Source organism: Sebastes fasciatus, chromosome 5 (genome assembly GCF_043250625.1).
Source record: "Sebastes fasciatus isolate fSebFas1 chromosome 5, fSebFas1.pri, whole genome shotgun sequence".
Taxonomy (NCBI): Eukaryota; Metazoa; Chordata; class Actinopteri; order Perciformes; family Sebastidae; genus Sebastes; species Sebastes fasciatus.
In genome coordinates, this window is record NC_133799.1 from 29,691,516 (window position 1) to 30,133,733 (window position 442,218).

The window sequence follows — 442,218 nt, forward strand, 5'->3', positions numbered from 1 at the left end:
TTTATTCTGATGGTAAAAACGACAATACTCGTTCACCATCACAGCTCATCTCTGCATGCTATAGTCAGTTTACATCTTTCTGTGCTTCAGTGCTATGTTACATGTTACATTTGTGTTATGTGTTATGTTAGTTGTTACATGTCAATCCAATTGCGTCCAGAAGCATTTTGGTCTATGTCCGTTGATAATGCCCCTTGGAAATTTAAAATGAACCGAGAGGTTCCAGACTACCGGTCATTCAATTTGTGATGTGGTCTAGTAATAATAACACAATACTATATGTTATAGCACAGTAAAGGGCCATTCTACATTAGGAGTACCTGTGATTACATTTTTGAAATACAGTACGAGTAATTTTGAATGCACTATTTTTACTGTGTTGTATTGCTACTTTTACTTAAAAAAATATATCAGTCCCTGCTCCAACACTGATTATTGGTTTGCTGTACTTCAGCATGTGTACTAATACTAAAACAAATATGCTGCCCTTATTTTCAGCTCTGATTGTAGACTCAATGTGGCTATAAAAAGTAAAAATATCTTGAAATACAGTGTTTGATCACTTGATAACTATATTAATCACGCTGTTTGGTATATTGTTTTGTTTAAAACAGTTTCTGCAACCAGTGATGTTTTTGTTTCATACACTTCATAGGATTCTCAAATCAACATCCATTGATGCTTTTGACCCTTTTCATTATTATCAGTATCAGTATTGTAAAGTTTAAGTCTCTTATAGAATTTCGAAAGCCTTTTTTCATCTGCCAACCAAAAAATTATGAAAATTGTGAAAAATGCATCAAACTTTACTTTGTAAACACAAGTTGAATGGAATAAAGTCCTTTAACTTGTGCCTGTGTGTGTTTTAGTGAACCCACTGGGTGAAATCAATAGTGTGTGAGCTTGAGTGATTCTTCTATAAATGATTCCTGCCTGCTGCATTAATCCCAGCTCTGCAGCCTTGAGAGTGGCCCCTCTCTGCCAGCCCTCACTTATTAAAAGACGATTTCTCCCAGCAAGAATCCACATCATTATTCTGCTCTATATAAAGCTTAATTCTGATGCTTCGTTTTTGAAAATGGAGGCCATGCCCCACTGTGGACTCACAACACACAAACCTTGAAACACAGGGTGGGAAACCCCAGGGGAGCCAACTCTTAAAAGTGGGGAATCGTATTTGATCTCCTCTCCTCCTTTCACTCTCGCACTTTGAATTACAAATTCCATTCAATTAATTTTACATTTTTGCTCCATTTCCCTTTTCTTGGGCGTGTTAATTAAAAGCGGGGAGCCATATTCAGAGCGGCTGTAATTAGATCTCGGCAAGACATTAAACAGAGCAGCAGGGCATGAATCACCACGCTTTAAAGGTCCATTTTTCTTCTTCCTCGCTGACTGACGTGCGTGGCATGTGCCAATCAAATCGCAGGAGCACACATACAGACACACATGCAGTGCTGTGGCTGTCATATTATAGATCTACTTTAATATAGTCACGCAGACACAGACACACAATACATGCAAAATACTGAACAAGAATTCATTAAATACACCCTCTTCAATGGCTGACATTTATCTTTGCTGACTCACACACACACACGCACACAGTATAGAACATGCTGCAACCTCCACTGGATCAATGACAGGCAGGCACGCACGCACGCACGCACGCAATTATTAATACCACAGTGTAAAAATACATCATTACATTTGGAAGTTGCGCATTCAAAATTGTACTTTTTATTCCTTTTGCATTAGTATTATAAGCAAAATGTACACAAAGTACCAAGTACTTATCATGGTGGGTGAATGGCCTCTTTCAAAGTGTTATAGTATTATGTATATTTTGTTATTGGAGTATTACTTATGTATATTGACATGCAAGCGTTTTAACGTTATAAAGTATCTGGTGGAGGTGCAGGTAACTGTAACTACTTAAAATAATACTACATAAATAATACTACATAAATATTTTACAAATGTTTTCAGCTGAGCGTTATAGATATCAGAGGTTTATTTTAGTGTTAAAAGAGTCAATTGTTTTTTCGTGTTCCATGTTCTTCCACTAGGTCACACTAGGACACCAACAATCAATCAAAGAGAAGGATCGGACTCAAATATCAACTTCAGGACGCTGCAGAGAAAGAAATTCCGTTAACTAAACTTCATAACGTACCGAATTCCTGAGGCCTGAGTCTGAAACACTGACAAAATGACAACATGAAGTAAAAGGCTGCAGATCTGTCAGTGCTTTCTATGAATTTGAAAAACTGTGTAGGGGATTCAGAAGTCTGGATTCTGTCTACTGCAATGCTTGAAATGATCCTGACTGAAACACAACAATACAGAGAGCCTCTTGTGAGCTAGACTTGATGGAGGCCTCAGCAGACATTCATCCAGGTGTAGAAGTATGTGTGTATGTGAGAGAGCCTGTACTGGTCTAAATGGGTTTAACTGGGACTCGGTTTGAGGGCAGGGTGGTTGATAGGTTAATGGCGGTAATGGCTCTGAGGTTTGGTGGGGACCTCCAAAAACACCGCACACACTTTCTAATGAGCATTTTCAAAACCGGGCATCAGAATGATGCTTTATACCGAGCTCTTTTTAATGAGACTGGCATCCAGTGGGAATATGTGCTCCCATCATCTCCTCTTTAGGGGTAAAGCTGGAGGATTTTATGTTTTTAAGGAAGGAACTCAACTGAGAAATTGTATCTCCTGTGTCCTCGGCTCTGGAAAACATGTTGCTCCCCCTCACCATATAAAGGAAGGAAGGATTTACCAATGAGCTAATTTTGGACACGAAAAAAAGGTTTAAAAAAAATATGGGATGGACGTGTTAAATTACTGCTGATGATATTACTGCTTATATTAAAAATGTATATAGAGAAGTGTGTGTCCCTCCAGTATTTTTGGATAAGGTTGTAGAGCCAAAACATAAGAATAAAAGTAGCTTCATGAGAGAAAGATTTAAAATATGAGGAAACTTGTTTCCAGAGGCAAATTGGAGATTATATTTTCCATCAACATGCTGATTAATCTGCAGGACTAAACATCCAGATCACGTTGCCATACAGACTTCAAAGAATCATTAGAAGACTGGCAATCATATGAGAATATGGTTTATACAGTATATCTGTAATCTTGCCTTTAAGGGCTTTTAGTAAAGCTTCAATCCTTGCAGTCCTATAGGCCAAAAAAAGAAAATCGTGTTTTTGTGCTATTTGCATTTATCTGCCTCTCAAAGTATCTCATTAGATTCAATTTTACTTGACATTTTCTTTTTTTGTGGACAATCAGGGCTGTTTGAAAATGAAGAAATATGTGCTTTATATACACTAAATGTAGGTTAGTCTAGAAAATTGTGTTTATAAAATACATTTTATCAGAATTCAGAAGGTGTCAAATATGATAACTCATTACAGAGCAGTAATCCAACTGATCAGGGAGGTGATCTGGGAGGTTTTTGGTGAAACTGAGAGCAACTATGGGCTTACAAACAGCATCAGAACCAATGAATAACGTAGGCAAATATTGATAAAGTGCAACAACAAGACTTTACTCAACTTTCACTCAAGATCAAACCATGTCACTGACTTCACGGGATCAAGTGCCAACATCTAAAATGTGAAATGTATACAAAAGCATCATGACCAATAAAAACTACCAGCAAATAGTCCATCTCTGACTAAATCTTTGCGGCCTCTTCCCCAATTAATGAGAATGGGACACAACCAAACTTCGATATATACATGCTGCTTGGACCACCATAATAACATGTAAGGAGGATGTGATAACCAAGCATGATAGCTCAGTTTGCTCATAAGGATCAGTGCTATTGATATCTTGACTGATACACCGATAGTTCATGAACAAGCCTCAGCTAAACAGAAGGTGGGAGACAGGCATCCCACTGGGACTGATGGGCAATGAATAAAAAATCTAACTATAAAGGAAGGAATCTCTGTCAGTATGTCCTTCGCATATCTCGAGAACCGCTCATCCGATTGACTTCACACTTGGAAGGTGTATCGCTCAGGACCCAAGGGAATGCAGTGTCACATGTGGTGCTATTTTGGCCAGATGGTGGCGCTCTAACAATGCACTTTACATTTTGGCCTGTAACTGTTGAACTGCAAGTCTCTATTTTTTCCCTGGATATTATGTATTCTCTGTCCGTCTGTCTAAGTAGGCCTATGTATGACTGCCGTCCGCATATCTCGAGAACCGTTCATCCAATCAACTGCGGTATGGCTGCTTGCATCTGCCAAATGTGAAGACATTTGGCAGATGCAAGCAGCCATACTGCGGTTCTCAACAATACTGCAAGCACAACTTCCAGGGGCCAAGCAATCAGCCCGCTCCGAACGGTCACTGCACTACTACAGAAAATTACAGCTATGAATAAAAAAACAACAACAAACACAAAGAAGTACAAAAGTACACAGATGAATGCCAACATCGCCATCTCTTGTCACCAGAACCATATAAAGAAAGCAGCGAGAAGAAGCCAGAAAGCATGGGCCATCCTGTCCTTTTCACAGCTGGTAACAGGACAAAATTATGTTTAGGTTGTGGTTTCTGTTCGCTTTAGCAGATACCTGTGAACCTATAAATTGTACATTTATGAATTGTAAGCATACTTTGCTTTCGTTTAACTAAGAATTTATAGATTATGAAATAAAAAAAATACTTCTGACACGTATCTGACAGATTGGGCCAACAGAGTCTTCACTTCTACAGCAGCGCTGAGAAATGGTGTTCCTGTCGTTTCTGTGTTTGTTCGGCCTGCAGAGGTCTGTTCATCCAGAGTACGTGCTTGTGTTAACAAGTACATATATATATAGTGTGAATATAGGAAATAAGTTTCAAATCAACTTGTTCGGTTGACATAATATACTGAGAAATAGCTGCACAGGGAGCAAGCAGGGACAGCAGGAGATAAACAAGCTGCAATGTGAGTGCAAACTGGGACAGTGTCAACTCAGAAGTTGCATTGCATGCAGTCAGTGATTCTGAATTCATACATTCATAAAGGCATCAACAAATAGCTTGGAGAAAGTTTTATGTACTTGTATCCATGACTTAAACTTTTATAGATTTGTCATCAAAGCTTATATCTGAAAGTCTACCCTTCAGCTAGTCATGTGCTTTAGAATAAATAGAAAGAATCAATCACATGTTGTTTTAGTGGAACACTTAAAGACAACTTTAAAGCCGTAGTTATCCCTGTATGGCCCTATATGGCCCTGCAGAGCAAAACTAAACCATTATAGAGACGACAGCGAGACAGACGATTAGGAACATTGACAAGTATTGTAGACCTGACTGACTGCTCTGAACTACGGGACTTAAAGTTTGGAAGAGACCTGTCATGGTCTGCAGCTCAGGGCCCCATTAACCAGCACCATCTTTCTTCTGCACTCTGCTGTGACACTGCAAGTGCCAACACTTTATAAAACTTACTTAATCCAAGAAATCTTATGGAAAAGTGTTGCCTATAGTGTTTTAAAAAAGTTTTTCAACAGGGTAATAGCAGGGAAAGGTATATAAAATCATGTGTATAAAATAATAAACATTCAAAAGGCTAACTTGTTGCTGTAAATTCTCCTTTATTCACCTCAACTACAGAGAAAAATGTGTAATGTGGAAAGATTATAAAGAAGTGATCGTATCGTACACAGACTCTCCCCGGACTGGACCCCATGGCAGGTGCGAATGGCGGAATAATGACACACCGGCTGATAATCACACTAATGGGCACTACAATAAAACAGTAGGTTACCGTTACAATACAAAAAACAGGTTTTTATTTGAAACGGGGTAATAGGAGAGACAGACCTAAAATTCTAGTTTTAACTGTTTTATAAGTGTGTTTTATCATATTTCAGTAACATTTTTAATATATATAATATAATATATTATATATATTATATATATATAATATATTATATATATATTATATATGTGTGTGTGTATATATATATAATATATATATATATATATAAATATATATTATATATACATATATGTATATATATATATATATATATATATATATATATATTATATATATACATATATATACATATATATATATATACATATACATATATATATATATATATATATATATACATATACATATATATATATATATATATATATATAGTATATATATATACATATATATACATATTATATATATACATATATATATATATATATATATATATATATACATATTATATATATACATATATATATATATATATATATATATATATACATACATTTTTTTTTTTCATTTTTTTTTTTTCAGGCTCTCAAAGATGGCAAAAAGGTTGTTACCAGAAATCAAACAAAGACAGATATTTTACCCTTCCATGCATGCCTGTAACTCCAGACCCAAGAGGCTTTTGTTCACAGCATCTCTGCACCATCACAGAAGTTAATTGCCTCGCACGGGCTCATCCTGCATTGATCATACAGAAACCATGATACACATCCAATTAGCATGTCAATTAACAGAGCTTTATCAGGGCTTCAGAGGGATCCAGAGTCTGTCGCAGACACTTCATCTGCAGCCCTCATGAGAATGAGATATCTGCAGGTATGTTGTTTGACAAGATTAATGACTTTAATCTACAGATCTGGACCAGGACAGCTGGCGGAGAACAATAGAGCCTCATAAAGAAGACTCCAGCTCAATGCATGAATGAGCAGACAAAGACATACAGGCATTAGTTTCACTCCCCATCTGTGTGTTCATGATCTCTGTCACATGTGAAGTCAAGATGAAAACACAGATACACTGCAGCATTAAATCATTTCCTATCAACATCGCACGTATAGCAGTGTTCAAGCACTTACATATTATCACATACATAATGTCTTATTTTGGATTTGTCATGTTTTTCCATTCTTAACCACATCAAAAGGAAGTAACAGCAGCAGCAGCTTAGAATTGCAGAAATAGAACAAACCTTTAGGCCACACTCAGGATCATGATACCCACTGGCCAAAAAATACTTTTTCCCCACACACAATCATTACAGAAGGTCTGGCTATATAACGATGAATACATTTTTTAGAGTGACATAAACACCTTTTCAACTCTCATTGAGCAACTTTCACAGGAAAGAATGGAGCACCATCTTGGAACAAGGTATCGTCACCCCTAGTTAACAGTCCTGTGTTTGTTGGACCCATCCGGTGGTCTTTCTTATGTTATACTACGTTACTACCCCTTACCGTAGCATTTATACACGGATGCATTTACATTACAGTCAGTACAGGATATATGGCCTACAAATGACACACGTAAATCAAGAAAGGCGTACTTAATGAATCGCTAAACGCCTTGCGCATTATCGTGGCCTTTTTGTGCAAACTGGCTAACAATGTTATACTTCAATGCCATGAGCAACAAACTAAATTCTATTTACCTCCAGTGTATTAGGTTGGAGTCAGAAATAAGAAACTGATATCACAAAGCCTGGACACATGAAACAAAATTATCTCTATGAAAAGACACGACTATAGAGGTAAGTGAAAAAACAGTTGTGTAACTTGGGTGAACTGACCCGTTAATACTTTGTTACATGACCCAACTGTTAAAATCACAAAAGCTATTACATTCCTTGCCTGGCAACATCAACATGTCTACATCTGCATGTTACTTCACTTGCCTGTAGGTGGTACAGACTGGACTGGAACTAGAAGCAACAGAATTTTAAGCTCAGTGATTGGATGTTCCAATGTTGGATGGCCCGGATCTGAGTACACTTGTCCCCAAAGTCCAGTTCATTTGATTAGTGTGAACGCTCCGTACCGTACTCGGGCACGGTTCGTCGATCCGTACTCGAGTCCAACTTGAAAAGGTGGTCTGGAGTACGGTTCATGTGTACTCGGGTGTGGTTCGCATCAGGTGTGAAAGCCAACCATACCAAAACACCGAAGTGGACTGCTATTTAACGTGAGTTACTTTAGCAGTCAGCAAGTAGTTGTGAAAGGGCAGGCTTTTTTCAACACCGGCGGTCTCCTCCGGAATCTGTATATGCGCACAGCATGCGCCGATCTCATTCTCTGAACTACACGTGATAAAGCAGGAAGGTAGATGAGAGTTTCGTTAAAATATAAACAATAGTAGGCGGTGTTTGTTATTTTATTTAGCTAGTTTAGAGAGAGACAGCGGGGGGAAACAACGTGTAGAGTCGACATATTTTCATATCAAACTCTGTGAAATAAGAGGTTTATTTCGACCAAACCAGAGTTGGTGATAGTTGGAAACACTAACGACAACAGTTTTGATGAGTTTCTGTCCAGTTTGAATGAAGTGTTTTATGATACTCCACCACTATACAGCTGATCTCAACATAAACAAATACACGTGGGTGATGACGCAAGTGTACTCGGATACGGAACAACTTTACTAATGTGAAAGCTGAGCGGAGAAGGCAATCCTACTCGGGCACGGTACGGATCAGTCATACCTAATGTGAAAACACCCTTACTTTACCTCCCTATTTATGTTTGTATGTCCACAGGTTCTTACCTTTGACTTTGTATCAAAGCATATTTTTGATATATTTCTTATATTTTCTGACAGTTATTCATCTTTTGTACTGATGGTTCATTTCCATCTCAGACTTGAAGTGCTCCAATTGTCAGTCATTGGACTTTGTCTATACAGAAAATGAACAGGACTTTTATTGAAAGAACCTTGGAAGCCTAAAACTCCAACTATGCAACCAGCCCAAGCTCGCTTTTCAGCACTTAATAAAAGTTTCCATCTCATTATTCCTGCTTGCTGAAATTCTTCTCTGCTTTGCGGAAGTGGACGCTTTCACATGTTGACTCTCAGAAGGCTGAGTGCAGCAGCCGTCAAGGCTCAGCTGAATGTTACTCGAGACCTTTACGAACTTTTCAATTACATGCTCTTCCCACTTTTGAGACGCTTTTGATAGCATCAACTGCGGCGCTCGCAGACCATTTTGTGTCTGCGAGGAGAAGCTTTCATTCCTCACGGCAATAACAGCTCGCCTTGTTGTCTGTTGTGAACTGACATTTGCCTCTCAGGATGACTGCTTTAGTGTCTGAGAGTGTGAGATGGAGCTAAATGTTTGTGTTTAAGGAGCTGTTAATTAACACGCTCTCACATCCCAATGTGACTCTTAATTAGTGTGCTGCACTTCCCACGGGGAAAATCGGTTAATACATAATGTATAGACAAACCATTGAGGGCTTTTGTTTTTTTGGTTTCAGAAGTGGGGGAACATAAATAAAACGGTCATTGGTCAATTTAAAAATTGTCTACATTACTGTATTATTAATCAACAAACTACACATAAAAATAAATCAGTGTCAGGTGGTCTCTACCAATCAAACTAATCTTTCACTACTAGAGACCTGATATTTCTGGCTGCCTTGTTTTTGAACATTGTGTTTGTTCAGGTCTAGCATTGTTAGGGAGTATTAACTAAACAAAATAAATACAGTTGGAATACAGATTAAATATTTTTTACATGAAAAACAGAAAAGTTCTCAGTACTTTTATTCAGCCTTTGCCCTCAGGCTGCATTCGGCCTCAACAACCTCCACCAATCAGAGGGTAGGGCAGTCGGTTTGCAGCTTGAGGAGTAAAATCCCAGGATAAAACAGTTCACAAAGCACTATAATAATCGAAGGCAACCTAGAAGGGTATATATCAACTAGGGCTGTCAAAGTTGACAAAATAATAACAAATTTTTTTAACGCCGCTATTTTATTTAACGCATTAACACAATCAATCTTCTGGAGGTTGTAGCGGGCTCAGTTTTAAAGTGAATCCATATGAAACCATAAAATCTAAAAAATCCATTGGTACCAACCATATAGCTTGTCGGGAAATAACGCTCCGAACTTACGTAAAATTTTGGCGAGGAAAAACTGGCATGGCCATTTTCAAAGGGGTCCCTGGTCCTCTGACCTCAAGATATGTGAATGAAAATGGGTTCTATGGGTACCCACGAGTCTCCCCTTTACAGACATGGCCACTTTATGATAATCACATGCAGTTTGGGGAAAGTCATAGTCAAGTCAGCACACTGACACACTGACAGCTGTTGTTGCCTGTTGGGCTGCAGTTTGCCATGTTATGATTTGAGCTTATTTTTTATGCTAAATGCAGTACCTGTGAGGGTTTCTGGACAATATTTGTCATTGTTTTATGTTGTTAATGGATTTCCAATAATAAATATATACATACATTTGCATAAAGCAACATATTTGCCCACTCCCATGTTGATAAGAGTATTAAATACTTGACAAATCTCCCTTTAAGGTACATTTTGAACAGATACAAAAATGTGTGATTAATTTGCGATTAATCGCAATTAATCATGGACAATCATGCGATTAAATATTTTAATTGATTGACAGCCCTAGTATCAACATTTTTATCAACTCAGACCTTCTCTGTTCTGGATTTGGGCTGCTAGAGTTAGAGAAAACTGTTAAGAGGGATTTTAATAAGTAAATAAAACCAAGACTCAGGGCCGATACCAGGATTTTAGAAATGCTAAAGTCACGAGTGGAGCAGTTCTCTGAAAATCAACTACTGCTTCTAAACTAACTAAAACAAGAGAACATTATTCCCTTGTATGAGAAAATTAAAAATCAAGATTTAATGTTTTATTTCCCAACATGAGGTCTAAATCTTGTTTCACAGCCATCTCCACACCACCGGTAAAGAAATTCTCAGAGTCGGTGGAAAGATACCGTGACCAAATATACTGGAATCCTGCGCCTTGAAATGTGTTTTATTGTATAATCTAAAGTCCTACAGGGTTGCTTATAAATACCAAATTCACAGAAAAACGCACTGAGGGCATGACCTCAGCGTCCTCGGAGGGAAACTGTAACTACTGAAGCTGTAGGTTCCTTTCCTCCCAGGTGAAAATGACATGCTTGAATACCATTTTAAAGTGTAAGACAATACATTTTAAGTCTTCCATCACAGCTGCTTAGACTGTTGTCAGGTATTAATTAGGCGTTATCAGTCGCTATAAGCACCATAGATGTGGGTCGATAGGGGCCTACTACACCCAATAGTGGGTTTTATCATCTATTCACATGGTAGATCACCGAAAGAAGGCATAAAAGAACAACAGCCACCTCTACCGACCGTAGTAAGTACTATAGGAGCAGAAGCGGAAGTCAGGCGCTGAAGTATAGACAGCGTGAAACTCCATATGGGGTGAAGGTCGGGTGCGGGGACACAAAACACAGGGTTTCCACCCAGGAGGCTGGGGTTTGCCTCAAGTCTGAAACCAAGACTAAGTGTTTTTGTTGCCTAAACCAATTTTTTTTGTTTTTTTGTTGCCTAAACCTAAAGAAGCCCTTTTGTTTGTGTTCAAAACGTAACATTATATGCAGTTTTACAACATGTTGTATGAAAGAATGTGTAGTTTTTAAGTTTCGCCTTAACTTTTACAACGTAGTAGGCCCCTAATGACCCACATCTGATCTGAATGAATAACACCATACAGTAGATTTAGTTTACAGCCTACATTACTTATTGAAAATATTTCACTGATGGGCAAATAATTGTTGCCATTTTACATCATTTTTGATTGAAACATAAAATGCAGGGTAACATATCCCCAATGACAGTAGGTAACACATTATTTAAATGGCTATAATTAACCCGATAGCCTCTCTGTTACTCCGACTCTGGTGGCGTGACTCCATCCCTGTGGTACAGCTCATGGCCATTTTACTATAATGTATCATCATCATCCCTGAACTCCAGCGAGCTGCTGGAGGAAGACAGATTTACCTGTTGATTGACAGCTGTAGCTAAGGGAGTTTAAAATGTGCAGAAGACATAGAAACTATATTCTGTGTGCATTCTCCAGCAGATGCCCTACAGTACAAAAACAGGCAGAATGCTGACTTGACTGTACAACTGGCTTTCAGGGTCACTGCCTGCAGCAGGTTGACTCCCCTCTCCCAAATCAGCATCGCTCTAATGAGCTCCTGTTCTGCCTACACCTCCATCCATCTCTCCCCAATAACCACTATTTTCTCTCCATCCCTCCCCTCAATCTTTCCCACCCCATCTCATCTTCCCACAGCCTTTCAGCAGAGGGGCGATTATGTGAGTGGGGGGGTGGCGGGGGTTCGGGCATGCTCTCGAGGCCCGGCAGGCAGGCACAGCAGGCCGGCACAGAGCACAGTGGCGGCAGCAGGGGAATAAATTAGAGGCAGACACAGAGAATAATAAAGTGATAATGAGTTTGCAGCTGGCCGCCGTGCCAACCACGGGCACAAATATTTACCACCCTGCTAATAAGTCGTGATGAGGACTGAATCAGCCGGCATGCCAGGGAGGGCACCGGGCCGTCTAGAAAGACAGAAGAAAGAGAGAGAGCAGATAAAGAAGAAAACGATGGAGACAGAGGTGTAGGAGGAGGTATTTTGGTAAGACTGCACACTAAGCAGAATAGACCTACAAACACACACACGGGTATTCAAAAGGAATTCACAAAACTACACTCAGGGGAATTCTTATGTAATGTATATATGCAGGTATATACACTTTTACACACATACACACTCACTAATACATTTAAAAAGTCTTGTACTGCAGGGTCTGTGAGTCTGATTCGCATACTGGGCATTTCTGTTGCATGCATATAGTGTATATTTGCATTGTATTTGCATAAATGTACTGCACATGCATGTCTGACTACCTAAAGAGCAGCCTGAATCTCCATACGTCGGAATCATCACCATCTGATTTATGTCTCTGTATGACTCTACGTACCTCTTCCATATGTATCGAGGCATATTTATGTACCGCAGCTATATGTCAATGTTAAAATACCTTAAACAAGTTGTTGACAAGATGCAAATAATATTCACTTGGTCAACTCAAAGTATCCTGGTGAATAATGATTCTTCTCACAGAGTTTTGGAGAACTGAAAACTGCTTCAGTGTTGTGAAAATGTTTGTCCCTGTCATTGCGTATGTTGCTACAGATGTGACTGATTTTGTTCCCTCCCTTTTTTTAAATTTCTGATATTTTTTAGACACAATTTGTTTCAAATAAACTATTTTTGGTGGATTTGGGAGACAAAACATCATTAAGTCTGCTGAGGTGTTGTCCATGGTGTTGAAAGATGTGTTCGGTATAGGTGTGCGAAGCGCTGAAATAACTGTCCTGATGAAAACGCCGATGGTGCGTGCATAAGCACATACATGTGAGCATGCATGAACGTGCAGTACACTTAAGGGTCCCAGTTTGGGGGTTTGAAAATATGGTCACCTTTGTCTTAACTCTATTGTAAACTAACCCACTTGATTTTAGGATGAACTGTTGAGATGCAATGTGTAAATCACACAGCTTTACAATTGTTGGAAGTGTTTTTTTCAAGTTTTGATGGAGCAAGGCTAGCAGGTTCCCCCTGCTTCAGGTCTTTGTGCTAAACACAGCCTATTGGACACACAGGTAAAAAAAAATTGATTTTGATCTCTGAAGCTGAGGAAGAAAGCTTGCACAGTTCCGGAAATGTCTGTGTTTTTCTAAGTTATGAAGACCTTAACTTTCAGTGGTGAACATTTGCATTACTTTTTTATTAAAAGTAAAGGATCTTAGCAGAGTTTCCAGCATTGAGTTTCATCTGGACGGCACGTGTTGTGAGCAGTGAAGGCAGCTCTGTCTCCTTCTCTCTGAGGTGGGCTCCACTGAAGCTCCAACACTCTGAAAGCTAAAGTCACAGGTGTTCTTCCTCACATGCCAGCTGCTCGCTCCAGACGAAGGCCAGTCTTTCAGTCTGCTTCCAGTACGTTCTAACATACACACACATACATAATGTACGGACACACCGCCCATAGCTGCACAAAAACAGCTCCATTCACAGCTCCCAAAAATAACAACACATACGCTGGCAGGGCCGGGCCCACCTCCGCCCATCTCCACCCCCCCTCATCCTTTACTTCTTTCCTTTCATATTCAGTTTTCTTTAACGCTCAATAAATGTTGACTTTATTTTGGTTCGGCTAAATTCTTTAATGAGGCCCTCGGCTTCCACGGACCAGACCGGGCGATTCCAGCAGCCTTATAAGGACATGTGTGGCAGAAAGAAAGAAACACTCTGCTGTTTGACATACCTTCAACACTACCTTCCACTGTCTCTTTTCCACCCTTCATACCTATTTTTATATGGATATAAAGGCATTCATTTTTCTTAATAAACTTAAACTGATCACAAAGAATGTAAATAAATAAAAAGTTTGAGAATAACACTAGTGGACACGGGTGTCTACATACTTCTGTGTACGTTTTTCTCGGCCCCTTAGGCCCAATGAAGGGAAGTCTTAATGCTGCACCACACAATGATATTTTAGGCAGAAGTATTCTTTAACTTTGTGTCAACAGTTTGTGTCCCTTTCCTGTTCCAACATGACAATGCGCTTGTGCATAAAGCCAGCTCCATAAAGGAATGGTCTGATGTAAGAAGTGGACGTAGTCACTGTGACGTCATCCATTGGTTTGTGGACTGCCATTTTGAAGGCTTGCGATCGGTATTTCCCGTCGCCATCTTGGTTTTTGGCTGTCGCCATCTGGTTATTTGCAACCAGAAGTGACACGAGAGGGTGGAGCTAAGTACAACCAAACATTTACCGAATAAGACATTTTTTGGTGACTAAACAGGTTATGATTAACTTTCATGAACTGAAAACACACTGTGAAATGTATAAAGTTTATGGTCTATTTGACTCTAAATGGGACCATAATTTATTAAATGAACATCATGCTGTATTGAAGAAGACTTGAAACTAGTGATTGAGACCATAAACTCATGTTTACAATGTTTACTGAGGTAATAAATCAAGTGAGAAGTAGGCTCATTTTCTCATAGACTTCTATACAATCAGACTTCTTTTTGCAACCAGATGTGCCGCCCCCTGCTGGCTATTAGAAAGAATGCAAGTTTAAGGCACTTCAACATTAGCTTCACTTTTCAGAGCCGGAGTTGCCCACTGGGTCTTTACAGTTTGATGTGGAAGAACTTTACTTCTCTGCACAGAGCCCTGACCTCAACGCCATCTTACACCTTTGGGATGAACTGGAACACTGACTGATAGCCAGAACTATTTATCACCCAACATCAGTGTTCCATTTATCACACACTCAATTTAATACAAGATAGTTTCACATTGTAATTATTCAAAATAATAATATTGCCGTACAGACAAAGTCCTGTATCCAACCAGGACTGGTTTGAGTCAAATAAAACAATCTGAAGTCATGAATATTCGCTGTAAATGTCAAGTCAGTCTGGCCAGTTAATATCGTGATATCTTACTCTGGATCAAAGTAGGGAACAGACGGACAGACTGATGACCATCCTCCAACTATAAGGTCAAAAAAGGTGTCAAAATGAAACCACGAAGGTTCTGCAGCGAGGACAGACAGTTGATAATTCTCCTTCATGTTTGCAGCCAAACTGCTGACTCAGCTCTGACTCATGTCTGACCATGCAGCGATGACACTGACCGCCCCCTCGTCCCGCCACACGCTGATCTGTCTCAAGGCTCGCTGCTTACTCTGCACGCCAGGACTGATAACACTAATCGTCAGTACTATCTTGAGCATATGGATATCTGTCTGCGGGTGCACGTTCGTTTGAGCGTCCTATCTTTGCAAGGTCTTTGCAGCGGGCACTCAGACGGACAGCCTTCAGACGGAGGTCCTGACGGAGACGAGGCAGAAGGCAGGGATGTGTCAACCAGACGCTGATTAAGGAGTGTGAACCAAAGCAGGACAGAGACATCATGCTGACTGAGTGCTAAAAACATTATTTACTCAGTTAGTGGGAGTCGGCGTGACTAGTTGAACTTCAAATGTGTGACACGCTTTGATAAAATACAAGACACCCAACTGATAACCTTCCTTTAATCAGGTTTAATCAGTTGCATTGAAATAAAGATCTAATCGTTCTCGCCGGTTGACATGAAACTTTATGCTGCATTTTGCTTTAGCTGTGAACTATGACAGACGATTGCAGCCTGAATCTCCTGTCTAAATGTCCCTATATTCTGTAAAATTAGTCTGGGGCTTTCCCAGACTAAATTTGACAATAGTTACAGCAACGTGGTGAAATCTTTGGTTCTCAATGCAAAGCAATTGTCCTAGATCGCACTGTGAGACTCGTCCACTAACAGACAATTTAGAACTTTGGGGTTGATAGACAGCTTGCATCCAAACTCTGATTGTAGCAGCGATTCAGAACCAAAATCCCACAATGTACCTGCTGCTACAACCAATGTCTACAAACCATCCAACAATTGGAATACGGCAATCCGACATTCCGACAGTCTTACCCGTGCAGTCCTGGTTCTGGTTCTCCTGTGTCTCCCTTCCCTCCAACAATACGGCTTGGGCCTCCAGCATATACTGTATATTGCTAGACATAACCTCCAGCATCCCTACGGGAAAAAGTTACCCGAGTAAAGTTTATCATCGTGGATATATCCTTCCATCACATACTGAAGTCCTTGCTGTTGGCTTCTTGAAGTTATATTGCCTGGCGCCAAGAAACCTAAATCTAATACACACTGTGACACCCTGTTAAACGGAACCGGCGTCCCCGTGTTTCTTTTTATAAAGCTTGTCCAACCTACGAACAGTAACTAAATGGGGGGGTGGAACTTAGGATCAGTGGAGTCCTAGCAGTAACTCTCCTAACTGCCATAGGTCAAAGGTCACCATCTGCCCTTCAACTGATGAGCAATTTGGCTTCTTATTGATGCTCCTTGTTGGTGGTTCCATGTTTTTTTTCCAATCTGCATATCTTTTAATAGCTATGCCATCATGCCTAGCACTTACTGTATAACATATAACTCCCTAATCCCATCAAGTTTTGGACATGGGGCTTGTCAGTTACCTACATTTCTAAAGGAATAATAAAAAAAATCAAATAAAGTGAAATAATACTAAAATACAGTGGCTGAGAGAGCTCAATGCACTGTAATTTAAGCAAATAGACAAAGCACAAAGAATTGAAGAAAACACCTTCACCAGTTTGATATATAAAAAATGTATACAAACGCAAGGTGCCACGGTTAGATCTCTGTACAGGCATGATGGTACTAAACCAAGAAATAGTTCCGGCACCAAATAACCCTAAAATAATCAACATTTATAATTCTGTTTATGACTGAGTTGAACAACATGTTAATGAGTCAACTTTAGAGTTGTTGATTGGCATAATTCTTAAACTGACGACAGAGTCAGGCATGGAGCTGTTTTCTAGGCCCCTTAGTACCAATGAAGGGAAATCTTAATGGTAAATGGACTTGCATTTCTATAGCGCCTTTCTAGTCTTCCGACCACTCAAAGCACTTTATACTACATGTCAGAGGCCATACAAGGTGCCAACCCGCCCATCAGGATCTAATCTAAATAATCATTCACACACCGATGGCACAGTCTAAGTGTCTTGCTCAGGGACATTCCGACATGTGGACTGGAGGAGCCAGGGATCGAACCACCGACCTTCCGATTGGCGGGCGACCCGCTCTTCAGTCACTGACTACATTATGTTCAGTCTGTACTTTAATTTTATGTCACATCTACCAAAATCAATCACTTTCATTTGACATTTAGCATCCCCTCTTCCAGTAAAAACATGTCAATTAAATGTGTTAATTAAATGGTAAGTGTCACTGATCTGAGTACACAGAATTGAATAAATGAAAGCCGGTCTGTACGACACTGCAGATCCAAACTGTAAGCTTACATTTTATGACTGTGACCGCAGATAAAACTAGAACTGCAGCTACATTTCACACATGTGAATACAGACGTGGCTCATTTACTTCAGAAATGGTGTTTCTATAATTAATTAGCAGTTAGAATATTTCTTAATCTATTTCCTCCCAGCTGGACATTTTGCAGTTCTACCACCGACCTCCATCTGAACTCAAAGTGTTTAAGGAACAAACACAGAACTGAAACTTGAAAGAGTAGATAATTGCCAAAATAAGGAAACACTTGTGCAACAGAAGGATTCAGGGAGCATTAAACCTATGAGGTAAGATTTTCCTGGCAAGAGCCGAGGTTCCTCTGAGGGCAAAATGAGCATGAATAAATAAAACATAGTTCAGAATATCATCCTTCATCCTGTGGCAAAGGATTTCAGGCCTGATTGGAGCACGCTCAGTGAGAACATGGGCCTCGATTGGTTGCTGAGATTGATGAGTATGAGAGCTGTATGAACCATTAGTCATGGCTGCTTCAGTCACCTGATCTAGACCCAGCTGAACGGGCCTCACGCTGCATTTTCCATTTCCAATAAAACACCAGATGATGGGATTTCTCATGGCAGAACACAGTCACACTCTCCGTTTGTGTTTGTGGACCTTTTTATTTTTCCATGACACATTATGTTGAAGGTTTATTTAATTTGGGCTGTTTCAAGTACATTTATATCGGAGAAAAAATGATATTTTTTTCCCCAGGTGCTTTTAGGTGACACTCCACCCAAAATCTTTACAGCATCAAACCCTCGGCTGAAGGTTGGCTGTAAACCGTTAGGGGAGAAGAGCAGAAGCCTGAATTCATGTCAGTTACCATAAATACACCTTTTCTTGGCAGGAAAAGGGGCATCAAAACATCTATAGAAACCTCTCAAACCACTCCTGCAGCATAATACACTCCTCTAACGTCTAACCGTATGCTCAGTATGTTCCGAAAATCTGCATTTTGCCAAGATCTGGCAAAAGACACAGCTCCTGCCAGACCTTTGGAGCTTTGACGAAATGCTTTAAAGCTGCACTAGTCAATAAGAATGAATGAATAATAGATCAAATGAGTAGGGGAGAGCGGGGTCAGTTGGGACACATTTGTATCAACATCAAATAACCTTCCATTACTCACAGACTACTTGAACAGTAATGAAAAAAGTGTCTGCTAACAATTTATCAAGTGTTTTAGAGCCCAATCCAAATGTGAAAGGTACAATTTTGATAAAAAAGTGTGAATTTTTCTAAAATTCTGCCTCCCCAGGTCGGTTGGGACACCTTGTTCTAGGCAAAAAAAAAATAAATAAATTGAATTGAATTTGCACTCTAAATTTGAACACCTTATATTTACAGAGGCACTTGTTCACACATTTCTTTTAGAAATAAGAAATAGAAAACAAGAACATTCGAGAAAAAATTCTAGACAAAGAAAACATTTGTAAAAATATATTTTCATAAATTACTGAGATATGGAATTTGGCCAAAAGAGTTTCTGACTGGCTGCAACTTGAGTAAATGTTCCCTCGGTGACTTTGCAGTGGGTCTTATTCAATTAGGAAAAGCCTTCGTCTTGTTTTTGTCTGCATTTTGTTGATTTGTAACAGGGTAGGAATTATAACAACACTTTCCAGCCGCCCCCCAGGTAACTGTCCCAACCATCCCAAGGAGAGCAGGCACATTTTGGACTCAGAACAGTCAGAACGTCATCACCTAACTCTGCCGTTCCCTCAGCTCCTCGGGGTGTTTTAGCATTTTTCAGATCGTTATTTTGGTTTGACGTCAGCATTGTGTCAAGTCAGCAGGCAGCTGTGTTCAGCAAACAGGCTCTGATAAATTCACGGTACATAACCTGCCCACAGCACCAAATAGACAAAGTTAGAGAAAAGCCTGTGAAGGAATAGAAACATCTATAGTGGCTAAAAAAGCAGCAGACCACCGTCAAGAACAAAAACACCTTTTTTTTAATCCAGCTCAAGGCTAGTAAAATACCCAGAACTGTGAAGCTTCAAGGCCAACAAACCTCTCATCAAGTTCTTTATCTCCGTTCTCTCTCTTTTTTTTTTTTTAGCAAACAGTAATGTAGACATTCAGGTCACAGGTCTAATTTTTTTTGAGCATCGCTTCTGCTGGTAAGAAAACCTGAGGCAGATTATATCAGCTCTAGCTAATTAACCTCAACCCTCTAAGTATGCACCTGAAAATAAGCATAATAGGTCCTCTTTAATATTTATTATAGGCTGCATTTTTATGCATTTGACTGTTATGCATCGATCGTTTTTGTTGTATATAGAGTATTGTGTAGTTAATAGTTGTTATTGATACTAATTACATTTAAAATTGACTGTTGTATTTGCTGTTTGTGTTGTTTTTTACTGTAAAATCGCTCAGCCTGTATCTCGATCACTATTCTTTAATAACCAAATTTAATTGTATGTTGAAAAATGACTACTGGCTGATTCATCCTTATCGCTTTTTTTCTAAACTATCAAATATCAATATTGTCAAAATACCAGAATTGGTCAGGTTCTACTTTGTACATAGTATTTTCATCCCTCTTTGTATTCATGTATATATGTTACTGCTTTTCTTTAATAATAAAGTTAAAATATATAATCTACAGAAGTTCTCAGACGGAATCATCTTGAATCAATATTGTATCTTCTCAAACCTCCGTGCTCAAGTTGGATATTTTACTTGGCTGTGTAAATTATATTATATAAATCGTATAAATTCAATAGCCAGAGGTCTGAGAGGTGCAATAACCTCCTCTGAGCATCCTCAAAAACCAACTGAAAATTTCATGGAAAAATACAGCCAAACTCCAGTTCATGTTTTATTGATCTGGACTTTATAGCTGCTGAAGCGGTTGGCTGGCTCTGCTCTTCCTGCTGAAGTGCTATTCTTTCTCTGGCTGGTTCAACAGTTCAAAGTTATGAAATGGTCAGTTCATGCTCGTGCTGGCAGGCAGACATTTCACCGCTGGTTAACGACTGCAGAGGAACCTGCAGACTCTGCAAACATTAACAACAGACACGTTTATGCAGTTGGGACTTGTCAAATACGGGAGAGCTGCACTTTAAGGAACCCAGAAACTTTGAACCTTGTTTACACAGAACGTGAGTCTGAGAGAAGGACGGGAGGGAGTGCTGAGGTGAGGATGTTGGCTTTGGCAGCAGAGAAAACAGACCGCTACAGAGGTGAGACCAGCTGCTGCTACCTGACCTACCGGGGTGTGTTTGTGTCATACTCTAATTTTGGCTGGTAGATACACAACGTATTCTCACACAACACTTCATATGATATCTTACAAAAAAGTTATTCCTCCTTTTTTGGGCGCTTTTCTACAAATGTCCGGCAACACGTGACAATTTCCGCTCTTTACATGCATACAGTCTTTTCAAAATAAACTTGCGTCTTCACAGGAAACTTAGTTAGGATTAGGAAAAAGTCTACTTGGTTAGGTTTTGAAATCAAAACTACTTAGAAAAGGTCAATTTGGGAAGGCTAAGCAACAAAACTACTTGGTTAGGTTTAGGCAACAACACTACTTGGTTAGGTTTAGGCAACAAAACTACTTCTACTACGCAAACTCCTGGGTGAAAGTCAGGAGTTTTTCGACCCACTCATCCACCCCGACCTCCTCCCTATGCGCCATTTGTCCATCTTTATACTTCCTGGTTCACGATTACATACGAATTGATATCGTGGGATATATAAGAATAACAGTACATTGTTTTTCATAGGTATAGCTATGAACAATGCATGAGAACAGCCTGAGATACACAACACAGCCAAAAGTATGCAGGCACAACATTCCAGCAATAAGTGATCGTTGAACTTGAATTTCCAAAATCATGGGCATTACTGCTGCTCTAACAGCCTCCACTATTCTGGTTTCAGTCTTTCAACCAGATTTTGAATGAACCTGGCTGCAGGGATTTGCCCCCATTTAGACACAAGAGCATTAGTGAGGTCCAAACAAAAACATAAACAAAAACTGTTGTCTGAAATCTCATTCAGTGTGTTCACATGCATTGAAATAACCATGATACAGTCAGCTTTCTGCAGTTATCAGATTTGTTAAACGTCCCCTTCACCAGAACCTCTTCTCCATAATAAAAGGGGATTAGAGAAACTTGAATTCCCCAGCTTTCGCTCCCCATATTTCTTGGCTGTGTATACACGTTACCATATTTCAAATCAGCTTTTCACACGGGAGCCTGTGCAGGAATTCAGACAAAGAAAATAGTAACGCTCTGCCAGCAAGCATCATAGCAGTGCATTCTCGTATTACTAATAATGTAATTCAAATTCCATCTAACACTGAAACTGATCCAATGTACAGTAGCTCCTGTAAAACTACAAAAAGTCAGTTTCCACAGATCAACAGTTGACCATTCTGTAAATTTCAGACACATTTGTGCTGTAAGGACAAACAGTGCTCTCACCACACAGCCACTCCTCTCACTGCGTCATCATGCTGATTTGACTTTTTTTTTTTAAAAGAGCAGCGTTGTGTAGCTTTTATCACTAAAATACACTAAAAATAAGCAATGGTTCAAAAATAAGGTCTGTGGTAGGTGAGAAATGGGATTACTGACCTGCTGCATGTATATGTGGATTTAAAGTGAATCAATTCACTTTTGTTTGATTCAACACTTACGGCAACCACCGGAGGAAAACTTTGAGCCATAACTACCTCAAGAACAAATCTTTCAAAAGCACATTAGTTCCCATTTTTATGCAGATGACACCCAGATCTATTTCTCATTTGACTCCAATGAAACAACACAACTCGTCAAAATACAATCCTGTCTTACAGATGTTAAAAACTGGCCTCCATAGGTCCAGACTCTTCTAGCGAGCACTTTTTCTCTGTCCTGCTACATCAAAACCCAGTGCAGAAATCTAGTTGTTATCTTTGATAACAAACTTAACTTTGACCAACAGGTATCAATCTTTGTCCTTCAATCGTGCTTTCTGCAACTTTGTAATATCTCGAAAATTCTGTCTTTTTACCTCTTAAGAATCTAGAAACTGTCATCCATGCTTCCATCAGTACTGTAACTCCTTGTATTCCTGTCTCACCCAACACAACCTCTCCAAACTTCCAACTAGTTCAAAATGCTGCAGCAAGACTCCTCACAAAATCCAACAGAAAAGTCCACATAACACCCGAATATATCACTTACCTAACCCCTTACGAGCCTGAATGCAGCCAGAGATCCTCCTGCATAGGTCTCTTAAGCTGGGCAGGCATACACTGTACGATTTTAGAAATGTGTAATTCCTACTCCTACTGTACGAGTAGATTGTTTGTGATGTAAGGCCAAAGCTCACGATTTATGTGCTCACACTGTACAGTCCGATCGTCAGCCACGACCTGGGTGCTCACACTGTAAGAGTAAAATGGGAAAAAAAACACGGCCCGTCGGCCCGTCGGCCCCTGCGAACCGTTCTGGGTGTTGACAGTTGTCAATAAAGATTTGTTTGAAAGCTCCAAGGCAGGTTAAGTTTGTTTGCTAGCAGAGATCTGTGTGGGTCACAATGCTAACAAGGCAGAAACGTGCTGCCTTGATAATCTGTGTCTTCCTGTCTGCTGAAAAGTGTAGAAAACAAAAAGAGGCGTCGGTGTATATGGACTCGCAGGGGGCTAGGAAAGTTGACAGTATGGCTTGTCCATTTTGCTGAGAGAATTTGAGGCAAGCTATTTCTCTAGTCTTTGTAAAGCCTTTTGTAATTTGTTTTTGAAAAGTGCTTTTAAAAATAAAGTTATTATTACTATAACATGACCTAATAGTACTGTTAAATCATAAAGCAGACTCCTGAGTTTGTGTGTTTCTCTGTCGTGTGTTGAGAAAAGGCGTCTCTTATTTCTCCTGTCTGCATCATGCTCTGGAAAACTACCGTGAGTGCTCTGAGCACAGACACTTCACTGTCAAGGAGAAGCCAGTGACAATTGTACTATTGTGTTAAATATACTGTGTTTAGCAACACATACAGTATGTGGGAATGCAAGCAGGTACCAAAAGGGTAAAATTAGAGCTTCCCATCTGGTCACACGCTGTTACGGACGCCTGTAATTATAGTCACAATATAAAACCTGAGGGAAAACTGGAACATCAGATCTCATTTTTTTTTTTATAGGAATAACATTGTCACTCTTTAAAAAAAAAACCTCGGTCAGTAATTATGTCATGGCTTATAATAGTCTATGGTGTGTCAGCAGTGGCTATATTTAAGCCTGCAGCATGTGGCCTATTAGTGAGGGGTATGTGTGTGTGTGTGTGTGTGTGTGTGTGTGTGTGTGTGTGTGTGTGTTTATGTTTGACTAAGGCGAGTGGCGGTTGAGAGGTAGGTCAGGGGTGTGTGAGCAAATGACAGGATGTGCGGTCAGGCTGGTTCACAAAATCTGCTTAGTAATGTTGGTAAAGATAGAGCTGACCCCTTCGTCGCTGTCAATGCCCCCCCCCTGTTAACCACCGGCTGTCACACACACGTGCACACCTGAATGGAGGCCAGTGTATTACAGGGTGTGGACGTGCACTGTTATACCAACACACAGAGAGAGAGAGAGAAGTGCAGGATGAGAGAAAATGACAGAATAAGTTCTTTTATATCTGGTGGCCATTTGGGTTTATGAAACAAACTTTGACTGACACACACACACGGCTCGAATTGGAATATAGAAAAGTGCCAGTACTCTGAACCTGCAGCCTATGAAGCTTTTATTTTATATACCATATCCTGTAGGACTGCTGTACATCCCATGTGAAATCTATTTCAATATGAAAATACATGTGTTGAATCGTCTATATACAGTTAGCTTTTTATGTAGTTGTCCAGTGTCCACAAATACAAAATATTCAGACTAAATTGCCTTTTTGTTTCACTTAACTCATCCAGCTTACTAACATGCTCATACAAGACATTTTCTGTTTGGGAGGAGGTAGAAAAAATATGTTGAATATGTATGCAAGTTGACTTCCAACAACCGGTAGAGCTGCAACCAATTCAATCCACGTTCGTCACCATTTTTGGGGCATTTTTTCTGATGTTATTTTTCTGGCTCTGACACTGAAAGTTAATATCACCATTTTGTATTAACTGGAGAAAACCGACGTCCACAAACGCAGCACCAGATTTAAATCACTGAACAAATCGAAGATGTGAGTGGCAATTTAGAGGCCTGCAACCAGGCTAAAGCAAACTTAGACTAAAGAGTGATATCTAGATATTATCATGAAACTTCCCCAGTTGATTACTTACATTTAGACAATTTGTTTTGTTTGCAATTTGTTTGTTTTACTGAAATGTTATGTTTAAATGTGCAAATGAAGTATTATGTTATCAAATATGTGCTAATTTGCATACATTTCCAGAACAGAAATCTGAACATTCAGATAAAGCCAGGTTCAAAATGATTTCGTCATTTTGCTGACACATTTGAGTCAAAGGTTTTTACAGAGGGGATTTTAGATATCTCTTTTTATCACTCCATAAATCTGAAAATACTGTCAACAGCCCCAAAAAAATAAATCAATTTTCGCCATGTATTTAGGAATAAAATGTTCTATAAATCAGGCTATGAATTATATATGAACAAACCCCTCTGTAAAAACCTTCAGACTATCCATAGGAATGAAACTGGAAAGTTCGGTGTATGTTAGTGCTACTGAAGTGGAGATTTCTGGCTCAAAGTGAGAAAACGGCCTTTAAAGATATGGATTGTAAAAATGTCATATATTTTGAAGACACTACAGGTGAATAGGGTACAAAATGTCACTAATAGATACCCCTATGAAACTTCCCCAGGTGATTACTTACATTAAAACAATTTTTTTTTTTATTGCAAGTTTTCTGAAATTGTATGTTTAAATATGCCATTGAGGCATTATCTAATGCTAACTATTGGTGAAATTAGGAGAAATCTACGGAAGCAAATAGACAAAGTAGTAAAATAAACAAACGTGTGTTTTTTTTCCACTCGTCTGAAAGAAGACCTGAAGTATCTCACCTTAAGGCAATACATGTGTACCTGTGCGTGTGCGTGCGTTCGTGCGTGTGTGACAAGGCTGAGCCTAAACTCGGGCCTAATTTGATTTGTAGTTTGGAGAGTTCAGATCTTAAAGTGAGTAAAGGCAAGGTGGGAGCATGAGCCGCTGCATAGTAAAATTCCACTGTTGTTGTGTGATGTTTAGTTTAATCACACTGCTAAACATGTACTGGAGTCAAATTGTAATTTTCCGAGGCGCTTTGAGCAACAGAAAGAAAATCTGTTGAACTTTTCTCTAAAGGCAGACATTTTCACTGCTGTGAAACATTTGGCCTTTAGAGAGAACACAGAAATAAAGAGCAAGATCTCAAGCTGAGAAAATCGGAGCCAACTTAAAATTCAGAACAAGATTATCCTACGGAGTGAAAGAAAAGAAAGAAAGAAAGAAAGAAAGAAAGAAAGAAAAAGTAACTACAGGGAAGCAAGATTGGATTCGGAAAGTGCTTGAGTTAAATTGGAGGCGACAGCAATTCCATTTCGGAGAGTTGGAGTGGAGAGCACCTCCAAGTGCCCGAGAGTAGAGGAGAGGTGGAGGAATTAGAAGAAGGGGAGAGCAGAGGTTGAAATGAGCAAATGGAATAGAAAATCACACAAACAAGGATGGAAATGTACTAGAACTAAAACACATGTTACACCGGGTGGAAGAAGTGACCATGTCATGTCAACTGAAAGGTGACTCCTCCTCTCTGCCCCCTTTCCTCCTTCCTAACTTCACCTTTTTTGTCCTTCCTTCTCTTTCCCCACTGACCTTTTCTTTGAGGTGAGGCTTCTAAGGCTCCATTGATGGATTAAAAATAAATGAGAGGGTAAACATAGCATGAGAAACAGGTTGCAGCTCAATGAGCCCCGCGGCGGTCAGTGTGTTAACCGAGAAACAACACCAGCTCACTTTGTCTCCACATTCATCAAATCCTCACTCCTCAGTCGCTCGCTTTCCTCTCCATTTGTCTCTCTCAATTCTCTCTGCCCTCCACACACTGAGGCCATGTTCACACTGATGTGGATAAATGTCCAAATGTCTTGTGTCGTTTTGTAAAAGTCCACTTTTCACACTGCAACACCACAGCAACAGTAACAATGGAAACAAGACTAAATGTCTGGAGGCACACTGACGGCCACATGAGGCTTTAATGTTTATTACACACGAGAAAAAAAATTGGTTGGATGGATGAAAAAGGGAGAGATAGCTTTGTTGCTCTTTGGTTCACGTCTTACTATATAAAAGTAAAATATACAAATGAAATCAAATAATTTCAATGGAATCGCAGAGGGAGTACGTCTCTGTGCAGAGCTCAACTTTGATAAACGGTGACACAAATTTGTATCGTTGACCGGTTGCAAACCATCTGGACTGTGCTGACCTTGGATGTATTAAGATACCTGAATACAGCGCCGCCACTCAGCCTTGCTGCCAATTTGTCCAAGTGGTCACTCGTGGTTTACCTCACCCGCCCATATGGTTTGTTACACAGAACCATCTAAGAAGCCGCCATTGAAAACTGTTTGGAAAACAGTCAGTCAATCAAACTCTTGCCGAAGGCAGTCGGGAGAAGAGCGAAAACCTCTTTTCCAGCATCTACGCTAACCTTTTCAGGAGCCGCCATTGTTGTTTAGAACGAACAGATGCCGCTCCCTATGATTACACGCACCTAAACTACGCCCGTTGCTGCCAGTAGCTCCGCACAGGACAGTGATTGGTCCGTGTTCTGACTTGCCGAACACAAACGCGTTACTTGAAGCCTGACGAGATGGATTTTTGTGCGATATGTGATCCCACAATTCTCGCGTGATCTCGTGACGTTGCGATAATCCAGCTGCCGTGCAAGGTAAACTCTCAGTACTGCAACTAAAAACATAGCTTGCAGCCTCAAAAAGTATTTTCCCCAGAGACCACCATTACAAAAGAGACGCCTGTAAAACAAGGTCAATTATTACCCTTAGTATTATGAATTTTGAATCCATGGTTTATATTTGTACAACTTTCACAGAGCCAAGAAGAGCAATTTTCAAATTTTGAATGAGAAACACAAATGCACATGTGCCCCAACACTAAACCCGGAAGCTAGAAAACGGAGAGTGCAAAATTGCCGGAATAGAAATTGTTGTACAAAGACTACACTAGTTTTTCTTGGTTATATCTCATTACAAAAACTTTAGCAGCCAGAAGCGGAGTCATTATCCGGAAACCCTGCCAGAATTTTTTTCTAAACTTAAGCATTTCACATGAACTCTGTCAGTGCATGGTAGGTTAAAGTGTCAGTAGGCAGTATATTTTTGGCATCATTGGGCAAAAATTCCATAATAACCTTTCAACATATTGTAATTCAAGTGTTCTGAGAGAAAACTAGACTTCGGCATATCATCATGGCTCTGTTTTCACACTTAAATCTAGCCCGTGACGGGAGACTTTGACCAATCACAGGTCATTTCATTGAGAGAGCGTTCCTATTGGCTGTGCTCCGGTCATGTGACCGGAACTTGGCATTCCTTCAACAGATTTTACAATGTGTCACAAACTTTCTCATTTTACAGCTAAACAGTGCACTACAAGATGATTCTGAAAACATTTGAGGCGAGAAATAGGCATTAACGTAACATAATATTGATTCATATTTGATCAGCGCGGCCTTGTTTGACCGTTTGGCCGGAGTTCAGGAGTGATTGACAGCTGGCTCAAATACAGCAGATGGATATCAGACCTCAGATCAGCTCTCACTGGTTGTTTTCCTCCGGAATGTTAAATTTTGCAGATGTCGTTAGGAGCACCGGAGGACACAGAGGCACCTGATTAATTGAGGTTACCCGTTTCATGTACTACTGTCAGGATATAGTGACCATTTTTATAAAAATAACTTTTTTGAATCATAATTGCTCCAATCTCACCTACTTCAGCTTTAACATCCAAATAACATGATCTTAAAAAACATACAACTAATCAATATGTCACTGGTGCTCTTTCTGTGGAAACTGAAAATAAACTGACTTTTTGCTTCATCACATACTTGTGACCTCTCTTCCCATCAGCCACCAGGTTGGAAAAAACAGTTGAAATAGTGAAAGCATAGCCAGCTGCCCATTTTCCTTTTTAAACTAGCAGCTCAGCTATAGCTGGCATCAGCTGAGACTCACATGGTCCCTTCCATGAGCCCCAACACTGAGGACAGTCACTCAGCTCATTGTCCACTGAATAGAAATATCTCTGTCGGTCTGTCTAGTGAAAAGAGGCAGTCAGCTGATAGTCATTAGTCGTACTGGCAGTCCTACTTCTCCTACTGGGACTCTGCGCCTGGCTGGTCATGTGAGAAATCAAACGAGAGGACACACAGAGAGTTTGCGGTTCATGACAGGACACTGTCCAAGAAAACAGTGATGTAGACGTGGTTTCTGCTATAAGTAATTACAGGATCATGGTGATCTTTTAAAAAGGTCCAAATTAGGGCTTTCAATTGATTCAAATAGTTAATCGTGATTAATCGCATGATTGTTCATAGTTAATCGCATATTAATCGCACATTTTTTATCTGTGCAAAATATATCTGAAAAGGGAGATTTAGTATTTAATGCTCTTATCAACATGGGAGTGGGCAAATATGTTTGCTCTATGCTAACGTATGTATATATTTATTATTGGAAATCAATAAACACAAAACAATGACAAATATTGTCCAGAAACCCTCACAGGTACTGCATTTAGCATAAAAAATATGCTCAAATCATAACATGGCAAACTGCAGCCCAACAGGCAACAACAGCTGTCAGTGTGTCAGTGTGCTGACTTGACTATGACTTGCCCCCAAACTGCACGAGATTATCATAAAGTGGGCATGTCTGTAAAGGGGAGACTCGTGGGTACCCATAGAACCCATTTTCATCCACATATCTTGAGGTCAGAGGTCAAGGGACCCCTTTGAAAATGGCCATGCCAGTTTTTCCTCGTCAGCATAAATTTGGAGCGTTATTCAGCCTCCTTTGCGACAAGCTAGTATGTCATAGTTGGTATTGATGGTAGGTTAGGTTTTCTAGTTTCATATGGTACCAGTATCTTCACTCTAGCTTTAAAACTGAGCCTGCTGCAGCCTCAACTTTGGCAGTCATTCCAATCACATTGGAGGTACAGGGTCTGTGTACGTTTTGATAGTTTGTGTATTGGATAAATCCAAAGTAACAGAAACGAGAAACTGACTCGTATTTACGTCTCGTCTCGGCTCGTCTCGGCTCGGCTCGGCTCGTCTCGTCTCGTCTCGTCTCGTCTCGTCTCGTCTCGTCTCGTCTCGTCTCGCCCCCCCCCCCGCCCCCCCGCCCCCTCCCCCCTGCAACCGGGAGGCTGCTTCGCTGGGAGAAGAACAGGCAGCAGCTCCGGTAGACAGAGCAGTTAGCAAACCGTGTGCCGGGGATGTGATCTCGGACCGCCCCGACTCCCTGCTGGTTCATCAAACTTTCTGTTTCTGACGCTACACAGGTTAGACCCAGTGCTCCACCAGCCCGCTGTGACTCCCGGAGCTGGGGTTTGTGCTGGCTGAATTCGAGTTGCTACAGCTACTACCTGAAGGACCGTCTCCAAAGCAACCCGTTCTCATGCCGACGAAGTACAAAGTAAAAATACAAGTAATTGTCTTGTTTCTGCCATTTTGGATTTAATCCAATATCCAATAAACAAACTACTAAAACCTACATGGACCGTACAGCCCCCGGTTAGTGGCACAGTAAACACACAGATGGCTAACGTAAACTATAGGCCAACGCCTCACGTGAAAATGATAAGATGGCAGTGTTATTTTGACCATCTCAATTTCAGCAGTATTTTTTTTACATATATTTGACCTATTCTTGTCCTGCTGTTAGTCAGCATGTTCGCATAAAACGGCGTATGAATGACACGATGATGCGCAAGGCATTTAGTGTCCAATAAGAACGCCTTTCTTGCTTTTGGCGTGGCATTTGTACGCCATGTAGTCTGGACTGACTGCAATGTAAATGCATCAGTGTAATATGCTACGATCAGAGCTAGTGACGTAGAATAAAAAGTGAGAAAGACTGCTAATGGTGCACAGAAGGATGGGTCAAACAAACATAGGGCTTTCAAGATCAGTGTTCAAGACCGTTTTTGTTTTGAAAGTTACGTTAGTGACGTTTGCCACGTGTTTTCCATTCTTATGTTATGCTATTTCCATACGTATTTTTACATAGTTTTCATAATTTTTTTAATAATTTATTTTAAGCCCAACCACTTTTTTTAGGCCCAACCATGATGTTTTTCCTAAACCTAAATAAGTGGTTTTGTTACCTATAACTGTGAGTGGTAAAAGTGAGTGGTTTTGATGTTTTGATGCTTCAACCTAACTGCGGACGTTAACGTAGTTTTGTTGTGTGGCGTACAAATGACACGCAGAAAGCCTAAAATGGACCCAGTAGTAGAGGTGAAATGCTGCCCACTATTTGTTTGGAGCATGTGGCTAGACATTACTCATTGCACCTTTAAAGTAATAGATCACACTTTGATCAACAAATACTGCAATATTAATAAATACTATATAAATAATTACTTAAAACTTACAGTCAACTGTCAGAGAGCCAGCAGACAGATAATGCAGCGGACTCTCCGAGTCCACAGCAGTCCACAGCTAAACACACAGGAAACCAGACTGCTGCTGTGTGATAGATGCATTTAACTTCCTTCTCACGGACATGTTTATAATACCTGAACTGGACTAGAGCGTGTGTGTGTGTGTGTGTGCGTGTGCGTGTGCGCGTGCGTGTACGTGTGCGGTCATACTATCTAGACAGTACACGTCTGCTGGGAAGTGTGAAACAGACATGAGCCAGAGAGACAGACACCTCTTTGTTTATAAGAAAAGTGTAGAGAAAGAAAGATGGGCTGAGAGGAAAGGAGAAACAAAGTGTATATGATGTGGGTCGATATATATTTGGAAAATGAAAAAAATATACACAAAAAAAAGAAGAGTGCAAGGAAGATTAGTAAGAAGCCAAAGAGATAAAACAGAGGATGGTGAGGGGAAAATGCAGAGAACGTCCTTTGGAAAGGTTGAAACTATTTTCCACTCAAAGCTTCCAAGACTTTCTCACCTACTCAAGTCCATCACTTTCTTGTGTGTGTGTGTGTGTGTATGTGTGTGTGTATGTGTGTGTGTGTGTGTGTGTGTGTGTGACTGACACATGGGGTGACTCCAGCCCGTGTTATTTTTGGCCCTGACAATCTGTTGAATATTTTGTAGATGAATTGTTGAAACTTATAAAATGAAGTCAAAACATTCTATCATTCCCTACTGGCTCACTACATTTAATTGACTAAGAAAACTGTTAAACAGGTTTTTTTCAATTTACATTATTTTAATTTCCCTAACTTAAACCTAAACCTCAAAGTGAATGAGAAAAAAAATATCTGTACAGGAATTCATTTTTTTCTTTTCTTTTTCAAAGAAGTCAGCTTCTCGTGGTGATTGTGAAAATTCTGGGTTAAAGAGTCTGAATCTCTAAATTCGAGATCGAAAAGTATATTATATATAGATATATATATATAGATATATATGTATATCTATATATATATAAAAAATGGGAAAGTATAAAGGTATATTGTTAAAGAAAAGAGTGATCAATAAAAGGGTGAAAGGATGATGAAAGCCACGTTTGTGAAGGAATGATATTTGAATAAAAGTGACTTGAATTAATGAAACCTTTGTTCAAACAGAAAGCCAAAATTTTAAAATGGTAGCAGTAAAAAAGTGCTGCTGTGTTGAAAAACACCCAAAGTCATGAAGGTTTAGTTTACAGTTGTATAATGTTTTCTAAAATCTGAGAAAATAACCTTGATGATGTCACACTGATGTCATCGGGGTCATCTGAGTTTGGGCTTGGAGACTACCTGTGCGTTCCAATACTCATATTACCATATTAATTAGTATGCCAGAAAAAGATTTAGTATGTCCCAACACAGTATGCCCAAAATACCAGGATGTCCTACTGTATCTGGTCGCATTTTGCAGTATGCAAGCCGGCATGCTTTTTCTGGCTATTCTGACCCACAATCCTCTGCGCAGCGGATATATGAGCAAGAGGGTCAAAGTTCAAGGCACAATGTTATGACGTAGTATGTCCAAACTGAATGCATACTACGTACTTTGTAAGGGCAGCTGCAGTATGTACTAAAAGGGGAAAAAAAAAATGTGATGTGGAACGTAGCCTACAAATGTACAACAGAAAGCAAGAGTGTCACACCTCTCCTATGTCAGATAGCTATTTATTTTTTGAGCTGAAAAATCTCCCAAGTGTTGTTTAGAGCACAATGTCTTGCCTGAATTTTTGTAACATTTGCTGAACCATTTTAATGACATCAAACCTATAGATAACAGATCTCTCTTAATCTATCTCACCTACATGGTATCGAGCAGAAATCCGGGCTCAGTGGACGCCGTACCTGCACTGACCTCATTTGCATGGCAGGTATTGGTGAATCAGTCTCAGAGCTGAGGACAGATGTCTGCTGAATCCCCCTCAGTTATTGATATTCTTTTGCCTCTGCTCTGAGTGGATCTGTGGCACAGAGTCAGGAACTGCAGCCAGAATGGGAGGATTATTGGGTTGTACCAAGCCACTGACAGGGATTCAACATAATCGCACTATTTCATTGTGTTGCACCTCTGGGAAAAGTTGTGGGTTTGTGTGTGCGTGTTTGTATGTGGGTTTGTGTGTGCGTGTTTGTGTGTGTCCACACTGGAGTCTGGAGAAAAAATAAAATAGAGGTTGGGAAGGGAAGTGATAGTCGCGCCAGATTCTGTGTCTGCGGCTGACAGCAGGATTTAAGACCAGAGCTTCCAGTAAAAGAGGAGCTCCTGCACGGGTCTGTGTTCCCATCTGGATCACAACATTAAAGCCACAAATATCTGAGTTTTGTTTTCCTTCCTTTGTCAAAAAGACACAGACAGCAAGCTATACCTGTTTTGTATTTTAAGTTATTTCTCTTATTTTTAGTTTAAAACCATGAAGAGTGGTTTACGGTGTGCACTATATAACCACAACATCTGTCAGTTCGATTCTGGCTGGGGGTGTCTGTTACACGTCATCATCCCTCTCCAACAAAAAGTAACACACTGAGAACAAACAACATATAGATGACTTTGCTCCTCTATATCGACAGGGGTTGGGACGATTGTAGCTTCGAAGAGTCACTAGTATCGCTTTAGACTTTAGTCTTGTTTGGTTATCATGCATAATTGACTCTTTGTGGTTGTTAAAGGGGAAGTCCCACTCCGCTGATTCCCGGAGTAAAGTATTTTTTTTCCATAAACAATGTTACGTGGCTTACAGCTTGCATCTGCATAAAAAACCTCTCCTGGTTGAATGATAAGTACAAGAGTTTAACAACCAAAGTATGTGGTTCTTTGATAAAATGTTAAAAGGTAAAAGCCCCGTCTACATTTTTAACTTTTGGGAAGAAGTCAACTACAACTCCAAAAGGTGCATTTCAGCAAAAAACATCCAATCACAAAGTTTAAAATTATGTGACATTCACCACTGACGGCGGTGTTGATAAAACTAACAATACAATCTGCGGCCTAAATTCATTTACTTTTGGATTCTGGGTCAGTTTTGTGGGGGGGTTGTTGTAGGTGAACCAAAAGAACCATGAACACGAACTGAGTTACTTAAAAGAACTAGTCTCCTCATCACTACTGAATTCACTAGTGCTCTGATTCACGTCTCTGACTGGCTTCTTCTGCATAGAGTGCAACAATAATGAGTTAGCATTTTAGCACTTCCGGTTCCCTCGTCTGGAAGTACTTTTTAGCAAGCCCCCAGGAACTGCGCCAGTCGTCGATCCCGACTTTCGTAGTGGCCAAACAGCGGTGCTGCAACTTCTGTGTCAGTCACATGATGAGGTGAATCAACTCCCCAGTACGAACACTCTAATTGCCCTTATTTAAAAAAATATGTTTTTAAAGTTGTAAAACGCACTAATAGCCGAATCCAGAGTTATTTCCCTTCCTCCGTTCATGTGAGTGAGACCCAGACCGAGGCTGGAGTGCAAGCCGTGACGACGGCGTTATGTTGGGACCCGGTGACCAAGTTATGTGACCGAGCGGACACTACTGCGCATGTTCCACGTGCCCAACATCCGGGTACTTTTCCAGACGGAAGTCGAGCCATTTAGGCTTCATGCGCCACTGAGCAACTTTCATAGGAATGAATGGGGCCCCGCCTCCAACGCTGTATCCTGTTCTCTTAATACATCCATGGTTTTTAGTTAGACGCCTGAAATAAGAACTTAAGAGATTTTAACATTTTGTTCTATGACATAAAATACACCAATAAATACCCTACTTGTGAATTTTGAAGCCTTTACAAGTCTTAAAAAAGGAGGCTGCTAAGTGGCTAAATGAGACTACCAAACGTCATCGCACCAACGCGTCCGCCTTTAAAGCCTCGTTGTGTATACCCGCATTCATGCGACTGTGGTGTAGTTTGTTTATAACCTAACTATAACCTTGTTTATAACGTTAGATTTTTACTTCTGGCGAATGCATTCACGCTTCAAAAAATCATAAAAGTGGTGTTCACCTGTGAAGATTATCTTGCTGAACAAAACATGTAAGTATTATAAACGTTTGTTTGCCACAGAGCTTATTTTCTGCAATAATCCAAAATCCGATGGAAAATTCCCATTGGCTTTTTGTTGAGGGAACCTGTGTTTTCAGTTCATGAAAGTTAATTGTACCATTTTGGTCGCCTAAAAATGTCTTATTCAGCATGTTGTACTTAGCTCCACCCTTTCGTGTCACCTTGGTTGCAAAAAACCAAGATGGTGACGGCCAAAATCTTGAACTTGAGGCTTCAGTGACAAACCAATGGGTGATGTCATGGTGTCAACGTCCACTTCACTTAAGAGCCTTCTTGGCATCCATCTCAGAGAAAAGAACCACTTCCATTTTACTGAATGTTACAAACCCATTCAAAGAGACGTGTGAAGATGAAACCTCACCTCTTTGTCTGGCACGCTTAGTGAAGCATAATGTCCATAAGCAGCTTTCAAAATCACATTTAAAACTCTACGGTCTATGTTGTGAACATTTTAACTGTTCAAGGACCCCAGTGTCACAACGAGCATATAAAGCTACGGTGGGTGGGAGACAAAATAAATGGATCAATAAATAAAAATATGCCCTTTCCTCATGGAGCTTACTCGAAAACTACTTTCTCAGAAACTTTAGCCTGTCTGTCCTTTCAGTGGCCTTTTCTTTCGGAGGTCAGAGTCGATGTGGATTTAACGGATGGATGCTTAGACATTGCTGACATTTTGCTGCTAGAGTGAAGTTGTGATTGGTGTGGAGGCAGAAACCTCAGGGAGTGATATCTGAAAACCTGGGCAAACAAAGCCAGAACTGTCTGTATGGAAAGACATACCACCTGAGAGAGGTGAGAAAACATCATCACTTTGGTAAACCGATTCTTAAAAGTAATTTCATTTGTCATATCCACAAAGTAAAAAGGCACACGGTCATGGTGTCACGGAAATCGTAAAAAAAAAAAAATACTAAGTGTCATCTTTTCACTGGGAGCTGCACATAAAAGCTGTCAATCATCCACTTAGTGTGTTTAAATAAAATACTGTACAACTTCCCTTTGATCCTTAAGGTGAATCATAGCAGCAGACTTCGACCGCTGAGGGTTTCAGTAAGCAGGAAAGCTTGCTGTGATGTTTTCATTTATATTTGCAGCTCGAGCCGCTCACAGTGAAGTCAACATTATATAACTTCAGATGTGACCTGACTCGCCGCCATCGACTTTTCACTTCACTTTTAGCTCTGAACTCACTGACACCGAACGCTCACACACTCCCACCACCTGGCTTAGACACACACACACACACACACACACACACACACACACACACACACACACACACACACACACACACACACACACACACACACACACACACACACACACACACACACACACACACAGAGAGATTGATGTATTCAAAAACATCTTCTCCTAGAAATTGATGCATATGAACAGTATTTCTCACACATGCCCACGGATTGACGCATTCAAATGTTATCAGGCATCACGGCAATAAATAGACTCAGACACAACGTTGCAGCAGGTTGTGCTCACGGATGGAATACTGAACGGGCCTGCTGGGCACAGCCCCAGGGGGGCCCACAGCATCAGGGGCCCCCCTGGCCTTCACCTGCAAAATGTCACCCAAATAGACACATACCACGCAGGAAGAGACACAAATTACGACCACAAATTACACAAAAACAACTACAAAGGGACACAAAACTACAAAGAAAAAACCACAAACAAAAAAAACTAGAAAAAGACAAATACAAAGAGATGCAAAACATTATAATAACGTTAATCCAGACACTGTGTGACAGTCAGCTTGTTACAGAGTTCTTCTGCCCCAAGATGGCCACAAAAATATATCAAATGAAGCTTTGAGCAGATTACACATCCAACTTCAACCTACATATTACTCGGGAAGATTGGACAACCTTGCCTGCAAGCAGAAGCTCGCTGATTCAAAGCTCTACACCAGGGGTGCACACACTTTTTCAGCATGCGAGCTACTTATAAAATGACCAAGTCAAAATGATCTACCTACTATAAAAATGCAAAACATATATTTATTTATAAATATATTGAGTATTCTTTATATGTACAATATATGTTGGTGTACCTTGCATAACTGCATGAACCCATATTGTACAATATAACTCTGTACATTTTTTGTCATTACCTTACTCTGATGACTTGCACTGAATGGAATCAGCCAGGGATGCATAGTCCGGACAGTAGCTGCTGATAGCCAGCCTCAAGCACACTTCCAAATGATCATCAGTCAAGGTGGAACGGCATTTGGACTTAATAATCTTCATGTGGGAAAAGGCTGACTCGCATAAATAAGTGGAGCAGTCAAGTCAGTCTTAATGCAGTCAAGGAGGTAGCACATTTACTCATGTTGAGGTACTTTTCCTCTGTGAGTAAGTTCCAGAACTGTCCATGAGCCCTGGACTTAAGCTGAATGTCAGCTTGTAGTGTCAAAATCTCATCCTCCACTCCAGATGAGTTCAGGTGAAACAGTGTTGCAATTTGTTGGCTGACGTCTATTTTAAAAAAAAAAAAAATTAAATTTTTTATTTTTTTTTTAATGCCATGCGATCTACCCACACTACCTTTGCGATCGACCGGTAGATCGCGATCGACGTATTGGGCACCCCTGCTCTACACCAACTGGGAAAATGAGAATGGAGAAATCTCACTCCTTCACCAACTGCCGACAAGCCCCCCCTTTAGCAAGGCAGTTTAACACCAACATTGTATGAATATGAGGGAGGGCAACACATGCAGTAACCTCTCCTTGAAAGAATAAAAGTTTTGTTAAAAGTCCATGTGATGGAGTTAATGAGCCGAGTTAAACTGAACAGCCCTGTTCTGCGGAAGATGTGACCTTAGATCCACCTTTATCCTCAGCAACGTGTTTAAATCGTGTAAAACAGATGTATGAGTCACTTAACGCAGCAGCAGAATACTTTTTTCTCACGCTTCTCCGTATTATCACATTCTCCCGAAGGTCGAGTACAAAAGCAGCATTGAAAAGAAACTTCTGCAGCAGGCGAAGAGAAGAGGGACTTTATGTGACGAGGCTGTAAGTGCACAGAGTTGATGTGTCCTTAACTGCTCTGCTTGTTTTCTTTGTGTTATTTTGTGTCTTACATTATGCTAATGTTATAGAGCTCTGTGTTTACGGTAATCATGCTCAATTGGATTTTGCAATTATGCGGAGAAATATAAAGGTACCAGGGGAATGGAGGAATGAAATGATTAAAACTAAAAATACAAAGAGCCAAACAAAGCAAAAAAGAAAAGTGTGACGCACACACACACAAAAGTTTGCTGTTGCATCCTGGATGCAATGTCCTCAACTCTCCCCTCGTCACCATAACTGTTGTACAAAGCAGTACAGAAGGTCATTTTCTCCCCTTTGTATCCGTCTCCCTCACTGTCGGCGTCTCCATTCCTCCCAGAGTTCATTGCTCTGCGGGGAGCTACAGGTGTCCGCCCAGTGCCCCCGTATCGCACCATGTGGCGTGTCTGTGCTGGGGGATGAAACATAGCGACAGAGGGGTTTCTCTCTCTGATGTTTTTTTCATGCTGCGTTGCCCCACCCCCACTCCCTCCCCAACGCACACCTCCACCAGATCACTCATTCAGTCTCTCCCAGCGGGGAGGAGGTGGGGGTGTTCTGGTTGAGCACCGCTCACAGTGGGGAAGGTGTTTCTTTGAAAGGTCTAGAAAAACTACAAATTAATTGTTGTTTATATATATTTTTTTAAATCACAAAGTTCCAATATAGTAGCAAATTCTGTAGTAGATACAGTACAGGTACCACACAGCTACCACAATCTCCACTCTCTTACACCACTGTGTGATCCCAAGTGTTTTTGTAGGAGTCGGAACCTCCTAGTGAAACTTTCATTCATTCATTCATATTTTCATGGGGACATATAATGAAAAACTCACTTTTTCAGTGCTTGTGCTCATACATTTGGGTATCTGGCTGCCTAGATCAGATGATATGTGATTCAACAAGCCATTCAGATGTGTCTCCCCTTCCTATGTCACAAAGAGGCTCATTAGAATATACAGCCCAATACAACCACTTAGGGTTAGGAAATGGTCGAGGTGGATGCTAACTTCACTGACTAGCGACTCACGTGACTGACGACACTAATGACTCACGGAACTGCGATACTAACGAGTCATGTGACTAAAGACTGAAGTGACAAAATAAGTCAACGTTACTTTTGGATTCACACGAACACCGGTCTCCTGGTTGAAAGTCTTGTGTTGTGTTTTTTGAACATTAAAGCATGTAAACATGTTCTAGTAGAAACCCAAAATAAGAAGAATGAACCTGAAAATGGGCATGATATGTCCACTTTAGGTTGTAAATTTAATAGTTTTGAACTAAAGTGCATCAGCTTTATTAGCTATGGTTACTGTATATTATCTCAATGTTCCACATACATATTTAATCAACATTTAGGTAAATATTAGTATCCGACTCTGAATCGGCAGATATCCAATGCTAACAGACTTGGATCGGAGGCAAAAAAAAACTTAATTGAGACATTACTATGAAAGCCCCAAGCAGCAACCTCTGGTGCTGAGAAGTGAATTGCAGAAGTGCCAACAACTGCAGTTCCTCAAATGGCCACTTGAGGCTGGCTCCAAAAGTAAGTCAATCCCCACAGACCCCCATGTTAAAATGCCCAACTTTACAGCAGAAATAATCATGTTTACAGCCTGGTACAAAAAAACGGTTGTGGTTTCTAGAGCTTATTTCCCTTTTCATGACAACTGTACAGGGTGATTTTTTATATAACTCACCCGTTCAACTCATATTAAGGCTTAAAGTTCTGCAAAATTGAGGGCGTGGTCGCTTTGAGTGACAGGTGGATGCCGTACCAGGTCGCTAGCTGATAGATGTCTGCTCTGCTGCATCATCCGGCCCACCTCAGCTCCACCGACGATCCACCTCTTTGCCCATTATTGGATTAGCTGCGAGTTAGGCTGTGTTGTCACTGCCAAGATGGTGACGGCCAGAGCCACCCACTTTGAGCTTCACAACGGCTCTTGAGAAACCTATGGGTGACATCACCGAGACTACGTCGATGTTTTATACAGTCTATGGAAAGACCATACACATCCTATTTACCACCAGTGTAAAAGTGTTCACTTTCTGGATTGCCAGATCCTGATTACTGCACCTTATCTACTTCTGTCTGACGTTGATGTGTGCAGTTGATGTGTGCTCTGGGCATCAATTGACATCAAACAATGTGACTCGACTTGTACACAGCTATTGTGTGTTGTACCATAAGGACGGAGTATCACTGCCAGCATTCTTCAAGCCCAGCGGAGAGAACAGAAAGTCTTCAAGGGAAAATAAACTGGCAAGAAGAGAGCCACACTGATGAGCGGTGACAACAAACATTTGAAATCCCGCTACAGGCCAGAAGACTGAATGAATGGGCGGGGAGTTGTCAAAGCATCAGAGCCACAACAATGATTCTCGGAAAGACAGCGGATCAGTGCATTTCCCAAGATGTTGAAATATTTCTTTAAAATTTAAAATGCATGGAAATGCCCCATTAAAGCACAAAATTTGTGCTTTAATGGGGCATTTCCATGCATTTTTAGGGACAACATTTAATGTTGTCCCTAAACCCGCTTGTGTACGTCTCTGCTGATGAGAATACAAGAGAGCCAAGAGAGACATACAGCAGAACCTTCCATCTGTGTCCACCTGCGGGGTGCAACGCTTCATCTTCATCATGACACTCTGTTGATCGTTCACAAAAGTCTAGTCATGAGCTGCTCTCCTTATTGTCTCGACTCAGCAGAGACGGCCTTTCACTTCCGATCTCATTCAGCCGGCAGCGGCGATGAGACAGCAAACCCACAATGCTTTACATCTGCTCAATTGTCCCCTAACGGCCTCTCCATTTGTCCTCTGGCGCGTCGCCGACAGACAAAGGCACTTCTGTTGTGCTTGTGTCTGGATGCGAACCGGCCTCCATTATTATATCATCGAAACACACAAACCACACGTCGTAAATTGCACGCTGCGTAAAAAACTTCATTACGGCCTTTCCAAGTCATTGCGCGGTTTTTACTGTTAATTAAAATTCCATTTACAGGAGTCGGGGAGAAAGAAAAAAAAATCTGCTGTTACAGCGGTCTGGGACATATAATGGATGCTTTATGAATTGTCAGTGGAGTAAAAAAAAAAAAAAAAAAAAAGTTTAAAGACAGCTGGGACAGAAATGGCAGCCATTGTGAAATTTAAACAAGGTTTGGCTCTCGTAGCGCGGTGTGGTTTGCGAGGTGGGCTGCTTCTTATAGACCTGGCAACGGCTTAGAGTCCTATATTTCACACTAAAGCCAAACATCTCGGCCTCGCTCATGCATTAACAACACATTAAGGCCGGATCAAAAGCAGGCTTGTGAGAAATCCTGAGGGCCAGGCAGAAATCAATGCACAGGGAATCGATTAAAAAGGCCATCAGATGCATGGCCGCCTCCTGTGCCGGCTTTACACGCTTCATCAAGCCATAAACACACTGGACATGAACGTCTCATTTGTGGGTTACGTACTGTACATGTGCTGCCCCGTGTGTGAGCCAGGGTCGTCGTGCATGGTCTGGTTTACCACTGTCATTTTCTCTTTGTCTGCAGCCCCGCTCTGCTACTGCTCCGTGTCGCTTCATGCCTCAGCTACATTAAGCCTCATGTGTTTCCAGTTAAAATACAGGCCCAGTCTCTGCTGCTCTGAATGTGTGATTGTGCTGCAGTTGAATAATTAGTCTGAGGTGACAGAAAAGCAATACAGTGCATCCAGCAGCAGTAACACACAGTCGTAAAGATGCGGTCTGGGTTGTGCTTTAGGGCCGGGGCCCTACGTCTTTAACCCTTAATTCACCACAGTGAAATACTGTATGTGCTGTAAAAGTGTACATAAATAGAGGTGGAAGAATTAGCAGTTAGACATCAGAAAGTGTGTAAGAGAAGGCGACAGTTTGTCTTGATTATCTAAACCACTGTATTTGGAGGTAAAACTGAAAGTAAGTTCCCCTGAAATGTTGCTAATATCTCATAGCACAGGAAAACACTGTGCACACAACTGTGGCAAGCAAGGTAAATGGTAAATGCACTGGAGTATCACTTTTATGAACAAAGCACTCACTTTCAAAATTTGGCCTTTCACACCCATTTACAAACATACTGGTTTGGTTTCCACTAATCTAGCCAATTAGACTGTTGTCAGGCTATCAGTTGCTAAAAGCCCCATGGATGTGGGTCAATAGGGGCCTACTACACCCATTAGTAGGTTTTATCATCTATTCACATGGTAGCTCACCGAAAGAAGGTATACAAAGAACACGACAGCGACCTCTAGCGACCGTAGTAACTATGACAGGAGCAGAAGTGGAATGCAGGTAAACAGTCCGTGTGGAGAGCAAGAGAGGCGGAATGCATTGGCCGAAATGCAATCACAAGGTAGCCACTCCCTAAAGCATCCCCTGCTTTATGGTCTATTTGACTGTACATGGGACCATAATTTACTAAATGAACATCATGCTGTATTGAAGAAGACTTTAAACTAGCGATTGAGACCATAAACTCATGTTTACAATGTTTACTGAGGTTTTAAATCAAGTGAGAAGTAGGGTCATTGTCTCATAGACTTCTATACAATCAGACTTCTTTTTGCAACCAGAGGAGTCGCCCCCTACTGGCTGTTAGAAAGAATGCAAGTTTTAGGCACTTCCACATTGGCTTCACTTTTCAGACCCGGAGGTTGCTCACTGAGTAAAATGTATGTAACTAGAAAGTAAGATGAACAAAAAAAAACACAAATCAAAAGTCAGCGATAGTTACACAGTTAAAATGACGCTGTCATTGATTCGGTTTGCTTCTGTATTGCAAGAGGCAACATTACAGCAGCAGGTAAACAGTGCTCAGCTACAGTAGCTACACCATTACTGTACAGCTTCTGCTGCTCTCAATTTAAGTGTTTTTGCACATTGTGCAGCATTTTTTCATAATATTATACGATGCATTTTACAGCCCTGACTCTCGCCTGCTGCAACTAAAACAATAAACTATGTCACAGTGTCACAAAACTTATTCTCCTATTGCAGTATGTAATTTTAAAAGATGACTTTGGCACACACAGATGACATTTCAATAGCTTTTAAATTGCAAACAGCAATTATGTGCTGAGTGAGTCTTGGGTCAGAGCCAGGTTGTAAGACAGAAGGCCTTGAAATTTGTCTCCGAATATTCAGCGAGGACACTCGCAAACCAATCACAACAACAGCGGCAATGAAAGGAGCGCTCCTTCATTTGTGAGATGTAATTAGTGAAAGCTGCAGGCTGCAGAGCAAACACACTGATAGAAAAATACCTTGGCTCGACTCTTTGACAAACATACCAGCTAAAACACCTGATCCTGATTCTACATCCTGCCGGACAGCTTTGACACAGGTTGGCAAAATACCCAGATTCTCTGAGTTTCAATATCTTATGCAAGGTTTTTCTTTCCCCTCATTGCTTTTTATCAGCTAAAATAAATGTTCAAAACATTCAGCCAACTCTAAGTGTTGCTTTTGCTGGTGTAAAAGCATTGGCAGTAACCGATTATATCAGCTGTAGCAATCAACGTTTTAACTTTTCTTAAACCCTGTTCTCTGTTGGATGTGTGTTGATTTCAAGCATGAGACACAGGACTGAGTTTCTTTTTTTTTCTAAAACCAAAACTTCCGCTAACCTTAAATCAGGTGTTAAGGTAGTAATTGGTCAGCCCCAACTCGTCAAATCGTTAGTGGCCCTACGCTTCAAACTATGACGCTCTAGGTACCCTTCTAGCGTCAGTGTTGGACGTGTCAGGGATGGCATGTCAGTTTCCGCTCGTTACATGCATAGTGTATTTTCAAAATAAACTTCCATCGTAGATTTACTTTTTTTTTAGGTTTACTTACATAACTGACGTTACTTAAATATATCAGTTACGTAACAAAACTGGGGTATAATAAGTCAACGTTGACTTGGTTTCACATGGGACACAAACAGCAGTGTCCTGGGTGAAAGTCCTGTGTTTGTTTGACCCATCCAACCTATGACGCAGACTTTCTCGCTCTTTACACTACGTCAGTTTCTCTGACCATCTTATACTCATGCGGATGGGTTTGAAAGCTGTCTCATTCAGATGCTAAAGGGTGCCTTGGTATCAGACGCCAAGGGGGCGGTACTTGACAAGTTGGGAGAGAGAACAGGTTGGCCCATTCACTCAACCTACTTGTGGTACAAGAATGTCATATTTTCTTGGTTGGAAAATGACATTATCCAGGCTGTAATTACGCTTCGTCCAAAATGTATTTGGCAATGTAAATTAGGAGTACATAAATATACTGTATTTTGAAGCAAACAGGTTTACGTCACGTATAATCAGATCCTTCTTAACTTTCCACATGTGGCCTCGCAGTTATGTGAGCTAAACAGAAGAGTGACACTGTGAATGAGGCACAGTTCACATTCAGGGCAGTGCTGACACAAACACACACACACACACAGACGAGTTTACATGTCAATCATCATCTCTTTTTAGCTGCCAGTGTATAAACCTCTAAATATTTTATTCTCTTTCCATCAGAGCTTTAAACAGCCCCACTGGGGAGCTTCACCCCGAGAGAGACGAAGAGCAGCAGCCTGAAGAGTCTGATTAGAGCTGCGCACCTTTCACACCCCACAGGAGGTATCCTGACTACAACCCTGGGTCCTCTCACATGATGTTACAACAACCCCACAGTCACCCTCATTATCCAGGAGCCCTGCCACACACACACTGACAGACAAAGAGAGCATCACCACCGTTAGGATCATTGCTGCCACGATGTGTTTACTGTCACATCCTGACGAGGCACCGGGACATCAGAAAGGTTTTGCAGAGTGGTGCGTCACGGAGCGTTTTCTTCCCCACTTTTCTATGAATCTGTCAGACGTGCTTCATAGAGGGAGGGGGTGAACGCCGGGTCAGTGCGTCTAGCATTTTTTCACAGCGTTCTCAGAGCACCCCTTAATCAGTGTCTGGGCCTTTTTAAGAAGAAGGGGTTTGTTGTGGATGGGGGATAAAGGAGCCAGTGGGGCAGTAGTGACAGCCGTCTGCTATAGAAAGCCCACAGGCTTCAGTCGGGTTGTCTGTCTGTGAACGGTTTCTTATCAAAGCGCGAGGCCCTTCGCGTCTCCATCCATCCGCCACAGTAGATGCCACATAGAAGTGGTGTACATCATCTGAAAGCTGGTAACCTGAAGATTAATTTGAGATGCAGTTCAGAACTATGTGTCAAGTTGTTCTAGTCATTAATAGGAAATAAATAAATAAATAAATAAATAGTGAAAGTGTATCATGGCTTAGAACAACTAATATGTCTCATAAGTTCTGCGGCAATTTTTGAGTTGATACCATGTTACACAGATTTGGTACTAAATTTAACAATTTTGACCATTCCAGATTTGATAAAAATGATCAATAATTCCTCCAAAATACCACATTAAGACACCAAAACCTTGAGGAACACCATAGAAAAAGCCATACTGTGATTTGGTTTCAAAAACTTTTGACATTTGGAGATTTCTGCAAGAATTGCATTTTTCGGCGATTGGATGGCGAGCGCTTTTGTTCCGGAAACTGCTCAGAAACCCCCTTATTGTAAATCTAGCTAGGAAAGCCATCCATCCTCTGAAAGCTCTAGGTCTCTAGTTTGTGGCTGTAAAGTTTCTTGAGGCTGTGATTATCCTAAAGGTCACCAAAGGTCATTTTATACAATGAGGTCAAGTTTAAAAAAATGGTCTCACTACAATGAAATGGCTACTATGGGGACTAACATCATCACAAATGGATAGAGTTGGGCTCATTGGATCCACAAGAGTCTCAACTTTACCCCAGTATGCAGAAATATTCATATTAGAATAGGCAAAAATAAATAAATAACACATTTGTACTGCATGCAAGAAGCTGCATGTTTTTTTGCCCCAAAACTTCATGTGATCATCTTAAAGTGGGCATGTCTGTAAAGGGGAGACTCGTGGGTACCCATAGAACATTTTCATTCACCTATCTTAAGGTCAGAGGTCAAGGGACCCCTTTGAAAATCGCCATGCTAGGTTTTCCTCGCCAAAATTGAGCGCAACTTTGAAGCGTTATTTAGCGTTCCTCCCATCTGAGTTTTAAGGGGTTAAGTCAAGTCAATTCTATAGTACTAACTTATATAGTCCAAAATATTTTAAAGCAAAATCATATTTTTCTTTTTCTATTTGATGCTTCCTGTGTTCGGCAACCTGATCCTCTTGTACGATAAAGCTTTAGGTTTGAGTTGAGTTTGGATATTTTCAAAGCGTGAGCTTTTAAGAAATGTTTTTCTATCTCTTGGATTTTCCATTTGTGTAATTTGTTGCAAGTAGATACGTAATGCCCAGCAGGAAGAGGGAAGCAGACATGGTGTAGTCAATGCATCGCATTAGCCTGGCAAGCTAAAAGAATTTAATGAAGGAAATAAATCAAACATATACTCCTGGGTCTAATTCTAAGTCTTTAAGGTTTAAGTACGTGCTGAGTCTCTGTGTTATGACTGTGCATAACTCAACACTGCAATAATCATCTTATCGAGGCAACTTTGTCTAATATTTAGTCCTAAAAGTCTTATTTCCTAAAAACAAACCAAAATTCTGCCAGCATGTTAATATTAGTTCAACCCGTTTCCAATACATATCAACATCTTACAAGAATGTTCCAAAGTTGAGTGTCATTTTTCATGAATTTAGTGCAGCAATCTGATTTTTTGTGTCTAGTTTCAAGATACTGACATGGATTTCAAGATGTTTTAGATTTATTAGATGTATATTAGAAACACGCTGACTTAATCTTACTGCACTGTTTTTTTTTTTCGTTTGTTCTAAGAAACACTTTTTATTATTTCTCATCTGTTAATTGGCATTAGGGTTATGCTTTTGTTTACTTATCAAATTATTTTAGTATGTAGTATTGGGAGATGTAACTGGAACTGTGGGTCTTTTGTAGTAGTGAATAAAAAGCCTTTTTTATATCAAATCTTTCCATCTTGTAAATGCTTCCTCTTCCCTCCTCATCACTACAAACATATCCATCTTTTTGTCATTTTTTGTCTATTATTTAAACTTAAAGTCTTTATATCAAAACCAGCACAATAAACCTGCTCCTGTAGAAACATTATATCAATGAGTTTCCAATACAAATCAATTTGTGGATTTTTTTAAAATCATACATGACAAAATTACTACAAAATCTTCCTGTATATCACATTGTTTCTTATATGATGTCATCATTCTTACACTATGCTATTGTATCATATTATCTCGTAGTGTTATATATATTATACCAAAAATGTCTAATTGTACAATATATTTACATTATACAATTTAAAATGTATTTACATATTATTACAGCCCGTTCTCATTCCCAGACAAAGCACATACCGACTTTTTGTCCGCCGTCAGCGTTCGATATCGCCCCACAAGGCAACCTTTAGCGAAGGTAGGAGACGCACCGAGCTTTCCATTAACTACAATGTAAACCCATTTGCAGCAAAAGTAAACACTCAGAGAAAGTGCTGTGGTGAAGTATAATTAGGAGCGAAAGAGACACACAGGGCGGGCAGGAGGGGAGGTGGATGCAGGGCTTTCATGCAGGAGTTCGCTGTTCATGTCCCGTGTGTTACGTTTCACTTTCACTTTGCAATCAGCTGATCGTTCATGTCCCGTGTTCACAACGTCAAGTCACATTTTCACTGTAAAAACGTAGTCATTTTGAGCCTAACCATGTAATTGTTTCCTAAACCTAACTATAGTGGTTTTGAAGCCTAATCCTAAGCAAGTGTTTTTGTTTAATTCACAACATTAAGCACGTGTCTGAAAAGGGACGCCGAGGGGTCTGATAAAGTGTCTTATTAATTTCATGTTACATTTATAATTACATTTCATTAGTTTTGCTCACACTTTACTTTTTCAAATGTGCATATTTTGTGCCGCTGATCAATAAGAGAATTCTGTCTTGCTTCAAGACACTGACATTCATTTCTAAAAAAAATCTTGTTACCTGATGATTTGCATTGAAAACAGGTATTCCTAGTTTTACCCCACTGGCAATTCCCCCCCCCCCCTTTTTTTTCTTTTAACAAAAAATAGGACAAATAGATAATAAATATTAATATCAGGAGACAAAAAGTACTTGTGAAGAAAGACTTGTAGTGCACTGTCTCTCTGCTTACTATTATCCCTCCTCCCCATTCCTCCTCTCTCATCTCCTTGTAAAAATTGGTTATTTGGGGGATATGACAAACTCGGGAGTCAAACTCCGGTCACCAGTTCCACAGCAGCGGGAGCCTGGGAGTGCTGTGAGAGCGAAACCGATCTGCTGCATTTCATTTCATCTTCCACACACACACAGAAAATTTTGACACCCAGCGAGGAAAAAAAAAAAAGCATGTTTCTTGGAGGATGCTGTGAACGCGGGTTCATATGGAGGCCGGCGAGATAACGAGAGGAGAGAGAGAGAGGCTGGGACTTGTTGACAACGAGCTCTCTCTACCTCTCTTCTCTCTGTTTCTATCTGATCCTCTTGGCTCTGAAGTCTGGGTGAAGTCCAATGGGGGGAGCCAGAAGTGGCAATTACCGGGGAATGATTGCTACCTGTTGTTGACAATGATTCCCCATAAAAATACAATTTCTCTGGTTATTAAATAGGCTTTCACATCTGAGATGCAGTTTATTGTTAAACCTGCTGGAGCCAATCAATGCAGAGCACCGCGGGCTCCCTCTCCATCTCCAAAAAATTAGTCCTCTGTCAATCAATGGAAAACACATTTTTGGGAAAGCTGATCAATAAAGAGAGGTGACTTAACCGACGGAAGGGACTGTTACCTGACTGACACACTGAAAGACAGACACACAATACACACACACATACGGCAATTATGAAAGTGGATGTATTGATTTTGATACCGTTTAATGTGCCTCTGTAACGCAGAGTTAACTGGAGTTCTTCTGTGTTTACATGTGTGTCCTACTAAAGTTACAAGAGCACACAAAAACACAAACCTGCACAAACTGACACGCTTGCCAGCGCAGTACAAATATCTACTGCGTGAGTAGCTAAAATCAATTATTAGTGCATCTTTGCAAAACTAAATTAACGTAAACCTCGGCTATATGAGCTTAAGCAAAAGCTGTCAGTATGTTGTCTAACTGTTTAGCTTAGTTTGCCACATATCTTTAAATTCTTGTCAACTTATCTGCTGGTTGAGACAAAGTAGGCTATCCCTTCCTCCCTTTACCACTGGTACCTGAATCACATCATCAGAGGGAGGACAGCGGACAGGAAGAGGGACTGACACTGACTAATGTTCTTCATTCTTTATAAACTTTATTCAGAAATATTATTTCTTTTATTAACATTTTAGATTTTTTTCAGAGAGATATTAATGAGTTTATAGAGTGTCTTTGCTGTTAAAAACATTTTTGCTGTCATAAACAATGTTGCTTCTCTAGAAACAACATGTAGCCTAGTTATATTTAAAATATTCAATTCTAATCTGGTTCTGAATTGAAAGACAACCAGGCTGACATAAATAAAGCTAATATGAACAGTTCAATATTTGTTTATTCATCGCAAGTCATATCGTCATTGCAATATTGAACAATGATATCGCACATTGCAGATTTTCCTCATATTGTGCAGGCCCACTGGGGACCTTTGTTGAATATCATTCCAAATTTCTCTTTTGCAATATTAAAGGGAATTAGAATTTTTACATCATTATTCTTATTTTCATTGAAAAACATTAAAATGATCATCACGATGTGATTTTTGTGGGGATATGTAGCAAAAAAGGATGTATTATTAAGTCTGTAGAATATGATGTGTAGGCCAGGACATCTCTGCAGCACCACAATATTTAATTTAAAATGGTATTTTGACACATTTTGCCTTTAACAAATATTGCGATTTTAATAAATGCGTTTTGAAAATTGCAGTGGGCCATATAACGATTTCGGTAAAATTTCGATCAATTGTCCATCCACGGTGTCAAACCCACAATGCTTTAACACCAGTTTGGTGCCCAACTCCACGGTAGATCAGTTCTCAAATAAAAACATGTCGACTGAAAGGTCAAGTCGCGGGTCTCAGTTCTTGCACTGAGCTTTGCTTATGCTGGTCCGCGTTTGGACCCATGTCGGACTGTATGACAGTGATACATTACAGTTACACAGCGGATTAATTAAACTGGCACCTACTGCTCAGACACAAAGGAGAGAAAGATGAAAAGAGGGAAAGGTTAAAAGATAATGAAATGAAATCTCTCTGACACACAAGACCTCTCCAACGCTCAGCTCTCACACACACACACACACACTCAGTCCACTCTGGGGATCATCCGTCATTGGCTGGAGATATGAAAAGGCTGTAATAGTTCTGTGACCATCATGAAAGGTGTAGAGTAATTGACCTCTGCTTGGCGATTGATCCAATGATGACAGATCGGACGGATCACATGACCCCATCGTGTGTGTATTTTAACCTGCTCTCATATTGTTGTTACAGTGTGATCAGCTGAAGGACGACTTAACGTTATCTCCGTCTTCCCCCCTCGACCTACATTACCGGCTCTTAGTGAGGCGAGGTGGTAAACGCTACTGTTGCCGTGCCGACCTGAGTACATCATCTGCAGTTTCTCACTCTGTATAAACATCCTCCTGTAGTTCATTCAGAATACAAACTCTGAGCCCGAGTCAGAGCCGAGTCCTGTCATGATGACACACTGCAGGCGGGCAGGAACACACACACACTCGCACATGTATACACAGAGAAATCCAGACCTTTGAGACCGAGCCACTTGTCTGAGCTTTACACACACAGATAGAGGAAACTCAGCAGAGCAGCAACCAACACAGCTGAATGGTGAAGCCACGACTGAAGTGGTTTAAGATGCTGGATTAAGCCAGGGAGTTACTTACTTTTAACTGTTTGGATGCACATGATGAACTTGTACTAATAGTGCATGTCTTCAAAAACTGCTGAGAACGCTACACATCCAGAAGTTGCAATCATAGACTGTATATAAGAAGTGGACGTAGTCAAAGTGATGTCACCCATTGGTTTGGGAACTGCTGTGCTGAAACCTCGAGTTTGGCATTTTTACCGTCGCCATCTTGTTTTTTTGCAACCAGAAATGACATGAGTGGGTGGAGCTAACAACGGGACACTGAATAAGATATTTGAAGGCAATCAAAATGTTACAATTAACTTTCGTGAACTGAAAACACACTGTAAAAGGGTTAAAATTCTAAGACGAAAACACGGACATCTCTCAGACCGGATAGCGACCTGTCAATCACAAGGTAGCCACGCCCTAAAGCACACCCTGCTTTATGGTCTATTTGACTCTAAATGGGACCATAATTTACTAAATGAACATCATGTTGTATTGAAGAAGACTTGAAACTAGCAATTGAGACCATAAACTCATGTTTACATGTTTACTGAGGTAATAAATCCAGTGAGAAGTAGGCTCATTTTCTCATAGACTTCTATACAATCTGACTTATTTTTGCAACCAATGGAGTCGCCCCCTGCTGGCTATTAGAAAGAATGCAATTTTAAGGCACTGCAGCATTGGCTTCACTTTTCAGACTCGGGAGTTGCCCACTTGTTGCAATTAAGCCCGTGAACAGCGGAAACAGTAAATCAGGATGTGAACTTATGTCAGCTGAAGACTCAACAACAACAATGACGGGAAGTTATGAATAGAAACTAATCAAAGGATCCAGAAGGCACAACTACCTCTTTCTCTGAAACACGTAACTAAACATGGCGACATGTTTACATTGTACAAAATCAGAAGTTCTCATGGAAAATATTCTGGTGTCGGTATCGGTGTGAGAGCAGTGCACAGCGGCAGCTATGAGCTCGCAAGTGGGGCACACTTACATGCAGGAACAAGCACTAAAAGCATGCGCGGCCCACCCGGTTATGTCAACAAAGCTCTGACTACAGCACACACAGAGGGAGAGCGACTTCATTCTCTGCTCAGGTAGACATTACTCCACTATATCTTTACATAGCAAATAGTTGTTTGATGCTATATTAATGCTCTGAATATCAAATTTTGCACCTTTAACTAATTGTTTTAGTAGTAATCATGGGATGTAATGGACATTGCGGTCTGTAGGAGTCGTCACTAGAGTTATACTTATGTTAAACACAAACTTAAAATTTTCAGAATTACTTCTTGGGAGAGTCCCACAAATTCAAGCCCAGAGATAAGAAGTGAGAATTAAACAGAATGTTATCAGCCCCCAGAAACAAGGAAAATGAACACTGTATATTATATATGTATTTCTCATCTCTTTTTATTCACTGCAGGTTCAGATCCAGAGTGGTTTTTCTCAGTTGGGTACATGACATGAGTAATAACAAGCCAGTTTTAATAAACCTCAGTCCTGGGGCGAGAGTATTAAAATGTTATTCGAGTCCTGGGCTGCAGAAGAAGTTGAAGAACTCTCAGCCATCACTTCCATTTTTTATAGTGATTCCACTTCTTGTACTATCCACAACTCCGAATTAACAAAAGTTGATTCACTCTTTGAAGGTTTCTGCATAAATAAGCCCGATCCACTTGACAGGTTCTCCTTAGAGGAACCAATTACTCTGAATTCATTATGGAGGCAGAAAATGATCCAGAATATTTTATTACAACTGTTGCTCCGAGGGACAAGAGTCACTCTGGCTCTACACGAGCAAGCAGAGTAATAACAGTGTTTTTCAGAAAGCTATTTAAATTTTAAATTAAGTCAATCATTTTAACTTTGAAATCAACAGCGAATTTTAAGACGTTCCATTTACATTAAAAATTCAGCTGACACGTGTTATTGAGAGGAATCGGTGATTTTCAGAGGAGATGTGATGCTCGTTTGTGAACAGACTGCAGAGAGAAACTGGCTGAGGACCGGTTGAAGTACCTGACGCGTATCTCAATGGATCCCACTGTCAGCTCATCCTTCATGGTATGCATGACTCCATAAAAAGGTCAGTGGTTCACACAGGGATAAATTGATTATCTGATAGGGGACCTGATCAATTGACTGATCGGCTGGCCAATCCAAAAGCTGACTACATTGATTTGGAGCAAATGAAATCCCCATGTGGACCTCAGTGCAGTGAAGGTGGCCTTGGCTCAGCACTGAAGGTGAACGTTCAAGCACTTCTGTAACCTGCTAAAGTCACCAATGACTGAGCGTATTAGAAGTACTGCAGATAATATAGTGTACTGTATGTGCTGCACTTCATGACCAACTTGACGATAGCACTAATAAGAGTACGTCAAGTAACCGTATGTGGTTTACAGCTGAGACAACACAATTCAATATATACTGGAATGGAATATATACTATTCAATATATCAAACTGAATATACAACATGGCCAAATGTGATAGTTGAACATGGACGCCAAGTGTTTCAACAACAAGGAATCTGTGCGTTCCAATTCACATATTAACATACTATTTAGTATGCCATAAAAAGATTCAATATGTCCCGGAACATAGTATGTCAAATTCAGTATGCCCAAAAATATGTCCTACAACATCTGGTTGTATTTTGCTGTGTACATGCAAGCATGATTTTCTGGCTATTCTGACCAACAATCCTCTGCACAGCGGATAAATGAACAAGAGGATCAAAGTTCAAGGCGCAATGAAGTGGTATGTCCCAGCTGTATGCATACTGCATGCAATAGTATGCACTTTGTGAGGGCAGTTACAGAATGTACTAGAAATAAAAATAAAAAGTATGCAATTTGGAATGTAGCCAATAGCTCCAACTCCATTATTTTGTCTTTAAGTTTGCTGTCTACACAGGAAGTGTGACTGTGTTGCGTTGTGTAGGTGCTGCTTGTGATTACCTTGCACCTGTATTTTAGCAAATATATGACCAGTTTAACAATATAACATCTGGCACAGCATTTAAAGGTGCATTGTGTAGGATTTGGCGACATATTGCAACCAACTGGATCTCTTCCCGTGTGCCAAGCATGTAGGAGAACTATGGTGGCTGACGCAAAAACATGAATGCCCTATCTAGAGCCAATGTTTGGTTTGTCCGCTCTGGGCTACTGTAGAAACATGGGGGCCGGCCCCGTGAAGAAGACCCGCTCCCTCAGTAGATATAAACGGCTCATTCTAAGGTAACGACAACGATTCTTATTTTCAGGTGATTATACACTAAAGAAAACATACTTATTAATATTAGATTTCATTTCTGCAAAATAGATGGCCCTAAATGTTACACACTGTTCCTTTAAGGGCTGCCACAGCTGGAAGGAGGTGAGAGACTTTCTTCTACAGCAGTCACCAACATAGACTGCTATCTTTCACAGCATTGCTATCACCATTCTCTGTTATTGTTATAGTAGTCATGGTGACTGGTCAGAATGTGTTAATATTACGTTTATAACATACAGTAGTTATATAACATAACAGTAGTTATCCGAGTGGCTGTTCAAAACGTGTGTTAACACAATATTTGTTCGTCCAAAACACAGTCACAGTGGAGACTAACAGGGCAGCGACAGCAGAGAAACACCTCTGTATATAGGGACTATGTGGAAATACATGCACCTCTTACTGAAAATGTCTAATTCTTTTTGTTGTTCCTATATAAAAAGACTGAATAACAATAAGGGAGAAAAGCACACTTTAATTTTGAGAAACCTATAACTGGCTGTACTTCGGCACACAGCATTTCATGCATTAGAAACTCAGTAAATTCATTACTGCTCTGCACGGCTGACTAAAAGGCCCAATCAGGAGAATCCAATTGTTGATGGAGTCTCGTGCACACACACGCACGCACACATAGCATCTAATTTAACATTTCTATAGACTTAGAAACACACACACACTAAGGAGGTAGTAAGGTGTGACTAGCATGGTAAGAGGAAGTATTGATCAGTGGACTGTGGTCATGATTGTTGGTAATCTGCCTGCCGAGCTGCTCTCTCACACACACACACACACACGCACACACACCGAACCCACACACACACACGCACACGCATCATCATTTACACATAAAATACTTCAATAAGCACAAAATACTCCCAGGAGCAAATATGCAACTTATATATCCTGTAAAAACACAAACACTTGTGCTCTGAATGTTAATAGTGGATCCCTGCAATAATTAAACAGAAGTGAAATGTAATTAAATACACACACTTGAGATCAACTCGGGTGATTTATGGTTCTGAACGCAGCGTACACACACACACACACACACGTGGACCTTAACACTCGTCCTCCTGCGTCCACTCTACCACCCACACAGTCTCACTTAATAATGATTAATCTCAGAAAAAGCCCCGGCGTGCTGAATAATGGATGCTTGTCTCCATCCCTGCAGTTTAAATATATACATATTACCGCATGAATAATTAACACCTTCATTTCACAGCTGTCTCTTAAACACAGGATGGGAAGGAAAAAGGATTTAGTTCGCCGTTGTCCTTCCTCTCCCGCCTCTGCAAGGACAACAGGGCATATAACAATATTTCAACAAAATTTAGCCGGACACATCATTTTTCACAGCCGACGTCCTCGTTCAGGTTCCTTCGCGGGCACACACCAACATCTACCTTTAACTACGATCAGGAGGAGACTCAGAAACACAACGGCGTTGGTCGTCTGTACAAATGTCTAAAACAACGTATGATTATGAGATGGCCTACATGACCGGATCTATAGTGGCCGTGAGAATAAGCCTTTCTCACAGCAGACATTCTGACTTGTCATAGTAGGAAAAGCACTGGTGTTGAAAATAATACTAACAATGGCTCTGTTCTATTGAAGTGCTCCAGTGAGAGTAATAGTGAGCCAGCACGATACCAGGATCCTGAAATCAAAGCAGCTAAATGGAATTCAGCCATAAAACCTCTTAAGATTGAGTCGAGAAAGCTTTTGACCTGGACAAGAGAGACCGCTGTTCACATCTCAGCTCCCACAGACAGACAACTTTAGACAACAGAATTCATTATTAAAAGTTGCTAAATTCCAAATTCAGAGCATATCTATGATTGAGGGGTTGCCTCCATACAGCTCTCAACATGGCGACGGCTGAGCTGGCGTCTAGCAGCTCACGGTTCTAACAGCACAAGTAGTGTAAACAACGACAACAGTACTGACAGATCTAACAGTGTTAACCTGAGAGGGAACCAGAGGGTAGGTGTTGTGCTTCCGTGACGACGCCGTGGGTCGAGACGGCGTTATCAACGGTAACCACCGTATAAACACAGTGAAGAGCAGCGGCCGTGAGCTAGCCAGTGAACTGGATACAGTATTGGAGGCGGGGCAAGCAAAAAAAGTTCAACTCCCGAGTATAAAATTACCCGGATCTACCGGCAAACTTCCGCCTCTATTGGGAAGTTGGATTTACCTAAAAAAATGTATCCGCTGATTTACAGACGTCTCTTTACCAATGTAAGTCTATGGGAAAACGTCTTTTTGGGCCCAATTGCATCACATGACGGACCTGGAAGTTGTAATTTTACTTTTTGGCCACTGTGTAAACTTTGCTTCAAAGCCTGGCACTCTTCCTGGGGTCTTGATCAGAAAACACAGGAATTTCACCAGGAGACCACTGTTCCATTGTAACTTGCGTACATAAGTTAAATTATGTAACGTCAATTATGTTGCGTACATAACATACTTAACTACATTACAAAAAAATTTGCAAAACGGACACTAGAGTGGAATGTAGGGCGTCATAGTTTGAAGCGTCGTTAAACTTGAATTCAGTAGATTACTAAATCAGATTCAAATTTCTCACACTAATAATGCAGACAGGATTGAGACATGATGACAACAGATTATTTATCAAACATGATGCTCAGAGATATGTCTGAAAAGTTTTTTTTCCCCCTCAGTCCTTGCTGTAAGGCAGGTCAAACTTAGCAGTGTCATTTTCAGTATTGGTATTAAGTGTTTATGCCTGTGGAGCAGGAATGCTCCGAAGGACTGTAGATGGAATATCACACCCATTTTGAATGTAATCAGCCGATTGAATAGGCGCCATCAGCGGTTATCGCAACACATTGTCACTCCCAACTCGTCAAATACCGCCGCTTAGTCAGTGCCCCTCGGCATCGGAGACCGACGCACGAGCTGGGAGTGAGACTGGCTTGGTTATCTCTACCATTCTAATGCTTCAGATGGGCCTATCTGCATCTACCACGTTGTGAAAGTGTAACTTAACGCTGTGAATTTATGCAACAAAACTACTTGATTAGGTTTAGGAAAATATTGTGGTTTGGGTTAAAATAAGAAGGCTTGTTATGTAAGGTAAAATATGTCAACGTTGACTTTTGGTTTCACACGGGACACAAACAGCGGTCTCCCGGGTGAAAGTCCTGTGTTTGTTTGACCCATTCATCGCCCCCGACCGCCACTCAAAGCAGCTTCGTTGCTCTTCATAACCGGACTTCCTCGTTTGCTCCAGTCATAACTACTAAGACCACTTGATCGGTAGTGGTGATCACCCATGTCAATAGATGATAATGGCCTTTGAACCTACTAGTAGGTGTAACAGGCCCCTTCCATCCCATGTCTATGAGGCTGATAACTCCCATTCAATCGGCTGATAACATTCGAAGTGGATGAATATCAACAACACATGTTTCCACAGCAGGGTCATGTCCAGCAGCACAGAGCAAGGATGTACAGGAGCAGAATTTATATAAACATAAATTCAGTTTTATATAAAGTAGTTTAGTTTTGCACATAATGCTGTTTACAAAAACTTCTATTCACAGTTAGATGCAAAAGAATATCTGAAAACATGCCTTATGACCTTATGATATAACGGAATGAATAAACATTTGCTACCTCTGAAATGCAGCACAGCACAATCCCGGCTGGTGCTTTAAGTTTACCACACTGTGCATGTGGGCCATAGTATTAAATAATAAAGACGACTTTGTATCTGTGCAGTGCTTTCGGTGGAGAATTACAAAGAAATACAAGGACGGCGTATCTCACAACACTGTCTGGCTGACCGGTGAGCAAACAAACACTTGTGAACTCACAGATGGAGTTCAGCCCATCAAAACTGCAGACTCCACAGCCGAGCACCTAGGAGATCAACACCTACACACACATACACACGCACACAAACGCGAGTATCGACAAGCACAACCTCAATCTTACTGCCTCCATGCTGGTGCTGCAGAGATCCAGCCTCCCCCACATGCCCTCAATCTACAGATTAACTGTGTTAAGTGTGTGTGAGAGAGCATTTTGATCGTTCTGCAGGACAGTGCTGTAAAAAAAAATGTATTTCTCATGACAAAAATCTGACTTTTTACGTTTAGAAAACATTGTCTCTTATGTAAAACTAAAGCAAAATTGTGGTTAGCTCTAATATCTGCACTCCGTTGATTTGATAAACATTCAGTGACCATGAAAGTAAAGACATCTATTCACCACTAAATTGGATCACCTTCCATACATCATGGCTGCATTATACACCAGACCAGACCCCAGACCCCCAAGGCCCCCAGAGACCCAAGATTTACTGAGTAGAAATTAATTCTTGGTAATTTGATTGGGAATATACATCATTTTTATCTAATCTGGAGAGCCTGTCTCATATAGTCAGATCCCATGACAAAATCCTAAAATCTTTACAATTATCCTTATGGTGCATATTCTTAATGCGGATATAAACAATATTTTTTTTATAATAACAATACTTTTTTATAATAACAAATGTATCAAATGACAATGTCAATGCCAGAGGCATCGCTCCCCTCAGCTTTACAGAGCTTTTCAGCTCATTGTTTATCTGTTTGGCCCACAACTTTACTGTTCTGGTTCACTTTCAATGTTCTCATAGCATCATTTTTAGAGAAAAAGCTGTAAAAGCGCACGGTACACTACCTGCTGAGCAGCAAACAGCAGACAGACACAGTTAGAGCAGCCAAAGAGACATATGTAGGTAAAAAATTCACAAGCGGGGTATTTACCGACGTATTTTATATCGTAGAACAAAACAGTTAAATCTCTTGTCTGTTAACCACAAACTTTATTTCAGGCATCTAACTAAAAACCCATTGACTTTCAGACAAGGGAACCTAAAGTGCTAAAATACTAACTCAATTATGGGTTTTAGGACTCATTCCTGCAGCACTCTATTGGACTTACATTCATCAGGTGGACACAAACACCACTCCAATGGGATGATAATGTTGTTATGTTGTTGTATGTTGCAATTTCTCATTTCCAGCTAAACAGTACACTATAAGATGTTTCTGAAAACATCTGAGGCGAGAAATACTCATTACAGTAACAGAATATCAGTTCATATTTGATCAGTGCTGCCTAGTTTTACCGTTTGATCAGAGTTGGTGAGTGATTGACAGCTGCATCCGTTGAATGAACAGCCAATAGGAACGCTCTCTCTCTCTGAAATGACCTGTGATTGGCCAAAGTCTCCTGTCATGGAATAGATTTTCTAAATCCTGAAAACAGAGCCATGAGGAGGTGCAGAAGTCTCTCAGAACACTTCATTACAATATGCTAAAAGGTTATTATGGAATTTCTTCCCAATGATGCCAAAAAATTCTGCCTACTGCCACTTTAAGAGTAAGCCTTTGTTGTAGAGGTGCTGACATGCACAACACCCAAATATTGACGACGCATCGTGCAGACTTGAGCATCAACATGAATGTCGACCCCCATTTGCATTCCCTTCTGTGCAACCTGGAGAAGCATGTTCCAGACTAAAGTTGTATTATTTACGTTAACGTTATTATTTATGTTGAGACTTGGCAATATTTACATTTGGCAACGGATGATATGGTAACTCCCATATAACAGGAAAACAGTATAGACGTGGCGGATTTGAGAAAGCGTCAGCAGCCGTAGTGACCAAAGCTTTGGTAGATGTGGGCGCTCTGTGGGCTGTAGTTTAGAGAGGGAGAGAGTGTTTCACATCCGATTTAGTCCAAATATCTCCTCTAACCTCCAAGTGAACTGTAATGTTGGAGTTACCCGTCCAGATCCCACAGCTCATCATCAAAGCAGGACACTCTGAACCAGTGACAGTCTAATGGCCGATGGCCCGGTCTGGCTCACAGTATATAGGGGCTGAATGTTTCCATGCCAGTCCAGTCCCATGAGGCTCTCTAACACGGCAGTCTGTCGAAACCAGAAAGTGATGTGATATCACTTTGAAAAAGGTTTCCAGCTGAGGAGGTTGGGTTGTTCAGCTGGGTAACAGGATTTTCTTTCATTTGGAAAACTTTGAGCCATATAGCGTATATTTTTCGCTCGTGTGTGAGCTGAGGAGTTTGGAGTTGTGAGGAAGATAAAGAGGCAGAGACAAAAGAACAAAGGCAGCAGTTAAAAGCTGAGTCTATATACTGTAGATCTGGATGTATAGAGCTGTAAGTTTGAGAGTAAAGGGCAAATTCAAAGACTGTGAGAACAACAGGAAGAGACGGAGAGAGAGATGTGTTTCGGGAGACCGAGCTTTGGCTGCCAAAGAGCCAGTGAGATCTCCTGTTGATCAAAGGCCGTCTCTCTCCTGCTATCTCTCTCCATCTCTCAACTTCTCCTCACATCTTTTTTGACAGCATTACCAAATCCCCACGAGTGCCAGTTGGAGAAGCAAATCAAATATTCTGTATAATCTGCTGATGGCAAGAGTGAGAAAACTTCTCATGAACTGACATCCAAACACACATTTCTGACATCCCAGAATATGTATCCTCATAGTCATTAAATACAGCCAGCAGAGAGCCGCCCAAATCAATCTGCACACACATACAGTATACAGGTATATATATATATATATACATAGATAGAGAGAGAGAGAGAGACACACACACTGGAAAGCTCTCAAAGCATGTGATGTAAGAGTGAATCTGGGCCAACGCTCTTTAACGGAGCGAAGCTGGGAGTTTTTCTGGCTTTGTACAAAAACAGCAACTCATCTGATTTCAACATCTTCAAAAAAAGATGATTTATGTTGCGACATGCGGCTTTAACGTCGTCAACGAGAACCATGAGGAAAAGTATTTATCGATGTATTGATTTTTTTCCACAACAAAAAAACTTTTCAAATGGAAAGGTATGAGGTCATGCATTACAATTTAAATCCTCAACAAATATAAGCTTAACTATTGTTAGAAAAATGGACAAATGAACTAATGTTACATCTCTGCCAGTAATGAATGCTAACTTTACCAGTTCTTGGTAGTAAAAAAAAGAACAAAAGGTTTATTTTAGGGCTGTCAAAATTAACGCGATAACGTGTTAACGCAAAATCGTTTTAACGCCACTAATTTCTTCAACACATTAACACAATCAATCTTTCGGAGGTTGTAGCGGGCTCATTTTTCAAGCTAAAGAGAAGATGCTGGCATCATATGAAACTAGAAAAACCAAAGGAAGCTTAGGTTTAGCTCGTCGCGAAGGCTAAATAACGCTCCAAACTTGTGCTAAATTTTGGCGAGGAAAAACTGGCATGGCCATTTTCAAAGGGGTCCCTTGACCTCTGACCTCAAGATATGTGAACGAAAATGGGTTCCATGGTTACCCACGAGTCTCCCCTTTACAGACATGCCCACTTTATGATAATCACATGCAGTTTTGGGGCAAGTCATAGTCAAGTCAGCACACTGACACACTGACAGCTGTTGTTGCCTGTTTTGCTTGAGTTTGCTATGTTATGATTTGAGCATATTTTTTATGCTAAATGCAGTACCTGTGAGGGTTTCTGGACAATATTTGTCATTGTTTTGTGTTGACAATTGATTTTCAATAATAAATATATACGTACATTTGCATAAAACAAGCATATTTGCCCACTCCCATGTTGATAAGAGCATTAAATACTTGACAAATCCCCCTTTACGGTACATTTAGAATAGATAAAAAATTTGCGATTAATCACAATTAATCATGGACAATCGTGATCAATCGTGATTCAATATTCGAATCGATTGACAGCCCTAGGTTATTTATTAAATGCATCCACAAATCCACTGAAAATTAGACAAGAAGCTTCAACAAAACAGCTGGAACTATAAAAGTGCACTCAGTGCAGATGTCTGCCAGGTGTGTCTGCAACGACTACTGATTGGCGGATCGATACTGTGGTATCGATACTTCAATACTCACAAGCTACTCATTTGGTATTGATTACTAAAAAATATCGATAGCAAAATTATATACATACAAACGTGGGTGGCTGCATCACTTCCGAACGTTTTCACTACTTTTATATAATGTTTGTGCTAAAACAGCCCTCACATATTTAGCTGGCCCATGTCACATGACTGCAGAAACCATGTGACATCAGAACCTAGCGCACAGTGGCGCATAGTCGCACACTTCCACATCAAACATGAGAGAGAATGGCAGAAAGGAAACATAGCATGTACTGGTGCTACTTGTTACCTGCAGATAAAAATACAGCAAGATGCACAACTTGTGACAATAAAGTCCCACACAACAACACGAGTAACCTCTTCAAACATTTAAAAACATATAAGGAGGCTGATTTATTTGATAGTATTTATGTAAAATACTGGACTATTTCTGTTACACTTTGTGGCACAAACATTTTTATTTCATTGTACTTATATTTTCTTTTGTAATTAATTTGTTATTTATGGCTGATATGTGTGATGTGATTTGCCTTTTCTAACAATGACTATGATTTTGAAAAATCCCCTTTAAGAAATGATCAGCAGCCTATCCGTATTGGTAAAATTGCAACAAAAGGTATCGGTATCATATCAATTTAAAAAGTTTGGTATCGCTCATCACTACTGCTCTGATGTTTGATTGAATGAATACAAACCACAATTGCCCCGTCTAAACCGGAAGTATATCAGACGCGTTATTCACTTGCAAGTCTCCCTGCAACAGATACTCATTTGAATCTGTGCAGCTGTCTCGGCTCTGTGTGCACACACACACACCACAGCAGCTAACTAGCTCCCCTCAAACCAACAGGAGAAGACACGCTCCGTTGTACTCAGCGCTGGGTTCAGTTTGTCATTTACTAAGCAATAGTTATACATACATACATGCAATTGTCTTACCTTGAAAATCAAGAGGAGAACAATTCCTAATCCGTATGGAAAGGGTCCAAACTGAAGCAGTTGTTGATGACTTGCGGAGTGAGGGAAGGTGAGGAGTCAGCAGTTAATGACGGTAGCCTATAAAACAAATAAAAAATATGTAGCCAATAAAATCATGTTTTCAAAAAGTGTCAATTACTGCAACCATGAGAAGTCCTTGAGCATACAATCATAAATGAGCATAACAAATATCAGGCTGATGGGTCCAGTAGTATGCGATATTAGCCGTGGACAGACAGACAGAGATGCATACACAGGACCGAATACAATCCCCTGGCATAGATAACAAACCATGAAAACATGCAGGCCGCCACGCTGATATCCTATTCATAAAGACGAAAGCTTTAATGACAGCGCTAACATTACATTCAGTTGGCTCTCTTTCCTGTTTTTAGACTATCAGAAGGAATGGGTGCAGGATTATTCTCGGCTCAGCCATCCAAATCTTCCTCTAGGTGTTCACTAAAGGAATATTACTGCATTAACATTTCAGCTGCTCATGTCAAAATAAACCCAGGCAGTGCATCGCAGTGAACAAGTGAGTAAATACAGCTGCTCTGCAGTGGAGAGAACAGGTAGCTGCAATAATGTCAAGCAGGAACAACAGAGAGAGAGAGCAGCTATTTGAACAGTGTGTAATGACAACTGTACACTGAGGAGAGTCAAACAGGTCAGCTCTACCTTTTCCTAACCTGAGAACAACACCTGTAAACAAGGTAACTGTCCACATAGAATATAGTAACAGAAGTGTTGGGATGCTTAGAGGACATAACAATTAAGGATTCACAATGAGAATCACATTTAGGGCTACAACTAACAATTATTTTCATTATCGATTAATGTATTGATTATTTTTTAATTAATTGTTAGGTTGTAGTGGTTATACTGTCCTACAGACCAAGGTGACACCATGAAATTTGCCCGGTTTATCCACCCAACAGTCCAAAACCCAACACTGTAACAAATTTCACCGTAAAATAACAGTAAAATATGCCAGTAATTTACTGTTATTTTACAGTGCAGCTACTGTAATTTATTTTGACAGTATATTACTGTATATTGGATTACAGTACACAACAGTTGGATAACTGGGTTTTACCGTAATTTTACAGTATATGCCAGCATGTTATTGTTTATTTACAAAAGGTAATAAAATCTGCTACTTTTGCATTTAATTCCCCACAAATTAAAAAAAGAAAAGTAGAACACATGACAATACACATCCAATACATTTTTGCTGTAATTTATTTATAAAGAACAGTGAAATGGAAATGCATCACAGTCAAGAACAGTGTATGTATGGGAATGAATGTGTGTGTGCTGATGTGTGTTGAATGAAGATAGATTTTCTAAAGCCTGAAAACAGAGCCATGAGGAGGTGCAGAAGTCTAGTTTTCTCTCAGATCACTTGAATTACAATATGCTGAAAGGTTATTATGGATTTTTTGCCCAATGATGCCAAAATATTCTGCCTACTGCAGGTTTAATTATGAAAATGATTGCAGATTTCCTATCAATCAACTAATCGATTACTTGTTTAAGTTCTACTGAAGTTTCACTGAGGAAAACGAGATGACTAGAACTAATGTACACTGACAAAATTACATGAAATGACACATTTCACTTACGTCCTGCAAAAAGTCACTCAGGTTCCTGTTTCACTGCAATTTTCGGTGGCTCCACAATTCACAGTTGACCTTTGTTAAATTCTGACCTGGCAAGAAAAAAAACAAAACACCACACATATTAAAAATGATACAGACTAAGCAGATTTAGTACCAATACTACATGAACTACACAGCGCAGTAGCCCAAGCTCAACCCGGACAAACACTGGTGAACAACATTTTTTACACACAAACACAGCCCGTATATCTATGGAGGACGGAACCTGACAAATTAAAAAATAAATAAATATATAACATGATGAATTAATTAAAAGAAGCAAAAATAAATGTAGTCATTAATTAATTGATAAAATGTGACAAATTGATTTGTTTTAATTTGCTTTTTTATTTATTTACCTTTGTATTAATTCCCTTATTTACTCTTCTGTTTAATTTCCACTTTTATTTATTAATGTGTTTATTTTTATGAATTTTTAAATGTATTCGTTTAAGCATTTATTTATTTTCCCCTTATCTTTCAGCCCCTTATTTATTTCCCCAAACTTACTTATCTCTCTGCTTCATTATGCAAAGGAGGGGGCATAGCTTTCATGTTGTGTCATGCTTCAGTCTTAGGGAAAAGCAGTAAGCAAGTAGCTTCAGAATGTCCAGCCTGTCTGTCCTTAGAATCAGCTGCTGCAAAAAAATAATAAAATAAAAGATAAATACAAAAATAAATAAAAACAAACAAAATTATTAAAAAAAATAAATAGATGAATAAAAGTGGATATTAAAACAGAAGAGTACATAAATAAGGGAATTAATGCAAAGCTAAATAAAAAAAGCTAATTAAAACAGATATATCAATTTATGTCCAATTTGATCAATTAATGACTACATTTATTTTTAATATTATTTTTGCTACTTTTAATGGCATATTTATTTATAGAGTAATTTCTTTTATCTTGGCAGGTTCTGTCCTCCATACCCATCCACCCTTTCAGTAAAACGCATCACTGTATACAGCAGATTTAAAATCATGCACAGTGCAGCTGTGATGAAGCTCCATGTTGACTGTAATACTGAGCAGCGTTGCACAATCTTTCCACACATGATCAATTCATGATCTACTGTATGAAATGAGGCCACCCAGTGAATCTAATCTGCATATAGATGGCAGCTAATAGAGCATTTTAAAGTTAGTTTCCACCGGGGAGGTTTTTCCTGGGCTTCTCCTGAGAGCTGTGGCCTCCTTTAGATGAAGCATGGCTCTACCAAAGGCTCGTCACCAAAGAGCTTTACTTAGTGACAGCAAATCTCAACATGCCACTACCTTAATTATTCTCTTTACTTAGGGGAAGATGGGCATTTGGAAACGCAAAATCTCTTTGTGTGTGCATGTCTTTGCCATGATGAGCACTTGGGAAAAAGTACCTTGAAAATCATTTGAGAAATCATCTTAAACCCTCTAAAGGGCTGCTGCTGGACAGTAAAATGTTGTCATTTCTAAGTTATGTTCAAGTACATTCAGGTATCCTACAAGTGGTTTAGCAGGAGCAAGTCTCAAAGGAGAAAATAAACAGAGAGAGGGAGCATGAGTCTGTCAGGATTCAATAAATCAAAGCAAATGTACAGTCCTCTGTAATGGTTCACCAGCAGCCAAAGCACAGAGGAAAAACTCTAAATACACCACCAAATCTGATTAACAATTACCAGTCATGTGGCTTGAATGAACGCCTCAAAGAAATCAGAAAATACTTCTCACCTGTCTGTGAACATCTGATTGTTTGTTCCACTCATTCCAACAGGTGGCTCAAAATAATTAAAAATAGGCTCCAAAATGCTCATTAAGAAAAGGATGTGTTACTTCAAGTTTGTGCTTGTTTCCCTTTCAGTTAAAGTAAGTTCAAATGACAGATTTTCCAGTTACAAAAAAGGTGAAACAACAAACAAACGATTGTGTGGAGAAAAGTTTGGGAACTATTTTTCTCAGTGGGTGTGTGTGCCAGGTGTGTGTGATTTGCCTGTAATCAGTGGAGACAAAGGAAGCAGTGGGTTTGTTGGGTATTATTCCACCTATGTCCACCAGGGGGGCAACAATGGCTCCTGACAGTTTATTACACAACAACCTGGTTAAATGAATCCAGTGGATTCTGATTCATTTGCAGTGATACAGATCAGATTTTAATGTGAGTGTGTACAGTGAAACTTCACAGTGACACAGTGAAAATGTGCATACAATTATTATTATTATGATTATTATTATTATTAATAATAATCATAATATTATGATTATTATTAAACATTTTATTTATAGAGCGCTTTTCATGAAACTCAAACTTTACACAGTTAAAAAATGATCATAAATAAAAAATAAATAAATTAGGGCTGTGAATTCATTAAAATATTGAATTACGATTAATGGCATGATTGTCCATGATTAATCACAATTCAGTGAGTATTTAAGTATTTAATACTCTTATCAACATGGGAGTGGACAAATATATTGCTTTATGCAATTGTATGTATATACTTATTATTGGAAATCATTTAACAACACAAAACAATGATATAAAATATTATCCAGAAACCCTCACAGGTACTGCATTTAGCATAAAAAAATAAGCTCAAATCATAACATGGCAAACTGCAGCCCAACAGGCAACAACAGCTGTCAGTGTGTCAGTGTGCTGACTTGACTATGACTTGCCCCCAAACACCATGTGATTATCATAAAGTGGGCATGTGGACCTAGGAGGTACACTACATGGCCAGAAGTATGTGGACATCCACACTTTACACCCATGATAGCTTAAAGCTTCTACGAGGAACTTTAATTTTGTGTTGATTTTGGCGGTCCCTGTAGACAAAAGTGGAAGTGTTTCCGAACACCAAAGTCCCTTTAGAAAACCTCTCAATTTACTGCAGAAGGATCTGACAATCCACACAGTCCTGGTCTTGGTTCTCCCCGTGCCTCCCTTCCCTCCAGCAACACAGCCTGGGCCTGCAGCAGTGTGGTGTCGGTGTTGGCTCCCAGCAAGATGAAGCTCTGCTGCTGGCCAGAGGAGGAGCCGCTGCTGCCGGGCACAGAGCTCTCCGACTCTCGCTGGAGCTCCGACTGCAGGTCGAAGGCGGCAACGAAGCCGGATCTGGGTCTGTCTGCGGTGGCCTGGTTGCTTCCGGAGGCCTCCGCATGATTTTGTCTGATTTCGCGCAGAATCCGACCCGGTGGCACCGATGACAACCATTAAAAATAACTATAGAAATAGCCAATCTTCTAGCTGATGGTCTTGTTTACTTATGTAGGTCATATAGAGGTATCAGTATTACATTGAGGCAGTTTCATAACCAGTTAAAAGTTCTTTAAAATAACTTTAAAATGTGATACCAACACCATAATCTGCTCTAACAGCCTCCACTCTTCAGGTTTCAGTCTTCCCACCATGCTGCAGGGATTTGCTCCCATTCAGACACAAAAACATTAGTGAGGTCCAACACTGGTGTTGGGTGATGGTGCTCCAGTTCATCCCAAAGGTGTTGGATGGGGTTGAGGTCAGGGCTCTGTGCAGACCAGTCAAGTTCTTCCACACTAAACTGTGAAAAACATGTCTTTATTGTCTAGACTATCCCTGTGTGATGTTGCATTAAGATTTCCCTACCTCTGAGCAAACCAAAGTGTGTGCACGTGGATTTTGGCCATCGTGCAATGAAAGCCTGCAGTGCATTATGTCAACATACACTCTTTATGCCAGGAGATAATTAAGTTGACCTCAAACCTCTGCACACCCTTTTAGTTAGTTACTGCAGCCCACAATTGCTTGATTGAGTAAACTGGAATATATTTCCAGAAATGGACTAATTAAGGATATAATGCTAACAAAATATTAAAAAAATAAACCGCTTGAGTGCTGCACTGTGTGCGCAGCAGATTGTAAATGCACTTTTTTTCTAATTATTTTTGAAAAGCATCATGTTTTATAAAGATCTGTGTGAGTCTTAATCTAATCAAACAGTGCCCTCCTATGGCTTAATTGGGTAATCTGCATTTTAATGCTCACAACGCCACCGAACCCCTGCTGGTAATTGAATATCTACTTGTTCTCCGGCTCAGAGAGTGACATTGATGAAGCACAGAGGGTGAGAGTTCGTCGCCACAACACTATTACAGTTAGAGAACAGTGGCGGGCGTGGAGGTAATGATCGGACTGCCAGCTCAGCTGCACCGAGGAGAAAAACAGATCTGAGACGAGAGAGAGCTGCAGAGAGAAACACGGAACGAAGATGCCGATCTGCTGGTCTGATCTCCACACGTTTGCTCCTGTGTTTATCTCATGAGACTGATTTAGATCCAGAGCAGGACGGAGGGAACAACACAGGAAGGAAAAGAAGATGTTGAACTGACAGAAACACAAGCAGATAAAATAAAGAGCAGAGAAACAGAGGTGTTCAGGGAGGACAAAAGTTTGTGTGTGAAGCCAGAGGCTATACTGAGGTCCAACAGACTCATTGAATTATTGATCACTGTAGCCCAGCACGCACACACACACACACACACACACACACACACACAGACACACACACAGTCTTCACTACATCAAGGATTTTTTTTTTTCTGCAGGAGTGTGTGTTTGTGTTTGTGTTTGCGGGCTGCAGGACTGAATGAAGCTTCATGACTAACTGAGTGCATGCTAGTGTGTGTGTGTGTGTGTGTGTGTGTGTGCGCGCTTCAACATATCTGCAACACAGTCCTCACTTCTCCAAAGGGCTGTTTAAGAGTTAAAGGGGACATATCATGCTCATTTTCAGGTTCACACTTGTATTTTGGATTTCTACTAGAACATGTTTACATGCTTTAATGTTCAAAAAACACATTATTTTTCTCATACTGTCTGTCTGAATCATGGGCGCTGGAAGTAGGGAGGCCGAGGGGCCATTGACCCCCCCACCCCCCACACACCCACACACACACACACACACACATTTTACGGCTCTGTCCCACTTTCTTTTTAAGGTCATGAATCACTGTATCCCGCAAATGCCCCTAGATTGCAACACTGATGATGTTTCGTTCATTCTCGTCCACCCAGTGCACATCCAGACTGGAGGGTGTCAGAAGTGTTTTAACTCTACAAATACACTCTCATGTTAATCTGGTCAGCAGCCGTCTGCACGGCTCTGTCAGCTGTGTCTCAAGTAACCGCAACCTGAACTCAAGCATTTATTTACGCTTCAGGTCTATTTTTTTCCCCAATACGTGCTTAAACGCTAGGGTTGATGCCCAATAACAAAGCACTACATAAAATATTCATCCACATTTTACAATCGGCAGAGCGGAGTGTGCTGTGGATCTTTATCCAATCATAAGCAGCCATTGTGTATCCTAATTCAAATTAAATGAAAGTGATCTTACATCCTGCGCGCTACAACTATAATGAACTGGAAATATTTGTACACTTCTCAACCCTCACTGGGCGCATCGTCTGGTGCGCCGCGACCGAGGTCTGCTTGAAAAGGCCCGACCGTGAGTTTTACAGCACCCCTCGCCTGGACCTCGCCGCTGCCCGGGACCGCTGAGTTCTCGCTGCGCAGTGCTTCCTCTCTCCTTGTGGAGAGGGACGGGATTCCCGGCGTAACTGTCAACCAGGGCGGGCTGCCCTCAGTGCGAGGAGTCTGCGGCGATATCGGCACCCCGTCTCGTTTACCGTGCTTATGCTGTGTGACTTCTTGCCATCAGCATTCATAACCATACAACCTTTATGATTAAATTGTTTACTAGAGCACCAAGTTCTTCATAGATCTAGCTTCGGAATTTTGCTCTCAAAGTGCTGCAGATTGATGCATTTAACTTTAAAATGTTCAAAATATTTCTTCCGGTGGAGCACCACACCACAGTCCCTCAAAATCCTGTGGGAAACACTGTATTACATCATCCAAAGCCAATCTGAATGGCTTGTTGAATCACATGTTTTCTGATTGAGGCAGCCCACAAAAACTGACTGGGTTGTCTTATTTCACAGTTTGTGGGCTGGTAGACTCTCCAGATACCCAAATGTATGAGCGCAAGCACTGAACAAGTGAATTTTCATATGTCCCCTTTAAGACTTGTTTTTATAGGTATCCTGCAGTGTTCTTCAAATGAACTGATTCTGACAAAGTGTCATCAGTCCTCGTCTAAAGCCACAAGTGTTTATACCTGTTCTGAATGGCCACACTCAAAGATGATGTGGAAAGCCTCCTGCCCTACTGGATAAAAAAAGATGAAAAAAAGAATAAGATTAAGATTGGGTTTACACATCTAGATGTGATGATGAAAAAGATAATCAGAATACATAGACATGCAAGATACTACAAATTTACACCATTTCGCATAACTTCAGTTTTTTAGAACTTAATGTCTGCAAAACAATTCCTAAATTACTGATACTAAATATTCCTAATAGAGCAACTTATTGAATCTAATTACTAATTTAATAATCCATCATTCCTTGTTTTCCAGGTCACTTAAAACTATCAGAATTTGACAACTATTCCAAGTTTAGTCAAATCATCCCATGAAAAATATTTTTCAATTTATTTCATTGTGCAACTAAAGGTAGTTGACCAATAAATAAGTCAAATGTAACATGATTCAGAGCCATATTTGTGTTTAATACATATATATGGCATTTTGGCAGAATTTTAAAAAAAAATTGTTCAAACTTGAATAAAAGTTTACTTTTAATTGTATTAATATAACAACATTTTTGTATATAAAGCATTTCAGTCTCAGTAAAACTCTTTAGCACTTTACTGTGAGTTAACACACGGTGCCAATAAACACAGGTACAGTAGAAGTTAAAAATGTGTCTTGTCTTTGTCAAGAGCCTGGGTCCTGGACTCTGCATGCTCTACGTATCCTGGTATATTCTGGTATCTGTGTGTTTGTAGGCACTTAAATATGTGTGAAAGTTCCTCGTATACACTTCGGGCTGTTTCTCCCCGCAGACCAACTCCTCGCTGCTCTCTGATAGAGATGTCAGACACATCAAACAGCTCCTCCACTGCATGATCAGAGAGGAATGAGGGAGGGAGGGAGGTTAAAAATGAATGGAGGAATGAGCAGAAGTCAGAAAGAGCGAGAGGGGAGAGGAGGAGGAGAGAGAAGGAGGCACGAGTTCAAATCGATGCAGGGTGGAGGAGGTGGAGGGTCGGAGTCTGGTGTGAGTCCACAGCTCCAAAAACACAGAGAGGGAGATAAAGAGAATGATAGAGTGGCCTCTGAAAAGCAGAATGAGATGTCTGGACTGGGAAAAAAATGAATGAGGAGAAAAGTGAGAAACAAAACAAAGAGAAATGTGCTCCAGCAGCAGCCCCTGCAGGTCAAACCCTGAACTGAGGGTGTGCTGGAGGCTGTGTTTACACTGTCTGAAGTGACACAATTCAGATGTTTCCCTTGCTTGTAGATTTTACAGTTTATTAATGTGTTTGTACGCATGCAGCGTGAAAAACATGGGAATCACATATGGCTCTCTTTAGAAATATAAAGAAATGAGCAAAAAACTCAATCAGATACGGATCAGATTTGGACTAGCAACACCTGGGGCCACATGTAAAAACATAAATGATGCATACACCAGTCTCCAAAACCTGGTTTCAAATCAGGACATGATGTAAGGATGTGAGCATGTTATGCACACTGACTGACCTGGGATCTACAGACTACTGGTGGTTTTTTTTGACAGCTGCTGCCGCCATTTTTGACTGAAAAACACCTACTATATTTATAATATTTTTATTGTTCAACACAAGCCATTTCGGTAGAGACATTAAATATGACAATAAAATAGAAATAATTTTGTTTTACTTTTGTACGTCTGGTTTTACTGGCGTCGGTAGACGCTTTCAGTCCAAAATGGCGGAAGCATGCTATGCTGGTGGGCGCTGATGTTGCAATGGAATGAACAACTGACTTTCACTTCTTGTGCAATATACGTTCTTTTACCTCGAAGTTGGCATTTTGGCAGTCGCCATCTTGGTTTTGGTTCTTTGCAACCGGAAGTGACACAAGAGGGCGGAGCTAAGTACAACCGAACGCTGAATAAGACATTTTTATCTGACCAAAATGTTACACTAAACTTTCATGAACTGAAAACACACTGTGAAAGGGTTAAAGTTGTAAGACGAAAACGCGGACAACTCCCAGAACAGACAACGCCGTGGTAGCGACCTGTCAATCACAAGGTAGCCACACCCTAAAGCATCCCCTGCTTTATGGTCTATTTGACTCTAAATGGGACCATCATTTACTAAATGAACATCATGCTGTATTGAAGAAGACTTGAAACTAGAGATTGAGACCATAAACTCATGTTTACAATGTTTACTGAGGTAATAAATCAAGTGAGAAGTAGGCTCATCTTCTCATAGACTTCTATACAATCAGACTTCTTTTTGCAACCAGAGGAGTCGCCCCCTGCTGGCTGTTAGAAAGAATGCAGGTTTAAGGCACTTACGCATTGGCTTCACTTTTCAGACTCGGAGGTTGTCCACATATGAATATACCTGTGTGTGGGTGTAAAGCCTCGGTTATACTCCGAAGCGGACGCGTACACGGACAACGACGCATGTAGTTCTGTTCATACTTCTCTCAGGAGTCCGTGTTTCACACATGCGCAGTAGATTGCTATACTACCACTTGTAGTGTAGTGGCCGTGTGTACAAGTTCAGACAAGTCTGCGCGGTCCCAACAAATTGGATGTACGCGGATGTCCACACAGAGCCTACGCATTCACCCTCTGATGACGAAATTTACGTTACGCAGACTCTAGCGGACCCTAGCGGACCCTAGCAAACCCTGGTGGACCTCTAGCGGACCCCAGCGTGCTCACGAATGCGAAAAGTATTATTTTGGCTGAATAAGTAACAATCCATAGATGAAAAAAATGATTTACTTTTTTTCAAATAAAGTAAATAAAGCAGTGTAAAAAAGTGAAATTTGTTCAGGTTCTTGGCCAATTTTACTGACTACGTGTGATAATTGCAGTTTACACAGCAGTCTGTAAAAAGACAACTATTTTCGATTCAGTCATCACACTTTAATGTGCTCAGTTTTATTATTCTTTGTATTCACTACGGAGACATTATTTCATTAACTTTTCCCTTATGTTTTTATGTCATCGGAGACATTAGCAGCCGATGAGTTTGGTAATATGACGAATATGATTTCATGTGTGAAATGTGGCCGTACATACATTCGTCAGATGTTAAATGCTTCTTTACACATGATAAACCACACGTTGTCAATTCATCACAAAATGAAAGGACTTTCAAATGTCAGGTTAGATTGATGTTTTCACGTGATTTCTTACATTTCGAATGTAATATGTACAAAGCACATGTGGATGTAATGTAATATGATGTTTAACATGCGATAAGTGATTGAGATTTATAAAATGCAGATGTTTTTACAAATCTGATGGAGAGAATGCACATGAATATCTGTGTCTTGAATATTTACTCATGCATCAACACAGCACCTGGCCCCAGGAGTGTGAACACAGCCAGGAGAGCGGGAGGCAGATCTGTATTCAGTACAGGTAGCTAAGTGCATGCCTCTGTTTGTGTCAGTGTGTGTGTGTGTGTGTGTGTGTGTGTGCCTCTCTCTCCCCGGGGCGTTGCGTGGCCGCGCTGTGAGGACGGGATCTTTTATCTTGGCTGACGTCCCAATCAATCAGCCAGACACTGATGGAGACCCAGGGTGCACACACACTCCTCGCATACACACTCCCTCACACACACACACTCTTCACACACGTACACACTCTTCATATACACACCCACATCTGGAGCTCTTAACCCCTTCCTATCTGTCCTTTGTTGAACAGCAGCCTCTTTGTTCAGAGAGTCAGGAGGAAGGTCTTTGTCAGTTCCTGATTGTGTGTCTGTGGTCTCACCTTTAACACACAAGCACACACGCACGCACACACAAGCACACACACACACACACACACACACATACTAACCTGAGCCCTGCGGGGACACTTGTGTCTGATGAGGTGAATCCAGGTAAAATCCTTAACAATGTCCTTTGTTAAATCTGCAGGGGGGATGAAATAATGTAAACAGCTCTTAGAAAGAAATGTCACATCAGATGATAATAAACATAATTTTTCATATATAAAATGGTCTGAATGTGGTGTTTTCAAAGAGGCCCCATCATCTGCACTGTCTCAACCTGAAAGATCATGGGTGGAAAACAATTCATTGATTTGTATAAATGGGACAAAATGAGAGCAAAATGACTACTGCATGTCTTTCTTTCAGTTTAACTGTTTTTTAAAAGGTTGAGGGTTGTTTCATTTTCTTTCATTTCTAACAATAACACTCTCGTTAAGTCCACTCATTTGAAAGATGTAAGACCACTAATGGCCACTAGATGGCAGTTGTTTTGAAGTTATTTTAAATACTCGTGATTTTTCTGTAAAAACACAAAAGCAATATTTTTTTCCTGCAAGATATTTTGACCTTGACAATTAATTTCACATCTTAAAGGGGAACACCACCTAAATTAAGAATTCCAATACATTATTTCCATTGCTTAGGTAAGTTCAATCAATAGTTAATAATAGTCAACATGTGCTCCTCTCTCTCAAAGCCAGAAACCAGAGAAGCAAGTCTCAGACTTGTGATGTCATTGGGTATAAAGTCTGGAGCTGCTCCATAGACAATGAATGGGAGACTGATTTCGTTTTTGGGCACACAGAATGTTCGTTTTCCGTTTTTATAGCCAAATGAGCTTTATTCTATTATAGTGTCGTCAGTAGTGAAACAGAAAATGTTCCCATATAATCATCTAGAATATCTCTCCCCATTCATTGTCTATGGAGCAGCTCCACACTTTATACCCGATGACATCACAAATTTGAGTTTTAGCACTCTAGTTTTTGGATTTGGGAGAGAGTTGTTCATGTTTACTAAAAATTGTTTGGACTATCTTAGACCATAGGAATAACATGAATTCATTTTTAAAATGGGCGTAGTTCCCCTTTAATATGTGTAAAAGTGGCAATGCGTACTTTTTAATTAAGATGACAAAAACTGAAGTGAAATTGCATCCATCAGATTTGGGCAATGTTTTAACTTGAGGGGAAATCAGTGGTTATCCTGAAGCTGTATTTTTTATGAAAATGAGTATTTGTTGTTTATTTAAAGGTAGGCTTGGTAATCTTAAGAAACTAGCAAGAGTACACTAGATTTAAAAAATGATCCAACCATAATATTCAGCTCAGTGTTGCCAACTCTTGCATTAGCTCCAAAAGTAAATCTAGCGAGAAAGTCACCAAGTCAGCAACACCGACAGTCCCTCCCTCCAAAGCCACTGCCAAATTAATCAAATTAGCATAAATAACTCCCCCAAAATTATCATAATGAACGTGAACAACAAACATGGCTATTGTTTTTTTTTTGTCAGAGCATTTGATTTATTGAATGCTGTCGGGATGTCATGAAAATTTCAACAAATATAAAAAAAAAGAAATATTTGAACAACATTACCGACCCTGCCTTTAATAATTGTTTTTAGTAGCCTTTAACAAACATCATTTCCCATAAGAGCTATAGTTTCTGAAATGCTTACAAATTAATTATTGTTTAACTTTATTAAAATCCCAAAGGGTTCAAATTCTGATACCAGGTGTTGTAGTAAATACTCATTTATCTTATATTATGGACGGTAAACCTGAGGAACAGGTGCTACATTTTGAGAAAGACCAATGGAGGAAACAAATAACGAGATTGGATTGAGTCACAGATTTACTTTGACTCTTTTACGACTCCAGTAATGTGTGGGGACGAGAGAAAAAGAGACAAACTTGAGGAAAATAACGACGAGAAACAGAGTTTCTGAGAGTTTCAGATAAGTAAATCTGTCAGCGTCTATAGGGAAAAGTCCTGGGAAGCAGGTGAATGAAAAGGAGTCTGAGGAAGACCAAGTATAGGGGGGTGAAGGGCTGGAGGTTAAGATAGAAAATTTAAGACGTCATCAAGAACTGGCTCTGTCCTGGAATGACTTCTCTGCATCTCCACCAACTTCAACCAAGAGAAAACTTTGACCTCCTGTCTTTCTTTTCAAACAGATTTATAGATTTGAACAGAAATGGCCGATCTGCCTCCGAAACAATCCGTCTCTGTTCCTCCCCACAACGGCAGCTATTTCATGTGCTATTAGTCTCATAGGCGTCATCATGTCGGGTGCGGCGGGATGGACGTTACAGTAGCCATACATCAGCCACAACAGGCCTCATTAAGTACCTGGCACCTGCTACCTACAGAGACCAATTAGAACACTGGGAGTAATGGGATGTAATCTCTCTCTGCCAGGCCGCGGCCAATCACGAGCCTGATTTAATCACTCCGGTCCGCTCATTAATGATGATGATGAGGAAGTTGAGGTGAAAACAGAAGTAACTTTGTTCTTTGTTTTCCCCTGTGGGTGATAATGAATGGGCACGTTGGTTAAGGGGGCGACTGGGGGGGATGTTTGCTTTCAAAAGGAGCGCAAGAAAATTAACGAATGTTACTAAATAGAGAAAAAAATGGACACGTCAGCTGTGACATTATTAGTGTTTTAAACCATTGTTTAAAAAATGTCAGGCTAAAACAAAAAGCTGGTGTCGCAGCAGTAATGGAAGCAGGGTTTAACACATTTTTTAACTCAGATTGATTAACTGAGACACTAACTTGTGATAATAATTAGCATTCAAGAGAGAATTTCATTGTTTTCTCATTCACGTTGAGTTTTCGTGGTGCAGCCTCTAGTGGCCATTAGAAGAACTGCAGCAAGTAGCCGTCAAAAACACAGATTTTTGTCATTTTTCCATTTTTGCTTGTGTGCAGGTCAAAGGAAGAAGATAGATCATGCTAATCAGTCAGCTTTAAAGTAGGGCTGTCAAAGTTAACGCGAGAATATAGTGCGTCAACAGTTTGTTTTAACGCCACTAATGTCTTTAATATATTGCATTAACACAACTTGCAATTTTTAGGTTGTAGAGTGAAGATACTGGTATCATATGAAACTCAGAAAAACTAAGGAATCCATTGGTACCAACTATGTCATACTAGCTTGTCGTGAAGGAGGATTAATAACCCTCCAAACTTACACTAAATTTTGGCAAAGAAAAACATTTTTCACACAACAAAACCATTTTCAAAGGGGTCCCTTGACTTTTGACCTCAAGATACGTGAATGTAAATGGGTTCTATGGGTACCCACGAGTCTCCCCTTTACAGACATGCCCACTTTATGATAATCACATGCAGTTTGGGGCAAGTCATAGTCAACCTGTTGGGCTGCAGTTTGCCATGTTATGATTTGAGTATATTCTTTATGCTAAATGCAGTACCTGTGAGGGTTTCTGGACAATATTTGTCATTGTTTTATGTTGTTAATGAATTTCTCATCATAAATATATACATATATTTGCATAAAGCAAGCATATTAGCCCAATCCCATGTTGATAAGAGTATTAAATACTTGACAAATCTCCCTTTAAGGTACATTTTGAACAGATGAAAAATGTGCGATTAATTAGCGATTAATCGTGATTAAATATTTTAATCGATTGACAGCCCGACTTTAAAGATAGGGCTGTCAATCGATTACTTTGGACAGAGCCAGGCTCTTTGTTTCCCCCGGATTCCTAACTACATCCAGACTCCAACTCTGTACTTGACACACAAACATGAGGCTGATATTGATCTCTCATCTCATGCTAGGACAGAAAGAAAAGAAAATCAACAAGTGAATTTCAGAAATGCTTTAAAGCGCTGTCAACTTTTCAAGAACAACCAATTAAAACAATCTTTTTTTTAACTACATGATTCTGCTTTTTCTTCTTCTTTTTTTCACTTTTCCCAGCGGGGTTTTAAAGAAGTTTTATAGGCCAGAACGGACAAACCGAAGACTATAAACACACAGAGGAGCATGGACTTCAGGAGTGGAGTGGAAAACATGAAAATCAATGAAACACGCACGCAAATGTTATAACATGTTGCTTTTGAGTTTGAGTAGCCCCCTAATGACCCACATGTATGGTGTTTATAGCAGCTGATAACTGTAATGGCCTGATAACAGTCAAATCGGGTGGATTAAGAGACAATAATTAGCCTGATTTGTGAGACCTACTAAAAGTGTTGGTTTGATGGTTTTTGAGGGCTCCTGGGTCCAGGTCCCCCTTAAAACCCTCATATTTTGTACACTTGATGTCAGGTAGCAGTCATTCAAAAGTTAAAGGCACTCCTGTATCTTGATGGCTTCAGTTGTCCTGTTTGACTGATGGTGCGAGGCCTGGCCTAAACGCAGGTCAAGTCCATATATTTGGGTCTTGTTTCCTCCCTTTACATTCCCCCTGTCCGCCCTTCTCCCTCCCTCGTTGCTTCCTCCCTCCCTCCCCTCCCCGGCAGCCTGGAATGAATTTGCCCGGTCATGTAGAGCCGTGTCAGAGCGAGGCGAAGCTGGCAATTCATCACCCCGCGCTGCCTGCCTGTCACTGCTCCTCCGCGCTCTTTCCTCGCGTGCGCGTGTAGGACGGCTGTTCGCCTGCTGTCAGAGCTCCTCACCGCCACCATGTGTACCTCCGTCCCCTCAGGACCTCCAGTAAAGACTGAGAGAGGCCCTTCGCTCTCCTCCTCCGCTCTGACAGCTCCCTGCGGACGCCTGGATGGATGGAAGGAATCGAGACGGGGGAAGTAGTATGAGGCAGAAGGGGGGGGGGGGGGGGGGAGAGGGACCCAATTATCCCAGAATGCAGCGGTAGGTGGTGTTTAAATCAGGCGGTGCGACCCCTGACCTCAGCAGTCCATTGGCGGGAGAGTGAGGTGCTTTAGTGAGAAGCTGCAACTAGCGGCGAGGAAAGCTAATGGAGCTCCATTTTACCGTCAATTCCTCCTCGAGGCGCGGCGGCCCTGCGGCGCTGCACAGATTAGCCATTACCCCCCCGTAAATGCACCGCAAGCCCGACTGGAGCTGTCTCTCAAGACCATTAAGACGCCAGAAATCTCCCGCAGAGACGCAGAGAGACAGCGGACACACATCCAGCAGCCGATCGGCTCATTTGAAGGCCCATTAGGGAGCCCGGCGCTGCAAAACCACAGCTTAACTGACTGGATGAAGCCACTTTACTGATAGCACGCAGAACTGCAGGGAAAATGAGTTTACAGATAATTTACTGCCACTTTCCTGCTCACACTCTGCGGACGGACACCAGGACGTGATGAGAACAAATGACTGAGAATCAAACGCCTGGCATGAACCAGGAGAGAGAGAGAGGAGGGAGGGATGGGGGGGCAATTTAACATCACATTTATTAGATGAAAGAACTGAAGAGAGCAGTTTGAGAGGGAAAGGCTACTGTTCCCCCCGAGAACAAAAAGGTGTTATACACTGTACAAAAGAAAGACAGAAAGAAAAGAAACCATCAGTCATTTCAGTCTGAAACTGAGACCTAAAGGCCTGGTATTCTTTAAAGGCTCCTTTCGCCCAAGTTATAAAGAAACATATTTTCTCTCTTATCTCCAAAAATATCCCTTTAGTGTTTATTTTGTCCATCTTGATCCTAATAAAATTGAGGTGAATGGATTTTTTGTGGTGGTTTTCACGGCAACAGCAACACGTTTCTATAATCACCATCCTTGTTAAGGCCTTTACACACCGGGGGTGTTTTTTTCCATTCAATTAATTCGCACGTCAATACATTTTTGCAAACTGTTGTTTTTGTCATGAACACTTTCACACAGAACGCGTATAATATGCGGCATATTTTTTTTTTTCGCGGAACAAGGTTGATTTTCTGAGGTTTCGCATCGCGAATAAAGCCGTCAACTAGGGCTGTCAAAGTTAACACCATAATAACGCGTTAATGGAAATTTGTTTTAACACCAGTTGCAATTTTTAGGTTGTAGCGGGCTCAGTTGTAAAGCTAGTATGAAGATACTGGCATCATGTGAAACTAGAAAAGGAATCTAACTTCAAGGAATTCATTGGTACCAATGTCATACTAGCTTGACGCGATAGAGGTTAAATAACGCTCCAAATCATGCTAAATTTTGGAGAGGAAAAACTGGCATGACCATTTTCAAAGGGGTCCCTTGACCTCTGACCTCAAGATATGTGAATGAAAATGGTACCTGTGAGGGTTTCTGGACAATATTTGTCATTGTTTTGTGTTGTTAATTGATTTCCAATAATGAATAAAATCAATAAATAGAATTATGCATTTGCATAAAGCAAGCTTATTTGCCCACTCCCATATTGATAAGAGTATTAAATACTTGACAAATCTCCCTTTAAGATACATTTTGAACAGATACAAACTGTGCGATTAATCCTGATTAAATATGGACAATCATGCAATTATTCCCAATTAAATATTTTAATCAATTGACAGCCCTAGCACAGGTTTAGTTGCGCCTATATTCATGAAACAACAACATGGAGTCTGAACCAAGACGGCAATCTTTATTACTCCTTTCAACCTTCACTAAGGCGGCGCAGACCAGATCCACTCCTTCCGCTGCCTTTCACAATAAAAGCCCTAGCATATATCATATTCGCAGGTGAGTATTCACACATTTTTGTGTTCTTTATTCATCACACCCCCGGTGTGTAAAGGCCTTTACTCTTGATAATCCATGAACACATTAGAGACAGTTTTCACTGGGACTATTGTTTTCGGTAGAATGTAGTTTGCACCCGGGAAGACTATTACATGTTTATCTTTACAACATGTTTGTTGGCCTCAAGGATACAAAAATTCATTTTGGGGTGAGACACAGAATGTAAGCATTACTTTTGTTTTTTACACGAAAACTACACAGGGTACCTTTAAACTCAGACACGTTAAAGTACAGCAGCCAAAACGTGTCGGTGTGTGGTGACAAAATCAGTGCTTTTGTGGAGCATTGATGCTGGGAAGTAGGATAGCAGTGAAACCAGACGTGCATCAAGACACCGTCGGTGTACGTTTACCTGACAACTTCATATTTTACCGGCCAAAATTTTGCCTCGTCCTTTCATGAAGTTTCTGTGGCACATCAGCGACAAGAAGTTTAAAGCTGCTAAAGACGGGATTGGGAGCATTTCTATTGCGTCTCAACGGCTCTCAACATGGCGACGGCAAGCTGCAGGTAACGGTGCTAACGGCGCTAAACAGTGCAAACAATGGCAACAGTGCTGACAGAGAGAACAGTGTTTACCTGAGGAGGATGGCTGCTACGCTTCTGCAACGGCGCTGTCATCGGGAAGGTGTTATCAGCTGTAACCGCCATATGAGAGCAGTGCAGAGCGGCGGCCGTTAGCTAGCCAGTAGTGCTCACATGCACTAAAAGGCACGTGCAGCCGGCCCAGCTATGTAAACAAAGCACAGAGAAGCTCGGATTACAATACACACATTACTCCTCTATATCTTTACATAGAAAATAGTTGTTTGCTGCTATATTAATGCTCTGGATATTAAATTTAACACCTTAAGTTAGCTCACTTCAACCCTCAGTTGATTTGGAGAAGATAACGTTACTGTGTCAACTGAAAACTAAAGAGCTTACCTCAGTGTCCATTACTTGGAGGTAATCCAACTTGTGATTGATGAGGATCCTGCGTTAAGACCAGGTGTGTTGAGTCAGATGTGTGATTGGCACAGGTGGGGCTTGGAGGGAGGTGACCAAACATGCAAGCACAGGTAACCTCACACAGAGTTTAAAAAATGGCAGAATTTTGGAAAATATAAAAACGTGGAAGCCAGGACAAATATTTTACACTTGTCTTAGGACAAGTAGTTTCATTTCTTGAAGTGTTTCTGTTTGTGTCAGTCAGACTTGACTGGATCTCAACTAATGCAATTAACATTGGAGAGTCCATCTTACTATTACCAGTAAAAGACAAAGAAACAAAGACTGAATTCCAGATAGAGATGACTTGATTGGACAGAGATGGTTTTGCAGTGTAGCAGCAGCCTGAGGCATGGTTAAAAGCTGGAGCCACTTATCATTTCTGACTTTATGTGAGTACATGACAGAAATCGCTCTCCAAAAACAATGCTGCCTTAATGTAAAAAGCATGATGTACCCCATAAAGCCGAGTGAAAGAAAGAACATCATAAAACACAATCAAGACGCTGCGAAAGCCAAAGAGTACATAAAAAAACCTTTATTATTGTTGTAAGGTAAGATTGACAACAACATGCTTTTACCACAATAAAAAATAAAAAGATATTGCACTGGTTTTACTCTAGCAATGTATTTTTCTCTCTCTCTTAACGTCTTTCTCAAGCTTTTACGGTGCACAGCTGAATCTTCCTCCTCCTCTTCATCGCTCTTTAAAGACAAACACAAAACACACACAGCTTGGAAATACTGCCCTCGTCTGCAAGAGTCCATAAAAGTCGGCTTTCGACCCTCTCAGACACAGATACGAGCTTAACGGACTGCACATTGAAACATCACTGAATCTCATGTAACGTGGTTCAGAACGTGTGTGTGTGTGTGTGTGTGTGTGTGTGTGTGTGTGTGTGTGTGTTAGTGGTAATAAGGCTTCACCTCGTCATACCCAAAGTAACATGTTTGAATCATTGATGTGCCTCACAGACAGAGCTGGTTACTCTACATGCTTAGAGTCAGAGGTGTACGGAAGCTAATTGGTGACAAAACCACAACTGATGCTTCCATCAATCTGGAAGTCCCGATTTGATATCTGGTAGCGAGCAGGGACACAGTCAGATGCAAGTTTTAAGTGCTCAAAATCTTGATTTGGTCCACGCTCAAATTAAGTACGTTTTAACTTTCAGTTTGGAAAGTTTGCCGCAGCCGTTTTGAAAGGACTCACTAATATGTACGGAAGTTAATTAATGTCAAAACTACCGGATGAGAACGGGAAAAAAAATGGATGTAATAAATCTCCGAGGGTAGATTTGTCTGCACAGTTTCCTTTTCGTTAAATTCTGAGCTAACGTCCCTGTCATTGAGCATTATTAACTATCAGGTACCGGGAGCTGGAATCAACTGGTCAGGTGAGAGTTGTGATCTTGAGTACTTATTTCTTTTTATGGGTGGTTTTCAAAGTAGGGATTATGAAGATGCTTGTGTTTGTAAAGCATTTAAAGGGATTGTATTTAACTTTTTTTACACATATATGTGTCAACAGGTTGTAACCTAACCTACAAAATTAGACCTTCCGCGACTTTCTTACAGGGCTAACAGTGTGCAACCAGAGCTAACGTTCTGTTAGAAATGGACGCCAACAAACGACCAGCCCCCACCACAACTCAGCACCAACACAAAGTCCACGGAAGTACAAAAAAAACAAAGTTATATGTAGTGAAGCCCGTCTTGCAAAACAGGAATGTGACCGACGTCGGAGGGGGAGAAACTGCCAAGCATTTGAAATATATAGTGATATTGTGGTTTAACGTTAATCAACATGATGCCTGTCAATCACGTTCAGTCTTGTGTGTGTCGCCAGACTGACACAAGACACAAAACGGTGACACGATTCCACACACATGCTCTCAAATCCCGACTTTCAGACTGATTACAGTTTGAATTTGACTTCTCAGCTGGTTAATGAACTTCCGTGGTGGTGTGTGTCTGGTTTTGTGGGCCTCTGCCAGGGAGCAGCAGAGGTGCATGATGGGTAAACACAGGCTGGAGGTCGAACAAATCGCTAACAGTATAACTGCTGAACCGACCGGACCGGGACGGGACCGAGGAGCCTGAGGGAGGGCTGGGTAGTGTTTGTGTTGGCCAACCTGACCCTGTCTGTGTCTGTGTGTGTGTGTGTGTGTGTGTGTGTGTGTGTGTGTGTGTGTGTGTGTGTGCGGTCAACAGGCTCAGGGCTTGAGATTAATGACTCCACCAGGGAACCTGACACTTGCTTCACTCTCCAACAGATGGCTGGACCATCATCTTTACACACGGGAGAAGGTGTGTGTGGGCGTATTGGTATGTATGTATGTGTGTGTGTGTATTTATAATGTCAGTGGAGACAGCGAAACTGGCACCGCTACATTAGATGGCACAAGTATTGATCTGTGCATGTGTGTGTGTGTGTGTCTGTGTTTACATGAGGCAGCTGTCCATGTAGCACTAATAGGACGACCAGCTGAGAGCAGATGGACTGGAGGGTGCATGATTACACACAAACACTCAGGTTCCAACTGCAAACAGAAAATCACAACTGCAGCTGAAGTCGACAGCGGTGCTTAATCAGAATTTAAAACAGAAACTCTGAGGAGATTAAAGCCGCCGATCACAACTCCTACTGAGAGGTTTTTAGTGACAAAAACTACTGAGCAAGAACCAAATTTCAGGACTGAATGAACCCGTCTGTAATTAATTAGTCAGGACTCCAGAGCACACAGAGACAAATCACTGAGCAACAAACAGGTTTCAAGTAGAATCCAACAGGAGTTTTTTTTTTGACACACCGATACTTGATTGAATATTCAGCCCAGTCGCACGGGAGTTTGTAAAATAATCACGAAATTGAATGTATTGAGCCGTGTACATAGACACGAACGTCATGTTTGTTTCCCTTAAAAACTATATAACAGAGACACAGTTTCTAAATTACCTAAAACATATCTTTGGCAGTTCTGTACTGACATTTCTTGTAACTTATTCCCCAACACCAGGAGTGATACTGATATATCTGTGATAATCTCAGCTGATACTCATGCACAAGTTTTAGTTCTAGCTTTAAGTAAAAAAATCCAGATGTTTGGTGCCACCAGTTTGAAATCTACTCTCAGATTTTGAGCACAAAGTGTCATAATCTCTTTTAAGGCCCTGACACACAAAACCGACGGTCGGCCGTCGGTCATTGTCCCGCACCGTCGGCTCTAGTCTGCGTGTGTCGGAGGCTTTTAGGCCGATTCAGCACGTTGAATTGGCAGCGGCGCCCATCGGTGAGAGAAATTACTTTGATTGGCTGTTCAGCTTAAATGAATCAGTGCACGAGAAGAGAAACATGAGTCAAGCCAACGAGTAATGTCAAGAGGGGACACACAGAGATTTTCATCTTCATCTCATCTGATCATTTCAATACACGGATATTTTCACAGCGACATGAACATCTGGAATGAAGCTAAGCGGTGAGTGAGAGTGGTGTGAAAATGGTCGGCAAACGGCGCTTTGTTTCATGTACGTAACAAAACAACGGCTTGTATATCTGCCGTCCTCGCTCTTCCGGTTTCCCTTTTTGAATAATGAATACGGACTACCGCGACCTGCTGGTGTGGAGAGTTATTTCATCTCATGCAGGCGCAGAACGTACGTGCTAGTTGACCGTCGGCTGTAGTCTTTGCGGTGTGTTCGAGTGCAACTTTTTGGCCAAGCCAAAGGCGACGTGAAGCGACTCAACAGACGGCCTTCGTCGCCACTAGTTCTCTGATGTTGGGTTGGTGTGTCTGGGCACTTAAACCATGACCTCATGAACTCACTGATGTTACTTAGAAGGTGGAATTTAACAGGGAAACAATATATTTCTAGGTTGAACTGAAGAATACAAACTGTCAAAACTGAAGAAAGAACTGAAACGTTTTGCTTGGTTTCAGGTTTGATGCCATTTTACAGAATCTGAATCCACTAAAGACACAAGATTCATTCGCCTCGGAGATTAGAAAATCCAGTTTATCGGCCAACCAAGTCCAAACCTGACTTGTTGCTCACTCAAATCTACAGACAAAACTTGTCTTTTGGGCTCAAAACTTTATAGATGCTCACAATAGTGTCTTCGCTTGCTCCAAAACTTCTTCAGCGCTTACGAATCTGTCCGTGCTCGCTCTCAAATCTGACCCCTGCAAACTGATTTCTGCTTTGTCATCTCATTTTCCCGATGAAACCACGCTAAGAGGAAAGAAGCTTGTGTCGTGTATTTGAATAACATCCAATGTGGTCGGTTAATAGACAAAATCTATTCAAGTCTGACGCCACCAAAGACAGATTAGTCACCAACGTCCTGACCGTCTGATTGGCCGAAGCGTACTGCTGATAGATGCTTCCTCCCTACAGCGCCTCTGATCTGTTCCACAGACACACCTGCTAACACACTTCTGAGACGACCAGCGCGAGGTGCACAAAGAACGGAGATGATTTTGACATATGTGCGCTGACTCTTCCTCCTTTCTACACGTCCTCCATCACAGGTGACCTCTTCATCACACAGCTAAATATTATTAACACACCACATTATGATCAGGAGTCGCCTAAAACACGCTGTCAATAATTATCCCAGCCTGTCAGAGGAGGTTTGATTGCTACAGGCAACGAGTTCCATTGACAAAAAAAACAACACATAAAGATACAAAACAAGAACATGTAAACATATTACAGAGATTGCCACAGTCAGTGTTAACAGTGTCCTTTAAACTGAGCCGGAAAGCTCTTAATTTGACTGAAATCCGCGAGCACACAAGCCCAGCAAAGACACAAAACACTGAGGGAGGTTTAGTTCATCTTAAAACTCGTGAGAGGAACTTCCTGCTTTTTTCAGAAAACGCTCAAATGTACGACACGAGTGGACTCACACCAGGCTCGGCGTGCATTCAGTGAAAGGTGATTTTCTTAAAAAATGTCAAACAAACCAAAACAAAAAAATCTTTTTCTCTTGCTTACAAATGTACAGTATAGGAATCAGGGACGAGATCGGGACAACACAGGCGAAATTAAAGGGGATATATCCAAGAGAAAAAAAAATAAAACAAAAACATGAGGAATTGATTTTAACAGGCAAACTGCATTTTACAGTGAAGCAGCAGTTAGAACTGAGCTCCAACCCAACACACACAGCGGTCAAACATCTCGACCGGCTTTTCCTTTTCGTGATTTTTCGTCTTTTTCATTTGACAAACGAGATAAAAGTTTTGTGCAAAGCCCGACGCCCCGACGCCCCGACACATCAGAGAGCTCGGCCACATACACAGGTAGCAGGGTGTCCTGGACAGTCCTAAAACACACACACACACACACGCCAACACACACTCAGGGTATAAAACAGATGCACAACAGAACTTTAAATATTCTCATATATATATATTTATACACAGATAACCATGCACAAATCGCTCGCTCCCTCACACACACATAAACGAAGTAAAGTCTGATGACTTCACAGGATGAGAGGCAAAAAAAACACAGCAAGTTGGTCCAGATACCAAATAAAACTACGGCAGCCTTCAGAGGCTGATGGGGGGCTAGAAATAAAAAGGCGGCTACAGTCAGTCTGAGCGTGCTCAGTTTGGATTCTTCAGCTGAGTGTTGGTGAAGCTGTTGGAGGTGTGTGCAAGCGACCGATAAAATTAGGTGTGCGTTGAAATCCTTGGCTTCATGTCCGTATGCGTGTTTGGAACTAAAATACTGAATCTAAAGTTCGGAGTTAAAACTCATCTGATAAGCCCGGCTGCTACACATGCTGCGTCTTTTGCGCTCCGGTGTTTGTCAATGTAGACGCGTGGCAGGCACGCTCGAACGTGAGAGCGACACCGTTGCGGCACGCAAGCCTTCCTAAGCGCCTATTTTTCGGGCCGCGACGGCTGCGCCCCGAGATAAAAATAGTTAAACTTTTGGAACACCGCAGCTCTCACCGCATGTCATGTGACGAGGAACAACCAACCATCTGTCCAACGGACTATTTTCCTGGCCTCGACCTTTCTGTCCGAGGACGGCACAACATCCGGTTGAAAGCTCAGAAATCCATTTATCTCCGTTTTGATTGTGTTTCGTTTAGTCAGCGTGGCTTCCTGCTAAATTACTGCAACTTCATCGTCATCCAGGTTTTGGTTGCTTAGTAACGGCAGGCGAGACAGGAGCGCAACTTTCCAAGCACATTGGAAAGAACAAAAAGCAGCACAGCTGGCGTTTTCCACGTGTTTTAGGCGTGACATGTGTACGGCCCCTCTCTGCTGAACTCTGCTGACAGAGCTATAAAGCCAAGAACCAAGAACGATGGCTAATGTGTAATCGTGCTAATGCTAATATGCCAGGGTTGGGTTTTGATCCAGTACTGAATCAGCTTGTGGAACATAAAGTTTTTCAAATCCCTAATGAACGCATTTAGGTTTAGCTTTCAGCATTTGTAGGAAACTCATTAGCTACAGCCGATACACTGTGTAACCTGCCACCAGCAGCACATGGATGCAGCGGTTAGCGATGCTCTTTGCTAATAAAAAAGAGCGAGGAAAAGAGAGTTTCGTCAGTGTCGGAACCGGATCCAAGAATTGAAACCCAACCCTAAGTTAAAGGTTTCTACTTTCTAGACAGTCGTTGCTTTCCAAATTTTCAAATGTTTCCAATCAACTTGGAAACAGTGGGGATAGTTTGTACAAACCCTAACAGTAAAATAACTTTGGACAATAAATAGATATTCATTGTCATGGATGAAGATACGGTAACATCTGTGCTAGTTCGTGGAGATGAATGCCTTTGGAAAATGCATTCAAAAATCTAGGTAAAACGTATGGCGTTGCGGTACAATAAACACCAATAACATATAGCTGGGTGAGGAGCGAGGAAAGTCGATCAGAGTCTAGGGTTGAAACTGTAGCCTGTGCCGGCAGACTTGATAAATCAGCACAAACTAATCTAATCTATTCCAGCACCGACTCCCAGGAATCTCTTCCAATCGCTGAACCACGCCTTGGATCAGTGCTCAGGGAACACATCTCCCCTCCTGCAGGCCTGCAGAATCGGATCACCGGGGACCGCAGCGAGAGAAGAGGATTTAATTTGGCCTAGTTAGCTGGGTGCTGAGTGTTCATTGACGTTGCAGATTTAGTCCTATTAAGAACACTGTAATGCATTTACACAGATTGCTAAACATACGCTGAGCTTTATTGCTGAGATACAACCTTCTTCCAGTCGTGGCTGGGTAGACGTTGACGGGCAAAGAGAAGTGTGTGTTCAGTAAGGCACGTCCTGATCTGTCGGAGGAACATGCGTGGAGGCTCTGCCAAACATCAAGGTGAAGAGTAATGAGGCAGCACAAGCAAGATCGTGATATTTAAATTGTATGTGCACGGACCACTGAGCTCTTTATTTCTAGCCCCGTATATGTTTGCAGAAAAAATAAAAAATAAAATGCCAACTCCCCGTGGCATTTAGTACTGAAAGCAGGAACCAAAGAGTCAGGACACCAAAATAACTCACATGAACATTAAGAGCACAGAACAGCTGGAATGGAACTAGGACTACCACATCTGTCTCTCTGCGTCTGACAGCTCTTTCTGCGCCTTCCTTTTGCTTTGAAACTCTCCGATTAGTGCGAAGTTACTAATGTGATTTTCTTCCAAACATGCAGTTTGTGTTGAGTTCTAAAAACCTTAAGCCAGCATTGAGTGGTTTGATCTGTACATTTTGTTCTGGTTCTTTGCTGCTACGTCTTCTTGCTGGTTGCTTTGTCTTGTTGCGAGGAGGCGGACGCGGCGCCATTGGCGGCGGTGGCAGTTGTCGTCTGGGGTTCGGGCCTCTTGGGCCGCTGTGGCTCAGATGCTGCAGAGGAGCTGGGGTGTGCGTTGAGGGCGGGCTGAGTGGCTGCAGCGCCCAGCCGCTGTGCAGATGTGGCAGCATTCTCCCTACCTGCAGACCCTGATGTGGGCCTTTCTGGGACGTCCTTGCAGGACAGGGCGGCAAAGTCTTTCTGGGTTGACGGTTTGGCTGCCCTTTGCGAGGTGGTCGGAGAGGCAAGGGGCTCAGTCTTCTGTTTGTTTTCCAAAAGGTGAGGTGACTGAGGGGTTGGGAGCTGTTTAGACGGAAATGAGAGGGGGCCAGTCGGTGGGACTTCTGGGGTGTCACCTCTGGATGGTTTCTGGTCCTTCTTGTCTGCAGCGGTGCTCAGTTTGACGGGACCCAGAACGCTCTTAGCTACCGTCGCCAGCTGGGACACAACTTTCTCCACGGCACTCTCAGGGGCCGGAACCGGGGAGCAGGAACTGGAGCTGGAGCCGGAAGTGGACGAGGTCGACGCGCTGAAACTTGCAGCCGCTGCAGCACAAAGTCTCCGGTTGTCAGCCTCCTTCTTCTCCTTGGGGATGCCGGGAGAGGAGCAGGAGGCGCGGGGCGTCTCTTGGCTGTCAGGGGTTTGGCAGTCTGTAGTACTAGTGGTAGTTCTGGTGTCTGTGGTACTGGTGGTGGTACTGGAGTCTGTGGTGTTTGTGGTGGTTCTGGTGTCTGTGGTACTGGTGGTGGTACTGGAGTCTGTGGTGTTTGTGGTGGTTCTGCAGTCTGTGGTGTTCGTGGTGGTCGTGGTAGAGGGGACTGTGGTTCTAGGGCTGACCAGGTTTTGGTCTTCTGATGGTGCAGTCTTCCCCCTGAGACTCTTTGAGTCTTGTGGAGGAGTTGGCTTGAGGAAAGTGTCCTTGCTGACTGAGATGAACGCACTGCCTGGGGTGGAGAAGGGAAGGGGGCCCTGAGGGGGTTTTACGGGACCGCTCGGCTCCAGAACCTTCCTCTCTTCTGTAGATGAGGCAGACCTCGCATCTTTTACTCCCAGAGGGGAGGCGCTCTGACCGGGCTTCGTCTCAGTAACAGAGGGGAGGGTGTGCGAGGGAGTTGGCCTGCCCACCTGGGAGGGCCCCGTGTGGGTGAAGGTGGCGTGAGGGGTGCAGGGGGAGAGGCAGAGGGACGGCAGCGTGCCTCCGGGGCCCGTTCTCACAGTGGTGGGCCTCAGCAGGGGAGGAGGGGTGAAGGTCGACCCCCTGCGTCCGTCCTGGCTGTCCTCGGAGCCCTCATCCGTCTCGTCCTCGGATGAGTCGACCTCGTGGATGGCGTCTTGCTTCTGCAGCGACTCCCTCCGCTCGGCTCTGTCCTGCCGGATGGCGGACAGCTTGTCCTTCAGCTTGCTCTTCCCGGGGGCCAGGCCCAGCGAGCCGGACACCGGGCCGAGGGCGCCGTCCCCTTCCTGGCGCCCTAGCTTCCTGGATGAGGAGGAGTGTTTCTGCAGGCTGCCCTTCTCCACGCTGCGCCCTGCTGAGGACAGCAGGCCCTCGCTGGCTGACTCCTGAAGGTGAGTGAGGAATAAGACACGGTCAGGATTGCTAGTTTGAAAAGCGTTTTGTGACGGTTTTTCATTTCTTACCTGAAGAAAACACTTGTCAATTTTTCAAATTTCATTGTCCTGTACATGTCAATCTTTTCATAATACCTAATCTTTTAAAAGGCACTATCATGAAGGGACATTTTCATAATCTCGTTAAAGCCATGTCGTCATCAATATACTGTTAAAACATCTTATTTAAAGAAGCTATGATGGATCAATACAGAATGCAGCCACCTCGAATTTCCCCTCCCAGCCTATTGCCAGCCAGATCCCAGCTAAGTTCCAGCCGCTGGGAGTGAAAGCAATGGAATTGTGCTTAGAGTTTAGCAGCCTGGAGTTTTTTTGTATCATTAATTATATTGTATTATATTGTATTATTAACTTGCATGTTGGGTGATGAACTCGTACCTGAAGGCTCTGTAGGCTCGGCTCTCTCTGCAAAATCTCCTTCTTAAACTCTGAATGCGAGATATCCAGACTGTGTTTCCGGCTCCCCATAGCCGCCGTTGCCGTCGCCACCCCGGAGGGAGACGAGGGGGAGTTAGAGAGGGAGGAGGCCAGCTTCTCGGCCGACTGCACCCTCTTGAGGAGCGGAGACCGTGGAGGCTCTGCGCTCTTAGGCCTGGATATCTGCCTCACCAGGGGAGGGGAGGAGTGGAGCTTCACGGGGAACGACTGACCCACCGCAGACTGTCCCAGAGCGTGGCTGGGCAGAGGGGAGGGCGAGCGCTGCGGCGAGCTGCTCTGAGGGGTGGGTGAAGGCGTGCGGGCCAGAGGGGAGAGGGGGATGTTGCCGGCAGACTTGCGTCGGGGCGAGCGGTACTGGCGCTGGAGCTTCGGGGCGAGGCCGTGCAGGGAGCTGGGCCTGATGTGGCCGGAGCTCGCCGGGGAGTTTGGGACGCTGGAGCTGGGAGAGCTGCTCTGAGATGAGTTTCCACCAACTGAGGAGTAGAGAGGAGGCACATTAATGATATATTATGTTCATATATTATATATACGGGCAGTTTTTGGACATGTAAATACACAAGTACGTTACAGGTGTATATTGTGATATTTATATTTTATATAAATACATTCATCTTCATTCAAACTCTCATACAGCACTGTGAGACGACTGTGCTATCACACCTCTGATGTCCACTTAATATATTTTAATAAGGTATTATTGCAGTACAGGTGAGCGTTTATGTCTTACCTGAGTGGGCGGAGTCCGGCGTGGACCTGTAGCCCTGCGTCGGGCTCCGTGGCGACAGGTTGTGCGTGGGCGAGCCGGGGCCGCTCTCCCCAGAGGAGAGAGAGCGGTTCAGAGAGGACAGACTACGGCTGGTGTGAAGGAGAGACGCCTGCTTGGTGATCTTCCTGAACAGAGACGTCCTCTTCTTACTGCTAGAGGAAACACAAAACACACAACAGCTCACTCAGCGAATCATTAAATACACACTGAGTGATGTTTGTTACAACCCAGGTGTGTGTGTCCCACCTGTCCTGTCCCTCCTTGGTCTTGGTCTTCTTGTTGCGTCTCGCCATCTTGGATTTGTGGCCGATCTTTCGGGCGGGGCCGACCTTGATGGACGTGTTCTCAAACGGGGTGGCACAGATGGACACTTTGGGACCGCTCTGAGGGACAGACAGACAGACAGACAGAGCATTACAGATGTGGATTTACATGTTTTGTTTCAGTTTCAGTTCATTTAGATTTTGGTGTAAATTTATATTAAAGCTAATATGAGGAACTTTCATTTTGTGTAGATTTTGGGGGTCCCTGTCCTGGACAAAAGCAGTAGTGCTTCCACGCACCAGATTCCCTTTAGAAAACCTCTCATTTTACTGCAGCAGGGTCTGACATTCTGCCCCGCCAAGTCCTGGTTCTGGGTCTCCCGTGCCTCCCTTCCCTCCAGCGTGGCCCAGCAATATGGCCTGGGCCTCCAGCAGCGTGGTGTCGGTGTTGGCTCCCAGCGTGGCGAAGCTCTGCTCCAGGCCGGAGGAGGAGCTGCTGCTGCCAGGGGCAGGGCTCTCCACCTCCCGCTGGAGCTCCGACTGCAATTTGATGGTGGCAGCGAAGCCGGATCTGGGTCTGTCTGCGGTGGGCTGGTCACTGCTGGAGGCCCCGCTACAGTCTGAGCTGTAGGAGTTTCTGGTGAACCTGAGTGATTTTGTCTGATTTTGCGTGGAATCTGACCCGGTGGCAACGATGACAGGCATTAAGAATAACTATATAGAAATAGTCAGTCTTCTCGCTGATGGTCTCATTTACTTATGTAGGTCATATAGAGTAAGTGTTAAATTCAGTATTAAATAGGGCTGTCCTCAACAAAATAAATTCTTAGTCAACTAACACTCATGCGATTTTGTTGACTCATCGATTAGTTGATTTAATCGACATTTCTGTAAAACTGAGTTTTTCCACAATGAATCACACAAAAGCAACACTTTTAATCTTGTGTTTACCAGAGTTTCTTTTTAGGAAATAAGTCATTCAGCATGAAAAAAGCATGGAAAACGACTAATCGACTAAAGAAATCTTAGTCCACTAAGATCAAAACAACCGATTATCCGACTAAGAGGGGGTCGAGTATTAAAGTACTAAATTAAATGAAATTAAATTGAGACTGTTTCATAACCAGTTAAAAGTTCCTCACAGTAACTTTAAGTTATAAATATATAACTTAAAGTTATATAAATATATGTTTATGTTATATTTACATGTTAAACATGTTACGCTTTAATTCATATCATTTTTGCTGAAGTTTCACACAACAATATTAAAGTCAGGCTGTTTTTTTAAGATGAATTTACAATAGTTTTCAAAATTAGCACTAAGTAAAGTAAAATATTTCAATATCTTTAGTAACAGAATAAGGAAAATACTACAGTGTGTCTGATTATCAGTACTGTGCATTGAAGAAGTGATTTTACTGAATACAAAGAATAGAATTAAATGTACTTTGTGTCTGTACCTTCAGTATGAGCTCCACCACCTCTGTGTGAACCAGACCGTGAACCGCCTCTCCGTTGACTTGGGTGATCAGGTCTCCCTCCCTCAGCCCCGCATCGTGAGCCGGACCGCCCTCCTCCACATGCTGAGGGTGAGCAGAGAGAGAGAGAGAGAGAGAGAGAGAGAGAGATGGTCAGAGGAGAGATAGAGAGAACAGAGGGAGAGAAAGAGGATGGTGGAAGGGGGGCAGATTTGTTTAAGACCTATGGGCTCAGCTACTGTTGTTTACTGCCATCTTCTGTCAACAACAAGAATCCCAACACACTGCACCCACACTGACTACAGTGGCTCTGAATCACATATACCTCAATATTAATACACTTATCTGATACTAATACCTGTATTATAGTGGCTTTTGTAACTATTCTTCTTCTACACTTTACATTTTATATTAAGTTAATTGTATCTGAACTCCTCATTTTAATGCCTGCAGGACAAGTTGGTCTTAAAAATCTTATCTTCCTGTCCTTTCTCTACTGTCAGAAACTTTAATTAAGGTAAAAAGGGACAAAAAAAATTCTTAAATGAAAGATGTTTGTGAGCTTAACACCTCAAACCTTTTGTCAGCGGTAGTGTTTCTCTGCGGAACTCACCCAGACCATGTGGTGCACAGTGTAGATGTCAGAGTCTCCCATGTATACTCGGATGGCCCTCAGGGTGAAGCCGTACTTCTTGCCCGCTCTCTGGATCACCATGGCGGGCTTGACGTTGATCACGGCCGGGGACAGGTCTCGGCTCGGGGACGAGTCCCGCGATGACGGATTGGACGACAGCGAGTGGGGCGACATCGGACTGGCCAATGGAGAGGCTCCGTGGTGGTCTGAGAACGGACAGATAACGGACATTTGTGTTGGTGTTGGTGGCCATAAGGGGTCCTTTAAGTACATCACAGATTTTATTTTTCTTGTCAGGATCACAGTTAATACATTATTATCCAGAGATGTTTTAATTGTGTTTAGGTCTGATTAAAAAATACATTAAATGTGATCCTGTCACTCAGCATTCAGCAGCAGCATCTCCCAACCTGACACACTGACCTGCAGGGATCATCAGTGACAGCGTGGTGGCGGACGCCGACTTGATGACCTTGTTGAGCGGTCTGGAGCTCGGCGCCGCTGTGTGTTTGTCTGCCTCTCCAGACAGCAGCCGGTGGCGAGCCCTGCGAGCCGCCAGGTCGCTGATGGCTCTCGGGGTGGAGGGAGAGTCGCTGTCTGCTGCGACTTTAGCAGCTCCACCGGCAACGCCGTTACCTCTGTGACCACGATCGTCACCTGAACTACCCGCTGCGGGAATAGAGGAAGGCGAGAGAGGAAGCTCAGATATAGGGTTCAACTGTGCACGTCGGTCAAGCACAATAAAATGTGTGTGTAGGTACTGACGTGTGAGCGTGGCCTTGCTCAGCTGGCTGGAGCTCGGTGCGGTGGGAGACTCGTCCAGCTTCAGCTCTCTCTCTACTGGGAGCTCTGGGATGGCGAGGGGCAGCTCGTCACTCCTCGGGCCCCTCACTGCACTCGGACCCAAAACGCTAGGACTCTTACGACTTCCTGCTGCACCTGAGAGACCAACGATACAGATCCAGGATTTGTGATACAGGTCATTATATTCAGTTTGGGAAAATAAGAATTTATTGGTAACTACTTCCGAGGGATCCCTACCTTTCTACAACTAAACATCTTTATAATTTGGGAGTTTTAACGAAAATGTTTCTTCGATTTCTGCAACTGCAAAGTGCAGTTTAGGGTGCAGATAATCTGCATTAATCGAGGCCATCTGGTACCTATGAGGTTGGATGAAGAACTACCACAAACCAAAGAGCTGCGTAAAATGAACAGACACTTTTTTCAGACAGCCTTCCCTAAAACAGCCTCAACAACTTTCTTTTATTCCGTCCCCTATTTCTCGGCCACTCTGAAGGACAGCTAGTGACCCTGACACAGGCCATCAGAATATCCTTCCTGTGTTTTACCTTGACCTCCCTCTTCCTCTGAGGAGATGGCGAAGCGCGGCATCTCAATGATGGCTGAACAGCAGCGTCTCCGGACGGTCAGCGGAGGGCTGGAGTCGCTCTCTGTGTGGGAAGACTCGGAGACGGACAGACGCTTCCGCAGGCTGGGGAGGTGAAGTTGGACAGGAGATGAGAAACATGCATACGTCTAAAACACAGCAAACCAACACAAAACAGTACCATAGCTATGAAAATGTTGTTGTCTGTTAGCAGTAAAACTGACTAGCCATGGGTTAAACTGACTACAAGCACACTTTAAAACATGGAGGAGGATTTAATCACAGCCTTGCTTTGTTCCTTCTGTAAGTGTCTAAGGTATAAGAGCAATAATGGACATAATGAGGTGTTCCCATAAACAATCCAAAATCCAATAAATTCACATATGGCTCCGGGAGAACAAAAGAACCTAAATGAAGCCTCTTATATCCCAGCTTGTTTTTTTGTATGAATCAATAAACAACTCCAGGAAACATTATGCGAACTTTACTGCACAAGTGTATACTTAAAAAAAAGACACATTTTAAGGAGCATGATATCCAGAAATGGATGCAGCTGTGTGGTTTCACATGCAGAGGTGAAGAACTCACATCTCTGGAGATCCCACCAGCCAGGATCGATCTCTGGACTTGAGGCCGCTCAGGCTGTCGATACGATCTCCTCCCTCCTCACTGAGGCTGCGTTTGGTGGGAGGAGGAGTCCTCTTCTCCTCGTGCAGAGACAGGCGCTCCATACTGCTGTACACCTGCACACAACACGGCATATGTGTTATATATGTGTAGATATAAATGACTCATTCTACGGTAACGAAAACACAAATCAGGTGATTACACACTAAAGAAAACATCCTTATTAATAATATATTATCCTTAAATGCTACACACTGTTCCTTTAGGCCTTTACAGCAACAGTTTTCGGACCCGTCACTCAATGTCTAGGACCAAATATTCATAGCGGTGAGTTGTCAAATTGTCATGTGAATCTGTTTGTTATATTCTGTTCTGAGGCACACATCGAGATAAATTATATGTAGACAGAATATCAAAAATATAAAAAAAATATATTTAAAAAAAATCTAAATATATGAAAAACCGAAGAAAACACTCCAAAAAGCGGCAAAATTGTGATTTAAAAAAATTGGCATCTGGATTTGAATCTGCTTCGAAACACAAACAGTGACAGACAAACCATGATACATGTGCTCGATTTATTTCACTCAGAAAGTTATCAACAATATCCTTTATTCAAAAAAATCTCTTGATAGTGTTTTATAGATTAAATAACAGACTAACGCATTCAAGGATATTTATCTGTCATGTTTTTCAATAGCTCACATCTCAGGAGAACGTTCAGAAACAGCTTGATTTATTTTGAAATATGATCAGTATCATCAGTGGATGATTTGATTGTGTGAGCTGTGTGGATGTGTTGGCGTGTACCTACCTTGCTGAAACGAGGCGAGCAGGAGGAGAACTGCCGAATCTCCACGTGTTCCTCATCGTTGGTGTCGTCCTCTTCCTCTGAATCCACATGGTGGTACCGGTCAGAACGAGCTGAGAGAGACACACACACACACACACACACACACACAGTGATAAGGTTGTGTGTTGATTACGGTGTGAGCACATGACTTTCAGAGAAGCAGTCAAGAGACGTACTGTCAAAGTAGCTGGTGTCGTCCTCGGACTCCAGCTGGGGAATGAACTCGGCCTTCTGCCTCAGCAGGCTGTTCCAGTCCAGCTCTGTGAAGAACGAGTGCTGCTTCACCTCATAGGCACTTCCTTTGGAGATGAAGGAGAGACGGAGAAGACAGGGGGGGGATGAAAGGTGAAGGAACACAGAGAGAGAGGAAACAGATGAGAACATACATCGGCAGCTGCAATATCACATTTGACCAGCTTTGGGCCAAACACTTGGTGGAATCTGGTTGCACATTCATTTTGAAACTCTGAGTGTAAAATAACAAACAAAAAAACATCAGATTTAAAGAGTAACCCACAAGACAGCAGAACCCATCCTGCACAAAACACACAAACTCTAACACACAAGGGCATGTAAAAAGTGTAGACAAAGGGAAAACCTTTCAATAACATTTAATATAGCATGTGTGTGTGTGTGTGTGTGTGTGTGTGTGTGTGTGTGTGTGTGTGTGTGTTTGTGTGTGTGTGTGTTAGTTACCTGTGCCCAGTCTCTCCAGAGGATTTTGTCTCAGCAGTTTGGAGATGAGGTCCTGAGCGTCCAGAGGCAGAGCTTCGTCCTCCTCCGGCCAGATGATCTCATCTAACACAAACACAGGAAACACAGCGTAAACACATAGAGTAGATCTTTAGTGTCTTTACTAGTGAGAAAACAAATAAGAAACGATCCAGCAGAACGCTGGTTCTCTAACTTTTGTCAGCCCTATTTGGAAGCTGGAAAACGTTCATGTTTCCCTCTTCTCCCAGACCTTTCTGTCTTATATATACAGTATGTGACTATGGAAAAACAACAAAAAATACCATGGTTTGGTAGTATTGGTGGGAATTACTAAGTAAAGTTTAATCTTCTGTACTACACTTAAAGGAGCAGTGTGTAGGATCTGGCAGCATCAAGCAGTGAGGTTGAGATTGCAACCAACTGAAGCACAAGTGATTAATGAGCTGGTGCTTTAACGGAATCTGACAGGACAAGAAACAATAAGAAAGGAGTAGACAATCAGACAAGTTGGAAAAAAAAAACCAATAGTTCATCCAGAATGATCCTTTAATCTACCAGTAGCCGCTATGTTGGTTTTAGAAATCTCACATGCTTTTATCTTATCAAACACATGTCCATCTTCCCACCAACATGTTGTTTCTCTGTGTACATTAATCCTGCTACAACTAGTCTTAGTACTTTCTGTTTATAGTTCCTTTCGTTCCACAGATGGGACCCCAGAGCTCTACACGATGCACCGGACTGACAAACTTCCTCAACACAGATAAAAAAAAAAATACATTCAAGGCACAAGGAGGTCCTCAGTTCTTTATCGCCGCGGTGCATCAATATGGAGAGACGGACTCAGACGGTCATAAAAGAGACATGCAGGGATCAATACAGGTTTATGATCATTGACTTGCCCTTTCATCAAAGGGAATTCAAAGGAGGAAAGAGCGCGGAGGAGAAATCACAATTGATTGTGTGTTCCGTGTAAGTCGACCCTGTGCTTCTCTGCAGTAGAGTAACATCTCTATCTGTCCATTTCTGATGAGTTTATCAAGTCAGCCCGGAAGCCCTCTGGCTCCAACATGAAACATTCACAACGAAACACAGACATACTGTAACAACACCGTCACTGGAGAACAGGAACTAGACACCATCCATTATTAAGCATCTGATCCACATTATAAGAATATATTCACTTTTTCCTAAAGACTTTTTTTCTGCACAACAAACTATTCTTCACACAGTAACCTAAAGTTCAGAAAACTCAAGTGATTCAGACGATTCATTCTGGGTCTTGTTTTAATACCTTTGTCTACCATGTGTGCCTGTCATGACAACAAATTATGTACTGTTTACAATGTTTACTGAGGTAATAAATCAAGTGAGAAGTAGGATCATTTTCTCATAGACTTCTGTACAATCAGACTTCTTTTTGCAACCAGAGGAGTCGCCCCCTGCTGGCTGTTAGAAAGAATGCAAGTTTAAGGCACTTCAGCATTGGCTTCACTTTTCAGACCCAGATGTTGCCCACTGGGTTTAGATCAGTGGTTGACACCATTTTTGACTTGTGACCCCTTTAATTGAACGTCTACTTGCAATCTCAAACAACTGATTTCCCCTTTTTCTGGCTATTTAACTTGAATAATGTTGAGTTGTTAGACTACACTTGAAGATTATGGAAAGTTCTAGCAATCAATGTGTCAAGCGGCAATGTGCTTTGTGATTTTTCAGATCCCATTAGTCCGTGACCCCTTGGGTGACCCTTCTTTTGTGGAGCAGTTTATACGTAATTAGAGGGTGCCACACAGCTAATATGACAGCTTCTTTTATTTTCTCTGGATTTTTATTCTTCTCTGAATTTTCGCTGTTATAATTCTTGTGTGACCGGGCCCCAATGTCTAATGTGGCGGCTGTGAAGTGGCCGTCTACTGGTGTTGCACTACAACGACGCTCCTGAATAAAATGTCTAAACTGGTTGCAATAATGGCCAAGACCACAAAAATAGGACTTGTTTGATTGTCAGCGCTGCTACTCACCACTGATGACCTGACCAAACAGCTCCTCTGGTGTGTCTCCGAAGAAGGGAGCACAGCCCACCAGGAACTCGTAGAGGATGACTCCCATGGCCCACCAGTCCACCGGCTTCCCGTAGCCCTGACGTAGGATCACCTCTGGGGCGATGTACTCTGGAGTGCCACACACCTGAGGAGGCATCAAGGCACAGAAAATCAGCTCAGGACATGAAAGAAGCAGTCGTAACAATTGAGGCAAATTCAGCCAATCCCCACAATATTTATATGATCTTGCATATTTTTCTGCAAATAAATGTAGAACTGGAAGAAAGCTTGCTAGTTTCACAAATCACAGCAGGGGGCAAAAAGTTACAGAGGTGCATTTAACTTTCTGGCAAGCTAATTGCACAGGCTAGCAGCTAAAATAAATGCCTATGGACATTTGTATTATTATCAGTAACTTTAAATCTTTTATCAGCTGCTATTTTGCAGTTTTTAAAATATTATCACATTTATCACAAAATAACACAAAAAAATAGCAAAATATTTTGGAAAAGTTCTTCATTCAAAATTTCATCATTTTGGGACATAAATACTACAAAAAAAGAAGAATGTAAAGATGTAAGACGGTACCTGTTTATCAAGGAACTCTCTGGTGTCTTTCTCTATGTGTCCTTCATACAGGTTCGTGGTCAAACTCATCAAACCGATCTTTGAGAGGCCGAAGTCTGTCAGCTTAATGTGTCCCATGGAGGTGATGAGTAGACTGCAGGAGAGAATATGAAAGGTTTGAGCCCGAATACTGCTTCGTCTTAACTGATAAATTCTCTTAAATATCATTACTCTGTGATAATAGGTAATACAATGAGACAACACATCCTTTAAGGGGAGACACACCTCAGGAAAAAATATTGTTTTTCATGCTGATCAATTTTGAGATTTTGCTTGTCTTCTTTCAGACTAGTGGAAATAAAACATCCAAAATACACATTTAGGTGTTCATTTTGTAACATTTTGTTTATTTGTGTCTGTAGATTTCTCCTAAATTCAACAATAGTTAGCATTAGATAATGCCTTATTTGCATATTTAAACATAACATTTCAGAAAACTTGTAATACAAAAACTAATTGTTTTAATTTAATTATTCAACTGGGGAGGTTTCATGGTGATTAGTTGAGAGTGTTTACCCCATTCACCTGTAGTGTCTTCAAAATGTATGGACTTTTACAATCCATATCTTTAAAAGTTGTTTTCTCAAAATTAAAATAAGATGTGTGTTTGTGTCTTACTTGTCAGGTTTCAGGTCTCGGTGTACGATGCCATAGTTGTGGAGATACTCTAATGCGAGGACGGTCTCTGCAAAGTACATACGAGCCATATCGACCGGCAGAGCCCCGATGTTCTTCAGCAGCGTGGCGCAGTCTCCACCTACAGACGACACTCACCGCATTAAACACAATGCAGCTACTACCAATGACAATGACAATCAACTGTAGCTATAATGATGACTATCTTACCCTCCACGTACTCCATCACCATGCAGAGATGTCTCCTGGTCTCGAAGGAACAGAACATTGAGACAACAAACGGGTTCTCTGCGAACGTCAGGATGTCTCGCTCCACGAAGGCCTGCTGGATCTGGTTCCTCAGAATCAGGTTCTGCTTGTTGATCTTCTTCATGGCGAAACGCTGCCGGGTCTCCTTGTGACGCACCAGAAACACAGTGCTGCACGCGAAAGGAAAGACAGTCAGAAACAATATATCAGTTTCATTTAGCACCTTCTCTTAAACTGTTGATGTGTTATTTTGCAATGTAGAAATCATGTTTTAATATTAGAATATTAAAAGATGTAGATGGGATGCCGTCTCACCCGTAGGCGCCGTTACTGATGAGCTTGATGTTTTCAAAGTCTTCCTCTCGAGGTGGTTTGGTTTTAGGCTGTGGAGGAACTGCTGGGACTGTGGTGCTTTGACCCTGAAACACATGAAATATAAATGAGCATGTTTAGAACTAAAAAAGGGATGGGAAGAAGCCACAACCTTATTTATTTATGCACTAACGAAGGCTCATCCTTTTTGGTTAATCACATTTAAAAAAAAAATGAAATGCATGTTAATTAAAGAGATAATTTCCTTTTGCAGATAGAGTGTTTTATTACTTTATGCTGACGGACATTACGCCTATTAAACATGATAATGATATGATTATGTGCTCACATCCACTGAGTCATCAGTCTCTGGGGTTTCTGGGTTCCCGCTGTCATAGCTGCTCAGCTGGGCCATTTCTACAGAGAGACACACACAAGTATCAGTTACCAAACGGAGCCAGAACAGGAGATATGTATATGAAGAAGATAAATAAGGAAACATGTTTTCAATGTTGTCTCACTACACACAAAATAAAATGAAATAAAACTTGGAGTGTGAGATGGCGTTACCCTCCAGGGGGTCCCTGGTGAGGCCCAGCTGGCTGATGATGTATCGGGGGATGTCGGACTTGATGCCCTGGCCCTCCTTAGCATGGCCCTCTGCTGCTTCCAACAAATGGTAGAACTCTTCGGGGTCAAACTCCTGCAGGGGAGGAAGGAAGGAGGGAGGAAGGATGGATGGAGTGAAGGGAGAGAGGAGGCAGGATGGAAGGATGGAGTTTAGGAGGGAAGGAGATAAGGGAGGGAGGGACATAGGGAAAAATGAAGGCGAAGATTTAAGGTTGTAAAATGGCAGACACTAACACGAACGATAAATATTTACAAAAATATGTATTAATGTCATGAATGTTTTGCATCACTTTTTGGTGCTGCTGTTTGAAATCCAGCTCAGGCTGTTTATTCCATCTGAATATAAAATGAGGTGCGTTGCCAGACAGGCTGCAGTAAGTTAGTAACTCTGACTTTAACTTTCTTTCATATTGGATTAGATTTTTTTTGGCCCACGTGCAAATTCCTGTTTGCAGATGGTCTTGGGTGTTAATAATAATTTAGAAGTATGTATTCTTATTAATAGAGTGACAGGAGCATCTTCTACATTTATCACTCAAAGGACCAGTGTGTAACATTTCCCGGGATCTATTAGCAGAAATGGAATATAATATCCAGAACTATGTTTTCATTAGTGTATAACCACCTGAAACTAAGAATCATTGTGTTTTCGTTAGCTTAGAATGATCCCTTCATATCTACATAGGGAGCGGGTATTCAGTTGGTTGCAATCTGCAACCCCACCACTAGATGCCGCCAAACCCTACACACTGTACCTTACCTAAGCTCCATGATGTGAAAGGTGGCAATTTTGCAATTAATTTCCTTTTTGTTTTATGAATTGTGATAATTTCCATTCACTGTTTGATTGCAAGGAAAGTACCATTTTTTTCAATTTAGGAATATAGACCCAATCACTATTGATTTCATTTTCCTATCACACTACAATCCAAGTGATTAAAAATGTGGTTTTGAAGGTTTTTGTCAGTCTTTGTCTTTGTCTCAAACCCTTTTACATTCAGCCTTGAATGGTCCTGACTGCAGCCCTGTTTGCCAACCTCCAAGACGACAACAACAACAACAACAATGACCACCACTTTGCTGGTTGTGATGCATAAAGTCCGCAGTGTCCAACAATAAAAAGGTTTTCTGATTGGACAATAAACTGTGGCCTCTACAACAACAGCAGAGATGACTGGATAGACAAAGACATGAGAGGAGGACGGAGGTTTTTGTTCTCACACACCTCAATTTAACTCCAGTGTCCTCTGACAAAGACATACAGTACAGACCACTGCTGTTACACATGTGCAACACACACATACTGTACAGCATATACTGTATTCATGTAAACACACACTGCCTTCCCCCTCCTCTATCTGTGTGCTTCCATTTGTAGAAACCCATCCTGTACGGTGTCACAGCTTCAGCTGCATGTGATTAGTCAAAACTACCAATGTGAACAGCACCGGGGCATCCTCCCCGTCCTCCCCTCCACCCTCCTCTTCATCCTCCACTGCTCATCCAATTATCCCTCTGTCTTCTACACTTGTTTCTATTTCTCCACTCGGTCTTTATCTACTCTCAACTCTTCACTTTTCCCCTCATTTCTGGGCTTTAGACAAGGTCGGATTCACCTGTTTGACCCCAAATGTGCACCATCTGGAGCTCTGAGTGGAGGATGGAGAAAGTGGCCCTGCAGTTCATACATAAAACACTGCCTTACCAGCTGAGAGGTGTTAATGTGTGTGTGTGTGTGTACGTTAGGCTGATGTAAAATGCTCAGAGGAAGTCCATAAATGAATCGCTGTGGTTGAATCATTTCACACCGGGGAGCAGGAAGCTCTAAATTGTTTATTAACCATGCGTGGAGTCGAGCTGTGCAATATGAAAAAGCTATTCCAGTTAATACTGGTCATATTTTTCATGGCAATCTTTCAAACAGACTCTAATTTACACCACAGTGCAGTAATCTGATTAAAATGTGAAAGCTACTCTAGAATGACTGTTGAGGATAACCAACCAGTACGAGGCTGATTAAAACACGAGACGTTTTCTACACTAAATCAATACGACACATGATTTAATCTTACTATAACACATATGTCTAATATAAGGCTTTATAGATAAGGATTGCCATGTTTGTATTGTGTGTTATGGGTGTTATGATGCATGAATGTGTATGCAGCAGTTGGCCAAGGTGGAGCTCATTTTAACTACTTTATACTGTTGGTAGTTTAATAGTAGTAAAAATGCATCAGATTTTATGAGCTTAATAAATGCTTTGCGTATTATCAGATGGATAAATATAGAGCAGAAAAATTGGCAAGAATCATGCGATACGATACGTATCATGATACACGGGTCACGGTTCAATATACTGCGATATTTTATATAAAGAACACAACACCATATGCATAAAATCTGAGTACATTTTTAAACTTTTTTATAAAGTGGGATCTGCTTCTGCATGTATCACAGTCCCTGTAACATCCAACATCGTAGCACTACTTTGAGAGGGTGCATCTCTTTGCATATGAAATAAAGTATTGACTGAGTTCATCTTTGCATGTAAACTATTAGTTAAAAATTAAAACTGTGTTTTTGAGAATCAATACAGTATCAGCAAACATACTGTAATATCGCGATATTCTATATTTTCTCACACCCCTAGTAAAAAGTATGATATTTCTCTCTAAAATGTAGCAGAGTAGATTTATTAACTGACAGAAAATGTATCAAAAGTATTCAAATCGATGAAACAGATCCAGTCTTTTTTTATTCCACGCATTGTCAAAATTTGGCACCTCCATCACCCACAATGCAACGCGACCAGTGACGACTTGGGTGGGTTATGGTAGTATCAGTGGACAACCTCCGGGTCTGACAAGTGAAGCCAATGCTAAGTGCCGTAAACCTGCATTCTTTCTAACAGCCAGCAGGGGGCGACTCCTCTGGTTGCAAAAAGAAGTGTGATTGTATAGAAGTCTATGAGAAAATGACCCTACTTCTCACTTGATTTATTACCTCAGTAAACATTGTAAACATGAGTTTATGGTCTCAATCGCTAGTTTCAAGTCTTTTTCAATACAGCATGATGTTCATTTAGTAAATTATGGTTATTTATTATGGCATTTAGAGTCAAATAGACCATAAAGCAGGGTATGGTTTAGGGCATGGCTACCTTGTGATTGACATGTCGCTACCACGGCGTTTTCCAGTCTGAGTTTTCGTCTTAGAACTTTACCACAAGCCAATGGGTGACACCCCGGTGACTACCTCCACTTCTTATATACTGTCTATGGCTAGTAGCAGATAATGTAGACTGGAGCCTCGAGCCTGCAGCAGAGATGAGCAGCGGGCTACAGAGGTCTAGTAAGCTCATTTCTTTCTAACTGATATTTTGTGTGTTTCAACAATATGACCATAGTCAGTCAGTCAGTCAGTGAATGTGGGACATTCAATGATCGTGTGGCTGTCCGTGTTTTTCTCACCAGACACTCCAGCAGACGCGCTGGCCGGGCGATGATGATCATCAGCTTCCTGACGAGTTGCGTGACGAAGGTAACCTCCACGCTCTCCGAGCGCTCGTGAGCCTGGACAAACAAAGACAACACAATAGGGGGGAAGGTTAGCATAGCAGTGTGAGGGAAAACATTTCACCTTCAATTTATATGTTCATTTTCAAATTCTTTAGAGAGAGATTTTCACTCAACAGGAAAGTACTCAATTATGGTTCTGAGTGGGAGATGACTGACCCCTCACAATAATATCTATTCATTATTTTTAATCATATTTTCAATAATTTATCATCATGAAATCTTCTGTGACCTTGACGCCGTGCAGAGAATGTCTCTTATTACTGTGGTCGTCCTTCACAAACAAAGCACAACAGCAGCTTGAGGACAAACGGACGGTGGAGTCCGTCCCTCAGTGACACCTGAGATGTAATCTAAATCAGAACGACCTCCGCCTCGCTCCCTGATATCCACCGTGAAATGTCTGTCAGCGTGGAGACAGAGCAATTTACCCAGCAATCCACTGTAACTGACTGGAGACGCATCTGGAGCAAACACTGATCCCCGGAAAGAAATGGGCTGGAAGAAAAGTGTGTGTGTGGGTGAAAAGTGGAAGCTGTGACAATTACAAACCACCCACTGTAAAACATGTCTCATTCACAGGGGGTAATGTCTCATGTGTGTGTGTGTATGAATGAATGAATACAGCATGTATGTATGTTTCTATAATGTATGTACTGTATGAATGTGTCAGACAGAGAGTAGGCGGTGGCTCATAAACAAAGCATGGGCAGCTCGCTGCTGTTTGTCTAGCAGAGGCGTGCTGACAGACGCAGGAGGAACGGGGGCCCCGACCCACTCCTGAATTATTTATAACTGTAATGAAACCACGAGGGGAGGGGGTGGGGGGGTGGGGGTGTCTATATACTGAATATACTGTATGTGCACGCTAAATATGTATTAGGAAGCATATATGTAAGCGTGAAGGAGACTGAATGTGTGTGTGTGTGAGGTGGCTGTACAGGCCAGTGATCGGTGAGTAATGGACAGCTGAGGGACGGACTCCCACTGTGCAGCGGCTAATTAACCAGTCAGAGTGTGTGTGTGTGTGTGTGTGTGTGTGAGAGTGAGTGTGTGTGAGACAGACTGTATATTCACTCTGCATGTCTAATGTGAGAGAAATTCCCTAGTGGATACATACACAGTATAGAAAATGGGCTTTAACAGCTTGTATGCATGTGTGTGCTGTGTGATATAATCTGCAGATTTTAGATTATCACAAATACATTGTGTCTGCGTACATGGTGTATATTAGAGTTACATATTTTTACATAAATATCGGTTGGAAAAAAAAATTCTCGCATTGTTTAGACACACTGTAAATGAAGGATACACTTTTACATAAAGGCTATTTTAACTACAAAAAATAATGTAATGCTCAAAACTGTGTACATTTTTAACACACCCACGTGTCTAGTTAAGGTTGCTTTCAACACAAACTGTGTGTTAGCACATTAACACATGCTGTGCGTTAAATATTAAAAAAAAAAATACACAGCAGTGTGTTGTTTATACTTTTTATAAAATTATCCTGAAATGCAGTTTTTGTCTTTATGCTAAAATTCTACTAAAATGCTCACAAAATAAACATTTGCATGAAATTCAGAGGACATTTATTAAAATCATTAAAACATTTGACATGTATCATGCAGATATAATCATACAATATTCACGCACATATTGTGCAATTATTTATTATAATAAAAGCTAACTTAAAACACAAGTTACGTCATTTAATATTTATTATAGTTCATTTTGATTTATTATTGTTTCTGACTGTTTTAAGGCAACATCTTTATATATTTTAGTCTTTTTTCTCAACTTTTTGATATTTTTGTTAGATTTATTTTTTTTCTTTTCTAAGGAAGTTTACATTTTAAAAAACAAATTTAGTATTTGCTGTTAGCGTCTTTTTGACAAGTTTATTGTCACACTGTAAAATGTGCCGTTCAGTAACTAATATATTCATATACACTGATTTTGATCATGAAAAAGTGTATAAAACAATATAAAAATTAAAAAGTAGACAAAAGGGAAGCATTTTTATCATTTAGATTTGTTTTTATCATTTACATTCTGATGGCCTTACATCTGGACAATAACAATTACAGTACTGTGTTATTTTATGGGTTTCATTCAATAAGCAATAATTCAGATTTTTAAAATAAAAAATCTTGTCACACCTGGTGCACAAATGTCAAGTGTGAAAGTTGAGCATTTTTGATCATTTTTAAATAAATAACATTGAGGTTTTTGTGTCATTTAATGTGTAATAGTTACGTTTAAAAATTATAGTTAGAATAAATAGGTTAAGGTCCAAACCACAAAGGATAAAATTATCTTTTCATTCATGGTTATGGTTACATCCATGTATTTTATACTAAAACAAACAGTCAATATAAACTGAATATTGGATTATGGTCAAAGGTGAAAATATGTTTACTCGTCATGTGAATATGCATGACATTCCAGGAGATCAAGCATCATGTATTGTTCACTTAAAAATGAATAGGACAGAGGTGACGTCAACTATTGTAGAGCCTATTAGGGAGCACTCATCACTTTCTTTAGGCAGGTGATGTTTCCACCTGAGTCCAGCTGAGAGCCAATTAAACCCAGATGTTTGCAGCTGTATCGGAGCCCTGATAAACATGCTGAAGGTCCAGAGTGACCGATCGGTGACAGATCACCAGAGCTGAGTTAGCACTTCCCCTCTGCCCTCAGGTGACCTACGGGGGTCTAACGGGGTCTCCCAGGGGTTCCAGCAGAGGATGGCCTGGATGCAGGTTGCCATGGTGACCGCCAGGCAGGTCACTAAGGCCCCCTGACAGGGATGGATGAGGGAGATGAAGAGAGGACGAGCAGTGGAGAATAAAGAGAGAGACGAAGGAGACGGGGTAAAGGTGGAGGAGAGATAAAAGACGAGAGCAGGAGCCGAGGAGGACCGAAGGAGGAGAGGTGAGCCGGCCTCCTGCGAGCTCTGTAATGGGGTCATGACACGAGAAGAGGAAGGACGGATGGATGAATAAAGGAATGGATAAGCAAGGAGGACAAAGGACTGAGACATTTCAAGACCACAAGGAGTGGACGGATGAAAACTAGACTTAAGAATGGTTCTATCCACTGAAAACACACCTGGAATTATAACAGATGTGAACTGATGGGGGAAAAAATCATAAATTTTAAATGTTCTTCTTTGTAGAATTACAGTTAAAAGGTCAGTTCACCCAAATCACTGACACTATTTCTAGAAAGACAAGAAGAAATTCTTGTCACCTCCATAAAATCAATTTAATTCACTTCCATTGAATTTGGGAGGCAGATTGATAATTCAAAATCTAGTGTTGGCGATATGTGACAATATTATAAATAATAAAATGTTTAATATTTTTATTTTCCTATATAGTTTATGCCAAGGTACAGGCATCTGTTCTTTTAAAATCTCTGGTTGTGTCTGCACTCACAGGATCATTGGATCAATGTGATGAAGTACCTTGATTGTTTTTTAAGTATGAAATTAACTGGATCAACTAAAAACAAAACTTTTTGTTTTTTTTATTTTTCTATAAATGGCTGCTCAATTTAATTTTCAGAAAACGTACCATATCAAATGTATTAATATAATGATACAGTATAAAGTTACATATACCCTAATAAATTATAATATATAATAGATTTAGAAATAATATCCGTATTACTACCACTGCATGAAACCAAAAGTGTCTTGAAGGTCAGATAAGACAAGTGGAAAGTGAGCAATGTTTTATTTTTTTTTTATGTGATTTTGGTGAACTGACCCCTTAAACAACATCAGCATATCAAACCAAGTTTAGATCACTGTCCAGATACTGAAGGGTTGAGCTGACAACTAAAACATCTGGGTGTCCAACAGTTCTCAAAGTTGCCCAACTAAACTCACATAGCCAAGCAATGAAGGCATCATATACCAGTCCTTAACGTCCCAAAGACAAAAAACTAATCATAGGCAGCCTTTCAAGTTGTAGAACATCTAAAAGGAACTAAATAAAACATAAATGTGTACACTGCACAACGAAAAAAAGTATTTTGTCCCTTTACTACTTCATTATTAACTGATCCAAAAGAATCTATCAAAACAACAATACATCACACCGACATGCCACCAGTAAAAATGGCCTGATGACTCATTAAAAAGTCTGAATTATTAACAAGCTACAGATAAAAAAACACCCACAGCAGTTGACTGATTACAAGAAGATTGAATAATTAATGTATTTGTCATTGACCTCTGGAGCACGCTCAATTATCTTTCTGGAATATTTCCAAAAGCTGTCACACGACTTTCAAAACAAGCTACAACAAGCTGTTATTGTTTCCAGTAAATTGTAATAAAATAACAACAATAATTTCAAGGACTCTCTGTGTATGTCACTGTTATTTTGCCTGAGTGTGACAGGAAGTTACAGGCCACTAAAAACAGTGAAAGATGAACAAGCAGCTCCAGATGTATCCCATAAAACTACCTAAAGCAGAACCAAAGCTGAGATGAAAGTGATTTCAAAGTTAGAGTGAGTTGATATCCTCCAACTATTTATGGAACAGTATTAAGGAGTCTGACTGAAACTACAGAGAAGCCACACGGCTCTTCTTCTTCTTTGTCATCATCAGCGTAAACACGTTTCGACGTGCCAATAAAGCTCGATCAAACCGAAATGGACTCAACTGTAAAGTCTGTGTCTGCCTCTTCCTCCTCCTCCTCCCAGCTGTGAGTGAACACCTTCCATTCGCTCCTCCTCATCACATCCTCCAGCAGCATCTCCTCCTCCTCCAGCCTCCTCTGCCACGAGACGCGAGACATGTTTCCGCCAAAAAAACAAGACGACAAGACGAGGAATTCCCATAAAAGACGCAGACGTGGAGGCTGTTTTCACACCTCCGTCCACCTGCTCACGGCCTCCATCCTCTCCTCTCCTCTGTAGGTCTGCTCCACCTGCTGCTGCACTTGGCCACCCCCCCACCCCAAAAAAAACAGCCTAACACCGCCTAATTGATGATGTCATCATCCAGCCCGCATTGCAGCTTCGCCGTCTTCTCCAGATGTGTTCAAGTCCAGTACTTCACGCCCACCAAAAGCATTCGAACAGGCTTCATGCACGTACAGTACACCCACCTCTCTTCCCATGTGAGCCCGCCGGCCAATCACAACCAGAGGAATCCCCCTGAATCCCCGCCCATCCCAAAAAACCCTCCGACTGCACCTCCTTCACCCCTCCTGTTCGTCTGGGAGAGTCATCTGTCAGCCCCCGGTGACTACTGGAGTGTGAAATTAAAATCGGGAAGGATGTGTGTGTGCGTGCTCGCCTGCATATACGTGTATGTGTGTGCGTGTGTCTATGATGGAGAGATAGTTTGTGTGTGTGTGTGTCCCAGTAGAACAGAAGGTCAATAAGAGGCCGGTGGGAGCCATAATGTCGCCCCCCCAGGCACTGAGAGACTGAGCTAATAGAGATGTCACCACTGCCACACACATGTAAATATACTTCAGCGTTCACACGCATAGACACACAGGCGTGAACGCACAAAAACTGTCGAAAGAGGTCCCAACACGCCAAACGGAGATTAGGAAATCAGAGTTTGTCAGTATAAACAGAAGGAGTGTGTGTGTTTGTGAAGGAATGTGTGAGGGAGTTTTATGTGTTTGCAACTGGGCCATGGTCTTTGTGCCTTCGTATGACATCACGCGGCGCTGACGGTTGTGACCATGATGAGTGAACGATGGAGCGCGTCACGCCGTGAGTTGTTCCACGGTAAACTGAGCGTGACCAGGAGGCTGCCATAGTCATGATGTCTTCATCCAGGACTTGTTATTTTAGGGGTCTATTAAATCCTACAAATATTCAAGGGAGTTTGGTCCTTATTGCAGGATTTAAAAAAAAGACAAAGGTTTGATGGTGGCCAGTTAGTTGTGTTGAGTTTATTAAGCAAATATTGATTTATTTTTTAAAGCTATTCTTCATATTTGTTTGCATTTTTATATGTTCAGCTGACCTAACCTCTCACTGACTAAAAGCGGTTATGTTAGCAGTTAATTGGAATTCATTAATTAGGAGTTTACCAATCGAGCGCAGCAATTTGCATAATCCTTTCCAGGAACCTGCCCATCAATTACCAGCTACATAGTTCATTTCTACGAAATAATTGGGGAACTGTAGGAGCTGTAAAATAAAGACTGAATTTGCTCACTATTTGCTACCTAGTGCATTATACAGTATATACACTCCTAACCATTTCAGTTCCCTTTGTGAATAATATGCTTTATCCACAGCATGGACACAATGCAATGCTCTGCCAATGATGGATGTGAATATTAGTCATGCAACTCTACATCTGTCAGGGATGACGCAAAATGATGCTGATTCATTAGTGTCTGGAATCTCAATTTACTGCCCAATATAGAGGAATCTATCCAGTGTTTATTATAATTTATATGGAACACTGAATGAGAGAATTAGGGGGTGATTTTGGAAAAACTGTTTTCAGAGAAGCACATTTTTAAGGGCTGCATTCCATTTAGGTTTGACTTTCTGGGGCACATACTTGACACAAAGCCAGTTAAACCTTTGCTTCACCTGCTATGATGAGTCAAAATCTGAAAGGATGAATATGGGTATTATCTGATCACAAGTACTGTGTGTGTTTTGATAAATTAACTTAATTTACTCCTAAATGTATCCATCCATGATAGCTCCAAATGTTTTTTTTGTTTTTGTTTTTATTTTATTTTATTTAATTCCACTCTCTTTTCCTTGAGTCTTTCCTTTAAATGTTGTTTTCAATGCCTTGTATCCCCTCATGTAAAGCACTTTCAATGGCATTTGTGTTTTACTGGTGCTACATAAATAAGCTTGTCTTGTCATGTAGCCATTTAACAATTAAAAAAATACATATTATATATTAAAATAATAATTTCTCCCCTCAAATATTCCATCTTGAGGGGCTACATTTTTTTGTATTTTCTACAAGACATTTCTTTTTACTGTTTTAATGTACTATTTTTAACTTTTATGAGAAGAATTTTTTGAAACTTTTTTGATATAAAAATGCACTAGGAGTGCAGTCAATTTGACAATGAATTTAAATGTTACAGAAAGGATAGTTTTTACCTTTAAGAGACTCTTTGCTTACTTGAAAACACAACTGTCAGTCTGCAGGGCAGTGAATGAGCTGTTGCTCCACTTACATCTTGCAGCAGCTTCTCCAGGTTCTCCTGGAGCTCGTAGAAGTAGCGCGAGGTGATGAGGCCCTCTCTGCTTTTCTCCAGGCAGTCTCTGGACAGCTCTATCAGCTGATGGTGGATGAAGCTCAGGACCCCGTCGGCCAGCGGGCACACCTTATCCGGGGCCGAGGCGCAGAGCAGCTCAGCCAGACGCTCTTCCATTTGAGCCGTCGCCTGAGGGGAGGTGAGGGGAGCGGGGGGGGGCGATTAGAGGAAGGGGGGAGAGGGATGAGTCACAGTAGAGGTGCACGCATACCAGACATATGGAGAGACAGACGGGACCAAAAAGTCCATTATAATAATCATATATTAGAGTAAATCTCTTCCAAAGAAATACTTCATAATTAAAGAAATATTTGAAACACATGAGAAAAGACTCCATGCGTCGTATTATGATAATAAAAGCATCCTGACACAGTCATAATAACATATTCATACAGAAATATAAACAAATATTCATAAAAACTAGCCATAAAAATTGAAATCTGAGACCTTTTGATCTGTTATGGAACGTGACTAATGCCTTTATAGACCACTGTCATATTTATTTGCTGTAACTGCAAACTCAACACTTTCTGCAGGTGCTTCAAAGTAAAAGCCCTCAAGCAAAGAGCAGTGATTGAGCCTTTTTATGTCTAAATCTACATAAACTACATCAAAATCAACTTGTTTTTGTGAACAGATCTACATACACGTAACTGCTTATTACAATCTGGTTTTAGTTTCAAACTTTCAAAACACATAATCAAGGTAAACAACACTTTTTTTCCTGTGACTTGTTTCCAGGTTTTGCTGTGCATTCTCCTCCCAGTTCCCTCTCTGCTACATCCACAGTGACTTTATTCTGTACAGGAAGTGTGTCTGTGCAGTACAAACCTTGGGAAACCTCTCCTTGTACACATGGTTCATCATCACGATCTCGTGGTCGAAGGAGATGGGCGAACGCCCGGGGCTGGAATGAAACAGACAAACACAGGTGAGTGGAGACGCTCAGTGGTCATTAAAGCCTTTAAATTAAATAACATAAAATAAAAGCAGCCTATCATCCGCCTTCATATTTCATGATCATTAAAAATTGAACCTCCACAATTATTATAATTTAAGCCATTAGTTCTGTGTAAAAAATGTAAATGTCATTCAGTGCATTATTTTCATGCCATTTGTGCATGTAGGCAGAAGATCAGCCAGAGAACCACTCTATAGCTGCCCACACAGTATCGGTGGCAACATTGCTTTGTGCTGGCTGTGGCATTGTTTTCCTATGGGGAGAGCGGTGCCACCCGACTAGGCGGAAGCGCTACCCTTGGCATGGTGCACTGCTCGAAATCGCAACCGAGCGCTAAGCTCAAAGTTCAACTTATTTCAACTTTGACCTTGTAACCAATGAGATAACAGCTGCAACTGTTGTTGCTGCCTAGAAACAGTGCATGGCGTTCCTTGCACACTTTTCAATGACATATTATAACTGAGCTGCCTCGGCGCCCTACCTTGCGGTGAGCTTTATGGAGCCAGAAATTCAGAAATCAGAAGAAGTTTTTTGGCATGTGTGCCCAGTGTGAAACTTTTATTGGATTGAATGGTTGCCATCTTGGAAAATCCCTTAAATTTAAAATCTAAGAACAAACTAGAATTACCGCCTCGTGGTTGTATGTCTCCGCCAACCAGTCAAGTTGGAGATTACATCCATGTCTGTCCAAAATGTCAGCACCTCATCATTTTATCCTGTTAGACATTTGCGTGAAATTGTCATAACTAGCATATGAATTCTTGAGTAATGGACAAAAATGTGTTTTGTGAGGTCACAGTGACCTTGAACTTTGACCACCAAATTGGAATCAGTTCATCCTTGAGTCCAAGTGGACGTTTGTGCCAAATTTGAAGAAATTCCCTCCAGGCGTTCCTGAGATTTCACAAGAATTGGACGGGCGTAAGGTCACTGTGACCTTGACCTTTGACCACCAAATTTTAATCAGTTCATCCTTGAGTCCAAGTGGACGTTTGTGACAAATTTGAAGAGAAAGAAATTCCTTCAAGGCGTTCCTAAGGTATCAGGTTCACGAGAATGGACTAGATGTACATATGGACAACACAAAAACATAATATCACCGGCGTGGAGGCATAGAAATCACGTTTTGCTCACAGCTCATGTTCACATTGAAGCCATTGGCTGTGACAAAGGGTCACAAGTAGATATTGATTTGTTTTAAATCATATCACAAGTCCATATGTCACACGTCTAGACACATCTACAGTTTACAGTATATATCTGCTCAGTGTGCATACTGTAGCACTTAGCAGGACTGTAGTAGCATTGTTAGCATTACGATTACCTTTGCTGCACACCAAGTACATGTCTTCATCATCAGGTAGTAGAAACCTGATGCTGGTGATGCTATGTATTTAAGTAAATGTATTGAGCAGAAAAACTGACCCAACAGGTATCAATATATATAACCATATTTGGGGTTATTTCAGGGATTGAAACATACCGATCAATATTACATTTGAGTCACAGAGATAAGCTCTTCACTCTCCTAAAGGAGGGAGTGCTGCTTGTCCCCGGGCACAACCGACCAGACTGCATGTGATATGCAGGATTGGTCAGGTCATCGGAGAGCAGGGGAATAAAAGCTGGATGGTGGCCACACACACTAAGGGGACCTTGAGGTCTTCATCATATATGTGTGTCTTCAGCGGTGTAAACCGAAGGACCATGACAACCTCTGGACTCACATGGCTGCACACACAGAGCAGCACAAAGGTAACGCCTCTGGAGACCGGCGGACCTCGGACACTGTGTGTGTGTGTGTGTGTGTGTGTGTGTGTGTGTAGCTGTCAGTAATAAATTGAGGCTGTCCGCAACTCTACTGCCTCACTGCAGCGAGAGTCCGTCAGTTCTCAGGGGGGTTTCATGACCTGACGGACTGACAGTGATGTCTCCTTCAGTCTATAGCGGCTCCAACAGAATATCAATCCATCTGTCTTTCACACGGTGGACTCCATCTTCTCTCTATTTCCCTCCTCCTGGGACTCATCTCTTCTCTTATTCTATCATACACCCCCCCCACCTCTAACATTTCTCTACAATGGGACAAAATAGCGACAGCAGCAATATCCTTGACCTTTTTATGTCTCACTTTCAGGAGAATAGGGGATGACGACAGGTGACAGGCAGTGTGTGTGTGTGTGTGTCATGGGAGAGGAATTTCATTGCAGGCAATTTTAGGCTTTGTTAGCCTGCTGTATTATTCATTCCATCCATTTATGACTGTAAACATTTCCTCTTTAATATTGCAGCTGCAATTTTAGTGTTTGGAAAACACGCGAAAAAATCTCCATGTTAATAAACAGTCAATCAATCTGACTATCTTCCAATGACAGCTTGTTTTTAGATATTTTAGAATCAAGACTTGTTTTCTTGATATCAATTCTGTTTAATTCATATGTAGAAAAAATTACAAAACAAATTAAACAGCACTGAGAGCTAGTGGGATTATCTCACCACAACTTGCATATTTTATTCTTGTTTTCAGGAACCAAATAAACCACACACTGTTGATAACTTGTAATTATTACCTGATGTACGTCCAAAATAAAGTTAGACACATTTTTATTTTTCATCTCATGCACCTTTCAATAAGACTTTATGGTGTTTGAATGGTGAACCTGAAATCAAATGACTAAGGCAAAACAATATTTTACACAATATAAAATAATATGATCAAAAATAAAGAAATAACCAAATCGAATTAAATGAGACAAAAAATACCATAAATAAAATACAATATAGAAAATAAAACTGAAAGTATCTTTAAAAAACCCTTTCTTAATTCCTAGAGAGGTGGGTAGGTGAGGTAAAAGAATTTGGGGCTCCAGATGTCTTTGTATGAGATGTTAGTATGAGTCATCGGTACACACACACACACATGCGCGCACACAAACACACACACGTGACCAGTGCGATGAGGTAATGCTGTAAGTCATCCATCGGCAGCTCACAGTCCAATTACCAGCTTAATAGGAATGAGAGCAGCCTGAATGTGACGAATGAGCCAAACCTCATGGAGGCCGTTTATCATTACGCCAACACATATGCTGACAAGTTACCACACACACACACAAAATATAGCACGTAACTATGCTTCTATTTTTCTTTTGTTTTCACCTGCTTTGTTGTGATATTAACTTTGTTCATATCCAACTATATAGTGCAGGAATAAAGCAGATTTTCACCCAAATTTACAATAGAAAGAACATATGTTCTCTCTGGTGGTATCTAGACACGCCATTAGTTTTATTTTTGACGTATATGCTTCTGAGATTTCTGCCTTCACCTCAGTACATTATACATATTTTTTTTTATGTAATCTAAGTTTAAGTCTGTGTGAGATTCAACTAGGGCAGGGGAGAAAACTTGCCAAGGACCCCCTCTTAATTGTAACACCAATTAAGTATAAGCCATTTGTACTCTTAGATGCCATTGGAACTATTGGTATTCTAAAACTTTCCAACCTAAATACTTCAGACCTGTTTAATAGTGATAAGCAAAAACACATTTCAATTTGAATCATGTTAATACATTTGTGTTTTGCCCTGATATTCTGGGTGCTCTGTAGATAGTTGTAGCTTTAGCTTGGCTAGCTTCATGGCTTCGTTCGCTAGCACATGAGGATGCATGCTTGCATGCATTTTGGTCTCCAGTCGCTGTTCTTGATAAAACCAAACTCGATACAACTGTCATCATATTTTTCTAAATTTCGCTAGTTTTGGCTTAACGTCACTTGACGATGTGGACGTACTCAAATATTTCTTCATGCTCGCCAGCTAGCTAATAAGCTAAGCTAAGCTAAGCTAAGCAACAGGAACAGTTTGTTGCTCCCTGAGTGAAGTGACTGATTCATGACAGATTGATGTGATGTGTCACGATCATATCAGAGTTTCTATTGGCCCAAAGCTAACATGGGTGGGAGTAATGGACACAATATGCTTGTTTTATTGGTGCAAATGGTTCACATTTGGAGATATGAACTTTTTAATAATACAGCACAATTTTATAATTTATAGCACATGAGTTTGTGGACCCCCTGGAAAGGTTCCACAAACCCCTGGAGGTCCCCGGTCCCCACTTTGAGAATCACTGTCCTAAGGGGCAATATAGTTAAAGATATAAAGAAACTCCAAGTGACAGTGGTTTCTGCTAATCAGTGCTAAACTACTGCCAGTGAAACCAGCTCCTGCCAAGATATTTTACACTGAAAGCTTGCAGCAGCTCAAAGAGCATAATCCCTTTCTTTGCTGGTAAGCATTTAATGTGGAAATAAACAGGAAAAGTTGAGTTAGCTAACCCAACACTGATTGAAAAGATTAGTGGATGAGAACAATCTCTGTTAAAAAGAGACAGCAATACTCTAAAGGTAAGTTTTTATGTATAATTTTGGTGAAGTGACCCTTTAAACAAAGCACAACTCAACTGTGCGCCCACACACACACACACACAGCACACTCAACCGTTACTGATGTCAATCACTCGGAGGTCCAACACGCTCAACTTTAAAACTCTCCTTTCATGTTCTTGTTTCTTGAAAAAGAAAAATCGATCAAAAACGCGGACAGCCGGCTCTGCCGCCAGGCTCAGTGATTAAAGGTTAGCCTTGACAGAGATGGATTCAGTGCCAGAGGCTGTTATGTACATTCTTTAATTTTCACAGAATATCTTCTCCTTCTTCTCTCAGTGTTATTCTTCTTGTATGCTCGTGGCTGCGAGCAGCCTGAGCCTTTATTAAAATAAAGCTCCCGTTCAGAGCGCGCTGCGGCGGAGGTCGGAGTGAAATCCCCGGGATGAATAACACGAGGAAGCCAGACAAAGGCTAATTAGAACACGGCTATATTTCTACTGTAATGGGAAATAAAAATCGCCTCGCGGCAATCCCTGCGAAAGACGCCTTTGTCATTATTTTGAGGAACGACCTTGGAAACGAGGCTTTGGAGGAAGTTGTGGGAGAGCACTTTTGTTCTAGTGTGGGGCAACAAGTTCAAAAAGTGTGAGAAAGAAAGGAAATATTTATGAAACAGAATATAAGATCAAATTTCCACCCCCCAGGGTGTTTTATAAAATTGGATAATTAAAACATAGTTGGAAAGGCTTTTTTCTTTTCTCCCCCAGCTAAGTGGCGATGTCACATGCGACAAAAGGCACTCAAAATGCAAAAGAGCTTATTGGTAGGGAGGGTAATTGAAGTAAATCAGATGAGACAGTGAATCAGATGGTGACGGTGAGGCGGGTGGGAGGAAGAGGTGAGGAGGGGGGAGAGAGGCTGTGTGTGAGAGAGAGAGAGAAAAATAACATTGATGCTTCACAACTGAGGCGGGCGACTCGGGAAATGAGAGGCCTAATTGACCGTGACAGAGAGCCGGGCAGAACGGGGATGAGGTGTGGGTGTGTGTGTGTGTGTGTGTGTGTGTGTGTGTGTGTGTGTGTGTGTGTGTGTGTGTGTGTGAGAGAGATCAGTGCTGGGATTGTATGTGTTCACCACAGAAAACCACAAGAAAATATCTTCTGAAAAATCTCCTGAAACCACAAAGCAGCAGGAAGATGCTCTGGTGAGATTTGGTGGAATTTGATTCTATAGCAGTAGAGGGAGAACCAGACCTTTATCTAAAACAGGCTTATTTTAGAGACGAGCCTTTATTCCTGTTATATATACGAGTATATCTTATTTAATTTAAGTAAGACATAAAGAAAAAAGTCTGATTGTATAGAAGTCTATCAGAAAATGAAAATAAATTTTTAGGAGACCAAAATGTTACAATTAACTTTCTTCAACTGAAAACACACTGCGAAAGGGTTAAAGATGAAAACACGGACAACGCCGTGGCAGCGACCTGTCAATCAAAAGGTAGACACGCCCTAAAGCATCCCCTGCTTTATGGTCTATTTGACTCTAAATTGGACCAACATTTACTAAATGAACATCATGTTGTATTGAAAAAGACTTGAAACTAGTGATTGAGACCATAAACTCATGTTTACAATGTTTACTGAGGTAATAAATCAAGTGAGAAGTAGGGTCATTTTCTCATAGACTTCTATACAATCAGACTTCTTTTTTCAACCAGAGGAGTCGCCCCCTGCTGGCCATTAGAAGTTTAAGGCACTTCCGCATTGGCTTCACTTTTCAGACCCTGATGTTGCCCACTGACCAGGACATGAAAAGACTATGCCCCTTGAGAAAATGGAATGCTTTTAATGTGAAATATCTGCACAGGAAGCTCTTTCGTGGACTAACTGTAATGATGAAACAGTTTCTAATTTTTTGGAATTTCGAAGTGGAATCTCTGTGCCATATCATTACAAGAAATAGAAAGAAAATTACAATATACAGTACCTACTAGACTTGCAAATATTTAAAGTTAGAATAAGGTCGAATTGTTTTAATTTAGTTTTAATTTATTTATGTTTTTGTTATTTTCACGTCTTATCTTCCAATTTGAGTGTTCTTATGTGGTTTGTTTTGTGATTTACTGACTTGGCTGCTGTAGTTTCTCGCTGGTATTAAGTATTCTCTCTACTAAAATTACACCTGTGATGAGTTAAAACCGAAAGATAAATCTGATCTGACTCTGTGGCAAGTTTGGAGATTTTAATACATGAAAAATATGAGCTAGAATATGCTTACTCTGACACCACGTGGCAAAAGAGCTAGTTTTGTATATATTACATGAGTACTTCTATGTATGATATGATAGAATACAGTATGTGGTTTCCCAGACAGAAAGTCAATGGGGTGCAGCAATTGAAGCCTGTAAACGGTGGCACATGAATGATGGATGAGTGTATGGAAGAGTGGATGGTGGACAGATGAGAAGAATAGGGAGTGATGAGAGGTGATAGATATACTGCAGAAACTACACTGGACAAGAATGGGCTGAGAGAATACAAATTAGACACGAACAGAAAAACTGTTAAATGATAGAAAAGGGTGACTGCCATCACTCACAGCAGAGTCATTAAATTTGCATAGAATTGTGCTCTGCCCCTCATTTTCATTTGTTCACTCTCTCTCAAACACAGACACACTTGTTCCTCCCCCCCGGGTCCAATCATAATCATCATCATCAGCTCTCCTCTCAGCCATTCCTCTGCTCCGTACTGTCTGTCTCATTCGCCACTTCCTCACACTAGTATCTTCATTAGGGTATTTTATCAACTTGGAACTGGATCCAAAAGTGAACTGGCTAATAGAAACCGACCCCTAAATCCTCAGTCTACCCCTCTGTTGGTTATTTATCTGTACTTGCAGACCGTCTGCAGACTTCTCACTAAGAGCTTTTTAATGACACTCACTGCTGGCGGACTAATATGATGTCAGGCTTTCCACTGAGGCTCATCCACCCCTCACATGAGGGGGGCGACTGTTGGCTGCAGCCGAAAACACTTTTCAAAGTCACCTCCATGTGTATTAACTTACTACTCCATCTCTGTAATTACAGCACTTTGGTTTTCTCGGCTTTTTCTGATATTTCTGATAAATATGGAGTCAGATCAGTGTCAATATTAATGAATGCACACAGAAGGATTCACAAATGTATTTCATCATGGATGACACTTTCAATCCAGCTGCTGTATCCCTTTGTTTGGATTCTTTTGGGGATCTTTACGGACTTATCTATCCACGTTTGACTTTTTCCACACTTATAGGTGCACAAGTCAAATGTTTTTGACCACTTCGCCAAAGCTGAATGTCCTCTTTATACATCCATGTAGCTGTCTGACTAACGTTAGTTTCCGCATTCACCCTGTGCATAGGGTTCCTACACATTTTCCATTTCAAAATTCCATACTTGTCCAGACTCAAATTTGCTGACTTCTTGGTAGATTTTTCAGACCATATTTGACTTTGTGACTTTGTGACTTCGCGACTTGGGGTGCAGAGGATGCTGTGACAAGAGTACAGTGCTTCAGCGCCTCCCCCATGGTTGAGATGGCTCTCTTTTCCCATTTTGAATTGTTAACCAACCAGGCTTTGTATTTGGGACTGTCCAGCCAGGTCTCAGAAAACTTGCATTTAACCATTGTGGCAGTTCAGTCCACAGTCCTACGCAGAGAGCTGGACGACGTTGTATTGTCAAACAACTTGCAAATTTGTGGCAACGCTGCTCTAGGTGAAAAACAATTATGCCACCTGTCTATTAGCAACAGGGACAGACTGGGACAGAAATCCATCCTGGGACGTTGGGACGGAGAGGCCTTTAATGCGAGCGCTCATTGGGTGCGAGCCGAAAAATGCATGCAGTAATTTTAACACTAATACAGTTTTTGTGGAATAAAGAGAATCTGACACTTCATAATGGATGACACCTCCTCAGTTTGTATAAGCACGTCGCCACTGCACTGAATTGCAACAGGACCGGCCAGCTGGAACACTAGCCACAGTTCATCATGTACAAAAATGCAGTGAAGTTCACACATGAAAAGCAGTTTGTAAATGCAGGTTCAACAGTTTGTATGTAAATGTGACAACATTCAAATATGTTTTTGATGCAAATCGGAGTTACTTTTAAATACATATATTTGTGGATTTCTATTACATTTATTTAAAACAATGAATACTTGTGTGTGCATCAAAAAATATATTTGTGAAACTTATGTTTCGGATTTTTGTTACATTTATACATATAAACGATAACTATTTTTGTGTGCATTGAAAAATATTTCTGTGGAGTCTTTTATATGTAAATCACAAAATACTTTTGTGAATCCTGAACTGACTCCATAGATAAAAGCTGAAACATTTTATAACATCTCATTCTCTATGTGTTTTACTTTTTTCGTATGGAAAATTCATCTTTTACTTTCTCATGATTTCTAATTTTCCAGAGAGAAATAGAAGTTATATACGGACACAGGGTGATGGTGGATTCCCTGAGATGGCACCTCTTTACACACGCACACTCACAAACACACACACACACAGAGCCTGACATCAATCAACAAACGCAGTGGGACTCTAATCAGATACACGCCATGCAGCTCGGTCTCGCCTCCTTTCATCTCAGAAGACGAAAGAATTCAATATCTGCCCGTAAAGAAACAGAGATAAAGATGGGGAGAAAGCTGCTGAGACAAGAGATGGAGATGGAGGTGAGGCTTAGTGTGGGTGAAAAATAAAGAAAAGTTTAAGGAAGGATGACATAGAAAGGGAGTGATAGGCTGAAAGCCGGTAAAAGAAAGGGTGAAGTGGGTGAAATCTACACACAGATGGAGGATTGTGAAAAGATAAAGATATTTGAGCTGGAGATGGAGAGAGTGAATGTAACACAGGAGGACAGACAGATCCGCAAGTGGACAGGTGGGTGTCACTGATATAAACAATGAGGATTTTCTACTCGCTCCGACCTGTCATGGGCATGTCAGGGGGGGACGAGTCTGACCTTTCTGGAGACTGACTCACAAACACAAACAACCCAGGGCGACAAGGTGTGCTCATGTTTGTTCGTCCTATGTATAGGACGTATTCACGTCACATCAGTTTTTTTCATATTCAGCCTTGAAAAGTCACAGGTGCACGGTGTCTGTGTGAGTGTTTGTGAAGTGTAACTTCAAGCTCCTACCTGAGGCTGCGGGAGCGCGGTCTCATGTTGGGGGAGCGGCGTCCTTCCTCGTCCGTGATGCTCTCGGAGCTGAAGTGCTTGGTGAGGAAGTGCAGCTCGTCCGGAGTGGGCTGGAAGGGCAGCTGGTGGAGCTTCTCCTGAGATGAACAGGAGGACTGTGAGAGGAGGAGCACAGAGGGAGCACAGATTACAACCAGCGCTGGAGCTACTGCGGGGTTAGGCTGGAGCTAAAGGCTAAACACCAGGGCTGGACCAGGACAGGTGGGTTAGGGAGAAGAGAGGACAGGGAAGGCAGGTAACATTCAGCACTGGAGCGTTTGCAAAATATACAGTTGGTTTACAGGGTTTAAGAAAATATCGTATAACGATATTATGTTTTGTGATACTCGATCGATTCTCAAAAACACTGTATCGAGTTTTAATTAGTAGTTTATAGGAAAAGATGAACTCAGTCATTACTTTTACATTTGTACTGTGATAAATTGCATAAAAAGTCAACTTTTTTTTAAACCAGATGTTATGCAGATGATGGTGTGTTCTTTATACTGCAACAGCTTTCCTCAGAAATTTTATTTAAAAAAAAAATCGCAATATATCGCCTTTCTTTCAGTATTGCAAATATTGAATTGTAACCCCTGTATCATGACACGTATCGTATCGCCAGATTCTTGCCAAACACAGCTCTAATCATTACAATGATTTTGAAAAAGTAGTTATACACTAAAATGTATCCCACTTTTAACCTACATGTCTAGAAGTCTTTTGACCTGTAAATTTCCAAATCAATCATTACGGGGCACTGAGGGAAGTCCTTTTGGTCTAACAACTCATTTATTTTCCCCTCTGTACATGCAGGGAGCTAGCAGGCATGCTAGCAGTCTGGAGCTACACAGTTAAGAGCTCGCACAGCCGGCTAACTCTGCTCGCTGCCTTTGAAGCATGCTGAGCCTCATTCTACAGGCGGCAGGCACAGAGAGAGCGCACACCAGGGTATTAAGAAGAGAGATGAAGGAACGGCAGAAGGTAAAGGAGAAGGAGAGGGATTAGACCAGAGGGACTGATGATATGTCCCTGGGAGGGAAGGAAGGAAGGAAAAAGAGGAGAAGCAGAAGTACACTTGAGGGCATCAGAGGAGGAGGAAGTGAGGAGAGGAGAGGACTGTATCATAGCTGAGGGAAGATGGGTTGGCTTGTTGCTTTGCAGTAAAGTCAGAGGCAGCAGAGAGTATTTATTTCAGTTTTTTTGGGGATCCACAGATCATTATGAAACACGTACAATTACATGCAGAGACATAGAGTTTAGATATTTACCGAGACGGTGGAGCTGGGAGTGTTGGTGCCATAGCCAGAGGAAGGCAACGAGGCCAGAGACCAGCGTCTGCCATCCGTCCTGAGGGAGAGACAGACAATAAAGGCATGAAGACATCAACAACAAACATCCACTTTTAAAAAGAATATTTAAACACATATTCCATAACAGCCATATCAAGAAGATGCAGCACCATCACATACAGCAAAATAAAGTGTTTCAGCTGAAGGAGGGAAAATGCAAACACAAGGATAACATGGACTCAAAAGTGCAGGAAAAGTCACGAGGAAGATCCACTGAGAGTCTGCAGACATGACGTAAAGCATGACGGAGTCCAAACACCTTTAGGATTGGATGTTGTCTAAGCTGCTGTTATTCTGTGTCTTTGTCATTGTCAACAAATCTCATAAATAGACTCAAACCAACAACATGTTAGTCCGTCTCTCAATACTTTCTGACTTCCTGTCTGTGGCTCTCAGCTCCAAGCCCATTGGTTCCTACTGAAGATGTAAATCTTTAAAAACAGCTCACAAATATATAGTTTCACTTTTAAAAAAGATTCTGTAATTTCCTTAAAGGGATAGTTTGGGTGTTTTGAAGTGGGGTTGTATGAGGTACTTATCCAAAGTCAGTGTATTACCTATTATAGATGGAGGTCAGCACGTCCCCAGTTTGGAGAAGCATATTAATAAGCAATATTTTCACCGGTTTCCCTTGCCTTGAGACAGCTATACAGTCTATGTTTCCGATGGGGAACTGAAGCTGTTATCTATGCTCTCGCCAAAGCAACCAGACTCCATTGAAAAAAAGAGAGTAATTTCACCTTGCAGAACGCAGGAGTTGCTGGTCTACCGCTGCCTTGATTGGTTAGTTTGTTTGTGTTATTGTGTGACTTTGGTGAATCTGAAGTAACCAAAGTCACACAATTGCACAAACAAACGAACCAATTGAGGCAGTGGAAGACCAGTAACCCCCGTGTTCTGTTAGGTAAAATTACAGTATTTTCCAATGGAGTCTGGTGGCTTTTTGGCGAGAGCATGGATGGATACAACAGCTTCAGTTCCCCGTCGGAAAGGGCTGTTTGACGGCAAGGTAAAGCCGTGAAAATATTTCAAATATAGCGTACACTTAAAGTGATATTGACTTCTTTAGGTGGGCCATTCTTTTAGGTGTCTAAAACACATTTTGATGCCCGCCCTTATCCATAACAGTACATTGCTTTGCTCTAGTACGGTAGCTCGTATTTGTTTCTTCAAACTGCAGGCGTGCCGACCGTCATCTACTGTAGGTAATACACTGACTATGGATAAGTACCTCATACAACCCTACTTCAAAAGATCGGAACTATACCTTTAAACAGTGGCTCACTAGTTTTTAATCAAACAAACAGGAGGAAATAGTGCATTTGTTGGGGACTATTTTCAGCGGTGGATTAATCCACATTTGGTGCTCTAGTGAGTATATGGGGCAGCAGGACGGTGTGTGTGGGATTGAGTCAAAGTAATGTGTTCATGGTAATGAAGGAACATGTCACCCAGTGTAACAGTGTGGCTAATTGATTTGTTTTTAATAGTTTCTGGACAACAACGGAGCTCTAAAGCACAGAGGAAGAAGATATATCAGGCTCTGATACACACACAGTACTTGTTAGTAGATACATTCACTGTTGGTTTGGTCTTATCATGAGATTTATTGACAATAAAAATAAGGAATATCACCAGCCCTATCCTTTAAGGAACAACCATCATTTAACTCAGGATTTCTCAACATTCAGTGACCCATCTCCTCTGCTCTTTATGGTCCCAAAGATTCTCATGACTCCTGAGAGTTTTTGTTTTGTTTTGGGGAAGGCTCAGTGAGTGTCACAGCAGTTGTTCCTCTTTTCAATCTGATTCATGTGCAGTGTTCGGCTGAAGAAGAGGAGACCCTGCAGGGTGCTTGTTGATGCCATTCAGTGTGTGTGTGTGTGCTCAGCCATGCAGCACGGAGGGCAGGAAGGTGGCGGCAGAAGGAGGGAAGGAAAAGGTCTGAGGTCAAAACTGAGAGGTTACCTGTCAGCCCTGTGTCCGTGACTGTGAGGGAGACAAGACAGTGGGTTTCTTTTTTATAGCTGTTAGCAGCTGTCACTGACACACACACACATTCTCCTAGCCTGTCCCAGCACTCAAGTTTTTGATTGTTTGAACAATTAAAAACAGGTCACGAGCAATGAAATAAGTAATTCAGCTGAGCTAACAAGGCAAACAAACAACCCAACTAAATGCCTTAAGACTTCAGTGGCTGCTAGGGGGTTGATTCAGTTCACATCATGCCATTCTAATAATACAATACGTAGTTAACATTAGGGCTGCAACTAATGATTATTTTCATAGTTTTTACACATATTAATCTGTTGATTATTTTCTCAATTAATCAATTAGTTGTTTGGTCTACAAAATTTGTGAAAAATGATGATCAGTGATGACGTCAAATGTCTTGTTTTGCCCACAACTCAAAGATATTCAGTTTACTGTCATAGAGGAGTAAAGAAACCAGAAAATATTCACATTTAAGAAGCTGGAATCAGAGAATTTGCACCTCTTTTTCTTAAAAAATTACTCAAACCGATTAATCAATTATCAAAATAGTTGGTGGTTAATTTAATAGCTGACAACTAATCGATTAATGGTTGCAGCTCTAGTTAACATATCATATTATCATAATAATATAATATGTAATTAGAATAATATACAATATATGTAATACTATATGTAATACTATACTACTGTATTATATAAGCATATATTATCTAATTAAAAATCATATGAATACAGAAAAATATATAAAATGTGAGCATTAAATTGTAAAATAATACGATATATTTTTAAACTTAGCTCACTGCTCTCAAAATGATTTATTTCTGCTTATTATTATTTACAGAATAATATGAAGCCCCCAAAGCCCGGAAAGCTTTTTTTTTTATCATTTGTAACAAATAAAATAATAAATATATATATATTTTATACTATAACACAGGGGGCATTTCTATTTACTCCCAGCAGTTTTTAGACACAGTTATTTTTCAGACATGTCTTCCATCATACGGATCAAAAGCCAAACAAAAAATAATGGTATAGTAGAGGAAGTAGAAGAAAAAATATACAGAAAGAACCAAACACTTAGAAACACATAGAATAATGTGCTTACTGTTGCACTCTGATTACATGTTTCTTATCTCAGGTTAACAGTTTGAGAGTAACATGAATTTCCTAAACATAAAACAATCCAGACTCTCCTTTCCTGAGAGAAAAGAGAAAGCTAAGAGGCTTTTCAGCCAGGGATCGTCAAATCAGTGTGCTGTCATATCAAACTCCACCACATGGTGTCACTGTTGTTCCAGCGTCTGCAGCACCGAGGTCAGCAGTCGGACAGAAACGGATTTCCAATTCAAATCAACATTAATGCTCTTTTTGGCTGCTGCACCGCTGTCATACGATGTTTGATGATGTTGTCATGGAAATAGCCTTGGGCTTTAGTACGCCGGGAAAGGTGTGTTACCATGGAAACATCATCATCTTTAATGAAGATTTAAGAGGCGGGCTTGCTGTGAATGTCTTTACATTTTAACAAACTTTCATATGACGTCTTCTTATCTTGGATTAAAAAAAATCACACAAGTGTCTCAACATGCACGCATCTCTCTGCCACAGGAACAGGCACACACACACACACACACACACACACACACACACACACACACACACACACACACACACACACACACACACACACACACACACACACACACACACACACACACACACACACACACACACACACACACACACACACACACACACACACACACACACACACACACACACACACACACACACACACACACACACACACACACACACACACACAAACCCCAAAGAAACACACACACTTTCCTCGTTCCCTCTCAGTAATTACTATCTGCGCTGAGAGCCCAGACAGATAAGAGGTTTATTAATCCCGGTTTGAGTGACAGCCTCAGAGTGATCATCTGCCTCCTCATCAGCTCACACACTATCATCAGCAGCAGCTCGGCTCTCAAGGCACCGAGGCCACTGAGCCGTTTCACAGCCTTAAAAAAGATATCGACATTAAAGGCTCAAGTACAGCTCATCCATCCTTCAATTCCTTCACTTCCTGTCTGATTATGTTGCTTTATTTTCCACAAAGTGCTATTAAATGTACCGTTAAACACGTGAAACGGTGAAGTTGAACCAGCTGCCTGTGATGTCAAAAAACATTTTATCGTGAGAAAACACTAAAAAGCTGCTGATTCTGCTCATTCCAATTTCCTCCTACCCCACCTAGAGGGAGCACTGATTCGGTTCTCCAGGTGTGACCCTCAAACACACCTGTACATGTGAGTTTCTGTGTGCCTCACCTGCGAGCAGGAACAAAGGAGAAGTGTGCAGCCGTGTTGGGGGAGAAGTTGCGAGGGCTGTCCAGTGGGCTGGTACCTAAGAGAGAAGAAGAAACGAGGAAAAAAGGAAGAGGATTTAGAATAAGCACACTAAACAGAAACCCTGCTGAAAAGACATCGTCTGATAAGACACTGATACAAAGCACAGGAAATGAGCTGTTCTGAAACAAATTACTATGTGATGAACAGTTTTGGTGCTGATGAGTAAATATGACGGACCGAACGTGAAATGGTACATATTTTATTAATGTCTGTCATTTTCAGAATAACAGTCTGAAGAGGTCCAATATGAACAATTAAACCCAGATGAGTTTGATTTGAGGTGCAACAGCCTTTTTCCTTCAGGCAATGTGAAAGCAAATTAAAGACAAAAGAGTAAATAATGGCCTCTAAATGAAAGCATGTGTTAAGTGTTCTGTTTGTCCTATATCCTCCCTCCATTTTTCATCTTCTCTAAATAATACAAGAGCTAAATGAGTGAACAAGAATGTGTCTACTTGGATTGGACAGTTTGGTTCAGCTGAATTCTCTCGCCCTTGCTGACCGTGATGAAATAGAGCTGCTGATAGCGTTAGCAATCCTGATAAGTGTCGAAAAACAATGCTGTAAATGAACGAAATTTGGATCCGATGGCCCATTGTTATTTGACTTCTATAAAATCAGACTTTTTTTTGCAACCAGAGGAGTCGCCCCCTGCTGGCTATTAGAAAGAATGCAAGTTTACACCACTTCCACATTGGTTTCACTTCTAAGACATGGAGGTTGCCCACCGTTTAAAATGTATTCTTTTTCAGTGGTTGTCCTTGCAACCGCAACCTCCGTGTTGCCTGAAAATGACGTTGGCGGGACAGATACGGCTGTCACTACTGATTGATTAGAGCAAAAACACAAATAGCCAACAGGAAGTCAATGTCACACTGAATAATTAAGTGAAAACGAAATAGAAATTGAGTCTGACGCTCAGGCTACACAAACATCTGTCTTTGTGTTTCAAGAGAGGAAACGTCCATAAAACATCTGCAGCACAAACCGAACGATCTGCTGTGAAACTGACACCCTGCAAACAGATGATCCTCTTCTGAATAAACCTGAGATTAGTTAATAAACATACTGACACATCCATGAATAAATACACAGCATGATGGATACCAATATATTCAAGGCCAGTCTATCAGCGGGGAAACACAGCGCTCTGATTCTCGTTGTGTGTAACTCATAATTCTACGGAGGAAGACGGCGAGGGCGGAGGACGAGAGATTAAGTAGTCGGACATTTCCACATCAATTATGCATTTTTCCTCAGCAGCATGCCTGGACAGAGCAGAAACTCAAATATTAATACGAGCATTTGCTCTCTGTCAGACGGGGATTTCTGTCTGTAGCTGCAGAACATGTATGCACATACTCAAGTGAACACGTGTGTTATTAGTCAAACAGAAGCTTGTTAGTGTCCATCGCACTCGTGTGAAATGTCTCATGCATGATTTCATGCGTTGCTGAAGTTATATTCAAAAGACACAGAGGTCTCGGCGGAGCTGTAATCAGGCTCAGTCCCTGCACTTCATGGCTCCATACATGTGTGTGTGTGGACCATTAGTCAACGTAAGGCTCGTTCACAGACAGAGGAATCCATCTCTCTCTGTAAAGAACGACCACATCACAGCAGTGAAGTGTAAACTGTGTGTTTGTGTAGAGGACGGTCGGGGCCTTTCAGAAATATTTGCATGATAATTTGTAGGTGCTTCCACGTATGTGACATGAGCCCAATGTTAGCAAGGCTTCCCAAACAACCTCAGAAACACTCACCCTGGTTTTGAAGTGATACTATATACTTTTACGCTGAAATGATTAGACAATCAGTTAATTGATTGATGTAAAATAAATCACCATGGTTCTAGCTTCATTGTGGGGATTTGCTAATTGGGCTCCATAAACTTTTGATGGCCATTTCCCAAGTTTTTTTTCATTTCTTATAGATTTACTGATAACTGAAAGATTCCTCATACTGAAAATAATCTTTAGTTGCAGTCCTACTCGATTTTCAAAGTATAGCCTAGTGCAGACCACATAACCTGACCTTTCTAGCTGTCCTAGATGCTGCAACAGTTTCCGTGCAAGTTTGATTTGATCTTAGCCAAAGATGCTCTTGTCGTTGGAGGCCGAGATGGGAGATGAAGAGTATCCAATGAGAGAGGAGAAAGAAGACGGAAGGCGGGGGAAGTCGGATATTATCTTATTGCAGATACATGACTATTGGCGTACACTACATGTCAGCTGATAAGTAACAAGACGCTGCAAAGAAACGCCAAAGATACGTTTACAAAGTTTGGAATCAAAGACGAGTTTGTGTTTTAACTGTAAAATGTCCCAGCTCATCTTGACCACTATTTATTAAAATTAAAAATAAAATAAAATCAAGGGAACCTTAATTTTTTTTATTTTACGTTTTGTGGCGATTAAAAAAAAAAAAAAGAGGCAATAATGTTAATGTTATGTAAATGTCATTGGATTATTTAAAGCCTTAAAACTCCAGTATCAGTTGGACTACCGATCATTCACTCATTCGTTTCATTTCATTTCCATTCATTCATCATTGCAAATCTGTCCAACTAGAATAATGTTGTAATCATTACACCTCGTCTAAGATCACGTTGTGTCCTTTATTTCACCTCCACATCTACATGACAACAGTCCTTTAGTGTGAGAAGTACAGCAATTATACAACCCGATGTAACAGACCCACCTGTCCACCAGAGGATAGCGTGTCAGTGTCACATTTTGCCTCGCCTCTGTGTGAATATTACATACGTGTGTATGAATGTGCAGTACCAGCAGGGGGCAACAAAACCACTTAGTTAGGTTTAGGAAAAACGTCATGGTTGGCCTTTGAAATAAGTACGTAAACTAAGTACAATACATAAGGAAATAACATAAGTACGGAGAACATGTCACTAACATAACTAAAAACATTTCATAAACATCACTAGAAAACACTTCACTAACGTAACTTACAAAACAAAAGACTGGTCTATTTCCTGTTGGCATGTTATGTTACTGTCAAATAGGCTGATAAACTAGTGGTAACTCCGAGGATTTAGTCGTTTCTTGTTCCTCATTTCAGACAAAGACTGAAAAGCTTTTTATTCTGAGATGACAGGTTGTGTGGTTGTTACCCATCTGTTCGTTTGCAAGATGCTCAGGTTTCCTTTTTGTCCCACTGACCTTCAAGCAGACTGGTCATGGCTCATACAGAACCAGCTCGCCAAACGCCAACTATCAGTCACAGAGGTCACTCTTTCCAGCATTGCACTGAGACTAGAAACAACTAGACAATGCCTCATTTATACCACTCACCTAAGTCATGTGATGTCCACAGAGTGACCTTCAGCATGTTGACATACTCTGAAAAATCTAACTCACTCTTAAAATCTATTTGAATAATACTTTCCACTTCTTGTCAGGGAGAGTAGTCGCTGTGTGGATTGTATTTTGAAACCGAACAATGAAGTGAAATGTAAATTACAGCTGGTAGGCGGTCTCGTCACTACAGGTACAGAAGCTGCTTTGCTGTCACACTTTTAGACGGTTTTGCGTTGGAAACTGCAGTGACAGTGACCTACTTTAGCAAAGACCAAGAAATATATGAGATACATGCAAATGTATTATCTGCTTTGTGCCTCTTCAGTCTCGCTGCCTCTCCGGGGAGAGTGTGGTTGGGATAACAAAATACAGCTATAATTGGGGAGGGGGCGGAAAGAAGAAAAAAAAAAAAAAAGGTCTTGTATTTCCTCAGGAGCGTGTGAGAAGAATAAGAGAAAAGCTTGAATCCCTGCTGTCTTTCTTTCTGTCCTTAATTACAATTACAAAGTCAAGCGGCGGGCTGTTTGACAGGATTCATCAGCAGTCAGAGCACGCAGCTGCCAATCATCAGATGGCCTTTACCAAATAACAGCTCGCTGTCAGCCAGGAGGATGGAGGAAAGTTCAGGCTGGGTGGAGAGGAAGAAAAAGATATATAAAAAGGGGAGAATGAAAGTTATGGAGATGATGAGAACTATAGCGAAAGAAAGGAGACAGGAGGAGTGAGAGAGGAAACGAGGGATTTATGCAGACTTTCAACATTTAATAAAAGTCATTTTGGGAGCGGATTGGCCCTCATCAGCCCCTCAGGATATTAGACTTTGAGGAATCTCCATTTGATTAGCGGTAAATGGCTGGATGATTGAAACCACGATGAAATTCATGATTAGGGCCAGAGCGAGAGTTTGAGAGGAAAAGAAGAAAAAAAAAAGCAATCATGTATGCAGGAAGACGGTCTGTGGGAATGAAGGGAAAGGTTTAATGGCCTCCAGTGGTGCATATTAATTAGGGAAGTACCAGCCAACAGTGAGATATCACAGCCTTGGATTAGACTAGATAAAGGTTACTGTTAACGTGTATGTTTCTGTGGAGCTGATATCAAACTCAGCATAAGGCCAATTTAAGTTTTTCTTCAAACATTTAATCCTAAATAGAACAACACTGTGCGGTAGCTGTGTACCGAAGCAACAGGAGAGAAAATGAAAAACAGCGACGTTAATTACTGATATTTAATTAGCAGTGTTTATTTCCTCTGCGGGGTCTGGGACACAAAAAAAACAGACAGGACTGTGAGGCTGACTGCGAGGTTGGTGGCAGTGTTTCCATGGCAACACAGCAGCAACAGCAGTCTGGTGGCAGGAAGGAGGAGAAAAAGAGGAAGAGATGGAAGGATGGAGTAAAAGAAGGATGGAAGGAGTATTGTGGATGCTGCACCACACTGTGACCCCAAACTGGCAACCACACCACGGCACAGACTGATTCTCATGCATCCTTTCTTTTATCTATCTCTGAGGCTGCAACTAATGACTTTTCATAATCTATATATTTTTTTAATCAAAATGTTTTTATTATGATTTTTTTTTAATGCAAGACTAATGACAAAGCACATCACTACACTGTTGTTTTTAAATGGCTTATTTAGTGTCATTGTAGTTTACATATTTATGCTGAAATCAAACTATGAAAAGAAAAAAATCTTCAGATGTGAATGAGGTGATGTAGCGTGGATGGAGCAGGCATACCGAGCACAGGCCCAGGGGCCAAAAGTGTCAGGGCCCCCGTGACTTTCACCTAAAAAATGTTACTCAAAGAGACACGTACCAACCAGGACCACAAGGCAACTACAAAGAGACTCAAAATTACCACAAAGAGACTCACAACTACTACGAAAAGGTGCAAAACAACCACAAAGAGATACAAAATGACTACAAAGAGACTCAAAATGACTACAAAGAGTCTTGAAATGACCACAAAGCGACACAAAAAGCCACGCCCTCAATTATACATAACATAATTTAAATGTGTTAGTTATATTTTCACAGCCCGTACAGTTGTCATGAATGGAAATATTATCTAGAGAGACCAAAAAACGTTGTTTGTACCAGACTGTAAACATGTTTATTTCTGCCATAAAGTTGGGCATTTTAACATGGGGATCTTTGGGGATTGACTCCGTTTTGGAGCCAGCCTCAAGTGGCCATTCAAAGAACTGCAGTTTTTGGCTTTATTTCTCAGCACCGGAGGTTGCTGCTTGGCCAATACTCATCATAAATGTGACGCAGCTTTTGCTAAACTTAAACCATTTACTAAGACATCATGAAGGTCAATGGGCAATGCCTGGAATATGAATTATTTCATCAATAAATAAAACTATTTACAACAGCTCTTTACAGCCTCAGTGGGACACAACCAAACTTGATGTTGCTTGTAGCTTTCACAACAAGATGCAGGGAGGATTAACAACAACATGTTTTAACTCATTAGGGAATATAGGACTATTGGTGTTGTGATTGACAGCGAGACACACCAATTGGTTTACACAAAAGCATCACCTAAACAGAGGGCGGATTCAGCAGTTGTTTTGGTGGGACTGAAAGCCTTAATACAGTTAAATATGTTTGTGTTGGTACATGTATTTTATTTTGAAAAGGTCAGAACTTGCTGGAGAAAAAGCTATTTCAACGAAGCCACTTATCCAAACAAAGTGTGTGTGTGTGTGTGTGTGTGTGTGTGTGTGTGTGTGTGTGTGTGTGTGTGTGTGTGTGTGTGTGTGTGTGTGTGTGTGTGTGTGGGCGCTGTAACTGACAGGTTGGCGAGTTCCATTATTTCATGAGCAGGAAATGAGACGTGTGCAACTGTCTGTCAGCTGAGCACAAACACACACTGTTAATGAGGAGCTCCCTCCCTCCCTCTCAGAGTCAGATATAATTGTCGATATTTTACCGTCTTTCATATCCATCCTGCCGTCTCTCTCTCCTCCCATTCAGTCACTGTCACCAATCCATTTTTATTCGGTCCCTCCAATCTATATTCCAACTGTGTCGCTCGCTTCCTTTCAGTCTCCATCAATCAATATCACTGTTGTTCATCTACTTTCCATCTCTCTCTCTCTCTTTACATTTGAAGGGTGGAGGGGGGGCGGGGGGGAGTGGGTGGGTTGCTGGTGGTGGATTTGGGTTTTTTGTATGCTTGTCTTACATGCTGTCAAGCGTGTTCGACAAAAATCCTGTCAGCGCGCATTTCATCTGTCACCACACACACACACACACACACACACACACACACACACACACACACACACACAGAGCTGTAGCACACACACTTAATTATGTACAGACACACTTTTTCAATAATATGTGTACGTATGTGTTTGTGTTTGTGTGTGTCTGTGTGTGTGTGTGTGTGTGTGTGTGTGTGTGTGTGTGTGTGTGTGTGTGTGTGTGGTGCCTGTGAGAGAGGATCCACGGCTGCTTTTCCTCAGAAGCATTTTAAGAGTCAGAAATCAACATTTGAACAGTATTTTTTCAATCAATCTGTTGATTTCATAGAAATAGAATAGGAGTAGATCGAACATTCCCATTCAGTTCAATTAAATTTATTTTAGCGTCAAATTATAACAGAATTTATCTCAAGAGATCCCCCCATGAGCGTGTACTTGTTGCGACAATGACAAGAAAAAACTCCCCTTTAACAGGTAGAAACCTCGGGCAGAACCAGGTTCTGGCTGGGCGGCCATCTGCCTCGACCGGTTGGGTTGAGAGAAATCATTCAAATCAACGTAACAGGATGGTCGGACCAGTGGCCATTTTTATGTGCACCATTGCCATTGTGACAGTTGTAGTGGTGCTGACTTCCGTATAAACTAAACCAACTTGCGGCCAGTCACAGACTCACTGAGGTGAAGTTTTGCATGACTAAAATGAGCAGTGGGCTAGTAACCATCGAAGCATAGAGAGCCAGAGTAAATGAGTAAACTAACATATTATTGCGTCATTCACACTCTTGTCACAGCGTAGGGAAGCACATTGCTATCGCCAGTTGAGTGACAACTTTGTTCAGCTAATTTTCAGTAACCAATGTAGCATTAAAGCATGGTGGAATTAACTAGCCAGCTGTTCACTAGTTAGTTAGCTTGCTAATTCCGCCATGCTTTAATGCTACACTGGTAACAGAAAATGAGTCGAACAGCGGGCTGGCGGGTCTAACGGACTGCATCCGTTCTCTTCTCGGTGAGCTGCGACCTCACTTTACGGCCCCACTGACGTGTGTTCTGTTGTCACCAACAACAATCAACATTTTCTTTTGTAAATGACCATGAAGACAGTTCAATGTCCGTTCTACTCCCATTTTATTCCTATGGTTGATTTTCTTTTTCTTTTTTGTAATCTAGAACTCTAAAACACAAAGATATTCAGATTACAATGACGTAAAACAGAAAACGAGCAGCAATATATATATATTTTGGACCTCTAGCTTGATAAGTGACCATAACTTTCCAGTCACCTGGCCAACTGGGAAACAGCAATTAGAGTCCAACCAATACTACATTTTAGGTCTGATGCCGATACTGATAGGCTATATCGCCACATATTTGTTAAAATAATAATAGATAAGATCTATCAAATTTAGTCTTTAAAGAATTGTGGACATGATATGTACATGATATGCATGTGGACATTTTACAGTTGAAAAATAACCTTGTCAGGGCTCTCAGAAAATAAAAATCTGCCAGGCTAAGCCAATATATCAATCAGGTTCCAACAGCAATGTAAGTATCAATTTGTCCCGAGCTGAATTTATGTTATCTGTTTATACCAACATCCTCCTATCAATCAATTTAAGAGGAGCGCATGTTGATAGTTTTATGACGTTCTACATTTGCAACGTCAACAGCTGAATGAAGAAGGGCAGAGCTGGAGGTTATTCTCCTGGAAGCATTGTCAAATACAAGACACTCAAAATATATCCGACCAAATTAAGTCATTTTTAAAATCCTGGACAATCTAGGGAAGCAGCCTACATACAGTATGTGGGTCTGTGCAATAATCAATGCAATCAAATATCTGGCTGTGCTGTGCTCAGTGTGCAGTCTGAGCTGTTAATTGCGCTTTGTCGGTGTGTGATGGTAAACAACACGACTCCATGTAACACAGTTCACCTGCTGTTACTATACACGCTTTTCATCAGACGAGGAACAAACGAACATCGCTCGAGAAACACTAGATACAACAACACCTTCAACTAACAATGGTTCTTTTATTGTTGTCAGTTATTTATCAATGCTAACAATGGGGCCTACAGATGGTGATGTCGGTCTCTCCAACACTTTGTTCCAGAGCGAGACATCCCAACAAATGCTGGGCAGATTGCTATACGCATTGTGGATAATCATGGTCCCCAGAGGAGGAATCAATGTTTAGTCCGGTGCTGCTACATCTATTAGTTTAGAATTAGCGCCTCGTGGTTGTACGCCTCCGCCAACCAGCCAAGTCGCAGTTTCTATCCATGGTTTACATCCATGTTTGTCCAAGATGTCATCACTTCATAATTTTATCCTATTAGACATTAAATTCTCGAGTTATAGTCAAAAACTTGTCCGTGACATTCAACCACCCAAATCGAATCAGTTTATCCTGGAGTCCACATGGATGTTTGTACCAAATTTTAAGAAATTCCCTCCAGGTGTTCCTGTGATACCTGTGTGTGTGCGTGTGTGTGTGTGTGTTACCTGTGTGTCCATGCAGAGGTGAGTGTGGTCGTGGCAGGGTGGGGGAGGTGCTGGATGTCACAATCAGGCTCTTCCTGTTGCTCGTCCGACAGCTGAGGACAAAAGAAAAAAAACAAACAAACTCAGTTCAGTGAATTCAGAGACAACTGTATCATCTGCATAACTGTGGCAGTTAGAATTTCAAGGAGCTTTGCAGTGAACCACACACAGATTTCCAATCAGTGATTATGTTCAGCTGGCTTCTCTGAATGTTACCAAGACGTTTCTTCACACTGAGCTGTAAAGTAAACAGCCACTGTCACTTGTCAGGCACACATTAGGAAAACACACTTTCACCTCACACACTCTCCCGAATGTAAAAGTCAGTCATTTGTACCGTTTCCAAAAAATGACCAAACACCCCCCGCAGCTCTGAGTCAGTGACAGCGGGGGTCCACTCTGATCAGACAGCCTATGTTTGTGTGGAGCTTACAAAACATGCACTGTTGCTGAACTCGTTACAGTTTCACGGAGGTGAGAGCTGCTCCGCACACTGTCTGTCCTTCACACCAGAGGACAGTGATGACACACAAAGACATCAGATAGTCGTAATCGCAGCTTCAATTGTGCAACACTCAGCCAAAGGTCGTTAACTACTTGTTTCAGTTCACCTTGAGCATTTTAAACATTTTGTTTTGTCTATAAACTAAATATGCTGTAGCCTATTTGCCAAGAAACAATAATAATACAGAGGAGATGAGGCTAAAAGAACGATGTGAACACTGGGTACGGGAGCCCTGACTGGACAATTACTGTAATTTGTCACAGATCTGTGGAAGTGGAGACAACAGCAGCAATTCCAAAGTCCTCTTTAAACAGCGACATTTTAATAACACAATATTCAGAGTTAATACTGTCAGCTCTCTACTGCAGGACATAAATGTTTATAGCTGCTACCATGGCAATGATATCATTTTAGGCTTTGTAAAATGTGTGCATAAGTATTTATGTATGTTTTTATTAGGGCTGTCAATTGATTAAAATATTTAATCACGATTAATCGTATGATTGTCCACAGTTAATCGCGAAAAAATCGCATATTTTTTATTTGTTGAAAATGTACCTTAAAAGGAGATTTGTCGAGTATTCAATACTCTTATCAACATGGGAGTGGGCAAATATGCTTGCTTTATACGAATGTACAGTATGTATATATTTATTATTGGAAATCAATTAACACAAAACAATGACAGATATTTTCCAGAAACCCTCACAGGTACTGCATTTAGCATAAAAAAATATGCTCAAATCATAACATGGCGAACTCAAGCCCAACAGATGTCAGTGTGTCAGTTGAAAATGGCCATGCCAGTTTTCGTCAAGTTTCCTCGCCAAAATTTAGCGAAAGTTTGGAGCGTTATTTAGCCTGCTTCGTGACAAGCTAGTGTGACATGGTTGGTACTAATGGATTCCTTAGGTTGTATAGATTAATATGTACCAGTATCTTCACTCTAGCTTTAAAACGAAACTGCTACAACCTAAAAGTCTCAAATTGTGTTAATGCGTTAAAGAAAATAGTAGCGTTAAAACAAATTTGTGATAACGTGTTATTATTTTGTTAACTTTGACAGCCCTACTACTTATCTTTTAAATCTGTTGTATGCTGTTTTATTTCAGCAAACTTTGAGCAAAAACAAATCTTTTATTTCCCTAAGGTTTTTTGATGCACCCGCTTGTTGTTTTTATGTTTTGTCTGATGTTTTGTTGTTCTTTATGATCATGGGAGAAACAACATTTCAGCTTAAATGATACAAGGCATTATATGTTTGGACTAGAAATAGTGCTTTGTTTTTGTCAGCTATATGAGCTTCCGACCCACTGCGGTGTTTTAGTAGAGAATGTCAACCCAGGCTCCATCGCTAATGGCTGAACAGTCATTATGAGGCTGATCCTGCGGAGAAATGGTTAGACTTCAGCTCCCCTCTGGGCTCAGATGACTGTGTGTTTGTTGTGTATATGTGTGCACACACTGCTGTGCAAAAGAAGCTGGCAGATGAAAAGAGCAATCTGCTTTAAAGCCGTGACATGCGTCCCCAGACAGAAGGGAAGAGGAGGAAATGAAGCGGCAGTCTTCACACCTAACGGCTCCGACATAAGCACAGGTCGAGCTCACAGGATCGTTCCCACTTTGTTGTTCGCTCTGAAGCTCAGAGTCCGTAATGACTGGAGGCGAGGCTCGTTAGACTCAGAGGAAATGACAGATGGAAGAGGAGGCCGTGATGAGGCCTCGAGGTTCACTGGGATGATATCTTTTTAAAGTAACACAATTCTACATCCGCCACCTTTCAAGTCCACAAACACACAGGAGAGTAGGATGAAAGTTAACAGATGCTGTTGTTATTGTCAATGTAAACCATCACAGCTTGGATGTAAAAGATGTTCCCCAAGGGGTCTACTCTGGGTCCTGTGCTGTTCATCACATATAATGATGACATTGTACCACACTAATGAAAGTCTCTACGGTGCTGACGGCTCAGTCCATCAGCCCGGCTACTGAACGACTGCAGCTTCACTTTAACAATCTCTAAAGAGCACCCTTTAATCTGAAACTAGTTTTAAATGCAGACAAAACTGAATAATTTACGTCGCAAGAAGAACATTTAATTGCACTTGTATTGATCAAATCTCTGAATATAAATATGTACTTCAATATTCAGATTGATGACAATCTCTTTAGAACACATATCAAAGTATTAACCAATAACATAAGGGTATTTCCTTTTCCCTATTGTCACAGTCACAGATTGTTATTTGTCATTGTGATTGATTGCCAAGCTTCAAGAGGACAGGATCTCTCTCTAGCCAGTGTTGGAAATTCATTTTTTTGCCCACCTGCCACTGTGGCTGGTGGTTTCCAAAAACTCTACCAGCAACTGAATAGATAGTTTTTTTTTTGCTGGTGAGTGAAGCAAATCTAGTAGCCTCTTGAATATTTTACCAGCATTTGGCTGGTGCTAATTTCCAACCCTGTCTGTAGCCCAGTGGTTCTTTAAGTGTGTGGCAGAGGCATGACAGGTGGTTTTGACGTTGGAATCTATTTCACTGCGGAAGCTTCATTCATAATGTTGATATTCAAATGATTATTATTATTACACGGCTTTGTTGAATACTCGATTCTGATTGGTCAATCACTGCGTTCTACGGTCTGCTATTTCTTTGTAGCAGACCGTTGCTATTATATAACAGATTGTTACTATGGCCGCAGTTGTGATGTCGGATGTACGTTTTTGTGGCAAATTGGCAGCCGTGTAATAAGCAGGTTAATGTACAGCTAGCGGGTTAATGTTGTGATATAAACCCTGCCAGGGTCTTGCTTCGCCTTGAACAATGACCGGCTTGCTGTACATTATCCCTTACTTAATAACAACTTACTGAAACATTACCTTCCACCTCCTAACAAAATAGTCTGCTTCAGTCCATATTTATTGGCGTTTAGCCTTTCAAAAACAACATTTTCACTGCGGTCAAAAACTGTTAACCCTCCCGCATGCACCTGTATTAAAGGGGCGGTCTAGCAGCAATCTAACAGCACCATGAATTACATTTATATAACCACTATAACCCCAAATCATGTCGGAAAACTGCTGATTAAATGCGACCCAACAATTTAAGAAGAGATTTAGAAACATTACATCCCAGTCACGTCGAACAAAGTTTGAGAACCACTGGTCTAGCCTCTCAGAGAGCAGACGCCAGAGGATGAGAGTAGAGGAAGAGGAGAGGAGAGTGGCGTGCTGTGGATAGCGTAACTCTTTGTTGAGACCATGTTGGACGATCAAAGGTAGCTCTGAAGTATTTTTAGTTTCTACATCTATTTGTTAACCTAAATTAATAGATTTCAAACCCATTTTCTAAAATGGGAAACGGGTTTAAGTCGTCCCTTCAGTTTTTAATTTTCTAAGGAAAATATCGTAAGTGAAGAAACGGACACACTCTTCTGACAGGCTTTTGCCGTGCCGGCAGGTGTCGGCACACTAACAGCATGTGTGTATGTGTGGTGTTAATTGGCCCATCACATCTGCTGGCTGTAATTATGTAGTTGTGTGGTGTAGTGTTTCTGACAGGCCGAACCTGCCGGGATGATCACAAGACTCACGGAGCGATTAGGGCTGAAATCTTTGCTACGGTCAAATGATCAGCGTGACGTCTCTGTTTTCGGAGCTCTTCATCTTTGCTGTTTGTGTGCTCTTCTATTCCTATATTTGTGGGGACCAGTTTGACTTTCAGGCTTTAAGTTTAAGGATATTTTTGGCATTAGAACAAGGTTTAGGTAAAGGTGAGGGTTAGGGGCAAGCAAATGTATTATGTAAGGCGGTCAAAGTTAACGCGATAATGCTAAATGCAGTACCTGTGAGAGTTTCTGGACAATATGTGTCATTGTTTTTTGTTGTTAATTGATTACCTATAATAAATATATACATACATTTGCATAAATAAAGCATATTTGCCCACTCCCATGTTGATAAGAGTATTAAATACTTGACAAATCTCCCTTTACGGTACATGGATAAAAAATGTGCGATTAATTTTCAATTAATCATGATTAACTATGAACAATCATATGACAGCCCTAGTTTAATTCAATACAATAAACACGTGTTTACTGCGACCATAAAGTGATGCCGAGGGGTCTGGCAAAGTATGTGATGAGTTGGGATGAGAACGTGTTGCTATGGCAGCCTTGTGTCTAATTCACATACCCAACTGACACATAATTACTGCATGTGATGTAGATATGGCATGCTGTGTGTGTGTGTGTGTGTGTGTGTCCTGCCATCTGTTCAGATGTACAGCATCAGCAGTTTGAGCGTAGCATGTGGTCTACACACACATACACATACACATACACACACACACACACACACACACAACTGTATGAGGGATGAGCTGCCATGTTGGATATTCAGTGATGCGTGTTCAGGGACTTTCTTTATCTTACACACACATACACACACACACACACACACACACTAGTGGTATTTACCTCTCTCCCAATTTCCCCGAGCAGTGTGATAGTAATCTGCACTTTGTCTGAACTCTTAAAGTTTGGTTACTTGTGTTGAGTTTATCTGTTCTTTCGACATTCCTCGAAAGAACAGCTAAAATCTTAATGGGGCATTTTACTTTCCTCATATGTTGAACTTTATGCTCCCCTGCAGACACATTTTACATTGTTGCATGTTTGGAGCTGCTGTGCAATTACTAAAAGATTCTCTAGTTTACACTCGTAATGAACTGGAATTAATTAACTGGAAGTGTACTAATTGAACACTGCCTCTATTTCCCTATTATAGATACCAAATTAAACAGGAGTTTTGCAGGAAATATCAACTATGAATTTACAATAAATAAAAAAAATGTAGGAAACTATGGGACCTGTAAATAAAAAAAAAAAAAAAAACATGACTCAAATGTCACAGAAATCTGGCCATCAGCCATCATCTTGAGATTTTGAGCTGACGGTGACATTAGAGAAAAGGTCAGGTTGGATTGATGGATATCTGCTGCACTGTAAGCAGAGCAACAGGAAATACCGTACAGAGAGAGGACAATAAGGCACTGATAAGAAAGAAAGAAATGACAAGGAAGACACAAAAGAACAAGCCTTAACAGGGGAGAACATAAAGACGACACTGCAAGTCCCACTGAGACTAAAGCACCGCTCAGTTTGAGGAGGTTAATTTGCAGCGACTGTCGCTCACTCTGCTGCTGTTCACCCGCTAGTGAACAAAGCTCAGTGGCTGCCTCATGAGTGTGGATTTACATCTGAGCCGGTCAAAGGCTTCAAATGCGCCCGTCAAATGTAGAGTGAGTGTCTGTGATGAAGACGAGCAGGAGACAGGGAGAGATAATGGTCAAAAAAGGGGACAGAAGTTTGAGGTTTGAGTAAGCTCAAAAGAATTCTCCAACTTTTTCGACACCTTGAAGGTGCTAAATGCGAGATCGGGAACATTTCTATTGCCTCCACACGGCTCTCAACATGGCGACAGCTAATTTTTTTTTTACCTACAATGGCCCTAATACGCCATTGTACCTGCATGACGTTCTGTCTGGTGGATGATGCAGAGAGGAAACAAGATGACTTCACTGACCAGCTATAGGTCGACACGCCACAAACATTAACTTGCTGTATACTTGTTTCTGAGTTTTAAACACAAATGTAGCTTCTGCAGCAACACAGTTTCACTCTCTGAGAAACTGGTTCTTGATTCTCCTGCAGGCATTTTGGATCCCTGCTGAGAAACATGTTTCCATTATGCAGAACTGACTGAAGGCAACATTTCCGTGCGAGTGAGTGTGTGTGTGTGTGTGTGTGTGTGTGTGTGTGTGTGTGTATAGTGGGCTTTCGCATGTCTCTCGTCACCATCAAGGCAGCAGCAGCCTGTCAGGTAACAGCACAGTGACTGAGTGCTGCTGCTCAGTTTCCTTACTTTCTCTGGCTGAAGCAGCTTTTAGGACCCAAACTTCTGCTAAAATTGGTCACGGTTTTCACTCAAGCGAGGATGAGAATCCAAGAAGTCCTTATGTTTCCCCCTAACTGCAGGGGCACAAAGCACTCCCACTGAGCTGTCAGCCATTTAATGGAATAGCTCAACATCATGGGAAACATGCTTATTTGCTTTCTCTCCGAGATGAGATGAGAAGATCGATATCAAACTCATGTCTACCCTGGCTCTGTCCAAAGTTCAAAATACACCCACTAACACCTCTAAAGTTCACTGATTAGCATGCTGTATCTCATTCGTTTAATCCGTGCACAAACAGGAATGTGAAAACGTCAATTTGTGGCTTTAGAAGGAGTTGCATGCTGGACTATTTCTTGCAGTCGGTGCAGTGACTGCACGAGGCTGCCACGTGACTTTGTCTGATAAGATGTAGCCGGAGATGCTGCACAGATTATTACACTGCTATTCATCAGGAAATAGTTTAGACACTCCTTCTAAAACCACAGATTGTCAGTAAGCAAACAAAATACAACATGTGATCAGTGTGCAATGTCATCAGTAAGCTTTAGAGGTCTCATTTTGAACAGGGTTTGGCTAGCTGTTTCCCCCTTCTTCCAGTCTTTATGCTAAGCTAATTTAACCATGTCCTGACTGCAGCTTCGTACTTAATCCACAGACATGAGATTGATCTTCATTGATCTCGTTAATATAATAATATGATAATATTAGGGCTGTCAAAGTTAATGCGATAATTAACGCAAATTTGTTTTAACGCCACTAATTTCTTTAACGCATTAACGCTAGTCGGTCTTTCGGAGGTTGTAGCTGGCTCAGTTTTAAAGCTAGAGTGAAGATACTGGTATCATATGAAACTAGAAAACCTAAAGAATCCATTGGTACCATGTAATACTAACTAAATTTTGGCGAGGTTCTCTGGGTACCCACGAATCTCCCCTTTACAGACATGCCCACTTCATGATAATCATATATATATATATACAGACATAGGCAAAGTTGTTGGTAACGTTCCGTTAAAGAGAGAAAAACCCACAATGGTCACTGAAATAACTTGAAACTGACAAAAGTAATAATAAATAAAAATGTACTGAAAATTAACTAATGAAAATCAGCTGTTGCTTTTGAATTGTGGTTCAACAGAATCATTTTAAAAAACAAACTAATGAAACTGGCCTAGACAAAAATGATGGTAGCCCTAGAAAAGATGTAAAATAATTTGACCATAGGGACATATTAAACTAAGGTGTGTCCTGTAATTAGCATCACAGGTATCTTCAAACTTGTAATCAGTCAGTCTGCCTATTTAAAGGGTGAAAAGTAGTCACTGTGCTGTTTGGCATCATGGTGTGTACCACACTGAACATGGACCACAGAAAGCTAAGGAGAGAGTTGTCTCAGGAGATCAGAAAGAACATTATAGACCTTCATGTTAAAGGTAAAGGCTATAAGACCATCTCCAAGCAGCCTGATGTTCCTGTGACTACAGCTGCACATATTATTCAGAAGTTTAAGGTCCATGGGACTGTAGCCTACCTCCCTGGACGTGGCCGCAAGAGGAAAATTGATGACATATTGAAGAGACGGATAATACGAATGGTAACCAAAGAGCCCAGAACAACTTCCAAAGAGATTAGAGGTGAACTCCAAGGTCAAGGTACATCAGTGTCAGATCGCACCATCCGTTACTGTTTGAGCCAAAGTGGACTTAATGGAAGACGACCCAGGAGGACACCAAATCATAAAAAAGCGAGACTGGAATTTTCCAAAATGCATATTGACAAGCCACAAAGCTTCTGGGAGAATGTCCTTTGGACAGATGAGACAAAACTGGAGCTTTTTGGCAAGTCACATCAGCTCTATGTTCACAGACGCAAAAATGAAGCATCCAAAGAAAAGAACACTGTACCTAATGTGAAACATGGAGGAGGCTCGGTTATGTTCTGGGGCTGCTTTGCTGCATCTGGCACAGGGTGTCTTGAATCTGTGCAGGGTGCAATGAAATCTCAAGACTATCAAGGCATTCTGAAGTGAAATGTGCTGCCCAGTGTCAGAAAGCTTGGTCTCAGTTGCAGGTCATGGGTCCTCCAACAGGATAATGACCCAAAACACACAGCTAAAAACACCCAAGAATGGCTAAGAACAAAACATTGGACTATTCTGAAGTGGCCTTCTATGAGCCCTGATCTAAATCCTATTGAACATCTGTGGAAGGAGCTGAAACATGCAATCTGGAGAAGGCACCCTTCAAACCTGAGACAGCTGGAGCAGTTTGCTCACGAGGAGTGGGCCAACATACCTGTCGACAGGTGCAGAAGTCTCATTGAGAGTTACAGAAATCACTTGATTGCAGTGATTGCCTCAAAAGGTTGTGCAACAAAATATTAAGTTAATGTTACCATCATTTTTGTCTAGGCCAGTTTCATTAGTTTGTTTTTTTAAATGATTCTGCTGAACCATAATTCAAAAACAATATCTGATTTTCATTAGTTAATTTTCAGTGAATTTTTATTTATTATTACTTTTGTCAGTTTCAAGTTATTTCAGTGACCATTGTGGGTTTTTCTCTCTTTAACGGAACGTTACCAACAACTTTGCCTACGTCTGTATATATATATATATATATATATATATATACATATAAATCTAATCTTAAAACTCACTGGTTCCTCTCTGCCTTCCCCTAGGGGCCTGGTACATATATTCTTTTTCCTTTTAATATTATGTCTCTAATTTAATTGACTTTTAAACTTGGGGCTCGAAATATTATCTATATTTATCTTATTTGAACCCTTTTAATCACATGGTGCTTTTGAGTAAATTGTTCAGTTTCAACGTTGTATTTTGATTCTCTTACCCTTTTTGTTACGCACCTTTGATTCTGCTGTATTTTATAGTATATAAGCTGTATTCATTATTATTATTATTATATATAATATATCATTGTTTATCGACGATTATTTTTCTTGAATAATCAATTAGTTGTTTGGTCTATAAAATGTCAGAAAAATGTCGATCGGTGTTTCGAAAAAGCCCAAGATGACGTCCTCAAATGTCTTGTTTTGTCTACAACTTAGAGATATTCAGTTTACTGTCATAGAGTAAAGGAACCAGAAATTATTCATTTAAAAAAAAAAAAATGGAATCAAAGAATTTTGACTTTTTTTTCTTAAAAATTAATCTAACCGATCAATCGATTATTAAAATAGTGAGCGATTAATTCAATACTTGACAGCTAATCAATTAATCATTTACAAAATGTTGTTGTCCTAATGAATAAAGTAAAGTAAATTGTAATTAAAAACGAACAAAATAAGGTATTGAGGTTTTATTTTTACATGTGTGAAGTATTGTGTATGATAATCCACAAGTTGATGTTTGTAGGATTTACGTGCAGCACTGGAGAGACACAACAAGACAGGTTCACATCAGTAAATGACAGAAACCAGAGTAGAGGAGAAGAGCTCAGCTGGCAGGTATGTTTAAAGTGTTTGCACATGTGTGTTTGCTCCCGTTTTACCTGCGATATGAGCTACTGCATATAAACTCACAATGTAATAACTCTGTTATTGTAAAACTCATAAGACACACAGTCATAGAAGCAGACATACGGTGATGTGACAGGAGAGATAGTGGAAACTAGAGATGAGCAAACAGCTGTGTGGGTGTTAAACTAAACCACCTGACACACACAGAGCACACACACACACACACACACACACACACACGTATCAGACATCAGGCGAGTGTATGTGGATAAGATCTACAGCTAGACTCATTTCCCAGAGTCCACTCAATAATGTTGGTCTGAGGGGTTACAGCCACCACAGGAAATCAATGTGACGGCCCACAGCAGAGTGTGTGACGGTGTGTGTGTTTCCTCTTTATATTCACTCGTGTCTCCTGCTCTGCTGTGAGTTAGTGCCAGTAGCTTCAGGGTTAGTGCCCTTAAGGAAAAACAAACACTAAGAGAGATGCAATCGCTCATTGTTTCTATTCTTGCAAATTAACATTGTTTTCTAAGTAAGTCAATGACCACCTGTTGCTAATAGGACAACTATAGACCTTTGAACCTCAATACTTTATTGGTACAAACCGAATAGCACTGTGTACCAAAAATATTAAGTACTGAAAGCTGTCTTAGTCATCTGGTTAAATTTGCAATCTCAATCTTTCTGATTTAAATTGAACATTTAACCTATTTTAGACTACTTTTTATTTCTGCTTATTTCTTTTCTTGTGTTCAGGTAACATTTTATCCTCAAGAACATTAGCTTATTTTGTTAAATGAGGGGAAAAAAAGATTTTTGGAGGACAAAACACGTTCATACTTTGGTCAAAACAGAGTTAAGACCAGAATCTGACTTTTTGACATTGTACTTTACCACAGAACTAAGATTATTATAGCTCCCGTGGTGGAGCGGGGGGCCCCATGTACGAAGTCCTTACCGCAGCGGCCCGGGTTTCATGAATGGAATCTGTTAGTTTGTGGTGTGCTGTTTTGGCCAAATCATTGCTGTCCACACACTACAGGAACAAAACTGTTAAATGTATCATAACATGTTGTTATGTGTGGGGACTCTAACATTTTCCACATCTGTTTAATATTTGAAAAAATCTTTTAGTGTGGGCCAGCCTTAAGACATATCAGGAAGCACATTACGTTGACACTCCTAACTGTTTGAGGTGCAGACACAATGACCTTGCCTTTGACCGTATGTCATCTAAAAATCAAACCGGACATTGAATATTCCATCATCTATATTTTCATGATGGAATTAAAATGCAAATATGAAAACGTATTGCATTAGAAAGGCCGTGAAAATGAGCCTGACGGGTGGAGAAACCAAAAAATAAATCTTTGGAAAAACCTGTATGTTTGACGTATCTTAAGACAAGGTCAGAAAACAGCAAGAGAAATCAATAATTACTATACTTCTGAAGTGAATATGATAACTGGTGTTAAAAAAAAGAGGATGCCAATCCCTCCCAACCTTTCAGTTCACCCTTTTTCTGTGCGAGCAATGAATCAATTTTGCCCTGATTACAGCTCAGCTGTCGGCTCAATCCACTCCAATCCCAAAACTGTTGCTATGCAGGAGTCACTTCACAACCCCTTTTCTCTTTTAAAAACACTGCCGAGACAAATACACACAACGGGAGGCGGTGACGAGGAGCAGAGAAGAAATCTGTCCGTGTTATTACAGGGAGGAGGAAGAAAATTGCTGCTTCAAAGTGATAAGTATACAGCTCTGTCTCTGCTTCTCTTTCCTGCTGGGGGAAGCCACTTCTGGCTCTGACTGACAGAAAGAGAGGGAGAGGAAGAGGAGGAGAGGTCAGCTGAGGGAAACGACGGAAAAATGAAGAAGAAGATGACGACATGCACAAACTCAAATCACGCCTTGCAACCTGGACTCGCATCACAAACACGTAATTCGTTCGCGCAGAGAGAACATTTAATAAAAAAAGAACACACACACTGCAGTGGTATACAGTCCGTACCAGCAGTGTTACATGTGATTCCCATTCAAACACACTCACGTACACAGACAGAGCGTCCTGTTTATCCGTTAGATGACTAATTTAGTTAGCTGACCTTCATGTTGGAGCAACTCCTGCTGAGCATCTAAGACCTGCAAAGAGGAGGAGGAGGAGGAGGAGGAGGAGGAGGAGGAGGAGGAGGAGGAGGAGGAGGAAGAGGAGGAGGAGGAGGAGGAGGAGGAGGAGGACGAGAGAGGAGAGGATGCCGAGGATGGACAAATTAAAAAAGAAAGAGATAGAAAAAACTAATCGAGGCGCAAAAAAATGAAACGAGGAGTGGAGGGGAGAAAAAGACGCAGGCTACCAGAGGTGAAAAACATCTCAACTAAGAGAGAGAGAAAAAAAGAAGGATGGAGTTAAAATACCTCTTGGAGCGCCGCAGCATGCTTCTCTCGGGCAGTGAGAAATTGGAGAGCACCGTCCAGAAGGAGTCAGACATACTAACGTTAACACACGACCATCGCTCTGACACTCCGAGGCAAAGGACGTGGTTAGCAAACAGACGCTGGCTTCCACCTGTCACACCGGCGAGAGCGAGAGTGTGTGTGAGAGCTGCTGGTGTGTCTACCCTCTCCTCCCTCCCTCTCTCTCTCTCTCTCTCTCTTTCCTCTGATCCTCTCTCTCTCTCCGCTCAGCAGAGCCCCCTCCCTCCCTCCCTGATGCTCTTTTCTTCTTCTCACCCCTCTGTTTCTGAGTGGAGCTCTTTTTGACCTCAATATACGGCAGAGCATTGACAGGTTATCAGTGTATCGGCAGATGTTTGACTCCACCAGTGAATTACATCAGTGATATTTACCAAGTCGATAACCCTCCTATGAACACAGCTGGCTTGCGTTTCCCTATGTTTTCATAAATGCCCTTTTTCCACAGCTGGCACTGTTTCAGGAACCCATGAACTTTTTTTAGGAACTCAGGAACTTTATTTAAACTGGAGGAAGCGGGGCTCTGACATGAGATTGGGTGTTATGACGATATACAGTATATCAGATATTTTGCCATATCGTTTATACTGTGGTCCCTTTAATATCTATGGGTGTATTAGAGTTTAATAGACTATTGTGGGCAATTTTGATAACATAAGTACATTTTCATATGAATGAATTATATATACAGTATGTGTTTTTGGTTATTGTTTCTCTAGAAACGTCACTATATATCCATATTGATATCAAAACATAAGACAGATATTTTTGTATATTGCATCCATATTGCCCACCTCTATTGACAAAGTTCCTTGACCCCAAAAAAAGTATTACTTTCTGATGGCCCAGGAACTATACAAAAGCAAATACAAGAGAAAAGAAAGGGGAAAAAAAGCACACCGTTTTTCTTATTCTACAAGGAGATAATGAGACGGTCATGTGTGTGCATCTCTGTGTCTGTCCACGGCTAATCTCGAATACTGCTGCAGCAAACTGCATAATATTTTGGATGCTCATTTATGGCTGCATGCTCAAGGACCTCTTATTGTTGCATTGACTCACACCTTCTCAAAACACCTTTTATTGCCTGTTTGATACTGTCATTGATTGACTGCTGACTCCTCACTAACTACTACTAACTAACAGCTGAGTGCATCGCCAACACTAACAGCTAACAAAACTACACAGAGTTGGGTGCGTCGCCACCGCCGCTATCCGGCTATCAAAACTACACACACAGTTAGGTGCATCGCTGAGCACATCGTGTTTACACGTGTATTGTCAAAAAAATAGACTTGAAGCCTAAATAAATTCTACTGAATGCACCTTTCTAGTCTCCCCCTTGTGGGGTCGCAAGAAGTTGGAAAACACTGTTGCACGATTAAAACAAAGTTATCTAGTTTGACTTCCTGACCTATCTTTAATGAGAAACATTTAATATCCGGCAATTCAGAGAGCTACTGAGTGAACAAGAGAAAACAATCTGTTATTTGTTTCAATGTCGTTGCATAGTAAAGCAGAAATTCATAACAGTAAAACACTCGGCGGCATCACTTGAGTATCTCTTTTACCACTTCTACCCATATACTTTGCATCTCTTAATTACAACATGGGTTGCACTGAAACAAGTTGCAGAAACAGCTTACTGTTGAAAATATCAAAGTAGATTGTTTTTTTAAATGAATTATCAGTGTACTTTCAACAATCTTCCCAATTCTCCAGATGGACTGTGTAAAAGGGACTTTTCTGATGTGAGTTATGGCCAAAACAAAAATAAGTTGCAAAACAAACAGCATTTCCCTTGAGAGCAGCCAGATAAGGGCTCTAATAAGTGGATGTTTTCTGGTGTCATCAGCTCATTAGTGCTGGGTGCCCTTTCAGCTGTGCAGTCTTCTGCTGAACGCAACCGTTGGCTGACAAAAACAGAAGGTCAGGAAAGTCGGTAATGGTGGCAAACAGAAGACAACCCACACACTTCCTAACAAACAGGTGTGTTATGAGGTGACACAGCACGCCTCTTACCTCCAGAGGAAGGGGTTTCCCAGCTGGTGAACAGGGGCTGACAGAGGGCCGTCAGAGCAACAGAGGGAGGGAGAGGAGGAGGACGACGACAAGGGGGAGAGGGTGACGACGGGGGGCTGAACGACGGAGGGATGAAAGGAAGTGGGGGACAGCAGGTGCTGGAGGAGACTGCTGTTGCCGTGGCAACGCAGCTGAGCCGGCGACCAGATTCTGCCAACAGAGGAGGGAGGGGAGGAGTGGAAGAAAGGATGAAGAGGGGTGAGGAAGAGAGTAGGGTGAGGATAGAGGGATGTGTGATGAGGACTGACTATGTGTGTGTGTGTAGTGACGAGACATCAATGCGTGACTGTATTTAAAAAGCTGTTAAGGACTCTGACGGGAAACATCCATCTGTTCTTTAACATCTGTTATTGAACTTTTTTCCTCCATCTGTCCTGCTGCACCTTAACCTGTTATATGGTGCACAATTTTAGGACTACAACTTTCCTTTTTTTAACTGTAATTTCAATAGTTTGGACTACTATAAATAATTTGGATGGTTCAGTCTAAAATACAAGTTATCAGAGAGCAAAGTCATGTTTTAAAGTGAGCCTATGTAACTTTTGCTGAATAGCAAAACTGACTCAATTATGTCAACTACACCAAACCAACTAAGGCTTTAAAGGCAAAACCCCTGAGTGTTCAGTTTCAGTCAGTGGACAACCTCCGGGTCTGAGAAGTGAAGCCAATGCGGAAGTGCCTTAAACTTGCATTATTTCTAATAGCCAGCAGGGGGCGACTCCTCTGGTTGCAAAAAGAAGTCATATTGTATAGAAGCCTATGAGAAAATGACCCTACTTCTCACTTGATTTATTACCTCAGTAAACATTGTAAACATGAGTTTATGGTCTCAATCACTAGTTTCAAGTCTTCTACAATACAGCATGATGTTCATTTAGTAAATGATGGTCCCATTTAGAGTCAAAAAGACCATAAAGCAGGGGATGCTTTGGGACGGGGCTACCTTGTGATTGACAGGTCGCTACCACGGCGTTGTCCGGTCTGGGAGCTGTCCGTGTTTTTGTCCTACAACTTTAAACACTTTCACAGTGTGTTTTCAGCTCATGAAAGTTAATTATAATCTTTTTGCTCGACTAAAACTGTCTTATTCAGCGTTCGTTTGTTCTTAGCTTCACCCTCTCGTGTCCCTTCTGGTTGCAAAAAAACAAGATGCGATATATGTATATGAATATGCCAAACTCGAGGTTTCAAAACGGCAGTCCACAAATCAATGGGTGACATCATGGTGACTACATCCACTTCTTCTATACAGTCTATGGTTTCAGTTCAGCTCTATTTGTTTCATTGTTTTCTTTCCTTTAATTTGATACATATGCTCACTTTAAAAACATCAAAGCCAGTGGGTTTAGAATGGTATATATAAATAGAGTAAGGTCAGCAATTCTTCATATTTGGACAGGAAGTCAGCCATTTGGTATTTTGTGCATTCATTTTCATTTTACAAACACGTCTGAAGACTTTAGGATGCATAAAAACTCATGAAACTTTGTAAACATACCCAAACTAGTAATTATTTCAATTTGATTTCATAATTGGGCTTGATCATGGACAGCCGGCTCTTTAGCACCCCCCTAATCACTTTTAGCCTTCAAATGCATTTTTGACACCATTGGTATACTCACGAAACTTGGTGCAAAAAAAGTGCTGTGATTTAGTCCCATCGAGACATTGGTTGGTCAACTAACTAAGAAGTTCAGCTCTTGGCGTGGCTGATTTCAGACATTTCAGTCGTGTCTGCAGTGTAGACATGATTTAGAATTTTTTGGTAGAAGCTTTACTAGGCAGTGGCTGACAGTATTGAGTTCATACTGTTAGAGCGTGCAGCAGTGCCAGGCTCTACCCACTGATCCGTGTCTCTGCCTGCCTGCAGATGTCCCCTCACAGCAGACAGGAAGCCTCGCGCACTAACTTATCACAGTTTGAAACGGCTTGACAGAAAGTTCTGGATCGACTTCACAGGGCTCAGTCAGGACTCCACGAGATGCATGCAAGCATATATACCAGTTTAAGAAGTCCAAACTGATGTGAATATAGAATAAATATTTTAGATCTACTTTTAAATTGAAACGCTCTATAAACATCTCCCCTGGCTCTGAAGAGTTCAGATGGCAGTTGGCACAAATCTGCAGGGCACGAGGACCTTATGGTGGTGGTCTGCATGTCGCTTCCCCGCTGCTGGGTGGGACAGAATGGGTGAGACCACCTGCTGTGAAGTCAAGGGCTACACAGTGTCCTCCCTACATAATGTAGGGCCATCTGTGGTGCACTGCCACAGTTTCAACTTGGCCATCGCGGGAACAAAATTAAAGGCAATTTCATAATGAAATGCTAGACTGAATAATAATTTGAGCCATCTGGCACACGAGTGGACACACAGCGCTGCTGTCACACATATTGGTAGTGGAGAGCAGTTTGACCAGGTTAAAAGGTCAAGTTTGGGAAGAGTTTTTTCAGAGATGAGGTCATATAAAGACTATATGAACAGGATTAATTATCAAAGGAGATCAGAATCCAGAACCTGGGGCCAGACCACATCAGTCATGTAAATGCAGCCAGAGACTGCATAGAGGATTACTTGTTACCTCCAATAAGGAGGTTATGTTTCCGGTTTGGTTTGTTTGTTTGCCTGTTTGTCAGCAGGATTACAGAAAAACTACTCGCCCAATTTTTATGAAACTTGGTGGAAGGGTGTAGCATGGGCTATGGAAGAACTCATTACATTTTGGAGTTGAACCGCATCACGGGGTGGAAACACGCTTTGTTTTTCACTTATGAAATGGCTTTGGCAGAGGTCGGTTGGTTCTTATCCTTCAAATTAATTAAAACAATCAACTGATTTAAATATTTAATCGCAATTAATCGCAAATTAATCACACATTAGTTATCTGTTCAAAATGTACCTTAAAGGGAGATCTGTCAAATATGTAATACTCTTATCAACATGGGAGTATGCAAATATATGTATATATTTATTATTGGAAATCAATTAACAACACAAAACAATAACAAATATAATCCAGAAACCCTCACAGGTACTGCATCTATCATAAAAATATGCTCAAATCATAACATGGCAAACTGCAGCCCAACAGGCAACAACAGCTGTCAGTGTGTCAGTGTGCTGACTTGACTATGAGTTGCCCCAAAACTGCATGTGATTATCATAAAGTGGGCATGTCTGTAAAGGGGAGACCCCTTTGAAAATGGCATTGCCAGTTTTTCCTCGCCAAAATTTAGCGTAGGTTTGGAGCGTTATTTACCCTCCTTTGCGACAAGCTAGTATGACGCGATTAGTGCCAATGGATTCCTTAGGATTTAGTTTAGCATTAAAACTGAGCCTGCGACAAAAATCACAAGTTGCGTTAATTCGTTAAAGAAATTGGTGTCGTTAATTTAATTTGCGTAAATGCTTTATTATCGCGTTAACTTTGACAGTCCTAGTAAATACTCTGAGATCCACTTTAAAATATAACGTTAATGTTTGGAAGTGACCTTAAGTGACCATAGTGATTTAATTATTGGCGGACCAACTAAAAAGGTTTTCTGGGCTATAATTAATACCTGGCAAGGGACAGGAAATTATATGTACTCTGAATGGAGCTGAAGTTACAGGACTAAATGTATTGTGCAATGCACCTTCTCTAGAGAATTAGTTCATTTAACTATATACTATACAATATACTTTGATTTTAGTATTTTGTAATTTGGTTAGAATTATAATTACCCTCAAAGCTAGGGTGAATACTAACATGTGTACACATGTGTCTGAAGAGAGAGCCACCGTGGTAACTGGAGCCTGTTGAGCTGATGACTGACTTCCTTCCCTGCTGGGATCTCACTCTGATACCTTCTCATGTTTCTGTCTCCTCATGGTTTTCCGTCCCACCGACTCAGTATGTATGTACACTATGCATGTACTGTATTATGAATGTATGCATGTTATGTAAGCCAAACTTGCCCCTCTGTTCACACCCATATACTGTATCTAGTGATGGTGACGTAGCTACAGAAACAATATAGGCCTGTCAAGCTTTTATTTTGGGGCTGGCTTCATCTTTCTCTCACTCTTTCCACACAAATCTGTGAAGTTTACTTTTGTTATATTCATCAGGTTTTATACTTTGTAGACATTTAACTTCACAGTTAATAACAAAAACATTGACATCCTGACAGAAGAGAATGCAGACAAACAGTATGTTTACATCCAAATGTTTCCTAATTTCTGAGAAAAATGTCCAAAAAGTCATTGAAAGAAAAGTCAAATCAGTGTATTTCAATCAGCTTTGTCAATATTCTGAGGAAGATTTAAACATTAAGGGGTGGCAGCACCTTTAAAACAAGTCGATTATAGGCATTTCATAGTTGATTTTTTACTTACTTATGTTATTTAAAGCTAGGGTTGGTAATCTTCTTCAAAAACATGTTTGTTACATTTGTTGAAATTCTCATTACACTGCGACAGCAATCAATAAATCAAATGCTCTGACAAAAAAAGAAAAACAATATGGTATCTGTAACTTGACAGCTGTGAGTACTAACAATAGCCATGTTCGTTGTTTACGTTTTGGAGGGAGGTCTGAAGGGACGGACTCTCAATGTTGCCGACTTGGAAATTTTCTCACTAGATTTAGCGACTTTTAGAGCTAGTGCTGCTTGCTACTTTCATTGGAAAAGAGTTAGCAACACTGGGCTCTGTTTTTTCGGTTGAATCATTTTAAACATCTAGCGTACTCTTGCTAGTTTCACAACATTACCGACCCTAGCTTTAATTAGTTACATTAGTTAAACCCGCAGTAGGCAGAATGTTTTTGGCATCACTGGGCAAAAAGTACATAATAACCTTTCAGCATATTGTAATTCAAGTGATCTGAGAGAAAACTAGACTTCTGCAACTCCTCATGGCTCTGTTTTCAGGATTTAAAAAATCTAGCCCCTGACGGGAGACTTTGGCCAATCACAGGTCATTTCAGAGAGAGAGCGTTCCTATTGGCTGTTCATTAAACGGAGGCAGCTATCAATCACTCGTGAACTCTGATCAAACGGTCAAACTAGGCAGCGCTGATCAAATATGAATCAATATTATGTTACTGTAAAATGAGGAAAGTTTGTGATCCAGCAGCATTGTTGAGATCAGTTCAGGAAATACCAAGCCCCGCCCACCAGCCGGGTCACAAACTTTCTCATTTTATAGCTAAACAGCACACTACAAGATGTTTCTGAAAACATTTGAGGCGAGAAATAGGCATTACAGTAACACAATATTGATTCATATTTGATGAGTGCTGCCTAGTTTGACCGTTTGATCAGTGTTTGTAAAGTGATTGACAGCTGCTCAGAGATGGCAAGGCTCCAGCTCAGCTCTGATTGGTTGTTTTCCTCCAGTCTTTGAAATTTTGCAGATGGCATAAGGAGCACCGGAGGACACAGAGGCACATGAGTTTTTTTCAGATTACCTGTCTCATGCACTACTGTAGGATATAGTGACTGTTTTATAAAAATAACTTTTTTTTTAATTATATTTGCTCCAATTCTACCCACTGCTGCTTTAATGTCTCCCACAGAAGGAATTGTTTTTATTTTCTCTAGAACCACCATCAGGTCAAAATTTCAATTTCTCCAATATTTTATGACCAAATATCAGCCTCAGCTGTACTTTGTGTTTAGTGCTGTAATTAGCAAAGGTTAGCAGGCTCACAGTCTAAATTAAGATGAACATTATACCTGCTAAACATCAGCATGTTACCAATGTCCTTGTAAACATGTCAGCATGCTGATGTTAGCATTTAGCTCAAAGTACTCAGAGAGCCGATGGCATGGATGTAGAGTTTCAGTCTTGTTTAAAGATATTGTGGATTTTTTCCCAGAATGTTTCTTTTCAATATGCATAAATAATTGGATGTAAACACACTGTACTGTAGCTACAAATGAAAAGGTAAAAGAGAATTAAGTAAGAAACATAACTGGTTCCCTTGATATGACTCTGACCTGCGTTCTCTCTCAACACACACACAGACACACTCTTACTGGAGGTGGAGGCGTGGGGCTCCTGTTCTCTCCTTCCTCCTCTTCATCTTGTGTCCCGGGACAAAAGGCTCAACTGTAATCTTTAATAATCCACCGGACTGCATCAGCTCATTTGCTCGTCAAACTCATACTGTAGTGTCCCATCCGCAGGCTCCACACTGGACCAAAAATGGTCCCACAGTCAGTCCCCCACGAGTCAAACCACTGACTTTTATATATAAAGGAATGACCTCAGTGTGTGTGTGTGTGTGTTACAATACGTCAACACCTGGTCTTATCTCCACACAGAGACACACACAGTTATGTGAGGTATCTGGGGTAGAGTGTTCCTTCACCAGCAAGCACGGGCTTGCTGAGTCACAAACTAAACACACAGTCTGGGGAGCGACGTGCAGACCACGCACACAATTTTCTGAGCTCAATACTCTGTGTATTTCACACAGCAACTCATTTTTTCTTCCTCTGATAATCCAAAATCAGTAAATTGAACACCCTTCTTTCCTCTTCTTGCATAAAAAATAATCCAAAAAAGTCAGAGAGAATACTATCTTCTGATTAGCTCCATCATAATAAACAGGAAAGTGATCCTTCAAGTTCAGACTGGTAGCGGACCCTCAGCTCCTGCTACCGATCCACCAGAAAAAATGCTCAAGAGGGACACTGCCAGCAGCATGTCCCCAGGAGCAGAGTGCCTTCCCTGGGTACAGCCTGCCCAGTTAATCCCTATCAGTTCCTGGAAGTCTCAGCTTGTCTGATCGCTGTGACCAGCCTGTCCGATGTGAGACGAGAGGACTGACTGAGTCCTCAACAGACAGCAGTGAGAGGGACGGCGACACGGGGGAGGGAGGGTGAGAGAGAGGGAGGCGGGGATATGAAGACAGGAGGGAAGACTGAGATGTCTTCACTGCTTCATACTCATTATTTAGTTTGTATTGTCTAAAGAAAGAAGTATTGTCAACTGTAGACAAAAAACAAACTTCAGGTTCTCACTCATGTAGAAGCAGGAATGGTGCACAAACAGTTACGTATATGGCTTGTTTATAGGATAACTAAAAAAAATAAAATAATTCCACCTATGTACTGTAGGTCTTGCTTCAGTGTTTATTGTTAATTTTTTCATGACTTTATAAATTACTTTTTAGGATTTAGTTTTAGTTTTGAATGCCTTTTAAAACAAGTTTATTTTCTAATAACTTCTTTTAAAACTTTCATTTATTGGCCTTTTAATGACTTTATATGCTAAGTTTATTTATATACATTTAAAATAATTTTTCATTTATTCATAGAAAATCTTTATAAAAAAAATCTTTATTTATTTAGATTTTTAATGACTTTAAAAACAAATGTATCTTTTACTGTAAGGGCTTTTTCATTGGACTTTTAAGACGTACATTTTTAAAATAACGTTTCTAAAATAAAGCAGAACAAAAGTTCTGTTTTACTTTGGACTTTTGAAATGACCTTTTAAAAATACTTTATTTTTAATTACTTTTAACATTATCTTAATTTTAACGACTTGATCAAACATCATTTTTTTTTACATCATTTCATTGATTTTTTCAAATTTAACCAACTTTTTAACTGATTTTGTAAAACTTCTTTTACTATAAAAATAAGCTTTATTCAGGACTATCAAGTTTTTTCAAACTTTAAAAAAAGGCTTTAAATGAATATGCTACTAGTTAATGAAATCCTATTCTGTGCTGAGAAGCCTGCACTGTAATCTTGGAACCCATCGGTTATCGGTCTAATGACGGATAAGCCTCCAGGGGTAAGGGGTTACATATCTGGGGTTTCGGCGTAGCCAGCAGATATCCTGGCTAGGACTTCCTCTTCCGTTCTGCTGCTCATCGTTTACAGTCCAATTAGCAACTTGAGATGGGAGGCTGGAGTTGGAATTGAGAGACGACGTGTACGATCTGATTGTTTCACAAATAGCCGATTTACAAGCTAATTCTAAACCAATAAAAAGCTAAATCATCGTCAGACGATAGCCACTGGGTTTCCGGATTACATTTTGGCCAATGCGTTCCGCCTCTTTTGCTCTCCACTTGGACTGTTTACCTGCATTCAACCAAAGCCTGCTAAAACGTGATTGGTCAATACTACTCAGACTACAAACGAGAAAAAAAACAGAACTCTTCCGATGCTGAAATCTTGTCCCGTTGCCTACAGATTCTTTACATTAAATGCAGAATCTGTTTATAGATATAAACCTGTACTAAACTGTGCTGAACAGAGTCATCTGGCAGCAGGAAATGCTAAAACTTGTTGATGCATTGAAACTAAAGGTGAAGAACTTCTTTCAGAGAAACGTCTACTTCTTTACTCCTCTTCCAGTTCAGGTATTTGTCTTTGAAAATTTGCAGAAGCTGAAAAGTTCCAGCGTTGCTCACACATTAAAACCTTGTAGGGAAGCTTCTCTTCCTCTCTCTGACACATTGACTCAGGGGACGTTGTTGTGATATTATCAGAGCAGCTGTCCTCTCTCTGTCTCTGCTCTGGTTTCTGAGAAGCCCGGGGACACCACTGACCCTAATGGGCTAAATGCAGCTCACAAGCCAGATTGCTAATTCATAAACAATGGACTGGATCACAGACGGCTCTGACTAGGGTAGGGTTACACACACACACACACATACACACACAGTTAATGTGGAGTGATTACTGACGCAAGAGCAGCCGCAGGACACGAGAATGTCATTACACACCAATCTGGACCTGTGTGTGTGTGTGTGTGTGTGTGTGTGTGTGTGTGCCATGAGAATCTGTTACCAGTTCAAAATGAAACCTTGAAGCAGTGATTTTCCAACAGATTTCTCCTGCAGGTTCCTCCATGCCCCCCCATGCCAGCACAACTCTGTTCTTGCTCATATTGATAGCCATATCATAGCCAAAAATGGCCAAAATTACACCATTTATCATAGTCAGAATCTGTAAAAACAGAAATAATCGTCAGATTTTCAAATTTCCAGCGGTCCATGAATGAAATGTAACCAAATCTAAGCTTAAAATTGTGATATTTCATCAAATCCTTTTTCCCCCAACACTTGTGGGCACGATTTGTGGCATTATAACTATTATACTGCACAAAGGACATGTTTGAGTTCTCCCTACTTGCCATGATTGTGCTGTTTCCACAGAGGTGCAGGACTTACAGTATATATTGAAGTGAAAAGCGCGGCCGCGGTGAGTAAAATGTCACAACAGCAAAAGAAAAACGCCACAAAGCTGCTTGGGATTCAGAGGTTGATCTAATTGATTTATTCAGTTGAGTTTAAGATGATAAATTGAATTAGGAAACCGCGAACAAGCATCTTCTGTGTCTCTATATAAAGTCGTCCTAAACTCTCATTTAGTGCAGAACAAATTTATAGTTTTTGGATCAAGATTAAATAATTTATAAATAGCAAAAGTCCAGATGTTTTAAATCTAATTTTTTTTATCTAAAATCTAATCTAAGTAATGTCTTAATTGTGAGAGGAATTTTTGTTCAGCAGGTGACAACAGTTGTCAACTTATTACCTTATATGGACAATTACAGTATGTAACTACTGTCAATCAATATATTGCACAATGTAAAGTAAACAGCTAATATCTTACTCAATTTGAAGTAAACTGGTGATATTATGAATATAATACTATTGAATATGAGGAAGAAAGTTAATTATTGACCAAAAGTATCAGTACAGAATATAGTCAAATCAAGGTCCACTTACTAGCTTTTTCATTTGCTGATGAAGATCATGAGATACAACTGAAAGCTCCCAAAAGGATAGTAAGTGGACCTTAAGTTGCCATTATTTTGTCACACATATTCAGTGGTGGAACAAAAAACATTTACTCAAGTACTGTACTAAAATGCAATGTTGAGGCATACTTATACTTTACTTGAGTATATGTTTTAATTTTCACTTCTAGTACAGTTCAAAAGAAAATAAAGTACTTTTTATTTCACAACATTTTCTTGACAGTTATTGGTACTAGAAACTTTTCAGATCAAAAGTTTAAAAACATACAATGACCTTTTAATTTACAATGCATTGTTACATCGTAAACTAAAACTACACAAAAATATTATTTATTTATTATTAGTTGAAAAACAAAATTGCTCCACCTCAACAAGCTATAACTTAAAATGCTGCTTATATGTTAATATTAGGGCTGTCAATTGATTCAAATATTTAATCGCGATTAATCGCACATTCACATTTGTCTGTTCAAAATGTACCTTAAAGGGAGATTTGTCAAGTTTTTAATACTCTTATCAACATGGGAGTGGGCAAATATGCTGGATTTATGCAAATGTATGTAAATATTTATTATTGGAAATCAATTAAAAACACAAAACAATGATAAATATTATCCAGAAACCCTCACAGGTACTGCATTTAGCATAAAAAATATGCTCAAATCATAACATGGCAAACTGCAGCCCAACAGGCAACAACAGCTGTCAGTGTGTCAGTGTGCTGACTTGACTATGACTTGCCCAAAACTGCATGTGATTATCATAAAGTGGGCATGTCTGTAAAGGGGAGACTCGTGGGTATCCATAGAACCCATTTTCATACACATATCTCGAGGTCAGGGGTCAAGGGACCCCTTTGAAAATGGCAATGCCAGTTTTTCCTTGCCAAAATTTAGCACAAGTTTGGAGTGTTATTTAGCCTCCTTCCTGATAAGCTAGTATGACACGGTTAGTACCATTGGATTCCTATTTCTAGTTTCAAATCATGCCAATATCTTCAGTCTAGCTTTAAAACTACAATCTAAGAATCACAAGTTGGATCAAATATAGTCAAATATATGGTTATACACTGTAGGGTAGTTTTTGGTAGTGTTGTTATTACAGTATCTGACCATTAGAATATATTAGAATAATACTTCTTGTGATGCAGCTACTGTATACAAATATGATCTGATTTATGTGAACCAGAGACAGATTAAAGAGGACAACGGAAACCAAAAATATACTAACATGGAGCATCTCAGTGGTAAAAACAGCGAGAGAGTAAACTAGAGAGGACGGTCTGTCTTTGATTTGACAATCGGAGACAGAAGACAGACTTTGCTTCAGTGCCTTCAGTTCTTGATCTGTATCCATTAAAAAGAGTTCAGCAGACAGCAGGACGCCGCCGCCGGCCCAACTGTCACTTCCACCGAGTCGACTCGGACTCACAGAGGCTTCACAGCAGCCGACACACCGCCTTCGAGCTCACTGCAGAGCCTGAAGATCACACACACACACTACCAGTCAATGAACACACAGAAACACACCATCCGACCCCTGTGGCTCCGCTCTGATATTAACAATCTGATAGAGCAGCTCTGTATCTTCAAAGAGCTACCAGGGGATGTGGGAGAGATAAAAGCTGTTTTTATTTGGACTACAGCTACAGGCACACATTTATACTGTCATAGATTTTATTATTATTATCTTATTATGGTTCAGCGAGTTAGGATCCTAAAGGGAATTGGGAAAACAGGATTTCCTCTACAGGCTACCAGAGGAAATCTTTGGATGACTAATACCAAAACTGCAGATTTTTATGGCAGGAAACCTTCATAGTACATTTGTATTCATTATTTTGCATCATGTGCCTCAAACAATCTGTTCATTCGATTTCTATTTCCTAATCCTAGACACTGTGCAAGTGTTTTTCTCAGAAGTTCCAGGTGTTGCACACTGCTTGGGATGATTGTGCAAGCGCTGCTGCAACAATAACAGGCTAAGCTGATTCAAGTTCCTGTCAGTCATACGGTGAGTACTTTTACATGCACACCTGGTAATAACTGGGTATGTAGAGTGGTCTGGTCATGTGCTGGCATGTAAAAATCATAACCTGGTTTCAGAGCCCTTATCTGGAGGAGTCAAAGACATGCCTGCGCCACCGTACATGACCTGAAACCTAAATATGTCCATCCATGTTTCTCTATATTCAATGTAAAAAGCATATCCTGAATATGATCAAAGTCAGGATTTTAGTGTGTATGTAAATGTTTCCACCCTCAGTCTTGGGGCGGCTGTAGCCCAAAGGTTGGTGGTTCGATCCCCAGCTCCTACAGACTGCATCTCGAAGTGTCCTTGAGCGAGACACTAAACCCCAAGTTGCTCCCCGGGTTAAATGCAGAAGTCAAATTTCAAGTATGTACCTGCATGTACTATGACAAATAAAGGTTTCTTCTTCTTCTTTTCTTCTCTTCTATTAAAGATGCTAAGCGAGAGATTAGGAGCACTTCTATTGCCTCCACATGGATCTCAACATGGCAACGGCCTAGCCGGCGTCTCGCAGCTGACGGTGCTAACGGTGAAAACAATGGCTACAGCGCTAACAGACAGTGATAACAATGGAACCGGAGGGTGGGTGCTACGCTTCCGCAACATCGCCATCAGTCTGGACGGTGTTATCAGCTGTGACCACCGGATAAGAGCAGTGCAGAGCAGCGGCAGTGAGCTAGCCAGTGGGGCACACACACATTCACGAACATGAACTAAAAGGCACACACGGCCGGCTGGCTATGTCAACAAAGCACGGAGAAGCTAACTTTACATTGCAAATAGTTGTTTCTTGCTATATATGTATATATATATATATACAGTATATAAAAAAATGTTTCCCATAATAATTCATTGGGAGTAACATCAGGTGTACAGAAAAAAATAAAAGCAGATGTGATTGTCCCTCCATACTTTGGTATTTTTCCCCCAAACGCCACTCCCACTCCCACCCAACCCTCACCCATTGCCAATGTAAAAGGATAAAGAACAAAAGACAAAGTTAATTTTAAAAAAAGAAGAAAAAAAGAAAAGAAAATATGATAAAAACATTTAAATAATAATAAATAAAGTACACATTAACAGTGATAATAAGTATAGGATTAATCTCAAACTACAGATAAAATAGGCTGATAAACTTTACATCAAACACTCAATGCTTCAAACAAGATGTGTTCAGTCGTCTCATAAGTACCAAGCTCAGTGACACCAAGTGCAAAGCACCGTGTACAAATGGACAAATGGACTGTTAGTGGTCATTTGTTTATGATGTCATACATTTTAGCTGATGGAGAGAAATACATCTCATAAGTATTTTAGTCTGCACAAATACACTACGCCCAATTAAAATGAAAACAGATACTACAAAACATACAAGTGGTCTTAATCATACGGAAGCAGTGTCAGTAAGTCAAAATATACTGCTATATTAATGCTCTGGATATTGTATAGAGCACCTTTAAGCTTGAACACAAATACTAGTAGTACTTGTAAACTATAATATACGGTAGTATACAGCTAGAAAATACGACTGTGTACTGTAGAGGACCTGCGGCTTGTTTCTCCACTGAATAGTGTCGACTGAACCGACCTGCACCTTATCCGACCCCTGTTGTTGTGCTGTTTTTAAGGTAGCTCGGGGAAACAGGGGATCTCCAGAGTGAGTTACGAGGATTACACCATAATGACAGATCTTATATTCCACCAGTTCTTCGGGAGCAGGACTGTCAGTCTGACTTTTGTTTCCAAACATGTACAACTTTTCGAGCGGGACGATAAATCAGCTGCCTGGCGCACCCACACTCTGATATAAATAGGGTCTGCATCTATACACAGTGGGATGCTCAGCTGTTCTGGTACACACACACACACACACACAAACACACACAGACCTGGACTCAGTGGCTTTTCAACTTTGTCCTATAACCCTTTACTGGAAGCTCTCTCCGGTAGGATTAACAGCTGAGACAAAGACAAAGGTGGAACGTGGTTTCCAGTGATATTTAAAGGACTGGTAAGTGACTTTTTAGGCTAACAACAGTCGACAAACACACACACACACACACACACACACACACACACACACACACACACACACACACACACACACGCACTAGAATTCAACACTTGCTAAAATCTGCCCACTGGACAGAAACTCAAAGTCTCCGCCAGAAAACATGAAATGTTTTAAGGTGGAACAGCAGCTTCTCCTCCACCGTTATTCAAAATACCACACCTTATACCACCTTATGTATCTGTGTTTGGTTCATTGCATCGCACGCTCAAAAGCTTTCCAGAGGACACCTCTGGAAAAACAACGCAGCCAGGACAGGCTCTGATTGGGCAGAAGACAGAGGAGAAGATGGGTACTTACAAACTGCCTCTTCTGGGAAGGCTCAGCTCCTTCTGAAAGAGAGAAAGAAAGAAAGAGGTGTTTTAATTATTTAGTTGATCACTTTGCAGCCAATTGGTGAAGAACGTCATCAACAATCAGACAGTTTGACATCAAACTGTGCATGTGTATTTCAAAGAGGTCAGTGCAGCTGTTTGACCAACAGGTGTCACTGTGACATCACTTCACAAGGCAGTTTCACCATGAGATCTCATGTTTTTCCATCAGTGAAGCGTTCAACGTCTGTTAATGTGCTTAAAATCTACAAGAATTACACATACCCTGTTTTTTGCATATCAAATAAAGGATAGTCGTCAAAGTCAAAATTAATTTCATTAAGCTCACAATCTTTACAGATCCTCTCATCACTGGTAGCCAGCAAAGTACAAGTCTCATCTCCACATCTGGAACTCACATACTAAATTATAAGAAGCCAGGAAACCTCAGAGTCAGTGATAAAAGTGTTAAGAAGACCCTGTTGATCTTCTTCACTTTGAATTAGAACATAGATTCTATGAGACGATGTGTCCATCCATGTATGAACAGGTTGAGTTTCATTTGTGCATTTGAGCTGCACTTTCTGCAAGCAACCACCAGGGGGCAGAGGAGTGTCATCATAATCATCCATGACAACTCTGCTGCTTTATTTATTAACAGACAATGCTTGTGAGAAGCAGCAGCCTGCCACTTTTGAATCTGAATGTGTGAACAAGGTCTGCTTTTTGTCAAAGAAAGCTCTATCCTGTTGCTGCTATTATCTGGAATTTTGGTAAGTCTGAAACGGTGAAACACAGAACCCATGTACCTGTAACCTGACAGCTCCTTGAAACAGTTTGAGAAAACAGACCACCGACATTACAGACCTCCTGGTGAGCACCACCTGGCCAATAGCACCAATCAGTGTGTGTGTGTGGCTGAGGTACATGGATGTTGAAACGGTGTGTTGCCAGACTCCTGAAGTAGGTCAACAGCTGGTTTTACTTTGAAAAACATCATTAACACCTTCATCAGCATCCATCAGTGTGAACAGTGCAGCAGTACTACTACTTCAGACTGAGCAGAGACACTGATTGAAATAATTATTTGAAAAATATAAAATAAATAAAAGATTAAATTGTCAAATAAACAGAAATGATGCATTCAAGTGCAATCTTACTGAATATACAAATGACTTCCCTAATCGGCTGTTAGTTTGTGAACGCAGCAGCTTCCCAACAGCACATGAAAAAGAACAACAGCAACTGGATACCAAGAGGAAGTCACGCCTCACTCTTTTATAACCATTCCTCCTCTTGTCTTCGGTTTATGTTGCGCTGGCGGTTTTTAAAACTACGCTGCTCTCTGATTAATTCGAGGACCTTCCTGTGCTCACTGAGCACTCTGCAGAGAGACAGATGCACCTTTTGGCTCTGTTTCCAACCTGCTTTTATCTCTCCATCACACTTTCTGTCCGTCACACACACACTCTGCGTTCCAGCGTGGGACGGCTGTGTCAGTCTCCCTCTATCTCTCCTCATATCTCTCTGTGCAGATAAGCTAATGGACATAATGGAGTTCAGTCCGAGCACATGAGTGGGTGAGTGGCTGTATGGCAGAGGTCTGCAGAGAGAAGTGTGCGTGTGTGTGCTATGATAACATCAATCAAAATGTAGCTAGTTTTCATTTGGCCCTCCCTAGAAGAGAACGGAGCCAATTAGCTGCTGTGTGTGTGTGTGTGTGTGTGTGTGTGTGTGTGTGTGTGTGTGCGTGTGTGTGTGTGTGTGTGTGTCCCTGTCAGTCAGATTGGACCTAGTGATTCTATTAGTCCTACGAACAGATGTTGTCCAGACCTAGAGGGACGGGAAATGACTTGAGCATCACAGGAGAGGAGTCGACCTTTTATAATCCCCTCCTGTAGGCTGCGTTTACACTACAGGTCTTATAGCCTTTTGTAGTAGAGCAGAGAGTTTCCCTCTGTCCACCTGTTCATCCACTATTAAAAATGCCACGTCTGATTACACTGAAAACAACGACAAAACTTCACAGTTGAACCGAACCTTTCAGCAGGACAGAGATACTAACAGAAGGCAGGGGGAAACACATTATGACTATTGACTTGACTGTCACGACTCATCAGACCTACTTCATGTTCCACCCTACTGCTTTTACACATAAAGGTCAGTTTACCAGCCATGTCGAGAAACTACTCAGACTGTGAAGAAGGGACATGTCATTTTAAGATTTGTTTTATGAGGTAGCTTCATCTGAGAAGTGAAGCCAATGCAAAGTGCCTTCATTTGCATTCTTTCTAACAGCCAGCAGGGGGCGACTCCTCTGGTCGCAAAAAGAAGTCTGATTGTATAGAAGTCTATGAGAAAATGAGCCTACTTCTCACTTGATTTATTACCTCAGTAAACATTGTAAACATGAGTTTATGGTCTCAATCGCTAGTTTCAAGTCTTCTTCAATACCGCATGATGTTCATTTAGTAAATTATGGTCCCATTTAGAGTCAAATAGACCATAAAGCAGGGGATGCTTTAGGGCGTGGCTACCTTGTGATTGACAGGTTGCTACCACGGCGTTGTCCAATCTGGGAGTTGTCAGTGTGCTTTAACCCTTTCACAGTGTGTTTTCAGTTCATGGAAGTTAATTATAACATTTTGGTCACCTAAACATGTCTTGTTCAGTGTTCCGTTGTACTTAGCTCCACCCTCTCGTGTCACTTCTGGTTGCAAAAAACAAGATGCCTACGGCCAAAATGCCGATTTAGAGGCTTCAAAACAGCAATCCACAAACCAATGGGTGACGTCACAGTGACTACATCCATTTCTTATATACAGTCTATTGATAAAACCACAACAGGCACAAATTATTATTCTAAACAATGTATTTCTATATGTCTTAAAACTAGAGCTGTCAAAGTTAACGCCATAATAACGCAATAACTCAATTCCTTCTTAACTCCACTAATTTCTTTAACGAATTATCACAACATGCAATTTTGAGGTTGTAGCAGTTTTAAAACTAGAGTGAAGATACCGGCATCATATGAAACTAGAAAAACCTAATGAATCCATTGATACCAACCATGTCATACTAGCTTGTCAAGAAGAAGGCTAAATAACGCTCCAAACTTACGCTACATTTTGCGTGGAAAAACTGTCATGGCCATTATCAAAGGGGTCCCTTGACCTCTGACCTCGAGATATGTGGTTGAAAACAGTCTCACAGTCTCTCCTTAACAGACATGCCCACTTTAATTTGCGATTCATTATTTGATTTTGATTTACAGCCCTACTTAAAACATGTTTTGATGGGATCTTTAGGACTGGAATCCAGAACGATGAAGGCACAAGGTGCTGTATGTGTGGGAGAAATTATATTTAAAAAAATTCAAAATGATGCCGTTCATCAAGTGAGAGGGGAAAAACAAGTTACTTCAACAGGCACTTTAGACCCTCTTCTTCATCCCTCTCACCAACCTCTTAACCTTTCTCTCATTACCCGTCTCCCCCCTCTCTCCCTCTTGCCTCACCTCCTCAGTTCGACTCTCCTGTCTGGCCATGAAACACACACACAAAAAGAAAATAGAACTGGAGATGGGGGAGAGAAAACGAGAGGTGTGTTTAAGTACTATGCTCGTATCATCCATCCGCCCACGCAGAGCTCTGTAATGTGAAATAATGCTCGTCTGAAACCCTCGTCTGACAGTTTATTGCATTATACTGTGTGCTTTAGTGTGTGTGTGTGTTGCAGCTGCTGTTCACCCCAAAGCCACCCTGCAAAAAATAACCCAAGGGGGAAATAAGCTAATGCCTGACACATATACTGTACACAAACAGCCTGCTTGTATTAAATAAACCAAACCGGCATAAAGAGAGCTGTGATGAAATTATCCCCAGTGATGGTTGAGGAGCAGAACACAAAGCCTGAAGCAATCTACCCGATGGGATACAGGCATAGATAATAGGCTTTATGGCTGAGAGAGAGGGAGAGGCAGACGGGTCGGGAGGGTAATGTGATTAGAGAGATGGAGGGAGAGAGGAGAGGGTGAGTGGAGGTAAAGAGATGTAGGCTAAAAGGTAATGGCTCAAGCTAAACATGTAAAGATGTGATGTCAGAGGCTGGGCTGCTGATGGAGAGAGTGTATACTGGTCAAAGACTCCTACACAAGTGTGTTTCTGCGAGGCCCCCGTACCCGCCTTGCCCCCACAACGTAATATGATTTGTCAAACGTCATGAAATCAAGAAACACATTTTCTGTAACTGAGGTGAGATTTTCTGAAGAATTTGCTGGTTATGTACAACCAGGTTTCTAATCTGCCCTTTTCAGAAGAGAGTATGTGCAGGACAAAGACCTCAGGCAGGGAAAATATTGCTTTGACAGCAGTGCAGCAGGATGAAAGAAAATAAATCATATGTACATGTAGTCAATGCCATCTTGTATATGAAATAACTCCATCCAAAGTTCCATTAAAACTGAACAAAGCAACAAACTAGAATTACCGCCTCACAGTTGTTGCGCCTTCACCAAGTTGCAGTTTACATCCATGTTTGTCCAAAATATCATCACTTCATCATTTTATTCTATTAGACATTTATGTGAAATTGTCGTAAGTAAGCATATGAATTCTTGAGTTATGGCCAAAAACAGGTTTTGTGAGGTCACAGTGACCTTTGACCACCGAACTCTGATCAGTTCATCCTTGAGTCCAAGTGGACGTTTGTGACAAATTTGAAGAATTTCCCTCACGGCTTTCCTGAGATATCGCGTTCACGAGAACGGGACAGAGAGAAGGACAACCCGAAAACATCATGCCTCCGGCCACGGCTGTCGTCGGCGCGGAGGCATAACAAATAGGCTCAATAAGTCAGTTTCTACCACTGAACATTTGACATGACTCGATTTTTAAAATCCAGACATGTGCCCTAATGGAAAGCTGAAGGCTTATCAAAAATGAGGAATCGTCTTGACACACTTTTTCCAGTTAATAGATTAGAAAAGCTTCCAAAATAAGCCTGTGGTATATGATGAATATCGTTTAGTTCATATTTTGGACATTTTAAAGTTTTATTTGGGAGTCAGCTGTAAAGAGATGACATGAAATGAGAGGAGAGAGAGAGAGAGAGAGAGATTGGGATGACATCAACAAAGGTCCATGGTCAGACTTGAACCCGTAGTGGTCAGCGCTGATTTTGATCAGTTTGATTTTATGTAAACCGGCAGCTGAACAAGCATTTGTCATTATGACACGCTCTAGCAAATTAAAAAAGTAGCCGACATCAGCAACCTGTACCGACAGCGTCACGACACCAAATCCAATTACGATGACGATATTATGTTTGCTTATAAATGGACTAATGGAGCCACTACTGTCTGACAGGCCGTGCCGCTGTGCACAATTTACTGCAGAACTGAAGCCGGCAACATGAAGGAGATCAAATTTCAGTAGCGGTGGGAGGTGGAAAGAGGTACACGGCGCATGTTGTCTCAGCTCACTAGAAAGTTCTGTGTGTTTTTTGTGCTGATGAAACGAGACATGGTAGAGCCCAGAGTTCCACCGGACCAAACCCCAGTTCCCACATCAAACTCCCTAACTGGCTGACCACCGTGAACAAGCCACTGCAGTGGCGGCTGTCAAGCATTAACTCTGTATCCACGGTAACCCCCCACATTGCTGTGCCAAAGTCTGTGACTGACAGCATGACAAATGAAGCTACCAGCTATCAGACATGCCAATCATGCACACCCAAGTCCAGACTGATGGATCTGGTCTGTGCAGCTGTCAGCAGGTGTCAGGAGGAAACACACAACAGACCGGAGAGGTGACAAATAACCGAACAACAACACACAGTCAGGTGGAGCTGTGCCTACCAAATACGTCCCTGCATGACCCCAAAATCTCAACTTGCCAATTACGTACAGCTCTGCACTATTTTTTTTTATGGCCTAATATTATCTATGAAGACGAAACACACTTACTTGCAGTACTTTCCAACCCAGCGAACCCATTATACAGATTCATATTCATGGAACAAAGACGATCGATGCACTAAATTGGGTCTTAGCTCACACAAATAAGTCTGTTCTCCTGTTCTTTGTGCTGTGGCCAATATTTCATCTGGAGTCTCAGACAGAAACATTACTCTCAGGCTGCTCACATTTTTTTTTCATATTCACTTTATTGGAATTAATTAAACTTTGGCCTGCTTACAGGCTAGTCTCAAGAACACTTTTTGAAGGTCTCGACTCGGAATCGGTCAAGACCACAACTGCTGATATATCACGAAATTTCCATCGTCTGATTTATTTGTTAAGAACATGAAGGTGATTGGATGTAAAACTTCCTCCTTCAAATGCAACCAATACCATGACTCATTTCTAATTTGAAATTTGTGTAACCGTTAACAGCTGTCACCCGTTAGCATATATTTAATTGCGATTAATCGAATGATTGTCCATAGTTAATTAAGATTCATCAAAAATGAAACACACTTTTTTTATTAGTTCAAAATGTACCTTAAACGGAGATTTGCCAAGTATTTAATACTCTTATCAACATGGGAGTGGGCAAATGCGCTTGCTTTATGCAAATGTATGTATATATCACAAACTTGCACGTCATAATCAGAGAAAAACGCGTTTACCAGCCGACACAAACACATTCAGCAGCATTTATCCGAGAAACGGGCCTTTAGGACACGACAGCATCAAGAGAATAGAAGAGTGTGTTAATAACAGTGTGTGTGTGTCTGTGTGTCTAACCATCCTATATGTTCAGTAGGCTACATGTGCGTCTGTGAGTGTGTGTGTGTGTGTGTGTGTGTGTGTGTATTTAGCTGTTCCACCCCGAGGCCTGATCATAATAACATGTTTTAGTTGAGCTAAAAACATGCAATTAACAGGCGGATGCAGGGGAGCCGAGCTCCATCGGAGACAATTAAAGCTGCAGCGGCAGCCGGCAGCCGTAATTCATTATCAACACTGTGAATATTGATGAGGAAACAGTGACAACAAAGAGACTCCAGGATGACACATGCAGTGCATCCACACAAGACGCAGGGCAGAAAAAAAACCACTGATGTCTAATGTGTAAATAGTCCAAAGAGAACAAAGTGATCTGTTGTTACAGGGAAATTCTGCTGTTTTACAATGTTGCTCTTGAAATTGCTGCAATTAATTTGATTTGCTTGTGGAGGCGACGTTAAAGATTGCAAACCATGGTGACAGAGCTGACCTTTGAGGGAATGGAGGAAGAAGGGAAGCTTTCATATTAGCTGTGTTGCACCATCCATTTTTATATAACCCTGCCCTGTCAGAATATAAACTAATCCACAAGAGAGATGTGGCGAGGTCTGCAGCCAGCTGTGGGACAGGAGTTTATGCCACCAACACACATTGTCCGCTTGGCAACTGGCAGGCTTACTGTGGCTGTCTGGTGCCAGCACGATAACCACCAGATAGGATATTAGCAGTTAGCTGGCCAGACACTGTAGCTCGCCAACTTGCCTCTGTAAGTAGTCACTATATCACCACGCATATGAATTCAATGTTTGGATCACAGGCTAACAAGCTAGGCTACCATGTTACCATGCATATAGTTTATTAACTACGGCATTGCTTAAAGGACAAGTCGATCAACAGAAACTTAATCAATGAATGATCATTGCAATTTATGAAGTAAAAATACTAAGTAGCATTTTTTGCTTTCAGATTTTATAATGTCTGATGTGCTTTTGTCATATTTGCCATTTTATTGACAAAATGTTACATGAATTCATTAAAAAAGTTAAAAAAGAGACACTAAAGATAATAATCAGTTGGAGACATACTATATAATAAAAATTAGGGCTGTCAAATTTAACACAATAATAACGCGTTAACGCAAATCCAATAAAACGGCACTAATTTCTTTAACGCATTGACACAACTTAACAATTTAGGGCTACAGTGAAGATCCTGGCATCAAGGAATCCATTGGTACCAACCATGTCATACTAGCTTGTCGGGGAGGAGGCTAAATAACGCTCTAAACTTTGGCGAGGAAAAACTGGCATGGCCATTTTCAAAGGGGTCCCTTGACCTCTGACCTCAAGATGTGTGAATGAAAACGGGTTCTATTGGTACCCACGAGTCTCCTCTTTACAGAGATGCCAACTTTATGATAATCACATGTAGATTGTTTCCAACTCCCATGTTGATAAGAATATTAAATACTTGACAAATCTCCCTTTAAGGTACATTGTGAAGATAAAAAAATATGCAATCAATTTGCGATTAATCGCGGTTAAACACACATATAATAAAAATACAAAACGCAGGTTTGAGAGTTTCATCCAGAGCGGAGACATGACCAAGATATTCTTTTAAGCCATCGCAGTGGTAAATACTCAGATATACAAACTCACAAAATGAACCTCATCAGTGACTCAAAAGGAATGGACAGGGATGTAAATGGTGCCATATGTTGGATTTTGTTTCAGTGGTTAGAGACTTGAGACTGACTTTGTGCTTAAAACCAGGGTTTAAATTAAGTTCCAGGGAACACTTTCTTGGGACTTTTTACACCCAAAAAAAGCCCTGGTCGGGGGTTAGTACTTTCTGAATGTCCAGGAGCTTTTGATATGGGGGTTTGCAGAGATGACCGTCGTCTGCTTCAACTGTACCTCTTCATTCATAAAACAAGGAAGTTCTCTAGTATTGAGTATATTAGGCCATTTAAGGACGAGGGGAGAGCATTTCTCTTTATTTGATAAGATTCAAAGTAAAGTTAGGCTCTGCTTTTGGCTTCCTGACTCATTTAAAAAAAGGACTGAAAAAAGAGAGAGAGAGAGAGAGAGAGCGATGGCGTGAGCGAGCTAAGAGGGTGAGCGGTAGAAGAGACAGACAATGAAAGGCAGACAACAGTGGGCTGAAGGAAACCTTTTAGTTCCTCGAAAAGTAGTCCCAGGACTAAAATTACCAGGATATTTCTTGCTGGAAAAGCACTTTTACAGAATGATGTATTAACCTCTCAGTGGGCTGGTACAGAATAGAGCAACAGCTAAATAGCCTCGTTAATCTGGTTCAGTGTAATGATGTGGTGATAATGTGGGGAAACTGAATAATAGAAAATTGTGTTGTTTATATTTGTCAGGACTGCAAATGATCAAGTTGGTGACTTGACAAAGTAAATTAAATCTCTGTATATATTGTATATCTTATCTTAAACTAAACAGGGAAAAGACAAATAGCCCTTTCCTGTACATCAGCAGTAACATGATGGACAACACCCATAATGTTGGAGATTCATGTGAGAATGAAAACGCAGTGCTGAAGCAACATAAAGCTGCTCTAAGTGAATGAGCTAATTGTCTGGAGGACATAAGCAGCGTCCTAATGAAAGCTCTGCTGCTGCTTAACGGCCGCCAGGAGAGACTCTCCACCACAGAGAGAGGCCCACTGGGACCAGTAAGGCTCTAATAGAGGGGTGTCTGTCTTTTACTGTGTGTGTGTTTTGGGTATGGGGCGCAAGAGTGAGTGCGTTTGTGTCCCAGGATAACACACTTTACTATTGGAGAGCATTATAATTCACCTGGGCCACACACTGACACATTAACACAACTAATCTCCATTACTGGGAAAGAAAAGTGTGTGTGTGTGTGTGTGTGTGTGTCACCAGGGGGATGACATCCATTTGTGTTGGCTTTTAATCTTCCAAATGAGCAGACATAACTCTTCCTACACTAATGCCACTAACAGCCAATTCTTGTGTGTGTTCACTCAGCGAGAATGTGTGTGTTTGTGTGGTAATGTATATGTGGAGGAAGAGGGCAGTCTTTATAGGATTGCTAGATTGTGCGCGCGTGTGTGTGTGTGTGTGTGTTTTCAATCATTAAGATGACTGACTAAAGCGAAAGTGGGACTCTTAGCTGAAAGTGCAGCTGTGACCCATCAGCTTTAAAGCCTTTAGGTCCATCATTTCCAAAGATTTGTCGCCAAATCAATTTGCAGAATTTCTTACATCGCCTTTTATTTATTATATCTACAGTAAACCTTTGAGCCACATGAGGGAGCCTGAATGCTCGTATTGTTCTGATGATTGTAGCTTACTTATTCCATTGCATCTAATATGAAAAGACTAACGTACATTCTGTTTGTTTTACTGATGAGAGGAAATATCGAGAGCTTGTTAACGCCACTTAAATGCATTTATTTGGTCTCATTTAAAAAGTATTTAACATGTGTATATGTTTTCAATAACATGCATAACAAATGTTTTTTTTGTGATTTATCCAATGTATATTTCTTTGAAATGGCTGGTTTACCTATTCAAGATGATATAAGATGATGCTGAAATGGCAGTAAAACTGGTCCGGAACGTTCTTCTCATGATTTATAGATATACTGCCTTTTTGTGAATTAGGTCACAATGGTTTGTCATTTTTAAAAAGTGGGTCCCCAGAAAACAAAAGTTTGGGAAACACTGGTTTAAGTGACATTATTCAGGGATGAACAAGACAGCATTAAAGATGACTGTGATTTTAATCGCTTCAACAAAAACCTCAGCTGACGGCATCTGTGAGCTCACGGAGTGTAGGATCTATCCTGTCTAATAAGTTGGAATATAATTTTATTTTTCAGAAACAAGATGAGCTGCCTTGAGACCCAAAATGTATGCTTGTCTCAGAGAACAGAATTATTATTTTAATGTCGTCATTACATGTTTTTTTTCTCCAATTGGTGGTTGAAGCGTGTCTCAGTGTACTTTAGCTGGATGTCCTAAATTGACCCTTAAAGAGTCTATCGGGACCAAGCGTTATGACCTTCCAATGCTTTGTTGATTTCTTTCCATTGTGATTTCTCATAAAATGTGTCAGAAATGGAAATGTTCCACCTCTTGTGGCAAGGCGAGTGTTGAAGTATTTGAGATTGGAAAATTAAATCAGGCATAAGTCACTTGCATTTCCTATTATGAAATATAATAGCAGAACATTTCAGTAATCCTAAAATACAAGTTATCTATAATTATGATTCAAGCAAAAATGTGTTAACTGAAGCTTTAAAAATGTGTGAATGTGCTGCTTTTCTCCAGTTCATCATCATCTTAACATGAGCTTTAGAGGTTTTTTGACTGTTGGTTAGAAATGTTAATACATTTGTGGGCAGTAGGACTATGACTTGCATCGTCCTGAAGTGGGTTTATTTCACAACAATGACCATTTAGCTGCACATTATCCCACTTATTACACGGCTACTTACTTAAGAAATCAATAATTTTACGCAAAAATGGTCTGCCAGAGTCTGAGTTAAGAAATGCGTCCGCAACGGTCTGCTCTAAAGAAATGACAGACCGTAGAACGTTGTCGGTTAATCGATTTAAACGACATATGTGTAAAACTGAGTTTCTCCACAAAGAATCACACAAAAGCACCAACATTAAAAAAATTACTAATCGACTAAAGAAATCATTTACAGAAAATTCCCAGTGGTCATTCAAAAATGGTTTGGCTTTCACCTCCAATACTCATCTCTCCATCTATTGTTTCTCTACAGCTGCACTATTCACTCATCACACGACTCCACGCACACTTCCTGTGACACTGCAGGACCCCCACATACATGTGCAGCTGTGGGGTCTATCCAACGGACAAATGGGTATCTAGAAGTGTACAATTACCCAGGCAGCATGTTGGTGCTCGTCCCCTCCACGCAGACAACCTGCTAATTAGTTTCAGCTACGAAGAGCATCACCCAACACCCACCCAACACACACACACACACACACACACACTCACAGCTGAAAGGAGCTAATCTGGCCTCATCAGCTTGTCTGTCATGAGTTCCAGTAGGCCGACACTTCCTCTTAGCGACATGCTAAAGCCGCTATCAGCGCCGGCAGAGACAACAAGCTAATCCTAATTGGAATTTACACATTCAAATGAAATCTGCAACGCCTCACTGGAAGGGTTTTATTTGCAGATAATACAGAGAGGGAGTGGCAGGGTGGAGGGTGGAGACATGGATGGAGAGAGAGTGTGTGTGTGTGTGTGTGTGGGACAGATCGGCAGGTGGATTTGAAACAAGCTTCCCTACAATAATTAAAACAAAGAGCTGGTCTGGTGTCTGTTTCAACATGCTGAGCTGAACTGATCCACACTGGGAGTGTGTATTCAGTATCCGGAGTGTGTGTGTGTGTGTGTGTGTGTGTGTGTGTGAGAGATAGAGACTCCATCAGTTCAACTCTTACAACAATTCTCCAGTCAAATATCTCTATTGTTGGGTGTGTTTTCTGCAGGAAGTCAGTTCTTGAAAGCCTCACTGTAAAGGCCTTTACACACCGGGGGTGTGACGAATAAACAACACGAAAATGCGAAATTCTCATCCGTGAATATTATGTGTTTAGAGCTTTTATTGTGAAAGGTAAGAACAGAAGGAGAGGATCTGGTCTTCGCTGCCTTTGTTAAGGTTGAAAGAAGTAATAAAGTTTGCCGTCTTGGTTCGGCCTGCGGAGCCTCCGTGTTGTTGTTTCATAAATGTAGGCGCAGCTCAACCCGTTCCGTACAATGCGATTGGTTGATGCCTTTATTCGCGCTTCCGGAAAAAAAATTGCGTTGCTTTTTTGCCGCATAGTATTTGTGTTCTGTGTGAACAAAAACAACTGTTCAAAAAAATATATTGACATGCGAATCAATCGCCACCGGTCCGTAACGGCTTTAAGATGCTTAAAAGTTTGGACTTTCACCATTTTTAGTAAATAGGAGGAAATCTGCTCCCTGCTGACTGATAATTACCAAAGAAGTGAAAACTATGATAGTATGTGTAAGCAAATAGTTAACTAAACATACAGTAGTTCAGATTGTGATATCATATTTGCCAAACTAATTGCTTAAATCAGTAAATTTGTGGCAATGAGTGACAGGTAATAACATAATCTAATTAGGCTATAATTTGCTATAAATTATAAAATTGTGCTGTATGATTAAAAAGTGCATATCTACAGACGGGATCAATTTGTGCCAATAAAACAAGCATATTGTGTCCATTAAATGGTATTTAAATTGAAAAGTTTAGAATACAAATAGTTGGAATGGCATCTAATAATACAAATAGTAGTACACCTATGCTTAATCTGTGTTACGATTAAGAGGGGGTCCTTGGAAAATGTTCTCCCCTGTAAGGGTCCCTGGCCCCAAAAAGTTTGAGAACCCCTGTGCTAGAGGACTCGGAGGTTAAAAACATAGGTCTCCTATTAACCGCTCCTGTACATTTTATGTATTCTGGATTACTGCCTGGTCCCACATCTGCTGTATGGTAATTTGATTTAACACATTCATTTAGGGGTATGCAACATATAGGCTAAGCACAAAACTGAAATAATGAAGGTCTTAAAACTAAATTTTGCCACAAAGAGCAGGCCTTATGATCACATTATAGAGCAGGACGCGCTATAGGGTCCCTTATAGGGGCCTCTGGAGGTCCGGGCCCCGGGGCTGTAGCTTCATTTACCCAGTTAATAATCCAGCCTTAATGTGCTCACACAGTTTTACACTACAATGGACAACTTTATCAGACATTTTTGGGCATTTGTGAACACTGCCGCACATTTGTGAACATTGCCGCTGTGTCAGCAATGTTGTTGGCGAAGGTAGATGTAGCCAAAAGTACAAAAATGAAATACCCTTTAGGATCTTACAGGATAGAAAAGTTGTTAAATGTGAGCAGGTGTAAAATACCATATCTAATATGGATTTAATAAAAATTCAAATGAGACAACTTGATGAGATGAGTGTCTTTGCCTGCAGGCGGTGTGGGTCCTGCAGGGTCTGTGAAGCACTGAACTGTGGACCGGCGTTAACGCTGACTTGGTTTAACGGCCTGATGGGAATCAGTCCTGAGGGACAGAGGTGGGGTTTCACCTCTCTCTCCTCCCCCTCCTCCCCCTCTCCCTCCAGCAAACACAGTCTGAGATGTGATGCACTTCAGCGGCTTGTTTGAAAGAACAGAACACACATGCACCCAGGCTGCAGCTTCATAAACATGTGAAAAGTGGTTTTGAAAAAAAAAGGTGAAGCTGCCTCATCGTGATGTGTGACCCAGATTTCAGCGGCGCTCTCAGACGCAGACCTCTCTCTGCTTTTATGAATCACAGAGGCGCCAGGCTGTGCGTTCCAATGCATGTCACAGAAACAAAGTGATCTATATGTATGGAAAGTCATTTTTTCCATTCCTTTGTGCCTCTCTCTTTTGATCCCTCTGGTCTGCCCTCCCCTCGCTCTTGCAGTTTCAGTTCATTATCAGGAAACCAGATGAGTTTTATCCAGCGCTCCGCCTGTCTTCCCTTCCTCACTCGGCCCGAAAACTGCTTTAATTTGCACCTTTCTTTGCTGCAAACCCCCTCTTGTCAGTCTGTCTATCAGTCTACACCCTCCCCAGCGCTGGATCTAACAAAGACAATACCAGCTGTAATACTCCTGCTGAGGGAAATCACACCAATATCAACCCATATGTGAAATACAGCAGTCAGACGAAAAGCTGCAACTAATGATATGTCTGCTTTGGTTCTGAAGATCATTTATTTTAACTGTGCGAGTGTCTTCAGGGGTTCAATAGAGCACAGAGGTGCAGATCTGCCTCCAAAACATCCTGTGGCTGAACGCACCACTTATTAGAATAAAGGAGCAGGCTGTATAAACCCTTTTACAGCTAACGTCATAATTACGTCCCGGTGTTAGCTGGAGGCAAAACAAAGGAAAGACTGGAGGCAAACACAAATCACTTCAGCGTAGTGGGGTAAAGTTACACATCAAAAATGTCACCTTGCTGTGTTGTTGGGGGAAGAACAGCCAATTATACTGGTGTCAGGCTATTAAATAGACGTTATCAGTCGCTATAAGCACCAAAAATGTGGGACACTAATGTCCTACTACACCCAATAGTAGGTTTTATCCTCTATTCAAATGGTTGACCACCGAAAGAAGGTACAAAAACATGACAGCAGCCTCTAGCGACCGTATGTAATTATGACAGGAGCAATTCACTTTCACTTTTACAACATAGTAGGCCCCTATTGACCCACATTTATGGTGTTTATAGTGACCAATAACGCCTATTTAATGGCCTGATAACAGTGGAATTGGGTGTCATTCCTCGCCACCAGGAGACTGCTTCCCTTGGAGGAGAGCAGGTGTTAGCTAGCTAGCTCATCAGTCTCCGGACAAGCTATTTAGCTAACTAATCCAGCCGTCCTCTCCTCCTTAAGTAGTCTGCCAGCGGCGTAGGGTTCGGCTAATTGAATCAGTAACTGTACATATTGAGAGAAACTTCTTTAGCCATTGTTAAAAAACAAAAAGGGGCCAACCAGACTTGCTAGCCAGTGTTAACTAACGTATTCAGAGAATTATTGGGCCTCCACCTACAAAGATCCGTCTTCATGTTTACTAACAGAAAAGGGGTCTTTAAATCTGAACAACAGCTGAAACACAGGTGGGATTTTTTTCAGATTATAAAGTTGAACATGTTCAGTCCAGTCCTGTTTTAGTGGCCGTTGAGCAGTTAGGGTTTAAGTGCCTTGCTCAAGAGAGGTAGAAAATACTGGATCTTTCACTTTCCTTCCCCACATTTTTGCCGGCTGCTTCTGAGATTTTGAACTTTTTCACTTTCAGCTGCTTGAGCGAACTTTTCTAAAATCTACATCGCTGCAAACCAAACATTTACTTGGCTCAAAAATATTCAGATTTTCATAAAAATAACAGCAGAGCAAAAAAAAAGGGAGATGAAGAGAGAGAGTAAAAGCTGGATGATGAAACACTGAAGCAAGAGAGCAGGAATCAGAGGGAAGAGATGAAAACTTTCTGTAATGGGATTAATCACACTGGAAGAAAATGAGAGTGAACAGAGAGAGGAAAAGAAGGAGGAAGATTAATAATTAGAGGCGAGATGAGAGTAAGAAAGAGAGGAGTTTGATAGACAGTAAGAGGAGGGAGGTGATTCCCTGGAGAGAAAGAGGCGAGGAGAAAGAGTGACATGTGATCCGTCTGAAAGAGAGTGCTCTTTCGCTGCCCCCCCGCTGTGCTCACAGACAACCTAACTCACAACTCATCTCCATTATTAAAACTGATCTGCTTACAGTGAGGTTTCAGTGACGGGTGTGTGGATATACTGTACAGAGAGTGGGTTGAGGGGGAGCAAACATCATTCCACACTGGAGAGCAGTCGGCCACTGAGGTCTTCAACAGTTATCATCATCGGTTACTCATCAGCGCTCATTTAGAATCAGGGCAGTTCACTCACATCTGGGAGTAAAAATCCAATTAACGTGTTCTCTGATCGCTCCAGAGCAATTGTAATCCAGCTGCCTGATGGACATTTGATTTGTCTTTGCTCCTGGAGGTGATGCGTTTACCCTACCGTATCGTCACTGTACTGACACGCAGAGGAAACAATCTCCGCTTCAAAAACCTGCTAAATTTGAGACCAAAATCAATTAATTTCATTGGGATTGCAGCGATCAGTGGATTCCCACAAAGGGACGAAGTAAATCTATGATGAGCTGTGGAGTAGAGTTTAACGTGATAAGTGAAGCCAATGCTGAAGTACCTTACACTTGGTGTTGGTGTCTTATACTCCTCTGGTTGCAAAAATAATAAAATATAAAATATAAAATATGACCCTACTTCTGACTTGTATTTTATTACCTCAGTAAACATTGTAAACATGAGTTTCTGGTCTCAATCGCTAGTGTCAAGTCTTCTTCAATACAGCATGATGTTCATTTAGTAAATTATGGTACCATTTAGAGTCAAATAGACCATAAAGCAGGAGATGCTTTAGGGCGTGGCTACCTTGTGATTGATAGGTTGCTACCACGGCGTTGTCTGGTCTGGGAGTTGTTGTGTTTTCGTCTAACAACTTTAACCCTTTAACAGTGTTTTCAGTTCATGAAAGTCTAACCTTTTTGGTCACCTAAAATGTCTTATTCAACGTTCTGTTGTACCAAAGAATATCGAAGCAAAGAGAGGAAAGTCCAATGTTGTTTTTACAATAGCCGCTGTCGCCATTTTGGAAACACTTATTCTATTTATAATATTGTATTGTTCAATACAGGCTATTTCAGTAGATAATAATAATAAGACAATAAAAAGACAATAAAAATAGAAATAATTTTGTTTTACATTGGACAGTACTTTTAAGGCGGACGTTTTATTGGCGTCCGGTAGTCGCTTTCAGTCCAAAATGGCGGAAGTGGAGCTTTGCTGCTGGGCGCTGATGTTGCAATGAAACGAACGATTGACTTTTACTTATTGGCAATATACGTTCTTTGGTTGAACTTAGCTCCACCTTCTTGTGTCACTTCTGGCTGCAAAAAAACAAGATGCCAAAGGCCAAATTGCCGAATCAGAGGCTTCAAAACGGCAGTCCACAAACCAATGGGTGACGTCACAGTGACTACATCCACTTCTTATATACAGTCTATGGTCAAAAACACACCTGAGATATTATGATGCTGGGCAGGTAGTGTACAGTGAGGTTATCAGAGCTGAACCACACACTAAACGTCGAGTAAAACAAACTATAACTTCAAAGAGGCTAAAAGACTTTCCATTACGCATTACATGTCGACATTTCAATCACTGTTAATGTAAGAAATATTGATTGGTGAAGCTTTAACGGTTTTGTTCCAGCTGCGATGAAACAGCAAAAATCAAAGGCAACCACACACCATTTTATGAAGGAATGTAAGCAATTTTGTAGTAAATGGAAAAGTTAAGAACACCAAAGCAACCAGAGTAAAAAGAAAGTAGCAAATTGACATTTTGTTGCTCTCTATGTGAAATAATAAATAAAGAAGTGCTATCTAACAAATAGACTGCACGGTGCTGTGTTTGTTGTTGTCGAGTATAAAGAGTAAGAAAAGAAATTGTCCGGAGGATATAGGACTGAGGTGTGTGTGTGTGTGTGTTTGTGTGCGTGTTTGTGTGCGTGTGTGTGTGTGTGTGTGTGTGTGTGCCCGTGCGTGTGTGCGCATGTGAAGACGGGGTGACGTCTAGACATTCAATTTCACACCCTTTGAAGTTTGCTGCCCGCTGGCCAAACGCAGCCGTGTGGATGAACTCAACATGAAGAGACAACATGAGGGGAGGAAGGAGGGAGGCAGGAGGAGGAGGATGATGAGGAGGAGGAGGAGGAGGAGGAGGAGGAGGAGGAGGAGGAGGAGGAGGAGATGTTACATTTTCCATTTTCCTCCTTCTCTTCTTTGATTTTATGAGCAAAAGACTTCATTGGTTTCCCAGCGGGGAGTCCACATCAGGGTTATTTGTACAGTATGTGAAGGTAGAGCTTCATGTCAGCTGTCAACACGCACCTGTCTTTGAGGATAAATGGGGCTTATTTTAAACTTGTATTATGATTATTCATTTATTTTCATTCATTTATTATATATTTTAGTTTAGTTTTCCCTACCTCATTGAAAAAAAAAATGTATATCCATTCATTAACATGTTACAAATATTGGTCCTTTAATTTCATCCTTTTTCACGTTTTGTTTTAAGTGGAAAGTTCGACGGTATATTTAGCTAACATTGGTAGCATGCTAGCTGTGTAACATACAGAGTGCATGCATAATGGTTCAGACGTCTTTAAACTAAATATTTCACAAAATTGGGTAAATATGCCGTTGAACTTTGAGCTTGAAAAAAATATATAAATAGAGCTGCATTACATTCATCAATCAGTTATTAATACACTAATTTATCATTTTATGCTCACACAGAGCATATGGTCTGTCTGTAATCTGCTGCAAAAATTAGATATTTTCAACGAACTGGAGGCAAATTACGGACTGTAAAAAAAAACAGAGGGAGGATTTTTGCAAAAACATCAGAGATCACGGAGATTCCCATAGGGATGAATGAACTTCCAGTTGACTCGCATACGTTCACAGAGGTGGTAACGAGGCGTAAGCTATTTCAACAGTAATTATTTGATTTAAAAGGTGCACCGAGCTGAGGAAAATGTGCCGAACCAAAAGTCCTTGACAAAACAGTTTGGTACAAATATAAGTACCATTACACCCTGAGATGACTGGCAAATATATGTATTTTAATCCAACCAAGAGTCAAGTAATGCCATTAATGTGCACAAATAAAGTGGTTAATACACATACTGTATACAACTGTAGGAATGCACTGATCAGATTTGTCAATACTACTGACTTTATAAAGTGGCTCAAGTATCTGCTATGAAGTGATGATCCACATATTAAACAGTTCTTTTGTCAATGTCATTAGAAAGAATCATCGTTTCCAAAATCATTTACATCCATTAAGTCACGTTGACCTGCCAAATAATCCTAATGAGTTCCATTGTGGTTAACACTGGTATTAGACTGATACGTGATATCTGCAGATACTTTAAGTTGAGTTATATGAACCTGCGTGTTGGCTCCCTACCTATCTGTATCTAAACTGTAAAACTATCGAATAAAAACACCAAAATGTCACAAAGAACACTTTAAATGTGTGCACATGTAGCTGTGTTTTAAGCTCCCTGCTTCTTCTCTCGGCCCATGTTCCAGTCCCCCATCTCTCAGACTTAAACGGCATATTTCTGACATGATGCTACAGTGTTTGTACTGACGTGTGAAGGCCTGCCTGTCTCTCTGACCAGCTGGCTCTAGTGCTGATGTGAAGTGCTTCTATGGTTACAGGTCACTCTCTCACTCTCTCTGTTCAAAGGATGAGCTCATATTGTTCTCTCAGCGGTCGCCGTGGCTACCGGATGAGCTCATAGCTTGTTTCTAATTGGCTAATCCAGTCTGCTGGCGGGAGACACGGAGAAATAGAGAGAAAGGGAGTGATGCACAGTGTGTGACTTAGACAAGAGAAAGAAAGAGTAAGATTTAGAGAACGGGAGAGAAGCCTGAGCACAAGAGCTGGTAGATGTGGGACAGAAAACAAACAACAGAACTCCTGTTCCCACTCTCCTTCTCACTCCCCTTAATGCATCCATCCATCCCTCTCTTTTTCTAGAACAAACAACGAGAGGCAGCCAACAGCCAAAGTCCAGCTAAGCCCTCTAAGCTGTGTTTAACCTGCTCTTGTGGCTCAATGTGGCTTTACAGTATCTAACTCGGCATCTAAACAAGCCCTGACCCCCGAGGGGACTCTTATTAGGGCACATGCAGTTCACAGTCTGCTATATAACACCTCGGGAACTTTCACCAAGTTTTGAACTTTCAATTCACACTTCAGGAGATCCGTCTTCTCCAAGAATGAAGCCAGCGTTGACGTGGAGTATTTGTACATGCACACTGTTGTCCTGAGTTTGAGTCTTAAGCTGCCTTCACATGATAAGATATTTGCTCACTACGAAGTAGGGCGCAGAGCCTTGCTACCACGTTACGCAAGAAAAGACAGGACTTCAAACAAGGTGTTTCGGGCAGCTCAGGAGCAGTGTTTCTGTGGGGGAGAGGAACTCCCTTTGGCGTGGACTTTGGGCTTTGTAACTTTCCAGACCTTTTACATGCACAAAAAACTATATAGCACACTAAAGGGAAGAGAAGAAGTACATAAGCATAATAGGTCCTCTTTAAGGATGAACCCATGGTCATCTGAAAACTTGCTGGATTTAGTATTTCAATTTACTGTGCATTCAGGTGGAGGCCCGTAGGGATGAATCCTGGATAAATGAGAAAAAAAAAACATTCCCTTGTGTTGGATGGTGGGTTCTGCGTTGTTTCCTGAACAGTTCAGGCAGAGAGAAGAAGAAGGAGTCAGACTGACTTGAGATGTCAGGGTAGGTGACGCATACTGGGACTGATGAGTATTGCCCTTATTCAGACACACTGTACTCATTCTGTCACTTTGTCACTCTCTACAAGTGACTCAGTGTCCTCTAAGTGTCAGCGGAGGAGATGTCAAAGCTACAGCTAATGCTAGAGGAGTGCTGCTATTTGTCAGTTATTGTTGTGCAAGTCTTTGTTGCTGTAGAAGGCTCATCATGTACAAGGCTGTGAGTCTAGGCCCAGATCTGCTGCAGTGTGGCCTTTTGTTCTGTCTGTCTATATCTGTCTGCAAAAAAGATGATAATAAACTGTTGAAATGACAGTTATCTGACTGACAGTGGAGCAGAAAATGGGTTTAACAATGCTTCATACTTCCACCCATTCTCATTCCCCAGCCACCCATGCACACACATCTTGGCATTCAGCATTTTTTTTCCGACAATAACACTCTGTGTGGTGTCGTATGAATTCTGAATCCACCCGCACTTGACAAGAAGGACACATCTGATTATGTTAGCGATGAGAAACTTCCCCATCGGATATTTAAGTCAGGGAATGTTTCCCCTGACGAGCTCCTGGTGTCATTCCAGCTGCATCAGCTGCACAATCTTTCATCGTGATTGGCCACAAACACCGGCTGCTCTCACAAACCCCCGGGACGAACCGGGGGTACATCTGCTGAGCTGACGCAATGCGCCATGGGTAATTAATTACCAGATTTGCGGTGCATTCCAAAACAGAGAGGTTACATAAACAACTGTGGGAAGAAAAAGTTGGTGAGGGGAAGTTTTCATGAAGGTTAAAATGACAGCATCATTGTGCTTCCAGAGCTGAGTTATAGGAGAGTTACACTGATTGGACCTGAATGAAATATGTCGTGCTGACAACTGTCAAGGATAAAAATTTCAGAGGTCATTACCAATTAAAAGATTCATATATATATGTTTATATTTCTCCAAGTTTAGTATCAAAAAATATTTTTTGGGATATTTATACCAAAACGGTTGCACCTTCACCCGTATCAAACATAGACTGTATATAAAGATGACAACATGACAGTTCCCCAGAACTGAAGCCAAAAAAATCTCAATTGCCCCCTGGTGGCTGGCTGCAGTATAGGTCATAAATCAGGCCAAACTAAAAAGTCAACGTACATGTCAAATAAATTTTTCACAAAGTTGGTTTCTGTCATTTTAGGTAGTTCTTATCACGCTGATGTATGTTCAAGTGTTTATTTTTCTGATAAGTTTGGTTTTAATTAAACGTCATGATTGATAAAGTGCATATTTATCAGGATTTTTAATATGGTGATTTTGATATTTATATTTTTTGTGTTTTGATATGTTTCACAAAAGTAACATTAAAACGTAGGTTTTATTTTATGTAAGGAAACGACAAAAAAAACTAAAATAAAGAAATGGAAATTAACAAATCTTGCAGCACCCTGGGTTGTGGCATCCACTGTGGGAACCACTGATCTTGTAACTATCTGATGATGTGATGGTTCAGCTGAGCAGGCCACTTTGTGTGCTTTACATTAGTTAACTAATTAGTGCGTGGGAATTTCAGGAAAAAAAAAAAAAAAAAGAGTTTTCTGAGCGTGAATGTGAGAGGAAAGGCTCACTTAGGAATAAGATGCAGTTTGTTCAGAGTAACCCACCAAATCTTGAATAAGAATAAAAAATCAATTCTGTTCAAGCAACAAGCATCCAGTGTGTCTGACTTTCATAGATGAGGGAAGCACACAAAGAGCTGTGCTGTCTCCTCCTTTTTATTCTTTTATAATTTTCCTCTTTCAGCCGTGACGTTATTGTGGGTGATTACAATAAGTCAAACAGAGCTGTACATCTCTCACACTCAGGCTCCCACTTTCCTCCCGTCTCCCCTCTGTCTCTCTCTCTTAAACTTCGACACCAGGATGGCAGCAGGCTTGCCACCCTCTGGGCTTCAGCTTTTATCATGTCGAGAGATGTCTGCCCGCAGGACGACACATAAAAGGAAGATGAAGGAGGGGAAGGGGGAGGAGGAGGGTGAAGAGAAGAAAGTGGGATGGTTGTGGAACCATGCAGAGAAGTGTTCTGGGGGTTCAACTGAGAAAAGAAGCTGCCAGAATGACAATGTGCCACGAAATATGTAATTATAATGTAGTGTGACGGTTTTTGAACTTGAGTTCAGGGCTCCTGGTGAGCAATCCAGTCTCACTGTGGGACTCAAACTCAGGGTGCAACTGATACTATTTTTCTTACCAATTGCAGATTTTTTATTGTTTAATGTATGCCAAAAAAAATCATAATGCCGGGTACACACTACACGAGAATCAAGTCGATTTTGGGCCTGATTCCCCACTCCCAACGATCGTCAGCAGAGCCTGATTTTTTTTAAGGTTCTAAAGATTATCTTTCCAGATATTCCTGTGGTGTGAGGTGTGAGACAGCCGATGATGCAGTCACGTGGGAAAGAACGATAGCCAATTGGGAACCAAGCTGACTGAAGAAGTTAGGACAACCATCACTGTCTTGGTGGGGTAGTGTCTAGAAGGGAACCCAGAAGTTGGGGAAACTCTCGTGAGATGGTTAGGGTTAGGCATTGATCCCAAATAGTTGAGGTTAGGCATTGATCTAGAGTAGTTAAGGTTAGGCATTGATCTCAAATAATTAAGGTTAGGCATTGATCTACAATAGTTAAGGTTAGGCATTGATCTTGAATAGTTAAGGTTAGGCATTGATCTTGAATAGTTAAGGTTAGGCATTGATCTTGAATAGTTAAGGTTAGGCATTGATCTACAATAGTTAAGGTTAGGCATTGATCTTGAATAGTTAAGGTTAGGCATTGATCTCAAATAATTAAGGTTCGGCATTGATCTCAAATAATTAAGGTTAGGCATTGATCTACAATAGTTAAGGTTAGGCATTGATCTAGAATAATTAAGGTTAGGCATTGATCTCAAATAATTAAGGTTAGGCATTGATCTACAATAGTTAAGGTTAGGCATTGATCTAGAATAGTTAAGGTTAGGCATTGATCTTGAATAGTTAAGGTTAGGCATTGATCTAGAATAGTTAAGGTTAGGCATTGATCTAGAATAGTTAAGGTTAGGCATTGATCTAGAATAGTTAAGGTTAGGCATTGATCTCAAATAATTAAGGTTAGGCATTGATCTACAATAGTTAAGGTTAGGCATTGATCTAGAATAGTTAAGGTTAGGCATTGATCTCAAATAATTAAGGTTAGGCATTGATCTACAATAGTTAAGGTTAGGCATTGATCTAGAATAGTTAAGGTTAGGCATTGATCTTGAATAGTTAAGGTTAGGAATTGATCTTGAATAGTTAAGGTTAGGCATTGATCTAGAATAGTTAAAGTTAGGCATTGATCTCGAATAGTTAAGGTTAGGCATTGATCTCAAATAATTAAGGTTAGGCATTGATCTACAATAGTTAAGGTTAGGCATTGATCTCAAATAGTTAAGGTTAGGCATTGATTCCTAATAGTTAAGGTTAGGCATTGATATTGAATAGTTAAGGTTAGGCATTGATATTGAATAGTTAAGGTTAGGCATTGATATTGAATAGTTAAGGTCAAGCATTGATCTCTAATAGAACTCTCACATTTTCAAAATCTGTTAAGATTTGAAAAATCTTTTAGTGTGTGCCAGCCTTAAGACATCCATCATGTGTTCTCAGAGCCCAGGGTGACGTCTTCAACATCTCGATTTGTCTGAACACTAGTCCAAAAACGACTTTCTTTATAGTGTTCAATGAAGACAAATCAGGACAATGCTCGGGGTAACTCTACTTTATGAGACAAGGTTATTTCAATATGGGGAAATGTAGCTCCATCACTGCTAATCAATCAGTGCCGAACCTTCCAGCCGACAGCATTAAATACTCTTTGTCCTCTACGGTACACGTCTGCTTTATTGATAGACTAACAGGAAGCTGGCACAAATTACGTCCATTTTTCTCGGAGCACACACAGTCCATTAATAGCTCTCTGCATTGTCAGATAGTGCTGAGCAGCCATAGCGGCGGATTTTCTGGGCTCTTCATAAGCAGCAGCTGCAGTGATTTCAGCAGAACAGTGGACCGGGTCACAAGTTATTGCACCGCTTAACAGGGGTAGAGTATCGATTGACCACGAGGAGCAGAAAGGCACAAGGATAAGAGCTCCGGAGAGGGAAAATCAACAACTGGAGGGAAGAAGATGTTCGTGTAGAGTTTCTGAGAAACTTAACGTGAACTCATAGAACCTAAACTTGTTCATCAGCCCTTTTCCTCCGTGTAATATTCAGCGGTGGAAAGTAACTAAGTACATTTGCTCAAGCACTGTAGTTGAGGTTGAAATAAAACAAGTTCTTATCCTGTAAATAGTGTTAATTTTTCAGTTACCTCTTGGTATGAGTCAGGATGTTCTCATACACTGTTCGTAGCTATACCTACGAAAGGATAGGCACTATAATTTGTATATATCCAACATAATCTATTTGTCTGTAATCCACGTAATCGTGAACCGTGAATATTGAAAAAGACTGTATGCATGTAACGAGTGGAAATTGACACGTGTTGCTGGACTTTCATAGGAAAACGCACGAAAAACGAGGGATAACTTTTTTAAAAATATTTGAGTAAATGAAAGAAATATTTCTGATGACTGATTATAAAAAGTCGGTTTACATTTTCAAAACATCTCGGTCGCAGTCCAATTTTCTTCCTCACTAAATCTAAAGCTAAATATACTTATTTTAAATACCAATTATTTTTGACTGTCAGTACAGTTACTACAAAACAGATACTTGTACTTCACTTGCATATTTCTGTTTTATGTTATACAATGCTAACAGTTCAATTCTACTAAATTCCAGAGGTAAACTTGTACGAATGGAAGGAGTGGATCTGGTGTGCGCTGCCTTTATCAAGGTTGTAAGTTTGTCATCTTGGTTCAGTCTACGGAGCCTCCGTGTTGTTGTTTCATAAATATAGGAGCAACTCAACTCGTTCCGCACAACGTAATTGGTTGATGCCTTTATTCCTAGTGCAAAAGCTCAGAAAATTGACCTTGTTCCAGGAAAAAATATTAGGCTGCTTTTTTGTCGCGTAATTTTCACGTTCTGTGTGAAAGTATTCATGAGAAAAACAACAGTTTGAAAAAATATATTAACATGCAAATGAATCGCACAGAAACAGCCCTGTTTTAATTTTGTCCAGCTTTGTCATCCTTGCTTTTAGTTGTATGTCTACAGTATTTCTGTGTATGTACATTGAGAGAAACAATAAAACAAGATCAGCTTATAAAATATCATAAATTATTCTAGCTTTAAATTTCTCAGAGTATAAGAAGTAGGCCTAGTTAATATTACTTCCAGCAGGACCAGCTACAACACTAAAATTACTGCTGACAGGTTCATTTGAGGAAGCGCGTTACTTTAATGGAAAACACCCTAATGTCCTGAGTCTTACCTGGATGAGCTCTGAGGCCATCTCATTGGTCTCCTTGATAATATTCAACCTTAAGCCGTACCAGCTGACCGAGCGTCTGCAGGCCAGAGACCCCTTGTCCCTGCCTGCTGCTTCATTAGTCTGGAGCACCCGCGGACAAGCCATCACCGACACAACACAATCAAACGCTCCCAAAGGAGCTCCGGCAAGACTGCGGTCCGCTCACAGTGAACCCAACACTTTTAATAACCCCTAATCCATAAAGCAGGTTTGCTTGTTTTCTTTTAATTGGCTGGATTTTGTCATTAGCCTCATCTGGGTTTGTTAAATCTCTCATTCACACACTCACCCATCATGAATTCTTCAACTCATTTTTGCTTTGACACTGTTTCTCTGCCAAAAGACGAGATTACCCAGAGCTGTTGAGCTATAAGCCGGGCCGTGCAGGGGTTAAAGCCGTAGAAGGAAAAGTGAAATGTATTTTTTTTTTCCCCCCTCTCTCAGCCTGGGTACCTCAGGGTTATCAATATTTCACAAGGCTGAGAGCGAGGGAGGGAGAGCGGCGCTCAGTCGACTGTGGCCGGAGGAGGAGGAGGAGAAGGAGAGGAAGGAAGAGGTGGAGGAGGGAAGGAGCAGAATCTCTCCATCATCCTGAGAGCCATGCCTCCACAGGGCACCATTACAACTTATAGCCTATATAGTGTATGATTAAAAGAGAGCGGGGAAAAGTACGAGAGTCAACGAGAGATCAATAAAAAGTTTCAGAGAAAATGAATAAAGATAATGAGCAAAAGAAAGAAGCACAAGAAAAAAGCTGAGTGGGGTGAAATAGAAAAACATGTGAAGGTTGAACATATTAAACGCCACTAAGGTACTCTGGTTTGTCACTGTAAGATTTATATGTGTCATTAAACTGCTATACTGTAGATAGACTGCCACATTCCTCTTAATAAGGGCTACCAAGCGACCTGGAATACACCGGGACGCTGAAGTGCTTGTTATGTCCAACTAACAGACAAAAACCCAAAGATATACTGTAGAGTTGTGAGGTGGGAGGAGTAGTTTCAGGTGTCCAGGATTCTCTGGTTCATGTACTCAGTGACAATGCGAGTTGACTAATAGTTAAAGCAATCCAAGTTTTGGATGGACATGAAACTCATCTGGTTAAATGATCAGTACAAAAGGAGAACAAATCTGGCTCTTTGATAAAAAGGTCAAAGCCTGTGACCATAAAAACTGAAGTAGAGAAGTCAACTGTGACTCCCAAGGTGCATTTCAGGTCCAGCTTCAAAATTTCAAATCCTGTTCAGCGCTGTGAGCCGAACCTAAAGGTTGCATTTTGTAGAAAGCTGATAAAACATTCAGCAGTCTCAAATCATTTCACATTCTGAGTCAGTTTGGGATGAATCAGCTACTATGACGCAGTATTTTGTTCCCAAATGCAATGACGAAACGTTTGCTACAGTCTGATATATGCCTCTGACTGGCTTCTTGTCTTTAGTACTTAGAACTAAGGCTGTCAATCGATTAAAATATTGAATCGCGTTTAATCGCAAATATTTTTTTTTTAATTTTTTTTTAAATGTACCTTAAAGGGAGATTTGTCAAGTATTTAATACTCTTATCAACATGGGAGTGGGCAAATATGCTGCTTTATGCAAATGTATGTATATATTTATTACTGGAAATCAATTAACAACACAACACAATGACAGATATTGCCTAGAAACCCTCACAGGTACTGCATTTAGCATAAAATAATATGCTCAAATCATAACATGGTAAACTGCAGCCCAACAGGCAACAACAGCTGTCAGTGTGTCAGTGTGCTGACTTGACTATAACTTGCCCAAAACTGCATGTGATTATCATAAATTGGGCATGTCTGTAAAGGGGAGACTCGTGGGTACCCATAGAACCCATTTTCATTTACATAATAACCTTGGAGCATTATTTAGCCTCTTTCATGAGAAACTAGTATGACATGGTTGGTACCAATGGATTCCTCAGATTTTTTTTAGTTTCAGATGATGCCAGTAGCTTCATACTGGCTTTAAAGTTGAGCCTGTTACAACCTAAAAATCACAAGTTGCGTTAATGTGTTAAAGAAATTAGTGGCTAAAGCGAATCTGCGTTAACGCGTTATTATTGCGTTAACTTTGGCAGCCCTGGTTTACAACACAAATCAGATAAAAATCCTCACAAATGCAGCTGGAACCACTAAAAGTTTCCCATCTTCGCTTGATAAACAATTAGATCAATTATCAAAATTGGTATACATTGCTTTTCTGTCAGTTCAACGCTAAATAAAAAAAAACATTATCCTGTTAGTTGCTATGGTTTCTCAGCATGTGTCTTTCTTTTGTGTGACTAAAGGTTTATTAGGTCTGTGTGTGTGACGGAGGTATTCTTCCTGTGAGCCTCCGTCAATGTTTAGCATACAGGAGCTTTCACTGTGGACCCTGTGTTCTTGATCGCTGGTTGATTAACAGGCAGTAAAGACTCCCGCTCACTCTTTAATTCCCTCTGGTTTTACAGCAGCTTTATATGGAGAAACTTTCTCAGTTTTAAATTATTCATAAAAGTTTATTCACATATTTTAGTCTCAGACTGCAGAAAGTTTTTATTTGTCCAAGTTTTGAGATTTCTGTCTCCACTTCAATACAATGTAGGTAAGAGGAGAATATCTCTTTTCAATGTCCCTGTTACCCTGGATAATGTGACGCGCTGTCAACAGTATTCTTGTTTTTCTTGTTTTTCTTGGAGCCAGCTCTGCAGAAGAAATAGTCCCTAAGGAATAAGGAGATCATGAAACCTGCTTGTATTTCATTTCCATGAAATTTGAGAGAGCAGACGCAGAGCGCAGAGTACGCCGGTGATGAATCGTCTCTAAATCCATGTGACAGCAATTTGGGATGGAAGCAGACGCCACCTGATAGGAGCCGACCACATGCGGACTGGTACCCAGACAAGGCTGATGTCAGCACAGAGCTTCGATAAAGATTCTGGATTTAATACTCAGTCAGGAACAGACAGGCTTTTGTTGCTGCTGTTGGAGCTGTGAATGGACGCACTAATCCTGCTTCTCACACTCCAGCATTCAGCACACATGCGCGAGCTATGGGACACCCACACATATTTTACAGAGAATCAATCCACACCATTATGGGCTATTTCATGTACTGTAATGTTCCATTATATTGTTTGTATTAGGGGAAAACAAAAGGAAAAACTGTCTTGACAATGTGCAATCTGAAAACGAGGTGCTAAAAATACAGAAAAACGAGTCGAAGCAGAGATTGTTAAAGTGAAATGATGACGTCACTCAAAAGGAAACATGTTATACTGACGGTATACACTTTGTCTGATTGTTTTGACTCATTTGATCTGGCTTTCCAGTAACCGCTAACACAAAGTAATTTGATTCCATATAAAACACGTAAGATAATATTTGAATGTGTGTGATACATACTGCTGGTGAACAAAAGCCGCGGTATCAATTTCATTTAATTCCTCAGTGCAAGCGTTTCAGTCCAGATATCAATATGATTTTTAATAGCTTAGTCAAAGGAATAAAGATTTTAGTATCTACTGTAAAAATTAAATGTTTCCTCTGGTAAAAGGTTTGAAAACTTCTGGGATTTCCGGTTTCTTGTGTGATTTAGATAAAGAAAATATTGCTAAAAGTAAGGAAGCTTTCACATCAGGAACCCGGGTACCATCCGAGTACACTTGACCCCAAAGTCCAGTTTATACGGTTCATGTGTACTCAGGTACGGTTCGCATCAGGTGTGAAAGCCAACTATATCAAAACATGGAAGTGGACTGCTAGTTAACGTGAGTAACGTCAGCAGTCAGCGAGTAGTTTTGAAAGGGCAGGCTTTTTTCAGCGCCGCGGGTCTCCTCCAAAATCTGTAGGTCACGTACTCGCAGCATGCGCCGATCTCATCCTCTGAACCGCACGGCCACGGGTGACAAAGCCAGAAGGCAGGCGAGAGGGTCCTTAAAATTTAAACAACAGGCATAGGGGTTGAGCGATGATTGTTATATTATTTAATGAATATAATGGTCCTCCGAAGAATGAGAGCCACTCAGCTGCTCAGCTGCTCAGCGGGCAAAGAGAGGCAGGCCGCGGGGGAAACGGAGTGTAGAGCCGGCATATTTTCACATTTATTTCAACCGAACCAGAGTTGCTGATTGTTGGAAAGACTAACCAAGACGGTTTTGGCGAGTTTTATTTTGTGTCTGTCGAGTTTGAATGAAGTAGTGTGTTATACGATGCTTGCCGCTAGGACAGCTGATCTCAACATAAAGAAATACACGTGGATGATGATGACGCAAGTGTAGTCAGGTACAGAACAACAATACTAAATGTGAAGGCTGAGCGGCGGGGGAGTGAAGAGGGGAGGGATTGTACTCGTACCTAATATGAAAATGCCTTAAGAATCTGACCAAGTATTCAAACTAGGGCTGTCAACCGATTAAAATATTTAATTACCATCAATCGCAAATCAATCAAATTTTTGTATCTGTTCGAAATGTACCTTAAAAGGAGATTTGTCAAGTATTTAATACTCTTATCAACATGGGAGTGGGCAAATATGCTGCTTTATGCAAATGTATGTATATATCTATTATTGGAAATCAATTAACAACAAAAAACAATGACAAATATTGTCCAGAAACCCTCACAGGTACTGATTTAGCATAAAAAAATATGCAAAAATTATAACATGACAAGACCAACAGGCAACAACAGCTGTCAGTGTGTCAGTGTGCTGATTTGACTATAACTTGTCCCAAACTGCATGTAATTATCATAAAGTGGGCATATCTGTAAAGGGGAGACTCGTGGGTACCCAGAGAACCCATTTTCATTCACATATCTTGAGGTCAGAGGTCAAGGGACCCCTTTGATAATGGCCTTGCCAGTTTTTCCTCTCCAAAATTTAGCCCAAGTTAACAAGCTAGTATGACATGGTTGGTACCAATGGATTCCTTAAATTTTCTAGTTTCATAAGATGCCAGTATCTTCACTTTAACTTTAAAACTGAGCCTGTTACATCATAAAAATCGCAAGTTGCGTTAAAGAAATTAGTGGCGTTAAAACAAATTGATGTTAATGCGTTGTTATCGCATTAACTTTGACAGCCCTAATTCAAACCTGTTACATTTTAGTTGGTACCAGAGGAATATTGCGGTTTGATAGTCAGCAGTATTCGGTGGAAGAACAAAACTGGACGGTGATTCAACTCTCTGTGAAAGTGTGTGTCAAGATTACAAATTGTATTACTTTCTCATTAACTGCACGGTGGTTTGCTGCGGACAGCAGTTCATCATGAGGTGTTAGACACCATTAGGCTTGCGATATTGCCTAATTACACTTTTGCATTTGCATGATGGGCACCCTGCATGTCCTGCGCTCATTCACAGCGATGTGCACATCCTCAGAAATTAACACTATGCATCCGAAAGAGGCAATTAGCACATGGCCAGTGGGGGCACTGTGTTAGGATGTGAAGTAAAAATAAGTGGGCAAGCATGTGAACAATGTAGCAGCAGCTTACCTACGTGTGCGCAGTAAAAAGCGAATATATCAAACCTTATAGACACATCTTCACTCTATAGTTAAACCTAAATGATAAACAGTTAAACCTCACCCATTAAGCTCAGCCACCGTCCCCTCAGAGGCATAACAAACCCAGCCAGCACTGTGGGTACAGACACTTAAGCCCTCTGTACTAATGGCTCTTGTCTTGAACAAAGCCATTTTATTGTTTTGCCCTTTGTGTTCCTCAGTTATCTGTAATTCTCTAAGAACAGCCTGGAGCCATTCATTTGTCCCTTACCCCCTCCTCCCTTCAGATTTCCATCTTTATACCCCCACATCCTGTAATGGAAACAACAGAGAGCTACAAATAGAAAGCAGGAACCCCCTCCACCCCAGTAGGCCGACCTAGAAGCTAAACACGCTCGCTATCTGTTTGACCTTTCACCCTATAACCACATTTTCTCTTTACCGTCTCTCACGGCAGAGGTCAAGTGGTGGAGTCCTGCTCTCTGTTTGGTCTCTAGACACCACTCTGCCCTACATCCTCCATCTCATCCTCAGTCCATCAGAGCAGCCTGATAGAGTCCTGATGGAGTAGTGACCCCTGACCTCAGGCTACATGCTATCTGACCGGGAGGCATATGAAAGGTAGCGTGACCTAACAGGGCTTCAAGGACACGCAAAGAACAGGCGCATCCTCAATACTGAAGCGCTGTATGTAATGTTACAGTAAGCGTGGGTTGGTCTGTTTTCATGTCCTGTTAAAGGGGAGTCCTAAGGCTGGTGATGTTGATTGGTCGGTCGGTCCATCCATCCATCCATCCATCCATCCATCCATCCATCCATCCATCCATCCAGAGTAAGATATCTCACCTAACATTGCAACTAATGATTATTTTCATTATCCACTTATCTATTCATAACTTACCTTTCTATTTTTCTCTATGAATTGATTAATAATATACTGCATATTTAAAGTTTATAATGATATGACATTAGTGCTGAAATAACTTGTGTACCGACAAAAAAATCCATCTGCAGCATTTTTTACCAATTTACCAAGAAAATACAGTATGTCAAACATTTCCCAGTTTCAGTTTCTCAAATGTAGGAATTTTCTGTTTTAACTCTGTTGTTTATAATTGTTATTTCTATATTTGCATTATGGACTCATGGTTGGTCACTTTGGGAAATTGTGTATGGCGTTCATAATCTGACATTTAAACAATCGATTGATTGACAGACATTGTAATAGATAAGGAAAATAGGCCTTTATGAGATAGAGGCAAGCTTCAAAAGATCCCATTGGAGAAGATGAAACCTATTTTATTTGATTTATTAATTAATTGATTACTAAAATTGTTGGCAAAGTATTTTCTGTTGCTCAACAAAGGGATTAATCATGTAATTGTTGCAGCAATAATCTCAACAACTGCTGCCTACATTGCCTTGCAATTCGGTATGGATATTTGTGAATTTGATGACCTCCCCTGACCTTTCCTCTAGTCTCATCATCAGGCTTAAATGTCCGTTTCCCAACACTCTGATGCATGGTAATTCATCTTGAAAACTAATGGCCTAATCTCGATGAACGCTTCTCCAGACATTTATGGAGTCCAGAGGATGATTGTGTTGACTACCTGACCTTTTGGCCATAATTTCCATCTGCAAAGCAGAAATATAAGAATCTAAAAGGCCATGGTATTTCCTGATCACATTCCTGCTCCCTAGAGGATGAAGCTTTGGATTTCAATGACCCCATTACGTTTCTTCTTGCACCACCCTTGGGACAAACTTTCACATTTCATCTCCACTACTGGTAAGGTTTAGCTAAATTACAAGTGTGTAGATGGTTCAATTAAACACTGCAGCCTCAAGGGGCAGAGGTTTCAGACTGTTGGTCATGTTTTTAATCCATCCAGCCGACTGTATTGGTAGCCAACTGTGGGCATCCAGCCACAAAAGGGGATTTACGGAAAGAAAACCTGCCAGAGGACAGCCCTATCAACAAACACAAACACACCAGGCCCAGACGGAGCTGCTTTGTGGAGACAAACAAATATGCAGTTGTCAATCAACGTCTCAGTTTGTCTGCTTGGCAAAGTTTTCACGTAAAGGGATCATCTGTCCATAAAAACACACACATGTACACAACAAGATTCACATTTCCTTTTACAAAGTGTGACAGTTATGGAGTTAATGTGCTTCTGGTTTCAGAATGAAGCCTCAGACCTTTGAACCTTTCCCACAAAAACTATAATGCATTTTTTTTTAGCATGAAAGCATGAAAAGACATGAGAAGCCACTGCTTAACAAAAGGCTGTTCTTATAAATGAGAGAGGATATTCTTTCATCAACTGTATGCCATCTGTACTATGCTAATATATTTGTATGTGTCCAAGCTCTAGAGTGTTACGTGTAAACATTTTTGTGGACAGTGTAGATGTGATGTAGCCTTTTATTGCAGCAAAACGTACTGGATCACATAACTACACATGTATACCCATGAAACAAAGTACTGTTGCATTGAAGTTTGCGATGTAAAATAAAAATGAGATTAAAGAAGATCAAGGAAGAGTTGTTGATGACCTTGATGATGTGAGTTGAAGGTTTGTGATTTCACTTAAACTGTAAAAATACAGTTCACCAATCACAATCACCATACAGCATAAACTAACCACTTGCGGTGTACCTCAAGGGTCGATTCTGAGCCCTATCTCTTTCTCCATTTTCTTTGCCTTGGTCACGTAATAGGTAGAAATCATATATCTTTTAATTTCTATGCAGATGATGTGCAATTATATCTTCATGTTAACCCCTAGTGATACTAGTAGTATGACTACCCTAAGGATAGATGTTTTTTTCCAATATTGATAAGCATCTCCATGCAAAATCACATATGAAATGATCAAAATATAGTAATCAGAATGTGTAATGCAATGAACCGTGTTCCACAACCGTGTATTATATGGAAAACCCTGTCACAAGCCTAAAACAAAACCGTACATAACTAATTTTGGTAGCTTTTTTTTACAATTTGCTTAAAATCCTTAAAGGTGCAAACTGCACGATTGGGAGCATTTCTAATGCCTCCGTACAGCTCAGGGTGCTACGCTTCTGCAACAGCACCGATGGTCGTAACGCTGTTATCAGCTGTTACCGCCGTATGTGAGCAGTGTAGAGCGGAAATGTATACACTGCCAACACTATTGCACATGAATACAGACCCGGCTAGGACTAAACATAGTCAAGTCCAAGTCAAGAGTCCAGTAAACCAGAGACTGAGTCAAGACCAAGGCCAACAAAAACAGTTCTATTCCAAGACTAAGCTTTAACCAGCACACAGCACTTTTTAGACCTGCTATTTCAGAGTTAAATATGATGTTACCTTAAAAATGACTTAAGACAATACAGTAGTTTAAATTCAACAATGCTTCATTGTTTTGATTTAAGAAACAATCACATTGCGAAACCTGTGTCTGGGAGTTAAAGCTGAGACTAAACAGGTGCAGTGAAGTCCTGGAATCTCAGCAAATCCAGGTCATCTCTCAGTGCCTGGTGTCCTCATTCGAGGCCTACTTCGGCTCCACCCTAAGCTATTTAAACACTGTAAATTTAGAACACAGTGTTTCAGTGTGCACAGATCTTTACATTCTCATTTCTCCTGGCAGCTTCAGAGTGCGAGGGAGGTGCTGATGAGAAAGAGGTTATCTGAGGCTGTGTGCTAAACCTGACTCAAACACACGAAACACTCCCCACCCTCTCTCAAGGGGTGAGTGAGGGGGGTTGAGGGGGGAGACTGGTGTTTGCTGCTGACTCAACATTACTGGAGCCTCTCCATCTACAGCCCTAAAACCCTGAGAGCACGAAGCTGGGATGACAACGTCTGATAAATGCAAGAATGGAAAAATAAAAACAGTCGATAAATGTGCCACTGACATTTTCTCTCACATTCTCATCCGAATACTGATTGAAATGATTTCAAAGCTTTTGCATGTTTTAGTTCATTTACTTCAAATCACATTTCTTTTTTTATGTCTTGTCTGTTGACCATTTGACACCGTGTTTTAGATGTTTTGTTGTGATGTGGTCTTCATACCTTCCAGGAAGTCGCTGGTTCCCATAAATTTGAGAATAAAAAAAAACAACATGCAAAGGCTTGAAACATGCTTTGAGATACTGTAGCTAATTAATCAATTAGCATAATAAAAATTAATACCATAATTTTGCGTGTAGAGTGTAAAAGATCATTTGTAACAAGCACATTTCAAGTGTCTTTTTTTCTTTTTAAACAAACCTGCTAGTTATTCATTTGCCAAATCAATATTCTAGTGATGCTTAAGTGTAAAGAATTACATGAAATGGTAAAAAAATGCCCCTTGAAAGTTCCCAAAGCCCAAGGTGAGTATTTATATTGGTTGTTTTGTCCTACTAACAGTCCAAATGCCAAAAATATTCAGTTTACAATGATATAAAATAGAAAAAGGTGGCAAATCTTCACATTTGAGAAACTGGAACCAGCTTTTGTTTGGCTTTTTTGCTTGATAAATGACTTAAAGGAACTGGATTTGAATTCACATTTTGAATATGTGTGGTGATGTGTAAAAAGCTCAAACGAGGTGATAAGATGCTCTTTAAGCCGATGTACATCCCACTCAAATTGGCAACCACTAAAAGACTCAAAAGGTGGGAACAACTAATTAGATAATGAGCTAAAAGATGCTAATACGTTCCGTTTAATGCGTTTCTAAAGTTGTAACGGCCTGATATACTGTAAATATGACAGTGTATCTTTCTGTGCGTTTTGATACAGGAAGGCTTGTTGTTGCTCGCTGGGCTGTGGCGTCATTTACCATTTACCACCAGAGGGATACTGGATAGGTCTGGTGAAATGCTGTGCATGCGTGAGAGAGAGTGTGTGCATGTGTGTTAAGAGTGCTGGTATGCTTTCTTTCCTCATACCAGCTGGAAATGTGATAGAGTGAAGGAGTGTTACTGTTAGAGTGTGCGTTTGAGCAATGAAGCTGTATCAAAAAAATCTGTGTCCAGAAGTCTTAGTAAGCAACATGCTGAATGGGTTTTCCTGCTTAGATTTTTTCCTTTTTCGCCCTTTACCCAATCAATCGCTCCAAGTCAAATTCCCAATCCGTGACCTTTGAACCCTGTGAACTACAGAGGAATCCTGAGCTCCACTCTTTGAGAAACAAACCAGTTCTTACCTGCAGTCCCCTGCGCCTCAAAATACTGGAGTCATCCATGATTCTGTGAGCTCGGGTATCTTTTTTTTTTTCTTCCTTTTTTGGTTTCCTTTTTACAAAGATACAAAGTTCAGGCACTTTCCAGAAAGTCTGTCCGCGTGGAGGAAGTTACATTACAACCCCCTCCTTACTTTGTCCATCGACTGTCAACAAAAGGCCATGTCATCCAAAAACAGATTGGAGTTGCCAAGCAAGTTGTTGTCTATCTAAGAGACTGTCCTCTTTTCAAAATTGGCCTCATTTCCCAGGTCTGTAAAAAGCTCTACAAGCCTTGTTTTTCCTTCAAACGAGTCTCCAGTAGAGCAGATCTGGTTTGGTTCTTTGAAGAGCATTCCTTCAAAAGGGAATTGGTGTCTAAATGAGTGAGTTTCTAATTAAAGTGGATCAAAAATGTAAAACCCAAGGCTTCAGGGATATCCCATTTCGCCATTTCTGAATCATTCAAACAAATGTTCTAAAAGACAAACAAGAAGACACCGTAGAGAAGAAGATTTAAAGCAGGAAAAAGGCTCTGGATCTGTTTTTTTCCTTCCTTTATCTCTTTTGTTTATTCCAGCTGGTTGTAGAGGAAGGTGCGGTCTGGATGTAAACGATTGAGGATCGTCCTGTCCTCTCTTTCGTCGTCAGAGCACGTGTTGTTCCTGAGCTCTGCCTCCGTCGGCTGCTCTTCCATTCATCCGTTCGGCGCTGGACACACCCCTCCGCCTCGCTCTCATACAGAGGTAGAGAGAGTACACTCCAGCGCACGGCTCTTCTTCTCTGCTTTCTAACCCTCCGTTCTCTTGTCTTCTCCTTTTTCCTCACGCCTCCCACCCCTTAAGGCACTAGTCCAGAGGAGACTCCACCGCCTCCATTATTCATGGGCGACTCGCAATAGAAATTAATGATGACAATGGGGCCTCAGGGGATGGACGGAGGGAGGGAGAAGAGGACTGAGGGGAGGCAAAACATAAATGGGGAAAGCACCAGCTTGCAGCCCTCTGGCTTAGCCGAACTGTCCCGAACGGGGTGCTGGAATCGCTGCAAAAAACACACTGCGGGCTTTCAAGAGTTTCTTTGAATGGGGGCGTCAGTCATGTGGATTTATGAGCGAGTCCACAGAGTTTCTCTCAATCACTTTTAGTTTCTGTTTGGGAAAAAAAGAGAAAAGGGAATCCAAAGAAACAATAACACACACTGCCCACGCTTAACGCTGCTGGACTCGCCTGGCGATACGGAGAGGAGACGAGAGAAAACAAGAGGTTGTTTGTTTGCTAGCACCGGTCCACTGAGCGAGGAGGCACCTCGCATCCATCTCCATGCCAACCGGCCGGGCCAGATTCCATCTAGTTAAAGCCAGCAGGAGATCGGGGACTCCCACACACACACACGCTCGCAAACTGTCGCCTCCACATGCAAGCCTGTCACACACACACACTAGTCATCTCTTCATCTCCGCCGTCCTCTTCTGTGTCCTCCCCTGCATCTCTCGCAATCTTTGGTGTTGTTCCAGAAGGCTGCAGGAAGGAGGAGATCCGGCACAGATGAGGGGTTAGAACGCAAGAGGGGGAACGAGGGAGGAAGGACGAGTGGAGATATCGTTGTGGCCTCCGAGCAGGCAGATCCCTTCCTTCCTCTCCTCCTGCTGCTGCTCTTCAAATCTCTCTGTCTCTTCTGTTGTTGCTTTCTTTGCTCTCTCTGATGTGTCAGTATGCTCACATGCTGTGACTCCTCCCCCGTTCTTTCATCGCTCTCTCTCTCCCTTCTCTATACCTCTCTCTCTCTCTCTGCGGAGGCGTGAGCAGAAGACAGAGACTTTGCTCGCAATGAATGGAGGGACGACGAGCGCTCCGCCTCCCTCACTCCGCTGCACTGTGTGTTCGCCGCCACAGCCTCGCTCGCTCTAATCAAAACAAGAGGGTGTGTTCACACCACACACACACACACGCAATCTGTGGTTCATGTTTTATTATTGCTTATGGATGAATTAATTATGAGCGCACTGATCAGAGGCTTTAGATGATTACTTATTCGACATAATGAGTTCAAATACAGGCAGGTTTCTTCTTATTCAACATTCACTGACACCGTCTTCTCAAATGTGACGACACGTAAACATTACACCTAAATGTGATCGTTGGGCATTAATGTGCCGCTCAAACAGCCTCTGGCTTCAGTCTTTCCACCAGATTTTAGAACCTGGCTGCAGAGATTTGCTCCCTTCCAGACACAAGAGCAGTTGGGTGATAAAGGTCTGGCTCACAGTCGGTGTTCCAGTTCATCCTGAAGGCGTTGGGTGGGGTTGAGGTCAAATTCTCCCACACCAAACTGGGAAAACTATTTCTGTATGGGGCTGGCTTTGTACACGGAGGCATCGTCATGTTGAAAGGGACCAACACTAACAAAGTTGACACAAAGTGGGAAGCACACTGTTGTCTAAAATATCATTGTATGCTGCATAGGGCTGTCAAATTTAACCCGATATAATGCATTAAGGTGAATTTGTTTTAACGCCACTAATTTCATAACGCATTCACAACAACCTTTTACGTTGTCGCGGGCTCTGGTATCATATGAAACTAGAAAACCTAAGGAATCCATTGGTACCAACTATAACATACTAGCTTGTCAGCAAGAAGGCTAAATAACGCTCCAAATTTGCGCAAAATTTTGGCACGGAAAAACTGTCGTGGCCATTTTCAAAGGGGTCCCTTGACCTCTGACCTCAAGACATGTGAATAAAAATGGGTTCTATGGGTACCCACGAGTCTCCCCTTTAAAGACATGCCCACTTTATGATAATCACATGCAGTTTGCGGTAAGTCATAGTCAAGTCAGCACACTGACACACTGACAGCTGTTGTTGCCTGTTGGGCTGCAGTTTGCCATGTTATGATTTGAGCTTTTTTTTTTGTTAAATGTAGTATCTGTGAGGGTGTCTGGACAATATTTGTCATTAGTTTGTGTTGTTAATTGATTTCCAATAATAAATATATACATGCATTTGCATAAAGCAAGCATATTTGCCCACTCCCATTTTGAACAGATAAAAAAAATGTGCGATTAATTTGTGATTTATCGTGATTAACTATGGAAAATCATGCGATTAATCATGATTAAATATCTTATAGATATATCTTAATGCTGCAGAATTGAGATTATTCGTCGGAAGAAAGAGATCCAAACCAGGAAATCAGAGCCAGAGTATTTGGACAGCAGTGTCCACATACTTTTGACCATGTGCAGCACATGTGATTAGAAGTAAGTGGGCTAAAAAAAGGAAAAAAACACTGTTACGTAAAGTGAACAGTCTTTGAATGTTGGACTGTTGGATCCAACATTGGATAATTGAATCAGTTTGGTTTCTTGGAAATGGTGATAATAATTTCATTATCACTGTTTTAGGACAATTTTTATTGAAATGATATGATCAACTGAAATGAGATTATCGATAAGGAGAGGAATGGTTAACTAATTCCAGGAAAGAATCATATTTTTTGAGAGTTGTTTGGAGTTGGATGTCATTAACGTTCCATCTGAGCAAAGACAGGATGACAGATAATGCATAACAGCCTATGCTGAAAACCGGGACACTATTTTTAACCAGTGAGCCTCCTCCGCAATAAACAGACGGAGAGACGGAAAGGACGAAAGAAGGGAGAATGAGGACAGAAAAACAGATACAAAGGGAAACGGAGGCAGAGATTTCATGGTAGCGAGGGAAGAGAAGGCAAAGTGGCTGGTGTCCTCCTACGCTCCGCAGAGAGTACTGATACTGTACTGATGACTCACCAAGAGATGAGAGATTTGTTAATGAGAGGGGGGTGGATGGGTTGAATAACTAAGAAAAACACCAGCACTTCTCTGACAGTTGAGGCTGATTTATAGTTGCACATAGGTTCTGCTGTAACCTACGCAAGTGGCCTATGTTGTAAGCATTTATAATTGTGAGCTGGTGTGTCTGCATGGCTCTGCAATTATACCGCCAAAACGCCAGTTGGCGGTTGGGTTCCTATACTACTATGTTGAGTTTCTTCATGTACTTCAAACAGTGGGCTACCTCCGGGTCTGAAAAGTGAAGCCTATGCGAAGTGCCTTAAATTGCATTCTTTCTAATAGCCAGCAGGGGGCGACTCCTCTGGTTGCAAAAAGAAGTCTGATTGTATAGAAGTCTATGAGAAAATGAGCCTACTTCTCACTTGATTTATTACCTCAGTAAACATTGTAAACATGAGTTTATGGTCTCAATCACTAGTTTCAAGTCTTCTTCAATACAGCATGATGTTCATTTAGTAAATTATGGTCCCATTTAGAGTCAAATAGACCATAAAGCAGGGTATGCTTTAGGACGTGGCTACCTTGTGATTGACAGGTCGCTACCACGGCGTTGTCCGGTCTGGGAGTTGTCCTTGTTTTCGCCTAAGAACTTTAACCCTTTCACAGTGTGTTTTCAGTTCATGAAAGTTAATTGTAACATTTTGGTCGCCTAAAAATGTCTTATTCAGTGTTCGGTTGTACTTAGCTCCACCCTTTCGTGTCACTTCTGGTTGCAAGGAACCAAGATGGCGACGGCCAAAATGTGGAACTCGAGGCTTCAAAACGGCAGTCCACAAACCAATGGGTGATGTCGGTGACGGTGTCTACGTCCACTTCTTATATGCAGTCTATGACTTTAAACAATGGGCGACTTAAACTGAGCAGATCATGTTGGAGTTGGAGCTAATAAATGTTGAACAAAAGTTACTTTTACTGAAATTACTGCAACGCGGAAAAGAGAGAAGACCAGAGAGAGAAGGAGCATACGGAAATGCGTAGGAGGAGATCTCGGTTGTTGCGGTCAGCGTCGGCGTTACATTTCTGGGGAGGTGCGCGTCAGGCTAACGCAGAAGTATAACCGGCCTTTACAGGAGAGAAGCAGCTGGTCTGCTGTATGCACATACTGGAATTGTCTAGCATGAACACATCTTGTGCTCCTATGCACAGATCAGTATGTTCAGAATCTGCTCTCTCTTTGTGAGGAGAAACCAGACCCTGAGTAATGTTGGTGAAACAGTGCGAGGCCCCTCCTCTCTCTGTCGGGCCCCCAGCTCCTGGTCGAGCCTCTGTGTTAATGAGAGCAAAGGCCAAAAGGGGCCACACAGAGGAATGTTCACACAGCTACAATGAGACAGACTGACACCAGCTTACTGACCGACTGGGTCGACTGGCTGGCGCTTCACTAGGCCGGTTCTACAAACACACAGAGGCCCGGCTGAGTAGCTGGCTTGTTGGCTCTGAAATACCTCTCACATATTTGTTATAACTTCATTTGTTGAATGTATGAGACCAACCTGAATACTTAATATTCACATTTATTTAAGTTCTGAGAATTAAATCCCATTACAAGTACAACAATGTGTTAGTCTACCTGTCAACTTTTTAACTTCCTGTCTGTGGCTCTCAGCTCTAAGCCCATTGGTTGATACTGAAGATGTAAATCTTCAACATCTCATAAATAATGTATATCGTTGCATTTTTTTTTAAAAAAAGGCTCATTCATGGCCTAAAACAGCTAGTCACTGTAGTTTTGAACAAACGCTACTCAAACAGAAGGAAATGTTCCATTTCTTAGGGACCAATTTAAGCGGCGGATGAATCCACATTTGGTGCGCTAGTGAGTATTTGGGGCAGCAGGACGGTGTATGTGGGATTGAGTCTAAATAAACAACAGTGTGTGTGTTCATGGTAATGAAGGAACATGTCAACCAGTGCAACAGTGTGGCTCATTGATGTGTTTAGTTTCTGAACAACAGTGGAGCTCTATGGCACAGAGAGGCTTTGATACACAAACAACACTTGTTATAGACTATACTGTATATGTTATATAGTATATGCACTCACTGTTGGTTTGGTCTTTTCATGGGATTTGTTGGCAAAAAAGGAAAAATAAATAATATCACTCATCCTATCCTTTAAAAATGCTCTAAAGAAACAGTTAGTTGTCACTAACTTCGGGGCTAACCCTCTTCACTTTAATCAGCAGGTGGCAAGCAGGACACAGGAACTTGGCTTGGGTCTTGGGTTTTGAATGTTTAAGAAGGAGGTGCACTTGGACGTAAATGGTGAAACAGATGTGCCGTGGGAATTTTAGCGTATCTTAAATTTAAAGGTACTGTTTGTAACTTCTTACACTTACACTCTTATAAATCATTGCGGGTCGGTGTCCCGTGCGCACTCGTGTGTGGCTACGCTGTTCCAACACAAACTACACAGAAGCTCCAAAACCGCAAAGTTATATCAAGTGAAGCCCGTCCTGCAAAACAGTGTCAACTAATCCACGGTCGGGAGGCTGAAGCAGGAAACACAATATCAGCATTGATTCATGGCGAGACCTTCGTCTGGTCAGCTAACATTACTGCCAAGCAGGCAAAATATAGAGTGATATTGTGGTTTTAGCTGACGTGTGTCGCCTCACTGTTTTGAGCGATGCTCGTTCATGTCTATGTAGAGCGAGCACAAGCGCAAGCACGAGCAACAGGACGCTGACTTTCGTTGACTTAACGGCCACAAGTGTCGCTGTTAACAAGCAATTTCAGATTTTTACATAGAGTCCCTTTAAGATACGCCTTTATTTTGAAATTCGCTGAAGTATCAACGTTTTCACTTTGCATCAATGATATTGGATCACTGTACAACTTAAAAAAACTCCTGAGCTCTCTTAAATGTAAACATATTTTTAAGTCAGAGGAAAAATTATAAAAAGCTTTTATTCTTACTTTTGGGAATAGCTGTAAGTATTTCGTTTTTGTCTTTCACTCAAGTCCACATTTTCACTTCGACCACTTGATAAATACAGACCATGAACTCAACCACTGCTATATTTATACTGTACGTCTACCCTGAACTGAAGGAACCACTGGATTCTGTTACTTGTATCTGAAGCCACAGAAAGAGATACTGTGAAACACAAGACGCCCAGAAACCAGAGAGGAGAGAAAACAGGAAGAAAGAGTGACGATGAAAGAGAGAGGGAGGAGAAAGGCTGTTTTCTTCTCTGCTTCATACACAACTAATTAAACCAAAAGCCTGTTCCTGCTCTGTTTTATGTCTCTGCTGTATCGGAGGTTAATTGAAGCGTTGGCCCCGGCTGTCCCCGTCAATGACGAAGAACTGCCAAGATCAGCATTTTCTTCCTCTTGCTTCTCTAAATCTTCTCTGAGTCTCATATACAGAAAAAAAACAAACTCTTGTTTCTTTGACCTCCCACCCTCCCTGATGGGCCAGAGAAACACTCAGCGCTCAGATAGTGGCAGGTCTGTTTTTAGCTGACAGCGTCAGGCTTGTTGAGCCCTGTCAAAACCAGAGACCCAGTTACCTGACCTTCTGCTTGTCTTCACAAGAGACCGCAAACACAACGGAGGACGGAAATTAGGTCCGTAAAATCAGACAGAATATTTTCTCTTGATTTCTTTTGGTCCGTTACATCTTCAAAATCCTGTTACAAAGCTTCACCAACTGCTTTTCCATAATGGCACCAACATGACACATTTAACCATTAGAAAACTGACTACCAAAATCTCCTAAAATCGGTTTATTCAATCCCGGCCCACCTCGATTTCATGTTCCCAAACATAGCAACTTTATTAAAGCAATACATCGTGAAACTACAAAAACTTTGCGCTCTAAGAGATACTTTTATAATCTGATTTTGATTAGACTTTTATGGGTTTTCATAGTAATACCAGATGTATTCTTTTAGTTTTAATGAAATCTGCAAATAATGAGTCCATAAAAGGCCAGGCAAAATGGAAGTAGCCAAACATGTGGACACACACACACACTCAGACCTGTTCATAAAGACATCACATAGTACAGAGTGATTCATCGGTGCGGTGACTGAAAGTTTGTAAAGTCAAATGGTTGGGAAGAGAGAGGTCAAAGGTGACAGAGGCACATACACATACAGTCATTGGAGAGTTTACACTGGACACTTTTACATCGGCATGTTATCGTTTCACATTCCAGAGCAACGTTCAGTCTGACATGACGATATGGAAACGAGTGACCTCTGAATGGTAGAGAGGCTGAAGATAGACCGTAGAGTGCATGTACAGTGAGTTTTATCACTGCACAATATGAATAGAATATGAGATGTAATGAACTTGTTTAATACTGCAATAGTAATCCCAGAGGCAAAAAAACAACGATTAAAAGGCAGAATTCTAATCAATTTGATGACATCATCGTAGGCTTAATTGTGGTTGAAAATGTTCACTATTCTCTGACATGTTATAGACTCAACTATCAATTGATAAATCTAGAAAATAACTCGCGGATTAACTGATAAAGAAATTAATTTTTCATATTTTTTTTCAACCCTACATTGTAAGCTTCTTTTGAAAAGTGCTATATGAATAAAGATTATTATTATGTTGTTGTAAATTGCACTGCAAAAATGTAAGAACTCTGTGCAGCTGCAGTTAGTGGGTTCAATTTTTGACCTGGTGGCCTTCCAATATAATTCTTCTCCAAAGCTTCATGAATATGGATGTAGATTTAACAAGTGGCCCTTCATTTTTGCTGTCCAGCTCTTCATCCACAGAGAGTTGTATATGTTCTTTTTAATGGAACCCTCCTTTTATTTACAATGTGGTTGCTAAATTAGAAACTATCGACCGGCACCCAAACCACAGATGTGCACGCTAACTCACATCCACCAACACGTCTGTCATACAGTCATGGCCAAGTCACGCATATTAATGAAAAAAACAGGAAAAGGCAGTTATTTGCGCGCACACACACACACACACACACACACACACAGGCTGTTGTGCCAGACAAGGCCGTCATCTGCATTGTGTAATAAAGGAGCAGAGATAAAGAGCTCCTGTTTGTGTGACTTCATTCATCAGCTTGATGAGCTGCTCTACTGTCTGTCTCAGAGTCCTGCAGCCAGCTGGCCGTCTGTCTGGACAACAGCCCGGCTGATACCTCCACTCAGAGCGTGTGTGTTCACGTATACACTGGACCTGAGCAAACAATGGGGGTAAATGAGGTCTGGGGGGTGATAATGGTAGCAATATAAATAGGTAGCAGCAATTATATAAACACGATACTAGCCAACGCAACGTCTGTTCAGTGCAAAGACGGACAAGTAAAGGAAAGTTAGTGAGAAAGACGAGAAGGAAGCAATTAAAGAAAGCTTGAGAGAAAGACAGAAAACAGCAACAATCCGCTTTGAAAATTAAAAATCACTGACAGCTGAGTGTGTGTGTTTGTGCATTATGCTGACAGGTTGCGTGCTGCTCTGTCTGCGCGTTGTGCTGACGGTGTTTATGAATGTGTGTGTCAGCCTCCTCAAGACAGGACAGCAGGAGAAAGCTCAGCCTGAATAAATTAAACACGACGGTGTTCGTTACAGACCGACGAAGCTCTGATGGGTGCGCTGCGTTAGTCAATTCCATCCACGGCAGGAGAGGGAGGGTGAATTCTTTAAAGAGAAAGCTAAATCAACGTGCGTGCGTACGTCTCTCTGTCTCGCGGTAGAAAGAGCTCTGACCTTACATAATCGCAAGCCTTGGAAATCACTTCCCAGTCCCACTGCTTTCTCTCAGCGAGACACTTCTTTATCATCCAGGCCGGCAGAAACGGCTGCTCTGCTCGGCTTAATGAGGCTGGATATGTTCAGAAGAACAAGAGCGAGATGATTTTTTAATGCTTGTGTAAGAAGCCAAAGTGTCATGGGAACTGAATTTATTATAGAGGACTTTATACCAAAAGGTTTCGCCTCTTTCATGTGGTGAAATCTAAGTCCAAGTAAGTTAACAATTAGGTCACATTCAAACTCATCTTTGCTTTTTAGCTTCTTTAAAAAGCAACTAATAAGGAGCTGAAAATCTTTGATTGAACTTCTCACCTCAATGCAGTGATGTAGAAGTGCACTCCAGGGGTGTGTCAGTACACTGTGACATCACTGTGACCACACCCAGCCACACCTTTTAGTGATGCTTCATGTGGTTGGAGGTGCAAGACTTTTCCATACATGTCAGTGGGTTATGAAAATCAAATTCATGCATATTTCTGTCGGTATTACGTTATTTCTGTGTGACGATGCGGTTAAAGGGACTGTTTGTAACTTTTTAAGCGTATAAATGTACCGGGTCGGGATCCCATATGCGCTCGGCGTGTGGCCGAAGTCACTGCTCCTCTGCCTGCTTGCCTTCACTCACAACGCGTGCGTTCTCGCTCCACCTCTAGACGTGAACGCGCGCTCACTCCACACTGCAGAAGAGTTAGTTTAGCTCTGTGAATATCTAGTGAATGTACAGGGGACGTTTGTGCAGAAATAACTGCTGCAGCTCCTCCAGACCAACAGAAGTTTTACATGTCTTGTGAAGTGACGGGGCTCCGCAGCGAGAAACGTTATCGTCTCTGACCGGGTGCCGATGTCTCCCTGCGGGCGCAGTCGGGAAGCGATAACGTTTCTCTTCCTGCTTCAGCCCCGGCACCGACCCGCTTTTGCTGCCTTCAGCCCCGGAGGCTGAGGCAGGAAATGCCAACACCAGGATTAGCATTGATTCATGGAGAAACCTTCGTCTGGTCAGCTAACATTACTGCTAAGCAGGTGAAATATGGAGTGATATTGTGGTTTTAGCTGACGTGTGTCGCCTCACTGTTTTGAGCGATGCTCGTTCATGTTTATTTAGAGCGAGCAAGCGCGAGCCCGACGCTGACTTCCATTGACTTCACGGCCACAGGTGTCGCTGTTAACAAGCATTTCTGAAAGTTACAAATAGTCCCTTTAAGTGGAGATTGATTTGGAAAGTCTACAAATGGAATAATGTAACTCTGACAAAAGAAATGCAGACTTCACTAAATGGACACCAACTGCAACCTTAAACAGTAGAAATTGAACATTAAGACCAGACTCCAGAACAAAGATTACAAATATTATATTCTTGATCTAGACCAAAAACTACAAGAGACTTTGCTACCACATCTCTGTTAAAATTCACCTCGCAACCTCCATAACTTTTAAAAATCTTTTCTGAAGACTCATTTTCATAAACTTTCTGAATTTAATGTAATGTCAGTTTCATTCATTTCATCAGTTTAGGACATCAAACGACTTTGTTTTGTCCAATTTTTTTATTTCCTATCAGGAAAGAGCCAAAACTCTGTACTGCCAACAGGATGCAAAACAGTCTTATGCAGTCTTAGAACTACTTGTTTTTAATTAGTCAAGGCCAAAAACCAAAAAAGAAAAAAACCTCAGTCCAATTTTCCACATTATAAATGCAAAACATAAAAAGTGCCAAGATAAGTTCAATTTTCTAGTCTTTTGCTTTGCCATAAAAAAAGAAATTTTTATCAGACTTCCCTTCTCACTCTGCTGCTAAAAGCCATGTAACGAGGGGCTGCGCTCACATTTTTTAATAACGTGGAGATCGAGGCATCACATTCTGTGATGAAGCTCAGACCAGATCAAAGCTTAAGAGAAGAAGAGAGGGGGAAGTGGAAAACGAAGAGGAAGAGGAGATGAGTGAGGAGGAGGGGATGAAAAGGACACAGCCTTGCATAAAGCCTTTTCCCCATCGGAGGGGGGTTGATAAGAAAATGCTGAGTAAGCTGGAACAAGCTTTACACAGTGATGGGGAGAGAGGGCAGATGAAAGGGAACAAGGGAAAGAGGGGAGAGTGAGAGAGAGGAGGGAAATAAGGCAAAAAAAGGCCCCAGAGAGACAAACAGAGGACAAACTGTGAAGACAGAGACTAATGCCGTGTCCCATTTCTTCCCTTCACCCTTAACTTTTTCTCACTTTTATGATTTCACTGTCCTTATATACTAAATAATTATTCAGCTCTCTCCCAGTCCTGAGCTCAGCAGCAACCCGCTACCCATTAAACCTTGCAAGCAGTTCAAGTAAAGGACAGCAGGATTTTAATAGCCAGTTCAGTTTTGGATCTGGTTTCAGGTTTATGAAATGCTACACTGCTATGCTCTAATGAATCTCATATTGCATCTTTTAACAAACTTAGCTCTCTAAGGCGCTACACATACAAAACATTTAGGCAGCAGGCTTGTTATTTGGTGCTGACCAGAATTTTCACTGGTTATAATGAGAAAACATCGCTGATAGCTGATTATATCAGATGTAGGAATTGACATTAAAGCCATATGTTGATTTCCTGAAAGACCAACTTTAATTTGGCTCGCAGTTAACATGCTCTCTGCAAGTTAGTGTGTGTACCAGAGGGCAACTCCGGGGTCTGAAAAGTGAAGCCAATGCAGAAGTGCCTTAAACTTGCAATTGAGCCTACTTCTCACTTGATTTATTACCTACGTAAACATTGTAAACATGAGTTTATGGTCTCAATCGCTAGTTGCAAGTCTTCTTCAATACAGCATGATGTTCATTTAGTAAATTATGCTCCCATTTAGAGTCAAATAGACCATAAAGCAGGGTATAATTTAGGGCGTGGCTACCTTGTGATTGACAGATTGCGACCACGGTGTTGTCCAGTCTGGGAGTTGTCCGTGTTTTCAACTTACACCTTTAACCTTTTCACAGTTGGTTTTCAATCATGAAAGTTAATTATAACCCTTTTGGTCACCTAAAAATCATATTCAGCATTTGGTTGTACTTAGCTCCACCCTCTCATGTCACTTCTGGTTGCAAAAAAACAAGATGGTGAAGGCCCAAACACAAGATTGCGACGGCCTTAATGCGAAAGTCGAGGCTTCAAAATGGCATTCCACAAACCAATGGGTGATGTCATAATGACTACGGCCACTTCTTGTACACAGTTGATGGTGTTTACTGAGCCAAAGATCATGTGTTAAAGAAAGCTGCACCACTCTGTAACACCACTATACTACCGGGAGTAAGTTTTGTGGGAGTACGAGTGATGAGTCTTCTCTTGCAAAACGAAATAAGCTCATAGCAAATTCAGTAGTCGGAATCTCGCCGTTAAACTTTGACTCATATCGTTCATGTGTGTCAGATATATTTAATGAATATTTTCATATCTTCTTCTGTTTCTCATTGTCAAATTGGAGGTTACAGGTTCACACAGCAGTATTTCTATCAGCTTTCCTTTCATCCAGCTACACTACCGTCACAGCAATATACTTTCCATTTCTGAAGACTCTGTCATGGACATGCGCACATGTTAAAAAAAAGCAGATTAGAAACACGGTTTAAGCGTCTACAAGAAATCTGCTTTCTCCAGGAGAAATTTAGCTGGGGGGGAAATGAGTTTCTCTGGACTCTTACCAAAATCCGGTTCTCTACATGCATGTAAACACACTGAATGAGAGCACACAGGAGCATCTATTCTGTGTCCAACTACCCAGAGTCTTTTCAGAGCTCATACAGCAGCCCTGCAGGAGTCAAGTGGTGTCTTATCACTGAGAGCAGTGAGCAGAAGTCTGGTTTGGTCCTTCTGACCAGAGTTGGAGGAGCTCAACTTGACTATTTCTTCTCTCAGGGGAAAAAGGCCAATTGGAAAGCAAGCTCTTGACAATACAGAGGCCCAAACACAAACACACACATAGGTTGAGCTTCTTTAAAAGAGCTGCTGAAGGCTGTTTTATCAGAGCCCGGCCAAGTCAAATCTTCTCTCTGCACACTACTTTGAGCTGATCTCTATCTAAGTTGGATTTACTATTTAACTAGCGGGTGGAAAAGTTCACACTCACGATGTGTAAAGTGTAAAATGTGTGTGTCTATTTTGTGTGAGTTCAAACTCAGTTCACAACATTTGCTGGCGACAGTGTTCGCTGAGGTCAATGCACTTCTGTGCCGTGTGTGTGTGTGTGCTTATTGTCCGTTCGGTCGAGCCACCCTGGAGACTTTTCGGTGGCAACAACAAACAATGCAGCCTGTTTGAAAGCGAGGCTGAGTTCCTAAGGAAAGACAGACGGACTGCTGTTGCTCTGGCCTCGTTCCTTCCTCAGTGCAAACAGCGAGCTTTGTTTTGGACTACAGGCAAACACACTGGAGTGACCTGAAGTTTGTTCTAACACCATGAGCGAAGACAGATGCGAGAATATCGGACTGGAAACAGGTTGACCCACCGTTGACCCACTTCCAGAGAAAGAAACATGGCTTAGTTTGGACAATGAGCTACAACAGGGAGAGATTGTTTTTCAGAATTACTCACGATACTGAGAACATGCTGGCAGATTCACCTTAGACTAGACATGCCAGAGATGTCTGGCAGAGTGAAGGCTTAGTCCATTAAAAGGCAACTTGCATTTACGTCAAGTAAGTGTTGGAAAGATGTTTCACTGCTTTTATGACGAGAACTGAGTCAGGCCATAAAACCTGAGAAAGATCGTTTAACGCTCTCGTCATCATCTTCTCAAACCGAGTCGTTCAGACTGGACAAAAAACCTGGAAAAATCTATCACTTCATTTCATTTGGAATCAAGTTTCTATTAGCACAACAGAGACATAAAAAGAGAGGTTGACATGATACCATAGACTGTATATAAGAAGTGGATATAGTCACCGTGACGGCCGAGACCGATATTCGGCGGATTAATTGGTGCATCCCTAGTTAAAGACGAAAACGCGGACTACTTCCAGACCGGACAACGCCATGGTGGCGACCTGTCAATCACAAGGTAGCCACGCCCTAAAGCATACCCTGCTTTATGTTCTATTTGACTCTAAATGGGACCATCATTTACTAAATGAACATCATGCTGTATTGAAGAAGACTTGAAACTAGCGATTGAGACCATAAACTCATGTTTACAATGTTTACTGAGGTAATAAATCAAGTGAGAAGTAGGGTCAGTTTCTCATAGACTTCTATACAATCAGACTTCTTTTTACAACCAGAGGAGTCGCCCCCTGCTGGCTGTTAGAATGAATGTAAGTTTAAGGCACTTCTGCATTGGCTTCACTTTTCAGAACTGGAGGTAGCCCACTGACCACCCTCATGATGCATGTGGAAGGGGTGAGAGAGTTTGTTGACGACTGAGAACGCCACTGCCCGCTGCCTGATCCTCAACAGTCCCAGGAGGCAGAGAACACAACCCAGATGACACACACACAAATCAAATTACACTGAGGATATAATCTTACACTAAACTGCTTGCTCTTCTTCTTTCTGCGTCTGTATCCGGAAAAGTTTCAGGCTGTTCTTATCACATTATTAACACACTGTGAAAACGGTGTTGTACTCAGCAATCGGTGTAGTCTAATATTGAGGGAGGTGAAGACTCACATTTTTCATATCTGTGTGTGTTCCCTGCACACAGGAGATAACGGCAGCTAACAATATGTAAACAGAGAACAGTGCCAACACAACACAGGGGTTTTATTAAAGGATAATGTTCTGTGGCTCACAGGCACAAAGGAGAGATGTGGAGGAGAAAGAGGAGAAACAACAACCATAGAAAGAGAGGGAGGGGGAGCGTTGGTGAGATGGAAAGACAATTCAATTTCCTCTCCGTCATCAGAGATGGGGGCGATACGGTCAGAAGTGGATTACCTCATCCCAAACAGAACAGGACAGGGTTTGAATGTCTGTATGTTAATGTGAGTGGGTAGAATGCTTCACTGGAGTCAAGGTGCTTTCTGCTAAACTAAGATCGACTGGAAGTCTGATGACCCGTCTGTAACCTGGGACAGACATCGGTAGAAATGATCAGTTGTTTTTGAGATTGCATTATTTTTGATGACTGTACTACATATGCACTAATATTACAGCAGACAGAGGCCGATAGACTAGCTAGTGAAGAAAGTAGAACATATAGCAGCTAAAGAGCCAGATATTTCCCTCAGGAGTTGGTGGAGAGTAAAACCAGAGGTAAAAGAGAGTGAATATTGGAACTTACATCAGGTGGACAAAGTTAGAAGTTAGCATTAACGTTATAGCTGAACGTAGCAGTGCAGTGTGTGTACAGTCTATACAGCTATGTGTCAGTGAATACATTTCTTTAACGCATTAACGCAATTTGCGATTTTAAGATCATAGTGATCTCAGTTTTAAAGTGAAGATACTGTCATCATATGAAACTACAAACCATACGGAATCTATTGGTACCAACCATGCCATAGTAGCCGGTCGAGAAGGAGGATAAATAACGCTCCAAATTTACACTTAATTTTGGCAAGGAAAAACTGGCATGGCCATTTACAAAAGGGGTCCCTTGACCTCTGACCTCAAGATATGTGAATGAAAATGGGTTCTACGGGTACCCACGGGTCTCCCCTTTACAGACATGCCCACATTATGATAATCACATGCAGTTTTGAGGAAGTCATAGTCAAGTCAGCACACAGACACACTGACAGCTGTTGTTGTCTGTTGGGCTGCAGTTTGCCATGTTATGATTTGAGCATTTTTTTATGCTAAATGCAGTACCTGTGAAGGATTTTGGACAATATTTGTCATTGTTTTGTGTTGGTAATTGATTTCCAATAATAAAAATATACATACATTAGCATAAAGCGAGTATGTTTGCCCACTCCCATATTGAAGTATAAAATACTTGACAAATCTCCATTTAAGGTACATTTTGAAACAGATAAAAAAATGTGCAATTAATTTGCGATTAATCACGATTAACTATGGACAATCATGCGATTATTTGTGATAAAATATTTGAATCGATTGACAGCCCTAGATCAATCGCGTAGTAATCTCAAAACCAGGACGATTTAGCCTCTTGGGGCAATGGTGACCCTGAAGACTTCTTCTTCTATACACTGGTCATTGTTTATAGTTCGATTAGCAACTTGAGATGTGAGAATGGAGTTGGAGTTGAGAGACGACGTCTGCGGCTCATCTCTATAAAAAGATATCTGCATATGCATTTAGAGAAATTCCTAAAAAAGCTGATAAAAAGCTGAATTGTCGTCAGACTGTAGCCGATGGGTACCGATATGGCATGAAGGCCAATGCATTCCGATGCGTTCCGCCTCTTTCGGTCTCTACACGGATTGTTTACCTGCATGCAACTAAAGCCCGCTCAAACGTGATCGGTCAATACTACTCGAACTCCAAGCGGAAACCAAAATGCTTCCGATAACAACAACATGTCCCGTTGCCTACAGATTCTGCACTCATACGCAGATATCCGTTTATAGAGATTAATAGTGTGGCTGTTCCTCACATGTAGAAACCCCATTACCAAAAATCAATCCGAGTCCACTGGAACGTTCTTCATCAAATGTGATTTTCAGAGACTTGAGTTTTCTGTAGCTCACTGAGGAAACAAATGAGAGCTCATCAGCCTCCGATAACAGCTTAAAGGAAAGAGTTTTGTATTGATGTGGCCAAATCAATCCATTTCCCTCAGCGGATTTAAGGAACACACTGCATGGACTCACTACTTAACGCTCAATAACAATCCCTCTGCACTGAAGATGTGAACAAATCGTCTGGCTTCCTTTCCATCTCAATATCCTGATCTCTCGCTTCGCTCCGGCTCATCCTCTTAACACGATCAGAACACGAAAAGTGTTGAGAAGCTATCCTGTTTGTAAGGAAGATCAAAGTTCAGGAGGAAGCTCACCGCAGGAAGACGGAGCCGTGTGGTCGTATTCAGAGAGCCTTTGAAGGATGAGTCCACTGTAGTTCGTCTCATTTTGAACTTTCTCAAAATCAAAACCGTTGGCCCCTTGCTTTCCCGTTGCTGCCGAAGCATTTTATAATTATTTCTCTTTGCTGCCGAAGCTTTTAGATGAGAATCCGGTTTCATGAAAAGTCTTTGAGAAATGTCTTTGGTTTAAAATCAAACTCTAATGGGAGAATTAATGGTGTTTGCCATCCCGTTGCTGATTTGTTTGGGGCTCGTGGTTTGTATTTTCACATTTCTTTTATACATTTTGGCTTGTGAGTCTAATACAAAGCTGTTGGCAAATGATGAAAAATGCTATTAGGAGTGAAGTGAGAGAGGAAAGCGGATGACCGTGAGCAGCAAATGGAAGCAAACAAACAGCATCAACAACAAGGAAACGCAGACCGCGGAAAAGTCTCTAACAGCAGGCAAAGGAACACTGCATTTCAAGGTTTTCCATTGTAATGACTATAACTCCATTTAAATAGCATAAAGTGAATTATAATGGCGTATGCTCCATTTGGAAAGGATTAACATTACAGGGGGAAATGGGGAATAAAATATACAGTACGTGTGTTTGTCTGTAATTCAACTCAATGTTCCGGACGGCCTTTTAACCATCGGGGAAAAGGACAGGATATGGTCTGTAATAGACAGCGACATTCTGCAGGACAAAAACAAAAGAGAAAGCCAAAAGCCTCCCTGGAGGGGGAGTGTGGAAGAATAAAGGGGGAGGCACAGAAGGAGAGATGTGAGAAGATACTCTGTGAGAAGAATTGGAGTCAAAAAATCGGACTCCTTCTGAGTCATAATTCAATCAAACCTGAACACACAGACATGAAATATATATTACCTATTGATATCAATCAGTGTGACTTACACATCCTGAGGATATCATTATCCCTTTCCATCGCAAATAAACGTCTATAAATCCACTTCAGTCACGGAAAAATTATGCTTCAGAACTTGCCTGAGATTGAATTTTAAGTTTTCTTCAGTATCAAAGTAATCCAGGCTGTTCTCATACCCCGTTCATAGCTATACCTATGAAAAGTAATGCACTGTAATTCGTATATATCCCAAGAAATCAATTTGTATGTTATCCACGTAATTGTAAACCACGAAGTATAAATAGTGACAAACGCCGCATAGGGAGGAGGTTGGGGTGGATCAAAAAACACCAGACGTTTGCCCAGAAGACCAGTGTTCATACCCCTTGTGAAACCAGATGTTTATTTGCCACGTAACTTCCGTGCTGAATTTACACCATTTCCAGAGTTTTTTTTACCCAAACCATGATCTTTTCCAAAAGCTTACAAAGAAATGTTGTTGCCTAAACCTAACCAAGTTCATTTTGAAAAGACTGTATGCACTGTTGGTTGATATTCGTCACGTGTTGCTGGACATTTGTAGGAAAATGCATGAAAAATGAGGAATAACTTTTGCGAGATATCATATGAACCGTTGTATGAGGATACGTAATCCAGTGATGGGTGTCTGTACATCCATGGGTTCACTGCAAACAGGAGCTGCTCATAGCTAATTCGGCATACTTTCAACAGTGCGAATTTGCCAAAATGTAAACAAATACAGGCTTTATGTCATCAAATTGGTTCCCAAATAGACCTTTATGTTGGTGTTAGCATGTTTCTATCTATCAGATTAGCAAAAACATTTTTGACTTAACTCAGTCTTCACACAAAAGCCAGATTTTACACAGAACTTATAAAAGAAAAGAAGAAGGTAAAGCAGCTCTTCCCAGGGCAAAAAGAAACTCAGAGATACACTTCAAAATACAAGGACGTCGCTCAGGACAGGATAGAGAGACAGACCGAACACTCCGACTGACGTATCAGGCTGAATCTGAGCTTTGATTTCTGTCCTGATGCTGTGATCTACAGTCAGTCTGTGATCTGCATCCTCTCTGCTCTTCTGAGAGTTAACCGTTCTGATTTCCTACATCGTGCCCAACGTTTGAACCCCCAAACACATCCTAACCCTCACTTCACCCCACACTTTTCTGATACCGAGCTGATCTGTGGGGACTCTGACACCTCTTCATCTAACACTGAACCATAAGAGCCACACTCCAAAACACAGATTTTATCACTGTGGACTTCAGGGAATGTGTGAAAAACACGTCTTCACCCACGAAGGGATTCATACCAGTGCTAGTTGCACATGTCTTGTCCTGCTGTGTGCTGCTGCCGCTACAGCAAGACAAGTCTGGCTAAGTTGTACATAGGGCTGGGTATCAAACCTGGATACTTCTTGGTACAAAGTATAAGAAACTGTACCGAAAGCTGGCACCAAATGCTTGCTCATAATTGCAGTCTACTTATATATCATATATAATATCTTCTTTGATCAGACAGTTTAGAATTTAAAGTAAACTTAGTAGCAGTAGGGAGTAAAGGAAGGGGAAGGTTCAAGTAGAAAGTGAAGTGAATAAGTTAAGTATTAAGATAAGACGTAAGTAAAGTGAGGATTTTTATGATAGTAAAGGGCGGTTCCATCTGCTTTATTTTCTATTTTTGCAAATGTAACGCCCATTCAGCCATTAGCAAAAAGCAGTGACGTATGTTTCCAAAGTAAGCTAATCAATAAGTTGTGAATAATGTGAAAGCACTAGCCGAGTCAAAGTTAGTTGTACTAAGTTTGGAAATAACTGAAAGGGTTAGTTTGTATTTTTTTGAAGTGGGGTTGTACAGTATGTATAATATACTTTGCCATCAGACAGCCCTTTCCAACGAGGAACTGAAGCCGTTATATCGCTATTTTCAAAGCCACCAGACTACCGCTGCATCGATCGGTTCATTTGTTTGTGTTATCGTGTGACTTTCGGATCCAAACTAACGTGGCGTCCACAAGAGAGAGAAAGCATTTTGACGCTAAAACATACATACTTTGACCAAAATTTTAATGTTTCGATTTGAATACATAAGGAACACATTGGGAAGCTACAGAATAATATAATAACCAAAACAAAATAATGGACCCGCCCTTTAAGTCAGGTAGTCAACAGTAGGTAGCAGTTGGATGTGAAGTGAAGTGAGGTTAGGCTAAGTAGCCTGTTAGGTTAAAGTTGAGTTAAGTAATAAGTTAAGTTGAAAGTAGTAACTAAAGTAAGCTTAGTAGTAAGTGGAGTGAAGTTAATGGTATTTAAACGAAGTTAAGCTAAATTTAGCACTGCCTTAGGTTAAAGTTGTGTTAAGTGGTAAGTGAAATGAATTTAAATACTTATAAAGTTATTGAGTTAAGAAGTAAATTAAGAAAGAAATAAAGTGAAATGAAGTAAAAAGCTTTATAAATGTGCGGATTCAACAACCCAGTAAGGCCGGAAGCAAAGCATCTAATTTCCATCAATATTACTTCCATCTGTGACTTCCATACATTACTGTATGTTCACTAAAGTCAGCTCTGGTGTGCTTTACACTGTGACAGACTGCAGTTACTCAGGACATGAGGAAGTTAGCCAGGATGTCCTTGGATGCTGGGAAGTGATCCGTATATAGGTCGCTATTGATTAGGAAAAGGAGTGATCGATGCGGAGTGGAATTCTCTGGGGAAACCACACACAAACACACTCTGTACAAGCCACAGTGACCATGTAACATTAGCACTGTGTTACTGGGCAAAAAGATGAAGAAGATAGCACTATGGTTCACACAAACACACACACACACACACACACAGGCAGAGTAACAACACAGTTCGCTTTATATAAGCAAGTGTAAATGATGCGATGGAGCAGATTCAGGGAGCCGCTGCTAAGAAAATTATATTTGTTGGGAAAGTTCCCAGTTTGGATTGGTGTATTACCAGAAGAAAAATTACATGTTTGTTACCAAAAAATGTTAGATTTAAAGCCAGCAAAACCAAAAAGCTTGCTCACCACTCCCAAACTGCACAGAAATGTCTTGTTTTTTATTTCAGGTTATGTATTTCCACAAATATTACTGTGTTAACTTCATATTTTGAGACGTCCTGGCTTGCAGCTCCTTCATCTGACATTGATGCCGTTATGTTATACAACTATACCTGAAGTCGCAGCTGAGAGAGAACACTTTTTTATATTTTCATAGAAAAGAAAATGTTCCCTCTGTCCTTAATTCCTCCTCTCTACCGAGCACATGTCACTCTACGAGACTCACAGCTCTGAGAGATTAATACTTTACCTTGTAAGTGTCCTTCAAGTGGCATTTAAATGACTACTTGTGGATTCAGGACACTTTCGCGTGTCTGCTGTGTGCGCGAGTTGAGGCAGAAAGCATTAGCTCACAGCGAGACATGAAAACAAGCTGGGAGAGAGTCGTTTCTGAAAATCTCCCACAGGATGATTTCTATGGTGCAGCTAGATGTGACACAAAGGAACAAAGGAGCGTCTATTGGTAATGACAGCTATACAGGAGCTGGACTCAATGAACCTCCCCCATCTCTATTAATGTTAATATTAACTTACAATCTGTATCTGGATACGTTATCTGGATAATGACAGGTCTTTACATTCAAAACTGGTATTAATGAGCCGTCTTGTTATCTCAATTCTGTCTGTATTGTGAACAAATATCACTGTGCAGGTGATGGAGGGAGAGCTGGCAGACAAACATGGTGCATCCCTGGTTAATGGAAGCAATGCTGCCGTACAGGCTCTAGCAGGGATGTTAACGGTTAATCAACAATTGATTGATTGGTCGACGTAAGAATTTGATCGTAAAATTCAATCGATCTACTATCAAATAAAGATCTGAACTATAAACAACGTGTAGATACATTCTACATTCACTTACTCTCAGGCGGGCGTTTCTTCTAATAACTAATACCTCCAGTACGGATCAATACATGCGCAGTGTGAAGGATGGCCGGCAACATAATGCACAGAGAAAAGAAATCCTGATACACAGAGAGGGAGGAAGACGGTGAGACGAAGGAATACTTGGGAGAAAGAAGCAGAAATGGGATCCCCTCTTAAACTGATGTGGTCGATAGAGATCGCATATCTGCTGAATCTGACTGACCCCAGGTCTGTGGCTGTAAATGGAGACCATGGCTGCAGTTAGAGCTCTAAATGACTTGTTAAAGTCCAGGAAGGATTAGAACAATAACAAAAGGCCGACCTAAACTGGGAGGCACCTGGCTGAACGGAGGCGAGGCGAGGCGAGGCAAGAAAGAGACAAAGAGGACGGTAACCGGAGGAAGCGTTGTGTGTGCTGTAACCCAGTTAGTGTGATTGATGTTGGACATTAGGACTGAGACCAGAGGAGACTGGTGGGTAGTATCAGACCTAAAACTATACATCACCTCAGTACAGAATGTCTCTGCCCTGCTCCATTAGAGAGGCAATAGCTCACTCTCCTAATTAACGGCCATTTATTTGTGTGTGTGTGTGTGTGTGTGTGTGTGTGTGTGTGTGTGTGTGTGTGTGTGTGTGTGTGTGTGTGTGTGTGTGTGTGTGTGTGTGTGTCAGGAGGAGCTAATAAAACTAAGTAAAGCAAGTTTCCAAATAAGCCACCAGGATGTCAATAATCCCGCTGCCACGCTTACTGTGAGAAGCTCGATTCATTGTGCATGCATATGTTTGGACGCGTAGAAACACACAGAGAGTACATTAACATGTGTGTTTCCACGCGTTCATACACTCATGTAAATAAGCAAACCAACTGAAACAACCTATATTGTGTTTACTTCCCTATGAGCCATGTCAAAGACACATTTTCATCTCTTTATGGTACAACAACAAGGTATTATAATACAACAAGTTTTTTTTTTTTTTAGTTATTCCGATACCGATAACAGTATTGGAAATGCGTCCGATACTGCCCAAAATTCGATATCGGGTATCGGCGAGTACGCCAGTCTATGCACCGATCCGATACCATCATTTATTAACCCAGAAAAAAATCAACTTGTTTAACCGAAAATCAATTGTTCTTCGCCGCTCCAAAACAGCAGCCTTCACTGTGCTGTCGCCCTGGATGTATCATTATCATGGCTGCCACAGGCAACTACTGTTTTAGAGCAGTGAAGAAGAAATGATTGCTGGTAGTTTGCCACAGCTGTTAAGTAATAATAATAATTTTTTTTTTGTTTCATCAAGCTGGTATTGGATCGGTACCCGATATCGGCCAATACTGCAAGTTCAGGTATCGGAATCGGGAAGGAAAAAATAGTATCGGAACATCTCTAGGTTTTTTTATCTGAAACTATTAACACAAAGAGCTGAAATTATTAGTCGATCAAATGATTAGTCGATCAAGAGAAAATTAATTTGCTATTTAAATTAGAGCTGCAACAATTCAATCAATTAGTTGTCAACTATTAAATTAATCACCAATTTTCGTCGATTTTGATAATCGATTAATCGGGTTGAGTCATTTTTTAAGAAAAGAAAAGTCAAAATTCTCTGATTCCAGCTTCTTAAACATGAATATGTTCTGGTTTCTTTACTCCTCTATGACAGTAAACTGAATATCTTTGAGTTGTGGACAAAACAAGACATTTGAGGACGTCATCTTGGGCTTTGGGAAACACTGATCGACATTTTCTGACATTTTATTGACCGAACAATTAATCGATTAATTGAAAAAACAAATCAGCAGATTAATCAACAATTAAATAATCATTAATTACAGCACTATTTCAAATAATCGATTAGGTAATGTTTGAAGCAAACATGCCAACATTAACTTGTTCCAGCTTCTCAAATGTCAATATTTGCTGGTTTCTTAGTCTTTTATTTTAAGAATTGGAATCATTAACTGCACCAAAAATGCTCAGCAATTTCTTAGACATATAGTAATACTAAAATGAATATAACAAACTGAAAACAGAAGTGAAAAACTGAAGCAGAATCAAATAAGGCTTAACTGGATTTAACTGGATTGTTTTACAAACACTATCACTGAAAACTCCCCAGAGTTTTGCAAAAACAATTTTTAATAAATAAACAAAAACAATGATCCTATTAATAGCCTAAACTTCAAACACAAACCCACTGACACAGTTGTTTCTGGAAGTTAACCAAAGGCAGATAAGAAGCAGTCACAGAGAACTGCTGGCAAAAGGGCGAGACAAAGAGTCAGACCTCCTCACTGAGTTTCTGTGGGAGACCAAACAGTGTGTGTGTGTGTGTGTGTGCCTGTATTTGTAGTTATCCCCCCCACCGCCACCTCATGTGGCGTGGTTGTCACACTCTGCTCTCTGTGTAAGATACCAAAAACATGCACACACACACACACACTTGTCTCAAAGTGCAAATGAGAAAACCACACTGTGTTAAAAACATCATTAACCAGAGCTCCCAGGGTGTGAGGACGACACTCGCACAGTCCTAGTTCTATGTTTAAGTCCACTTTGTTGTCTCCCTCACCCTGGTTTTAAATGTGAAGCAGAACTAAGACATATTTTTCTGTGAAAATATATGCGTACACACACACACACACATCACAAATAAGAGGTGTCAAAAAGTAGAATAACCAATCCCATCTCAAATAGATGAGGTCTATGAACTAGTGTTGACGTTTTTAAAAACACATTGGGCCTGATGGAAGAACATTTTCACACGCTTATTTTTTCCGCCAGGTTTGCTCAGGAATTTGTTTCAACTGGGCAAGTTTTAATAGTTCTTTCATGTCAGCTAGCATTGGCCATGTTTCATGCTGCCCGGAAACGAAGACAAGCTTTCGCACGTTATGGGAATATATGAGTAGACGCCGACAGTGGAAACAGCTGATCAGTCATGTGAGTTAAATATCCACTACGTCAGAATTCATTCTGCATTATTACACAGCTTTGTTGAATACTCGATTCTGATTGGCCAATCACAGCCATCTACGGTCTGTGCAGTTCTGATGTCGGACCCCGGCGGACCGTTTTTGTGTCAAATTATTGATATCTTAAGTAAGTAGACGTATATTAAGCGGGATAATGTACATTGTTGTGAAATAAACCCCGACAGGGTGATGCGTTTTTTCACAATTGAGGAATTTGTATTGAGTTTCCATACAACTTTTCTAATGCAATACTTCAAGATGCTAGCTATTGTGGAGACAAGTCCCGTCCTGTCCTATTTGGTGACCCAGTAAAGAGAAAATATGACTACAACTGTCAGCGGCTTCATTGCAGTACTGACATAATTTAGTATTCTGTACAGCTTTCATTTCAATGTGTCAGATACATATTTAAATCCACACTCAGAATTAGCAAAGACCCAATGTTAAAGGGCCGCAGCAAAAACAGACTTGATTGGGACAACCCTAAACAGAATATTAATTTAACTTTTTATTTTATAGTTTATGATTTTAGTGATTCTGGTAACATATTTAAACCCAAAAATGTAGCATATTGCACTGAAATGGTTTTTTTCTTGTATCAGGTCTGGACCACTCAGGATATCTTGTATCACTTGTAAATCTGTTCATACAAGTATTTATTGCATTAAGCCCGTTATGTAACTTCATCTACATGTATTGCCAGTGGACTAGTATGCATGACACTTACGATTTCCTTATTTATAATACACAGATTAAACTCAGACTAGTTCTTACAAGGATGGAGGAACACACACACACACACACACACACACACACACACACAAGACGGTCATACTGTAATGGATCTCATGCAAATCAAGCCTTTCATTTCCAATTAGCTCAGGTCACGCTTTTATTTATTGGGCTCTAAAAAGCCAGCAAAATACAGGACACACACGTGCACACACTCTGACACGTTGAGGCAAACGCCAATGAAATCCTCTATAATTACAGCAGACATGTTCCACTTCCTGTTCTGATTGACAGGAGGAAGTTCCGCCTCACTAGACCTCACTAATCAATCCCTGCACGCAATCAGTCCACCTGTCAACCACTGAGAGCTGTCTGACTGAGTCTGGATTGAAGGATGGGATTTGTGTGTGAGATCAATAAGAAGTGTGTACTCTGTGCATAAGTGTGTGTGTGTGTGTGTGTGTGTGTGTGTGTGTGTGTGTGTGTGTGTGTGTGTGTGTGTGTGTGTGTGTGTGTGTGTGTGTGTGTGTGTGTGTGTGTGTGTGTGTGTGTGTGTGTGTGTGTGCGCGTGTGTGTGTGTGTCCTGCTGTTTGCACTTGTGCTCATTCTGAGATTCAATTACCTGGAAAGGAGGGAAAGAAAATAGAAAGATTTGGATGGAGAGAAAGAAGTGGAGGCAGACGGAAAGGAAGATGAGTTTTTTTTTTTTTACTCTGCAGGTTACCAGAATTCATTGTTAACAAATAGACACACACACACACACACACCAACATACTGTATAATTCCAGTCACGGACACCATTTTCAGACAGACAAAAGAATTGTGTAACAGTGAAAAGTTTGTCTTGGCAGATGAAAACCAATCTGAGAATGAGAGAGCAAAGAAACACAAACCAGCTGATGAAAAACAAACAGTGAGCGACAGTGAATGTGCTAATCTTTGAGCAGAGAGTCCTTGGAGCAAACATCCATCATCACACCACACTGGAGTTATTGTTCTCGAGGGAATATGAGAGAAATCAACAGAAATACAGAGACAAAGAATCCCCATTCTCAGCTGAAAATGAAGGACGTTTTCACTCTTGAGCTGATGAGAGATGGTTTTTCCAGAGCCGAGAGTTTGGTCTGTTCGATGAAGGGTGAAATGCTGTTACCACAATTAAAACCGATAGATCCACACACCAAATAGCTCCTGATAGGATTTTATTTCTGTAACGTTCCAAGCACCAGGCTCTTCCTCAGAAGTCTGAGGGGCTATTTGGTGTGCGGATCTATCTGTTTTAATTATGCTAGATAGTTCTTTGATCCAGCACCCATCCTATCGGGATGTAATGCTGTTACCAAACCCATGTCAAAACCAAACGCTGGTAAGCTTGGTCTACATGATACATTTATCTCATCATGAAAATACTGTATTAATGTACTGATTAATTGTATTATGTGTCAGACCTAATGTTTGTATATGATTATATGAAGTTATTTTATACAGTACATTTGTATTGTGATATGTAAGTCTGCATATGAGCGTAGTGGAGGAAAAATAATACACAAATTCATAAAAGCTGAGATATTCAGGCAATGAGCAAGCGGCTAAAGCTAACACATATAGCAAATGCATACATTTGGAGCACAGCACAAATCAGAGCTGAAATGATTGGTTGATTAGTGGATTTGTCCATCGACAGAAAATTACCTGACAATAATTTCAAAATAGATAATTTATCTCTCTTTCAGGCTCCAGATCCTCAAATTCGGTAATTTGTTACGTTTCTCTGTTTTACATAATTGTAAATTGAATATTTGGGGGATTTGGACTGTCGGTGGGACAAAACAAGACATTGAAAGATGACACCCTGAACTTTTGGTCACTATTTTGTGTCAGTTACTTGAAAAAAAGAAGCAACTGCCTAATTCACAATTTAAAAAACTAGAGTTACCACCTCATGGTTGTATGTCTCAGCCAATTAGTCAAGTTGCAGTTTACATCCATGACTGTCCAAAATGTTATCGCTTCATTATTTTATCCATTTAGACATTTGTGTGAAATTGTCATAATTAGCATATGAGTTCTTGAGTTATGGCCAAAAATGTGTTTTGTGAGGTCACAGTGACCTTGACCTTTGACCACCAAAATCTAAACATTTCCTCCTTGAGTCCAGTTGGATGTTTGTGCCAAATTTGAAGAAATTCCCTCCAGGCGTTCCTGAGATATCGCCTTCACAAGAATGGATCGTATGTACATCTACATACGGACGGACAACCCGAAAACATAATGGCCACGGCTGTTGCCGGCACTGAGGCATAAAAAAATCGGCGTATTTGATGCTGTATAATGACATGCCACATACTCTGACTCTGAATGGTTTTCTTCATATTATTTGTTTTATGGGAAACAAAGCAACAACATCTACTATGCTCCATGTTTGCAGAACTCCCATACTCAACACTGTGATGCGCAGTAGGTGGTGTACAGCATTGTGATGAATATGTGTTATGAAATGGAACCCGCCGTGATGACTCCTTCTCCCAAATGACTGAATAAAGCAAACTTGCGCATGGTTTTAAATATTCTGGAGAAGGATGGGAAACAGCCTAAAGCTAAATGGAGCCCCTAATCACATCCACATAGACCCTCTGGGCTCTCAGAAGATTGTTTGTGTGAACATTGTGAAAATGCGTATGTACATCTGGGTTCCCTCTTCTTTAACAGTGTGCTGGGTAGGAGTAAACAGTGGCGAGACCAAAGCAGAGGCCTGTGGGGATCCAGAGAGCAGAGCCACATTTTATCTCCACTCTGCTTTTATCTGCTGTATGGGAATAAATAAAGCCGGCATTACTCCCCAATCTCACCCCGCCGGACACGCAAACAACACACTGATTTTTCAGGGTGAAACCGAGCTCGCCTTGCTGAACACAAACACACTCCCAAAGTTAATCAAAGACAAGCAACCGGGGCTCGATGAAGCCATCGATTTTCACAGGAGGCTCAGAGCTAAACAGAGCAGGAGGAGAACCAGAACCAGGAAGAAAGAGGTGAGTGAGTCATCTCACAGAGAGGCGACACACATTCAGAGCATCTCTGAACAGTTGCCAAGGTGACAAGGACACCGAGTTCCTGCAAAGTTTATGTGTGGGCATGTGTATTTGTATGTTTTTATATGCGCGTGTGTGTGTGAGTGTGAGTGTGAGTGTGAGTGTGAGTGTGAGTGTGAGTGTGAGTGTGAGTGTGAGTGTGAGTGTGAGTGTGTGTGTGTGTGTGTGTGAGTGTGTGTGTGCAGGATCAGGATCTTTGCAGTGAAGGATAACAGAGATCGCTCAACCACATCTTGGACAACAGAGACACAGAGGGAGGAGGGGCCGGTTTGACTGGAACAGCCAATGAGAATACGAAAAACTGACAAGGTGTGTGTCCGTCTGTGTGTGTTTATAGGTCCTTTTCAGTGTATGAGAGATAAGATTCCAGCCATTTGTGCAAAATGTCTCTAAAAGATAATGTCCATCAGTCTGTTGGGCCAACACTTCTGGTTCAGAGTGAACTATATCTACAGCTGTTATGTATTGTCATGAAATTTTGTACAAATAATAATGTGTCTAATCCACAGAGGATGAATCCTAATGATTTTGGTGATCCTCTGACTTTTCATCTAACTACTACTACTACTACTACTACTAATACTACCATCCTCCAAAAACTAATGACTGAATTCCAGTCATCCTCTGCGGCACTTTGAGATTAATGCTAACATAGCATGCAAATAAACATGCTAAATGTTAACTGCATGCTTGTTAAAATGTGAAGTTCATTGTTTTAAACATTAGTTTGACATCAACAATATCAAGAAATATGTATTATTGTGATAATGACTTCAACCATATTGCCCAGCCCTAATTTGCGTCATCTAAATAATATTAGTATTTTGTTCTGTATTCACACCAAATGCAAAGCGAACATTTCGTGCGCGAATAGACACTAATTTGTGTTGGGCGATTGACGCTTTTCGCGTATTGATGATAACTTATTTCAACTCAAGCGAGAAATTTGAGTGACGCTCTGTCGCGAAAACCTGTCAGTGTTGATATGTCCTTCCTGTTGTCACTGACGTTGTTAAATCAGAAATGGAGGAAGAAAATACTAAGAGCTCCACAGTAGTAACTCATATTTGTAGAGAGACCGGACGAAATTCTTATGTGTAGAAATGTATATGTATAAACCACAGACCATCTATGGTATAAACAATAACCTTGCTGCCATATTTATGCCTAGATGACGTTATATTGAGTGTTGATGGAACAGCTGCAGAGCCTAGAACTGATCGATCCAAACTCCATTCAGAAAACAAACATTTTAAAAGTTGTGTGCTTGTGGTGTTGCGGACAGACCTGACAAAGCATGAATACAGACTTTTTACAATTCTGCACCATTATCGGCATCCTTTTGATCCGTTTATTGCAATTAAATCACAGCACAATCTGTTTATGTTTGGTTCACACTGCTGTAGTAAACCAGATTAATTCATCCGACCTGCTAGATACAGTGAATGCAACTCTGTGGAATTCACAGAGCACCTCCGGATGATGTTATATGTCCAGACAGGACAGCGTTTGGTTTTCTGACGTGTCTGGGACATCCGCAACATGTACAAAGCAGCAATACGTTATTTTGTCCGAGGTTGATGAAAAGTTGTTGGTAAGCACATCCTCCTCTCCGGCGCGTCTATCGCGAGTGACATGAATGAACACTGTGAACCCGCAGTTAAACATGCCGAGTTTGGTGTGAACACAGTCTCTCGCTGGGGCTTGAGCGAGGTGGTGTACCTTTGTGAGTTTCAAAACATAATCACAGGAATTTGTTTAGTTGTCTCTGTGTGTGTGTGTGTGTGTGTGTGTGTGTGTGTGTGTGTGTGTGTGTGTGTGTGTGTGTGTGTGTGTTAATGGATACCATAACTATAATTTATATTCACTTTTGCAAATCTGCCACTATTAGTTGCTGGCCTATTGATTGGGATGTTAGACAAACTAATTATGGTTATGATTGTGGTTTCATCCATGATTTCTTTCTAACACACCCCTTCCGCATTCATTCTCATTTAAATGCATGTCGGCGGTTTTCAAAAAGGCAGAACAAATGGAAGAAGTTTCCCTGTTCTAATTTCCACTTGAAGCGAGTCTCCTTTCTCATCTATGAGAAAAAAATCGACACAGAAGAGACTGAAAATAAAACCTCTTTATGCTGGCTAATTATTTCAGAGAAATTAGTTGCCTGGAGCCTCGGCTGATGTTGTGCTTTGTTTTCCCTCCGTGCATTCCAAATGTGCACTGATCGCATGCAGACACTTAATTTTTCATGGTCTGTCCCTAATTGCCGTCTGCAGTCACTCATGCTGGATCTCACCGCGGGAGGTGACTCTTTGAGTGTGTGTGAGTGTGAGTGTGAGTGTGAGTGTGAGTGTGTGTGTGTGTGTGTGTGTGTGTATTGGCACGTAATTAACTCAATATAGTCAAAAATCAAGTGGAAATCAAATGAACCAGCAAACCTAATTCTGGTGTGTGTGTGTGTGTGTGTGTGTGTGTGAGTGTGTGAGTGTGTGAGTGTGTGAGTGTGTGAGTGTGTTGCTGTGGATGATTGTCATGGGCAGGCAGGAGGTAATTAGCCGAATATAGTCCGAACGAAAAGAGAAAAAAAAAAAGGAGAAAATGAACAACCCATCTGACTTCTTCCCATTAGCTGCAAAGTAGTGGAACATCTGCAGGGCTGGAAATGGAGTCAGGTTAATATTTCCGTACACACACAGGGAAAAAAACACTTAGGGGTATCCATCCAAAGCTCTACTTTTCCATGCTTGGCTGGAAAGCTAAAAGCCCTTTGCTGCTAATAAGGTAGGAGGTGAAACCCAAAGTGTGGAGAAAAAAAGAAGAGAAGATGGAGAAGAAGAAGGTAAGGGAGCAGTTAGTACACGAGGCCAGAAAGAACAAGTGAGCGATGGAGAAAATGAACAAATATGCAAAGAAGGAGATTTAGGAGACTTAATGAAGATATGCTGGCAGATATGCAGAGGAGGCTGCCGGTAATTACAGGTTCAGCAGAAGCTGACCGGTGACTCGGGGGGCCCCCGCACTGTTGAATACACTCCCCACGTTTTCACCCAATTAAAGTCTGTCACTGCGAGGAAAAATTGTAAAGGTTGCGGCGATGACAAACGAGGAGAGCGGAGCAGCGGATAGAGCCCAGGGGCCGCACAGTTAACAGCACATGAGCTTAATTCTCTGAAATGGGAGTGTTTGTTATGAAATCAATTCCCCCCCGAAACTCCTGCTGTGGTGTGAGCTTTTATTATGTGAGACCAGTTACATGCTTCCATTATTTATTAGCCTATTTCCATCTTGTAATTAAGGAGCACATTAGGAGTAAGATCATAAAAAAGAAAATAGGACTTAATAGCTGATGCACTGACAAAAGTTTCAAAGTGAAAGTAATTTGCCGTAAAGGGCTCCAGAAGACCTTTTTATAATGGTGTCTGGTCACAGTGACTTCTTCAAAATGTAGTCAAGTTATTTTTCTCTCTGCCCTTTCATTCCTCACCATAGTGACTTAAATCATGAACTATCTGATTGAATAGTCAGTTTAAAAAAATTACAAATCCGACCAGACATCTGATTCCAGCACTGAGCGCTTGACATTTTTCTATGTCACCAGGTGGCAACATCCAGGTCTGAAGAGTGAAGCTAATGCTGAAGTGCCTTAAACTTGCATTGTTTTGACTCCTCTGGTTGCAAAAAGAAGTCAGATTGTATAGAAGTCTATGAGAAAAGGAGCCTACTTCTCACTTGATTTATTACCTCAGTAAACATTGTGAACATGAGTTTATGGTCTCAATCGCTAGCTTCAAGTCTTTTTCAATGCAGGGTATGCTTTAAGGCGTGGCTACCTTGTGATTGACAGGTCGCTACCACAGCATTATCCGGTCTGGGAGTTGTCCGTGTTTTCGTCGTAGAACTTTAACCCTTTCACAGAGTGTTTTCAGTTCATGAAAGTTAATTGTAGCAGTATGGTCGACTGAAACTGTCTCATTCAGCGTTCGGTTGTACTTAGCTCCACCTCTTCGTGTCACTTCTGGTTGCAAAAAAACAACATGGGGACGAACTTGAGGCTTCAAAACGGCAGTCCACAAACCAACGGGATGACATCACGGTGACTACGTCCACTTCTTATAAACAGTCTTTGGATGTAACTGACAAATTTTGATCCATAACAAAAAAAAGTATTGAGGTTCACTACGCAGCCTCACACTCATGGCACAAAACTACCTCGCCAGATGTAGTTTGTTTTACAGGAAGTACCGTATGTATGTCTTGAAATTACATTTGAAAAAGTAGGGGTCGTTTTCAGATATTTACATACAACAGTTCTCTGTGAATAGAGCAAGTACTGGTCCCTGAGCCTGACAGATAAAGAGAGAAAATAACGTGAAGACATTTTTGGGCAAGTAACACAAATGTGGCATTTACGTTCTGCTTTATTGGAAGTAGTTCATGGTTCAGTTTTACGAGAGAAAAGGCTTCAAACTTTCCGAGCAGGACTAGTCTGACTCAGAAAAGTCTCAAAAAACAGCTGTTGGAAAAGGTGTTATTCTGTAATTAGGGTCATCTTATATTCAGGTAATTACAGTATTTTAATGTTGCAGCAGGCAAAAAGCTTACAAATAAAGGGTGTTGGTGTTTGTTAAAGTGACATGGGAGAATTAAGAGAAAATAATCCCGAGACTTGTGTAAACTTCTGAATAGTTTAAGATATGCAGGAGAAGAAAATTTAAATTATGTTTGTGCGGCATTTATCAGTGAAGTTAACTTTTCCTTCCTCTGACAGCAGGTACACGAGACCCGACAGAGCAGCTCACTTCACCTCCATCTCAAATTTCATCCATCTCCCTCCACCCCTCTCTCACCTCCTCTACCTACGAGTTTTGTTATTACGCCCTGGCTTGATTTATTTATTCTGTCCATCACGGCCTTGCTCTTTTCCCCTCCATCCCTCCTCCTGCATAATATTTTCCATCTCATCACGGGATGCACCGCTGGACTTGTCGAATCTCTTGTCTGCCGAGGTGTGAGATGTATGATGGGAAGTCAGAGCCGTAATCCTCCCGGCTTCCTCTCTGCCCTTCACGTTTGACAAACAAAACCCTGCTCACATTCAGGAGCAGGCACATTTCACTTTTTTTTGCCGTCAACAGTATCATCGCTACCTCATTGTTAAGCCTAACCAACAACTCGAACTTCGCCTAAAACTTTTTTAAATTTCACACAGTCCCTGATACAGTTTCAGTGTATCAATTAATTATTTCTGCAGTAAAATAACTGGCTGTGGTCGGCACTCTTGTAAACGTTGATGTATCCTTTTGGGCATTTTGTATCACAGACACTTTGGATAATTATGGAGATCCTCCAGGAAGCATTATGGGCCCTATTCTATTTTCTATAAACCCGTTCCCTTATGATTCATCGCAATGTCAACTGCCACCCTTATGCTGATGACACACAAGTGTATATCTCTGTTTCTCTAGACAACTCCAGTTCTTTGATAGCCAAAATTACAAATTCCTCTCTATCTGAACTGAAGTCATTGCTACATAATGTGCACTCTGTCTTCTGGCTGTTGATGTTTTTGGGGTATTTCACAATCTTGATGTGTTTGCCTCATTTTTTAGTTGAAGATATGCCTTATTTATTTCTATAGTTTTGGAAAACTCTTGGGTTGTTTTAAGGTACCATTTAGGTTGTTTATATAATGAAGTCATATTATATGATTGTATTAGCATTGTATTCATGATTTAATATGATTTTTTTGCGGCATATCTTGTGTTATTTGTCTTATGTTGCTTATCTATAACACCATTGTTATCAATGCCATCTTGACCAGGACAGTCTTGAAAAAGATTTTTTTTTAATCTCAATAAGCTTTCATGGTAAAATAAAGATTAAAATAAAAGAAAACATTACAAACTGATTGTACTTTCTTTTTCAAAATAAGTTAAGAACTTGAAGCTTAAACAAACATAAATATTAGGGCTGTCAATCGATTTAAATATTAAATCGCATGATTGTCTATAGTTAATCACTAATAATTGCAAATTAACCACACATTATTTATCCATCCAAAGATAAGATAAAGACGTTAAAGAAATTAGTGACGTTAAAACGAATTTGTGTTGACGCATTATTATTGCTATAACTTTGATAGCCCTAACAAATATACAAAAATGCTGCAACAACATGATTATAAGTTGAGAACCTAAAAGATAACATTAATCAATGATCCAGCCCTGTTATGATACTGTAACAGGAGTGTGATATTCCCTGACTTCTCAAGAGAAGTCATTAAATTGCCCTGACTAGAACACACCACTAAAAAGTCACAGTGGTCCAGACCTTTCACAACTCGTGGGAAATTCTGTTGAATTTTCTAAGACAGCCACCGTCTGAAGTGGAGTTGTTCATTACCAAAAGCACCGTCTCCGCTGCGTCTCCTTTCTTCTGGGGAGTTCAAACAAGGACACTGCAGTCGTTTGGAGCCCAGCTGAGCAGACTCGTCTCTCACCTGGGTTACACCACTTACTGTTCGCCTGCCAGCTCGACTCCACTGCTCTGTGCTTTCTTCCACCAACACATGGAGTGACTTTTCTTAAGCTTAAGCCTCTCCTTCTCAACTTAAAGAGGATCAAGAGATGAAAGCAGAGATACAGGCCGGAGAAAGAGTGAAGAGAAGACAGAGAGAAGATGATAGAGTCAGAATGGGAATGAGGAAAATGGCAGCAACAATACAGAGACTGAAAGAAATTGAGATAAAGACGACGGCAAAAGAGAACATGAAAAGGAAAGAAAGCTTAGCTGCAGCATATGCTAATATCAGCTAATTTTAAATCTTAATGTTTAAACTAAGGGGATTATGCATGGAATGTCTCATCCATATGGGAGAAACGCTTCTGTTTTATAGATTAATGCATTCAACAGACTAACTCAATCTGAGGATGAAGGACATGAGGAAGCTTATCTATATGTTCATATACTAGATATGTGTGCATGCTGTACTAGAAAATCAGGCTCATCAGTGGTTCTTATATTCTCCCAGAACAGCTTTTTTGCTTCACTTATTTAAAGGGTTGGTTGGTTCCACAGAACATGATGTCAGTGGCTTTTTTAGGGAATTTTATTTGTTCAAAATGTACCTTAAAGGGAGATTTGTCAAGTATTTAATACTCTTATCAACATGGGAGTGGGCAAATATGCTTGCTTCATGCAAATGTATGTATATATTTATTATTGGAAATCAATTAACAACACAAAACAATGACAAATATTGTCCAGAAACCCTCACAGGTGCTGCACTTAGCATAAAAAATAAGCTCAAATCATAACATGGCAAACTGCAGCCCAACCGGCAACAACAGCTGTCAGTGTGTCAGTGTGCTGACTTGACTATGACTTACCGCAAACTGCATGTGATTATCATAAAGTGGGCATGTCTGTAAAGGGGAGACTCGTGGGTACCCATATAAACCCATTTTCATTCACATATCTTGAGGTCAGAGGTCAAGGGACCCCTTTGAAAATGACCATACCAGTTTTTCCTCGCCAAAATTTAGCATAAGTTCGGAGCGTTATTTATCCTCATTCATGTCAAGCTAATATGACATGGTTGGTACTGATGGATTCTTTCCGTTTTCTAGTTTCATATGATGCCAGTATCTTCACTTTAGATTTAAAGATGAGCTGCCTGCTAAAATCTACAAATTATTATTAGTTAACTTGATTAGATAATTGATGCCGTTAAAACAAATTTGCATCATGGCATTATTATCGCGTTAACTTTGACAACCCTAGTAGAAAGTAGTTCCAATGAAACTGTCCACAGCAAACTCTGTAGATTATTATTGAGAAATCATTTATAGAAAGTCACATTTCTGTTGACATTTTCAAATATACATTTTCAGTGTTCTGAGCTACACAAACTACATCCCATCTGCCTCTACTATACTGGTATGGAGGGAGACAATCTCATACGTAGGTATCTCATAACAAGGACAAACAGAGCCAAAACTATCTACATGGATAGACACCAACGAGAGGCAAATGCATTTGGGTGAACGGACCCTTTATCAAAAACTGCAGAATATCCTGTTAAGAAGCTGTAAAATAGAGGACTGATTTCTCCTTCATGAACCTTTCCCACAATATAATATTTATCCTTATCTACTTAAGAAAGTCATAATTTATCATATACAGTATATCTAAAGAACCTGATGTCCACATGTCCATGTGTGTATATCTATATATATACAGTGTACTGTATGTGTTTGCATTGAAAGGAGATGGCCATATGTGTCCTGCTGTTTGTCAGCAGGTGAAGTAAAAATAGTACAGGAACACAGTTTCCTCCTTCAGCTATGAATCATGCTCATGACAAGGACAACTGACAGCCTGCGGCAAGATGAAGACGTGTGTGTCTATGTCTGTGTGCGTGTGTGTGTGAGAGAGTCAAGTGAATGTGAAAATAAGCAGGACAGACATCATGTAGGGTAGATATGGAAGGAGGAGATAAGCTGCTCGAAACACACAAGCACACACCCTGTGCTCTCTCTGTTCACCATCTCCTCTGAGAGAGTCCAACCTTGAGCATGAGTCATCACCACAGTGGCTGCCCTTAAAGCACTTCTACACTGCTGTTCCTTTCACAAGGAAACAGTCCTGCCATCAGAGAGAAACACATAAGAGTGTTTACCGGTTTCATTTGGCGCGTTTGCTCCAGTATGAACAATAGTACCGAACTGTATTAGCATTGCAGCTACTGAAGGGGGACGACTTCAGATGATTTGTTTTTTTAAACTTAAAAAGGTACAGTGTGTAGGGTTGCAGATTGCAACCAACTGAGTACCCCTCCTCTCACTCCTCCCTTTCCAAGACTGCGGTAACGCGAGGCACTGAGTGCAAAACCATGGTAACACCGTTCACCTCACTCATAGGCCATCATTACCATAATAACACTGCTTTAGTAGCAACGGAAGTCAGATGGCTGGCGGTAACACGGTTTTGCACTCTGTGGCTCACGTTACCGCAGTTTCACAAGTTTGTCGGAGAACTACGGTGGCCTTCAGGTAACGTAAAAACACAAAAGGCTCTCTCTACAGTCGGTTTTTGGTTGGGTTACTGTGGAAAAATGGTGGAGCAACATGGCAGACTCTGTGAAGAGAACCCGCTCCCTATGTAGATATGAAGGGCTCACACTAAGCTAACGGAAACACGGTTCTCTTAGTTTCAGGGTATTTTCAATTGAATTGTTGCACACATTTTATGTGAATTTATAGTACCTGTTTCCATCTACTACCTTTATGTTAAGATATGTTTGAGCATATGACAAGACGTTAGCCACTAGCATGGCTGTAGACACTTAATCTTGTTGAATGATAACAGTATCTTTTGTGGAGGAATTCCCACTAAAAACTGAATTAGTCTACATGATGTGTAATCCCATTCATTCATCCCAGTATCTCTGGGGGTATTGCTAATAGTGTATTTTTTGATACTACATGTACCACTGGAGGTCACATCAAAGTGTAGACCTTTCAAACGTTCTGCCTTTAAAGATAATCATGGTGTACAAACTTAACAACAGGACGACAACATTAAGGGTCCTAGTGCTGCACAAACCTCAAAATCCTGTGAAAACACACAGACCAAAACAAAAATAGATCTCCAGCAACTATTTGTGCTAAATAAGCAAATAAACCCTAGAATAAAAGTCAAATTTAGCTGAAGTATAAGTGTTTTACTGGGAGGGTTGGGTCCTCAGTGAAATCTAGATTTAGGCTTTATAAAACAACATATACCACATGTTTTTCTCTGTTTCCTTGCCAATATTGGCCACTTTCTTTATACTTATTCTCCTCTACACACTCAGTTTGACTTTATCAGCATCACTTTATCTCCTGTCAACAGCAAACAACAACAACTGGACTAGGACTGGCTCGGCTCAATTTTGTGTCCGATTAGTTCTGATCCCAGGTCACAGGTGTATTCAGTGTTGCATCTCAGTCTGATATCGAAGGCCGACGAGCCGTTAAACCTGCCGTCTCCGTCATCGTCTCCGTCAGTCACGGCGGAGGAGACTCGGTGAGAGCGCAGTAATTATTCAACATGTTCTCATGTATATTTAAGAGGCAGCTGCGTCAGCCTGTTCCCCCACACAGCCCCAACACACCATGATGGACAATGAGGTCACCGAGGCTGAGGCCTGACGTCTGCAGACAGCAGGTGTACTTCACAAAGAACTGGCTGCACTGCACCCTGTATGTCTGAACATTGCTCAGTTTGTTCCAGGCTTTGTTTATCCCTTTTTTTTTGCATTAATGAACATCTTGCAGAGAACAGTTTGTCTCATGTTTCTGAGATGAAAGAAGTGTACCAGTTATAACGTATCCATACACCACATACACTTGTCCAAAAGCACCAAAATAAAAACAATACCAACTTATCTATCCACTCTGCCTTGGTGTGGTAATGTATATTCTACATTTAAGAATATATAGAAAACAAAATTAAATAAACAAGAATATCTCCAAGAAATGCAAAGATATAATTTGCCTTATGCAGGACAAATAAAGTACATAAAGTACATCGCAAATGATAATCCAGTTCATGCAATTTCACATACATATGCTGCAAGTAAAAAAAAAAAAAAAAGTATGATGAATAAATAAATACAAAAAACATTCATGAATGTATTATTATCTCAATTTGTCCTGTGTGATCAGATTTCATGATTCACATTGATCTTCTCATCAAGAAAAGAAAATGAAAAACATTATTTCACAAAATACTGAACAATTTCTATAAAGGAGGTAAATACGGTATTGCTAAATACGACATTTCTATTGCCTCTCAACGGCTCTCAACATGGCAACGGTGTGCCGGCGACTCGCAGCAACGCTAACAGTGCAAACAATGCCGTTAGTCGGGACGTCGTTATCGGCTGTATCCGCCGTACGAGAGCAATGCACAGCAGCGGCCGTGAGCTAGTCAGTGGTGCATGGCCGGTCTGACTATGACAACAAAAAAAGGAGAAGCTCAGATTTAAAACACACACAGAGGGAGAGTGACTTCATTCTCTGCTCAGGTAGACATTACTTCTTTATATCTTTACATAGGAAATAGTTGTTTGATGCTATAGTAATGCTCTGAATATCGTATAGAGCAGTGGCGCCCAACCTGGGGTACAGACCCCCCTTGGGGGGGCGCCAAAGATCACAGGGGGTGCGCCAGTATTTGTCTGCTCTGACGTTGTCAAAATTAGATTTGCACTTGTATAACTAAAATCATACTTACTGGATAATTTATACAAAAGTCTGTATATAAAACTATTTAAAAAGATATTTTTTTGTGCACAGTTGCAGAAAAGGTGAGGCTACACTAATATTATTAGTATTATACTATTTGTAGATTCTAGTGGTTGCTGTGATTCAAACATTTCCAATAACTTCAGAGCATTGTAAAGTCCAAAAGTAAACATTTGTTGAAAAAAATAGATAGAAAGAAAGATAGAAAGATAGATAGTAATCATTTCCAAAATCAAAAACATGTTTTTATTTAATGGAATATTCTGCTTTAATATATATCTGTTGGCGTTTAGCTGACGAGTTATATTCATTGATGAAAGTTTATTTAATAAAAAACGATTTAACACACTGAATCATCTTATTCAAATTGAGGGTTTTGTTCAATGATTTGAACATTTTGGATGATGACATCAGAAACTATGGGGGGTGAGGGAGGGTCTCAGCTTTTCTTAGCTACAAGTAGCTAAGAAACTCTAACACGGTTTAAAGCAACTGGTGCTCCCTCTCAGTCTCAGGACAGCAAGTTTACTGTCTGACAGTCAATGACAGAGGGTCAACGGATAAACAAGGCGAGAACGTTTTTTTATTCACCTGAATGTGGTTGTGATCTCCTTGTTTCCCCGCAAGTGTGAGTGCCTCCCTCCCTGCAGAGTCTCACTGTGTTTAATGATGTGCCTGAGCGCGGGCTGCAACAATACAAGCAGCACTCCACTTTCATCTTCAGCCCTGTATTCCCCTTCCAGCAGAGTCTTTCATTTCTTTTTCCCCTACAAAACAAATGCTAATAATATGCTAATCTGATTGTGTGTGTTATTGCAAAGTTTCACCTCTTCAGTGAATGAAGCTGCTCCGTCAGAGAAAGGGACGTGAGCTCTCAAAGACACTCTGGACAAAAAGGATCATTTTTGTATGTGTCTATATTGAGTGTGTGTCCATATACTGTACAGGTGCTGCCGACCATTCAGGGAAACACACACCACTAAACCACCTGGTACTTGCAGGGGTTACCAGGCAACGCTTGGTTGTAAGTCTGCAAACACACTGTGCCCTTAAAGTGTGTCGGAGAGAGGAAACAGGAGCGAGCAGACCCTGGTCCATTAGTCAAGAGGTAAACACCATCTGGACGTCCACGAATGTTTTCCCCAACACGCACACACTCCATGAGCTCCATTCATTTCGCTTAATAACACACACACACTGGGCTACATTAACAACATAGGTGCTAACAACTCAAACACACAGAGAGAGAGAGACCCTGAGGGAGGACGTGTTCTGACCATTAACATCCTGGGTGGCAACACAATCGTTTTAATCCACAACACAGAGGGGAAATAAATTCTTAACACTAATCCTCTTCCAGGAGCCGCATTAAAGAGATTTTATAAGTGACATCATTTCAACTAGGGCCGGGTAATATATCAGTATTTACTGTTTAGCAACATGTAAGTACTGTTTATTCGGTCTGTAATATTGGAAGGAATCTGGCAAAACGATACGATGTCATATCGTATCCTGATACAGTGGTTACGATTCAATATACTGCAATACTGTAAGCAAGGCGATATATTACGATTTTTTAACTCTAATCTTAGGAAAACTGTCATAGTGTAAAGAACACTCCACCATATACATAAATTCAGAGTAAAAAAGTTTACTTTTTTATGCAATCAGAACGGTGGGATCTGCATTTGCATTTATCACAGTCCCTGTAACCTCCAACATCAGAGCACTACTTTGAGATGGAGCGCGAGCGTGCATGCAAAACAGCGCCCTTCGGTCTGCATGTGTGCCACATTGCCGGTCGAGGATCGGAAAAAGTTTCACTTTGGGGGCATTACGTGACCAGGCATTAGCAATCCACTTGACGAGGGCGGCTTCAGCCACAGGTGCTTTCCCCGTGGGCATTCGTTTTTTATTAAGAAAAAATGACTTTCCTTTTCCCGTCATGATATCAATGTGCACGCAGCATCAGCCTCAGGTATCCAGCCGGAAAGCAGACGGTCAGCGAGGCAAAGAATCAAGGGAGTAAAGTCAAAAACAAAACAAAAATTCAATTAACACTAATCTTACGTCATTTTAAAATGTTTTTCCTCCACTCTAAGCAGACTACTTGATTGCTATAAGCAAATTATTTAAACAGCATTTGTATAGGAATGATTCTGTCCCAAGCTTTTTGATCACTGTAAGCGGTTTCCACTATATATGTATTTTCAACAAAAACTGAACATCATGAGCTTAGTAAAGTGAGAATTTATGGCACAGATGTTGCATTGGATTGCATAAGATTGTACAGGTGTGCCTAATATGTGTATATGTAGATCTGACAAAGGTAAGGCTGACCCAAATGCTTCGAAGCTTTGACAGTTGCCATGGTAATCAACCTCCAAATCAGTACTTGAATGGTTTTTTTTTATATAGAAGTATGTAATAATAATGTATAAATCCCCAAAAAAACCATGAAATAAGGAATTATCCCACAACATTATATATTATTCATATTCAATATCAATTATTCCAAGTTATTCTCAGAGGGATATCGCAGTTTGTTATGTGTAAAAGAGCTTCAAATACCTTCAAATATTTTTCACCAAAGCTTGGAAGCCTAAAAAATGGTATTAGGGACAGCCCTAGAAAAAATAATTGTTTTTCTCCATACCGTCTAATCAATACTATCAACATGTAATAATCACCACAAAGCAAGCAGCCTGGAAAGAAGTGAACTTTCTTTGTAAAAAGCATGACAAATAGAGTAAAATTAGGTTTCTAAAAATGCTACAGCAAAATAATGAGGCAAAACAGATCCTATAGAAATCACCCTCTACAAATATAATACTGTATTTCATAAAATAGGAGACAGACGGTAAGAAGAAAAGCACAAGAGAGGAAAGGAGATGAGCCAGAGGGGCTCAGGTGTTCTTCCTAAACCCTAATGTAAGTCAATTCAAACCATGAGATGGAGCTTTAAGCCTGGTAATATGAAAACTCTGACAGCCGTGACCCTGAGGAACAACACTGGACTGAATCACGATGTGCATGAACTGCTGTTTACTAAGAAACTGAGGGAGAGTGGATGGATCAGGGACAGAGAGAAACAGTATACAGCGGAGAGGAGTGAGGCTGGCAAGAAAACAGGAAAAAGTAATAAACCTGTGATTGTTTGCTGAACTAGAATAACTCGGCAGATGACATTTTCCATTTTAAATCTATGCGACCGTTTTCTGCTGGCTGCGTCGACCGATCGAGTCACAAAGAGGTCATTCCAACGAGCCAAAATAAACGACAAATACCTTTCATTCTATCTTAATGGATTTCTGTCCAACATATTCTCACCACAGATGGTGTTCCTTTAAACCAGCCCGACCACAGAGACTACGAAAAACATGTATTTACAGACGTTATGTCCCGAGTCTGTTGACATCTGCTAAACATGTAACTCATCTTCAGAGTTGATGAGCTGTTCATGCAGGAAGAAGACACAAACACACCCACGGTAAACACGAGGAACACTCGAGATGTTCGACACGATAGTGTGAATGTATGTGAGAGAAATGATAACGGTGATCAAGTCACAAGTTGACCTTATCTTACATACACAGTACACACAGTCGACGAAGCATACAACAGTTACTGTATGAGACAAAGCTACTGGTGATGTTCTTCACATTAAACACTGACGCCATCTGCTGGTGGCTTTCCACTGCAGTTTGGGTTTTACTTCTCATCCTAACCTGATCCTCTATATATCATTCTCAAGGCCATTTCAAGTTATATTTATTGCCATATAGTGTATTATTATTTTTGTAATTTATTCTTTTATGTAGTAATACGATGCACAGTCTCTGTGTGACTGCACTTTCTATTGCCCTTTAACAAACACAATTAGAAACTTAATGCTAGAATATGTTAATGTATTTTCTGTTTGTTTTGTTCCATGTATAGCACAGTCGGAATGCAATTTAATTCCCCTATAAACAGAGTATTGTTTATGATATGTCTATGTATATTAATCTCAATCAGGCCACAGTAGGTGAAGTTCAGACTGGGCTCTTATGTAGCACAGCCGTGTTCCCTCTGCTTCATCAAATTGGGTTTTGCTAAAGTTTTCACCCTTTTATTTACAGGCTTATAGCGTACTTTATTTTACTCATATTTTGGTATTTTCAGGATACCTTCAGGCTACTCAGAATTGCCTTCAATTGGCATGCAAGTCATACTGTACGACATGTTCCAGGACAGTTTAAAAATAAATAAATGATCTGTAAATGATCAGCCATTAATAACATTTGTTGGTGGGAAGAAAATACTACATGACTACTTTGGTAAACTAAGTCATTCAGAGAGTAAAAATCAGCCTCTCAAGTGTGAGGATTGCTTGATTTCCTCCCTTCATGTCACTGAAAAACCTTTTGCATTTTTTAAATGTTAGTTAGCAATTAAAAGAGATGCCATTGTGACGAATATCTGACATGGTTTTTTTTTTTAGATTTGATATTCATTAGTTTCAACTCCAACAAGCAGCTACAGAGAGCATCTTAAATACAAATCTACTCTGTAAATACCTATTGTATTCAAAGAAAGAAAGTGGTATCCTTTACAGCTCTAAGTAATACATATGGAGCTTTAAAATAGATATGTTTAGTTTTGTGTGACAGAAAATTGAAAGGTGAAATATTACAGCAGGCCACATTCCTCAGTAATCCCCTCTACAACCAGCAGGGGTCAGAGTAGAGCTTACACAGTCACACACACTGCAGAGCAGCATCCATCTAGACTCTAGCCATATGGGGTCAGCTCAGCACTGTTTGACCTATTACCCTCACAAGCAAGCATACACACGCACACACATATACAAAAGTACACACTACACACACACACGTTGTCATTTCTGCTTTATTTCTTCCTCTCAGCACGGAGCAAACAAGTGTTTCCGACTGTGGATGTTAAGTGCATGTGTGTGTGTGGGGCTGTAAAAGACTGAGTCATGCTGTGTCTGCCTCCCTGCATTCAGCTGGCAGAGTTCCAGCCCAACAGACAAGATCCATACGGAGCCAGACTGACTCACTGTGAGTCTGCAAATATCAGACGACCTGGCAGCATTAAATACTCTTTTACAGGACCAAAATGCAAAGATTTTTCTCAAATCATGCAGAGAAGTTTCAGTGGTAGGGAGACACATGCAGGGTAAATTCATATATAAATGATGCAATCAAGTCATGTCAATCATTTGCCTTGTGATGACCCAACAGGGTCGGGGACTATGCCTGTTTTAGTCCATTAAAGTTTTGGAAGCTATGATCCACTTGTTTCTACTGGTGAAATTGTTGGAAATCTCACCCTAGCATTTGAGAAAGATGTGTCTTCAAGTCTGAACCTGAGAGTGAATAACTTTTATGAGGATTGTGAGGAGTTTTTGCAGTCTGTGTGTGTGTTGTGTTTGAGCACTGACCTGTCCGGTGAGTGACGGAGCAGACTGTCCCAAGGTTTGGCTCCTCATACGGACCAGGTTGTTCACCTCTGCTCCTCCTGTACACGTTCCCCCGGTGGCCCCGTGCCCTCCAGAGGGCCCCCCCTGCCAGGCCAGATGACTGACCCCGGCGTGCAGACTGCTGGACAGAGGCAGCAGCTGCTTACCTGTGAAAGGGAAAGACTCATCTCAAACCCAACCAACCTGCTTTTCAGCCAGACTTGGAAACACTCTTGCTTTTTTAGAATCCCCTGTGGACCTGTCTGTGTCTCACTACAATTTAGTGATTCATAGATATTATTGGTCTACGCCCTGAATAACTGGATGAGATTCAAACTGGCTCAATGACAAGATCATATTAATCATCCATAAAGCAGCTGTCCATTTCCTAAACCCCAAAGACAAAAGAAACACAAACAACGAACCAGTCCTTGTGACAAACTAAAATACAACCGAGCATAAATTTCTGAGCTACGGTTTCACATCGGATTAATATTCTCACGTGACCTTTGTTTGGTGAAACATGGCAGTTAATCTGTGGTAGAATTTTCACTTCGCTACAGATTATGGACGTGGCAGATCAGAGCCGGATTAAGAACTCAAGAGATCACGAAACACAGGATGACCTCTGGTAACACTGGCCACACAGCTAAACTCAGACTGGGTAGGGTCACATTTAAATATCGTACTGTAAAATGTTTTGAAATCCCAACTGAGTCAGAGTCAGAGGACATCTTCATTTGAGAAACGTTTGTGATTTTACAGAGAACATTGGTGTGTGTGTGTGTGTGTTACCGGTCATGGCCAGGCTGCTGCGTCGGGCCCAGCTCTCATCCTGGCTCAGCTGACGGTGCAGTTTGGATTTGGTGGCAGCGGTCGCTGCGGGCGACAGGTCGGGGTTACTCAACTTCCTGAAGAGAAGAGGAGGGGGAGCCGCAAACTCCTTCTGGAAAGATGAAAAGGATGGAGAGAGAAAAGAACAAGAAGACTCATTAGACTTTGGTATTCTGTGTCACTTGCACACCAATACCAACAACTGTCAAATAGTCAAATAGGTGGCACAGGGTCAGAGATGTCGTGCAGGTGAACTGATAAGTCTTCCTTCTTACATGTTTTCATGCTGCGCAGCTCCCGAGGTCGAAAGTTGGCTAATTCTAATAAAATATATGGATAAATGCTTTCTGGAGAGGTGACCAAACAGATAGGGAGGACACGATACCAGAAATTTAGTTGTCAATTCCATAACCAATAACACAAGCTCCTTTATTACCGTTTGCAAATTGGTGTTTGTTAGGAAGTTAAACAGATCATAATACCCTCTTTATTATCTATTTTATATTGCTGTGGAAAAATCTTCAAACAACTGCATTTATTCAAGTTTCTCGCACAAAAACTAAATTTTACGAGTATACATTTGAACACACCATGATAACGTCAGAATTTACCTTCGCCTAATACAATTTTTTACTGAATAGAGCCTGAACGCATCATAATGTTGGTACCTCCAGTGTTGAAATTGGCAGGATGAGAGCTAGTTAACGTTAGTTGTTAGCAGCCGGTTAGCAGCACAGTCCTGCACAGAGCTAACAGCTAACGTTAACTAGCTCTCATCCTGCCGATTTCAACATAGATTTGTTGTTAGCTATGTTGCATTATCAGGGCAAAAATAGGGTGCGTCCCCTTGAGGCGTCGATAGTGAGTTTACTGCGTCCAAAACACATTTTCTATCGTTCCCGGGCAGACGAGATGTCGTTAATCTCGAGCCCTGACGGTACTGTAGAAAAACAGGGATCCGTCAGGTTTTCAGAGCCGTACCGAAGTATCGGTTCTCGTGACATCCCTTCTACTCACCTATGCCAAAAAAAATTATAATTTTGCAGCAAGGGACAAGGGTGATGGAGTCCAACACTAACCCATTTTTTAAAATTTACTTTAGATACATAAAATTAAAATTAAAAAACACACAAAACAACTTCTTGCTGCTATGGTTCAATTTTCATAATTCTTTTCTACTTGTCACCGACACATTTTTGTATATTTGACTCTGGAGTGTACTGTACATCCTAAACCTGGTTTCAAGTAAAGACAAAAAACTCCCTGGAGCTGCAGTCAGACAGTGTGGGGTCCCTGTGAGCGAGCGGGCTGAGAGCCAAAAAAAAGTCATAAAACACGACGCTAACCACTCGCTGACACCACGTCTCCCTCTCGCACAGCCACAACACACAAACACACCTGTTTTTCTCAGTATATGCAGCCTTAACAGGAGCAGTTAGGAGCTTAAGAGGCACTCAGCGGGGCGATGCCGCCCGGCTCTCTGTCATTAACCGACACTTTCAGCCACCAAACAGCTGCAGAGCGAGCCGAGAGTCGGATTTATAATTCAGTTTGTCAGCGTAATAAAGGAAAAGTTCCTCTGGACTTCTTCGACATCCCCGAGCGACACTCCAGAGAAAACGCAGTACAGCCAACACACACACACACACACACACGCTGAACGTCTGTGTGTGGGATTCAGGTTGAAATGATTTTGGAAACATCTGCTGTTGCCATGGAAACAAGGCCTGCCTGGGCTCCTCTCTCTTGCGGGTGGACCAGCCCTTGACAACACTTTTCCAGAAACATCTGGACGGCCCACGTTAACACACACACACACACACACACTCAGCTCCCAGATGACTGCACGTATGAAAGAGCTTTAGTGAAAAGCTTCCGTTACTCTTCGCCAATAAAACCTGAACCAACCGCTCCCTCAAAATGACTAAAACACATTGATAAACACACACACACACACACACACACAGTGTAATCATGCGCAACCTGTATTCATTAACTCAGGCTGTGATAAGCGATCTGCAACAGGCCATCAGTGAACATTAACATACTTTTGCATCACATTAACATATGAAACTAATGGCCACGTGTTGCTTCACATCATGGCGGAGCAGCTCCTCATCTTCAGCTGTAGGAGCCATTGCAAGGCCAGTATTCAGTGAGGATAGGAGTGGGCAATATGGATAAAACCCTTTATCATGCATTGCTCTATACTGCAATATCTAAAAATGTTATGTAAAATCAGTTAATACTCTTTATGGATGAAAGACGGAAAGGGGAGTGTGTTTGCTTAATCCTTCAAATTAAATACCTGACGATCGCGTCATTACATACACACAGAAATCGGGTAAAAATCCAATATTGCCAGACGGCCATAAGTCCTGCTCATTGATGTGCAACAGCGTCTGCTATGGTCTGATACAACAAGAGATATTAAAAGGATAGCTTATGGATTTTTTCCAGTGGCCACTCCCTGTATTGCAACAAAAACATTCCCCTGCGGCCCAAAAAGCATTTTCCCCTTAGACCACCACTGTAAAAGAGACGTATCTAAAACTGTGAGAAACACTACTGAGCATATTCAGTGGGCTGCATATCCAGAAAGTAAACCTGGAAACTAGAAAACTTTTGGCGCCAGGCAAACAATTTTCATAGGAATGAATAAGCGCTATCTTGGGGTCCGGTATGCAGTTCTTATTATACATCCATTGGATAGATACCTCACTATACAGTGTCCAAAGCCCCAGAAATCCATTACATCTGGGTTCAATTTGGGGTTCAGTGTCTAAAGAGACGCCCAGACAATACTATTTATATCAACTACAGGCTTCACTCAGTGCTATATTTTCAAAATACTATAGTCACAAAATACAACAATACAGCTTGAAATGGTTTATCCATTTAATATCCAATATTAAATGAAGCTACTGAACACTTCCCAAAAAAGCCTTTCAACAGAAGACAACTTAAAAGAAGTATTCAGTTTAAATAACTGTGTACAGTTAAAACTATAATCACAATATTAGTAAGAATATTTTCCAATAATATATATCACAATATGGCAAATGTGTGCCAAATAACAATAAAATAATATGTACTGTTTAAAGCAGACAAAACTTTATATATACATATACCAAAATAGTATTTATGTTAGTTTACATACATTTGAATCTATTGTCACAGCCCGTTAGTCCGTTAGTCTGCTGCAGCTCCTTATTTAACCAGCAGGTGGCAGACTGACAGTAATCTGCTGAGGGAGTGTGTGATTATTACAAGCAATCTGCTGATCTGAGCTTCTTGTACATACTGAAAACGAAATGTACCAACATGGAAGGCAGCTAAGAGGTCAGTGTGTGCATGTGTGACCGCACAGACACAGTGAACTTTACAAGATTTTTGCCATCAAACACAAACTGCACAACTCGAAATCTAAAAGCAGAGACGTGCCCTTGTGAACACGCAGATTCAAATGCAAACATCTCCCAGGTCTACAAAGGCAGATAAGAAGACAGACACATTATCTACAGCTGTAATGTGTGTGTTCAGGGAGTCATCAGTACCTGCCCCACCAGCAGAGGAGGAACCTGCAAACACACACGCCTGTCTGGCACGCTGAACATCAAAGTCTACAACATGAACTTCACAGAGCTAATAGGGGTACTGTTTGCGAGGGGACATGATGGGGGACATGACGGGGGACATGACGGGGGACATGATGGGGGACATGACGGGGGACATGATGGGGGACATGACGGGGGGGCGTTTTATTTACACTGCAGTGAAACTTGTATTCGGGATGTCCGGGCTAATCCACACAATTGGCACCAATTAAGGTCATTTGTAATGGATTGGTATCGGCTATATAAAGGCCTGATCCTTTTACTTGTATCCCACAGTGCTCCACATACACCAGCTCCATTGAAACACTGACACTGTTTCGTAACATACAACAATATGTCACAATACCGTGAATCCTAACTTAGGCAATAAAATGCCACACAGCTTGTGTAAACTAGTAAAGTGAACATTCACACTTCGGTTTAAAAAGCTGCTGCTCGGCTCACTGAGAATTATTGTTTGATGAGCTGCTGCAAGAGTTGAAATACTTTTTTCTGTGTACGTGTGCTGGTGCATGTAACTTTTAAAATTACCTGCACCAAAAAAAATTATAATTCTGCTGCACAATTTGGTAAATTTTTCTTTCTTTCTCGGCACTTCCGTCAAAACCGTCTTGACTGAAAGAAATTCAACGGCAGTTCAAATATGATGAAATTGTCAATGTGTTATGATGTAATTTGAGCTGACTTTCCCTTTAACTTTCTAAAAAACTGTAGAGTAAAATAACTTCAAATTTGACATGATCATAGTAAGGGTCATCCTGAACAGGATAACATTTAAAATGTCAGCAAACCTCTGAAGAAAAACATTTGTTCATTTAGATTATGAGAGTTTAAAAATTTTAAAAAGGACATTTTCAATGTGTAACAATATCACTTGAGCAGACTTCCCCTATACAGTGAAGTACTACAGTGAAAGTACTTCAAATTGTATACACAGGTAGTCATAGGAACATTTTGAGCAAAAATCCATTGCGTTTCTCAGTAGTCCTGCTCGACCAATGAAAGTCTTAGTCGACTAACACTCATAAGATTTTGTCAACTAATTGATTAATTGATTTAATGAAAAGATCTGAAAAACTGAGTTTCTCCACAAAGAATCACACAAAAGCACCACTTTAAATCTTGTGTTTACCAGAGATGTGCTCATAAGTTTCTTGGAAATAAATCATTTAGAATAAAAAAAAGCATAAAAAACGACAAATCGACTAAAGAAGTCAACTGAGACCAAAACGAGCGATTAGTTGACTAATCAGCTAAGAGGAGGTAGTCCTACTTCTCAGCAAACCTAATATGGAAACGTTTTCTATCATATTAGTATTTCTTTGGTGATGTCACATATTCAACAAGACTTATTTAATATGTGATGTGTAATAAATTATTGCTGAAATGTGAGACTTTCTTCGTCCTTTTTGGCCGCTCTAAATACAGATACCGTAACAGTACGAATAGACGCACATCAAATCCAAGCGGCGGCTGGCTTTACCAGGTTTTACACGGTTCTGCTCTGACTCGTCTGTCCGTGCGTTGTCAGTGTCCTCTTTTCATGCCACGATGTTATCAGTTATACATACAGGTATACATAGAACATATTCATTCTTGAAAAATTACTTAAACAATGAATCAATTATCAAAGTAGTTGCATATTGATTTTCTGCATCGATTAATCAACAAATAATTGCAGCTCTACATAACAGTGGCAATAGGTTGGTCTTTTTATTTGTCTTTTTTTAAAACAATGGGTCCTTGATTTTCAGACAGAAGTGCACAAAAGCAGTTTCTTAGTTTTAGCTGGTGGGTGTTGACTTCACTTGGCAGAATTTATCAGCTGTAGCCAATTAGCTTTCATTTTGTGTGATAGTTGGAATTTCCATCTCTGGCTGTCTGATTTTTTTATGTTCCCACAGACTCGTATGAAAATGAGAACCCTGCAAAAGGACGAATAACAAGGAACTGCAGACTCATAATCCTGCTTTCGTTGGCAGCTAGTAGTGACAGTATACTCTTTCCACACCCTGTGTAGTGGGCATTTAGTGTTGTACTACAGCACAACGATATATTACAGCAGTGTGGTCAAGTGCTACAGACCACACTCAGCTGTGATACTGTGTATAGTCAGTGGTTTACCTTCCAACCCACAGAGTTCCTCTTTTAATAGGTATTTGGTGGCCGGTGTGCCTTACTGCACTGGTAGCATGCATTAAAAAGCTTTTACTGATGTGGCTATGTGATTAAAAACAGGACAAACACATATTGACTACACACCTTGAGGTCTTTCTCAAGGTCAAAGCTGTTGTAAGGTCAATTAGTAGTAATTTCATTCAACAAAACAAACTGATCAGACCTGTATTTGCCTCTTTGAGAGCAGTGATTTTTTTTGGCTGGACCGCAGAGGGCAAACGCAAAAGTCTTTCACTGAGTGGCTGAGTGATGAAGTTACACGATTGGTTGGCCGAGTGCTGGAGTTTCCTCATTGGCCTTTGCTCTTTCAAAATGAAAAGGCCAAACAGTCCTTTGTTTACGTTTTCAGGGGGGCGGGTCAGCGGTTCCACTCACCGGCAGGAGCGTGCTATCGGCGCATTTCCATCAGATCCGGTGACAGGGGGCATCTCAACGCTTTCCATTCATTTCCTATGGTAAGCAGGAGAAGCAGTCGCCCAGTGCATGGTGGGGAGTGTCTGTATTTGCATAAAGTTGAAAAATCGCAACTTTATACAAATGAACCCGTCCAGCACGACGCGTCCGGCTCACGAAACTTGGACCAAGCTGTCAAACTAGGCGATCTAGTTCTAAAATTAAACGAGATTCAGCAGTGGCATCACCTATTTCTCGCTTTCAAAAGTAGATTTTGGTGGATTGTTTAGACGAAATAAGAGAAAGTTTACGAGCAGGCCGCCATGTTGTTTCCTGTTTGAAACGGCGAGCAGAAAACCAGGGACCAATCAGGTGCATTCAACGATAGGGTAGGTCACCACTTGAACGTGCAGTCGAGTGGAGCAGCGCGTCCCCTAGTGTCCTCTCCGGACCTGGCGGATATGTACCGCTGGATTTAACAATATAGACATGACCACTGACTATTTGTGTAACAACTTAGCCACACTTTAACAGATTGACCATACACGATCAAGCCATATACTCGATTTTGACGGAGTTATGTTTGTGACTGAGGCTTTAAAAGACAGAAAAGAGTAGGATATTAAGTACAGTCCTAAACAGCAGAGTTTAGTGGTGAAATAAGAAAAACATTCGAGGCACTGGAGTGAAATAATCCAGCATGTTTTGCACAAATGCTCAGCAGGGAATAATAGCAAATCAGTTTGTGATCCAACTTGCCTTTGGTACAAAATTAGATCAGGCTACATCATCCTTCTCAAAGGGATGTGTTACCGAGTGATTTGAAAGCGTAACAAAAACAACTCTCAATTAACCGAAGAACTGCCAAAACATGTGATTAATGGACAGAAAGGTATGTAAACATACGACACCGAGAGGGAAGTAAAACCAGGATTTCATAATCATCTTCTCCTTTTCCCCCGTTCTCTCTTCCTCCCCCGGCTTCCCTCTGGACTCGTGTTCCTGCTGCATCACATTTGGGCCGACATTCGTCTTTTGTCATGTCCCTGTGGGGAGCAGCGCCGCACTTTAATGTAACATGTGCATCTACAATCTATCACATCTGTCACCTCACATGGCTGGAAAAAAAACAAGCTCCCAGCTGAGGTTCTCTTTCACAAAAGAATACAAAGACGATGCAGTTCATGGTTTGGTGCATCGCGTAGGTTAAATAAGTTGAATTCTTCTTCTGTACAGATAGACAGTTGTGCTCGTCAGCAAAGCAGTTCGCCCATAGTCTTACAATTTCCTTGCAGCTCAAGCCCACACAGCAAAAAAAAAAAACTCAATCAATCTTGTATATTGTTTTCCTGGCAGCGAAAGAAGCCAGTCGATCCCAAAAACGTGATTTAAAAATTCTCTCTTGGCTCCAGAGTGAGTTGGCTGTTGATTCAACAATGAGCTGACCGCTGAAGAAGTGCTGCAAAATGACCCCAATGGCTTGCAAGTGAATTTTAATGTAAACGCACAGCGCGGGGAGATAGATGGGTAGACATTACACAGCAAAGTGCAGCGTGCGGAATGAAGGATTTAACAGCCGGCTTGTTGTTTTTGTTAGCTGGTTTAGGGAGGAAACAGCCACAAGCGCCGTTGTTTTTCACAAACCCTCAGTGCGTGTGTGTGTGTGTGTGTGTGTGTGTGTGTGTGTGTGTGTGTGTGTGTGTGTGTGTGTGTGTGTGTGTGTGTGTGTGTAGGCTGACCACCAGCGAAGAACTAGAGTGTTGCCTCAGCAGCAGAGCAGACCACAGTGGACGGCACATTTTCAACATTCAGCACTTTTTTTTTTCCATTTTTCTCTTCAGTTTGGCTCAGTGGAATACAACATTCAGAGCTGTCATTTCCACCAGAGGACCCTGTTTCCTGTAAACATGCCACAATATAAGCATCGACTGTTATCACGTCATTAAATAGGCATCATCAGCCGCTATAAGCCTCATATCTGAGGGTCATTAGGGGCCTACTAAGCCTGTTGTATTATGTACTATGTTTAAAACGAAACTTAAAAGCAACACGTTCTAACATGTAAAACTGAATGAAACGTTATGTTTAAAAAAAATTATAATTAATTAATTAAGTTTATGGGAAATATTGTGTTTTGTCTTAAAATAACTATGTTTTAAAAGTAAAAGCAAAACTTAATGCTTGTGAACACAAAGACAGAACTCTGGGCCCGCCCCCAACCTCCACTCCATATGGAGTTTCGTGCCGTCTATACTACAGCGCCTGACTTCCGCTTGTGCTCCTGTCATAATTACTACGGTCGCTAGAGGTCGCTGTCGTCTTCCTTTATACTTTCCTTTGGTGATCGGCCATTTGAATAGATGATAAAACCTACTAGTGGGTGTAACAGGGCCCTACTGACCCATATCTATGGGACTTAAAACCCACGATAATGCCTATTTAATGGCCTGATAACAGTCTAATCGGCTGATATATTGATGTGTGGAGAAAGGTGAAGAATCAGTTTAAAGTTGTGTGCACACAGTGTTCTTGTGAGGGATTATTACCACCATTTCAGCTGCGCTCACTTTCAGTTTAACCTCCTCCTGTCAAAGTTAACGCATATATACATACATTTGCATAAAGCAAGCATATTTGTCCACTCCCATGTTGATAAGAGTATTAAATATTTGACAAATCTCCCTTTAAGTTTCATTTTGAACAGCTAGCAAATGTGTAATTTGCAATTAATCGCGATTAACCATGTAATCGATTGACAGCCCTTTTTAAATATGCAAATGAGGCATTATTATGTAATGCTAACTTTTGGTGAATTTATGAGAAATTTGCAGACACATATAGAAAAAGTGTAGTAAAATAAACACCTGAATGTGTATTATGATGTTTTCTTTCCACTAGTCTGAAAATTAATCTAAAAAAATAACCAGTGCATGAAAAACAGTGTTTTTGCTGGGGTGTCTACCCGTAATTTTCCATCAGCTGCAGCTCATAACTGATCTCTCATTCCCCAGGGATGATTGGATTTGGGCTCTATATGGTATGTATGTGTCAAATGTAATTTGCACTTTGGTGACAGCAGCTTCTCCTGTGGTAATCATCATCACTTGTTCCTTCAGGGCCATACAGCTGTGTGCGATGTCTCAGTCAGCACACTAAAGGCACATGACGTAAACACTGTTTACCTCAGTGTGTCTCTCGTCAGCCTCTCGTGTGTCTCGACTCTACGCTAAAGAAAAAGCAGTCCATACAAATGATGTCTACGGAGATCCATGTTGGTGCTACAGGCCAGCCTCTGCTGCTGTTTGGCCTCCAGCTACTGAGCTGGCTGCTGTTTGCTGTCAGACAGCACATTCACAGTACAGCCTGTACCTTCTGCTTCATCACTCCACCCCTGCACATTCAAAGGCAAAGAGCCAAACCTGGGTGAGCACACAAAATGGAGAGCAATCTAAATTCATCACCTGTCGGTGCAGACGCAACCTGAATATTCATTAACAGCATTTATCAAGTTGAAGTGAGCTAAACAGCTTCGCTTTGCTAAAATCCAGCCTAAAACATTTTGACTCAGGAACGGTCAGCTTTTGGTTCTTAACAAATTTTTATATTTGGTGCTACATATTTCACATTTCCATAGACAGTTTACAATTAGTACCATCACTTTTCCATCAGTAGCAAAAAAATTATTAAAATAACCAACAGAAATTTAACAATTTTGATAATTGACTGATTATCTAAGTCATTTATCAAACTAAAACTGCTCAACATTCAGTGATTCCAGCCTCTCAGATGCCATCTGGTCAGACAAAACCAGATGACGCCAAATGAAACACATTTGTCCTTCCAGTACTTGCAAAGATCCCCAAAAAAGTGGAACACACATTTTTGTGTTCAGCAAACCCAAAAATAAAAAAAGCCATTTCAAGACATCACTTTGGGAAAACTCTGGAGTATTTTACACAACTTTCTGACATTTCACAGGCCAAATGATTTACCAATCCATCAAATCGATCTTAACATGGTGTCATGTCATCTCTCATAAACACACAACCCTGTTATTTTCCATATAGAGAAACAAAAGTGTCTGGACATTGTTTGAAATTGTGTGATACCAGTGCCAGTCCAATACCGGAGTTTTTCATCCATCTAAAGTAGCCAACGTTCTCAAATGTAAAAAAAATGTCTAAACACAAGCAGCTGTAAAGGAACTCTGCCTACATACATAAAAACTAGGGCTGTCAAAGTGGACAATATTTGTCATTGTTTTGTGTTGTAACTTGATTTCCGATAATAAAAATATACATACATTTGCATAAAGCAGCATATTTTCCCACTCCCATGTTGAGAAGAGTATTAAATTCTTGACAAATCTCCCTTTAAGGTACATTTTGAACAGATTAAAAATGTGGATTAATCATGAACAATCGTGCAATTGATCGCGATTAAATATTTGAATCGACTGACAGCCCCACTTTCAACACTTGACAGATGTCAATAATACTCTGTGATATCCAGGCCTAGAACAAATGATTGAGGGAAGTCAAAGGTGCTCATGGGCAATGAAGACACGTGAGGCAGACACAAGTCTGAACCCAACCCTGCTGGTTTCAGAGTAGAGTGTGTGTTGATGCTGCTGGAGGCAAACAGGTTAACAGTCTGCCTCGTGTTGCCACCAGGCGAACTGAGAGAATTCAGCCTGTTACATCATGAGATTAACTACATGTGTGTCCGAGCAGGACTACATTGCATCACCTCTGCTTCCTGTCTGTCAGTGAGGGTACGCCGGACTTGAGTGCTGTGTCAGAGCTCAGTGAGTGTGTGTGTGTGTGTGTGTGTGTGTGTGTGTGTGTGTGTGAATAAATGGCTGGTAATCAGACCTGATACACACGCTGATTTGTTCCAACTGTGTTCCGAGCTGGAACAAGGTACTCAGGGAAAAAAAAGGGGAGGGAGGAATATGAAAAATGGAAGGAAAGGAAGCAAAGTAGTCTGACAGATGGATGTGAATGGTGGAGGGAGATGCAGGGAATGTGAGCGCGAAGTGAGCCAGGACAAAATGCTGCCTATCCTCAGCTGTGGTTTGTGGAAAACTGTTTGTCCACACACAAAAAGCAACAACAAAAGCCAAAAAAATCCAAGAAACAATCCCCCGCATACCACCAGGGAGAATAACATGATTTAATAAGCTAAAATGCCACAATCAAAAGACTTATTGTGTGGTAAAAATTTGCTTTCAGGTCCTGACATGAAAGAGAACTGTGAGGAATGTTATTGTGATATTTGTGTTTTCATAAAACAACCAAAATTGAGTCCATCTAAAGGAAGAAAGCTCCAAAATGCACTTGGCTCTTGGCATTACTAACATGATGCCAAGCGTGTCTGCTCAAATATAAGCAAATATAAGTAGACTCAATGTTCCTTCGAGTACATAGAAATGATCTTAGCACACACATAGTTTTGTTTGGGAACGTTAGAGAAGTAAGGCACACCGCTTCCTCACGCTGCACCCAGTTCTACAATACAAACTGATGATATATAGATTATAGATTATTCTTTTTTTTTCTTTGGATCTGGAACCAGGACTGGAGGCGAATTCATGGTTTCTGTGTTCAGGTCGCTCCCGGTGAGATCGGTATCTGTGCAAAGGAACGGCGCGTCATGGTTAATCAGTAACAGCGCAGCATCCCTTCAGCCTCTCTGTGCTGTTGTTAACGGCAACCGTACCAACACAGTAACGATTAAGATATCACAGCCTCGGAATTGACTGCAGGTTTGTTTTTTTTTGTTTTTTTAAAGACCTTGAAGCAAAGCGAACGACCTCACCACACAGACCCTTCGCGCCATGAACTACGCCCACACCTCGGAGAGCATGAACTCACTTGGCTTGCAGGTTTGTTCTTTTCAGAAACAGTCAGACAGAAGCAGACAGAGAGAGAGGTGAAGACAGTGGAGCCATTCATTCATTCATTCATTGGACACAGTGTACAGTCCAGCCCACCAGTGTATCAGCAAAGTGTGAACCACAAAGGTCAGGAACAAAACGTGCACAGATCATTAGCAACACTTCCACATTCCGCTTTAACCTCTTCCACGTCTTGAGGGCGTCGGCGCCCTCGGCCGACTTTACTTTCTTTCAGAGGCTGTAGCAAGATCAATTTTAGAGCTAGAGTAAAGTTATCATACGAAACTAGAAAAACTAAGGAATCCATTGGTACCAACGATGTCATGTTCAGCATGTCGTATAGGAGGCAAAATAACGCTCCAAAATCACTTTATGATAATCACATGCAGTTTTCGACAAGTCATAGTCAAGTCAGCTGTTGATGCCTGTTGGGCTTGAGTTTGCCATGTTATGATTTGAGCATATTGTTATGCTAAATGCAGTACCTGTGAGGGTTTTGCATGCAGTATAAATGGGTTATTTTTGCCTATTCTAAAAATGGTGTATTTGAATATTTCTGCATACTGGGGTCCCTAAACAGTCGTGGAATTGCATAAATTGTGTATCACTGTAAAGCTGAGACTCTTGTGGATCCAATGAGCTCAATTGTATTCATGTGTGATGATGTCAGTCCCCATAGTAGCCATTTCATTGTGGTGAGTCCATTTTTTTTAAACTTGACCTCACTGTATATAATGACCTGTGGTGACCTCTAGGATAATCACAGCCTCATGAAACTTTACAGCCACAAACTACAGACCTAGAGCATTCAGAAGATGAATGGCTTTGTTTCAAATACACATCGATGTTACAGTACCTCCATCTTCTTCAACTACAGAAAAAACATTCAGGACCTAATGACACTCAGCCTCCACTCCACTAGGAAGGCCCCTCTATCACCATAGTGACAGATAAAAACACTACAGTGTACCGGTGAATCAAAATCATAGAGCTAAATTAAAAAACAAACACACACATGAATGCCATTTTAGATAGGAGGCAGCAATGAAATGCCATCATGTACTGTGTTTTCAATCAGGATGAGTTACTGGTGCTCCATTAATTATGTCTACTTGGGAGTTGATGGAAACACGTACTCATTGTATTTTACATAAATGTTGTAACAATTAAATGAAAAAAAATACGTTGTAGCTCCCCTCCCCTCTTTTCCATTTAATGTATCTAAACCTATGGAATGAATAACTACCTCGTTAAAGCTGAACGGAAGGACGGTGAGACAAGAGAGCAGGAGAGGAGGTCAACTCTGGACCTAATTAACATCAAGGTTAAGCTTTTATCAGTGTTTAATTAGGGACGCACCTAATTAAAGTAGTCTAACAAGGTCGGTGTGTTTCTATGTGTGCATTTTGTATAAAAAAGGATAAACATGCAAAATGTGGCCTTGAAGATATCCCTGGAGTTTTGGGGTTGCTATGGCTTTAAAGAAATCCTCTGGATTTTTTCCCCCCCTTTCCATTTATTGTTAGGGTTTTTAATCACAGATTTCTAAAATTCTGGTTAAATTTATAGTCTTACAAGTCCAGCCAAATATCCCACAGGCTCAGTTTGCACAAGATTATAGCTTAAAAAAACTATACCAATCAATAAATCCTGACCAATATGATAAGTGCTTAAATGATGGCATCAAATCTCTCTGATTTAATAAAAATAAAATAAGATTCTAAAACTGTATGACCCGTTTGGGAATTTTCATAAATGTGTTTGGCTGGATAGTAACGGAGAAATCTAGCTTTTCCAGAACAGCTGCCTGGCTTTTCTTCTATTTGAAAAATTGAAACGACTGCCCGAAACAAATACCTAACGAGCCGCGCCAGTTCCACAGTGATTTGTGAGGTGTTAAAATGTCAGCAGATGCAGCTAAATCTTGCTGTGTGTCCTTTCTGTATGTTTAGTGGATTTACTGCAGCTAGTCTATATCTGTGCTCTGCAGAGATCACATCATGGCAGGTAGCCAGGTCATCTTTAAAGTCTAAGCCACAGGTTAAATGTCAGCAGGCATGCATGCTGCTGAGGAGAACTCAACCACCTCCAAGGGTCTCTGGCCTTTACTGTGAGTCCTCCAGCTTCAGTAACAACTACACCTATATTCAAAAGCCACTGGTTAACAAGTTAAGTGCAGAGATCCACCCACAGCCAGCCCACACTAAGGCAAGGCTGGCGGAGATAAGAGACCTTCTGAGGAGACTCCTCAGCCGCTGGGTCAACATGAGGTCATGTCTGCCCTCCCAACACACAGCGTGATCAGGGGAGGGGAGGGTAAGGTCAAAAAGAGGAAGAAAGAGAGGCCACAGAGCCAGAGCCAGAGTATACTTGTTTTGTCAGACGGTCAGTTTTGGCTGCAAAATGCCAACCTCGAACTTTCCATACCCACAACCTTTCAAAACCATGTCCAGTTGGTTTCTGTTATCTGACTACATCTTGTTATGAAGCCCATAACGAGGAGCTATGAGAGGACTGGGTTGCTCAGCCCACATGTTTGTGTCCTCCACCACTGTTTCCAACAATGCTGTGGCAAAATGTTAAGTGCTGGAAAGGTCAACACATGCTGGTCTAGAACGCACGAAGAATGGTGTCACCACATCAGTCTTGTTGATTTTCTACTGCTGCCTCTGCAGCTTTTGTGGCTTTAAAACCTTTTTGCCTTTCACTTTTAGCAAGCGACCATCAATTTCATTGACTGTAATATCAACTGTTACTGGCATAAGGACAAATGTAATGTTTGTTTAGTGACATATCTACAAAACTGTTTCTGTACTATGTAGGCTCACATTAAGATCATTATTTTTTCAAAAGCTAGTATATTTTTGTGGTTCAGAAAGACCAACACATCTGGCCGACTGCGTCACATCATTTGCCGCTACATGAACATACTTGAATACATTAAAAACATGATTCTTCAAGCTCAACTAGATGTCTTATAGGGGTGATAATCACCAGAGGCATCATGATACAATATTATCCTGATACTTAAGTCACGGTCTTGTTATGATTTTAATCATTTTTCGATATGCTGAGTACTGTGATAAGATATATTGCGATATATTACCGTTGTTTGACAACATCTGTTTTATCTAATAAGATACAGTTTAACTAGTTTAGTCCGTGTATCGATACAATATTGCCGCGGAGAATATCGCGATACTATGCAGTATCGATTTTTTCCACCCACCCCTAATAAGAATCATGTTGATGGTACACTCCTTAGTGCTGTTACTGAAAATAATATATCTACATTTTTTCTTTCTCTTTTTTTCAGTTTGGGATGAACATCTTTAGTTCAGGATTCTGACCTATGAAGCAGCCCCGTCCTGTCAGTATATGAAGCTAATATTATCTCAAGCAGCTACAGAGTAGAGCTGTCGACACAACAGTGTCATTTAGTCATTATAAGTGAGGCAGCTGCTATCTGGTAGATGAAGGTAAGAACAGGAAGGTGGAGTGAAAAAAAACTTAGAGAAACTTGCACATTACACCAGTGTTAGAAAACTACTGACAGCAAAAAATCCGGACAGAGACAAATAAAGACAAACAACAGAAGGAAAAACAAAAGAGACCGAGGAATGATAGATGAGGTGTGTGTTAAAATGAGGTCAGACTTAGCAGGTGACCTCCAGTCTGTCTGCTTTAACGCCCCCTCTCCCAGTGTGAGTTGACCTTCACTAGCCAGCACAGTCCCACCGGGGGACCAGAGGTAAATAAACTACTGCTGCCTGATCCACAGTCCAGACCACAAACACGGTTGCTGTGGATCTCTTCATTAAAAAGGTTTGGAAGCAGCCGCAGCCTCGGCTACAGTGAGAAGAGACTGAAATGAGGAGTGGAAATGTTACGGGAGGGAGGTTTCTTTGTGAACAGTGGGTCGCATTCAGAAAATGTCACGCTTTAAAATGTCACAGCTCCCTCCTCATCCTCGTACTCTTCGTTCTGTCTGCACTCAGCAAATTGTCTGTGTCAGCCAGGATGAGCTAAAGGCCCACAAAGGTTGGATTTTTCCAACAAAAAAAAAAGAAACGACGGAGGCCAGAGTTGGTTTAGATGAATATTTATATTTTAGCTGGAAAAAAGCCGATCTGTCTTTTTAGTTTGTTTGAAGAATTTAAACCATCTTGCAGGGAGAGGATCAAAGATGGAGATCTGAAATAAACTGAGAGGGATTAGGTGGATTGTGGATGTAATGAAACTGTTCCTTGTTGGCTCACAGATAAGCATGAGCTGATCAGCGCGCCTCGGGAGCCGAATGGTTACAGCGCATGCCACGTAAGCGCAACTCCTCCAGTTCGGTTCCAGCGGCGGCACCTTTGTTGCATTTCATAACCCCTCTCTCTCTCCATTTCCAGACTGCCTCTATACTTTCATCTGTCCAATAAATGCAAAAAAATGCAAAAAAAAAAAAGTGAATCCATAACTCAGAGAGAATTCAAGCAGACTTGGACTGGGGAAAAACAGTTATTGATCAATTCTTAAAATTCTAATATTGTGTTTTTTCTCGGTGAGTACATACATACAGTACATTTGCACTAAATGTCATGCGGAGCAGCTGGTACAGTTTTATTTTCCTTGGTTACATGTTTTGGTCCACAATTTGATAACACAAAACTATGTACAACTTATCCTGTAATTTGCACTTCACGCAATTTTTTGTTCAAAAGAAATGAGGAACAAATAAATCAATTCCCAGACGCACTTACAATATTGGTGTTAATCTGTCATTGGGAGAGGGGTCGTAATTTAATCTATAGGAATCAACGTGAATTAAATCAAATAGAAATGAATAGACGTTCATCCGAGCTTTCAAAATTAAAATTGAACCAAATCGGGACACAAATGCCAATGTACAGCTCTAGTGTGGACTATAGCCAATCAAAACTATGATAATATATATAAAAATATATATATATATATTCTACAAAATGTCGAAAAATTCTAAAAACTGCTGACCACAATTTCTCAAACCTCAAGGTGACATTTGCATTTTTACAATTTTAAAACTTCGTAAAATTTGGAAACACCAGGTACAAGAACGAAAATAACTGTATTATACGTTGCGTTTTGGTGTTTTAGTTATAGAGTATGCTTCAAAATCCACCAGTTACTCATGAATAAATGATGGCAAGAACACTTAAATAGCTTAACACAAAGCACACACACACACACACACTACATCCATTAGCATTTAGACCAGCCTTTGCAAGGCAGTGAGAATAATAAAGAGGGCTGAGGAGTTAAATGGCTTTTCATACAGCTACTCTGCCATAGTGATGAAGCTCATTAAATATCTGGCTTTGACCCAACTGCACAAAGAGGATGAGGAAATGAGTGTGTAATTCTCTGTGTGTAGACTGAGTGTGTGTAGAGTGTGTGTGTTTGTGTGTGTGTGTGTGTGTCTGCAGCAGTTCTTTCCCTGAGGGACAGAGTGACTCAGCTAGAGATACAGTTTGTAATGTGCAGACACCTGGTCAGGGTGACACTCACTGCCAGAGGAAACTATGTCTGGAATTTGTTTAAAATGGTAATATACGGGCGACCCGATAGCCGAGTGGTTAGGGCGCATACCACGTGGGCGCAAATGTCCTGAGCAGCGAGTCCCCGGTTTGATTCCTGGCTGGCTGGACCGTTCGCTGCATGTCATTCCCCTTCTCTCTACTCTCTTTCCCTACATGTCCCATCTCTCTCCATTATCACTATCAGATAAAGACATAACATGTCCAAAAAATTATCCTTAAGAAAAATACTGTTGCTAAGGTATGAGTTAAATGAATTGATTTTGCTGCAGGCCCTAAAAGTACTATCAGTACTTCCAAAAAATACTCGGCAGGTGATTGGATGAACTACCTGTCAATCAAACTCGGCCTGTCGGACTCAGGAGATAAAGCCTTCAGTGTCGTACTTTGCTCTTCTTCCAATGAAGAAAGTCTCTCCAGTTCAATTAACTATGGACAATCACGCGATTAATCGTGATTAAATATTTTAAATCGATTGACAGCCCTAATAAAAATGCTTCTTTAAGCCTGTACGCTTGAAAACAAATCAGTCCTGAATGTCCACACGGAGAGACGGGTGAGGAATGATCATCATTTCATTAACAGCACACACTTTGAGACAGTCTCTCCTCAAACACATTCGTGATGCTGCACTTGTTTGTACAGACAAACAGTGGTATACACCCACATGCAGTTTTTTTCTGGAGGGAACCACTTTAAAGAAGAGATTTGTGTTTCATGTTTTGTCTCTCTCCAGCTCTTCCCACCAGTCAACACTGGGTTGTGTGGGCATCATCAAGGGAGTTTAACAAACAAAGACAACCTTGCCTCGAAACATTAGCCTGGCAGGCCATCACAAAAGCCTCCGTGTGCCAGACACCTTCCCCCCCTCAGCAGCTCCTGGTTTAGGGGTTGGGGAACCAGCAAATTGGATTTTCACAGCTCCCCTCTGCTTTGCATAAACTCCGTGCACGTCCTATTCATGATGTAATTTGTCTGCTCGGGATTTCAAAGACACACAACTGGGGCAGAGGGTGCTTTAATGGCCCAGAGCCGTGTCCTCGTTAGGGCTTTTCTGCAGCACATAAAAGGAGGATTTTACAGGAAGCGTGGAAGACGATGAATACAGTTCATAGTTTATTCATACATTCAAAAAGGAAGAATTGTTGTTCGATTGTCCCACTGTGACATTTCTTATAATGGCAGTATCAACGCTGTGCAACCTGGAAATTACAGCCTCGGAAAATGTTTTGGCTTGTTGTTGCTTCTTTAATCACTATTTGTATTTAAACGAGAACCAAACAATTCAAAGAGCTCCTTCACTCACAAAATGTAGTTAGGAAGCAATCGTAGTCAATTTAATTAATTAATTACATGTTAACTTCACTTAGACTGTAAGTACAAATTAAGGTTTGAGCCCCAGTAGACCTGTGCATTAAAACGGTGGTGGGCGGGAAGACAACGACAACAACACAAGCTGGCAAACGTTCCTCAACTTGCGGCCATTATTTACTTATATTGTACTTTGCTATTATTATCTAATGAGAGATGAGGACAAGGATTTTACTTTTTATTAAATGAGACTGTCTATCGATCTCCTCCGCTGCGTTTCAGGTGCTTGGGACAGCGTCAAACACACACACACACACACACACACACATACAAACCTCTAAACACCCTCTAAACACAGAACAGACAGCGCTATCCATCTGAGAATAACCCATAATAATGTTGATGCATAATGAATAATGTGGGATTACTATTCCTTATTTTATGTTCTATTTGGGAGATTTGGGGTAATGCATTTAAAAAAAATTATAAAACGATGCATTTGAATTCTGAATAGTACATCGAATGTCATAGCAACAGTCAAAGCTTCCAAGCATTTGGGTCGGCCTTTATATATACTGTACAGTGTATGCATTCAGGACTGCTTTTCTTATTTATTTTATTTATTATTATTATTATTTATTGATGTTACTGAAGCTTTTAAAGGTTTGTTTAGTCTGATTTGCATTCAATTTAAAATACATGTTAATTAAATTTGGGGCCAATTACTACAACTGCACTGTAATTGCACTTGAAGTACGTTGTAATCTTATTGTTCTAATGCATTTCTTTTCTGTATATAAAGCCCTTTGAACTGCCTTTGAGTTTGAAAGGTGCTGTACAAATAAACTTGCCTTGCAATGATAGCCATTTTTACTTCTATCCATGTCAATTATGTATAATTTATTGGTCTTGAGATTCCAGTGTGTCTACATTTATATTCTGTGACGTGTTGGCAGCTTGACGAGCGGAACTGAAGAAGATGGATGTGAAACGCATCATTTGATCCAAATAAAACAAAATACGAAATACATAATAACCTCTAGAGACCTGGTGTGCTGTGAGATGTGAACTTCCAGAAGAGAAACAACATGGACTTTTGGCAGCAGAGCCAGTCAGAGCCGTGGAAACAGGAGAGAAGGCCTTTAAAAATGTCAGAAAGGTACGCAGGGAATGCTGCAGCCTGGAAGAGAGCGAGCAGCCCATTCAGAGCCCGTTTCCAGCCCGTTAACTCAGGTTTTTATTTTGCCAGGACTCTGAGGATTACACAGCGTTATATCTGGCAACATATAGCTTCTGGATTCAATGCCAAATCAGAGAGGAGGGGAGGGGGATGTTCTCTACATTAAATCATGAGCGTTAAACTTCATCTCCCACCTAAATCAGAACAGATGATCCCGTATCCGTACTTGTTGAGGTGCACCTGAACCTGAACCGTCTCACAAGGACAAGAAAAAGGTGACGTACGCATGATGAGATCAACGAAGCATTCCACATGTTTTCATCATCATCATCATCTTCAGAAACTTATGCAAGAGCTCTGGCTTTGGGTCTAATGACAAGGGGCCTCTCACGCTACTCGGAGGAACAACAATCAAGTGCTTTCATAAAAAGCTCCGCTCCTGCATCCAACCGACCGCCGGAATGGAATCCATCTTCATAATTCGCAGTGGCAAGCCATTACTTTTCCAAAGCACAGTCAGTCTCTCTCTCGAGCTACGTAATACAAAACTAGCGTGCTGCATTATTCCCAGAGGGGTCCTGCTGCGCTGACTGCCAGGATAAATGTGTGGTTTGGCCACTGGGTTAGCGCGGTTAACCGAGCGTTCTCTGTTTTCAGTCTTGGCTCGGGCTGTCTGTCAGAGATCAGTGAACATGGAGAGTAATGGAGTGTTTTAGAAGGTCTCCATGTTGGTCCTGTAGTGACGGGACCCTCAAGCTTTCCCACTTCCTCACCTCTTCGGTCCTCGTTAGAGGTCAAGGTTGGTCAGTAGTGGTATTTTAAGTTATGTAAAACAAGCCTTGCATGAGCTAACATTAAGATAATATCCTAATTAAACTTTAATTTATACTTTACCTATTAATTCTGGTCCAATTAAGTTTTCCATTTACTGTTTTAGGACTCCATTTTAACGCTTTGTGTAAAGCTCCTGTAACATTGTTTATCAAAGAAGGTGCTCTACAAATAAAGATTGTTGTTATAAAACCTTTTGTATTAAGGCCTTTACCCACTGGGGCCCTGACGAATAAACAACACGGACATGTGAAATACTTACCTACAAATATTATATGTCTAGGGCTTTTATTGTGAAAGGTAAGAGTGGAAGGAGTAGATCTGGTCTGAATGTATTGAGAGACGGACTAACACATTGGTGATTTCTAGGCCTGTCAATCGATTAAAATATTTAATAGCATGATTATCCATAGTTAATCAGAATGAATCGCAAATGAATCACACATTTTTATCTGTTAAAAATACACCTTTTTTCAAGTATTTAATACTCTTATCAACATGGGAGTGGACAAATATGTTTGCTTTATACAAATGTATGTATATATTTATTGTTGGAGATCAATTAACAACACAAAACAATGACAAATATTGTCCAGAAACTTTCACAGATACTGCATTTAGCATGAAAAATATTCTAAAATCATAACATGGCAAACTGCAGCTGTCAGTGTGTCAGTGTGCTGACTTGACTTTGACTTGCCCCAAACTGCATGTGATTATCATAAAGTGGGCATGACTGTAAAGGGGAGACTTGTGGGTACCCAGAGAACCCATTTTCATTCACATATCTTGAAGTCAGAAGTCAAGGGACCCCTTTGAAAATGGCCATGCCAAAATTTAGTTTGGAGCATTTTGTATCCTCCTTCAAGCTAGTATGACATGGTTGGTACCAATGGATTCCTTAGTGTTTTAGATGTATAAGATGCCAGTATCTTCACTCTAGCTTCAAAACTGAGCCCGCTACAACCTAAAAATCGCAAGTTGCGTTAATGTGTTACAGAAATTAGTGGTGTTAAAATTTATTTGTGTTAACATCGCCTTAACTTTGACAGCCCCAGTTTGTTCATAAGATTTCATGACAATACAACAAATATACAGAGAAAAATCCAGGCTTTATGCTTTTAGAGGATGTGGTAGGATGTGGATGAGGAAATACTGATACTTCCCATGCATTATGCAACACAGTCATTTTAATAGTCTCTATCGCCTGGGGACAAAGCAAAGCTAAACAGAACTCATTGTCAGTGTAAACCAAATGTCATCATATTGACTCATTATTGAAGACGGGGGTTAATTTGAATTCCCTTGTTGTTTTTCAATCTGGTCAATGGATGAAATCCTACTTATTAAACTCAACACGACATCCAGATATCCCTTATGTCAAAACACAGTTTTTTATAAAACAATGTGGTCTACCATTTTAAATTCAATCACAGCCTGCAGTGAGAAAAAAAAAGGTGCCTATTGCAACACAGTTTGGCTGCAGGTGATCAGCCAGCCCAAACAGCTCTGCTATGACTCAGGATAAACAGATGGAAAAAACAGAGAGAGGGAAGGAAGGAGAGAAGAAGGGATGGTGAGAAGGAGGTTGGTAAGAAGCGAGCCAACAAGACGATGGAGGGCTAAGCCAGAACACAAACATTGAGGTTATTAGCATAAACTGTAACAGTGTCAGCAAAGTGTGTGGAGCAGTCTGAAAACATAAACACATGCCAGCATCCACAGACACACAAACACATTATAGACATTTGGTACAAATTCCTAGACTGCTTTGATTAAGGAATGATAAAAACTGTTATGATCCCTAAGGGAACATTCATAATGAAACTATTTTGCATCAGTAGCCTAATTATGTTCTGGAAGACACGTAACGCAGCTGCAATATGTTCACTGCCAACGTGTTTTAGTTGGATAATCCTTCACTATACGCACGTGACAACACACTGAAACCATGTGAAGGTTGGAGAAAGACACTGTGGCTGTATGAGACACACAGAGCCCGGTAAAAAACGGATTCCGTGGTTTTCCCGTGGAAATTGTTTAGCCGAGGTGGTAAGCCACCCACATCCTGAGGGATCCCATCTCGTGATCTATTTAGTTAGGAGATGAAAACCTAAACAAAAGCCACACTCTTTAAATATCAGGCATGCCTTTGTTCTTTTCCCCTTAAGTTTCATTTGTAGGGCTGGGCGATTAATCAAGTATTATTTTCCGTGACGAATTTGGCTTCCAACGATTATGAAAAACAAGATAATTGAGACAAAACGATTATTGTGTCGCATTACATTTCGCAATGATGCTCTTTCCCTTACAGCAGTGCGCTTTCGCTTCACGCATTTCCTCAGTGGTGCACCGCAACCCCCTCTATGGTAGGTCGGCTTGGAAAGGCCTCGCCGCTTCCCAGATCCATGGACTTGGTGCTCACTGTGCCAAGGGGACGGGGCTCCGGGCACGACTGTCAACCGGGGCGGACTGTCCTCAGCGAGCGGTCTGCAGCGTTTTCAGCAACCCCGCGGCCCCGTCTTGAAACACGGACCCAGTCTCGTTTTCCGTGCTTTGTGGGTGTGACTTTTGTTTCGTGACACCATTCATATCTACAGTATACAACCAACCAATATGTTAATGATTAAATTGTTTACTAGTTTTTTCATAGATCTAGCCTCTTACTTTTGGCTCTCAAAGTGCACCAGATTGATGCACTTAACTTTAAAATATATTTTATTTTTCTAAATCCATGATTTTTCCAAATCAACGAGTGATTGTGTTAAATATTGGTAATCTCAATATTGACCAAAATAATCGTGATTATGATTTTTGCCATAGTCCTCATTTCAGGTGAGGTGGCCCACCTCTGATTTCAAACACTGCGGGAAAACTGTATGTAATATAAACTGGTGATTTCTTCTCATTCAAATCAATTCATTTGTGTTTGATTTTCCATGGTCTGATCACTGTTTGCACTATTTTGCACTGTATTAGGCTAAACAGTTTTATATGTGCACTTAACTAATAGCGATCAAAGCTGGACAAGATAGCAGAAATAACAGCCAATGTATCATCACAACGGTATAAAAGAGTGCCAAAGGGACAAATGATATTAATATGAAGGAATGAATTTACTGGCACCTAAATAGCACAGCTGCTAGCAATCGTTTCTTCTGTCAGCTTCAGTTTCTGTTGTGACAGTCACTTTAATCTGCTTCCAGAACACAAACTAATAATTTATGTGCACGAGCTGAAGGAAACAATTATCCCAACACCTGCAGGGCCTCTGGAGGGACAGGATGCACACTGTGTCCTCTGGTGTCAATGCTTATTAGCCCATCTACCATCCTGATATCCACACACTCCTCACTGCATATAGGCTGACCTGCTGCTTCCTTCATTGGCTTTGCCACTGAATATGACAAAAATGTCCAATAAACATTGCGCAGCACGACACTTCCTCCAAAACAGGATGTCCTGATCATGTTTATCTGGTCCAAAACAGTCTTTTAATATTGAGTATCTGCTGGTACAGAGTCTGATCTGATATTTATATTGCCCTATACAATACAGCTGCAGACACACACACACAAACACAGACAGGAGGGTAATGTCATTACATGTCTGCTCTGCAGTACAATCCCACCTGAGCAGCAGCAGCACTGCCAAGACCTGCACCTGAGTCCTGGGACGGACTCCAAAACTGTGTGCTGCTCTTGTTTGTATGTGTAGAAGGGGGAAGGGATGCGTGTGTGTGAGCCCATTGTTTCATGTGTGTGTGCTCATGTACGTGTGTGGCAGGAAGAGAAAGCACACTGCACCAGTTTTTGAGCTCAGACGCCCACTTTACTGAAGTTACTAGATCTCGTTACTTCTAGGTACAAGTTCATTCTCGGCTCGCAGCCTGTTTGATATGATGAACAGACTTTTTATGAGATCATTCCAGTAAATCAATAAAGTAATATTGCACTGTGCAGTTTTTTTTATGCTATGGCACTCATAAATGTTTACAATCAGCCTGCCTCCCTGCAGCACAAACAGGAGATGTAAAGGGCAACACACACTGGCGACGTATAACATGTGTTACACCAGCCTCTGTTGTTTTGTTTTTTGGATACGGAACGGATATGACGTCACGTTACTCAGACTACAACAATAAAAGCGGTAACTTCCTTCTACCTCCGCATAGACTCAAATGAAGCAATTATATTGACTCTGGCATTAAAAATCGATTTCAAAAATCTTAAAACAAAACAAAAAAAAAAAGAAGAAATTGCGATACATAAGTGAATTGGGGTTTTTTCCCACCCCTACAGGACACGCCACAGTCTTACTTACAAGCATCAGTGCATGTCACCACTCAAAAAACGATTACATAACAAATCAATACATAAAATCATTTGTACTTGAAAATGGTCTCCAGAAAGGATGAATCTGAAAAACACCAGCCTCTCTTTCTGGTGTGGACCTGGACCAGGAAAACTATTCAAGTTTACGAGTTATGTGTCAGTAAAGCTAAGACGCCAGTCTTCTCTAACCGGCTCTGTGATCACTCAGTCAATATACTGTAGCTGACAACACAGGTGTCAACATGTATAATTACTCGGTCAGACCAGTGATTTGATTGACGACTCAGTAAAGCAGTACAGTGATTACTGTTCGGCTGGATGACAGGTAGCTTTTATGAGCTGCAATCAAACATCACAGAGGCAGTATTTTATATTTGTAGACAACCGAGGGGAGGAGGGGACAGAACAGATGTTTTAACCAGCTGAGACTGAGCACAGTAACTTAACACACGGTGGCTGTGATGCACAGCTTTGTTTGCTGACCGAAAGACGAAGAAGGAGAGATTTAGTCATTTTCATTTTGTTCGGGTGGTTCAATGAGGATGGAGAGCTTTAGAAAAACAGACCATGTGTGGACGAATGTCACTTTCACTAGGGGCGTAAGAAAGTGTCGATGCACATGAGTATCGCAATATTATGTTGTGCAATACTGTATCGATTCTCCAAAACAGTGTATCGATTTTTAATTGACCTCTTAAAAACCCGATGGTTCACTATCGGGCCCGGCCACTATTCAAACTTTCGTAGGTTGTAGCAGGCTCAGTTTTAAAGCTAAAGTGAATGAAGTTAGTACCATATGAAACTAGAAAACCCAAGAAATCCATTGGTACCAACCATGTCATACTTGCTTGTCGAGAGGGAGGCTAAATAACACTCCAAAGTTACGCTTAACTTACGAGGAAAAACTGTCATAGCGATTTTCACAGGGGTCCCTTGACCTCTGACCTCAAGATATGTGAATGAAAATGGGTTCTATGGGTACCGACAAGTCTCCCCTTTACAGACATGCCCACTTTATGATAATCACATGCAGTTTTGGGCAAAAACCAGTGTGTCAGTAGTTTTTTGCATACAGTACAAATGTGTTATTTTGCCTATTCTAAAATGGTGTATTTCTTGTGTGTTGTGTCTTTATACTACGACAGTTTTCCTAAAATTAGTATATTAGTGTATTGCCTTGCTTACGGTATCGCAATATATTGATTCGTTACCCCTGTATCATGATGCGTATCGTATCGCCAGATTCTTCCGAACACACAGCCCTAGTTTTCACACAATTTCAGATTTACCAAACTTAAAGTAACTACCCAGTGAAGCCTACACACACACATCTCTAAAATACCCTGACATTTTAAGTGCACTATGTGTGATTATTGATTTGTTTACGTTAGTCATTTCTGCAGCTACACCTGCCATCCATCTAACACTGCTACATGTCAGTAACAGGCCATAGCACGCAGCACGTCTGAGCTGAATCGAAAGCTGTCTGAACACTGTATTGTAACTCGCTGGCCTACTCTTCACTGCTCGCCCGTTTAATTCCCTGAGGATTAAACTGATATCTGAATTTTGAATGCTTTTTAATCTCGGGCGTGTCCCTGCCATGTGGGGAGATTGCTTCTGGTGAAACAAAGCGATAATCTCAGAGCCGGGGAGTGTTTGCAGAAGAGAGGAGGTTTATGTTGAAAGCACTGAGGGGAGAGTGTGACAAATCAGGTCAAGTTAGAGCCACAAAGTTCTTATTGGGCTTTCACCACTATCTGAATTACTTCAAAGGGAAACCGAGTGACGTTAAGCTTTGTTCTTCCTTTACGCAGGAACCTTATGCATTAGCTCTGCTACTAAACAAACAGTCATTTTTGCACAGTAGGTGGTGAAACATGATCATTTTTTTTCAGAGATTTATATCTTAGGTGGTTTGAGACCTTTATGTTCACTTATGCATGTGACCAGTCTGTAAGACACAAGCCATTTACCACGATGATTCCCAGATCATTAATGATTAAATCACACCTTCAGGTGCACGCTGTACAACTGCATGATGTGCTGGCAAAAAGTGTAGTATAGGAGTAATGTCTACCTGAGCAGAGAATGACGTTTCTCCCTCTGTGTGTGTTGTAATCCGAGCTTCTCTGTGCTTTGTTTACATAGCCAAACTGGCCGCGAGTGCTTTTAGTGCATGTGCCCCACTGGCTAGCTCATGGCTGCCGCTCTGCACTGCTCTCACATGGTGCTTACCATGTGATAACGACCAACGGCGTCGTCTCTGTAGCGTCCACCCTCCGGTTCCCCCCCCAGGTTAACACTGTCAGAACTGTTGCCGTTGTTTGCACTATTAGCACCGTTAGCTGGGAGCCGCCGGCTCGGGCCGTAGACCATGTTGAGAGCCGTGCGGAGGCAACAGATGTGCTCTGAATTTCGTATTGAGCAACTTTAAAGATGGATCAAATAGAGACTTGGAACAGAGATATTCTGCTGGGAAAAAGAGTGGATTTTCTTTTTGTACAGAATAATTTCAACCGACACCAACATTTGTCAATCAAGTTAGCACTGGATTCTAATTCAAACACTTCAGGGCACATCTTGTAAGCAGCTTCTTCACAGTAAAAACTATCTCTCAAATGACACAGGCAAGCAATTTATAAAAAGTGTTTCAGATAACTCCCTGCTCAATAAAAGTTGGTCTAAATTGGGCAATATGGTGATATGATACATATATTGGGATAATAAAAATGTTTCAACTGTTAACAGTTTTGTTGCACCATACATATATATATAAAGGTAGCAGGTCCTTTCACATTTCTGGTTGTATTAGTCCATTTAAAGGCATTTAGTGGAAACTTACTGATTAGCATGACTGAATCTTGAATGATTAGGTTATGGATGTAGCACTGACACCTGCATTATGAAAATACCAGATAATGAAGGCACGCTAAAAAAGTCTATCTGTAACTGCAGCCGGATAAAAAGCTCAACCTGCAATGACATCAATCAAAGTAACTCAGTAGCGTGTTGTAATGGGATTGAGGTGGATAAAGCGTCCATGTTTTGTGATTGTTTCAGTGGTCCGTTTGTGCTCCTATAGTTAGCTGCTGAGCCGGAGGAAGCAGGATGTTTTGTTGGAAGCTCCTTTACTGGCCACAGCCCAAAGGTTATTAACCCTCAATCAGGACAGGGAGGGACGGCCGCCGTGGCTTCCACAAACACGACACGCATACACACGACGCGTGTTGTTTGATTTACACTAAAGCTGGGTACATCAAACTGTCACACCCACTCAAACACACAAGTCAAACAACTCGTGTGTGTAAACAGTGAGATCACTGTGACACCAAACAGGGGCAGAGTTAAAGAGACGCCTCCTCTGCAATCACACGTCCTCGGCCTCGTTCTCCTATTCCCTATTCAACTCCTGGATTTAACATGCGTCCTGGATGATCCAAGTACAGGTGTGAATGCACCCAAGACAACAGCCTGTGTAGCAGAGGGTTACGTTGCCCCTATACTTTATGAATGTAAGGGCAAACACTTTATTACTACCAATTTGTCAACAGCAGAGCATAACAGCTTGACTACTTCTGTTCTGACCTTTCACAATAAAAGCCCTAGATATAGTCTATAGGCTACACTGCATCAAGAGGCAACTAAACAAAATACCTTATTATATAGTTATATAGCTCAGTAGCTAGATCTGACACCTGCCCGCCACCCACTCTCATCCCCGGCTCTCTGAAGCTCTGCACCAGGCAACGGCGGCGGTGTCGGCAGACAATAACCTTATATTTTTATTACGACTGTCAAAGTTAACGTGATAATAACGCGTTAACACAAATTTTTACACAAAGTTTATACACCACTAATTTCTATTAACAAGTATTAACACAACTGGACATTTTTAGGTTGTAATGGGCTCAGTTTTAAAGCTAAAGTGAAGATACTGGCATCATATGAAACTATAAAACCCAAGGAATCCATTGGTACCAACCATGTCATACGAGCTTGTCTCGAAGGAGGCTAAATAACACTCTAAACTTGCGCTACATTTTGGCGAGGAAAAACTGTCATGACCTCTGACCTCAAGATATGTGAATGAAAATGGGTTAAATGGGTAACCACGAGACTCCCCTTTACAGACATGACAATTTTTTTGAATATGTAGGATATTACTACTACTGTCTCCCGTTGGTTAAAAACAACAATGCATTTGGTCTAAACAGAAATGCTGTAGGCTATGTCTTTATTTGCATATAGAGCAGGGAAGTGAGATCCAATGACATGTAGCCACTCGAAACGCATGTGGAGACGCTTTCTAATGCCTGACGGGTTAGAGCTGTCCACTTGTGATTGGATCACCTAAGACACATAATGTCAGGTCTGAACAGGGCCTTTGTGTCAGAAATACAAGGATCTGGCTTCAGACCAGCACTGAAAGGGATAGTTTGGGTGTTTTGAAGTGGGGTTGTATGAGGTACGCTATAAAGTACACTTAAACGGATATTTTCCATCTACTGTAAATAATACACAGACTATGGATAAGTACCTCATACAACCCCACTTGAAAATCCCCGTACTATCCATTTAAAAGCACTCAGTGAAGGAAGTCACACGAGCAACAAACATCTGCCAAACACCGAGCGGTTGCACTCTGGCTTCTGATTGGTTGACCTCATTTCACCGACTGAGGGAAGTAGTGAAAGTGGCTGATGGTAGATTTCATAAATATGTTTCTTTTTTCGTTGAAGCTCTTCCTTATAGTTAGAGAAGCAGAGTGGGGCTAGAATGGCTCTTTCACCCGTGACTTAAGTCAGGCATGTGTATTACGTCAAAGAGGAACCATAGGACATTTCCTAAAGTGGCTTTTTCACAATCTTTTTCTCAGCTAGACCATGCACTGCGTAGGGTCAGGGACTATCCCAGGCAGCTTTTGGAAAAATTATGCAAAATTATTCATAGTTTCTATTTAAAAAGTCTCTCAACCTTGGGGTCAGGACCTGACATGAGGTCACTTGATATGCAGATGGAGTAACAGAAGATAATTAGGCCAAAAGATGGGTTTTACATATGTCAGTATTTGAAGCTTCCTCCACACTTGAAATTGAAATATTTAAGTCCCAAATTCACATGACTATTTGCATAACTGCACATGACCCAAATACAACCTATGCAAAGTGGACTATTGCAATCTTTACTAATGCTAATGTTAGTTTTGAAAGTAATCTGAAACCTTTTCACAGGAATAAATGTTTCATCTTTATGTACTAAATTATTATTTAACCTTGGGTGATTTTGTCTTTCTACGCCTCTGACTGGGCTCGTTGGATGTAATTCATAGCTGCTTTACTTAACATCATGATTGATCCACCATCTGTGATGTAGTCATAACACCTCGAGCACCCCGGTGATGTTGACCTTGTTTTCCTGATCAGGTGGTCTGATTTTTACCATCCTTTTCCTTCCGTAACCATCACCTAAACAACTCAAAGACTCAAAGACTTGAGCTTCAAGCTTAATTCCTGACCTTGGAAACAATAGTTGACAAAAAACTCTCACTTTAAGGTCCATTTAGTAGCTGTTCTGGAGCTTTCAATCAGATCACATCGTAATTTTGTCTCTGAACAAATAATAGGCCTGCCGCTAAAAAAAACTTTGAACTTGGGTTGAAAATATGCATGCTATAATGGCTCACGTGGCAAGTTCGGCATAATGTACACAGTTCAGCTACAGAAATACTGTCTGCAAACACTTCTTGCTTCTACTTTGCCATTTTTTTTTGCTACTGTCACTTCTTGTTTTTTTTACATTACTGTCAATGAAATGTTTCCCATTAAAAGTCTGCCAGGAAAGGGAGGGATTATCCCCTTTGAGCATGTGGTAGGCTTCAAATGTCAAAAGTCTCTGCAGTACGTGTAGAGTTTCAATCACAGTAGCTTAACACTGATTGAAAAAACAGCCAAGTAGAAACAACTGGAATGACTTAGTGAGTTAGGTTTCTGTTTAAAAAAAAAGAGATGTTCTGAGGGTTGTTGTACTGACAGAAATAGTGCTGTAGAAATGTACGTTCTCTTGGATTCATCAAGACAATAGGTAAAGATTGACTGATGAAAATACTGTTGTTCGCAGCCATATGTTTCGTTTCTATAGTGATGTGCAGAGTGTGTGTTTTCATTCAGACAGCAGCAGCAGTGAGTGTCAACTCTGCAGGTTTCTGCTTGTAACATTCCAGCTTCCCTCCATCTTTCCTGACCGTGCACTCATACTGTAGTTCCTCACTGTGAGCTAACACACATATCGAAACTACATAACCCAACACACACGGACACACACACACTCGTAAATATGCACATGGCAGAATGACCGATCTGACTATATTCCATCACTAACACACAACCAAACAAGCCTCAGGGGACCCAACAAAACAAAAGACTGCCTCGAAAGTTCAACTTGTCAACAGAGTGAGAACAGACACAACTGCCAAACACACCCAAACACACACACACACACACACACACACACACACACACACAACCGAGTTCAACATTAACATAGAGCCACCGGGTCATAAAACTGAGCCGTGGAGAGTTTCATATTTATTAGTTTAATCATCAGCTTTCAAACTCTACATAGCAGCACATTAACAAGAGTTACAAATAAACAGAAATGACATTAACAAATTCATAAACAAGAGGAGCGGAAAACTATCCTCAGAGACCGCTGACAAATTCATATTGTCTCACTCACGGTATATATTTTCACATCACCCAACCTTACATGTATCATTATGTTCAATGAAGGGGAATGTATTCTTTCATGAAGAAATCTTGCTCTTTATTTGAGGAAAATATAATTTTTCCTGTTATTCAACTTTATCTGATGGCTTTTGTTGTTACTGTGACCTCAGTCTTTGGTGATGAGTCAGAAAATTCACAAAATATGATGTGGACCGGGTACGCCTCGCCATTAATCTCCTAACGACATTAATCTGAAATAGATTAATGGTTAAACGCTCAATTTCTGACAGTAACGTTTGGGAGAAAAACACAACTTTTATCGCACAAAGTTGCAACAGGTGCAAAGACATTTAACTACTGATTAGTTTTGTGCAAATATCGCCAACATGAACCGAGGTGGAAATACTTTAAAAAACAGAGCATCGTGCTTGCATAATTTGTTTGCTGGCTTTTGTCAACACTCCCAAATGCTCCGACAATGTGAGTATGTGTCCGTTTTTAGGGGGAGGTTAGAAGCAGCAATGTTTTACAAACTAACATAGCGCAGCAATAACAGCCAAATATTATAACTCTCTAGAATTATTGAGTCCATCATTTTGTCTCACATGAGAAACAGCATCAAGGAGCACAGGTGTGCTGCACTCACTGCTCATTAACTTAATTTGGTGTTTACCCGAATTAAATCTTGATTATGGGGCATTTGTGAGAATCGTTAGCTTCACCTGAATTTAATCCACAATTAACATTTAGTTGCTGGGCTGTTAATTCAACTCAGTGGACAACTAAATGTCATCACTGTATGAGAAAAACAAGATGGTATGATGGACTATATGACCACAGGACAGCAGGGGAGGGGATAAGATACAGGGATGGTGGTTGAGAGGACCAGGAGGAGGTAGTAGAGAAAGAGGAGGGCAGGAGAAAGGGAGGAAAACACAATAGAGAGGGGGAGGACATGGAACATCTAGTAAAGGTTCTCTCAGGCGACATCCACACTAATACGTTTTGGTTTTAAAACGGATAACTTTTGTTCCGTTTACACCTAGCGTCCACACAACTTCAGCGTTTTCGAGCCCCTAAAACGGAGACGTGGAAACGCCGCTGACCCAGTTTCTGTTTTTAAACTCTAGGGTTATGTTGTAGTCTAGACGGACAGAAACGGAGACCTTTGGAAACGATGACGCAGACACTCAGTCGCTGTATTTGCTCCGCAATGGCTCCTAATCTGTGTTTTTTTCCGCCGTGTTGAATGCTTTATACAACTTGTGTGTTACTTTCAGTAATAACTCCACCTCGTCGTCGGCCCAAGCAAAGAAGTCTCTAGTCTTACTTTTCGCCATTGCTGTACTTCCTTCGTAGATTTTTCTGCAACTGAAAAACCAAACCGCGCTGCTTCCTGTTTATACCGGCATGCGCATGCACAGTGTACGTGAATAGTCATGTAATATGCATTTTCAGGCGTGGTAGTTTGGACGGGGATTATTTCTGAAACAGCCCTAAAACGCTCGTCTGGACGGAGATCGATTTAAAAGGCCATTTTAAAAGGAAAACGTATCAGTGTGGACGCAGCCTCAGTGAAAGGCAGAGCAATGTGGCATTCATCTCAGTGTGAAATCAGCACATCACTCTGTTTCAATGACTGGGGGAAGGGGGTGTTGAAACAGAGAGGCATAATGCGGCACTAAGCAGGGGCAGAGTGATGGATTTTCTTCATTAAGGATGTTGTGTTGGAAGCTAAAAAAACAGGCTCTTTTTCAGGATTTAACAGATGAAAGCTTCATTTGAAGCTACATGTGAAAAGCTGCTGTTAAGAAACTGCAGCTGAGGCCTGAAAGAGACGACGGGAGGCAACTCCTGACCTCATCTAAAACCTTTTTCAGACTAAAATAGGTAAGAAATCTGAGCAGAAAAACTCAAAAACACATCTGAGTAAAGATTTAACGCCTTTGTCTTGTCTCCTTTGTGTCATCTTGTGTGTGTTTAATTCCTCCCCGCCCCCGTTGCTCAACACAGATTGCCGCAAGATAATCGGCAGCAGCACAGTAATAAATGCCATTTATATGCATTGATGTATAGGACCCTTCTTGGTTATAATTCTGGTTAATGAGGGCTTTATAATTAATGTCGTTCACCCTCCTGCATCTGTGCCTCTCCATTACCACCCTTCTAGGCACCCTAGAATGGCACACATTAGCCATTTGGGCTCCATCAATCAGCCCCTTGGCCTGTGCAGCACTGGGACGACTATCAGCCGGGAGTCCCCGAGGTCGTTCTGGCTCGACAGCTCCTCAGCTGCACTCTGATCGCACGGAGCTGGTTAAAGGAAATCACTCTCCCATATCATTGCAAGGGAGGGTAGCAGGTTTAATGGTTAACCCAACAGATACCTAATGAACCGTAAAAGAGCAAAGAGCCAAGGCTACTGTCGGAAATAAGTCAATCTGGGACCACGCTTTGAGATCAACACTTTCATTAGTTTCAATACCTTACATTCAGTAATTCAAAGAATGAACAAACAAGATTATGAATATGATCAAACGATCGAAAAATGAGATGCCGACTTTTAGTTAGTGACAGTTTTCAATACTCACTACTATGGACACATTTTGCTCAGGACTAAAAAAGTACTGAATTTCCAGTAACCAAACTATGGAGCAGCAAAGACTGGATATGTAGGCGGGGCAACTTCCACGTCTGAAAAGTGAAACCAATGCAGAAGTGCCTTAAACTTGCATTCTTTCTAATAGCCAACAGGGGGTGACTTCTCTGGTTGCAAAAAGAAGTCTGATTGTATAGAAGTCTATGAGAAAATGAGCCTACTTCTCTCTTGATTTATTACCTCAGTAAACATTGTAAACATGAGTTTATGGTCTCAATCACTAGTTTCAAGTCTTCTTCAATACAGCATGATGTTCATTTAGTAAATTATGGTCCAGAGTCTAATAGACCATAAAGCAGGGTGTGGCTACCTTGCGATTGACAGGGCGCTACCACGGAGTTGTCCGGTCTGGGAGTTGTCCGTGTTTTCGTTTTACAACTTTAACCCTTTCAACGGTGTGTTTTCAGTTTATAAAAGTTAATTGTAACATTTTGGTCGCCTAAAAATGTCTTGTTCAGTGTTTGGTTGTACTTAGCTCCACCCTCTCGTGTCACTTCTGGTTGCAAAAAAACAAGATGGGGACGGCCAAAACGTCACGGTGACTACGCCCACTTCTTGTATACAGTCTATTTATCCCACACATTAACAACTGTTTCCAGCGACATATATAGATTGTTCCTGTCTGGACAGTCAGAAAAGAGCACATATTTACTGAGTACATAAAAGAGGACATCACTGAATATAGTCATGTCAGTAAGCAACCTCTGAAACTGTGTAACTAAAACAAATACTAACAAATAAAAATTCCATTCAATTCATACATCGAAAAATTATTTTTCAGAGTTTTTCTGTAACATTACAAGGATTCTTGGAAAGTGGTAATCTGAAACGTGGAATTCATAATGCAAAACATTACCATAAATCTCTTAATTATTTGTTTTGGCAGAATTTTAGCATCACATTTTGCAATATTATGGCTATACTGTATATACAATTATGAATATTATTCTAGTATTTAAGATCCCTTCTTCTTGCTTAAGGTGTGAAGTGTCATAGGTTTTGTTAATAAAAATGGCAAAAACATATTTAAAATAATGATTGATCTTGATTGGTCTTCAAAAACCTGAACTGGGATAAATGTAATCCTGCTCCGGTATCTTAATTAATTCTTTCAAACAAAACTGGCATGAATGTCAACCGACAGTGTAGGGATCAGATCCTGTCTGTCCTATTTGTATTATAATTGCTTGGGGAAAAACAGACACACACCGTCACACACAGCCTGTGACTAATGTGACAATCATGACAGCAAGCGTGACCTATTGTGGTGATCAGATGGGGAGGATGTGACTTTGTACAGCAGAACAAACAGACCTAAATCTGCTATAACACGGCCTCCATTCCCTGTTACCTAAAACCTCTCTAAGCTCCGGCTGGAATCCAACGAATGCGGGAGGGAACGCTGATCACATAAACCGCAGCAGAGCCAAATAAATGTGAGAGCCGATGTAGAAAATATGAAATGTTTAGATAACGCTGTTCAGACCGGTCGCCGGGCCGTCTGGTCTGTCAGTGGGAGTGTTACAGTCCTGCACGTTCTGTAAAACATAAAGCTATCTTAGGTTTCTCTGACAGGAACATACACGGCAAAAACAGATTTCACTGTCTGTCTGATCTTTTTTCATCCACTCAGCTGTTTTCCTCCTTTTTGTTTTTCACACTGAGGTAACAGAGATCAATGACGCGCTCCTCATCACAACGCCCCACAAAAAGGTTAAAACAGACCATAGTTTCAAGTATATTTCATTTAGAAGTAAGGGAAATCTTAAATACAGTCAGAATTTTACTTAAGTCATCACTCTACAAGTCTTTAACGTTCTGTACAAATCTAGACTATGTAGCCTGTATCTAACAGTGAAAATCCTCCCTCTTCTCTCCCACCCCCATTGACACTCTTTTGTACAGTACATTGTTAATCCACTGTAGGTTGCACTCTACTTTCAGTCTGTCCTAATTAGCTTGATCCGGCTAGTGGGCTTCAACTGGAGACATCTCTCTCCTGAGTGTAACAGATTATCCTCCCATCTCTACTTACTTTAGCTACAACATTTAGGTTGGAGACAAGGGGCCCTATTTAAATTTAAATCTATAGCGCCTGGTCGAAAGTACATGGCGCAAGTGCATTTAGGGCGTGTCCAACTCCACTTTTGCTAGTTTAACGGCCGGTTGTGTATATAATCATAGGCGTGATTTGGGCGTAACGTGTATTAAACCATGTGTCATCTCCCATTACCATTAAAAGTCAGGTGAGCCTGCCCATTGGCGCATTGCTATTTAAAAGGGCTGATTCGGCAAATTGGAGATGCGCACGTTTCTTTGCTAAGGAAACGGATCTGCTAATGCGCGAAGCGAAAGTGCGATTCATTTATATTTTTTGGGGGGCATTTCTGCTTTATTGGATAGTGAGAGAGACTGACAGGAAAGGCAGAGGAGAGAGAGGGGATGAAATGCAGCAAAGGGTCATGGGCTGGACTCGAACCCGGGGCCGCTGCGATAAGGACACAGCTTTAATGGTATGCGCTCAATGACTATGACTTGCCCCAAACTGCATGTGATTATCACAAAGTGGGTATGTCTGTATTTTCATTCACATATCTTGAGGTCAGAGGTCAAGGGACCCCTATGAAAATGGCCATGACAATATTTCCTTACCAAAATTTAGTGCAAGTTTGGAGCGTTATTTAGCCTCCTTCCCGACGAGCTAGTATGACATGGTTGGTACCAAAGGATTCATTAGGTTTTTCTAGTTTCATATGATACCAGTATTTTCACTCTAGCTTTAAAACTGAGTCTGTTACAACCTAAAAATCAGCAGGTGTGTTAATGCGTTAAAGAAATTAGTGGCATCAAAACGAATTTAGGTTAACGCGCCATTATCGTTAATTTTGACAGCCCTACTACTTACACAACGTGGACGTGAAAATGACAGCTGCGTCAGTATGAAACTAGCAATGACAGTTGCACAGTGCGCCGCTTTGCGACGGGTGCAAGACGGGGCCCAAGGTCTACACCTGCCAACCTGCATGTGTCACCTACAGGCAAAGAAAGTAGCAGCAGTTTTAACACTTAAGCCACCTGCAGACAATGAGTGTTACAGCTGTTGCTTTTAACACAGCTCTTGAGTAAGTAGTGTTTTCTTTGAGTGGGTTTGTTTTACCACCAAACATGAATCAGGTCACTCCGAACCTACTGAGCACATTAAAATATAGTTTAGTTTGTCGCTATAAAACACAAAATGTCTGCTTCTGAAGGTATTGTAAATCTGTTTACCCACCATTAATGCATTGATTTCCAAGGTACATGGTAAATATATTTGTCATTCTACAACACAGGGTTGTATAATAAAATGCTACTGTATAGTTGTAGTCCCTTTATGCTACTCACAACAACAGTCACAATCAACCCAGGACACATCGCTCAGTCCTGAATCCTCACACCATCAGACTCTTCTTCACTCAATACATTGTACCAAGTTTAACTCCTGATGTACATTCATAAATCTCTTTCTCTTGTCCATAGTGAAGGTTAACATAATGCAGCTCTATTACGCACAGTAGTAGACACCCAACCCTAACCTCAAGGCAACTGCCTCTCGGAAGAACAACAACAAAAGGGAAGGTCAAAAGAGAAAACACAAGAAGACAATGACTAAAGCAAAAAGAAGGAAGATGCAAATGAATATCCAAATAATGAAAACAAAGGCTGCATTTCAGAGCAATTTTAGTCAAATATTTGCCAAAGTGAAGAAGAGACTGCGCTCTTTTAAATGTGTTGAGTTTGATGTGAACACAACACAACGAACTTTCAGAGCTGAAGTAAACAATAAGGAATAGAAAGCAGGCGTTCTGTTCACGCAGCGAGGAGTAAATGCCAGTCGGGCCACTGCAGGAACATTGTAGTCTGACAGTGTTTATTGTGTTTAGTGGACTGCATTGCTTTTACTGCTGCCATTTAACCGTGTCAGAGAACACATGTGACCAGTAAAACAGGGATGGGTCAGGACCATATAGAAATACCAAACTGAGAACGTCGCAGGAGGACAGGAGGAACGGCTCTATCAGCCAATCGGGTGACAGGAAAACCTGTGAAAGATGTTTTTAACAAGTAACTGGTTAAACTCTTTTCAGGTAAAGAGGAGTCTTCTTCAGGAGATATTAAGTTCCTCACAGCTTTGTAGCGCACTCAGAGTTTGTCTTAAAACTGTTACCGAAAGCTCCCCGCACAAATTACTCAACTCAGCTACTGGCTGTTGTTCTCAGCGAAAAGAAAAATACATAACCATGAGAATAATATTCTGAGACAGCACATAATTCTAAGGATTTCACTTTTACTCTCATTTTCTAGTACAGGAAAACCAATCCATGATTTCTCAGGACGTGTGAAACTGAACCAAGACGCTGTGACCAAACATTTTGGAAAGATGTAGCTAAAAATCTGTTATGATAAAGGAAAGGCACCAGTAAGTGAAATTTTATTGCAATATATATTTCTTTTGGACAAATTTGTTAAGGCTAAAAACTGAAAAATTATTGAAAAAACAAGAAAAATATATTTTGCTTATTGTAGCTTGTTAACTTTTCAATTATTTTTTCAACCCCAAAACAAGTGTAAATGTATTACAAAAACATTCTTTTGATATTTAGCATTTTTTGTAATTTGTTTTAATAAATTTAGCAAGGCCAAATTGACAAAATACAGGGGGGAGGACAATACATTTTGACTAATTGTTTTTTGTAATTTTTTAATCAATCTGCACAGCCATTGTTTAAATAATAATAATAATACATGTTTTTTTACATACATCAAATTTTTAATAAATATTTGTTAATGCCAAGAGAGATACATTAACATACCAACAAACAATTTTTTTGACATTTCTGTTTTTTTTTTTTTTTTATATACACTATGCTAGAGCATAAATGGAAAGTTTGGGCTTGATAGCGTGTCACATCTTTCCTTTATCATACTTTTATTTTATTTTAATCTGGCTGACTGATTTTTATCACCGTTACAAATGATGCTTACCTCATACATTCCTGTACAGATCATTTTAATCAGACCAGTGTAAACAGCTTACGTGTAATGTTTCTTCTTCTTTTGGAAACAAAGTGTCCCTGGACAGAAACAGCTGAAGGATTCTTTGATTGCACACACAGGATGTTGTGTGTGAGTGTGTTTGGGCTCTATCCCTGGCAACATATTAACACGCTCATGTTAGGAAATGACAATGACATCATTCATTTTCCAGTGCTGTAAATGTAACCACCAAAAAAATCTGCTTTTCATGTTGACACGGACTGTCTGAAACCGAACCTAAAGAGCTTCAGAGAGAGGACAGGCTCTGATTACAGCCGCTGTTTGTGTCTATACACAAGCCAGCGCTCCTTCACAACAAACTGTGTGTTTTACAAGAGTTAGACTTGATGGTGTGTCTGCCTTCAGGTCAGGACATGGTAAAAATGGTACTGCAATTAAAGTCAAGTTAAACAGCAGATGTTTATACGGGGTCTGTTTACAAGGGAGCTACTTGCTGCTCTGTTATCAAACATGCAGAAGGGATGCTATTACCTGGTCTACAATACCTGCTACATTAAATATAATATCTTGTTTAGTGCCAAAACAATTTGCCAAAGGACATAAAAAGGTATCAACAACAACTTCTAGCGTTGATTAATTGTTTAGGTCATCAGCAAAATTGCCAATCATTCTCTGTTTCCAGCTTCTAAAATGAGAGGATTTGCTACTTTTCTCATCATTGGTTGGACGAAGCAAGACACTGTTTAATCCAAAACGTTATCAATAGATTAATCAATAATGAAAATGATTGTTAGCTTTAGCCTTAATCCTGTTGTTACCATAGACTGTGTATAAGAGGTGGACATAGTCACCGTGACGTCACTTATTGGTTTGTGGACTACAGTTTTGAAGCCTTGAGTTCAGCATTTTGGCCGTCGCCTTCTTGTTTTTTTGCAACCAGAAATGACACAAGAGGGTGGAGCTAGGTACAACCCAACGCTGAATAAGACATTTTTAGGCGATCAAAATGTTATCATTAACTTTCATGAACTTAATAGACACTGTGAAACTGTTAAAGTTGTAAGACAAAAACAAAGATAACTCCCAGACCGGACAGCGCCATGGTGTCAATCACAAGGTAGCCACGCCCTAAGGCCTACCCTGCTTTATGGTCTATTTGACTCTAAATGGAACCATAATTTACTAAATGAACATTATGCTGTATTGAAGAAGACTAGAAACTAGCGATTGAGACCATAAAGTGATGTTTACAATGTTTACTGAGGTAATAAATCAAGTGAGAAGTAGGCTCATATTCTCATAGACTTCTATACAATCAGATTTCTCTTTGCAACCAGAGGAGTCGCCCCCTGCTGGCTATTAAAAAGAATGCAAGTTTAAGGCACTTCTGCATTGGCTTCACTTTTCAAATCCCGGACTTGCCAACTGGTTGTTACACAATTTACAAAAACTCAGTTGGACAAATTTACAGAAAAATCCAAGCAGACAGCCCCTGGAAGTATTACAGCACCATAACAGGGACATGATTCATTACCCAGTATTCCACAGTGTAAGCAATAGGTAGAAGTTTCACTGAATGAAAACGCCCTGTCTGGTCCTCCATTTCATATGGTTTCAAACAAAAACACATAATTCAGCTGGCAGCAGCTCAAAAACATCTGTCTGACTTCCCATGATACCATAAAGCACACTCCCTCAAACTCAACACCTCCTTCCCCTGACTCAAACCTGGCTATGAAATGTTATTCTCCCACTGTTAAACTGATCTTAGGACAAAGTGCAGATACTAAAATAACTGGAGAAGATTATAAAACATAGTTGAGGGCAAATCTTATTAATTGGACTACATTTTTACCTCATTATTCACATGATATCCCAAATGGCCGGGTGGTGCGGTAATATTGCATGACAGTCAGTCATATCGAACGTGCGGAGGTTCAGGGACATGACTTCATGCAGAAATGTGAAATTATGAGCTAGAGCAATGACTTCATCTTTGGAAGCAGCTTGTATTATTAAACAGACCATTTCCATGTTTATTGCAAATGAAGACTGATAAAATCTAAATCTTTAAACAGAAATGAAGAGTTTCTATAGAATCTAATGTTGGCCTACTGATGCTGGTCATCTGCTGTAGTGTTTGAATCGTGTTGTCAAACAGCCATTGATTGGATTTACTGAATTAACTTGCAGCAGGTTTCAAGTCTCCCTGCAAGTTGATTTCATACCATTAATGAAATGAATGAATGACTGAATGATGGAACTAAAAGGGCATAAGGAGAGCGCAGATCTCCGCCAGGGCCAAATGTCCCATCTCGCAATGTTGACGAACGTAAAAAATAATTTGTGTATCCGCCCCTTGATTGGGATCCGCTCCAAAATGTAATGGGTTCTTCCTTGGCCAATGCAACACCCTTCCACCAAGTTTCATGAAAATCGGGCCAATAGTTTCTCAGTAACACTGCTGACACAAACAGAAAAACAAACTGAACCGAAAACATAACCTCCTTGGCGGAGGTAATAAACATATGAGAGCACTTAGAATAAATATGTTCACCAAGGATACAGATCAACAAGCTATCTGGATGCCATTTCTGAAAATGTTTTTTTTATCGTCCAAACATTAGTTAGCTGGTTGGTTAGTTAGTCAGTTAGTCAGTTAGTCAGTTAGTCAGTTTGAAACGTTATTGTCCACAATCTGGAAAATTGTCTTTGGCTTCACCACAATCAACATGAGTTACAAATAAGACAACAGTAAGAAAGAATAAAAACATTGGAGGAGCTTGGAGTTCAATCATATGCAATCAAATACAGTTCCGTTGGCCTATTACAAATGTGCAATGTGCAAATTCTGCAAACATGAGACAAATGTGCAAGTTCAGTGTAGGGTGGGGGTAATGGGGATTAATTATGTATTTAATAATTTAACTGCACTTGGGACAGATTATTTCTCAGTGGCAGTCTAAATGGCTTTCCTTAGGGAAGTAGTTCAAATTGTGGGTACAATGGACAGGACGGGTCACTAATAGTTTAAGGTTGTTCTTTGTAGAACAGTGTCATACTTTTCAGAGCCAATGTACAACATACACAGTAAAAGAATAAATCAATTGAGTTAGTGCCAAGTTCAAAATGCTGGTTTTGCATAGCAACTGCACTATGAAGCTAACTAATGATGAGTTATCCCAGATTCACACAAACCACATTACAACCACACATTAAACATTCAAACAGATACGGGTGGATGGATTGATGCTAAAAGTGTTGATACTGCAGTACCTGTGTTTTTTATTTAATTTAATAAAAATGTTATTGATTCCGATAGGGGAAAGACTGATACCAATGCATGTTCCCTCCATCTTCCACTAACTGCTTGAGTCACTCCAAACGCATCATCTTTGCTCACAGTCAAAGCAGAGATTAGCTGTCTGTCATGGTGCACTTCAGACCTTCCCCCAGTGCCCCGCTTTACATTTGCATCACCAAGCAACACAACGGACGCACACATTCACACACCTGGCCACAGTACCCAGCGCTCAGCATCCGCAATGACTGAGCAAAAAAAATAATGAATTAGCTCACTTTTGATGCCACCTGTGATATTTTCAGTCCGCCCACCGCAGTGTTAATACCACAGATTTAATCAGACGGATCAAAGTTCATCATCTCAAGAAAAAAAAGCTGCAGGAACAGAGAAAGGTGGAGGCACAATCCCCAGTGACACCCACACATATCTACCTGACCTATGTCTTTCAGAAAAGGCAGACAGGTATGCTGCACTCTGTGTGAAGAGGAACTGCTGCAACTGCCTACCAGCTGCAGTCATGAAAGGTGTGGTAACAAATAATGAGACAGTTTGTCTCAGTATTGTTCTATAAATCCTTTAACTTTTGCATTAACTTTTGCAGTGCCCAGTGTATAACACATATTCACCACATACACAAGCAGCCTGTAGTGTAATGAATACACTCCTAAATTACACTGCTGTGTGACTATAGCTGTAAATCATATTAACTTCGTATAAAAGGTTTGTGAATGGGGGGGGTACCAATCCTTGCATTTCTTGGCATCAGATAGAAATCCACCTTTTCTAGAGATATGATCTGCAAAATGGACTGCACTACAATAATAAAACTGTTAGAAATGGACCAAAACATGTCAGAAAATAAACTGGGCGAGCGTTGTCATCTTGGAGGATGAAGTTAAGTCCCAGATTGTAGAGATATGGGACCAAAACGTGTAAAAATAAATACATAAATAAAAACACCGGATTGGTCCTTTAAGCAGAGGAAGAGGCTGTGCCAAAATTGCAAAGCTGAGCACAGTGACTGAGCTCAAAGAAACATGAATTCATAGATTTGTCAATGAGGTTTTGCACAGTTCATACACTTTATGGGATGTTTATGGTCCTGTGCGTGGGCTGATGATGATAACATAGTGACACAGTAGTGCCCAGAAGGACTTCACTGTACTCACCGCATCTTTCTCTGCTCTCCTGCTCTCCTGGTGGTGCTCCATGTTACAGAGTTTCCTCTTGTTCTTATTCTCAGTCCTCTTCATCACTTAAAAACACTCACAGTTGTGTGTGTGTGTCCGGTCTGGCCCGGTTGTGGCTGAATCCTCTCGGTAAGGTCAGTCTCGGTTAGCTGGCTAGCAACGTGTCAGATGCAGTTCGTTGAGTTGAGAGTCCACTCAAGAAGAGTTTGTTCCAGCCAGACAGCCATTGCCTGGTCAGTCGCCAGTCCTGCAGCTGTGGATAGCTAACTAACTCACAGAGAGCCTTGCCACTACTGTTAATGCAGACTGCACATCTGGAGAACCAGTTGTGAGGTTGTGACAAGCTGTCAATCAACCCAGCAGACACTATAGTTTCTCCTTGAGGACAATAAAAAGGGCGGTTTGTGCTCGTTCACGAGGACAGCTTATAATGATGCATGCTGGGCTGTCGTTTCTAGGCAACAGTTCATCTCAACCCAACTTAGTCAGTTAGTCAGTAGCCGCTGATGCTAAGCTAGCTTCCTGCTGCGTGACTAGCCGCTGCAGCTCCCGTTTACCTGCACAGGAACACCGCGACACCCATCATGACAGACAGGTCTGCTGTCTCCACACCGGGACTCTGCGGTGCTTTATCCGTCTCTCGGTGGGGTTATGCGACAGTGACTGTCCTCTTCACATGTTCTTCCATCATGAGATAACAAGGCTAAAGCTCCGTGTGTGCAGACAGACACCCGGTTGAACTGCAGCCGCGGTGACACGACACGACTCGGCTCGGCTCGGCTTGTTTCCTGACTCTCTCTGACTACACGCTCCGTCACTGCGGGGTCAAGCTAGCGAGGACGATGATTCAACATCCGGTAGAGCTTTAGGAAAATAAAAGCATCGTTTATTCCAGAAGCAGCTTTATTTACAAAGTATGTGTACGTTTTACACAGGCCTATATATAATATTTAAACAAACATCGCTATGTAATATGCATGTTTGTTTTTTATTATACTTTATTTTTTTCCCTTTTTTCAAGGTTGTTTTCATATATGCAATTTAAAGTTCGTAATTACAATAGTTTATAAACCAATTTTTAAGTAGATGAGCTTATAGACAAACTCATTAAGTACACAACTTCAACATTCAAAATTTAAATAAAATTAAGAATAGAAATAATAATAATAATAATAATAATAATAATAAAAAGAAAGAATAGAGTTAAAAAAACAAAACAAACAAAAAAACATTAATAATAGAAAATTAAGAGAGTAATAACAAATTAAATCAACAAATAAGTTAATAGAAAATAAAAGGGGGGGAGGAGGTTGGGGAGCGCAGATCATATGTATATGTATAAAGCATATGTATATGTGCATGTGTGTTAACCCATGTAACTATATTTTTTCCTTCTGTTAGACTCCATCTCATCTCAAAAACATCCTCCATATTCCTTATTTTGTGAGTTCCCTTTTCCATAACTTTTACTTCTTGAATTTCACTTTTCCATTTTATAAAATCTGGGGTTTTATTTATTTTTTATATGTTTTATATGCATGTTTTTATGTATGTGCTTCTACTTTGCATGTTCTTGTAACAGTGTCTCTATGTTTTTAATGATTTTAATAAATAATTTAAACATTATATTTTGTTTTTAGGGTGACTGAAACATCTGTCCATGGACTACACACACAAAAAAGCCTCTTGGCTAACTCTGGTGTATTTACAGCAATGTTTATTAATGTGCACTGTTCCTGTTAAATAAATAAATAACAATTCCTTACCTATTAGTATTTCCTTGTCTGTCACAGGGTGATAAAGCACTAATGTCTTTTTGTGTGGGAAAGACATCCATTTACTGGGTGAACGAGGGTCACCTACTTTAGAAGATCTTCACAAAATTGAATTACACCTTCCCTTTAATGAGATATGTAAGAAGTATAATTTCAATGTTAAAATGCCTCGCGGTATAAGCAATTAAAAGCTGTGTAGCTACAGTGTAAAGCCCAAGAACACACGAAAAGCAAAATATAACTGAAGAGTTTGTTTTTTTCCTAGAAAATGAATAAAATGAAGTCGACAGGTCTGACTTGAAATTATGTGAAAGATAGAGTAAGATAAAGTATTTCCCTCTGACATATTTAATGTATACAGTACATCATATACATATATTCATTCAGGTTTTTTGGTCTACTATGTGGTGATATCTTATTTTGTCTACTTCACACAGTTTTATTTTGAAATTATACTAATCTTCTTCCTTTCTCTGGCTTCAGCTTCACCTGCTGACACAGCTGGAGTGATGATTTCTTTATGTACAATTCTTAAACTCAAACTCAACACCTGCAAGAACTTAGTAAAGAAAAAAAAATTAAAAAGTCATTTGGAATAGTTTTCTTTCATATCAAATGCCTGCCTGTGTCTTTGTGTGTGTGGTGTGTGTGTGCGTGTGAGAAGGTGTCAGTGTCAACTGTATTAGTTTTGTTGGGCTCTGCTGCCACCTGCTGACAGACAATAAAACATGCCTCAAATACAGTACAGTATGTGTATGGTGTATTTTATACTAATTGAATTAATTCAGCCAAATTAAACTTACTGTGATTATTTTTTAGTACTATTTTTATTATTACTATTTTTACTATTTATTACTATTACTATGTTTTATTTTTTATTGTTAATTGTTTTTAAATAGTTATTATGAAAAAAAATACAAGAAACCTAATAATAATAATGAAATATTTATGAGAAATTAATTTATCCCTGGACATATATCTACAGCAACAGCATAGAATATTAGTAATCAGACTAACATATCTTTTAAAGTAAAATTTCACTATATAGCCCTAAACAGTAAACTAAACACCTGTATGCTTGCTTAAATAATTTCTTCACTGACATTTTCCTTTTAAAATGTGTTTTTTATTCCTTTGCCTCTGTGTATGAATTGTGCTATAAATACATTTGTGTTGTCTTGCCTTGTTTTGTTCCCCCCAATAACAACACACCATTATTATAAAATAACTCAGCATTTTTCGCAATTTATAACCTTAAAGTGTTGCTGGTACTAATCTTTGCTTCTTGGGCTGTATTTTACTTTACTCCAGAGAAACTAAACAAAAAAAAGTGTAATACAGTTCATCCAAAAGAGACGACAAACAAGACAGATGTTGTTTTGACCCTTTTTTATTACAAAGGTACTTTTCTTTTACCCCAAAACATTTTTAATAAAGAGAACATGCATAGAAATACAGCTGGTCTTTGTCGAACGGCAACACAACAACTTGCATTGATGTAGCCCACACTACACACTCCCTTTAATATGTACATACATGAGACGTGGTTCCTACAACCACACAGACACTAAGAAAGACACTAAGTTTGACCTTTGACCTTTGGGGAATTGCACACCAAAAAATCTCTCAACTTGATTTTACACCAGATTTATACAAGTTGTTCACTTTGGTTGATCTTATTGCTTTATAAATATATCGTTACAGTGCTCGTTTATGCTGTTACTTTTCCTTTTTTTCCACATTGTATATAAAACTGTGATTTGTGTTAAGCCAAAAATGAGTGGGCAATTAAAACTGCTTCAAATTGATTGTCATATAGCTGGGCATCCAAAAGTAAGATTGTTTAAATTAATTCAGCTTCAGAGCTAAAACAGATGACATGGCACTTTAATATCCAGGCCTAAAACATCAACAGAAAGCAACCACGAAGGCTATTATTGCACAGTAACCCAAAAAATTGCATATTTCAGTAAAAGTATCAGAGGGCAGTGAAGCCACAGTTCATGCACAAAAAGAAACAGCTAACCTACTTTACAGAGAAATCAAGAAAAAATAAGAATAAAAAAAAAGAAAGAAAGAAAATTTGGAGGAGCCAGTGTAAAACACCCAATCTCAGTTCATTTGCACAGTGAACGTCACAAATCCTGCAGAAGTTTTGAAGAAAATATCCTTACATACAGATGTTTCTCCCTTGACGACTAATTTTTTAAAAAGTGAGGGGAAATTCATATTTACAAATTTAGCAAAAAAAGAAAATCACCAAAAGGATATATATATTTTTAAAAAAAAAGAGAAAAGAGATAAACGTGTGGTCCATTTTTTTGGTTACAAAAATGAAATGTCATCTCTCTTGGACCATCCACTATAAACTGTATTTCTATTATCGGTTACTGAAGGCATCAGGCAAACCGCTGAGCAGCTCGATGACAGTCGAACTGTAACATGTTTTCATTAATACTGGTTTATTAATAAGATGCTGTTCAATACAGCAGCTTCACCACAAGGCCTTCCAACACTACAGGTTAGTGTTTCACCAGGAAAAACTGGGTTGGACCCATATTCTTGATTAAATATCTGAAGAGAACTGACTCCATTGTTAACAGTAATACTGTACTGTTTGAAGACGATGAGCAAAAATTCCTATATTGGTGTTTTATTTGTGAGTAAATGCAAGAGAACATCATCTACCAGCTATTTGACCAAACTGTCTATTGGTAGTGTTTTCCATATGTTATCAGTAGTTGGCTTTTGTACAAGTAGGACAAAAGAAAAACATATCTACTGTACCGTCAGAGAGTATGGCTTTGTTTCCACGAGCTGCTCAAACCACATGCAACTATTCTACCCACTAACTACAAACTAGAGCCTCAACAGAGGCTGACAGGAAGCACTTAGCAGTTTGGTTTTTGCTTTTTCAAAGCCCCTTTCCTGCTGGAATCACGTGGATTTTTGATTCTTGAATCCCTGCTGAAGTACGGGGCTGAAATTGGCTTCTGATTGGGAGCTTAAGGGAGATTATTTCCTCTTAAATTGTTGTTCTGATTGTCAAACGGAGGCGAGATATCACATTCGGATTTAGGAAAAACAAGAAAATGTCACTGTTTCTCACAAGCCTAGACCACATAGGACCAGGTCTACATTAAAAAACTGTTCATTTAGATCTATCAAATCTGGACTAAGCTGTCTCTAAGAGCCCAGAGACTGTTTTGAATCTGGATTCATATTTGTTGAACTTTTTATCTTAATTTTATCTGTCAGAAATGGGGGGAAAAAAGCCTTAAACAGAAGCCATGAATCACAAACCAACTCCAGCCAAACTCAGACTGGTCTCATATAAATGAGAGGAAACACTTCAGTTGATGGCCTCAACCAATAATAAAACAATTACATCATTCATTCAATCACATTCGTTAACGATCATGAACCAGCAAAAATCCAAACACACACTCAGACAGACGTCACTCAACTGAAGTGTTTCTCCAGTCGATGAGAGAGACAGAATTTCCTCGATTTTCTGTTTGAACAATGAGATGAGGATGATGAGGAGCTTTGGGGACTGGTGCACTACAGGGAGGCTGACTCCAGGGGGCGCTGGTGCAGAGCCGGTCCCGGGACAGCAGAGGAGGAGGAGATGAAGGGAGCACGGGGCTTCACGACACCCCAACGAGGAGAGAAGGCGAGCTCACAGAAGCCTCCTGTGTTTTCACCTGAAACACAAAGGAGGAGACATTCAGGGACTTCTGCATTATGGTATTTCTGCATAACCTGTTGAGTGTCTGGGCAGAATCTGATAAAACGTTCTCTGAAATTAGTAATTAGTAGCCTACCCTTAATTTCCTCAAATTAATACTGTTGAGTATTAATCAAGTATGAACTTAATTCCACTTGTCATTGTCGCCGAGACATTCCCTTCAACATTTTGTTTTATTCAACAATTCTGACAAAATATGATTTACAGATTTTGTCAGTTTTACCAGAAAGAAGAGCACCTGATTAAGAGGAGAAGGCAAATTATGTAATTTGATGCTCAAATTAGTCCAATAAAGTAACTCATGGGCAGGTGTATACATTAATTTGAGGGAACTAACATTTACTTTGCAAGTAAGTTAGTAATTTTAAGGGCATTAACTTGAAAACAAAAGAATATCTCTCCCATCACACTTTCAGGCTTCGGGGGATAGAATAAAAACAAACTGACAGTGATTAGTAGATGAAGAATTGTAACATTCCCGGTGAGTGAAATATTAAACTTCACACTGTTATTTGTGTACACAAAAAAAACCACACACAATGTCGCCATGCTTAAAAAAACAATTTCCAGTGTAAAGCCTTTACATAGCGGGGGCGTGATGAATAAACAACATAAAACTACGAAATAGTCGACCTGTGTGCTCGTCCTTGTGTGAGTGTTAATAGAGCAAGAGATACAAAAAACAGAGGTCCACATATAAAAACATCGCTCCATAGCACCACTAGTGGTCAAAAACATCACTGGATGCCTTTAAAGTCCAACTGAAATCACAAAAGTCCTCTCTGTTGCAGACAAAAAGCATTGTCAAGATGCTTTTTAGGTATTGTTCATATTTTTAAAGTGAAAACCAAGGAAATGTAGCCTGAAAACTGACATTAGCTGTGCCCTTTTTCTTTGGTGTATCTCTCGTTCAGTGAGACAATATGCAACATGTGTCCATGTTTACAGATAAAAAGGAGAAATTAGATAAAAGCTAATATGATTTGTAGTCCAAAGTGGATCTTTTTGTGTATGAGGCTACTAGTGTCCCAGTCTGCCAGTGGTAGAACACTGACAGTTAAAAGTTTAATATGACATTACTTATACATGCACATATATTTTTAATACTAGGGTTTTCATCAAAAAGCAAGCTGCTTCATCACGTTATCGGGACACTGAACAGAGCACAGCAAAGCCAGGGGACCATACCTTTACCAGGCCAGGGGTGTGAGGAAGAGGAGGAGGAGGGGGGGAAAGAGGAGGAAGTGGAGGAAAGGGAGAAAGTGGCACGGCGAAGGGAGGAAATCCTGAGCTCGTTCTCCTGAGGAGACTCAGCAGGAGTCAGAGGAAGGAGAAACAGCAGGAGAGAGGTGAGAGGGCGTTACAGAGAGATACTGATCCACTACTGATTATCTCAGTTAATCTCACCAGCTGGAATAAAATGAAAGGTTTATGATGCTGGAAACCAGAATGAACATGTGAGAACTCACCTGCAAGTTTGTCTTGGCTTTCCTCAACACGGTCCGCGTTCTCGACACTGCAAACAAACACACAGAGCATCTGGGAGTCATCATGTGAACGATGGAGCAAGAGGAAAACAGACAGATATAGACAGAGGACAGAGCTGGATGAAGACGACTCAAGACAGTGAAACAGACATAGATGAAGATGAAAGATAAATCCCATTTTATTATATTTCATCTTTTCCATAACTCCGGTTGTCTGACTCTTGAATCAAAGCATTATCTTAAATAAGGACGGACAGCTTTGTAGGGTTAGACTAAGAGACAATGTAGAAATTAGGGCTGTCAAAGTTAATGCGATAATAACGAGTTAACGCAAATACATTTTAACGCCACTAATTTCTCTAACGCATAAATGCAACTTGCGTTTTTTCGATTGTAGCGGTCTAAGTTTTAAAGCTAGAGCGAAGATCTGACATCATATGAAACTAGAAAACCTAAGGCCATGTCATACTAGCTTGTCGTGAAGGAGGATAATTAATGCTCAAAAGTTACTCTAAATTTTGGCGAGGAAAAACTAGCATGGCTATTTTCAAAGGGATCCCTTGACCTCTGACCTCAAGATATGTGAATGAAATTGGGTTCTATGGGTACCCACGAGTCTCCCCTTTACAGACATGCCCACTTTATGATAATCACATGCAGTTTTAAGGCAAGTCATAGTCAAGTCAGCACACTGACACACTGACAGCTGTTGTTGCCTGTTGGGCTGCAGTTTGCCATGTTATGATTTGAGCTTACTTTTTTTATGCTAAATGCAGTACCTGTGAGGGTTTCTGGACAAAATGTGTCATTGTTTTGTGTTGTTAATTGATTTCGAATAATAAATATGTAAATACATTTGCATAAAGCAGCATATTTTCCCACTCCCATGTTGATAAGAGTATCAAATACTTGACAAATCTCCCTTTAAGGTACATTTTGAACAGATGAAAAATGTAAAATTAATTTGCGATCAATCACGCTTAACTATGGACAGTCATGCAATTAATCACGATTAAATATTTGAATCGATTGACAGCTGTAGTAGATGTCATTATTGGTCATTACTGAAATAATTCCAGGGTTATTTAATTTTTTATCTAATAAAAAAGAACAACATATGGTTTTACATGATCTACTAGAAAGTCTAGGGGACATGAGTGACTCACGTTGGTTGACTATAAAGTGCTCCATGCTATCTTTGGTGCGGTTGGAGCTCTTCACCGTCTCCATGGCGTCCTGTAGAGCCTGCTCTTGATCTGAGAGCCTCAGACGGAGAGAGACGACCTCGTCCCTCAGAGACTGATCCTGTAAACACACAGACAGAGCAAATGTTCAATGTCTGTTCACACATCCACGTAAATGCATGTGAGATCAATGGCTACTGTTAACACAAGCTTTAATGTGTGTAAGCAATCACTGCTAGTCAAACACATATGGGATTAAAACAGCAAATGATCATTTTTAGCATAAAATCACCTTTTCAGGAAGTCATTCTAGTTAAAAAAGCAAAACGTAGTAAGACTTGATGCCTGAATATTTTCTGGCAGGTTATAAAGGTCCGACCGACTGCTGTAGTCTCCACTGATTCAGCTGTTTCCTCCTGGAAATACATTTTACTGGCCAAAAATATCAGCCATATTGTGTGTTACTACGTATAACATGATGAAAACATAAAAAGACTGTGCTGACTTCACTGGCAAGGGCAAAGAAGGATCAAAGAAGGCTTTCTAAACTCCTCTGCTCTCAGCTCCTCTACATGTTCCATCCCATTAGACTCTGTAACATCGCAAGGCGTTGCTCCTGACCTGTTTGGTTTCCTCGGAGTTTGGCAGAGCTGCTCTCCAGAACATCCGGAGCAGAGAGTCGGCCTCCTCCAGGATCTGTCGCAGGGTTTTAGTGTCAGACAGCAGCTTCCTGACAGAACCGGAGTCTGAAGGCTGAGACACACAACACACAAGGTGTTAATAACAAGTTGAACTAATGATTAATCCATCAGCTGTTTTTCCTATGAATCATTTAGTCTATAAAAGCACAAAAAGGTTAAAAAACCTTTGAAGTTAATGTTAAAATTCCTTAGTGTGACCAGCAGCTAAAAGTATTCACTTAATAATAATGTAAAATAAGAACAAACAAGATTTTTTTTAAACTATGTGAAGGAAATTTGCTCTCCAGAGGTGGTTTAAAAAATGGGCTGAAAGCAACACAGACTGCACTGATTTTCACACGCCCAGTTTTATTTTTACACAAAAAACACCCTTCATATCTATAATGATAATTTGATGCTATATATAGATATAGTTCTACACATTTTGGCTTTAAATAACACTGCAGCCTCTAAAACAGGGGTGTAAATATAGAAAGTGCATGGTTGCACTGGGGCCCATAGAGAGAGCGATTCCCAGTTCAATAGCCTAAATAATTCATTTGACTGTAAATCTAACACATTGTTGGTAAAATATATATATACGCCTAATGGTCAGTGTGTGTGCTTCATAACTAGTAACTACCATGCACAGGGGCCCGTCATAACTACCTTACACCACTGCTCTGAAAGTATATATATAAAACCTAGATGATTTGTTAATCTTTATCAGTGGGGACGGACCCAGTTTGTTTCGTTCACCTGATTCTAGTGAACCGCCCCGTGAACGGCTCTTTTGGTTCTGCTCTGAGGTGTTTTTGCTTCCCGTCTCTCTCACCTGATGAAGGCTGAACTCCTGTGGGGTGCTCTGGGGATAAAGGGTGGTCTCCATCTTGTGGAGGAGAGCACCACCCTCCAGGATCTGCTGCTGCAGAGCCTTGAAGTCGTCAACGTGGCCCACCGCATGGCGGCCGTGACGGTTGGCGAATGAGCCGTCGGGGGCTTGACCCTGCAGGGTCGAGGCTGCGGGGACGGAAAATAAGAGGATTAGGAACAAGGGCAGGAGGGACATACATGAGCTCTATGTGGAGCGCTGCCATGCGATATATGGAGGTGTCAGCGGTATGTTGCTTTCATAAGTAAAGATGACTGCGCTGTTCTCACCTTGATCGGCTGCTCCAGTCTCTACTGCGCGTTTCCTCGCAGGATGCAGAGGAGAGGTAGGACTGATGAGTCCAGTGTCTCTCACAGGCGGGGAGGGAACGCTTTCTGTGGAGGAAGATATCCATCAGTACTGAACAGCAAAAATCTGCTTCTCAATCCTTCTCTTAATGACATATTTCTCTGTTATTGAGCTCGAAAAGAACCAAGAATCATTTTGCTTAATGCTAGTGTTGTGATCTGCCCCTACTTGTGTCAGTCATGCTTACCGTTGAAGAGCTGTCTCCTGGATCGAGGCTGTGTTTCAGCCTGTCCGCTCAGCTGCTGCTCCAGCTGAACGTGCAGCTCTCTGGGGTCAAAGGTCGCAGTGGTGTGTCCAAGTTTGGCGCCGTCACTGGCCTGACCTGCTTGAAAACACGCAAACACAGATGAGTTTAGACATGTTTTTGCAGGACATTTACAGGTGCCAGGATAAAAACACATTTTAGGGTCCTAAGATGTCTCTGGAAGTTCATATACTGTGGCAACCTCTTACCTGCGTGCGTGTTTGTGTTGACTCCACACACTCTGTGGTACACCTGCAGCTCACATTGAAGAGAGTTGACCAGACTGCGGCTCTCACAGAGCTGCTGCTGGAGGACGCTCACCTCATGCTGGAGTCTAAGAAAAGACACACACATGAAATCATATGTTAGTTAGCTACTGAACATAATACATTCTTTAGCCACCTATTTGTAACCCTAAAAAGCACTCAGCATCACTGATGGATGTGGTTGTGCTTTGTTGCACCTGTAACCACACAGTGATGTCACGGTGTACTGACACAACCTGGAGTGCACATCTACATCACTGCAGCAAGATGAAAAGTCAAACCAAGATTTACAGGGTTGCTTTTTAACTGTCTAACCTCAACCTTCGGACGAAGTCTTAACCCTCAAACAGCCTTTTGAGGATGTGAGGACCTGACGAAATGTCCCTACTTTTCCAAAATGTCTTCACTCTCAATGTTGTAAACTAGTAATCACAAAGTACATGAACACACACCTGTTGATGGCTTCCTGGTTTTTCTGTCTGTCCTGTTTGAGTTGTGCAATCTCTTGGCTGCGAGCTTCAGCCTCAGTTTGCAGCTTCCTGCTTTGCTCCTCCCACCTCTCAGCCTCTAGCTCCGCCTCCTTCAGCTGCTCCGCCTCCTTGCTGCTCTCTGCAGGGGACATAAGACATTACACTTTTATATTACACCGACAGTACAGAGCTCAGCAAGTTATTTGACCCTGAAGAGAACCAAGACTGTTAATGGGAAACGTTGCCAATTTTCCCTTCACGTTACCAGCGTCCGGAGCTCCCTGCCCACCTGCTGGCAACGGTCTGCTTCCACAGTACTGTCATCCACAGTACCCTACTACAGGATCCTTGCCGGTGGGTAAGAGGGGAGCTCCGGGTGCCGAGCATCGTTCATTTGCACATACCACCCACATTGCAACGATACAAAGCCGGTTGAAAATCCGCAAAGTTTCCCTTTAATAACTTCCGCCTGATCGTAGGTTGAAAAGCTCTGAATCTGCTAAATATAACTTGATGGACATGAAAATATGTCATGGATATGCTTTCTCTCGAGGTTGTTTCCTTGGTAGTGAGCACCAGACTGTACCTCTGGTGGCCTGCTTCAGCTGGTTCTGCAGACTGACGTTCTCCTCCTTCAGAAGTCTGATCTCACTGGAGAGCTGGCCGACCGAGTCCAGACCCTGGATGTAGATGTTGGTAGGTGCACCTGGAGAGGACATGGAGACGTTAAGCATGTAATGTTTAGCATGTTAGGGTTGGTAGTGCTGTTAAAAATTGTTTTTGCTATATTTGTTGAAATTCTTATTACATCCCGACAGCAATCAATAAATCAAACGCTCTGACAAAAAAAAAAAAAAGAAATACGGTATCTGCGGCTGTTGCAGGACTGTAATAAACTCGTCCAATGGATGGCCTGTCTGCCTGTCTACCTGTGCGCAGTCTTCTTGCTAGATTTAGGGAGTTTTGGAGCTAGTGCTGCTAGCTACTTTCATTGGAAAAGAGTTGGCAACACTAGGCTGGGTTTTTCGGTTGGATCATTTTTAATATCTAGTGTACTCTCTGTAGTTTCTCAGCATTACTTAACCAACCTTTAATATGCTAACAACTAATGTTTTACTTCTATTAGGTTTTTTATTAAATCTCTATAATGAGAATATAAATATACAAATTGAACACTTTCTCCAGTTTCCTACTGATGTACACAACGTGTGTGTGTGTGCGTGTGTGTGTGTGTTACCTTTCTCAGCGACGGTGCGGGCCAGTCTCTCCTCCAGTTGCTGTCGGAGGCGATCGTTGGTCTGGATGGAGTCCTCCAGTCTCTGTCTCAGACTCCTGATCTCTCTCAGGTGCTCCTTCATCAGGTCTGAACCTTAAAAAGAAACACAAATGATAATCTGCACTGAAGTACTACAGGACCACATCATTTTGCATGTTTTCGCCCATTTATATTTGCATTATGGCCTTTCGGCGGTGCAAAGGTCGTAATCTTTCCCTTTCCTGGTAGACTTTTAATTTGAAAAATGCAGGAAGTGTTGATTTTAACTGACAGTGGTAGTAGAAGCAATTTGAGTTAATTATTGAATGCAAACAATATTTCTGTTAAAAAGTAAAAAATGGAACTGATGAAATTAGTGCTGTGGAAAAGTACATTTTGCTAATTGTATGTGAGTGTGTTTAGGAACAATGAAATAAATAATCTCAGCTCAAAAGTCCATTCATTAGTTTTTAGAGCTTTTAACTGCATCTCACGGCCTTCACTCAGTAAATGGAGCTGGTAGGTTTAACTGAGTGTCTACCTGTGTTGCTGGTGCCTGACTGGTACCCCGAGGATCCTGAAGACAGGTCGGCTCCCAGTCTCACTGGTCGGGTACCATAGCTCATATCCCACAATGCACTGCTCTCCAGCAGACTGGCCCCAGCTTTCATCGCTGAGCTGGCGTCCAGACTGCTGCTGAACGGAGAAGGCTGGTATGCGTGGTAGGAGAGAGGCAGGAAGGCAGAAGCATCGGGCTGCTGGTGGGCAAACGGGAAACCCTGGAGAGGTTTGGACTGGGGAGTGGAAAACCCTGAGGAAGAAGATAAAGTACCATGAAGTAAGTAAATATAATTAAATATCGGTTAATAAAGGGAAAGAACACTGCAGAAAAGCCTGAGAGACATGTGTATTTTCAAGAATTAGGGAGTGTTAGTGAGACACAAAGGAAGGGGAGAGTAATAGAGTGAAAGGGAGATGAAGGGATTTCTTTTGACGCAGTGAACAACTTAATCAGCCAAATGAAATCCGTCTGGTCTGGTGTTTCTGAAAGCTCCATCCCTGATTAGTGTTTCAAAATCACAGTAAATCCTTCTCAAGCTGGGTGCTCTGGGTTCATTAAGCATCAAATGAAGAACACTTATTTAATGAGAAAGAAAGTGCAGCGTGTTAAAGACGAAGGCGAAGGGAAGAGGAGAAGAAAGCCTGAGTATCTGCTGAAGCAGCATTAACGTCAATGATCCTCATACTGATGGTGAGGCAGCTCGACGGCTAATCCTTTTTATTTAGCAGCTAGCTTCACACACAGACAAAAATGATTCAGTTGTTTCAGATGAAATATTATAAATCTTCGCTCCCTTTCACAGTGGATCAATCTGGCATCTACGGAGCCCCTAAAGGGTCATGGCGAGAATTTCTTTGAGAACTATTTATGCGTTCCGTTGCAATATGTTTCGCGTTCCCTCACAATATGTTTCGCGTTTCCTTGCAATAGGTATTGCATTCCTTCGCAATATGTTTTACGTTCCTTCGGAATATGTTTTGGGTACCCTCTCAATATGTTTTGCGTTCCCTTCGCAATATGTTTTGCGTTCCCTTGCTTTATTTTTCCATTCCCTTGCAATATGTTTTGCGTTCCCTTGCAACATGTTTGCATTACCTTGCAATATTTTGCATTACTTCGCAATATGTTTTGCGTTCCCTTGCAATATGTTTTGCATTACCTCGCAATATTTTGTGTTCCCTCGCAATATGCTTTGTGTTCCCTCGCAATATTTTGCGTTCCCTCGCAATATGTTTTGCATTCTCTCTCAATAAATCTTGCGTTCCCTTGCAATACTTTTGCATTCCTTTGCAATACTTTTCTTCTTCTACGGTATTCCTTCTGAGCAATACAGTATGTCTATTTCCGCTCAGTAGCTTCCAGCGCAACGCTGCAGTATAGATCATGTATGCATTGCCAGATAGACTTACATAGATAAGAGAGATGTTATTCTTGCTTATCTGTCATCAGCTCTGTGAAAAAGCTACAACCTGTCAGCAGATGACAGAACACACTACAACATAGATCTGATTATACTCTACTCTACTTCATGTCCTTGCAATGTTATGTTGTTTCAGATGTCTATGCAGTTCTCAGGTTTTGGATTTAGGTAAATTGATATGACTATGTTATACTGAACATAAGATAGGATACTAAAGTCTACAGTCTTGTGAATTTTTATCAATGTAATTGTATCTGCTATTAAATAAGTGAGAACAGATGTATGCTGCCTATATTAATACTATATTAATACGAGTCTCTTTTGAGTGACATTTTATAGGTGAAGGCCAGGGGACCCCTGACACTTTGGGGCCTGTTTAGTAATCCATCCATGAATAAAGGTTTACACTATTCCCCTGAAGTTTCCACGACCTCGATGGCTTGATTTTGTGATATTGATATTCAGTCTGGTATGATGCACAGTATTACTGAGCTTCCAACACACAATTAGTTTATAGTAAGTCTTTAAACACACTCCCACACACAAACTCATGCATATACAGTCCGACCGACGCACTCTCATTGTCTCCCAGCTGCCTTTGTAACATCTGCAGCTCCTGGTGCACCTCAGCCAGGGAGAAACCAAATCCCCCGTTGCCTGGGTAACGGGTGCGCAGGGTTGCGGGGTGGGGATCGAAGGGCAAAGGTGCCCTCTGGGTGGTGGAAGAGGAGGGGGGAGGGCGGAGGGGGGTAGAGGTGAAGGCTGAGGCTGGAGCTGGGAGGAGAAGAAGAATCCAAAGCACAAGAATGAAAGAGAGATACAGAAAAGAAAAAGAGAAACTGCAGCTCAGAGGTGTGAGGTGGAATAATGCAACAGAAAACTAATAAAGGGAAGTTCTGCCTTTTCTTTTTTTTTTACATCCTGGGTTACACTCATACCTGTCAGACTCTGCATGTCTGCGGGTTTGTGTGGCGAGCTGGGGTAATGCATGCTGGGACAACTGAAGCAGGACTGGGTTTTGTGGGATAAGGCGATGGATGGAGGGACAGACGGATGATGTGACATGGTGCCACTGTGAGAGTGGCAATCTGGAAATGAAAAGAGTCTGCTGTCAACTCATCATATCCTCATACTACGGTCTGCATGATATCTTAAGAAAAGTTAGGCCCTATTCCTCATTCCTCAGGCATTTTCCTACTAATGTCCAGCAACACGTTTCAATTTCCGCTCGTTACATGCGGAAATAAATGTCCATTTTCACAGGAAACAACTTGGTTAGGTTTTGGCAACAAAACTACTTATTTAGGTTTAGGACAAGATTGTGGTTTGGGTTCAAATTACTAAGGAAGTGGCGTTACTTAAGTACAAATACATCAACATACATCGGCCTCCTGGGCGAAAGTCCGGTGTTTTTCCACCCACCCATCCACCCCGACGTCCTCCTTTCGCGGCATTTGTTGCTCTTTATACTTCCTGGTTCATGATTACGTGGATTACAGACAAATTGATTTTGTGGCATATATACGAATTACAGTGCATTACTTTTCAAAGGTATAGCTACGAACTGTGTATAAGAATAGCCTGCTGTATTCAAAAGCATCATTTGTAGCCAGGACATTTCTGTTATTTGTGATGAACAGAGAGGATATGAAGATACTGAGGTCATGTGACTAAAGTCAAGAGCTGGACTTAAAAGGAAAAGTCTGGTGATGTTCTATATATTTATTATTGTCAATAAATCTCAGGTGCAGAGCCAAATCAACAGTAAATGTATCTACTAAAAGTATTTTGTGTGTATCAAAGCCCGATATATCTTCTTCTTCTGTGCCATAGAGCGCCATTGTTGTCCAAAACTATTAAATAAAAAATAAAAACACATCAATGAGCCATACTGTTACCATGAACCATGAATAGTTTATTTTGACTCAATCCCACATGCACCTAACCTGACCCTGTCAGATGGTTTGTTTCACAGAACCATCTGAGAAAGTGGCATTCGAAACTGTTTGGAAAAGGACAGGCACGTTAAAAAAAATACTTGGCAGTTGATTGGATGAACTATCTGTCAATCAAACTCTTGCCGAAGCCAGTCAGGAGAAGAGCGAAAACATCTTTTCAATCGAGTAAAGCCTTCAGTGCTGTTCTTTGCTCTTCTATCAATGAAGAATCTCCAGTTCTGATATAACTGATGCTATTGCAGCTACACTAACCTCTGCCATTGAGCTGCCATTGTTGTTTTGAACAAACAGTCGCCTCCATGTTGTCGCGTCACACACACAGAAACCACAGTCGTGTCTAGACGGTTCCCTACAATTTGCAAAACTCTCGTGAGATGGTTACGGTTAGGCATTGGCCTCGAATGGTTAAGGTTGGGATATGTTGTCGAGCAACGAGAGTTTTTGCAAGTTTTCGCAATTTGTGAGTTACCATCAAAGACACGACCATAACGTGAGAATCCAGCTGCCACGCAAGGAACACATACACCGTCCTGCTGCCACAAATACTCACAAGAGCACCAAATGTGGATTAATCCGCCACTGAAAATAGTCCCCAACAAAATTACAGTGGCGAGCTGTTTTAGGGAATTATGGAGCCTTTAAAAAAATGCAAACTATACATTAGTGTGGTGTGTTTAAAGACTCAATCTTCAGTAGGAACCAATGGGCTTGGTGTTGAGTGTCATAGACAGGCTGGGGAAGTGTTGAAACTAACATTTTCTTGGCTTGGGTTTGTATTTGTTGACAAGTTTTTACATTTAGTTGTATACAATTACGCAGTAGTATATAAATCCACCAGAAGCTGGATGACGGGTGTCGTGTCCTCACCTGTGCTGACTCTGGCACAAGTCCGTGTTTCCTTCTGACCGAGCTCGCTGGCAGCATCCACGTCTGAGCACAGATCCAGGTCCTCGTTTGTGGATCCGTGCTCGTCGGACACATAGGAGATGCGATCCGATTGGTCGGTGGTGTCGGAGAGGGCGTGGCTGCTGCAGGGCGTGTCGGAGCGATGGGGGGGATGGTGGTGGTGATGCTGGTTTAGCTTGGTGCGGAGGGACTCGATGACTTTGTCCTTCTGCTGCAGCTCCTTACTGAGCCTGTACACACAAACACAAACATGCAGTATGCATTATTAATATGTGTTTTAATTATCAGTCAAATTAATCCATTTACTTTATTCCAAAAGGCAAAAGGCATGTCCATATCAATTTAGTGCAACCCCCACATGTACTGTATATCAAAAAGCAAGGTGTTAGGTTTCCATTCCCAGACCAGCAGGATAAATCTGGGTGGGGAAAGTGACAGACTCGACCCTTCCTCATTAACACGACTGAGTTGCCTTTGAGCAAAGCTCTTAACACCCATCTGCTCCAGTGGAGTTCAGTGGATAAGACTTAGAATGTAATGAGCAGCCTTCAGGAGTATGAATGAGCGTAACTCTATGAGTTTGATCAGGGCCTAAAAGGATACTTGAAGTGATATCTGAATAAATAAAAGGTCCAAATACCTCAGCATTAAAGGTGCAGTGTGTAGGATCTGGCGGCATCTAGCGGTGAGGTTGCAACCAACAAAAATTTCTCCTGTTTGCCAAGTGTGTAGGAGAACTATGGTGGCCGACGCAAAAACGTATAAACAAATGCCAGCGAATGGCCCTACTTAGAGCCAGTGTTTGGTTTGTCCGTTCTGGGCTACTGTAGAAACATGGCAGCTGGCTCCGTGAAGAGGACCAGCTCTGTATGTAGATATAAACGGCTCATTCTAAGGTAACGATAACACAATGATTCATATTTTCAGGTGATTATACACCAAATACATACTTATTAATATTATATTCCATTTCTGCCAATTGATCCCCTTAAATGCTACACTGTTCCTTTAAGACAACAAATATAAGATTCACAGCTTTTCATTAATGGGTTTATCTTTTTAGCTACAAAATAATCAAGGAATTAACTATGACAAATATCATAAAGAGCAGTTAGAATAACATTTAAATCATCAGCACAGCAGACTTAACACATGACTGTTGGATTGCTTTCTGTTTTCCAAATCCAAAGAACTGCAGGCAGCAGAACCACATGTCAAATACTTTAAACATAACTGCTGTTTGCTTAATGATGATGGTGTTAGTATTTAATGCGAGAGTGGTGATTGATTTTGATATTTTCATCCAAGTGGATCAAATATTCTCACATTTTGCTCACAATTAGATTTTTATGTTAGTCATTTCTATAATGAATGGCTCTGTAAATATAGAATGTAAAAATCAACTAAAGTGATTTAATCAACAATAATTAAATGTGTGTTTGAATGTGTTTAGTTACATGAATTAATGATTTAACTGATCAAGCTGTTCAAATTGAAAGGTTATGCTTTCGTTAAAGCTAGGGTTGGTAATGTTGAGAAACTACCAAGAGAACACTAGATTTTAAAAATGATTCAACTAAAAAACCCAGCCCAGTGTTGTCAAGTCGTTTCCAATGAAAGTAGTTAGCAGCACTCGCTCCAAAAGTCCCTAAATCTGGAGAGAAAGTCGCCAAGTCAGCAACACTGACAGTCCGTCTCATCAGGCTTCCCTCCAAAGCCACTCCCCCAAATAAATTATCACTATAAACAACGAACATGGCTATTGTTAGTACTCACAGCTGTCAAGCTAGCAGCTTGTGGAAGAGTGAGTGCAGTGAGTGCACGGGCAGAGTGCACGCTGGCAAATTTGGACCAAATGAAATGATTGGACAGGTTTATTACAGTCCTGCAACAGCCACAGATACCGGATTTTTTTTCTCTTTTTTTGTCAGAGCATTTGATTTATTGATTGCTTTACTGAGATGTAATGAGAATAAAAAAAAAAATAGAAAATGTTTTTGAAAAAGATTGCCAACCCTAGCTTTTATGACATATGTACTGTAGGAACAGCTGTTCTAGAAACAACCATCATCATCATCATCAAAAATCATCAAAATATGCCTCAACTTGCTCCAACACTGGTCTATCAGATCAGGTTTTGTTATATAGGCTACTTGTCAACCACACATGGAAACATAAAAGTGTAAATCATTTAAAAATGATCTAACTGTTTAATAAAATCCAGGTAAGTAACCAATACTGCACCCAGAGAATGTGAGAACAGCTGCATCAGCTGCCCATGTGACGTAAAGGATGAAGAGCATTAATTAGTAACGCTGTACCAGGTTTGTGAGCCACCTGCCTGCTGATCTGGCCTGTCTTATAGAGGCTTTGATGCCTGCATTGCGTTACTCTAGGGAAGCTTCTTAGTGACCTGCGCATACGTGACGCTGCATGACATCACACAGGGTAAAAATGCAGACTCACGTTTACAAGGATAACATATTTACACTGACGTGGTATGCATGAATGAAAACTGGATGGGCAGACGTACAGAGGCAGGTGGAGGGACAACAAGACAACACAATGACACAAGTTGCTTATGCAGTGTGTCCCCTACAGCTGATTTAATTAACAGTGACATGTTGGTACACAGATGCTGAGGTAAAGGTCATTCATTCTAAATCAATGACTGATACACACCCGCATGCTCACAGATCCACATTCACATGAAGATTTCAACATCACAGTCAATCTAATTTTCCATCTGGTGATGTTCACATCACGTTTAAAGCTCTTTCCATGTGTCTTTGTTATTTCTTGTGTTTTCTTCCCAGACAGATGTGATTTAAAATGTTGCAAAGCATAAATTTACACTTTCTTTGCTTCCTTTCCGGGGAGACATTTTTAGGAAATATGCTTATTTTGCTTTCTTTCCAAGAGCAAGATGTTCAGATGGATATTGATTTCATGTCTTTATGTCAAGTACAGAGCTTAGCCAGACCATGTGGTTAGCCTAGCTTAGCATACAGACTATTCACAGGGGGAAACAGCTGGCCTGGATCTGCCCAAAGTTACAGTACCTCAAAAGCTCACCAATTAACATGTTCTGTCTCATTTGTTTAACTTGCACATGAACACGTACAGTACATGTTTGCATGGTTTTCTGCCATCAACAGCTGGTTTCAGGTGGGTGCTCTGTTGCTATAGCAATTGCTAACTGTTCCATAGCTGTTTAACTGACATTGGCTTTGTCCAAAATCGCATAGGCTACTATACACTACACGACGTACACAACGCACTGAGTAGTAATTTACGTCGTCACTTCCTGAGAGACTCCTTGCCGGTTGGAGACGTGTAACCATGGCAACCCGTGCCAACCCCATGTGACCAAAACAAAGTTTTGTGAGAATCAAAGTCTGAACTAATTTAAAGTATATATTAGCCTAGTAAAGTGAAATCGTATACTTCCAAATTGAAGTGTTATTGATGTTACAGAGCTGTCCGTCAATGTCTGTTATGAACGTTGTCATCGCTACTGTATTGCATTGTGGAATAGCCTATTTATGCCTCCATAGTGTACAGCGTTGCATACTGTAATATTTCACTGGAAATGGTGCAATTCACATTCACACTGTTGGTTTCATACTACGGTTTCGGTCACACTAAAAAAAATCTCACACTGTTTTAGCATACTAAATAGTATGCGAGTATGGGATTTCAGATGCAACCAATGTTACAGCCACAATTTTGTCACATATGTGACGAATCAAATATTAACTGGCATCTTTTGTCTGTTCTCCAAATGGCCTCGTTGTAATATAATCTGTAGTTTTTGCAGTGAGTTTACTGCTAACCAAGCCAGCAATTATACTAGCTGTTTAGGCTAATACGTTTCTAATACAGCATTCTTGATTTTTCATTGATGATACTTTGTTTCTTCTTGCCATGAGGTACAATGTAACTAACCTGAAAGCCCTTCTATACTTTTTAAAATCCTGTTTTCTTAGTTACTGTACATTTTTACAGAACCTTTAGTCTAACTAATGTTTCTTTAAATTTTTCAGATTTCATCACAATCATTGAATTTCTTTGTCCAATATTGTTTCTGCAGTTTTTTTTTCCGTTAAAAACTATGAAGGCCAACTTCGGTCTTCAACATTTAATGCTTGCTGCAGAGCTGCGCACCAACACGCATAGTGAGAGCAGAGGATGGAGCTCGAGTCAAGATGTGGTTATAGCCTATCTTTGCATAAATACTGGAAGCATGGGGAAACAGCTAGCCTGGTTCTGAGACTTTTGCTTTTTTTTACTTATTCTTATGGTAAAGAAGTAATGTTGTTTAAAAAAGTTCTACATAAGAAAAAGTTATTATCATGTGTTTATTGAGTCCGTCTTACTTTTCGAGTTGTGTGAGCAGAGCCCTCCTCTCCCTGTCGGTGAGTTTCTTCAGCAGCAGCAGTTCTCTCTCCTGAGCCTTCCACTCCCACAGAGAGAAGGAGTACAGAGAGTCTCTGTACAGCGGGCTGCTCTTCGACAGCATGGCCTTCCACAAAGGAGCCATCAGCCACCTCCAGCCCCCTCTGCTTCACCCCGGCCAACGGCCCTCTGCCTGTGCTACTGACCGACCATCCCTACCCCCGTTTGCTCTGCTCTCTCTCAGACTCCTGGGTCCTTTAAAATGTTCTCCGTTGCAGTTTTTCTTCCTCCCAGCCGTGTCTCCAGAGCCAAACAAGCCTGGCTCATTAGCTTGGCTGCTGCGGTCCTGACCCCACCAGACTGTGTGTGACAGCAGGTACAGTGGCCAGGCAGAGGGATAAAGGGATGGAGGGAGGGATGACTGAGTTTGTGAGCGATCAGGTGAAAAGCAGAGCAAATCCTCCGATTAAGTGCGGGCTTCCCAGAAAGATAGATTTTTGCTTCCTTGACAAACACACACAAACACCTGCACACAGATCCTGGGAGTGTATGGGCTGGGACCACAGGTGGTGGTGGTGGTGGTGGTAGCACAAATAGATCCCAAGTCAGACTCTATAAGACGAGCATGTGGAGGGTGCAGACTGGAGCCAGAAAAACAAAAAAGTGTTGATTCACACAGCAGCAGATTTAAAGGATTTGGTGCACTTGCTGCAACAACAGCATGACGTCCAAATGTTGATGGTAGATCCAACCAAAGCAGATCAGTCAGATGGTTTGATGACAGGAGCAGCTGCCAGCTTAGATCAAGAAAATTGCCGGAATGAAGCTCAAATAAAAGCACAGCTTTGACATTTGACCCCACCAGCGTGTGATGAAGCGAAGCGTGACATGAATTTAAATGCTAAAATACTAAAAATATTCTTATAATTAGCTCTGTGGTGAACGAAAAAACTGCCCGAGGAAACTTGCAGCTGCACTCTGGGTATCCCTCTTTTCCTCCTTTTTTTTTTTTGCTTGCAACTAAATTTAGCTTTTTCTCTTTCCACTGTTGCCCGTCTCTGGTCCCAAAATAGGTCTTTTTTGCATTGAAGTCTTGAATAGTGCCCTCAAAGGAAAGCCTCTTATTACCACACTGGACACAACCTATCCCACCAGCAAACACTGCAGCAGCAGCAGCAGCATCAGCCCTGAGGGAGGGATGCAGTGACGAAAGAGCAACACGAAGAGGGAGGAGAGGGATGTGCGTATAAACGGGATGTCCGGATCCCGAGGGCTTGTGTGTTCACGCTGCACTGCCCATCGGAGAAAGAAAGAAACAGAAGCCGAATGAATGACCGTCCACAAAGCAGCACTTCCTCTTTTCTTCTGCTTGCTTGTACATCTGTCCACCTGCAGAAACACACAAGCTTCCTCTCTGGTGCAAGAATTCAGAAATAAGTGCTTCTTCTCTTCAGGATTTGAGTTGAAATTGTAAAAAATGTGTCCCACGTTGGAAGAAGAAGAAGAAGCTTTACACTGGAAGAAAAAACTTTACAGCTTTTTGCTTGCAGAAAAAATCCAAGAACTGATACTCAAGTGGAATAGCAGATACATTCAAGTCAGAACTGCATTATCCTCTGTCCAGAAATACAAAGAATCCAGGTTTCGGATGAGTAAATCTTACATAATACAGATCAGAGCAGTGCTGGATGTTTAGCACCATGTGCTGCTCCTGATACGCAGAAGCAAGCTGATGCTCGCCGTTGAGCTGCGTCCTTCTGCTGCTTCCAGCTCACGTTTTCCTCTCTCTCTCTTTCCCTCTCTCTCTCTCTCTCTCTCTCTCTCTCTCTCTCTCACTCTCTCTCTCTGCGTTTAGCTGCTCATGACCTATTTCCCTCCCCATTGGAGGTCTTAATAACTTAACCTGATTAGAGGCCATGTCAACATGCTCTGAGCCCAACGCAAGCAGCAAAAGCCTCGGCAGCATTACGCCATCAGTACAAATCACACTGTATATTACATTTATCCACATAATGGATATTTAATTATAGGCAGATGCTATTAGCACCCAGGTGTCAGTAGCCAACAATACTATTTGCACCCGTCCTGGGCACACATTGGATACTGTATGTGTATATTTTAGCTTTTGGCTCTCCAGTACACTTGGTTGCAATCTCAACACACACTGGACCTTTAAGGTTGGATTTGGATGGTATCACATCTTGTGTATCAGCTTCATTGCACATAATGTTTTGGACAGGTTTCCCAACATTTAGCCTGGCAGATTTGGTATCTTTAAGGAACTTTGGGATCCCCACTAGAGTTTAAAACACATTTCTGTGGGTTTGAACAATGTTTGGCTGCACAGCGTAAGTTTGTAATGACTGACTCAATGGTGACTCAGTGACGATTAAGGGGTTTACTCAGTCGTGAAACCAAGCCAACTGTGGGTTAAACAGACAACAAACACACTTGAAAACATGGCTGATTTAATCACAGCTTCCCCTTTTTCCTTTGTGTTAATAGTGTAATATTGTACTCCCAGGTGATGTACTGATTTGTGTTGTGCCAATCTTCGCCCTTACTGTACCTTTTATTTTTATTTTCCAGGCTTGTCTCCTAAAATGTCATTTTTTATACTGAGTAGATCTACCAAATATGTATTGAAATAATGTAGTTGCTGCGTGGATTATGTTCACTGGCAATGCTTTTTTTCCCAATTGTAGAGGGCGTCAGGGTGGATGGTGGGCATATCAAAGTGCAGGAAAATTAATACCAGGAGCAGTGGTTCAAATCCTACATCCTGCGCTGCCTAAAACACAGGTTAACACTTGTTAAAGATCATGGATTTTGTTAAATATTGAACAGTAAACACTTCCTGTCATGTGCTGCAGTCAGTGTGGACTTTTTCAATAATCAACCAGACCACCATCTTTCCCTAACCTTAACTAAGTCTTTTGAGTGCCTACACATGAAGATGTTAAACTAGCTGTTGTAGGGAAAACAAATGAACATTTGGCAGATACATTTTTTAAAAATGTTTGCTTATTATGTTGAGAAAAATTTCTTTCAAAGCAAATTTGTTGTTGCAAATTAGCAGTGTAAAAACGCAAATTTTAGGGGTTCAGGGTTGTTATTTTTCTATGGACCTGCATTTCACAGTTGTAAACATTCCAAATATGTCCCAGTTTATTTCCTGTTGCGGTGAATGTGAACAACATCAACTGACGCGAAGTAAACATGGACCCAAGCTGTTGCCCAGCAATGCAATTCCATTGAAACAGACGTCATGCATTATCGCCACTTGATTGTTGTGTGTGTTAATATGTCACAGTCTTAGTGTGAATTAAGTTAATGCATAGACTAATGCACAGGCTACAACACACACACACACACACACACACACACACACACACACTGTATGTACACTCAGAATCAGAGGGAATGTCTAAATGAGATGGCTGTCACAGACTCGCAGAAAACACACTCGATAATTCTCCTTCACATCTGGTCGGCCATCTGTGCTGCAACTACATGATGTTAGATAACTGCTCTCTCTCTCTCTCTCTGCCTCTATGTCTCTTATTCTCTGTAATTACTCAGAGCATTGTTTGTTTATTGGAGTTTGACCCAGTATTGACCCTTTCTAACAATGGCCCAGCTTAAAGTGTTTTTTGCACGTTTTAGCTTACTTATTAAAAATCACGTGTGCTTTCATACAGTAACTGCTCATCATCTGTCAGCAGTTTTTTTCTTTATTTTACAAATACAAGTTTATGAATTGATATTTTTTCCATCTTTCAGATAGCCATTTGACTCTTTCCATCTCCCTCAGGTATGAAAATCAAAGAGCTGTGTTATGAAACAGAATTAGGGTGTCGTGTTACACGTGACTGAACATCCAGGACATTCATCACTTCTGATTGCTTTTTGCGTTTGCATAAAAGAGACAGAGCCGCATTTGCAATATTCATTAAATAGTCCCAATGTTCATGCTGAGGTTTGTGGATTGTTTAGAGTAACTGTTTGTGGAAAAATCCAGACAGGAAATGTGCAGGAACACCAAAATCCAACGGCCCGTTGGCAGGCCTGGGCGCTATTCTGTCTTTCAGAGGCTGTATTGGGCTCAGTTTGAACATTTCTGCATACTGGGGTCCCTAAACAGTCTTGAATTACATAAATTGGGTATCACTGGAAAGCTGAGACTCTTATGGATCAAATGTATGTTATGCCCAACTGTATTCATGTGTGATGATGTTAGTCCCCATAGAAGCCATTTAATATAATGAAACCATTTTTTTAAATTTGACCTCACTGTAAAAAATGACCTGTGGTGACCTCTAGGACAATCACAGCCTCATGGAAATTTACAGCCACAAACTACAGACCCTGGGCTCAAAATGTCAAAAGTTTTTGATCCCAAATCCCAGTATGGCTTTTTTTTATGGTGTTCCTCAAGGTCTTGGCATCTTGATGTGGTATTTTGGAGGGATTATTGATCAGCTTTATCAATTCTCGAGTGGTAAAAAAATGGTTAAATTTAGCACCAAATCTGTGTAACAAATGGTATCAACCCAAAAATTGCTGCAACAATTTATAAGACATAATAGAGCATGGGAATGACCATCATATATTTACATTGTTCTAAACCCTAATATAGTTTTAAAATTTTTAATAATTAATTAAATAACTAATTAATTAATTATTTAATTAATTAATTCATGTTTATTTCTGATTTATGACTAGAACAACTTGACACACAGTGCTGAGCTGCCTCTCAAATTAATGTCCAAGACCCAGCTTTCAGATGATGTACATCACTTCTATGTGACATCTACTGAGGGAATTCTCAATGGGTTTTTAACTATGAGCAAAATCTTTCACATTACACACAACAATTTGATTTATTAATAGTATAAAAATTAGTGTAGTTTAAATGGCTACACAGCATTATATCATTATGTCTTCAGCTCTTGGCAAAGCAACAAAATATTGTTTTGTTGTTCATTCTGTAATAAACAATGAAATGTACAGCAGGACTTCAGGCTTTGTTCTTCCTCTTGTGTAACAGTGTTTGTCCTGATCTCACTTACTTTTTTTTTTGTTCTTCTTTTTGCCGTCTGCTTAATTAGCTGACCATTCGACCGGACAGTTAAGGTCCCCGCTCGGACATCAGCTGTGCCCGGCTGGTCACGACTCCCCAGCTAAAACTAATGAGTTACATGGTTGGGATGAATGTGTGGTGGTGGTGGTGGTGGGTGCAGACCGGGTTGCCCAATCACGGCTCTGCCCTGCAGGACTTTGTGGTTTTGTAATGCAGTGATGTCAGAGCAGCTGACTTAACAAGTTGCTGAAGGGAACAGCGAGATGTCCAGCCAGCTGCGACCAGCAGCAGGAAATAAGACTTGACATGGTGTGGAAGAAAAAAGACGAGTGGAAGAAACCAAATAAGGCTTACAGCACAGAGGAACAAAGATATAAGATGAAGATTTTCTCAGATTTTCTCAAATGTTCTCACTGGTTAGCGCAGAAATATTTAGTTTGACTGACTCTTTCTTATCTCACAAATATGTAGGGTTGAAACTGTATTATTTTGAGTCTATTTAATTTTGAAAGAGCAGCCCTTTATCTCTGATTCAAATGTAATTATTAGTATAAACTTTTCAAATGTCAAAATTATATGGAAAAAAAACCCAAATCAAATAAAAGTATGTTATGCAAAATATGTTACATAACAGAAGAAAGAAGAATATTTATGCAAACATTTGAAAGATTTTGAGAGTCACAATTAAAATCACATGAATACTTAGCCTACAGGGTAAGTTACTGTCTAATTTCTCAGTACCAGAATGTGTGAAATATATATTAGGGAAGAAGGCGGAGCCCCAACACATTACTAGTGTAGTGAAAAGACAAAAAACATAATATTTTGTCATTATTTCATCATAAAATGTATCCAATTTTAACTTAAAAAAAACGAAAAAAAAAACGCCTTAAAGGTGCAGCATGTAAGATTTGGTGAAGTGAAGTTGCAGATTGCAACCAACTGTGCCAAGCGTGAAGGAAAATTGTGGCCAATGCAAAAACTTGAATGGCCCTCTCTAGAGCCAGTGTTTGGTTTGTCTGTTCTGGGCTACTGTAGAAACATGGCGGCCAGTTCTGTGAAGAGGACCCGCTCCGTATGTACAGTAGATATAAACGGTTCGTTCTAAGATAACGAATGCACAACAAAATGTTCTTTTCAGGTGATTATAAACTAAAGAAAACACATTTATTATATTCCATTTCATCCAATAGATCCCTTAAATGTTACACACTGTTCCTTTAACTGACACTCACTGCAGATAAAAATGCATTTATGAGTTTCTAAAGGTGTTTAAAAGGAACTTTTCTATAAATATTCCCAAAGAATCCACAAGGAAGTGCATTCAGAGAAACATCTAGCCTACAGTATGTGTCCTTCTGTTAGTCAGATGTCTATCTGAACAAACATCGACCTGAACGTCACACAGCAAAACTTTCCATTGACCGACATCGAACCTGCTGTTATGCAGAACTCCACACCACAACAGAAACAGAGACACAACATGAGCAGACGTCCACACACACACACACACACACAGATGAGTAAATGAGCACTGACCGGATGGCGAGCAGCTCTGTCTTCTCATCTGGATCTTCAGGATGATCTCCTGTAGCAGATATAATAATAGCATTTGGTTTTATATATTTAATTACACTTTTAAATGAATCAGACAGCCTATTAATGAAGTCTGTCTGGCTGTATATTACATAATGAAGTAAATAAAGCCAGACCACTCACGTCCGCTGATCTTGGCGCTGACCCGCTGTGCCAGAGCACCGCTCTGAGCCAGCTGGTCCCTGAAGCTTTGGCCCATGTAGTAGTCGATGTCGTTGGCCCTCAGCAGCTCCTCGAAGGCCTTGGTGGTGTCGCTCAGGTGCTGGGTGAGGATGTTGCACACGCCACGACCCTCTCTCAGCCGCTGGCGGAGGTGAGACAGCTCTCTGGCCTGAGCCTGGATCAGAGTGTCGAATTTACTACACAAAGAGAAAAAGAGAAATGAATGTTAATCCTGACAATCTGTGAAATAATACATTAAAACTAAATAGTACGCTACAAATGAACTGCTGCTGTTGATGTTTGTTATTTCGATCAGCTACCCCTCCAGGAAAAAAATAACTACAGCAAATTTATCAATCAGCCTTCAAATGTTTTTATAAAAGTAATTTGTTTCTGGATTTTCTTTAACAAAGATTATTAAATTATTCCAATTCACGACCACTCAGAAATGTTTCATTTTCTCTAGTTTAGTCAGTTGGTTGTCCTGTCTGAATCTTTTACAGATCATCGTAGCTACTCTCTGCCATTTGTGAGGCAATGTCCAGATGTGACAAAACCAACGGACAGTCCAACCCATGACTTAATGGACTTGGAAATAAAAATGAATAACTACTATACTTTTAGATAGCAGATGTCCCTCTGCTCTTTTTAAACGTAGTTTTGTCTGTATGACCAAGACATTTTCTCAACGATGATAATGCTTTAAAGATCAGTTTCTGTAACTGGCTCAATAGCTTTAACCTAAATTCTGAGTGTTTTTGTCTTTAAAAGGTACAGTGTGTAAAATTTGGCGCCATCTAGTGGTGAGGTTGCAGATTGCAACCAACTGAGTACCCCTACACGGTAACGTGAGCCGCTGAGTGCAAAACCGCAGTAACGCCGTTTGCCTCTCTCAGAGGCCGTCCTTATCATAATAACACTACATTAACGACAGAAGTCAGACGGCGGCTGGCGTTACCACAGTTTTGCACTCTGTGGCTCACACTACCGCAGTTTCACAAGCGTGTCGGAGAATTACGGTGGTCTTTAGGTAACGTAAAAAATGTGAAAGGCTCTCTCTAGAGCCAGTGTTTGGTTTGTCCATTCTGGGCTACTGTAGAAACATGGCTGAGCAACATGACGGACTCAGTGAAGAGGACCCGCTCCCTATGTAGATATGAAGGGCTCATTCTAAGCTAACTAAAACACGATTCTTAGTTTCAGGTAATTAGACACTCATGAAAACATAGTTATAAATATTAAATACAATCAATTTGATTTAATAAATATTATTCCATTTCTGCTAACACTGATAGGAACACAATGAATGCATGTCATGTCTGTTGCCTCTTGTAGCTTCTAATGCATGGGCTCAGGACTCCATGCAGGGTCACTTGTTGTTAGGGGAGATTCCTATGAGGACGTATGAGGACAGCACTAAAGCTTCACTGTAGCTACAGTTTGGTCTCACATGGCAAATGGGACGGCGTGTTCCATTCTCGTGTCAGATAATCCCCTCTGACTGTCTGTCAGGCAGCTGAGTTTACATAAAAACATCTGTGGTTCCACTTGATTAACATGGATGGACTGATACTGACGGGATGCTTCGTGGCTGCACTGATTAATGGACAGGACTGACCTGTATCAGTAGGCTACGGTAAAAAGTTATTATTTTCTTGTTCTAGATAGTTTTATATGATCTTAATTAAAAGGACCATACCAGCATTTTTTGCATGTTTTAGCCCATGTATGGAAATAATTTATTTTGTAAAAACTCAAAAAGTGGAACCGTTATATACTTAAAATGCAAAGATAAACGGGCCTTTATTTTAAACATTTCGTCTGTTTTATAAGCTCATCCTCTCTTGTTCGAATTTGCTGTTGATGCAAATTCAGCACTTTAATTTACATGTTTGTTTTTTTATAAATTCAGTATAATTATATAGTCCATTTCTGTAGCACTGTTTCCATCAGTACAACAACAGATTCATGTCATTTTGTGTTGTGTAATCATGTTATTTATAAGCACTTCTACTTCCACAAATATTCGGTCAATATTAAGATACCATCAATATAACTCAACACTTCCTCTACAGATGTTTCAAATCAAAAGCCTTGCATCACTCAAAGGGCACAATTCCTCTCTTTCCTGGTAGGCTTTTAATTTGAAACATGTCCAGGAGGTGCATTTCACCCCCTGCCCATCAACACAGCAGCTGGAAAAAAAAACTCTACAAGGTACAGGAGGATCAGGAGAGACACAACATTGTAAAAAATAATCTTAGGAGGGAACCAGCAATGAAGTGCCACGATGTGTCAGATTCACTGGTACTTGATTAGTTATGTAATCCTGTCATGTCCTTTTGAAGTTTGCATAAAGGTGTTTTTTCTTTTTCATTCTTTATTTCTTCAGATTTAATCTATCTTTTTTCACAGTTTTCTTGACTTTGAAGGTGCTGTTGATAACATTGATAACATTCAGCCACTAGATGTCCCATCTCCCTCCCAGTTCCATTGCATTTACTTCACAACAAGTGGTTGCCAGCCACTTACTGTCAATTTCAGCCATTTATCCTTTTTTTTGTAATATTAACAGACGACACAGAGATACCACGTGATACCAACGTTGTTATACGATTGGCTTACAAGCCTTGTTAGACGTGGGAACCAAACGTCAGATATCTTCCACAGAGATAAACAAAACATTAATTTTGGACCCGCTAACATTTTTTAATGATTAATTCACAATAATATTTTTTTTCAGGAAAAGCCATACTTTTGTGTGGCACCTTTCTAAAAGCTCTGTGGATGTATTATTTTTTTTAAATATTTGTCTACCTAAAAATGTTATCAATAAGGTCTTCCTTATTGAAGCTGCTGATCATGTATATAGGTATAAACTTTCCAAATATAAAAGGGAAATTGTAGTTTCCTGTGACTCACCCCGGCCAGGTGGCAGACTTTAAGTCCTCGCTGACAGACTTTTTGCCTCCTTTCCTCAGTTGGTCCTCCAGTGCGTCCACGCGGGACACCAGCTCCTGCAGGCCCTTGTCTGGGTGAGGGTGACTGGGCGAAGCCAGAGGACCTCCGTCGGACGACTGCCAGCCCTCGTCGTCCTCCGCCCCGCTCTGGGAGGGCGAGGCCTTGAAGGACCAGTTGACCTTGCGAGGTGTGGAGGGTCCGTAGTCACTGGAGGTGGAGAGGGACCGGAGCCGGCTCTGGAGGCCGCGGATCACTCCCTGAGAGCGGGACAGCTGGGAGCGGAGGTCCTCGACGAGACGCTGGAGAGACTCATCTCCGTCACCGGTGCTCTGGGTGGTGGTTTTAGTGAAGGTGGAGGCGCTGCTGCTGCTGCCAGCAGGCCACCACTGGGAACCACAGTCCAGAGATGTGCACATCTCCAGGTCATCAAACTCTGTCAGGGAACACACAGCACACACATTCATCAGTTTACTATAAGCTTTCCAATGTTTTCTTTATTGTCACATACACTCTGGTGCCAGTTGATTAGGTCCACCTAAATAGAACTAATGTGTGTGTATGAAGGTTATTTAAACTGTTTTAAGATGAGTTTAAGGCCATTTTAAAGGCTGTTATAAAGGTCTAATATATTATACACCTGTATACTGTAACTGAGGTTCTGCATCCTGGAAAAGTGCAATACAATTAAAATATATGTTTGAACTTTAAACTATATACAACTGTAGTATAAAGATATATTATAGAGATAGAATCTGATAATAACATGGACTGTATAATTAAAATATGAATAATATAATTAATTACAGGGTTTGCAGATCGGTGTGCTGAGGATCTCATCGCTGCTTTTTGCAGATGATGTGGTCCTGTTGGCATCATCGGTCTGCGACCTCCAGCACTCACTGGATCGGTTCGCAGCCGAGTGTGACGCAGTCGGGATGAGAATCAGCACCTCTAAATCTGAGGCCATGGTTCTCAGCAGGAAACCGGTGGTTTGCCTACTCCGGGTAGGGAATGAGTCCTTACCCCAAGTGAAGGAGTTTAAGTATCTCGGGGTCTTGTTCGCGAGTGAGGGGACGATGGAACGTGAGATTGGTCGGAGAATCGGAGCAGCAGGGGCGGTATTGCATTCGCTTTACCGCACCGTTGTGACGAAAAGAGAGCTGAGCCGGAAGGCAAAGCTCTCGATCTACCGTTCAATCTTCGTTCCTACTCTCACCTATGGTCATGAGGGTTGGGTCATGACCGAAAGAACGAGGTCGCGGGTCCAAGCGGCCGAAATGGGTTTCCTCAGGAGGGTGGCTGGCGTCTCCCTTAGAGATAGGGTAAGAAGCTCAGTCATCCGTGAGGGACTCGGAGTAGAGTCCTTGCTCCTTTGCGTCGAAAGGAGCCAGTTGAGGTGGTTCGGGCATCTAGCACGGATGCCTCCTGGGCGCCTCCCTTGGGAGGTGTTCCAGGCACGACCAGCTGGGAGGAGACCACGGGGAAGACCCAGGACTAGATGGAGAGATTATATCTCTACTCTGGCCTGGGAACGCCTCGGGATCCCCCAGTCAGAGCTGGTTAATGTGGCCCGGGAAAGGGAAGTTTGGGGTCCCCTGCTGGAGCTGTTGCCCCCGCGACCCGATCCCGGATAAGCGGTTGAAGATGGATGGATGGATAATATAATTACTAATATAATAAGAATACCTTTATTTGTATAGCATTTCCATTAACATAGTTTGCACTATTGAACAAATAACATGGGAGAAAGTCATAAATTACTAATATTAATAAAATTATTTAAAAGTAAAAACAGATTCAATTATATTAAACTGTTATGGTATGTGTATAGTATTTAAAAAGGTGTGTTTTTGGCTTGATGTTTAAATGCAAATATGCATAAACAGCATCATATTTTAATGTGCAGATGCTACTGTTTACCGTCCTTTGCTTCCCTCTAGTGTCTTTATGATGCTAATACAACTGCCCAGCAGGAAATGTATTGATAATGTATGTTTTAAAGAACATAACTCTTAGCAAACAATTCATATTTTTGTTTCCTTTACTTTCTTTGGGTCGAGTAAATTTAAAATTCAGTTCTCAGAGAACTGCATAGCCAGTCCTGAGAAATTTGGTGCCCTCGGCAAGATTTTAGCTCGTGCCTCTTGCATTCCGCCACTAATCATTGTGTTCGTACACTCACACAGACACGGCATAGCTTCATGTCTTTGAGATCAAGCTGTGCAGATCACACTTAAAAGAATGATGACTTGATTCGCCGCGGTGATGCTGCGGGCAAACCAGAAAATAGAGGCCTATTTAATAATAGGCTACATAGTTATGTTGTTGTGGGCTTTTTTTTAATGTTTCGAAATAATAGTATTAAAACAGTATTAGTAAAAACTAGTAAAAAAATATAAATTTAGATTTTTTTTTCCCCCTCATTTGGGGCGCCCCTATGGATGGATGCCGCCCCTATTCGCCTATACCACCTATGCTTAGGGCTGGCTTTGGTTCACCAGCCCTCATGTAGCCGGTGTGTAACAGTGGGACGTACCTGGGCTGCTGGTGTCTTCCCTCTCGGCCTCGTTCTCACTGCGGCCGCAGGTCTCGTAGCCCATGTCCTGCAGGTCCACCTGGACCTGCTTACTGTCCTGCTGCACTGTTGTCTCCGCTGCAGACACACAGAAGAAGAAGAAGAAGAAGCTTTACTCCAGTGTGTTTGCAGTTGACATCATTGGCATCCATTTGATTTGATTTTTGATAATTGATATGCTTGTTTTTCTTATTTTGCTAAATAGATATAGATGCAATCACACATTATTGACACACAACATATAAGACTTTAGATGAGTCCTCAGTGTGTCCACTCACTGAGCAGCTCCCTGTAGTCTTTGAGCTGCTCGGCCTGAGCCTGCACCGTGGCCTCAGACACCATCAGCCTCTCCTGCAGCTCTTTGCTGTTCTGCTGCAGACGACCCGTCTTCTCACGCGTCCCTGAGGACACGGCGCCCTGTGGCTGACCCGCTGACAGCTTGCTGTCCAGGACGTCCTAGATGACAAGCAGGAGAAGACATTAAAAAAGGCAATGGATTTATTTGCAGGGACAGTTTTAGTCCTTGTGGAGTCAGGACCTGTCTGTTCTACCTGTGAGGAGTTGGTGAGCAGGTGCAGTGACTCAGGTCTCTTGGCTCTCTGGATGTTGGTCTGCGACAAAGATAGCTCGCCGTCCCAGGCGTCCCACATCTCAGAGCTTTCCTCCTCCTCCTCTACATCCTCCTCCACCCCTTCTATGGTCACATCCAACTCCTCCTCCTCCTCCTCATCCTCCTCTTCGCCGTCCAACACCTCCTGTTCATCACTCTGCTGTTTACTGTCAGGCTGCAGGCCTTCAGTCAGCTGATGCTTTAGATATCCGTTCTCTGCTTGAAGGCTGAACAGAGCTTTCCTTTAATACACACCGAGAGAGATGAACGGTTAGAAATAACCTGGTGCCCTCTAGTGGACAAAGAAATTGCCTAATGCATCTTTAACAAATATATAGTTTAATTTTTAAAAAAGGGTGCAGTACTTCTCTAAAACAGCTGGTCACTGTAGTTTTTATCAAAAGGAGGAAAAAGTGCATTTGTTTGGGACTATTTTCAGCGGCGGATGAATCCATATTTGGTGCTCTAGTGAGTTATTTGTAGCAGCAGGACGGTATAGGTGGGATTGAGTCAAAACAAACTACAGTGTGTGTGTTCATGGTGATGAAGGAACATGTCACCCAGTGCTACAGTGTGGCTCATTGATGTGTTTTTAATAGTTTTTGAACAACAATGGAGCTCTATGGCACAGAGGAAGAAGTACACATTCAGCCTTATATTCTTATGGTAATCGTCTTACCTCATCTGTGACAGTGAGGAGAAGCCGGCCTTCTCCAGCTGAGCCTTCAGCTCTCCCAGCTCTCTCTCCACCGCCCTCTTCTGCTCCACCAGCTGTTTGACCTCTATCAGTCCCTGACCTTCAAACAACAGATCCTGGGATGGAGGCTTTCCTGCGCCTCCAGAAGAACCCTGTTTGGACAGACAGTTTCTGAATTATTAGCTACGAGCCCCTGAGGTGGAACTTACTATATAAGAGCACAGCCAAGAAGAATTACAGTTGTGTTATTGAATGCATCTTTAATGTAAATTGATCAGAAATACAAGATAAAACATCAAAGTTCACAGCAGCTTCATGCCCTCAGACATAAATCTGTTTCCCGACGACAGTTAGTTTGAATTGTTGATACTCCTGACACAACGTTTTAGAATGGATTTTAAGATATTTCATTTATACTTTATTCCGTGTATGCATTTTGTTGCAGTGCATTTATCAGAATGTCAGAATATCTACACAAATAAACATTAGATCTAAATATAAACTCCAAAATAGCTGAATCTTTCTCTCAGTTATTCAACGAGAACCACACACATAAAGGGCCAGACTTTTCAGAATAAAAGTACACAACAAAATGCGACATAAACAGTAAAAAGAAATACCACACAACAGTTACAAAATCACAGAAATAATGATTGTATTAAAGGGAGTTTAAAGGGAAATCTAAAAAAAAATTGTTTTAATAAAGGGTAAAAAACATCTAAGCTCTCTTATTAGATAACTATTAAAACTATTTACTGCTAAAATCCTCATTCATCCCTCTGAGATCCTCTCGGCCCTTGACTAACTTCATCAATAGAAATAAAAGTTTGTCAACTTTATCCTGGGATGTTTAACCTCCATTCCCTTTAAATCCCCTCTTTAATAGCTTCAAAGTTCTTAAAAATCTTCAGAAAGGTAAGCTGTATAACATGAGTTTGTAATGATAGATGGTGAATCAAGCATCAATAGAATTCAGAGCTTTATGAGAGTTCATTCAGACGTTCAGATCAAACGTATTCCTACCTTGGTGTTGGCCACAGACCGGACCCCCAGTTTGGACTCCTCTTCATCAACGCTCTCAGTGTACTCGCTGTTCAAATCATCATCAGCCTCGTCCTCATCCTCTGAGCTCAGTTCTGCAAGAAGTCGGAGAAAAAATAAGTTAAATTTCTGCCATTAGAAAGACTTTTTTTACATCTCTCTCAACTTCAGTTGTCTGTTTACTTTGTGACTACTGTGACTACTTGTGCAATTCAGAAAAACCAGCAACCATCCTACTAAGTGTCACACTGTCAACACGGAGATAACATCTGTTTATTTCTGAAATAGCTGCTCATCCGGATCAGCTGACATTCTTCTCTTTCATCACGATGCAATTTAATGCAAAATCTGTTACGGAGCAGAACTTCCATGAGTTTAACTGTATGTACTGTACATATGAAGAGCTGGTAGGTCACTGATATGAGGATCCTTCTGTTATTAACTGCACTTGATTGTGATTAAACTTCAATATTCAGTATGAAGCCACTGAAAATACTTTACGGACAGAACGGACCAATAGGAGAGATGGATTTTGAAAATTTAAGATGTGTAAACAGGACAGGATTATGGGTAATCTGAGTCTGGGGAATTTTACATGCAGTGAGCTAAATCATGGCCTTGAACTTCTCTTGAATGTACTGGTGATGAAATGAATCAAAGGCTGAGGCAGGTCTGTCTCTTATTAGCATCATCAGAGCCATATTAATTTCCCTGAACTAAGTAACCTCTGTGTTTCATTACTGCTTGGATTTGGTCTCATATGAATATGAATTCCAAGGCTGTAAAAGCCATTGACGTCATGTCCTCAGTATTGATTCTGTGATTTTTCTTTCTACTGTTACAGAAAAATGTGTGGGTTTTTAAATTGGTTCGATTGATTGGGATATTCTTTAAAATATTTATCGTATATGTGACTATTTTAGGCAAGTTAAATTAAAATAGAATTGGGGGAGTTATTGTTTCTCCACCAGAATTATATTACTAACAGTGTGGAGAATTGTTACCCTTTTTAGAACATCATGTGGGGGCAAATATAATTGCGAATAATGTAGGGAGACTAGTCAAACATTTCTTGGGGAATTGCTTTGCAAACTGAAAACCAGGAATGACCTGATATTTATGTTCTATTAACTGCCATTCAAATTGGAGTTAATTATCCTATACATATCATATAAAACATTTGTTTTTTGGTGACTGAGTACATACGTATATGTGTTCATGTATGTAGTGGAGACAGATGTACTGTAAGGATGTCACTGTAGAAACTGGGAGGTCATAAAACAACTTGGGCCAGTGTGCAGATATAAAAGTAAACTGTTATTTCAAACCTCCTAAAATCACAAATGCATGATGCAATATAGCACAGGTTTATTTATTGAAACCGCTCAATTACACGTTAGGGTCTGAAAATGTATAAATAAAATATAATTTCTTCAATCCCACAAATGTGGCTAAAACTTTTATGGAGTCTGCGCAGACACACACTTTACATTCTTTAGTTTAATGGGAAGATCAATAAGAAGAAATAAACATTCATACTTACTGTGCTCCAGTGTGACACTCAATCATATGATAATATTCATCAATATTGAACCACAGAGGTGGAACTGATGGTTGTTGAATTGCACAGAGTCTCATTAAATCACAAAAGCAAACTCATATTTGCAAACATTTTCTCCATAAAAGACAGCTGTAGACTAAGTACACAGAATCATAATCACATAAAGGCAATATGTGGAATGTGATTATATTTTCATTATATTATTTCATATTGTTCAGTAAAACAAACTTGAGTTTTCCGCAGCATTCAGAAACAGACTCATTCAAGCTGTTGAACATGCAAAGGCACCCACACATAAAGTAATATATTATAACTGGCATACGTAACCAAACACAAAACATTTACAACCCCATTTCACAGAGTGAATGATGCTTTGACTCATACAAAATAGAAAATATGTTTAAGAGGAAGCAGTTTTTAACATTTAACTGCACTGAAACATTAAAACAATTAAATAAAACATGGCCATCACTCAAGACAAAACCCAATGTGAAGATTTTTGTTCCGACATGATCAAATTATTAGAAAAACATCTTATATTTACAAAATTAATTATTAAAACAAAAATTATTCAAGCAAGTTTCAGACTTTTAGTCTTAAATGGTGCAATCATCGATTACAATTGATCTTTGATGAATATCAGGACATTTGTTATTAGTATTTATCAATTATTTTTTGTATCTTTTATTTATTTATTTACTTTTTGCTGTATTTTGGAATATGACCTCCACCGACCTCTTTTTTATAGGTGCATATTTCCTTCTATGCTCAACCCCTCACTCAACAAGAGCCCTGCTTTTTGTGCACAAGCTTCAAAATTACAATCGATTACAGTCACGATCCTTTACTGTAAAAGTCAGAACGATACTGAACTACCGAGGCTACAGCCATGGTAAAAAATGTCAGCCTCTCCTTGACTTTTTAAGATTTTTCTTTCACTGATCTGTTTTCTATACACTCCTGTTACAAATTAAGCAAGTTATTGCAGTGATATTGGGATCTTAAAGGAGCAGTGTGTAGAATTTAGTGGCATCTAGTGGTGAGCCTACATTCTGGGCTACTGTAGAAACATGGTGGTACAACATGACGGGCTCAGTGGAAGAGGACCCGCAAGTGGGCAACCTCAGGGTCTGAGAAGTGAAGCCAATGCAGAAGTGCCTTAAACTTGCATTCTTTCTAACAGCCAGCAGGGGGCGACTCCTCTGGTTGCAAAAAGAAGTCTGATTGTATAGAAGTCTATGAGAAAATGAGCCTACTTCTCACTTGATTTATTACCTCAGTAAACATTGTAAACATGATTTTATTGTCTCAATCACTAGTTTCAAGTCTTCTTCAATACAGCATGATGTTCATTTAGTAAATTATGGTCCCATTTAGAGTCAAATAGACCATAAAGTAGAGTATGCTTTAGGGTGTGGCTACCTTGTGATTGACAGGTCGCTACCACGGCGTTGTTCGGTCTGAGAGTCGTCTCTGTTTTCGTCTTACAACTTTAACAGTTTCACAGTGTGTTTTCAGTTTATGAAAGTTAATTATAACTTCATATAATTCATATAATTATGAATATTATATTCCATTTCTGCCAATAGATCCCCCAAAATGCTACACACTGGCCGTTTAAAATGGGTTACACTCATGAAGTTGTGAGGCTTTTTGCTTTCAAACTATTTAAAGTTCGTCAGGGTTGAGTCAATATTTAACCCGATGTCATAAGATCTAAAAGAGGTCAAACAAAACCATGCTGCTTGTTAAGGGCTTTAAACTTTTACAATTAACTGTGTCATTAATGAAGGTTAAGAAGTGTTAAAAAGCGTGCAGTCCTGTGGTGAGTACTGAATGACAACTGTTGAAAATGTCACCAACACTGGTTACAATGCAAACATGTTCAGTCGTATTTACACCCAGACGGTCCCATGTGTTAAAGTCTGTTAAATCGCTACCACCACCACCACAGCAGCAGGAGCCCCACACCACAGCCACGGCTCCCTGATGCCGTTACAGATACTGTCCCATGCTTCTCTGATGCCCACCTCCAAACTCAGGCTGCCTGCCGTTGGGCCGATCGCGGCCCAGGACGGGACCCCTGGCCGGGGGACCGGCCTGCTGGACCAGGCTCTCCCTCAGCTCCTGGACCTCCTGGGTCAACCGTTCCACAAGCGTGAGACCGGAGGGCTCCACCATCTGCCGCTGGAAGTCCTGCACAACACACACACACACACACAGGAGACCATGACAGGTATTCACACACATGCATTAGTAAGCAACACATATACAACATAAAATATTGGTTTAACAGAGGACAGAAAGCTGCAGCTGCATCTTCAAAACTGGAGTCTGGAAAGCACTGTCATGATTTTGAATATTTGCTTCTTCTTGTGTGAGCATGTATGTTAAGATCAAATTAAAAACATCATATGAAACATAGAGGGATCCGTCTCACTGACCCTGATGATCTCCTCCTTCACATGCAGCGTCATGGTGAGGGAGTCCACCCTGGTGGCCTGACCCCAGCTCAGCTCCCGGCTCTCCTTCTCCCTCCTCAGAGCCAGTCGCAGCTCTTCCTGCATGGCCTGGAGCTCCACGGCCGAGTCTGAGTCGGACCTCGATCCGACACCTGAGCTCAGCTGCCTGCGGAGCTCCTGGAGTCTCCCCGTCTGCTCGGTCATCACCTCTCCGAGTCGGCCCGCAGAGTCCTGGAAAGAGAGTGGTGTCATTTTTTTTCCACATATACGACTTCATATTGAACCTTCTACTGATCTCCTCTGCTCTACCTGAATGTACTGGTCCCTGGAGCTGATGGTTCTGAGTAGATCCTGGACCTGCTCCTGGTGCTCCTGGGCCTGGTGGGACCGGTCGGCCAGAACCTCCTGGAAGAGGCGGTCTTTGAGCTGGAGGCGGACCTTCAGCTCCTCCAGAACGTCGCTGGGAGCTGATTGGATCTGAGCCAGTAGGGAGCAGCGCAGGTCCTGCAGCCGAGGGATGAAGAAACATGAGTCCACAGCGAGAAAATTAACAGAGTCAGGATGTCAGGATAACAACTATCTGTGTTTTTTTGTGTTGTTTTTAACTGCTCAAACTGAAAAAAGCAAATTTTCCTTGAATCTCTGATGTTATTTTAAAAAACAGTACGCCCTTATTGTGAAAATCTTGAATTGTCTGAGTGCTAATCATAGGATTGTACTTATAATTGATAGACATGACAACTATGGCCACAGTCACAGACATAGTGAAAAAGACATTTTCTTCTGCAGCTACACTTCATTTAAAGGTGAGGAACTTATTATAACTGATATTAATGTGTTAGTAAATCCACTTCCTGTCGGTACCTGGGCCTCCTGCGTGCGAGCGTGCAGCGCCGCCTGCAGCTGGCCGATGATGCCGTCTCTCTCTCTCAGGACGCTGCTCTGTCTCTGTTCGCTCTCCTGCTGCTGCCGCTGGACGTTCCTCCAGGCGTCGCACACTTGCTCCAGCTCCACGGCCTTACCACGCAGCAGCACCTCCAGGCTCTGACACACACAAACACACATATGACCAACAGTGAGAGGTGGAGGTGGCAGAGGGAGAGGGAGAAGAAGTGTGATGTGTGTGTGTGTTCTTACAGTGATGGTCTCCTCGTTGTTGGAGAGGACGCAGCGCTGTCTCTCCAGGTCTCTCTCCTTCTCTCTGTGCAGCAGCTGAAGCCGACGAGTGTCCTCCTCTTTCTCCTCCATGCTGCGGAACTTGTCGTCCACTGCTCGCTGGGGTTGGGCAAAAAAAAGCATCAATCATCACCGAACCTGACAGTTTAGATTTAGCATGACCCGTATTAAACTGAGTTTTGACCTGAGCCTTGGGCTGTAATCACAGTGTGTCTTATTTTACCACTAGGAGTCCTCCAAAATGGCACTAAAAGTTTCTGGATTTTTTATCTCAATGCTTTCCTGAGTAAATAAAGGTTGAACAAAATAAACTAGAATTACTGCCTCACGGTTGTATGCCTCCACCAACCAGTCAAATTTCAGTTTACATCCATGCCTGTCCAAAATGTCATCACTTCATCATTTTATCCTATTAGACATTTGTGTGAAAATGTCAGAATTAGAATATGAAATCCTAAGTTATAGCCAAAAACATGCTTTGTGAAGTCACAGTGACCTTCGACCACCAAATTCTAATCAGTTCATCCTTGAGTCCAAGTGGACGTTTGTGCCAAATTTGAAGAAATTCCCTGAGATATCGCGTTTATGAGATATCACATTCACGAGAACGGTCCGTACGGATGGACAACCCGAAAACATAATGCCTCCGGCCACGACTACCGCCGACGCAGAGGCATGAAAATTACCCGAGGAACTGGAGCACGAATTAAATTAGACTACATAAATGAATAGATAAATAAACCCATGATGACGACTTGTATTTTCTGTTGTTAGAATAGATTTGGTTTTATTTTGTGCACAAAAAAATCGGATGTTATTGTGACGTTTGTGGAACTGAAATACAAGGTGGATACACAATATAGTGTTCATACACCAGCCACAAATAAAAAACAACTCACACAAGTTGGTGTGTGTGTGTGTGTGTATGTGTGTGTGTGTGCTGTTTACCTCCAGAGCTCGGTCTCTCTCCTTGATACGCTGGCGGAGTTTCTGAAGCAGAGAGTCTCTCTTCTCCTTAGGATCCTCTGACAGCTCACAGTAGTCCTGATTGAAAACAAATAGTCAGTCGGTGCACACCAGCGTGTGTGTGTTTGTGCGTGTTTGTACATGCACTCTGTGGCCAGCCTTTACTTCTTCAAGGAGGACGTTTTCCAAGTTTTCCAAGTTTAAAATAAGATTACTACTTAGTGTGTGTGTGTGTGTGTGTGTGTGTGTTGGCGTCATAAAAACAGAAAAAGTGGGGCCCGAAAATGTATTTAAAAGTGGCAGAGCCTGGGTGTGGTAGGCTGTGACATCTTTCAGTCAAGTAAACATGCCTCCAAATCTATCTATTTAATGAAAAATCTAAAACAAATAGGCTACCACATTAGAAGAAGTGAAACCATCAACAGAGATTCTAAATTCTTTTAGAAACAAATGTGGAACTACTGAGTCACTACAGTTCAGTTTGAGCTGAGTTTTCTTGGAGCATCTAGTGGTCGGCGGAGGAACTTCCACATTCAGCTGTGGAGTTTTCTGTTTGGCATGTAAAGCATGAAAAGTATCTGCACAGCACTTTCCTGTGATGTGACCTCTATTTGAATCCTGTGAATGTTAGTAAGTGTTGGTGCAGGTTTATGTAGAAGCACGAGAGCAGATGTATTCAGTCTGACCTCTATCAGCTGCTCTTTGGTCTGCAGGGAGGTCCTCAGCTCTCCGATGGTCCTCTCTGTCTCCTCGTCCTGCCTTTCCCTCTCTTGCTTGCCGTCTCTCAGCAGCTCCTCTCTCTCCTGCAGGGCCGACCGGGCCTTCTCTAGAGCCAGCTGCAGGTCCTGAACATAACGCGTGCACACATGTCAAAGTAAAGTACAAAGAGCCAAGATGCAAGGTGATCTTTCAGCTGATGCGTGTTTGTCTGATTTTCCCTAAATTTAAACACAGACTCGTTAAAAGAAATTAAAAAAAAGATGCACCAAAACCAACCAAATCTCACCTGGTTGTGCCTCTCCGTCTCCCTCCTGTGCTGCAGCGCCCCCTGCAGGTCTGTCTCCAGCCTCTGCAGGGCTCGGCTCAGGTCCTCCTGCGTCCTGCCCGCCTGCCGCTGCGTCCGCTGACCGGCCTGCAGCTCCAGCTGAGCCTGGAAGAGAGACGCCTGCAGAGCCAGGACCTCGCCCTGACCCCGAATACTGTCTGCACCCGACACCTGCAGGTGACACCCAGCGATGGGCCAATAAGAGACGGACAAACACAGGAGGGCAGAAAGGGACAGATGTGAAAAGAGAGACAAAGAAAGCTTTGAATTAATATAGTGGTCAAACACTTTACTGAAACTATATCAGAAGATTTGAGTCAGCCAGAAACAAGTCATTTCAGTGGCTGATGTGGCATGAATCTAAAAATAAAGAAGCTCCACAGCATGGAGAACAAACCTGCAGCTGCTGCAGCTGGCTGCGGTTGGCGAGCTCTTTGAGAGAACACAGCATCTTGTTCTGTTCCTCAATCACCCGATACATCTCTGCAGCCTGCTCACACACACACACGCACACCGTTTAAATATGAAACTGTGCATTCATTGTGTATTTTCACTTTTGACACTCTGCTGTGGTCAATCTTTTCTTTCTCTCTCTAAATCTATTCATTCCCATCAGTTTTTTTCTTTTTTGTTTATCTATTTATGTATCTAACTATCGTATCGTATGTATCGTATCGTATCGTATCGTATTGTATCGTATTGTATCATATCGTATCTATCTTATCGCATTGCATCGTACCGTATCATATCTGTATCTATCGTATCATACCGTACCGTATCGTATTTATGGTACCGAATCGTATATGTATCTATCGTATCATACCGTATCGTATCTATGGTACCGAATCCTATCTGTATCTATCATATCGTACCGTATCGTATCTATGGTACCGAATCGTATCTGTATCTATCATATCGTACCGTATCGTATCTATGGTACCGTATCATATCTGTATCTATCTTATCGTATCGTATTTATGGTACCGAATCGTATCTGTATCTATCGTATCTATGATACCGTATCGTATCATATCATATCATATCGTATCGTATTGTATCGTATTGTATCTATCTATCTATCTATCTATCTATATATCGTACCGTATCTGTATCGTATCATATCGTATTGCATCGATCTCTACCTCTGTCTCCTTGGAGTTAACAGTATCAGTGATGTTCTGGATGTTTCGCTCCTGTCGCTGGGCTTCCTCTTGGGCTGAACGCAGCTCCAACTCCATCTCATTGAGATGCTCCTGCAGCTTCTACACACACACACACAATAGACTCAGTACAACACATCACTTGCTGTGGACTTGAACGACTTCTATTCAAATAGATAAAGAGCAGGTCTGGAGTTGGGAGGAGGGGTGATGTGATTTTACCTGGTTCCTGGTCTCGCTCTCTCTGATCTTGGCCTGCAGCGAGTGGACCTGGTCCTGGGCCTTCTGCAGCTCGCCGACACACTGACCTGCAGCGCACTCATACTGACCGAGCCGGCCCTGCTGCTCATCTATCAGCCTCTGGAAGACACGGGAGCAAAACACAGGTCAACTAACAACGAAAATATTTAAGAGTTATACTCTATATGTTCTTGTTTTTCATATCTCTTACCCCTAATATTTACATTATTAATCGTGATAACAGTTGGTGAAACGTTGGACACAAACACAGTTACATGTGTGTGTTGTCCCTGCAGCTGTTGTGTGAATGATTAAGTGAAAGGGGAAAGTGATGTCAGTTCGCTGCTGGATGACTTCCCGGGGAAGCGGCTGTTGCCACGGCAGCATGTTGTTGACTTCCTTTGTTTTTGTTTTTATGATCTATGTAATGATGTGATGTCACTCTGCCCTTTGGGCCATTTTTAGCTAGCTGTATGTGGGACCTTTTCTACAGCTGACTCACAACAATACAGGGTCAGACTGCAGAATGGTGAAGGAAAAAAAAAATTCAACACTGTATGGTTCCCATAATAGAACTACTAATCTGGTTGGTACTACAAATAGAGATAATGTTCTGGGACAGAACGGAAAGGACAAATTCACCTATTTTAGTTGTTGAGAAAGAACCTAGGCCTGTGGAAAAAGGCTGGATCACCCGTCATCAATGCGGCATATCTTTGGGGGTATAACACATGCGCAGTAAAATCTGGCCTGTAGCTACTCGCCGAAATTGAGCCAATCGCAACGCATGGCTGCAGCTTCAGTTACACTGCGCATGTGCTACAACCCATACCCCAAGACCCATGTCCGCCCGTGACCCAGCCACCTTTCCATAGGCCTTGGAAAGATCCAGGAAATTATATATTTCCAGGTTGCTCTAGAAAATCAATTGATCTCTATTTTCCTTATAATTAGTGCTATAATTAGTACCAAATGTACAGTTATATACATGTTATTTAGCTACTAAGTACAAGTCAAACTCTGCAATTAGGCTATTAAGTGTGTGATTCTGGGCTGTCCAAAACAGTTATGAGCGAATCACGGTGAAATCTTATTCTAATCTTATGAGAATTTTGTCCCAAATTTCTCACAATGTGACAGCTTGCTACGATCGATCAGAACACAGCATGATCAGACGTAGATTACACAGGCTGACGTGAACTCATGAGCTACATTTCCCAAACATGAGAGCGGCGCAGACGGATGATGCAGGCTGATGACTTTCTTAGCAATAAGATTCACCAGACATTCATTGTGCAATCTGGCATGCCTCAAAACTGGTATCTGACAGATTGAGACCAGAGAGTTCTGACCCATCTCTCGCTCAGTGTGACGTGTAATAAACCTGCAAGATTGCGGTCATTGCATGATGAAGGTAGGTATCTTTAATAATTCTCTTCTGCTGTCAAATCCTGAAACAGACCTCTGGTATAAAAGGTCAGCAGTTGAGAGACATTACTTTCAACAGAATCTAGTTTTAAATGCTCTGGAGTCTTTATCCGTGTGTAAATTTCCTCATTCATCCGAGTGAGAGGTCTTTTGTACAGACTGGTATATTGCTGTGTAATAGACCGATGCACCAACATAATAAACCATAACAGAGGTGCCTTGTCTCTTTCTGCTCGCTGAACCACATTCACACAAATCATTAACATAACAATAGGAGTTATGAAGCTGGATCAGACGGAGCAGAGCCCTTCACACAGACTGACTGCTTCAGCGCTGGGAGACTGTTCCCATGGCAACGGAAGTGTTGCTAGGATACCGACGAGGAAGAGTATTTATGCTCCCGAGAGGGTAATCAAGGCGGGCGAACGTGTTTAGCTCTGTCAGCGTTGAAGAAGATGAGTAAATCCAGAGAGATCTGACCTTGTTCAGTCTGGATGGCCGGCGCACAAACAGGGAATTAGTTGGTCGATCTTCTTGTCACATTTGTTTTTTTGTACTTTTCCAGTTTTTAAAGATTTTCATTGACAACGACCTGGATATCTTTTAAAAGAATGGCATCTGAACCAGGTCTTTTGTTCCTCAAACATCCAGAAGTTGTCCTGTTTTAGCCTGATAATTAGACTGAAAGGACATTTTGTTTGTGGGTGGTGATTTAGAGGTCTGGAACCAGGCTAGATTCGTTTCCTGCTGCAAAAGGACACTGTCAGTTGTGTTTTATAGTTAACAGGCCCTCGTTTCTCAGCTCAGAATACGATTCCACTAATAAGTGAAGCAAAATGAATATGGAGAAAATGCGGAAAAGCCTTTAATTACACTTTAGATCAGCATCCAATTTTCCTTATTTTTAAAATTCAAAAGGAAAAAAAAAAAAATTAAAGGGGCCCTCTAGAAATTTAGCATTACTCTTCCATAAAGTTGGGGAACTTGCAAGAAACTGATTCAAAAAATAATGGTCAAAATCGAAGCTGCAGAGGCCGAGAAATCCTGACTTTTGGTGGCTTGTATGAGTCAAACTCTAAAAAAAACTGGATCCTACATTTCCCATAATGCAACTCAATAGCATCTTACTTTCCTGTCCTGCCTAAATGAAAGCTACAAACTCTACACTGACAGGATCAGAGGTATACAACCAGGTATTGTGGCTACTAATCTACCTGCTGAAAGCGGAACGGCCCGCACTGAACATAATCATCCAGCCACTGCTCCTCCATCTCCGTCAGCTCCACCTGCAGCTCCTGCTGGGTACACGGGGTCACGACCTCCGGTACAGGCTGGTGGGGGTACAGCATACAGTCTGCTGCCCCTCCACAGGGTGACCTCAGTGGGATCGACAGGAGCAGCGACAGGCCTTGCTCCAGTTTGGCTTTGACCAGAACTGGGATCTTGCTGCCCCTTCGAGGCCTCACTGGCCGGTACTCCCAACCCCTTAGGAGGCTTAGCACCGGTTCGAGCCCAGAGAGGGAGCTCTCGCTTGGGGGTTTGTCCCACAGAGTGTCCCTTCTCGCTGGAGCCTCCTCTGGGTCTTTCTCTGGTTCAGTTTCTGCTCTTTCTTTATGGTTCGCAGGAAGGCAACTGACATCTACGGCGGTGTCGAGAGATTCTACGGACGATGCCGGGCTGGGACTCGTCTGGTCACACATGATGTTATCAGTGTCCAACTCAGCTGAAGATGACTCAAAGATGACAGTTGTAGCCTCAGATTCTCCAATGGTTCTGGGGGGGTCCTCGACCCCCGGAGTGGCTGCTGAGTAGCGAGTAGACGGGCCGCAAGATGTGCTCCTGCGGCCAACCCTTCGAGGAACCTTACACACCGCCTCGTAGTCAGAATCGGCAACACGGAGTACTGCACAACCCCTGCACCGCCTCGGCTTCTGGCCAGAGAGAGAGTCTGCCGCTGGGCACTGGTGGTGGTGATGGGTGTGGTGATGGGTGTGGTGGTCCAGGGCTGTATCCTCCTTATCTGCCCAGGATTCGTACACAGAGTAAGTCAGATCATCCTGGATCATATCTGAGTATCTTCCATCCTGCAGGACTGACAGATCCACCACAGGAGAGTCTTCAGATCCCGCATCAGTCCCAACGACCTCAACGACCTCAACGACCCCAACGACCCCAACGACCCCAACGACCCCAACGTCAGACCCCACCGGAGCCACGTTCCCATCCTCAGCGTTGTTCTTCCGGTACAGGCCTCCGATGCACTGCCTCAGCCGGTCTTTCTCCAGCAGCAGCTTGTGGAGGCGCTCCAGAGACAGCGCCTCCACGCGGGCGATGACCGTGTCGAAGCGGTACATGCGGTCCAGCATGAAGGCGCACTTGGAGCAGGCGAACTCCCCGCGGCCGTCCCGGGTCAGTTCGTGGCCCAGAGCGTGGGACAGCAGCACCTGCAGGTTGAGCTTGGCCTGCGGGTGGAAGATCCACCGGCGCTGGTTGCCGCAGAGCTCGCGGGAGCAGATCCTGCACGCCTCCTTCATCTTCACCACGTCCAGCATCACAACTGACTACCACTGATAGGCTACAGCGGCGCTTTAAAGTCAGGTTGTCGCATGTAAGAGGCGTCTTTGGATTGAAGAATGAAAACACCAAGTGTTCAGAGTAAAGTGCTAAATTCTTGCCTGGACTTTTTGTACAGGTGTGGTCCAACAGTTTTTCCAGGTATGTCAGAAACAAAAAGTTGCATTCATCCAAACTTAAACATGTTTGGATTTAAAAAGTGTGGATACATTCAAATCACAGTAAGGAGTTCCTTTTCAGTACAAGTCTTATACAGCGATGCTTTGATGTGTTTTTGTCCCTCTTCAGCCTCCGTCCTTCCGGATCCAGTGTCAAGTCCTGAGGAAGATGGTGTGATGTGGTTGAAAGCCCCAGCACAGCTTCTAAATACACCTTGTGTGGTGAGAGATTGATACAGTTTCCAAGGTCAAGACTGAACCTTCAATCTCAAATCTCAAAGTTTTGCCAACATCATAAATATCATTCCTTGAAGATGCTTTGATGAAATGGATTTCTGGGCAGAAAGTGAGATTTTATGGTGCATAAATAATTATAATTGATCATAAAGGCTGTTCAGAGCATCCCTTCCAGTTTCTCCTCATTCAGAAACACAAGTCTCGTCGGATCACGTTGACATGACAATGAGATCATCAGCAGCGTTGATTCAGTGCAGATCTCCAGACAGACAGAGCGGATGTGATGGTTACACTTTCACTTCCTCAGTGGATCACTGCAGACATGTGATGTCAGATCGATCCGGGTTTTATTCCGGTCTCAATAGATAGAAACGATCCCCGGTTGGTTGACGTCACCGCTGTGTTGTAGTTGCATGTTAAATCAATGACGTCCCTCTAGTGTCCATGATGACAGCATCTCTCCGCTGCAGCAGCAGCAGCAGCCTCTTTTAGTTACAAGCCGACACGAACACGGAAAAAAAAACACCCAGATCTCTCCTGGTCGACGGTCTGGATTCACCGGAGACCGATCCGTCTTTTCCTCACCGGCAGCGGCTCCAGGAGAGGAAGAGGAGGCTGGAGGATGGAGGATGAGGCTGTCTGTCTGTCTGTCTGTCTCACCTCGGAGCTGCTTTCATAACGAGACAACGAGGCGAGGTTGACAGCAACCACAGATCGTCTACGTTTAAGAGGATGTCTCACTCCGCAGCTTTAACTAGTCACCGTCTGGCTTTAAAAGTGGGCTTTGGTTTGTAGTCCAAAACAATTATTTTTTATTATATCCTATTTCTGAGAATATTCCACAGACATAACTCATTTATGGAAAATCTTATTTTTTTGTATCAATTATCACATGCAATGATTCACTGAAAGCAGAAACAGAACTACATTGTATGCTGCTTTATACTTGTACTTTACTAGGCTACATTTCAGAGAGAAATATTGTAGTCTATGTTTTTACTTCACTAGCCTACATTTATTTGAGAGCAACAGCCTATCAGATTAAGATAGTCTATTACATACAAAACATATGATCAGTGTAAAGCACTAGATGGTTTAGGGCCAAAATACATTTCTGATCTTCTGCTATGTTCTGAACCATCCAGACCTCTCAGGTCATCTGGATCAGGTCTGCTTAGTGTCCCCAGAGTCGGAACTAAACATGCAGAATCAGTGTTCAGTTTTTATGCACCAAATATTTGGAACAAGCTCCCAGAAACCTGCAGGACCAACTCCAACTCTGAGTTCTTGCTGCTGCCTTTTATTAACCCAGATAATGATCTTATATACTGCACTAGAGCTTTTACTCTTGTGTTTTATATTCCATTTTAGCTTCTATCCTATAGCTTTTATTTTTAGCTTGTTTTTATTTTCTAATCTTTAATGTTTTTATTTTTTTACAACTGTTTTAATTATGTCTTAATGTCCTTTTGCACTTTGTTGCAATGTTCTTGAATGTTTATGTAAAGCACTTTGAATTGCCCCGTTGCTGAAATGTGCTATACAAATAAAGCTTCCTTGCCTTGCCTATAAAATATGATCCATTGTTACAGGTTAAACTACCAATAAATAGTTGAAGTTAGCTCCACCTTGACCAACTACAACATTAAAGTACTGCTTGGGCTATAGGCCATTAGTAGATCAATAATAATGATCCAATAATATCATAGTAGGCCTATAACAGACAGTAGCCACTCTGTATTATGAGCACTTTTACATTTAATACTCATATTTTTATTGAAACTTGAGGTGTTTATGAACTGTGGTACAAAAAAAAAATGTCAAAAGTGTCTGAAACACAGGGGAATCATGATGCTACATGCATACAGGATGTTATGACCCATAAATACTTATTATTATTTTTGCTTTTCTATTATTTTGTATTTTTAAATATCTATTTTGAATGTTGCTGTTGTTTTAATGGCGGCTGTAGCTCAGTGGGTAGAGTGGTCATCCTTTAAGCACAAGGCTGGCGGTTTGATCCCCGATTCCTATTACTGTCCGCATGTCAGAGTGTCCTTGAGAGAGACACTGAACCCCTTTACAGCTGCCCACTGCTCCTAAAATGCTTAGGATGGGTTAAATGTAGAGGGCTAATTTCATTTATGTGCCCATATGTATATGACAAATCTAATAAAGTTATGTTTTTAAGTCTTAGGCTATTCTAGTTGAAACTGCTGTCTGTTTGTTTCACATCGGTTTTGTTAACAAATATTTTTAAAGTGATTCGTTCCCCATCTTGCAAACAAAATAAAGATTTAAAACAATGAGACATAACTGATGATGAGGCTCAGATTTGTTTACCTATTTTTTCAGTTTTTCTGTCCTCGACATCAGTGTAGGAGTGAGACCTCCTGCAGCTGTCTGGACTGGACCATTTTGCTGGAAATGGGAGGGTTGCTGCAGCTGAGCCCTTTAATGCTATAGTAGTCTCTCTTTGATAAAGGAGGGACTCCATTAGGCGAAACATTAGCCAACTTCATTTTTCCTTTCCTTAATTAATTATCTCGTTAATTAAATTAATTATTTCTTCTAAAGTCCAAATCAAATACATTTTAAACAGCATTAAAAACAGCATTTTGAGTGCTGTTCAATTGCTTGTGATAAATAAAACTATAGCTAGGCCTGTTTTACTGCTGTGTGTCCATCACTGATGTTAACTAACAAAACTACAAAATGTTACGGAAGTTAATTTATAGTCATTTTTATTTTTATGATGGAGCGACCAAACTCTTCAATAAATAATAATAATAAAAAAAATACATTTGGATCGCAGGTTGTGCCTTTAAGATGATGACATGCAAAAACAAATCAGGACTGAAAATCAGTTTGGAAACTTATATCAGTTTTTTGAAGACATTATGCAAAAAATATTTTTTTTTTTGCCTGAGATTACTTGACACATACCTTTTACCTTTCTCATTTTATGATTATTTTTTATTTAATTTTACCCCATTTCATATATATATATATATATATATATATATATATATATATATATATATATACTTATTATTATTATTTCTATTTTGGGGCTTTGTCTGTTTGTTTACCATTTTGCGTTGCTTTTCAAATGTTGTCACCTGTGGCTTTGTTTCTGAATATATGATTGCCTTAATGGGCTGAAGACACTGGACACTTGCTTGTTTGTATTTAATGTTCTTATTATAGTGATGTTTTTTACCTGATGGAACACTGCAGAGCATCAGTAAATATAGTGGGATACTTGTTGGTCACCCCTGCTCACTGTGTTGTTTAGTCTGTCTGCTTAATTAAAACTGCTGCGTTCGACCTCCCAGAGCTGAGGTCAACAGAAACTTGAGCAGTTAAAAAAACAGATCATTAATATCACAACATTGTGTGACAACTTGTGTATTTCAAAATACTACACTCTCCATTTCCGTGAAGCTTTTTTTTTTACGTCAGTACAACCCTGAATACCTACATGTGTGCAAAAAACAGGCCTGAGTGTTTTCCATCAGGTTCATTAAATTCTCTGAATTGTCAGCATGGAATGAGTTCATGCGTTTCCCAGGGGCACCCAGTTCAAGTCGGGGCCTTCACATGCATGTCACAGAATGAAAGGGAGGAGGGAGGGAGCTCTCATTTCCCTGAAACTCGTGTCAGTGAATCACATGACGCTTTAATCGAGGAGCTCTTAAAAAGCTGATGTCATTTTCAACAGACACTTCCAGGAACTTTTTCCCACAGATACACGAGTCTTCATCCGTCTTTCACTATGGCAGCAGGGTGGATGTGTTGTTGATACAACTCTTCTCACATGTAATTTGTTTTCCTGTGTGTGTGTGTGTGTGTGTGTGTGTGTGTGTGTGTGTGTGTGGACCACCGCAGGACTCGCTGACTCTCTTCTGGCCCTGACTGTGTCTATTTGTCACCCTGCGAGGCCTCTGGAGACACGCCACCATAACCCCCGATCGGCTGGAATGAGGCACGCAATCAAAAATCAATTAATCCTAATCAGAGACGAGTGCCAAACACTGCTGACAGACTGCGCCCGCTGTTTATTTTTCCTCAGAATGGCAGAAATACCAAAGTGTGTGACAGCGGAGAATTAACGTCCACGCAGACAGAGGAGGTGTCTCTGCTCATTTTCTCCTCTCAAACGTCTCACTTGTTGGTGAGCCAAGTAAACAACTGATTCCTTCTGAGCCCGCTGCTGCTGCGGCCAGCTCGTGAAGCGAAGTCTGTGTGTGGAGCAGCCAGCAGACAGTGAGCTGATTATAATTATAACTGGCGTCAGTGAGGAAAGTGAGGCTAAATTAGCAGGAGTGTATATATACTGTACATGAGAGCTGACTCTGCAGTGACCCGGATTCTCTGAGTGAGCTGATATTGGAGGAAGGGGTGATGTGAGGGCAGGACACCCACAACTCCAGGTGAACCCCCAAAAGCTCCAGGCTCACTGTGTGACAACTGGTTTGTGATCATTTAATTGAAAAGTGATTAAAAAGTAACAAAAAAAGTGATGTGATGAGGGCCAGAAGGTGCATGGTTGGTTACTATGCTATAGGCTTCTCACCGGGTTCAACAGACGACATCACATCATCCCAATCCTGGCTTCTCTCCGTTGGCTCCCTGTTTGTTTTAGAATACTTTTTAAGATCTCACTGACCACTTTAAAGCCAACTGGGTCTTGCCTCAAGCTACAGTACATAACGGAAATGTTGACCCCATATGAGCCAGCTCCCAGCCTTAGATCCTCAGGTGGGGCCCTTCTGGCTTTTCCAAAGTCAAGGCTTAAATCTAAAGGACCATGCTTTTGCCATCAGGGCCCCTCAACTTTGGAACGACCTGCCAGAATCAGTAATCTCTTTTAAATCACCTCTTAAACCCCGTTTTTATAGACTTGCTTTTTTTGTGATGTTGTCCTTTTATCGTCTTTTCTATTGTTTTTATTGCTTTTTTATTTTTATTTGTGTTTTTATCTATTGTACTGTTTTATCTGGGTTTAAATTGTGCCTTAGTTTTGTCTTGCTTTTGTTTGGCCTCACTGTTTGGCTTTCTGTTGTATTGAGCTTTTGCTTGCTTTGTCTGTCAAAGCACTTTGTAAACTCTGCTATATAAATAAAGTTATTTTAAATAAAATAAAGTTATTCTTATATTATTAATTGATTCTGAGGCCTTTTTAAAAGTCTATGTCAAAATGTAGTTTTAAGATCTTTTGTTTAATTTCAATTTTAAATGTTGTATATTCTGAAATAAATGTGATTAATGTTATTACCAAACAGCAAATCTGGGGTCAGGTGATATTCTAGTTTAGAAAAAACTATATACATACATACACTGTGTAAACATATACATGATGGACAGAGAGAGAGAAAGACTATTTGTGTTTGTTTTAGTATTAGAAGTAAACCATTTACTTCAGGAAAAGCACAAGTACCACAATTGACAAACTTTATAATATGTTAAAATCCTGCATCTGATATTTAAGATGAAAATTTATGTGAACAATAGGCTACTTGAAAACCTTGTATCTCCAGTTTTAGGGAATGTCTTGCTTTGTAATAAAGAGGTAATAAGTAAAGCAGGAACAGCAGAAGGATTGGGAAGTAAAGAAAAAAGTGAAGAAATAAGGAAATAGGTCTTAAGAGACCGCGTCATAGGAAAATAAAAAAATAAATTAAAAAAAGCAATAGGAAAGTAGAAATACTTGTAGTAAAATGTTCTCAAGGATCAAAGATGAAAATAATCTGGTTCATTTCAGAGCATTATATTATTGTAACTTCATATCCTATTGGGGAGTTTAAGCTAAGACTAATTTTTATCTTGTGGTTTTCATGTAAAAAACTGATCTGCACAGCTGAAAGAGGAATTGGAGTAAAAAGTACAATATTTCCAACTGAAATGTGGAAGAAAAGGGGAAAGGCTCCCAAACTGTGAAGGCCTCAGTAAATACATGACACCACTAGATGGAGCTACATCTCTATGATCATAGAGGAGGAATCACTGGGAAGACCGGGAGTCATGAAGCATCGTCTTACATGCAAACTTTCGCAACAATGCAAGCTTAATGACTCAGTATATGTGTTGTAATGAGAGAGGAGTCAGCTACCACGATACACAGCAACAAGGTGAGTGTATATAAACACATCTCATTCATACACAGTGGTGAGTAAATGTTTCTCCTACCTGCATCTGTGCATGGACTCGGCTCTCACCGTGACTCTGTGGGGAAAGAAGTAAAACTTATGTTACACAGAAAGTACAATGTAAAATCTGCTTTTCTAACTACTGTACAGCTCTTACATGACTGACAACAATTAAGATATCCACTCTAATGAAAACATAACCATACAGGGTCTGTCCTTGTCCGCCACAACATGCACGTGTTTTCATCTTCATTGTGGTTTGCAGCTCGTCTGCTTTGCCAAAGTTCCACTGACCCACGTGGTGAAATAAAAACAGTTATGATATCTCAGTCAGTCCGTCAGCCTGTCAGTCTGGGGTCTGAGCCAAAACACAAAGATAGCAGGAAGAAGAGGAGGGATGAGGGGTAACTTGATGAGGAATTTAACCCGCAACTGGCTCACCTGACTGGGTCACGTTCAGAACCTGGACTTAAGGTCTTAACCAGGGACTTTAAACTTTTAACTTTTCATTCTTAAGTGCAATTTATTATATACAGGCCCAGTTGTCATTAGAATGCGTTTTGATGTGTGAACAGTAACGCTGTGTTTGAGAAGCATGTGTATGGATTTTTTCGCAGGGTGTGGACGGGGCAAAAATACCTCAGCGTCACGTTCTTTGCTCTTGAGAGGAGAGGAAAGATGAACTTCGACCTCAAGCTCCTCGACCCGGAGACCCAGCGAATGTTTCTGCTGTGTCAGCTCCTCGATCACCCTGAGAGAGAGAGAGAGAGAGAGATAAAGCTGCAGTGAAGTTCACTGATCTGACCCAGGGTCAGTCACAGTATGTAGGTCAGAGCTCTGGCTCTTTGTTACAGGCATGAGACTGTTTCTGACAAGGTCAGTCGATACCAGCGTCAGCAGCAGGATCAGTGTCGACAGTGCTGTGAATAGCACCGATATCCAGGGGCGCAGTACAAGGTTCTGGACCCTGTACATAAGCATAGGCGCCTCTCCACATCCAGCAGGCCCTCCTCACATGAAGGCCCTGTATACTCAGTCCCCTTTACCCCCCCCAATCCTACACCCCTGCTGATATCAACAGTGACCGGCAGACACCTCCCAGAACCAAAGAAAGCAACTGTACATTTTACTGAATCCGTTATTTTCAGCCCAGTTGCCAGGAAAAAAATTATGGCATTGTATGTTTCTGCACCACGGACATGTTTAATATCATAATTTTTGCATCAGTCAGAGCAAGTGACGTAGTACAATGAGCAACCGTTATTGAAAGTAATGTTGTATAATAAGGAGTACAACACGTGAGAAAGTGTGGATGGTGGATGGGTCAAACAAACGCAGGACATTCACCCAGGAGACTGCTGTTAAGTAAACGTTGACTTTAAGCTTGTTACGCAACGTTGTTTTACGCAACGTTGTTTTACGCAACGTTGTTTTACGCAACGTTTTTTTACGCAACGTTTTTTTACGCAACCTTGTTTTACGCAACGTTGTTTTACGCAACCTTGTTTTACACAACCTTGTTTTACGTAACCTTACGTAACATTTTATGTAAAGTTTACGCAACATACGCAACATTTTTTGTAATGTTTTACGAAACGTTGTTACACTTGTTATGTAACGTTACCCAAGAAAGTCCGCTAAGTGCGGTTGTTATGTATTTAGTTACGTTGTTATGGTTGTTACGTTACGTTATTACATTATTATTTATACACAAACCATGATGTTTTTTCTAACCTTAACCAGTAGTTTTGTTGCCTGAACCTAACCAATCATTTCACAATGTTAACCATGTGGCATTGTGTGTTTCTGCAAGCGTGATACAAGGCTGATATGAAACATATTTTTGGTTTAGAAACTTTCATTCAATGTATCCCATGAGTGGTTTGCAGAAACCTACAATGCCAACATTTTTCTGGTGACTAGGTTTTTTTTTTATTAATCCATAAACTGTGTTGACACATTGTGTCTATAAAGTGAGAAAATAGTACCAAAAAAGCTGTGACTAACTAACTACTGCATGAATGTTTTCAATGGGAGGTTAAAGTCACCTGTCTTTGTTGGCCAGGGCATGCTGGGTGAGCAGTCCAGCTGAGCCTCCACTCTCCTCCTCCATCCTCTCCTCCTCCATCCTCTCCACCATCTCTCTCTCCAGAGCCAGGCAGCGCTGAGACTCACAGTCCGCCAGCGAGGCCATCCGCTCAGTCTCACCTCGTGCCAGCTCCGCCTCCTGAACGCAACACAGACAGGAAGGAAAAGATCATAAGTGATGTCATCTTGTTTAAAGGATAATTCCTGTTTATTGCAATTTATTTTTCAGTTAGTACTACATGAATCCTGTGAGTGAATGTGTATTCTGTTTGTACCTCTTGTAGCAGCTGAACTTTGGTTTCGAGGATTTCCTGCATGTGGATGATCTCCTGCTGCCGCTCCGCCAGGCGACGCTGCAGCTCTGCTTCATTCTGATTGGACAGGCTCTCGGCTGTTGACCTATGGGGTTGTAGTTTCAGACAAAGTTTAGTTTAAGCACATAACGTCTTCTCTCGAAACATTATTTTTGATAAGAGGATTCCTCTTGAATATTCATAAGATGTCTAAAAATAGATGTTTTGAAATCTTTCAGTTTGAACTCAATGAAGATGATTACTTGGTTGGAGAGACCCTAAAGTCAGTGAATAATAAATGCATGCAATAAAAACAGCTGACTTCAGAGGCAAGTTTATTTCATTGGCTTCTTTTCCCTCGTAGACAGCAAACACTCCTGATTTATTCATGTCTGATCAATTAGATCAGGGTGTCATTAACATGAATCCCAAAAGACTCACAAGGTCATAATGTATTCTGTCTCTGTACTCTGTACTTTACCACAAAATCTGATACTTCTTGGTTACATATCAGTGCGTGCAAGTCATCAGAAGTAATAGGAGTTTTATAGGATGTTATTTTTGAATTGGTGTTGAGTCACTGTCACAGTAGAACACAGAACATGTGCTTTAAATAAAACAAATCTGTAACACAAGTTTGGAAATTGGCATCAATGTTGAGCTTGTTTTTCAGAGTTTTGCTGATAATGCAGAATTCAGCTATTTCCCCAAAATGTGACCTCTTTCTCTTGACTGTAAACCACACTGGAAAGAACTCAGAGACTCATGCAAATGGCTAAGGAGGCCATCATTTTTTGAAGTAAATCCTGTTTGAAGACATTCCGGCTTTGTTTAAAGATGGATGGTGCAAAACGTCAATTGAGTCAGTCTGACACAACCATTTATGATGCTGGTGTAGCACTAACCACAGCTCAAATGCTATTAGATTTGGCAGGATTGCTCGGTGTAGAAAAGTGGTTGCAACGGCACAATATGTCAGTTTCACAACCAATGACAACCAGTTCAAGATTGGACTGGATTACCAACAGCAGATGACGGTCGGCACGCCTCCAACATCGAGAAACAGACAGGAGCACCGACACCAGAGCAAAGCAATACAGTGCTGTGGACAGGGACGGCAGAAAAATATATTTTAGCCGCCTAAAAGAAAGGCCCACGTTTAAGTGTACGCTATATTTACAATATTTTCTGATGGTGAATTGAACTGAAAGTGAAACGTATCTATACTGTTTTTGTCATCTGACCCTGTTGGCTTTGGAGAGAGCATAGATAAGTTTCACTTTCAGTTCAGTTCCCCATCAGAAAGGAGAAGGAACGAGCTGTCTGACGGCAAGATAAAGCGGTGAAAATATTGTAAATATAGCGTACACATAAACGGATATTGATTTTTTTAAGTGGGCCTTTCATTTAGGTGGCTAATATATTTTTTTCTGCCGTCCCCGGCCACAGCATTGTCTTGCTTTGCTCCGGTGTCGGTACTCCTGTCTGTTTCTCAATGCTGGGGGCGTGCCGATCATCATCTACTGCAGGTAATACACCTACTATGGATAGGTACCTCATACAACCCCACTTCAAAACACCCGAACTATCCCTTTAAGTTTGATTGATTGAACCAATTACAAGGAAATGGCATGAAATTAAAAAAGAAGAATAGCATTTTTCAGGTTTATCCAAGGATGTAATGAACCAAATTTGGTTAAAAATAGATTGAATTTGTACGATAATTGATGAAAAAAATGTGTATGAGTCAAAAAATTAAGTAGTTTTCAGGGTTTCCTTGAGGAAATTGTAAACATCCAGATTCTGACACATCTCCTGCAATTATGTTTTATTTCAGTTTTTTTTATGATGTTAGCGGAGGTGGTCTGCGTGTCAGGTGAGGTGGCCCACCTCTGTGGGAAACCCTGGCTTTATAGAAGATCACATGGTGATGCTGGATCTGGACCCATACAGAGACCTAACCACGTGTTTCCAGGCCCATTCCAGGCCCTAACTTTCTACCAAATTGAACTGAAATCTGTTTGCATGATTTTTGAGACATTCGGCTTACAAACAGAGAGATGGAGCAGAAAACACACTCTCCTCGGCGAAGGTTAATAACAGAAGACTTAAACAGAGGGAACTTTGTCTCCAGGGGAGAGGAAACATGGATTCCAGAGGGAAATGTCTCTGAGGGCCAGTCTGTCACTACTCCACCTCTCAGCGACTTCACCAGCCAGAAGGTCACACTCAGCATCTATCAGTCAGGCTCTGTTAATAGCTCTAATGATAAACTGTGGCCAGAGAGTTTATTTATGAAACAGCAGGGCACAGAGAGCCTCAGCACTGACCCCAAACTCCACTCAAACATTCACACTCTGCTCCTTTTCATTATTTTGACAAAGTGCTAAATTGACTGATTGAACTAATTTGTGCCTATACAGCATGATAACACAGTGTAACTGAGCTAATGGTGGTTTTCTTACATCCATCTACTAAAAAACTACTAAAGAAACCATCAAACAATGGTAATGGATAGGATTTTTACATGTACTGATTCTCTGCACCATCATTACTTAGATGCATTGTAGAGGGGGTTTAGCATGATGACAAAACAACAAAACACCATGTTTCATGGCTTTATACAATCTGTGGAGTCACCAGTTATTCTTTTCCTTGACACCACTTGCATAAGATCATCTGTGTTCACTAATATAGAGTATTTTGTAACAACAAAAGGTGAAACCACGGGCACAAAATCTCCAGATTAATATTTCAATGTGTCAGTAAAACAAAAAGGATGCGTTGCTTAGACAGCCCAGTGTCCTTGGAAGCACATTCTTATTGGATGACTCTGCAGTCATAATCTAATGCCAACATTGTGCGTCAATGCAAGAAGCATTCATATATCTCTAAAGAACAACAATTCACTGTTCTTAATCAAGTAGTTTATTATTTACCTAAACCCATTCTAAAGGATAATTTCAGCATGTTTACAAACTAGAATTACCACCTTGTGGTTTATTGCCTCCGCCAATTAACCAGTCAAGTTGCAGTTTACGTCCATGAATGTCCAAAATGTCATCACTTATTAATTTTTTCCTGTTAGACATGTGTGTGAAATTGTCATAATTAGCATATGAATTCTTGAGTTATGGCCAAAAATGTGTTTTGTGAGGTCACAGTGACCTTGACCTTTGACCTCCAAAATCTTATCAGTTCATCCTTGAGTCCAAGTGGATGTTTGTGCCAAATTTGAAGAAAATTCCCTTCCTTCATTCCTGGGATATCATGTTCACGAGAATGGGACGGACGGACAACCCAAAAACATAATGCGGCTACGGCTTTTGCAAGTTTGGAGGCATAAAAAACATATTTTGTTACTTCCCTCTGGTGGTGTCTGTCCATAAAGATGGTTTTATGTGTCCAGGTTTTGAGATATCTTTATTAAATTTATCCTCATACAACGGTTCATACGATATCTTACGAAAAAGTTATTCCTCATTTTTTGTGCGTTTTCCTACGAATGTCAATTTCTGCTTGTTACATACATACAGTCTTTTCAAAATAAACTTCCATCTTCACAGAAAACAACTTTGTTAGGTTTAGGCAACAAAACCACTTAGTTAGGTTTAAGAAAAGATTGTGGTTTGGGTAAAATAAATACAGAAGTGGCGTAACCTAAGTAGGGAAGTTATGTGACAAAACAACGTGGATATTCTGGTTTCACGCGGGGTACGAATGCTGGACTTCTGGGGCGAATGTCTGGTGTTTCTTGACCCACCCATCCACCCCGACCGCCTCCCTACACAGCGTTTGTCACTCTTTATACTTCCTCCTTCACAATTATGTGGATTGAATTGATTATGTGGGATATATATACTAACAAAAATGCATTTACTTTTCGTAGGTATAGCTATGAACGGTGTATGAGAACAGCCTGCTTTATTGGAGATTTCTGCCTCCACAACAATACAATGAAGGTGAATGGAAATTAATTTGTAGTGATAAAAGTATTGAAATATGAAAACAAATTAATTTTCAACAGCATCATCTCTATCCAGAAGCAACATCCTGGTTACTCTGGATGATCTACAGAAAATGTTGTGAACAGTTTTTATTGGAACTACTTTCTACCGAAGAAATGAAAACTGTTGACAGTGAGGTCTATTAGTGAGGTCTGATATCTCAAAACCTGGACACAAAAACAAGACTATTTGCATGCTTAGCTACCATTAAGATTGGAAAGACGGTGCATGAAAATGTTTGGCGGTAAACTTTCAAAACTATCGTATACACATTTTGTGTTTTGCAGACTCAATATCATCATACTGTTTGGGGAGTGAGTCTGCAGAGGAGAGGAGTTAAAGGAACGGATACGCTCAGAGACAGACAGCTGCTCCACAGACAGGTGCTGGAGCTCAAATAGTTCCCAACTCAGCAACACAACAAACCACAAGACACCTCTGCCCTTTACTCTGTCTCTACACCCTCCCCCCTTCAAAACAAGCCCCTCTCCTCCTCCTCACCCTCATCCCCTCTTCCTCCTCCGTCCCAGAACACAGAGCCACTTCATCCTCTTCAAAAGCAATTTCGGTGCCGAGTCCATACAAGGCATTCCTCAGAGCTTAGTGTGTGTTGTGATAGCCAGGTGAGTCTACAGGCCAGCAGGCTCGCGTGTGATGAGAGGCCGCCGGGTCCCGAGGGCGCCCGGGCTCTGATGTACTGATGGACTCACGGGAAATAAAATAAAACTAGCGATGAAAAGTAGTGTTTTCGTACTTCTCTGTCAGGTTCCCCTAAAGGCGTTTCAACAAATCTGTAGCAGCACAAGCAAACTTGGACTGTCCTAGAGATGTAATAGGCTACGGGTGAGTGATTTGTTGGACACGTTTAAAGGTTCATGGCCTGGGGGTTTCAAACTAACATGATGATTATGGTCGCTGGGAGTGTGAAGAAATGTGAAACACGATGGTTATCGATGCAGGAAGAAGTCAAATACTCACAGAGCGTTGTCTAGAAGCTGTTGTTTATCCTCTAGTTCCTTCTTCAGACTCTCCACTTCTACCTTCAACTCGATGTTCTGGAAAAGAGATTAAATAAAACAATAAGAACCTGCAGATAGATGAGTACACCACTGAACATTCATGTCTCAGTGGGAAGTCAAAAGTGCATGTATTTCAAAGCACATTCTAGTTCAGATCTGAGATTGTACTGATTTAAAACCAGGATTACAGAGCCAGTATGGAGTAGAAACAACATATTAATTGATGATATAGAAATAATAGGATTTGGTGATGTGACAAAATCACATATGATATTTCTGACCAAAAAACCTTAATAGTGTGACATAATGTGAGAATATGTCAGGGATGACTTTTTCTGCTTTCAGGAGATATTTATAGAAAAAAAGCTTAATGACACTACTTTAGGAGCAACGGATATCAGACGGCTTGCGGTACCACGGTTTTACACTCTGAGGTTCACATTACCACAGTTTCACAAGCATGTCGGAAAACTACAGTTGCCTTCAGGTAACGAAAAAACGCTAAAGGTTCTCACTAGACCGAGTGTTTTGGTTTGTCTACTGTAAAAACATAGTGGAGCAACATGCTGGACTCTGCGAAGAGGACCCGCTCCTGATGTAGATATGAAGGACTTTTTGGGTCTCTTTTTGGCCCATTATCTGTCTCATGCACCGCTGTCAGGATATAGTGACAGTTTTATAAAAAATAACTTCTTATCATATTTGCTCAAAGTTACCGACTGCAGCTTTAAGCAGACAAATAATATGTTTTTCATATGGAGTTCTGCTCAGAGCTACTGCAGAGAGACACAGAATGAGCTTCCCGAGTTGCACGTGCTGACCTGTATTTCAGGGAGCTCTGTATACGACTATAAATAACCTGTAGGGATATCAGCACCTGCTGTATCTGTCTCCCCTGCACCCAGCAACACCTCCACTTTTAACTCTTGGCTCTGAAAGCAGCAACAAACCGGACTGAACCGGCCGTCGGTCGGTGCGCTCACATGCAGGTATCTGCCTGCAGTGTAGATTTATTTTCCTGTACATCAATCTGGAGTTACAGTTCAGCGCTCCTGCAGTGAACTTCATGTCCGTGTGCAGTAGGTCCGATTACTGACACACTGACACACAGCATAAAAGTGTTGCTGCTTCTACCGTACACATACAGGAGGCTCACATGGAACTGAACTAGTGGAGTGCATGCACACTGTGCACGCATGCATGCATGCAAACAGCAGGCCTGAGGGGTTCTCAGGCTGGCACAATGTGGGTCATTGGGTCTATAGCGGACGACAGAAAACAGGTCAGACTGTTACTGCAGGGGCAGTTCTCTCAGCAGACATGCGGGTCTGAAGATACACTACACTGTCTTGTTTGTGTCCTTGGTCTGTCCAAAAACAACAAATCACTGCATTTAAAGCTCATTGTTTTCGGTTTCCACCAATTTTCACTGAGAGAACCCAGATTTGTTGGGTTTTATGTCATGCATTACATAGTTGTCATGTTTCCTTCTACAATAAAACACCGTTGAGCACTGTTTCCAGTAGACAGGCTCCTCTGGGTTAAGGGCAGCTCCGAATGAGATCATACTGGCAACTAATCACATATAGAACAGCTTTCACACCTCTGAAGTGTTTTTGATAAAGCCCATAAAAAGCTTACTCAGATTTGGATACTTAAGACCCAGGGAGCTGTAAAATTAGAAGACATGTTCTAATAAATAGATGCTTACAGTACACGGAGGTGAACATGTGCTGTACTGGTAGCCTGCGATGGCATATAGTTTAAGTATTTGCATGAGGTTGCCACAGCTTCGGTCTCCGGGGATTTTATGACTGTGGTTTTATCTCAGCATGCCAACAGAGCCCCATGACAGTGCTTACGAGTTAGTCTCTGTCCATTGAGTGGTTCTTCTCAAATGCGACGTATTCAAACATGACCATCTTATTCATTGGTGGTGCAAAACTTCCATGAAACAAACATATCGTCATATATTTGTGTCCTTGATGTAAATACTGTTGATGCAACAATTAGAATTGTTAGTGTTTTTGTACTGTTTGTTCCTGGCGTGCTCATTTTAAAAGGGCCTTAAAGCTGCGGTCAGTAACTTTGAGCGAATGTGAAAAAAAGTTTATTTTAATAAAACGGTCTCTATATCCTGACAGTGCATGTCACAGATAATCTGTAAAAAAAAAATCATGTTCTTCTCTGTCCTCTATAGTGCTCCTAATGGCAGTTGCAAGAATTCAGGTGGAATGGGATTTTTCCTTTTGGATTATTGCAGAAAATAAGCTCTGTGGCAAACACAAATTTATGATACTTATTTTGTTCTGTAAGATAATCTCCCACAACTGAACACCACTTTTATGATTTGTGTGTGTGAATGCAATCCCCAGAAGTAAAAAGCTAACGTGGTGATGACATTTAGTAGTCTCATTTAGCCAGTTATTAGCAACCAACTTTTACAAGACATATAAAAGCTTCAAAATTCACAAGTGGGATATTTATTGATGTATTTTATATCATAGAACAAAATGTTAAAATCTCTTAAGCTTGTGTTAGTCACAGACCTTATTTCAGACTTCTAACTAAAAACCCATTCAAAAAACCCATTGACTTCCAGACGAGAGAACCGGAAGTGCTAAAATGCTAACTCATTTCCGGGTTTTAGGACTGATTCCTGTAGCACTCTATAGGCATTACAGTAACAAAATCTCGATTCACATTTGATCAGCGCTGCCTAGTTTGACAGTGTGATCAGAGTTAACAAATTTCTCGAGCAGTGATTGACAGCTGCTTTAGAGACTCCTCGGCTCTGATTGGTTGTTTTTGTTTGGACGTGGTGAAATCTTGCAAATACCATTGGGAGCACTAGGAACACACAGGGGAACATGATTTTTTTCACAGATTATCTGTCTCATGCACTACTGTCAGGATATAGTAACAGTTTTATAAAAATAGCTTTTTTATCACATTTGGTCAAAGTTACCTACTGCAGCTTTAATTTTCACAAGTTGATGAATAAAAATACTCCATCTGAGCTCCGTGGATAAAAGCAAAGAGAGTTCACATTTTTGGTTACTTTGGGTGCCCCATAGTGGCTGAGAGGCCTTTTTAAGTACCTGTTTGTTCCGCTCTGACAGCACTGAGACATACTACAGTCTCTCTGAATCAGCCTCACAGGCCGACACTTCTGACTGACAGTATGTATGAACTGTTACAGAGCAGCCTGAGACCTGCTGTCAGTACTAATAACTGTCAAACACCAAACCTGCAGCTCTGGAAACAACAAGGCCGACTGCACTGCCGAGCATATGACTACAGGAATGCACCAAGTGCATGCACACACAGTGGATTTTGATAATCCCCCTGAATGCATCATTTAGTCCAGCCATTCACAGATTCATGTTGTCACTCACCCTCTTGTGCACGCCATCGCTGCTCTCCTCGAACTTCTGCTGGATCTTCTCCTCCAGGAAGTAGATCCTGAGCTTCAGGCTGAAGTTCTCCTTCTTCAGGTCGTTCAGGTGCTGCGAGATAGTGCGGCAACCGGGGAAACCAGAGTTAGACATGGTGACAGGTGGCTCTTTTGTAGGGGGCATTGCAGCCCCCCATTTAGTACCGCATAATATGTGGAAAGACAGGGCTGAAGAGAAACAGCGACGTCTGACCGAAGAATCCAAATATCCTGATCTGCCCTCTCCTGCTGTCACACATCAACAGGCAGGAACGAGAACAGAGTCAAAACACAAAGTGGACATGAGCTCCTCTCGGTTTGGATTTGTTACAGGAGGGTCGGGGATGGCACACAGGCACGCAGGAGGGGATTATGGGAGGCGGGAGGGGGGAGAGGGATGTTTCCTTTTTTACCACGAGGAAGTCATGCCAAGAATTTTAGGCAGGAGTGTGTGTGTGTGTGTGAGAGAGTTGTGGTAGAAGCCTCTTAACATTCAGACTTTTGACTTCTTCACTTTGACCTTTAATTAGGACGGTTGACTAGAGATGAAAAGAGACATCACAAAAATGGCAGCGTTCAAACACTTAAAATAACCTGTATTTGCATTTATTTTTTTTAAAACTACCTAAAAAGCGAAGGCAGATGAAGTGGTATTATCCCGCCACAAAATCTCATAGGGAGTGAATGGTTGGGAACTGCACACAGCTGTTGCCATCCCGTTGACATTGCTCTCTTTTAACCCTGACCATCATTTTTCCCTAACCTTAACCAAGTAGTTGTAGTTGCCTAAACTTTACCAAACTTAAACATAGAGAGGTGACAGATAAAAAAAACAGTCATATGGATCTTTTTTATAATGATTTGGAAGGCACTAAAAAAGGATCTGTATTGTTGTTTATGTTGGAGGACTTTTACTTGTACTTCTGTGTGTTTTCACACTGTAGTTTTGGGACTTTTACCTGAGGCAATAGGAGTGTCCTCCACCAACAACAGGAGAGCAAACTAGCATGTTGTGCTGATACTGATGAAGTGATGCTGTTTAAAATACCCTTAAAAACCCATTTGTCAGCAACAGAAATGTTTAATTTCATTTGGTGAAGTGTTCTCTGGGCTTGCCTAAGCTAAATCTGAAGACATTTTCAAAATCAGTCAAACCTATTGGTTGAAAAGTGAATTTTCCTTATCATACTATAGTTAGTCTTTGGGTACATGGGACAAGTGTTTTTTTCCCCAAAGACTAACTATAGTATGATAAGGAAATGGCTGTATGTCAGAAACTACAAGGGGCACAATCAAGTATTTGGTATCCATGAACTCATAACAAGTTGAATATCAAGGATATGTACACATATGCAGTGTTAAAATAAATACTTTGTATAGAAAACAGTTAATAAACTCAATGTGAGCGTTTTTTCCTAATTTTTCAAAAATCCTGACTATTAATAAAAGTGTGATTTTTTTCACGTGACCTAAACATTTCAAAGTTGCCCAAGCATGCCCATACCAGATTTCAAGAATTTTGACCAATCAGAACAAATATAGTGTCATTTTTCCTTATCATACTAAATAAAGTGTTTGGGCACAAACGGGTTTAAAAAAGTAGAAGTACCAGTGGAGTTTTGTTCTTCTGATACAAAATAGCGATGGGTGTATGTCCTAACAGCCAGTGAAAAACCTGACAGCTCGATCAACAGAAACCACCGTATACACAGAGAGGAGACCACTACATGGTCTAATTATACGATAAGATGGAGGCCTATAGAGGACAACTGGTGAACAGTTTGCTTTTACTGGCTGAAGATAAGCCTCACTGGGCTGAGTGGAACTGACAGCTGCTGGAAGCACCACTAATATAGAGTTAGAAGACAACCTGTGAGGGAGAACAAGAAGACCAAAAAATGCCATTTCTCCTTTTCAACACCGTCCTTTTTTTCCTTAATGGAAAATGTCATATGGTCAAGGGAAAAATGGGATGGAGAATTCATAAAGAGTTCAGCGAAGACAACCACAACATTACAAAAAACAAAACAAATCAATGAATGAAGTATGTGCATCTCATATTGCTGGAGCAAGGAACTGTGGGATGGCAATGTCTCCTTTTATTTCATGACTCAGTGTTTGATTTGGCGATTTGCAGGTCAACAACGTCTAAATGTCTAGGTTAAAACTGGGTCAAATTTGATTTAAAGAGGACCTGTTATGCTTTTGTGCTTTTTTCTCTTTCCTTTAGTGTGTTATATAGTTCTTTGTGCATGTAAAAGGACTGCAAAGTTACAAATCCCAAAGTCCACGCCAAAGGGACTTACTCTTCCTCACAAAAAACACTGCTCTTGAACTGCCTGAACTTGCTTGAAATCCCGCCTCTTCTTCCGTAACATGGTGATGTCACAAGGTAACACATTTCCATAATACCTGCCTAGCGGTTAGTTTGGCATGCCCTCAAACAAAGCTAGTTAGAGCGGAGCTGGAGCGGAGTCTGAAGAGTTTGGTTTGGTTGACCAATCACAACAGAGTGGGGCCAGCTGACCAATCAGGAGCTCAGACAGAGCGTTTCAGACAGAGGGTGAAAAGAGGTGCTGCAGCACAGTCGGTATGAGAAAAATAAAGCGTTTTTTGAACATTAAAGCATGTAAACATGTTCTAGTAGAAACCCAAAATACAACCTGAAAATAGCATAATAGGTCCTCTTTAAAACTAAATATAACCATTGATTTCACAGCATTTAAATGACTGTGAAAAATGAAAAAAGTTTTCATCCTCATTCTAGCAGAAAAAAAAGCCAATTCAATGCAATACGACAGCCCTTAACTCCCAGGTATGATCCTTGTTTGCAAACGCCTCATGAGGTGAATCAGTCTCTGACCAGAGGGAGGCGCTAACGCTCTACCTGAGCCCAGAGAGTCTCAACGTCTCCGCAGCGATCCAGAGGCTATTTCCAGAAGCTGCTGCCCTGCGGCTGTCACTGAGGAATGCCGAAGTGGTGAGACATTGCTGATCACACATGCAGGGCCGTCCAATGTGCTGCTGGCACACGGAACGAGACTGACTGACGGCAGATTACAGCTACACACGAGCACACGGCTGAACGCAGCAACACATGTTGTATCCACATTCTGCAAATACGAGAGCTACACGCATATACAGTAGAGGAGAAAATATACGCAGATGGCTTGAATGTGAAGACACATAGAAAATGCTGCACAAACACACAATTAAGACCTCCATGGGCCCCTAATCTCAAAGGACCCCGACACAGTTTGTCCTGTCTGTCATGTTTAACACTAATTTCTCAGTGTTTCTTTTAAAACCTCATTTTGTGAAACACTAATATAGACCACAACATTATGACTGCAGATCTGCGTAAAATAACCACACATCTGTTTCTCGTAGGGCCCACATCCGTCAATAAAACAACGATAGCTGTCATTTCCCTTCCATTTAATTTAGTCCCATAATTTAGCAATTTTCTAAAATCCGAACAGATAAATTATAGCTTGTATAGGATGTGGGAACAACGGTGTGAAAAGTGTGGATTTGGATCTAATAAGAACTGCTACATTGAAGCCTTTACACAGTAAAAACAGAGTAGAAACAGAGGGATTACCTCTGGAGTTAAACCTTGTATCACACAAACACTTGAACATCCTGTTTCAGCGTTAGCAAACCCCACTTCACATTCAGAAATGCATTTTAAACCTTTTTGAACACAAAGAACTGCTGTTTCAATAAACACTAAAGACTAGAACCAAGTGGCATAATTTGCTAATTTGAAAAGGTGGATTTAGTGTTGATTGACTCTTTAATAATTTGTTACATAATTTGTTTGACATCAAAGATATGCCAGGCAAGTGTGTAGAGCAATGAGAAGAGAAGCTGTCAGCAAAGCAACTAGACTAGAAACTTAAAAAAAATCAAACCATGCATATGTGGATAATCAAATTAAGCCTCCTCTGTTTAGTTCATGGCTGCATCTAATTAGTTGAATTATAGATTAATCAATTATTTTTACTTTATCAATTAATTGTTCAATCTCTAAAATGTCAGAAAATAGTGAAAAATGTCCATCACAATTTCCCAGAACCCAACGTGACGCCTTCAAATGTCTCGTTTCATCCAAAATACTGTATACTTTACAATGATATAAAACACAGAAAAACAGCAAATCCTCACAACTGAGAAGCTGGAATCAAAGCGGCGACTCCTCTGGTTGCAAAAAGTCCGATTGTATAGAAGTCTATGAGAAAATGAGCCTATTTCTCACTTGATTTATTACCTCAGTAAACATTGCAAACATGAGTTTATGGTCTAAATTGCTAGTTTCAAGTCTTCTTCAATACAGCATGATGTTCATTTAGTAAATTATGGTCCCATTTAGAGTCAAATGGACCATAATTCAGGGTATGCTTTAGGGCGTGGCTACCTTGTGATTGACAGGTCGCTACCACGGTGTTGTCCGGTCTGGGAGTTGGCCGTGTTTTTGTCTTAGAACTTTAACCTTTTCACAGTGTGTTTTCAGTTCATGAAAGTTAATTATAACCTTTTTGGTCACCTAAAAATATCTTGTTCAGCGTGCGGTTGTACTTAGTTCCACCCTTTTGTCACTTCTGGTTCCAAAAAGACAACATGGCAACGGCCAACTCGAGGCTTCAAAACGGCAGTCGACAAACCAATGGATTCCATCACGATGACTACATCCACTTCTTATATACAGTCTATGTCTGCACTCCTGGGTGCACCTGAGAGCACCCTGATGATCTGCAAAAACACAGACATGATTTGTAAATTTGTTAACTGTATGAGTATTGTTCATTTGCCAGCAACCTTGTGAATTTTAAAATCCCAGCGTGTCCAAAACTATGTAGACAACTATGTGGCCTCAACCCCGTCCAGCACCTTTTGGTATGAACTGGAAAAACTGGAACATCAAATACCAGATGTCTACATACTTTTGGCCACATACAGCGCGCATCCAGAGGTCCACATCTAAACTCCAGACACACTCACAGAGTCCTCAGAGGCCCCATGATGGAGCACCATTGGCTGACTTCTCAACACATTAGCCAGAGCGATTTGTCAATAACCAATAATCAAGAGAGACGGGCCCAAAAATATATTGCTGATGACAACACTTTATAACAGTCTCAATTTGACAGAGTTTGAAAACACAAAACCGCAATAATTCATCCAAAAAAATCAAACCAGATGAGATTTCTGGTTTGTCATCTGTTCTGGGATACATGTTGTAAGAGGTAATCAGTGATTGAAGTGGACACACACACACACACACACACACACTGATGGCCAAAAATGATCATGGGAGTTAGACACAAGTGCATCACCTACACTGAAAACTGAAGACCAATCTGGAGTCGACGAGAGTTGGAGAAGAGAGCGCGACCGCAGCGGCTCATCCAGAGGTCACGCACAGAGAGAGAAGGCTGAATTTATTACAACACGACGTGCCCGTGAAATGAAATCATCCTAATTCTGCAGGACTTTTCCAGCATGAGAGCATAATCTAATACGAGAGAAGGGGGGCAAAAAGGAGCATTAGAAAATTTTTCCAGGCTCACTATGCTCAAACTTCTACCCCACTGAGTCCTTTTTATTATTTGGGAACAAACTCGGACCCCGTTATTAGAATCAGAAAGGATTAAAACCTGAAATTTATGGGTACAACAACAAGGGAGGATCCAAAATAATTTTCCACTGTCCCTTTCCCAATTTCTGCCCATTTGCATGCACCACTGAAGGCTGTTTTGTTGCCATGACAGTTTACTAACCCCTACCCTCTGCTTCATCTTTGTGTCAACTCCAGAGAGGTTTTAAAACCATCTCTACAGGAATAGGAGTGTAATTGGGAGTTCGCATGAGAGTGTGTGACTCTGTGGGACTGTATGAGTGTGTGTGCTTTGGATTGGCAGAGCGCTGGGAGTTTTCCCCCTTTACCGGTAACAGGAGCTCCTTGATGCCAGCTAGCTCGACATTTTCCAGCCATGCTCTCTGGCAGTGCCAAAACCCCCTAATGCAATTCTGCAGAGGGAACGTCTGATTGTGTTTATTGTGCTGCCACGGTCCTACGGTAGACACGGTGGTTAGAAAATATCATTTGTAAACCTAATTAAATCATCAAGAGAGCCACTAAAAATATCCCCAGGAGCTAATTAAAAATCGTGGACAGATAGAAATAAGGAGACGCACTGTAGAGGATCCAGATAAAACCTGCACACTGAGTGGAATTCATACAGAGCCGTGAACAGTTCAGCATATTTACTTGCATGCCTATTTAGGGATGTTACGATACCAAAAATGTAGTAGTCGATACCAATAACAATGAAATTCCACGATTCTCGATACCAATTTATGCTACAATAAAAAACTAAAATAAAACAATAAATCCCATGTACCTCCACATACACCCCTTTATTACCATTTGCATAATGGTGTTTGTTAGGAAGTTAAACAGGTCATAATTCCCTCCCTATTATCTATTTCAAATTGCTGTGAAAACATCTCCTTCAAACAACTGGATTTATTCAAATTTCTCGCCAAAAACTACATTTTACAAAGATTACATTTGATCACACCATGATAATGTTAGAATTTACCTTCACCCAATATTATTTTTTACTGAACAGAGACTGAACACATCATAATGTAAATCAATGGCACCCCCATGTTAATGTTAGCAGCAAGCTCCGTGCAGGACTGTGCCGTTTACCGGCTGCAAACAGCTAACTCTAACTAGCTCTCATCCTGCCGATTTCAACACAGATTTGTTGTTCACAATGTAGCATGACCTAGGAAAAAATAGGTTGTGTCCCCTGGACACGTCGATAGTGACTTTACTTCATCCCAAACACATTTTCAATGTGCCGTTAGTCTTGAGCCCTGACAGTACCTAAGGTACCTGCAGTAGGCTACTGTAGAAAAACTAATATCGTCACATTTTCAAAATGTTGGCATTGGCACCGAAGTATCGCTTCTCGTGACATCCCTACGTCGATTGACACCAATCTTGTGTCTGTTTGTTTAGAGCTGGATGTGGTTAGCCTAGCTTAGCATAACGACTGGAAGCAGTGTGAAACAGTCAGCTTTGCTCTGTCCAAACATGTTCTGTCTTGTTTGTTTAATCCATACATGAAAAAAAAGGTAAAAATGACAATTAGTAGTTTAAGTTAGGTAGTTTAAGGGAAGTTATGTGCTGGTACCTTCATGCCCGTACAAAGACCAAAGACAAATCTTGTACTCAGTAACTAGAAACTTCCCGCTCACTATCGGTCACTATTCTCACCTTGATGTTTCATCTTTAGGAACATCGGGTACTTGATGAAGGTCTAAAGGTTCAGACTATAAACAAAGCAAATTTTAGAGTTGGAGTAAATTGCATAAAAAGCCAAGGCAAAGACAGAAGTGGAGGCGAGTTCACCCTGGGTGGTGTGGACTGAGGGAGGATGCTAACTGAACATTTTTTAGATTGGCACTTTCCCCAAGTGATAATGTCTCCAGTTCTTTAACGTACACAGATAACAGAAAAAGGAGAGGAACCTGGAGGAAAATAATACAATGAACTTGAGCTCCAGGTCCGTTTGGAGAACAGACAAAGGCTGAGGCTGTCAACACACACACACAGTCATCAGCTATAGTTTACAACGAACCTCTGAACTGTTGGTTCATTGACTGTTTGGGGTGAATAAATGCAGACTGCACAAATATTCAAAGAGTCAAATTTGCACAAAGTAATGCAGAAGCTCACTTTGTGCTCAGTCTCAACACCTCAAACCTGCAAAAGCTGATTTGTTTTTGGCCACCCGGGGGCATCAAGAGTGAACCAACCAATACTGTAGTTACATTTGAATAGAAACTATTGAGTCGGGTGAATATGAGGGGAGAGATGAGTGATACAGTTCAACTAAAATTAGGCTTTTGAGTCAGACACTTCAAGACATTAGGTTGAATATTCAGAGAAAAGGAATGTTGTGTGTTTTCACCATTAACAAAACTGCAAATACAGCCCAGCGCAGACCAGTTCGTTCTATATTTAAAACAATAAGATGGAGTGTGATGATTTGAAACAGCATTGAGTCACTCAGCCAGCTGGCTACTGCAGAGGTCACACTGCTGTTATTAGTGAGTATTAAGTCTGACCACACACACACACGCTGGATCCATATAACTGAGATTCATTACAAATGTTCATAATAAAATCACACTCAATGCCAATGTCCCTGCAACAGATTACATTACAGTTCACCCTTAAAATAGATTAATGAGAGAGTGAAGGCCACGTGCTACTGTTCTCACACACCGTTAACCAAAACTAAATACATCGAGCAACTTTTAACAAGTGTGTAAAATAACCCAATTTATTTTTCTGAGATGGAACTATATTTATTTCCATTTTGTTTTCCAGTGAATAATCTGTTCTCCTCACACCACGAGGCTCATAATGACGGACTAAACAGTTGGGCTGACGTTCAGAGAAAACACAGCTCAGTGTTTTGAGATTTATTTATTGGGAAAATTTATCAGGCAGAAAATTTAAAGACTGGCTGTCTCTAAAGCGAAGCCCGCTGAGGGGCGAGAGGGCCCGACCAAAATACAAAGTGATGTAATGAACTGCAGGCTAACATCAGTCTGGACTGTCGGCAAATAAACGTATTGCAAGGTTACAGCTAGAAGCACAAAAAAATCTAACTGTGTAATGCAGAATATAAGAGAGAGTAGCTCTAAATAAACTAGAAAAGTGCATTCAGTAGACTACACTTGGACATCTCACACAACAGATACACTCTCATTAAAATGAGAGTGTATCTCTGTTAACCAAACACACCATAGAATTCCCACTGGCTGCTAACAGTGAAATAGCTCTATTCCTACCGACATAAAAAGAGCATGGATAAGTCGCTAAATTTGTCGCTAGTCGCTTTTTAGAAATAAAGTTGCGAAGAGGCGTCTGAAAAGTCGCTAAATCTAGCAACAAAGTTGCCAAGTTGGCAACACTAGTAGTGAGAAGTCAGCAGTCTATGGCGGTATAAAACAGTCAATAAAATAGTTTTTTCAAAAAGTTTGAATCACTGCAACCAGAAGAGGTCCTTGAGCATACAGTCATAAATGAGCACAACAAATATTAGGGTGATGGGTCATGTAGTATGCAAGATTAGCCGTGGACAGACAGACACAGAGATGCATGCACACTCACGCATGCACACACGCTACCAAATACATAATCTCCTGGCGGAGATAATAAAAATGAACAGCATTACTAATCAAACTTCATTAGTGAATATGCTCAACAAGTGACTTCACATCAGTAAGGGAAACATTATAGAACTTACAGTTGGTTTGAAACGTTGCCCTAAAAATGTTGTAGCTGGATCCTTAGCTAGTGTGCCAAGTATGCCATTAATCAGGCACAGTTAACTGTTTGAATCTGTTGTGTGGGACCAACATAAAAAAGCACAGTTGCGAACAATGAACAGCTAACCATCCGTGGTAAGCTGTTGCTGTGCATTAAGCCATTTTTTGGTGAAAATATGAATGTCTTGAGCCTACTAAGCACACTGATGTACAGTGGAGAGGTGAATAATACAGCTGGAGTGGTTTTAGAAGTCTTTGTGGCATTTTGATATTCAATTCAATTAAATTTATTTTTATATAGCATCAAATCATAACAGAATTTATCTCAAGACACTTTTCATATAGAGCAGGTCTAGACCGTACTCTATAATAAGAGACCCAACAAGAGATGCACCATGAGCATGCACTTGGTGCAACAGTACTCCCCTTTAACGGGTAGAAACTTTGGGCGGTTGGGTTGAGAGAGAGAGAGAGAGAGAGATGCACAGAGTTGCAAAGCAACCACAATAATAGCACAACAGCTATAAGTAGTAATACAAATAGGACTAATAACAATAATCAATAGCGGTGGATGTAATAGAGTGATAATAGAATAATCAGTAATAATAGCCTGAATAATAATATAGAAATATTACTACTAATAATAATGTCAGTAATAGTTGCAGTAATAATAATACAAATAAGGCTGATAATAATGATAGCATATTGAATCCATTGTGACTACAGCCATATCTGCAATAAGCTACCATTGCCCTTGCCAATGTATCAAGTTAAATCACCTCTTTGAAGCAAAAATCCCATAAACATATTGCTATTTAACAGTCCTGCTTATTTATTTGCAACATTGCCCACAATGGTCTAATAAAACAAGAGGTATTAAAATAATGGCAAATAAAACTCCCTGACAAATCTCAACCATCTCTGTTTACGACATTATCTTGATTATATCTTGAGTGAACAGAAATACAATAAAAATCGTATTAAAACAATATGAAAACATGATCTCATGACTTAAATAAGCCCCATTCAAAACTCCCATCGGTAGATCACGTATTTTAACCTCACAAACAGTCATAGCTGCAAAATCAACAAGTCGTCCCCCACAGGACGCTCAGTTGGTTCAAACCGCAAGCCAACAAAATAAATCAGGGCTAATAAGCAGTTTTCACTTCTATAATGGGAACTCAGAAAAATAAAACGTCTCAGGAGACTTTTACAGATCTCTGTGTGTCACAACCGTTGGAGACAGAAGACATTACAGGGGGTGGAGGATAACTGATCGTAGACTTCATCTGCCTCCTCTCACTTTCCCTCACTCTTTGGTTTAGATGAAAATCATTCCCAGATGTGGTGGCAGCAGCTGTATGTGAGTGAAGGATGGTGCGGTGTGAAGGAGGTGGCAGTGGAGGGTCTATTGGTGGGGAGTCTTCAGCTCAGTGCCAGCCTCCCATCAGGATTTTTTGGGATGGATCTGCACCGATGGATGGAGTGTTTCGGCCCGAAGGCTGCTCGATGCCTTTTCCAGTCCGTCTGCCAACGTTAATGCGGTAAAAAAAAACAGACAAAACAAACAAAAAAAATACCCGACTATGTGACGTGTTAGCTTCCAACAAGTTAATTTACAGACGTTACGCTTATTTTCGAACCCTTTAAATGGGGTTTGATGCTGTGCGAAAGCATAATGTGCATCCCGTAATGTGCATAGCGAGGATTAAACTAAGTGTTGCACATCAAGATGAGGTCAAGACGAGTGCGTTGCATGCAGCCTGCGGCGGCGGTTTTCGGTGGGTCGCGCGGCTGAAAAAAACCCTGGCTGGCCTCCGTGTTTAGCTGCAGCGCTCTCTGCGTTTCCATGGCTATTTACTCCGAGCACCATTGTTTTGCTTTAATGATGCCAAGAGAACAAGAGGCATGAAGCAAAACAGGATCTGAATCTCTTTAACAGCAACACACTGACTCCAGACGTTCTGGTGCAGACTGCGGCTGCAGAGCGAGGCCCGAGCTGGAAGTGGATTATTCACCTCTTCTCCACAGCGGGGACAAGCGAGGGCCCGGGCCAACTCTACTTTATAACACAGGATCAAAAGCACTGTTCATTTATGTGGACCCGAAGCCTGCCGGCAAATCATCTCGGCTGACATGGGGGTTCTGAGAGAAATCACATTAAAATGGTTGTTTGGGATGAAGCAGCGGACATAAATAACAAGCAAACTCTGTTTTTGCTCTGTAAGGTTCTGCAGCAGAAGGTTTTAGGGTACATATCGGTGTTCGCTGTTCGGCCAAAGTCTTCATTTTGTTCTACGTGACCTGAGGAAACCAGGACATTACTGCTGTGAATCTGAAGTTACAGTAACTGAGGTTAGGGAGCAGGTCCACGGCTAAAAAACACTTCTAATCGCATGTCAAACATAATTTCCTCCATACACATTGCTTTTCAGACCCATTCATCCTCTCATCTCTGTTTTTTTATCCCCTCTCTTACCCAATATTGTGCATGCCTTGAGGCTGGCTCCAAAAGCTAGTCAAACCCCATAGACCCCCATGTTAAAATGCCCAACTTTACAGCAGTAATAAACATGTTTACAGCCTGGTACAAAAAACGGTTTTGGTCTCTATAGATAATTTCCCTGTTCATGACAACTGTACAGGGGGTTGATTTTTATATAACTCATCCATTTAAATTGTATTAAGGCTTAAAGTTGGGCATAATTGAGAGCGTGGCCGCTTTGAGTGACAGGTAGGTGCTGTACGATGATCCACCTCTTTGCCTCTTAGCTTCACCCTGCTCTTCAGAATACTATGGGTGACGTCACGGAGACTAAGTCCATATTTTATACAGTCTATGGATCTACCCCTTTCTCACATCCATCAATCCATCCTCAACGTCCCATACATCCCCTTCATCCTTAAACCTTTAATCATATAATGTTGTGGCATGGTTCTTGCTAGGAAACTGTACATGCTGTGTGTTCAATGATGCAAATTTGGTATCTTTTTGGTCTAGATACCCTTTTTCAATGCCTTACTTTACATATTTCTATGTGTGTGTGTGTGTGTTCATATTGTCTTTTTGTCTTTTGGAGAATTATTTCGCCGTAACAAATCAGTAGAGACTGACGTGTCCGTCAACGTCATTTCAGTCGATACAGATGTGGCTTCAGGTACTAAGAGTACTTAACATTTATATGACGATCAAAGGAATAAGTTGATTTTAGAGTTTTTATTTCTATAAGTTAACTTACAAAAGCTTGTGCAGTTGCATCAATCTCATCCATGCTCTTTGCTATTTTTGTATCCATTTTTGTGTTCTTATTTTCTTGCTCAGGCACAGGAGGACGACACTCAGTCTTTATCCCACCTACAAACATTTGGCTTGGCTGTGTCTCCAGTTGGTGGAAACTGACGAATTACTGAAAAAACTCTGAGGTGTGAACAGCAATTCAGGAGGTCTGGAGCCAGGCTGCATTTTCTACAATGACCTGCAGTGTTCAAATGTATCTTAACACAAATAACTATAGGCTATACATATGTTTATTAAATAACAGTAAAAAATTAAAATGAGAAATGATTTAAACAAGTGAAATACTCTGACCAAGCAATCGCTGCACTTCACAGCTTTCATAAGTCGTTGGTGCTATGGACACAAATCAGCTGGTTCTCCGAAACTGAGGTTCAATACACAGCTGTCTCTAAAACTGTGAATCATAGAAAATAAATAGGATGAGGTTGGTTTGCAGTGGAAACCACAGTTTTCTATATTCGACCAACCAGTCACGGGCTAAAAGGTTACAGCTACCATAGTGTGTGTGGAGTTAACAGTCTATTTCAGTTTAAACCACATCTGATGTCATGTATTTTGTGGGGGACAGGGAGTCATAAATGCAGTATCTGATTCAGGGCAGCCTGGGTCATTTCTCCCTGCTGGCTGACTGAAAGGCCTTCTGGGGCTAATCAACAAGAAGGCCCATCCATCGCTACAAAGGCTGTATTTTATATCACGCAGAGTGCCTTCACGAGATACACAAAGATCACTCCCTGCCAGGTGGAACCCAAGCTGGACAGGCCCGGTTTTACTGGACGGGTGATTTTAAAAGGCTGGAACTGACTCCAGGTCTGCGGGAGCGCGCGCTCAATTGGATCAGGATCAGATGTTCCGGCACCACTTCCCCTCCTGACCCAGGCTGTCTGAGATACCTGACCCCCGGAAGTGAGCGCAGGCTGTGACCGATGGCCCGTAGCCCGGAGCTGGAGTTGATGGTGCAGTGTGATACTCCCAGAGAGAGAGGGAGGAGAGAGGGGAGTATGGCCTGGGCTCAGGCAGCTCCTGGGGCTGAAACACAGCTGCTGCTGCTGCTGCTGCTGTTGATGATGATGATGATGATGATGATGGCTGCCAAAGAGGAAACCTTGTCAATGCAACACTGACGGGTCAGTGCAACCTGTGTGTCATTGTCCAAGTTTATAGAATGAGTGGATTTCTAGTTGACCTCCAGGGATATAGTATGTCTACATATACTGTATCTGATTCTGTATGTGTGCATGAACATTCCCGTGCCTGTAGACATGCTGACCTCTCACCCCTGTATGTATATCGGTGTATTAATTGCACTGTTTTGCCCCGACGGAGGCAGAAAAATCCAAAATCGGAGCCAACAAACAGCTTTTTCTGGATGCAGATCTGACGCTCTTTTACAGTGCCGCCTGCGTTCCTCCTTCATTCAGAGGTGTGAGCGCTGTGAGTCAGCCAGACAGGAAATTACCTCATCCAGGGACTGAGGGGATGGGGGATCAACACAAAGATAAAGGCAGAGTGTACTCAAGAGGAGGGGGGGTTAAAGGGTAATAGGAAAGAAGAAAGCTGAGATCAACAGAGAACGAGGGGGGGGGTGCTTTACAGCTGGGGGCCAATATGTGCATCCAAATCCAAATGTTTGTGCTGCAACTTATAGCTGATTAAAACAAATGAAGAAGTTTTGATAATCAATTAATCATTCCAGTCATTTATAAAGCAAAATTGTGAAAACATTCTCTGGTTCCAGTTTGTCCAATCTGAGGATTTACTGATTTTCCACGTTATCAATTGCATAGCGTCGGCTTTTGGACTGTTGGTTGTACAAGGCAAATGAAGAACATGGCATTTTCATTTGAATCGTGATTCATTTCATGATTGTCCATAGTTTGAATTATGATTTATTGCAAATTAATTGCTAAATTTGTATCACTTCAAAATGTACCTTAAAGGGAGATTTGTGAAGTATTTAATACTCTTATCAACATGGGAGTCAACAAATATGCTTGCTTTATGCAAATGTATGTATATAATTATTGGAAATCAATTAACAACTCAAAAAAATTACAAATATTGTCCAGAAACCCTCACAGGTACTGCATTTAGCATAAAAAATATGCTCAAATCATAACATGGCAAACTGCAGCCCAACAGGCAACAACAGCTGTCAGTGTGTCAGTGTGCTAACTTGACTATGACTTTCCCCAAACTTCATGTGATTATCATAAAGTGTTCATGTCTGTAAAGGGGAGACTTGTGGGTACCCATAGAACCCATTTTCATCCAGATATCTTGAGGTCAGAGGTCAAGGGACCCCTTTGAAAATGACCATGACAGTTTTTCCTCGCCAAAATTTAGCGTAAGTTTGGAGCGTTATTTAACCTCCTTCGCAACAAGCTAGTATGACATGATTGGTACCAATGGATTCCTTAGGTTCTATAGTTTCATATGATGCCAGTATCTTGACTCTAAAAACTGGGCCCACTACAATCTTCAAATCACAATTTGCGTTAATGTGTTAAATAAATTAGTGGCGTGAAAACAAATTTAGCCCTACACGATACATAGTGTATACAGTTTGTAAGTGCATATGCCTATGAACATAATAAAAAAAGTACATAAGCAGCAAAGATACTGTATGTATGTGCTCTTATTTCATCCTCATATAGGAATCAGGGTCTCCAACTAATGGGAATGCACACATTCCCTGCAGAACAAAGAGGGTGACATCATGCAGTATTCGTCATGACGACCACATCATCAATCACACATCATCTGATTGAGTTTTCTCCTCCTCTCTCCATCCTGATCCCTCCCTTTCTCCCTCCATATGAATCATACAGTCAGTTATCTGTCAGACAGGAGGAGTCAGGGGGGAATTTAGCATTTAGAGGTTTAAGGAGAGTGAAAGAAATAAATAGAGAAGGAAACAGGATTTACTATATGGCCAAAAGTATGTAGACACATCAGTACTTCAGTGTACTTTTGGTCCGTTTTCCTGGTTTAATTTGCCTAATTTTTCATTGATGTGACAGCTCAACAACTGTTGAATTTGTTCAACATCTGAAAACTCAATATGTAAGGAAACTGTCCAAAATGACGGCACAACATAAACGCCCAGATATAATGACAAGTTTTGGCTCTTCTACTCAGGAGATCTCTCCCTTCATTTGTCTCTCTCTCACAGAAACGCTTCATCATAAGCCAAATGATTCAAAAACAAACCACCCACACACCTCCTCTTTACATCACAGCTCAGATCTCTCACCGACAGAGAGAGAGAATCTATCCGAGGCGACCATTTTCTTTGTGTCTCTGCTTCTTTTCTGTCTTCTCTGTCCCTCCAGTTGGGATCAATAGCCTCCTATAATTGAGTCTGAGTATGCAACATCACTTCATACAGAACAGAAATTACATTAAATTCATAATCCAGTTTGATGACCGTTCCCTGGGAGCTGACGGAAGTTTGAAAGTTAATCAGTGCAAAATGTGACGCCTAACTACAGACTAGATTTTATGACACAATTTAAAGGGGACATATCATGCTCATTTTCAGGTTGATACTTGTATTTTGGGTTTCTATTAGAACATGTTTACATGCTTTAATGTTCAAAAAACACATTATTTTTCTCATACTGTCTGTCTGAATATACCTGTGTTCACCCTCTGTCTGAAACGCTCTGTTTTAGCACCTGTCTCTTTAAGGGCCCCTCCCGAAAAAGCTCAGACTGCTCTGATTGACTTGAGAGAGCAATATGGTGCACCTTTGTAAAGGTAGTTCTCAAGTTGTGGGCGGTATATTCTAATGAGCCTGCATGTGACATAGGAAGGGCAGTCGCCATCTTGGTTTCTGGCAGTCGCCATCTTGGTTATTTGCAACCAGAAGTGACACGTGAGGGTGGAGCTAAGTACAACCGAACGCTGAATAAGACATTTTTAAATGAACATCATGCTGTTTTGAAGAAGACTTGAAACTAGCGATTGAGACCATAAACTCATGTTTACAATGTTTACTGAGGTAATAAATCAAGAGAGATGTAGGCTCATTTTCTCATAGACTTCTATACAATCAGACTTCTTTTTGCAACCAGAGGAGTCGCCCCCTGCTGGCTATTAGAAAGAATGCAAGTTGAAGGCACTTTGGCTTCACTTTTCAGACCCGGAGGTTGCCCACTGGTCACCTCACACCATCTTTGAGAAAATGAACAGGACTTTTACTTCTGAAACCCTGGACACTCAAAATAACGTTTTAATAATGCCGACTCAGACACCTGTCAACCAAGAAGCAAGCGAGAAACTTTCCTTCAAGCATTAACATCTCTGCGATAATAATGTCAGCGCTTTGTTGGAGATAGCATCTAGAGGCTGTCAGAGGCAGTGCTTCATCTCGCCACTGGCTTCAGCCTGGTTTTCTCCGCTTGACCGCAACAAGTATTTTGTCCTACAGAGCTGGCAGAGAAGTTGCATCCACGATATCAAACATCTATCCGGCGCTGCATGTGTTTGCTGACTGTTGGCCGTTCTGCTGGAAAGACTTGATTCCTGCAGATCTGACAGGAAATCATCCCGCTAAGCTAATCTTCCACAACCCTCCTCTCGCTCGCCGGCGGTGCCAGAGCTAATCAGGAGACGTCAACATGCACACACACACTCGGTAATGAGCACATGCAAAAAAACACACTCTGCCGCATGGCCGAACAGTTGAAAACAATGATTATGACAATTCATCTTTCATGTCGACGCGCACGCCAGACCTCAGGGTCAACAAGGAAACCAGAGAGAGTCAGCACAATCTGCATGTCTAAACACGGGGTCATTACCAAACCGTCTCCTGAGCAGAAACCAATACCTGCTCCCAAGCTGCTCCGCACACATGCAGGCAGCATGGACAAGGCCACGCAAATACTTTCCATCAGTTTGTGTAAGCAAATGATAAACACGTTACATCTAATCATAAAAGCATGGATTTCATGTTACGGTCGGGGCAGCGCTTTTGCGGCCAAAATGTCCAGTTTTCCCATGGTTGTATTTCAGAGGGAGAGTAGGTCTGTGTCTCATTTCTGTGTGTTTATGGCAGATCTAAATTATGGTATCAGGTTCGCCCCAAACCGAACCAACTGCCAACTGTCATGGCCGACCCTCCCATACAGGCCACTTTTGTCTCTGGGAAGTAGTGTAACCCAATCTATCCCCGAATTTCTGGCTCTCCGCTTGGATTCATTTTTGCCGTACGGGGAGAGAGAGAGCAGACAGGTCTGAAAAAACAAACACAGACCTTCAGAACAAAGTTAGCGGTTCTTTTTTTGTTTTTTCCCCAAATAGAAAGCAGAGGAAATGCTGCCGGCGGAGCCACGTTTTGTGAATGAAGCCCAGCTGACAAACAGAGCCGGATTTGGACTATAAAGACCTTGTGATGTTTGTGTGTGCAAGCCTGTGTTTACACAGCCACACACACGCACACACATATATGTATGCACAGACAGACACTATCATGACTGTAATGACAGGGAGACGCATGTTAATGACGCATCTTCATGTTTCTATTATCAGTACTACTACAGTATGTTGTGTCACTTCACTTGCAATACACAAGTATTCCAATAGATGGCGATGTTACAGAGGAAAGGCAGGTGTCGAGAAGCTTAGAAAGCCTTCACTCAGCATGTAGGTCAGGACACAATGATGATCACAGGGAAATTAAAATGATCGCAGAATTATTCTGAGGAAACTGTTCTCCATTGCTGCAGAATGTAAAGCTGACAAATCCCTTTTCAGTCAATCCAACATAAAGACTGCTGAGCACAATATGACAGGATGCATATAATAATACTATAAGCACGGTAAGGTCTGTTACATAAGCCCCCGTAAGAGAGGATCAATCTTTTTCAAGGTTGAAATTTTTTTGAAAATGATTAAAAAAAGACATAAGTTCAGCAAAATGACGACTTATGGTATACTCTGCTTAGAGTCCCTTTTACAAATATGTGTTTCATTGAAAACAATCATGAAACTTCCTTAGGCAACTATTGTATTCTATGCATATGAGCTGAATAACTCTTGATATATATTTATTGGGGCTATCAATAGATTAAAATATTTAATTATGATTAATCGCATGATTCTCCATGATTAATCACAAATTAATAGCAATTTTTTTATCTGTTCAAAATGTACCTTAAAGGGAGATTTGTCAAGTATCTAATATATATAAACAATGACAGTTTTTCCTTGCCAAAATTCAGCGCAAGTTTGGAGTGTTATTTAGCCTCTTTCATGACAAGCTCGTATGACATGGTTGGTACCCATGGTTTTATTCAGTTTTCCAGTTTCATATGATGCCAGTATCTTCACTCTAGCTTTAAAACTGAGCCCACTACCACCTTCGAAAGTTCAATAGCAATAATGCGCGTAAGAAAATGAGTGCCGTTAAAACGAATTTGCGTTAACGCGTTATGATCACGTGAACTTTGACAGCCCTAATTTACACAAATAGTTTTTTGTCTATATGGCTGATTTTCTCTCTTATAGAAGGGGAATTTGTCTCGGACAAGTTTTGTGCATATTGACAATCAAAGACCACTGCTAATTTTAGTACAGTTCATTTATGGATTATTTTTTGGGCTGTGGAACAAAATGTATTCATTGATTCATCGACTTCCACTTGTAATTTTCTAAATATATATGCTTTACAATTAGAACTAAAAGGAAGGGAACAGCTCATGATGAATCTGCAACACACTCCCCCTCATTAAATTTAATTTAAGAATGATGACAAGTTTGCTATAAGCAACATAAATACCATTCATCCTACCAACTGATAAAATGTTTGCTCTGTGCACTGTGAGGGAGTTTTACATTATGGATATGCTCATATTCTGATTCTGAAATATCAAATATCTACTCCTCCTGATCAAATTGTGTACTGGTGATATATCGCACAATGGTGCCTGAAAGATCTGAATAGACAACTGCCACACCTCAAACTAAACAAACTCGTTTTTTAACAGAGCATGCTGCACAACAACATAACCAAAATTTGAACTCTGGCTGAAGTTTAAAGCCGGTAGTTTACGCAACACAAAAAAACAAAAATGTGGAGGGTTTACACAGGAAAAATAGAGAGTTTGTAGAGAATTTTGCCTTCGATTGTAGCAACCAATGGTGGTCAACTACTGGTCAACAAGGTCATGATTATTGTCAGGCGGCAAAGGTTTGTCTAACTTAGTCAGAGTCGTACTAGTGTCCACGCTGTTAGAGAAAACACAAAACACACTGTCCTTTGTAGAAAAGTGAGAGTGCATGAACTCTTGTAGCTTCATTGGTACAAACATCTCAGGTGTTTTCTTGTATTCTAGAAACCTTAATGTCTTTAAACTAATGAAGGTCACGCATCCAGGCGGCTCAGCTACAAGCACGTTATAATCCAAGTGTGCATGTGTTGGTTTATGTGCTGAGGATGCGTTCACTGTTGGCTTGTAATTACAAAAATATGTGGCTGGTAATTAGCTGCTGGAATGTTTTCATTTTGAGGTTTGAGGCTTTCGTCCAACAGAAGCTCCGTACACACACACACACACACAAACGCACGTTTGTGAGGGAATGTCAGTGGACAGTGTGACCAGTGAATGGCTGAGCATCGACTGAACAGATATTTGCATAGATGGACTCATGTACTCCACAGACAGTGTTGGCCTACAGTATATGTATATAAAGTACAGTATGTGTGCAGTTGAATTGGTGTGTGTGTGTGTGTGTGTTTGTGTGTATGTGTGTGTGTACACTGGATGTGTGCCCTCCTTTTTGTTGTCTGTGGATGGAAATCAAAGGGACAGAGAGCGGAGCCCGAGGGTCTCGCTGCACTGAACCATCAGCTGGCAGGATGAGAAGCGACTGTATAATGAGACAAAGAGGAAGGGTGGGGAATGGGGGGGGGGTAAAAGGAGGAATGGATGACATGATGGAGGGAGGAGGAGGAAGAGGATGGAGCTAAAAAAAAGGGAGATGTAGGATTGAATCAGGGCAGAGGTCGACCTCATTTCACAATGTGAGCCAATTAAAACCAACACAGCGTCCTCTGGGTCATGTTCAGTGGTGGACGGGCATTCGTCTTCAATGTGTCCTGGTTTGGTGTCCAGTCTCATATACCAGTAGTCAGTGTTGACTAGGGCTACCCACTCTTAGTCAATTAGTCGACTAATCGGTCGTTTTGGTCTCTTTCAACTACGATTTCTTTAGTCGATTAGTTGTTTTAATGCTTTTTTCATGATAAATGATTAATTTCCATGAAACTTATGAGCACATCGCTGGTAAACACAAGATTTAAAGTGGTGCTTTTGTGTTCAGTTTGACAGATCTGTCGATAAATCAACTAATCGATTTAAATCGTATGAATGTTAGTCGACTAAGAATTTCTTTGGTCTAATACAGCCCTGGTGTTGACAACCAAAAGCTTTCCCTGACCTTTAAAGAATCCCTAATAAAGATGCTTTGTTGCAGTGGATGGATGTATTAAGCTTGGATTCACAGCAGTTATAATGGATTGCAGCAATGACTCAAAGTCAAGCTACAAAGATGAATACTCTTTAGTGCAGCTTTAACATTTAAAGAAACTGACGCTTTAAATTAACATAACACAAGTCTTTTGTATAGTAATTTAAAGGGGACATTTTAAATGGAGAAAATGTCAGTGCTTTTGCTCATATTTGGGTATCTGGAGTTCCTACCAACCCACAAATTGTGAAATGAGACAACCCAGTCCATTTTTGTGTGCTGTCTAGATCAGAAACCATGTAATACAACAAGCCATTCAGATCTGGCTCCCCTTCCTATGTCACATGCAGGCTCATTAGAATATACCGCTCACAGCTTGAGAACTACCTTTGCAAATGAGCACCATATTTTCTTACAAGCCAATCAGAGCAGATTGGGCTTTTGGGAGGGGGTCTTAAAGAGACAGGCGCTAAAACGGCTAAAAATAATGTGTTTTTGGAACATTAAAGCATGTAAACATGTTCTAGTAGAAACCTAAAATACAAGTATGAACCTGAAAATGAGCATGACATGTCCCCTTTAATCTATTGTTAATATAAATATTATAGATTAGTGCAGCAGTGGTAGCGAATGTTTGACACATACCATATGTACAATATGCACATGTGATACATTAAAGAAAACTTAAGTTGTAGATACACTTGAAGCAGTGGTGGAACAAGTATACTCATTTTACTATAGGCTAAGTAAAAGTAGCAATACTACTCATAAAAAATATTCTACTTTTACTTAAAAATACCAAAGTCTCATCACCAAAATGTACAACAAATGTACTATTAGAAGTAAAAGTACTTGTTGGGGATATTATCACTGATGCATTGACATGTAAGCAGCATTTTAATGTTACAATTGGTGGAGGTGGAGCTCTATTTCATATACTGTCGGATAGTTTAATCTATAGCACTACATCGTATTTTATGAAATTATCATACAATATTTCCCCCTGAAATGTAATGGATTAAAGTAGCATAAAATAGCATTGAAATACTCAGATAAGTACCTCAAAATTATACTTCAGTACAGTGCTTGAGTTAATGCACTTAGTTACGTTCCACCACTGGCTTAAAGAACCCATTCATTCCTCATAAAATGAATAGAAACTGCATCTTCCTGACAGACTTTGTGTAGTTATGTCACTGCCGAATTTTCCCACGTTACATACAGTAACCAACAACAGCTGAACGGGGTTGAGTGTGTGTGTGTGTGTGTGTTTGCCACAGTGTCAGTCAGTCTCTCTGTGTGAAGCAGCCAAACATATAATTACTCTGAGGGAACGTCAGGACATCAACTCAACACTTTGGTGGCTTTGTGTTTAGACTTTAAATGTTTCAGATTTTAGGGTTCAGAAACTATTTGACTGGAATTTGAAATTAAGCGACACATCGACTGCTCGTCTCTGTGAATTTTCAAGCTTTGTTTTTTAAATGAAGAAATATTATATCGACTGGCAAATAAAATGGAATTTTCCCCCTTTTGACTTGCTACTTCTTGTCCAAATGTCTCTGCAGTATTAAATGAGTATAAAACCAGAAACTTGGGAGAACATCATGGCAATGCCAGGTGAATTAAGCATTCCCCCCAGCGCCTGGCTGCCTGGCCCGGCGCTGCGCTGCGGCTGCACTTCATTAGCTATCTCCACTCTACCTTTCTCTGACAAATTCAATAAATGTTCATCTGGTTCCAATTAGGCCCTCGTTAGCAATAATTGGCCTGGTATTTACTAACAGCATTACTCAACGCTGGCTGGCGCAGGCTGGGCCGGCGTGATCTGAGCCAGGCTACGCTGTTAGTTACCTGCCAATCGGCTGTGCCCTGCAGAAACCTGCTATCTCCAAAAGGTCAACTTTAAACAGCTTGAAAACCCCCTGATTTCCCTCATTTTTATCACTGCCTTTTTTAAACTTTTCCTCATGCATTTTTTATGTTCAATAGTTTTACTTGGTCCCAGCAGGGCTCGGAGACCGCTTCAACTTTGTCCAAACCTATATCACCAGACAAGAATGCAGATACCGGACGCTTCCAATGCAATATCAATGCATAGAAACAGCAGTATGGTTTGGGTCGGGCAACTAAAACACTTGGTTAAGGTTTGGGAAAGATTGTGGTTACGGTTAATAAAAGGGGCGAACATTAAGGGCTGGTTTCCTGCGTGAAAGTCGGATGTGCTTCACACCCATTCACCACCATGACCTCCACACATTTACTCACCCTTTACTTAAAATTCTATAAGAACCCACAGATATAAAACATGTTGGGATGAAATCTGGAAAGACGTCATAAAATGATGTTACAAGACATCTCGAATACTTTAATTTGTCTCGCACTATTCAGTACAGGATGTTCAGCTTGGCATGGGACTCGTATTCGTGTGGTACCCTTACCAACCAAATAATGACTTCTGAATTAGTCTAATATACTCTAATAGGTCTAAGTCTAAGCATGTGTGAAAGTGTTAGCTCCCCCCCAAAAAAGCTTTTGCAGTGGGTCAGTTGTTATTTATTGTCATCAATGGGGCAAGAAAAAAATTGAATTATCACAGACGTACGCACCAACGTGTTCACATCCCAACTCGTCATATACTGACGCTTTGTCAGACCTCCGGGTGTCACTTTTTCCGTCGCACTAAATTTGTAAATTAAACAAAAACACTTTCTTAGGTTCAGGTAACAAAACCACTTAGTTAGGTTTAGGAAAAAACAACATGGTTGGGCTTAAAACTGCTACGTTTGTTCAGTGCAAATGTGACTTGACGTTGTGACCACAACAAACAGCTAATTATAAAGTGAAAGTGAAACGTAACGCACGGTACACGAACAGCGGTATCCCAGAAGAAAGCCCTGTGCTTGTTGGGCCCATCTACCTCCCCTCCCGCCTGCCTTGTGTGTCTTTCTCGCTCTTTAAACTATGTCACCACGACACTTTCCCTAAGCGTTTACTGTTGCCGTGGATGGGTTTACATTGTAGGTAATGGAAAGCCCGGTGCGTCTCATACCGTTGCGAAAAGGTGCCTTATGCGACGGTATCGAACGCCAATGACAAAGCATCGGTATTTCATGCCCCTGAGAACGAGCTAGAAAGGACGTACAGATGGACGGATGGACAACCCAAAAACACAATGCCTCCGGCCACAGCTGTCAGTGGCGCAGAGGCATAAAAACCAAAGCTGGAGGAGGCACAGATGTCATTTAGATCTATCTTTTGGGAGCCTTTCCCAGTACTTACAGCAAGACTGGAAAAGGGACAAAAGAAACTGTGTGCATGTTTCAGGAAACATAAACCTATTTCAAGGCTTGAGCTCCACTATAATGTTCCTTCACATGCCAGGCTGTTCTCATACACCATTCGGAGCTATACCTACGAAAAGTAATGCACTGTAATTCGTATCCCACAAAATCAATTTGTATGTAATCCACATAATCATGAAGAGCGACAAACGCTGCACGGATGGGTGGGTGAAAAAACACCGGACTTTTGCCCAGGAGACCGGTGTTTGTGCCCCATGAGAAGACACTGTTGATTTATTTGTCACGTAACTTCCGTATTTAAGTTACGTCACTTACTTACTAACCAAGTTGTTTCCCGTGAAGAAGGAAGTTTATTTTGAAAAGACTGTATGCATGTAACGAGCGGAAATTGACAAGTGTTGCTGGACATTCATAGGAAAACGCACAAAAAATGAGAAATAACTTTTCTTAAGATATTATCCAAACCGTTGCATGAGGATACGCTGCACATGCAAATTAGTCACTCTGTGCTTTTCCTAAATGAGCACAAACTGCAGTCATCCAGGAATTAGCCACTGCCCCAACAGTTGCTTTTACTGTACCAAAACAGTATCCCCCAAAACAACCTACGTACCAAACCCTGCCTTTTGTGCACCATCACACCCCGGGAATAAAAGCCTGTTTTTTTTATATTTAAGTGTAAACATCATATGGTTTTAATCAAGTATCGAAAAAAGAAGATGCAGAAATACTGTATGTCACACAATGTGGTGAAATGTTTATGTAAAAATTACTTTTGGAGGAACTTAATAGGAGGATCAGGCTTGTAAAGGTTAACATGTGTTGGACAGAGGGTTGTTTTGGAGATGTGGGGTTTTTGCAGGACACTAAGGCTCCACTCACCCAGCGGGGGCGAAAGCAGCAGGCCTGTAGCGCAGAGTTTGATGGTTCATTTCTAATGTTTCACTGGCAATTCAAAATATTTTCACAGGATGGAGAGGGTGCTCTGGCCTGAGCTGTTAAAAGGAAACAGAACAACTCCACTAACAGGGATTACTGCCATTTCACTGACTCACCGGGGACTTCAGTTTTTAACGCTGCTGGAAAACATCATGAGGTCGATTCATAAGAAGAAAACAGGGCTGCTAAAAACATTACATCACCATGGTTGGAGATACACTCTGTGATCTACTTGGGAAGAGTAGTAGTCTGTTGTGACCAGTGGTCAACCCTCCAGGTCTGAATAAGTGAAGCCAATGTAGAAGTGCCTTACACTTGCAATCTTTCTAACAGCCAGCAGGGGGCGACTCCTCTGGTTGCAAAAAGAAAAGCTGATTGTATAGAAGTCTATGAGAAAATGAGCCTGCTTCTCACTTGATTTATTACCTCAGTAAAGATTGTAAACATGAGTTTATGGTCTCAATCGCTAGTTTCAAGGCCAAAATCAAGATGGCGACAGCCAAAATGCCGAACTTAAGGCTTCAAAACGGTATTCCACAAACCAATGGGTGACATAACAGTGACTACGTCCACTTCTTATATATACAACTTTCCAGAACAAGTCCGCCACCTTTGCTGTACCACAGCAGAGGACAACAACAAGAGCGTGTTAATCCATCTCTTTATATTTTCTGAATCCCCTACCCGGTTTGTTGCTACGAGCCCATTGGTTCTTAAAGACTTAAATCTTTAAAACACCTAGCAAATTTATAGTTTCATGTTTAGAAAAGACTTCGTAATTCCCTAAAACAGCTGGTCACTGTAGTTTTTCATCAAACAAACAGGAGGAAATAGTGCATTTGTTGGGGACTATTTTCAGTGGCAGATTAATCCACATTTGGTGCTCTATTGCAGCAAGATTGTTTTGGACAACAATGGAGCTCTATGGCATAGACAGAGAACATATATTAGGCTTTGATACACACACAATAGTTGTTAGAAGATACATTCAGTTTCATCTGGGCTGGAGTCATGTTGGACAGGAAAACAAGACTCCAATCAGGTTTGAGAACATGTTGCAGGGCCCTGCAGGATGATCACGTAAGAAAAGAAGTTGCTGAGCAGTAGTTGAAGTCGTAAAATACTATTTAGAGTGACAGTGACAGACGATATGAGAACAAATGGAAGAGTGTTAAAGAGAAACAGGCAGGGGTAAGAGACTGAAAGAGACAAGGAGGAAGATTTCAAATAGAAAGGCGAGTGGTTGATGAAAATCAGGAGTTTCTCTCGCTGCTCCCGGTCTTCCTTTTCCCCTCTGCTAGCAATTATTCCATTTAAAAGGCTCCCTCAATCACCAATAAGTCAGCGGCTTTTACCAAAATGCACCTGTCCCCAAAGCACAGCAGAAAAACTCTCTATTTCAACACCCCGTTCTAATGCGCTGATTCCAGGAACCCTACATTGAAAATAAATGATGACACATGGGTGCACATAGACCAGTTCCAAGTTAGGATTTTATTTTTTTTCAAACATAAATTTTTCCTCCCTTTTCTCTGGCAAGTGGGTGAGTTTTCTCTGGTATGTGAGGAGGGGAGGAGGATAGAGGGGAGGGTTGTCTGTTCTGAGGTCTGCTCTGCACATGTCGCTCTTTCACAACCTTTTATAAGTTATCCCAACAGAGAGAAAGAGATTTAAAGGAGGGAAAGAAGAAGGAGAAACTGTAGAAAGTATCTGTGAGAGAAAAAGAGAAAGAGTAGATGAAGAGGTGGCTTTGATTACACACAGATCTGGCTATTACAGAGAGACTCTATAAAACAATAACAAATGGAGACCATCAGTCCGACCATCAGTAATAAGCTACAACAACCAGCCGGCTGATGGGAAACACACCCAACAATCAGAGCAGCGAGACTAAAAAGATACAAAAGGAACCTTGTGCAAATCTACATTCAATTTCCTCTCCTGATGAATAGGTGTGTTTGATAGAAAACGCGTCACAGTCGCCAATTCAGAGGATAACGGTCAAAACTGTCCAACTAGTCGGCTTTCTCTGGATTTGAGGCTGGCAGAAGAAGTGCTGTGTCAACATTTGATTTTTATATCCTTTGTGTGTTGGCCAAGTACATTTTGTACTTGTATTTTGTGTAACATTTAGGCCCACAAACTTGATTTTGATTAGATGGTGATCCTCATAAAAAAATCTCTCTCTGCAGGGGGAACAAGTACAGGACTCTTTTGAAACAAACGTGGTAGCAATAAAGCAAACACTTGGATAAATTTATTTATACTGACCAATATATGTCTGCATTACTGTGTATCAAAATGGTCAACTACTTAAAGGACCAGTGTGTAACAGAAAGGGGGATCTAAAGGCAGAAATTGAATATAATATTATTAAGTGTGTTTTCTTTATTGTATAATCACCTGATAATAAGAATTGTGTTATCGTTACCTTAGACTGAGCCGTTTATATCTACATAGGGAGCGGGTCCTCTTCACAGAGTCCGTCATGTTGCACCGCCATGTTTCTACAGTAGCCCAGAACGGACAAACTAAACTCTGTTAACTTTTCCTGCTCGAGCCAGAGACAATAATGTTACTCGCTCCCGTCATCGCCGCTCTCTCTCTCTTGCTTCACCACTCACTTCCCACATACACACACACTCTACGCACTGGCTATGCTCCAAATGGCTCTAGAGGGGGTCATTCACGTTTTCGTGTCGGCCACCGTAGATCTCCAACAACAAGCTTGTCACACGGGAGAGGCTTCAGTTGATTGCAATCTCCTCAACTCACTGCTAGATACCGCCAGATCCTACACACTGGATCTTTAAAGTTGGCTTTGAATGCTTTAAATGTGTTCTCTTCTTCTCTTATTGTTTGATCAGATGTTAGGCTTCTTTTCTTAAATGAGAAAAGAGTTCTGTAAAAAACATCCATCAAATCATCCTTAAATTACAGCAAAGATGGCAGAGCTTCTACTGATGCTCTCCAGCTGACTAGCAAAGTGAACACCAGCTCAGTATACTCTGAATACCAGGACAGGAGCAGTTTTATGACACTAGATTAGGGGTCATTGGGGTGGTTGATAGTCTTTTCTAGTTCCTTAAAGAACTATATTATATTTCTGTTTTAATAGTGTTAGAGGGATGTGTTGACACAGTCTGAGTTTTTTCAATGGAAATATTACATTATGCATTAATTGGTTTCTACCTGACAGTGGTTTGTCTCTGTAGGGGGCTTCCTGTATAAAGCCTGGAGGTGAGAGCTGCGCTTGTTAGCTGTTGTCACAGTGAATCTAAACAGACCTCCGATCTTAAAGTCACCTTTCAAGTCCACATGAGGATTTATTAACCAAAAGGATGTATTTTGGGGTGGAGTGTCGATTTAAGGAATGTGCTGGAGTTTCTATCCAATCTGGGCCTCATTTTCTACCATTTCTATTAGTTATGATAACATTTAAACATGCCCATTCTTATCAAAACTCTGAGAATTGCACATAATCTAGTTCAAATTTCCTCAGATGATCTATCTTGAGCCAATTTAGGATTAAAAACCTCTTCACTAAAGTAAAGAACAGCATCAGCTCCTCCTGATTTATAATGCAAACCTGCAGGATTTTCATCCGTTTTTAGTTGTTGATGTGTTTTTTTCAATGTGTCTGATAGCAATTAACTTATGATCTGAGAAGTCTATATTAGACTATTTATTTGGAAGTGAAAACAAAGGCAAACGTTGAAAGAATTACTGTTGTAATCGTCCATTCGATGTAGTAACGCAGCTTCTTTGCTTCACCAGTGACCTGCTGTAAATACTGCAGTTTTGTGCACGTAGCTCTACAATACATTGAAGGATTAAAACAATATTTTTTTAGTGCATGCGCTGAGTTTTGACTTTTCTAGCTGTCCGACTACTCACACTGTTTCCAGCATGTTATCATAAAACCCTGACGGAAATGATTATGTTTTATCTCTAACGTTCTCTTCCAGTTGACATTTTCTGTTGTCTTTTCCTGAATTGTGGTTTCAGTCTTGTGAGGTCACTGTAATGTTTACTGGTGATTGGTCAGATGTACAACGTGTACAGACTGTGGTTTCTCTGCCTCCCTGACCCCGGTGTTAAACGCTGACGGTACTGTGACGGTAATTGCAGGATCTGGCCTGCCACTAAGTAGAAGACTGATTCATAAAAATACTTTTTTTTTTTCTCCTTCTTTTGCCTTTTTGTTTGTAACTGCTTCCACATGATCTGTGGGCTCAGGGGAGGAGGGGAGATGTTGAAATATAATACATAAATACCTTCTGAATAACAGGAAAACACACAATGGAGGCTTTGGTACATACTGTAAACAATATAGAAAGAACGTACTTGAATGTGTAGATCATGAAAGGATTCATTCACACATTCAGACAAATCATGTTGAAGATGATTTGCTGCTATGTGAAGTCTCTGACACACCAGCGTACGTGATGAATAAGACACGAGCTTGTCAGAAATAAAACACAGATATACAGTTTGTCAGGTGTTTCCAGCCAGACGTTAATAGTCGGAGCGGTTGTATTACCGCTGGGAGCAGATTACTGTACACTTTAACTGAACAATTATCATCCATGACCGACGCCGTGATCAAGTCAATATGTCTTCTCTGACCCGCTGGAGAGGAGCACGAATTTATTGCACACGCCTGGGATCAATTAACAAAGTCAAGCTTAAACTACCAACGAACCTCTCAGTTAGTCATCCTCTCTCCAGATGGTGGCGCTAGTGCAGTGCTGTGAAGCCTGTCTGAGCTCAGCACCAGTCACACTGCCGGGAAAATCCTCTGAGGGTCCACAGATACAACTACAAAATGCTGATGGTGGCTTTTGCATGGAAGTAAAGATGATTGTGGAGAAATTCCACCATTGTTGTCTCTAAACCATAATTGCTCTGTGAAGAACAACGGGTTTAAAAAAACTCAAAATTGGCTGGATGAACCTGTTAGGGGGGACGAGAGCAAAGATCTGCTGTAGTTGTAGTTGACAACTATAGAATTAATCATATCTAACAACCAAAATCTTATCAAATGGGGGTCAGTGATCTAATGTGTATCAATTTAAGGATCCTTGACAGGAAAAAGGTTGAGAAACACTGACCTCCAGGTTTACACTAAGTCCAGTGCACTCAGCAAACTGCACATTGCAGCTTCATTACTAGAAAAGTGCACTCAGCAGAGTGCAGATCTCCACCAGCCAGGTGTGACTCCCTCTTTCCTCCCAAACAAAGAAGAGTTGAATCTCACTCAATTGTCCCTCCGGGATGGCGGCAAAGATAACGAAAACAGGGATTTATTCATTACGTATCATGCCTAACTTTAGAGGATCATAACATACCGGTATGGAATTAAGCTGCAGATGCTCCAGTTTAAAATGAGACCAAACTTTTCTACATATGTCAGTTGTTGAGCCACGACAAAGGTCAAAATGTGGCCTTCAACAGACTAGGTAAGGCTGGCTAGACACTTTAGTGAGTATCACATTGCTAATGATTCCTTGTTTCACATAGAGGGCATTGATCATATTCAATCGTTGGTCAGTGGGCGAAACAGTATACAAAATCTTTTCCAGAGAGAGACTTTTTGGAGCCATCGACTGGATGCCTTAAAGTACCCTGGTCTTAACGAGGATATAGACTTTACATGTTTTCTGTAAAATAAGTAAAATGTGTATATGTTTTCTTCTCTCTGTATAGGCTCCCATGTTTGTCCTGCAGCCTATGTTAAAACCTATGAGTACTTTTCATTAATGATGTATATAAATGACTTTTTCTATTATTTCTTCATAATATTTGTTGTTAGCATCATGATGATCATGTGATTGCCTCCCATTGGTTGTCAACACCATATAGGTGAGGCCACATCCACTTTGTCTGTTTGTTTTAAGCCCTGACGAGGTCCTACAGTGGTCGAAACATGTTGACTTTTTTAATGATTTAGCCACTATAATAAAGGCTTTTTAATATATTTCCTTTCTCTTTTTTTATATTTTGGAATGCCTGGATTGCCTTCCTGTCTATAAGGTTTGTTTTCAGCCTAGCCAATTGCCGGATATGCCTTTTGCTATAGCAGTTGTTGATCACTTGTGGGCCCTACTATCAATTATACTACTACTACTATGTTTTTGACCAAATACCTTTATGTCAGAATATATATGAATATTATAATGCAGCAGGTGCTTCGGGTGACATTTACACAAAGTTATGGAGAAGTAAATCACCGGTGATGAGGATGATGAGGCAGTCATGCTTCATGAATAAGATCAGAGTACTGTTATTGAACTGTAGTGCTGGATAAAAGAAACGGTTGTTATTGAGTGAAAACCTTATATCTCCAGTTTTGGTGAATTGCATGCTTTCAAATAAGGTGAAAACCTCCTGAGCTCCTCCGTGAACGGAGGAAAACAAGTTTGAAGGTTTTGTAGTGAATTATAGGCTGCAATATGTGACATAATCACAGCTGATATCTCATCTCATATCAAATATAGATGCATTGATAAAGTATCTCTTCGAGCTGCAGTGCAGGTTATTGCTGGTTTCGCCGTTTAGTGACAACGTGCTGTCGCTGCCGTCATGTGATGAATGACAGAAAGACATTGAAATGTGTGTGTGTGCTCGTGAGCATGCCAAAGATTTTAGAGCAAATGTGATTAAGAAATGCAATTGTCATGCCCTATCAGCAACTAGCCATTGAGAACATTTCTATGTGTGTGTGTGTGTGTGTGTGTGTGTGTGTGTGTGTGTGTGTGTGTGTGTGTGTGTGTGTGTGTGTCTCGGATGGCTAATTTCAGCAGCAGCAGATCTGCTGGTTGGCTGAGCTGAAAGCTGAGCTGCTGTGTATTGATCTGCAGCCTGTCTGAGTGCTGCTGCTGCTGCGGTGAAAACTGACTCCTGTGCTGTCAGCGCGTCCATTAACGCTCATCAGCTCATCCACCGGATGCACTGCAAAAAATACACTCTGACATCATCATGCCACAATCACCCCAAAGTCTGCTTCCCCATCATTTCATTGAACAAAGAGATGAGATGCATTCATACATTTGCTTCCTTTCAGCTATCTTGCCTGCAGGAGGGATGCTGCGGGGCTGGCAGTGAGTGCAACGACAGGGATAAAGTTTAACAACAAGAAAGTGTTGATTATAAAAGTCATCATTTTCTATATTTAAGTGTGGCTAATAAAAATAAAAAATAAAAAATAAAATAAAGCAGGTATTCCTACATAAATATTAGGGCTGTCGATCGATTAAACCATTTAATCACGATGATTGTCCATAGTTAATCGCAATTAATCACAAATTAATCACACTTTTTTTATCTGTTCAAAATGTACCTTAAAGGGAAGATTTGTCAAGTATTTAATACAACAAAATAATGACAAATATTGTCCAGAAACCCTCACAGGTAGTGCATTTAGCATAAAATATATGCTCAAATCATAACATGGCAAACTGCAGCCCAACAGGCAACAACAGCTGTCAGTGTGTCAGTGTGCTGACTTGACTATGACTTGCCCCAAACTGCATGTGATTATCATAAAGTGGGCATGTCTGTAAAGGGGAGACTCGTGGGTACCCATAGAACCCATTTTCATTCACATATCTTGGGGTCAGAGGTCAAGGGACCCCTTTGAAAATGGCCAGGACAGTTTTTCCTCACCAAAATTTAGAGTAAGTTTGGAGCGTTATTTAACCTCCTTCACAACAAGCTATGACATGGTGGGTACCAATGGATTTCTAGTTCCATATGATGCCAGTATCAGTACTCTAGCTTTAAAACTACAACCTAAAAATTGTGTTAATGCGTTAAATAAATTAGTGGTGTTAAAACGAATTTGGGTTATTATCGTGTTAACTTTGACAGCCCTAATAAATATCTAATCTAAGCACCTGTTTTACCATTTATTAGCCTAGCTAAAAGAAAAAAAACAAGACCCAGCTTTAACTGAAGCTTTTTTGCAGTGTAGGTCAGTCAGGGCACAGACAGACAACCTGGCATCAATATCTATTCTTAGTGGGAGACTTGAGAGAACCAAGGGGGAAGGAAATGTGTATCATACTTCAATATCGGTGAACTAGTGTGGTTATGGATGGTGTTTCCTGAAATAAAGACAACAGTCTGAAAATGTCTGTTGTTACAAAGCTGCACAGCTTCTATTTCCTGTTCTGTTCTTCTTTGCTACAACACATAAAGCCTCTTCTTTGCTCAAAGACGTTACTTTTATGAAAGACAATATCCAAAACTCATCCAGTCTCTTATTCTGTTTCATTTCCTACATCCCTCCTCCATGAGCCAGTTGTCTGTTTTCTTTCCCGCTCTATACTCAGCACAGTCCACATGGCCAAATTATAAAGTCATACGACGCCTCATCAACGCTGCCCTATTAAAGTCTGTGGCTTCCCAGAATTCCACTTGACCTCAAACTCATCTGACCATCACATTTGTTTCTTCTCTCTCTCACCTCTATCCCTTCATGTTCCTCGGTATTGTCTTTAAAGTAGATTCAGTGTTTTAAATCAGAGTTGATTAAGATGACCGTTTTTAATCATGCACATACCTTCACCAATGGCTTTAGCTTCCAACACTTGGGCAGTCTTTTCAGCTTTTAAATACCATAGCAAATTTCTTCTTCAAAAACACAAGTTCCACAAGTGTTGTCAGACATGCCCCAGACATGTTCCGCCAATGAAAGTTGCATAGCATCCTTTCTTTCAGGGTTTTATTGCATTTTTCTCTAGGCCACATTCTTCCTATTTTTTGGTAGAACATTTTAAGCCATGTATGACTTTTTCATCTAAAAGCAGATTTATCCTGGGTTTTAAAGGTCTGAATTAATGCCCTATTAGATTGTGTTGAAGCCTAGTGAGAAGTTGCAGTAGGGGCAAGTTGAGGTTGTGATGATTATTGTTTCTGCTTGCTGTATAGTACACTTTTCTTCCATACACATTTTTGCTGGAAAACTCACCTTACAGTGTTGTCTATACATACACAAAAAAATCTGACACTCTGAAACACGCCCAAGTAAATACCCAGACAGCCATAAGAACCACTTAACAACAACACATATAGCAACCAGAGAAATGATCCTAGCAACCACCAAGCAACACTTTAACAACTACCTTCAAAACCATATTCATTACCAAGTAACACCTTAGCAACAACCAAGCCCAAACAATTATCCCAAAACCCAAAGAGACCACTGGTAATGTAAACCCACTAGAATTAGGCTATTGCTAACAACCAGCTAGCTATAACGTATCCTCATACAACGGTTCGTGTGATATCTTACAAAAAGTTATTTTGTTATTTTTTTTGTGCATTTTTCCTATGATTGTGCAGCAACACAAGGGATCAGTGCACCTGCGCAAGCCCCTGCGATGTTTAGGCAACAAAACTACTTGGTTAAGTTTAGGAAAGATTGTGGTTTTGGTTAAAATAACTACGGAAGTGACGTTACTTAAGTACGAAAGTTACATGACAAATACGATTTGATTTCTGTGTTTCACACAGGACACGAATAGGAGTCTCCTGGGTGAAAGTCTTGTGTCTTTGTCACGTTTGTCACGTCAGATGTTAGTCCAAGACTCGTTAGTATCGTCAGCCCCGTGAGTCATGACCGTCAACCACGACCGTTTCCTAACCCTAACTAAGTGGTTGTGTTGCCTAAACATAACTTCCTGTGAAAACGGAAGTTTATTTTGAAAGGACGCTATGCATAGAACGAGCGCATATAGACACGCCATCCCTGGTCCGTCCATAAGTGGAGTACCCCGTGCGTCGGTGTCCGATTCCGAGGGGCACTGACCAAGCGCCGGTATTTGATAAGTTGGGAGTGAGAATGTGTTGGACAAAGACAAAACATCAGACTTTCATTGATTTGACCCCGGTAATACCACTACTGCAACTAAGTGGTTATAATTGTAAACATGATGATGAAACTCCCTCAACCTTAACAAAGCACTTACTTCTTAAATTGGCTAGTATGTCGATAAGTTACAGAATTGTCATCTGTCATCCCCTCCTGCTAAATCCAGACACATTTCCAGCTGATTGAACAGCTGATCCAACATTGTGCTAAATGTCAGCGCATCATTCAAGTAAATATTCAGCATCATCTGTAAGGTGACTGGATGTTTACTCAACATCACTGCTCCTGGGTTTCAAGTGTTCCCGTGCAGAGCTGTAAATGTAGATATCAGCGACATAAAGCAGTGAATCAGAGCCAACAGCTTGAGGGTGGAACACACACATACACACACACACGCACCCACAGTATTCTGACCTATTTTCAAATGCCACAACAAAAACTAGGAGAGCACGAGAAGCGAGGAGGAGATAAAAGACTCTGGAGATAAAGGGAATTAAAAGAAATGTGCCATTTGAATCACACTTTGCTGTCAGCTGCAGGATCGGGTGTTCTCTCGCTGTGTTTTGGTCTCCGCACAATAACCGAATACGGTCCATTACTGCCACTCTGGTAGTGGTAATCCAACTCTGACAGACCTTTCATAGCGTATGTGGCTTTTTTAGAAGCCAACGCTGAGACCGAGGGCAAAATAACAGATTAACAACCATAATTTGTCCTGAGGTTTTAATGGCCAAAATTATACGCAATCCTCCCCCTTCTTCTATCAATCTAAGTGTCTCTGTGGTCGGTTTGAATTCACATTAATAGGCAGCCATGTGCTTTCAATTTCTCCCGCGGACTAATAAAGGCCATTTGAGAAAGGGGGCATTTTGATTGGGTGATTTTTCTTTTCTTTTTTCTTTTTTGAAAACCTCAGGACTGCAGAGCGTGGATGTTTGACAGTTACAAATGTGGCCCTGGCAGGTTCATGTTTCTTCCAACCAGCCTGCCGAAGGATTGATTCTTTAAACTGACGCAAATGTGGAGGGAGGACAAACTATACGCACACTCACACACACACACAGAGAGAGAGAGAGCCATAACCTGGATTCAATAATCCAGACTGCTCTATTAAGATGAGAGGACCAGCATTCGCTGCCACTGTCAGAAAAACTTAATGTAAAGCTACAGTGGCAAAGAAAGGTCAACAAACTTTAATCTGCTCCATCAGAATGTGGAAAACATTTTAGACAGGACCCTGACTGTTATGTCTCGGCTCGATATTGAAAATCAGTTGTTTCCGTTTGTTATAGTTTGAGAGTCTGAACTGTAAATAATCCAGCCCCGCTGATGGACATCAGATAAATCGCATTCTGAACTCTCACAGCGTCACTTTTCTATTGTTTCTTGCCAGTTCTCTCGGTTTCTGAGTTCTAAACACAGATACGGTGAACATCATGTCTGGTTTTATATGTTTTGGATTAGTTTTACCTTGAGAATTCAGGTGCCTCAGCTGTGTTTCATAACACACATTCTCACAGGAAAATGGTTTAGATCTGATTGAGACATAACATCCTGTTCACCGTCAACCAATCACAACCAACCAAAAGCTAGAAGCGTCTCCTGAGTTTGCACACGAAATGCTGTCAAAACTCTACAATGCTTGATCTAAAAGAGAGAGGAAAAAACATGCAAAGGTTCCAAGGAGTTCTCGCAAAGTGGGGATTTTGTACTGGTCCAGGTTACGGACATGGAACATTTGTCAGAGACAGACGGACTCTGCAATGGCAGAGGTTCATAAATGCAGTTTATCATCATCTGCTCTGTTTTGCTAGGAATTCCCAGAGGCTTCCACAATGTAGAGTGCCAACACTCTTGTCAGTTCACAAAGAATAGTATCCCTGACATGAAGAAATATTTTAATTTTTTAAGAAATACTGTTAAAAAATGCAAACTACCGGGTGGTTATAGCAGCAGGCAGGAAAAAACGATGTCAAGTGGCAATAAAGTGACAAAAAACATGATTTATTTTGTGAGGTTTCTCATAATAAATAAGCACGTAATATAAAAAATGACATGGTTTCTTCCTCAATCACCAACAGGAGCTATTTCCAGCAGCAGTGTGCTCAGTGTAGGGTGACCAGATCCCAACAAACCAAATGTGGGACACAGAGTATGTTTGTGTGGGACAATGTGGGACACGTTACCAAGGCTGAGAGGTAGTCTACAATTTTGATATGATGTCTATCTAACTTAAATAATAAACATTTCTATTCTGCCCCCTCCTCTGGTTGCAAAAAGAAGTCTGATTGTATAGAAGTCTATGAGAAAATGAGCCTACTTCTCACTTGATTATTACCTCAGTAAACATTGTAAACATGTGTTTATGGTCTCAATCGCTAGTTTCAAGTCTTCTTCAATACAGTATGATGTTCATTTAGTAAACTATGGTCCCATTTAGAGTCAAATAGACCATAAAGCAGGGCATGCTTTAGGGCGTGGCTACCTTGTGATTGACAGGTCGGTACCACGGCGTTGTCGGGTCTGGGAGTTGTCCGTGTCTTCATTTTACAACTTTAACCCTTTCACAGTGTGTTTTTTTCAGTTCATGAAAGTTAATTACAACCTTTTTGGTCACCTAGAAATGTCTTATTCAGCGTTCAGTTGCACTTGTGTCACTTGTGGTTGCAAAAAAACAAGATGGCGACGACCAAAATGTCAAACTTGTGGCTTCAAAACGGCAGTCCACAAACCAATGGGTGAAGTCACGGTGATTACTTTAGTCTGTGAGTGTGAAAGAAATCCTGTGCCATCTTTACCGCTCCCTATCAACATAAAACATGTTTTTTGGTTATTTTACATCGTCTGATGTCAAGAAGATTGCCTACCATCCAGTGTGTTCATATTTTCAACATTGACCTCATGACAAATTTTATGAACACCTAAACAAATTAAATGTCTGGGTTCTGAGATGGCAAGCTGTTAGTGCGCTGCACCGGCAGTGTAAGACTCCGTTTTGTAAGATAGTCACAGTGCTTGAAAGGTGCGAGTTAGTGAGCTAGTGAGCTAGTGAGCTGTTTTCAGTCGCTCAGTACAAGACTCTCTTCTCACTGGTCTGTGGTATCATGCAGACTTTCAAATGAGTCTGTTACCACGCAACAAGAAAATAACTTTGACATCAAACAAAGCTCAGACATGATTTCCATTATGAATGAGGTTACAACAGCAGCTTTCAAGCCTCTGTACTGTAGGCTGTCAAGCTGCAGTGAACCACAGGGACATCACTGGCTGTATCAAAGGTGGGAAACACACATTCAAACATCTACAAACGCTGCAACATTCTTTGGAAAACTGAGCAGTGATAACTCAAAGAAGGATTTGTGCTAAATGTTGCGAAACATGTAAAAACACCGGACTGCTCCTCTTTAAAGGATTTGTGCAGCTCTGCAACACATCTTCTGTAATTCAAGCACACAACATCAGCGATCTCAGTCCATTTCCTTCTCATCCCTCCGCACAAAGCCGGTGTTTAGGTTGCCTCCCAGTCTGCTGTCTGCGCTGTATGTCTGCATATAGCATGACTCATCCCTTCATCCCTCAGTGGGATAGTCAGAGGAAACTTCAAAGGAAAGCTGCCCGCACTAACGTAGCCTCCAACCAACCAGCCAAGAGTGGGGCTTTCTGCCTCTGCTCGTATAGCTGCAGGGTTAATATCTCTTCATTCTGAAAATACAAAGCTTCATCGCTCAAGCTTTTATACCAGTTCAAGATGAATTTTGCCCACATAAAGCTGGCAGCCACATAGTTTTGAATGAATAAATCATAAAACAAACCATCTAAAGCCGAACACAGTAACCGTGGCTGCTTCACAATTAAATAATTATAAATGTCACACCTGCCCTGGTTTAATCCAACCAGTCAAGACCATTTAAGCATGAAAATGTACAACGTATCTTTGTACAACAGTTTGACGGTATGATATCTTATGAAGAGTTATTCCTCATTTTTTGTGCATTTTCCTACAAATGTCCAGCAACACATGTCAATTTCCGCTCGTTAGATGTATACAGTCTTTTTAAAATAAACTTACGTCTTCACAGGAAACAACTTAGTTAGGTTTAGGCAACAAAACTACTTAGTTTAGGAAAAGATCGTGGTTTGGGTTCAAATAAATACGAAATTGGCATAACTTAAATACAGAAGTTACGTGACAAATAAATCAACGTTAACGAACTCCAGTCTCCTGGGTTCTGTCAAGAAAGTAACCCCCAAATTTAGAAAACGTGCAAAAACTCTCGCAGGACTTGACGACCTATCCTAATTAGGGCTGTCAATCAATTTAAATAATTAATCGCATGATTGTCCATAGTTAATCGTGATAAATCGCAAAATAATCACACATTTTTTAATCTTCTGTTCAAAATGTACCTTAAAGGGAGATTTGTCAAGTATTTAATACTCTTATCAACATGGGAGATGGAAAATATGCATGCTTTATGTAAATATATGTATATATTTATAACTGGAAATCAGTTAACAACACAAAACAATGACAAATATTGTCCAGAAACCCTCACATGTACTACATTTAGCATAAAACATATGCTCAAATCATAACATGGCAAACTCAAGCCCAACAGGCAACAACAGCTGTCAGTGTGTCAGTATGCTGACTTGACTATGACTTGCATCAAACTGCATGTGATTATCATAAAGTGGGCATATCTGTAAAGGGGAGACTCGTGGGTACCCATAAAACCCATTTTCTGGTCAAGGTTTTCTAGTTTCATATGATGCCAGCATCTTCACTCTAGCTTTAAAACTGAGCCCGCTACAACCTAAAAATCACAAGTTGTGTTAATGCATTAAATAAATTATTGCCGTTTAGACGAATGTTTGTTAATGCGTTATCGCATTAACTTTGACAGCCCTAATCCTAATCTTAACCATTCAAGGTCAATGGCTAACTATAACCATCTCGCAAGAGTTTCACAACTTGGGGGTTACCTTCTTGACACAACCGACCTCCTGGGTGAAAGTCTGGTGTTTTTTGACCCACCCATCCACCCCGACCTCCTCCCTACGCAGTTTCAGTCACTCTTTATACTTCCTGGTTCACAATTACGTGGATTACATACAACTTGATTTGGGGGTTGAATATATGAATTACAGTGCATTACTTTTCATAGGTATAACGGTGTATGAGAACAGCCTGAACTGTACAATTGAGGTTTTTTTCCTGTTAAATCTCAATGCTGCAGAAGGAAACGTGGAAGGTTCCAGATTTCAGCTTCATATACACAGTTTAGACAATCCATCCTCACGCACAATTAAAATCTAAGTCCTAATTTATGTGTTTGACCTATTTTTCACTGACATGTCAGAACATGATGATTCAAAGGTCATACTATATTACAGTATGTCTGCAAGCCAAGGCCTTACAGTAATCATCTCCCATATTCATTTCCTGTCTTGCACTTTATCTAAACATTGAGCTATAACACACTGGTTTCCAAATGTTTTGGCTTGTAACGAATTTTGCACAGACGGTGGCTCTGAGTGGTCACCCTCTTTTGCCTTTTGACAGATGCAAAAAAACAGAAAATCTAACATGTTCTGAAAATATGGACTTGGTGTGCAAAGGCCTTAACTCCTTTAAATGAAGCTGCGTGTTCCTGCAACCCCTCGTTGCAGGTTGCATGTATCTTTGGCAGAGATGTCAGGGTGAGTATGCACAGGGGGATTTACTGTATAAATATCCAGAGAAACGGATCAGTGTCCATCTAGCAGAGAAAGGTTTTATACTTGGCCTAGATCAGACTAAATATTATTTAGAACCAGCCCAACTTGGGATCCTGGATCAAGTGTTGGTCAGTAGGAGCGGAGTAGAACCTGGAAGACGTCTAGTTGTAACACATATACTGTTTATTGGCCGTGCCAAAGTTTGCAAAGGAAGAGTTTAAGTAAAGTAAAATGAGGTGTGATGTAAAGCCTTTAAAATGTTTCCTCTTCGTTCTATAAATTACCACCTGTTTAAAAAGTCTGAATGGCCTTTAGGTGGAAAAATACAGTCTGTTTTTTTTCCGCTGCAGCTTTCTGTGTCTCCGAATCAATCAGCCAGTTTGTTCTACAGGAACGAGCGGATTTGATCTCATCCTGCTGGAGTTTCACATTTCATATCATTTGACCTTTTTCCCAATACAACCCAAACTCTCCACATTCATTCAGCATTACTACGACAAGAACCCCCATCCTATAGCTCTGTCCTTCACTGGAAGGGGAACAGGGTAATTGCAGCAAGCACCTCCAGAGTTATATCAGACCCATAATGCACCTGGCAAAGCTCCCAGAATCCATTACTCTGGCACAGAACCAGAAGCAGAGGAAAACTACGCCTCTCATCTTCTCGATTCAAAACCAAGCAGGCATTATTTAGCTGGCGTTTTATACAGAATGCTTGATTCCAACTTCTAAAAATATGTCCGCATACTGTGGGTTCATTTGTGTCTTTGAGTGAGGCATTAGCTGTGATCATGGATCCTTGCAGCAAGCCATACACACAGCAATATGGAAGCTTTTGAAATAGCTGTTTCGTTTTCAAAAGGAAAATTATGTTTCAAATTTCAGATCAGTTCTGTTGAAGTTTGTGTCCACACTAAAGACAACTTAACTGCAGAAAAATGCTTAAATCTCCACTTTTTAAGTATTTTAAGGTTAAAGGCTTTTAGGAAACAACTTAATGGTTCAATCATTTCCATAATTTAGAGCAGTCTGATGAACAGCAGGGTAAATCTGTCCAATAACACGAGACAGATGTCTCTTTCTGTTTCCTGTCAATGACTGTAACGTGATCGTGGGTCATGAATGCCATCCAGTACCTAAAGGAAGCAGTAATCCTGGGCTTTCAAAAAAAAAAGTCATAATCTTTAAGTGCAGTTAAATAACAGAAACAGAAAAAATATGCCAGGGACAACACCTTGAATGTGTGTGTCAGCCATGTTTCTGAAAGGTTGACACATAAATGAATCAGTGTTTTCCAGAGGTTATAAAATGTCATGTGTTGCTTTCTGTTTTCCAATTAGAAAGTGTTTCACACTATCAGGGTTGTAGTCAAGACCACCTAAACCCACACCAAGTCCTGACCAAGACCAGAGCGTATCGAGACTGAGACAAGACCAAGACTTTGAGGGGTTGAAACCAAGATAAGACCAAGACCAAGGCAGGACAAGACCAAGTCAAGACTAGGCCAGTCCAAATACCACACTGCATGACACACTTGCAATAAAATGTGGAACCTTTAAACCATAGGCACTCCTCAAATTGATCTGAAAGATCCACATTCCAATAATAACACCCACAGAAAACAAAGATTCCTCTTCATTCACCTCTTTTACTGCCATATATACTGTATAATTTCTTTGTTTTCAATGAGCAATCAGTAATGATGTTAACAAATAAATCAGACTATGCACAGGCAATTTAGTGATATCCACGCAGTTGTACTCTTGACTGGTTGAATTAAAAGTAAGTAGTCGAAGTAAAAATGTGGTCGATTCGGAGACGAGACCAAGATCTACAATGTGCACTGTCCAATTAGGGCTAAGCGTGAGTAAGAGGGCAAACAAATCAATGGGGCAACAGAATTTGTCACAACACCAATGTGGATGGAGGGACAACATGAAGACAAAAAGGTGTCTTGACATTTGCCTGCTAGTGAGTCCATCCACAGGATTGGTATTGAGACCAATGAAAGCATGTTTTAATGCGATCAGCAACAGCTACATAAAGGCTGATCTTTTACTGTAACCCATTGCACCCTGGATCAAAAACATGACATCTCACTCCATTAAAACACCAAAACCAATTCTTAACATGCAACAATACCAGCAGCACGAAACACAAAAACTACAATCAGCAGATTCAGTTGATCATATCCGCTGAAAACAAGTACTGTAATGTGATCAGAGACGCTTTGGATTAATGCAGATGTAAAACACAGCTTTCCATTTAAATATAGACCTCTAACTGTGCACTGTGTAACTATATTACTGAACATGGGAAATATGGATATGAGATAGGGATTTGTTATTGGCAGATACTTGATTTTTAATGACCTGGATCAGGACCAGGGGCAAAAGAAGAAAAACCTGGAGTTGCAACATCCTTATGATCCATAGCGTGTATGAGGGAAACAGGATTACTGCATGTACTGTGGAGAGTCAGCGGGAGAGGAGGAAAATCTTTGACTCATGCAGAGTTTCAGTTGCCACATCATCTTCCCAAACACAACTACATAGTGATTACCACAGAGCAGAGACAAGCCTGGACACCTCTCACACACAGCGCTATACGCTAACATTACTGGAGACACATTTCCACTCGTTGTATTTTTCCAGCACCACTTTGTGTTTTATGTTGCTGCCTTATTTAGCCAGCTCTTCTTCTCATCACAACTGCAGCATCAAATGCTTAAACTTCATCCAACAGCATGCTTCATGTGAGACTCAAGGTGAGGACACAGCTTGTATCAGAAAGCACATGTTCTTACCTGCTCAAACTCTCTGAGGCTGTGCATCTGTACCGGTGGGCCTTTATCCGTCTCATCACATGAGAAATCTGCACAGATTGAAAAAGAAGGACGTAAATAGATCAAATTGAACAGGTTTTTTTTAAAGAAAATAGGTTAACAACCTGTAAGTTTGGGCTTCCCATGGCCTGGATGTTTGAGAACCTTGTGAGGTTTTATTATTACCACTATACTGTATGTCATTATAGAAAAAAAGGCAACAGCAGAACGGTCGTTTTACGTACCGTTTGGTAGGAAAGGTGTAAGGACCGTAAGTGATTGTGGGACAGACAACAATGGAAAAACATTGTTATTGAATTTATTATAAGTGTCCATGAACACGAGATACAAGTTTTTACATCAACAGAAAACCCAGGTCCTCCTGCATGGGCCAGCACAAACCGGTCAGTCGTCCAAAACTACGTTCAGTGCCACTTCGCGTTTTTTCACTTAGCTCCAATGTGCTGATTGTGATTGTTCATTTCCTCAATCGTTCTTAATCTTGTTTCATCTTTCAGCTGTGAGATTTATCACCATTTCCATCTGAATGTTTACTAATGAGACCCTGGACATCTTGGTTTGTCCAACGAGTGATCTCCATTGTTCTTTTTCTTAAAACTTCAATTGGTTGTCCTCGTCGATACGGCCATGCATTGTTTAGTTTCAGAATTGAGGGGGGGTGCTATGAATTCCTAACATTTTCAAGGATGCTGTTTCTGACCCCTGACCTCTGATCATGGAAAAGCCTGATGCAACAGACTCTATGGGCCTTTCTTTAACCATCCCCTACACCCTCTGCCTACCCACTTCCACTTCGTTTGCACGTTCCCGTGGAAGGTCCGCCGTATTAAGTGCCATCCCAAACCAATTAGCAGGAAGTGGAAGTGGGTTATATAATCCTCCAAAAGAGAGCCTGCATCGATGCCAACCTACTGGCCATGTGCAACACCGTTTTGTGTTCATCATGGTATACGCTCCGTACAAATGTAGTTTCATGCAACTTCCCGTAAAAAAGTGCTTAAAGTAAGATAGACTTTTAATATGGTCATACAGGCGTTAACAACTTAAAGGTTACATTGTACTGTATTTCGGATCAAGTGTCTTGTCTAGAAAATGGACGTCATTTGATTGTTAAGTGTTGTACTGTGAATCTTTGCACATCCCCTCCTTCTTGATACGAAACCATGGTTACGAAACGTTCCGACAGTTTCCGTCGGAGATAGGGAAGTTCGTCCCAAAGCTTGCTGCTGTATTTATACCCCACACCTTAAAGAAGGGTGCTTCGTTCAGCTGTGAGTGTGACTACAGACAGAGTTCAATCCGGAGTGAGGAGGGTCCGGTTTGAGAAAGGCCCTAAATTGTTATATTGAGCTTGACAGTTAATTCAGCAGCTGACAAACCAATCTCCACTCAGCTTTTGACCGTATCACATGGTCTTCAGCTGGTGCTTAGTTGTCTTGAAACTGTAGATATTAAAAGTTTCCACTATTCTGATCACTGTTAGGACTTTACAGGTCACTCTAAACGTCCTTTGCTGATGAAGACCATGTGATACAGTTAAAAACTATAGAAGAATCTAATATGTGAACCTTGAGTACACTGTTTTTTCTTCAATGGAAGATCAGCAGCTTTTTCAGAAAAGCATATACGTTCTGGGTTTGTCTAGTAGTTTGATGTAAATAAATGCATTTCATCTGTAAACGGCACCATAAATCCTGACTACCTACATCTGAAATAGTTCCACTGCTGCTGGGAATCATCAGTCAAACAGAACGGAGCTGAAATGTAAACACCTCTGGGCTTTCTGAGCAGCATCTCTGAGACGTCCTGATCAACCCTCGCCTCATTATAACCCTATTAAACCTGGATATATGGGCCGTGTCCACACACACACACACACACAGAACCGACATGGTACATTCCCGTCCAGCTGAAACACTTCCAGAGGTCTTAAGACATCTCAAAGCCAAACTTATCGTCTCTAAAAGGCCAGGAGCGTTCCCAGAAACCTCAAAACAGGAGGGATTTGTACAATAGTTTGGGTTTTATTCCTTTAAAAGCGGGGCCAATTGGTCCGCAGTGGAATAGGGGTAGGGGTGGTGGAGCGCCAGATCCCGAGGGGTGTAATCAAGACGGCTTTGGCAGAGCACGGGTTTCTGACGGTTCCTTCAAATTGTGGCACATTAAATATTATTAAAAAGCCGCTCGGTACATAAAGGTAGAAGGTATTCTGGATGGAGGCCTGGAGCAGGCCGGGGTACAAAATATTACACAACACTGATATGAATGACGTACTGGTACAACCATGCAAACACATACACACATAAATACAGTATGTTGTTTTACTGTACTTGTGAGGACCCGCATTGACAGTATGTTCCCTATGTCCAAACCATAATCCCAACCAAACCAAACCTGCATGTCTCGCCTTAAATCAATAGTTTAACATTTTAAGAAACATGCTTATTTTGCTTTCTTTCCAAGAGTGAGAGCTTCAGATGGATATCAATGTAATGTCTGTGTGTTTAAGGGAAAGTTTGCCTATTTTCAGCCAGCTTTGTATCGTTGTAATGTGGGTGGTATATGCAAATGAACGATGTTAGCTGGTTGGCTTCCCTCTGTGTTACCGGCACCCGGAACTCCCCGCTCACGCGCCGGTAAAAGTCCAGATGACACAAAATGACTAGGGCTGTCAAAGTTAACGCGATAACACGTTAAGCCAAATTTGTTTCAATGTCACTAATTTCTTTAACGCATTAACGCAATCGATATTTTGGAAGTTGTAGCGGGCTCAGTTTTAAAGCTAGAGTAAAGATACTGGTATCATATGAAACAAGAAAACCTAAAGAACCCATTGATAACAACAATGTCATACTAGCTTGTTGGAAAGGAGGCTAAATAATGGTCCAAACGTATGCTTAATTTAGGCGAGGAAAACTGTCCTGGCCATTTTCAAAGGGGTCCCTTGACCTCTGAGCTCAAGATATGTGAATGAAAATGGGTTCTATTGGTACCCACGAGTCTCCCCTTTACAGACATGCCCACTTTATGATACTCACATGCAGATTGGGGCAAGTCATAGTCAAGTCGGCACACTGACACACTGACAGCTGTTGTTGCCTGTTGGGCTGCAGTTTGCCATGTTATGATTTGAGTATATTTTTTATGCTAAATCAGTACCTGTGAGGGTTTCTGGACAATATTTGTCATTTTTTTCAGTTGGTAATTGATTTCCACTAATAAATATATACATGTATTTGCATAAAGCAAGTATATTTGCTATATATTTAAATTGTTTCCCTTTCAGTACAGAGCTGGAGTCAGGATGTGATTAGCCTAGCTTAGCACAAAGACTTGAAGCAGGGGGAAACAGCTAGCCTGGCTCTGTCTAAAGTTAAAAATAGACCATGAGGAAAACCTCTAAAGCTCAATAATGACCATGTTGTATCTTGCATGTTTAACCTTTATATCAGGTATATCCATATTCTCATCTTGGAAAAAAGCAAATGAGCATAGATCCCAAAATATTGAATAATTGCAACTCAAGACAATGACCGCACAAATCAGATAATGTATCAAATGAAAATGGCCCAAATCACATTACAAATGTCTGATTATCTGTGATCTCTTTCCTGTTCACACTATCACTAAAAAACACACCTGGTACCACTTTATTTTCACAGGTCCCACAGTTTCCTACTAATTTCCTCGAAAGGAACTGTTATATAAGTGTATATTCTTAAAACGGTTCCTGAGAAGCATTATGTTCTAATTACAGGGGAAAGTGCTCACTTGGTACACTTCCAATCAATTAATTCAAATGAATTGCCAGTCCAAACTTTTAGAGTCTTTTAGTTGGTAAACAGCTGGATAAATAAACAAGAAACAACATTAAATTTCCAATAAAATACTAACAATTACTTGAGTTTAAATAGATCTCTGTTCGTTTTTACAGTCATTAAAACTTCTAGCTCAGCGTTTTAAGGAAATTAAACTCCAAACTACTTTATCATTTCTTGGTTCTTTCTTAGACCCACAAACAGATGAATAGGTACTGTCTCAGAATATGTTATATCTGTCTTTTCTACTACTATTAGTACCAAATCACAAAGTTCTTTCAAGGACATGTCCTAGGAAATTATGAGGCAATTACAGAACCTGTAAAATTAAGCGTTACCAAAATAATCAGATTAAGACCAATTTTACCTGCCGTGTTGTCTAAATGTAGCCAAAGTCATCAAACACAGAAAAGTACAAGAACACACACACACACCTCTAGTATTAAAGAGGTGGTGGCTGTTAACCACACACACTCAGTCGTTCATATATAGACTCATAGTGGCAACAGACTGTTGCTCCTACAAACAGTTAATTAGTCAACACAGGAGCTTGTATCAGGAGGGTGGTAAACTGTAATGAGGTGTTTTTACTGGTTTTTTTCCTGGAAAATTAACCAGTAAAGACTACCAGGTAAGACAAATGAGACAAATAACACATTGATTATTTAAAAGCCTATCAACAAAGAGGATTAAATGTATATTTAGGATATTTACTTACCCATCATTGGTCCGATGCTCTTTGGCCTGGCCCGTTTCTCTGCACCACAGTGCCTGAAACAAGAGACATGCAGCTATCAGCCCAGTTCTCTCAGTCTCAACACTGTCCCACGTGTCTTCACACTCCTCATCTCTGCACTGAAACCTGTTTTTCCACATTTATGGTAACGAACTATCTTTCCACCTATGGTATACAACCCTACCTGCTGGTGTCCCCCGTCTGCTTCACATGCCACTGAATGTAAATTCTCAAAAAGCACAGCAGCAGCAGAGGGTTCAAAAATAGTCCAGGATGATTCCAGACTAGCTTCCCACTGCCATGTCAGAGACAGCAGGCACACTCACACACTGGTGGTGGAAACTGAGTCAGCGCATGCTTTAAGTCACACAGCCATCACTCACCAGCCGAGAACAGTAAACAAAGACGGAGAGAGGAATCCTTCCACCGACTGGCCCAGACTTTATTAACAAATTACACCCTCAGAGGCTTTCTGAGAGTATTTATTCTTAATAGAGTCACATTAATTGTTAGTTTAGCTAATGAAATGACTTCATTGGTTGGTAAAGTGAGGGATTGTGGGTTTTATTTACCTAAAAGAGTAAAAAAAAAAACTGTTCTGGCTTCTGATTATGTAGCTCTCTCTCAACGTGGCTTAAAGTTGATCAATGAGGAGGATGTTTTTTAGGATCAGAGGAGGATTTTCTCCCCATTAGCACCTCCTTGGAGGCTTTCATGAATAATCAATGAGCAAGATTAAGTCGAAACGGGGCTGTAAAGGCTTCTTTTATTAAGTAAAGTGAAGATCAGGCAGCTTCACGTCAGGGTGAGAATGTAATTAGCCTCGACTCATCGTCTCTGAATAACACAGGAATCAAAGGATTTTAGTGCGATGAGCGGATTAACACCATCTTGACCACCTAGGTGTGTGTGTGTGTGTGTGTGCTGGTCATTACTACCAGACCTCCATGCTGGTCTGACCACTTGGTGATGACAGCTGGAGGAGCAAAGAACTGTGAGTACATGTGTGACAATATGAAGCTGAGTAGACGACAGAAAAGGCCTCGGACAGCAGCTGTGTGTTGTCGCGTGAGAACAACATTTGTGCTCTCATGTGTGGGATGTCTCAACAAACTGATGCAACCAACACTTGCAATACACCGCTAACCTACAGTAGACCAGGATTTCTGAAGGGACACTAACCTCTTAATCCATTATTCCTCCCTTAAATGTCCCATTAAAGTCCATTTTACAACACAATAATATATATTCTGTATAATCGTCCCAGCACTTCATTGAAACTGTGTGTAGCAGATATGGGGGATAAATCAATTTAATATTGGGGGTATATTAAATATCGTCAGACAGCACTAAAGGTCATCTCTAAATTACTGAGACGTATCTAGATCAGTTGATCAGTGAATTTGGAGTTTAATTAGTGAGGTGTTATTAATCAAGTAAAAATACTGAGCAATTGTTGGTTAGAGCTTCTAAGATATTAAGTGTTGCTTGATTCTGTAAACTGCCTTCAGGTTCTTCAACTGTTTTGCAGTGTAAATAAGAAGTGTTTAGGGATGCAATACTCGACTTCAAACAACTAGTGCTAACAAAGAAGGATCTGTAGCTACATGTGTACAGTAAAATTTGCACTTGAACGCACCACAGAGAACACACAAGTGATCGGATGTCTGCGCTCCTAATCCAGAAAGGATCAACGAACAACAAACAAGTAAAGTAACCAAACATTTTCACACCAGCGACAATTGAACTTAAGTTATTAAAACGTTTATTTTCTCCACTTTCCACTGATGTTGTGTAGGGTAGAATCAATCGATGATGAACAGGCAAGCAGACTGCTCTCTCCCACTGACTGCCTTGTCCTGGTGGACGAGATATAAAAAATGGTGACCATTGACTGCAGAATCCCCTGTTTCAGGTTGCTATCAATGTTTCCTGTCATCTCTCTATTTTTGACTCTCAATAAAGGCGTAAAATGCTCCAAAAATACTTAATAAACTGACATGAGCCAACTAAAGCAACACTGTGGGACACACCACAAACATTATGAATGGTAGTCGGCCACAGATGATCAGCAACGGTTGGAACTCATCAGCCAGCTGTTACTGTGTTGTGTAGAGCTCTAAGATATCCGTTTGAGCTATGGAAACTTTTTGGCTATGTGTAATAATTGTTGATATTTAGAGACTAATTGAGCAATTATCCAAAAAAACAAAACTGATGTATCAAAAATGCAAAGTCTCGATTATATCCATGTGTTAATATTGAAGTATTCTGCCACAAATTTTGTGATATTTGGTTTTGTTAATATTGTCCTGTCCTTGTTATACTGTATAGTACTGTACAATGACTGTTATTCCAACTCAAGAAGTTTTAAATGGCTGCAAATTTACATCCAAAAGAAATATTCTAGATATATTTGGATATATCATTTTAACTCGCTCACCAGCGGCATGGGTCAGTAATTACAACGTCATGCTGTTCAGACAAACTTTGTTCAAACCCACATAAGTTTATTTTATACGATAGTGGAGATCCTAAAGTTTCCAAACATGTCACACTGAACTTTTTTTCCAAATGACATTTAGAATATATCCTTCTGATGGAATGGTGCAGCCATAAAAAACAAAAAACATGGAGTCTTGAGTTTGAATATTTCACTCAGTTTAAACATCCTTCAGCTTCAATCAGGTGCTGTAATTGGATGATAAATTATATACTGTATATTGCTGCCTTCAAATGGAACTTGTGAGCTCATGGTTACAACATTTAAGTCGTGTACATGATATGCTTGGTGTTCAAGTGGTTAAAGTGAGAACACTGTTGCTAGGCAACGACAACATGGACGCTGTTTAGAAACCACTGAGGCTAACAATTTAGCAAGCTATAGCGAGCAGGTAATGTAATGCAGGAAATGCACGGGCGAAAGAAAAAGATGAGGCTGTTGGGAATGTCAACATTTTCCCCAGACATATTATAAAATTACAAAGATATGACTAATATAACAATATATCAACTAACCTTCCACAGAAAAATTAACTTCCAAGGCCTCCGCCATTTCTAAAAAACGTCAACAAACACGTCACAACAAGTGAACTCTGAGTTTTAAGAAAATTTCTACTTGATCGTGATTACCACAAGAGGGGGGCGTTCACATGCACTCTCTTCTCGTGAACGCGGTAAACACAACCCCATTTGAAGGCAGCATAATGATAGAGTCAGACAGAGTGGAATAAGACCCTAAACTTATTTACATGCAAGGGGAAAACTGTACAGTAAGTTAAAGAGTTAAACACGTATCTAACATATTAACCATGACTAAAAGTTCTGTGGCTTTGACAATATGCATAACAGACAGACTGTTGTGTCTTGTCACTCTTATGTCTCTAGTGACAGACATGAAGAGGTTAAAATGACAGTAGTGGCCAAAGATAATTCAGGCGTTTGCTTTAAAACGACTGAAACCGGCTCAGCCAATAGCTGCCCATCATCCAGAAACACCACATGTGGGAGTCCAGACCTCATTATGTAACACTGGCACAAAGGTCCTCTTTTCATTGCGAGGTAAAAAGACGACTTTTTACTTTGTGCATCTGCATTCAGCGCAGAGGAGAGGCTTTTCTATTCACATTACATTCATGAATGCACACAGGCATACATACAGAAAACCACAGTTCACAAACAACACTGACCCCCATGACTCATCACTAGAGTTGTTATTATCCAAAAAGCCTTACCTTCCTCTATAAAGATATTCACTCATTTTTCAGCTGCTTGAAATAAAAAAACAAAAACACAAAATACTCTTCCAGCTGCTCCAACAACTGCTCTCCTAGTATATCTCCTCAACTGTCAGGTGAGTCAGTCTGACTGCCTGCACAGACCTGAACACATCCGTTTATCTTCCAGCTGCCCAGCAGAGCTCCAGCAGACAGTCAGACGCGGCCAAAAAATACCAATGGAAGAAGCAGAGCTGTGAGCTGGTACTGTGGGAATCTTCCAGCCAGTTGTTTGTGACTCCTCAGACCCGGAGCAGAGTGACCACAGTCAGGCTCGTTTGGCCGCGAAGCTCCCGGAAGAGCGAGCCAAGCACCCAGGCAGTCATTTGACGTGGCAGAGAGCAGCAGCAGCAGCAGCAGAGAGAGAGGAGGTAAACACCAGTGGGGAGCAAAGGTACACACACTGCCTGGTTCAGCATGAAAGACTGATCTGTTTCAGCATGCTCCAAAACAGACGCTTCACTAGGTGTGTGTGTGTGTGTGTGTCAGAATGTGTGCAAACCACACCAACGTCTTCCTGCCATTGCTGGTAAAACAGTCACTAAGCTGTCAATTGACTCTTTGCCTCTGGTAGTTTTTGGAGGCAGGGTGGAGCACGAGAAGGGCACCCATATGTGTGTGTGTCTGTTTGGTTGTGTGTGTGTGTGTGTGTGTGTGTGTTTATGCATTCCCTCCTCCCCCTGCAGGTGTGTGTGACATGTTGGAGCACGTTTCCAGCAGGTAAAACAAGGTTTGAATCCACACACTAACCTCCTCCAGCCGGCCTGCAGGTTACGTACACACATACACGCGCACAGATGACAGATCTGAGGATCTTTCTTATAAAACCACATTAGTCTATTATTTCTCTCTTAGAAAAGCAGTTCGAAAGACAAAACAGTGCAGCTGTATTGACTTGATTCAAACAGACAGGCAGCACAACGAGGCTGGTGGAGGGAGCTCGGGATCAAAGACAGACGGCGGCGGGCCCAGAGTCTGGATCAACGGCCGTGGAAATTCCTCCACAGTGCTTCTCCAAACCGGAGGGTGTGGTCTGCTGGAGTGTGTGTCTGCATGTATGTCTCTTTGTGTGCATGCTCTGGACAAAAAAAAAGTGTTTTAGTTTGAACTTAAACTACTTTTTCCGGGTGCTTTAGTTCATTACCGACAATAATAAAACGGTGCCCTCAAAACCCGCTGCCCGATGACCTATCCTAACCTTAACCATTCAAGGTCAATGCCTTTGTCTCGCGAGAGTTTCGCAACTTGGGGATTACCTTCTAGACACAACCCTTATTTACCATAACTGAACAGAGAAACAGACAAACTATACAGGGTCATCCTGAAGTCTGACCTGCTCCCATTTCAATTTACTGCTGCTTTTTGCTGTTACTGCAAATTCTGTTTCAGAATCAGTTTCAAATTAAAACACCTGCAGCTGTTCAGGGTACACAATTCCTTCTATACTCTGGAAGGCTTTTATTGTGAAACATCTACAGGAAGTGTTGAGTTTCATTAACAGCGGCTTAAAGGGAACAGTATGTAACATTTAGGGGGATCTATGGGAAGAAATGGAATATAATATTTAAAAAGTATGTTTTCTTTAGCGTATAATCACCTGAAAAAAGAATCGTTGTGTTTTCGTTACTTTAGAACGAGCTGTTCATATCTACATACGGAGCTGGTCTTCTTCACAGAGGCGGCCGCCATGTTTCTACTGTAGCCCAAATACAAACCAAACACTGGCTCTAGATAGAGACATTCACGTTTTCACATTGGCCACTGTAGTCCTCCTACGCGTTTAGCACACAGGAGAAGTTTCAGTTGGTTGCAATCTGCAACCTCACCGCTAGACGCTGCAAAATCCTACACACTGCACCTTTAAAGGGGAAACACCACCTAAATTAAGAATTCAAATATGTTATTTCCATGGCCAAGTAAAGTTCAATCAATATATCTGTGAACAGGAGGTACTCTCTCTCAAAGCCAGAAACCAGAGAAGTAAGTCTCAAAATTGTGATGTCATAGGATATAAAGTGTGGAGCTCCTCCATAGATAATGAATGGGAGACTGATTTTGTGGACCCACAGAATGTTTATTTTCTTTTCCATACCCAAATGAGCTTTATTCTATTGCAGTGTTGTCAGTTGTGAAAAAGAAAATATACTCAGAACAACCTGGGTGCTCTCAGTGTCATCTAGAACATCTCTCCCGATTCATTGTCTATGGAGCAGTTCCACACTTTATACCTGATGACATCACAAGTTTGAGTTTTAGCACTCTAGTTTTTGGATTTGGAAGAGAGTTGTTCATGTTTACTAATATTTATGGACTGTCCTAGACTGTACTTTTAGATCTGTGTAAATGAGGTGTAAAACATGCGGTATGGCCCTTTAAAGAACTAAAACAGAATTTTTCTGAAAAACCTGCAGCATGAGGGAGTAAAAGTTTTTTGCTAAATACATTCCAGATTCTTTGTGTAACCTGAACTCTGCATAGACAGACACATGTAATGTTGGCTTATGCTAAAATTCAAGGAATCTCTCTCCCTTACTTTCTCCTCCTTTTCTCTCTCTCTCTCGACCAGCAGAAGTCTCCTCACACACCTGCCTCACATTCCACGCATGCAGCCGGTTCAATCAGGAGTGCTGAGGGGCTGTGGGAGTGCAGGCACGCAGTCTGAGCCGGCCTGTAGCCCTGCAGGTCTGAGCAGGGGAGGAGACAGAACATCAGGAGGGTGGACCGAGAGGCTTCCCTCTGCTGAGCCAAACACGTTATGCAATCAGCCAAAATAACATCCCTTCACTCTCTGTGATTTACTGCTCAGCTCACTTGGAGTCTCAGATGTTTATTATTGTGTTTTATCTTTCTGTATTGAGCTTATAGTCTAAGACATTGGTCACAGACGCTTGGCCAGTGGCCCTACTTTTCAAACTCTATAGGTAACCCTCTAGTGTCAGTTTTGGATGCCTCAGGGACAGCGGGTCAGCTTCTGCTTGTTACATGCACACAATCTTTTTTCAAAATAAACTTCCAGCGTAGGTTTATCTAGTTTTTTTAGGTTTTACTTACGCAACAAAACTACTTGGTCAGGCTTAGGAAAAGACTGTGGTTTGGGTTAAAATAAGCAAGTTTGTTACGTAACTGCTAAGTAGGTAACGTACATCATGAAACAAAACTACGGTAAAGTAAGTCAGCGTTGACTTGGTTTCACACTTGATACGAACAGCAGTTCCCGGGGTGAAAGTCCTGTGTTTGTTGTAACGCCACTGCCATTATTACTTTAATCCAAACCGCAATCTTTTCCTAAACCTAACCCAGTAGTTTTGTTGTCTAAACCTATTCAAGTTGTTTCCTAATATGGAAGTTTATTTTGAAAAGATTGTATGCATGTAATGTGTGGAACAAAATGAGAATTAACTTTTTGTAAGATAACATACGAACCGTTGTATGAGGATACGTTGTGGATTTACATTGGAGTTAGTTGAAAGCCCGGTACGTCTCATACGGACGTTAATGGGTGCCTCATGCATTGGTATCAGACGCCGAGGGGCTCTGACCAAGCTGCGGTACTAGACGAGTTGGGAGTGAAAACAGGCCGACCTGAGGATCCTCCAAAGGGGTCTCATGGTGATGTGAGGGATCGTGAGATGTTTAACAAAATAGGAAGCAAAAATTTGATTTTTCATTTATGAAAAACTTGCTAGTTTTACCTCTTCAGGACTTTAAAAAGTAAATAAACTGAACAAACTGAAGGCCACATCAGCTTTTGGTTGAGCTGCTCGCAAAACAGAGTTCTGCAACCTGTGACAAGAGCTTGCGAGTAGACATTGCTTTTTTAAAAGGGTCATCACAAGCCCAAAAAGTTCTAATTAAGAGTTGTCACATACAGTCTATAAGGCTAGCCTTCTGAGGCTGTGTGAAATCAGATTTTCTAGAGGATGAGTTTCTATGAACGGGGTCAGAGAGAAACAACGAGACCAGGTCAGTTTGTTCTGAATTTAGAGTCAGTCAAGTTGGGGATGTGACAGCTTGATCTTCTGACACACTGAGTTCATCACAAAGTTGAGTGATGTTAGAGGGTTGTTATTTTGGTTTGAGGTGAGGCCGTCCTCTCAGCTCCCTGACTGACTGAAGGAGGGACGGAGTTACAGGAAGAGAAGACGAAAACAGACCTGAGGAAGATGAGGGGGAGTCTGTTGACAGTCATATATTTACACCCTGTGATTATCCTGATCACACCTTTCCTCCACTCGTCCCTTATTCTTTCCTCCTTTCTTCCCATGTAGCCTTCCTCCCTCACTGACTTCCTCCTTTTCCTTCTCTGTTTAGGCAGCTGTCACCAGATCAGCTCTGACAGCGCCTTCACCGACCAAACCTCCATCTCCTAAACCTCCTACTTTCAGACTAAATACTATAAAGCTGCACTTCAAGCCATTTCACACACAGATTAATCTAGACATAATTAATACATGACACAGTTATCTGTAGATGGAAAACACAGTTTGCAACCTACAACTGAACATCACCAAAAAAAAAAGAAAAAAGACACAAACACTGACAGAAGGTAGAAACATCAGCTGGCAGGCCAAGCTCCAACTTTAACTTCAGCAACATAACTGACACAAGTAATCAATATGCACATACACTGATATCTAAACTAATAGAGACGTACAGAATACAGCATACCAGTAACTTCGACAGAGTCCGACAGGTGTTTAAAGATGTCAAAGACAACAAAATGTTGTTTGGGCAAAATATAAGCCTATATTTAGGAATCACCTGGTTTAGTTTGTGAACCTCAAAGCTTCACTGTGAGAACTGGATGCTCGAGAGTGTAGACTGTGTGCAGATTGAACAGTGGCGTGTCCAGAATGTTTTCACTGGGGCGGCCCAAATGGGACCCCTGACCAAGCGGCAACCTCCGGGTCTGAGAAGTGAAGCCAATGCTGAAGTGCATTTAACTTGCATTCTATCTAATAGCCAGCAGGGGGCGACTCCTCTGGTTGCAAAAAGAAGACAGATTGTATTGAAGTCTATGAGAAAATGAGCCTACTTCTCACTTGATTTATTACCTCAGTAAACATTGTAAACATGAGTTTATGGTCTCAATCGCTAGTTTCAAGTCTTCTTCAATACAGCATGATGTTGATTTAGTAAATTATGCTCCCATTTAGAGTCAAATACACCATAAAGCAGGGGATGTTTTAGGGCGTGACTACCTTATGATTGATAGGTCGCTACCACGGTGTTGTCCGGTCTGAGAGTTGTCCGTGTTTTCGTTTTACAACTTTAATTGTAACATTTTGGTCGCCTAAAAATATCTTATTCAGCGTTGAGTTGTACTTAGCTCCACCCTGTGTCACTTCTGGTTGCAAGGAACCAAGATGGCGACGGCCAAAATGCCAGGTCGAGGCTTCAAAATGGCAGTCCACAAACCAGTGTGTGACGTCACGGTGACTACATCCACTTCTTATATACAGTCTGTGCCCCCGATACCTGCTAAACTCCATAATCACTTTTCAAATCTCAGGAATTCAAATCTCAGCGTTCCTCGTGATTTGTGGGAAGTGCCTTCGCGCCCGCAGCATCCCCAGTAAGATCTGCCTTAAATGTTTGTCCTGAGATCACTCTCATGATTACCAACCCAGCTGCTCTCTGATCAATTAATACCAAAGGATAACAGAACATGAGGAGATGAGTGATCGGTTTTAGATTTCACCCAGAAGGTTTGATCCCGACATCAGAAACTCATTTGAGTAATTGGAGTAAATCTACGACCCATCAGACATGTGATTTAAGAAAAACCTTCTCTGTTGCAGCTCCACTTTGTGGTTAAGGCTGATAAAGACAGGTGCCCTTTTTTACATAATCTTGCCTGGACTGTATGTTATTCCAACATGAGATTAAGAGGTATTTTTGGAATCGTTCTCCCAACACCATCTGTAGAGAATAAAACACAGACCTCCTGACTCCCTCTGATTACATCCAGGGCCTGTAGTGTAGTGTGTACCTTCTCTCTGTTGGGAGGGATGTAACTGTCTAATTAACAAGGTCATTTCTGTATAAGCTGTCAATGAGTATCTCTCAGAATGTGCACTGTTTATAAGGCCAAGAGCCTGTCAGAGAGATCTAGAGGGATGAGACGTTGTTCAAAAGTGCGGCCAAAAACCATCCAGGAAACTTCATGCTTCGGCTGGTGTAATGTTAATCTAATCATAACAGCAACGTGATGAGTTCAATGAAACAAAATCTACATCCAGACACGGACACATGATGTGATCTGCAGAGCTTTGTTTGGTTCAGTGAGAGCATGTGGGCATTAGTATTGTCCTGCAGATGTTTTCACTGAAACATCTGCATTTATTATTTATAAGCATCATACCAACCCCCCCATCCGAGGCTCATATTACTAAACACCACTTTTACAAATAATCAATAAGTCAGTGTGATGTTTTGGCTCAATAATACCAATAACCTCTTAGTGGTGGCCGACCCATTGCAGCATACAAACACAGCAATGCTAAGGGAAATAACTAATAGCAGCAAAATGTATGCAAAACTTACTCAAAGTTAAGTAAAGTATACTTTCAGTGGTAAGTAAAATCCGTATATCTACCGTTTGGGGGATTTTCAGATCAGATGAGAAGAAGAAGAAGAAAGGAAGACAAATGAAATGAATAAGGAAATGTGGCCATATATCAGATTCCAGTGTGAACTGGTCACAGTCCTGAACTGACCTGCATGTGCAAAAGAACAAAAACAAAGATATCACACGCAGCATAATGTTGTATGGAAGTAAACATGGAGGCCACTGAAGTCAGCGTTTATGGTTTCATTTAGAAGTTGATGTGCAGTGGAAGCAAGATGATAATGTCAGCAGATGATAATGAGGAGGAGGAGACAAATTTTGAATTATAGCTTTTTGTGGAGTAATTGCTGCTACTTCTGTACGGAAGTGTGTGTGTGTGTGGATATAGAGTCAGAGACATAAAAGTCGCATGAATGATTGGTCGGACTGAGGACGCACTGCAAAAAAAATTTTTTTAAAATCAGACCTATATCTGCATTTACTGTATATAGCGCCTTTCTAATCTTCACTCAAAGGGCTTTACACTACATGTCAACATTCACACACATTCATACATTGATGGCAGAAGAGGCTATACAAGGTGCCAACGTGCATCTTCAGGATCTAATTTAAATGCTCATTCACACACACTCACACACCGATGACTCAGCCTTCGGGAGCAATTTGCCCAAGGACACTTCGACACTTCGAACCGCCCATCTTCCGATTAGTGGACGACCCGCTGTAACTCCTGAGCCACAGCCGCCCCAAATGTCAATGTGAAGTCTGGTTATACATTTCCAGTCTGATTAGTGCTGGCTTTAGGTCAGCAGGTCAAAGTACAGCTCAGAGATGAGTGAGCCCCTACATGAGTTCAAGAAGCTGGACTGAACCTCACCGACCAGTTCAAGTCAGAAAGTTAATATCCTACACAGGCTTTTTCATTGGTCCATTTCATGTGACGTATTAATCAGTGACTGATCACCTGAAGGCAAATAAGCAATTACTACGTGAAAAAAAACAGTTTGGACAAAAACATGCAGGCTCCTCCGGTAAAAAAAGTCTCACCTTTTGCTGCAACGTCATCCGGCAAAACAGTTCAGTTGCCAATAGAATGAGTGTAGGTGCACATTCAGTTCATACACGAACGTCGTATTTCTACTGTATTTCTCTGCATTTATTACAGTACTTGTAACATGCAACATTACAGCACTACTTTTTGTGCAATCTGAGCCACTGTCTGCCACGACTCTGCATGTAAACTATTAATTAAAAATCGATACAGTGTTTGAGAATCAGTACAGTTTCACAAAACGTATGTCGATACTCAGGTGTATCCATCCTTTCTGGCACCCCTATTGTAATGTTGTGCTATTTATACACTTTCCCATGAGATCGGATTCCATTGTTTAATCTGTGCCTGAAGCAACACACCCCCACCAATGCAGCCCCTTGCATTGTTTTAATGCAATTTCACTCTGAATGCTAAACTGGCTAAATCTAGCATTTTCAGGATGATTTCACATCATCCACACGGAAGTGCCAAAACGATAGGAAACATCACAATATCTTCTTCTTCATGCAACATAACCTCAACTGTGTCTGAGCATGGTGACCTACTGTAAGTCCATAAGTCGATAAGTCAAAATCCACTTTGGAGAGCATTTTTTGAAAAGCTTAGTTTTTGTGTGTAAAAAACACTGGCTCAGTGTGGATAGAGAGCTAAAACAGAGAGAAAAGGCTCAGTGTGGACAAAGTCTGGGGTCCCACTGTGTCTGTGGTCACACTTCTCCTGCTCTGCCTGCATCTGATGATCTGTGAATGGTTTGTATGCGGTTTGACTCAGAGCTGTGCCTCTTATTATCCCAGTAAGAATGACCAACATACCGTAGTGGGATTTGCATACAACCACAACCTTATTGTAATACTTTAAATCTATTAATATGTGGATTTAAAAAAGGAACATGTCAGTGTTTTTCATGTTTTAGCCTATTTACTGCCGACATATCCCAAAGCAATGTGTTTCAAATAGGGCTGTCAAAGTGAATAACGTATAATAACTTACTAACGCCAATTCATTTTAATGCCACTAACTTCTTTAACGCATCAAATGAACCTAAAAAAAATCAAAGGAATCCATTGGTAGCAACCATGTCATACTAAAATAAAAAATAATAATAATAAGAATAATTTTAGCGAGGAAAAACTGTCATGGCCATTTTCAAAAGGGTCCCTTGACCTCTGACCTCAAGATATGTGAATGAAAATGGGTTCTATGGGTACCCACAAGTCTCCCCTTTACAGACATGCCCACTTTATGATAATCACATGCAGTTTGGGGCAAGTCATAGTCAAGTCAGCACACTGACACACTGACAGCTGTTGTTGCATGTTGGGCTGCAGTTTGCCATGTTATGATTTCAGCATATTTTTATGCTAAATGCAGTACCTGTGAGGGTTTCTGGACAATATCTGTCAGTGTTCTGTGCTGTTAATTAATTTTCAATAATAAATATATACATTTATTTGCATTAAGCAGCATATTTGTCCACTCCCATGTTGATAAGAGCATCAAATACTTGACAAATCTCCCTTTTGAATAGATAAAAAATGTGTGATTAATTTGCGATTAACTATGGATAATCATGCAATTAAATATTTTAATCAATTGACAGCCCTATAGTTTAAGATTTATGAATGTGTTTTGCTTCTTGTAGCCGCCGGCCACCATTCATTCACTGCAAAAAAAAAAAAAAAAAACTTTGAGAGGCCCAAAACTTGCTTGATAACTATCATTCAAACGCACACACACACCCACAGGCAAAACTCCTCACACACACACACACACACACACACAAAACTCCTCACGCACACACACACACACACACACACACACAGACACACACACATACACATTGGGCCTGCTGAGTGTCTACAGCTCAGAAATCAATGAATCAATACTGAACAGGAAACAGCTATTGGCTCAGGACATCAGACAGCTGTCACCAACTGACAACATCAACACTCTGGATCCTGGTTTAAAATCAACTCCAACACAACACACAGTGAGCCTGCAGGGCAAAGGAGACAATGATGGAACTATAAACTATATATAAACTATAAGCTGCAATAAAAGCAACACATTAAATCACATAATACAGTATACTAATAGGCCTATATCCATATAAAGCAATGCTGTTATCACACTCTTCATCAATAACAATATGTATAGCAGTTATATCACACACTATGCAGCAGCAGCAGCACACAGTGTATTATTACCTCTCAGTGCCTGTCTAGTGGTGTGTGTGGCGGTGACAGCAGCGGTCTCCTCTCCATCTTCCTCTAATCACGTCGACGGGATCCTCCGCGCACATCACCGGATCACCGGGTATCCTTTAATTAACCGTCTGTCATCCAGCCCCGATTACAAGCCCGGATCCATCCGCCAGCATCCCCGATTACCACCTCGATCTGGAGTCAGAGATGATGCTGATGCTGCTGCTGCTCAGACGCGCCACAGCCGATGCTCCCGTTTCAGCTCATTGGTCGGTACCCTCCTCCTCCTCCTCCTCTTCCTCTCATCGGTGCGGTGTACCCAAAGATCAAAAGGAAAGCCTCAATCCACGTTACGCAGACGTGTGAACAGAAGGGACATGGAGGTCATGCCCGGAGGAAAGACGCACTAATGTAAACAGATGATGGGGGAGTCCCCAACTGCGTCACACAAAGTAGGGAGTATAAGTAATCATCATTAAGGTTATCATGTAGGACACTGAGGTCATGTCCTCTGGGAATGTGGTGAGTTTAACAATTAGCCCACTCAAAAATGACCCATGGTGAGTATCTTTAAAGGGGATGTTTTAGGGGATAAAAATTGTTGCAAAATGTTTCAGAAGTCAGTTTGAAAAGATAAAGAAATACATGAAATATCATAAATAAATTATATGATATGCATACATTTCTTGATTCCTGACCTTTTTCTAAAATTCTGGATATTTTCTCAAGCAAAACCAAAACTGGAAAAAACTCTTGCTTGCAAAATGTGTTAAAAGTGGAGAGTGCTACCTCCACATTATTATCACATTTTGAAAAGCAAGATGTTTTCCAGTTTTGATTTGATGGAGAAAATATCTCAACTTTGGAGGTTCTTGTAGACTACTTGACCATTTCCATTTTATCCTACTTTATACATCTACTTCACTACATTTCATTTCCTTGAAAATCTCCAGAGCGACTTTATTTTTAATTTTCAGTCTGCTTGCCCTGTTCCCTCCGACTGATATAATGATATGCTCATTGTAATCTATCTGTATGTTGCTCTCTGTTTGTCCCACTTCAACTCACATGATTTATTCTATTTTCTTCCAGTTCTTTGTTTTATATTTTTATGTCCTCAGTTCTCCCACACAGCAGATCTACTTCCTCCAAATGAGCCTGTGCCAACAATTGCTTTTATGTCACCTGGTGGCCAAATGCTGAACTACACTCCTTTGGGTTTGGATGTGTGTGTGTGTGTGTGCTGACTTGAATTACTCAAATAGTTGTGAGTGTATATATGAGATGACCAGTCTGGATCCATGTGGGCCCAATGTGTTTTCTCTGTATGAGTGAGGAGTCTCTCTGCAGATTACATATCCACTCTGCAAGGTCTGATCAGACGGCCACACCGCACTCGGACTTCTGAACCTACTTTGTGCATGTTATCACTATAAGGAAATCTACAGAGAGAAAGAAAATGCGTAACACAGAAACAGAGTAAGAATTGTCACTGTCAAGGAATAGCTCATCAATACACGTATTTTCTTTCTTTCTGAGTGTGAGATGTTCAGATGAATATCAACGTCATGTCTGTGTGCGACCCGATGTCAGGCCAAAGCGTCTAACAGACCCGCCTGTCCACCAGAATATAGCGTGTCAGTGTCACGTTTTGCCAATACATATGGAAATAACATAAGTACGGAAAACACATCACAAACGTATACAAAACAAAACACCAGTCTCGAACACCGGTCTCCCGGCTGAAAATTTTGTCTTTGTTGGACCCATCATCCTCCTCACCCTCCCACCGACCCACCATGAGCGGTCTTCCTCCCTTTTTTTATTACACTAGCTCTGAGCGTAACATATTCATGCGGATGCATTTAAATTGCAGTCAGTACAGACTACATGGCGTACAAATGACACGCCTAAAGCAAGAACGGCGTGCCTTGTGCATTATCGCGTCATTCACAGGCCTTTTTTGGTGCGCGTACAGAGCTGGAGTCAGGATGTGGATAGCTTAGTATTAATAAACAGGGGGAAATAGTTAGCCTGGCTCGTCCAAAGTTAAAAAATACTCCTACCAACACCTCTTAAGATCACTGATTAACACAAAGGTATAGCCTAACTTTGTTTAATCTGTAAATTTAGGGGGAGTTATTTGTTGGAAGCATTTCTTGGCGAATGATCATCACGTAGCTGCAATTAAGCAAACAGGCAGCTACGGAATATATAAAAGGGGATGTCATAATGTTCAGTTGTTCTAAACCTTAAAGCTCTTTAAGAGGCAATCGATGGGTATGTATGTCTGTGTGAGTAGTCTACTGTCCCCCTTGCATGAATCAAATGTTACTGACTGTGGGTGTGTAGACGTGATGATGAGTGACGTTACATTTATGAATATCTGCGCTGCTTACTCTGTTGTAGAAAACTCCCTTCAGTTTCCTGCTGTGTTTGTTTGAATGTGTCATAATTGTGCCTGACGTGCCGGCTGCAGTCATGACATTTCAGCTGACTGTTAATATTAGCTCATTCTTTCACCCAGAGCCGATCTAGAGATCAAAACCCTCATCGCTGGAGGACACACCCCGCCTGGCCCCGGCCTGGCACCGACATCCATCACACCCTCAACCCTGCCGGCCCACAGGTGGGTCCGTCATTACAAACACATGTTATACACATGACTAAAAAGCTTTATATTAAATGTACTACTTTTGTATTCTGTTTGTTGAGTTACTCACTGTTGAATGATGATGGTGATGGCGATGAAGGTTCAATGATGACGAATTAGAGAGTAAACACAAAGTTCCCCCTGAAAATGAAAGGACTTTCTACTTTACGGCTCAAACTATTTACCAAAATAACAAATCTATATCCAAAATCCATATCAATGCACTTGAACCTCAACTAACAATCTCTACAATCAGTATGGAAACAATTACGCTCTTCCACCTGGATCAAGTGGCAAAAAAAACACCTGTGTGGCTACTCTATCTTATTCTCCTGCAGGCAAACAGGAATCGCTGGACTGCAGTGGCAGCAGGCTACCAGTGGCACACCGATGGTCTCACAGAGGTTAGGGGGGAAATGGCTGGCCTATATACCGATGAGGGAATGAGGAACAGGTGTGCCTCAATCAAGGAATGACCTCAGGAGCTGGGTCATGGTGACTGACAAAACTCAGGAGGGCATCTGTTGGAGAGATGGTGTATGACAGGGATTAGAGGGAGGAAGACAGGAAGGGCAGGTGTCACCAAGTGGGAAGAAAATGACAGGAAAATGGCAAATGGCAAGTGGAAAAAGGGGCACAGCAGCTTATTGGATATACAATCTAAACTTAACACTAATACAATCAATGCATTCATTTAAAAAGAAGCCATATGGCACCAGCTTCTAGGTTCATTTATCTTGGCCAGTGCCCTTCTAGTTTTGTATTTCCAACACGTTCTCATCCCAACTCATCACATACCGCCGCTTTGTCACACCCCTTGGTGTCACTTTATTTTCAGCATCAAATCCACTATAGCCTAGTTAGGTTTAGGAAAGAAATACATGGTAAGAAACAGAAAGACATGAACGAACAGTTGATTGTAACGTGACGCAAGGGACACGAACAGCGGTCTCCTGGATGAAAGCCTTGTGTTTTTGCAACAACCTGACACATCTCCTGCATCGAGAAAACATAAACAGGAAAAATCATTCCTTTAAGTGCATTTTTTATCCTTATATAATAATAATAATAATAATAATAATAATAATAATAATAATAATAATAATAATAATACTCAGCTCATCCTTATGTCAGTCACTCACCATCAGTCACATATGACAACCAATCCTGAAGAGAATGTGACATGTTGTGTAGCCTAGCTAAGAAAAAACATATCTTAACCACAGCTCTCCCTCCATACTTTTTAATAGTAATAATTATTGTATTGCAAAGCCAGAAGAGAAACACAGATTTTACATTTTGACATGAAAAACACTGAAAGTCCTCTCACCTCAATGTCAAGTGTCTTACTTTTGAAATGACCCTGTAGGTGACCTCTGACCCCAACTCTGAAAATGTCAGTACCAACATATTATAACAGCGCCCTCTAGGGAGTGAGATCTAATGCATGTGGCAACCAACTCATGTGACAACCAACCCCATTCTCACTGCCATGAGCTAAATTTCTAAAATAAACCGAAGGCCTCTTTAGTGGGTCACAGTTGTGTTTTGATGAACCATATGTGTTTTTTTGCTCAGCCTTTCAACCCCACCTCATTTTCTCCCACTCCCATCATTCCTGCTGTCTCTGTAGATTTAACATGTGTGTGCAGGGCAGGCTGCCTGTCTGGCTTAGCATAATAAGATCCTCCGCTGCACAATAGTCCAACAACACGCATAATGAGAGGAGAGGGGAAAATAAAGATGAAGAAGAGTCGTTCCTCAGGGGAAGTGAGGCGTCAGCGAGATTTCATGAGGCCCATTCAGACTGATGATGAGTCAAAAGAAAAACAGAATTCCTCAGATTTAAAAAAAAAAGCTAAAAAAGTGCAGAGCTGAGGAGCTGCTCGTCCAACTCAAAACACTTGGATGATGTCTAATGATAAGTCACTGGATATAATGTATTATCATGGCATTGTTTCAATTCAGATTTTGCTCCGCCAAGTTGGTCTCTGTCATGGAAACTTGTAATTACAGCGGATCAGAACAGAAACATCGTGGAAACTGCAGCGTCAGAGCTTTTTATGGCTGCTTGGCTGAACTTGAGGCTCGGTTTCGTTTATCATGCTCTATGTGTCCTGGAATCATCTGTGCTTTCATGTGCTCGTGCAGCAGAGCGTGAACGGAGTCTGGATCACATGAAGGACCCGTTCTAGGAGTCCAGATAGTCGGTTCAGGAACTACAGGGTGTAACTGAACTGATGTCCTTGTCATTTTTCTGGGAATTTGGGGATTTTCGCAACCTGGGAGGAGTTTATTATTTAAAACTTACACATGATGGGGTTGTTATTGACTTATTCAAATATTGTAAGACTTAAAGGGACTTTATGTAACAGGTTGTAACCTAACCTAAAAAAAGAGACCTTCCTTTTCCTCTATCAGCCCTGTAGACTGCTTTTAATGTGAAGAATCCGGGCCCTTTTTTCCAGGAAAATGCAGCGGATGTGACGTCATGCGCGCTCACCAGTGCCTTTAATTTCAGCTCCATCTATAGAGCTAACAGTGTGCAATGATAGCTAAAGTTCTGTTAGAAATGGAGTCCGCTAATGCCAACAAATGGCCAGCCCCCACCACAACTCAGACTCCAACACAAACTCCACGGAAGCACAAAACAAACAAAGTTATATCTAGTGAAGCCCATCTTGCAAAACAGGAATGTGACCGACGTCGGCCGAAAACTAGTGTTGTGGGAGTGGCGTAGGTCATTTTGATGAAAAGCAGAGCCAGTGCAAAGAGTGTGTGTGCACGTGGGTGGGCAAGTGAGTGTTGAAGCAAGAGAGAGAGAGAGCGGCAGCGAGTGTGTGAGAAAACAAGCGAGCAGCGGAGCAGTAGACAGAGTCAGTTTAGCTTTGAGAATATAAAGTGAATGTTCAGTGGAAGTTGCAGTGTGTGCAGAAATAAATGCTGCAGCTCCTCAAGACCAACAGAGGTTTCCCGTGTCCTGTTTCCCGGCGGCTGAGTGAATTGACGGGGGTTAACTCCGGAGTGAGTAACGTTATCGACTCCGGCCCAGGAGACCAAAACTACGGTGTCTCCCCTGTTCCTTCTGACCACAGTCGGGAGGCTGAAGCAGGAAAAGTTAACACTAGTATCAACATCGGCCAGGCCTTCGTTTGGTAAGCTAACATTACTGCTTAGCATGTGGAATATAGTGATATTGTGCTTTTAGCTGGTTAATGTTGCTAACGTTAATCAACATAATGCCTGCCAATCACGTTCGATCTCGTGTGTGTCAGTAGTGCGCGCGCGGGCGACAGGACGCTGACTGTTGTTAACGGCCACAGGTGTTACTGTTAACAAGCAATTTCTGATTCTTACAGAGAGTCCCTTTAATGCATTTACATTTGACCACTTTTAGTAAGAAACATGAATAAAGTTCCGAAGTTCAAGTTCAATCAAGTTTGATTAAATCAGAACAAACTTGTAATTTGGTTACAATCTCCCTCCATATACAATCACTTGTGTCATCCTGTGACTTGAATTTCCTACGTAGGTCACATGATAACAACTAAACCATCTCCTGGACAACTTAGCAACATCATCTCAGGAAGGCCATAAGATGTGGTTGAAAGCTTCAGAAACAAAAAGTAAGACCTTGTGTTGAGATTTTTTATTTTTTTGTCATTCAAATTTGATTTAAATATTTGTTTATTTAAGAAAAACTGAAAGACTGGAACAATTTCATATTTTTGAATGTTACTGTAAGACCGTTGCATTAAATCCAAAATGCTTTCACACGTTACTTCTCAGAGAGTTTGGTGTTCGTTCGACTTCCTCCCTATGGATGTGTCTGCATAATAACATCACCTGTAAGATGGAAACTTGATGTTGTTCTTCTTTGGAAGACCGTCTCAAGAGAACAATAGTCTAGTTTATTAAGAGGCCAACAGGTCAGACAATAGAGCAGAGTGATGGAGTACAAGAAATGGCCTGTTGCACTTACAGTATGCTGTGAATTTAGAATTCTGTGAGATTATTAAAGATTGAATTGAATATTGAAGTTGTTCTCCCCTGTACCTTTGAATGGCAGCCTGGTTTGTATTTTAGATAAAAAGTGGCAGCCTTAAGGCCTGAGGGGCGTAACGAATAAATGACACAAAATACTCGCCTTCAAATATGTCTAGACTCTCGGGTTTATTGTAAAATGTAAGAACGAAAGAAGAGGGTCTGGTCTGCGCTGCCCTTGTCAAGGTTAAAAGGAGTAATAAAGTTTGCCGTCCTGGTCCGGACTACGGAGCCTCTGTGTTGTTGTTTCCTAAATATAAGAGCAACTCAACCCGTTCTGCATGTGATTGGTTGATGCCTTTATTTGCGGTGCAAAAGCTCAGAAAAAAACAACCTTGTTCTGAAAAAATGAGGTTTTCGCTGCATAATATTCACATTGTGTGTGAAAGTATTCATGACAAAACAACTGTTCGGAAAAATATATTGGCATGCGAATTAATCGCACGAAAAAAAAAACCACTCCAGGTATAGGTGTATGTTAATCACACTCTCCATTAATTCCACAACATGAGTCTCTAACATTGACCATGCCCACACACATACATGTGCTCAGTAAATATATTTCAACTTAGATCTCAATCAGCCCTAAATCCAGCCGAGGCTCACAGCTCAGAATTTATGAGTACAGATACAGAAGTTGTGTCTGTAAAAAAGCTCTCCAATATCTAATTAAAGTTGTTACCATTACTGGAACTAGAAAAACAAAGAAACAGAGCGGCGTCGCAGCAGCCAGCTGTCTCAGAAACCTATTTCTCCGCGGTGACTCACTCTCGCTAATCAGGTATTAGTTTAAACGCCATTGTGAAATGAGGACAATGCAAACATTTCCTCTCGGCGTGGAGCCCATCAGGCGCCTGCCACTTACACTAAATGGATAATTGACAAAAAAATAAACTGTGGGGTCCACTTGCTGCAGGCCAACTAGATCTGCAAGTTAGTGTGTGTGTGTGTGTGTGAGGGAGAGAGCTCGGCCTTTGGTTTGCTCAGTGTGTGTGTGTGTGTGTGTGTATGAATGAAAATGAGTTGGAGGGGCGAGCGCGTGCACAGCCACCAGTGGAGGAAAATTGAAGGCAGATTTTCCAACGGCAGGCGTTGGCTCCAAATTGCTCCTTTTGGACGGGGAATTTGCTCTGGCACGAGATGTGACAATGATATTCATTTCAGAGCTCACCCCCATTTATACTGAGCTGAACACACACTCACACACACACTTACACACACACACACACACACACACACAGGCCCCAGCTGAACCAAAACTATTACAGAAAACTCAAACTGCCTTCAAAGGAGAAAGAGAAACATTCCTCATAGCCTCAAGTTTAGGCGCTGATCAAAAGGCACATAAACTGTATCCCTCTCTTATACTCTCTCACACACACACACACGCACACACACACACATTTCTGTATCCCGTGTTCAGCCGTCCACATGCATGCCCAGACCTGCAACATGTGCCCACAGTCGGCTGATTTGATCCAAGCACAGTGTCGTGTTTCTCCAAATAATCATCTCCAACTGGCCAGCATGGAGCCCATTAGAGAAAAACCTCCACTACAGATGGAGTTTGTAGTTTCCTCCTCTCGGCCTCAGACAGTCTGCAGCACAGAGGAACATGGGGGAAAATAAAGAGATAGAGACACAGGAATCATTTCATTACAGAAAAGAACTCCAGTTTCTCTCTCAGACTCTAAATGAATATGCAATATTTGTATTATAATTATAGGGCTGGTTGGCAAAGGCTGGTAAAGTTAACAAGATAATAACGTGTTAATGCAAATTTGTTTTAACGGCAGTAATTTATTTAACACATTAACACAACTTGTGATTTTTAGGTTGTAGCGGGCTCAGTTTTAAACTTAAGGAATCCATTGGTACCAACCATGTCATAGCTTGTCGCGAAGGAAGTTAAATAACGCTGCAAACTTGCGCTAAATGTTGGAGAGGAAAAACTGGCATGGCCATTTTCAAAGGGGTCCCTTGACCTCTGACCTCAAGATATGTGAATGAAAATGGGTTCTATGGGTACCCACGAGTCTCCCCTTTACAGACATGCCCACTTTATGATAATCACATGCAGTTTGGGGCAAGTTATCACACTGACACACTGACAGCTGTTGTTGCCTGTTGGGCATCAGTTTTCCATGTTATGATTTGAGCATATTTTTTATGCTAAATGCAGTACCTGTGAGGGTTTCTGGACAATATCTGTCATTGTTTTGTGTTGGTCATTGATTTCCAATAATAAATATACACAAACATTTGCATAAAGCAAGCATATTTGCCCACTCCCATGTTGATAAGAGTATTAAGTACTTGACAAATCTCCCTTTAAGGTACATTTTGAACAGATAAAAAATGTGCGATTAATTTGCAATTAATCGTGATTAACTGTTGACAATCATGCAATTAATCGCAATTAAATATTTGATTTAATTTTTAATTTCTATTGACAGCCCTAATTATAATCCTTCAAATTTTTATTATTTTTTTTGTTAGTGTGTGTCTGTTCTTCCTTGACAGAAACTTCTGATTTTAAACAATTTAACTCAGATCACTACTTGATAACTAATAATAATCAAACCTGAATACTTTTTTTGTGCTGACTGTAATGTGTGTGTAGCACCAAGAATTGGAAATTGTCCTTAAATTCTTGTTCAGATTTGTAGTTCACTTTTTGTTTAATCAGATATGTACTGATTAAAATCATAATTTTACAATTTTATACTGTAAGTTTGAGAAGTTTGGCTTTTTCTCTGGAATAGATAAGGAGTTTTGTAGGAAAACATGTTTATATTCCTCAAAGTAAGGTAGGGTAAGGTAAAAGTAATGTTTTGATATTTGCACAGAAACTCAGTGATCAAATAAGCACTAATATTGAACATATCTTTACAAAAAAATGCCTTCTTATTTCAAGAAAATAAGGCGTTTAGGAAGCATTTATTGACAGAAATTACTTGACAAGATTAGTTTGTCATTATATAGATTAGTTGAGGAATACTTGATCAGTTTTCTGACACCTTCCTCTTCCTGGTGGTCAGCAGCTTCTCCTGACCTGCAGCTGTGTGGACCATCAGTGTCCAGCAGAGGGAGTAAGACATCTGATAATCTGTAGAAAGGTTACACATGGACACTACTGCCATCAGCTTTACTGTCCTGGATGAGTGAATGTCACATTTGTCACTGAGCAACAAAAATCTGATATAGGTTATATTTTCTAACAAAACTTAAACCTGCAGTAGGCAGAATTGTTTTGGCTTCATTGGGCAGAAATTCCACAATAACCTTTCAGCATATTGTAATTCAAGTGTTCTGAGAGAAAACTAGACGTCTGCACCTCCTCATGGTTCTGTTTACAGGCTTTACAAATTTAGCCTTTGACTGGAGACTTTGACCAATCACAGGTCATTTCAGAGAGAGAGCGTTCCTATTGACTCCTATTCAACGAAGGCAGCTGTACATCACTTGCGAATTCCGATCAAACGGTCAAACTAGGCAGCACTGATCAAATATGAATCAATATTCTGTTACTGTAATGCCTATTTTTCAAATGTTTTCAGAAACATCTTGTAGTGTACGGTTTAGCTGTAAAATGAGAAAATTTGTGACCCATCCGCCATGTTGAGATCAGTTAAGGAAATACCAAGCAGCGCCCACCAGCCGGAGCAAGCTTTCTCATTTTACAGCTAAACAGTACACTACAAGATGTTTATGAAAACATTTGAGGCGAGAAATAGTCATTACAGTAACAGAATATTGACTCATATTTGATCAGCGCTGCCTAGTTTGACCGTTTGATCGGAGTTTGCGAGTGATTGACAGCTGCTCAGAGACGGCAAGGCTCCAGCTCGGCTCTGATTGGTTGTTTTCCTCCGGTCTGTGAAATCTTGCAGATGTCATTAGGAGCACCGGAGGACACAAAGGCACATGATTTTTTTCAGATTACCTGTCTCATGCATTACTGTCACGATATAGTGACCGTTTTATAAAAATGTTCTGCTGCTTTAACTTATTTTTAGCTTGGCAGTTGGAGTTGGAGCCGGTGGAGTGGATGGATTTGCAGCTCTGACCCTCACTTCATGTCTTCAAAGTGAGCAGAGGTTTGGACAGTGTATCACACACTCAACACCAACTGACAGGTACATACGATCGTGGGCACTCAGCAGGCTCTGCTTCTAATCTGATAACGCTGTCTTTTGAAGCACTTTACTGTGTTGTGTCGATCGTGAAAGAGATGTTTTTAAAGGAACAAAACCTAAACGCAATGTAAGGCCTATAGGAGGAATAATGCAATATTCCCTATGGTCAGTAAATATCTGTGCCTCTGAGACGTCTTACATATTTCCCAGGTCATACATACAGTCTATGGGTCATACACGTGTTCGGCTGCAAGAGGCCGGACTTCCTGTAAAGGGATCGAGAAAAGTCCTCCAAATACTTAAAATAGTTCATGTGCCATGAGGGAATATGAACTCTGGCGATGATTATATATAGAGTGACGATTTCTCGGAGCTCACGTCATGTCACTCACCATAATTGTTGTTTTGGTTGTTGCCCTGCTGGACCTCAGCAGGGCCGAGAGAATTAAAATGCTAATTCATCCAGGACCAGAACGCTCACAACAGCCATTTAAGTTGAGCCAGAAGCTTTTATCACACCATAATTAGGTTACTTCCAGGACAGGACTAAAACTATCTTTGTCACTGTGTTACACGCCGCATGGGAAAATACAGCATGTGACATTTAAAGGTTTGTACTGTCCTGTACTTTTGATTCTGAAACGTTCTGTCATGTGGAGTGAAATGCAGAAACGGCTCAAAAGCTTTCATCTGATCACAAGTTTCACCATCATTTCTCTCAGTTATGATACAATTGTACTCACCAAAGTAATAGCTAAGATCTGGGAACATGGCAACATCGCTAAAAAGAGGTCTGGCAGGTCAAGAAACACAGAAACAAACGATGAAATTATGACCCAAACTGTCTGTTTGAGACACTTCCTGCTTCACCTTTAACCTACCGTATTAACTGTAGTTGTGTGCACACAGTTCTCCTGTGCAATGAGGGATTATTAGCAACATTTCAGATGCACTCACTTCCCAATTTACCTCCACATGAAGTGAACAGTTGGCTTATTTACAACCTGTCTGATCATCTGACTGCTTTATTCTTGACCTGTCGGATTTCTTTTTTCAGTGATTTCATCGGATTCTAAGATCTCAGAAATGAACTTGGTCTGCCGTGTTACCATAACTGATACAAATGATGCCCAAAACTACGAAAATAAGACCCATGTTGTAATAAACCAGAATCATCCTTTCCTACCAAGCAGTCTCAGTTGGCTGAACTTGTTGCATCCCTAATAGAGACATGAGACAATGACATAACATTCAGTACCAAGATTTTTTAAAAGTTAATTATTACAATATCTGCATATGGCAACCTTGTGATGGTTAAATTAAAAACATCATAACAACATAAAAAAAAAATGTTTGAGTCAGCCAAAGCACGCAAACTCCACTCTCCTCGCATAAAAGTCTGCTCACTGCATGTCCATCCACAACCCGTAAGGGTTCAGTAGAGAAACCAACTAGTTTGTGCGAAATATCGTCCAACCACGTCTAAAGTCAAAGTGTTTCCACCTGGTCTGAATGTTCTCACTGGAGGGCGGAGTCAAAAAGACTGCCATCATTGATCTCTCTCCGAGAGACTCTGGGACTTTGTAGATTCAATGGCATGAATCGCACAAATGGGGAAAATGGAGCACACAACGCTGGTGTTGCTTCCCACATATAGTGACAGAAATAGCTGTGTGAAGAATGAAAATAAGAGAGAGAGAGAGAGAGAGAAGTTCAACCCTACTCTCACCTCCACACACCTGGACAATGATAATCTGAAGTGGGTGTGACTGTTTGACTGTCTGTTTAGGAAAGTAACATAAATTGTTGTACAGAGTCCACTAAGTTCTAAAGTCCGATGGGGTTTTTTCAGACGCAGTTAGACAATCAGACAATCACTTTGTTTAAAGCAATGACAGCAGCCGCTAGTGACCGTGGTAATTATGACAGGAGCAGAAGTGGAAGTCAAACGCTGTAGTATAGACGGCATGATCAAGGCCCCGAAAATTTGAAACATAGTTATTTTAAGCCGAAACACAACGTTTTTCCCTAAACCTAAAAAGTGTTTTTGTTGCCTAAACCTAAAGAAGCCTTTTTGTTTGTGTTCAAAACAAAATGTTTCATTCAGTTTTACAACGTGTTGCTTTTAAGTTTTGTTTTCACTTTCGCAACATAGTAGGCGTAGTAGGCCCCTACTGACCCACATCTATGGTGCTTATGGCAACCGATAACGCCTATTTAATGGCCTGATAACAGTGAGGGATTCTGGGCTGTTTTCTCGCCCTTACTATGAAAATAAGGCGGTATTATAAGGAGTATTATAAGGAGTATTTAATAAGGAGTATTTAATGAGTTTTGAGGCCATTATGAAATGTACACTTTTAAAAATAGTCCATGCTAATCAGAAAAAGTAACCATTTTTAATGGGAAAAAGCAGCCAGATTTTTTCACTTACTGAGGAAAAGAAACAATCGCTCGTTGGCGATGGGAGTACAGTACATATGGTCATCAGCATTAGCCTTGAGATGGCAGCTTGAAGCTAATTATGTTTCCTTTACAATCCAACTGAGGGTGTACTCGAGCCTGCATCTGTGTTTATGAAAAGTGCGTAATAATAGTGACTTAATCACACAAACAGTGCAACCTCTCAGTCAACTTGACTTTGCGTGGAAACTCCACATCTCGGGGAAATTCTTTTGGTTGTTCACCCAAACCACACACTGTTAACAGCTGTGCAGTATTTCACTCAGGCTGCTCCGAGATTTTCTCTCTTTCTTTTCTTTTTTTTTTTTTTTCTTGTGCCGAGCTCTTTTCCAAAACCACTCATTAATAAAGTATTTGTGATCATGTGGCACTGACAGCAGGACAAAGATCACTGCGAGGGAGAAAGCCAACGTTAAGAAGAAAAGAAACAAAGAGGAGAAAAGAGGAGAGAAAAAAAAGGTGGATGTTTTAAGGGGAGAAGGGTTAAGAAACGCTCTCTCTTTCCCGCTCTCTTGCACATACACACTCTGCACGCAGACTCCCCGCCCCTCCCTCGCTCTTACTGTCTCCTCTGTAATGAGCTCCAGATGTGTTGCTGAGGATGGGGGTGGGTGGGTGAGGGCGAGGGAGGGGGGAGGAGGAGGAGGAGGAGGAGAAGGAGCGGCGGTGGGGGAGCTGCCTTGTATGTCATGTGCTCAGGCGAGGAGAGACGCTGTCCGAGGGGACGCTGTCAGCCCTGATGGAGTGGCTGGCCGGGGCCTGGGGGCGAATAGGGGGGGGAGGAGGGAGAGAAAGAGGAGGAGGAGGAGGGCGAATGGTTGGGGGGTGGGGGGGTCAAAAAGATCTCCACATCTGGAATCACTTCAGGTCAGCCCAGGCCCTGGCCGTGAAAGGTGAGACCGGGCGCCTGGCAGGGGAGAGGGGGACAGGGGTCTGACACTGGACATACCACAGTCAGGGATCAGTGATCAGGAAAACAACCAACAGCAGAAAATAAAAAACGGCTGGAAAGAAAACAGAAATATCCCGTTTTTTAATGTGGCATACGAGTCAGGAAAAACCCATCACCTCTTTATTACGACTAACCCTCACTCAGCTCAACACACAACAAGTGGAGGAAGTCCCTTAAATCCTTTACTCAATTAAAAATGCTCCAATAGGTAGAAAGTCCTACACTCAAAATAAATTTGTAGCAGTATAAAACCTCCCACATTTGGAGATAATGGAATGATGTCACTCCCCAAATTTTCACGATTTCATGGGGAATTTCCTGCTTTCAGATCAGATGAAGGATTACACGCCAAAGACCTCATTCCCTTCTAAAACTCTTAACAAAAAGTCAAAAAACTTACTTGCATCAAGCAACAACAAGGCCGTTTCTGGGAGTTTACAAAAGATTGTTACTCTGCAAAGTAAAAAATTACAATAAAAAGTCTTCAAAAAGTAAATACTGCTGCATCTGTGAGTTGTGCTGAAGTAAGAGTACTAGAAAAATAAAACGAAAGAGGAGGCTGAAACACTGAATAACTGGTGATGGATGCCAAAGAACAGCATTTAACTTTAGGCAACAAGCAACAGCGGTGACACAATAGCAAACAGAAAATTGTATAAGATAAAAGTTTCCTGAAATAACTGAAATTTAACGTGTTCACTTTTATGCCGAATTTCACAGAAAACTGTAAGAACTTAAAATATGTTGTAGATAAAGTTTCATATGTATATAATGTTTGCCATCGTCAAAGCAAAATTAAACTTTTAACTTTTTGAAGGGAGTTTGGTTTACGACATAGAAGCAAATAAGCATTGCATTTTCCTTGGGTATTTGTGAGTTGTAAACAATAAAAATCTCCCAAAAATATTTCCAGACTGTGTGACCACACCTATTGAGCACCTTTTACTCAAAAAATCACAACTCTATACCACATCAGCTGCAGTTTCATTCAACACTATACTTTTATGGCCCCGTGCGTGCGCCGTACGAGGACGAGTGTCGACATGTGTTTGTTGACGGCGAAGGTTATGAGGGGCCAAGGAGAAGAAACACCTTGTGTGACAGCCGCGGAGTTAAACGAGGCCCAGGGGCCCTCCATATTGAGGAGAGGATTTCCCTGCTCATGAATATCCTGTTTTTTAAGATTTCAGGTTGCGGTAATCAGGAGAAAAGAAAACACACAAAGCAGGAACAGCTTGAGGTTTTTTCTGGGAAGGAGAATCTGTTCTCAAGTTGTAAATCTCCCTTTTATGGGGCACGCACAAGGTCCAAGATCAGTTTGCTTTCCAAATGGTCTCAACTATAAATGTATTTATTTCTTACACTTTCTGAAGCTTGGTTTTTATCTTCCAACCATAAAGATTCACTCTATAAAGTTCTCCAAAAAGTGGAAAAATTGGTATTTTCCCCTTCCTTTGTAAAATCTGTTGAATTGGACACTGTGCCATTGCATTGCTTGAAATGCATTTTTATTAATATACAAGTATTTATTCTGTTACAAATAAAGGATATCATAGGAAATTAAGAGATGGTTTTGGATTCAGAAATACATTAGCCTCTCCTTTATATTGGACTATTACATGAAAATCAAAATGCGCTGAAGATGTTTGCTCGTCAGTTGTATAACATGGAAAGAAATGTGGAAAACCAAAAAAAATTAAAATTGCATAAATGTCAGAGGAAGTTCTTGTCGGTTTGTTGTTGATTTTTAAAAGGAAAAAAAAGTTGTTGATCCCAAATTCGGTGTGTAATTTTATCCAACACCACAGCCAAAGGGAATTCCACGTAGTCCGTACACGAGTCTCCGTCGAGAAATACTTCTCTGATTGAAAACAAAATGAAAAAACTCGCCCTCCGTTTCAGTCCCAATCACAAATGTAAAACTATGCAGATATGCGACTACAGCATCCAGTCTAGGTGTCTTTTTTTTGTACAAACGAGAGTTCAGTGATGCTCAGGAGAATTTAAAAAAAGGCGGTTTATAGGGGAAATCCTGCCATCACTCGGTGTCCAACGATTTGCATATAGGTGTGGTATCGCCGCTCCAAAAAAGGAGAGGAGGCTTCTTGATCCAGGTTGTGTAAGATGATGCTCAACCCAGAGACGGTGTCCGTCTGCGGGGGGGCCGGCGGCGGAGAGGTTCCCCCCCTCTCCCCTCCCGCGCCGGCCCCCCAGCCTCTCCTCCTCTCAGTTGACCGTGGGCACCTGGTTCAAGCTGTACTCCTTGGCTTTGAGCCGCAGGTTGGCGATGCTGTTGGCCATGTTCATGCCCTGGGACGTGTTGGTGTTGGAGCAGTTGGGCGGGTAGGTGGCCATGGCGCTGAGAGACAAGAGGAGGGGAAAAGGTTACATCACCTGTGGCTGACAGCGAGCTGAAGCTCAGCATGAGCCGCAGCTGTGGAAATATGAAAAAAGGGGAACAAAAACAGGTATCACTGATCAGGAGACTAAATCTGACGTTAAGGCACACACACACAACCTAAGAATCACCCAGAGGAAACTAACCAGAGTTTTTGCACATTTTAACCATCACATTACATTACCATTTCTCAGAGCATGTAAGATTTGTTGATTAGTATACGTTTTAACTGTGCAGCCGTTTTGCTTAAAACGTCTTGAAGTATAAGCCTG

The 442,218-nt window shown here is 41.0% G+C and overlaps 3 protein-coding genes and 2 long non-coding RNA genes across 25 annotated transcripts in view; all 5 read right to left on the minus strand.

Annotated features, from left to right (window-relative positions):
* Positions 1–63,643: 63,643 nt before the first annotated feature.
* On the minus strand, positions 63,644–67,327 carry LOC141768619 (uncharacterized). 2 transcript variants are annotated; one of them, XR_012594121.1, is made up of 3 exons: positions 67,054–67,327; positions 65,857–65,984; positions 63,644–63,760 (listed from the first exon to the last, which is right to left on the minus strand). It is a non-coding gene; the product is annotated as an uncharacterized LOC141768619 (long non-coding RNA). The 2 variants fall into 2 exon arrangements; XR_012594120.1 differs by lacking the exon at positions 63,644–63,760 and adding an exon at positions 65,368–65,396.
* Positions 67,328–72,145: 4,818 nt separating this feature from the next.
* Positions 72,146–82,661, minus strand: LOC141768620 (uncharacterized). Its single transcript, XR_012594122.1, has 3 exons — positions 82,518–82,661; positions 75,290–75,363; positions 72,146–72,328 (listed from the first exon to the last, which is right to left on the minus strand). It is a non-coding gene; the product is annotated as an uncharacterized LOC141768620 (long non-coding RNA).
* Positions 82,662–83,451: 790 nt separating this feature from the next.
* On the minus strand, positions 83,452–297,821 carry mast2 (microtubule associated serine/threonine kinase 2). 7 transcript variants are annotated; one of them, XM_074636372.1, is made up of 33 exons: positions 296,969–297,821; positions 252,729–252,876; positions 251,916–252,100; positions 169,034–169,065; positions 154,797–155,006; positions 140,312–140,403; positions 131,187–131,262; positions 128,821–128,841; positions 126,772–126,850; positions 125,462–125,616; positions 115,727–115,802; positions 114,815–115,024; positions 107,512–107,613; positions 103,979–104,111; positions 103,758–103,825; positions 103,412–103,515; positions 103,058–103,266; positions 102,830–102,968; positions 102,173–102,305; positions 101,564–101,729; positions 99,522–99,623; positions 99,002–99,124; positions 98,787–98,896; positions 97,934–98,088; positions 97,308–97,450; positions 96,721–96,894; positions 96,379–96,624; positions 95,935–96,161; positions 95,304–95,426; positions 93,827–93,963; positions 93,542–93,732; positions 92,755–93,287; positions 83,452–92,307 (listed from the first exon to the last, which is right to left on the minus strand). In XM_074636372.1, the coding sequence occupies exons 1-33, from the start codon at positions 297,050–297,052 to the stop codon at positions 90,685–90,687; spliced, it is 6,309 nt and encodes a 2,102-aa protein (XP_074492473.1). In that variant the 5' UTR covers positions 297,053–297,821; the 3' UTR covers positions 83,452–90,684. The 7 variants fall into 7 exon arrangements, with proteins under 7 accessions (XP_074492473.1, XP_074492472.1, XP_074492474.1 ...); XM_074636371.1 differs by having other exon boundaries at positions 252,729–252,879; XM_074636373.1 differs by lacking the exon at positions 128,821–128,841 and having other exon boundaries at positions 252,729–252,879.
* A 2,597-nt stretch (positions 297,822–300,418) lies between these two features.
* pde4dip (phosphodiesterase 4D interacting protein) lies at positions 300,419–425,663 on the minus strand. 11 transcript variants are annotated; one of them, XM_074636370.1, is made up of 44 exons: positions 425,301–425,663; positions 411,675–411,727; positions 407,100–407,167; positions 363,275–363,385; positions 359,836–359,912; positions 354,833–354,956; positions 354,518–354,696; positions 353,109–353,220; positions 352,510–352,545; positions 341,903–342,040; positions 341,663–341,782; positions 340,918–341,010; positions 340,482–340,691; positions 340,162–340,320; positions 339,458–339,553; positions 338,471–338,608; positions 338,198–338,377; positions 337,643–337,837; positions 337,316–337,564; positions 336,902–337,067; positions 333,293–333,405; positions 332,252–332,421; positions 331,514–331,814; positions 331,241–331,418; positions 330,924–331,040; positions 328,349–328,820; positions 325,388–325,623; positions 325,208–325,256; positions 314,149–314,417; positions 312,262–312,411; positions 311,900–312,097; positions 309,883–310,152; positions 309,324–309,455; positions 308,673–308,792; positions 308,069–308,225; positions 307,560–307,684; positions 307,294–307,431; positions 307,028–307,132; positions 306,702–306,886; positions 305,808–305,939; positions 305,169–305,307; positions 303,985–304,031; positions 303,704–303,815; positions 300,419–302,471 (listed from the first exon to the last, which is right to left on the minus strand). In XM_074636370.1, the coding sequence occupies exons 2-44, from the start codon at positions 411,679–411,681 to the stop codon at positions 302,329–302,331; spliced, it is 6,516 nt and encodes a 2,171-aa protein (XP_074492471.1). In that variant the 5' UTR covers positions 411,682–411,727; positions 425,301–425,663; the 3' UTR covers positions 300,419–302,328. The 11 variants fall into 11 exon arrangements, with proteins under 11 accessions (XP_074492471.1, XP_074492469.1, XP_074492470.1 ...); XM_074636368.1 differs by lacking the exon at positions 425,301–425,663 and adding an exon at positions 415,427–416,008; XM_074636369.1 differs by lacking the exon at positions 425,301–425,663 and adding an exon at positions 411,877–412,026.
* A 15,967-nt stretch (positions 425,664–441,630) lies between these two features.
* prrx1b (paired related homeobox 1b) overlaps positions 441,631–442,218 on the minus strand; it is an 18,633-nt gene continuing 18,045 nt past the window's right edge. For 2 of the 4 annotated variants that reach the window (XM_074636335.1, XM_074636336.1), the window contains one exon: positions 441,631–441,907. In XM_074636335.1, coding sequence (XP_074492436.1) covers positions 441,775–441,907 — 133 coding nt within the window. In that variant the 3' untranslated portion in view covers positions 441,631–441,774. Of the gene's footprint in view, positions 441,983–442,218 lie in introns of all 4 variants that reach the window. The other 2 variants (XM_074636337.1, XM_074636339.1) reach the window with 2 other exon arrangements.

What these genes read in the sequence shown, in the direction of transcription:
- mast2 (XM_074636371.1), bottom strand. Translation starts at nt 297,052, where the DNA reads ATGAAGAGGACTGAGAATAAGAACAAGAGGAAACTCTGTAACATGGAG. An exon ending in GGAGAGCAGAGAAAGATGCG is followed by an intron (nt 252,880 to 296,968) that starts GTGAGTACAGTG and finishes TCATCTTTCCAG; the next exon opens with AAGGAGTTTGCGGCTCCCCC. An exon ending in CGCGTCTGCTGGAGTGTCTG is followed by an intron (nt 104,112 to 107,511) that starts GTGAGAAAAACA and finishes CCTCCCCTGCAG; the next exon opens with GAGTTTGACCCCGAAGAGTT.
- pde4dip (XM_074636359.1), bottom strand. Translation starts at nt 345,900, where the DNA reads ATGCTGGACGTGGTGAAGATGAAGGAGGCGTGCAGGATCTGCTCCCGC. An exon ending in CAACACAAACACGCACGCAG is followed by an intron (nt 307,432 to 307,559) that starts GTAAGAGGTTGC and finishes CGTGTTTTCAAG; the next exon opens with CAGGTCAGGCCAGTGACGGC. An exon ending in GCACTTTATAGTCAACCAAC is followed by an intron (nt 304,032 to 305,168) that starts GTGAGTCACTCA and finishes GTTTGTTTGCAG; the next exon opens with TGTCGAGAACGCGGACCGTG.